The sequence below is a fragment of the Perca flavescens genome, chromosome 3, assembly GCF_004354835.1.
Source record: "Perca flavescens isolate YP-PL-M2 chromosome 3, PFLA_1.0, whole genome shotgun sequence".
NCBI classification, from domain to species: domain Eukaryota; kingdom Metazoa; phylum Chordata; class Actinopteri; order Perciformes; family Percidae; genus Perca; species Perca flavescens.
The window spans coordinates 7,503,747-8,052,292 of NC_041333.1; the positions used below are offsets into that span (position 1 = coordinate 7,503,747).

The 548,546-nt window shown below is 41.0% G+C and overlaps 6 protein-coding genes and 1 long non-coding RNA gene across 8 annotated transcripts; 6 read left to right on the top strand and 1 right to left on the bottom strand.

The window, feature by feature from the left end:
* Positions 1-1,505: 1,505 nt before the first annotated feature.
* LOC114553300 (uncharacterized) lies at positions 1,506-2,709 on the top strand. The gene is given in 3 exon segments (XM_028574541.1): positions 1,506-2,039; positions 2,042-2,068; positions 2,071-2,709. Coding segments are annotated over 3 exon segments (1,134 nt in total). The 5' UTR covers positions 1,506-1,522; the 3' UTR covers positions 2,661-2,709.
* Positions 2,710-28,006: 25,297 nt separating this feature from the next.
* LOC114552826 (gap junction delta-2 protein) lies at positions 28,007-43,937 on the top strand. Its single transcript, XM_028573916.1, has 2 exons — positions 28,007-28,140; positions 42,754-43,937. Exon 2 carries the CDS (start codon positions 42,762-42,764, stop codon positions 43,866-43,868), a length of 1,107 nt encoding a protein of 368 aa, XP_028429717.1. The 5' UTR covers positions 28,007-28,140; positions 42,754-42,761; the 3' UTR covers positions 43,869-43,937.
* Positions 43,938-56,102: 12,165 nt separating this feature from the next.
* On the top strand, positions 56,103-410,203 carry LOC114552389 (RNA-binding protein Musashi homolog 2). 2 transcript variants are annotated; one of them, XM_028573130.1, is made up of 15 exons: positions 56,103-56,480; positions 58,937-58,977; positions 59,140-59,221; positions 59,672-59,756; positions 79,883-79,924; positions 168,680-168,772; positions 228,444-228,492; positions 345,849-345,931; positions 354,045-354,159; positions 356,658-356,732; positions 370,027-370,089; positions 379,448-379,645; positions 390,615-390,769; positions 395,456-395,532; positions 410,036-410,090. In XM_028573130.1, the coding sequence occupies exons 1-14, from the start codon at positions 56,419-56,421 to the stop codon at positions 395,495-395,497; spliced, it is 1,185 nt and encodes a 394-aa protein (XP_028428931.1). In that variant the 5' UTR covers positions 56,103-56,418; the 3' UTR covers positions 395,498-395,532; positions 410,036-410,090. The 2 variants fall into 2 exon arrangements, with proteins under 2 accessions (XP_028428931.1, XP_028428930.1); XM_028573129.1 differs by lacking the exon at positions 395,456-395,532 and having other exon boundaries at positions 410,036-410,203.
* Positions 297,117-298,681, top strand: LOC114552390 (uncharacterized). Its single transcript, XR_003692171.1, has 3 exons — positions 297,117-297,273; positions 297,379-297,483; positions 297,832-298,681. It is a non-coding gene; the product is annotated as an uncharacterized LOC114552390 (long non-coding RNA).
* Positions 410,204-479,706: 69,503 nt separating the features above from the next.
* Positions 479,707-486,347, bottom strand: mrps23 (mitochondrial ribosomal protein S23). The gene is made up of 5 exons (XM_028574665.1): positions 486,126-486,347; positions 484,739-484,918; positions 482,815-482,892; positions 482,602-482,725; positions 479,707-480,115 (listed from the first exon to the last, which is right to left on the bottom strand). The coding sequence occupies exons 1-5, from the start codon at positions 486,167-486,169 to the stop codon at positions 479,999-480,001; spliced, it is 543 nt and encodes a 180-aa protein (XP_028430466.1). The 5' UTR covers positions 486,170-486,347; the 3' UTR covers positions 479,707-479,998.
* Positions 486,348-489,757: 3,410 nt separating this feature from the next.
* Positions 489,758-529,997, top strand: ngef (neuronal guanine nucleotide exchange factor). Its single transcript, XM_028572865.1, has 15 exons — positions 489,758-489,971; positions 498,589-498,694; positions 505,837-506,175; positions 506,675-506,739; positions 510,750-511,000; positions 511,735-511,895; positions 512,021-512,173; positions 519,498-519,627; positions 519,983-520,057; positions 523,012-523,101; positions 524,631-524,794; positions 526,389-526,547; positions 529,325-529,404; positions 529,491-529,595; positions 529,741-529,997. Exons 1-15 carry the CDS (start codon positions 489,758-489,760, stop codon positions 529,959-529,961), a joined length of 2,313 nt encoding a protein of 770 aa, XP_028428666.1. The 3' UTR covers positions 529,962-529,997.
* A 9,752-nt stretch (positions 529,998-539,749) lies between these two features.
* LOC114552220 (trace amine-associated receptor 1-like) lies at positions 539,750-540,745 on the top strand. Its single transcript, XM_028572866.1, has one exon. The coding sequence runs from the start codon at positions 539,750-539,752 to the stop codon at positions 540,743-540,745; it is 996 nt and encodes a 331-aa protein (XP_028428667.1).
* Positions 540,746-548,546: the final 7,801 nt, after the last annotated feature.

The window sequence follows — 548,546 nt, forward strand, 5'->3', positions numbered from 1 at the left end:
CTAATCGGGATTCATGTGGATAAAAATTAGTGGACAGGAGGGTGAGCTGAGCAACCAATAATGAAAATAAACTTGATTTGCTGAACACCTTTCATACAAGAAATAGCCTACAGCCCAGTGTTTTATAATAACGAAATGACATGCAGTGGGTGCTTCACGTGAAACAACATAATTTCTTGTAGAATAAGAAGGGGGAAAAATGGTAATGAAGTAATATTTTTCACCGGGTTGTGCACGTATATTAAGCCTGCATGAAACCTCACGTTTAGAACGCACAGGGCGAAGTATACACACTGTAAAAAGCAACCTATAGAATCTACTCAATAAATGTGAGGTTGTGGTGACCCACAAGTAAGACTGAAAGAGACATTCACCAAGGCACTGTACCTTAAAGGGAGAGGTGTTATGATATACGAGTTCCGGATTAACATAGTGTGGCCGCTGTTGTTCTTACTCGCTGTACAGTGTTATATACTTATTGAAGTGGAGAGTAAAGCTGACTCAACGCATCTCCGTCTCTTGTCTCCTCACTTATTGCACTCCACATTGGTGACCCAGACGCAAGTTGGATACGGCTGAATCATGTCGAACGACGGTGATGAGAATGCTGCTGCTGCCGCGCCGGCCACTGCTAGCGGCGCTGCTAGTGGCGCAGCTAATGTCTGCGCTATCTAAGCTGCCACCATCAAGTTACCGGACTTTTGGCAGCACAACCCACGGCCGTGGTTTCAACACATCGAGTCATAGTTCCAGCTGAGAGGAATAACGCAGGATGTTACAAAGTATTTCCACGTGGTATCGGCCTTAGATGCCTCGACGACAGCCAGAGCTATGGCGCTGTTAGAGGCTCCTCTGGCTAACGGCAAGTACAACGCACTCAAAAAATTCCTGTTGAAAATCTTTGAACTGTCGGAGCTGGAGAAAGCAGACCGCCTGCTGTCCCTGACCGGCCTTGGGGACAGCAAGCCGTCTGAGTTAATGGAGAGGATGCTGGCTGTGCTGTGCACGGCGGATCCCTCATTCCTCTTCGCCCACATCTTCCTGCATCAGCTTCCATTACCCGTGCGCACCGCACTGGCCTGCTACCCCCTCGCTTCCTCCAGAGACTATCGGGCGCTGGCTGTGGAGGCAGACAGGATTTCCCTCGCCAATCGGCAGCAGTTTGTCCATGCGCTGCTGCCCCCCCAGCACACGTCTGCCCCGCTTCCACCACCGGAGGACGGCCCGGACACCGCAGCTGCTGTGACGGCCCGCTGACAGCGTGAGGACGGGTGGTGTTATTACCATTGCAGGTTTGGGGCCAAGGCCAAGCAGTGTCACCAGCCTTGCAGTTTTGGAGCCCAGGGAAAAGCCAACGGCACGCCCATTTGTACCTATGGCATGAGGTATGTGGAAGTGTGTTTCAGCGTGCAGCGTTTCGGCTGGGACTTCGTGTTGGCCACCGTGTCTACGCTGCTCCTGGGGGCGGATTTCCTCTGTGCTTACAGACTGTTGGTGGATGTTACAAACTGCGGCCTGATCGATGCCCTCTCTTTTGCTTCGTACCCCTGCACGCTGGGAGGGGTGGGGGCGCTTTGTCTGTCGAACACGCTTGCCACCGGGGACCTGTATCAACGTCTGCTTGCTGAGTTCCCTGATATCACCACGCCTACATTTTCATCAAGCCTACAGGACGGCCCCCACGGTGCTGCTCATGGAAGATGTGGTGTTTGACGCAGCCAACGCTACACTCCTCTGCAACGTCTCCACTGGCCAACCGCGCCCCATGGTACCTGCTGGCTGGAGGCGTAAGGTTTTTGACTCCATACACAGACTTTCCCACCCAGGGGTGAAGGCCTCTACCAAGCTGGTGGGGGCCAAGTTCATCTGGCCTGGCCTGGCCTGCGGAGGGGTCAGGGCCTGGGCTGCTGCCTGTGTGGCGTGCCAGCACGCAAAGGTGACTCGTCATACCAAGGCCCCTTTGGCACCTTTCAAAGTGCCTGAGAAACGTTTTGATCATGTGAATGTGGACCTGGTGGGCCCACTTCCCCCCTCCCGTGGTACACCTACCTCCTCACCATGGTGGACAGACCACCAGGTGGCCAGAAGTGGTTTCCCTGTCCTCCACTACGGCAGCTGAGGTAGCCCGGGCGTTCATTATGGCTTGGGTGGCCCGTTTCGGCACACCGTCCTACCTCTCCTTGGACAGAGGTCCGCAGTTCACATCGGAGCTTTGGACTGCGGTTGCCGAGGTCCTGGGGGTAAAGGTCCACCGTACCACGGCCTATAACCCACAGAGCAACAGACTTTGCGAGTGGTTTCATCTTGACATGAAGGCTGCGCTAAGGGCCAGCCTTACGGGTGGCGACTGGGCTGACCGCCTCCCATGGGTTATGCTTGGCCTTCGCTCCGCCCCCAAGGAAGATCTTCAAGCCCCAATCGGCCGAGCTGGTGTACGGCCAGCCTCTGCACGTCCCGGGGGAGTTTCTTCCAGATGCCACGGCCCCGTGGTCAGTTGCCTCCCATCGTGCTGTGTCCCGGGACGTTGCCGACGCTTTTGTTCCCATTCCAACGTCTCAACATGGCCTCCCCCAGTCCTATGTTCCCAAGGATTTACCGTCAGCAAAGTATGTCTTCATCCGCCACAATGGCCATCGTATCCCGCTGCAGCCCCCCTATGATGGGCCCTTCCATGTCCTGGTGGGAGGGTCTAAGAACTTTGTTGTGGATATTGGGGGCAGGCCTGAGCAGGTGGCTATAGACCGTCTCAAGCCTGCGCATGTGGATATTGGCGAACCGCTTCGCTGGCCCAGCCCCCACGGCGAGGGCGCCCCACGGCGAGGGCGCCCCCCTGCGGCGGCCTCGGCCCCTGCCCCTGCCCTGCCCCTCGCCCTTCTCCTGTTAAGCGCAGCCGTTATGGCTGCCTGGTCCGCCCCCCTACACGTTGACCTTTCTAGGGACTGTTATGAGCTGGACTGTTCTGTTTTGCACTAGCGTATAGTGTCCTATGTTCTCTTTGGGGTACCTGTTCGGTCTGGCCCTGTTATTATGGGTGAATTCTGGGGGGGGCCTGTGTGGTGACCCACAAGTAAGACTGAAAGAGACATTCACCAAGGGACTGTACCTTAAAGGGAGAGGTGTTATGATATACGAGTTCCGGATTAACGTAGTGTGGCCGCTGTTGTTCTCACTCGCTGTACAGTGTTATATACTTATTGAAGTGAAGAGTAAAGCTGACTCAACACATCTCCGTCTCTTGTCTCCTCACTTATTGCACTCCACAAGGTAACAATTTGTTTGGGTAGATTACCCAACAACATTCCCCCAATGTTTTGACATTTAAAAGCTATGATACACTAAAAGAAATTAGGTAAAGTTTACCCAACATTTCTCAATACATTACACAACTGATAACTTATAAAAAGTAAGTAACATTACCTCTTTATTGTAAGCACTTAATACTTAATAATGTTTATTAATAATTGAACAATATGAGTAATTAATCATTACTTATTCAGGGAAGGTAAACTTTACTTTAAAAAAAATATTGTCAGGCACAGGAGATAATTCATCATGTCAATTTCTTTTAATCAATGAAATGTTCAAAAAATAAGGACAGGAGGAGGTACAAAAGAACCCTCTCCACTCTGCATATTCAACTGAAACAAGTTTCTTAAACCCTTCATATGTTGATTCCAGTTTGTTTGTTATCCCAAACATAAACATCTTACATTTTTTATATGTTTGAGGAACATATGCAGATATTTGCAAAGCCTTATGGGATTGTTGAAGATAACCAGTCTGTCTGTGCCTGAACAAAAAACTGCATTTTCCACATCTCAACACAGTGTCCCTTTGGTTAAATGAATTGACAGCCTAGTACCAGCCAGAAACACACTGAGTTCAGTCCTTGCTTAACCAATTTGTGTCTTTTGAATCACATTGATCCATGAGATGATATGCATTATGCTCTGACGTCCTGTTTCCGAGAAGGCAGCACGGAGCTGCGCCAAACAAAGCTGACAGAAGCACAGAGAGAAGAAGAGTTATGATCCACCGTCTCATCCAGTCGCAGTGCTGTGAACTGGCAGGTTTTAATGTTGCAGAACACTGTTTTTTGCAATTAGTTTAAAGTGTAAACATGTATTGTTATTGTGAATCTTTGGTTAAAACTAGCTTTCAAACAAACCTCAGCGCCCCCTTTTCCAAAATATTGCTTCCAACGCCCCCCATCATCTTCTGAACACCCCCTGGGGGGCAGTACTGCCTCCGTTGAGAAACACTGAACTAATAGAACTCCTACCTGATGTCATCACTGGTCTCATCTCTACATGAGGCCATCGCCGACCTCATGTCTGTCTCATTCACTCCTTGCCTGTGTTCTTCTCCACTAAGACATATTGTCAAACAAACATTATACATACATAACAGTTATGCAACTGATTTTCCATATTAGTTTTTCCATATTAATAATATTAAGAAATTAATCTGTTGGTATCAAGTGGCTCCCCCTACACTTCCACCTAATGTTAGACCTACCTGTTGCCTTCCCCTGTCTTCCTGATCCACCATCCTCACACCTGAATGAAATTAACTCACCATTAAATATAGCAGCCTCAATTCAATTCTTAAATTAGCCTAGTGATGGCATCTGATAAGACAACTATTATGCAGTAAGGTTGTGCTGCTGTTGAAATTACATTCACATTTTGGATTTTAAAAAGTACAAATATGGAGAGCCACTTAAGCACAGACCTTTAAAGAGAGAGATGTGACCCTGTAATTACAGCTTCCATGTCACCCAACAGATGTGACTATAGCCTGTATGTCTGACAGCTAATGGTAAAACAAAATATATGCATGATTCCATGGTAAACCGGAATTATTGCATTAGTTATGTTTTACAGATTATTGTCATCTATTGTACATGCTACTTTATATTTTCCAGTTTTCAGCTCAGCAACCTCGGTTTTGCATATTCTAAGCTAGCCGTAAACCTTAATTTGGCTACTACATTCCTAGTGTTAGCAAACGCTAGCTAGTCTGTTAACTATTAATGTTAACTTTAATTTGCAAGCTTCCAAGCACAGACGTCACACTTTAAATCCTACCTGTTGCCTTTCACTATCCACTTATTGAACTGCTGTTGCATCCCTTGACATGCCATCTCCTTTTCCCTCTTTCTTTTTCTATTTTTAGCCCCCGACAGCTTTTTTGCTTTATCCATCTTTTTCCATTGATGACAATTCACTATTGTACCTGCTCGCTCAGCGATCAAGGCGCCCCCGTTCGCGACATTACGAATCCTACTATGGCCACGCCAAAGACCCGCCAAGTGGTGCCTGGGTCTTGGCGTGGCCATAGTAGTGAGCACCCCCCGCTCCTTCTTCTACAGCATGTCAAAATTCTATGATGGAATCTTATGAAATAGGGTCCTCTACAATGTTATGTAACATTGAAGAAATGTAAAGTGTTGTTCAAGTGTTTTCCGGCCTTGACCCTTACGCACAGAGATTGTTCCAGATTCTCTGAATCTTTGGATGATATTATGCACTGTAGATGATGATAACTTAAAACTCTTTGCAATTTTTCTCTGAGAAACTCAGCATTGGGGGAATTGGTGATCCTCTGCCCATCTTGACTTCTGAGAGACACTGCCACTCTGAGAGGCTCTTTTTATACCCAATCATGTTGCCAATTGACATAATGAGTTGCAAATTGGTCTTCCAGCTGTTCCTTATCTGTACATTTAACTTTTCCGGCCTCTTATTGCTACCTGTCCCAACTTTTTTGGAATGTGTAGCTCTCATGACATCCAAAATGAGCCAATATTTGGCATGACATTACAAAAGGTCTCATTTTCAACATTCGATATGTTATCTATATTCTATTGTGAATTAAATATAAGTTTATGAGATTTGTAAATTATTCCATTCCTTTTTTACTCACAATTTGTACAGTGTCCCAACGTTTTTGGAATCAGGTTTGTAGAAACGCACAAAAATAGCTACATATAGAAAAATATTATTATTATTTTTTTTTTACCATCGCTTTGGCGCCCCTATGCGCCGCATATAGCGCATACCCACTTTTTGCGCCACTGGGCGGGCTAAGCGAGCAGACACACTTTTACACCGTTTAGCAGTCAGCATTTTAACCGTGTTTACTCCAGCTGCTAGCTAACTTTACCTGCTATCGAGTGTAGTGTTGACTAGCGTCCCGTGCGGCGATGTTTCAGTTCCCTCCGTCCGTTTTCGGAGCATCAGAGAGAAGCGCAGTCATTTAAGTGGCACCTAAATAAGGCACCAAAATCCACGTTGCTATTCAGTCCGGTCCATAAGGCACCGGTGCCATTTTTTTTTAACGATGACAAGCCGGAATGAAAACAAGCCAAACTGAAATAGGAGTAACGAGGCTATTTTTAAAATGTAAGGAGTAGGAAGTACAGATAATTGTGTGAAAATGTAAGGAGTAGAAGTAAAAAGTCTGCTGCAATATAATTACTCCAGTAAAGTATAGATACCCAAAATTTCTACTTAAGTAAGGTAACAAAGTATTTGTACTTCATTACTTAACACCTCTGATTGCAAGTAATATCGTTATCAAGATATTCAACCAAGTTATCATATAGTAGGGTGACCATATTTTGATTCCCAAAAAAGAGGACACTCGGCCCTGCCTCAAGACAAATCCAGAAAGGCTTCTCAGAGGTTAATGAACATGCTTTATTATGCCTCAATGGTGCAAAAATAACTTTTGTAATAACATAAAATAAAATCTGTAACAACCTGTAACAAAATAATAGCTCTCTTTTAAAATAAATAAATATGAAATAATGTTCTAAATATGACCTGTTCTGTTAGAAAATCCAGCTTCAACAAAATATCTCTTAATACCTTTTCAATGTAATAAGATAAATAATAAAGACACTGAAACATATGTGCCAGCTTTGCACACAGCGCACCGGACAAGTGGGAGGCGTCCCACTTGTCCGGTCCCGACCGGGACGGTACGTGGGACATTTTTTTTGCTGCTCAACTGTGAAGCTGCACTAGCTGCACTAGTCTTACTTTATGGTTGTGTGCAGGCTCCACGCAGAGCTTTCGCCGTAAGTGGCCTGGGGTCTCATTTATAAAACTGTGCGTAGGATCCTTACTATAAGTGTACGTACGCCCAAAAGCCGCACCAATCACAGCGTAAGAATGCTGAGAAGCGGCACTTTTCAGAGGTGGAGATTGAAACCCTGATATCTCAGGTTCATTTGCACAAACGTGTGTACTTTTTGGCAGCCTGAAAACTGTTATTAAAGGCTGTAGAATGCAGAATGAAAGAGATCACTGATGCGGTCAACAGTGTTACCGTAGTAAATCGGACTTTTAATTTGACTGATTTAATTTATACATTCTTGACATATTTTCTATAGCCTTAATAGTAATATACAGGCTTCTATTGCAATCTCTTAGGCCTACATATAGGTGTAGCCTACTTATTTAAATAAACACACAGTAGCGGAGTTTATGCAGTGTCTTTTATTTTACTCTTGTTTTTTTTCATGAGTCAGAACGAGGCAACAGCTGAGGGAGAGCACGTGTCCTCCGCCCCTCCCCCGTGCTGGACCACCACCTCCACCCTGTCTCTTGACAGCAGAGGGGCTGGAAAAACAAGCTGAAATAACTCGGTTAATGACAGAAATAAATCGTTCACTTGAAAGAGAAACAAAAACCTGAAGAATAAATAAAAATGTTGTGCATCGTCGTGTTTCCTGTATTAAATATCATTGCCAAACATAACACTATAGGCTATACCTTTTAAAAGCGAGGAATAATAATATCCTGTCTCCTTGGTATAGCCCCCAGTTGGTGGCTGTTCTGGACACTGCTCTCTGGGCATTGGGTCATCTGACTTCATCACTACATTTATGGCACCGTGTTTTCCTGCGCGATGTTGTGCAGAACCCCACAGGCTAAAACAATGTTGCAGACCGGCGCATAGAGGTCTTCTAAAAGAGCCAGATCTGCCATGACACTGACTCCAAAACTTGCGTACACGAGTTCAGACCAGACGTGAGAAATAAATAAATGCCGAGCTTTGCGTAGGAATCGGCGTACGCCCGTCCTACGCCCGTCCTACGCCTGTTTTTGGTCGTACACACGTTTCATAAATTAGGGCCATTCTCCCGTCAAGTTTGTTTTTTATAAATCACAACCTTTGCGTGGGAAGTGGCGTACGCACATTTTCAGCCCCGTTTTGTGCGTACGCCACGTTTATAAATGAGACCCCTGATGTTTATAATGGTGCGCTGGTGTGTGCATCGAGCCGGCTTGTGTGTGTGTGTGTGTGTGTGTGGGGGGGAGTGGGTGATAGAGCGAGGGAGAAGTGAGAGTGACAGCGAGCAAGTACAACTCTAGAGTCATAGTGAGAGAATCAAAGTGTCTCCCCTGTGTTTTCTGACCACAGTGGGAAATCTTTAGCAGGAAACGCTTTTTGTGTGCAATGCTGCTCTGCTGTCTGCTCTGGTCCCTGTGTATGTGAGAACAAGGCAGCCTCTCGGGAATTATGTTACACAATTCCCGAAGTGAAAACCGGACATTTTCATGAATTTATAAAACCCCCCGGACGCCCCGGACAGTAGGTAAAAAGTAAACATGTCCGGGCAAAAGAGGACGTTTGGTCACCCTATCATATAGGCTATTGCATATTATCCTCATATTGTGCAGCATTTTGTCCATGCTTAGGATATTTCCACCCATTCAGGGCAGGTGCAGTTCTCAGACAGCTGACCCAGCTACTTAATTATCCAACTGAAGGACTGACTGTTGGACTGATGGATGGACTGACCAGCCAGACCAACTTTTGAACCAACTCCTGGACCAACTCCTCGACCAGTTAGGGAAATGACTGCTGGACCGACTCATGGACCAAGTAGTGGACTGACTGTAGGACTGACTGCTGGACTGACTGCTGGACCAACTCATGGACCAAATGGTGGACTGACTGCTGGACTGACTGCGGGACCGACTGCTGGACCGACTCATGGACAATTTAGTGGACTGACTGCAGGACTGACTGCTGGACCGACTCCTGGACAAAGTAGTGGACTGACTGCAGGACCTTCCAGTACGATGCCGGACAGCGCCAATCCGTCTTCCCTCCCTCCGTGGGACAATTTTCTGTCAACGATCCCATCTGAGTAGGCTATTCCAGCCGTATGCCAAAAAATCAAGAGCTGCTAAAACTCTGAGTCAGCCATGGGAACACAAGTTTAAGAAGTGCCAAGTTTAGAAACGACATTGTGCCTCCAGGCAAGTGGGCTCGTTGGCAAAAAAATAAGTTTTTGTGATGTGCAATGCACATCAGCACAGTTTGTAGCCACACTGGAGGGGGCGTTCCCTGCACTAAAGCAGTCGGGAGGGTTCAAGATAATGCGGTGCTCCCGGGGTAAACAACTCCTGGACTTGCCAATGCCGCCAGGGGGATACACACCCAGTTATCTTAAAAACCGAAGTGCTCTAAATAAGGCTGTTGCATATGTGGTTCCGCTGCAGTGTGAGCTCCCCCTGAATGGGGATGGGCAAAAGGTAAGATATGTCTTTAAGTCTTAACTTTCGTTGTTGTGTATTATTTTGTGTATGTTCCCCTTTACAATGTCTATGTAAATTACATTTTAGGACAAAAATACTGAGGAGTTGAAACAAAGATGCAATAGGTGCAACCAGGTTGTGCCTTTGCATCTTCTGGAAAGCCACTGCCAAAACTGCAACACCAGGTAAGACACTGTCTGTGTAGAGTTATTTCTGTAAACAATTCAAAGCATAGTGTGTTTTCTAAATTTAGTCAACGTTGTGACAGAAAAGTGTATCTGATGTAACAAATTACTTTTGAAACAATTGGGTTCAAAAGTATTTTTAATTGAAATTACTAGTAATTAATAATCATTATTTTTAGTATTTTGATCACCAGGTGGCTCTGTCATAAACTAGGAATAAGTAAATGTTTTAATGTAATTAACATTGTAGATTTTAACAAAGTAGGTATTATAAATTGACAAATTGATGTCGAAATTGATGATTTCTCTTTTGTACACTAGCATCCCCACAACGGTGCCAGACTCCAGCAATGCGTAAGTTAAAATGTGGTCTTGTCGAGGATCTGGCTGGCGGGGATCCATGACCATTCCTCAGGACCATACCCAGCCCAGTCCACCAGGTACAGGTAACCCCGCCTTCTACGTCGCACATCCAGGAGGCGGCGTATCGTATATGCCGGGTGACCATCTATGATCCCTGGAGGGGGAGGCGCTGCCACTGGGACGGAGAGTGAGCTGACGGAGACTGGCTTGAGCTGGGAGACGTGAAACACAAGGTGGATTTTCAGATGAGGGGGGAGCTGGAGTCTTGACGGCGGTGGGGTTGATGACAGCCTCGATGGGGTAAGGGCCCACAATACGGGGGGCAAGTTTCCTGGAGGTGGTCTGGAGAGTTGAGTATCTGGTCGGTCTGAATGTAGGAGAGGTTTTTAATGGTCCGTCCAAACCAGGAAGGGGTGTTCGGCGCCCTCCAGCCAGTGCCTCCATTCTTCCAGAGCCAGTAACTCTCGGTCTCCCACTCTGTAATTCTGCTCCGTGGGGGCAGCGCGAGAAGAAGGCACAGGGGTAGAGCTTGTGATGAGTGGGGGAGTGTTGGGATAGGGTGGCGCCGATGCCCACGTTCGAGGCATCCACCTCCACCACAAAATCAAGGGAGGGGTGAGGATTGATGAGGATGGGGGCTGAGGTGAACCGGGTCTTGAGGAGGGTGAAGGCTGCAGCGGCCTCTGGGGACCAGACGAAGGGGACAGAAGCAGAGGTGAGGTGGGTGAGAGGGGTGGCCAAAGAACTGGGGGGTGGGGTGCGCAGACCACTCTAACTCTGCCTCTCCCCTCCCCTCCATGAAGTAGGCTATAGCTGAGCTGACGGTGCGTACTGCACAGCGAACTATAAACTATAAAATATAGTCTTCACTAAAATCACCCAAGCAGAAAGCACAATAGTAATTCTGAAACGTGATTGACTGAAGATACAACAATGCCATCACACAACACAGTTGAGCCAACATATACTGCACTTGACAACTAAGTCTCACACAGGCCTATAGAAGCATCACAAAATAATGATGCAATACATGTCTGATATCCATGGCATTTCAATAAACTAAACTAAATATGTACATTATCTGGTCACAAGGTCACAACAGATTATATTAGCCTACTCAATTTACAGATAGCATAATAGCTCTTACCTTTAGAAATTCTAATTTCTTGTCCTTTTCTTTGCAAAGTCGCAGATTAAATCCTCAAAATCGAGCTCCCTCAGCAGCTCGCTAAACCCTACTACAAATGCGTTGCTATGTGTTGGTAGCACTTTACAGGCAACGCAATAAATGTCTCCGGTGGACAGTGAATATAGAATCCACTTCCGTGGTACAGTTTCACCGTTGTGAAGGTGTTGGGTCAGTGCTTCGAGAGAGCGTGTCTTTCTGCCGCCAGCCTCGTCCTCCAAGATGCTGGATATTTAGCCGCCCGATTCTGAAAGGCTAATATCCCTCTGGGTATAATTTCCTCTGTACGGTCTCTGTAATCAGTCCCCATAGTGCAGGGTCTTCAGAGATGATAGTACCTGAGGGGCCATTACCATGTTCTGTAATGCTGATGACCGGCCTCATCTCTGTCTTTTTCCACAACAACTTCGCTAAAGTTAACGTTAGCTACCATTAAGTGTGGCTGAGTGTAGCTGGTAAAAGGCAGTGATTCTTCCAAGCTAACGTTGGCTAGCTCCTCGACATCCTCCTCTTCGTCATTCCCAGCTCTTTTAAAAAAGCTATTTATTCAGGGGACATTTTTTATAGCAGCCACTTCTTTCTCTTCCTTTTCCACACTTTCACTCGGTGATACAATCCAATCTGACCGGGGATCAGTTACAAATTAATTCCACTCTTTCAGTCTTAACTCGTTCTTAGAAAACTGATCTTGAATCAGTACGATGTAAACAACCTGCTCTATGCCCACCCACCTTTACCATTAACCAATCTACACAGTGCATGCGGCCATCTCCCAATCATTACCTGTCCAGTAATCATACTGACTTAGAAAACACACAATCACGAGACTTCATTTTTTGTAAACAACTTTTATTTAATTCTGATTGGGTAATTATCAAGACTTCGCTTGGGCCCCAAGTGCGCATGGGTCCCTGGGCCTGTGCCCATAATGATTAATGCCCATTGGGTAATCTGGGCTTGATCGCAGTTTGCTAACAGGGGGTACTGCCCCCCTACTTCCCGTGCCTATGTGAAACGGCGGTAGAAATTGGCAAAGCCCAAAAAATGCTGAAGCTGTTTGACGGAAGTGGGAGTGGGCCAGTCAACTACGGCTTGGATTATGGCTGGGTCTGCACGAAGGCGCCCGCTTTCAACGATGAAGCCCAAAAACTGTAGGGACTGGACGTGGAATTCACATTTGTCAGCTTAAACAAAGTCGGTTTTCCACAAGCTGCTGCAGCACTAAGCGGACGTGTTCAGTGTGTTGGAGTGGGTCGCGGGAGAAGATCAGGATATCGTCTAAGTACACAAAAACGAACCAAGGCAAAAAATGCTGGAGGACGTCATTTATAAGGGCTTGAAAAATGGCGGGGGCGTTTGTGAGGCCGAAGGGCATTACCAGATACTCATAATGACCTAACGGGGTGTTAAATGCCATTTTCCATTCGTCCCCCTCCCCTCTGAACAAGATGGTAGGTGAGAGGCAAGAGGAGCAAGCCTGACCGAGCAACGCTCCCTGGACAGAGGGCAAGGAAGCCGAGGAAGGAGCACTGGAAGCGGGGGAGCCAAGGAGCAGAAGAGGGGAAGGCTGGAAGTAGGCGTGGAGGCAGAGCGGAGCAGGGAGCTGCGAGGAGGGGACCGGTTGGTGAGGCCAGCTGACTGGAGGCAGAATGATGGAGGTAATAACTGCAGAGAACAGATAAAGCACAGATAGTTAGGCAGGGGAACAGACAAAGGGAAATATACCGGATTTCTGAAGCACTTGGAGTTTGTATCGCCAAGGTGGCAGAAACAACGATCAAGCGAAGATGGTGAGTAGATCCGGGGTTTAAATACTGTGCTTGATTGTTGCTGATGACTGGCAGGTGTTTCCGGCTGGAGAAGTGATGGTAGGATGATGAACAGGTGTGTGTAATCAGTTGGCTGGCACGGGCAGGAGGGGAGGAGGAAAAACAAAGAGACACAAGCTATGTTTCCATCCCAACCCGGTCTCACGCCAGGTCGTGTAATAGTCACGTTATTTAGATTCATAAATTTGTGTACAGGTTACGATTTTGACGTTTTTTTCGTGTATATGCAACGACTTATTTTGACGTTTTTTTCGTGTATATGCAACGACTTTTGAACGTTTACAGGTGACGCTTTTCGAACCTGCTCTGAGGGACGCGACAACGGGGAAATGAAGCGCCACACGCCGGCCAAAACAACGGGGCGGGCTGCCACTCGCAGGACGCAATTCTGCTCTGGGGGACGCGACAACGGTGAAATGAGGCGACACACGCGGCCACAACAACGGAACGGGCCGCCACTCGCGGGCCGCCGCCACTCGCAGGACGCGATTCTGCTCTGGGGGACGCGACAACGGGGAAATGAGGCGCCACACGCCGGCCACAACAACGGAACGGGCCGCCACTCGCATCACGCGATCCACGGGCGCAGGGGCACACAACAACGGGGAAATGAAACGCCACAACGGGGAAATGAAATGCCGGTTGTGGTTAGGAAAAAAAAAAAGAATGGGGAAAGGAACCGTCACACGCAGGACACACCGACAAAGGAACTGCAACACGCGGGACACAATCCCCGGTCTCCGGGGTGAAAGTTTTCTGACTTTTGCCTTATCAATATTACTCGCTACCGTCAGCGTTCTGGGATCACGAAATATGCTTCCCATTAAAATGCATTGCTTTCAATTTCGTAATCGGCACACGAAAAAAAAAGGAATTTACGTAACCTGCCCACGACTTAATAGATTAAAATAACGTAACTATATAACGACCTGCCGTGAGACCTGGCTGTTCCATCCACACGTTTTATCCGAATTACGTGATATCAAATGAAAAATGCCTTATGGAAACAGTAAAATTCAATAGACTTTCATGAATATCAACTCAAATGAAATACGTTCAGTCTCATCGGATTTTCTCTTGATCGGTATACGGCTTATGCGATAAACGCTGATGGAAACGTTATTTGCCGAATAAATTAATGAATTGCAATTAAGTTTTAGGTCACTTTATGGTTGCAACCTGCCACAAAACAAAGAAGAAGAAGTTTTAGTTCCTTTTCCGCCCAGTATTTTTCCAGTTTGCACACATGACAGGTGTCAACAAAGACAGATGTAAGCGGACGAGATGAGAGACTTTTTGAATTTAATTTATGAGCAAAATATAACGGCTATTTTAGATAGAAAAAAAAAAAGAGAAATGCCATAATTTATCAGGAACTCGCGAAGGAAATGACCAACAAGGGTTACAACAAGCCATGGGACGTCCTCCGGAGTAAATGGAAGGGGCTCAAACAGCGATACATCAAAAAAGAGAGTTGCCTCGCAACGTTTTTTTACCGAACTTCAGATAATTCGATTGACAAGTGGATGGAAACTTGGCTACAGAGAGGCAGGGCCAACAGAGAGACTGACAGGAGAGCATAACAGAAATAGCAAGTAGAAAACAAGTACTCCTCATCAACTGGCAACAACACTAGTCAATGAGGATTTACCTGATGTTGACCCACCAAAATGTTATCAACTGCCGGCAAGGTCAAACACCAAGTTCTGTTTTTAAATAAATGTTATCATGTAAATGAGTTCATAGAAAATGTATAGATTCTTTCTGGAATGTGGTTGAAAGGTTGATTAATGACCTAGATTGGTGAAGCTAGGCTTTCAAATATCTTTTCTGCCCTTGGAGGGCTAAAACATGAGGGGGGGATAAATGGATTAGAGAAGACATTTTATTATGACTATAAGGCCGTTGGAAATTATTAATTATTTGGTCATTTTAAATTGACTTCACATTGGATTAAGATTATACCTTACCCTATTTTTGTTACAACTTGTGTAATACATTCATTTTTAAAATGAACAGCATTAATTGTATTAATACTGTACAGTATATACACTCTTGAACAAAATCTTAAGACCGGGGAATCATTGCAAGTTTTTCGCATTTCGCGCTAGTGGATCATAACCGGGTTGTAAGTACTGCTTCAAAATACCAAAAGAAGAAACAGGAGCAAGAGAAAAAAAAATAGAGAGTAGGCAATTTATTGAAAACTTCATTTAAACTTAAACAGGCTGTTCAAGAGCTGATCAAAAGTTTAAGACCATAGCCCAAAAATAAACCCACAACAGAACTAAAAGTATCAAAAAAGGACTCAGTAGTGAGTAGCCCCACCGTTCTTGTTGATCACTTCAAACACTTGTTTCGGCATGCTTGATGCAACTGTTCCCAGGAGGCTGCTGGGAACGTTGCTCCATGTGGTGAAGATGGCTTCACGAAGGGCATCCACGGCCTGGAACTGACGTCCGTTTTTGTAAACTTCCCTTGCCATCCATCCCCAAATGTTCTCAATGGGATGAAGATCAGGGGAACACGCAGGATGGTCCAAAAGAGCAACACTATTCTCCTGGAAGAAGTCCTTTGTCAGGCGGGCGGTGTGAATTGCAGCGTTGTCCTGTTGAAAGACCCAGCCATTACCGCACAGACGGGGGATCTCAGTCAAGAGGGATGCCCGCTGCAACATGTCCACATAGCCAGTTGCCGTTTGATGCCCCTGGACAACCTGAAGCTCCATTTTCCCATTGAAGGAGAAAACCTCTCCGGTGGGATCTCCTTCTCATGCCAGTAACGTTGAAAGCCATCAGGACCGTCCAGGTTAAATTTTTTCTCGTCAGAGAATAAAACTTTCTTCCACCTTTCAATGTCCCATGTTTGGTGCTCCCTTGCAAATTCCAAACGGGCAAGTTTGTGGCGTGGGACGAGACGTGGCCTTTGAAGACGTTTTTTGTACTTGAAGCCCTTCTCTCGCAGATGACGTCTTATGGTTATTGGGCTTATTGGGTTAATTTGGGTCGAGGATCGACCTGTGTCTTCACGGACAACCCGCCCGATCCTGCGACTCAGTGCAGTTGAAATTTTTTTGGGTCTACCACTTGATTTTTTTGTCCCATAACTCTCAGCCAACCTTGGCAGCGATGGCGCGTTGCGAGAGGCCTTGCTTGTGCAGCTCAACAATCCTGCCACGTTCAAAGAGAGAAAGCTTTTTGCCTTTGCCATCAGGAGATCATGACAGTGTGACTGCCTGAAAAACAATGACACGAAAGCCATATTTTTGTGCAGATTTGACCTTTTTATGCCTATGGTCTTAAACTTTTTGATCAGCAGATGAACAGCCTGTTTAAGTTTAAATGCAGTTTTCAATAAATTGCCTACTCTCTATTTTTTGTCTCTTGCTCCTGTTTCTTCTTTTGGAATTTTGAAGCAGTACTTATAACCCGGTTATGATCCACTAGCAACAGAAAGCAACAATTTGGTTCTGCTGAAGGCTGCTGAAATGGCTAGAAACTGTCCGACTTGAGAGCAGATTTTTGTCACCGCCCCCGGCTGCTGTCGCCCGCTCTCGTCTACTTTACAGGCGAGGCGCAGTTCATCTCCAACGAGCCTATGTTCAGTCCGCGGCAGGGCAGTCAATGGTCGGGACTCCCCCGGAAATGAGGGAACTAGTCTCTCAAAATCTGACGAAAATCTTCTAAACTGACCTTTGTTGATCTGAAATGAAGACAGATTCAGCAACTGCACGGCCTATTTCTCGCTTAAAATGTTTTCAGAAACACGTTTCAGTGAAATATTTTAGTAAAATATGAGATCGTATTCTGAACGGCCGCCATGACAGTCTGGCTTTCAATTTACGGAGAAAACAAACCCATGTGACGCGTTTGTCCAATCAGCTGCCGGTTTTCATTACTTGGGCAACAATACAGAGTAGCGCCGCCTGCTGTTATGGAGACGTATTACGTTTCTCGGCCGCCACATGAAGTAAACAAACACAGCTGCGTTAATTTCGTTAATTCTTTTTAACGAGTTAAATATAAAAAAATTAACGTAAACATTAGCGCGTTAATTTTGACAGTATACATATATATATATATATATATATATATATATATATATATATATATATATATATATATACATATATACTTTCAAAATGGACTTTCAAAATGCTGCATCGGCTTTATTTCAAATAACCATTTTACTAAAACTGAAAAATACTACAACAACAAAATACTTTTCGCCCAAAGTTTTAAGCCATGCCAGTAGATAACTTTAAGCTTTTCATCCATCTCTGAAAAGATTGCTAAAGTCAATGTGCAAGGCTTTGCATGAAAATTCAAGAAATCATTACACTTTTTAAATTACCTTTGTTTGACTAGGTTCGTTAGAATTCCTCACCACCAACCCAGAATCATCCTGACCCACAATTTTGGAAAAATATTTTTCTATTGTTTTGTCTAAATTCTCTTTGTATTTGTTCATTTGTTTCTTGTAGCAGATGAGGTTAAAAGCTTTAAGGTACCTAAGAACTTGGATGCCAGTTCTTTCAGAGGCTTTATAAGGAGCATTTACCCTCCAATTCGGAGAAGGACCTTTGACCTCTGTAAGGTGAACAGAAATAGGGTTGTGGTCCCACTGACCGAAGCCACACCTCATGAACTGCGGTCAAGTGGAGTGTTGGGTCGTTCTGCCCTTTACATCCGCCCTGAGGTAAACCCCCGTTATTTCTAGCTTTTTCATTTTCTACAAAAAGTATTCACGGTTGTATTACTAAATTGATGTATTTATGTTGGATTGCATTTTTTTCCATATTTTCTAGACTGACATCAACTCTGATGAAGACAGCAGCTAGGCAATCAACTTGGTAAGTTACTCTCCAAAATAATTCATAATTAATTAATTTAACTTAATTAAGATTTTAGCTGAAGAATGTGGTTTAAATTTAACAAAAAATACAAGACAAACTCCCATGCACTTAGTAACAGAATATTTACTTCTGGGAGTGGACGATGCTGTCATTTATCTGCTGCAGCGAGCTCATTTGCACCTGGATGGTGGTGGCGGCACTGTGAAAATCACGTTTTGATTTGTCCAGTGCATTCAACACCATCCAGCCACAGCTACTAGGTGAGAAGCTGCAGCTTATGGATGTCGGTTTGTCCAGTCTCCTGGATCACTGACTACCTGACAGGCAGACCACAGTTTGTCCGTCTGGACCGTGTTCTGTCTGTTGTGGTGGTGAGTGGTACAGGGGCTCTACAAATCAGAATTAGAATTTGTTCAGTCTCCATAGTAAACGACCAGAGACTTCACAAAACCTAGGGGGTTGACAGTTTTTAAATAAGTTGTACCACACTGTTCCCTCAACCTAATGTTGATTCCATTATCTGTTTCCAGGATTTGGCGAGTTCTTCCAGCTCCGAATCTGAGTCTTCATCAGTGTTTCCTCCCATGTCTTTCCCATCTTCTCCTTCAGTGTCCCCTCCTGTGTCTGTTCCATCTTCACCTGCAGTGTATTTTCCCATGTCTGGTCCATCTTCCCGTGCATTGTCCCCTCCCATGTCTTTCCCATCTTCTCCTTCAGTGTCCCCTCCTTTGTCTGTTCCATCTTTGCCCACAGTGTCCCCTCCCATGTATGTTCCATCTTCCCCTGCAGTGTCCCTTCCCATATTTGTTCCATCATCCCCTCCAGTGTCTCCCACAGTATCCCCTCTTGCACCCTCTGTGGTGTCTCCCCAAGACGACCTAAAGGAGATACTACAGGCACTGTCTAGAGGCTGCAACTTTGAAGCGCTGCCACCCCCAGGCAATACAATTAATGTTGTCCGTACAGAAATTTTAGAGAGTGCCTTCAGGGCTTTCCGGAGGAGGGCATTTAACCCCCAAAGAAAATGGACATCGTTTTTGTCGACACCTGTGGCCAAGCAACCCGGTCTCACGCCGTAAAATAGTAAAATAGTCACGTTATTTTTATTTATTGATACGTGTACAGGTCACGATTTTGACGTTTATTTCGTGTACACGTCACGAATTTTGAACGTGTATAGGTCACGATTTTCGAACCTACTCTTGGGGACACAACAATGGAAGGAACTGCAACACGCAGGACGCGATCCCCGGTCCCTGGGGTGAAAGTCCTGTGTTGTTAGACCCATCCACCACCCCAACCAACCTCCCTGTGCGGACTTTCGCCTTATCAATACTACTCGTTACCGTCATCATTCTGTGATCACGAAATATGCTTCCCATTGCTTTAAAATTCGTAATCACCACACGAAAAAAACAACATTATTGTGTCCTGTCCACGACTCAATAGATTCAATAACGTGACCATATCACGAACTGCCATGAGACCGGACTGGGCCAAGGAGAGGGGTCAGTTGATAATGGGGGCCCAACCAGGGAATTTTTGACCCTGGTCATGAGGTCCCTGCTAAACTCACATTTTTTTGTGGGACCAACATTGACTAAAAACCTGGGATGGACTCCATAGGTATGTAGATGACTGAGCAACAGTTTAATTATCTCTCTCTCACACACACACACACACACACACACACACACACACACACACACACACACACACACACACACATACATGAAATGGCATAGTCAAATACTGTATATAAAGGCCCCAAATATCAACACAAAATCAATGATTAACATGATTTAATTTTCAAATGTTAAAACAGGGACTGATTTAAGGTTATCTTGTAGATGGCAGGGCCAAACAGCTCACTTGGAAGTGTCACTTCTCGTCCATGTGTCAAGTTTCTGTGTTTAGTTGGTTTCATGTTTTCTGTTGGTTTTCCATTTCCTGTTTAATTTTGTAGTCTCTCTGTTCTCTTATGTGTTTTACTTCCTGTCTTTTGGTTTTCCCGCCTTTGTGATTAGGCTTGTTCGAGATGAGCCAGATCTGCGCAGAATTGATCACCGGCGATCGGCGCCCAATGCATGCCGGTTAGATTTGGGTCCGACTTGATCCCGACTTGCTCTGACGTCATGCACACCTAGGCAACGATAATCTCACGAGACCAAGGTGGCCGCAGTTCTGAGAGCAGTTGCTTTTCACCAACTGCAAGAGCCAGGCGGACGCAGGCGGACCCAGTGCATGCTGGGAAATGCCAGCCTCTCAGCTGATTGGTTCAGAATCGACTCAACAGGACGACGTTTTATATAAATGTTTTATTGATTTTGAATCGGAGGGATTTTAACTGCGATTTGTCTGATTTAAAAGCTTATTCTGTACAGAACACATGTGTGGCTGATAGTGACGTTTAGAAGTCAGAGAGACTAAATCTGTTCAGATCATGGATCATCTACAGTGTGTTGTTAATTAAAATCAGCAATAGATCGCATGTAGAGAATTATGACAGATACTCTGTCATAATAACATCAACTGGAGACTGTGTAGGAGCTGATATATGGGTCTGATAAGATTTTATTAAATCGGAATCGGACCACAGTGTTTCTGTCACTTCCTGTTCAGCCTGAATGCTGCTGGAAAACTGTCCGACTTTAGAGCGGACTTTTGTCACCACCCTGGCTACTGCCGCCTGCTCTCGTCCGCTTTACAGGCGAGGCGCAGTTCATCTCGAATGAGCCTATGGTCTGCTCTGCCCTGATGTCTTTCACCTGTGCCCCAATCCTTGTGTCACCTGTTCCTTGTTAACCCTCGTTTACTTGTATATTTAGTCTCTGTTTTTTCTTTGTCTGTTGTTGGTTGATCATCTTTTGTGTAGTGCACTGTCCTGTCTTCTGCTGTAGTTTGTGTTCCTGGATTTGTTCCCCATTCCTTCCGTGTTCCTGTTTTTCTGGATTACTCACCTGCTCAGCTTACATGTTTGTAAGTCTCATTGTGTTTTCATTAATTATTAATTATTTTTTGAAACTGCTGCTCACTTCTTGCCTTTCTGCACTTGGGTCCAATCCTTCATCCTGACGGTAAGCACAGGTAAAAAATGAGGCATTACAAAAAAATGATAACTAAACTACAACTAAAACTGTAATGTCTGTTTGCAAAACTAACTAAAATAAAATTATCGAGTAAATGTCCTTAGTTTTTGACCGTGTCAGATAAAGGCAAGCGCCTTGCAGTGGAAGGTGGTAAAATATGTGGACAATTAAGGGAAAAATCCTACAAATTTGAAAGTACATTTGAGAAATGTGCACAAGGAGGCTAAACTAGCGTACCTTAACATTTAAAATCCAAATCGTATTACATGTAGTTTCAAAAATATTTCAGTGGATCATGACCTCGCCAAATTATTAACAGCACCTTCACCTATCTGTGGTAATAAAAACGTATTACTGACGCTTATACTTAAGAATTTTATAAACAACTACTTGTCTGCCTCTACAGCATTATTTTTCTAAAAATAATTGTACTGGCACAAAAGCATTTGGTTTATCAGATACAACTAATACTGCAAAATACATGTGGTTTTTTTTTTTTTTTCCTGGTTTATTTTGTCCTGTAAAATTTAGATTGGTCTTTTACTTTCAGAACTTAGTAGGGGAATCTACAAGGTGCTTGGAATGATAATTTCCATCTGCCTTGTTCATGGAGGAGTGGGGCCCCATGTTTTCGCAGAGCGGCTTCGCGAAACAACTCCCCGTGCTGATTTGATGGAGGTGGACGATGAGGACCTCAAGGAGCAGTTGAGAAAGGCAAAGTTTCAAATTACTAAAAGCAATATTTCACATTTTCGAGTAAATATACAACCCATCCAATTACTTGTATATTTCATATGTTTATCATTGTTTAACCTACATTTATCTTGACTAGCACATTGAATACCTTATACATTTCATGGTACTTGAAGAAATAGACAGATTATGGAATTGTGAATGTTGTATATCTAGACAAAAACTAAGCATTGGTTCATTGCAGGTCCAACAAGAAGCAACTGTAGAGGAAACCAGGGAAGCGTGCGTGCGTGGCATTTTCCTCAACCAAGTCAAAAACATGCATAGAGCTAATTGTGTACAAGAATGCAGACTACTTAGGGACTGTTCAGTATTTATGGAATGGACCACCTGAGGAAAATAGGGGAGGGTCATGTCTTTATATTCTTTGTTGAGGGGAGGGTCATCCAAAAAAAATGTAATCCAAAGGAGTGGGGGGGGGTCACCCAACTTTTGTATTCATAGAAACAGCTAAATTTCAAAGTGGCTTGTTTGGTGCATATTTTTCCATGTAGCTCTTAGGCTGCGACTCATTTCTCTGTCTTACCCCTTAGTTTTGCACGTTCACGTGAGAGTAAGGGCTGTCCCAATACTCATTTTGATCTAGGGGTAGGGCTAAGGGGAAGGGCTAGATACCCTTAGAGCCAAGTAAGGACTCAAGCTTACTTGGCCAGCAACAGGTATCCAGATACGTTGCGCAACAAGGAACATGGCTGCCAGATCGACACATCAATGTAAGTATTTTCGGCTTAAAGAATTGACTTAAAAATTACGAAAGTCTTGTTTTGTGCTCAAACAGTCCTCTACATATATATTTGCAACCATGTTATTAATTTAAACGTAAAAATCGCTATCTTGCTATGTTAACGTTAACATTAGCTACATTGCTTATTTGCACAACAGTCGTGTATTTCTTTGCCTTGCATGGACTCCATGCATGTCTGCAGTGTTAACTAAACTCCATTAGCAGCAAATTTAGTTTATCAGTGCATAACACTACTTGCTTTGGAGACATCGATATGTACTTTATATATACCGTACTGTATCACACAGGGACGCCGGAGGAAACCCAGCAGATGATCCACTTTCGGGCTGAAAACGAGCAGTAATCATTCGTATTTGATTCCTGTTCATGTACCTGTTCATTGTTGTTAGTTATGATACAGGACACTAATTAAATAAATAGGCAGGGTTACTGGCCAACAGGCATCAGACTGTAGTCTGGAATTTCAGAATAGCTGTAGTTTTTTGTTTGTGGTCTTGTGTCTTTTTTTAGTTTTATACATTTGAGTGCCTTTTTAATGTGTGTGATATGTAAGTTATGGTTCTAATAGTTGATAATGGTTCTGTAATATAATATATTTTATGTTTTTGCCTGTTAACTTTTTTTTGTTAACAAAGTTTCTGAACATCAATGACATTCAAAACAGTGATAACTGAAACCGATATACAACACACCATGCAGTGTGTATAGAAATATTTATTGCAAACAGACCTATGTATGATGATGTAACCAAGTGGTGTCTCATTTCATAGGGGTATGTTTTCACCCTTACCACTTGTTTTGAGGGACAAGGGTTAGGGGTAAGACGAAGGGGTAAGATGAGAAATGACATTCAGCCTTAGTCTCGACCCTCCTTAGCTACCAGATGGGTCTGACCCATGAGTTTGCTGTGGGGAAGGGGGAGCACTGCCCCCCTGGTGGCTGAAACCTATAATTGCATTGTTTAAAAAATGAGTGGAATAATTACGTCTGGCATGACCAGATATTTTATAAATATCTTAAATAACACAAAACCGCTAACTGGTGGTACATCTGATTTCATATACTGCTTTAGTAAAAAAGAATTTCCTGGCTGACGATGGGAGCAGCAGGACGCAAAAAATGAAAATGACTGTTGCTAGTCTAGACATCTTAACGTGCCAAGGTTGCAATAAAGGTTTCGAAAATGCCATGTATATACATTTGATGTCTGCTTACTAATTGAGTGCGGGTTTTGTGTAGATTTGGAGTTTCATACGTTTATTTCACGGTTTAAATGGCGAAGTGGAGTCCCATTCATTTTGCACTGGACTGCGATCACCCCCAGTGCAACTCTGGTGGAACTGCAACCAAATTCGGTACAATGGGGCTGAATAGGGAGTGGAAAGGCTTTCCGTAGACCAGCTTTGAGGAACCCTAAGTGACGAGTCCATAGCGACCAGTTTTTGTGTTGAATGATACCCAGAGTGCCTTGCCGAATGGTCTCAATTTTTCTTGTTTTATTTCATGTGAATACTAGTTTACTAGATGACTTAGTATTTGAAGTAATGCAGGAAGTGTACATTTAGTTTCCATGCTTATTGTGTTTCCACAATGTTAGTGGAGTGTGACGCGTCAGATGAGAAAGCAGAGGTTTAGTCACGTGTGCCATTGCTGTAAAAGGTATCAATAAATTGTTGGGGGGGGCCATGTCTTTTTTCCAAAATATTTTGGAAGGTCATAGAAGAATTATTACTGGTGAGGGGAGGGTCATGTCTATTTTGACTAATGGTCCCAAAACTCCTCCAGTGGCCCCTGAAATAAATAACAAACAGTCCCTTAGATCAGTGGTTCCCAACCTGGGGTCCGGGCACCCCCAGGGGGGGCGGCAAAGATCACAGGGGGGGGCGCGAGTCTTTATCTGGTTTGAGGTTGAGGTAAAAAAAATGTTTTGCACATGTTAAACAAATTATAATACACTAGAATATCTAATGTGTAACATGAGTAGGGGGGGCGCCAAGGAAAAAAGGTTGGGAACCACTGCCTTAGATGACTGAAAGCAAGCAAGGTATGGTCTTAGTAGTTTCCTGGCAACCACTTGTGACGTTAATGCAATGAAAGGGTAAGGGACTGTGCGACATCTACTGGCTGAATTTTTTTAATAATTTCAATGTGTAAGATTAGGCCAAGTTGTTTTCACTTCCCTTTTTTAGAGACAATTGTATTCTCACAAAAGTGATTAAAACCACAAATTGTATGGGATTAGTTTTGTGACTTTAATTTCAAGTAAGTATCAAACAAAAAACACTAACTCAAGCAAAAAAAGTGTCACCTCAAAGGTGAAACTTTAAACTTGCAAACAAAACATTTGTGTAGTTGTAAACTATTGGTTTTATATTTGTTTGATATTATGTCCTTTGCTATTGGCCTGATAATACACAATACTAGTATTGGTTAAGTTGTACAATGTAGCTAGAAGCTGTGAATGTAATATATCTAGAGGTTGACCCATACATTAGATAATGTTCCATCTGTACACACTGTTACTTCTTTCTTTGCACTACAAGATGGCAACGGACGTATTTTTGGTATATTTTAGCGCTGTAAATGTCAACAATATTTAGAATGAATGCATATTGATACTAGTGTCCAAACTATGTACTTTAACACACCAAGCCCTTGTCAAATACTTTGCTTAGTGATCCTTATGGTTTGATGTGATGTGTATGTGTCCTGGTGGCTGGCTAAATTCAACATGAAGCCATATCTTACTTTACACATGTAGTCAACGTGGAGGTAGGGATGTAGAAAGTGTGATCAATAATATTCCAGAAATAAGTGTTCGAGTAGTGTTCAGGAAAGCTAGAAAAATGTTCCTAGAGTGCAAAGGCTTTATTACAATTATTTATTATTGAGCTAATTTCAAACACTTTTTTATCATCCAATAAGGTACTTCAAGCTTTACAATAAGAAGTCAAGGAAGTGAAGGACTACAGCCACATCCCAGCCCTTCAGAGAACTGTCCTGCAGAAAAGAACAGTCGTTCCAGACTGGAGTGGTGGGCCATCAGTGAGCTCAGGAGACCAGATGATCCCAGGACGGATAGGTTGGATATTTCTGCCTACATGTTTCAAATGTATTTTATATCTTGTATGTAGGGTACTACACGAGAAGGTTAGTCTGGGGACAACATTCACCCACAGGAATATGTAAATCTATTATGAGTTTGGGTACAACTGTCACACAGAGGAATTGGAGCCAAGAATGTGGGAATCTATTAGGAGCACGTGCCATAAAAGGTGTAGTTTAAAAGTAAATTATTGCACTGAAATAGATAGCTTGAAGCGTGTGAGGACAAAAAGTATAAAGGAGGAGTTATTCTGATGTTCGTAGAGACACTATGGGTACATGCTCTTAGGAGGGTGTACACATGGTTATCTTCCTTTCTAGGAGAAACCTTGGCATATACATTTGGTGCATGTCAACTGTTCTCTCTTTCATGAAAGTATGTTTGTTTGTTGTGTGAATAAAGCTGCATTAGTCTGAATTCATTGTACTCAGCATTTGTTCAGTCTCCATCTCATTTCCAGACATTTCCCAGATATCAGAGACCAGGAGTTGTGTGTGATATTCCTGCACCACCCTCAGAAGTGTTGTTGCAGACACAAATCAGCAGAGAAATACAGCTTGCCTTAATATGTAAAATATATACATAACCCAATTACTCAATATATTTGTGTATTGTTGGTGATGAAAAACGGATCCTGACCTGTGATGTACTGCAAATAATGACGGACACAAAGTTCTGGCTTCTTCTACCACCGGGGCCCCAGAAAAATACATTCAAATATCCATTATGTATGTGAAGTTTTATATTGGACTAAAAATAAAGCATAATAGTCTCAACCTTATTTACTGTATTATATAATGAACCAAACAGACAAGGGTGAATGTAAAAAAGTGTTTTACTATATTATGTGCATTTTAAAATATAACTACAGTAAGACAATGTAAACACAAATTAAATTACAGGACACTATACTATAGTAGGATATATTGACATACAATGGACTTAGAAACTACAAGTACACCAATGAAAACTTAAGAAAAAGGTTATCGTAAGTGTTCATTGTTTCATCTCAGCAAAATATGATCAATACATACTCGATTGGTCTATACCCTGGCTGTTTGAAGCCTTAGCACACGTAGTGTTTCCTCCACAGAGAGACCGAAGGCTCCTCTCCCTCTGCTGCTCCCACATCCTCCTGGTTGGTCTGCCTGCTGCCTGATGTGAGCTGTGATAGAAAATTATAACAAAGTTCCTTACACAAAAATCAAATGGTAACAAAGTTCATATTGATAACTGCAACTTGTAAGCTTGGGTGATTTACAATTAAAATAACTTGCTTTTAAGTAGCCATTAGCAAATGTGTAGGCTTTAAAAACACTATGAACATTTTCCTTATGCTGACCTGCTTGCAAATGCAACAGAAGACATGTAATTATAGTTAGGATAGCCAGTCTTTGTCATAACTAGTAAAGTACAGATGAGCCCAAAAATATAAAGATGAACCAGTTAAGCAGTGCTAACACTGCACTGTATGTGTCAACCTCTAGATAGAATACATTATATTCACAGCCACATTGCAACCACAACAATTTGTAGTTAGCTGGATAATAATTTTTCCTAATAGACCATAATATAGCTACGTTACTGACCTAGCTAACGTTACCTGGGAGAGCATCGTAGCTCTGCTCGGGTCCTGCAGGTCTCTACAGAGAGAAGACAATAATTAATACAGCTCCAATGAGTAAGGCCTCACGAAGAATAAATGATTCCCATGGCAAATTAGCTCAGTAACGTAGCCGCTGGCTACAAGTTTTAGATAACGTTAGCAGTTAGCTAACGTTAAATGCTAACTTAAACAGCTTTACTAGCTAGCTAGTAACTTAACACAACGAAACAACAAACGTCTAGTAACCATGCTTGCAACGTAGATCACAGATAATATATATGATCAATACTTACACTTTATTAATATTGTAGGAATCCGCTGTGTGTGGCTTGTGTGTCCTCCAGACCAGACTCTGAACTCTAACGTTAGTTTACCTGCACTGAAGATGAGCTGCAAAGGTGGGTAGTAATGAGTTACATTTACTCCGTTACATTTACTTGAGTAAGTTTTTGAAAAAATGATACTTCTAGGAGTAGTTTTAAATCTCTATACTTTTTACTTTTACTTGAGTCGATTTGTGAAGAAGAAACTGTACTCTTACTCCGCTACATTAGGCTACAATGAGCTCGTTACTTTTCTTTTTACCTCTTTGGTATTCTACGCGTCATTGTTTTTATCCCCCCGCGTACGCCTCATTTTAGTGTTTTATTTTGACAGAGAGGGAGACTTCCGCTAAATGCTCTACCACGTGACTATGTTTCACCAATCGTAGTTGTGCAGTCTCGTCACCGTACTCAATCTCAGCGGCGGGACCGGACCATGGATGTATTTAAAGAACGGACGGGCCAGCTTTAGAGTTGTAGCAAAACAAAAATGTCAGAATCAACCGCCGGCAGACACAGAGGAGGAGGAACACCCCAGAGGTCTGTACTACAAATCCAGATCAACATGACCTGGATTTCTTTCAGTTACCGGCTTCACCTAACCTAACAGCCACGTTCCCGCATAAATTGTGTCACGACGGTGGTTATCAACTAGTTCAACCAACCCAAGGTTTCCCAATCCAGCCACGCTTGTTCACATAAAAGAGGCGATGTTTGCACAACATGACCAATAGCCACATATTTTACATAAGAAGAGCAAACTATAATTCTACATAAATATGAAGAACACAGACACGGTTTTACAGGCAAAACGCAATCCAGTCGCTGCTTCCTAAAACAGGAAGGAAAGCTGGCAAAATAAACAGACGACGCAGTGCATAAATCACAACATCAATATCACTTCCCCATCAGTCAGGCACAAGATCTGACCATAATTACACTTGTGCATTCCGTCGTTGCTTTAGCCTATTATTTCAGTTGCAACCCGTGAGAGCAAATAAAACATATAAAAAACATAATTCAAACCTTCTTATTCGGCTCAAAGAGCCAAGAAATAGCCGATATGTAATTCCCTTCCATTAAAATATATATATTATTTCATAAATATACCCATCAGGGAATGTTAACGGGGTTGTCGGACTCTAAATGTTTTTTATATGAGCGCACCCCTCTTTCCCCCTCTCGCTCTCTTCACGCACCGAGCTCCACCTGATCTTCTATAAGAACGGATGATTGGATGAACTATAATTTGCCTAAAGATGATTATTTTGTATTTTTGTCCGTCTGATTGAATGCTTGTGTTAACAAATAAATCAGACGTTACTCAACAGTTACTCAGTACTTGAGTAGTTTTTTCACCAAGTACTTTTTTACTCTTACTCAAGTAATTATTTGGATGACTACTTGTTACTTTTACTTGAGTCATATTATTCTGAAGTAACAGTACTTTTACTTGAGTACAATTTTTGGCTACTCTACCCACCTCTGCTGAGCTGTCACTCAAACTTTCCCTTAACACTCATTAGCCAATGGGGACGCACCCCTGTAAGACCCTCCCACGCGAGAGATTTGTGTCAGAATTGGAAACAAAAACTCTGGGAGGCAAACGAGAAAGCTGGGAGCAAAACTGAAAACGTGATGAGAGAGCAAAAGACTGATCATTGAGAAAGAAGCAGAGGGAACTGTAAACAAAGGACTTAATATCAAACAAATATAAGACCAATAGTTTACAACTACACAAATTTTTTGTTTGCAAGTTTTAAATTTTACGTTTGAGGTGACACTTTTTTTGCTTGAGTTAAGTGTTTTTTGTTTGATACTTGAGAAGTTTTGCTTGAAATTAAAGGCACAAAAATAATCCCATAAAATTCCAGATTATAGATTTAAAACGATTAAAATTGATATCTATGTTGGAGACTAGGTCCTCAAAAAAGAAAGTATGTTAGTAATTTTTAGCCACTAGTAACGTTAACCGAAAGCTACCATCAATTCCCCTCTAACAAACAATAGGCCTACAAACAAATTAACTATTAGGCATTGCAACCAAAAAGCTCTGTGAGCTCGAGAGACTTGGCCCTCTTGTCTTTTACTTTTCCCATGCACCTTTCTCCTTACTTTTTCTGCTAGCCAGATCACTTTTTTTACACATAGCGTATAAGTGATCGTATTAGAGCCCCTGCTGTTGGCTGTTCATATTGCTTTGTTAGACTTTTTTTGTTTTTTGTGCCGACAACTGTTGGTTGGACGCACTGGCGGCTGGTGATAATTATTTTTGGGGGGGCACTTATTTTTGGTGGTGGGTGGGGGGGGCAAATAAATACAAAGCAGTACTTTGAAACTGGACAAAACAACCAGCACAACTTTATTTAAACAACTATGTATTTAAAAAGAGCTTTCAAGATTCAAGTTAAACATAATAAGATAGTCACTCACAGAGTTTTTTTTAACTCACAACAGAGTAACTTGACTTAACTGTAGGGTTATTTTTTTTCCTGTCTTCATTTAACTCGTAGCTTGGGCATGAAACAAATTGCACCCATGACCAGTACTACTTTAAAACTTGAGATTATGCAAAATAATCTTTTACCAGAAGTCTAGCATGGCTAAACTAAATGATTCAGTATGGTAATCAAAATCAGTTTGGTAGATAGGCCAATTAGGCCAATTAGGTTCAAACCCAATGTACTCAAACCACAACTTAAATATCAAAAACCTCCATCCATCCATCCATCTTCGTCCGCTTATCCGGTGTCGGGTCGCGGGGGGAGCAGCTCCAGCAGGGGACCCCAAACTTCCCTTTCCCGAGCAACATTAACCAGCTCCGACTGGGGATCCTGAGGATGTTCCCAGGCCAGGTTGGAGATATAATCCCTCCACCTAGTCCTGGGTCTTCCCGAGGCCTCCTCCCAGCTGGACGTGTGCCTGAACACCTCCCTAGGGAGGCGCCCAGGGGCATCCTTACCAGATGCCCGAACCACCTCAACTGGCTCCTTTCGACGCAAAGGAGCAGCGGCTCTACTCCGAGCTCCTCACGGATGACTGAGCTTCTCACCCTATCTCTAAGGGAGACGCCAGCCACCCTCCTGAGGAAACCCATTTCGGCCGACAAAGAAAATAAAAATATAAAACCAAATTAACCAAAAACTGAGATCTCTTATTTTATAGAGATAACCAGGGGAATACTAAATCAGTCTGTTTGTTCAACCCTGTTTCATTAGTTTGAGTGCACTCAAGTTCCTACCACCACCCTTAGCAGGTAAAACTGTCCATCCTGGCTCCTCAGAGAATAGAGTAGGGAAACGACGTGAAAATCCTGTGAGTAGTGGAGATGATGATGGCGAAGGTCTAGTGAGGTAAGAAGATGGTGGTGATGAAGATGAAACCCAGGAGGCAGTATGACGGCGGTGACTTGAGCAGCACAGTTCTGTCTCCCAGTAGAGTCTCACCAAAAAAACAGCCTGCACTGAAACTGCTTCAAACTGAATGGCTTCAGTATCAGAAAAACCTCTGTCAGCCTCTCATTATCTCTGACAACTTTTTTCTGACAAAGTTTTGTCTGAGGCTGACAGAGGTTTTTCTGATGCTGAAGCCGTTTGGTTTGAAGCAGTTTCAGATGAGGGACATTTTTCTTTTTGGTCTGACACTTTTTCTGAGATTGAGAACTTTTTGTCCGAGGCCGTTTTTTCCAAGACATAATGCAGTTTTGTCTGAAGATGACAAAGGTTTTTCTGAGACTGAGAAAAAAGGAAGAGACTTTTAGGCTACTCCGATGCCGATTCGCCTGTGACCTGATGCCTTTTCATCCCAGACCTGATGCCTTTTCGTTTGAGTCTGACACATGAGTCTGATTTCTGAGGATGTCCTAAAATGAACACCGTATAGCAGTGTTATTCACATCTGGCCGACCTGTGTTGTTTAGTTTTGTCCTAGCATGCCTAACCTAACCTAATCTATCCTTTCACTAAATCTGCATACAGTGACAATTGAATTCCAGCCCAGAGCAAATCGCACAGTTTATGGATGAAGTGCTTCTAGACCTTGAAACCCACTTACACCCAACGAGGACTGTGTCCAGAGGATATTCTTTATATTGTATATATATTGACTGACTATGTTATAATCAACAGTACTGGATCATCAACCAAACCACTATGTAGTTTTGATTGGATAGAGAGCTACACTGGCTCCAACTGAAACCTGCTGGCATTGTGTTGTGTTCGGATTTGAAAATGTTTGAGGCATCATCTGGAAAACAAAAGAAATGTAGAATGATTTATTCCTTTTAACTTGTACTTTTTGAGCTGGCTAATGACAGAACGTTTGCATGAGCCTGCATTTTGTCCCCTTTCTAGCTTGTTCCATGCGCTTTTTGTTTGACTGTTCCCGTCTGTTCAGAAAAGGACCACACCATTTCGTTTTGAAATCTTTGTTGCACTGTACATGGCCAGCCTTTGTAGCCACAAAGCATAATGCCAGTTTCAGATAGACTGGCTCAATATATGTGGTAAGCCTTTTCTCCCTTACTACGCTCAACAGGATTAATTTCATCAATGCATTAAGATTGAAAATAGCCATGCAAACTGCATGGCAAAGGCTACTTTATAAAGATTTATTCTGGAAAGCTCAAGTTTACATCAGGGTAAGTTCAAATTGCATTTAGTTATCAATTTGTATGTACGTTCTCCTCAAGGTCTATACTGTTTATTACAAAATAGTTTGTCTGAGAAGAAAGAAGATTGGTTGAGTTATAAATCCACAGACATCTATCCATGCAAATTAGTATCAGTGCTTCAGGGATACAGAGTATGTCCTCAGTAATCTTTCTGGCATTTTGGGAACCATTTTTACACTTTATGATTTAAAGTTTCATATAACAATTTTTTTTTAAAGGCATATACTAATATATTTTTGACAATTACCTTTGAATTGAAAACGTTTTAGGCCGTGGAAAATAAAGAAATACATAAATGAATGAATTATTACAATTCCATAACAGGATTTATTTCCTGGCAAAGTGAAGAAAAGTAAAAAATCTAATTTATAACACAATGAATTTCAACTGTGAAAACTGAAATGAATTCCAGCAAAATCCATGAAAGAGCAGTTTGACAAAAGAAAAACAAAGTTTGAGATGAACCCAGTTTGGGTGTTGGCTACCTCGCTGTATTTATCTCTCTGCTCAATCTGGCCTCCATCTGATCTGGAATGAAAGATAGAAGCGACAATACAATTTATTGAATTCCCAGTGTCAGACCTTAACTTTCATTTCACCATGCAGATCATCATTACGTCAGTTATCATCTTGTTCTTGCTTTGACTGACTGACAACTACATAAATTGGGTTGAGGACACATTGGTGCACATGGCAGACAATGATCAGAATATGGATATCCAGGTTTTTGATCATTGTCTGCCATGTGATTGCTTATAATCCACAGTATCTCATTTTCTGTCAGAGTACACCAGCTAGCTTTTCACATTGACAAAAGCTTATCCAGGTTTTGTGTGTGTGTGTGTGTGTGTGTGTGTGTGTGTGTGTGTGTGTGTGTGTGAGAAGTTGTAGTCAAGTTTGACAAAATAATGTTAATTCAGGGTCTGTATACTTTCGCAGTCTCCATCAGTAAATGGAGTAGTTGTCAAGAAGCTCGCTCCAGGTGGTAAGGTGTCATGACATTACCCAAGTATAATACATAATACTTAAGGCAGGTGATAAGATATATATGGGGGGAGTTGGTATCACCTGTCGCTGCTCTAAGATGGTCTCTGGTGTCATATGTGATCTTTCTCTGGCCGTTGTCCGACTGCTGGTCAATCATGTGACAGAAGTTTCATACTTGGTCATATTGTGAGAGCAGAACCCACTACTATGACAACTAAGCAAACTCATTCCCTGATGGAGACTTAAGAAAGCTGAAGTTTAAAGCTCTAGGAAAATGATATGAACTAAACAAACTGACACAGAATGAGACAAAAGGGGACATATATACTGGCTTGGCCAAACCCAATTACACACAAGAAGAAAACCAAGAGGGACATAACTACAACTAATGCAAAGACAACCAAACTAAACCTGAATTTCCCCCTCCAACATGGTAGCAGATGGTACGGCCCAATTGGCAAGCCATAGGATATGACAGTCCTTCACCCTTGGCCATATCTTTTCTGCACCAGGAAGGACCATTGCTAGCTGTTTTTAACCTGTGTGGCCTTAAGGTTAGGGTTAGGTGCCTTGAAGTCGACAGTCGCAGCGCTGCCTTGAAGTCAACGTTGGGGGCTTAAAACACCATCGAGCGTGGTTGGAGTGCCAGGTTGGAGTGCCAGGTACCACCTGGTTATCCTGCCATTGATATCCTTCATCCTTTCCATCCACTGAAGAGCTTTGTGGTCCGTCTCAAGGGTGAATTCCCTGTCTAGGAGTTAGTACCAGGATTCGAGAGCCCACTTGATAGCCAGTGCCTCCTTTTCCACTGTCGAATGCTGACTCTCTCTGGGGAACAGCTTCCTGCTGATGTAGGCAACTGGATGGCAGTCATTGGGTGGTCTCTGGTGAAGCACAGCCCCTAGACCCTTTTTGGAAGCATCCATTTGCAGAATAAAATGTTCATCAAAGTTTGGACTGTACAGAACTTGTTCCTTACTTAGTGATTGCCGGCTGTCATGGAAAACTGCCACTGTGTCCTCTGTCCACCGGATCTGATTGGGACACTGGCATCCAGTCAGGTCTGTGAGAATAGCTGTCCTGGCGGTATGATGCTCCAGAAATGTTAGAAGCCTGCCATGCCCAGAAAAGATAGGAGTTGCTTCTTTGTTTGTGGCAAAGGACATGACTCTATTGCCTGGATCTTGTTGACTTGTGGCCGTATCACCCCATTTCCGATAATGTGGCCCAGGTACTCTGTCTCTGCAGCAGCAAAGACACACTTTGATGGATTTATGGTCAGCCAGCAGAGCAGAGACGGTCCAAGACAGCATGCAGATGTTCCAAGTGCTCCTCCCAGGTGGTACTGTAAATGACAATGTCATCTAGATATGCAGCTGCACAATCAGTGGAATTGCACACTACCTGGTCCATGAGTTTCTGGAAGGTAGGAGAAGCTCCATGCAAACCAAATGGCAGGACCGTAAACTGGAAGAGACCCCATGGAGTCCCAAAGGCTGTCAACTTCCTGGATCGCTCAGTAAGTGGAACCTGCCAATAACCCTTGCACAGATCTATTGTGGTCAAGTATTTTGCTTTGCCCAGTCGTTCCAGCACTTCATCAATTCTTGATGTGGGATAGGAATGATGCCCAGGGACAGCATCAGGTCAATCTCCTTTTTCAGTGAGGCCAGCAGGCGTTTAGGAATCCTGTAACTAAGTCGTCTCACTGAAGCACCTTCTCTAACAACATATGTTCAACATTATTTGTTGGAATACTTCTAAATTTCAGATTTCTCTCACCTAGAGCTGCTCATCTTTAAAGAGGTGGTTGAAGTTGTGGTCCACTGGAGCCCCAGCCGAAGGTAAGTATTGTTCATCTTCTTCCTGTTCCTTTTGCACACCTCTGATGAGCTACACTTCTTTTCTTTCTGGTTGCTGCACTCACTCCATCAGGAGATTTATATGCAGTATCCTACTTAACCGTGGCTTCCCTGGGGTAGACACCTGGTATGTAGTGGGCCCAAATTTCTTGAATCAGAATCAGAATCTTGCCAAGAGCTTGTTTCCATCACTGGGCAAGAGCACTAGCATTTCTGTCCAGGGTTGAAGGACCTCTGCCCGGCTGACTGATCGTACCATGACTTCTGCTCTTGCTGGGTCTCCACCATGTGTGATTGGGCAAGCTCATTCATTTTCTCCAGTTGTTCCCTCATCATAACAACATAGGATATGACATTAATGGATTCCCCCCTCTCCTTGCCCCCCTCCTAAATCTCTCCCAGCAGTGAGAGAGGACCTTGCACTCCAAGCCGGTACAAATGTTTAAATGGAGAGAAGCCAGTGGAGGCTTGAGGTACTTCCCTGTATGCAAAGAGGAGATACAGTGAGGCAAAAAAGTATTTAGTCAGCCACCAATTGTGCAAGTTCTCCCACTTAAAAAGATGAGAGAGGCCTGTAATTTTCATCATAGGTACACTTCAACTATGAGAGACAAAATGAGAAACAAAAATCCAGAATATCACATTGTAGGATTTTTAATGAATTAATTGGTAAATTCCTCAGTAAAATAAGTATTTAGTCACCTACAAACAAGCAAGATTTCTGGCTCTCACAGACCTGTAACTTCTTCTTTAAGAGGCTCCTCTGTCACAACCTCAAACAGTCACACTCCAAACTCCACTATAGCCAAGACCAAAGAGCTGTCAAAGGACACCAGAAACAAAATTGTAGACCTGCACCAGGCTGGGAAGACTGAATCTGCAATACGTAAGCAGCTTGGTGTGAAGAAATCAACTGTGGGAGCAATTATTAGAAAATGGAAGACATACAAGACCACTGATAATCTCCCTCGATCTGGGGCTCCACGCAAGATCTCAACTCGTGGGCTCAAAATGATCACAAGAACGGTGAGCAAAAATCCCAGAACCACACGGGGGGACCTAGTGAATGACCTGCAGAGAACTGGGACCAAAGTAACAAAGGCTACCATCAGTAACACACTACGCCACCAGGGACTCAAATCCTGCACTGCCAGACGTGTCCCCCTGCCTAAGCCAGTACATGTCCAGGCCCATCTGAAGTTTGTTCGAGAGCTTTTGGATGATCCAGAAAAGGATTGGGAGAATGTTGTAGGATTCTCGTAGGGTACAGATTTGATCATTGGCAAATTATCAAAGATGTTTTATCAATATTAATAAAGTTATGAATATGGTTATTAATAACTTTATCAAATCGACAAACAATCAAAAACGGGGCACCACCCTGCAAGTCAGGGACCAATAATCAAACTGTGGAACAGTCTCATTCTGTGGTAATCCTTTAAAAAGGAATTAAAGGAAGGGGTGAATCCAAGCACGGACCTGATTGACCAGCAATTATTACAACAAGTACACAAATAATCACAAGCAACTACTACTGTAATTAAGCATAATAAGATTTATTAACATCACAATTATCGGTAGCTAATCAGTAATCCTTCAATAATAAACTCATATACCTCTTTACAATATCACAACCAAAAACAAAGCAAAAACAAAGCAGCATGTGTCATGGACACGTCTGTGTGTGTGTGTGTGTGTGTGTGTGTGTGTGTGTGTGTGTGTGTGTGTGTGTGTGAGAGAGGAGGGGCATGTCGACATGTATTTCTAACACAAAACTACCCAAAATGGCTAGTCCTGTGAGCTGCACAAAACTATTTGGCCTCAAGAGGGCGGTAGTGGTGCTGCGTGCACGGGAAGGGGCTGAAGAAGCCGAGGGGGTTGCTAGGCAGCGCGCACGCTTAGCCGGTATGGTCGCTAGTCCCTGTGTTAGCTCTGTCCGAACGTAAGCAGATTCCACACACTACTTATCTCTGCCCAGACGTAAGCCTTCTTATGGTGTGTTCAGTCCGTTTGTTTCTGTCCAGAAATGAAACGGAACGGGTCCCTGGCGCTCGTCAGCGGCCACGGAGAAACTTCCCTCCAAAAGCAGCAAGGGGCAAGTTTAGTTGACTTTGAGAAGAGAAACGTTGTTTCCTTCTCACTGCAGATATGAAAACACTGGTGTGTTTTCAAGGATCCACCGAAATAAAATCCACATTCTTCAGAAAATGGAAGTTCAGCACAAGCGCTTGCGCGCTTCCTTTCAGCAACTGGGTTGCAAGTGAAGACGAGGGAGTTTCCTAGGGTCAGGTTATTTATAGGTTAAAACCCACCTGCTGTGTTTCTGGTCGCGCTGAACCAATAGGAAGACTCAAAACTCTTGAAAGGGTGAAAACTACACTTTTGTAGTCATTTGACTTCCTGCCAGTTGTGAGGAGTTTCCCTTCTGGCTGGCATTTCGCATAGAGGTGTGAATTATCCCGGCTTTGGGGTTTACATGGAGGCCAAGATTCTTTTGTCTTGGTCACATGTTCCTTTGTCTCTGAGCACATGTGTGTCCTGTATCCAGAGGTCAGTTTAATCTGAGGCCTTTTGGTTAAAATCAGATTTAACCAAACTCTTGGTCCCCAACAATGTCATATGGTCGATGAAACCAAAATAGAACTTTTTGGTAAAAACTCAACTCGTCGTGTTTGGAGGAGAAAGAATGCTGAGTTGCATCCAAAGAACACCATACCTACTGTGAAGCATGGGGGTGGAAACATCATGCTTTGGGGCTGTTTTTCTGCAAAGGGACCAGGACGACTGATCTGTGTAAAGGAAAGAATGAATGGGGCCATGTATCGTAAGATTTTGAGTGAAAACCTTCTTCCATCAGCAAGGGCATTGAAGATGAAACGTGGCTGGGTCTTTCAGCATGACAATGATCCCAAACACACCGCCCGGGCAATGAAGGAGTGGCTTCATAAGAAGCATTTCAAGGTCCTGGAGTGGCCTAGCCAGGCTCCAGATCTCAACCCCATTGAAAACCTTTGGAGGGAGTTGAAAGTCCGTGTTGCCCAGTGACAGCCCCAAAACATCACTGCTCTAGAAGAGATCTGCATGGAGGAATGGTCCAAAATACCAGCAACAGTGTGTGAAAATGGCGCTTATGGCGTTTTTCCATTACATGGTACCTGCTCGACTCGCCTCGACTCTACTCGCCTCGACTCGCTGTGCGTCCGTTTTCCATTGCAGATTTTCGTATCGCCTCAGCGTGGCTGGTCGTCATAGCGACTGCCGTGGGCGTGGCTTAGTAGCGTCGCATTTCCCCCGACTCATTTCCTGGTTCTCCTTCGCCGTAAACAACATGATATCAAAGAGATAGTTAACGTTTACTGCTCCAGATTTCCCACCGTGGTCACATATATATGACTCTAGAGTCGCTACTCGCTTTGTTTCTCTCACATATATATGACTCTAGAGTCGCTACTCGCTGCGGAGATAATCGCCGTCACTCTCTCACTTCTCCCTCGCTCACTAGCTCCCCACACACACACATACGGCGACTCGACACACACACATCACACATGCACACACCAGCGCACAAGTATAACCATCAGGCCACTTGTATGCTACGGAGAAAGTTTCTCGTGGAGCCTCCGGCAGCAAAAAAACACCGCTGGCTAAACTATTTAAAAATGCCGTTTCTCGCTAGCAATGCAGTGATCAGTGACGCTTCTTTCCGACCAATCAGCAGCCTGCAGGGTTTCACGCCATCTTCTCGGCTCGCCTCAGTTCGCTTGGAACCTCGACTGAGCAGGTACTAAAAAAAGTACCTGTTAGCAGGTACCAGGTACTTTTTTTCGTAATGGAAAACCAAAAAAGGCGAGTAGAGTCGAGGCGAGGCGAGTAGGTACCATGTAATGGAAAAGCGCCATTACAGAAAAAGTTTGACCTCTGTCATTGCCAACAAAGAGAATATAACAAAGTATTGAGATTAACTTTTGTTATTGACCAAATACTTATTTCCCACCATAATTTGCAAATAAATTCATTAAAAATCCTACAATGTGATTTTCTGGATTTTGTTTTTTCTCATTTTGTCTCTCATAGTTGAAGTGTACCTACGATGAAAATTACAGGCCTCTCTCATCTTTTTAAGTGGGAGAACTTGCACAATTGGTGGCGGACTAAATACTTTTTTGCCCCACTGTATGGCAGCAACTGATCCCAGTCCGTACCACTGTCACTGAAAAACTTCCGGAGCAACTGCTTCAGGGTCTAGTTAAAGCGCTGAGTCAGTCCATCCATTTGGGGATGATACGGTGTGGTCTTCAGGCTCCTTATACCAAGTAACTGGTACACCTGCAAAGACATGAAGTTAGTTCCTTGATCATTCAGGATTTCACAAGGGAAACCTACTCTAAAAAAGAACTTCACCAAACGGAGAGAATCTGCTTTTGGTTTTATAGATTTAAGTGGAAAAACTTCAGGGTATTTTGTAGCATAATCTGTTATGACCAGGACGTAACGGTTTCCTGCTTTGCTCCTTTCAAAGGGACCCACAATGTCTGCTCAAATGGGGTGCCAATGATGGGTAGAGGTTGGACGGGAGTTCTGGAGGGAGTTTTAGTAGATGTTATTTGGTACTGAGGGCAACTTCTACAGAATTCAGCTACATTTCTGCGCAGACCCGGCCAGTGGAAATTATGTTTGATGCATGCTGTGGTTTTGTGCTTACCCAGGTGGCCAGCCCAGGGAACAGAGTGCCCCAAGGTGAGTATATTTTGTCTAACTGCTTGGGGAACCACTAGCTGCAACACTGACCCCTGTTGACGGTAGAGCATGCCATTTTGCACAATATACTCATCTCTGTTGAAGTCTAGCCCAGCTCCTGGCTCCTTCTCCATTGCTTTCTGAAAGTGAGACACCAAATATGGATCAGCTTTCTGCATCTCAATTATATTTACTGGCATTTGAAATCCTAAGGATAACTCTGGTTCAGGATTGGTTAGTGGTTTTATAACTGTGTGTTGGAACTTCTCCTGCCATCTCTGTGAATTTTCTGAGACTTCCTGGGTGCTGTCTCCAATTCATCATTGTTGAAAGGCAGGGCACAGATAGTCTCAGCATTGTCATTGGATTTCTTTGCTTGTGCTCTGGTAACAGCAGCATTACATTTTCAGCTTTGGTCTGACTCCCACCAGATCAAAGAGAACTGGAAGGTCTCATCCCAGTACAGCAGGAAAAGGTAAGCAATCAACAACCCCAATGTTCAACAGGTAAGTTTGCCCGTCTACTTTTATGTACATTTCAGCTGTTGAATATCTTTTCTCATCTCCATGTACACAACAGATAGGTATGGTGTCTTGGGTACTGATTATGTTGAGGGGTACAAACTTCAAGCAGGGCCCCAAGAGTTGTTCCATTAACTTTAATGTTTGTGATTTTAATAGATAGGTACAAAGCAGATTTTGTTTTTAGGGCACATGGGTTTTGTATGGCCTTCTACTCCACATAGATAACCGATTGGCTTATTTCCTGAGGATTTTAATGGTCTGCTAGCTGGCTGGTTTTCCCCCATGGGAGGCTTACCCATTCTGGTCACTGGTTGGTAGGCTGGTTTGCAGTTTTCCTTTGTTCTCTAAAAGTTGTAGCTCCATGGTTGTCCCTCCTTCGGGGCAGCCACGAAAATATTAGCCAGCCTGGAATCCATTGCTGAATCTGGGTCATGCTCTCGGATCCAGACCTGAAGCTCTGGAGACAACATTCTCAAATACTGCTCCAATATAATCATTTCACCAATATCTTGGATGGTTTTACCTTTTGGTTGGATCCACTTCCCATAAAGCTCCTTGAGCCTTAAATATATAACTCCTTGGGGCTTTCATCAGGGTTGACCTTGGGAGCGGAATCTCTGCCTGTATGTCTCAGGGTTAATGTTGTATTTAGCAAGAACTGCTGATTCACCTGGTCATAGTCAAGGGAGTCATCAATGTCCATATGTACAAACGCACTTCTAGCTTTACCGGTTAGTAATGGGATTAAATGAAAAACCCAGTTTGTTTCGGCCACCTGCATGCTACAGCATTTTGTTCAAATGTAATGATACATTTGTTCCAAACTCGGCTGATAGTGTGAGCAAGACTGACCTGCAAAGGCCACTGTTTGATTGGTCGTCATGGGCTCAGTTTGGGCTGGCGGAGGTTGTATGGTGGGTGATCGAACTTCCAGATCTGGAGGATCAAAGTCTGCTGATCTGGATCTGGAGATGTTCTTGCCTTGTTCTTTCAAACCTGCAAAAGCTGAAACTGGTGTTGCAGTGCTCTAAAACAGTGTTTTTGTCTTGCTGTTACCTCATTCTGCCTTGCCTCTCGGGCCTCCTGCTGCCCCATGTGAGCCTGAAGAACGGCCATCACAGAGTTGGCTCCTTACCCTCAGTGCTCCAGAAGCTCCATTTTCTTCTTCACTGGCTTGCCCCTCCTGAACAAGGCTTGCCGGGCCCCCTTGATTCCTTCCACTTTTTTCTCCTTGAGTCATTTTCCTCTTCTTGTGTTGGGGGTTAAAAAAATCCAACAAACTGAGAAAGAGAAAAGAAAAATAATCCCGTTTCCTCCACTGGATGATCCCACCACTGCCACCAATTGTCAGGGACCAAGCAGTGAGGCAATGAGGAGAACAGGAGTTTTTGTTGAAAAGAAGGTTTTTATTTACCCAAAAAATGCTTTATAACAATATAAACCAAGAACTTAATTTCTAGGCCTATAAAAGAAGTTTTGGTCCTGATGGACCGCAACCTCCTCCCAGAGGGGATGGGTTCAAACAGGATGTGTCTGAAGATGAGAGGGATTGGCTACAATCTTAACTTCCCACGTCAGCGTTCTGGAGGCGTACAGTTCCTGGAGAGATGGCAGATTGCAGCCAATCACCTTCTCAGCTATGCGGATAATACACTCCCATCTGCCCTTGTCCTTAGTATGGTTAGGAAACATGTTCATATCATGTTTGAAAGATGTGATTTTGTTCTTGCATGCAAGGATTTACACAATGAGCATGTTGATACATGTGTTTGAGATTATACAAACCATTAGAAAAGCAGTTTCTATTTTCTAATTTCTCAAGCAACAAAGAAATGCATATAACATTGTGGATTTGACGATTGTGCCAAAGCAACGTCTGAGCAAATACAAATACATTAAATGTAAATAGTTAGTAAAGTTAAAGTAGTAACAGTAATAGTCATGTCATATTGCTAGCCATTCCTGTAATATAGGCTTCATCCCACTGATGTGATGTGATCAAAGTAGGTGCATAGTAGCGAGTTAACGGTAGCTGTGGGGGCGGAGTTGCGCATCCAAAATACTGCATACTGATGTCACTGAGTGGCAGACTCATCTGTAACTGCTTGCTAAAGCAGTTTATATCATGTAAAGATGAAACATGCAGTTCATGTTCTAGATGATGTTATTTTGAAAAAAGTCTCATTAAGGTTGTTTTGTTTTAAACATTTTCCAATATTGTGGTGGTTGATAACAGTTACACTGGTTTACAATGGGATGGGTGGAATGACATTCTTACTGCTTCCAAAGAGGGACAAGAAAAAGTTTAGGAACCACTGACATGTCTTATTATTGATAACATGTTGATATCATCTTTTATATTCTCTCTAAGGTTAAGCCATGGGTGACTGGTCCATCCTTGGTCGCTTCCTGTCTGAAGTCCAAAACCACTCTACAGTGATAGGCAAGATCTGGCTCACCATGCTGCTTATTTTCCGTATCCTGCTGGTGGCCTTGGTGGGTGACGCTGTCTACAGCGACGAGCAGTCCAAGTTTACCTGTAACACCCAGCAGCCTGGATGCAACAACGTCTGTTACGACACCTTTGCTCCTGTTTCACATCTACGGTTCTGGGTCTTCCAAATTGTGCTGGTCTCTACCCCATCCATCTTCTACATAGTTTTTGTTCTGCATAAGATTGCCAAAGATGAGAAGCTGGATGGCCAAAGGGCACAGGTGGTAGCCCAGAAGCCTCCCAGACAGAGATGTGGGCACCTGGGAAAGAATGGCATGGAGGCCCTGAGGGTTGACATGCCCACTTACTGTCGTCATTACAGAGAGGAATGGAATGTGAGGGAGAGGGAAGAAGTAGAACAAAGCTCTCTGGAGGAGGATTATCGCGAGGTAGGAGAGGACCCCACCCAACAGTCCAACCAGGTTCTGCTCATATACATTATTCATGTGTTACTACGATCTGTTATGGAGATCACCTTCCTGGTGGGCCAGTACTTCTTGTTCGGGTTTGAGGTGCCTCACCTGTACCGCTGTGAGACCTACCCTTGCCCTACTCGTACGGACTGCTTTGTGTCACGTGCCACTGAGAAAACCATCTTCTTGAACTTCATGTTTAGCATCAGCCTGGGTTGCTTCGTGCTCAACATCGCAGAGCTCCATTACCTGGGCTGGGTCTACATTTTCCGCATCCTCTGCTCAGCTTGCTCAACCTGCTGCAGTCAGGAAAGGGACACCGTCAGACTGTACTCAAACCACAACCCCCTCCTGCTGCAGCTCAGGCATTCTCTGAGGGGTCAGCTGGTTCTGCAGACTCCAGCAGCCATGGGCCCAGAGAAAACTGGGGGTCTGCTCACACATGCCCCGGCTATCTCCTTTGAGACAGACTCAACTGTGGAATGCACCTCTAAGAGAAGCCCAGAGAGCAGAGACAAAGTAAAGGTCAAACTAGCCAACATGGCCAGGCTGGGACGTACTAAGAAGTCTTGGCTATGAGAGTGATATTTTTCTGTAATGCCATTAAATTTAGTAAAACAGACTGAGATGGTAACCTTTAAGCCTGAAACATACCCTACATGAACATGTTAATGTAGACATTTTATTGAAGTAAATCTTTTTCATTGGATTTTGAAATTAAAAAGCCATTGAATATTTAGCACTAATATTTATTTATTGAAATTATTTATCAGAATTTTTTTGCCACTGAATTTTACTCTACAGTTATATTCACCTTTATTTTTCAATGTTCCAGATTCAGAATCAAAAATTCAACGTAAAAAATTCAATATAACAAATTCAGATGCAAAATACAATGTTTAACTAATATATTTTCAACTCGCTCAAATTCAATAGGCCAAATTCAGCTGCAAAACGTAATGAATAAAATTCAGTGTTAACATCCGGGAACAGTATTAGTGACAGTAGTAACAGAAAAGTATAAGCTTTGGTTATTTAAGTCTAAATAACATATGCCATTTTTTTTTTTTTTACAAGTATGTTAAAGACAAACGTATCTCTCTTTTCAGATGCTGTTGACTGCTGCTCTGAATCTAGAATTGATTGCTTTTCCTTGGGTTCCCGTATGTTAACACATAATTGTATACATTACATTTTGCATCTGAATTTTGTATATTGACATTTTTTATGCTGAGTTTTATTTCCTGATTTTTTTTAATTTAGAAAAATAAAGGTGAACATAAGATGTTGAAAATTTGAAGAGTAAAATTCAGAGGCAAACATTTCATTTACATTATTTCAATGCATAAATAAATATTCTGTGCTAGAAATTCAATGGATTTTTTATTTCAAAATCTGATAAAACATCCATAACACTTTAAGCTATACAAAGTCAATTTAATTTACTGTAGTGGTTAAAAAAATGTGTCAACTGCAATTCTTAATGTGATGCACGCGGTTGAAGCATGGCTGTGAGTGGTGCTGTAGCAGGAGACATCAGGATTAAGCTGTTTACTTAGTCTGGAGTGTGCCATAGAAACATAGATTTTTACAGTTACATTTATTTAAACACTGTGATTATTTGTTATTTTTGGCCTCCTCTAGGAACCATATGTGACAGGGATCCATTTCAGAAAGCAGGTTTAGTGAAAACTCTGAGTTTGTTAACCCTGAGATGAGGGAAACGCTTGGTGTTCTGTTTAGGGATTCACCGATCTGACTTTTTCAGTCCCGATACCGATGCCAGGGCTTTGTGTATCTGTCGATAGCCGATGCCGATCCAATACCATTGCTGAATTAATAATAAACTGTATACCTTCCACCTTATACCTTCCTTCCACCATATGGAAGACTAAAGGCACCAGACTTTTCTAACTAAACATTACTTTCCTAACTAAGACAAAATAACATAGATGTAATGTATTGAATTCTTATTTATTTGTTATTTAAAAAACAATGTGCATTACAATCGAAAATATAATGTAATCAAACTTCTTAAAATTTTTAAAATAATATTAAATAACAATAATGGGCCTTCAATAATGGGCCACCTTTATATAGGTTTATCATGGCTTATTCTACGGTCAGGAGTAGAATATCACAAAAACATTTTACATGTTTATTAAAAGCTTTGATTACTAAAGGGTTTGGCTCCACGACATTATACAATAACTTTATATGAAGGAGAATCCATGAAACAGTTACAGAATCTAAACTATTTTTATTGTGCAAACTGCAAATTAGTAAAATAAACTCAAATGAAATGAATAGCCTACACATACAAACAACTTTAACATAGTTTCCCTTTCAAAACTAAATAGTTGTAAGCTAGTTGTATAAACACTACCTTGGCCACAGGTAAGTTAGGTTGTTGTAGTGGGTGACTTAACGTAGCTCCGCTGTCAGCCTCCTTCGGTGTTTGAATAACATTAGTAGGTTGCCGGACGTATTTCAGCGAGGCAAGACATCTTAAATCCAGTGTTTTAATCATTGCTCTGAACCCGTCTTTCTCAAGGGTCTGTAGCGGGAATGTAGGTGGATTGTTATTGCTTTCATAATGTTGCTCCGCTGCATGCTTGAAGTGACATGTCTTTAACGTTAGCACAGTAACGTTAGCACGGTAACGTTAGCACGGCCGAGTAACGTTAGAGCGACGGGCAACAACAGTGGCTAAATTATGTCCGATTTTTTTGAAAAAAAATAAAAACTTCGGAACAAAAGATGGCTCCTCTCTTGAGCACACGTGTGTATCTCCGGTATCTCTCGGTTCTTGAATGTGCAGTAGCGACCAGAGCCTCTCCCAGCTTAACAGACTGTTATGCTACCTGGCTAGCTAGCTAGGCTAGCAGCTATAATGTTACCCAGTATGCCGTTGGGTGGTGTACATTTGTAAATGTAAAATTATTAGTGTTAGAAACTGTTTAAGTCACAAATTGTTATATGCTATGGTGTTTTATCATTTTAAAGAGAGTTAGTTGTGGGTTATTAATTGTTATGTTATAAAGTTGAGTGAGAAGGGTAGGCCTACGCAGTTAACAGGGGTCCCGGTGCTGCAACATAGAAAAAAAACAACTGGTGCAGCTATTTTGTCAATATTGGCTGATATCCGATATTAATATCGGATCGGTGCACCCCTAGTTATGTTTCAGAAAGGGATGTTAATCAAACCTGAGAGAGAAGGGTAACTCCAGTCTGTTTCAGAAAGAGAGGTAACTTAACCTCAGAGTCAGTTACTATGGTAACTGAGTCTGTGAACCTAACCTGGTCGGGAGCAGATTTTCTTCAGTAAACCTTGAGTTTCTCTCACCTCCCTCTGACACAGCACTCTCTCATTTCATCATTCATTTCCTCATTCATTCATTCATTCATTCATTCATTCATTCATTCAGTCTGTATCAGGTGCATTTTAGCGCAGTTTGTTATCTGCATGAATTAAAAAAACAGGGTTGTTTTATTAACTGTGTTAGGCAGACTATAAAACGTTTTTGTTCCATACATGGTATTTCCTTTTGCCAACGATCCCGTTGATGAAGAAGCTATATTACTTCATAGAGAGTTAAACATACGTTGGGAGATGATATAGATGCATTTTCATTTCCAGATAACTACCTATTTGAGCGGGATTGTTTTTCTTCACAGTCCATCAGATATGTAGATTGGTAGATAACCTTATCCGTCATCATATCACTAACGTCACCCATCGTGGACATGCTCTTACATCCCAGCAGATTATTTGTGTCACATTAGTTTTTTTTTGCAAACGGCAGTTTTCTTTACAACATTGTTGAAGCGGAGCATTTTCATAAAGCCACTGTATGGCAAAGCGCCGTCAGAAGAGTGGGACTCGCTCTGAAACGTTTTCTAAATGTTTTTGAAGACTACTTACTTACACAAACCAGTAAGAGACATTAAAAAGAAAGAAATGATTGTAAATCATAATTATGTTAATGATGGTGAAAGAGATGTAGTTTCATGCTTTGGAAGCTGACTGGACTTTGCTGTTTTTACACATCTAGATCAGTTCAATCGTAGTGGTCAATCCTACGCAGCCTATGAAAACAGTTGAATAACGTTGTGTGGTTCTAGAAGAAGATTTCAAATGTGAAAAACATGATAATGTCATAGTGATGTCCTGAGGGTTACCTGAGCTTGGGCTTGGAGACAAAACATTTTCAACAGAAAGCCTGCGGTACAAACTGAGGAGGTCAGGAGTTTTACAAGGATGGAAAGGTCTTTTACATTTACAAGGATGGAAAGGTCTTACAAATGATTCTATGGAGTTGCATTATAGTGTTGTAGTTTTCCGTGTTTTTGATTCATCCCTCTGCTGCATTGATTTCTTTAAAACGACTTTTTTGAGTTCCCCAGTTTTATGAGTACTAATCTTTGTGTTTCAAGTACTAAATTAGTCGTTACTGTTCTGTCTGCCACTCTGTGCAGTTTTCCATCATGCACATCCTGGGTTGATTCTGTTATCAGGAAAATAAAGAGTTGATTGGCTGTTGCTCTTTTTTATATAACATAATTTCTGGGCTTTTGGGGGATTAAAAGTAATTCTAAGTCAAAACGCTAGTAAAGTCAGGAGTCTCTGGGGTTACAGTCAAAGTCGAGTTGAAAGGCTCAAGTCAAGTCCACCCTTCTGCATATTTGTTGCAAATTTGCCCCATTAGAGTAGTCAACTAAGACTCAGTATTGTTTTCTAATGTAAGCACCGTGTCAAGATCTACTTTTAGGACTCACACCATCTATTTTTAGACCTTGTATGATTGCTCTGTTCAATATTTCTTTATTGTGAGAGTGAGACCTGTGACATTACATTTTTTTTCTACGCCGGGTACACGGCAATTTCATTGGGCTCAATGTGACCAAACCTAAAAAATAAAAATACTTGCCAGGAAGTTGAGCTGAAGGTTGAGATGCAGGGTTTAATCAGACACAAATATACTGCACAACAGTTCATACTGTACAGCTATCCTATATGATATGATTACATAAAGTATTTCCTCTTCATTAGGGTAAGATAATCATTTGATATGCCATATGTTTACATGTACACTTACTGTATGTTAAATCACCCTGTGAGCAGTTTGTTTGTCAGTCTACATTTGAATGTCAGCAGATGTCAAAATAAAATACATCAAAAACATTTAAAGTAAAATCATTTTACTTATAACATTGAATTGATGTACTGACATTTGATTTTAGATGTTATGACACAGTCAGTCCTGTGGGTGGTGCTCTTAGCTTGCAGTTACTCACCATTTTCAGTTCTGATTTGAGATGTGGTGGAGCAGAGAGCAGCATCACATTTTACACACCAACCATAGACAGTATATAAACTGGACCAACAGATCCCGTTGCTCTGGACGGAGACCAGTGAAGGATATTAGAAGCACTTTTCCGGTGAGCGCTGAGTGTTACTGCGCAGCCTCCAACTGAGAGAGACGATGTAAATGTGACGTGACGTGTGAAAGTTGTAAGTCTTCTGGTAGCTGTGCCAAGAGAAATCTCAATCATTCCCAATCTTGCAGAGATTGAGAGCATAGGTATATGTAAGGAGATAACATGGGCACAGGCTAATTATTGCTAACTAAAATGCTAGTTAACATTAATAATTAAACCTAAACAGCTAATGTAAGTCGAAACTGCCTGCAAGCTTCTCCTGTACTATATGGTAATTCCTCTACTATGCGACAGTAAGTCGCGTGGTTATGACACAGTCGTTAGCCTATTTTTACAAAAACGTCTGCTACGGAGCCATAACATGAGATACAAGGTAATGGAGCCTATTATACATTGTTGTGTTGTTTTAGAAATAAACAATGGACAAATAGAGTCTTTTAACGCTTCAGATGTAAAGTTATTTGCTGTCAAAGTGACATCAAAATGAATGGCAGTCAATGGGATGCTAACGGGGGGTGAGTGCTTGTTAGCATCAAAATGGCACCATAGGAGCTACACTTGCCAGATGCTCGCTTACCCCCTAGATGAACAACAACAGGTGGACTTTTATACGTTTTATTCCACATTGTTGAAACGGCGAGGTGGATCTACTGATCACTGTGAATTATTTTTTTTTGTGTCATTGGATTACGGCAAAATACAGATCTTTTTTCTTAACGTGTCTTAACGTTTTATGGTGTGATTGCGCTTCGTTTCTGCGTTTGGAGAGGCATCTCAACAGACTGTAGATCGAACACTGATTGTTTACTGTTACATTTGAGTTGAATTTAAAGGGATATTTCACCGTTGGAAAGATGAATATATCTTTAAATTGGATCACTTATGTAGTAGAAATGTGAATTTCTTTTAGAAATTGGTGGCTTCTAGGCCGAGAAAAGCCAAAAAATTTGTTTTTGGCTCATGTGGATGAAAGACACCAAATCCCAGAATGCACTTGCTTTGCTGCTTTAGTGTCTACTCCCAAGCCATGCCTACCATTTACAGACAGACAGTGAGACAGTCAACTCAACTCGAGTGTGTTTTATTGTCATTTCAACCATATACACGAAACAACGTTTCACTGTGGCTCAAGTGGTTACACAATTAAAATATATAAAAAACGACATTATATAAAAACAATATACGAAACAGGCTACATTTAGTGCACGCACATTATATGCTATACAAAATATATAAAGTTCAGCTAACACATAGCTACTAGCATTAGAGCTTGGTGGACTGTTAACACCGAATATAAACACAGCCGTAAATTTGCGTGAAATGTAGAATGGTCGGCATTTAACAGTCACAAACTCCATCAGCAGTTAGCAGTAAGTTGGATACAAGCACCCCATTTCTGCACCAGGCAGTCCGTATTAACACAGCCCACCTTGACTAGCTAGTCTTAACAGGCGTCAGAGAAGCCGGCCTGGTAGCTGGATAGTCCGATACAGCAATGTTTCCACAACAACAAAAACACAGCAGTCTCTGAACTCGCGTTGGGAGTTTTGCACACTCGTTCAACGTTCCCCTCTGATGATGTCCCTTTATCGGCCAGATGCATCGAGCAACACCGATGGTCTCCATACCAAGCGGGCGAAACTTGCGTGTTGAGTATTCCGTCTGTAATAAAGTGTCCTGCATAGTCTCCGATCTGTACCAATGTACACGTGTGCTGTAGTTTGAATGCACATAATTGTTGTTCTTAAATTTCCTTTGGGATGAATAAATCTATCTATCTAAAAGTTTTCTGCTGAGAAGCCAGTAAGCAAGGATTCAAGATGGCTGACGCTCGTTTTGCCTCGGAAATCTTCGGAGAAAGACAACAGTCCAACCCCCTATGGGCGGAAGTAGCTCCTACTACTGGCTGTAGTCCATTGCCTCTGGGCAAAAATGCCTCAGATGACGGAAAACAACGATTGCGTAATCAGAGGCTTTTTTCCAGACCCGCAATGCAGAGATCTCTTGTCTCAGGGGGACATGAGCACGGTAGTTCAAAAATACTACCGTGTTTCTGCTGATACAAAGCTTAATGCTAAATTGGTGAAGTATCCCTTTAAGTGTCGGGGCATTCCGCCACCATCTGTCTATTGCATTCCAAGACAGCCGTGCCGCGATTGGATTTCATAAGGGCGAGTTGTTAAATTGTTACAATGTAATTTCAAATCTGCTTTAAAAATAAACATATATGTTTATTTAGCATGTTTGTTTTGCCCATATGTGCTTGTGCTGTGTTCGCCAAGAGGTAGGCCAGGGGTCTCATTTATAAAACTGTGCGAGGATCCTTACTATAAGTGTACGTACGCCCAAAAGCCCAAAATGGCGTATGCCAAAAAAAGTCTGATTTATAAAACCGTGTGTACGCACATCTGTAAGCAATGTTTCCTTTATAAATCAGAGATCACCTACAAGTGAAAGTACGTCGATCAGCCTCTTATCCCGCCATGTACACGGCCATTTTTAACCATAAATAGTCAATGCAAAGCACCTCGTGAATGCTGATCAGTATATGAATGACACTGGCAGTTGTTACACCGAATCATGATGACTGGCGGAGAAAAAGCAAAAAACTTCTCAGACGTTCAGGAATTGCTTCAAATTGAATTATGATTTTGGCCTGTTCTTGCACAGTGTAGGGAACCCTGATCCTACATATATTAATAATACGTCCAAAACGGCAGGCATTATACATATACCAGACGTATATAATAAGATTTAACAGAACTATATATTATATCTAAACAAGCCTTAGTGATAAAGTTGAAGATGATATATAATATTTATTTAAAAAAACACTTAGCTGTCTGATATTTCCCTCTGGAAACAGCCAGTTGCCCCCAGAGTGGTAAGGACCTGTAGCCTATTTGGACCGGGATGGCACGGTTCCAGCGCGTTGCACTCTCTACTGGACCCAATTCAGTACATAGATCCAAGAGCACAGCTTTAGGGAATCTAAATCGGCATATTAGCCAATCATCATCATGGTCCCTGAAGTCTCTTTTTCTCCTGATTCTTCCATTGGCGTAGTCCTGCAGGGCCAGCAGTGCCATCATGCAGCATTACGCACGGGGGTCACCTCAGTATTTATATGTTTACAACAATTTGTGATTGTTAACACCTTGCCAAAATCATAGCATCAATTAGTGGTATCCCCCATCCCAAGATACAATTTGAAGACGACGCAAAGACACTTTTCTTCATGCAGGTTTTGTCATTACAGTATTAAAGTTTGGACAGATAACAAGAACATTAAGTGTAATGCGCGAGAGCTTAATGGCTGTATTTTCAGACTTTGACATTTGATGATATATGCACAGTATTAAAGACAGATATTTACACTGTGTTCTGCCCATATCTAATGCTAGGGTAAACACTATCCTGTATTTCTGTATTCCATGGAGTTGGGCCACCTCCTCCTCCTGCCCTCCGTAGCGGACAATGTGACGGCGAGACAGCGCCTATTAAACATTAAGGGACCGTTCGGTATTTATGGAATGGACCATCGGAGGAAAATAGGGGAGGGTCATGTCTTTTTATTCTTTCTTTAGGGGAGGGTCATCCAAAAAAAATTTGTCCGGGGGGTGTTACCCAACTTTTGTATTCATAGAAACAGCAAAATTTCCAAGTGGCTTGTTTGGTGCATATTTATCCATGTAGCTCTCAGTCTCGGCCCCCGCTACCAGATGTGTCTGACCCATGAGTTTGCTGGGGGGCAGGGGCAGTACTGCCCCCCCACCCCCGTGGCTGAAATGGGTAATTGCATTGTTTAAAAAATGAGTTGAATAATTATGCCTGGCATGACCAGATATTTTATAAATATCTTAGCTAAATAACACAAAACAACTAAATGGTGGTAGGTAATACATCGGATTGCATATACTGCTTTAGTAAAAAACATATTACCTGGCTGACGATGCGAGCAGCAGGACGTAAAAAACAAAAATGAATGTTGCTAGTCTGGATCTTGAGTCTTGGATTACCATGCCAAGATTGCAATAAAGGTTTCTTAAATGCCACATTTGATGTCATCTTATTAATTAATTGCGGGTTTTGTGTAGATTTGGACTTACGTTTATTCCACTTTGTTTAAAGGGGTGATAGAATGCAAAACCGATTTTACCCTGTCATAGTTGAATAACGACAGTTTGGTGGGTAAATAGGACATACATAGAAGCTCAAAGTCCCACTGACACCCCTTTACTATGAAAATTTCATATTTTGAAACTGCCGCTGAAAACGGGCAAATCCCAACAAAGCTGGAAGTTGACGTCAACCTCCCAAAAACCGGAACCTTTGTCAGCCCATGGGTGTATTAAGAGAACGGTCACGCCCCAACATTTAGATAGGCTACACAACTAACCTGAGATCAGGTGGTCTTCTGAATCTAGGTCGCGCAGATCTCTGCTATTCCATTACAAAATTCACTTCTGAAACTTTTTTATGCATGAAATCAACTATGTAAGGCTCAAATATGGGCCGTTTTACGAAAATGGATGGCTAATTGCAAATTTTGTCCGACTGTGTGTCGGAGTTCAGCGCCGGTGCTGCCTGTGTTGTTGCCTCGCCGCCTGGCCTGCCTTCCTTTACACACCCCGGCCTGCTCTGAGGTACTTGGAGCTCCGTTACGACTGGCAGCCCACAGCACTCCATACCCGCTCAAAGTCACCGGTTTTAGGATAATGGACTACTAAACGCTGGTGCTCTGACAGAGCTCCAGGGCCTGCAGCTCCCCTCTTCCTGCTAGCTAAATGCCCGGTGTGTGTGAGTGAGAGCACGGTCTGCGAGCTTGTTACGCCAGCAATCTGTTACCACAGGTTCCAGTTAATCTTTTAATGTGTGTAATTATAATATGTTGAGTTATTTAAACAAACAATTGGGGAAATAAACGCCGCTTGTCCGCGAGTCTCATTGATAGAGCCTGCGGCTGGATGTAGCTCTATCAATGAGAGGTAGCTCCTCCTAGAATTCCTCTGAAATTCACAAATATTCCTTAACTTGAAATCGGACACCGTGTTAGCTTTATAAGACATTTAGGGAGATCTTGTATAAGTGGCGTGATGAAATCCAAACTGTAAATATACAGAAATTACGCCAGAAATGAAGCTAACTATCCGTGATTTGTAGCTAGCTACATATAGCTAGGATTGAAGGGACAGTCATGGCTAACGAAACCCCCACTGTTCACAAAAATTCATTAATTTGAAATCGGACACCATTGTTAGCTTTATAAGACATTTAGGGAGATCTTGTATAAGTGGCGTGATGAAATTCAAACTGTAAATATACGGAAATTACGCCAAAAATGAAGCTAACTATCCGTGATTTGTAGCTAGCTACACATAGCTAGGGTTGAAGGGACAGTCATAGCTAACGAAACCCCCACTGTTCACAAAGATTCATTAATTTGAAATCGGACACCGTTGTTAGCTTTATAAGACATTTAGGGAGATCTTGTATAAGTGGCGTGATGAAATTCAAACTGTAAATATACGGGAATTACGCCAAAAATGAAGCTAACTATCCGTGATTTGTAGCTAGCTACACATAGCTAGGATTGAAGGGACAGTCATAGCTAACGAAACCCCCACTGTTCACAAAAATTCATTAACTTGAAATTGGACACCGTTGTTAGCTTTATAAGACCTTTAGAGATATGTTGTATAAGTGGCGTGACAAAATTCAAACTGTAAATATAGCTAGTTATGCTGACAGCCAGCCAAGATTAACTGGAACTGTTGTAAGAGATTGCTGGTGTAACAAGCTCACTGACCGCGCTATCACTCTCACACACGGGCCATTTAGCTAGCAGGAAGAGGGGAGCTGCAGGCCGGGGTCTGTGGAGGAAGGCAGGCCGGGCAGCGAGGCAGCAACACAGGCAGCACCAGCAGCTGAACTCCGACACACAGTCTTACCAAATTTGCAATAAGCCATACATTTATAGTTGATTTCTCGCTTAAAAAAGTCTCAGAAGTGAATTTAATAACGTAATAGCCCGACAAACAATGTATAACTTTGCAATGAGACCTGCTGTCAGTCTCCCATGTGTTTCTATGTAGTTTGCTCAAACCAATCAGCGCGTAGCTCATTCTGAATATTCATGAGCATACCATATTTGGAAGAAAAGCTCTTGTTCCAAATAGAGCCATATTCACAGGGTAGTTAAGGGCCTAATAAAAATGCATTCGGGCAATTTTCAGCCCAACCAATGTTACATACCCCATTAGGAGACCTTAAGGAACAGTGTAAAATACCCTATATAATCATTCTATCACCCCTTTAAACGGCGAAGTGGAGGAAGCCTAGTGACGAGTCGAACCAGTTTGTGTGTTGAATGTTACCCAGAGTGCTTTGCTGAATGGTCTCAATGTTTTATTGTTTTATTTCATGTGAATACTAGTTTACTGGAGGAGTAACATAGTATTTGAAGTAATGCAGTAATGCAGGAAGTGTGCATTTAGTTTCCATGCTTATTGTGTTTCCACAACAACTAGTGAGTAAATCTACTGAAATGGCCACCAGACAATAACAGAGGAGTGTGATGCGTCAGATCAGAATGCAGAGGTTTACTCAGGGATGTCATTGCTGTAAAAAACAATAGTAATCTGTATATCTATGCCAAGTAAAAATCAGTGCAGAAGGTATCAATAACGTGTTGGGAAGGCTCATGCCTTTTTTCCAAGTCAGTTAAGAGGGTTATAGAAAAACTACTACTGGCGAGGGGAGGGGCGTGTCTATTTTGACTGAAGGTCCCAAAACTCCTCCGGTGCCCCCAGAAATAAATAACGAACAGTCCCTAAGAACAATTTTTTATTTAAGATTTGAGTTGGAGGTGTTTATGGAACAATTATCACTCAGCGCAAATAACACTGCTGGATTTAATCTTCATGGTAATGTGGATGATATGGAGTGAAAGAATGTGCGTGAGGCATCAATACTTTTCTTTTTTTTTTTACTTCTGTAGTTATTCCCATTTACTTTCTGCAGTCTGACTTCAGTTCACCACCTCCATCTGCGTCGCCAATTCCTATTTTTTCTCCGAAATGTGCGTAGGCATGGGTCAGACTTTGCCCGGAGGACCGCACATTCTCCCATCAAGTTAGTTTTTTATAAAGCCAACCAAGCGGCGTACGCCCATTTTTAGCCCCTTTTTGTGCGTATGCCACGTTTATAAATGAGACCCCAGGTCTCAGCTGCTACAATGAGTTTTTTTCTTTTTGGCCCCCCCTGGCTCGAATGTCAAACTCTGCTTACGCCCCAAACCTGCTTAGGGCTCTGAAGGTCTACTGGGGCCAGCTGCTTGCAACCGTCACAATATAGGCCTAGATACATTTAAAAAAGTTGTGTAAAAATTGTGTTCAGCACCCTTGATTATTATATTTTGTGAGGCAAGCAGCCCATCACTTAATGCTATGCCATGTGATTGAAATTCTGACGGAAAACACAGTACTTGAAGCAGTTATTGTGGGCGGGTTGTTGGAAACTGACGTCAGTGTAGTTGGTCGGTTACGGCGGAGGAGGGACCTCAGACCGAACTGATCCCACGTGTGACGGAGCGCTGCATTCCCGGCTCGCTGACACAGCTCCGTTCCATCTGCCGACCTACCGTCTTGTGTGTGTCCGTTAGTCACTGCCTGTAGCTGGGTCAGATATGGAAGGAGACGGGAGCCAAACCACGTCTGGAAGCCCGAATGATTCGCAACACGACCCTGGGTAAGGTTACATTCTGTCAATATAAACACAGAATTTGTCACACAATTTGTTGTTTTCTAAACTGCATATGCAGCTCGACATCGCACTGCCAGCTCAACTGTTTTTCGGGTCCCGTCAACTACACCTTTGTTTGGTTATATTAACAAACGGGCCTGACCCCTTTTGCGGTGTAGGCTATAACGTTACCCTTGGCTGGCCCCGTTATGTGCCGTTTGTGCGAAGAACACATGCCAAACTTCGTTAAGAAATCTGGGAGTAAAACACTGCCTTACCTGATGGAAAAGTGCACGGGTTTAAGAAGAGTGATTTAATAATTTCAAAAAAATTAAAAGCTAACTCTGGTAAAATCGGCATATTTTTCTCTTGTTTATCCTCACTTTATTTCAATAAAACACGCACAAACTGCATTTAACGTCAGTTCAGCTCACACTGCTCCTCACCACCCACTAAGCTGTTTTTTGATGGAGGAAGGTGAAGATTATCTTAACCCTTAGATGCATAAGTGGGGTCAAAAATGACCCCAGCAGTTGTTTTTTTTGCAATATCTTTGTAATTTTAAATGTGTATCATTTAATCTTCCATGTATTCCTCAAATAGGTTGTCTATGACATGAGGCCATTTGGATTTGTATCTAATTGTTATATTTTTTAAGTAATTGCATGTTTTGTATCAGTACCACACTTTTCCATAAGTGGGGTCAAAAATGACCCCATGCATTTACTATGGAATTTCAAAGGTTAACCCAGGTATACATTTACTGTTGATCCACACATCTAATGCCAGCAGTCTCACCACCCTGAAGGTTATTTTTACTAAATGTTAACATTATTTTTAATACTCCCTACCAATCACTGATCTGATCACTACTAACAGTGCATTAGTGTATTCTTATTCGAAACAGTGCTTACCAAAATCCCTTCATGTTTACTTTATTTTACCTTAATTCCCTTACCATGAATTAAGTTATACAAATACTTTGAAGTTTAAGTTGGAAGTATTGTTAAGTAGTAAGTATTGTTTTCAAGAGGCAGTGATGTGGTTAGTTATAGAATTTCTATGTGGTAACAACCAATATGTGAGAAACGTCTGTTGGCACTTTGAAATTTCCAGTTGAAAATGAATTTCAGTGCTCAATATTGTGTCAGTCAATTACAATGTGTCACGATGACAGTCAGCCTTGATGTCAGTAGCTGGGGTGCAACCGTAGACTGTAAATATTATGGCTGCAACTTATGGTTATTTTTAATCAATTAAATGTTAAGTCTATGGAATGTAACAATGGTTACGAGCTATAAAGACAACCACATTTTGCAAGATTTAATGCGCTTTCAGTAGAGCAAAAATGATTTCATTATGATTCATTATTTTTAGTAGTGGCTCTAAACCTGCTAGCATTTACAGAACTTCTCAGGAGTTTGTGAAATGGTCACGTTATTTAATCTATGGATTCGTGTACAAGGACAAGTTTTTTTTGTGTTGGTGAGGACAATTTTTTAACTAATGAATTTCAATGGGAAGCGTATTTCGTGATCACAGCACGATTATAGTAGCGAGTATGAAATACTGAAAATCTGCGTAGGGAGGTTGGTTGGGGTAGTGGATGGGTCGAACAACACAGGACTTTCACCCCAGAGACCAGAGTTCGCCTCCCAGCGTAAACCCCAACCATCCCATTGTTGTGGCGCGTGGGCATCCCAGAGACCGGGGATCGCGTCCCGGCGTGTGGCGTGTGCTTTTCCGAAACCCAACCTCTGTATAGATGCTTCCCATTATGTGCTGACCACACAAATAAATGACGGGCTCAGCAACACAAAATAAACAAGATAATCGTGTCCGTGTACACGAATCAATAGATTAAAAATAACGTGACCATTTCATGAACTGCTGTGAGACCGCGTTGCCCTTAGACATGCACACTATGTAAATATACTCTTGAGCACAATCATGAGGTGTGTGTGTGTGTGTGTGATATTGTATTGTTAAGTAGTAAGTATTTTTTTGACATAAGAAAGACATTTCTTAACCCCACTCATGGAAGAGTGTAGGTATTGGTAGGTCATGCATCTAAGGGTTAAAGCCAAACTAAATTTAAAAGTTTATCTTATTATTTGGTTTATTACATGTATGCCAAATTGAAGGCTGTGTTCGTACCAACAGTCAACCAGCTCAAGTTGTGTTCTATTGGTATTTACCTTTGCCTAGAAGCCAGCAGGTTTTAACTGCCTGATAATTTGAATGTGAAGTTGGCCCTTGAATCACAGCGGAGAGAGGGGGACGGATCGGGGCTGCTTAGCTCGGCTTTGGAAACTGCTGTCGGGTTGCCTCGCTGCTTCATTGGCTCTATTTTTTTTTTGTCCCCAGCTTTTTACTTTTCTCCAACCTGTCAAGTAGTTAGCTTAACATCAACATTACTGATTGGAAATCTGGATTGACTTTTGTTGCATTTTCATTGGCAGGAAAATGTTTATCGGTGGCCTCAGCTGGCAAACTTCACCAGGTAAGGACTGTGTCTAGTGCTCTGTATGTGCACACGGCGCATTGGGCACAAGGTAATTTTGATTTCAAGTACCCCTATACGGGTACAACCACTGCTGACAATAGGCTATACATATTTTTATTTAACAAAAAAACCAAACTGTAACCCTCTGTTTTTCCACAGACAGCCTTAGAGATTATTTTAGTAAATTCGGGGAAATCCGAGAATGTATGGTGATGAGAGACCCAACGACTAAACGTTCCAGGTAAATGAAATAATTGAGAAACTCAGCCTGTTGTGCTTCAGGAGTGATATTATTACCGTATAGACATTTACCTGGATTTGCTATGGAATGGAAGGGCAATGCAGTTTGACATTTACCATGGAGTAAAAAGTAATTTAAATGTCATTCCAATCCATGCATTGTACTGGTATGCAGGTAGTATATACAATAATCATTTACATATTGCTCTTTAAATAATGTGAATAATACAATTTCAAAAATTGTCAAATGATAAGTGCACACAATAAAAGAAAATAGGTAAATACAAATGTATAAGAAATATACATAGGGCAAGTATAAATCAGTGTTAATTTCAAGATTCATCAGACAAATGTAAAGTAGCTCATTGTAATGTGAAAAATGAAAACTGTGAAGTTTGACTTATGTTACAAATGTTAAATGTTAAATGTACTGTTGTGTTTTTCTCAACAGGGGCTTTGGCTTCATCACTTTTGCAGATGCTGCCAGTGTTGATAAAGTCTTAGCACACCCGCACCACGAGTTAGACTCTAAAATGGTATGTTTACCTTTTTATTCTGATTGCATGAGAGACACCGACATGTTTTATTCTATTTGTGCAAAAATATTTTCTGTCAACCCTGTGTATTAAATTCATATACACCTGATGGTAACAGAGGTTGTTCATTGGGAGTCCTTACAGGGCAGAGAGAAACACATGCACACACTTTATCCAGCTCTTTGATTTGCTGATTAGAGTTTCCAATCTTTTATGGCACATATAAGTGAAAGTCTCACTAGGTTTTGATGTAGTTTGTGTTGTATTGATCAGTGTCATTTGCCTTTGTTTTTTACTCACAGTATATCAAACTAGAGCTGTGGTGCTTGAATAAGGTTTTAAAATGTTTTTTTCTACAACCTCAGGTTTGGCTTGGTCTTCCTAATTATAATCTTTGGTTTTACTGAGTCTGGTTGTTGTTGTTGTTTAAGCTTTTTCTGCCCAGTGCGGCTGGCTGCTCTTATAGCAGACTGGCGAAGCTGCCGTGCTGTCAGTCATCTGTCAGTTCACCATAATGACACAAATTATTTTAATATCACTGTTCTGTGCCCTCATTTAATGTAGGTAATGCTTATTTCCCATATCCCACATCAGACGCCAATAACTTGTAACATTGTGCAAGAATATTTTATTTCTAATTTAATTGTTTCTTTTTCTCAACACAATTTTAGTATGTAATGCCTCAATTTGTATTTCTGAAGGAACATAACCCTTTCTGTAGTTAAACCACTTAAACGTACAATATGTAATTTTCTGCCGCTAGGGGTTTCTCAATCAAAACAGTTTGTGCTGGCTGGGTTCGGATTACTGTAAGTTAATGATAGTGGCTGGTGGCTGGCTAACTGTGGATGTGTCGTGTCTCCGGGGCTGTTGACTGCTTTCATCACGATTGAAACCACTTAGTTTAGGAGTGAGGCAGAAAAAACAGTACAATACTGGCTAAATTAGCATTAGATTTGTCTTCTATCTATACAGCTAACGTTAATGCTAACGTTAGCTGGCGAACATAATCGTGGGTTAGCCCAGTGCTGTTAAATGTTAACTTTATCTTGATCAAAACAATTATACTTAAAATAACTTCATGAACATGTTGAGCGATGTTGTAACCTTATAATGTTAACGTTCCCCACTGAGCATTAGCATGAGCTAACGCTTACGTTACTTGTCAACATAGCACGTTAAGCTGGCTCTATCGATATTGAAATGTATCAATAAATAAGGTCTCTGCTGTATTACTCTGTTGTAAGTGGCATGTCATTAATGACAAAATGATGCTGTGTGGCAGAAAGAAAGCTGTACTAAGGTTACAGAATTATTATTATTATTCTTTATGTGACATTGTATGATTTACGATTACTCTTGAACATCTGGGAGCCCGTGTTTTGACGGAAGTTAGAGTAACCCAAGGGTCAAAGGTTTTATGACGGCACTGACAGGCGACTAAATGGAACGTCCCATGTCATAAAAATAAAATTCCAAGTATTACATACATCAGTCAGACATCAATATGGAGAACATACTGAATATTGTTGTTACTTACACACACACACACACACACACACACACACACACACACACACACACACACAAATAGTTTTGTCACAATTATGTTTGCTTTCTTTGAAAAAAAGCATTTAGCATCATATGTACAAATGAAGGTGATCCCTGAGGTCATGTTAAAAGCAAATAAAGTGAAACTAATATTTCTTATTTGATTACATTTGCTTATTATTTGTGTCAAACATTGTTCTAATACATATTTTATTCAATGAGAGCTATTTTTGTAGTAAAGGGTTTTAATAAGAGGTGATGTCTTCTTTAGCCACGTCATTGTTCTTAATCTTGGTCACATTTTGTGACATTGTATGATATAGAAATACAGAACAGTTAGGTGTGATAGCTGTTCTCCCCACATGGATCATTTCTAGTGGAAGACAGGGGATTGAGGTAATTTGTGCGTGTGCAGGGTTAGTTGAACAAAGTAGGTCAGCCTTGGTGACTGTTGAGAAAGCCTTTGACAGCTGATTTACTGAGGCTTTCACACAGGTATTGAGTATGAGAGCAAGATTGAAAATCTGATTATAAATCAAGTAGGGATGCTTCGATTAACCGTTTTCACTATTAAACGCGCTTTTAAACGTCACGGTTAATTAATCGTACACCGAGTGTTAACTGACTGCACGTTATGTGTAGCAGTGTGTGCAATTTTTATAAAACTTCCTTGACAACATAAATGCTCACGTACGCGCACACAAGACACATCAGATGCCGGTCACCGCAAGTACTTTCAGAGTGATGTATCATCCGCATCTCGTGGTGGGATACTGCTGCAATTTTTTAACGTTATATTAAGGAAGCAAACCGCAGGAAAACCCAGAGCAGAATGGGGGGGATTCAACACAAGTTGGTAAACTTGCTAGCGACTTAGCCTGTTTGTATTAACGGTAACGTTACATTTAACAGCTAACGAGTCAGCAGCAGCCGACGTATGCATTTATAGCTGACGATAACGTTAGATTTGTAGTCAAAACTCTCAAACATGTCACTAGCTAAGTTTCCATCCACTTGTCAACGAAATATCTGAAGTTCGGTAAAAAAAAGTAATGCGAATAAAGCCGGTGAAAATGTGTTTCCATCCAACGGCTTTAAAACAAATAGAAACCTGTGCGTAATGATGTCACATGCTGTTTTGCGGTCAAATTGATTTATCAAATTGATTTGAGACATTTTATGGTGGTTCCATTCGTTTTCGCACTGAATCGCACAACATTCAAGCAAACATTTGCGAACAAAGTTTTCCTAGACAAAATAGATTGCTCCGTCTACCTACATATGAGTAATAATTGCAGAAGTTGTAATAGTGCTTATGTGCCAGCTGATAGCGACATATCAAGCTATAATAAGAAAACAACAATGGTATCAACAAATTGCTATGATGATTCAGATGCATGTAAATGTGGAGTTGGCCTGTGGTGTGGGTACGAGAGTGCTCCAAATTGTTCTGGAAAATCGTTGTTTAGAGACACTTCACGGAAACCCTTTGGTTGAAGCATTTTCGGATTTGACCTGTGTAATTTCAGTCCCTTGACGCAGATAAGCCATGGCCCTCCATTGCACTCTACAAACTGGCTTACATGCGCAGAGTACAGAGTGGTAGGCGAAACGTTTGGGTCAGCAAGACCACCACTCTCGGCAGTGCGCATTGGGCGCGGCCTTCACCACTTCTGACCCGTACAGGTGCGTCTGTTTAACCATAAAATGACCTCAGACTTAATTGCAATTCATTATTTATTCGGCAAATAATGTTTCCATCAGCGTTTATTGCATAAGCCGTACAGTATATTGATAAAGAGAAAATCCGATGAGACCGAATGTATAAACTTTTAGTCAATATCCATGAAATTCAAATTAATTTTACTGTTTCCATAAGGCATATTTTGTTCGATATCACTTAATTCGCATAAAAACGTGTGGATGGAATCATAGCTACGGACTTAACGTTACTTACTTTCTCTTATCATCTCCTATGGGACATAAGGCTGCAAAGAGAACTTGTTGGTCCTGTTTTGTTTGGTCCTTGGCAACATGCTGCGAATCTCCCTGTGACAGGTACATCTTGTCCAGCAGCTCCTTCAACTTGTAGAGTTGAAGGAAACAGGACTGTTTGTAGCTTTTTGGGGTCCCGATGGACGACACCGTTCTTGTCAACTTTGCCTTTGTTTGTGGTGTGACCGTTTCACCTCTAGTCTCTAACATTTTCAGATGAGTTTGAATGAAAGGTTGATGATTGATCATATAATAATTTTCAAAACATTCAAAACTGTTACTGTTCTGTTTCAAAAGGCAGCAATAATTAACACATTAAAATCTCTGATTTTATACATTATTAGTGAAATTAATTAATACAAAGCAATCATGAAACCATGATTATTCTTCAGACTTTAATTGTACCAACAAAATCTATAGTTGCATCCCTAAAATCAAGGTGTGTGATTGTGTGCGCACCTTAAACCTACATTGTGTAATTGTTTTTTGTTGATTCTTCACAAAAAACCCTTTGTTCTTTCACAAATATGCGCTCATTCATGTATAATTACTTCCACCAACTAATCAAAGTATTCTCATAAGTGTAGATTCTGCCATTTAGAATCATTCAGAATACATACTAGCAAGTCGCTCGAATGACGGCAGCCATGTAGCGCCTCCATCTTTAACATATATTAGCCAAAGAGGGACATACCTCCGCCTTACGCGCTTTTAAACTCACTGGCACCGTGAAGAAATGCCAGGGGGAGATTTCTCGCCAGGGAAGCGAAAAAGAGCATTAAAATGACAACGCGACAGGCAAAGCAACAAGACCAATTGGAATGGCTAGAACAGCTGTGTGTAAACAATAGAGATACTAAGAGCTAATTTCGGGTTAGGTCACCGTAGGAGTTGAAATGTGCTCGGAATGGGAACAGCTAGAAAGTAATACTCAGTTGGTTGTCATGTACGATCTCACCTCTAGATGGGAGAAACTCTTACACAATGTAGCTTTAAATGTCACTAAAATGCAATCACTCCAATTCTGATGAAGTCCTTCCAGCAACAACATCCCTGCCACAGATCCACAGAGGATGTCATCTCCACTGCCCTCCACTCAGCCTCACACATCTTGAAAATAACAACACCTACATCAGAATGCTGTTTTGTTGATTTCAGCTCAGCGTTCATCACAATCTGCCCCATGACACTGACTGCAAGCTCAGCTTGAGTATCACACTCTGAAACTGGATATTGGACTTCTTCACAAACAGACCCCTGACAGTCCGGATTGGTGGCCACACTGAACACCAGAGCCCCAGGACTCTGGTGTTCAGCTCCTTCCTGTTCACACTGTAGAACCATGACTGTGACCTCAGAATGGAGAGAACTCTGTTGTGACATCCTCGGCTGGATTTCAATCAATGATGAGAATTCATATCACAAGTAAATGAACAGAACATCACTGGTACCCATCTACCGAGCAGTTATAGTCAGCGTAGTCTATATCCACAACGTTTCACTTCCGGGATTGCTCTGGTGCCGAAGGAAATTCTGCCGGATTTCACTCTTTTCAGCCGGTTGCCATAACCTTTCGCTTTCTTTGTGTTGTAATTTTAAACTCTGGTCGATTTATGAGGACTATGGTTAACTGCTCCTCCGATCTCTACAGGGTAAATTGAGACAGCTAGCTAAACTATCTGTCCAATCTGAGTTTTCTGTTGCATGACAAAAAAAACTTTCCACCAAAACAAATTCCTTTCCGAGGCTATTTTGCGGCACGTGGCTCCGTAGGGCACCCAAGACGATTGTGATTGGTTTAAAGAAATGCCAATAAACCAGAGAATGTTTTTCTCCCATCCCGGAATGCTGTGTATTTGTACTGGAGTAATAAAGAACCTAAGGTTTTTCCAGCAAAACTCTCAATAAATCCGAGCTAGAAGTATTCCTGTAACACGTAAATAAAAACGGAATACAATTATTTGCTAATCAACCTATATTCAATTGAATACACTACAAATACAAGATATTTAATGTTTAAACTGATAAACTTATGTGCCTGTGACACGTTCCATAAACGCTGGGATAGGGGCATGTTTACCACTGTGTTACATCACCTTTTTTTTTTTTTTTTTTAACAACACTCAATAAGTATTTGGCAATTGAGGACACTTATTGTTGAAGCTTTGTAGGTGGAATTTTTCCCATTCTTGCTTGATGTATGACTTCAGTTGCTCAACAGTCCGGGGTCTCCATTGTCGTATTTTGCGCTTCATACTGGCCACACATTTTCAATGGAAGACAGATCTGGTCTGCAGGCAGGCCAGTCTAGTACCCGCACTCTTTTATTACGAAGCCAAGACTTTAACCTGCCACTGCACAAAATCACCCGCAGGCAGCGGGTGCTAATTTCCATTCCTGGTGTGAAACGAAACCGAACCAAGGGGAAATCGCTCCAAGTTTACAAACTCATCAACTGAGCGAACTATACAAACTAAAGGTGTGAAAACGCCCTAAAGGATACCAAAAGACAATACCCACCCAGCCACAGCCTATTTACCCTGCTGTTGTCTGGCAAGAGAAACAGAAGTAGTCTACAGAGTGGCTTCTTTACTCAGGCTGTGAGACTCAACTTTACCTCATCATCCGCACTACACACCATAAATAAATGATATAAAGGGCCCTATTTTAACGATCTGAAACGCAAGTATCAAACGCGAAACGCAAGTAGCTTTGTGGGTAGATCTCGGGCGCTATTGCTATTATACCGGCGGGATAAATGAATCTTGCACCCAACAAATGGGTTGGTCTGAAGTAGCCCGGTGTTGTTTGGGCATAAGGTGCAATAAACCAATCAGAGCGTCATCTCACATTCCCTTTAAGAGCAGTCACGCTTGTTCCATGGCGGATTGTTGTTATGACACCGGATTTGCCTGGCGCACACCAGCTGTCCGGGATGCGGCAAAATAATAAATGCCCGTCTTGACCGAGTGGCGATGTTGCTGCAGCCTCTCGGGCGCATCTTCTCAAGTCTAGAGAGGATTGCTGCAGCCATGGAGCGCGGGCCTCCAAACGCACCACCTGCTCCTGTTGTGCCCCTTCCTCCTCCCCCCACTCCATATCCGTCCACCCGCTCCACTAGGAGCACATTGTGCATTGCCACTCCCGGACCCTCAAGTATCCAATCCCGACCGTAGTTCAACATCACTTCTCCTTAAGTCCTCTAATATTTCCTCATTTATGTCATCAACACATCCATGATCGATGGAAATGTTGTGTAAAACACAAAAAGCCTCAAAGAATGCTGCGACTTTTTGAGGACTGTACTGTAAAGTGCCTCCTGACCGATCCAAACACCTGAAACGCATTTTCAGTAATATTTTTCCTCGTAATTATGTATGGTTTGCAAAAATGGGAACTGCTGTGTCCGGGTAGATGAGAGAAGCTTAGTGTATGCACGTTGTGCACACTCTACATTATGGCCAAGCATGCGCCCCTAAAATAGCATTTGAATTACACACTGACTTTAGACTAGCACCACTGACTTTAGACTAGGTTTTTCCTGGTCTGTGGCGGAATTGTTTTCTGAAACGGCAAAATAGCACCAGGGAACGTACCAGCCTGAACACGCCTCCTCTTTTCGCTGAACCGCCCCTGGGAATACCCTGGAAAATGCATGTATCATTCCTATTTTGCACCCGTGTGTCGGGTGCAAAATAGGAATGATACATGCGTGTGTACAAAGTCAGTTGCGCTGGGTGCAAGACAGGGCCCAAAACATGCTTATCCTGTTTTGCATATTACCATACCACTCTCTTCTGCAAAACCCTCATTCCCACTACAAATGTATTTACACATTCACATTACATCATTTTCTCCCATTACACTTATATTATAAATACTTAGTATATATTTCATTGTGCAATCCTGTATTATATACGAAATCCTTGAATCCTTAATTTTGTCTAATGTTCAATGTCTTAATAATGGTTTACTCTCTGAAGGTGTCAGGGCCAGTGACACAGTATTCAGTTTGTTGTCATCCTCTATTCTGTCTATCGAAGCTCACCTGTTTCAACATTAGAGCTGTACCGAATACCATTTTTTGAGCTTCGAGGCTTCGGTGAAGGAACCTTTATTTCACAAAAAAAAGAGAAAATAAAAGGCGACGAATGAATATATTGCTTTGTTGTTGCAGGACACAGTCACCTGTTCATAGTGTTTAAAACTTTATCGTAGCAGTGATAGAGGCAGTGATGTTCCTTGTTACTGTAAGTTTAGGGTACTTGCACGCTACGATATGGACAGATGAGTCTGAAAGCCACCAGTTAATGTTACATGATTGTCCACAACAGTTTATTTTTTTTTCTCCAAAAGTTGAATTGGACTTAACTTTCTGCCGCAGGCATTCAAAACAAATGGAAATACCTGCGTTTTTGCCGGACTGTCTGACAAGTGACGACCGATGCATTGTGTGTGAATGAATGCTCAGCCAGCCAGTGCCTCACTGTATTGGCATATTGCACCGCCGTACTATCTTTACCTTAATCAAATCGCCTGAAAATGATACCAGGCTGCTACAGTATAACTATAAAGAACTCTACAAACATCAGACTGCTTGCTTGTAGCGAACATTTAGCTAGCAGCTTAATCGCTACAAAACACTACAGTGAATTTCATTAAAAAAAATTGAAAATGGAATACCTACCCATCAAAGTAATATTTGAATATTTTTAAATATTCGGATCCAGCCCTACTCAACATACTGATGCTGAGAAAGAAGAGTATTCATTGTTGTAATGAATAGATGTTATTGACAGTGGGGTCCTTGTTTTTTGATGGATTGATTGGTGCAGGAAAAATGAGGATAGTGTGAGGTGTGAGTGAGTGGATGTGCAGCAGGGTGAAATAGAGAGCATGTTCAGGCTCCGTAAGTTGCGGTGGCAGTAGCTTAGTCCGTCTGGAGTTGGGTTGGGAACCACAGGGTCGGTGGTTCAAGTCTCCGTACAGAACAAGTACGGAGTGTCAGATGGTAGCTGGAGCAGTGACAGTTCACCTCCTTAATCAAGGCATTGGCAGCCCCCTAACTCTGACATTTCTCTCCATTAGGGATGCACTGAAATGAAAATTCTAAGCCGAACAAAATGAAAAACTATGCCAAAGCCAAATAACCAAACATGCTTTTTGCATTTTTCCCCATTTATTTTGCCAATTTTTTTCACCATTTCATAAATTATATAGTCAATATAGTGCTTTTCACTATTTTGTCTTGCATAAATGTCAAAACTACATTTAAATATATTTTTTTAACACAGAATTTTAACATTCCAGCAGATATTATACCAACAAAGCACAATATAACTTAAAATAAATAAATGTGTATAGTATTTGTATTTGGCCATCTTTGAGCCCTCTTCTTGAAGGTTCTTTATGAAAAGGAGCTTCTCTGCATTCTCACATGAAAGTCTGTTTCTCTTCTCATCGATGACATGAGATGCAGCGCTAAACCGTCTCGCTGTCGGTGCTTGTGCATGGAGCAGACAAGTACCTAGGAAAGAAATTGTTGTGTTTAAATATATACATTTGACAGTTGCTCATTTAAAAAATGCCTCAGAGATAATAAAATGGTCATAAACTGGTGTAGACCTATTTTTCCACACTGAAAATGGTAAATACATAATATTAAAATATAGCACACTTTACAATAAGGTTCCATTAATGTTATTTAATGCATTTACTCACATTAACTAACAATAAGCAATACATTTGTTACAGTATTTATTCATCTACTGTATATATTACGGGAGGGCACTGGCCCTGGTTAACAAATGGAAACCTATTATAAAGTTTTACAAAGATATAAATTAAAATACATATTTCCTTTAGTAGCCTACCTGCGTGCCATCTGTGCCAGGTCGGGAAAGCGGTCTTGATTGGTCATCCAATATCCAAGAGGGTTATTGCTCCTGGGGATGGGGACTTCTAACAGATAACCATCTAACTGTTGAGCAGTTAAGCTTGTCCTCTGTCTTGCATCTGGATTATTTTCTTGGAGGATCTCATTGAACATGTCAACGTCTTGATTAACACCCACTGGTATGCGGTGAATGTCGCAAGAAGGTCACTCGCTTTTGTGCAAAAAGGCTTTCCTGCATATAATGTGTACTGTTCCACCTGTGTTGGAGACATTTTGGTGGCTCTTAGATAGATTGCATAGGCATGCGGAGAATTTGTTGAATTGTGTGTGCCATGCAACGTATGCCTTTCAAATCACTGTCTTCCATGGCTCTGGCCAAATTTCTTGCGTTGTCACTGATGTCACTTTAGATCGGTCGATACGTCAATGTCAGTGACATTTTGGCGAATGCCTTGTGAATGGCTGCAGCTGTATGGGACCCCCTAAACTCTTGTTAGTGAAGCACAACCTTTTGTAGCTTGAAATCTGTGTTGATCCACTGTACGGTTAAACTTAAAAGTGCATCTGTAAAGAAAGCATGAACATTTGAAAAAAGAGGTTATATATATTTTACAATATAGTGTGAATCAAAAAAATGCTTTGAAACCCTGTTAATAATTGCACCTAAGCTGCTACCTAAGCTTTCACTACAATAATAGTTGTCATGAATAGTTGTCATGAGTATTCCTATTCCATATGTCATGCAAACTCCTGCAAGTCAGAGTTCACTAACCAAACTCTTCAGTAATGACAGACTCAAAAGAATCAGAACAAACTCATTGGATACAAACCAAAACCTTTTTACAATGCTGCATTTACAGTGTACTGTGTTCATTCAAATTCATATTTAATATTGTCAACATGCTATTTCATAGTAATGTTAGTTTCATTCCAGAAATAATATGGTATATTTTTTTTTCAGAGCAGCACACAAACATCAGCAGTTTTTCAGCTTAGCCAAAAAAGTTTTCCTAAGCTTTACCACCCTAATGTTACCTACACCATGCACAAATATCTATTTTGTCAGCACTTCTTGCACAAAATGCAAGCATGCTCTTTGACACTTAAAAATGCAAGTGCTTAGAACAAATAATGTTACAACAGCTGATGGAAATTACATTTTAATTGACTAGGGGATAAGTTAACTAAGTACACAAAGATGTCAATAAAAATATGAACTTAGGACCTATCTCCCACACAACACAATTCACAAAAAAGGCAGTGACTTAACGTTACGTTAATTCTAGCTATTAGTGTGTGGGTGGGTGAAGGTAGCAACAAGAAGGTCTACCACAGACCAAGCAATGGGCCCATTCCAAACAGGCATATTTTGAACTGGCACTGTACTATTAGAAATAAAGTTGCCTTGCCCTACAACCTCCAGCCTTTCAGTCAGTCACCAGGGCATAGAGAACACTAACTAACCTTCTCAGAGTATGTGAGTATATTATATTATATTGCAGCGAACACTGTAGAAAACTGCAGATGCGACGTAGCTTCGCTCTGTCTGCACCTCTGTGTGTGTGTCGGAGCCCGACTAACTGTGAACATGCAAGAAGGACACATATGTTTGCGTTTACGCACTCTCAGGTACCAACATTTGGCACTGTTTGATTTAACGTGAAACGGCCCTCGGTAGTACCAACGTAATTTGGGTTGATACCAAAAAAAGTACAGAATTTGGTACCCAACCCTACACAGTGCTGTCGATAGCAGTAACGTAACGCCCCCCCTGCACACTGTTTTAACTTGTGACTTGGGGAATCATAATCTAAAGTAAAAAATGCAATGCAGGTTTAAGGCATGTACGCATTGAGAGTGAGCTCTGCCATGATCACTGTTCGGGCTGTGGGAGACCATAAGATGGTGTTCGCAAGGAGGTTGTGGTGTTCTTTCGCCTCTGCTCTTCTCCCTGTACACCAACAACTGCACCTCCAGTCACAAGTCCATCAAGCTTCTGAAGGTCGCGGACGACACCTCCCTCATCGGACTCATCTCTGATGGAGACGAGTCCGCCTACAGGTCGGAGGCTGACCACCTGGTGAAGTGGTGCAACCAAAACAATCTAGATCTCAACGCTCTAAAGACAGTGGAGATGGTTCTGGACTTCAGGAAGAACCCAGCCCCACCTGCCCCCATCACCCTGTGTGGCTCCACAATTGACACTGTGGAGTCTTTCCGCTTCCTGGGAACTACCATCTCCCAAGACCTCAAGTGGGAGCTGAACATCAGCTCCTTCGTCAAGAAAGCACAACAGAGGATGTACTTCCTGCGGCAGCTGAAGAAATTCAACCTGCCAAAGACAATGATGGTGCACTTCTACACAGCCATCATTGAGTCCATCCTCACATCCTCCATCACCATCTGGTACGCTGCTGCCACTGCCAAGGACAAGGGCAGACTGCAGCGTGTCATTCGGTCTGCAGAGAAGGTGATTGGCTGCAATCTGCCACCGCTATGATTCTGATTCTCCATTGGGAACTTGAGCTGAGATCGAGATCCACCCTTAGGTTCCATTCACACCCAGGTGTTAAAAGTGATGCAATGTTATGTGCCGCATTTCCTTCACCCACGAACAGTGTTGCCACAGTTACTTTAAAAAAGTAACTTAGTTACTTTACAGATGACTTGATTTTAAAAGTAATTTAGTTACTTTATTGATTACTTGATTTTAAGTAACAAAGTTAGATTACATGTTACTTTATTAGTTACATTCAGCAACTGCTGACAACACCCCTACAGCCTCAACATAAAAATGACAACCGGTTTACTGTGAGGCAGCTCGGCGTTGCCAGTAGTAGGGATCTGGTTTATTATGGCACGAAAGAGAGCAAGTTTGACAGCATTTCCGCTACAACATACTGCCAGACCATCTTCTTCAACTCTCCCCCACTTAATGGTTTTGTACCGAAGTCCAGCTTTTGTTGTTTGCGTGGTGGGGGGCCTCCTGCTCTCTGCTTCGCACCACCTGCTGGGACTTGCTCTGTAAGTTTGACTGCAGTGCTGCGACTCCAAATGGTTCTTCAAATTTGACGTAGTGTTTTTGTAGCTAGATAGCACTTTGTCGCTACTCGAGTGTACAACAAACCTTAATATTGCCGTCTTTAGCTGACACAAACTCAAAATAGTGACTGTATTTCCAGCTAGAAAACGCGCATCTCCCTCCTCCCTCAATTGTTGTTTACGTTTGTGTCGCTGCGTGGTACACGTGAACTGTCCTCATGCTGAAAACGTGACTTGTCGCATACGTGACTTCACTCCCCGAGACGCAAGAAGAAAGCAAAAACAATATATATTTTTACTAAGGAAAATGACAAAAATAGTAACGCACAGTAACTTGGATAAGTAACTTTAATCTGATTACTGGTTTGGAAATAGTAACGCGTTAGATTACTCGATACTGAAAAAAGTGGTCAGATTAGAGTAACGCCGGGTGCCGGTTAACGGTAACGCGTTAGGGTTAGGTTAACTCGTTACCCGGCATCACTGCCCACGAAATGGATCCGCTGTGATGTTGGTGGATGGCCTCTAGTGGCTACAGTACCATTAGCCTTAAACGTCTTGATAACATTGTGCACAGTGGACACAGGAACCTGAAGGTCTCTGGAGATTGACTTGCTATTTGTAACTTTCAGTTTGTGTTGATTCTAGTGACCGTTTTGGACAAAGGTGGTAGTGTTTTTAGCACAGCTGTTGTGCTTTATTGCCCACTGTATATTACTGAGTTAGCGTTACCGGGTGGTCATATAGTCGCAATGACTATTTCGCTCAGACAGAAAATTATTAATTTACAATAAGAGAATACCTTACAGATGCATCGTTGCATTTCAAGTGTTGCATATGGTAACTTAGCCTACGTCACTGTGTCATGAGCCAAAGCATTAAGAGATTGTTCTAGCAACCAACATAGTAATAACTTATATAGCACATTTAATGAAACCCAAGGACACCTTACACAAGTATTAGGGGGACAAGGGAAGGGAAGAAAATAGTAGGCCAAAACAAACACGGACTAAAAGGAATAACACGTCCGCGCTAAATGAAAGGGGAATGTAATTTAATCCAGGCTACTGCCGTACAACCACATCGTGCATTGTAAAGCTATTTTATGAATGAAATAGATATATTACATACCTGATTTACAATCCCGTAATTGTCTCCATCTGTTTCGCCCGTTGTCTTTCACTTTCCCTTTTAGCTTTTAGTTGTTCTTCGTTTAATTTCCTTCTTTTCTGTAATGGCCCTGCCCTAGGATCAGTCTTAACTACAGCAGATACCTAAAATACAATTAGGCCTATATAAAGAAATCTCCTGCTACCTTTTACCTGGCAGGATACACTAGCACAGGCTTTTCCAGTGTTACACCAAAATCTGTGACCCTTCAGAATGTTTGCTCTGTAGCAATTGGGCAAAGGCATTAATAAAAACGATATAAAATAGCGTTCTTTTCATTGTCTTGTTCGCTGTTACAGGTCATTTATGATCATCAGATGAAAAATTACACAGTTTCAGTAGTCTATATCCACGACGTCCCACTTCTGGGATAGCTCCGTTGCTGACGGAAATTCTGCCGGATTTCCCTCATTTACGCTGGATATCCGTTGCCTTGGGCTTCCTTTGTATTTTAAACTCCGGTTGATTTATGAGGACTATGGTTAACCTTTTCTCAGATCTCTGCAAGGTAAATCTAGACATCTAGCTAGACTATCTGTCCAATCTGAGCTTTCTGTTACACGACTAAACCAACCTTTGAACGAACATGTTACACCAAAACAAGTTCCTTCTCGAGGCTATTTTGCGGCGGTGCCGTTGCTCTGTACGGCGCTTAGCACCGCCCAAGACGATTGTGATTGGTTTAAAGAAATGCCAATAAACCAGAGTAGGTTTTTCTCCCATCCTGGAATGCTATGTGGACTAGCCAGACCTTCCTCCGCAGCACTGTGGAGGTAGTTCTGGCAATGCGAGACTACAGTTTCAGAAACATTTAAAACTTACATATAGTCATTTTAAGATTGTTTAATGCTTTGCTACGATCTTCTGTCTGACCTCGTCAGAGAATTCTCTGCTTTTTATATATTAAAGTGCATTAGATTTTAAAATAAGCTATAAGCTATCCACACTCTAAAACTCAAGCCAGATTCTTGCTCTGACGTTAACAGAAACACAAAGAGAGGCTCCTGCCCCGCTGGCTATTTTGGCTTCTTCTGACAGAAAATTTAGCAGCTGGCATTTTATACAGTTTGTTGTTTATATAACTCTCTCTCTTATAACACTCTGAAAAGAGGTACATTAAACAGACTAAAAACAAAAATTAAAGAGAGAAGAAACTTGTGAGTCTCTTGAAATATGAAAGCGGTCTCTCGTAGGCCACAGTTTTCACACTGCGAAATATAAAGTCTACTTGTGCTGCATTTGTGGGTTAAAGAACACAACAGGACGTCACACAGCTGAGCCGTTTCAGTGACACTCCCACCGCCACACAACCCAGCGGCAATTGCTTTTTTTGATCTGAACCCAGCTTTACACTGCAGTACGGAGATCACATAAGATGATACTCTGATGATACTTCCTGTGAAGGCAGCACGGAGCTGAGCCACATGAAGCTGACGACAAAGAGTTACGATACATTGTGTCAACCAGTCGCAGTGGCGTAAATTGGCAGGTTTTAATGTTGCAGACCCTATTTTTACAAGTACTTTAAAGTGTAAACTCATATTTGTGAATCTTTGGTGTAAACTCACCTTAAGGGGCCGTCTACACGGAAACGTTTTTTTGTGCAAACGCACGTTTTGCATCGTTTGGGCCGAACGTCCAGACGAATCCTGCAAACGCACTGCCTGAAAACGCACTTTTTTGAAACCACGTCTCAGGGTGAAAAAATCCGAAAACGGCTCTCGTTTGGCTTCGTATGGATGGTGAATACGGATCCGTATTGATGATGTCATCGCCACACCCCTCTTTTACACCCTCTCCCACGGCCACTGACGCACACAAATGCGGTGAAGCTAAGCGAGCATGTCCCATCTCCGTGGTCAAACCAGCACACTATATCTCCATCTCCGTGGTCACACTATATCTAAATACTGTGTCTCTGCTCCCTGACCGTTCCCTCTGGATTCTACACAAGATATATTGCTAACGTTATGTAGCCAACGTTAAACATCGCTAAAGTAGCTGACTGCTCCAGCAGCGAAGTAACCATTGACGTAACCTTAACGTTAGCTGCTATGGCTATCTGTTTATAAAGTGGAAGTAGATAACTTATCAACTAGCTAGCTAATCTATCTGCTTATCAACTCCTTGAACGGATTATAGTAACTTTTACCACGGCTTATTGTAGAAAGGCTACTGCAAGAAAAACGTATAGATTATTAAAAAGACATCCTTCATGGATTATTGATGTTTGTTTGACTCTGCCGATGTTAGAGCTAGCGAACGTTAGCGCGCTAACGTTAGCTCGCTGCTAGCGCGCTGCAATCATGCAAAATAAAAAGCAATCCAACAGCACATTATACAACGTAAACAAAGACATTTTCTTGCAGCTGCCTTTATAAAATGAGCAGTGGTGAAAGTTATTATAGTCCACGGACGTATTAAGAGAAAATTATAATCTAGCTAGTCATGTTATGATGGGAAGTGGAAGTGACCATGCTCTTCTTCTCCGTTTTTTGGTGAATTTCTGTAGCAGAAACAGCGTCCCCTATAGGCCTGGCATATGAAGTAGCGTATTGAGTCATTTACAAGTGGATTCGTTTGGACGCAACTATTCTTGAAACGAATCCAGGGAAGACGGGTAAAAAAAAGATTGTTTTGGTACGTGTGGACGGGGCCTAAAACAAACCCCAGGGGCACCTCAACGCCCCCTTTCTAAAAAATTGCTTCCAGTGCCCCCATCATTCTCTGAAAGCCCCCTGGGGGGCAGTACCGCCCCCATTGAGAAACACTAGGGTATTGTTATTTATTTATTTTTTTTATTTAACCTTTATTTAACCAGGTAGGCTGAACAGGGTCTCATTTGCAACAACGACCTGGCCAAGAAAAGCATAAGCGTGCAACACAACATACAGTTTCACATGATGAAACAAAATAAAAACAACACAAAATGCTGAAATGTGGCAAAGAGTCGATATACAGTTAGTGCAGAATTGCTGTCAAAATAGAGATGTAGATCAGTAGAGTGTACTAAAATTGTGTGATTCAAAGGTGGCAGAAAAAGAAAAACAGTTGGGCAGATGAAAGGTGCAAAAGAGCAAGAACAGAATATAATAGAAATGAAGATGTGCATCTGTGCAATTGGGCATGACAAGGATAATTGGGTAAGGGTGTGCAAAAACAGTGGGTGAAAGATGGATGAAACACATGGAGTGATCGGACAGGAGCTCAGGTAGGGTTCTTGAGAGCTAGGGTGGAGCCTCCCGGACAGAGCGCAGCCAGGCCGGATGCCTCTGCACACTCGTAAGCAAAGAGACTACTGTTTTAATTCTCAACCTCACTGTAAAACACCTTGATCGTAACTAAAAAAACTGAGCTGAACCCAAACTTCTCCATGACTTTGTGTTCATCGCGGTCAAAAGCCTTTTCTTGACTTTCAGAATTTCAGACCAGTGTTAAAACCCAACAAGCTGGAGACGTCGAAAACATCTCAAATAAGGTGGACATGGTCCAACATGGACCTGCCAGGCACACAGTAGGCCTGGTCCTGTTGGATGACCTGCAGAGGCTCCACGCAGTGCTTTCGCCGTAGCCTACGTAAGTGGCCTGAAGTTTATACTTTTGAGTTGGTGTGTGCGTCAAGCCGGCGTGTGTGTGTGTGTGTGTGTGATAGAGCGAGGGAGAGAGGAGACAGTGACGGTGATTAGCTTCGAAGCGAGTAGCGACTCTAGAGTCATAGTGAGAGAAACAAAGTGTCTCTCCTGTGCTTTCTGACCACGGTGGGAAATTTGTAGCAGGAAAAGTTAACACTCTCCTTGATTTCATGTTGTTTATGGAGAAGGAGAACCAGGAAATGAGTTAGGAGAAATTTAACGCTACCAAGCCCCAATGTGCGTTGCCGCGACGTGTAGTTAAATTTTTTGAGAGGTGCACGTCAGGCTACGGCGTAGGGTCTGGCGTAGGTTTGTGTCTCCACATACATTCGTATGTAGCCACGGCGTATATTTTACGCAGAAGTATAAATCACTCTTTGGACAGAATAGGGTGCCACTTTTTAATGTCCTGCAAATTCCCTTTTTTTGGCAGCAGTGTGACAACCGCTCAGCAGCAGAGGTCAGACTCATTACTGTAAAAACATCTAAAAGATCATTTGCAAAGATATCCCAGAAGGCTTTATAAAACTCAACTGTTAGGCCATCAATGCCTGGAGCCTGCTGTCCCTTCATGCTCTCTAGAGCAGCATGGATCTCTTGCACCTGTAATGGCTTATTAAACAGGAGTTTCTCACCACAGAGACCTGAGGTAAGATTAAGATTAAGTGATACTTTATTGACCCTGCAAGGGGACATTTTTACATTTTTACAGTTATTGTTAGTTATTGAACACATTACACACAGGCCTTCCGGAGTCTTCAGCTGATTTTTTTTAAACGTTATTACGATGCATAACTTACTGGAACAAAACTGAGCAACGTGTTGTCGCTGGTGACAAAACTACTGATTATATATATTTATTACATGGCTTGCTTATATTCTAATGTACAATGCGGTTTGTTATTTGTTATTTTCTTGATAACAAACCGTTGCTAAGTATAACACACCGTTGCCATGCATAGCAGAGTGTTGCCATGGACGCAGTTCTGTTCCCTCCGGAGGAGAGCTATCAATCGATCCGCTGGAAGAAGATTGGCGTCGGGGTCCTGATCACCCCATCGTTGTTGTATTCGCTATAACAACGCTCTACATGATCCCTTACGTACATTGAAGCGATACTGGCGTTATAGCCCCGTTGATCGCCGTCTGATTCTGTGAATGAATGCCTGCATTGCATCGTGGGACATCGGCTTTGAATGCGCCCAGCTCGGCTCCTATCGTAGCTTACTGTTCTGTCTTATTTACTGTAATATTTCACCGGTAATAAGACCAAAATAATATTATTAAAATAAAGAAATGCATACCATGATAACAGTTAAATACATGTTGAAAGATGTAGCGTTATAGTTTTAAAAATATCAACATAAACAACAAAGCAATCCAGCTTCCCTGGCCGAAATAGACCGAAATAATAACATTAAAAGAAATACATATAAACCGTGATAAAAATAAATGTTGATTAAAACAGCGATTATTGGGCTAAAAATACCAATAATATCAAAGCTGTATCCAGCTTCTCTGCTGCAGCCGAGTGGCAGAAAGTTTCGTGCTGTGATTACGTAAGATGCTTCTCATTGAAATACTTTAGTATAAAAAACGTGACCCCAACACGTAAATCTTCACAATTACGTAATGGTATCACGTTCTAATAGATTTAATTTTGTAATGCCATCACAAACTGACGTGAGACTGGGTTGCAAGTAGAGGGAGGGGAAAAAACTCTACAGTTGCCTTCGGATCTGACTGGGCTCCATGATCGCCTGCCCTGTGTCTGAAAGGCAGTGTGTGGATTACCCTCCTCTGCCGTTCTTTTTCGCCAGGCTAAAGAAAAAGCTAGATGGAGCATCCATCTCTGAGATGGCTTGGAAACGGGACCTGACCAGTGCTGTTCAGCAGGTTGGCTAAAGCCAAATTTTTTACTTTGAGGACTTAAATATGTCCTCGATTTCCTGTGGATTTACTTAATTTCTTGAGTTTCACTATATCTCCAGGTCCTTCATATATCTGGTAATGTCTCGTGTGATGTCTCGTGTGTACTGTTGACACAAACGCTTGATTTCAGTCTTGCCATGATCCTACCACAGCCCTAGACTGCTAAAATCATCCTTTCTTTGTCTGAAAACACCCTAAAATTAAATAAATAGGCACTCAAAAGTTGAAACCAGGTTAAAATGCCAGTAAGCTCTTTTAAGTTTAACATTACAAAGGAATGGTCAGTAAAAACAGCTGGGACTGTCTTGCACAATTTAAAAATATTAAATGGTGTTTTAAACAATAAAAAACTATCTAGTCTGGCTGAGGAGATCCTACTCTCTCTGAGGTGGGACCATGTGTGCTGCCTGCAGTCTGTGTACCCTCCTTCACACATCCACCAGGCCATGACTGGATAGTAGCTGCCTCAGAGCATGCTGGGATGTTGGATGAGGCTCTGCATGATTTTGGTCTAAAATGTCATTTTCAGTACAATTTTAAAATCCCCACCCAAGAATTAAAAATCATCCGATGCAAATGTCATTTCAAATATAATTTACCTTTTCTAAAAAGATCTTCCTCTCTGCATCATTGGTTGGAGCATACAAACTAATAAAAACAGCCCAAAAAGTGCTTTGACAAAAAGTAGCCTCCCCTTGCTAAAATGGCAAACACTATAATACAGCTGCAGTATATCAGCTGCTATAACTAAACAAAACAACACAAAATGATTTGTATCGGCCCTCTTTGATGATCGACAATCAGTATCGGTGGCTAAAAAGGCGATTGGGGCATCTCTACCCCCTGTATTTGAGCGGTCTGTGTCTTGGTGGTCAGTGACTCATTGTTATGTGCTTCCCCTCCTACAGATTGATCCTAAAGTTGCCTTTCCTAGACGTGCTCAACCCAAGGTAAGAGGCCTTTTTTTCCTTTATGCTATGCAGAGGTTTTCACCTATTCTTAAACTTAACTTGCTGTCAGAATGAGATGGTCTGGTGTTTTGGTTCTATCCATTTCCATGTGTATATGTGTCCATTGTGTATAAAGAACTCAAAATCAGAAATAAATCAAAGAAACACAGAGAAGATGCAGAGCTTTTGGTCAAAAAGGTGCCTCCCATTTCCTTGAGCTGAAACACAAGGGACTAGAAAGATGTGACACAGTTTGATTGGATGTTTGCGTATTGCATGAGCACATGCAGTAATTCACTTGTTTTGTTTGTTCCTCAAGGATGCAGTGTGATTGATTGGTGAATGATTATTATCAAACTGAGAAAGTTGGTTGAGAAAAAACTTTGGTTGTTGAGGTTTTAAAGTTAGCTGGCAAAGCCAGGGTGCTCAAAGCCAGAAAACGTGCTTTCTTTAAGATTGGATGTTACTGTAAAACTGACTACCAGCAAGAGGCATGTTTCTACGCTGTGCTTTTTTGTCTGATTTGAAATACATGTGTTTGAGTCAAAGCTGGCAGTTTCAACAGCATTGTAAGTGACTGTTGTGAAGCCTGGAAACACCAAAGGTTTTATATTCAGTACAGCATGCATATACAGTGCTATTTTGCAGATATCAACAAATCTTTGATATTTCCCTCCTTTCGTGAGCTGTTTCGGGTGCTGAGGGTGGGAAGCTTTTGCATTCATTATTTGAATATGCATAATATTGACACAAGGACATTCATAGCAATAAACTCGAGCCACAGAGAACCAGGTTGTGCAGCCAGAAGCTGTAAAGGAGCTGAGTGCTGCAGAGCAGTGCACAGTGCAGAATGGCTGCAGGTTAAACAGGACCTACAGTTGTACTTCCACATGTGGTTCTAAAGGACATAAGTTATCATTCGCATGGCCACAAGCTATTTTAACTTTTGCTTCATTTTATGCTGTATGTGTTGTCATGGCTCTTTTCTTACATGAAATAAGTAGTTGGTGCTACAGTGGCTATTTTAAACATTTTAAACAGTAGATTTGCCAAGTGCCGATACTGATGTAATTCTAGGCCTGGGCGATATGGACCAAAAATTATATCTCGGTATTTTTTCGGCTAAATGGCGATACAAACTAATATTCACAAAATAAGTATTTTCTATAAATGGGGTTCAATGTTCAGTTGTAATTTAAAGCCACATGTCAGATGTCATAAGCCCCTTTTATTAAAACCGACCTTCCCGGTTTGAAAATATATAACTGCAACACATGTAAATGAAAAATTATATAAATTTAAAAAGCATATAACATGGATATATAAAGTTAATAGAGAGAGGGAGAGATATCATCGTATATCAGACTGACCTACTCCCAGTCTGTGCTTTCAACTTTTTGTTGCTGCTGTTATACAAGTTAGACCCACTAGGCCCATTGCGAACCCCAGCACTGGGGTTTGTGCTGGCTAAATTTGAATTGTTACAGCTAGGGCAGTCATGGTATTGATTTTTTCCTACTGCACAAATGTAAGTCATTCAAACAATCGCAGTTAACACCATAACAAATATTTTTAATCTCAGCTGTTATAAAATAGTTCCTAAATAAACTTTTCAAATGCATTTATTCCTGCAGTAGTCTATTCTTTTATAACATATAGTCTAAATATCTTGTCTTTATTCCAATTAGGAGGCTGACTTTGCAGGAATATTCTCCCGCTAACTTATTGTTCATAAGACGTGACATGAGTGACACATGCGTGTAGGCCAAGGCGAGAAGAGGGAGATTAGCTAACATTAGCCAACATATTTATAAAAAAGTCACATTCGTATAGTGATTTCAGCATTCGAATAGTAATGATTTTTTTTTACTATTCGTTCCAACAGCCCTACTAGCTACAGCTGCTAACTGAAGGTCTGTCTCCGGAGCTGCTGCCCAATCTCCTCCTGGCAAAGTAGTCTCCTAGCAGCGGGGAGTGAGGCAGAGGGACGATGGGGTGCGCTAGCTAGCTATGTCTTTTTTCATTTGTGGTCTGATGAACTGTACATTTATCAAATTCAGTGCTTTATATCGCTATTTTCCAACTTATCTAAAGGTTAGCAAGGTTTCCATGGGAACGCAGCCATCAACGCACATCGTTATTTAAATTTTAGTTGTTTTTTCTGGGATAGTGTAGATATTTATTTCTTTACACAGTTCTTGCACTTTTGTTTTAAATATTATATATATATATATATATATATATATATATATATATATATATAATATATTTAATGCAAAGCAAATTTTATGCAGAAAGAGCTCTGGTATCCATATCGGTATCAGCATATATCCATATTCAGGTAATGGAATTAGATTGGAAGTTTAAAAAAATTTAAAAGATGCATCTGTATTTTCACTGTTTAAGGTTCTGCTCAACTGTTTGGTAGAGCACATTTTGAGTCACAATATCTTATTATTACATGGCTTGGTTGAATTCTAAGGCATTTTGCGGTCTGTTATGTAAGGGATAACGTAGAGCGAGGCGGTTGTTATAGCGAATACAACCCCAACAGGGTGATCAGGACTCTTGAATCAGCCTAATTATTACATGGCTTGGTTGAATTCTAATGTAGAATGCGGTCTGTTATTTCTTGATAACAGACCGTTGCTAAGTATAACACACTGCTGCCATCCATGGACGCAGTTCTGTTCACTCTGGAGGACAGCTATCAAAATGCTGAAAGAAGTCTGGATAATTTATCAGCTGTGGCAAAAAGTGGGGAAACGTGAATCAACTTCTGTCCTCCAAATCAAGCAATGAATGCAGATCTGGTGAGCGTCTATCCTACATCTTTATATACGGTGTTTGATCGCTATGCAGTAGGCATGGGCCAATTACCGTTTTCAAGGTATACCACGGATTGAAAAAGTCAAGGTTTCAAAACCACTAACATTTTCTGTCATATCGTTCCTAAGGTATGAGCTGTTTTATTACGAGTGGACATAAGGACAGGAAGTGCAGTTTAGAAATCTCTCTCCCTGCCAGTTAGCTGGTCACTCCAGACATAAGGCTTTGTTCATTATAGGTATAGTAAATATTTCAGACGTCATACTGAACAGATGTATGTGACTTTAAACAATAGCAAAAAAGTCTAATAAGGGTTAAATCATTTTCTAAAAACATGCTCTACTAAATGGTTGGTTTGTCCTTTTAAGGTAAAGATAGTGAAGCTAAGACAAATTAACAGACAAATAAGACAAAGTGTGTGCTAACAATGAAAAATAAAATTCACATGGTCATACATGATCCTTTATTGTATAAAAAAGACAAATCAACTAAAATAATTAACAACGTATTGGTCTCTAATCAGTCTTCCATTGTTACTATTGTAATTGTTAATATAGAAACACGTGTATATAGGCAACACATTCTTACAAATGGGTTCGTATGATACAACAATTTGTTTGATATCCTACAAAATTAGGTGACTGCCAGATGGTCACGATAGGACCAGTCACATGACAGTTTTCCCCAGTGCATGAACTCAGCTCCCCCGCTTAAAAGCCCTGGCGACCTCCAATCAATCAATAAGTCAATGTGGTGCATACAGTAATAAATTCATGGAATACATACAAATGACTTGGACTTTATATTGCCCTTATCACTGACTTCTGCGAAAAGACCTTTGCAACTTCATCAGCCATTTCTAATTGTCTCGACAACAGCAATAATATATTTATATTCAAACCTCTAACAACAATATGAACAGCAGTCTTCACAAACATAATAATGACATGAATACATTTAGAAATAATAGTAGTTAACTGAATACTCTAGTTAACTGTACATGTGGTATTTTAATGCACGCGTATAAAAATAAGTCCGTCAGAGCGATTGCTGACTACACAGAAAAGGCACCGGGATTAATAAAGCCTGGCTGTTGCCTGGTCGGCAGCAGGCTATCTGCACAGAATAAATCTCCATGGTAACTTATGTGCCACTTATTTTATTTAAACTGAGTCAATGCTAAATTCAGCCAGCATAACTGGAAAATCCCAGCTCAATCCCACTATCTAGGTTTCGTAAAATATCCCTCTGGTACTTTGTGATATATGTTGTATTATAAAGTAAACTTAAAAGAAGAAGTTAACAAAGCACATTGTGTGTGTGTGTGTGTATGTATGTATGTATGTGTGTATATATATATATGTGTATATATGTATATGTGTGTATGTATATATATATATATATATATATATATATATATATATATATATATATATATATATATATATATATATATATGTATGTATGTGTGTATATACGTGTGTATGTGTATATATATATATATGTGTGTGTGTGTGTATATATGTATGTGTGAGTGTGTATATGTATGTATGTATGTATGTATGTATGTGTGTATATATATATATATATATATATATATATATATGTATATGTGTGTGTATATGTATATATCAGATATATATATATATGTCAGAGTGGGATATTCACTCTCTACTAAAAGGCTGATATCAAATCCAGAAATGAGACTATGTACTGTAGGATCAGGATGCTGGGCACCAGTGAGAACAGGATTAAACTAACAGTTAGGGCTGTGCAATTAATCAGAATTTAATCGTGATTATGATTTCGGCTCCCAACGATCACAAAAACAGAATAATCCAGAAAAACAATTATTTAGCTCATTACGTTTTGCAAGTAAATTCTTATTTTCTCTTGTTTTCTGAATGGAAAAAATAAAGTTTAAATAGGAAAAGTATTGAGACAAATTTCACAGTTGTATGTTTTTTTTTACTGTTAATTTATTTCACTTTTTCCACTGTTTAAGTTCAATAATTGCAACATCTTTCCAGAAGTCAACGAGTAATCGTGTTAAATTATCGTGATTTCAATATTGACTGAAATAAACGTGATTATAATTTTTTCCATAATCGAGCAGCCCTACCAACAATTTTGTCTCAGACAAATGACTGCCCCTTTTTGACATAGTCATATCTTGTTGAATTTGACATTTACATCACTGATTTGGTAGCTGTCTTATCCAGAACAACTTATCAATAGGTGTGCATCACAGAGTTGGTCATTGCTTCAGAGAGTGACTGCTTCAGAATATATTACATCATTGTAGGGATGGTTTTATGCCTGATGTATTGGTATATTTGAAATGTGGGTGATTTATTGAATTACAAATGCACAAGTGTTCATTTCCATGTCATATTAGGCTTTTGCCATTTCAATTTGACAGCCAGTGGAGGTTTCTGAGGACTTGAGTAATAATACTCAGGCAGCTACATTCTGAATTAGTCTGTGAGCGGTTTTTGAAAGGAGACGCATGAGTTGTTGTGTGCCCAATCCCTCTGTGTGGAACTCATTGTGATGATTCTTGTGATTATTGTTATGTAAGGTCAGGGATGCTGTGGTGCTTATGAGATTGCACGGCCCATCATTACTTAATAAATGTAACTAATAGCTGAAACATTGAATTTGGTAATGACGTTGATCAGAAAACTGTATTTAAAGCAACATTGCATAACTATTTTACCTTAAAATAACATCATCATCATACTTGTAATAGGAAGAACGGTGCCTCTTGTTATGGGGGAGGTTGAAAACTGGCACAGTTGGTAATAATGACCTTTATTTTTTTGTGAGCAGGAAACACAATAGCACTATCTTTATGGCACTCTTGACTTGAATGCTGGGAATCTTTGATTGCAACAGAGAGGCACAAGGCTTGAACGAAGGCGTGCTCACGCTCACACACAGTTCACAGAATCCAGGTCTGAGGCAGGAATCGTGTGACTAAAGGCAGGTCTGGTTCCCAGGAACACTGCAAGGCAGGAGAATCAAGAACAGGCAGGGTTGGTAACAGAATCAAATTGGAGAATATTGGAAAGTCTGCCATTTGAACACCGAACAATCTGACAATGAGTAAGTGAACTGGGAGGCTTAAGTAGTGACTTTATAGCAGATGAGGAGCAGCTGTGTATCAGGTGAGCAGATGAGGTTGGAGTGACGCAGAAATGGGATGAGTGGAAAATTACATAGGCAGCAGGTAAATGAAAGAACAGGTTGTGACACCTGTCATTCTCACTGTGCGCCCCGAAAGCCTGTTCTCACACTTTGGGTAGTGGGTTGGAGAAGTGCGAAACGCTTTACACACCACCACCTGTCACTGATTTTGGTGAAAGTGGAAAATATTTATGGATAAATGTTGTCTGGTTTTACCTTTTGAGTTCCTCTGGCTGCTCTGCCTCGATGCTTGGTGATTTACGAATTTCCTGATGGAAAGAAAGCTGTACTTGTTGCTAAAGTAAAGCTAAGCACTAACTGCTGCTAACTGTAGCTACCGTCACCTAGTTAGCTCATTTAGCCGTACTGCCAGCGCTGGAAGCTCCGTGTTTACGCCGCTAGAACAGGAGCTTTGGACCGCTGGGAGGAGTATGTTTTCAGGCCCAGGGCGGGGAGGAATGCTGATGTGGAGCGTTGGCAGTGTCGTGCCAGAATCGGAGCCGGATGAGCGGAACCAGGTTCAGCAGCCTCTGTCTTGTCTTGTTGCACTTGCTTAATGTTTGGCTGTGTAAGCAAAGTTGTCGACTCACTACTAGTTTTCGGTCATGAAGTAATGTAATAATAACAAATGTACAGCTGTCCATTTACCACAGCAGTGTAGAAGTGAATTATACTGTAGGGGTGCCAAATCGCAAACTTTTCAGCTGGATGTCAGTTACCTTCTGCTTTGTTTGGTTGGAATTTTAAACTCTAAACAATTTATGAGGACTCATTTACATTTGTCTATTAATCAGTTGGCATTGTCCGCTACAAAATAATAAATAAAATAAAGATGAAAGCCACAAACCAGAGACTGTGATTTGCTTTAAACTACAGGTCATTACTTAAAGTCTTTAACATGACTTGACCGGCTTGTTTTGTTCCCAATCATGTTTGCAGGCAATAAAGGGAGTTTGATTGACGCTATAGTAAAATGACCTTGGCTTAACAGTTGCCTGAAACTGATACAAATAAAGATTACAGGAGTAATAAACCAACTAATATTGTAAAACAGTTGATGCTAATGACTTGAATAGCCTGCTACTTTAGTTCTGACTGGTCTGGTTCCGTTTTTTTCCTTTTGGACCATGTGTAAACACAAAGAGGCCAAGTGGTCATCCTTAGTCCTGTAAAGCTTTCCATAGACATGTCCTACTTCACTGATCCCAGTACTGCTGCAGGGTCACACTGTGGTTTCCAGTGTTGAAGCAGCAGCCAGCAGGACAGCACAAGAGCCAGTGGAAGGGAGGGCTGCAGTCAGCCACCCAGAACCCTCTCATTGAGTGACATGAATGAGCAGTTGAACAAATGGGCTGAACCAAAGACAGAGCCCCCTTTTTCTCATGTGGAAACCTAGGCTTCTGGTGTCTTTTTCTTTCTGCATGGGAGAAGATGTAGCCTCTGCCCCGGTGCTTGTTTCGCCCACACACATCCTCCTCTATGGAGCCCCAGACATGACATCCAAAAAAGTATATATTGTATATATTGTGGCCACAAATTAGCATTCCGAGGCCACAAATTAGCATTTCTTGGTTTTGGAATGCTAATTTGTGGCCACGAAATACAAATTTGTGGCCACAATATACTAATTTGTGGCCTCGAAATGCTAATTTGTGGGCACAAAATAGTATTTTGGGGATAACGACGTAGCCTAAATGCGGGCAGTTCTGCTATCCTTGTTTGGGGCACATAGGCTACCCAGAGCAAGCTAAAGGACAGGACAGGACAGAGATTATTTGATTGAATTGTATTTTAGGCTGGGAATGGCGTAAACATTAATACATTACATCCACGGGTGCAAGCTATATGATTATTTGCGGTTAAGGAGAAAGAGTAAACCGCTGGTGACCATATTAACCACCTCAGGCATAGTAACATATATTTATCTGGAAGTAAATAAAATATATTACGGTACATTTTCTCTGAAATGTTTCTAAACATGTATTTCTTTGTGACTGCATGCATGAGTTACATTTGTAATAACCTACCTAAAACCTTACACTAGACCTACATTTAAAACTTAAAATAATCATATTCTACTGTAAAGAAAAATAACTAAATTTTTAATGGACCAGCACATTGGGTACATTGTCAGAATATGTGACCCCAGTGTATCTGCTTAATAAAAGAGTTAAACTTTAAAAGTTATGTCATCCTTTTCACACTAATCTGGACAGATGTTTACTTATTTGGAGTCATCACAGAGCCAGTACAACAGAGGTCACCAAATCTGACAAGTAGCAGCCGTTAGAATATGTTAACCCACTGTAACTGCTAGTGTACTTATAATATATGGTGACCTCTGAGGTACTGGCTTTGTGATGACTATAAATAAGAAAATGTGTCCAGATTAGTGTGAAGGGATGACATAACTACCTGCATTATAGTTAGGCTACGTCATTATCCCCAAAATACTATTTTGTGGCCACACATTAGCATTTTGTGGCCACAAATTCGTATTTCGTGGCCACAAATTCGTATTTCGTGGCCAGAAATTAGTGTCACATGAATTGTCATGTGATGCTATTTTATTTAAATGTATGTGTGTGTACTATGTGTTGTAAATTCAAATCAGAGAGTCTTCCATGTCTGACATGGATGTATTCTTGAGTCTATAAGGTAACAATTTTTTCTGGCATTGGCCAGAAAAAAATGAATACATTCAAGTTGTACTTCCTTGTGGCAAAGAAATCCTGAGCACTAGTTGGCTTTTCCATCTTCTTGGGTGGGACTTGCTTCACTGGTGCCATTTCTGGAATCTAGCACAGGAATAGATCCAATGTAAGGACAGATACAGCCTCTGGAAAATCTAACTGTTGTAAATATGAAGTATGATAAATACTTGCTATGAGTTTTACCATAGTAAATCAACCTCTGGGTGAGTGACTTGACTGTCTGTAAAAAAAAAAAAAAAAAGTCTACATAATCAAAACAGAAGTAGTCAAAGCAGTAGTCTCGGGAGGCATGTTACCAATACCATTTGTTTAAATTGATGTATTGGTCTAGAATAAAGTATTCAAAGCAAGGTTATAATCGTTAATGAAAACGAACGAAATAACGAAAACTACGTGGGAAAAAACATTGTCGTTAACTGAAATAAAAATAAAAACGAGGCATTACAAAAAAATGATAACTAAACTAAAACTGTAATGTCTGTTTGCAAAACTAACTAAAATGAAATAAAATGATCGAGTAAATGTCCTTAGTTTTCATCTTTGTCAATGTCTTTCACAGAGCAAATAACGTTATATCTTTCAGAGTTGACATTTCCAAACATAGACCTGTTTTATTCAGTCTATGCCGTAGACATAGTTTCCAACTGGGAACCCAGAAATTCCGACATTCCACGTCAAATTGAACACATGTCCATGCCCGTTGCCTGGCATCATAGCGGTACCGAAAGTCGCAAGAAAGCGGCAGAGTCCTATTTGATTATGACTGTGTCAGATAAAAGCAAGTACCTCGCAGTGGAAGGTGGTAAAATAAGTGGACAATTAAGGGAAAAATCCCACAAATTTGATAGTACATTTGAGAAGCACACACAAGGAGGCTAACCTAGCTTAACTTAACAAGCAGTGACAGGGCAAGGAGAACGCAAAGCCCCCTTCCCCCGAAACAGAAGCTAATATAACCCCGGTACAAGGCATGGATGTATGGGGCCAGGGCCAGACAGCATGACTGAGACAACCGCAGGACAGAGAACACTACAGGAGGACTTTCACCGGCGACCCGATAATTGCTGGTTAGTAAATACGCATGAACACTAAAAGCGTGAGGAAGCGTGGGTTAATATGTGTATTGATACTGGGATGTCTACACAACTGTGTGAGTCGATTGACTTCAAAAAATTTGGCACTTTACTCGAACCAAAGTTCGGAGATTCAAGGAACACGTGGGATATTGGAGATATTTTAGTGTAGGGGTGATACTTCCTCAGGCTGTCGATTTTCGATTTTTCAAAAAGTTGTTACTGTAGGTTTTCTCTTTGCTAGCAGCCACTAACTGATCAAGAATGGCAGAGGAAATGTTCTGCCCGCTGTGTACCTTTTTTGAAGGCTGTGTAGCCCCCAAGGTGGATTCAAGCTGCTCTCTCCTCTCCCTTTCCATTTGTGTGCATCCCGTCCCAGAAATGGTTGTTACTAACCTAGCTCCGAGGAGTTTCCTACCCGGAGTCCTTATGTTTTTTTTCACCCAGCATATTTCCTTGGAGTACATTGGCACAAAGATCTTGGTTGCAGCTGTCGCCGTGGTCCTGCTGCACTCCCTGCTAAGCTCTGCAGTGCCCTGCAATGTCATGCTGCTTCCTGCTGAACCCTGCTACTTCCTGCTACGTCCATCCATGCTCTGCTGTGCCACGCTACATCCTGTAACACCCTGCAGCGCCCTGATATGACATGAACTACTACGAGTACCATTTGAAGTCACTGTTCCATTATCTTTAATGTGACTATTATTGCCACTGTTCATCACATCCCCAACCGGCACTGTCAGACACCGCCTACCAAGAGCCTGGGTCAGTCCGAGGTTTCTTCCTAATGGGGAGTTTTTCCTTGCCACTGTCGCACTGCTTGCTCTTGGGGGAATTATTAGAATTGTTGGGGCTTTGTAAATGATAGTCTGGTCTAGACCTACTCTATCTGTAAAGTGTCTCAAGATAACGCTTGTTATGATTTGATACTATAAACAAAATTGAATTGAATGCAAGTTTAATTCTGTTACTTAAAGGGAAACAATTATATAGCATTTTCAGGATAATACATGTATTTTGTGTTTGCAATAGAACATGTTTACATGCTTTAATGTTGTAAAAACACTTTATTTTTCTCATACTGCCCATGGCTGCTGTACATGGATTCACCCTCTGTATGAGATGCTCTGTCTCTTTAAGCCCCGCTCCCGCTCCCGTTTCCTGGAATCTGCGCTCCACAGCAGCCTCCGCTGTTGTTACACTAGTTGAAGCTGGAGCTACTGCAACAGAGTATATAGCAGGACGTTATACCGTGAAAAATCATCAACAAAGGCTTTCAAACCAAATACTACACAACCAGACCAAACCGGAGTGTTCAGAACAGTTGGAAATGTGAACGTTTTAGCTCACAGGGATTTCTCTAAAATATGTTATTTGAAGAAAATACGGAAAAGCATAATATGTCCACTTTAATAATAAACATATTTATTCTGATAGCCAAAGTTTCAATCTTGTTTCATATTTTGATTAATGCATTAACACTATCTGTCTTTAAACTGTTCTGACTGCAGGTCAGCGCTGGGATGTTTTTAGCAACATGATCACCTTTAAAAAAAGACCAAGGGACTTTGTCCACCCGAAATAAAGGTGTAAATCAAGCACTTGAGAAACTCTGTGGGTTTGCCCCTAAAGCTCTTTACTACAGCTATCTCGCCATAACCCCTCTACCTCTCTTACTACTTATCTTTTTCTCTCTCTGCACTGTCTCCCTTTCGATGCCTTACTGTTGCTCTCTGGCTCTGCACTGGATTGTACTCTTGGCTGCCACTCAGCACTGAGTCGTCTGATTGGTCCTGAACAGTGTGATAGACAGCCTCTGTCTGTCAACACCCCTTGCCACCCTCTCTCTTTTCCTTTCTGTCACTCTGTCTCTCTTTCTCATATATGCAGACTCACTTTCTCTGTGGTTGGCTGTCTAGTTTGCTGCAGCTTTTCCTGCTGCATTATAAATCTGATGCTAAATTTAGAGGCCGTTTTTCTCGAGCAGTGAGGGATTACTGGCAGAGCAGGAGGGAGAATGACAAGGGGGAGAGAGGAGCAGCAGCAGCATGCTGGCTGGCTCACTCTCCCAGGCCATCTTTTGCTCTGTCTCTGTCTCTCATTTAGATCAGCAATTTGCTGGCAAACAAACAGCAGCCCATACACTGGCTGAAGGGTCTGTCATTGTGGACTGATAGAGGAACTCTTTTAGGGGTTCTTATATTCTAGGTTGGAAAAGTAGATTCCCTTGAGCTATTGACCAATCTTAATGCAGATGACGACTGCTACTAAACATTATTTACATTATGGATTTATCATTTGACTAATCAACGTTTTGATTAACCATTCAATCAATACAGTGTCTTAAAATAGTAAAAACAAATGTGCGTGACCTCTTTAAATGTCTTGCTCTGTCTATCCAACAGTCAAACATCTAAACATATTCAGTTAAAACAGACAAAAGCAGCAAATCCACACACTGGAAAAGCTGCAATCAGAAAATGTTTGGAAAAAGGGAAGCTTTATGTGCATCTTTATCAGTGGATGGAGTTTTGACATGAGAGAGCCCATAATGAGAGTGTAGCAACTCCAGGCCACGTTGTGGCAGTGATGCACCTCTAAGCCATGACTTTTTTTTTTCTACAGTGAGGTTATAATAAGGTCCTTGGTTTTGGTGTTTACACTTTGCCTCATCTTTCAGCTCACTTTTTTCCTCATCTTGAAATCTGTAATGTTTTCATAACTTCAGGACAGGTTTAGTTTTCTTTGAGGCTAACTCTGCCATATATCTCCGGTGAAATCGGAAGTCGCCCTAGCTCTACTCCAAACTGCTGCAAACACAGCTGCAGCTGTGATATCTCAAGAACGACATTTCCGAAAGAAAAAATATACCGGCTGTGAGTGGTTGTTCCTCGTCAAATGACGTTCAGTGCACATTGCTGCGTTACAAAAGTTGCACTTTGTTTATCACAAGGCGAAGGAGCAGGGCGGTGTATTATTTAAAAAGAACTTCACATATTAACTTTGTTGATCACAAAAGATGAGCTGGAATCATAATGTGTCACACTCAGCTCAGTTGATGACACTGATTGATTGATCAGGCTTACAGCAAAGCCCAGCAAAGGTCCACAAACCTGCATGGATGAAAATTGCACAAATTACTCATGAACAAATTCATGTAGCTAGCTACGAAATCATGAACTTGGCCAAAATAAATGCTATCAAAACTTTAGATTCTTGTTTGCATGACCCTGTGAGGCTCCCCAACCAATTTCACGAAAATTGTCCACTAGGCGGTGCCACAAGTACAAAATGTTTATATCTCATGAATGTCTCATCCGATTTTTACGAAATTTTGAAGGTACCATCTAGGGACACTCCTGAGGCCACGCCTACAGTGGGGTATTGATTGGTCAAAGTGGGCGTGGCCTATGGGACCCAGGTTTGGATTCACAACTTACACTAATGTGAGCAACTTCAAATTTACAGCGTAGATGTACAATGGCTCAGGGACCTCACATACCAAAAATATGGAACACTAGGTGGCGCTATAATGACGTAAAACGTGTTTTTGCCTATAACTCCCACATTTCACATCGCACCTTAGAATCCCACGTGTTCCTTGAATCGAGCTGAATCTGATGATATAGGCCACGCCCATTTCCACTAAGAAGTTTTTTTCGCAATATCGCACAATACGCAAAACTAACTTTTTTGAACTCCTCCTAGGCCATGCGACCGATCTGCACGAAACCTTGTACGTAGCATCTCCAGACGTACCTGACCAAAAGTTATCAAAAGAATTTTGCTATAAACAATGCGCAATTTACAACCAAACAAATTTCCGTAGCTAGCCACAAAACACAAACTTTAGCATATCTCGGCCAAATTAATAACAATCAGAGCAAAATTTTCCGACGTAATATTTTCCGACATAACACTCCAAGCCTCTGTACCAAATTTGGTTAGGATCGACCATTAGGGGGTGCTATAATGAACGTAGATGCATTTTGGCAAATAACTCAATGCATTTAAGTGGGTGATGTGTCACCTTTTTCAGCCCTTCTGAGTTTGCAGGTATGTGATATAATCACAAAACTTCAGATTATTGTTCAACGTCCCACTACGATGATATGTATCAAATTTGGCAAAAATCGGCCATTAAATGGCGCTATATTCAACGTTTATGCGTTTGGCAGATAACTCAATGCATGCAAATGGGACACTTTCGATTGCGATTTCTCTGCCATAGTAATTGCTATAAACATGAAACTTGTGGTGCTCATTTGGCATGCTGCTCTGAGGCTCTGTACCAAATTTGGCGAAGATCGGCCATTAGGGGGCGCTATAGTCAACGTAGACCAGTTTTGGTCCTTTTACTCAATCAATGTTAATGGGATATTTGCAACAGCAACGTACCGCAGACCTTACGGCTCACACCCTTGATATTTCCCGAGGTTTGCCTCCCCACCATCACGCTTTGGGTTCCGCTTTTGCGCACTCATCCGGGTCGTCGGGGGCGACTGGCGCCAGGAGGCTTGGACCCTGTCATAACGGCTTGCAGTTCTAGTTAATGTTTGTGATCGCAAATGCTGTGATTGTGTTATGACATTAATAATGGTGATTACCGTAAAACTTCAAATAATAGCCGAGTCCCAAATAGACGCCTGTCTCTTTTAAACGCCTGGTGTGACAACAGATTTGGGTAAATAAAGGCCGGTCTGAAATAGAGGCTTGGTCTGTTTTGTTTTTTTTCGTGTCGGGTTGTATTTGATCTTTTAAAACCCGTCAGATTGTTTGTTCTATGTTTTGATTTGATTTCACGTGACAGACGCAACTGTTCATAAACGACTCATCACTATGGCAACATAAACAGGTTAACAAACTTTCTTTTAGTCTTCAGTTTTTCTTAATTCTCTCAATACCACCATGGAGACAAAAAGAAAAAAGTATGATTTGACATTTAAGCTGACAGTTGTCAAATTTGCCGAACAAAATTCGGGAAAAGCAGCGGCAAGACATTTCTCGATGGATCCTAAGAGAGTGCGAGAATGGCGTAAACATAAAGCAGAACTGCAACGTCTGTCCGAGGAAGACGACAAAAGGGCCAGACTGCGAGGTGGAGGGAGGAGGAAGGTCAGTGAAGAGCTGGAGGTGAGCGTGTGTGAGTGGATCCACAGCATGTGGGCAAAGCATCTGAGTCTCACGTAAAATGATCAGGGCCAAGGCAAAAGAAGTGTATGCAACAGTGAGTGACGGCAGGGATGAGGAGAGATTTACTGCGAAACGAATTAATTATAAAAATTAATTAAATACGAATAATACGAATACATTTTTTTTTATATAATGTGGTAACCTCCTATTGTTAATTAAAGGCCTGTCTCTTATAGAGGCCTGTCTCAAATACAAGCCGGTGCATTTCGGCGATTTGGGTAAATAGAAGCCCGGGCTATTATTTGAAGTTTTACGGTAATACTTGTGCTACTGCTGTACGTGTGATTAATTAATCTGAGTGAACCACTGAGTCCAATCTATTTTCTGTGAAAGCACCACTGATCAAGGTGCATTGTTGATGATGTGTTGAATAATGTAGCTTAGGTAAACTGTAAATGCTACATTGCTAGCTCCTTCCACGGAGCTTAGTTACTTTCTGAGCGGGAGAGCAAAACTCCCGTTAGTCAGTCAAACCACCAGACCCGTGTAGGCAACAGATCAGCTGTTGGCTTACCAGAAAGGCTAAATATGTAAACATCCCCTTAGCATACAAGAGCTTTTATTTTCGGAGCCCGAAAATCAAGACTCAAGGTGCCCTTTTCTTTTCTCTCTAAGTGGGTTTTTCTTTCTCTCAAATGTGCTTCATTCATCTTTCACTAACCTCACACACACACACACACACACACACACACACACAGACACACACACACACACACACACACATACACACACACACGCACACGTGTTGTAAACAGCCAGCCTCGCTAGCTTCCACATACACACAAACAGATAAGCTAACCGGATAGCCCTAGCGAAATAGCCTGATCTGTGTATTTCTGTGTCGGCAAAACGTTAGCCTGAAAAGCTAACGGCTAAACCCTAGTCACGTGAGTGAAACACAGCTTCAACACTGCGAGCCATAGTGTGTTCTTTTGTCTGCAACACGTGTTTCACATAAGCTAACCTGGTTTTAATTGATCGAAAGATTATTGATTGGCCATTAATGATTTTGAAGTTAATACATTCTATTATATTTTAAATAGTTGTCTGTGATTATTTATTTGTAACAAACTGGTTAAACAGGTCGTTGCTTGGATTCACCCTTCCTTTTACTCCTCTAGAAAATATCAGATAAATTAACCAAATTAATTAAGATCTGTATTTTAAAGGGAACACCACCTAAAGGAGACTGTCTCACAGTTTGATTTTTGGTCCCCGAGTTCCAGAGTGGTGCCCCATTTGTTTGTCATTTTGGTGGAGTTATGAATGCACATATTCATAACTTTATTAATATTGATAAAACATCTTTGATAATTTGCCAATAATTGGATCTGTATACCTACGAATTCCCAACACGTGATTATAGTTACGTGGAGTCAGCTGTGTGCTCGCAAAAAGGAGCGGAGAATAGCACTGTCGTTAAACAAAACCTCAGATTCGCGTTAAGTGAGAATCTCGACTGAACAAAGAGAGTGATTATTTTCAACCCCACAGAGATCAAGATTTCCAAGTGTTTTCTTTCAATCATGTTTTCCCTTCATTTCTCTCTCTCTCTCTCTCCCACTCTACACGCACACACGCAAACATGTGCGTGAATAATTAAACCACTAGCCCATAGCAAAGTAGCTAGTGTGTTCCTTTGGTCTGTAAGATGTTAGCCTGAAAGTTAACCGGCTAGCCCTAGCCACACGGCGCTGCACCCAGCACCACTACCACCCTCTTGAGGCTAAATAGTTTTGTGCAGCTCACAGGAGTAACCATTTTTATAGTCTTTGGGCTAGACTACATCTTGTCACACCCCCCTCCTCCTCTCTCTCACACACACACACACACACACACACACACACAGTGTCTCACCACATGGTTTGTTTTTGCTTTTGTTGTAGTTTTGTAAAAGGGTATATAGGTTTGATGATTGAAGGATTATTGATTAGCCATTGATAATTTTGAAGTTCAGAAATTCTATTAGTTACACAGTTCTCATCTATATAGTGACATGTGTCACCTGTCCAGCTGAAAGCTATGAACTTAGCAGAAAAAGAGAGCTTACAATTCAACTTGCTAGTGCAAAATATGCAAAATAAGTTTTTTTTTTTTTTTGGATGATTTCATCAAACATCTGACACACCCATTATACAGTAGTTTTGTCCCCAGATTTAACTTCTATAGCGATCAGTTGACTGAGCAGAACACATAGCAGATAATAAAGTCAGTTTCATAAATGTCATGTGTGTTACTTTTTCCATCAGCTGTGAGGCTCCTAACATGTGATTGTGTTCAGAGCAGTCTGTTCATCGTGTCATCAGTCATGTCTCTCACACTGCCTAACCCTGTGCACACTTTTAGATCACCGTTGTAATAATGTGTTGCAGAGGATTCTGTGCTCTATAATCATACTGCACATACACCAGGTTGTAATTCTGACACACTCCGCTCAATCTGAAGCCACCAGTCTGCCCCTCCTTCAATCGTCAAATGACCTCCTGCTGTAACCCACTCAATCACAATCCTGTTCCTTCCAATAACAAATAGTGTTGAGTGTAATTACTTAGCGGTGAAGATAAATAGTGCAATTACCACCTGCATGCAACAAGCACTTAAGAAGGCTTTAAGTAAAAGCAGCGGAGGCTCTTAGGACAGCCTCAGCTGGGTTAGTTCTGTCTCTTAGTGGACAAATCTCTACCATAAACCTGATCTATAAATAGACTCTCACATCAACATAATACTTTTCCACCGAATCTTTACATCCTTCCGATTGGTGGCAGGTGATGGTTTAACCTCTCTAGGATCACTGTACCATGGACGGCACGTTTTGCTGTAACGTCGCTGTAACCTCCACTCATAAAGGTTTTTATAACTTTACGCTTATACATTAAATCTTCAAAATATACAGCCACGCGACATAACAATTGAAAGCTTAGCCTCTCATGATTCAATTAAGTTCACACACAAAGCATAATATATAGCAGTTATACGACTGTTATAAAGTTAAAGAAAATAAAACAATACAGACATAAACTGCACAGCTGGTGTCTAGAGTCAAGAGTGCATCCATACTAGAGATGGCCCGATACCATTTTTTGCTTCCCGATACCGATTCCGAACTTACGTATCGGCCGATACCGAGTACCGATCCGATATCAGTGTGTCATATATTTTATTATGTTTTAACAACTGTATACTACTATCCCTGTATGGATGTGATATTATTGCTATCTTTGTTGTCGGTCTGGCTCAGGTTAAACATGAACAAACACAAACAATGAATGCCACAGAACTTTCTTTTATTGAACTGAAGAGAGAAGACGCCTGTCCATGAAAATGTAATCAATGCGAGAAAATGTTTTGTGGACAGCGGAGAAAAAAGAATACTTCCAAACATCAGCAACACCATAGGTGTCGAGAAACAACCAAATTGAATGGGCAGCTTTAGAGATCGGCATATTCCTAACAGAGCTATGATCTAAGTTAGGAGCTAGCATACAGTTCATGTCTCCACCTATTATCAAATGATGTTTGTTTAAATCAGGCAGATAAGAGAAAAGAGATTGGTAAAGAATGCAGCGTTATCCCAATTGGGTGCATAAACGATTGCTAAAATAACTGGGGTGTTATACAATTTGCCCGTAACAATGACATATCTGCCTGCAGGGTCTGCATTGATCTGAGAAATGATACAAGGTACATGCTTACCAATAAGAAGTGCTGCCCCTCTTGAATTAGCATGACACTTTGAGTGATAAACCTCACCAACCCATCCAGCATGCAAGCATGCATGGTCAGATACTCTCAAGTGGGTCACCTGAAGGAAGGCAATATCTACTTTTAGCTGCTGTACATGTGTCAGAACTTTCTTGCGTTTCACAAATGGTTCATCCCCTTAACATTCCAGCTCACAAATGAAATTGGACATGTAGCAATCCCGCCTGTAGTCACACTAACTGCTATGTCAAAAAATAAAAAGTATATCTAAAGATAAATAGTAGCTTCTCGAGCTTCTCCCTAACATAGAATATCCATGCATTGTGCTTATAATAGAGGAACTAACCAGCTAAATGCTAAACTCAACAGAACATGAAAAAACTATTAGGCCGTAGATATCAAAACGTAAAACAATCACTTCAAAAAAGGTTTGGTAAACTGACATTAAGTTATTTATGCTTGTACACACATCAATGACATGAAGAGACCGCTAGATACTACAGCAAACCTCTCCAGGTAGGCTTAACTTAAAATGATTTAAGGTGTGATGTGCTGCATAACACATAACACTGCTGCCCGGCGCACAACACACACACAGGCACAGACACACACAGACACAGCGCTGCGCGCACACACACACACACACACACACACACACACACACACACACACACACACACACACACACACACACACACCTTAGCATTGTGACATTGACTTGGCACTTAATCTTTACACCCATTCGGGGTATTAAGTTTATGCAAGGTCACCTCAGCTATAGAGATAAGTAGCCCCCTGTGTTTGTCGAAAACAACATTACAGTCTAACAACACTGAACGTAACCGTCACCTAAATAACACAGGTAGTGTAAAAATAGTGTAGGCCTATAGCCTACTGTAAACAGTCCGCAGTAATAGGCGTGCACTGACGTTAAATTTACATCATAATGGCACTTCACCTAATTTATGAGTTTGTCAGACTGAGTAAAGAAAATCCTCCTCTTCAGTGAGAGACAGTTAACGGTCAGTATTTGTTGCTTGCCTTGTAATGTCCTGGGAAATGTACTTCTGGGCTTCTTCAGGCGAGGTGAAAAATTTCTCCACTCCATTGTGGGTGATACGAAGACGTAAATCTGAGCCCCTCAATCCCACGCAACTGCTGTCTAATGCCGTTGAATGCTGCTTGTGCACGGGCAACTCTTGCTGTGTAATCCGGCAAGACCGAGACAGTTATGTCGTTCACCTTCACCTTCCGCCGTTCTCTGGCAAGACGCAGGATATTGGAGCAGTCAGGAAAGTAATGAAGTGGGGCCCCTTGTTTCGGTGGCGGTTGTAAAGTCTGGTGTGCTCTATCCAATAGAGGGGGATTTTCCAGCTGGAAAGCTTCTTTCAGCAGCACGGAGACTGCAGTTGTGCTACAATTATGGCCCTCTGGCACCCCAACGATTCGTATATTATTACGCCTGGATCTACCCGGAGGGGGGCGGCGTGCTGGTCTTAACCGGCCCGGTGGCTAACGAGTTAGTATTTAGACTTTTAGTGTTTCTACCTGACATGTTTTGTTTCCCATTTTCCCATGAAAGATTGTGGTTTTTTTTGTCGATATATTTTGCCAGAATAACTTAAGTTAAGTTAAGTTAAATGACAAAATGTTCCGAAGAGCTCCGCAAAACACAGCTACTCCATTGCTTGCTCACTAGCGCCCCCCCAAGCAAGTTTTTTTTAATCCATCTCAAGGGCTCTATAGCCAGCCTCATTTAGGAGCAGGAGCGTTTCTAGGACTTGAGGAGGTTGGAACTTAGCCCGGACCCATTTAAATAAACTGAATGCAATGCAAAACAGCGATTGGTTATTAACCAGCTGGGCAAGCCAATGTATGTTGATTTTAGCTGCCCAGTTTGTAGATGTTATTTAGCTGGCACCAATATTTGGTCTAATCATAACTGGCCTGGCAACCCAAAGGCCAAGGTTTTGTTTCCAGATTTGTGTGGTGATTTATGATGAATTTTGAGCATTAAACACTTCATTTCCTGCATTCTTTGTATGCACCTATTTATACCTTTTTCTGAATCAATTTATGCTGGAAATATCTTTATGTAAAGGGAAACATAGATTACAATCCAAACATAATGGAATATATTGCAGTAAGCCTGTCATTGCATTCAGGCATTCTGTATTGCTTTCATCTATTTATTCTCCTGTAGATTGGCTTTTCTAATTATATCTGAGTCAGCACACATGTAGCCTATAGGCATCATTTACTTTTCCCTCCTCTTTTGCATCTTTTGTTGAGGAAGTAACCTCCTTAAATGTGCATATGACAATTATTCACCTCAATGATACATTAATTCATTTTAATGAATTAATAAACACCAGTACTGTAATATTTCAGATGTTTGAGCAAGATTTCTGCTCATGTTCAAAACTTTGTGCACATTCATCATATGTTCTCTGAAATTTGGAGGAGTTGTGATATTTTGAGATAAATAAAGTTATAATAGGCTATTACAAGAATAAATTCACTATATTTCAGAAAATAATCTACCTGCACCTTACGAGATTTTTCTACTGATACGGTAGATCTCAGACCTTCTGACAGACACAGAGCCCCGTTTGAGACTCTGGTCTCTGAATAAGCGAATGTTTAGGGAAGTGGCTGTATGCTGCTATGTCGGACGTGGAAAACCAGAACTATGGCACAAATACACAGAGCTCAAACGCGATACATCTGCCGCAGCATCTCCACAGCAGAGCGCGTTGATTATAAACCTGAAGCTGCACAGACTACGGAAGGCGTGCTGCTCATCTCTATTTTTACAGCGAGAGTGGACACTAAGCGACGCACCGGTCTGCTACAGAGCTCCGTGTGTTTGAGTCTGAACCATACCTGCTGCATATTCAACAGAGAGGAAGAAACGGAGTAGCCCATAGGCTACCGACAGCAAAGAAACTTATTCTATCGGCTGGATTATTTTTAAGACCTATGTTTATTTTAACAGGCTGTATGCAGTATGTGCAAATCCAAAGCACAATGAAATAAGGCAACTTATGAACTTATATTTGTCAGTCAACTTGTCAAAATACATTCGTGGCTACACTCAAAACATTCGTGGCTTAAGCCCCGGCAAAATCAGCTGAGGCTGGTTAGGAGGCTGGAAGGCAGAGTGATGATCTGCAGCAATGTACTTCTGCTAGCTCTGCTCTCTTTCTTTCTCCATTAAAGACAACAAAAGCAATTAAAGTCATAAGCCCTGAGAGGAGGGGATGGAAATGACAAGTGCAACAATAGGTTTTACCCACAACCCTAGGTCGTGACATGTTTTTCCATCTGTCTATCAATTTCAGTACCCGGGACAGCGCCGCACCTAGGCTAGTCTATATCGTCGACTATCTATTTAATTTACGGGATAGTTCCGGTGCCTCCAGAGGTACCGCCAGATGTCCCTTATTTTCGTCCGGATGTCCCTCACCTTTCGCTTTCTTTCTGTTGGCATTGTAAACTCTGGTCGATTCGGCAAACATCCTTCCAGCTAGAACCGACAATAAACTTATATTTATCTTTTTTTTTTTTTTTTTTTTTTTTATAAAAATTCTCATCACACACTCAACAGCCATTTAAATTCCAGAGCTTGCCTACGTGCACATGTTCCACCAAAATAAGTTCCTTCCCGAGGTTGTTTTGGAAAGGCACCATACCTGCATCCGGTGCTTAGCGCCGCCCAAGACGATTGGTTTAAAGAAATGCCAATTAACCACAGCATGTTTTTCTCCCATACTGGAATGCTGTGTGGACTAGCCAGACCTTCCTCCGCAGTGCTGTGAAGGAAGGTCTGGCAATGCAAGACTACACCTAGGCCTAACAAATTGCAGCCCCTCTGAGGATAACAAATTATTATTGTTGATGCATAATTAAATAATGTAGGATTACTATTCCTTATTGCATGGGCTATTCTGGATTTATAAGTAGCCTTATCTATTGCTAAAATAAATTTAAAGTTTAATTTGTTTTCTTCTCAAAAAGTAAAGAAATATCAGTTTTGAAAGCACATACACCAGGGACCATCTCTCCACACGAGCCTCGCACAGCTGTCTGAACCCATCAGGACATAAACACACTCACTTACACATGCACACCAGTGTCTTCCTGTAGTTGTCTCTCAGAGGGCTGATTAGAGAAGGATGTTGCTGTGCTCTACAGCAGGTGTGTGTGTGTGTTTTACTGCACAGCACAGCTCTGTCCCTGTTTCTACAGCTGACACGGATGGGTGGCTACCTTGGTGGGGAGCAGAAGCATTACCCTCCTTCTCACTCGGGCATGGTTAGGGCCTTGGTCTTGAATCTGGGTATCTGTCTTTGCTCCGATTTACAGGTTTCTAGTCTTAATTTGTCATGTGCACAGTAATTACAGTGAAGCAGTATAAGTTATTATAATTTAGCCAATATCATAATCAAACAAATTTGCCTTGAGGGGCTTTACAATCTGTACAGTATATCAGAATCAGAATGAGTTTTATTGGCCATGTATACATACACAAGGAATTTGACTTCGGTAGGTGTTAACTCATATACTATACATACATACTATACAAATAGACATGTAGCAGTAAACATTCAGTAGACAAATAGTAATATACAGTAGACACATACTGTACAATAGAGACAACAATATACATATAGGCACATGTTAACATAATATACAAAAATACAAATATACAAATAAGACATAATATCAAGACACATGGAGTGGGATGTAAAGTGCAAAAAGTAATAGTGCAAAGTAGTGTGCAAGATGCATATTGGAATGATAAGTATGTAATGTGTAGAGAAGTGGGTGAGTGGCCAAAGGAAGCTGGAGATCCACTGACAGATGGCAGTGAGCTGAGAGAGTTTGGCGGTAAGGATTTCAGGTATGATAGTGTTGAATGCCGAGCTGAAGTCCACAAACTCCTGACGTAGGTTCCTGGCTGGTCAAGGTGTTGCAGGATGAAGTGCAGCCCCATGTTCGCTGCATCCTCCACTGACCTGTTTGCCCTGTAGGCAAACTGCTCTGATATTTTTGAGGTGGGTCAGCACCAGGTATTCAAAGGACTTCATGGCGACTGAAGTCAAGGCCACAGGTCTATAGTCATTCAGTCCAGCGATGGAGGGTTTCTCGGGGACTGGCATGATGGTGGAGCTTTTGAAGCATGAGGGGACTTTGCACAGCTCCAGTGATCTGTTGAATATTTGTGTGAAGATTGGTGCTAGCTGGACAGCACAGGCCCTGAGACACGAGGGTGTTACACCATCAGGGCCTGGTGCTTTATGGACATTTTGCCTAAGGAAAACCTTCCCAAAAAACTTGAATAGGGATAAAATGTAAGAAAGCTCAAGAAGAGCAACAGAGTAGGGATCCCTCTCCCTGGACGGACGGACATGCGATAGATGTCGTATACAATATAACCAACACAATAAAATTACAGTATAGACGGTCCATATTAGGGCTGCACAATATGTTTATTCTTTTTATCATTATCGCGATATCAACTAGCGCAATAAACACATCGCGCAAGGCTGCAGACACGTGTTGAAAGAAAATATCAGTATTTTATTGTACTTTAAAATGTTAGTCATTCTGCTTTTAGTGGCTTTTTATATTTAATTTAGTGTTCAATTTGTTCAATAAAAGAATGTTTAAAATGTTTTCATTTTCTAAATTTAACAAGTTATTTGCTGTATTTAGCAGAATACAAAGCAGCAGAAAGGCAGAACTGAGCACACTTTAATATCTTTTTATTTATTGCAAGTAATATTGCGATATTCAACAATGTTATCGCATATTTTCCTCATTTCGTGCAGCCCTAGTCCATATGAGAAAAATGATAGAATGAAAACATATGTGACAGGTGTCGGTTCAGCTCTGTGGCTATCTTTGCTGCCAGTTTAAAGGAGCAACAACTCTGTCCCCCATTATGTCATCGTAACTTTCACAAAGACAGCGAGACGGAATAAAGGTGCAAAAAGTCCCACATTGAACAGGCTGTGTGATAGGGAGAGGGAGAGAGAGATAGACAATTGGATGTGTACCAAAACTATTCAGATCATGTTTATACCCTACACACTAATGCCTTTTGAAAATAATCTAATTGCAATTTTTTTCACCAATATTGTGATTTAATACGCGATTATTTTTTAAGATCTTTGTCTGTATTATTCAACAAGACAAGCAATAAATCATTGTATAAACAACACAAGATTAGTTGGATTAAACAAACTGTTATTTCCTGGAGGCCTGGATGTGATAATGAAATTAGGTGATGCATGAATATATATGAATTACATCTTTTATTTAACTACTTCAATCACAGTAGTATATTGAGCACTGACCAAGCCTGCTGTAAACATTCAAATGAAAATCAGAAACAAATCACTACATCAAACAACATCAAACTAAAGTGCAGCTTGCAGAAATATAAAAGCAAATATGTGGCTTTACCACACTTAGTATTTAGATTATTATTTACTTTAATAAACATATGTAAACATGTGGATTGCACTTTTTAAACACTGTCTTTGAACTTTACTAGACAGTTAAATAAGTAAAAAAAACTACAAAAACTAAATCTTTGCAAGTTTCAAAGTTTTTTAAAAAGGGATTCTATTGTATTTGGCTCAGTGGTCTATTTTACAAAGTTATTGAATCTGGTTTAAATATATGGCATCATTAAATCGATGTACACAAACAATAAGTGCAGTATAAAAAATGGCAGCAAAAAGACAACATTCTTCTCTCAGAAATGTGGAGTTAGACAGAGCTGCTATACGAGTCTGACTATGCTCTGAGCCAGAAGAATCACTGTCAACCCACACGGGGACTGCCGTTATTCAGACAGCCATATAGTCATATCCTGCATGTGTGTGTGTTTGGGTGTGTGTTTGTGTGCGCGTGCATGTTCTCGTGTGCCTTGCTGTGTGTGCATGTGTTTAATGTGGACGTATACCCTCTGTCCATGTTGCTGTAATACGTGCCAAAATAGATAGGATGAAATGCATTGCCAAATAGATGGTTGTATTTGTACAGTTGTTGGCATTAAGAGAGATAACAGACTATTTAGCAATCGGAATAATAGGCCGTCTGACCTACAGCATGGCAACTCCGCTGCATGTCACTTTATATTCTTTCTAAAGCTTTATATAGTGTCCGACTTACTGTGCTGGATAAAGTGAAACTGCCTTTTCTTGCCTTCTTGCCCGCAAACCGGAATTTCGTTTTAGAGCACATCGAGTCAAGAACTTCACAAAAAATATAGAATGTAAAGAATTAAAAGAATTAAAAGAAGAAAAAAACCCTGCATTATTATAAACCAGGCAGGCGCGAGGCCCCCAGAGGCGCAAGGCCCTGTGCGGTCGCACAGTTGGAACAACCCATGCGACGGTTCTGACTATGCTCAGCAGCTATATTAACCAATTGGCCACCATCCTAGAGAAATTAGCAGTACCCGGTATCACTCTAGACAACTCTGAGATCAAATTCCTGATCTATGCAGATTACCTGGTTCTGCTGTTTCCTACACAGGTCTTAAAGCAGAACCTGGAGCAGTACTGCCAGACCTGGGCCCTGGCAGTAAACATAAAATAGACAGTGATTTATAATAAAAGATCCAGGTCTCATGAAAACACATCTAGCTTTACATTAGGAACGCACTAAATAGACAACTGTACAGATAACAATTTATAGGACTAAAAATAAAAGTTTTAACCCAGCAACTAAAGAATTGAGAGAGAAAGCACACAGGGCTTTCTATGGAATAAAAAGTCTAATTTACATTCAAATTTTAATTTGAATCTTGCTCAAATTATTCAAATCTGTCATAGAACCATTTCTCCTCTATGGTAGTGAGGTATTCTATATTTACTCTTCTACTCTACTTCTTATCAGAATTTGGCCAATTTGGACAAAAAGCAATTCGTAATTATGCATTTAGAGTTCTGCAAACGCATCTTGCAGGTCCACAGATAAACCCCAATTATCGCAGAATCAGGGAATGTTTGGTTTTCATTAGCACTAACTCATCTCCTATACAGCTGAAAGCAAACATGACAGCAAAAACAGTAAAAAAGAATGCAGTCCGGAGGTGCTTCTACAGCTGTCTAATGCACAAGTCCCAGACATTGCCCCAAAATAAAAAAAATACTGTAATGTGAATGTAATATAATGTAATAAAGGCTAGCTAAGACTGCAAGGCTAACAAAAACAGCTTAAAAGCCTGTTTCTTGTGTCTTGCGAGTGGTTTCACAGACTCTAGGGTGGGGGCATGGATAGATTTTTTATAAATTTTCATGACCTAGTTAAAATTTCATCGATGGGTCCTAAATGGTCAACTCTATCTCAGCATTCACTTTCCAAGGTTAAGGCAATTTCATAACAGAGATGGAATGTTAAACAATTTTCAAACCATGAAATATTATTTAATAATATATTAATTTTATAATTTTGTAAGGAAATTTCAATATACCAGCATTGTGTTTAATTGCAGTGCAATCATATGACTTAGTTTACAGCTCAAAGAAACAGTTAAGTGTGCAGTACCTCTTTAATTCAATTCAATTTTATTTATAGTATCAAATCATAACAGAGTTATTTCGAGACACTTTACAGATAGAGTAGGTCTAGACCACACTCTATAAATTCCAAAACCCCAACAATTACAGTAATTCCCTCAAGAGCAAGCATTAGCAGTGGCTATTGCGACAGTGGCGAGGAAAAACTCCCTTTTAGGAAGAAACCTTGGCAGACACAGACTCTTGGTAGGCGGTGCCTGACAGGGCCGGTTGGGGGTGTGATGAACAGTTGCAGATAATAGTCACATTAAAGATAATGGAACAGTGACTTCGAAGGTAGTCGTGGAAGTTCATGTCATAGCCGGGCACATCGTGTCATACTGAGTAGTGCAGTCTCCTATACCGGATCCTGACTACTCTGTGCATATGAACATCACAGCAGGGCGTTGCGGGATGTTTAGGAGGTGATATGTCAACGTTTATCTTGTAACTTGTTTCCACTGCCCCTCAGTGACCAAATAAATCAGTAATTGCAGGTTGAAGTGAAACATCTAAACAATTTACAAGAGCTTCCAGTAAAATGCGTTCTTTACGATCCTTTGAATATTGCATAGATGAATTGCTAATAGATGATAAATGACAACTAATTTATAGATGGCCCTAGGGCACAGACTCTAGGGTTGCTTATCATGACATTGTTATATGGTAATTTTGACTTAAACATCACAATGTAATTCTCTCCATTTGGCTAAAAGAAGTACAACAGTTGTTGGTATTCTGCCACATTTATTGTTAGTTGAACAGTTTAAGAAGATATTAATTATAGTTGGTTACATAGTTGCTAAGAAAAATTACTTTTCTGTCTAATTTTCTGAATTTTAAGGTGAAGTGTTTTTAATATAGCAGTGTCTGTTATGAATCTTATTTCCAGCAAATGATTAACTGTGACAGAACACAGCTTTACAAAGAGCACACTCCCTCTGTGAGCTGGAAATCACTTTAAAACAAGAAGAAGAAAGTGAGTAGGAGGAGAAGAGAACTGTGTCGAGGCAGAGAGGAAGAACATACTTAATGTGTATTTAAGGGAGGAAAGATGGTGTTCCACATTTCCATCCTGCTCATCCTTTTCTCAATGATATGCAGCAGGAACTGTTTACAGTGAGCCAGAAGCTGCAGCCTGTTTCTTGAAGCTGGGCTCACAGATCACCCCAGGACTTAACACTCTGCAGCTCTGAATCTGGCCAAGTCTGTGCAGTTTTGATTGGATAATTAATTATGTAATGCAAGATCCATCATCTTCACTAAGGCCTAAAATATAGGAAAAAAATAAAACAACAAACACACTGCTCAACACAAGGTTTAAAAAATATCATGTAATACTACTATTACAATACAATTAGACCTGCAAATTTGACCCATTCTAACCATATAGGAGCACTAAGCAGTCATAGCATCCAGGAACTAACCGCAGGTTTGAGGCCAGTGGCGTGAACAATGGCAGGAGTACTGCTAATACCTTGCAAGTATAGAGCTGAAAAAAGTCAAATCCAATTTGATCAACAAAAAATGTATCTGCATTTTGATAATTTGCAGTTTGACTATTTTGACAATTGAAATAAGTTAGTCAATGTCGGATGACGATGGATGAACGGTGTCTAGCGAGGGATTTATTTTTGTAAGGAAGATGTTGCATGCTGGTCTATGTGATTTTTTTTGTTTAGTCTGTATGGATTACAGGACTGAATACCTCTGCAGTTTTCCATCTGCCATGTACTTGCAAACACCTTTTGCCCTATGCTTTTCTTCCTCACAATTAAGATGGGTCTTCAGCTCTAGTTCAATCTTAGCAACTCCATTAACTACTTTCAATATATCTTCACACAGTAAAGTATGCTTGATGCATTTCTTAGTGTCTCAGAGAGAGAGAGAAAGACCTATCTGAAGAGAGAAATCAATTAGCTAATTACACGCCGTTATCTTTACTCTCTCAGTTCTCTAAAATATAAAAAAACCTGTGTCAATAGATTGGATAATTATATTGAGAAGCACGAGTTGTTAGTTAATAGTCAGTATGGATTCAGGTCGAACAGATCTACATCCATGGCATTAGTGGAGTTAATTGAATTGTTTTTTTGTTCTTTTTTTCTTGTTGGCTTGATAGATAAGGACATGAATTAGAGTGGTATGTTTGTATTGTTTTGAGAGGTCTGTGTGGTTTATTATTATTATTGATTGTGATTTGTTTATGGTAAAGACTGGGGGTAGGACTCGAAAAGCCCATGGCTTCTACCTGTCCCTTTTTGAACATGTCTAGTGTTATTTTGAATAGTTTTTGTAGTGTTATTCATTTTTTCTTTTTGTTATTCTTTTATTCATTTTAAAATATATATATATATATACGTATTTTTTATCATCATTCGAAATAAAAGATATTCTTTCAGACATTTGATGGACAGGTGCTTAGACAGGTGTTTTCCTTTCATAATTATTTATTTAAAATTTTAAGTTACTTACAGTAGAACATCTTTAACACAGATTGAGTTTAATACTCAACACATTTCTACGAATGAATTAATTCACAGAGACAACAGTCTTTAGCATTCACTATTTCTACATTTATCACAAGAACAGGCAACATCAAAGAAAACAATGTCACATTGTGCATGCTTTTGTGGTCTATAAAAGAATAACCATTCAAAATCAACAAAGCTTTACACAAAGTTGAAAAAGAATATTCTCTGAATAAATTAACAAACCAACCAATCTACAAAATAGGCCTATACAGTTGCAACAATTTGGCTAAGCATCCTCACTTCTCCTCTCCACACATCACAGCTACTGGAAGACCTGGCAGCAGATATAAATATGGTCCCAATGTAAAAGTCATAGGCAGCACTGGCACGTAAGCGCTTTGAACAGGCTTTAAAACATAGTCTCCCTATCTGTATGTAGCATATGTGCATTGTGCGAAGTCATAGGCTGTTTTGTTTCCCGGCAGTGGCAGCATTGTTAACAAGAATAAGTTAATGTCTGGCTAGTCCACACAATATTCCTGGAAGGAGAAAAACATTCTCTGGTTTATTGGCATTTCTTTAAACCAATCACAATAACAGTGCCTCTGCAAAATAGCCTCTGGAAGGAGCTTGTTTTGGTGGAACATTACGTACGTTCAGAAGTTGTTTTAGTCGTGCAACAGAAAACTCAGATTGGACAGATAGTCTAGCTAGCTGCCTGGATTTACCCTGTAGAGATGGCAGAGGCACCGGAACTATCCCGTAAATGACACGTCGTCGATATAGACTAGTGCATACCTACCTACTCTTTTAGCTCCTATTGCTTTGGCCTATAATAAATAGATCGGCAGCCCCATTTTTTTCTCTACCCTCCGTTAGTCATGATCATCCCAGCAATGTATTAAGACTTTCCTTCTCTGTTTACCAGGGATTTTCTGCTTTCGCTTGCTGCCTGTTTCCCTGTCAGGATTAATGGGTAAAACAAGGAGCAGATTTTACGAGTGTGCAGGCGGTCTGCTGACAGGAGGCATGAGCAGTGTGGGTGACAGCCTCATGACTTATTCAGTAACTCTTCCTTCTATATATTTTGTCAGAGTATTATCTTTGCTTTGGAAGGATGTCAACAGTTGAAAATGTGCGCACTGGAGTGAATCTATCAACAACATTTAACACCAACCAAGATTTGTGTTATTCTCTGTCCAATTGTGTTCCTTCATTATGCTCTCCTCCACTCACCTCTGTCTGAGTCAAATACATTTCCATGTTTGATTAAGGGCTATAGCTAGGGTTTAGAAATCAGTGAGGTCCAGAATTTTCTTTATTTAGTGGTGCTTATTTACTGCATTTCTGGACGAGCAAATTTCATTCCCAAATGACCGTTACAAACACAACCTAAGCTATACACTACACACAAACTCCTTATCTATCTATTATCCTTATCTATATAATCTATATCTATAATTGAATACACACAGAGGGACCTGTTGGCAAACAACTCTTCTATTAAAGCTACACAATTTGTCACAATCAGTGCTGAAAAAGTAACCAAGTACATTTACTCAAGTAGCTACTGTACTTAAATACAGTTTTGAGGTACTTTTTATTTCCATTTTTTGCTTCTTCTACTCCACTACATGTCAGGAGGAAATATTGTAGTTTTTACTCCACTTTTTACTCCACTAGATGTGTGTTACTTTTTTCATGAAAATATATGGTATGCTTATATGATAAGATGCAGTAGTAGTAGTAGTATTTTTACATAATATACTGTATTAGTATATATAGTATACAATACGTTCACTCTTCCTGTGTGTGTGTGTGTGTGTGTGTGTGTGGGATGTTTGTGCACTTCCTGAGCCGCGCTGCTTACGCGGGCTGTGTGGCGGTTCTAACCTGGTAACATGGGTGCTGAAATGAAAAGCAAGAGGTTCACCCACTTCTCAGGCTGTATGGCCCGGGTCCCTCTCCCCCGCACAGGTAGCTGTCTCATTGAAACCTGTCAGTTTCAAGCAGTTTTCTGTCATTCAGATGCAGAGAGACAGTGGGTTTTTTAGGAAATAGCTGGCTATGGATCATAGTTTGACTGACCAGTTGGCCATTTTTCAGGAAATAATTGAGCTTGGACACTTTTATATTGGCATATTTGGTCTGTGTATTTGAAAATAAATGAATGTTTCTGTTACCCAACCCTGTCAGGGATTTCTGCAGACAATACCTTTGTGTATCCACCACTTTTACCACTGTCAAGAGAAGAGCTTCATGCTGAATTAATGTGATTCAGAGTCTTTTTGTTGTAATTCAAGGAATGAGGAAACTCTTATTGTACTTCTTACCACATAGTGCTGAAACACATTTGTACACCCCTAATCTGACAAAAAGACTGAATTGTAATTTTGTTTCACTTCATTATGGTTTGTTAAGCCTGATCATGTTCATTTAGTCTGATTTCTGTTTTGTTATTTTGCCTAAACCAATCAGTTAGCAGTTGACTCGTTCGTTCCTTCTATTTAGAGATGGTTTCATTTGTTTTTACTATCAAAAAGTGACAATAAGTGATCCAAATGTATAAAAGCACATGCATACAAACTTTTTTTCTCTTTTAGAACAAAACCCTGTATATTCGGCCGCTACATGTTATCAGGTTAAAAGGTTTAACAGTCAAAGAAAAGTACAACTTTCATAGACTACCGTTACCTTTGTTGGATATGGACAGGCTGAAGTTGAGGCTAGTTATGCTAGCATACAGCTACAAATTGAACCGGTCCATCGGGTCTGCAGTGACCATTTAGACTGGGGATGATTACTGCCAGCCACAGAGGAGAAAATATCCTATACCCAAGCCAATTTCCCTTAAGAAAAATGTTGTTCAAAGAGTAGAGAAGAAGAAGAAGAAGAAGAAGAAGATTTGTTTATTTATATTAGGACAATGCACATTAATCAACATTTCTGTAAATGCGCCAGTGTTAGCCAGTCGGCTAATTTTCAACTGTAGTCCTAGAGCTGCAGACAGAGCAGAGGAAATGTTACTGTGTTGGCCTGGCATCAGTAAGTTACACAAAAAAAGACTGTCAGGATAAAGGCAACTTTTCCATGTTTACATAATGTAGTGTCATGAACCAGCTCGAATTCACAACAAAATAAGGGAGACCACACAATAAAGGATTAAATTAAAGCCAATTTATTTAACCCATAATAAATCGTACCCATAATAACATGTATATCAGTATTATCAGTGGTGTTGTAAGTGCATGGCTGTAGGTGTGTGTGTGTGTGTGTGTGTGTGTGTGTGTGTGTGTGTGTGTGTGTGTGTGTGAAAAACAAAGCAAACGGAACTCAAAAGACAAACTGAACCAAAAACAAACTGTCTGACTGTGAGGATAGAGCATCAGAACTGCATCTCCAACTCTCTTTAGTAAGAGCTAGAGAGTCAATCAGGCGGAGTGGAATCAGGTGTGCCACACCTCTGCTACTCGAACTGCTTCCTACACAGCTGATATGGAAAAATACCAAGAGCCACCCACAGAATGGGAATTGTTATCACAGTAGTCAGACACTTAGAATACCAATGTGAGCCTGTCACTGGCAGCACTTTTAGTAGACGTACTTTGACTGTGAAAAGTACCCCCTGTGATTACTTGAAGCCCGTTTTGCAGCTCCTGGCTTCGGGCTGTTGCTAAATACTCAACCAATATCAAAATTGTTGTCCCTCCATTAGTCACTTAAACACAAAAACATGGGAAACCTATGTAAGAGTAGCATTTGGTATCTAATGGTGCTTTCCCACTGCTAGTACCAGCTCTACTCGGCTGAGCTCGGCTCGACTCGACCGCGGTGCCCTGTCCTCCATTTTCCATTGCAGATTTAGTACCGCCTCATGCGTGAGGCGAGCGCGGCTGTTCGTCATAGTGACGCCACAGGAAACTACCGTGACCTAACGTGACACACACATAGAACGTCGAAGGTGTATTGTTTTTGATTCTCGGCATGTGGCTGTTGCCAAAGCCAGAAGACAAATTTTGTTTCAAAAGAAGCTGGAGGCAGCAAAAAAAACACAGCTGGCTGAACTATTTAAAAATGGCGGGTTTGTTTCCGGACACCCCCGTCTGTCGCTAGCAATGATGATGCAGTGATTAGTGAAGATTCTCTCCGATCAATCAGTAGTCTGCAGGTTTTCACCTTTTCACCTTTTGGTATCGCCTCAGCTTGCTTGGAACCTCGACGGAGGTGATACTAAAAATAGTACCTGTTGGCAGGTACCAGGGACTTTTTTCATAATGGATAACCAAAAAAGGCGAGTAGAGTTGAAGCAGGTACCATGTAATGGAAAAACGCCATAAAGGAGTTTTTCTGTAGTTTTCATATTTAAATCCATGGTACACTGTAATCTGTATGGACATGGTGCCATGCATCTGTACAGTGTATCTATGCAGATATGGTGTTTTTTAACTTTCCAAAACCAAAAATACAAAAATGTAAGGAATGGATTCAATCGTAATTAAACCGTATGCTTGTCTGTGAAAAGAGAAGAACAGTGTGCTTTCTAGTACTTTGTAGTTGGGACAACCCAATTATTTTCCAAGTGACCTTTGTATCTCAGTCTCAGTTGATAAGTATGTACCGGGGTGTTTTCTTCATTATTCTCTACTGAACAGGGAGTGTCTGTACATCTCAGTGAATAAGTGATTTTATCTCTATAGCTCTGAGTGAACTAAAGAAGTTCAGGGAGACAAAGGTGCACAGAGAGATCAGAGATCTTGTCTGGCAGCAGCAGATCAGCTCTGAAACACAGGACACAGGAAAAGTGTAGAGAGACCTAAAATGAGGATAGAGAGATACAGTAGGAGAAGCCTCCCTAGGGATACTTCACAAATAACCTTTTGGCTTGTCAGAATCCATAACTCTTGGTTGCTAAGAATACATAATACTCCTTTCTTTAACCATACTTTTATTGTCTTCTCAACAATCACAATTGGAACATCCACAGGCATGGGTGTCAGTTTGATTTGAAATGTGCTAACGACAGAGACGCATTTGGAAGTGCATTTTCAGAAGTGCTGGGTACAATGACGCGTACATTTTTTTTTTCTCTTTCATGCAGGTCATGTTTTGAAAGACGGTCCTATATGTCCTATAGCTTACTAATGTAAATGAATAAAAATGTATACATAAATGTGATGATGTCGGACACGTTTTATGAAGAAGAAAGCCCTAAGTTTTCAAAAAGCATTACACATTGTTCTGCTTCATGTATCCACTTACCATGTTGACAGTGTGACATGAGGTGACATCAGACTCAGAGAGAGGAGCTACGAAAGGAAAACGTATCCCAATGTTACAGTTGTTGCAGTGTTGTGAACAGAGAAGCGTGTAGACAGCGCAGCAGCTGTGTCTGTGCCTGCCCTATGGGGATAGAGAATTTTGTGGATTTGTTGCCATCTGTCGCTCAAGAATTATATGCGTTATGAACTTTTTTTTTTTTTTTTAAACTAAATTGAGCTCAAGGTTTTCAAAAAAAGTGGTGGGTACAAAATGACTCATGACGAAATCCCTACCGAAATTGACGCCCATATCCACAGGTCTTTGTCCTGGAAATGGCATGAGCTCTCCAATGTTGATTGATAAATCTAACAAACTGCACAGTGAAGTGTCAGTATATCATAATGTGTTGTGATACTGGTTGGAGCTGCTTTCTCCATCATTTAGTATGTTAACATGCACACAAGATACCAGGTTACTATGAGTAAAAAAAGTAATGCAGGAAATGTCTTTACATGCACTGTGGTATCCCAGTATAGATTTCACCCCCTAAGGACCCGCTTGACTTCTGGATACATGAAGAGGTTCGGGAGACTTGATCACTTACACAGAAGCATTTAATGAACTCTCGATCAAGAATTAGGAAAACAGCACAGTTAAACCACGATGTGTTATCGTGTAATGCCATCCCAACTCTGAGCATCTAGGAAGTTGCCCAAGTTTGGGTTATGGAAAGATTTTGATGGCGCCATAACACATACCTGCAAACTAGTCGATTTTCGGCAAAAATCGCCGTTTTGAATGGGAAAATGTCATTCACGTGAATCGTGTAAATCCGAAGAGTTTTTATTTGGGGGGGTGGGGGGTGTTACAATTTCCCATAAACAGGAGTTTCAAAAATCTACTGCAGTCTTCTTCACAATAAAACATATTTGGTGATACGTCACGCGAGTCATTTGGCCAATCACTGACATTAGTTTTGAGGTAAGTGCTGTTATCTGCCAACAATATAATTGTTTTCTCTAACGTTAACATGTTTAACGTTATAATGGAAAGCAAGCTTGTCGGAAGATCAGCGAATTGTGTTGTTAGCCTACAATGTTTTTTTTTTGGCAAGGCTATCTTGCTATTAAATGCCTGCACTTCTCTCTGATGCTCCAAAATGGAAGTTAGAGGCAATCTAAACATCGCCGCATGTCACGTTAGTTAACACTACACTTGGCAGCAGGTAACGTTAGCCTACCGTTAGCTAGCAGCTAGAGTAAACACGGTTAAAATGCTGACAGGTAAACGGTGTAAAGTGTGACTGTATTTCCCTGTAGAGGATTCCAACAACAGTCTGCAGCTGCCGTTGTCTGAAAGATAACACACTTGAAACTCGCCTCGCCAGCCTCGTGGTGCATTAAAATATATTGTAAATTACCCTTTTCCCATCCAGTGTTTGTTTTTGTTGTTTAACAGGAATTTACTGGTGAAATAAGTTATTGTTATAAGTTATTAGGGCCCGAGCACCAACAGCGGCGAAGGCCCAATTGAAACTGAAGGAATTATTATTCTTTCTTTCTTTCTTTCTTTCTTTCTTTCTTTCTTTCTTTCTTTCTTTCTTTCTTTCTTTCTTTCTTCCAGCAAATGAATCACCTTTTTGAGGGGGTTAAAATACTCAAAAATTCACCAAAATTGGTGGTCACATCAATCCTGGTGAAAATTTACGTATTTTAAGGGTTTCGGGAATAGGCGCACAAAAATGGCTCGCTGGCACCCCTTACAAAGTTAAAAAAATTGAGCCCCTACAGTATGTTTAACGTAGACTAACGAAATTTGGTACACATATGTAGCATGTCATTGGAGCCATACCCTAACCCAACAGGAAGTCTGCCATTTTGAATTGAAAGTTCGAAATTCGTGCGATTTTGGCCATTTCCACGTCGTACTTTAATGAACTCCTCCTAGAGATTTCATCCGATTGCTCTGTGCCATCTTTAGACATTAAAGATGAAAAGTTATTAAAAAGAAAAACTTTTCGTCATAGGGCATGGCCGTGGTAGGGCGGCCATTTTGTGTGTTTCGCCATCAAAACAGGAAGTGGGTGTTACTTAAGTGTACATTGTCCAGTTGACTCGAAACTTTTCAGGATTCATAAGAGTCCAACCCTGAGGACACATAAAGGCCGATATTTATTCAAAGTCATAGCGCCCCTAGTGGCAACAGGAAGTAGGCCTAAAAGTCAAGGTGCTATACTTTAACGAATTCCTCCTAGAGATTTCATCAGATCAACTTCAAATTCGGTCTGCGTCATCTTATGACCTTAACAATGAAAAGTTATTAAAAGCAAAACTTTTCGTCCAACAGTTTGGGCGTGGTGGCCATTTTGAGCATTTATCGATGAACAAAGAAGTTGTTGTAACTTTAGTTTACATTGTCCAATTTGGCCGACATTTCTCATGATTGACAAGGGCCCAGGCCTGAGAACATTTATAGGTCAAGATTGACTTTTGGTCATAGCGCCCCCCGCTGGCAACATATGCATATAACAGCCTTATATGACAAACATCCAATTTACATGAAACATATAATGTGTGGTCTACGTGTGATACTGTGTGATAACCATGCCCACTTATTCAGGCCACACCCACTTTCATAACTTTGGAACTGTTTAAGATAGAGTCTTGTGTGAGGTGTCATTGAACTCAGCAGAGAGTTCCTTCTTCATTGGTGATGGTATAAAATGTGTCACCTTATTCAGCCCTTCTGAGTTTGCAGGTATGATAACAAAGATGCTCACCTAAATCCAATTCAGTCTCTCTCTCTCTCTCTCTCTCTCTCTCTGGAAGTAGGCTGAAAAGTGTGTGAGGCCCCATATACCTGTTTCCACTGACCTTTAACATAGGAATGACCCAATGTTTCTCCCTTTGTCTCATCTTACCACAACATGGTGTTTCTGGAAATTCCACCACACCCCCCCACTGACCACCCCCAAACCTATTTGGAACCATGGCTTACTTGTGCATGAACATTCATTCTACATACCTCATCAGTGGATGGAGTTTGCTTAGTAATAAAAAGATTTAGAAAGTTTATAAACCTGGTCATATTTTATGAAATTCTACGATGGAAAGGTCAAGCAATCGAGGGCCACTATATTTACAGTATATGGCACTTAATAAATCGTCTAACAGCTACATTGTTAAGTGCATTTAAGTGCATGTTAATTTGCTGAATATCTTGAATCTTTATGGATATATTTAGTTTAAACAGAGCAGAGGCCAGAAATCTGTTCCTGAAAGTCAGAAATCCGTAAAGATCACCTTTGTATCCAAATATTACACACTGCAACATGGACTGAGTTGTACATCATGTTGTAGAGAGAAAACACCTACTGATCCAGTTTTGCCACAAGGCATTTTCCTTTAGCGAAAAGCCATGTACAAGTGGTTGAAATAGACGGTGAGAAAAGAAAATCTGTGTGTAGCCTACAAGGCAGTGAAGCTTGAAAAGAGTGAACCCCATGACATGCTCAATGCTTGGAGGAGTCTGTCAGACAAACTGTGGACTGGAAGATCCACCATAGGAATCAGTACTCTGCACCCAACAAAGAGACTACAGGAGCAGGCTAATCCTGTATCTGATACTGTACCATATGGGCTTTAAATACCTGACTTGCTTCTCTTCTCTTTTCAAATAAGCTGTTAGCCATATAGTATTTGCCTCACATGTTAACGCATTTTGTAGAAGACATTTTGCCTATTTGTTGTAAATTCCTCCAGGAGGCAAAGACTGGAGAGCAGTAATAGTGTTTGATCCTGTAATTACCATATTTTCTCACCGGATTAATTTCACTATGAAAATAAACCTTTTCCCCTGCTGGGTTTACATTGGTCTTCAGTCATGCATTCTCTGAATGGGTTCATTTCCAGCGGAACAAATTCAAGTGAAATTCAACAATTGCACATTGGGGGATTCCCTCTAACCTGTTCTGGGAATCCTTGAATCCAGAGTTCTCAGACTTGTTTTGAGATGAAGATGGCACAACAATATCTATCCATTAAACCAGGAAATAATTTTTTAGAAACATTTCATTACTCAGTCTCCCTTTATTAAAAAAAAATTGATGAAATCAAACAGTCAATGAAAACACAGAGTGAGAGTGTCGAAGTCCAAGATGAAAACACGGACAACACCAAAAAACAAGTTCACGGTTATTTTAATGTCCACATTGCCATGGTTAGCATTGCTAAGCCTCTCTCCTGATTGACCGGTTGGCGTGTAGCCACGCTCTAAAAATATCCCCCGCTTTATCATCTATTTTAAAATAAATAAGACCATAATTTACAAAATGAACATCAATGTTTACTCAAGTAATAAATCAAGTGAAAAGTATAGATTAGACTTAGACGTGCTTGGTCGGGACTCTTGGCGTCACTTTTTGACAAAATACATTGAACTTAGATATTATTGTAGCTGAACAAAAAAGTCATGGTACTTGGTAAATACAGCTTAGATTTGTTCAAATTGACAATAATATCAGAGCATGCCCAAATTATCTGTGTCTAAAAAAAACCTCAGACCACAAATCACAATCGTCTTGGGTGGCGCGCTAAGCTTAGGACGCAGCGAGCGTTGCTCTTCAAAATGGTCTCGGGCAGGAACTTGTTTTGATGAAACATTTGCCCCCCGCAAAAGAAATGCCACATACAATATTAAAATAACTGTTCACACAATACAGTAACGTGAGCTATATAAATTAGCTGGATACAGTACATGGTTAAAAGTAATTTGCTCTTACCAGTTTATCGCTGTGTATTTTGTCCATAGCAAATCCCCGCCAAAAGGTCCCAAAACGTCCCAGTTAGAGAATAAATGCTGTGAACGTATTCTTTTTAAATTTACAACCATTCCCCGAACAAACTAAGCAGGCCTGCCTTGTTGCGTGATCCAAATGTTTTTCAAAACTTGCCCTTTTCAGAGTGTAACATTTCTCAGAGTTTCCAGTTAATGTTGCTCGATGCGACCGGAGTTTAAAGTAAACCCAGAGAAAGCAGAAAGTGAGGGACATCCAGCGGAACTTCTAGCGGTGCCGGAACTATCCCACGCCTAAACCGTCGTTGACCCAGACTATTTGCAGAGTAGCGCACTGTGTTTGTGTAGCACAGCGGCGGTGGATGAGAGACATAACGTTACCATCTGCACCAGAGGCCTTTGCTAATCTTCTCTTTATGTTCCCAGTTCCCAGTGTAACACACTATACCTCTCTGCTCTGCTGTGTGAAACCTTGTTTCCAAATAAATTATACTTGAACCTGGATAGCATTTTATCTGGTTTACCACCTCATATTATTTGGCAGTGAACACATTAGAAAGTCTTAATTATAAGGTTTCTGTCAATATTTGTGTCATGCTTGTATAATAAAAACTCACAAAGCTATTAATCTAAATACATAAAAAAATTATTCTAATCCTGCTACCATAGAAGGTTAAACAGAATATCAGAGCAATTTACATTCGGTTATAAACCTGTTGGTTTCTGACCCATTTTTCTCCATACCTTACCATCACTATCACTCAACCATAGTCTGTGACTGTCATTTTTCAGGGCTTTGTAAGAACCTTGTGAGTCTCTCATCTGTCCTGTCAATGTTCACCATCAACCTTGCACTGCAATAATAAATGAAGAATGGAATGAAAACTGTCTTGCATTGTTAGATAGCTGAACCAAACCTCTCCGCGCAGCAACTGGCTGATGGTCAGACTCAGCTGTCTACATATGTGATAATGAAGAAATTCCGTCTACATTCCCCAGCTCGCTCAGTTACATGTTGACACTACAACAGATAAACACAGGAGGAAAGGAGCAGTAAAAGATGGTCAACGAAAAGAGGCATAAGTCACAGCAAAAACGACAAACGCCAGGAAAGTTATATCAAATTATCAGGGTGTGATTGGATACGGATTCAGAGGCATGACACTGTGACTGTCAAGTCATACAGTCACCCTCTGTATATAGGTCTAGCTATATTGTGTGCACCCGGGCTTATTTCCCACAGATGAAATATCTTACTCACTGTGCAACAACAAGATTGACACGGAAAAATGCAACTGCCTCGTGAGTCTGTAGTTGCTGAGGCTCACAGACCTCCATGATGCACAGGTGGCATGATGCATGATCCATCTCCCCAGGAAGAAACGCAGTGTCAGGTGGGCAGACTCACGTGTGATCCGTAGTTGATCCCATGGATGATGGGTATGTAAGTGAACAAGGTGAAGGAAATGAATCTGACCTGGGCCACAGCGCTGTTTGGATGTTATAAACAGAATCTGAAAAAGTGGTAGGAGACTTAGCATATACATTTTAACCAGTTCTTTTAATGATACGCTTATGTTATTTAGAACATCTTTAATTTTTCTTAATTCTGCACATACTGTTATTGTATTTACTATTTTATTATTTTATCATTTCTTTAATGCAGAGGTACAGTAGGTGGCGTGGCGTATCCAGGGTGCGCACTTTCAGCTGCGTGTGTTAGGGTCACATTGGTCCCCCCTCTTCTCCTCCTGAGTCGGGTTGACTTTGGTCTCTCTCGTGCTGGACTCTCTTAATTTCCACTTTGACTTCAGACCATTTTTTTTGTTTCTGCCATGGTTCGGTTCCCTAAACCTGCTACGTTTAATGCTGTAGTCATCAGAAGATGTTATCTTACTGCTTATCCCAGATGTCAAATCTCCAAACAGAAGAGTTGTTTGTTGCCCCCACCTCCGTGATCAAAACCTCAATCTTACATTGGTGAGGTTTTGTTTTTTTGCGTATTTTGCAGCAGGATTAGCTGTTGTGATTTGGAGAAAGAATGACGTCAGGGGCGCATTCATAGTAATTTGCATATTAATTTCGGGGAGGAGGCAAGACAGGGTCAGTGGCTCGTTACAGGCACTCAATTTCACGTTGATTGTGATGTATAATGGAAATGTTTGCAGGACCTGCCAGAGCTGTTTCTGGTTAAACAGAAAGGTCTCAAAGAGGGTATAAATGTCTATCTCTGTAGGGATCCTTTCCATAATGTTGTTACTACACTTAGGATAATCATCTGAGCCTTGTCAGTGGCTAAACAAGCACTTTTGTGAAGGTAAATACAAGCTGGACAATTGCCCTATTAACTTACATTGTAGCTTGTTTCGCTGCTGCTGACTGCAGCGATCTTGCTAAATACTGGACCAATGTCAAATATTGTTGTTCTCATCAGTCACTTAGACACAAAAACATAGGAAAATAGGGTTGGTTGGTCCAGGTTGAAAACAACGGTATTACCCCATGGAGACCTCCAACTATTAGCAGCCTGCTGTCAGTCAATATGCATTGTCCACTTGCAGGGGGTAAAGTGGGATTTGGCAGGTGGGGGAACTTTAAATTCAGGAAAGCTGGTTCGTTTGTTACTCCAGGTATGTCCTTCTTCCAAAGTGGTGAAAAACTCCAGGAGAAATGCCAGGAGCTGAGTTTACAGTAAAACAAAATTATAACTGTGTTAACTGCATGCAAAATTAATCAGAGCACACTAGGCCAAATTTCCTCCTAATATGACCGGTTGCAATGCTGACAAACCATAAAGAATTTGACAGGCAGTTTTTTTTAGAGAGTAAACACTAAAAAGTAAAAAGCTACATTACAACACTTCCAGCAAACTTCACTAAGAACACAAGGCAAAACAGTATCACTAATCTCTTTAAACTGATATTGTCTGGCCCAGCTTAGTTTAAAACACCAGTTCACTAAGCCTGTTTATAAAGGTAGGTTGTTCATCGCGGTTTTCCCGTCGCGAGGTGCATGAGCCAGAAAATGATTTCAACAGAAATGAAGAAGAAGAAGCTGCATTTTGCTGTAAGGTTTGGGAAAATGAGAGATCGCTTCGTCAAATCAAAAAGAAAAAAAAAATATTTTATAGAAAGAGTGTTGGTAACATTGACAGGAAGACATTAATTTGGACTTGGAGTTAGTAATTACAGTCCACAATTGTAATGTTTGGCTGTATGTCAGTGTTTATCATGCATGGGTTTACTACTGTTGCCAGGCAGTCTGCTCTCCTTTTATTTCCGCTCTCTCTACTCTACTTCTCTACTACTTCTTGCATATTCACAGATTTTGTTTGTATGTATGGTATTCTCCTGATGTTTCGGAGAATACCGCGATGAACAATGTGCTGAGCACGGTGTCTTGCGTGAGTATAAACAAAGCTTAACCCGTCCAACAACGTTATCATCAGTGACTCAACTGACTTTAGCAGTTTAGATAACAGAAACTGTCTCACTGTTATAACAGACGTGTAGTAATGCTTCATTATAACATTATTAATAAATGGTAAATTGATACTTAATTAAACTTTAGTTAATAATTTACTGTTAGCAACCAATCAAATGATTTATGTTTATGTATTATTATTTGTCAATGGTTAATAATTGTTTTCTAAACCATCTATAAACATTATTTGGATGCTATTATAAAGTTGCAACTAATGCTTATGATAATACATTAATGATTAATAAATGGTTTAAAAAGTAACCCTAACCCCTAACCCTAAAGTTTATTGACAGTTTACAAACTATTTCTTAACGGTTTACAAATTATTTGGTAATCATTAACAAATACGTAATATGTTATGTGTACAACAATAAACTGTTAAAAGAGCATAAATTATAGAATTACTAATAATTAATATACATTAATTATCATGTAATTGTTTGTTAAAAGTAAAATCACTTACCAAGTTTAATTAACTATCAAGTTACCATTTATTAGTGATGGCAATTATAAAGTGTTACCTCAGATTCATTCATTTACTTATTAATCAAAGATGCCAGAACACAGTTCCGGATCATTCCGGCCCACTTTAACCCCTGTCCACATAAACACATTACAACACAGGAGCAGCACAACACACGCTGACGTGTGCGCTGTCAGGTTTGAACCACACAGACATTTGGGTATGATGCTGCAATGAGCTATACAAGATAGAAAAGTAAAATGTAAACCTTTGCATGTCTCAAGAAATGTATTTACTTAACAAAGTGACGGTTACCTATTGTCAGCTACAAACTGCCTAGGGACCCAGAGACTAGCCACTACTCCTGTGGTAGAACATTACCTGGCCCCAGGTTTCCTGTGTGTTAGTTGTGCTAGATTGATTAAAAATAGTATACTTACTAAACTCACTAAAATAATAAATTTTGTGTAAAGTTAATGCTTGACCTTGGAAATAGTAGTGATAAAAATGATCTTGACTCGTTGTTTTCTTTGTTTTCATGAAAGTTGTCATCATATAACCTAAGCATGGAAGTAATGCATAATTACTTACTAATGGTCAAATAAGCGAACTGGAATCAGAGGCTAATGCCGTAAACACACCAAGAAGCAGTGAAGTGCGGCCAGCGGCAAGCTGCCATGCTATGTCTATAGAAAGCTGCGGTGGCCTTTCCAAGCTCAGTGAGCCACAGCGAAGTGCTGCCAAACTAAAAGTTGGGGATAGTTTAACATTTGGCAGTGAAGTGCGACCAGAGAATACTGCAGCCAACACAGACCTATGATTCCTGTGACAGGTTGACCTATGTTTACAAAGTTTTTCTTCCCGCTTGAAACAGATGAACATAAATCCCAGCCTGCTGCAGTTTTTGCGGTGAGCCGCACTTTGCCGCTACTTGGTGTGTTTTTGGCGTAAAGGACTACAGTGAAAATTCTGAACACAAAGGGGTTTACAGTAAAAAGTAAAAGATATATGACCGATAAAAAAATTCCATTGAATTCAGTTGGATAAAATGTCCAATGGTCCAAAGCAGTTCTAATAGACCCTTATTGAAATCATGGAAAGAAGTAAAACCAGACCTACAGCCTGAGATTTTAAATAAAGTCCTGAGATTTACAACTAAGCTCTACAAATCTGTGAAAGTGGCACTGATCCCTTTGAGAGACTACACTGCAGGGAGGAGAACAACAATCATGTTGCTCTCTTAGGTTCTGTTTTTGTGTGTTGTGTGGTGTGTGTGTGTGTGTGTGTGTGTGTGTGTGTGTGTGTGTGTGTGTGTGTGAGAGAGAGAGTGGGTATATGTATGTGTGTGGGGGTGTGTGTTTAAGTGTGTGTGTTTTCTCCCTTCCCAGCCTGTTGACCTGTAGGTGCCAAAGGGAGTGTGGCAGCTGGTTGGCCTCTGGGCTCCGCAGCTGTGTGAGTGCTTCCTCTTTTTTTCCTATCTTTGCCATCTCTGACAGACTTGGTTGTTTTTTTCTTTCAAAGACTTTTCTTTATCTAGTGCCACTCTCTGTCCTGTCCTCTTTGCTATTCATCACTGTACTTAATTACGGCGAATATCAGTTTATGCTGTGCCACATGGAGACATGGAGCCAAGGTGAGTGCCGTTTACTTCGTAGTTTAGTTCTGAGCGAGAGACCATACCATTACCATATTTATTTACTCTAGTACACTCTCAATACCATTACCGTATTTACTCTAGTACTGATACTATCATTACCGTACCGTATAAATTATCTTCACTTGAATTTGTGCACGGGAAAATCCCTGGATGACACAATCTTCTGAACATGGACTGATAGTCTTAATTAGCTTTGTAGCAACTCATTTGGCAATGGCTTGAATTTAACGGCCGTTCATTAATATCAAAAAGTTATGCATTAAAGCTTTAAGAGTTGGCTATGTGGGGGTTAAAAACACCAGGCTTTGACAATATACCAAGCACTATACTGTTAAAGCTAGGTTGAATTATCTCAAACACCTAGGCATCCATGTTTGTTTGGTCTAAAGACACTTGCATATCTCCAAGTTAGATGTATATTGGTGTTTTGTTTTCAATGTTGATGTAAACACTATTTGCAAGTCTCGAACTGGTTATTATGCAACTGATATGAGATGAACGCAGCACAACAATGGTGTGGTCCCATATAGTCTCAGTTTCCAGTTTGTGGTACTGTTGAATTGTATTGCGTCATAGACCAAATCCCTGTGACGTTGTGCTAACGTCGGAGTAGAGAAATTGCATTTGATTTGAATTGTGGAGATATGTGAAATTGGCATTCACATATCATTCATTATTCTTATTTATTTCTGTTGACATTTTCAGTCGTAACTGTTACAGTTAAACAAGGTGGTCTGACCTATCTGACATTTCTGCTGTGCTTATTTCATGTACTATGAAGTGTGTTTTAAAGCGCCCATATTATGTTCATTTTATAATTTTTATAATTTATAATTATCATAATTGTATTTTAAGGTTGTACCAGAATAGGTTTACATGGTTTAATTTTCAAAAAAACCCATATTTTTGTTGTACCGCACAGTTCTCTCTCACTGCTGCAGCTCCTCTTTTCACCTTGTCTCTGTTTTAGCTACAGAGTGAGACCCCTTTTCTTCTTCTTCTGTACTGTCTTTGATTGCACATGCACAGTAGCTGAGATGTAGCTCAGATGTCAGCTAGCTCCATAGACAGTTAAAGAAAGGTTGTTTCTCCAACTTCGGTCAATTACAAGGCAGGATTAGCTGGGAGACTTCTAAACGAGGGCGCACATGTAAATAGTTCTTTAGTAGATTATGGTGAATTTATGTGTGTTGTAGCCAGGGCTCAACATAAAAAAAAATTCCCACTGGCCCCCGGGGCCAGTAGATCAGAGTTTTGCTGGCCTCTTCTACATTTTTACTGGCCCTGAAAGAAATATCATAAGTGTGATTGGCAAAGGACAAAAAAGCAGGAAAATATACGCCGCACCTACCATGAAGCTTCAGAAAATGGTTATAACCCAGCTAGCCACTGCCACTGGATGTTTTGCCATTAGCAGTAAAGTTAGACCAGGGGTCATCAACTACATTTTTCAAAGGGCCAGAATTGTTTTAAGCAGACACTCCAGGTGCCAGACTTTCAAATAAAGAAAATAAAATGATACCTAATACGCATCTTCTTGTTTGATATTTTCACTTTCTTACTAAATTAATGCTATATATTTTACATGTATTAGTGTAAGCAAACCCCTACAAACATGGAAAATCCATAATAAAAAACAGTTCACTGAGGAGTGATGGTTAAAGTCTTCATTACTGAAATGTAATCAGTGTCCTGATTGCTGGAAAATGCTTACAGAAAGAAAGGCCTGTTGTCAGGTAAAAATGTCACCTTCAAAGTGCATGAAGTGAAAAGTTGTGGAAAACAGCAGCTGTAATGATGAATGGACTGATAAGCAGGCTAGCATTCGTCCTGTATGCCTCATTTGAAATAAGACAATGTTTTTGCTAAATAATACAACCGGCAACATCATCAAGAATGAAGAACCCGCGTCATTCACGTGCATATTAAGTAGCCGCATGTATTTGTTGTGGTCTTATAATACCTCCATAGGTTTACCGCTCCAGCGGAGAGGATGGTTCGTTTAGACAGCAGCTACGTTTACAAGAGTTTGTCCAAAGTTCAAGATTTGTTGCAAATTAAGATAAACAGTTAGACTACAAACTGACATCTTTCATTTTAGCTTGTTTGTAAAGTCGCTATTTGCAGAGTAGAGCTTTGTTTGCACAGCGCAGTGGACGAGAGTGGACAGCGCAGACAGAGCAGACTGAGATATCGTTTTTTGCGTGTTTTTGCCTGTAGAACAGGTAGGTGGGTATTGATAAATATTGACTCTTTAATCATGGAGGTTTTACAGTAGGCTAACGAGTGTAGTGTTAGTTTATCTGTGCCATCGGCGGTAAATAATCCTTGGTAACGTTTCCAGTAACGCACCCTCGGCCCTGCTGTGTGTGCGCGCAGCGCGGGCATCACTGTTCAGAATCCTGTCTATCTTCCAAAATGCAACGCTTGTATCCAAATGAATTGGTTATAAATTACCTGAGGTGAAAATGTGAAATGTTAACATTCACACGCTTCGTGCCACTCTGTATGACGTTTGCTGATGCAGCAGACAGAGCCACAGTCACTGGCCCGTGCGGGCTCAAGCCCTGGTTGTAGCAGTGCTTTGCTACTGAGAACGAGGTAGCATGCTAGTGTTAGCATGCTAAAGCTAGCATAGGTATTCGGCTTGTGACGTAGAAAGCCATGCAGATGCTGAACAGCTCACCCGGAGACTGAAGGCAGGACACATTCAGAAACCGTATCTCACTCAAAACAGCATGGATGGATTTTTTTCAAAGTTTGTATGCGTGTGGAAGCACCAGAGACACAAAATAACTCCCCAAATCCCAGAAAAAGTGATTTTTTTTCATAATATGGGCACTTAAATGATGTTCTGTTAATGTTCTGGGTGTGCATTTATGTTTTCTGGGTTTTAGTGTTGTATGGTTGATTTAGTGTTCATGTTTATCTATACATTTATTGCTGTTACCATGACTAAGACCCGGGTGGGGATTGATGGCTTCGGGGCAGTGAGGGTGTGTTCAATGTCAATTAAATAGCTTGGAAATCAGCAACTGTTTCTCCTAAATTAATATTTCCAGCTTGCCACATTATTATACACAAAAGATTACAGTTAAACTTCATTGTTGCCAAGCTTTGGGAAATAACCACATAAAAGCAATATAACAAATACGGTTAATGAATTAAACTTTCCAAGAATGAAACACATTGTATGATACTTAGCTTTAATTATTAACTTAATGGTTACTGTGGGTGTAATCAAACTATTTTCAGTTTGTACACTTTAAAGCTTTTCACAGCTTCTTTTTTAGGGTGCAGGGTCGCATGGAGACATCTTATCCTTGTGCTCCCCCTCGATGAGGGCCTCGCGGCCCATTTGCTTCCAACATCAGCAGGCTTTTCAGAGAGCAGGAAATGTTTCGCTGGCATCCCCAATGAACTCCTCCCCACTACTGTCTCAGACTGACTTTTTGGACCACAGAGTCGGACAAATTAACAGTCTGATACAGGTTTCACAGCTGCTGCTGGCTGTGGGTCTGGGACTGGCTGCGCTCCCCTGGAAGGATCACGATGATCTCTTGGGAGCTCCTACAGGTGGAAATTAGCAATTGTTGCTATAACCTGGCCCAAGACATATTCTCTTGTTTAACAAGTTTAATGTTTATTTGTGCATTGTCCCTGTTTCAAATAAATCAATCACCACTTAGGGGTTTTTCAGATTGATTTCATCGGTCACTAAACGTTTTAAGCGACTGAAGGAGCTATCACAGCTCAGCCAACACCTGCCTCTTATAGCCAGGCTCATTACAAAGCTGTATCCATTCATGAATGCTGTACTGTGCGTGATGTTGTTGGAAAGCACATCTCACCTAGTAAAGCAGCTTTGAGTACGTTGTGGCCACCGCCGCTTCAGTATGGCCCAGAGCAGCATGTGCTACTTTTTCTCCGGGTGAGTGGTGATATGCCTGGTTGCATTATTCTCCAGCAGGGAATAATACAACTTTTAATGGCTTAACCGAGAGCGAGGGGGGCTCACACATTCCTATTTCTCCTTCACAATTTTCTCATGGAAGAGAGAGCTTCATTTATGGTGACATAATATCAGCGACTACATCTTTTGCGAACGAGTCGGCGATGATGCAGATCTCATCACTGGCTCGGGCCTTTCCATGTCTTCCTTTTATAGAGCAGCTGCCCGCTCGTTGCCTAACACAGTGTTATGGGGAGTGGCGGAGCAACTGTATGTTAAAGGAATGGTTAGCGTTTATTCCCAAGAACTTGAGGAGTTTGTTCAGGTCGAGAGTTACTGTATGCAGTTAGATGCTTTTTGTCATCCAAACCCATGCTGGGGTCAGGAGGCAAAAATTGCATCTGCTTTGCCCAGCTTGTGCGTTGGCATGTTATGTGGAACATGCGGCCCCCATCAGACACACTTAGCGGTGTCTGTTTGTGGGCTTTTGGGATGGTGTAGTCGGTAGCCTTGTCGAAGAAGCGCCATGCTGGATAGCTTGTGTGTGATTCTACCCAGTTCAGTTGCTTACTACCTGGGTGGCCTAGCCTTAAGTCAGCCAGGATCAGTGTGGTTGAGTTGGTGTTATGTCTTGACAGGGCGTTCATTCATCGTGCTCCACCCTTAGAGTCCAGTAGTAGAAGGCGAATAGCCTGACATGCCAGACCCACATCAAGATGTTGGGTCTGGGAACTCACCATTGACAGGGCTCAATCTGAGGGGCGGAATAAACGGTTGCCTTTCAAATTCCCTCTGCACGTAATAGGATAGCGCTACAACCAGGCAGAGCAACACAGAAGGTAGCGAAGCTAGTTGATAGATTAAACTTTTGCCGTATCCGGTCGGCAAAACTCCTAACACATCTTCCTTTTTAAGAATGATTTCTGTGCCGTTCTTTGTTCTGCCTTATATACTGTGGTGTCCGCACATATTCGGGTAGGCACGTCTTGATTGGCCGGCTACATTTATGCAAAGTTCATTGGGCGAATGCCTGCTTGGGATTGGAGGAGAGCATTACCCATAGAGTCCAGTAGAGGGCTCTACCTGTGCTTATAGAACTAGGGTTATAATATTGTAATTTTGTTACAATCAAGAATATATCCAGTGTCCTTTCTCTCAGAGAAATTTCAGTCTTTGACCATTACATTTCATTTAGCTGATGCTTTTATGCAAAGAGACTTCCTATAAGTGCATTCAACCATGAAGGTACAAACTCAAGAAACGCAAGAATCACATAGAAGTACAATAGCTTCAAATAAACCAAACTACAAAGTGCCACATGTAAGTGCAGTTTCACTGGCCACTATTTACATTCAATTCAATTCAATTTTATTTATAGTATAAAATCATAACAAGACACTTTACGGATAGAGTAGGTCTAGACCACACTAATTTACAAAGAGTAAACAACTCTAGTATTTCCCTCAAGAGCAAGCATTTAGTGGCGAGGAAAAACTCCCTTTTAGGCAGAAACCTCATGTGGTGAGGAAAACTTTCTTTTAGGGAAAAACCTTGGACAGACCAAGGCTCTTGGTAGGCGGTGTCTGACATTACATTTAAACAAACAGTTTGGGGTCACTTAGAAATTTCCATTCCACTCCATTCCAGACACAATACCTGCTGAGATCAGTTGTATTGTTTTTTTTAACCAGGGCAGCAGTTTTCAGATTACATTATTTGCTTACATAATTGCAAAAGGGTTCTTGACTGTTGTAGAAAGAAGTGGCTGAAGAAACACTTGAAATTCATGCTTTTTGGTCTAAACGTCATACCCAAATTAAAAGTGGTACAGCTCCCATATACTTTGACACTCAGGGGTGTGCCTGATATCATTGGAAAGGTGATTGATGTGGGTTTGTTTGTGTATTTGAGAAGTGTTGTATTTTGTAGTTTTTTGGCTTTTTTATTTGCACTTTTCAAATAGAAATAAAAAAACGCACAGACATATTTGTAGAAAAGAATTCATATAAAATCCATTTTTGAGTCTTTTAGCTTCTGAATTTTTTTCTGTTAAGCTGAGACGTGGCTAATGATGTGTTGTCTGTCACCTGTCAGATGTGTTTACAGCAGTGTATTTTAATAATTTTACAGATTTATAACTTGGACAGAAATAAAAAATCTCCATTCTAGCCTCTATAACTCTGTGTCAGTAAGGCCTAGAATCACCCTGACACAACTTGAGTGTTTCCTTTCCAATGATATCAGGCACACCCCTAAGTGTCAAAGTATATGGGAGCTGTACCACTTTTAATTTGGGTATGACGTTTAGACCAAAAAGCATGGAATTTCAAGCATTTCTTCAGCCACTTCTGTCTACAACAGTCAAGAACCATTTTGCAATTATGTAAGCACATAATGTAATCTGAAAACTGCTGCCCTGATTAAAAAAAACAATGCAACTGATCTCTGCTGGTATTCTGTCTGGAATGGAAATTTCTAAGTGACCCCAAACTTTTGACCGGTAGTGTATACTAGTTTGAGTTGCAGGGTTAGTTACGGTCAAGGTTTGTTCCGGGTTGACACCAAAGATCCTCAGCCTTGGGTGCCCAGTTGGTAGAGCTGGCGCCCATATATAGAGGTTTACTCCTCGACACAGCAGGCCCGGGTTCGACTCCGACCTTTGCTGCGTGTCATTCCCCCTGTCTCTCCCCTTTCATGTCTTCATCTGTCCTCTCAAAAATAAAATGGCCAACAAATAATCTTAAAAAAAAAAAAGACCCTCACCCTATGTAGGAAGTGTAGCTGTTGTTCAACCCTAGTGCAGACATTTTATACCTGAACACTCCATGTCAGTTTGTTGTTGTGTATTCCCAGGTATTTGTAAGAGGCAACAGGCTATCTTCTGGTCAGGGATAACCACTGGTGAGTGGTCTCTGATGGATTTTGGAATTGAATCTCCAATCAACCACTTGCCTGATTTGCAAGAAACTTGGTGGAAAGGTGTAGCATGGACCAAGGAAGATCCATTAGGTTTTGGAGGGGATCCAAATTATTGGGCGGATACACAAATCATTTTTCCCTTTGGTTAACATTGTGGGATAGGCCATTTGTGCTGCATTTATGTGGCATCAGCATTTCTGACAAATTCTCCACCAGCAGCTGTCCATCTATCCTACAGCAGTTTAGCAGTTCCCATTTCAAAACCTCTCTTGGTTAATTTGTCTCCCATTGGTTATAGGTTGTCCTGGAAACAAATATGTCTGGAGGAAAACAAGTAAACTATTTGAACACTTCAAAGGGAAAAGCTATTCAGCATTATTAACCCAAACTCCTTGTGTGTATCATACTGTAGAGGTCTAAGAAACATGGAGTACATTTACTTCCTCATAAAACATTTGCAAACCCAATTTTTAAAGTATTTTGAATCCAGCATTGTTTATAATCATGGTTATAGCTTGTAGTCTTCTTCCCTATCTTTCAGCATAACTTGGATTTTTACAGCCACCTGTTAATCAGTTGAATAGTGCATTACCATTGAGGACTTTGTATTGCATCACCCGTATGTGTATCCTCATGCACCAGATAACCGAAACAGGGACCCTGTCATACTGTAGACCTACAGCTCCATAGCACTACCAATTCAATTCAATTTTATTTATAGTATCAAATCATAACACAAGTTATCTCGAGACACTTTACAGATAGAGTAGGTCTAAATCACACTCTATAATTTACAAAGCCCCAACAATTACAGTAATTCCCTCAAGAGCAAGCAGTGCGACAGTGACGAGGAAAAACTCCCTCTTGGGACAGACCCAGGCTCTTGGTAGGCGGTGTCTGACGGTGCCGGTTGGGGATGCGATGAACAGTGGCAGTAATAGTCACATTAATAATGGAACAGTGACTTAAGATGGTAGTCGTAGTAGTTCATGTCATATCAGTGCGCGGCAGGGCGTTACAGGATGTAGCGTGGCCCAGCATAGGAGAGGAGCCTGATAACTGAAGGCTCTGGCTCCCATTCTACTTTTAGAGACTCTAGGTACCACAAGTAACTCTGCATTCTGGGAGCGCAGTGCTCTAGTGGGAAAATAAGGTATTAGGAGCTCTTCTAGATATGATGGTGCTTGACCATTTAGAGCTTTGTAGGTCAGGAGAAGAATTTTAAATTCAAGCACTGAGCCATGGCTAACTTTAGCGTACTTGGAGGATTTATCATTAACATTAACAAATTGAGATCGATCAGAGAAATAGGACTTAAACCAGCTTAGAGCGATTCCTTTAATGCCAACTAAATGTTCCAATCTCTGTAACAGGATTGTATGGTCAATAGTGTCGAATGGAGCACTAAGATCTAGTAAAACAAGAATGGAGACAAGTCCTTTATCTGCAGCAGTTAGAGGGTCGTTAGTCATTTTCACCAGTGCCGTCTCTGTGCTATGATTCTTTCTAAATCCTGATTGAAAGTCATCAAATAAACTATTGCTATGTAGAAAATCACATAGTTGGTTAGCAACTACCTTCTCAAGGATCTTGCAGAGAAAGGGAAGGTTAGATATAGGTCTATAGTTTGCTAAGACCTCAGGATCGAGGGTGGGTTTTTTCAGAAGAGGTTTTATCACATCTATTTTAAATGACTGCGGTACATAACCTGTTAATAAGGACATATTGATCATATCTAGTAATGAAGTGTTAACCATGGGTAACGCTTCTTTGAGTAGTCTTGATGGGATGGGGTCTAAGAGACAGGTAGATGGCTTAGCTGAGGATATCTTTAACATTAATTGTTGAAGGTCTATAGGATAAAAGCAATCTAAGTATATGTCGGGAATAGTTGTTCTTTCTAGCGTTCCTGCGTTTAAAGGTGAACCGTTAGAAGTTGAGGGCAAAAGGTGATCGATTTTATCTCTAATTGTTATAATTTTATCATTAAAGAAGCTCATTAAGTCATCACTACTCAGAGCTAGAGGAATAGATGGCTCAGTAGAGCTGTGGCTATCTGTCAGCCTGGCTACAGTGCTGAAAAGAAACCTTGGGTTGTTCTTATTTTCTTCTATTAGTGATGAGTAATAGTCTGATCTGGCCTTTCTTAGAGCCTTCCTATAGGTTTTGAGACTTTCTTGCCAATCCAAATGAGATTCTTCCACTTTGGTGGAATGCCATTTACTTTCAAGGTTTCGCGAGATTTGTTTTAATTTGCGAGTTTGGGAGTTATACCAAGGTGCTAGTTTCCTTTGCTTCATCATCTTCTTTTTGAGGGGAGCAACGGAGTCTAACGTCGTCCGTAGGCAGGTCGTAGCACCGTCTACAAATGTATCAATTTGAGAGGGACTGAGGTTAACATAAAGTTCCTCTGTTATGTTAAGGCATGACATAGAGTCAAATGCTGTTGGAATATCTTCCTTAAATTTAGCTATAGCACTGTCAGATAGGCATCTAGTGTAGAAGCTTTTATCTAATTTAGTATAGTCAGGTAGTAAGAATTCGAAAGTAATTAAAGAATGATCTGATAATACCGAATTCTGCGGAAATATTATTAAATCCTCAATTTCAATACCATATGCCAGGACAAGGTCGAGGGTGTGGTTAAAACAGTGCGTCGCCTTGTGCACACTCTGACTGAAACCGATTGAATCTAATAATGAGTTGAAAGCAGTACTAAGGCTATCATTGTCAACGTCCACATGGATATTAAAATCACCTACAATAAGTACTTTGTCTGATTTAAGGACTAAACATGATAAAAACTCTGAGAATTCAGATAAAAATTCAGAATACGGACCTGGAGCCCTGTAAATAACAACGAATATAATTGGCTGTAATGTTTTCCATTTTGGATTTTGAAGATTAAGAACAAGACTCTCAAGCGAGTTATAATTTAGTTTAGGTTTAGGATTAATTAACAGGCTTGAATCAAAGATGGCTGCAACTCCCCCTCCTCGGCCTGAGCCTCTAGGAATTTGAGTATTAATATGACTGGGAGGAGTGGCTTCATTTAGACTGACATATTCTTCATGGCCCAGCCAGGTTTCAGTAAGACAAAATAAATAAATGTTATTATCTGATATCAAATCATCAAGACAGAGATCTGATATTTAAAGGTACAATATGTAATATTGTATGTAATACTGGCAGCTAGCGGTTAAAATAGTTACTGCACTACCAATTCAAAATACTGGAGAGTCGTTTCCCCCGCCCCCTCCTGCCCAGACTCGAAGTTCACGGGGGTTGCCAGGCTGAGACCGCAGCATTCACAACAATGTTGCTAGACGCTTTTCTCACATAGCCAGACATTACTCCACAGCACAGCGGAGTAGCTAACGGTAGATGCTGGCTATCCAGCATCCATATTGACAGTCATAAAAGCCCGTGCTCACGCGGAGCTCTGTAACAAACTGACAGACACACTTTTTCGGCTTAAAATTACAGTATGAACCGCTAAAAACACAACAACCTCACTGTCCTCTCCACACGCCAGTCAGGCACACTTCCTCGGCTTCGAATTACAATACGAAACGCTAAAAATACCACTACCTTGCTGACGGAACACACTTCATTGGCTTAGAATTACGGCAACAATCGCTAAACACACTGCAAACTCACAGTCCTCTCTTTCCGATTTACAGCCCCCCTCTCGTGGCTTAAAATAACTCACCGTTGTCGGCTCCAGCCGCTGAATTACACGTTGTAAACAGCCATGGGCTGCTTGCCTGGTCCTTCCTGGTAACGTTAGCAGTTAGCAGGGTAAGCATGGCGGCGTTAGCCAGGACCAGTCGGGATTACTTTACTGGCTATGTCTCAATTGTTTTTGCGATTAACCAACTCGGGTACTCTAGCTATATAATTCAATGTGAGTACACAAATGTTGAAATGACAAATGCCCATCCCTAGTAGCTGTGATAAATTAGCCTGAAGTTAATGCTTACCTGTTGGGAAAGCTTTCTCCATCCAACCCATTTACCATGGGCTTTGTGCTCCTGGTCACGCAACTGTTAGAATCTCCCAAGGCAAAGTTTGGTCTCAGGTGAGGGGCCAGACAAAGAATGGTTAAAACCCCAATGAATAAACACAGAATGTAAAGGTAGAGATGGACATTGACCCTGAAAAGATAGTATTTCAGTTTAACATGTTTCCTTCTCCGGGGCCCGTGGTGGAGAGGTTTGGAGCCAGGCCCAGGCTGTGTTGTCTGGGCTTTGTGTCCTGGTAGGGCTCCCAAGGCTGGTGGTCTCGGGTTTGCCAGACAAAGAATGGTTCCCGGCCGGGCACAGGTAGACAAGCTATGTGGCCCCCATGGAGCCAGCCCATGGGCCCACCACCGGCTGGTGGCGGGTTAGGAGGAACCGCTGGGCACAGGGCTATGTGGCTCCCATCTCTCCAGCCCATGGGTGGCAGCTGGGGTCGGGGGGCCTGGGTGGACAGACCAGGGACCCGGGCAGCAGAGCGCTGGCTCTGGGGACGTGGAACGTCACCTCTCTGTGGGGAAGGAGCCGGAACTGGTGCGGGTGGTGGAGCGCCACCGGTTAGATCTGGTGGGGCTTACCTCACGCACAGTCTTGGTTCTGGAACCATACTCCTGGATAGGGGTTGGACTCTTTTCTTCTCCGGAGTTGCCCAGGGGTGTGAGGCGCCGGGCGGGTGTGGGGATACTCACAAGCCCCGGCTGAGCGCCGCTGTGTTGGAGTTTACCCCGGTGGACGAGAGGGTCGCCTCCCCACGCCTGCAGGTTGTGGGGGAAAACTCTGACTGTTGTTTGTGCATATGCACCAAACAGGAGTTCGGAGTATTCGGCCTTCTTGAGACCTTGACTGGAGTCCTGCATGGGGCTCCAGTGGGGACTCCATTGTTCTGCTGGGGGACTTCAACGCACGTGGGCAATGATGGAGACACCTGGAGGCGTGATTGGGAGGCCTCCTGATCTAAACCAGAGTGGTTGTTTGTTGTTGGACTTCTGTGCTAGTCATGGATTGTCTATAACGAACACCATGTTCGAACATAGGGATGCTCATAAGTGTACCTGGTACCAGAGCACCCTAGGCCGAAGGTCAATGATCGATTTCATAATCGTTTCATCTGATCTGAGGCTGTATGTTTTGGACACTCGGGTGAAGAGAGGGGCAGAGCTGTCAACCGATCACCATCTGGTGGTGAGTTGGGTCAGGGGGTGGGGGAAGACTCTGGACAGACCTGGTAAGCCCAAACGTGTAGTGCGGGTAAATTGGGAACGTCTGGAGGAGGCCCCTGTCCGACAGACTTTCAACTCACACCTCCGGCGGAGCTTTTCGTGCATCCCTGTGGAGGCTGGGGGCATTGAACCCAAGTGGACAATGTTCAACGTTTCCATTGCTGAAGCTGCGGCGAGGAGCTGTGGTCTTAGGGTCTTAGGTGCCTCAAGGGGCGGTAACCCACGAACACCGTGGTGGACACCAGTGGTCAGGGAAGCCGTCCGACTGAAGAAGGAGTCTTTCCGGGATATGTTATCCCGGAGGACTCTGGAGGCAGTCGCAGGGTACCGAAGGGCCCGAAGGGCTGCAGCCTCTGCCGTGAAAGACGCAAAGCAGCGGGTGTGGGAGAAGTTTGGAGAAGACATGGAGAATGACTTTCGGTTGGCACCAAAGTGCTTCTGGAAAACTGTTCGCCACCTCAGGAGGGGGAAGCGGGGAACCATCCAAGCTGTGTACAGTAAGGATGGGACACTATTGACCTCAACTGAGGAGGTAATAGGGCGGTGGAAGGAGCACTTTGAGGAACTCCTGAATCCAACTAATACGCCCTCTATGTTAGAGGCAGAGCTGGAGGATAACTGGGGATTGTCGTCGATTTCCCAGGCGGAAGTCACTGATGTAGTCAAACAACTCCACAGTGGCAAAGCCCCGGGGATTGATGAGATCCGTCCAGAAATGCTCAAGGCTCTGGGTGTGGAGGGGCTGTCCTGGTTGACAACGCCTCTTCAACATTGCGTGGAAGTCTGGGACGGTGCCAAAGGAGTGGCAGACTGGGGTGGTGGTTCCCCTTTTTAAAAAGGGGGACCAGAGGGTGTGTGCCAATTACAGGGGTATCACACTTCTCAGCCTCCCTGGTAAAGTCTACTCCAAGGTGCTGGAAAGGAGGGTTCGGCCGATAGTCGAACCTCGGGTTGAGGAGGAACAATGCGGATTCCGTCCTGGCCGTGGAACAACGGACCAGCTCTTCACTCTCGCAAGGATCCTGGAGGGAGCCTGGGAGTATGCCCAACCGGTCTACATCTGTTTTGTGGATTTGGAGAAGGCGTATGACCGGGTCCCCCGGGAGATACTGTGGGAGGTGCTGCGGGAGTATGGGCTGAGGGGGTCTCTACTCAGGGCCATCCAATCTCTGTACGACCAAAGCAAGAGCTGTGTCCGGGTTCTCGGCAGTAAGTCGGACTCGTTTCAGGTGAGAGTTGGCCTCCGCCAGGGTTGCGCTTTGTCACCAATCCTGTTTGTAATATTTATGGACAGGATATCGAGGCGTAGTCGGGGTGGGGAGGGGTTGCAGTTCGGTGGGCTGGGGATCTCATCGCTGCTCTTTGCAGATGATGTGGTCCTGATGGCATCATCGGCCTGCGACCTTCAGCACTCACTGGATCGGTTCGCAACCGAGTGTGAAGCGGTTGGGATGAGGATCAGCACCTCTAAATCTGAGGCCATGGTTCTCAGCAGGAAACCGATGGAATGCCTTCTCCAGGTAGGGAATGAGTCCTTACCCCAAGTGAAGGAGTTCAAGTACCTTGGGGTTTTGTTCGCGAGTGAGGGGACAATGGAGCGGGAGATTGGTCGGAGAATCGGCGCAGCGGATGGATGGATGTTTCCTTAATATCTGATGAGGCATTGGTGTCATTTTTGGATTTATTACAGTACAAATATTACATATTGGACAAATAGCAAAAAGAAATTGCCGGTGCAACACGGATGTCTTCTACTTGATGATTTTATTTCTTAAGGTGCATAACAGTGACTAACGTTTCGATGTATAATTACATCTTCATCAGAGTCCTTGGAGAGAATGGGCAATGGAGCCCTTAATAAGGATCATCAACAGGTGTGATTGTGCTCAAGAGGGGCAGTGACAATCTAAAGTTACACCCTTCTACAAATGTAAAAAATGTATACAAATGTACAACAATTTAAAAGTTTTTACAAAATGTTCACAGGGCAATGGGGACTAAAAGTATATTTATCTATATACTATACTGTAACACCCTTTGACATTAGAGAAAGCAAGTCAGATTCAATTCTTCATTTAAGCCTAGAGGTTCTAAAGAGCCAAGTGTATGTATCCAAAAGGCTTCCCTGCGCAGTCGTTGTCAGCCTCTTCTATGTAACCCTACCTCCAGCACAAAAAATATGATCGATGAATTTATTGATATATCTCACAAAAAAGGCTGGATAATCGATAAAGAAAAGGCTTTTCTATTGAGTGACCACCCCCGATGTCCAGTATTTTATGGTCTACCCAAAATCCATAAACGACTTGATGATCGTCCTTTGCGCCCTATTGTATCTGGCATAGGGAGCCTTACAGAGCCTCTCTCACAATTTGTTGATTTTTTTCTTAGAAAATATGTTCACAGTTTACCATCGTATTTGGGGGATACAACTGATGTTTTGAATTTGATTAATGACTGGAATTGTGAAAGTAATGATGTCCTTGTGTCTTTGGATGTGCAGTCTTTATACATGTATACCCCATCACATAAGCCTACTCGCCATGTCGCATTACCTTGCTAAACGTCCCATTGATGTTCTGCCTCCACTAGAATTTCTTCTTAATCTTGTTGAGATCATTCTATCGAATAACTTCTTTAAATATTCTGGCAAATTTTACTTACAACTACAAGGGACTGCTATGGGAAGTGTTTTTGCACCCTCTTATGCTTGTTTGGTGATGGGCCTATGGGAAGAAAAATATATACACAATATCATAAATAATCCTTTTCATTCCAAAATATCACTGTGGCGTAGATACATAGACGATGTTCTCTTAATATGGAAGGGTACCCCTAGTGAGCTAAATCAATTTTTGATCTATGTAAATTCCTCCACTAATTATTTGTCCTTTACTATGGAATGTGACAACCAGTCCATTCATTTTTTAGATCTCACCATCTATAAGGATGCTAATAATACTCTACAATCTACCATTTACCGTAAACCCCTTAGTAGGAACACCTTGTTATGAGCCGATAGCAACCACTCGCCTCATCTGGTCCGTAATATACCAGTGGGTCAGTTTTTGCGAGTCAGAAGAAATTGTAGTACCTTAGCTGATTTTATGTCCAAAGCAGCTCATTTAGCGCACCATTTTGAACAACGAGGTTATGATAAATCTGACATTACAAAAGCATGGGACAGGGCTCAAAGTTTAGATCGCGCCTTACTTTTGAAGAAAAAACCTAAGTTACAAACAACACGCAGTTTATTCTTTTCGACCGGCTACACTCCAGAAGCAGGTAGAATGAAAAATGTTATTCGCAAGCACTGGCATGTCCTTAAGAGTGACCCGACACTGAAAGACATATGCGCCAATCCGCCTAGGTTCATATTTAGGCGTGCCGGTAATATTCGTGACCGACTGGTCCACTCAGACATGTCTAACCCACCTCAGACTACTTGGCTTTCCAACCCACCCCTTGGTTTTTATAAATGTGGTAATTGTGCGCAATGCTCTAATTCGACCAATACGAAGGAATTTTCACATCCCTGCACTGGCAAGAAATATTCTATCTCTTCATTTATTAATTGTAACAGTACACATGTAGTGTACCTTCTAAAATGCCCTTGTGGACTGGCATATATAGATCAAACTAAACGTCAGCTCAAATTAAGGATATCTGAACACAAGACAGCTATTCGCACCCAGAACATAACTTATGCCATGGCGAGGCATTATAAGCAGGCTAATCATGGCTCCCCTGCATCATTGAGGTTCTGGGGAATTGAGAAAATCACACCCCCACCCAGGGGTGGTGATATTATCAATAAACTCCTATGCAGGGAAGCCTTTTGGATACATACACTTGGCTCTTTAGAACCTCTAGGCTTAAATGAAGAATTTAATCTGACTTGCTTTCTCTAATGTCAAAGGGTGTTACAGAAATAAAATCATCAAGTAGAAGACATCCGTGTTGCACCGGCAATTTCTTTTTGCTATTTATGCTGTTGTGTCCTGCCTTGGTTGCACCGGATTGTTTGTGGTCTGCAGAAGCGCAGAGAACTCTCCCTTTTTTTCTTCATTACATATTGGACCTTTAATATTCCACATCTAATTTTCCTATTTTGTTCTATCGTTGCAGTCGTTTTAATTCCAAATAGGTTGTTAAGTATAGCGCATCTTTTGTTTACCTTTGATTTAAAAGATCTGAGTCGGGGGACAAACACCAAGCTTATTAGACTATGAGTGGGCGACTGCTCCAACGGAAGCACAGAGGGGCGCATTGCACTGCACCTCTGATTACTAATATCAAACTTGGGTTGTCATGGTTTATGACCGGTAATAGACTCGGTCAGAGTTTTTGATATGAGAGTGGCTCCGTCCCAGGTGGGATGAATGCCGTCTCTCCTAGTCAGACCAGGCTTTCCCCAGAACGCCCTCCAGTTATTCACATAGCCCACACTATTAGCTGGGCACCACCCCGACAACCAGCGGTGGAAGGATGACGGCTGTACATTTCATCACTGGTCAGGTTTGGCAGGGGTCCAGAGAACACTACTGAGTCCGACATTGTCTTTGCACAAAGTGACTCAACATTAATTTTAGTGATCTCCGATTTACGACCATTACCACCTACGTGAAGTATGATCTTTCTGTATTTACGGTTCTTTTTAGCCAGCAGCTTTAGATGGGATTCTATATCGCCCGCTCTAGCCCCGGGGACACATATGACCGCAGCCGCTGGGGCCGCCGGCTTCACATGTCGCAGTATAGAGCTCCCAATAACGAGAATTGACTTCTCAGCTGGTGTATCACTGAGTAGGGAGAAACTGAGAGAGGCGAAGATGCTCCAGTTTAGAGCGACCGTCATCATGTGCACTCCCTGGTTTAGATCTAACGCTACGCTTCCCTCGGACTGTCACCTACTCGCCCAGCTGCTCGGGGTCTGCCGGGGGACAGCTAGCAGAAGCTACAGAAGCTACAGTATGTTGGCCCGCATTAACTACGTGGCACTGGCTAGCTACGGAAGCATATGATTCTGATTCCATGTTGCGGAGCCGTGCCTCAAACTCACTAATCCTTGCCTCCAGAGCAGCGAATATATTACATTTATTACATGTATCGTTATCACTAAAGGAGGCAGAGGAATAGCTAAACATTTGACACACAGAGCAAGAGAGAGCAGGAGAGGAATTAGCCATTGCTAATGGCTAAGCTAAAGTAGCTAACAGCGTTTTAACAACTGTAAGATCAGCGAGGCAGTCGCTGTAAGGGAAGCAAAGTATAAGTGCTTGAGTAGAACAATTGTAATTCAAATGCAATCCAGGCAAATAACCGCTAATTTAAACAATAAAGCAGAGTTGAGTAAGTTTTTGCTGGAGCAGCAAACTAGCGTTTGTTTGGAACACGGGAACACCGGAAGTGACAACACCGGAAGTGACAATACGCTTACCGTACACGTCAGCACGTCAGTCTACAGAGGTCTACATCTCCAGCGTGAACATTTCAAACAACCTGTGACTAGGCAATGTCAATTTTCAATGTAATTTACATTGGAATATTAAGTGGGCCCAAGTCATTACATTAACATTACAAGTATGAAACTTGAGATAAGATGTGGTTGCATATGGAGGGAAATGGGAAGTCCTCCTCTCTTAAAGAATGTTTTTTGGGAAGGAGTTAAAGTTCATCACCCATGGGTGATAGTGACATTGATGTATTTGTAGTTAAATAAATGAACAGTGCATGCCCTTTACTCTGATGAAAGTGTTGTTAAAAGTTACTTAATTAAGCTTTCTGTTCAACTTTAATTTAAAATGAGTTGTTAATGACTCTGCTTTGAGTGTGGGAAGAGTGTGTTTTTATGTCTACAGACATAACTTTATCGAGCAGCTTCTGAACTGCTGAAGAGTATTATAAGAACCAATCTGACGAGGAATGGTGATCACTGCTCCCTGAATTCAATATCTCATAAAAGGATGCTTCAAGCCCAGATCATGCTTTCTCATTTCCCTAAATGGCTAAGTCTGTTATGCAGCAGGAAACGCAGCAGGAATGAGAAAATAGTCACTTTAAACATGTATATAGCCTCAAGCATAATAGTGTAAGTAATTTGTTAAGTGCGATAACTTCCTTGCAAAAATTTCTGAGATTTCCCTCGAAGCAGACACTTAATTAGCATATTCATTTTTTAGAATAGCTTTGAGGATCAGTTTCTCAATTTTTCTTTAATATTTTTTTTACCAAAATCCTATTAATGTTAAATATATTTTTTTCTTCTCCTAATTGCTAAGGCAGGACCTGGTTGAGCTTAGTTTCCCTGGGATGGAAGCTGCAGATAAGGTGTTTCGTTCTGTATAATATCAACACGTGTGCCTCTTATCAATCCTCATCACTGTACAATCAGCCTTTGAGAAGAGGAGGTGTCGAATAAAGCAGTCAGTATTACCTCAGCTAATCACACTGTGAAAAGGCTTCCTTTCCCCCTTTTCACTGGGCCCTGTTTCCAAAATTAATACTGTTTGGTGTCTGTTTATCCGTAATTTCAGTATAATGTTGTAGGTTATTGTTTTAGTTTATTTGTTACTTTATTATTTGACATAGGCCTGTTCAGCAGGTTTTATGGGTTCATAGGCCCTCATTTATGAAACGTGCGTACGACCAAAAACAGGCGTACAACGAGCGTACGCCGATTCCTACGCAAAGCTCGGCATTTATCAATTTGGACGTGAGCGTAGGCTGCAATCAAATCTCACGTCTGGTCTGAACTCGTGTACGCAAGTTTTGGAGTCAGTGTGGCCTTGCGGTGCAGCATATAATCAGTTTAACAGGAGAAGGAGAAGTCATCAGTTGATCACGTATCAGCAATGGCAGATCTGGCTCTTTTAGAAGACCTCTATGAGCCGGTCTGCAACATTGTTTTAGCCTGGGGTGTTCTGTACAACATCTTGCAGGAAAACACGGTGCCATAAATGTAGTAATGAAGCCAGATGACCCGATGCCCAGAGAGCAGTGTCCAGAACAGCCCCAGGTGGGGGCTATACGAAGCAGACAGGATATTATTATTCCTCGCTTTTAAAAGGTATAGCCTATGTTATGTTTGGCAATGATATTCAATACAGGAAACATGACGATGCACAACATTTTTATTTATTCTTCAGGTTTTTGTTTATATATAAAAGACACTGCATAAACTCCGCTACTGTATTATTTAAATAAGTAGGCTACACCTACATGTAGGCCTAAGAGATTAAAATATAAGCCTGTATATTACTATTAGGACTATAGAAAATGTGTCAAGAAAATCACAGAATCACAGAAAAATACTTTATAAAAAAACCCTAAATTTTAGTGTTTAGAAATACAGCCCAATGGCTTGTTTGACAAATGTGCATTTGTTTTGACTTGTGCTCTTGTGAAAAACAAAAAATAAACTGTTTACAAAGATAAGCGTTTTTTATTTTATTTTCCATGCATTGTTATTTAAAAATGCAATTTTCTAATTTTGCGGTTCATGAATGTTTATAGCAGGGAAAAAACATGAGCATATTTTTATGTGGGACTTTGTTTGATTTAACATCACACTGCATTATTAGTTGTTTTAAATAAATTTATTTTTTGAAATAACAATTTATGTTAGACCTAATATCCATCCATCCATCCATCTTCATCCGCTTATCCGGTGTCGGGTCGCGGGGGGAGCAGCTCCAGCAGGGGCCCCCAAACTTCCCTTTCCCGAGCCACATTAACCAGCTCCGACTGGGGGATCCCGAGGCGTTCCCAGGCCAGGTTGGAGATATAATCCCTCCACCTAGTCCTGGGTCTTCCCCGAGGCCTCCTCCCAGCTGGACGTGCCTGGAAAACCTCCCTATGGAGGCGCCCAGGGGGCATCCTTACCAGATGCCCGAACCACCTCAACTGGCTCCTTTCGACGTGAAGGAGCAGTTGCTCTACTCCGAGCTCCTCACGGATGACTGAGCTTCTCACCCTATCTCTAAGGGAGACGCCAGCCACCCTCCTGAGGAAACCCATTTCGGCCGCTTGTACCCTGGATCTCGTTCTTTCGGTCATGACCCAGCCTTCATGACCATAGGTGAGGGTAGGAACGAAAACTGACTGGTAGATCGAGAGCTATGCCTTCTGGCTCAGCTCTCTTTTCGTCACAACGGTGCGATAAATTGAATGTAATACCGCACCCGCTGCGCCGATTCTCCGACCAATCTCCCCCTCCATTATCCCCTCACTCGCGAACAAAACCCCAAGGTACTTAAACTCCTTCACTTGGGGTAAGGACTCATTCCCTACTTGGAGTAGGCACTCCATCGGTTTCCTGCTGAGAACCATGGCCTCAAATTTAGAGGTGCTGATCCTCATCCCAACTGCTTCACACTTGGCTGTGAACCGATCCAGTGAGTGCTGAAGGTCACAGGCCGATGATGCCATCAGGACCACATCATCTGCAAAGAGCAGCGATGAGATTTCCAACCCACCGAACTGCTACCCCTCCCCACCCCTCCCACGCCTTGATATCCTGTCCATAAAACAGGATTGGTGACAAAGCGCAGCCCTGGCGGAGGCCAACCCTCACCTGAAACGATTCCGACTTACTGCCGATAACCCGAACACAACTCTCGCTTTGGTCGTACAGAGATTGGATGGCCCTAAGAAGAGACCCCCTCACACCATACTCCCGCAGCACCCCCCACAGTATCTCCCGGGGGACCCAGTCATACGCCTTTTCCAGATCCACAAAACACATGTAAACCGGTTGGGCATACGCCCAGGCTTCCTCCAGGATCCTTGCGAGAGTGAAGAGCTGGTCCGTTGTTCCACGACCAGGATGGAATCCGCATTGTTCCTCCTCAACCAGAGGTTCGACTATCAGCCAAACCCTCCTTTCCAGCACCTTGGAGTAGACTTTACCAGGGAGGCTGAGAAGTGTGATACCCCTGTAATTGTAAAAACACACCCTCAGGTCCCCTTTTTTAAAAAGGGGAACCACCACCCCGGTCTGTCACTCCTTCGGCACTGTCCCAGACTTCCACGCAATGTTGAAGAGCGTGTCAACCAGGACAGCCCCTCCACACCCAGAGCCTTGAGCATTTCTGGACGGATCTCATCAATCCCAGGGGCTTTGCCACTGTGGAGTTGTTTGACTACATCAGTGACTTCTGCCTGGGAAATTGACAACAATCCCCCATCATCCTCCAGCTCTGCCTCTAACATAGAGGATTCAGGAGTTCCTCAAAGTGCTCCTTCCACCGCCCTATTACCTCCTCAGTTGAGGTCAACAGTGTGCCATCCTTACTATAAACAGCTTGGATGGTTCCCCGCTTCCCCCTCCCGAGGTGGCGAACAGTTTTCCAGAAGCACCTTGGTGCTGACCGAAAGTCCTTCTCCATGTCTTTTACAAACTTCTCCCACACCCGCTGCTTTGCCTCTTTCACGGCAAAGGCTGCAGCCCTTCTTACTTATGAGCATCCCTATGTTCGAACATGGTGTTTGTTATAGACAATCCATGACTAGCACAGAAGTCCAACAACAAACAACCACTCTGGTTTAGATCAGGGAGGCCGTTCCTCCCAATCACGCCTCTCCATGTATCTCCATCATTGCCCACGTGCGCGTTGAAGTCCCCCAGCAAAACAATGGAGTCCCCCACTGGAGCCCCATGCAGGACTCCAGTCAAGGTCTCCAAGAAGGCCGAATACTCCGAACTCTTGTTTGGTGCATATGCACAAACAACAGTCAGAGTTTTCCCCCCCACAACAACGCAGGCGTAGGGAGGCGACCCTCTCGTCCACCGGGGTAAACTCCAACGTAGCGGTGCTCAGCCGGGGGCTTGTGAGTATCCCCACACCCGCCTGGCGCCTCACACCCTGGGCAACTCCGGAGAAGAAAAGAGTCCAACCCCTATCCAGGAGTATGGTTCCAGAACCGAGACTGTGCGTAGAGGTAAGCCCCACCAGATCTAATCGGTAGCGCTCCACCTCCCGCACCAGTTCCGGCTCCTTCCCCCACAGAGAGGTGACGTTCCACGTCCCCAGAGCCAGCGTCTGCTGCCCGGGTCTGGTCCGTCAAGGCCCCTGACCATCACTGCCACCCATGTGACATGTTAGACCTAATGTGAATTATTATATTCAGAAGATGATCCTCATATCAATCACCGTGGTTACAGCTTGTAGCCATCCTAACCTTTTGTAGCCTTTATTGAGAGACTGCCTTTTCAAAATGAAGAAGGGACTCGTTTTAGGAAGCATTTTCAGGAAATGAAGAGGATAAGCAGATTGTTGCAGAGGATTTTGTTCACAGAGTAAGATGTACCGTATTTTCCGGACGATAAGTCGCACTTTTTTTCCTACTTTGGCTGGTCCTGCGACTTATAGTCAGGTGCGACTTATATATCAAAATATATATAATTTAACATGTTTTTACATGTTAATTCATACTGAAAACATTAACGTTTACAGCCGCGAGAGGGCGCTCTAGGCTTGTGACAACTAGAGCGCTCCTCCTAAAGACAACTGAGAAAGAAAAGAGATAACAAACTGCAGGTAGTAAAATATGCAGCCGAAAACGGTAATCGAGCAGCAGAAAGAAAGTTTGAAATGAGGGAGAAACTTATGAGACTGGCGAAAAGGTGACTCTTACTGCAATGAAGAAAACAAAGAAAGCTAATCGGCTCATCGTGGGCTGAAAGCAAGACTGCCAGAGCTGGAGGAACGAGTCGGGAGGGACTCGTTCACGGTGCAGTTACGTCTCCACGCCTTTTAATACATCCATGCTCCACGCCCTGGTAGCTAGTTGTTCTGTGTGCTATTGTATAGTTCAATAACTGTTAATGTGTTACGTTAACATACCGGACACCTACCGTATTCAGCGTATTGTTCTGTGTGCTATTGTGTAGTTGAATAACTCTTGTATTTATATTCTAAATAAATGTGACTTATAGTCCGGTGCGACTTATATATGTTTTTTTCCTCTTCATGACACATTTTTTGACTGATGCGACTTATACTCGGGAGCGACTTATAGTCCGAAAAATACGGTATATAGCTTTTTATGGGTATGTGTACATATACAACATGTGTTTTGGCATTTTTTGCACACTTCTACCTCAGCCTACTGCACACAGACACAAGTACTTTTGCATGTTGTTCGGCTCCTGTTTTTCTGCTGTCTGCTGTGAATGGGCTTCATTTGAGATTGCCGCCGCCCACCGGCCAACCAAGCGAACAGTACATGAGACAACTACATGAAACTGTATTTTATTATTACTGTTTTCTTTATTGTTTAAATCCTCAAATACAACGTTAGACAAAAACATCAATATTACGAATATTATGTATTTTCATCTTTCCTATCCGTTGAGCGGTAATTATTACATCACTTCCGGAGTGTTCTGCAGATTTTTATTACGGTGCATAACTTACTGGAACAAACTGAGCAACGTGTTGTGACAAAACCACTGATTAAATACATTGAAGCGATCCTGTCGTTAAAGACCTGCTGATTCTCTGATATGAATGCCTGCATTGCATTGTGGGATATGGGCTTCGAATGCGCCCTGCTCGGATCATATCGTAGTGTTCTGTCTTCCGGTAATAAGACCAAAATAATATTATTAAAATAAAGAAATGAATACCATGATAATATCTAAATTAATATTGATAGATGTAGTGTTATAGTTTTAAAAATTTCAATAAACAACAAAGCAATCCAGCTTCCCTGGCAATAAGACCGAAATAATAACATTAAAAGAAATTCATATAAACCATGATAAGAGCTCGTGAATAAATGTTGATTAAAACAGCGGTTATAGGAATAAAAATATGAATAATTGCAAAGCTGTATACAGCTTATCTACTGCAGCCCGACTGGCAGAAGGAAACGTGCTGTGATCACGAAAGATGCTTCCTATTGAAAAACAGTTTAGAAAATGTGCTGACCATCATGAAAAAAAACTAGATAAACGTGTCTGTGTACACAAATCAATAGATTAAATTACATGAACATTTCACGAACTGCCTTGAGACCATTCTTCACTACTTTACGGACAGTATTGCGTATCAATTTTGGTTTAATCACATCTGTCTCCGAGCTGCTGCTCTGATAAGAATTGTTGGCTGGGAGACTTTAAATAGACAGGTGTGTGCCTTTCCCAATCATGTCCAATCAATTGACTTTTCCACAGGTATAGAAACATGTCATTTATCAAAAGAAATGGGAGGCTAAATTTCAAGTGTAATAGCAAAGGGTCAAAGGAACTCAATCCCATTTCCATTTGTGTGTGAGTGTGATTGTGTTAGATGTTGGGTGTTGCATCCATGCAGTCTTGGCAAATGGAACTAATTAACTAATCTGCAGCTCTCAGTCAAAGAGTCTGCTGCTGCCAGTCACAGTTAGCACGCAGAATCCCAGCACCCACTTCTCCCCCTATGAAACCCTGAAAGTACATAAGACAACTTTTGTAACAAAACGCTATTTGTGCTCATTTATAAAAGCTGCAGCGGATAAGAGACTGACAGAGCCAATTGAAATATCGGTTTTCTACATGTTTATGCCTTATGTTAAACAGGCATATTAATAAAGTATTGGCTTGTTACTAACGAATGATTTATTGCACTTATAGGCTGGAACATTTGTTGTCATGTTCAGTGCGAACATCGCTGCCTTCCAAAACTTATCTTCAAATGAATTATGCATGATCTAAATTGGAGGAAATCATTTATTCCTGGTTATGGCTTGATGCAACATAATTCCATTTAGAGAATGCATATAGTACCCAGTAAGGCACACAAAACAATTGTTGAAATAATAACTACCAAAACAGCCTTATTAAGCCTAAAAGTTATCTCCCTACTACAGTCATTGTACATGCACACATTTGAGCTACTACGGGTTTGGCCATCTGCCGGGTTTCGAAGTCATGTTGTATATAGGTCTAGCTATGAGATGGATAGCCTAATTGGTATTAGAAATACCTAATTATTTTTTTCCGAAAAAATATCTTGGAAAAGGGGGAGTTGTCTCATAATCAGTGTTGTCTTATATTTGGGTCAATTTGGTAAACGTTAGCGAACGCCTCTGCCGTTGTATTAACGTTACTGTTTAAAACGCTTTCCAGGTTAGTGGGGATGCATACCGCTCCAAACCAACATTAAAAACTTAGTAATCTTCCCTCAGCATTTAGTTTTGTTGCTAAACTGTGTGTAAAATGAGCAGTGACGTTTATGTTTTCAGGTAACGTTTACTGTTGATGTTCAAACAGACCTGCGTGTGTGTTTTGAGAAATATCTTTATACTGCAAGGCTATATTTATTTTATATATATTTTTTTTTATATATATATATATATATATATATATATATATATATATATAAGTTGGATATTGGATGTGAAAAGAACGAAATGGTTCTAACATTGCACTTTAGATGTGTGTAAATTTCCCACACCAGGAGTAATTTATATTGTTCTATTTTATAGTGATCGATTATCTGTTCAAAAAAATGTTCTATGTTCTATGAAAATGTAAAATGTTCTATTATAGAAAAGATAGAAAATAAATATTTGTTTGTGCTGTAAAGTGGTTAGAAAATATGAAATCGGAATCGGCTAAAATGAAAAATCGGAATCGGCCTAGAAAGTTGTAATCGGTGCATCTCTAGTTAAGGATACATTTTAACTGCAGGAAGACATGTTTTGGGATCATAGATATAGAAGTTACAGTACAGTATCTAGTAACACCTACACAATTAGTTGCAAATCAGTGCTCAGTTTATGTTTAGTGCCCAGATGTGTATGAGAATATTGTCTTTGAGATGTCTAAGGCTACATTCAGATTGCAGGCAAAATTGATTTGTTTCCAAAATCAGATCTTTAAAGGTCCCATGGCATGAATATTTCACTTTATGAGTTTTTTTAACATTAATATGCGTTCCCCCAGCCTGCCTATGGTCCTCCAGTGGCTTGAAATGGCAATAGGTGTAAACTGAGCCCTGGGTATCCTGCTCTGCCTTTGAGAAAATGAAAGCTCAGATGGGCAGTTCTGGAATCTTGCTCTTTATGAGGTCATAAGGAGCAAGGTCACCTCCCCTTTCTCTGTTTTGCCCGCCCAGAGAATTTAGCCCACCCATGAGAGAGAGAGACATCATGGCTTTCAAACGAGCAAGTGGCAGTTGGTCAAGGCCACACCCCCACCCTCCACCTTACCCCCCCCCCTCCCCACCCTCTCCTCAATAGCTACAGACACAGAAATGGCACATACTAAGGAAAGCTCATTGTGGGACTGGCTCTAGTGGCTGTAATTCTGCACCAAGGCTGAATTTCGGGAAAGAGACTTCAGATACAGTATTAGGGGACCACTAAGGTATTAATAACCCTCGGCTACACAAGTGACACAAAAGACACTTTGAAATCCGATTTGAGCAGCCAGAGCATCCGGTAGAAATCCGATTGGACTTGCATTTCAATCCACCTCCAATATGGGCTGGCAGTCTGAACAAAGCCTACGTTCTTAGAACTCCAGCTGCTGTACATTATTATGTAATTGGTTGTCTTGCTTGTTCTCTGGGGTATGTAATGAAATGTTGTTTCTCTCTGCTGTCTTTGTACCCTTTTTTGCAGCCATTGTCCTAAATCTTTTCACTGTTTAGTCTCTTACAATTCGTATTTCTCTGTGGTGTAGAGTGTGCATGAAACAACAAAGCTGAAGTGAGTACATACATTTTTACATGCAGCATATCTTTGTTTCAGGTTTGGCTAAGTTTGACATTGTTACTAATGTGTCAGAGATAAGGAAGTGAAAGGTAGCCAATGAAGTTCTTATAGTGCAGCTTGTGTTCAGACCTACATTAGTGCTGCATCCAAAAATACAGCCTTGTCATTATTTTTAATAAACCTTGAGTCCTTGCTCAACTTGCCACAATGCAATGTAATGTCATCCAGCAAAGCACTGTGCTGGCCATCAAATATGGGCAAGGGTACATTTCTAATAGATTTCTTTGTAACATGAACAGCATATTACTGAAACTTGACTCCTGGATCTTATAGAACAAATGACTTGATAAAAATGTGTCCTCTGTAAATGCCTTTTGAAATGACCCGTGGGAGCATTTTCTGGTTAAAACTGCTATGGTTACGGTTTGGTTAGGTTCAGGAACAGAATCTACTTGGTGGAAGTTAGGAAAACCAACATTGGGAACCCCCAATGGGGGCCTAGGGGTTTGGGATTCCGGCCATGTCAGCATTGTTTTGGTCTGGCAGGGAACTTTTGTTTTATGTCGTCCCATAGCGGCGCCGATGCTATATCAATGTCATGCTACTTTCACCTTTTCGTCTGACAAACAACATTCATTATTAACACAACCACAAGTACAATTTGTCAAGTTGTCATAGTCCAGTTATTAGGAGCTCAGCAATCAGGTATAAATTATGACGTGACTGATTAAAAGGCAAGGCTGAGGAGTGAGAAAATATGGTTGTGTGTTTGTGGACATGTGTGTGGGTGGAGGAGTTGTAATCAGTATGTCCAACCTGAAGACCACCTAAGCAGGAACTAAATTAACACAAATGTTCTTTGGCATCTTCATCAAAGATCACTATTCATCTTCATTCCTGTTGAACGTGAATGACAGCTCCTTGTAACTTTACATCTGACAGCCAGAGATGTTTTTAGTCCTAAGATATTAAGAGAATTAGACAAGCAGCGGTAAATTCAACTATTCCAGGGGCATTCTGTCTTTCAAATAAAATATAAAACATGCATTTTCATATCATTTCAACAATACACTTTTAACACATAGACACATTAAACTTCTGAAAAACAAATAGCTATCTTTACCATAAATAACATTAGTCCTAGCACAATGTACCTAAGGCCTACAAGTATAAGAAAACAAGACAGAATCTTCTGTAAAATAAAAATGAAAAGGGACTCCTTCTTTGTGAGGACTGTAGCAGCAGCAATCTGAATAATTTAAATTTCAATTCAATTTCATTTATAGTGTCAAATCAAAACAGGAGTTATCTCAGGACACTTTACAGATAGAGTAGTTCTACACCACACTCTATAATTTACAGAGACCCAACAATTCCCCCCGAAGAGCAAGCATTTGGTGCGACAGCGGCAAGGAAAAACTTCCTTTAAACAGGCAGAAACCTCAGACAGACTTTTGAGGTAATGGGCTTTTGGTGGGCAGCCATCTGCTACTTCCAGTTGGGAAACAGAGACACTGATCCAGAAATATGATTCATAATAATTATAGCAGTATGATGAACAGTGGCAATTATAGTAACAATAAAGATAATAGAACTATGACTAGTAATAATAGTACTAGCAATGCAGGGCGTAGCAGGGCGTCAAGCAGGACCACGGCAACAGCTGCAAACACGATCCAGGTGCCACAACAATCCAAGGAAAACTGCAAGGCGAGAAAGCACAAGGACTCCGGGGAAGAAGTTAAGTTAATAACATGCAATAATGGGATATGAATGCACACAGATGGAGAGAGAGAGGAGAGAGGAGCTCACACACGTTGTGTTATTGGTAACACTTTATAATAACAGTATTAATAAATGGTAAATTAATAGTAATTTCCTAAAGTTATTTTACTGTTAACAAACAATGAAATCATGATTCAAATGTTTACTAATCATTAGCAATATTAAATTAAATTAAATCTTTATTTCGTGATCTATAGATTATCATTATTATGATAATAGCTATCTAAATAATGTTCATAGATGCTTTACAAAGTATTTGTTAATCATTACCAGTTGCAACTTTATAATTGCCATCCAAATAAAGTTTATTGATTTTTGTTTACAAATAATTTGGTAATCATTAACAAATACTTAATATATAAAATTGTATCAATTTTAGCATTACTAATAATTAGTAAACATTATCAATCATTTCATTGTGTGTTAACAGTAAAATATCAATTAACTTAAATTAACAATCAATTTGGTGAGGTTATTATCAAGTGTTTACATTGATGTCCTGCCCCTTTCTTCATCTTTAACTTAAGAGGAAATAATGTGCCTCTGTTTTGATACAAGGATATCTTTGGCCGATACAAACATTGCAGAATTGTTCACATAAAAATTAGACCTAAATCGAGGTCAAGATCTTATTTTGAGTTAATTATGTAGCTCTATTACCAATATTTATGGAGAAGAGTTGTCTTTGTGTTTAATGTCTTATATAAAGCACTTTGAATGGCCTCGTAGTTAAACACACACAAATACAAATACACTTTTCTTGCCTAATGATGATCATGGACTCTGTTAGGCATTTAAAGTATTTGTAATTCCAAGAGTTTCCCTCTGTTTTGTGAATCCCTCTGGCTGCCAGGAAATTCTAGAATAATAATTGATGAGCTCAGAAACACTGTGATGGAGAGATTTAGCACTGCCCTCTGGAAGAGTTTAGATTGTTTTGCTGCTGGATGAAGCACACATTGATAAGCATCCTTGTATTGGGGAGACTCATCCAACCAACAATCTTAATTAGATCTCCCTCACTGCATGCATGAAGAAGGATATGAAAAAGAGTTGCCGCTCCTTTTACTCATTACAAACCATTTCCCTCCCCAGGCTGCTGCTTACGCCAGTCACATCGCCTGTTAATGCCAGCTTGCAATACAACTTCCAAACCATCTAAAAAGGGAGACACCATAGCAAGTGAAGTGTGATGGAATTACAAATAAATATTTTTTAAATATTTGAAAATAACAAGACAATTAAGGATATTTTTACTCATTTAGGAAAAGTCAGTAAACTTTTATTCTCTATATTATTTTTTCTTGCTTCAGAGTACCCTTTACAATTGACACACTAACTGAAATTATTTTCTAGAAATTTATTTTGAAAAATATACACACTGAATGGAGAGTATAGGCTTTGGCGCTTAAGGGCCAGTCTGTTGTATTATGGGTTGTTTGTAGCCTTAATGTTGTTAGGCTAGCTAGTTTTTGTTTGTCTATAGTGTTGCTACCAGGGGCAGCACAGTGCAACTAGCTGTGTAGGCTACTGTTTTAGAGCTCCGTAGCAAAATGTATTTCCAAAAACAGATGTTTTTATCCGGATTTAACTACTTTAAAAAAAATTAAATGGCATTGGATTGGTGCAACGACTTGCATGCTCGCCGATACCCAATTCAGCATTTTAGGCACTATCAGAGACATTCACGATAATGGTATCAGTTCAAAAGAAGACAGTATTGTACTATAAGTACAACTCTGTGTACAGATATGGGTGCTGCCATCTTCTGAGCCTGCAGATAAACAATGATGCAAATGAATGAATGTTGATGACAACTAGCCATAAGCATTTTGGCCATAAGTTAGACATTGTTTTTCTCTCCAGAGATTTTCCCCTCTTGTGTTAATATGTCATATAACATGTCATCCCTTGTGGTTGTATTCTCTTCATTCATTAGTATTCCATTTTCAGACTGTCCTCTTCTGCACTCCACACTGAGAGGTTGCATTTTTGTGCTTTGGCTCAGCTGTATGGCATAAATGTGCCACATATCTGGAGATCTGTGCATTATCACTGGGGGACAGATAACCATAACGTGGTCTGGAGGTGGCTGGGCTCAGCCCGCCCAGTAGCGGTTTTTGCCATGGCACGAGCACTTAAAAAGAAATCCTCGAAGTGGTTTTCTACCGTATTATCTATCATTTCACCGTGTGGGGAATTGGCAAATTGGCGCCCCTGCTTGCTGAGAAGGCACCGTACACAGAGAAGCTGTGTGAGAAGGGGAAAGGGGAGGTGGGAGCTGGGGACAGTTTGTTGGGCATAGGCGCCAATACCGTTGGTGCTCCGCTAATACTGAGCACCCACGAAGCTGATCGCGGTTATGTGTCAGTTAAACTTTTCATCTCCAATCCTGAGTTGAAAGCTTACTTTACGGCTTTATAATCAAGTTGATAGGCTTGTGTGTCGGCCATCTGAAATGCAAACATTTTTTGATTACTTTTTATGTTAAAGGGCGTGCGCCTGTGAGCACCCACGGAGGAAAACAAATAAATAAATCGGCGCCTATGTTGCTTGGTCTCCCAAATGGAACGGTCCGGACAAGGGGGGTACGGGGATGATTAGGATCTAACGGAGATCTACCCCAACTTTTGGACTGCTCTCAGGATTGCACCGTGACTCAAGCAGAGAGGAGCTTTTCAAAACTAAAGTTGATTAATTCATACATGAGGTCAACCATGTCCCAGGAATGGATCACTGGCCTTTCCGTCAGTATCAGTCATTCAATAGGGGAGCAGATTTCATACGATAACATCATTGATGATTTTGCATCAAGGAAGGCCAGAAAGGTCAGGTTTTAGTTTTAGTTTGTGTTTTCTGTTCTTAGTGCAATAGTGTAATAATTAGATTCTCTTTAGTGTGTTTTCACATTTGTGTGATGGATTTGTTCCATTTAGAATATTTATTCTATATTTTATTTGCATATTATTCTTATTATTTTATATTATTGTTGCATTGTGTGTATATATATATATATATATATTATAACAAAATACGTGAAAGAGAAAATTATATTTCTCAATTGCACAAATCCTTTAGAACATTTGAAAAACACACAATTTAACTATTGCAATTACAACAGGAAACACACTTTTTAAGTTGCACAGTCTCCACCTCCAACATTTTCAAAAAGACAATTAACACAATTCAGCACAAAATATGACCGTACAAGTTATCAGAACTTAAAATAAATATACACTATAATATAGTAATTCTGCAATTTTGTGTGTTTTTTTTTTGTGGGGGGGTGGGGGGTGCTCAAAGGGGGTCTCGCCCCGGGTGTAATTCAATGTAGAACTGCCACTGAGCCCGCCTTTAAGCTCAATGACGAACCACCTTTTCTTCCACTGCCTGATGCTCTGTGGAAATGGCCTACCTGTTCGCCTCCTATTGTAATCTGTCTTTTATCACCCCCATCCCAGTGTTTAAGGTGTGTGTGTTTGTGGCTGGATGTATGGGTGGGGGAAGCATCTTTCGCTGACATTCTCAGAGAAGCATGGGAAGGTGTTAGCACAGGAGACACTGGGATGGAGTTGCAGAGAAGAATGAAGTTCATCGATAATGGAAGTTGACAGAGGCCAAAACGGCAGCATCAGCAGGGGGAAGACTAACCCCTCCTCCACCTCATCTCTTCTCCTCTCTCACCTAATCTCCTGTCTTCTCTACAGAGCTCCTTTCTCAGCAGAAATAAAAACACTTTCTCTCCATCACTGCCCAATGTTTTTTTGCTATTCCTATTTCTCCACCTGCCTCCTGGGAAGACCTTTTATATTCATGCACCCACTGTGGGAAATTAACTTCTTAAGATTGCGAAAAGATGCACATGTCTGCTTATGCCAACAATATTTTGGTGTCTTCTGAGCAAAAATGTCTTTGAAAAGTAGTAGAGTAGACAGTGTTAATGCTTGTTTAAGCCTTCTTTAAGAATACAAAGGTTTGCTCTAAAGCTTAAGAGGAAATTTAAAGAGGAAAAGAAATAATGTCAAGGTGTAGAGATGGATAGCATGTGTGTAACCGTCAATTATTGAAAGCCGGCATCGACTGTGTGACAAGTAGTGTTGGGTACCTTTCGCATCTGAACCAATATCAGTATCGATACCGGTACCTCAAATTCGGTTCCGGTACCCAACGGTACTTTTTTCGGTACTTTCCCTCTGTCTGTAACAAAAACAAATATTTTAGTTGTAAAAATAATTTCAAACCTATTTATCCTATTTACTTAGAACATTCTGTTTTTTATTCAGAATATTTTACACTGACAGAAATTAAATAAAAATAAAACCCCTCCCTCTCTCCTCCCAAACCCATTCCTACAACCTATTAAATTGAATTATTATTAAACTTGTATTCTTGTATTTGTATATTATTCTTTTTTAGCCTGTTTTATTTTCATCATGACCGTTTTTAATTGCTCTTTAATATTTTATGTAAAGCACTTTGAATTGCCTTGTTGCTGAAAGGTGCTATAGAAATAAAGTTGCCTTGCCTTCAAACCTCAGCCTGTCAGTCAGTCCCCAGGGCACACAAACCACTGTTGTGCCTGCTTGTCTCACAGGAGATGTAACGTCAACAGCACCACGACTGCTTTTGCCTCGCCATTAATATCATATCGCAACAAACGCTTTCTGCGTGAAGTTTTTAAAAACTGTAACCACACTTGAAACTACTTTATTGGCATTGCCGTGACTCAAAAATCTGCACCTGTGAGTGTGTGTGTCGGACCTCTGCTATCTGTCAACATGCAGAGAGGATAGATAAGCTTGTGCTTACTCTCAGTTAGCGAAATTTGGCACCGTTTTATTTTACGTGAACCAATACTCAGTAGTTTTGACGGGATTCGGTCGGTGCCGGTAAAAGTCCCGGGTTCGGTACCCAACCCTAGTGACAAGATTTATAATCTTGTTGTTTTACGGCACATCAACAAGTGTTCAAGCCACGTTTTTCAGTGGTCCCTCTCACACACGTCTGACAGAACAGATTACTCTCTTTTTTTCTATTGATTTTTCATTGCAATTACATATTTTAACCCCCCCAGCCCACAACAAAATGTCTCTCTTAACCTCTGTTGTACTCTAACAGCTAAAAAACAAAAATCTAAGTATACGACATCACATGTACAGAACAATGGCACTTCCAGCAAAGCCATGATATGCACAAATAAAATACAAAAACAAACAAGCATTGCACCTCTGTTGTCACCCTTCAAGACATGCCTCAGTTCTTCCCCTCTTTTACCACCTATTTACCCTGTAGAAGCTCCCCTATGTCTCATTTTTTAAAATAAACTGGCCAAAATGTTTCCAGATTTTCTAATACAACCCCAATTTTTTTTTAACATATATGTTAATCTCTCCATTGACATACATTGTTATTCTTGATCCAAGCACCAATTGTAGTTGCCTCCATTTTGTTTCAGATAAGAGCTATAGTCCTATAGTCCCCCAATACATTTGTATTTTTGGGGTGTCAGATTCAGATTTGTTGGATACAGGTGCAGCAATATCATCTTAGGGTCAAGTGGAATGTTCACAGACAAGATGGACATTTTATTGATCACCCCCCCTCCAGAATGTTTTAATGTTGTCACACTCCGACACAGTGCATAAATGTTCCTCTAGCCTCATTGCATTTAAAACAAAGTATATTAATGTTGTATTAATTTAACTTAACAGGAGTTGTGTGTTTGCATCAGCCAATTATATTGAAGTGGCTTTCAATTACAGTTTGCTTTTGTTTCTGAGATGCGTCACAGTTTTTCTCCTGTCGTTTTCTGAAATGTCCTCTTTTAACTCTGCCTTCCATGTTTCTTTAGAGCCAGATGCAAGCCAGTTATATATTGATTAAATCAAACCCTTCTCATTGCAATTGTTATAATTTCTTCTAAGGATGAGAGTGCAGGAATCCCGACTGATTAGTTTTACATAGAAGAAACAAAGTTCCTCACTTGCAGATATTTAAATAAATGTTTCACATGGAATGTCATACATTAGAGAGATTTCTTCAAAGGTTATTATATTTCCCTTCTTTAAAGAGTTCATCTACTTTACTTATTCCTTTCCTTGCCCACATCTGTAATCCTGCATCCAGCTTGCCTGGTTTAAATGAAACATTGTCCCACACTGGGTTGAATTGTGAGAGTCCAATATGTTCATATATTATTTTACCTCATACCATACATTAACCATATTAAGAACTATAGGGTGGGCAGTATGTGTTCTTAAGTACTTTAGCTTAGCTAAATACAGGTACAAATGCAAAGGTACCTGAAATGAGCATCTCCAGAAGAAAAATAGAACATTTAAGTTCTCAATTGTTGGTTAATAGTACCAATAAAGATTTGGACATATCAGCCCCCCAGTATCAAATGGAAGATACAGCAGAGATAAGCGGATCCGAGGACATTTCTTATTCCATATACATTTCCTGATGAGTGTTGTTCCGGAAGGCGCAGGAGCGATGTAGGTGGTCTTTTGGCAAGCTCGGAGAGGCAAGTTTCCTCATTTCGATATTAAACAGATAACTTCGACTCTGGCCCTCAGATAACGATAGAGTTTGCGATTTAAAGTACTTGGGCTTTTACTAACCAACTTTGAAAGCAAACTATGAAGCCACCGACTGCTAAATCATCGTCCAATAAAGCGGCTTGTGGTACTAACGCTAGCTCGCTGGAGGACTCAACTGACTGCAGTGATGACAGTCACTAACTAGTATGCTAACCAAGGTGCTGAACTCTCTAAAAGTTGATATTTGCACCAAGATATAGCGGACCATTGGTGATGTGCAGGCTGACATCGCTGCTGTCAGAGAGGAATTGACCTCCTCCATAACCACCTTGCAGGAAACTGCTGAAGAGCAAGAGGGCCATCTAAAGGATCTGGAGAAGTCAGCAACCACTACCAGCGACTTTGTGTCTGCGCTTGAGATCAAGGTGGCGATGCTCCAAAGCCAAGTTAAGGAATTACAATCCAAGTGCAAGGATCTGGAGAGTAGGTTCTGGAGAAACAACATCAGGCTGGTGGGCAAGAAAGGAGTCTCAGCCACTGAGTTTGTCTCCGGTGTGCTGCAGGATGTGCTTAAACTGAGCGAGAAACCATTACTCGACAGGGCTCATAGGACTTTGCAGGCCAAACCAAAGCTTAACCAGCCTCCGAAACCTTTTGTCATCAGGGTACACTACTTTCAGGTCCGCAAGCTTATTCTGCGCCAGGCACGTCAACTGGGGTATCTGCGCTTCAACGGTCGACCAATTTACATCTTCCCTGACCTGACCACCGCCAAGGCAAAGAGGAGGGCGGCTTTCGGGGACGTGAGGAATCAGCTACGTGAGATCAAAGGGGCTCGTTTTGGATTTCGTCTGCCGGCAAAGTTTCGCGTCACCCTACCCGGAGAAAAGGAACATTTGTTGAGCGATGGACTATGTGGTCTCAAAACTTCTGGAAGTGCAGGTAGAGAGCGAGGCAGCTGCAGGGGATTGTGTTTTTTATGTTTTATATGTCTGGGCTTATGATTCACTGCAGCGCTGTCTCTCACCTAACTGTATCACTGTGACATTTTCTTTGGAGTATGGCTAACAGCTTAGCTGGAGTTGTAGCAAGTAGGCCTATTACTTTTGTTAGCTGGAATGTAAGAGGCTTGGGTAAGCCCACAAAACTCAACAAGGTTCTTTCTCATCTGCATTTGAACATTTCTGACCACACTAAAGTATGCAAAAGATGGGTTTCTCAGTCATTTCATTCATTATTTAAAAGTAAAGCTGTACCTTTTGTTTTATCTAATGCCGTAGCAGACCCCAACGGGCACTATGTCATTGTAACAGGGACGTTATATTGGACTCCATTGATACTAGCAAATGTATACGCCCCCAACAATGATATTGAGCAGTTTTTTGTCAAGTTTTTCTCCTCTTTACCGAATATTGGCTCTCATCAGGTAATTATAGCAGGTGATTTGAATTGTTGCCTTCAATCCCTGGACACATCTGCCAGGAAAATATATGCCATGTCAAAATCTGCAAAAGTCATAAATAGGCATCTTCATACTTATGGTCTGGCTGGCATTTGGAGACGCCTGAACCCCAATGCTCAGGGTTACTCATTTTTTTTCTCCTGTCCATCACACTTATACACGTATAGACTATTTTCTTGTTGACAATAAGTTACTTCCACTTGTTCAAGGTTGTAGCTATCATGCTAGACTTATCTCAGATCGTTCACCCCTCTTAATGGATTTAAAATTTGCTCATAACTCGACATCTCGTCCACCTTGGAGACTTAATACTTCCCTCCTGTCTGAGTCTAATTTTGTGGAGTATGTATCACAACAGATTGATTTTTTTATTGACACAAATGCAACTGGTGAGACAAACCATAGCACATTGTGGGAAGCGTTTAAAGCCTACATGAGAGGCCAACTAATATCCTGGGTAGTGTACGATAGGCGGCTGCGGTCTTCTGCTCTCACCGCTCTCATGCACCGCATTCAGATGTTAGAAAACCAATATAATCAATCTCCTTCTTCTGCTTTGTACAAGGAGAAGCTCCTCCTCAAAACAGAATTTGATAACCTCAGCTCAATTAATGCAGAAAAAATTATCTTGAAATCTAGACGCACCTATTACGAACACGGCGATAAACCTAGCCGTCTTTTAGCGCACCAACTTTTATTCAATCTGCTGCCTCGCGGGTCATTTCTGAAATTAACACAAGCGGTGGCCTTACTAGGGATCCCGAAGAAATTAATAATGCTTTCAGGAATTTTTAGGTTTCACTCTATACTTCAGAACAGCAACATACCACTGATGATGACTGTTTAAGTTTTTTCTTGGTGGCATAGCGGCCCCAGATTTTCTTGAACCATCATGGTATGTTCTTGAATTTTTATCCCGTCTACGCTCCTCTTTGTCAGCCATGGTCTATTCCTCCATCTTTGAATCCCCAACGGCCTGTACAGATGTGTCTTCATTTTGGATGTACATGTCTCTCCCTAAAAGCTCCTATCCATTCTAACCATGCTTTTACACCTTCGTTATTAGACACGTCATTTCTGAACTGGCGGAAATTAGGTATTACGTTTTTCTACATCCCTTTCTACATCCTGCAACCCGGTTGAGGTGCTTGTAGAGCAAACTGAATAATGTAGGAGCATCATTTCAATAATATACAATAAGCTCACACAGGAGTGCCACTCTCAGCTTCCCTTTCTAAAGGCTGATTGGGAATTTGATTTGGGTGAAATCATCACTGATGATATGTGGCTCTCAATCCTGCAAAGAGTACATCAGTTCATCGATATGTGCTAGGCACAGCCTAATGCAATGTAAAATTTTACACCGCTCGCATTGGACCAACCCAAAACTTTCAAGACACTTCCCAAATATTAGTCCTTTATGTAATAAATGTCGTTCGTGCCTTGCCACTCATGCCTACATGTTTGGGCTTGCAGGAATCTTAATGACTTTTGGTCTTTGATTTTTGGGGCGGTCTCAGATTGCATATGTGCAGGTATAACCATCAGTCCCTGCCCATTCATGGCCATTTTTGTGTCTCCCCAGATTGTCTTGGTCTGTCTAAAACACAGTCAGATTACATAGCTTTTGTGACTGTTATTGACAGACGTTTTACTTAAGTGGAAAGATCCTCACCCTTCCACTTTTACACACTGGACTGTAGATGTAGATGGTTAGCACTGTGGCCTCACAGCAAGAAGGTTCTGTGTTCAAATCCAGGTTGTTCCGGGGCCTTTCTGTGTGGAGTTTGCATGTTCTCCCCATGTTTGCATGAGTTTCCTCTGGGTGCTCCGATTTCCCCCACCATCAAAAACATGTACTAGGTTCTCCAGGCAGTGCCCTTGATCAAGGCACTGTCATTGGCTGCCCACTGTTCCCTTGAGGGATGGGTTAGATGCAGAGAATGAATTTCGCTACATGTACGTGTATGTGACAAATAAAGTATTTTCTTAAATTAGAAAAGATAAGACATTCTTTAAGGGGCTCTGATTAGAGATTTTTTGAGTTGTGGAACCCATTTATCAGCCACGTTAAAGAGAAAATCCCGCTACCTGCAATGTAAGTTATCTCACCTCATGCCTATTGCTTAAATCTGAACTTAATCTCTGTGGGTCATTCTGTGTAGTCATCGCCTAGTCCTGTGTTGTGCTGTGTTTGTTTGTTTTGTTTTTGTTTGGCAGATGGGTATTCTGATGTGTTGTCTATACTATTCTGTCTGTATTATATTGTTTTTCTGAAAATCAGAAAAAAAAAAATGTTGTGAGTTTCTTAAACACTCCTGCAGCGGCATTTTGAAATAAATACATGAATTTAGGCAATACGTTCATTTTTGATATAATTATTCTTCCTAATATTATGAATAGGTAAGGGCTTCCACATTTCTATTGATTTATGTACTGACTTTGTTATTACTTCATAGTTTGATACCCTACGTCAGCTATAAGCTTGAGATGTAATATTTTGTTCCAGTTAAGGAAAGTACTTCGCAAACCAAATCGAGCTATAAAGAGATAAAGTCCAGTCAACCCTATCAAAGGCCTTCTTTGCATCAAGCGAGAGAAGAGCCGTGTCTTTTTCTTCTTTTTGGCAGTACAGTATATTAAGAACGTGCCTAACATTATGGAATCCCTGCCTTCCCTTTACAAATCCATTTTGATCATCACCCACAATACTTGGAAGCAAATCCTCTAGCCTTTTCGCCAAAATTTTACTGAGGATCTTTTTATCAGTGTTTATTAAACTTATAGGTCACATATTCTCACATTTAAGTTTTTCTCATTTTGGAAGCAGGATAATCAAGGCCTCTCTCATGGAGGTAGCCATTGTTGTAGGATTCTAGATACATCTCATAAAGCGGAGTTGCAAATTTATCCTTAAAGTATCTGTAAAAGTCAATTGGGAGGCCATCAAATTCCTTTTAACTCCACTAATTTGTTTTAAAGATTTTTTTGGGGGGGATATTTTAGGTCTTTATTTGATAGGACAGCTGAAGACACGAAATGGGAGAGAGAGGGGGAATGACATGCAGCAAAGGGCCACAGATTGGAATCGAACCTGTGGCCGCTGTGGCAATGAGCCTCTGTACATCGGGCGCAAGCTCAACCATGTGAGCTATGCACGTTTTTCAATGTGGGTCTCAGGCCACTCTGTAGTTTGGGAAATCAGGCAGTGATGCAACACTGCTGCACTCACCAGAGATTTCTCTCAGTAATCACAGTTACCTTGGGGTCACACCCAGGCCCGTATTAAAACAATGTGGTGCACTATACCTCAAAGTCAAAGTTTTTGCACAAAGTCCTCTGAAAGAAATACGAGTTCTAGGAAAAGAAGCGCAGACTGTGGACTGGTCTTTACACTTCTCTGCATACTGAATAAACTCACAAAGCATACCGGCTGTGCTGGCCGTGCTATGTGCTTGAAAAACACAGAGAAGGTTAAGTCTCACCCAGAGGTGGGGGGGTTTGTGTGAAAAATGTTTTTCTTTGCTTGCCAGTTACATTGAATCAAGAAAGCCAACCACTTATCATTTTTTATAACAGTTAATATTTTACATTCATCATTATGATAACATTTTTGGGGGGTTAAACTAGCCACTTTTGATTATTGTTAAACCCCCCGCCCCATCCCCCAAATTATTTGCGTGTACCTGTGGACCAACTCAACTCTGACAGAGTGGGGAGGGGGAGTGATAGTGGTCATGTAATATTGATCTATTTATAATGAAACAGTTGTCATAACCAAATCATAACCAGCCCTATTAAGCAATCCAGAGCATTTTTAACAAGTCGTCCAAACTAAATTTCAAAATACATTGTTTGTCATTGCCTTTCAAAATCTTTCCAAAAGACAATTACAGAAATATTTAATATAAATGTTTCCTGATCTGCTGGCTCGATGGTGTTTTAAGCCCCCAACGTTCAAGGCAGCGCTGCGACCCTTGACTTCAAGGCACCTAACCCTAAACTTAACCCAAACCTAACCATAACCATTACCATTACCATAACCATAACCATAACCAGTGCCTAATCCTAGTGCCTTCCAGGCAGCACTGCCTTGAAGGAGACGTTGGGGGCTTGAAACACAGATAAACGATCTGCTGCTCTGATAAAGGTTTGGTTAAGCTTAGGCACAAAAACTACTTGCTTAGGGTTAGGAAATTATCATGGTCATGGTTAAAGAAATCAACATTGAGTGTAGTTGGGAGGTGGCAGAGGAACAGCGGTCTCTAATATCAAAACAGTTCATGACTCTAAAATCTACACATGGCAGGCCACAGTTTGAGCTGGCATCCTCGGCAGTGGGAGCTCACCTTTACCTCTGTTGCGCTGCCAGGCAGCACCTCACAACATCTGGCATTTCCTGCTTCTGCATTATCATTCCAGTCTCTTGGCTGAGTCCTTGTTTTCCAGCATGCTCTGAGAGGGAATAGGAGATTTTGGAGCTTTGGTTATACTCCTCATCTCTTGGGTTTCTGCAACAGAGAGGTATGTGTATAAGATGTTGTATTTATCCTATTTGTTCAGATTAAATGTTGCTGTCTAGTGTGAACACACATGCATATCACCAGTCCCAGATGGCATAAGAATAGCAGCAGAGAAGCAGGATTGGAATGGAACAGCTTAAAGTGTTATTAATTTGATTGCAATATGAAGGACCTGCTACAAGAAGAGTTTCAGCATAGCTGCAACAACACTACAACTAACTGTGGTTGATCACCCTGTGGAAACTAAAAAAATCAGTGGGTTGTAACTAAGGTCCCTTGGCTTTTTCCCCCTGCCAGCAGTGTGTGCTTGTGATGTTGATAAATCTGCCTTTGTGTACATTTCACAGTTTGTTCCAGAACATGTTAATGTTATTTGCCATTTACTGACTGAATCCCCATGTGATATCTTGTGAATATGCATGGTCCCTATAGGATATCTTCCTATAATTTTGGTGACCCTTAACCTTTTGTCTCGCACCGCATTTTATGCTTGCATTGGCCTTTTGGTTTTAGGGATGAAAGTACGGACGTAACGATGCATTGTGAATTGGTTAAAAATCACCAAGAATTTTATTTTTATTTTTACATTTTCAGCACTTATTTTGAAGTCCCATATTTTCTGTTATAAAAAACCTTTGAAAAAGGGTCAAATTTGACCCAAGGACAACATGAGGGTTAAGTGGACAAAAATCGAGGCTGCACAATTGCCCCATTAGGTTACATTGCAGTCCCGCTCATGGCGGCCCGTCATTGCGTTCTCGCTAAATACTGGACCAATTCCAAAGATTTTTGGTCACATCAGTCTATTAGTCACAAATGCATGGAGAAATTGGGTCAAGGTTGTAAAAAACAAAATTACCCTTTAATACTCCTGATTCTGATGAGATGCTACAAGAATGAATATGTGCTAATATCTTGGGTTTTAGTGAAGATAGTGATAGAAGTCACCATGCCATTTCAAGGCCCATATTTTTGTCCAGAAATGAGTCCACCTGCTGCGATATGGAAAACTTTGATTAATTTACTCACCTCACTTACGCACTGCTAACTCTGCAGTTGTGTATTTATTGTAGCTGCAGTCATGATAGTGGAAGTGGCTATTCTCATCATTAAAATGAATGGTGTCAGGCTCCAGCAATGGTATCAGCCACCAAATGAGCTAATAGTGTTTCTCAGCAGTAAAATATAACACCCCTAATGCCCTGCAAGAGCCAAGAAGACAGTGAAATAGAGCAGGTGTGAGATCCACTTCCACTGTCCTGACCAAATGGCACTTAGCAGTACCTGGATTTACTTTGCTGCAACATTTTACCCAATTTTTTACTGATTTTAACATGTTTTGTTCCTTTTTTTCTTTTCATCGTCCCACACATGCAGGCTAAAAAAAGAGAACATATTGTTGTTGTTTTCTTTTATTGCTCACCTGTTTTCTCTGAATGTGGTAGTCTTAGACGTCTTAATAGATTCCCCCACTTCTAAGTAACTCAGACCTGACCTGGGACCCAAGTCGGGCCAGGTCCAAATTATATTTAGTTTAATGGGGTCAGATATGGTCTCTTTAATTTGCCTCTGCTGATCAGCCCAGATCATTGAGAGAGTGTAAATTGTCAAGTGTAGAAAAAATGGCATGGATTGTTATTTCACCGTGGCTGCCGGTTAATTGGTGGAGCATCATGCTGTTCTCTCTTCAATTGTCTTTTCAACACTTTTTTTTTAATTATTCAATTCATTTATGCACATCAAGTGTGGGTGTGTTGTCATTGTGTCCATTTCTTATAACATCCAACATTTAGGACATGAAAACCTCTAGTCGCAGGTTTGTGCTTACAAATGTCATTGATGCTCATCAGAATCTGTGGGTGGAAGTGGTAAAAAGAACATTTTTCCAAAGCAGCTCACACTGACAAGCTAACAACACAAAATAAAAATAAAAGATACCATTATGATACCAAAACAGTAGGCTAATTTTTGATACATTACATGTCATTTTTATCCAAATTGACTTACAATTGCTATATAACATCAGAGGTTGCACGCCTCTGGAGCAAAGTGTCTTGCTCAGGGACACATTGGTTGATATATCTCAGTGGGATTTGAACCTGGGTCTCCTGCACCAAAGGTATATGTCATATCCACTGCGCCATCACCTCCCCCCTTATTTTGTTTTGTGAAATGTTGCTAACCTCCTTCTCTTTCTCTCTGTCTTTTCCTGCCTGCAGATGGTCACAAGAACAAAGAAAATATTTGTAGGAGGATTATCAGCCAACACAGTAATTGAAGATGTGAAGCACTATTTTGAACAGTTTGGCAAGGTAAGACCATTTGGAGTGTTTTCTCTTCTAGGCTGCTCTGTGTTTGTGTGTGAGGGCTTGTGAGGTGTGTCTTTTGAAGGTTCAAAGCAGGTTGAGGATTTTAGTGCAGCTGTATGAGTGAGATCTAAAGGCAGACTGCTGCTGGTTCTCTTGTGAGTTTACAGTACTTGTCTGGTGCTGTTGTGGAAACCCTTTGAAAACTCCAAGACACCAAGAGAATAGAATGGACCTGGACACCAGTTCGATGAGATGTGTATAGTCTGTTTTTAGAGGAGTTATATTATCCAGCTGTCCAGAGTCAGATGAGAAGAAGCAAATCAGTTTCATCTCTGTGTCCAAGGCTGATATTTAGTTTACTGAGGCTGTCAACTATGTGTGTGTATGTGTTGGATGAGGCTAATAATAAGCTGATGGGGTAAATAGAGAAATTCGAACAGTTGAGAGGATGATGAGGAGGAGAGGACAGGATGGTGACAGAGCAGTGTGGAGGAATGATTAGATTAGGTTTATGGTACATGGTACGGAGGTACATTTATTTTATGTGGTAGTATATGACTTTACTACTAGGTTAACAAGAGCCAGGCACACACTGAACATTCAAAGTACTTAGGAAGTTAGTTTTGTCTGCTGTGAATCAATGGAATGACTTAGCATAACAGTGATTCAACGTTATAGACAACTTTTAAATTCTCTTTTTTTAAATGTGTAATTTTAACATTACAGGTTCCTTTTTAATTTGATTCTATGTGATTCTAAAGATCGACAATCATCAGTCAAAAGGTTTCTCCTCCTTCCCCAGGTATTGATCAAAGGCCGAAGACATGTTAAGTTTGTCCACCAGTGATTTAGGTAATTTCCAAACAGACACTTTGTATTGTAACAGGGGATCTATATGGGGATCTATATTTACAGTTACCATTCATTGCCAATGTTGATGGTTCATCAGCTCTGTACACTTTGTGTGGTCATAGGCGGCCTTACCTATGTTTCAACTGTTTCAATTGAAATGGGCCCCGCCCTCCAGGTGGACCCCAATTGACAGGCAAAAATTTATTAATTTACCCCTGTTTGTATGTGATTTATGTATGTTGTTGTCGCGCTGGCAAGCTATCATTGAGGAACACAGCTTTAAAGTTTTTTTTCAACCTGGAACCTATTTTCTCATCTTTTTGTGTGTGACTGTAAGTGATTGGTTCAGTATTAAGCAAGATCGCTGCATTCGGCAGCAGTGAAACACACTACGATTTAAGTTATTGGACAATTGTGCACCTTCAATTTACATCTACAAAAGTGCTGTTTTTACTACTGACAAGCTCAGATTATTGTTCTTAGTGTTTGACAACATTATGGAAAGGATGCTTACAGCAGCCAATCTTTTAGTTAAAGAGTAAGATCCATTTTATTTATCATAAAACAGCTCCGACAGCACTATCGCCAAATCCACCAGACCCATTTAAATAAATATTATTTCTATCATTGTAAAACACACTTCATTCAAAGTGGACAGAAACAAATTAAATCAAAAGCCGTCTTCACCTTTCCACTGTTCCAACAATCACCACTCTGGTTTGGTTGAAATAAACCCTTAATTCACCCATTTACATGTAAAAATATGCTGGCTCTATACATGCTAAAAGTATTGTTTATTTATTTTATGGTGGGTTTGGTGATAGTGCTGTCGGAGCTGTTTCATGTTTAAAAATAAGGATTTTACTCTTTAAGATAAATCTCTATCTCTGTAGGGATCCTTTCCATTATTTTCTCAGACACTTAATAATACATTATTATTACACAATAATAATCTGCGCCTGTCAGTTGCAAAAACAGCACTTTTAGTTGTAGAAATTGACGATGCACATTTGCGTTCTTGCTTAATACTGGACCAATTTCAGAGATTTCTGTTCACATTAGACACTTAGACAACATTGCATGCGGAAATAGGGTTATAAAATGAATGTTTCTGTGACACGCGGGACAAGAGCAGGACACAAACCCTGGTCTCTTGGGTGAAAGTCCTGTGTTGTTTAACCCATCCACGACCCCAACCAACCTCCTTATGCGGCATTTCGGTCTTTCATACTACTCTCTACCATTGTCTCTCTTAATACTCAGCATCTTACAGCGCCGCAGTCGCACTGCTGCTTTGCCCGGTGCGTTCTATACACACGGTGAAGAGTGCTTTTTGTGTCGTATCTGAGAGACACTGACCAAGCGTCCGTATTTTACGAGTTGGGAGTGAGAACGGGTGGGGCTTGGAGAGCAATCACTGACCTACTGAACTTGACAGCAGAGATTGTTGTTTATTAGCACAACCTGCTGTAACTTTTTATTGAATTGAATCATTCTCGTCACTCTCCTGGAAAATAATCGTAAATGTAAGCCGTGTTAATGAAGGTTTGATTTACAGACTAATTGGTTCGATACCAGGGAAAAAGTCTTGCCCCAACTTTATAAATCATGGTGGGATTTTTATCACCCATGATTATGTGGTGGGTTAAACTGTGGCTGTGCACCTCAGATTGTGGGATGGGGAAACCCTTATTTCATCAGATGTCCATGAAATCCTCATTCTAACTTAACATTACTTCCTGGCAGTTAATGAGAACATTTCACTTCAGATTCAGATTTGTGAATTATGTTATTAATCTGAATAGAATGTAATGAATTAAATGGATTGGAAGTGTTTATTTTTATTTTACTTTACCTTCATGTAACCAGATAGATCAATTGAGAACTGATTCTTATTTATAATGATGACCTCAGCGACATGAGGCAATTTGATACAAGACATTAAAACATAGATACAGCTATTTATTTTTCCATAATCAATCATCAGTCTGATAGCAGATTCAGACTGAAACTAATGTTTGCAGGGCTAAATTACTACACATTTTACACAAAAGTAAAATTACATCTAACGTTTTATCCAGCTAATTTTAATAGCTCACGTTACTGTATTGTTTGAACAGGTAATTTCATATAATATTGGTGTTATATTGGTGTTTTGTTTTGGAAATTTTCCACCAAAACAAGTTTCCTCCCGAGACTATTTTGCAGAGCCACTGTTTCTGCGTCTGGAGCTTAGCGCCGCCCAAGACGATTGCGATTGGATTTTAAAAAATGACAAAAAAAAAAAATGTATTAGCCTAGAAATCTAGACGCACCCTATCGGCAGAAAATGTAATTTTCAGCCAGGGGGTCTAGGAACTCTCTGTTGGCTTGCGAGCTGGAAAAGCCAAACTCTAGCTGGGCCAATCGCATCGTGTCTGTGGGCGGGCTTAACATTATGACAGCAGAGTTACGACATCGACAAAGACGATGGCTGCTGCTGCTGGCGAACAGCGGTCTTTCGAATCGGCTTTGGCTGCGACTCTGGAGACTTTTCTTTGAGAAAAGAACAAAGAACAGCACTGAAGTCATTCTTAAAAAAGGAAGATGTGTTCAGAGTTTTGTAGACCGGATACGTTTAATCTATCAACTAGCGTTGCTCTGCTTGGTTTTAGCGCTATCCTATTGTGTGCAGAGGGAATTTGAAAGACAACAGTTATTTCTGCCCCTCGGATTGAGCCCTGCCAATGGTGAGTTCCCAGACCCAACATCTTGATGTGGGTCTGGCTTGTCAGGCTAAGAATGTATCTGTGGTGTAACCAGACATTACTCTACAGCACTGTGAAGATAGGTCTGGCAATGCGAGACTATGTGGAAGCTAACTGCTTAAAGTGCCTATTCTCTCCTGATCACCTGTGGCAATTCCTCTACAGGATAATTCAGGCCAAACCATAACAGCTTGCTCTCAGCTTCTGTTCCTTCATTGCCAAAATCCCTTGAACCAGCAATCTGAATACCTTTTTAGTTCTCTAATGCAAGGTAATGCAAGGTTAAAATGTTTTATATGACTTGCTCAGAACACTGGGAGATGTGTCTCCCTTTTAGCTGCTGACTAAATGATGTGTTAGGCTGGTTTGTGCTGCAGCCTACAGACAGCCCTCCAGCTACTAGGCTGCTTATCAGCTCTGATCCCAGTCACATCATTGCTGCTGAAGCGGCTCTTACAGAACGTGCACATGACAGCTAACAGTAGCATTGGCCAGTGTGAATAAAGGTAGTCAGGGTGGAACAAGATAGAACAAAACAAACAGTTTAGTTTTTGGTCAGACCTTTGTTTGCTGTTTGTTGGTGGACTCTGTGGTAAGGCACGGGTAACATTTTACCTTGATAAAAAGGCCAGCTGTTTTTTGACTTAGTCATCCTTTGCAACTGAGCAAAGTTCTTATCTGAGACCAGTCCATTGTATTGAAAGGCCTTCTTGGATTGTGATCAGTCTGGTATTCACCTGACCTTCTTGACATAACATTTCTTCAGGGCAAAAGTCCACTTTAATTCGCTACACATTAGCATAACTCATGGGTGGAACGAAAACATTTTGCCCTCTACCTGCTCCATGGTTTTCTTTTTAATCAGGTAATTTGCTGCTTGATTAAATGGTGGATTCTCACTCCACATTTTGGTAAGTTAATATATTCCACAGTTCTTTCTAATTGCCTAGAGTCCTGGAGTGAGGTGACTGAGTCTGATGGAGAGGGTGGAGCTTTTGAATGGCATCAGAGTTGTCATCTGCTGTTACTGATGGGTAGTGATTGCTGTTGGAACTGAACAGTGTGTTTAACCTGATTTTGTGAACAAAGGCCTCAGAGTTTCTGCCTCTGAAAGACAAAAGAACATGCGTTCTTCTTGAACAAAGGAATCGGGGCCTACACGTAAATTCCAAGCCTGTACACCAAACTTCGACAAAGAAAAAAGATAATAATAATAATAATAATACATTTTATTTGTATTGCACTTTACATTACAGCAATCTCAAAGTGCTACAGAGCATATAATAATGCAATTAAAATATAAAAGTCAATAATTCAAATAAAAAAAAAAAAAGGTCAATAAATAGTTAAAAGGAAAACCTATAAAATACATTTAGTAAAAAGCTTTTTAAAAAAGATATGTTTTTAGGTTTCGTTTAAAAACATCTATAGTCTGTGGGGCCCTCAGGTGGTCAGGCACATCTTGATAATTAATCTGATGTGGTCCAATTCGTCGCTGTGAAAGTCCTAGATCACGGGACATTGTTGATATGTTGTGTTGAATAATGTAGCTTGTGTGAAACTGTAAATGCTACATTGCTAGCTCAGCAAGAAGTCAGCTGTTAGCTTACCAGGGGCAGAGAGAGATAACCCTCCCCTTGTTAGCAAATTTCTCAGCCTCCGGCGATCACGTCACGTTGGGGCCAGAGTCCTGAGTGAACGAGAGGAGTGTTATCATCACAACCTCGAAAATCAAGATCCTAAGTCTGTTTTCTGTCTAAGTGTGCTTTCTTTCTTCTTACATGCTAAGCGAACACATAAGCTAATGGCTTACTCATAGCCACGCAGTCCCCCGACCGCCATTTCTGTAGTCTTTGTACTGAACTACAAAGAGCTCAATTCTCGCGGAGTCTCATCCGCCACCCTGATATTGCAGGGTTCAGCTACCCCCGCGGTCTCCTCTTCTCACTTCTTCCTCACACACTCTCTCACTCTCTCTCTCTCACACACACACACACACACACACACACACACACACACACACACACACACGTCTGCTACATGTCTGTTTTGCTTTTGTTGTAGTTTGTAGTATATAAGTATATAGGTTTATGGATTGAAGAACTATTGATTGACAGTTAATAAAGTCAAATAAATTGTGTTATACTTTAAAGAGCAGTTGTTTGTGATTATTTGTGTATCTATTGTAATAACTGCTGGTTGAACAGGTCAGTGCTCGAATTTCACCCGTCCTTTGTTCCTTTCTAAGATACCAGATAGTTTTAATCAAATTAATTCATTAAGATCTGTATTTTAAAAGGGAACAACACCTATGAGACTGTTTCACAGTTCAGTTATTGGTCCCTGGTTCCAGGGTGGTGCCCCATTTTGATTATTTGTCAATTTGGTTGGTTTTGAAGTTATGAATACACATATTCATAACTTTATTAATATTGATAAAACATCTGATAAATTACCTATAATTGAATCTGTACCTATTCCCAACATTGCCAAATGAAGCCTCATGAAGCTTTATATTATTTATTTTTAGAGGTGTGACGAGATCTTGTCCCCCGAGATGTGACAAGATTTCTCGTCGAGGTAAAACGTGTCGGTTGCGTTATCAGTACACAAGTGCAGCAGCCAGCATGACAGATGAGTCAGACTTTGACCTCGAAATTTGCATTGAAGATCCCCCTGCCTGTTCTCCAAAATTGACTCTGAGTTAACTTTTGCAGAGCAATAAAAAAGCTGCCTGTAAAACCCAGCGTTAGAACGTTAAAGAGTCTCTCTCTCTCTCTCTCGACACACTCACGCTGCAGCGTGCAGTTCACTGTGGTGCTGTATCGTGCAGGCCACTCTCTTTCTCTGTCCATTTTAAAATGAGTCGGGAAGTGCACAGCAAAAGCTAACTTTATGTGTAATGATATTAAACAAAGAGAAATGTTCTCCCTTCGTCCTAAATTGTATCATAAATTGATACTAGAGTAGCCTACTTCCTTGTTTACTGATGCAATGAATAAAATGCAGAGGAGGAGAAAAAAAACTCAAGAAATGGCATTCAGGTTGATTTTGAACCTTTGTTAAACAGAGAGAGCCATCTATTGGGCTCAGAAAATTGAGAAAAAAATCAAGAAAGCCTCATGAGGCTTTATTTGGCCATCACTGCTGATGGGACACATATTCACATATCTATATCAGCTGTAAGAGTGACTGCTTCATTTGAGAAGCAACTGAAGATTCCGCATGTTTTTTCAACTCTTGCTCCAAGATTAAAAAATAAAAACTAGCAGCTATTTGCATGTTCTGTTAAAATAATAAAGTGTTTTTTTTTGTTTGTTTTTTTACTTGAAAGGCAAGATTAAATTCAGCACAAGCCCAAAACAAAGTCAAAGTATCTTTATTAGTTTCCCCAAGGAGAAATGTGTTTTGGACACTGGGATAAATTGCTGCAAGAGTTACAACAGAGACACACAACAAGCACAGGATTAAAATAATTAAAAGACACATGTACAGTAAACATTTGGGCTACTCAAAATGCAAATTACCATTTTCTATACTTGTGCAAAAAAGCTATCCTTCCTACATTCTTCTGTTCTCCCATACATGCCTTACAAACACTCATTCCTACTTCCATAAGCACCCATGCATTCAGTCCATAGACTGTATATTAATGGACAAAGCATCCGGTTTGGCAAAGTGCTGCAAATGCGGAAGTGCCTTAAACCTGCATTCTATCTGAATTCCAGCAGGGGGCAAAACGTGGTTGCAAAAGGAGGTCAGTTGCTGTAGAAGTCTATGAGAAAGTGACCCACTTCTCACTTGATTTATTACCTCAGTAAACATTTTCATAATGAGTTTATGGTCTCAATCGCTAGTTTCAAGTCTTCTGCAATACAGAATGATGTTAATTTTTGTTATTATGGTCTCGTTGATTTTAAAATCGATGATAAAGCAGGGGGTGTTTTAGGTCATGGCTATAATGTGATTGACAGTTTGCGACCTGTCAATCATGACAGAGGTTTAGCAAAGCTTATCCATGGCACGTGAACTTCATTTTGGGGGTTGACCACGCTTTCGTAGTAGTGACTGTGAAACTTTGGTCGCCTAATAATGTCTTGTTCAGCATTCGGGTGTACGACAAGACACTCAAAAGGAGTCGGCAGTTCAGTTTTTCCGGTAAGTAACGTTACATTTTGTTTTAATACTATTTTTCATTAGCAAATGTTAGCATCCCAATTAATATCAGTTAGCTAGCTAGATTGCACCTTGCTAACCAAGCTAGCGGGCTAACTAATAACATGCAGACTGTATTTAAATGGATTTTTATATATATATATATATATATATATATATATATATATATATATATATATATATAAACATTAGTCGTATACAGTATCAGATCAAACATGGTGATCGGTTTTTAACCATATGTGGTGTTATTGCTAATCGTTGCACATGTAATGGTAATGTTAGCTTAAAATCAAAGCCTGATAGCTAATGTTATAGTACAAATTCATAAACCCACGGGTCCGCACGGGATTAGAATCATTTTGGGACCGCGTGTGATTAAGAAATTAACCCCTCACACTTGAGTTTCGTGTGGCGCATTCACACGGGACAAGCAGAGACTGCTTTTACTTGAATAAACTGAAATATATGTACCCCGAGAGTTGGGCAACGTTACCTGGAGGCACCCGAAGAACAGGCACATACCCTATCATCCTCGCCTGGGCGGCAACCAACACAGCATGACGTCACCCCTTGGACAAAACCGTGGGGGGAGGGCGTCAACTCGGAGACGGAGGTCTCCGGGCGAGGCAGTGGCCAGAATATCCGTTTTTGTGATAAAATGGTGCACATGAAAAAATTATATATTATTGTAAAGTTATATTAGTGTTCTATCTTGAAAAATCTTCAGTTCTGCAGCCAAATGTATTGTATTAATCACCACGTTCAATATTGGAATGTCACTATGTAAGATCCTTTCTCAAAACATTCTAAATACATTATTTCAGACTGTTAATGTACCTAACAAGCATGCTGTTGCAGGAGTTATTAACCACTGTTGTTGATGCTGTTACACTGTCTTTCACTTAGTTGTGTCTGTCAATCTATTTGAGGACTTTCTGTCAGCACATTAGTCTGTCATAAGATGAATCACATACATGTTACAATCTATATTTACAAATGCTGTTTATTACCAAAATGTACATATCACTAAAAGCGAGTACAATACACATTGTCTAAGATAAAATTTGACTAGAGTAGGTTTACTTAATACTGCAAGTCCTCAACTGAAGCATACATTCATGCACAAGCTCATATATTAATATAATTCATTGTGATCTACCATGTCTTAACTACAAGTTTGTCTTTTACTTTAATTACAAAGGTATCCACACTGGAAACTGAATGGCCAGAGCATTGACCACATCAGAAGTTCTCAAATGTAATCTGATTATAATGATGCCAGAAAAATCCTTTTTGGTTCAGCTTCTTCTGCTGAAAGGACAGACCAACTTTTAGCAGTCCTTGGTCTTTAGAGGTTACATTTATTGTTTTTGACCTAGTTTCTGCTGTATTTTGATAGGTGATAGTAGTAACATTAAGTAGTCACCACCTTAACAAGTGAAAGTATTTTTTTGCAATTTCACATAAAAGGCTCTTCAATAGTTGAAGTGCACCCACAAGCAAAATATGAGTCCTGTAATAGATGGGTCTGTCACAGTTAAGGGACTTCGAGGACCCAAACGCAGAGAGCAGGTAGGAGAAAGTTTGAGTTTGAGGATTTATTTGACCAAAAAAACTAAATACTCATCAACAAAGGGAGTCCTGAGAGGAGCAAGCAAAAACTAATCCAGAGTGTAGAAATCAAGAACAGGGAATCAAAAAACAAAGGAAGTACAAAAACCAGCAGGAAATCCAGGAAGCACAGAACTTGACTTGAACTGACGCAGGGAAACACAACAGGAACAAAATTATCTGACACAAGACAAAGGGAACATAGAGGCTAAATACAAGAGGTAACGAGCAAACAATGGACAGGTGATATAGCAGGTGAAACACATCAGGGTGGGGCAGAACAATCAGACAGGCAGGCAAACACAGGAAGTAAAACTAAACAAGACCATAGAGAAAACCAGACTACCAAAATAAAACCGGAAACAGAAACCTTCACAATCATCACAGAAACATAGACAATCAACAGGAAACAAAAACCACAGTACTGGGGTCCGTATCAGGAAGGAGGTTTAACAAACTCGGAGTCTAACCCTGATGTCTGAACTCTGAGTTTTCGGTTCCAGAACAGCTGATACGAGTTGGTTCAATCAACTCAGAGTAGGTTCACGCGCGTGCACCACCACAATAAAAAGGCAGCATGAATGGAGCCATGATACTACGATTCACTATGGTAACAACCACAAACAAACGGGTCGGCGGAAATACTCATGCGCACATACAGCGAGTTAAAAAAAACAACACAGCGGCTGCTGCAAAAGAGAGAATTTGCGTGGGAGAAAATTGCTGCTAGAGTAAATGCGTATATTCCAATATAGGCTAGTGTATTATATTTAATCATAAGCATAGACTAATATTACTGGTGAAATGGTATTGAACCTATAATCTTCATACGATTTCATTTCAATTTCATACGTGCAATACTGCGGGCGAAAAAGTACTACGCCTACTAATCCCACTGAGGCTGCCGCACCATCGTTAACATAATTATAATTCATAATATTTTATTTCAAAGGGTTTACATCACTCCTTTTTAATGGCTCTTACTGGTTTGTGTCCAGGGAACACTACAAAAATGTTTAAAACACGTTTCAGAGCGAGTCACATTCTTCTGACGGCACAATACAGTGGTGTTTACTTTAAAGAAAACTGCCGTTTTCAAAAAAAAATTATGTGACACAAATAATCTGCTGGGATGTAAAGCATGCCCAAAACGGGTGACGTTAGTGATGTAAGGATGGATAAGGTTATGTAGCCTAGGCTGCATAACAGACTGGGAAGAAAAACGATACCATTCAAATAGGAAGTTATCTGAAAATTAAAATGTCGTGGCTTCAATATCATCTCCCGACACATAACAGCCTGCAAAGTAGGGATGCACCGATCTGACTTTTTCAGTCCCGCTACCGATACCGATGCCAGGGCTTTGTGTATCTGTCGATACCCAATACCGATCCGATACTGTTGCTGAATTAATAATAAACTGTATACCTTCCACCTTATACCTTCCTTCCACCATGTGGAAGAGACTAAAGGCACCAGACTTTTCTAACTAAACATTACTTTCCTAACTTAGACAAAATGGCATAGATGTAATGTATTGAATTCTTATTTATTTGTAATTTAAAAAACAATTGTGCATTCAAATCGAAACGTTACCCAGCATGCCGTTGGGCAGTGTACATTTGTAAATGTAAAATTATAACTGTTTAAGTCACAAATTGTTATATTCTATGGTGTTTTATCCTTTTAAAGAGAGTTAGTTGTGGGTTATTAATTGTTGTGTTATAAAGTTACTACCATGAGTGAGAAGGGTACGCAGTTAACAGAAAAAAAATTGTAAATTTTTTCGATCCCCAATTCAGCTATTTTTTCAATATCGGGCTGATATCCAATCCTAATATCGGATCGGTGCACCCCTACTGCAAAGTAAAGCAGCTTCTTCATCAACAGGATTGTCAACAAAAGGAAATGCCATGTTTTTAGAAAAAAAAAGTTTTATAGTCTGCCTAACATAGTTAATAAACCAACACCATTTTTTTATTCATGCCAATAACAAACTGCGCTAAAATGCACCTGAAACAGACTGAATGAATGAATGAGGAAATGAGAGAGCGCTGTGGCAGAGAGAGGAGACTGAGAGAAACTCAAGGTTTCTTGAAGAAAACCTGGTCACAACCAGGTTAGGTTCACAGGCTCAGTTACCATAGTACAACGTCAACTGGCGGCCCGCGGGCCACATCCGGCACGCCAAAGCTTTTAGTCTGGCCGCTGAATAATCATGAATTCACTAAATGTAAAGAGGAAAAAATGCATTCTGTTATTTATCATTTCAAGCATTTAGAGCAAAAACCCAGCCCCCTGTATTTGCATCTCTATTTACATGCTGGGATTCTGTACATCGATGCCCGAGCTCCACACACACCGCTGAGCTGAGATGTGTGTGCGTTAAAACACACACACCGCTGAGCCGAGATGTGTGTGCGTTAAAACACGCAGCACCTGACTGGGAACGATACAGAGAAGATTACCAATGGCCGCTGGTGCAGATGAACTCACGCTAGTCTCTTTTCTGTAAATAGGTTACAATTAAACCTTCGTGAGTGAAAAGTCAATACTTATCAATGCACTCACCTGTGTAGACCGGCATAAACATGTAGAAAGCAATATTTCAATCTGCTCTGTCTGCTCAGTCCACTCTTGTCCACCGCGCTGTTTTACGCAAACACAGCTCTACTCTGCAAATAGCAAATTTTTACAAACAAGATAAAAAAAAAGCTTTCTGTTTATCTTAGTTTGTTTATCTGGAAATTTGGACAAATTCTTGTAAACCTCACTGCTGGCCGAACAAACCAAACTCTCCGCTGGAGCAGTAAATCTTTGGAGGTATTATAAGACCAAAACAGATGCATGTGACTACTTAATATGCACGTGAATGATGCAATCGTTATGTTCGAGTTCTTCATTGTTGATGATGCTGATGCTAGTTGTATTATTTTGCAACAGCATCTTTCATTGCAAATGAGGCATACATGACGAGTGCATAACCTGCTTATCAGTCCATTCATCATTAAAGCTGGGCTTTTCCAGTCAACTTTTCGCTTCAGCCTCTTTGACAGTGACATGTTTACCTGACAACCACCATTTCTTTCTGCAAGCATTTTCCACCAATCAGGACGCTGCATACTACAACAATGTTTCCATAATCACAGACTTTAACCATCACTCCTCAGTGAAATGCCTCCTAGTCTGAGATCATTTTCTAGTTAAAGAGCCAGTTATCATTATGGAGTTTCCATATTTTTTAGGAATTTGCGCACACTAATATAATATAATAGAAAAATTCTGTCCCTTGGAAAAATTTAGCTGATTACCCCTGCCATAGTAACTGACTCTGAGGTTAAGTTACAGAAAACCCAGAGTTTCCCTCATCTCAGGGTTAACAAAGTCAGAGTTTTCACTAAACCTGCTTTCTGAAATAGGGCCCTATTCTACGAAGTAAGATTTGGCGTTAACGAGGTAACTTCAAGTTCAACCCAAGGTTTTCTGTATCACAAAGGTGGATCACTTGTTACCGGGTTTAATCGCCGTGGTAACTTTTGCTGAACGCCTAACCTGGTCGGGAGCAGGTTATGTTGGAGATTTGAGATCAACTGGTGTTAAAGCACTGACCAATCAATACTCAATTGATAACGGCGTCACCTTTCTTATAGAAGATCAGGTGGACCTCGGTGCACAGAGTGAGAGGGAGAGCGAGAGGGAGAGAGGGGTGTGCTCATAAAAGTTAAAACATTTAGAGACCGACATTCCCTGATGGGTATTTTTTATGAAATATATAGATTTTAATGGTAGGGAATTACATATCGGCTATTTGTCGGCTTCTTGAGCCGTGTGTCGCCAATGTGCACAGCGGTTTGAATTATGTTTTTATATGTTTAATTTGCTCTCACGATCGCTTCCACTGCCAGGGTTGCAACTGAAATAATAGGCTAAAGCAACGACAGTTTATGGAAAGCACAAGTGTAATTATGGTCAGATGATAATGATGCCTGACTGATGAGGAAGTGATATTGATGCAAAACCGGGTCTGTGTTCTTCATATTTATATAGAATTATAGTTTGCTCTTCTTATTTACATTACATGTTTTTTGCCAGCTTGCAAACCTTCCTGTTTTAGGAAGCAGCGCTGCTGGATTGGGAAACCCTGGGTTGATTGAAGTAGTTTGCCTGCAAACGCGGTTGTTAGGGTTATAGACATCTGGTGTTACTGCTAGGCCTGCTGCTCCTAGGTAGCTTTTCTGTCTCTCCTCTCTTCTTCCCTCTGTCTGTCCTAATTGCAGGAGTGGAGTCTGATATGCGGCAGTCAGGGTTCCAGCTGCCTTTCATCTACCACAATAAACCTCTGCTTCATATACCCAGTCATTCCTTCGCTCTGCATCAGATCATAGTCAAGATGACCACAGTTAGTCTCGCTCCTGACAAACCTTGCTATCTGTTGAGTCATTTGTATGTTTGCCTGTCCTTATCCATTCTCTTGTGCCTCAGCTGCTTGGAACCTGACTCCTGCTACCGCATCACTCCAGACAACCACCACTGGACCTCACCACTAGCCGGCCTACTGTCTTCCTCTGACGGACCTGCTCCTTCCCGGAAACGACCAGACCTGTTCTCCACCCTGGAAACCTGGACTCGATACTTGAGTACTTTAAATAAACCCTGTTAATTCACACTCCTGGCTCTGCGTTCTGTCTGCATTTGGGTTCTGGGGCCTGTTTCACAAAACCAAGATAAGGAATTAAGACGGGATTTCCCAGTTATCCTGGATGAATTTAGCTTTGACTCGGTTTCACAAAAGCAGAGGCACCTAAGTTACCATGGAGATTTATTCTGTGCAGCTAGCCTGCTCCCGACCAGGCTAACAGCCAGGATTTATTTAATCCTGGAGCCTTTTCTGTTCAACCAGCAGTGGTTTTACCCTATTGTTATCAACCTGGATTAAAATACAACAGGTGCATATTGCTGTTTTTTAAGTACTGTTATTATTTAAAGTTGTGACCATTATTTATTTTTTATTTTTTATAATTATTCATGTGACCGTCATTGCTACTGTTATATTGCTGTATGAAGACTGCTGTTCAGATATTGTTATATGTATATTCATCAAACATTATAGTTTGATGAATATATTATGGCAGTGGTTGAGATAATTAGAAAAGGCTGATAACATTTCAAATTTGTTTTAAATTAAGTCTGTTACTAAGGCCAATACATACAATGCTGTACATTTCTACCTTAAATTATTTTAGTTGATTAATTTTTTTTTTCATTCTTTAACAATAAGGATCATGTTTGTTCCGCTGCCATGTGCATTGTATTTGGCATTCTTAGCACACAATTTGTGTTGTCCAGTAAACTGGGACTATAATTTGGGAGGATTGTTTTAAGAACATATCCTGATTGTCCAATCCTCCCTAATTATAGTCTTAGTTCACTGGACCAGTAACTATCTAGTGATATAGGCTACTGTACATTCATGAAACAACAGGAAGAGGACAACTCAATGGTTTTTGACCATTTTTAGCTGGGGGGAAATAACTGATGAATATACTCTGTTCCATTCATGTTTACAGTGTGCATGGAATTTATCACGTAATTATCTTTATAGTTTCTAGATTTTAGAGTGTCTTTATTTTCTATGTCCATATACATGAGGGAGCAAGGCATATAATATGTAGAGAAGGAAACTCGTCCTCTATATAAAAAATAGAAAACGTGAGAAAAAGCGTGGCAGATAATAGTGGACAGAGTGAATGATACTCATAAATATACATTTATGAACTACTGCTCTTAACTGAAACCATTCAACGAGTCACTTGTCATTTGCAAAAACGAACAGTTGTAGACTTTGCATTAAAAGCGAGCAGTGGAAGTTAATATGACTTAGGAAATTTATATTTTAGCCCATGAGAGAGAGGGAGGAACATGGTGAAAGAGATATTTATGCATCATATTCTAGCATTGTAGAAAATTGATCTTCATGATAAATTTCCTGAGTAACATTATCTTCTGCTCACTTTTATGGCAAAAAGTACAACTGTTAATTTGTGCAATTCAGAGCAGTGGTCAGTTAATGTATATGTTTAGGCTACTTACGCATTCAGTCAGTCCGCGATCGTCTGCCACGCTTTCTCTCGCTGTTTCATTACAGCGGCCACGTTTCTTTTCTTTTTATACAAATAATGTGTTTCACGTCATCATACTTCCACAAGAAGCTGCTGCTCACTCTGTTTAAAGTATGTACGTACCTGAGAGGCCAGATAATTTCACATATATCTTATAATAAAAAGCAAGCTAATCAAAAATAGTCAGACATAACTGCCCAAATCTCACAATTAGAACTGGCATACACAAGCTCCCCCTCACCTGACTTATTGAAGGAGCTTCTGCTTGAGAAAAATAAATTTGACACCTTATCAACCAGTGTAGCAGAGAACATGCTCTGGAGATCCCGACTATTATGAATTTGGCGACAGAGCTAGTAAGATTCTTGCCCATCAACTTAAACAAGGAGCTGCCTCACAACTTATCACAAAGATTGAAACAGATGAGGGTTATACATATGATAATAAAATAAAAAAATGATATGTTCAGGGATTTCTATAGTTCAGTTTATTCTTCTGAGCATGATTCTTGTCCCACATTTGACAGTTTTTTCCAAAATGTGAACATGCCCACTATTAGTGAAGAGTCCAAGAACATATTAGAAAATCCTATTACTGCCGAAGAACTATGTGGCAATTAAAACACTTCAGAATGGCAAGAGTCCGGGGCTGGAGGGTTTCCATCTGAGTTCTTTAAGAAATTTTCCACCCACCTAATCCCTCACATGCTAAACATGTACAATGAGTCCCTTGAGTTAGGTGTACTACCCCAATCATTAAAAGAGGCATCTATATCCTTAATCTTGAAAAAGAATAAGGACCCTAGTCATTGTGTATCTTACCGTCCAATCTCACTGCTGAATGTAGATATCAAGATTTTAGCCAAGGTGTTAGCACTGAGATTAGAGAGGTTTTTACCCCAGATAATTTCCCCTGATCAAACATTATTTATAAAAAATAGATTTTCTTTTTTTAATATCAGGCGACTCTTAAATATCATTTATCATGATTCAGATCCTACCACCCCAGAGCTTATAATGTCCATGGATGCCGAAAAAGCTTTCGATAGGCTGGAGTGGGGGTATTTGTTTTATGTATTAGATAAGTTTGGCTTTGGGAAACAATATATTAAATGGATTAGACTATTATATACCATGCCAGTAGCATCAGTCTGTACCAATGGGATGTATTCTGAGCATTTTGCGGTTTCTTGTGGTACAAGGCAAGGCTGCCCCCTATCACTGTTACTTTTTGCATTGCCCATAGAGCCTTTAGCGATTGCAATAAGGCAGTACACTATAATGATTGGCCTATTCAGAGAGGGGCTAGAGCAAAGAATCTCGCTCTATGCGGATGATATGATACTGTATGTTTCTCACCCGGACAGCTCTATGCCCAGGGTCCTCTCCATCCTTGAGAATTTTGGTAAAATCTCACGGTATAAAAAAAAAACCTTCAGAAAAGTGAGGTATTTCCTATCAATTCCCAAGCCCAGACTTATTCTTTTCACACACTTCCCTTTAAGGTTACTCATGATCAGTTTACATATTTAGGGGTGCAAATTACAAACAGTATAGGCAGACTCTTCAAGGAAAATTTCAACCCACTAGTAACTAAGGTAGAGCAGAATCTTAAACATTAGCTGCCTCTACATCTGTCACTTGCTGGTAGAATAAATGCTATAAAAATGAATGTGTTGGCCAAATTTGGATATCTTTTTCAATGTCTCCCAGTGTATATCCCCATGTCATTCTTTAAATGCCTAGACACACGTATATCCAGCTTCATCTGGAATAATAAAAGTCCGCGACTGAGCAGAGCCTATTTACAATGTCCAAAGTTGCTAGGTGGTATGGCTCTGCCAATTTTCAGTTGTATTATTGGGCTGCTAATATTCAACCTATTCTCCATTGGTTATATGAGGATCCAGTTGCCGACGCTCCCTCATGGTGCACTCTTGAAGCTAGATCCTGTGCCCCGTCCACATTGTCATCATTAATCTATGCACCTTTAGCGTCAGACACCGCCCCGTATACAAGAAATATTTTGGTCAGAACAACACTTAAGATATGGAAGCAGGTCCGTCGGCACTATGGATGGCATAGTTTCTCATTGAAATCCCCAGTCCATGCAAATCACATGTTTCCTCCCTCCCTTCAGGACAATGTGTTTCTGCAGTAATAGATGATTTCTTTGCCTCTTTTCAGCAACTGTGCACTAAATTTCTTATCCCACATACACACTTCTTTCGATACTTACAGTGGCGTGATTTTATGCATAAACAGCTGCCTCACTTTCCAGAAATTCCCCCAAGCTCTGATATTGACTCTCTGTTGGCGCCTGTCCAGTCGTTTAAAGGTATAATATCTAACCTATATAGTGCACTTTCATCCCAACAAACCCTGTCCCTTGCCACTATTAGACATAGATGGGAGCATGATATAGGTGAGATCATACATGATGAAACTTGAGATGCAATACTAAAAAGTAATAAACAAAGTTTAAAAAGAAAAGAAAAGAATGTATTCTCCATTTTGGCATCAGTAAATCTGTGATCGACCTCGCGGTCTTTTGAGGAAAGCCGTGGACGCGCATCTATCTGAATTACTTCAGCCTGGCTCGACCTAGTCGCTCCACCTCAGCCTGGCTTGGCCTTCGTGAAACGCACCAAGCCAGGCTGCACAGATTAGACTAGGTCAAGCATCGCTTTATCAGTTATCCTGGATTTATATATTCTGCTTTTGTGAAACAGGCCCCTGTTCACCATTCAAACCTAACAGTTACCACCTTAGAAGTATGTATTAGGCATATATTTTATGCATTTAGGATTAAACTGTTTAGAATTATATATTGACATTGCATGTCCTTGTATGGTTTTTAGTTTTCATACTTTAAAAATGTCAGTGCAGTAAATATCTGGTACATTTGATTTAATAATTACATTCAAATACATTGAATAAGTTGTTTATTTTTCCTTTGCAATTTGTGATCATACTTTTGTTATAATGAATGTACAATAACCCTACACAGATTAAACAACACCTAGTGCATTTTCAATTACCTACTAAACACTTGACTACATATTTCAAAATTAACTATATGCCTATAAATTAATCTAAAAGTGTTATCATGGTGATTGAAATTGACAAGTACATAATGTTATTATAGTACAAAGTATTAAAGTACAAAATTATAAGCCAAAATAGACACTTTTAATCATTTACAAATTATATAAAATGACCAATGTCTTGTATGACTACAAAACTGTATGTAGTTACTTCAGAAAAACAAAAAATTTAGCTTTAGAAAGACCTTTATATCACATTGAAATGGACATTAACTTCAAAAATTACATAAACCACAAAACAGCACTGGCAATATGTTTAAGATTATGTTGAAAATTGATGAATTAAATAATGTAGTTTACCTTTTACAATCCAGTGTAAATTCCACACAAAACATTGCTGTCGGTCAAGGTAAAAGCAAACTTAACTGTCACAAGAGATGTTTGCATAATAAAAAGAGGTAGCTGAATCTCTAGTGCCACATTGTTAATTAAAGTAGAAATGGTTGACATTACAAACCACAATATAAAAATATAGCTTAACATATAAAGCTTAAAGCACTTGTGCAGCACTCTGTTCATTGAAGTCCAAATGCCTGGGTCAAGAAATAAAAGCTGCCTTTACAATTAAAGTGAGCATAGTGTGACAGTCTGTTAGTTGTCTGTAATGCGCAGTGGAACAAGGTACTAAAAAGTCCAGGAGCAATTATTCATCATGAGTCCTTGTGTGTGAGACATTTCATATGTTGCAGGATCATATTCTGGTGAAAAAAACTTTCTGAAGTGTATTTATGTTAACAGTTTCTTGGTTTACTTGATCAATATTGGTAAAAAAGGCAACCTGGTTTAATAGATTCTGCCAAACTGTTAAAATATAATTTCCCTTAGTGGTGGAAATGAACTCCATCGTGCAAAAAAGAACCAGGAGTGTCAAACCTTAGTTGAGGGTGTTTAACAAAGCTGCCAATTAAACAATGAACACATGTAGCCATAACACTGTTCACAAACCTGCGAACCTTGTCGATCTTCCCCCGGATTGGCAACAACCCTCCACCTGCATCTCTGGGTGATGCCAGAGAAGATGATTTTCATGCCTGGATACTTCAGGTGGAGGTGCTGTAGGTCCTCCTTCATTTCTGCGACGAGGTTGACGCCCTTGACATCTTCCAGGTCATTCCCGCCACAGTGAACAAGGAGGACATCCGGGGCAGCTCTTCCTTGTAGGGACTAGAAAAAGAAAGGGAGAAGGCTCTTCCACTGCAGACCACCCCAGCCGAACCAATATATTTAGACATCTTCAATGCCAAGATTGTCCCCCGTGGTCTTTGCTGCTCTCTCTGCCCCACGCCCGATGTAGCTGTCTCCAATGACCCAGACTGATGCTGGATGGAAAAACACATTGTAATAGTGAGAAATGTATCATATACCAAACATTATAAGAAACTTGGTTATACATTTGCTAAAAGTTAGCGTTATATAATGATAAGCATCGACAATCCCCGTTCTGCATTTCGCTGACACTACATTTAAATTAGGAAAACATCAACTTTGATTTGCAGAAAATTAACGTTAGCATTTTTTACCATAAGTGGCAAGCTAATGTTACAGACAAATTACATAGTAACTTCAAATACATTTACTTTACAATGTGACTCCTCTTATATGTAATATAACTATGGGACAAAGATATATTTAAAACCTAACAAAGCTAAATCTTACCTTGAATTATGTAGGCTAGCTTTCAGCAGCAGTTGCTTCCAGATTGCCAGTGAAAGTGTGTGTAACGTAACGTAGAGTGTAAGCAGCGTTGCCAACTGTCAGCTAACGTCACAGTCAGATACCGCCCAACAGTCATGGCTCCTCCCTCACTCCTTCCTCTCATCTAAAATCGTCACATCCGCAACCAAGATGGCTGTGCCCGTAACGGCAAACTCAACAAAGGATAGCAGATCTCCACAAACCAATGGGTGACGTCACACATGCTCTGTCCGTTAATAATATAAAGTCTATGATTCAGCCATAGTTAAACATTCATTTATCCATTCATAAATATCCATACATGTAGTTATAAATGTGCATTAATTCCTCCTTTAATATCCATACATACATTCAGTCACAGATATACATTAATTAATTCATAGTCATACGTTCATCGCTGCTCATGATCTTGACTGAGAGAGGAACAAATGAGTGCTTATACCTGTTATATTTGCACAGAGGAACCCTGCACCTCTTTCCTGAGTTCAATAGCTCAAACTCTGAAGACAACACTGAGACTTATTAGATAGAATGGTCTTAGCCTGCCTGATTGTTGCCTGATCAAAAAGCTCCTGCGGGTTGAGAGGTGCAGGTGTTCCCATAATTTTGCCTGCTGTTTTAACCAGATTGAAAATCAGAGTTTTGGATATGACTGTCAAATTCCCAAACCAGCTGGACATACCGAAGAATTGACTCTATTGTTGCTCTATAGAAGATTAATATGATATTTTTACAGACCCCAAACACTCACTGTGCAAAAAGTGGTGAGTTCTGGCAAAGACATTTGTTACATGTGTGCGTCAACTCAGGTCATTATCAATATAAACTCCTAGATATTTAAAGGAAGACACCTGCTTGATGTCATGACCATGGATGGCCACAGGGCTCTGGGCCCAGTTTTTCAAAAAAGTTAATCTGGATCAAATTGATCTGGATTTGGAAATTCCATGTTTTGCTATCCAGGATCACCTGATCCATCATACTTTTATGCCTGTTTTTTAAAGGAACATTGGATTGGATCACTGTGATCCAAATACCAAATTTCAGGATTACCAAATCCTGTTTACCAGAGCCTAGAACCAACAGTGTAACCTACTGACTTAGCAAAGAACAGCAGGTAGGCAAAATACCAGTTGCCACAAATAGCCATTGTTTGTTTTAATTTTAAGAAACAGAAACACTCTAATAAACAGAAACATTTTACATTCCTTATTTTGTTATACTGTTAAATAACAAAACAAAAACAATAATGTCCAATAGTCTATATCTCATATATGAATCATGTGACATGCTTCATATATGCTTCAAATATGAAGACATATATATATCATCAGTAAAAGATTTTGTAATCACTTAAAATAAACTCTCCGATTTTATTTGGTTCGAAAAATGAAACTGAATCCACCCTTCTGATGGGATCAGGATAATCCTGTTTTTTTTGGATCAAATAGATCCCAAACTGAGTTCAAAGTTTTGAAAAACCCAAAGGGCAGGTTTGATCCATATCAAATGTAATATCAGATTACATGATCTGATCTTAGTTCTGAATCCCTCTTTTGCTTTTGAAAAACCCAATCTGTTATCCGAAATCCCACTAGATTGCTTTTGAAAAACTGGGCTGATCTGGGGTCTACCAGCATTTCCACAGTTTTGCTTGTGTTAATATGAAGTTGGTGTGAATCACACCAGTTGACGAACTTGTCCACAGCAACTTGGTGGACGCTTATATTGCTTTCTTTAGTAAGCAAACTGAGAAGGACAGTGTCATCTGAAAATGTTACTATATGTTGGTTTGGATCAGATCTGATGCAGTCATTGGTGTACAACGTAAACAAATGAGGTGAACTGACACACCCTTGGGGGGTGCCAGTGCTGCACACTGCTGGATCAGACAGGGTGGAGTTAAACTTCACCTGCTGTGGCCTATTTGACAAAAAGGAGTAATACCACCTGATTAAAAAGGGATTTACAGAGACCGGAATCCAGCTCATAAAAAACCCACATTGACAGAACCATGCTGATCCTGACAAATTTGAGGCCTAAACACAACCCAAGACCAACGCTTATATTATTTATAATTGGTTACGGAACATTAGTTCACCAGGCTAAAACACATTTCTACAAATTTTTTTTTTCCCTCTCCCCACTGGGCATAGCATATCCACTTGCAAAAACTGACACGTGTGTGCAGAAAGAAAGACAGAAAGTACTTAATGAAGTTCATTTGACAGTAACCAAAATGGCCTGAAATCCCTAACCTATCCCTAAGTTTGATGGAACATGGTCAGAACTGACAGGCAAAACCTACATTTGTCTACTGCAGCTTTCTAGATTAAGTAGTGGTTGTATAGTTTCTGGTGTGTATTATAGTACTGATAGCCAGGAAGCATTCTTTGCTGTCATTAGGGGTATGATGATAATGGACAGCAGCAGAGCTGAAGTACCCATAATTAAAGCAAACAATTTCTTCTTAGGTGTCCTACTTGTGATAGTTACAGATGCATTTGATCAGTTGCTGCTATGCTGTAAATACAAGGAAAGCTGCAAACAAAAATGTGAGCTGTGCATCACTCTCTGCAAATCTGTGGTTTAAATCAAGGTAATCTATAAAATTACAAACCTTTTAAAATTGTTTTTTAAGCCTTGACTACCAACCCTTCGCCACTGCAATATTGCTGTTCAGTGTCTGGCTATATCTTTAGACAGATTGCCACTGCATCTGTCATGAGGTGCACAAAGTAAGTCAACAAGGCTCTAATGACTTGCAGACAAAATGTACATCTTTTTATATTACGCTGGAGCCTTCGTCTTCTATGTTTCTCTGTTTCTCTGTTAAGTACTCCAGCCTAGTCTTTAAACGCCGCTGTTCGAACTCCGTTATGAGGATCCCGGCAAAGCATGAACATTCCGATGGCCTCCTCCATGCTGGTTTGTTGTTGTATGTGGAGCTAAATTCAAGTGAAGACGCTATAAAGACCGTTGCCGTGCTTGCGTCACTCCCTTACCCCTCCTACCAGTTCCTATGGCCATTTAGCCAGTGCGAATACAAATGGCAAAACCGGTTTTGGGGGAGAGTAGTTAGTAGAACTGTTTAGAAGTGGACTGTTCCTATAACTACGTTCCTGTAACTATTTGCTCAGAAAGAGGCTAATAATAGTGACTGGCTGCTGGCTAATTGTGGATGTGTCGTGTCCCCGGGGCTGTTGTCCGCTTTAATCTTAGCGACGGGGAGTGAGGAAGAAAAACCAGGGTGGGATAGCTGGCTACATTAGCATTACATTTGTCTTCTATCTATACAGCCTATGTTAGTTGGCGAACGTAAGCACTGTTTAACGTTAACTTTACCTTGATCAAAACAATTATACTTAAAATAACTTCATGAACAATGTTGTAACCTTATAACATTAATGTTCCCCACCGAGCATTAGCATGAGCTAACGCTAACGTTACTTGTCAACGTACCACGTTAAGCTGGATCAATCGATATTTAAATGTATCAATAAATAAGATCTCTGCTGTATTACTGTGTTGTAAGTGGCATGTAATCAATGACAAAATGATGCTGTGTGGCAAAAAGCAAGCTGTATTACGGTTACTAACTATTGTTCTTTCTGTGACATTGTTGTATTTATGATTACTCTCGAACATATCATCTGGGTGCCCGTGTTTTGACGGAAGTTAGAGTAACTAGAGGGGTCAAAGGTTTTATGACGCCAAATGAAATGTCCCGTGTCATTAAAATAAAAGAACAGATTTATCTGGGTTTGAACATTGTGGGATTTAGGATAGTATAAGTACACAACTCAACAAAAATATATAACATAGGTATAGTCGTTTTTAGACATTTTAATGCAGAAATGTTACATATTGTACCTTTAACATCATATACGATTCATTAGCTCCTCCTCCTCTCCTCATAACGTGCTACGTTTTTTGTGCTGGTGCAAGCAATCTGTTGCCCACTAGTTTCTTCCTTTCGCACAAATACCCAAGCAGGTACTTTGCCAGCATTACATGTTACATTTACACCAAACATTGTTTTTACTGCACCATTTAGTGCATTTGTCCTTCCTTGCCAAATTTTGAGTGAGATAGTAAAATTTGACATGATCATATAGGGGCCATCAAGTTTTTTTATACGCCAGTTCAAATTTGAGGACATTATGTAAATTAAGCTATATTCCCCTTTCATTTTCTTCAAAACTGTACAGTAAAATGTTTAAATTTGATGCACTTATTTTTTTGTGTGATTTTACTAAGATTCTATGTTCTTGTGTATTAAGGGGAGATTATTTATCCTACAGATTTCCCCATATGATTAATTGCATGGCTCTTGTTGTCTTGTTCAGGTATCGGGCTACATTCTATTGTCAAATATATAATAAGTAGTAGTAGTTTGAGTAGTTTGAATTGAGACAGAAATAGTTTAGTCAGTTAAAACGCAATAAGATGTTGAAAATTAACGTGTAAACACAGAGACAATTTCCACTTGTTAGACAATGAAAGCTTGTGTGCAAAGGTGTCATAATGATAACACACAAGAAACTGTGACTTTGGTCACTTGGCTTGTGACAGAACAGTGGCCTCTAAAAAAAAGATTGTTGAAAAGAGACTTACCAGTCAGAGAACCATTCAGCTTTTTGTCGCTGCTTCTGTGTTGTATTGTAAAGACAAGTTACAAAGGGAGGAAGTTTGGAAGCTGATGAACCTGGGTTGAGTTTAGGCTGGTGCATTGTGTTTTGCTCTTTTATTGTCCTACAATGTAGCTAGTTGATGACTCATCCATCTTGCCAGGGACTGTATGCTGCGACACCAGTTAGGTTGTCATGTGCTACTTTGTCGGCATCATGTGTCACCAGTAAGAGCAGGTTGGTGCTCTGATGTGATGTGCTCTATCTGGAAGTAGTTGTAAAGATTAAGGAAACAATTTCCGTGGTAGATAAGAGTTTTTCTACTTAAATGCAGCTCCTGTAGTTGATGTGTGTTTTGACACAAATTGTGGTTGGCACAGCATGTTGTCAGTTTACAGACCAATCAGAATTTAAATAGTATCAATATTATTGTGGTATTACAGGCTGATACTGAAATGCTTCCATTGTTGGTATTAAGACAAAGATTCACTTTAAATGGAAATTCCTCTGAGACGTGCTAAAGCAGTAAATTGGCAACATGAGTCAACCCCCGTCCTGCCCCAAGCAATAATGAAAAGATAGGATGTAGAATTCTACTTCCTTAGGAAATTGGTGTGCGTTGTGAAGCAAAGAGTGTGAAAAGAATTTACAGTTAAGGCCTGAATGTGCTCCTAGATTCACACAGTACACCCTCATTTAGATCTGATCGCAGAACAGCATCTCCCCAATTAATCACTTTATTTCTTCAAGCTTTCTTTTTCTCAGGCTTCCTCTGACTCACATGTTGTGCTTCCATTGATTCTGATGTTATAATACATTTTCCTAGGGAGATCCTGCCCTTTTTTCAACAGTAATTATTGTGAGCCAGCTTTTTGCTTCTTGAGCATTTCTGACATTCCACCAACTAGAGCCTTACGTGATATGTGCCTTTACTTTTGTTGCCATTTCTCTTGATATTATTCTTCAAAGCTACAGAGTTGATTTCTATTCCCTTTGTGGTATTTAACATAAACTTTGCCATATCAAAGAAACAAATGCATAAATTAAAGGATGAAAAAAGAACAGGAGAACAAAAAGAGGAAACACACTTTTGTAATTTCCCAGAGCAGCAGGTCATTTTGATCCATCTGAGAGAAGTTAAAAACAGTTGTTTGGCACTTTCCTTATGGACAATATAATGTATACAGTATGTCAGTAGTCTGCTCGTTGTTGAGTAATGTTGGAACTGCCTCTGTTAACAAGAGGAAAGATTAGAAGCTGTGTGATTGCAGAAATAGTAAATGCAGACACGAGTGGATGTGGACAGACACAAACTTGCCCCAGGCAGTGCAAACTGAGGTGAAGATGCATCCACACAAGTTGAAAATGTTTCAACTTCAGTGAACATGATGATGCAGGAGGGAAAAAGTGAAACATAGCAGGGATATCACATGTACTAAACTAAGCACCGCCCATGACGATTGTAATAGGTTTAAAGACATGGCAATGAACCAGACCATGTTTTTCTATCTCCCATCCCGGAATGCGGTATGGACTAGCCAGACCTTCCACCGCAGCACTGTGGAGTGAGGTAATGGCAATGCGAGGCTAGGCGTCGCAAAAAGATTCCATGGAATTTGGCCTTTTACTGCATCAGGGAGGAAGGCAGATTGTGGAAGGTTATCTAGATTCTTGAGCCATGTTGACCAGTGTGAGCTGTGTTAAATTAGGCTTAAACTAGGTCAAGGTTTAGCACTCATCTAGCTAAGACTGCTGCCCACTCAGTATCTTGCTTCCACAGTGCCATGCCAACTTTTCTAGTCTCAACGACTACTCAAAGCGCTTTAACATTGTACAGGAACCATTGACACACATACACTGTGGCCAAGGCTGCCGTACAAGGTGCCCCATGCTCATCAGATAATCAGTCACACACATGACAACTCGGGGTTCAGTATCTTGCCCAAGGACACTTCGACATGGGACTGCAGGGCCAAGGATCGAACCACCAACCTTCCGATTGGCAGGCAACCGCTCTACTGAGCCACAGCCGCCCATGGGGTGTCACACTCAATTTACATTGACATTACCCACGTGGCAAGACCTCCCTGGTTTTGATGTGGTCAAGCTTTTTAAAGTGACACACAAACACTCACATTTTCAAATAGATTTATATTTTCTTGTTTTGATTTAAATGTGAATGAGAATTCTCTTGTGTGTTTCTAGCACATTTTATCGTTGACATTTTCCGCTGACATAGCTATAGTCCTTTTGTATGACATTTAGCTTGTATGAAGTGATCACGCTCCCTAAAGGAGATGGAATAAGATTCTGTCAGTTTAAAAAAAAAAAAAATTAATGTCATGTCAACACTAAATCAGCAGCTGCTCTAAAAAGATATTCCCATTTATAGATCAGAAGTCAACTGCACAGAGCCTGAATGTGACATTTTTAAATATAAATGCCATTCATATTCATGCTGCCACTTAGTTTAGATTACATTTCATACATTTTAGAGCCTTTATTAAATTTGAATGTATTAACAATTTATGGGCATGGGAGTGATTGGAAGATAGAATGTGGGTTTCTGCCTCCTTCTCCACAGCTGTCTGGGGCACAAGGGAAGCTTTGGCAGAAGTGTGCTGCTGTGTATTGGAGTACTCTCTGCCTCCCCATCACACCTTATTCTCTCTGACAAAAGGCCCTAATGGCTCAATATTTTAATGTCTGCTCAGAGCAAGTGGTGACAAAATCCTGCTCGCCATCTGCTGCAGCTGCAGATGCTCCTCTCTCAGTGAGCTGAACAGATTCACTGGTGAGTGTTTTAATTTCACGTCGGCATCAGGAGACCTTCTCCAGAACAAATTATGACAGAGAGCCTCTCAAGAGCCTATTCTGTTCCATCTGGGGAATACTGTGCCTGGATTAACTTTTGTGTAGAGTCAGCCTTGGATCTCTGTCTGTGTGTGTGTGTGTGTGTGTGTGTGTGTGTGTGTGTGTGTGTGTGTGTGTGTGTGTGTGTGTGTGTGTGTGTGTGTGGACATTGGAAGGTGATTAGAGGAGAGTGTTTGTTCCCAGCCATAATCCAGCTCAGAGTCTGCTGTGACCATCCTGTAGGGAAAAGCTATTAATGTTAGCAGAGTATTAACTTGAATCTACACCATAATGTAATGTGCACAATTTATATAAAACATTATATAACTAACTAACTCAACACAGAAGGTTTTACCTAAATTATAATGTAATCAGTATGTTTATTACACCTTATTAAAAGCCTTATTCAACTAAAGATAATTTAGGCCGATATATATTTCTATCATTATGCAGTGTTCTGTCTATATATATATATATATAGACTATAAGCCTAAATGTAAGCTTTTTAAATTGAAATCCAATCACAACATATTATATCATTATATTTGGATGTACACATGTTCCACCAAAACAAGTTCCTTCCCGAGGCTATTTTGCAGAGGTACCGTTGCTCAGTCTGGCTAAACGATTGTGATTGTGAAACCAGAGCACATTTTTCTCCCATCCCGGAATGCTGTGTGGACCAGCCAGACCTTCCTCCACAGCACTATGGGTTACTAGCTGGCTGTAGATCTTTAAAACAACTGACACAATATCCACTGGTAGCTGATGGCAAGCATGCATGCAGGTGTTATGAGCTATGTGAGCTAGGCAATTAGCTTTCAGAATGTGATTGTTGGCACTGCTCAATAACTTGTAAACGGTGTGATATTTTCAAAGTCCACATTGGCATTATCTGCCGCATAGACTGTGATGTGCTTTACATCCAGTTCATGCTTTTCCAGACAGTTTATCGGAGCTTTGTGTATGCCATTTGAAGCTAAAAGTCAAGTCCCTTGCACTGCACTCCATCAGACACAGGAATCTCTCACGTACCCTGCAAAGATTTTTCTATTTCCCACTTTTGAGGCATCAGTGGCAACTGAAAAACCATGGGCTTACCTGCGGTTTGGGACAGATCATCCAAAATATCCTGCAAAGTCTTTGTCCTAAATCATTCATTGAAATCATCACAACCTTCATTCAAATCCATCCAAGTACATCTTTACAACATTTAAGTCATAAAACAAACACTGCTGAATCGCCTAACAAGACAGTCAGTGCTGTTGTAGCTGAGTCCGTGTTTAACTGTATGGCACACATGCAAGGCTTCACTTGTCACCGTTTTGTCATTTTCCGCAGTAGACATCACGCAAATTGCATCGATATTGCTTGCACCTTTAGCTAGTTTGGCCTTCTTTTGAAGTTACGTTATTCTCACCTCCATGGTTAATTGAGAATTCCCAATGGCATAAAGTACAGAAGGCTTTCGTTGAGTCACCACTAACAGGCTTACCCCACATCTTTTTTGCATCCCATTTTTTGTTGCAGCTGCATACACTTTTTCAGGTTTCTCACTTGAGAATCATCAGGCTTTATTCACTGCAAAGTTTACTCTTCAGACCCTGCTTTCTCACAGTTGCCTCAAATCAAAATGTGTAAAACTCTTACACAGGTACAGAGCTAATTTAGACATTAAACTCCAGAGATGAAGTGCTATTTGGTATACTGTGGGGGAATAAGCGCTCCATTAATCCACTTCATAGCACTGAATGCTAATTGGTACTTGCAGCATGTCATGATGGTCTCAACTGTGCCTCATGATTTACTAACTGTCCCCTTTTATATCAGCAGAGCTGCTGTGTCATGTTTAAGAGGGTAATCACAACTAAATACCACCTCCACGTCTGCTCTGGCCCAGATAACTGAACATAATGAAGCTGTGCACAGTGGTTGATTAATTGTGTTGAAAACATTTTTCATGCAGCTACAACACAAGTTACACTGAGATTTTTTTGCTATATGTTTATGCCATTGTTTGTGTTATTCACACATTTTCCAAGTCACACCACTCTACAAAAGTGTGCTGATAGGCCTCAGTTTCACAGACAGAGTGTGTGTGTGTGTGTGTGTGTGTGTGTGTGTGTGTGTCTGTGTCACTGTTTGGCTAAGGTGTTTCTCTTTAATGCAGAGAAAACACACTAAACTATTCTTAGCAACAGCTCCTTAGATTTGACAACTAAGAGCCTTCTACAGTTTCCTGCTGTCAATCAGGCCTCTGCGGGGATTGTAATGCTAACTAGTTATTATGTGTTTTTGTTGCCTCTGTGCTGTTGCTGCAGTCACATTCATCTGGACAAACACTCATTGTCTCTGAAATGCCTTGCCCTGACAGAAACAGGAAGTGCTTGGTGTAATGGGTTCCTGCTGCTGGATTTGTCCTTTGACCTTTGCTTGCTCCAGTATGTCAGCATCTTGCAAGTGACAGTGGTTCAGCTGTCTCCCTATAAATAAACACATCCAAACCCCACCACATGCAGCAATTAGCACACTGGACATGGCCTTAATGTGGCAGGGAAAATCCTGAAACCTGAGGGTGCAGCAGACTGCCAAGGCCCTGCTTTTCCCTCCACACAGCACAGTGCAAAATGAAAAAAGAGACCTTTCACTGCCACTGGACAGAGGTGGGATAATACAGCAGTTTGCCAAATCTCTATATACTGTAGAACATCCATTTATTGTCTTCTTCTATATGAGCAGTTATTTGGTATATTGCTGACAACAGCTACACATACTATGTATTTTTGTTGGTGACCAGTGATAGGGAGGAAGTGTCTTTGCCACACAGGACCTAACTTGTCTTCCTGGGTTTGCATCAGTTTGGAGAATGTCTTCACTGCTATTCTCTTACATTCTAAATAATTCTCTCATATTTTAACCTCCATGCACCATACTGTGGCTATATTTTTTAGCACATTTCAACAACTACTTTCATCACAAGTTAAAGAGGAACCATGTAGCAGACAGAGAAATCAAAAACACATGCCGCTTACCCACTGCTAGTACCAGCTCGGCTCGGCTTCATTTTCCATTGCAGATTTAGTACCGCCTCATGCGTGAGGCAAGCATGGCTGGTCGTCATAGCGCCGCCGCAGGAAACTGCAGGGACCTAACGCCACACACACATAGAACGTTGAAGGTGTATTGTTTTTGATTCTCGGCATGTGGCTGTTGCCACAGCCAGAAGACAAATTTTGTTTCAAAAGAAGCTTAAGGCAGCAAAAAAAAACACAGCTGGCTAAACTATTTAAAAATGGCGGGTTTGTTCAGGGCACCCCCGTCTTTCGCTAGCAATAATGACGCAGTGATTAGTGACGATTCTCTCTGACCAATCAGTAGTCTGCAGGTTTTCACATCAACTTTTGGTATTGCCTTAGCTCGCTTGGAACCTCGGAGGAGATACTAAAAAAAGTACCTGTTAGCTAGTACCAGGTACTTTTTTTCATAATGGAAAAACAAAAAAGACGAGTAGAGGCGAGAAAAAACGCTGGAAAAACGCCAATAGTGACAGGTAAAGTTGAAACAGGACTATATAGCCCAGACATTGATCCTACATCACCGCTGGGCAGATACATTTTTTTCATCTAAAACAGAAGCCAAGGTTCTCGAATGAATTGAGGTTTAATACCATTGCCCTACCCTATATTGTGATGAACCCAGGACTTTTTCACTATAGCACCACTCCAAGTAAACATTTGTAGCTGCAGTTGTAAATCTACATCATCAATATGCTCGTCATTTGATCCATCAGAATGGTGGAGTGTAATGGATATTTCAGCTTGTAGGTGCAATTGGGAGAGTTTGAGGTTTTAGTCTTGTTTGCAAATGTTCTGTACCACAGCGACCTCCAATCCGGTTCCCTCTCAAATAAGCAACATTCAGGCTGGCAGGGAAATGGACTGCATTTAATTACCTCAGTAAGCAGCAAGAATTAGCATTGATTGTAGTTAAACACAGGGTGCTTGAAGAGAGTGAGGCCAAGAAGCCACCAAACAGACTCAGACACTAAATCACCTTTTCTTTATCTGATATTCTATAACCATTAGTTTTTGCCCAATCTCTTTATAAATAATTTTTTGTGATTAACAATTTTAAATTTTTTAATAACACAGAAAACATACAACTCGCATATGCATGAATACCTAGCCTATATACTGCATCCACAGATATCCTTTATTCGTACCGGTAAGTGTGTATTTCTTTTAAATTTCTTTTTATATTGTTACTTTATTTTAATATATATTTTTATTTGATATGTATTTATTTACTTTATTGCCTACTTTGTACAATACCCTGTATATATGTTGGAAATAATTACTGTTTTTTTTTCCGTATAACTATTACTTGCATAGGCAGTATGTGGGGGGTGGGGGGAGCAAAAACCACAATCTTTGTTGCCAAATGTCTGTAAGCAATTGCTGTTCTTTTTTGCAAATAAAAAGATTTATAAAAAAAAAGATGACACAGTAGCTACAATATTCAAGACCATTCAACAAAATAGTAACAAACTAGACAATAAACCATAAACTAAATAAACATAAATGACAACACTATAAGCCCATCATACACGTTTCGCCCCAGCAAAAAGCTTCTTAGGAGCCCTACAGAAAGTTTATGAACTTTCCCCATTTTCTAGTATAGACATCCAATCTGTCTTATTTGACGCCACCCTAGCCACTCTTTAAATATTCTTAAAATATCACTCACCTGGAAATGTCCACAATCTGTTTGCAGAGAGCTGCTCTCAGGAGTGTCATTTGTAAAGCCGAGTGGACTTCAGTTTTAAGGATGATGTGTGTGTTTGCTGCAGGCACAGCTTTTTATGGGCCCAGAAAATGACATTAGTACTTTGCTCTGAATGAATCATTTTATAGAGTCATTTACCTGCAGGCCAGCACAATGCTCATTCACAATCAGTGGCAGAGCCAGCTTTATATGCATGTGTGTGTTCATGTGGATTTATCTATCCTTGTGTGGACGAGGCTCAATTTTAGACCACTGGAGTGAGGACCCTTTAGCTGGTTGAGGATTCACTCAGTGATTTAATTAAGGGTCCTCAGAAATATAATATATATATATATATATATATATATATATATATATATATATAAAAAGACTGTCTTGCATGAACAGGATCACATAGCCAGTGTCCTCCAGAGGACATCGGTGACCAGCACCAGATATCTAGTTCTGTCTTTCATTATACACACAACATCACAGACGACATAGCGAGACCGCTGGGCTCTCCGTGGATTGTTGTCGCGTCTAGGAGGTGGCGCAAACGGAGGAGGGAGAGGCAGTAGAAGCGGGGCCGCAGGTCCGGTGTTATGCTTAGGCTAAGAAAACAACCACACAAGCCACCTCTACCGAGCCACTGCTAGATCTTGAAATCGCTATGTTTGTGACTGCTGTGTTTTGATTATCACTGAAACCTGGCTTCACCTGGGGATACCCGATGCTACCATGCAGCTAGCAGGTCGCACTCTGCTCCGATTGAGGACTCCAGTAAGAGCAGAGGAGGGGGGTTCTGTATGTACGTGCATGAGAACTGGTGTAATAACGGGACAATTATAGATAAACACTCTTCCCCTGACCTCGAGTACATGTCTGTAAGATGCCGGCCTTTTTTTCTACTGAGAGAGCTAACAGTAGTGATCGTCACGGCTGTGTATATTTCATCCGACGCCAATGTAAACGCGGTGCTCTCTATCCTGCTGAACACCATAAACGAACAGCAGCGGGCCCACCCCAACGGTGTTCATATAATCGCAGGAGACTTTAATAAGGCCAACTTGAAGCACATCAATTTTAATTGTATTTTGTATCTGTTAAGAGGCATTAACATTTTCTTCGGCAGAGGTGGGGGTTATGTGTGTGGATGTAGGCTACCTACAACCTAGGCTCCCCACCTGTATACATTTCTTTATATTTCATATTAAAAACGGCTTACCATCAACATCTACACAGTATGCAACTGTGTGAAATCTGCATACATTGTTTGTGTATAAATGTAATTTTAAAATGTTTTACGGTAATATCCATGTTTCAAAATTAACTTTTTTCACCAGCCAAATAGCTAGTGATTGTTGAAATTATACCAGCCACTCAATAGATTGTCATTGTTTTTCTGGCTGGTGAGTGAAGCAAATCCACGAGCCACTTCCAAATTTTACCAGCATTTGGCTATTTTTGAACATGGGTAAATTTACACCAGGGACCTTCAGTCACACACATTATTCAATATATAATCTGTGTCAGGAAACAGATTATATATTTTCAATTATATTCTCATTTAATAATTTTACAGTTTACAATTTTATCATTCAGTTGCATCTAATTCCCATAGTAGTTTTGCGTGATGGGTTGTCTACAATGTGCCCCAAACTTCCCTTTCCTGAGCCAAATTAACCAGCTCCGACTGGGCGATTCCGAGGCCTTCCCAGGCCAGGTTGGAGATATAATCCCTCCACCTAGTCCTGGGTCCAAGTGCCACAGAACACACCAAAGAGACGAGACGTAATACATCTCTATAACAGCAGGCGGCGCTAATCTGTATTGTTGCCCAAGAAATGAAAACCGGCAGCTGATTGGACGAATGCGTCACATGGGTTTGTTTTCTCCGGAAATTCAAAGCCAGACTGTCATGGCGGCCGTTCCGAATACGATCTCATATTGTACTAAAATAGTTCACTGAAACCTGTTTCTGAAAACATTTTAAGCGAGAAATAGGCCATGCAATTACTGAATCTGTCTTCATTTCAGCTCAACAAATGTCAGTTTAAAAGATTTTCGTCAGATTTGAGAGACTCTAGTCACCTAATTCCGCTCGCCATTTCCGGGTGAGTCCCAACCGCCCTGCCGGCAACTGAACATGTCAGATCGGCCAAAATGAACACCGACAGACCCCCAGACTGACGACGGCACGGGACACACTGAACAAATTTGAGTCACTGACCTCGCCAGACTGTCCAATGGCTAATAATCTCCTTGGTGTGTCAACACCTTAAGGGAGACGCCAGCCACCCTCCTGAGGAAACCCATTTTGGCCGCTTGCACCCTTGATCTTGTTTTTTTGGTCATGACCCAGCCTGCACAAAAACTGACGGTAGATCGAGAGCTTTGCCTTCTGGCTCAGCTCTATTTTCGTCACAACAGTGCAATAAATTGAATGAACTGCTGCGTCGATTCTCCGACCAATCTCCCGCTCCATTGTCCCCTCACTCGCGAACGAGACCCCAAGGTATTTATACTCTTTCACTTGGGGTTAGGACTCATTCCCTACCTGGAGAAGGAACTCCATTGGTTTCCTGCTGAGAACCATGTAAACAGAATTGGTGACAAAGCGCAGCCCTGGCGGAGGCCAACCCTCAATTGAACAAGTCTGACTTACTGCCGAGAACCCGGACACAACTCTCGCTTTGGTCATACAGAGATTGGATGGCCCTGAGAAGGGACCCCCTCACCCCATACTCCCGCAGCACCTCCCACAGTATCTCCCGGGGGACCCGGTCATATGCCTTCTCCACAAAGCACATGTAGACTGGTTGGGCACACTCCCAGGCTCCCTCCAAGATCCTTGCGAGAGTAAAGATCTGATCCGTTGTTCCACAACCAGGACGGAATCCGCATTGTTCCTCTTCAACCCGAGGTTCGACTATCAGCCGAACCCTCCTTTCCAGCACCTTGGAGTAGACTTTACCAGGGAGGCTGAGAAGTGTACAGTGTACCCCTGTAATTGGCACACACCCTCTGGTCCCCCTTTTTGAACAGGGGAACCATCACCCCGGTCTGCCACTCCTTAGGCACCGTTGCAGACTTCCACGCAATGTTGAAGAGGCGTGTCAACCAAGACAGCCCCTCCACACCCAGAGCTTTAAGCATTTCTGGACGGATCTCATCAATCCATGGGGCTTTGCCACTGTGGAGTTGTTCAACTACCTCAGCGACTTCCACCAGGGAAATTGACAACAATCCCCCATCATCCTCCAGCTCTACCTCTACCATTAGCTGGATTTAGGAGTTCCTCAAAGTGCTCCTTCCACCGCCCTATTACCTCCTAAGTTGAGATCAACAGCGTCCCATCCTTACTGTACACAGCTTGGATGGTTCCCCGCTTCCTCCTTCTGAGCTAGCGAACAGTTTTCCAGAAGCACCTTGGTGCTGACCGAAAGTCCTTCTCCATGTCTTCTCCGAACTTCTCCCACACCCGCTGCTTTGCCTCTTTCACGGCAGAGGCTGCAGCCCTTCGGTCCCTTCGGTACCTTGCAACTGCCTCCCGAGTCCTCTGGGAGTTATCCCGGAAAGACTTCAGTCGGACGGCTTTCCTGACCACAGGTGTCCACCAAGTTGTTCGTGGGTTAGCCATCTCCAACGTAGCGGCGCTCAGCCGGGGACTTGTGAGTATCCCCACACCCGCCCAGCGCCTCACACTCTGTGCAACTCCGGAGAAGAACAGAGTCCAACCCCTATCCAGGAGTATGGTTCCAGAACCAAGACGTGCGTAGAGGTAAGCTCCACCAGATCCAACTGGTAGCGCTCCACCTCCCGCACAAGTTCCGGCTCCTTCCACGTCCCCAGAGTCAGCCTCTGCCGCCCGGGTCTAGTCCGTCGAGGCCCCTGACCTTCACCGCCACCCATGTGACAGCGCACCCGACCCCAGCTGTTCCTCCCACAGGTGGTGGGCCCATGGGATGCAGTAACACAACGTTTTAGTAATTTACAACAGAACTATAACTAGAATAAGCATGTAGGGCTCTCTCTGACCTGGTTTTCTCTACTGAATTCTCATTCAGAACAGCCACAAATGTGCTTCAGCAGTCAGATATTCAGGAATTGAAGTCACTCTTTCACATCTGCACACCATGATTTAAAAGGACCAATATAGCCAAGTTATAAAAGACATGTTTTCTTACTTAGCCTTAAAGGTATCAGGTCATGGAGATAGCTATATGTATCTGAGATGTATATCTCCACTGCTATACAATTGAGTTGAATATAATTTATTTTGTGGTGATCACGACATTTAAATGTATTTATTTAAAACTTTCAACAGCTACAGTGCTTTCCAGTATCAGTGTCCCTTAATCCACACAACACACTGAACATAGACATATGCTTTGATCACTGACATATATCCAGTGAGGTGATGTTAACAAATCTAAAAGGGCATGAGAAGGTCTGCTTCCTACAAATATCACCACTGCTTTTAATTGCTGGCTAAGAGCGGTAGCTTGCCACCTGTCTCTTCTCTCCCTAGGGATCAGCTGTCAGCTGTAGGTCTGTCACCACTAACCTGTAAACATTGCCTCAGCTACCAAATATAAATTCCAACAGCTGACATTTATAGATTTGAAGTAGCTGCTATTAGCGCTTAAGCAGCACTGCGTAACTTTTGATTTTTTTGCAATTTGGCATCCTGTCAAAATAAAGACCGAAAATGCCCCAAAAAATTATAAAAAAATAAAAACATGTTGAGCCTTAAGCTTATTCAATGGCCTTTTACTCTCAAATTAGCCTCTTATCCAGTAATCAACTCGATCAAGAAAATCATAGTCCTGGAAAACTATCCTGCCTGCTCTCACACTCAACATGTGCCCACCCTACACTTTCAGAGTGTAATTCACTTCTACACCGCTGTGGCAAATATAGACAGCTGTACACCATTTGTATTTGTTATACTTACTATACTATATCCTTACTTGGGTCTATACCTCGGCCTCTGTGGCTTTGATTGCTTCAACTCTTTTAAAACTGAGGGCTTTGGTATGACCCCATAGTTGTAGTTCAGAGCAACACAGTAGTTATGGACAGTTCCTCTTTAACATGGCAGCTGTTAAAAGCTACTTTTATACAAATAATACATATGTGAGCAATCCATTCATGAATCTGAATTGAGCACAACCTATTTAACTGGTTCAGCTACATCAGCAATAGCTAGCCAATAGCTAGTATAACAAGACAGTGATGCTCCTGCTGACTGACATGTAAATTATTTAGTTTTTCAGAAACCTTCAATCGTAATACAAATACGAAGAATACGACTAGAATGGTGTTGTTTTTTAGGACCGTGAGACGGGCTGCTAGTAATCACTGTGTAATGTTATCATATGCAACCAAGACTGACACGTGTTGCATGTCTTCAGGTGTGTGCATTGAAGGTAGGAGAGGTAAGGGAGAACACATCCTGTGAAACTGTTCAGGAAGCTGGCAGAAAAGAGCAAGCCATTATTAAGGAATCCATGATAATCCACTTTGATTTTTTGCCTTTGATCTTGCTCCATTTGCACACAAGGGAGCAATTTTCTCAGTCTTCCTTTAGTCTATAAAGCTCCATATGGCTCCGACAGGCATGACCACAGTGGCATGGCTGTGATTGAGTACAGAGTTTACTACCACATCTGCTGGAATTCACCCAGAAATCCAGCAGTCTAAGCATTAACTAAAGAATAAATAAAAATCGGAATCAATGTTTGAAGACTTTTGAGGGGTTAAATGTGTCACTAAATGTATAGCTTGCTGTTCATTTTCCTCATGGAAAGAAACCCACTTGTACCTGTTTGTTTTCTGCAGATCTACTTTCAATTAAATGTACATAAATGCTGTAGAAGTAAATGCAGCACATTGGCATTGGAGGGACATGGGGACAGAAATCAATCATCCAATGAAGACAAGACAGGTGCTGACACACATTTCTTCTGGATTTGTAGGATGTATCTAGAATGAAACAGGCCTTGTGTTGGCTTGTAATTAAATGGACAATGAAATGTCATAGCTAACTGCTGACCAAGTCATCTGATGCCTTTAATGAGCTGCCGAAAGCTTAATTTCCTCTTAGAAACCAAAGTTAAGGAGTTGGAAACATCTGATGGTAGAATAAACACATTGGCCCTCATTTATCAACCTAACGTAGAAACCAGCGCAGATATGAGCGCAGAAATCATCTTACGACAGGCTTCACGTGGTATTCATGAAAAGTTCGTATCACACCAATCCAAGCGTAAGAATGGTCGTACATTGATAAATGCGGCGGCTGGAAACGATCGTCATTTAAATATCACGCCCCAATATATTCTGGGTTTTGATGCCTCGACCCTACAATTTACGACATGGCGAGACGTAATCCGGCTGAGAAGCGGAACTTTTCAGAGGTGGAGATTGAAACCCTGATGTCTCTGGTTCATTTGCACTAACGTGTGTACTATTTGGCAGCCTGAAAACTGGTATTAAAGGCTGTAGAAAGAATGCGGGATGAAAAGAGATCACTGATGAGGTCAACAGTGTTGCCGTAGTAAATCGGACTCCAGCTGAAGTTTAGCCTATTTAATTTATACATCACATTTTCTATAGTCCTAATAGTAATATACAGGCTTCTTCTGCAATCTATTAGGCCTACATGTAGGTGTACCTATAATTAAATAAACACACGGTAGCGGAGTTTATGCAGTGTCTTTTATTTTACTCGTGTTCGTCGGAACGAGGCAACAGCTGAGGGAGAGCGCGTGTCCCCCCCGTGCTGGACCCTGTCTCCTGACAGCAGAGGGGCTGGAAAAACAAGCCGAAATAACTTGGTCAATGGCAGAAATAAATCATTCACTTGAAAGAGAAACAAAAACCTGAAGAATAAATAAAAATGTTGTGCATTGTCATGTTTCCTGTATTGAATATCATTGCCAAACATAACACTATAGGCTACCTTTTAAAAGTGAGGAATAATATCCTGTCTCCTTCGTATAGCCCTCAGTTGGTGGCTGTTCTGGACACTGCTCTCTGGGCATCGGGTCATCTGGCTCCATCACTACATTTATGGCACCGTGTTTTCCTGTGCGATGTTGTGCAGAACCCCCCAGGCTAAAACAGAGGTCTTCTAAAAGAGCCAGATCTGCCATTGCTGATAATTGATCAACTGATGACTTCTCCTTCTCCTGTTAAACTGATTATATGCTGCACCGCAAGTCCACACTGACTCGAAAACTTGCGTACACGAGTTCAGACCAGACGTGAGATTTGATCGCAGCCTACGCTCACGTCCAAATTGATAAATGCCGAGCTTTGCGTAGGAATCGGCGTACGCCCGTCGTACGCCTGTTTTAGGTCGTACGCACGTTTCATAAATGAGGGCCACTGTGTTTGAATGCCTCTGCATATATCTTGTAGCCTTCAACATATTTGTACACACAAATTTCTAATTAAAGCTTTAGTGCATAACTTTTTTTTTATATTAATGAACGTTTATTACATTCAAGCCATTGCCAAATGAGCTGATACAAAGCCGTGAGCCGCCACACAACTCTCTCTCTGTATTTCTCAGTATGGCTATGTTCAGAAAATGGTTTTGTCCGGTGACTTTCGCGCACAGAAACCTCTTCTGAAGAGTCCATCATGTTTTTTTAATCCTCTTTGTCCGTGTGCGATAACGGAAGGCTTGTATCCTGTGGATGCAACAACAGTGGTGTTGTCATTACTCAGAATTCCTCATGGGGGCGACAGAAACTACGCACTATAGCTATAACAAAGCATGACAAGAGGTTTACACACACACACACACACACACACACACACACACACACACACCCGAACACTGTTGAACACAGCTGATTTTTCCACAAGGTAACCATATTTCTCACTCAAGTATTCACATTTTGTATTTCATGTGGGGAAACATTTTGACACTTATATTCACTACCAATAGCTATATTTAAATGTATTCACTCTCTATACATTGTTAATGTTGGCATGTAAGCTATTTATTTACTCTGAATTCCCTGAATGTGTGTGCGTATGTGCTGTGCAGCTCCGTGTGACTGTCAGAGTGCCTGCAGTGTATCAGCCCCCTGCAGATCAGCTTTTGTTGTTTCCTGCTGTGCAACTAAAGTTCTCAACCCAAGTTATCCGTTCAACCTCCATTTACCACCAAAATAGAACCATGCTCAAATACACTCAGGTTTTTGGCAAACTATGTTTAATGTCTTGATGTAAATATTATTTATGGTCTCATGCTGCTGTATTCTTATAATGTGTTATCAGCATAAAAAACACACAAAAAAATGTAAGTATTCTCCAGTGTATCAAAGCTGTGTGACTGAAGAACTCTACAAAGCCGTTTTGATAGTTTTTTTGCATGACATTCCCTCCTCAAAGGCTTACAGATGCAGGATTGATATCTTTATTTGCTGTAAAAGAGTTAAATTAAATTGTAATTTAAAATTGTTGAACAACTTGTCTCTGCTGAGGCTTTTATATTATTCTGAAAGGCATGCAGAGGAATAACCGTTTCCTCTCTTTCTTCTACACAATCACTCCTCTTGACAGCGCTACCCAGCCATAATCATCACCACCATCTTCATCATCATTTCCTCTTCATTCTTGACTCAATTATGCCAGCGACACTTTTATGAATCTGTCAGCTGAAATATGCCACATTTCGACATGATTGTGTTTTATTGTGCTGCTTAAATTGAATTTGCTGTTCCCAGGCTTTTCTGTGCATTGTAAATAACAAAAGAGGTGGCAGAAAGGGAGAAATGAAGTGGAAGTGGTATCACTTTTAACAGGCCAACCTGCTATTTTTCAGCATTGTTCTCAGCAGAGAAAGGCAACCAAGGTAATTTGCATTTATAAAGGCCTTACTTACACACCCTGGGTTTGGTTAAACCATTCTTTCTCTCCTCCAAATAATAGAAGCACAAATTGAGGGCTGTGGGCATGGAGGGATGATGAGAAATATATTAATTTGTCTCTTGTCATTTGGTGGGGATAATTTGAATGGTCATGGTAATTTGGTGCTCGGAGGCTGCAGGTCACTTTCAGACGGAGACCTGGCATGAGCTTGGTGCAATCCTTGTGAAGCACTGATAAGAGCCGCCCGGTGTGTGTGGCTTTGAGTACATGTGTGTACCCTTCACTGCAATGATGAATTACCTGCTTATCTGGCTCAGTCCAGAGAGTGGAGCGCATGACGGCATGGGACTGTCAGGGAGAGAAAGAGGCAGTGAGATAGGCTGCTGGAGAAAGAGATGAAATGATGTCGGCAGCTGGGGGAGGAGAGGGGGCGTCACTCAGAGGTGGAATGGCTAGATGGGGCAATGGAAAAGGAAAGACATGGAAGTGATAGTGCTGCTGGATGGAAAGCGATGGTGACGCTGAGCTGTAATGATGCATTGTGGTAATGCTGCTGCAAATGGGTGGTGAAAGCTAGAGCCAGTACACTGACAGCACATACAAGATGCTGGTTTGGAAAACTGACATGGAGACGAAATAATTTGAAGAGATAAGCAACCTTTTCAGAGTTCCCGATGTGAACAACTTTCCTAACAGCATGCAGTGTTTTTGAATATGAACAAGCAAGTGTGAACCACACAAGTCAATTTCTAATCTATAGTGGCATCAACATGTTGAGCCTTGGGCGCCAGGATAGCTCAGTTGGTAGACTGTGTGGACCTGACACAGTGGACCTGCGTTCGACTCCAACCTGCAGCCCACTGCTGCATGTCATTCCCCCCTCTCTTTCCCCCTTTTCACGTCTTCAGCTGTCCTGTCAAAATAAAGGCAGAAAATGCCCCAAAAAATTATAAAAAAATAAAAACATGTTGAGCCTTAAGCTTATTCAATGGCCTTTTACTCTCAAATTAGCCAACTTATCCAGTAATCAACCCGATCAAGAAAATCATAGTCCTGGAAAACTATCCTGCCTGCTCATACACTCACCATGTCTTTTACAGCTTACTCTCAGTAGATCTGTGCTTAGTTGTGACATACACCTTTGGCAAGAAGCAGATGTCATGAGGTGGTACCATCCTTCACTGAGTGTTTTCAACCCTTAACCATGACACTCTCCAGTTGGCCGGCCAGCAGTGGTGGCCAAGTCACTGTCCATCATCACCTCTTGCCCAGTCCATATCCAGCAACAGGGTGGTATGCTACCTCCCCCATTCTGTGAGCTGATTGTTTCCTTCTCCTTTCACTCAGGCCCAGAGCTAACAAAAACCACCAAGCTGATGTCCACAAAGAAAAAAAACATGCCTGCCATCCCTTGTCCTTGCACTCCTTAACTAAGGGCTGGTACTTCAAGGCCTTTCTCTCATGGCTTGCATCCCCCCTCCCATGGCCCTGTCAACTCAAGTAGAAGTTTTTTTTGGTCTTAGGTGGACCACAGTCCAATGTCCAGATGGAAGGTTGTGTGGACCACCTCTGGGAATTGCATCCTTCCCACGTCACCCTCATCTCTCAGAACCTGGCAGTTTGCAGCAGATTGGGCTTTAGTCTTTTGGTTGAGAAGGCCCTGACGTGCCTTGAAGGTGATGGCCTTCCTCAAGTCCTTGCCAGCAGGCTTTTTCTTTCATCTCTCCTGCTCTTGTGTGTCAGCAAGAGACAAGCACCTTATCATAGCGCCACTTATACTGCCCTTGAGTTAGAGATGTTTTGCACCTGAACAAAATGTTTGTCAGTTTCCACTTTTGACCTTTGACCTTGCATTAATGGATCGCAAGAGGAAGGAAATACGGAAAGGCTCCACAGCCTTGACCATGTGATCTTGCACATGGGCTGATCCAGTTTTATGCAGGCCCCCTGGGACTCTTGTTCCACTGTCTTTGACATTTGCTTCTCTTCCTCGTGGTTACATACTACTGCCTGGACCACCTCTCACCTGTTCCTTGCACTTGTGACTCTTTCAATACACCATTGTGACAGAAGACTCCGGGAAGGAAAAGGAGGAGGCGTGTGCTTTATGGTGAATAAGGACTGGTGTGACAGCATGAATATTAAAATAATATCCCATTCCTGCTCACCTGATTTGGAGTTACTGTCAAAGACCTAAACTCCTCACGCTGTGCTCAATGTCGCTGGAGACTTAATTCTTCCCTCAACATATTGACTGTGCCACAAGGACAATAAACACTCTGGATCTCTGCTGTACAGCATTCAAAAACGGTTAAAAAGCGGAATCACTACCCGCATGGCCATCTTGCTTAGGAAACGGAAACAGCTGAAGCAGAGATTAATGCACAGGCGTAACTATCAATAAGCAGGGTACGCGGTTGCTTATGGGCCTGGACCAATCAAGGGCCTGCGTGACTGGAAGATATTGATTGACAGCTGGGGCCCCCTATCGCATTTTCATTACTCGCGACCGGGCCCTTTCACATTGTCAACAACCAATGGGTGCACTCCCTCCAGCTCCAAACAGGAAGCAACAAACGGCTAGAGCCTGTGTGGTTTATAGTTGCTATGGCGCCGCGCTAAGCGGTAAAGAGGGAGAGGTGCCAATTTTCATCCCTTCTGAAGAGTGTCATCTAACGGGAATTTTACTGGCGGATAAACGAGGACCTCCGGATTCTGCCACCATTCATCTGCATGTACGGCAAAACAGAAAATCTGCAAACTTTCCCTTAAGTTACCAGCTAATGCTAGCCATAGCTAGCTAGATAGGTTACAGTTTTTCAGAACACTCTCTATGGAGCTCAATGGGACAGAGTCGTCTCTCTGGACTTGCCGTACTGTCAATTGAGAATGCCTGTGCGCTCAATCTGGATCTTAAGGATTTAATCGACAATTTTGCACAGAGGAAAGCCCGGAAAATGCTGCTATAATGCAAGTGAGCATCTTTTCTTATGTATTTGGACCTAGGCCTATGTGCGCCGTCACCAGCAGTGTTTTTTTATGTGTTATGGTACGCATTCACTAGCAGTGTTTTTTCATGTGTAATGGTGCGCATTCACCAGTGTTGTGGTGCACGTAGGCTACTCCTGATTTTGTCAGTCATCTCATCTCTTATATGCTGCATCTCTATGATCCTATCCTGTCCTATTCATGGACAGGATCACGTGCTGGTTATTATAGTTTTGCACGTGCTGTAGTAGGGGGGCCCGCCTTGATAATCCTGCATAAGGGCCCGGTGTTGGCTCGTTACTCCACTGGATTAATGGATGGGTGGTTACATCCGCTCCTCACTACCCAGCACAGTGGACCCGTTACAGTTTGCCTACCATCCTCAACAAATCAATGGAAGAAGCCATAGCAGACATCCTCCCACCACCCTAGCTCACCTGGAAAAAAGGGGAACCTATGTGAGATTGCTGTTTATTGACTACAGTTAAGCATGTAACAGCCAAGGTTATTATAGTTTTGCATTTTTCATTAGTTTTTATTTTTATTTTGTTTTGACTTTTTGTTTTCAAATTCACTTTAGTTTTAATTGGTTTTTAAAGCGGGTTTGCTAGTTATGTTTTTGAAAATGCTTAGTTTTAGTTTAGTTTTTATTAGTTTTAGTCTTTTTGTAGTATGGGTCGGGGGCAAGATTCAAAAAGGTCAGAAAAAGTGTTGTGTAATAATAACAACAAAAACATACAATTTTAGAAATATGTATTCAAGATGTATTTAACAATAACACTGGTACATTAAATGTACATATGATGATGAACACAAATATGTAAACAGTAGGGGTGGTACGGTTCACAAAACCCATGGTTCGGTTCGTATTACGGTTTTAGGGTCACGGTTTTCGGTTCTGTACGTATTTTTTCTTTTAATCTTTAACACTCCAGAATATACTTCAGCATATGATATATAGCTAAAATTTGCATATTGAATGCATGTTGAACAATACATGCACACAGTGGCAGGTCTATATATTGTTTTATTTCATCATAGGTAACGTGAAATCCAAAATGTTCCTACACACCAGACTATAAATGACGTTGGCGCATCCTCCAACTCCAGGCAGCCTCTCTCCCACTTGACATTTCTGCATGTGACGTGACGTGACCTGCAGCAGCAGCAGCACCCCACTCTACTTGAGGAACGGTCGGCTTGGTGTCTCTCAAAATCTGATGAAAATCTTTTAAACTGACCTTTGTTGATCTGAAATGAAGACAGATTCAGCAACTTCATGGCCTATTTCTCGCTTAAAATGTTTTCAGAAACACGTTTCGGTGAACTATTTTAGAACAATATGAGATCGTATTCTGAACAAGCCGCCATGAAAGTCTGTTTTGAAATTCGGGAGCAGCAAGACCCATGTGACGCGATCGTCCAATCAGATGCCATGTGTTGCGTTCGTCAAACTCATCCCGCTCATCATTTCCATTACTGGAAATGACGAGCGGGATGTTTTAACATAGGTGTCGAAAGTGAGCACTACGGCAGTAAGTGGTTAGTGCACATTAACAGTGTACTGACAAACCGTGTGGCACACACTCTCTCCGAACCGAGACTAGCGAACCGAGCGGTTCGGATGTTTTTTTATGAAACGTACCATCCCTAGTAAACAGTCTACACAAGACACCGCAGTAAGTGCAAAATGTGTAAGTGACATGTGCCTGGAAAAACCTAAATAGCCAACAGACTAAAGAAGACAAACATGAAAAGGTGTTTTGAACTTTGGTTCGAGTAAAGTTGCAAACTTTTTGAAGTCAATTGACTCAGAGTTGTGTAGACATCCCAGTATTAATTCACATATTAACCCACGCTTCCTCATGCTTTTAGTGTTTATGCTGATTACTAACCAGCAGCTATCGGGTCGCCGGTGAAAGCCCGCCTGTAAGTAGTCATTAGCTTCTGTTTTGGGGAAAGGGGGCTTTACATTCTCCTTGCCCTGTCACTGATTGTTAAGGTAAGTTAGGTTAGCCTCCTTGTGTGTGCTTCTCAAATGTACTTTAAAATTCCCTTTAATAAAATGTTCACATATTTTATCACCTTCCACTGCGAGGCACTTGCTTTTATCTGACACAGTCATAATCAAATAGGACTCTGCCACTTTCTTCCGACTTTCGGTACAGCCATGATGCCAGGCGAGGGGCCTAGGCGCCAATTTATGTTTTCCTCCGTGGGTGCTCATGGGCACACTCCCTTAAAAAACAAAAGAGTAGTCAAAACATTTTTGCATTTCAGAACCTTAGGAAATGCACAGCGGCCGACACGAACAAACACGCCTATTAACTCGATAATAAAGCCGTAAAGTAGGTTATCTTTCAACTCAGGACAGCGCCACTTCTCACAGATACAGATAGGATTGGAGATGAGAAGTTTAACTGACACGTAACCGCGATCAGCAGGGGACTGACAGCGACATAACCAATCCCACTATGACAGATGCTCCACTTAGCACCAACTGCTATGTTTAATTTTAAATGAATGGAGCCTACTGGCAGTCTGGCACATGTGGGTGCTCAGTATTTTCCGTGGGTGCTCAAGCTCCAGAGCACCCACGGTATTGGGCACGGACATGTTGTGTTCAATTTGACGTGGAATGTCGGAATTTCTGGGTTCCCTGTCTACGGCATAGACTGAATAAAACAGGTCTATGGTCGGAAATGTCAACTCTGAAAGATATAACGTTATTTACGTTATATGGTGCAGAGCGAACATACAGGGTTTACTACCGGTCTTTATTACAGAGGGACTGGTGAGACTCATGGCATTGGTTTATTGGGAGGGATCAGTTGACCGAGTGGGCATGACAAGGTGGACTTAACCTGCTGGTTAAATATACATTACGATTGATTTTCTGAATTTTGAGAAAAAAAAGAAGAAAAAAAAGCTCAAAATCACACATTACTAGAGGAAAGTTTAAATATTTAGAAAAACAGTGACCATCAATACACGTAAGTGTATTTCTTTGAAAATCTGTTCAAGGAGCTAAAGAATGGAGTTCACTGACACTCCAGGGTAAATGGGGAAAACTTCCCAAATCCAGGAATGCAAAAAACTTCACGGCAGTGGTGCTTTTTAAGGGATAAGAATACATTTGCAAATTAAAGCTGCAAGCAGCGTTGGACGGGCCCTCGCTCCTCTGCGTGTGTCGGGGTTACTGGCGTATGCCACTCCTTGCGACCGTGCATTTGCTTACTCAGACACTGCAAATCATCACCAATGAAAAGGGAACTCCCTGCTGAGTCCAATGATATCTCACACAAGACTCTACGTCATACAGTTCATTAGCTGTGAAAGGGGCCGAAAGAGCTCAATTTAAGTGAACACACAAGGCTGTCCAGCTCCTCATTTGTCAGGTTGCTGTATGATCCCTTAACTGATAGTCCCTCTTCATGCATCCGCCGAAACACAGTCCTTTTGCAGACACCCAGTAGCTTGCAGGTGATGGACAGCTGCATATCAATGAGATTTTGCAGATGTTCTTTTGATACAACAAATTTTGGCTGTCCCCTACTACCCCCCACAAACTCTACATGGGAAGAAGCTGGAGGTCTTTGCTGCTCCACTTGCAAACGAAGAATTCTCAAAACATCAGACAAGGCACGAACAACATCTTGTGGCAGTTCTACTACATTAGCAAAAGAGTGCACAAGTCCCATTTCATGGCTTAAAACAAAATGTACATAGTCAAAATCCACTGGCTGACGTTGCAGAACTTCCTGAAGCCTTCTTAACATTCTTTCCATGAACAGCCTCTCAATTGAAGGCGCCTGTAATTATACAGAATATATACAGACAACTCACTGAAATCGGATGAGACATGTAATAGTTATGACTTCATCCAGAAAAACCATAAAAATACATTTTGTTTACAAAAAATACATTGATGTATTGCAATACGGGATGTCCAAGTAAACTGATTAACAATATCAGTTAAACAGTTAAAAATGTACTGGACTGAGATACATGTTTATAATGTTAACTGTTATGTTCTAAGGCAGTTTGTTTAAAAGATGTCAGTGAACGCGTTATGCCTGTTAGTGAGTGTGTGATTTGCCTAGAAACCTGTCAGTCAGCAGATATACCTTTGGAGTAGAGTTATGGGGGAGAGATGTTATGTTCCGTATGCCTATAACAGGGTGGGTTTGCGGCAGACAGAGAGACAGAGAGCGCGGGGCTAAAGAGAAATGCTCCCGAATCAGTTCATTAGTTTTGTTATGTTGGCATTATGTATGGCCTACAGCCTGTGTTGGCGTTCTCTAATAAGTGCCAGCAAACGCAATCACTTTCTCCTTTCTTCTTAACATTTTCCTACACGGAGATCTGGTCTATTACGTGGTCATACATAGCACATGCAGTTGAGGATTCAGTATCTGTGCATCTCCATTGACAGCGTGGCAGGTGCAGCATACACTCATCCGTTCTTAGTAGTTTAATATTAATATTTACATCGGTTAATAATAGTTAACAAGCGTCGGTTAGGAAATTTTTTTTTAAATGGACACCCCTAACTGCAATGTATGAACCATGCTAACGTTATACAAATAATGTCTGATTGATTGAATAGCCTGAAATAGCCAATGCGGCCTCCATCTTTATTTACAGATCGCCATAAAAGTTCCACAACATTAGAAAGGCAAATTGGATTACCGTTATCTGTTGGAGTCGCGAGTCTGCCATCTCTATCCACTTCAGCAACACCTCTTTTGGCCTGATGTAATGCTTGGTGTTTGTGCTGTGCTGGGGGACAATGCTGCTGAATATTTTGCGTTAGCACGTTTATGAGGCCTTGTGCAGCAGCACTGGCCTCAAACTCCTAGAAGACAGAATATGAAACAATACTAGATTATAGAGGACAGATTGAGATTGATTGATCCCGGGCAGGAGAAATTAGCTAACGTTACGCTTAGCCACAATTTAGCCAATGTTAGCTGACGTGCGGTATTAGCTAAGATTAACGTTAGCTCTTAATTGGCGCTAACATCTGCCAAAACAGCACAACGTCCATTAAAAGTTAACATTAAACCTGCCCGCTTCTATTTAAAAAATAAAAAAAAACTGCAGAAGGAAACAGGTTGCAGGTGAACTTGTTGAAACCATTGCAGATATGCGGTCATAAGGTCATTCCAGGCATCTGTGAGGACAACCCGGATTGGTGAGGATGACGGACTCAAGGCCGTTTTTTCAGGTGGAGAGGCGCACAGTCACTCTCACGAGTATGCAAATTATCCGTAAATCGCGCCCTCCTTATCCCTCCTGTCAAGCCCCTCCCCCTCAAGCCAAAACAGACACTTGAAAATAAAAACCAGTGACATTGTAAAAATCCTGACAGCGTAAAAAAACAGAAATCAAGAAAATGTGTAAAGATTGCAATTGATAATAAAAATATAAAAATAAAATAAAATAATAGGATTTTGAGATTTTTTTTTGCAGTTGAACATTTTTCAGTGCCTATACTTGTTTCATTGCCAATTTCTATTTTTAATTCCTCAGTTTACTGTCACTGTTCTTGTTCCATACATAGACAGATACTGGAATGGTATTCCGTTAAATTAATGCAAAACTAGTGGGCATCATCATGAAACCAAATATTATAAAATCCAAACCTTCTTAAAACAAGTTGAAAAATCAATCTTGTTGGCTTCAAATTTGATCAGCAGATGCAGTTTGCTCAGTTGTCATGGAAGTGTAGCTGTCCAAATTACCATTATTCTAAGCACTTTTAGTAATGTCAAGCCTAACTTTAAAGCATTGATGAAAAGTCATACAAAGAATTCAAAACAATGAACAGTGTAAACATCTACATTTCCATCTGCAGATGGAGTTGATACGGTCAACATCTCAGGTCAGTAAGAGGACCATGTGGGAGTTGTTTAGTCCACTGCTGTTTTAAAGTCAAGAATTGGAAAGCTTAATTTAACCAAGTAGTTTTAGTTGTCCAAAGTTAAACTTATCCATTGATGTGACAGATCACACAATGCTCAGGCAAATAGTTTTTTTCTTACAGTCATGACTCATTTTGGAAGGCACTAACAAATGGCTTATTTTGTTGTTTAGGCATGAGGACTTGTTGGATCAAAATATATTCACAGCTGATACAACCTTGCAGCTAGCAATATTTAGGAATGGCAATGAGTCCACTGTAATATTATATGTTATCTCCATCAGCCAATATTGAGCAATGTAAGGAATAAATTACACTGCTGGTTAAACCAAAGGTGATTTCTAGCCAATTTGTGTATTTATATATGTCCCTTTATATTTCTTTGACCACTGCCTGCCACTGTGGCAGGCAAATATTAGTTTTGGTTTGCCTCTCCAAAATTTTATCTGCCACTTTTGAAATCTATTCACTAAAAGAAAGAATTACATTTACATCATTTAGACATCATTTAATGTAGGCAATGATGTCACTCAATGTTATATTTACACAAAAACATTACAAGCATGGTAAATTCCAGGGTTCAAATGACACCGTGGCGTCTTATTTTTCAGCGGTGGGAAGGTACTGTACACGTGCACTTGCATGCAAAAGAAATACTAGCAATACATTTAAATTCATACAGAGAATATTTAGCTAGGACAACAAAGAAACAGAAAACATTCACTGTTTTAATGTTTTTCTTCTTGGCCGGGAAGACTTTTTTTTGCATCCAGGGTCAAAGTTGATGCTCACTTTGGGCCTAACCCCCTTTACTTTACCTAGCAGTTGGGAAGCAAGACAGGAACTGGGTCTTTATGAGCTGCAGAATTTATTCATAGAAAAACTGGAACCTGCACTGTACATTTACTTCCACTTGCCAACTTTACTGCTAATTTCACTCTGCTCCGATCACCAACACCTGTCTGCTCTGAGCTTCTTCTCTGCACCTGCTGTTGTGAACTCTTTATCAGAGCGATAATGGTGACTGACAGCTGGGATAAGCCTGGCTTCCCTGGAGAATAGCTTGTTTTCTGCAGTACGTCTCATGGGGTTGGCAGCTGCACAGGAGACAGTCAGGTGCAACTGGTCCTCACTACACTTACTCTAAATAATGGTCATTTTCCTCTTTGTTTTGTGTGGAAGTAACAGTCTAAATCACCTACAGTATGTTGGTAAATACTGTCCACAAAGGTGGAAAATGGTATTTGGTCCATTTGGCCATTCAGTGAAACATTTCAACATACATACATACAACACATTGCAGCAACAGTGACATGAATACATATTACATCATAGTGGTGTGAACAATGACACAACTGGTTACCTGTTCACAAATGAGCTTTGCAATATGCAGTCCAGAATCTGGGGCACCTAATGACCTCAACTACACAAGTAGTTCCTCCAAAATGATTCAAATGACCATTACAAAATATGTGTTTTCTGACTGCCACCTCCATGGTGAAGGTTTGGTTAAGGTATAGGACCTACACCTAAAGATCATGGTGTGGGTTAAAAGATGGCAATGTTGGGGTGCCCTGGTAGCTCACCTGGTTAATGTACTAGGGCTCAGCCATTACTGCAGTGCCTTGGTTTCGACTCCAACCCGCGGCCCTTTGCTGTCATACCTCTGTCTCCTACTTTTCTGTCTTCAGCTGTCTGATAATAATAATAATCTTTAAAAAAAAAAAAATTGGCAATTTTGACTGTTGGAAGGAGACTAGATGTGGTGGTGCCAATGTCAGCCACTTTCATCATCCAATCATTACAACAAGAGTTGATCCAAATATGGACACAGGAAGAAAGGAAGAGTGGCCACAATGTCACACGGATTCCCAATCAACTGATCAGGCTGTTCTCATGAACCCTTCATATAGCTACAACATACATATAGCTACAACAAGTAGCACACTGTAATCTGTATGTATTCCACATATTTATTGCTGTATGCGCCACATTGACTGCTGATGTATAATAGCGCCATGGTCATTGTAGGGTGTTGTTTGTGATGGACGGCTGGGCCATAAAACACAGAGATTTCAAGCTGGGGAGCGGAGTTCACGTCCTGGAGAAGACACAAGACTTTCACCCACATGTAGTTTGTTTATTGGACATCATTTTATAACTATGGAGGCAGATCAGAACAAACCCAGTTCCAGTCCCTTAGACCTCACTGTTAAACATCACATTTGTGTTGTTTTATAGCCTTTATAGCCTGTTTTAATATTTTGATGAAAGGGAAAACCTTGGTATTTTGAAATCCCAGCGTTATCACTTAAACATCCACTTAACCATTGATCTTATGTGTTTATTACGTACAGTATGTTATGAGAAGAATATCAACAACAAGGATATCCTGACACATCTGACTGCCATCTTGTTTTCTTGCTGCGGGTATTTGCCTGAGACAGACCTTGTTGTATTGAAATTATATTATTTTCACCTCAGTGAACTTCAAGATAAGATACACTTTATTTATCCAGAGGTAAATTGCTGTGCAGCAGTTGCAGTACACAGTGGGAAGAGTGCAAATATCAAAGAGGCATGCTTTACATGCAGCATAGAGCATCGTGGTATGTTTACACCCACATTGTGGTTTAAAAGTAGGCTATTGCCCCCTGCTATTGAAAAGCTTGGGACTATTTTCTTCCAGTAGGTGATACCAAGGACCTTTTTCAAAAGAGAACTCTTATTACCCTAGCCCATCTTGGTTGAAATAAACAGCAAAAAATAGAGGCAGACAGAGAGAAGGAGAGAAGCAAAGTCAATGTGATGTATCTCTCTACTGTCAACAAGTCATCCCTCACCCTGCATTGTTCCAGGTCTTTTTTTTAATTTACTCTCCTTTGTCTGAGAGCTGGAACAGCACATTGTTAATAATCACATCTCTCTAATCACACCAAGTAATAAAGCTCTTTTGTTCAGCCTTTGTGCACACAGAGAAAGATTTGGCATCAGTCACAAGGAAGATGGGCTGTTGCTCAGCAAAGATTTCCGAGGCCACATCCAACACATAACTGCTGTCGTGCCTTCAGAAGTGCTGCTGCCCTCCACATTCTGTCTATCACAAACTCAACATTAAATATACTTGAGGTGGTAATGTGGGCAGCGGCAGTTCTGTGTGTACATCTATAGCTTAGCGAAAGATAAATCAGGAAGACTCCCTTCACTCACTCATTCATTCTCATCTCTCTCCGACTTCTACTCTGTTCACTCTAGTACTCAGATCTGATCTGCTTGATCTCTTTTAGCCAATTATTTACTTGCTGTCAAACTTTAAAATCCGGTCTTCTCTCTGCTACTGTCAGTTGTCATTTAAGTATGAACAGATGCAACCCTCGTCCACCCCTTCATCATATCAGTGCCCAGTTCCGCTCCACATTCTGTCATCCGGGTCTTCAGCAACTTACCACCACTAATGTCTAGACCCCAGGGGGAAATATCCTGAATTAATCATGGCATCTCTACCCCCCTAAATAGAGCACCTCTAATCACCAATGTTGGGAATTTGTAGGTGTACAGATTCAATTATTGGCAAATTATCAAAGATGTTTTATCATGAATATGGTTATTAATAACTTTACCAAATCAACAAACAAACAAACAATCAAAACGGGGCACCACCCTGAATTTAGGGACAAATAACTGAGCTGTGAAACAGTCTCATTAGGTGTTCCCTTTAAAATACAGATCTGAATTAATTTGATTAATTTATCTGGTATATTCTAAAGGAACAAAAGGAAGGGTGAATCCAAGCAACTACCTGTTTAACCAGCGTGCTATAAGTATACAAATAATCACAGACACCTACTATTTACGGTATAACAGAATTTATTTAACTTCAAAATCAAAAACAAACCAGCATGTGGTGAGACACTGTCTGTGTCTGTGTGTGTGTGTGTGTGTGTGTGTGTGTGTGTGCGTGTGTGTGTGAGAGAGTGTGCGAGGAGGTGGGGGGCGTGATGAAACGTGTTGCTTGGCTACGCCCTAGATTAGCCGTTAGCTCGTTCGAGCTAGGCTATGTGTTAGCTGCACAAAAGCTATTTAGCCTCAAGAGGGCGGTAGTAGGCAGCTCCACGTGGCTAGGCTAGCCAGTTAGCTCTCAAACTATCGTGTTGCTGACAAAAAGACGCTCCAAGGAGCGCAGTTGTTCGTATATGTGTGTGTATGAGAGATTAGTGAAAGAAGCACATTTAGAGAAAGAAAAGACACTTTGGATCTTGATTATCGGTAATGACCCATCCTCTCAGTCACTCAGGTCTGGCCTAACGTGAAGTTAGCAGACTCTGAAAATTTTGTCTGAATGAGGGGACGTTCATTATACAAGCTAACCAGCGGATTCTTTGCAGAGACAAACACAGCTCTGCCGATCTACACAGGACCGCGGGGTGGCATGCTCGTCGCCTCGCGGGCTGTGAACAGACAGACCAACGGAGCTATCTCACTGGGAAGTGACTAAATCCCGTGGGAATATCCAGGTAGCATTTACAGTTCAATAAGCTACATTAATCAACACAACATCATCAACCATGCACCTTGATCAGTGGTGCTTTCACAGAAAATAATGGGACACAGTGGTCCCGATCAGATTAATACTCAAAACATGCACCAGTAGCACTAGGATTAATTACACATTAATGGCAAAACAATGGCCTTTACACATTAATAAACATACTATGTTCTAAATTTCTCTGCCCAGAACACTAAGCCTTATGGTATGCTGTCCATCAGTCCGTAGAGTTCCACGGAAAAACAGAACGCAATCCGGCCGCTTGTCAGCGGTGCGCGGAGAAGCTTGTTGATGCCCAGGCAGCGGGGAAAAAGCTAGAGTCGACTTTGAAGAAACAGTAGTGTCCGTGTCGTCCAATTTTCTTCTAGAGAAATGGTGTTCTCTTCTACAGATTTGAAACATTGGTTGCACTTCACAGAGTCCAATGGTGCTCACCAGAACTCCAAAATAGTTCACTTTCCGGGAAGATGAAGCTATTTAAAGCAGACGCCTGCGTGCACCCTTTCAGCAACTTGGTTGCAAACGGAAGGCAATGGATTTTTGGGTGCTCAGGCTATTTATGGCTCAGGTCTGACCATGCTGTTTTATGGTCCCAGGAACCATATGCTATGTGTATAAATTAATGTTACTCACCCTTGTAGTTGTTTACGTAACTTGATATGTCCCACTTCAAACCTTTCTCCCGTTTCCTGATGGGTGCAGGTGAAAGTGCGTCGACCATAAACTCGGATACAGAGCAGCGGTCCGCAACGGACGTTCTAACATAAAGCATTCGCACCCTCAACAGGGCAGGGATGATTTCCTTGGTCAACACTACACCTAGCATTTTATTGGTTGGGGAATTTTGACAGGGTTGTAACACAAAATATCCGAGAGTGCAGGAGAAATCCGAGAGGAGAAGAGTGCGAGGAGAGGAGAAGGGCCAAAGCTGGGAACAGGAAATCTCTTCAAGCAACAACATATCTGAGTCCAAGCAGAAAGTTCGAGCAGAAGCAGAGCAAATCCAAGTGCAAGCAGTGGCTATTTGAGGGTGAGAGCAAGGTTTTGAGGGAAAATTATTACAAAATTTGAATGTAAAATCAATAAGAAATGCTCTCCAATTGAAAGAATGCGCTTTTGAATAAAGCTAGGAATAAAACTCCATAGTACTACTGTAGTAAAGGCTCATCATTTGTAAAAGTGTAGGTGATTTTGTGTTAAAATGAAAAAGCTTTTTTTCATTTTATAATTAATTTGTTTGTCCTTCTATCTAATGATCACTCTATCAAAATATAACACAATTTGAAAAACAATTTACAGCTGAGCGTGTCATTTTCAAGTTTTATGCAAAGAGACTGCTTCATGTGGGAGTTAACATGTTTGCTGTTTGCTTGTTTCCTTGGAAGACCAGATGTGTCTCTCACTGGGGAGCATGAATGAGCTTACTAATTTGCCTGGCAAACTGACCGTTGCATTTTCACATCTCAAGTGGAAGTGGAAATGATAGTGTGATGTGGGACTGGGGAAAAGCAGTGCTGACCAAAACATTCGTATTTGTCCATGGGGGAGCATACCCATGCCAAATGACATGGGAGTCTTCACAATGGTGGTAGAGATAACTTGCTCTCAACTAAATTCAAATAATTTGGTATAATGCTATAATTTAACGAGGGAATCTTGAGGAATATATATCTTCAGTGACATCATATATCACAAATGTGTTAATGATGTGGTGATCACAAATAAAATAAAATCATTCACCACCCAGAAAGCCTGGATGAATGGAGAGGCGAGGGTCCTGTCCAGAGCCAAAAAAGCTACCTTTCAGTCAGGTGACAAGTAAGCATGCAGCATCACCAGAGGGAGACTGAAAGCTGCCGTTAAGGATGCAAAGTGGAAGCATCAAGAGACTGGGGAGAGACCTCAATGCCAACAACACCAAAGACATGTGGCAGGCAATCCAGACTATCACAGGCTACAAAAAGCAGGAGCGCATCATGTTGCACATCATGTTGCCTGATGAGCTTAATACCTTTTATGCTCGCTTTGATCTCCTCAACAAAGAGTCAGCTTCCAGGGGACCGGCCACCAGGCACTATTATTATTATTATTATTGTTATTATTATTATTATTATTATTCCTTCACACATTGTCAAAATATTTTAGTCATATCTGTAGTGACCACTGAGGGGCAAATGGATGAACGTGTGTTGGGCAAAAAACCAAACAATGTTCAGTGTGCTGTAGGCACACTATGTGTATCAGCAATTATTCACAGTTCTGTACACATGCTCACTGTAATGTTTCCCTTACAAGTTGGGAACAAGAGTATCTCCCAGTTCTCACATTAACCGGTGTATTAAACCACTCAAAGCTGTGCCGATAAAACTTACAGAAATGAATTTCCCCAAGTGAGCAAATTACATTATTATCATTAAATGTGTTGCAATGTCTCACAGAAAAAAACTCATGGTGCATTCAGGATTAGGGCGTCCGGCGACACTGACTTATATAAAGAAAGAAACAACTTGAAGCTATAGTGCGTAGTTTCTGTTGTCTCCATGAGGAATTCTAAGTAATGACAAGAAAACTGTCGGCGAATCCATATGATACAAGCCTTCCGTGACCGCGCACAGCCCCCACCCCTACTCCACACAGTTGCCAAGGAGGACATGGAGGGTCAGTGTAACGCTTATCAGTTCAATTTTCTAAGCACAAACGGACATTTGTAAAAACAGAAAAATGGGTTCCCATATCCAATTTTTTAATTTGTCAAGGTGGAAAAAAAATCTTGAGTTTCTGCGCGTGAAAGTCACAGGACAACACAGAAATATAGAGAGTTGAGCTGATAGTCTTACTTAGCTTCATAGCAACTAATTTGGCAATGGCTTGAATGTAACGGACGTTCGTTAATATCAAAAGTTACTCACTAAAGCTTTAAAAGGTCCAACGTGTAGGAATTTCTCCCATCTAGTGTTGAGATCATATATCGCAATCAACTCTCTCGCGCCACGCAGTTCAAAGTACGTATTACAGCTACGGTAGCCTTTACGCTTTCTCTTACTCTTTTCAATATCCTTTTTCATTTTCCGGGCAAAGAAGACTCCTGTTCCTGAAATTTGGATTTTGAATAGGTGTGTTACTCCATGTTTCCTTCTTCAAACTTGTTGGGGCCGGGAAGCTACGATACCCATTAGCAGCATTAGCAGCACCTGTGAGTTTATCATGTGACAGCAAAAAAACGCAAAAGGCAGAGCAGTATGTCCTGTATGTCCCTTACCAGCTAACGTATTTCAAGATGGCGCATGAATATGGAGCGTCTACCCCAGTTCATGCAAATGCAAATGTAACATTTCAAGCCAAAAGGAATACTTGGAATTGATGGTGGTGGTAAATATTCATGAAAAAGGACACGTTTGTGAACGGGCAACAAAGATTTTGATAATGAACAACTAAACACGTTACACTGGACCTTTAAAGTATTACATTTGCCAAATTTACAGCAAGGCACAAATAATTATGAATTTGTTATAGATAGTATTTTCACAAAGTTTATAATCTTTCCCCCTTACTCAACAACTCATAAAATGTGTGATGTGTGACTTTTAAGGGTGTTTTGGGACTAGTGAGCCTGGAGTCTGGAGGGTTGTGACAGGTAGTGGTCTCAGCTCCACTCAGCCCAAACACTCACTCAGTGTCCCTTATTGTTCGCACGACTAGGCCATCGTGCCACATGTCTCCCCTCCCTCTCTGAGGGTAAGTCGCTGTTATATCACACGGACCACAAGGGTTGTTGAATGTTACTGCATAGAGGTCATAAATCTTTCATAGAAAACCCGACAAACCCATGGACAGCTTCAGGACCCGAAGACCTGAACAAGCTGATACACAATATATATGAGCTAGTGTTCCTTGTTAACTTCAAAGGGAAATGTAAAATCAGCGGGTAGATGCATGCGCATGTAGGCAGTAGTAGCATTATAGAATGCAGAATTTAGGGATGATTTAAGGATGATGTCTTTGGTTTCTTCTGGAAAAGGGTCATGTGATAAGGGCGTGAAGAAACACACGACCCAATCAGCATTTTCAAATGTCTTTGTTTTAGGGGCTAATGAGTTATGTGGATGCAAGGCGTAAATGTAGTTGTGCGTTTCAAAACTAAAACATATTAGTGTGGATGTAAGCTGCTCAGTAGTCTTGTGTTATGGCAGCGGATACTTCTGTATCATTTGTCAGATGGCAGCAGGGTAAAAAGGCTGTGGCTTGGTGGGTATTATCTGTATATGTTCTTTAGGCTTTGTGCAGGCACCTGATGTTTGTCACTGATCTGTATTTATTTCTGGAAAAATTTGAGAGAAACCTAATCAAACATCATTACATCCTTAGACCCCAATGCTAGTGGATCCTAAAATGCAACACACACCATGGAATTGTACGATCTGACCAATGTCATTTGACGACAGTGGCACACACCAGACATGACAGACAGAAAAAATATCCAGTCAGGTTACAGAATCAGGAAAGTGAACGTAATAAAAAGGCTGGTTTTATGGAGTGCTGATGTGCGCTGATGCTGGGACAGTGACGTATCCTAAAATGTCAACATGCATAAACCGGCAATGACAATGGTGTTGTGAAATAAATAGCGTAGCTGCATGTGTTCTGACACACTTCACAAGCTGCCTCTGTGTGCTGCCCTTGAAGATGCAATGTTTCTGTTTAGTACTGTGTGTGCACATGTATTACATGCACATGTAACACATGAATACATTTTCCCTTCTTCTTTTAGGTAGAGGATGCTATGCTAATGTTTGACAAAACCACCAACCGACATAGAGGTAAGTTTGCATTTCACTGCTACTGTATGTATTGTGTGTGTGTATATAAGTTTGTTTGTCTGTTAAGAAATACTCCATACTTCTCCTAGGAGATCAACAGCCACAAACGTTGAGCTATATTAAAAACTTGCTTCAGTTCAACACACACACACACACACACACACACCTGTGTATTTTCTCAAAGATTCCGACTTCCCTCAAGGTCAGATCCATTTTTGTTCAGTACAGATAGCTTTCACTCTGCGCAGCAATCCATACTAAATCTGTTCCCTTATCATAGTGATTCTCCACACTGCTGACTGATACACATACATACACACAGCATATAACAGCACATGGCGATCGAGCCTGCCAGCTAAACACACCACATAGACGAACATTTATTTCTCCTATCAATTTAATTAGCCTAATTTCCCCTTCGGCCATTTTGCCTCCATCGATATGGATCAACACTGCCATTTTTGTGATTGCATGATGGAAGAAACAGACATATAGGTGAGAAAGAATAAGAGGGTCAAATGAGGGAGTGAGAGAAAAGCCCCTCAGTTGAACAGGACAGGGAATGAAGGAGGGAGGCCTGTGTGGTTCGATAAGGGTTCAGATAGCTGATGCTGCAGAGCGACGAAGGCGGCAGGATGGTTATCTCCAACCCCCTCCTTATGTGAAGGCCTTATCTGTGGCTTCAGCAGTGCAGCCCTCTGCCCCAAATCAGAGGACTTTACAAAGACACCGCAGCAGAGAGGAGGAGACAAACACACTTTTGAAGACAGATACAGAAACCAGTGAGCCACTCCAGACCAACACAAGCTTAGGTGTGGTGAGTGGTTTTGGAAAGGAAATATAATATAATAGAGAGATAGAAATATATAGTGTCTTTATATATGAGGCCAGTCAGGAGCAAAGTCAGTGAATAGAGGTTTCTACCATTACACATCTTAGTTATTGAAACCTGGGTCTTACATTCATAGTTGTGGCCATCATTTTTGATAATAATGAGACAGTGACATGAAACAAGATAGAAGAGCAGTCTAAACCTCTAAATATATGTGCGACTGCTCTACCACTGAGCCAACCCTGCCACGTGCAAACCCAAAAGTTACACTGCTATTTACAGATGTTCCTATACTCAAATTTGGACATATCACGTAAGACATACAATACAGTTGAAACCAGATATTTACATACACTTAAAAAAAAACACAAAAACATTTATTTCTTTACTGTCATACATTAAATCAGAGTAAACTTTTTCTGTTTTAGATCAATACACATTAACATATTTTTTGCATTTGTTAAATGTCAGAATCGAGCGAAGGAGAATTTTTCACTTTCATCACTTTAATCAAAGTCAGAAGTATACATACACTTCCTTAATATTTGGTAGAATTGCCCCAAAACTGTTTCACTTGGGCCAAACGTTTTGGGTATCCTTCCACAAGCTTTCTACAATAGTTTGCTGGAATTTTGGCCCACTCGTCTTGACAGAACTATGGATGCACACCTCAAACACAGAGCCTCTTTCTTTGACATCATGGGAAAATCAAGAGAAATCAACCAAAGACATCAGGAAAAGAATTGTGGACCTCCACAAGTGTGGCTCTTCCTTAGGTGCAATTTCCAGATGCCTGAAGGTCCCACGTTCATCTGTTCAGACAATAACACGCAGGTATAAAAAACATGGGAATGTACAACCATCATACCGCTCAGGAAGGAGACAGATTCTGAGTCCCAGAGAGGAACGTTTTTTGGTGCGAAATGTGCGAATCAATCCCAGGACAACAGCAAAAGACCTTGTGAAGATGCTAGCTGAAACTGGTAAGACAGTGTCATTATCCACAGTAAACGAGTCCTGTACCACCATGAGCTAAAAGGTTACTCTTGGAGAAGAAAGCCATTACTTCAAAACCACCATAAAAAGCCAGACTACAGTTTGCAACTGCACATGGGGACAAAAATCTTAATTTCTGGAGACATGTCCTGTGGTCTGACGAAACAAAAATTGAACTGTTCGGCCATAATGATAAACGGTGTATTTGGAGGAAAAACGGCGAAGCTTTGAAGCCTCAGAACACCATCCAAACTGTGAAGTATGGGGGTGGTAGTATAATGTTGTGGGGCTGCTTTTCTGCATAAGGGACTGGTGCACTTCACAAAATAGATTGCATCATGAGAAAACAAAATTTTGTGGATATATTGAAGCAACATCTGAAGACAGCAGCCAGGAAGTTAAAGCTTTGACGCAAATAGGTCTTCCAAATGGACAATGATCCCAAGCATACCTCCAAATTAGTTACAAAGTGGCTTAAGGACAACAAAGTCGAGGTATTGGAGTGGCCATCACAAAGCCCTGATCTCAATCCCATAGAACATTTGTGGGTGGCACTGAAAAGGCGAGTGCGAGCAAGAAGGCCTACAAACCTGACCCAGTTACACCAGTTCTGTCAAAAGGAGTGGGCCAAAATTCCAGCAAACTATTGTAGAAAGATTGTGGAAGGTACCCAAAACGTTTGGCCCAAGTGAAACAGTTTCGGGGCAATTCTACCAAATACTAAGGAAGTGTATACTTCTGACTTTGATGAAAGTGATAAAAAAAATACATACAAATTCTCCCTCGCTCGATTCTGACATTTCACAAATGCAAAAAAAATATGTTAATATGTATTGATCTAAAACAGAAAAAGTTTACTCAGATTTAATGTATGACAGTAAAGAAATAAGTTTTGTGGTTTTTTTTTAAGTGTATGTAAATATCTGGTTTCAACTGTATATAAATCCGGCATTATTTATGCTATTAAATCACATCAAACAAACATTGTATTTCTTGCAAAGTGGGAATATAAATTATACTGACATCAGTTAAAAGGAGAAAAAAGTTAACATGCACAAAATATTCCAATCCATGAATTTATACATTATTTATCAGATATCAAGCGTCTGGAATCAAGGAATGCTTTGGAAGCTGGGATCATCCAAAAACTGGTTTGTGTGTGTGTGTTACATCCTGTGGGTCACTCTCTCTGGGCCAGATGTACGTACATTTGTGAATGTAGCGTTATCAGCACCATGTCCAACCCAGAAAGCACAAGCTGTGATACTTCAGCTTACGTCATATTTATCAAACCTGCAGTTCATTGGGTAATCAGCGCCTTTCTCCGCCCACTATACCGTAAATTGCGCTGTAGCAAAGCATTAAGTACTTGTGCTATGATACAGCTGAGTGCAGACTGCAATATTCCCACTGCTGATGCTAGGACTGTTTGAAATGATGCTGATGCCAATATTTGTAATGTAGCGAAGAGTTTAACAATTGCTGGAATGAAATGTGAATGCTGAGTCGGAGATTCAATGTCATCTTTGATTTCATCCAGTAACTGTAATATTGCATGGCTGTTTAATCTGCAACGCTTAATGATTTCTTGTTCACGCAACTGAAAAAGGATGATCCTTGTGGCTAAAATCCTTTCAGCTCGTCTCCTTGGCCTATGTCTTCGTCTTGCTCGGATTACTGCTGCCATTTCACCACAGGCACATGCGAGGAAACCCGCTTGCGGCTGGTTTATACCTGCTTTTAAGAGGCGGAGAACTTTCACCGCAAAATAGAGGCGCGCACGGTCACGGGCGTTTTTTGTACATACATACGTACGTACATAATTAGGCGCGCTTTACGATTCCCCTCCCATCTCTTTATGGGAAACTCCCACTTTCCCCTTGACCCTCCTGTGAATGTATATGCATGACATAGAAAAGCGCAATTTGCCATTTTCAGTTCGCGCTTTTACCTCAGTGCGGCCTGTTTGTACATACCTCGCCATGCTTTTACGCACAAATATGCCTGAAGTGGGTGCAAAAGTGTTATTACATCCGGCCCTCTGTATCAGTAGGAGAGGTGAAGATGTTAGAGATCTGGCTTAGGGGGAGCAGGGAGTAGCAGGCTGTTTGCCCTTTATTTATTTCAATTGTTAATGCTCACACCATCTGCATCTCCCAATTATTGTACAGGAGCATTTCAAAAGGTTTTGGCAGGAATAATCTGTTACAGCAAAAAGAGTGACGGCACCAACAAAACATTAACTGCACAGAATGTGTAACAAAAGATAAATAAATGTATTAACCCTCATGCCCTCTTCGGTCATTTTTGTATCATTTTTCTCAAGTTTTTTTTTTCATTCTGTGATAATTTTTGCTGTGTTACTTCTTATGGCATGAAATTATGTAGGAATCCTTCTTTTCAGTCAAATTTTTTAAATCCAGTGTTTTTTACTCTTACATGTCTTTTATACTTAAATGATTCATTTTATACCCTCTGGACACCTTCGAGGCAAAAATGTCCATGCACACAAAAACATCATTAAATCATCATATATCAATATTTTTTTCTGCTTTTTTTTCACCAATCACTTAAACAACTTCTAACCTAATCAAAACCACCAAACATTCAATCATTTTCAGGATTTAAACCCTTTAAATGCCAGTTTATGTATTTGAAGTATGTAATTATTAATAAAAAAAAAGACAAGAATTTTTTTTTTTTCCATATAATGAATAATACAGTGAGGAAAATAAGTATTTGAACACCCTGCTATTTTGCAAGTTATCTCACTTGGAAATCATGGAGGGGTCTGAAATTGTAATCGTAGGTGCATGTCCAGTGTGAGAGACATAATATAAAAAAAAAAATAATAAATCACAATATATGATTTTTTTACTATTTATTTGTATGATATAGCTGCAAATAAGTATTTGAACACCTGTCTATCAGCTAGAATTCTGACCCTTAAAGACCTGTTAGTCTGCCTTTAAAATGTCCACCTCCACTCCATTTATTATCCTAAATTAGATGCACCTGTTTGAGGTTGTTAGCTGCATAAAGACATCTGTCCACCCCATACAATCAGTAAGAATCCAACTACTAACATGGCCAAGACCAAAGAGCTGTCCAAAGACACTAGAGACAAAATTGTACACCTCCACAAGGCTGGAAAGGGCTACGGGAAAATTGCCAAGCAGCTTGGTGAAAAAAGGTCCACTGTTGGAGCAATCATTAGAAAATGGAAGAAGCTAAACATGACTGTCAATCTCCCTCGGACTGGGGCTCCATGAAAGATCTCACCTTGTGGGGTCTCAATGATCCTAAGAAAGGTGAGAAATCAGCCCAGAACTACACAGGAGGAGCTGGTCACCGTTTCCAAGGTTACTGTTGGTAATACACTAAGACGTCATGGTTTGAAATCATGCATGGCACGGAAGGTTCCCCTGCTTAAACCAGCACATGTCAAGGCCCATCTTAAGTTTGCCAATGACCATTTGGATGATCCAGAGGAGTCATGGGAGAAAGTCATGTGGTCAGATGAGACCAAAATAGAACTTTTTGGTCATAATTCCACTAACCGTGTTTGGAGGAAGAAGAATGATGAGTACCATCCCAAGAACACCATCCCTACTGTGAAGCATGGGGGTGGTAGCATCATGCTTTGGGGGTGTTTTTCTGCACAAGGGACAGGGCGACTGCACTGTATTAAGGAGAGGATGACCGGAGCCATGTATTGCGAGATTTTGGGGAACAACCTCCTTCCCTCAGTTAGAACATTTAACGATGGGTCAAGGCTGGGTCTTCCAACCTGACAATGGCCCAAAGCACACAGCCAGGATATCCAAGGAGTGGCTCTGTAAGAAGCATATCAAGGTTCTGGCGTGGCCTAGCCAGTCTCCAAACCTAAACCCAATAGAGAATCTTTGGAGGGAGCTCAAACTCCGTGTTTCTCAGCGACAGCCCAGAAACCTGACTGATCTAGAGAAGATCTGTGTCGAGGAGTGGGCCAAAATCCCTCCTGCAGTGTGTGCAAACCTGGTGAAAAACTACAGGAAACGTTTGACCTCTGTAATTGCAAACAAAGGCTACTGTACCAAATATTAACATTAATTTTCTCAGGTGTTCAAATACTTAGTGCAGCTGTATCATACAAATAAATAGTTAAATAATCATACATTGTGATTTCTGGATTTTGTTTTTTTGATTATGTCTCTCACAGTGGACATGCACCTACGATGACAATTTCAGACCCCTCTATGACCCTTGGGAGAACTTGAAAAATAGCATGGTGTTCAAGTCCATTTTTCTCACTGAATGGAGATGGGGAAGAATGGGGGATTCTGGTCTCCATCTAAAAGATTATGAACAAAACTAATTTGAGCACCATTAGTAGCATGATGCCAGGGATACAAGATATGCCATATCAAGAATCCAAAATGTGGCATGTCCAAAAAGTTATTAAATCTTCATATCCTGACATGATTTTTCTGATTTTTTAATGACAAACCTTAATCAACGTTCAATCTCAAAACTACCAAATATTGGATTTTCAGAGATTTTGACCCTTTACATGGGTTTTAATCCTTTGAAGTAACAATTCCAAAGGAAAATCCCCAGTCAAAGGGCCACCATTTCCCACAAAAAATTTGAAATCATAGGCCAGCATGGGGCTTTGATGGTGATTAGAGGCAATTTTTAAGACATCTGTGTTGATGAGCAGCTTTCCTTTGGACACCTTTGACTTACATGCAAACCACATGTTATCTCACTGCCTTTACAGTATATAAACCATGCATTCTGCAGATGTCACCATTTCATATGCCTGGAGGTGCCAGGGTTATACTGGAAATTTTTACTGGTGGATCCGGAGATGGGCCAGGGAAGCGTGAGTCATCCTGGACATGACTGTGGGTTTGTGTGGGGGTCAATTCCTTTGACAATTTACTTCCTACTCACTTGTTGAGGAGCTTCTGAAGAAGAAAGTTGCCCTGGTAGGGACTATCAGAGCAAACAAGCCTGAGCTTCCCCCAAACTGAAGCAGACAAAAGAGAGAGCTGTTTTCTCATCTCTGTTTGCATTCACAACCACCACCACTGCAGTGAGCTACATCCAGCAGCGGGGAAGAAATGTCCTCCTTCTGAGCAGCAAACACCGGGAACCAGCTGTACATCAGGATGAAAAGCAGAAACCACAAATCATCATTGACTACAACCGCTGCAAGGGTGGCGTTGACAACCTTGACAAGGTATGTGATTGTATGCTTTTATTACTACATGAATAGATTCCAGACATAGTCTACTTATTCTCACTGATTGTGATGATGTGTTTGTTTGAGATAAATATGTATATAATATATATTTATTATGATTGCTTATAATTTAAAATACCTATTTCTTGCATTTATATGAAGAATAAATTATATAAATACTTGTGAATGTTGAGGAAGGACATTTATTCATGATCTTTGTTTTCTTGGACATTTTTAGGTGGTCAGCACCTACAGCTGTAGGAGGCGGACCCAACAGTGGCCTCTTGTCCTCTTCTTCAATTGCATCAATGTCTCCGCCTTCAATGCTTTCGTGCTGTTCACTGCTGTGGATCCCTCCTGGAACCAGCAAAAAACATACAGACGGAGGTTGTTCTTAGAGGAGCTGGGGATATCCATGGTGATTGTGCGGAGAAAGCATCCCCCACGTACTCTAGCTGCTGCTGCCATGGTGGTGGAGTTGAAAACCGATGTTGATGCCCTGGCAGAAACCACCAACACCGTCAATGCCTCTGCTGTCGCCAGCTCCACCAGAAGGAGAGGTGTGTGCTGGAAATGACAAGGCCAAAAAGAGGTCTTCTACCACCTGCACCATGTGTAACAAGTGCATTTGTAGAGAGCACCAGGTCATTTGCTGTGAGCCTTGCTGGTCTGCTGCTGGAAATGAAGTAAACTAAATACACACACACACGGCTCTGTAATAAAAATTAAAGAATCTGGTTGAATACTGTAAAAATGTCAAATATAACCATAAATGTTGACATTGCAGAATGCATTGTTTTATACTGTAAAGGCAGTGAGATAAAAACATGTGGTTATAATGTAAGTCAATGGGGGCATTTTTGCCTTGAAGATGTTCAGAGGGAGTATCTGGAATTACATTAAAAATACTAATGCAATCAAATCAATTGTGTTGCTTATCTTTGACATATCCAAGACTCTAATCCCCACCAAAGCCTCATTCCCCTATGATTTATTTTATGGAAAATAATTAATGTTTTGTAGGGTTTTTCATAAATAATTGTTACTTCAAATATTTCAAACTGGCATTTAAAGGGTTAAAATCCTGAAAATGATTAAATGTTTGGTAGTTTTGAGCAATTTAGAAGTTGTTAAAGTGATTTATGAAAAAAAAGCAGAAAAAAATATTGATATATGATGATTTAATAACAGTTTTTTGGACATGTACATTTTTGCCTCAAAGGTGTCCAAAGGGAGTATCTGGAACTATGTAAAAAATACTAATGCAATCAAATTAATTTTGTTGCTTATCTTTGACATATCCAAGCCTCTAATCCCAGGATGAAAAGCAGAAACCAAAGCCCCATTCCCCTATGATTTATTTTATGGAAAATAATTAATGTTCTGTTGGGTTTTTCATAAATAATAATTGTTTAAAGAATAAACGGGCATTTAAAGGGTTAAAATATAATTTAATATTGAATGTTTGGTAATTTAGAAAATTAGAATTTGTTGTGATTTGAAAAAAAAATGAAAAAAATAAATATGATATTAAATAACAGTTTTTTGGAATGTACATTTTTGAGGAAGGAAATTTAGTATCTGGAACTTTGTTTTACTAATGCAATCAAATTTTTTGTTGGTTATCTTTGACATATCCAAGCCTCTAATCCCAACAAAGCCCCATTCCCCTATGATTTATTTTATGGAAAATAATTAATGTTCTGTTGGGTTTTTCATAAATAATAATTGCTTTATAGAATTAAATGGGCATTTCCCTCCTGGAAATCCTGGAGAAAAAATAATATTGAATGTTTGGTAGTTTAGAGCAAGTTAGGGGTTGTTAAAGTGATTTATGAAAAAAAAGAAAAAAATATTGATATATGATGATTTAATAACAGTTTTTGGACATGAACATTTTTTGATGAAGGTGTCCAAAGGGAGAAATCTGGAACTATGTAAAAAATACTAATGCAATCAAATTAATTTTGTTGGTTTGCACAGACATAAAAGCCTCTAATCCCCACCAAAGCCCCACCATATGATTTAAGTGCATTGTGAAAAAGTGTTTGCACCTTCCTCATTTGCTGTGAGCTTTGCATGGTCTGTGTTTGGAACATCAAACCAATTTAAAAGTCAAACAACAAATAAACACAAAATGCAATTTGTAAATGAAGGTGTTTAATTAATCTGGAAAAAAATCCAAACCATGTGAAAAATATTGCCCCATAAATGTAATAATTGGCAGAATGCATTAGCAGCAACAACTGCAAAGGCAGTGAGATAAAAACGTGCAATGAGGCTTTTACAGCGTCCTGGGGAATTTTTGCCTTGAAGATCTTTCAGAATTGTCCTAATTCAGTTACATTAGATTAAAAATACGGCCTTTTTAAGGTCAAACCAAACATCTTGCTTATCTTTTCATATCCAGGACTTTAATCCCCACCAAAGTCTTCATTTTGTTTGATTTCATTTTCGGTGGAAACTAATTGGTGTTTTTTAGGATCATTTTTTGCAGAACCCAAGTTCGTTTCAAATATTTCAAACTGGCAACAGATGGTTCGGACATGAAAATGATTAAATGTTTAGGTAGTTTTGATAGTTCCTTTTAGAAGTTGTTAAAGTGATTCCAGGAAAAAAAAGCAGAAAAAAATATTGATATATGATGATTTACCACCAGTTTTTGGACAGTTGTATAATTTTTTTTTATGAAATGCAGGTGTCCAAAGGGATATCTTGGAACACACCTTCCAAAAAGTTCTAATTTTGTCAAATCGGTCCACAGTTTGTTGTCCCAAAAGTCTTGGGGATCATCAAGATGTGTTCTGGAGAAATTGAGACCCTTTGATTTCTTTTTTATGGAAAATAATTAATGTTCTGTTGGGTTTTTGCATAAATAATTTTTGATTTAAAGGAATTAAACGGGCATTTAAAGGGTTAAAGGCCTAAAGTTATTGAATGTTTGGTAGTTTAGACCTCTTGGAGAAGTTGTTAAAGTGATTTGGGAAAAAAAAGCAGAAAAAAAAATATTGATATATGGGAAGGTTAACAGTTTTTCCATTTTTCCTCGCCATTTGTGGAAATGGCTCTCATGTGGAACTATGTAAAAATACTAATGCTTTCAAATTAATTTATAACCTTTTCTTTGACATATAGATCTCCTCTAATCCCTTTCTCAATTGTTCCTGAATTTCTTATGATTTATTTTATGGAAAATTTTTAATGTTCTGTGGACCTTTTTCATAATTTAATGATGCTTTATAGAATTAAAACAGGCATGGCAATAAAGGGTTAAAATCCTAAAATGAACTGAATGTTTGGTAGTTTAGTATGTTTTAAGAAGTTGTTAAATGATTTTTGAAAAGGGCCAAAAAAAATATTGATATTTGATGATTTAATAAACAGTTTTTGGACATTACATTTTTTGCCTCGAAGTTGTCCAAAGGAGTATTTTGTTTAAATTGGTTTGATAATGCAATCAAATTAATTTTGTTGCTTATCTTTGACATATCCAAGCCTCTAATCCCCACCAAAGCCCCATTCCCCTATGATTTATTTTATGGAAAATAATTAATGTTCTGTTGGGTTTTTCATAAATAATAATTGCTTTATAGAATTAAATGGGCATTTAAAGGGTTAAAATCCTAAAATAATATTGAATGTTTGGTAGTTTAGAGCAAGTTAGAAGTTGTTAAAGTGATTTATGAAAAAAAAGCAGAAAAAAATATTGATATATGATGATTTAATAACAGTTTTTTGGACATGTACATTTTTGCCTCGAAGGTGTCCAAAGGGAGTATCTGGAACTATGTAAAAAATACTAATGCAATCAAATTAATTTTGTTGCTTATCTTTGACATATCCAAGCCTCTAATCCCCACCAAAGCCCCATCTACATATTATTCATTATATGGAAACAATCTTTTTTTTTGTGTTTTTTGTAATAAACAATGAAATACTTCAAATACATTTAAAGGGTTAAAATCCTGAAAATGATTGAATGTTTGGTAGTTTTGATTAGGTTAGAAGTTGTTTAAGTGATTTATGAAAAAAAAGCAGAAAAGAATATTGATATATGATGATTTAATAACAGTTTTTGTGTGCGTGGACATTTTTGCCTCGAAGGTAAAAAAAGTAAGTTTTTTTAAGGAGGGCATGAGGGTTAAAAAGGTAGACGGCTGCACACAAAAGTTTAAGGGAGTATTTATAATATCTTAACTCAATGTCTGTCAATTGTATACCACCAAAGCCCCTCTTTGTACTTTTATGCTCATTAACTTCATGGTCAATGATTGTTAAATCACTGGGCTAACCACTACATGTGCAAACCATACTATAGTGGAGACTGGGTATAGTTGTAACACGGGTCAGTTGTAAAATGTCCAATTTCTCCAATCAGGAACAAGTTTTGAATCACCTGATTCACTCTGAACATGCTCCGTTTAGTCCTTAAAGTGCCCATATTATGCTAATTTTCATGTTCATAACTGTATTTTAAGGTTGTACCAGAATAGGTTTACATGGTTTAATTTTCAAAAAACACCATATTTGTGTTGTACTGCACAGCTCTCACTGCTGCAGCTCATCTTTTCACCTTGTGTTCAGGTCTGTTTTGGCTACAGAGTGAGACATCTTTTCTTCTGTACCATCTTTGATTGCACTTGCACATGCGCAGTAGCTCAGATCGTAGATCATGTCAGCTAGCTCCATAGTAAAAGAAAGCTGTTTCTCCAACTTCGGTCAGTTACAAGGCAGGATTAGCTGGGAGACTTCTAAACAAGGGCACACATGTAGCGCTAGCATGCTAATGGTTGTGGTTAGCCAGCTCCTTTCGGCTAGTGACGTAGAAAGCCGTGCAGATTCTGACCAGCTCACCCAGAGACTGAACGCAGGACACATTCAGAAACCCATATCTCAGTCAAAACAGCATAGATGGATTTTTATTCAAAGTTTCTATGTGTGTGGAAGCACCAGAGACACAAAATAACACCCCAAATCCCAGAAAGTGATTTTTTTCATAATATGGGCACTTTAATACACGTGTGAAGAATAGGGTGACCAGATTTCCCAGAGCCAGGGGCATAGCACAAGATCCTAGGCCCTATGCATAGGCACTCCTGATGGGCCCCCATGTTCCTCAACCCCCCCCAAAAAAAGAAATCAGATCTTATCATCTTTCTCTATGAAGGATACATTTGATATTAACCTATTATCCTAATTGTAAGCTAATATAATAAAACACACTAAGATGTTAATGTTACTTAACACCTTTCAGTCAAAATGGCTAAACATGGTTTGCTTTAATTTTGATATAAGCTCACCTTGTCTGAAATCCAAAGAGGAGGATTAGGGGTCTGTTGCTATTCCACTCTCTGGTGAGACAGTTTCTGAAACTGAGGGCCATGTGTTTCACAATGTTAAGATCTGCTTCTACTACTATACCTGACATAACTATAATGTTGACATGATATGCATCTACCGATGAGCTACCTATGACACTGATTAGCCTATTATTGCTAATTATAGACATTATAGCCTGTTAATTTTAAATTAAACATGTTTCAAATTAGGCTATTATAATGGTGTGTTGTAACATCATTGTTAGTGTAGTGTATCTATTTAGCCTTTACCTCAGATTACATGTATAACCAAATTATCAATTTGAAAGTGTATGTTCTGCTCTTTCAATGGGTTGTCTCAGTCCGGTCGCGAAGATATTCAAGCAGTTTAGCACCATGGATTTCGTTTTCTAGTTTGTGCTCACCTTTCTATGAAAAGAAGTCAGTTACCAATTGTTTCCCCCCATCTTCTCTCTTTCTCCTGTCTTTCCTTTCTTTTTTGGTAGCATGATTTGGCTTTCTTTGAGAAAGACATTTCTACAGCAGAAGTTTGCGCTTCTCTGTGAACCATCACCTTATTGTGGTGGAGAGGTTTGTGTGTCTCTGTGAACCTGAGGGCTGTGTTGTCTGGAGCTTTGTGCTCCTGGTAGGGTCTCCCAAGGCAAAGTGGTCTCAGGTGAGGGGCCAGACAAAGAATGGTTCAAAAACCCTATGGAAAACAAGGTAGAAATGGAGTGACCCTGCCGGAGGAGGAAGCCGGGCCCCCGCCTGGAGCCAGGCCCAGACGGGCGGGCTCGTCGGGCGAGCGCCTGGTGGCGGGTTTGCCACGGAGCCCGGCCGGGCACAGCCCGAACAAGCTACGTGGCTCCCATCTCTCCAGCCCATGGGCCCACCACCTGTGGGAGGAACCGCTGGGGTCGGGTGCGCTGCCACATGGGTGGCAGTGAAGGTCAGGGGCCTCGACGGACCAGACCCGGGCAGCAGACGCTGGCTCTGGGGACGTGGAACGTCACCTCTCTGTGGGGGAAGGAGCCGGAACTGGTGCGGGAGGTGGAGCGCTACCGGTTAGATCTGGTGGGGCTTACCGCTACGCATAGTCTCGGTTCTGGAACCATACTCCTGGATAGGGGTTGGACTCTTTTCTTCTCCTGAGTTGCCCAGGCGCCGGGCGGGTGTGGGGATACTCACAAGCCCCCGGCTGAGCGCCACTACGTTGGAGTTTACCCCGGTGGACGAGAGGGTCGCCTCCCTACGCCTGCGAGTTGTGGGGGGGAAAACTCTGACTGTTGTTTGTGCATATGCACCAAACAGGAGTTTGGAGTATTCGGCCTTCTTAGAGACCTTGAGTGGAGTCCTGCATGGGGCGCCAGTGGGGGACTCCATTGTTCTGCTGGGGGACTTCAACGCACACGTGGGCAATGATGGAGACACCTGGAGAGGCGTGATTAGGATGAACGGCCTCCCTGATCTAAACCAGAGTGGTTGTTTGTTGTTGGACTTCTGTGCTAGTCATGGATTGTCTATAACAAACACCATGTTCGAACATAGGGATGCTCATAAGTGTACCTGGTACCAGAGCACCCTATGCCGAAGGTCAATGATCGATTTCATAATCGTTTCATCTGATCTGAGGCTGTATGTTTTGGACACTCGGGTGAAGAGAGGGGCAGAGCTGTCAACCGATCACCATCTGGTGGTGAGTTGGGTCAGGGGATGGGGGAAGACTCTGGACAGACCTGGTAAGCCCAAACGTGTAGTGCGGGTAAATGGGGAACGTCTGGAGGAGGCCCCTGTCCGACAGACTTTCAACTCACACCTCCGGCGGAGCTTTTCGTGCATCCTTGTGGAGGCTGGGGGCATTGAACCCGAGTGGACAATGTTCAAAGTTTCCATTGCTGAAGCTGCGGCGAGGAGCTGTGGTCTTAGGGTCTTAGGTGCCTTAAGGGGCGGTAACCCACGAACACCGTGGTGGACACCGGTGGTCAGGGAAGCCGTCCGACTGAAGAAGGAGTCTCTCCGGGATATGTTATCCCGGAGGACTCCGGAGGCAGTTGCAGGGTACCGAAGGGCCCGAAGGGCTGCAGCCTCTGCCGTGAAAGAGGCAAAGCAGCGGGTGTGGGAGAAGTTTGGAGAAGACATGGAGAAGGACTTTTGGTCGTCACCAAAGTGCTTCTGGAAAACTGTTCGCCACCTCAGGAGGGGGAAGCGGGGAACCATCCAAGCTGTGTACAGTAAGGATGGGACACTGTTGACCTCAACTGAGGAGGTAATAGGGCGGTGGAAGGAGCACTTTGAAGAACTTCTGAATCTGACTAATACGCCCTCTATGTTAGAGGCAGAGCTGGAGGATGATGGGGGATCATTGTCAATTTCCCAGGCGGAGGTCACTGATGTAGTCAAACAACTCCACAGTGGCAAAGCCCCAGGGATTGATGAGATCCGTCCAGAAATGCTCAAGGCTCTGGGTGTGGAGGGGCTGTCCTGGTTGACACGCCTCTTCAACATTGCGTGGAAGTCTGGGACGGTGCCAAAGGAGTGGCAGACTGGGGTGGTGGTTCCCCTTTTTAAAAAGGGGGACCGGAGGGTGTGTGCCAATTACAGGGGTATCACACATCTCAGCCTCCCTGGTAAAGTCTACTCCAAGGTGCTGGAAAGGAGGGTTCGGCCGATAGTCGAACCTCGGGTTGAGGAGGAACAATGCAGATTCCGTCCTGGTCGTGGAACAACGGACCAGCTCTTCACTCTCGCAAGGATCCTGGAGGGAACCTGGGAGTATACCCAACCGGTCTACATGTGTTTTGTGGATTTGGAGAAGGCGTATGACCGGGTCCCCCGGGAGATACTGTGGGAGGTGCTGCGGGAGTATGGGGTGAGGGGGTCTCTACTCAGGGCCATCCAATCTCTGTACGACCAAAGTGAGAGCTGTGTCCGGGTTCTCGGCAGTAAGTCGGACTCGTTTCAGGTGAGGGTTGGCCTCCGCCAGGGCTGCGCTTTGTCACCAATCCTGTTTGTAATATTCATGGACAGGATATCGAGGCGTGGTCGGGGTGGGGAGGGGTTGCAGTTCGGTGGGCTGGGGATCTCATCGCTGCTCTTTGCAAATGATGTGGTCCTGATGGCATCATCGGCCTGTGACCTTCAGCACTCACTGGATCGGTTCGCAACCGAGTGTGAAGCGGTTGGGATGAGGATCAGCACCTCTAAATCGGAGGCCATGGTTCTCAGCAGGAAACCGATGGAATGCCTTCTCCAGGTAGGGAATGAGTCCTTACCCCAAGTGAAGGAGTTCAAGTACCTTGGGGTTTTGTTTGCGAGTGAGGGGACAATGGAGCAGGAGATTGTTCGGAGAATCGGCGCAGCGGGTGCGGTATTACATTCAATCTATTGCACTGTTTCGTTCCTACCCTCACCTATGGTCATGAAGGCTGGGTCATGACCGAAAGAACGAGATCCAGGGTACAAGCGGCCGAAATGGGTTTCCTCAGGAGGGTGGCTGGCGTCTCCCTTAGAGATAGGGTGAGAAGCTCAGTCATCCGTGAGGAGCTCGGAGTAGAGCCGCTGCTCCTCCGCGTCGAAAGGAGCCAGTTGAGGTGGTTCGGGCATCTGGTAAGGATGCCCCCTGGGCGCCTCCATAGGGAGGTGTTCCAGGCACGTCCAGCTGGGAGGAGGCCTCGGGGAAGACCCAGGACTAGGTGGAGGGGATTATATCTCCAACCTGGCCTGGGAACGCCTCGGGATCCCCTAGTCGGAGGTGGTTAATGTTGCTCGGGAAAGGGAAGTTTGGGGTCCCCTGCTGGAGCTGCTCCCCCCGCGACCCGACACCGGATAAGCGGACGAAGATGGATGGATGGAAGTTTGCGCTCCACCAGATGCTCAATTGAACTAACAAACAAAAAGTGCAGATGGACTAAACCATTTGGCAAATTAGCAAAGGGTGGGGGAGACCTTAGATAGTCTTTTTTGTATACAAAATGTAGTCAGTCAATCAACCCAGTTATTCAGCCAATATACTAACTTTACATTTCATCTGACATGCATTATGAAATTTGATTAGGAAATGAAAACATCCAGGTAAAATAAAATATATTCCAGACTTTTCAAGGGCCCTCTCTCCCCTTGGGCCCTGGTAATCAGTATCGGTTTTACCCCCAGTCCGACGCCCCTGCCCGGAGCTAAAACCGGGACACTTTGCGCGTGACTGTAGTGCTTGTGCATGCACACGCTTTTTAACGAATGTGCCAGTCCAGGTCAGACATAGACACTGACAGAAACTTCATTATTTTGATCGTAGGCTCCTCATCTAATAATAAGTGTTTTTTCCCTTTAAAATTAACAAAATTGCAGCAACAGCCTTTTTCAGTTTAGTGTGAGATTTATGATGAGATTTTTTCTAAAAAAGATTCTTAAAAGTGTTATTTATTCCAATAACACCAAAATAATTAAAATGATTTATTGAAAATTTAAATTAAATTAAGAGACCGTTTGTCCTCTAGCCGAAAGGGGGCGAGGGACTGAGAAGTTGTTGATGTTCAAATTCTTTGGCTAAGTCCTGGATCTTCACAATCCTACCTACAGCACCTTTAAGATCAATAAAATTAAATATTGTTTATTGTGTGTCTTTATGCAGGTTGTTAGTGCTAATATTTTAGCTGTTAGCTGTAACTAGTCAAAGGGGTGGTAGAATGAAAAAACGATTTTACCCTGTCATAGTTGAATAACAACAGTTTGCTGGGTAACTAGGACATACATAGAACCTCAAAATCCCGTTGACACCTCTTTCCTCAGCAAATCTCACAATTTGAAACTGCCTCTGAAAACGGGCAAATCTCAACGAACTAGAGCCAAAAAAGGAGGAGCCACTGAGTTGACGTCAACTCGGTGGCTCCTCCTTTTTTGGCTCTAGTCTATCTTTGTTACGCCCCAACATTTACATAGGCTACACCACTGACCTGAGATCAGGTAGTCTTCTGAATAGGTCGCGCAGATCTCAGAAAATGTTCATCTGCTGTTTTACCACTAAATTCACTTCTGTGAGAAATCAACTATTTAGAGGTCAAATATGGAGCGTTTTACGAAAATTGATGGCTGAACCGGTGCTCGATACCCACGCAAAGTCACCATTTCTGGGTAAGTGGACTACCAAACGCTGCTGCCCTGACAGAGCTCCAGAGCCCGCAACTCCAATCTCTTACCACAGGTTCCAGTTAATCTTATAATGGATATGTGTATTGTTATTTAAACAAACTATCAGGGAAATAAACGCCTCTTGTCCACAAGTGAGGTGGATGGAGCTCTATCAATGAGAGCTAGCTAGCTTGCCTCCTCCTAACAAGACCTCTACAATTCACAAAAATTAGCTTTGTTAAGACCTTAGGGAGCTGTGATATACATGTCGTGATGAAATTCAAACTGTAAATATACAATAGTTAAGCCGAAAGTGTAGCAACGATCTTTTCCCATAGGATTAAATGGGACACATAGCCTAGCTAGCAGCTCCTCCTAAGGACACCCCTAAAATTCACAAAAATGCATAAAATTGAAATCGGACACAATTGTTAGCTTTATAAGACCTTGGGGTAGCTGTAATATAAGTGGCGTGACGAAATTCTAACTGTAAATATACTCTAGTTATGCCGGCAACTGGCAGCCGGCCAGATCCGAGCCCCGAGCGTAAGTAACCGAGAAACGGTGACTTTCACCGGGTATGGAGGTTGCCACTTCATCAGACTGTGTGGAGCTCCTAAAGTCCGACAGTTAGTTGTAGTTAAGGGCCTAATAAAATAGCATTCGAGCAATTTTCAGCCCAACCCATGTTACATACCCTATTAGGAGACCTTAAGGAACAGTGTGAAATACCCTATATAATCATTCTATCACCCCTTTAATATGACACACTTGCTCAACTCTGACACACTTGCATACCTCTCAAGTCTCACACATTGGGCGTGAGACACACACATTTCAACCCGTTCACACGCTCACACGCCACACCTTGTATTTCTCACGCAGAGAAATTACCAGGATAACGCCCACCAAGTTCCGCCGCTATTTTTTAAACGGTGGAACAGGTAGAGGAATCAAGCGAGTTCCCCATAGAGTTCCAGCAGGCCCTGCCACGCACCAGCTGAGTGAGTGCGGATTTCAAGTTGCAGCTTTCGTCGCCTTTTGTGACTTTGTCTAAGATTGAGTGACAAGTGTACTCGCCCTGTTGTTTATTTGGTTGCCATGACTTCGCGAGTGATGATGTCCTGTCACTGTTCCAGTTGAGGGGAGAGAGAGCAGATGACAGTTTGCTTGAATTTGTGTAATTATGACTTTATATACATAGCGGAAACCCTGTTGTGCTGCCCTATTTCTGATACTGTGGCAGCAGAAATCAACATAGAGGAAACACTGGGTAGCTTTTGCCTATTAGTATTATTATTATTATTATTATTATTATAATTACAATAGCTACATGTTGAATCGGCTGCAGGGCTACTCTGACAGTTTTATATTTTTATAAAGATACCCATTTTATAATAGGCCTACCCATAATACTTTTATAACAATACCCATAATAATTTGGAATATTTTTCTTTCCTTTTATTTTTACCGCACAACCTCCCGGCCCCCATTGTGAAAACCTTTGGCCAGACAATGCATAGTATTAATTATTGCGCGCACGCACGCACGCACGCACGCACGCACACAAATGCAGAATAAAAAAAAAACATTTGTACGAATGTGTGTGTCATTTATCAGATCAGACTCCCAAAATTAATACTGTTTGGTGTCTGCTTAATTCTTAATTTCACTGTAATATTGTAGGTTTATTGTTTTAGTTTGTCACTTTATTATTTGATATAGGCCTGTTAAGCAGGTTTTATGGGTTCATAGTGTTTTGCTATGGTTCGGCCTGTGATGTTGAGGGTAGATCAGCTGTTCACCAGCTTAATCAGGGAGAGTGGATGCAGGTTTGCCTCATTAGGTCCTTTCTGTAGGGGGGGGCTGGGCAGGTGAAGAACAATAGGTAAGATAGTTCTGCAGTAAATTACATTTTTATAATATTTGGGGTGCCTATTGTAGTGGGTGCACATATATATATAAATAGTAGGGTTGGGTACCGAAACTCGGTGCCAATAGGGAACCGGTGCCGACATAAACGGTAGTAATGAGACCGAATAAGAACGAAAGTTTTGGTGCCTCATTTCGGTGCTCAACTTTACACTACACCTGACAGCATGTAACGTTAGCCTACCTTTAGCTAGCAGCTGGATTAATCACGGTTAAAATGCTGACAGCTAACGTTAAACAGTGTAAAGTGTGACTGTATTTCACTGTGGAGGACTTCAACAGCGGGATGTAACAGTCTGCTCTGCAGCGCAGCAGCTGCCGTTGTCGCAATTCATAGATATACAGTATGTTTATATGGTCGGAATTAAACAACACCGACGGTGCGTTCACTCGCAGCTGCCGTTGTCGGAATTAAACAACACAGACGGTGCGTTCACTCGCAGCTGCCGTTGTTGGAATTAAACACAGACGGTGCGTACACTTGCAGCTGCCGTTGTCGGAATTAAACAACACAGACGGTGCGTTCACTTGCAGCTGCCATTGTTGGAATTAAACAACACAGATTCACTTAAAACAGGTAGCCTCGTGGTGCATTCACAGTAATTGTAAAATACCCTTTTCCCATCTGGGGTTCAACAGCAATTTACTGGTGAAATAAGTTATTGTTATAGTTATTACATTATTATTAAATCTTTAATTTTGACCATGGCCTTAGCAATAAACAAGTCACTGACTGTTGTTTACTACCCTTATTTTTTTTCTTCTTTTTTTTTTAACTTTATTGAAAAGTACCGGTTCAGGCACCGTTTAGGCACGGCACCGTTTTAAAAGTATCGATTTAGCACCGGAATCGAAAAAAAACAAAAACGATACCCAACCCTAATAAATAGTAATGTCAGCAGTAACGGATCTATCCAATTGTAATGATGTTTTGAGAAACTCAAGTGTTACTATTGTTTGCTCAGGTTAGCTCACCCTATAATCACCTGTGCAGGTGGTAGGTTCCAATTAGGGGAGGCATGATACGCCGTTTACACGTATATGGATATTTTTGAAAAACTGAGACATTTCCCTTTGTTTGTGCACTTCGTTTACGGAGAATTCGCCTCTGAAAATGATTCTTTCTAAAAACTTCAGCCAGAGTGGAGATTTTGGAAAACTTTGTTATGAACTGAGGTTTCGGGATTCTGATTGGCTAATGTGGGCTTGAGCTTCTCGTTTACTCCTACAGGTTTGAATATTACTTAAGACCAATACAAAACAAGGATTTTTAGATATGTTGGCCAACTGAAAAGTATGAGCATGTACAGCACTCAATACTTAGTTGGGGCTCCTTTTGCCGTAATTACTGCAGCAATGAGGTGTGGCATAGAGTTGATCAGTCTGTGGCACTGCTCAGGTGTTATGAGAGCCCAGGTTGCTCCGATAGTGGCCTTCAGCTCTTCTGCATTGTTGGGTCTGGCGTATTGCATCTTCCTCTTCACAATACCCCATAGAATTTCTATAGAGATAAGGTAAGGCGAGTTTGCTGGCCAATTAAAAACAGGGATACCATGGTCCTTAAACCAGGTACTGATAGCTTTGGCACTGTGTGCAGGTGCCAAGTCCTGTTGGAAAATGAAATCTGCATCTCCATAAAGTTGGTCAGCAGTAGAAAGCATGAAGTGCTCTAAAACTTCCTGGTAGACTGCTGCGTTGACCTTGGACCTCAGAAAACATAGTGGACCAACACCAGCAGATGACACGGCACCCCAAACAATCACTGACTGTGGAAACTTTACACTGGACTTGAAGCAATGTGGATTCTGTGCCTCTCCTCTCTTCCTCCAGACTCTGGGACCTTGATTTCCAAAGGAAATGCAAAATGTACTTTCATCAGAGAACATAACTTTGGACCACTCAGCAGCAGTCCAGTCCTTTTTGTCTTTAGCCCAGGCGAGACGCTTCTGATGCTGTGTCTGAACAGACATGGCTTGACACAAGGAATGTGACAGCTGAAACCCATGTCTTGCATACGTGGGGCAGGTGGTTCTTGAAGCACTGACTCCAGCTGCAGTCCACTCTTTGTGAATCTCCCCCACATTTTTGAATGGGTTTTGTTTCACAATCCTCTCCAGGGTGCGGTTATCCCTATTGCTTGTACACTTTTTTTATAACCACCTCTTTTCATTCCCTTCGCCTCTCTATTAATGTGCAGAGCTCTGTGAACAGCTAGCCTCTTTAGCAATGAGCTTTTGTGTCTTGCCCTCCTTGTGCAAGGTGTCAATGGTCATCTTTTGGACAGCTGTCAAGTCAGCAGTCTTCCCCGTGATTGTGTAGCCTACAGAACTAGACTGAGAGACCATTTAAAGGCCTTTGCAGGTGTTTTGAGTTAGTTAGCTGATTAGAGTGTGGCAGGTGTCTTCAATATTGAACCTTTTCACAATATTTTAATTTTCCGAGATACTGAATTTGGGGTTTTCATTAGTTGTCAGTTATAATCATCACAATTAAAAGAATTAAACACTTGAAATATATAATTCTGTGTGGAATGAATGTACATTATACAAGTTTCACTTTTTTAATGGAATTACTGAAATAAATCAACTTTTTCATGATATTCTAATTATATGACCAGCACCTGTACACGGGTACGTAAAACGAACACTTTTCTGAAAACTGACAGCTGTGCACAATGTTATTTTTGAAAACCGAGAGGTTGAAATGTCCATTTATGAAAATAGCCGACCACAGGTGACTGTAGCATTTGTTAAAAAGGTTTCAGGAGAAGAAGGTGAAAGAAAACTTGGCAGCTTGCTGTGAGGTTGCCATTTTGTTTGCCGTTATTTTGCCTCACTTTAATATTGTTTTTGTATTTTGGTTTGAGTATATTTTGGTGTCATTTTTGTTAATAAAAGGCACAAATTGTGAACTTGAAAAGCCTCCTCTCCAGTCGTCAATTGTGACACCAACCAATCGGAGAATTAAAGGTCAATTCTGATTGGATGTTTGTCTCCAATCAGATCGCAAGTAGAAGGAAATACAAATCTAGGGGGAACAGTCTTTTTCAGTCAACACCTGTTGAGGGAACAGAGCAAAACAGAAAAACAAGACCACAATAAGACAGAACACGGAACAAAATACCAAAACCCTGACAAGTTTGACTCATCCTTCACAATCAATCTAACGTTAACACACAGCAGCGGAGCATAACATACAGTCTATGCAGCCAATATGTCATCTGAACAGGCCTTGCTGCACTGTAAATTAGGTCTCACAATGCAAGACTGAACAATAATACCTACATGTCACACTATAGCCACATGTTAGTAGTTTTTAATACTTTGGTTACATAGTTACCGTGTTTTATTAACCTTTATTCTGTTGATATATTAGCTTGCGAAGGAGCTATCCGTTGCTAACGCTAATTTATCTCAAAAAGCAGAAACGTTAGCTAACTACTGCCAAGATATGGTTTCACTGGAGACCAAAGAGGTGTGTTATCTAAATTTCAAAATGCAGTCAAGAAGGCAAAATGTCAATATTTTTCAAAAATAACTGAAAAATATAGACAAAAGCCAAAATTACTATTTTCAACTATAAACTCTGCTCTAAATCCACCTACCAAAGCGTATCCAGTACCCTCCCACCTAAATGGCGATGACTTTCTTAGATTTTTTTCTAACAAAATTGAAAATCAAAGGCCAGGTACTGATGAATGTCCAAATAATAATGATATTGAAACCACTCCGTTTATGCTATCTTCATTCTCCACAGGTTTTCATGAATTTGAGGATGTTTCTATTTCCTATCTACAAGAAATAATCACTCATCTCAGGCCTACAATCTGCTCTCTGGACATTATCCCACCTAATAGTTTAATAGAACTCTTTGATACATTAGGACACAGTTTACTTACCATTGTAAATAACTTCCTTAGCCTAGGGATCTTTCCAGCTGCTCTCAAAAATGGCTTAGTATTTCCATCATTCAAGAAACCAGATCTCGATCCTTCTGATCTGAATAACTATAGGCCTATCTCTAATTTGCCTTTTATTTCAAAAATTTTAGAGAAAGTGGTATTAAATCAATTACACTCCTATTTAAGTGTACATTCTATATATGAGAAGTTTCAATCCGGCTTTCGGGCACTCCATAGTACTGAATCTGCACTGTTGAAGGTTTTTAATGACATCTATCTGACAACAGATGTTGGAGATTCCATGATTTTAATGCTATTAGATCTTAGCTCTGCCTTTGATATGGTGGACCATGATATTCTTTTGTCTAGACTCGAGCTGGATGTTGGTCTAAAGGGAACCGATTTGAATTGGTTCAGTTCATACTTGACTGATCGAAAATTTTCTGTTAGTTTTGGCTCTACTACATCCTCTGCTGCTCCTCTTCGCTGGGGGGTCCCTCAAGGCTCAATTTTGGCCCCTACACTCTTTTCTCTTTATTTGCTCCCTTTGGGATCCATATTTAAAAAATATGATGTGTCGTTTCACTGCTATGCAGATGATATTCAGATTTATGTTCCCATTAAACGGGTAGGATAAAATTCACCTGAGCATCTGTCGGCTTGTCTAGATGAAATAAAGAAGTGGATGTCTACTAACTTCTTAAAATTAAATGAAAATAAAACGGAACTTATACTTTTTGGTCCTCCTAAAAGTAGCCTAAATCATATCCCTGAAGCGTTTACACTCTCTATACCTATAAATACTTGGGTGAAAAATCTTGGTGTTTCAATAGATAGTTCTTTGAAATTGGATAAACAAATTAACTCTGTTGTCAGTTCGTGTTTCTTTCATTTACGTATGCTGACTAAAGTTAAGCCGTTTCTATGTCCTCAAGCTTTTGAATGGGTGATACATGCATTTTTATCATCCCGACTGGACTACTGTAATGCTTTATATTACAGAATAAATTCTACAACTTTAACACGTCTTCAAATAGTCCAGAATGCGGCAGCGAGACTTTTAAAAGGCATTAAATAAATCTGAACACATCACTCCAATTTTAGCTTCTCTTCACTGGTTGCCGGTTCGTTTTAGGGTCGATTTTAAAATTCTTTTATTTGTTTATAAGTGTCTTAACAATCAAGCTCCCCTCTATTTATCAGAGCTTCTAGAGCAATACACTTCTTCCAGGGATCTTAGGTCAGGGACACAGAAACGTTTATCCATACCACGGTACAGGTTAAAACACAGAGGTTATCGTGCCTTTGCCATTGCTGGCCCGACACTATGGAATAGCTTGCCCATTCATATTCGCTCTGCTTCTGACTTGTCAGTTTTCAAGTCACTCTTGAAAACACATTTCTATTCAATTGCTTTTAATAGTGTTTAATTTGTTCTTAAATGTTCTTGTTTTGTCTGTCGTGTGATATTCTATTGCTCTGTAAAGCACATTGGTCAGCTTGTCTGTATAAATAGTGCTGTATAAATAAACTTTGACTTGACTTGACTTGTAAGACTTGTGAAGTAAAAAAAAGAAAAAAAGAAAAATGACTTGTGATGTGTTGTCATGTCATCATCCTTATTTATTTTTAAAGGAATTTAAAACGAAACCATATCTTGGCAGTAACGTTAGCTACTGCTTTTTGACATAAATTAGCTAACGTTAGCGTTAGCAACGAATAGCTACTTTGCAAGCCAATAAAATATAGCCTCGGCAGAATTAAGGTTAATAAAACATGATAACTAACGTTATGTAACCAGTATTACAAACTTCTTACATGTGGTTTATTGTGACATTTTTGGTGTGTTCGGATGACATTTTGGATGATGCATAGACTGTATCTATGCTGGGCTAATGTTAGATTGCTTGTGAAGGATGACGTAAGTCACACAAGGAGATATGTTATTGTAATTCAAACAACACAACGGTATTATGATTAACACAACTATTAAAGTGCCCAGATTATGAAAAAATCTGTTTTTCTGGGATTTGTGGTGTTATTTTGTGTCTCTGGTGCTTCCAAACACATACAAACTTTGAAAAAAATCCATCCATGCTGTTTTGAGTGAGATATGGGTTTCCTGCTTTCAGTTTCCGGGTGAGCTGGTCAAAATCTGAACGGCTTTCTACGTCACTAGCCGAAACGAGCTGGCTAACCGCAACCGTTAGCATGCTAGCGCTAGCATGCTACCTCGTTCTCAATGGCAAAGCACTGCTAATTCACACACAAGTTCACCATAATCTAAAAGAGAACTACTTACATGTGCGCCCTCATTTAGAAGTCTCCCAGCTTATCCTGCCTTGTAACTGACCGAAGTTGGAGAAACAGCCTTTCTTTTACTGTCTATGGAGCTAGCTAACATGATCTACGATCTGAGCTACTGCGCATGTGCGAGTGCAATCAAAGATAGTACAGAGGAAAAGATGTCTCACTCTGTAGCTAAAACAGAGACCTGAATACAAGGTGAAAAGAGGAGCTGCAGCAGTGAGTGAGAGAGAGAGAGAGATGTGCAGAACATCAAAAATATGGTGTTTTTTGAAAATTAAACGATGTAAACCTATTCTGGTATGCTGGGCGCTTTAAGGCATGTCTGTAATATACCAGTATGTCAAATAAATATAAAATATAAAATACTGTGGATCAGTGCTTTCCAACCTTTCTGGTCTGAGGTTCCCCCACAGCCCTGTCATCAGGGCCTGACGTTAACTTTTTTGACCACTTTTTTTGCCTCATAAAGGTGAATAACAGGACTTGCTGTGTCTCTATGATCCCATCCTGTCCTATTCATGGTAGCCTACTAATATTACTATTAAACATACAAATTTATTTGTATAGCTCTTTAAAAATAAAAAGGAAACTTGTTTTGGGGCGAATAATAATTATTACTATCAATTAATTACTCTGGCTGAGATTTCCTAGGAACCTTACCAAAAAGGCTCAGGATGCTGCAAATGTTGGTATAATACGAAAATGGCTGGTAGATTTAAGACAAAAAAATAATAATTTATTGAATGAATCAAATATGAACCTATCTGTCACTGTCAGTGGCTTGTTGATCTTGACATTGTTAGTTAATTTCCTCCTGGCCTGGGACACACACACACAAACACATACACACACACACACTCCTAGGCTGGGACACACATTCATAGGTTTGATAAAGTACTTATTGGACTTTATCATTGCACTTACAATAATGAGTGGAGCTGTCCTCAATTTAGGTCATCTGTCGTCTCATCTGGGGTCCAAATTGGAGGCTGTAATTCACCATGTGTTCTATTAATACATCCATGCTACGGCGAGTGGCAACCAATGACGCTGTAAAACCGTATAGCCTGCAGGGCAGAGAGACAAAGAAGGCCAGAACCTGACAATCTGCAGAGTTATAACAGGCAGGTGTTATTTTATTGTTCACATCATTATTATGCTTAGCTTGGCTGATTAGAGGCTTTAATTTGACTTGTAACTTTGCTTCTACTTGCTACCCTAACGGCCTCCCAGAAAAACTTGTCTGTGTGAGGAGTCACAGTGCTTCCTGCCCCCCCCCCTCCTCACAATATCCAACAGCCTAGTTTCAAAGGTGGACTCATTCAAGTTTCTGGGCTCCATCATTTCCCAGGACATGAAGTGGGAGTCCAACATCCTTAAAAAGGCTCAGCAGAGGATGTACTTCCTACTGCAACTGCGGAAGCATGGCCTACCACAAGAGCTATTGGCCATCTTCTACACTGCTGCCATCCTCCTGCCTCCTCCCCTCTGGCAGACGCTACAGATCCCTGCACACAAAAACAACCAGACACAAGAACAGCTTCTTTCCCACTGCCATCACTCTCCTGAACTGCTGATAAGTGGGGTCATCCCCACTTTGGCCATTCACCTACACATTACATACTTTATCATTCCAATATGCATCTTGCACACTACATTTGCACTATTACTTTGCACTCTACATTTGTACAATATGTTGTGTTAATGTGCCTATATGTATGTTGTCTCTATTGTACAGTATGTGTCTATATGGCTAATAAAACAGATTCTGATTCTTATATAAATATATATTTATTTTTTTGGTACCATGGTTGTTAAAGTTTTTTAAAGGTTAGGGGAATGTAAAAAAATAACGTTAGGGGAACGTACCATAAAGGTTACTTAAAGGTTAGGGGAATGTTACGGGGACGTTCTCTAAGGGTTGCAACGGTATGGGAACGTTCTGGGAACGTTCTGAGAACAGTCGATGTAACCAAAACTAACGTTCCCTAAACGCCAGGAAAACTTACTCACAAGCCCCCGGCTGAGCGCCGCTGCGTTGGAGTTTACCCCGGTGGACGAGAGGGTCACCTCCCTACGCCTGCGGGTTGTGGGGGGGAAAATTTGGACTGTTGTTTGTGCATGTGCACCAAACAGGAGTTTGGAGTATTCGGCCTTCTTGGAGACCTTGACTGGAGTCCTGCATGGGGCTCCAGTGGGGGACTGGAGGAACGAAAAGAGAGCTGAGCCAGAAGCCAAAGCTCTCGATCTACCGGTCAGTTTTCGTTCCTACCCTCACCTATGGTCATGAAGGCTGGGTCATGACCGAAAGAACGAGATCCAGGGTACAAGCGGCCGAAATGGGTTTCCTCAGGAGGGTGGCTGGCGTCTCCCTTAGAGATAGGGTGAGAAGCTCAGTCATCCGTGAGGAGCTCGGAGTAGAGCCGCTGCTCTTTCGCGTCGAAAGGAGCCAGTTGAGGTGGTTCGGGCATCTGGTAAGGATGCCCCCTGGGCGCCTCCCTAGGGAGGTGTTCCAGGCACGTCCAGCTGGGAGGAGGCCTCGGGGAAGACCCAGGACTAGGTGGAGGGATTATATCTCCAACCTGACCTGGGAACGCTTCGGGATCCCCCTAGTCAGAGCTGATTAATGTAGCTCGGGAAAGGGAAGTTTGGGGTCCCCTGCTGGAGCTGCTCCCCCCGCGACCCGATACCGGATAAGCGGATGAAGATGGATGGATGGATGGTTAGAAATTCTATGTGTACTTTAAGCTAATCATTTGAACTGTTTAGTCAGTACTTTTAGCTATTTATTTCATTACTTAGCTATATGTTTAAACTTCTGTGTTGAGCTGTTTTAGCTGATATATTGTTTAAATAAATCATAATTTCAATTATTATTTTGATTAGTTAAGCTGCTCAACAATCTCTCATTCAAAAGTACCCCCTGGCAACAGCAGAAATACCGCTGGCTGGGGAATCACTGCCAGTGTTGTGTCAAAGACTGTTCCCCCTACATTTTTGTTTCCTGCTACTAGCGATCTAATTGTAAACGAACAGCCAATCAGAATAGACCGATAATTCTCCAATTGGTTGGTTTTGTGACACACTTGTAATGCTATGAAAATTTGAGCGAGTGTGTCAGAATCGAGCGGTTGTGCAGAGTGCAGAGGTTGAGAGCGAGGGAGACGTGAATGGAGCGCAGCAGCGTCTACCTGTGTGCAGAGGAAGAGTTTGTGAGAGGGCACATGAGTAAACTGTGTAAGAGGGCTTATTATTGCATATTATATGCATAATAGCAAACATGCAAATACATTTATTGAGCACAGAATAGGTTTTTGTTTGCTCAAACGAAATTATTTTTTACAAGCGTTAATTTCTGTTCAAAATGTAATAAAATGTGCTTGCAAAATATAGTTCTCAAAACATACAATTACTTGCTCAGGAATATGGCTCATATATAACGCCATAAGTTCATGGTGACAGTAGTCTGGGTTAGTTGTAACAAGAGTCTGGGTTACAAAATGTTACAACCTACCCCAAGTGAAATTTATGTTTTTTTTTATTATTATTTCGGTCTTGAAAAAGAAAGGACTGAGGTGTATGGGATCAAATAAGAGTCATAAATAATTTGTGCTTTTAAAAAACGTTTTTGTAGCTGTAGAATTCAATTGAGCTTCTAAAAAAGAAATAAATAATTTTGTGTAAAAAAGTTTTGTAGCTGTAGAATAATAAATAATAAATGTGTAAAAACGTTTCATTCATATTGATTATTAATTCATAAATTTGTGGAGGAATACTTTACAAAGTCTGCGCGATGGACACACATTGTGTACCTGTGCGACCCTGAAGTTAAGCACGTTGGTTTGAAATATATAATGTCGAGTTCAAAACGTACTACTTTATCACTTGTTGTTAGTATTGTTCAGTGACTTATGGTAGTTCAAATACGAAGTGACAAATGTTAAATATTGTTATTTGCATTGCTTTGAGGCTTCACTAACTCGACGACGGAACATAGTATCATGTAGGGTTTTTTTCACAATAAAAGAATCCTGCCGCTTGGTCAGCTGGACGCTTTAAAGTGTTGCGTCTCCATTAGCAGTAATTTAACAGAGTGAGAATATGTCTTAGAATCCGATGTAATAAGTGTTTGAATCCTTTGATAGTGCAGAGGGAGAACTGTTATTGTAGCCATTTAAACCATTTAAATCACTGGGGCCAGGCCCAAACTGGCACCAGAACCACAACATCTAACAAGAGATAACTATATTCGTTACTACTGGTTATTGTTTATATTATGTTTGGTAACATGTACTGTGTTACCGCATATGGAGAATTGAATACACGGTATCCTGTATTTAGTTGAATTTATGTTATCACTCTCTTTATAGAAACCACACACACATAATATGAATATTACTATTATGTGTTTCAGTGCGAAGGAATGAAGCTGCAGTCCGTCCCTATTAGGGTTGCAAAGGGGCGGAAATTTTCTGGTAAATTTCCGGAAGCTTTCCATGGAAAGTTGAGCTAGGGAATTTTGGAAACATTCCAATTTTGATTTACTATGGTAATTGGGCTATACAATTAACACACATAGGTTAATAATAGCAATGGGTTATGTATTGCCGTTTTAACATTTAATAGCAAGATCGGATATTTATTGCAGAATTTATACAATTATATTCTTCATAGAGAATAACATTCCATGTCATTCTTCCTATCCAAAATCAACATTCTAGATACCTGCAATATAATTCTTACTAGGAAGAACTCCAATTTCAGATATCTAAAATCCAAATGTTCTTCTTCATGTTCATAATTTTGGTTTCACATATCCAAAATCGAAAAACCATTCAAAATATTCATAATGTAATTTTGGATATCTAAAATGCATTTCAATAGGTACAAATGTAATTTCAGATATCTACAATTGTAACTAGAAATATCCACAAATGTTTTGTGGATAACTGTTTTTCATTTTGTATATTAAAATTAAAATGATGATTAGTAACAATTGGATATCGGAAATTGGAGTTCTTCCTGGAATAATATAAAATGTTCATTCTGGATAGGAAGAATGTTGTTGTGGATATCTGAAATTTTCTTTTTGACTAGGAAGATTTGAATTACAGATATCTGCAACAAATATCCATTCCAGCTATTAAATGTTAAAAGTCTCCCTTGTCTGGACTGTGTGTCTACAGCACCATCATTTCCACCACCAACCTCATTGGTGAGTCCTACAAGGTCAAGAAAGAGGAAGGAGCCCCTGACACCTGTACAGGAGGAAATATTAAAGAGATTGGATGGAGAGAGAGAGAGAGAGAGAATTAAGAGGCACCATTTACTTGGATGGTATCTGGGATGCTGATGAAGCTCCCAGAACAAAAAAGGATGGATGACATTAAACTGGTGATACGGTTCTTTCTTCCAGAGACCTGTGTGGCGTGTACCATGGCAAGAGGCAGTTGTAAGGTCTACTGAACTAAAGAACTGTATCAGTTTTCAGATCCTCTACTTAAGTAAAAGCACTAACACCACACTATAGAAATACTCTACAACACATGTGTCAAACTCAAGGCCCGCCGGCCAAATCCGGCCCCTTGCAGATTTAGATCTGGCCCACAGTCAGTGTGTTATCTACAGTAGATGGCAGTCGCCACACCTGCAGTTTGGAGAAGCAGGGAAGAGTACCGACACAGAAGCCAAGTAATGTACTGCTATGGACTGAAATCAATTCCTAAGGTTATATATTTTTTAGGTGTCTACAATGCATTAAGCTGCTCCCCTGTCAACAGCAGTACATTGCTTAGTTTCCGTGTCGGTACTCCTGTCTGCTTCTCCAAACTGGGGGCGTGCCGACCGCCATCTAAATATGAAAAGTTATATTCTGTATTACTGCTGCATTAATGTGTATGTTGCCTTTTACTGCTGATTACTCCTTTAAATACTGTTGGGTAATTTAATCTACAGCAATGCATCATATTCTATAAGATTATTGTTTGTTCACCAAATTTTGGATACATGGTTTTCATTGATGGTTCAGTGTAGTGGAGTAGATGTTTCAAGTAGTATAAAATGGAAACACTACTTGCAAGTGCAAGTACCTCAAATTTTTACTTAAGTGTAGTACTTGAGTAAAAATACTTACATTCCACCACTTTGCGTTACATTTATGTACAAGTTTTTTTTTTCATTTAGAACAAAGATGGCTGCCATTGCAGCTTCTGTGACGTCTGTCTCTGTTGCTCTGATTGGTTGTAGATCTATCCAATTGAGTGCAGAGGCATTTTCTTTCCTGGTTCGGTTGAAACACGCCTCATAATCACAGCCCAATAGAGCAGTATCAGACTCACATTCTGACTAGAATCTGAGTATGACGACATCAGGCTAGAAATTTGTGTGTCCGTTGCTCAGACTTTGTAAAACCTCACTGTTGAAAGTATTCCTCCACAAATATTTTACAAATAATTCTTCAGCTACAAAAGGTTTTTACACATGCACAAAATTATTCTACAGCTACAAAACGTTTTTACGCATGCACAAAATTATTCTACAGCTACAAAACCTTTGTACACGCACAAAATTATTCTACAGCTACAAAACGTTTTTACAAACTCAAATAAATTCTACAACTACAAAATATTTTTACAAGCACAAATTATTTATGACCCTTATTTGATCCCATAGCCTCTCAACCCGTACACACAGGTATTTTATTAAAAAGTCATTTAAATGTTAAATGAAAGTTTCAATATCAAGTTTTTATTATAATCCTAATTTCTTGATGTTACATTTCACCCCAGGGTATGGTACAACTAACCTGGACTATGGGGTAAATTGTAACATTTTCCTCTTTGTGTTTGAGAGTAAACCATGCATTTTCTGTTTGGGTTGCAGGGATAACAGCTACACCAATTAATAGCAGACAAATGTAACTAGTTTGTATCACATTTTGAACACACTGGTTTAAAAGAGCTCCAAGATACAGACAGACATGTCAAAAATGTTACAACTATCCCCAGTCTCCCCTATACATGCTATTGCTATAATACAAGTACAAATACATATACCATTTTTGTTACCATGTTATTGAAGTTTGTTTAATGATTCCTTCTGCTTTTTTCATTTCATTTATTTTTATTTCAAACAAAACTAAAAAATACATATACGCAGTATGTACCCATATATACATATACACACATGCATACATACACATGCACATACGTATACACACAAATACACATACACACACATATACATACATATACACACACATACACACACACACACACACACACATATATATACATATATACATGCACACATACATATACATACATACATACATACATACATACATACCTTTGATTAACAACTGAAAGGGAAAGCCTGAATAAATGAGTGCAGATGCTTTTATGCAGAACACAGGCTCACTTAATGGATTGATGAATATGAAAATAATGTGAATGAGATCTCAACCCAATGCCTATGGAAGATTTTGGAGTGACGTGTTATAGTTGTAGCCATCTAAAAGTGCCGCCTGGACCGTGACAAGGTGATCTCTGCTGGGTCCCTGCTCTGGACTTGGTTCGTATGTGATCCCCCACTGATGATGTAGTGAATGCAGCGCAGCCTCAGAACAACCCTAAGCATCATGTGTGGAAACCAGTTGCAATGCTTTATCTATCCACTAGAAGGATCAGAGATTATGAAAGATGAATCAGTTCACTCCCATCAGACTGCTGTAGTGTGACCATTTCAAATCTGTCAGATTAGATCAGGGAATGGAGCGCAGACTTTAGGGCAGCACATTCCTTCCACAGCTTTTGCACCTGGGGGCTATCCTGTTGGGCTTCCAGTCGCTATTTTATCTCAGATTTTTGAGTCATAGAACCATATGTGATATGGCGCAGACATCTTAATTGTGCTTAAATAGCATTATGGACAGCTTCAGGAAGGGAGAGAGAGTTTCCTCGCTTAGTGCACAATTTCACCTCTCTTTTAGGTAAACAGGACGTAGAGAGGTGAAAATGTGTCATGGCTTTCTTAATGGCCAGATAAAAAGTCCACAAGTGTTTAGTGAATGGGGCATGCAAACTTATTCCATCACTGTTAATACAGTGTAAATTAGAAATATATATAAAAACAAAACATTTGATCCTATCTCAATAAAGTAAGAGTATTTGGTTTGAATATTTCACTCAGTGTTAACATCATTTAGCTTCAACTAAAGCTTTAGTGCGTAACATTTTTTATATTAATGAACGTTTGTTACATTCAAGCCATTGCCAAATGAGTTGCTACAAAGGTAATTAAGACTATCAGCTCCACAGAACTCTCTGTATTTGTCAGTATGGCTATGTTCAGAAGATTGTGTCATCCGGTGACATTCCTGCACAGAAGCTCGAGAGAAGATAATTACCTCTTCTGAAGAGTCCATCATGTTTTTTTAATCCTCCGTGTTCTCCTTGGGTACTAGCAACTGTATGGAGGCGCCTGTTGAGGCCTGTTGTTTTTCCAGGTCCTTATGCCTTATGTTGTTAAAAATGTGAATGCTAACTATCAACAACTTGACAGGGAGCTCTGAAGCAGTTTGGAGGCCTGTACTACAAAGCAGGATCAACATGCCCTGGATTTATGTCAGTTACCTCGCTTCACCTAACCTAACAACTGCGTCATGATGGTGGTTAACAACTAGTTCAATCAACCCAGGGTTTCCCAATTCAGCGACATGCGTGTTCACATAAAAGAGGCGGTGTTTGCACAGCATGACCAATCGCAAACATCTACAGAGCATATTTTACATAAGAAGAGCAAACTATAATTCTACATAAATATGAAGAACACAAACACGGTTTTACAGGCAAAACGCAATTCAGTCGCTGCTTCCTAAAACAGGATGGAAAGCTGGCAAAAAAATAGCCAATGCTGTAAATGCATAAATCACAACGCTTATCAATATCACTTCCCCATCAGTCAGGCACAATATCTGACCATAATTACTAGTGCTGTCAAACAATTCAAATATTTAATCGCATTAACGACATAGTTAACTCGCAATTAATTGAAATTAATCGCACATTTTTATCTATTCTAAATGTCCCTTGATTTCTTTTTGTCCCATTCCTTTTTTCTCATTTTAATGCTCTTATCAACATGGAAAAGTGGATTGGCTTGCTTTGTGCAAATGTTTTTTATTGAAAACAACATTGGCATATACTGTAGTGATCAATTTCACACTAACATTTTAACTTATAGCAGTAATTCACAGTAAGTTTCTTCTTAGTTGTGGTATCCATGTGCTTCTGTCTGAAGTCATCCATTGTCGCCAGGCTTTGACGAAGGGGCGGAGAATTCACATCAGCTGTGTGCTTGGCCATCAAGTGGTATTTCAGACTGGACGTGCTGCAATGATAGCTCAGTTCACAACAACAAAACACACAGATCACTTTGGTCTTGTCAATGGAACCATTTGGTAACTTTCCATTCAGAATCTTATTGGCATCCATTTTGGCGTCTTGTGCTCGCCATCCACTCAAAACGTAACGTTAGCCTACTACTCTTTAGCCGGCTCGCAAGCCCAAACAAGCGTGTGCGGCGTGCCTGTTGTTTTGTTTCCGGTCTAGCTAGATCCGGCGTGGTGTTTTTCTAACGTTACTAGTTGTTGCAACAGCATGTGAAAATAACTACAAAGGTTGCTAGGCCAAAAAGAACGTTAATCTCACGCTAAAAAAAATTGACGCCGTTAAAATGGGTTTGCATTAACGCAGTTGATAACGCGTTTAACTGACAGCACTAATAATTACACTTACACAAATAAAAAATATAAAAACATAATTCAAACCAATGTGCGCATTGGCAACACACGGCTCAAGAAGCTGACAAACAGTCTATTCGTAATTCCCTCCGCTCTTTTATAAAGATACCCATCAGGGAATGTTAACAGGGTTGTCAGGCTCTAAATGTTTTAACTTTTATGAGCACACCTCTTTTTCTCCGCGCACCGAGCACCACCGAATCTTCAAAGAACGGTGACGCCGTTATAAATCGAGTATTGATTGGTCAGTAGGCGGTGCTTTTACACCGGTTGATCTCTAATCTCCAACATAACCTGCTCCCGAGCTTAAACTTAAAGTAAATATTATGGCCTAATTTGATCCTACAGTGTTGTACTCTGCATTTGCTTTTTATCATTACAACAATAACAATGTAACATATAAAGCAACATTATCATCTTAAAATAGAAGATAAACTGTCTATCACAAAAAATTATTAACAGGTAAATAAGTGGTCTTGAAGAGGATTCTTTTCGGCCTTGACCGTCTCTCATTTGGACTGGGTCTTGACTTGGACTCAAACCTCTTTGGACTCGTCTTGACTTGGACTTGAACCTCCTTGGACTTGTCTTGGACTCAACTACATGACTACAGCCCTGTGGAACAACACCTTAAGAACACATAGTTAGTTTGTCATTTTATTCACCCACAAGAGTAGGTCACCCAGATTATGAAATAACTCATGAGTCAGGCAGCAAAATCCTTTAGTAGAGCAGTGCAGATAATGTTGCGACTTAATGACATTTCACTGCTTCCATTTTTTTTGATTTCCATTCATTGTAAAATCTGACTCGCTTCAAATCTGATATTGTACAGTTTCAAGCAGACAAAGATTTGACGCAACCAAGATTTAATTAGACCTACCTACTGTAGATTGTGTTTTGGCACAGTTTGTGCAGGCTTTAAAGCCCAGCCTTGAAAATAATTGCTTTTAAGAACAAATATCTTTTAGAAGATGCATTTTAACGTAGCTTGACTTCTACTGACAAAAACAAAGGATAACAAGCAGAGAAAGCTTTTTATTCTTTTGGTTTCAAAAAAAAACATCATATCAACATTTGGTAGAGGGCTTTAAGATATCATAGTTAACTGCATGTGCATTCCTCCACCTAATCATGGTGACAATGACAGTAATGTGTTCCATCTCTTTAAATGACTGAACTATAATGCATATTTAGTGTGTTTGTGTCTGGTATGCACATAATAAAATGAAGACCTGCAAATACATGCAATTCAGTACAATTACAATGCAGCACCACTAACTACTGTATGTGCGTGGAGATGGTCTCTGGTGTATAATTTGAATGTTTTCCTTGATCTTTCTCTAGCCCTCCCACTGACTCCTGTTCGATGACCTTTCCACTGTTCCGGTGGGTGCTGTGTGTTTTGTTCTGGTGTTCACAGACAGCTGTTTCTAGTGTGAATTTTTGTCCCTGGTCCTCAGGTTTATTGTTGTCACAGGTGATGTCATCATGATGTCATACACCACGTCAGTCTTCCAATCAGGGGGCTTCCTCTCTTTAGGGTACCAGCAGAGATATCTGACTCCTTGTGACTTGACTCAGGTTAGATGTTCTGACAGTATAAGGGAGACCCATTGGGATGCTCCTGGTGGTCACTGTTTAATGGAAGTGTCTGTCCCCGTCTGAAGTCAGGGTGGGAAGCGTAAGATTCCATCAAATTAAGTATGCTCTATTCTACAAGCAGTGTAAAAATGCTGACAAATGCAGCCTGCCTGAGTTATAGTTTGTTGAAAAAAACATCCCTGCTCTAATATGAGCAGCAGAACTTCCTTTCATATTTGGTTTAATTTCCTTCCCACATATTGACTCTCTTTAACACACATCCCACCATTATCACAGGGCTTATCCCAGGAGCGGATGGCATTCTCTCCTGGCCTGCTCTCTGGTTGGTTCCCTGCGTGACAGGCAGGCTCCCTGCATGACTGTGCTGATTGGCCCATTACCTCCCCTCCGGCTGTGTGGGAGTTCTGGGGGAGCAGCTGCAGCTCAGGGAAGGCCACTTGATTCGTAAATCACTCTTATAAATAATACAGCTGTGGCAATAACCAGCTGCTTTTGACCTTGCCCAATACCATTTCTGTGGCCAGTAATAATTTCACCACTGCCTGTGATTGGCACATGCATTATTAAGCCACTTCCTTCTTCAGAGTTTAGCCCAGTTGGGTGCCAATTTCAAGTCAAATAGCAAATTCTCTTTCATTTGCATTTTATGCCACCATCATTCCATTTATCTTCCTTTACATCATGCAAGATTACACAAATTCCTGCACCTCAAGGCTGACTGGGGGGTTGTGATGGATCCTTCACTGTGAGGACCATCTGTCTATTTTCCAATTAGGCAGAGCTGACCCTGCTCTTTCCTGTGTAGTAGTAAATCAAAAGAAATGTATTAACTAAGGACACTACAGCACTTCCTGCCTAATGAATTTTCTGGGCCAGTTGGGTAATAGCAGTGTAAATGGAAAGTTTCTTTAACTTCACACAACAAATGGATGTTCTGCATCACATGCATAACCGGAAGTATAGTAACTTAACAAATGTCCATTTGGGTGCTTTAACCCAAACCATGTTATTTTCCTAAACCTAACCGAGTAGTTGTGTTGCCTAAACCAAACCAAACTGCAACCGGGGAAACACTTTTATTTTTTATTTTTATACTTTTGTTTTATTTTCTTCCACCTGTAGGGGCACTGATTTATAAAACGCTTCTATGGGTTGTTTGAGAGGGTAGAAATCTCTTTAAATTTTGTTAAAATTATGAATTATGTGTCCGATTATTTCTTTCCAAAAACCAACCAACCAACATGTTACCTGCATGCTGTTTTGGTCGTTAACTGATCTGCAGTGAAGTGTTTTGTACAATTCTTAATGCAGCCTGATATCACATCACATTCAGTTTCAACACTTTATTTAAAGGGGTGTATGACATTGTCATAACCATGACATTACACCTGTCATGAACATGAAGAAGTCTTTATGTTTGTGACTATTGTCATTAAGTGTCATTACGACTCATTATGACACTTTTAATGCAAAGTTGACATAGTTTAAGATGATAACCAAGACAACAATCTTTGTATTACGACAACTTGACATTAACCTAGACAACTGTTATAAATATGTCATAGCATGCCTAAATATCAAACTTAAATTATTAGCTTTATATGTTAACATTACATCATACTGTCATAAGTAGTTGGTTCTGAGACGATTATAATTGTGTCATCAATATTTTTCCTTGACCTCAAGTAAAGTAAAACAATGTGGACTTGTCGTAAAGATGTCATAAAGTTTTATTTCATTTCAAATGCTTTTATAGCGTCGTCATGAATAATTTAATTGACCTAAAATAAAGTGGAACCATTTGGACTTGTCATTAACATGTCATAAAAGATAAAAGACCAGTTTGACGACAGTGAATACAATACAAAGATGATTTTATGAATTTTGGACAGATAATGTTAGCTTTAGGCTAACATTTCATTTTACTAAAGTTACCACTAACTGTAGTTAGCTTCCGTTAACTAGATAACTCGGTTAGATGTACAGCTGAATTAGACCTAGGTTGCAAGGAGCCAAACACAGAAAGATAACCATCTTGGTAGTGTCACGTTTCAGGAAAGCAGGCTTGGACCCAAAATGTAAAACCCAGTTTAGAGACAAGGAGGCAGCAGGAAGATTTTCAAGATTTAATAAAATCCAACACACTGGGAACACTAGAAAAGAACACCAAGGAACTGACAGAGAAAGACACATGGAGTAATGACACTCTGACAACGAAACACACACTAAATACACAAGGTAACAAGGGTAGAAATGAGGGACAGGTGACATGAGGGCTGATAAACAGGTGAAACACATTAGGGCAAGGCAGGAAAACACAAGGCAGGAAGTCAAACAAGACATGACACAGGAAAAACAGAGTCTACAATGAGGACTGATAAACACATGCCTAAACCTAACCAATGCAACCAACAAAGGCAACGAGTACTAGCAAATCAGAAGCAAGGAAGGGATTTGTCACGTCATGGGTATTGATAAGCATTAAGCGCTGAATGTGCTTTATGTTCATTCGTCATGCTAGCATTTTAGCTGACTCTGGCCAGGATGCCTATTTTTGTGTTAGGAGAAGACTCATGAATATTCATTAGGGAACTCATCCCTGAAGGGCTAGTACTCGTGGCCTGCTCTGGTTGGGTTGGTTAGGTTTAGGCAAGAGGAGTAGGATTGGTTATGGTTAGGGTAAGGGCAAGCCAATAAGGGATGAGTTCCCTGATGAATATTTATGAGTCATCACCTACCACCCTGTAAAAAAATAACTAAATTGCGGCCAGGACTGGGAGCTTTCAATGAACACTGGTCTTTTATGACATCATAATGACAAGTCCAAATGGTTCCACTTTACTTGAGGTCAAGGATATATAATAATGGTCTCATGACAGGCAATGTAAAAACCAACCACTTATGACATTTTATACAAAATGATTATAGTTTGATAAATATGCCTGCTATGATATATTTATGAAAGATGATGTTGTCTAGGTTAATGTCAAGTTGACATAACACAGAGCTTCATTACTGTGAAGTTATCATAACACAAACATCTCAAACAATGCTAACTTAGCATTCAAAGTGTCATAATTTACCGAATGAGACTGTTGTCATGTCAGTCTTATGCATGGGGGGTTGCAACACCGTATTACTTAAATAAATTCAGAAAAGTGGCTGACTGGAGAGATTATTGGCAAATTTTGGTCACTGTAGTTGATTTCCCACATGGCTGCTGTCGGAAGAACCATTGTAAACTGGAGGAAAAATGTTCTGCTTGTAGTCTTGATTGAGACTGTGCTGTGATAAATAACTAATAATGACAGACCATGTCCATGTCTTTCAGCCATCTGTGGGTCCATATTCTTCTTTTTTTCGTCTTGCTTTCTGTAGAATTGCAAAAAAAAGCTGCCTTTCTTTTTGTCTTTTGTGGCCATATTCAGATAAAACTTGACTGGAATTTTCAATAGACAAAACAAATTGCAGACTGAGTGTTCTGTGTGTACGTTCAATGCAAGAGCTCAGGTTGTGACCGATTGAGACATTTTAAACGTTTGCTTAAAATTAGCTTGACAGTTGAATGGAAACACGACTGCTGAGCACTTCATATTGCAGAAGAGATGAAAGATTTGTTGTTTTTATTGACTCCATGACCCTTTTTGCCTCACTACTGGTAAGGACTGTTCAGCCAGGCTGGTCTTCTTTCACTTTTCCATCAATTCTCCAAATAACTCTTTCCTTAATTTTTGCCTTCCTCTCCAGACTTTATCACGGCACTTTTCCATACTAATTTCTGTACTCCTCTGTCAGTAGCCCTCTGAACTCCTTACTCAGTCCGTCCATCTTCCTACCTGCAGCTCTCCCCTTCCTGCCTGGACATGAATGGAGAGAAAAGGGTGACACAGAGAAGGACAGGCGTAAGCCTCTACAGCAACACTCAGGCTTTTTACATCTTCAATCAAAATACTAATTGCCTCAGCAAAGAGGGAGTGATATTATTGTGACAATCACTGATGAAAAGACAAAGACGGAAAGGACCATTGGTGTTAAGTAATGTATGCCTAGGCCACACTCAATTGTTTTTTTATAATGGGGGAGAGCAAATAGCTTGATGACTGTAACTACCATGCTACTATGCCTGTGTAACTGTCCCTCTGATTATAAATGTTATGCATTATTTATTCTTAATTGTTTTTCTGCCCACCCCCTTTGCTGCACATCACTCATATGTATTCCCAACGAAGCACTGATGGTTTGTCTTGTCCGACGACTTTGCCTTTCAACAAGCCTCTTGTTGTGCGCTCAACACCAAATAGACCTCATTTATTGGACTATAGCTCCACTTCAGCAGACTTCAGCCCCTCCAGCAGTAGAAAACTTTGTCCTTGAAAATGACCTTGAAGCTGTTGACTCTTGATGCTGTCTCCACTGTACTGTCTCCAGTGGCGAGCCAATTATCGATAACCTCCTTTCCAATGCACCTAACTACAGCTGCCAAAAGCAGCGGCTTGCTTAATGGATCTCCCCAAGGGCAAGGTGATGAACAATCTCTCCATCCCCTTCATATATCAATGCCCATCTCTCTTCAAAGGCGATAATTAAAAGACTGAGCTGTTCCCTGTGTGTCAGTACATGTCTGTCTGACTGATACTGTTTGGCAGGCTGCTGTAGCCCCAGGGGTGACCTGTTTGTTGTCTTATTAACTTGTCCAGAAAGAGAAAGTGGCAGAGGGAGAGATGCAGGTCAAGAACACAGTGCCTCAAGTAGTACAAGCTTAAAAAGGATAGGGAGGAGGTGAGGGGGAAGTGAACTGAGAGGCACAGTGCATGTGGCTGCACAGAAAGAAGTGTGAGTAATGATTGGAAAGTGAATGTGTACACATGTATGTGTGGGTTTGAGGGATGAAGATGCTTAAGTTAACCAAGAGGCTTTCAAGAAGGCTATCAAAATACAATCTAATCAAATCTGTTAGGTGTGTGTCTTTGGGTTTGGACCCTGAAGTGCCGAGACGGAGACAGTAATAGTTTCAAGAGTGTTTAATGAACAAAAAGTCACGAAGAAAAAACTGGCAGAAGGCAGGTGGTGGCAGGCGAAAGCTGGCTGGCGTGGCAGATGAGCAATGGTAGCAGGTATCAAAGATTACACCAGCTGGAGAACACAGGTACACTGGCGACTGTGCACAAAGGGGAAAAAACTGAAGTTAGACCTGGAAAAACCTAGCCTCGTGAGACCGTCCTGATCTCGCGAGCTCCAGTTTTCCACTCGCAGATCAGTCTGGCATCTTGAGGTGGAGAAAATTTGGAGCCGTTAGCCAAACGACCTGGCCAATCAGCGTTGGTTTTGAGGGGGGTTAGGTGGTAATAGACAGATGGTTTATCCAATCAGCTAACCAGTATTTTCAGACAGCGGTATAGCGCTAATTCTATTAGCCGCTCGCTAATGCTTGTTTTCTCTTCAATCCTTATTTTGGAATATGGTCCGGGAACCTGAAATGGTGTCTTTTATTCCTAAATTCTAGTTACACAAACGGCAAATAATATATATGTATAGGGCAACTTGACAAACTTGAACTTTAAAAAAAGAAATCACTTGAACACAAGAAACACTGAGAAACAAAACCCAGAGAGCCACTTCAAGCTACCCATGCAACAGGATAATCTGTCACTGGAGTTGAGTCTTGACCAGGCTTTTATGTGCCGTAATAACAAGATGAGATCCAGGTGCGCCTCGCTGGGGACCAGCTCAGCCAGCCACGCCCTCCGCTGCACCCACACTGCCAGAAGAGAAAAGAAGAAAAGAAAAGGGAAGAGGGGAAAAACAATATAGCAAACACAAAAACAAAACACCACCATGACAAAATCAACTGCCTTACATTTTGTCTGCAGCTGGTTTTACTGTGGATTTTGGCTGTTATTAAGATGACGCACTGTGGCTGTAATGTGCTGGATAAGGAAGGGCTGATGTAACTTCATACAGCCAGGGTTTTGCTGGAATGAAGCCAGCATGTTTTTACTTTGGTGTTTGAAAGAAACAGGCCAGATCACTTGCCATGCAGAAATTTCCTCCAAAACATATTTGTCAAAACCATTTAGTAGTACGTACACATAGTTTTTAGGATACCAGGTTCCTCAAGTAAAAACAGAACTTTGTAAAACTGGTCTTCACAGGTCAACGCTGTCTATGATTACACAAAGGACATTATCCAGACGTAACATTCAGAACTGCGTAGACACCATAATTGCTGTGATTGTCACTGCAGATAACCAGTGAACGAGGTGGAGCGTCAGGAATGCAGATTATATGAAGAACAACTAGATATCTTGTATGGAGCAAACCCCAAAAGACAAGGGTAGAAGCAACATCAGACTTCAAAAGTCATGATAAGCCTTGCATCATCTTATGGTCCAGATTTATATTTTAACTTTGTCTGACAAGATTTCGTTTCATTTTCATTTTCATTTAATTTCACTTATTTGTATAGCACAAGTAAACACAACAGAAGTTGACCACTGTGCTTCACATGACAAGAGTCAGGAAAGAGAATAGAATAAAACATCCTTCATAGAGCAGAAAAAATAAATAAAAATAAGAAATTAGAGAAATGCACGCTCCAAGAGATACAACTTTAGTTTGAGTTTAAACTCATATAAAGAGGACAGCGATCTCAAGGAGATGGGGAGGCTATTCCACAGCCTAGGACCAACAACAGCGAAGGCACGGTCCCCTCTTGACTTTAGACATGAGCGTGGCTGGGACAGATTATAGTTGCTTGTGGACCGTAGACACCTACCAGGTACATTCAGATTTAACAGTTCGGATAAGTAAGCTGGTGCAAGACCATTTAAGGATTTAAAAACAAACAGCAGTATTTTCATATCAACTCTGTAACGCACCGGCAGCCAGTTAAGAGACAATAAAATAGGAGTGATATGTTCATGTTTACGAACCCCAGTCAGGAATCTGGCAGCTGCATTTTGGACCATTTGAAGCCTTGTAATAGAGAACTGGGGCAGTCCTGCATATAAGGAATTACAATAATCCAGGGATAGAACGAAAGCATGGATCACTTTTCAAGCTCTATTGGTGATAGGAAATGCTTAACTCTGGATAACAACTTCAAATGATAAAAAACTGATTTCACCACTGTGTTTATGTGTTTATCTAACTTTAAAGTGGAATCCAAAACCACTCCCAGACTCCTGACAGTAGGTTTAATATCACAGTACAGGTCTGCAGTATTAAAAGTATTTTTTCCATCTCCTAGAACAGGGCCAAACACAATAGCCTCGGTTTTGCTTGTGTTTAAATGTAAAAAATTCAAGGACATCCAGGATTTTACGTCGTTTAAACACGCAGATAGGGTTTCCAGGCCCTTTGTGTCAGTGATAGATTTGAGTATCATCTGCATATAAGTGGAAAGACACTCCGTGTTTCCTAAAGATTGATCCTAACGGTAGCATATATAAAAAGTAAAAAAAAGTAGGAGCCAAAATGGAACCTTGTGGAACGCCATTGGTAAGTGGAGCTACCGACGAAACAGAATCTCCAATACCAACTGAAAAAGTTCTATTTGTAAGATAGGACTTAAACCAGTTAAGAGCATTTCCTCGGATGCCCACTAACTTTTCGAGGCGTGAAAGTAATATCCTGTGGTCAACAGTGTCAAACGCTGCTCTCAGATCCAGGAGAATCCCCCAGAATCAAGAGACAACAAAATATCATTTAAAACTCTCAATAAGGCAGATTCAGTACTATGATTAGTAGGGGTGTGACGAGATCTCGTTGTACGAGATCTCGCGAGATTAAAACGTTAACGCAACGTGAACGAACGCAATGTAAACATTGTAAGAAAAAATTTCGTACTACTAACTACTGCACCCGCGACTCACGGGTGCGGTAGTTAGTAGAGAGCTGTGGTGGTGCTGTAAGTGTTTTTGCATAGTGCTCGTGTTAGCCGCGGTATACGGCATTTTTTTCTTACAATGTTTACATATTGTGTTCGTCTTGTCTGTCACTCTTTCGCCGTTTATTATTTCCGCAGGAAAACCAAAATGTTGCCACACAAATGATTTAAAAGTGGCAGGGGGATCTTCAATAGTAATTCCACGCTCCATCACGCTGACATCACATCGCCTCACGAGACAACTTTTCACCTCGACGAGAAATCTCGTCTCGTTCTCGTGAACCCAATCTCGTGATGTGTCTCGTCTCGTGGAGTAAGCGTCTCGTCACACCCCTAATGATTAGTCCTAAAACCAGACTGGAATTTTTCTTTGATACTATTTTCATCAAGGAAACTCTGTAACTGCAATAACACAGTTTTCTCAAGGATCTTAGAAAAAAAAGATACATTTGAGATGGGTCTAAAATTTGATAAATCAGTAATGTCCACATTTTGCTTTTTCAATATAGGTTTCACTATGGCATGTTTGCAAAGAGCAGGGACAAAACCTGAGAGAAGGCATCTGTTTATAATAGACAAAACCCAATGCCCCACATTATAAAAAATCTGTTAGAAGAACCATGTAGGAACAGTATCAAGAGATGAGACAGTAGGCTTCAATTTAGCGACTATATCTGTTAGACCGGCTATGGTAATTGGCTCAAAAGAGTTTAAGAACCTGATGGCCAAGGGAGTATCTACAGGGTCAGTAGTCAAAGGCATTATGGACTGTCTAATTGTTGCTAATTTCTCCACAAAAAGTTTTCTAAAATTCTCACACGTAGAAGCAGATTCAGTGAGATGATTATTACTTACAGGGTTAAAAACAGAGTTTAAGACCTTAAACAGGATTTTAGGATTATTTGAGTTTTTAGCTAAAATATCAGAAAAATATTGAGACTTAGCTGTTTTCACAGCTTTTTGGTATGCCATCAAGGATTCCCGTAAAATCTCATAGGACACCTGCAGCCTGTCCTTTTTCCATCTGCGCTCCGCTCTTCTGCAAAGTTGTCTTAGGTGGCGATTGCTGCTATTCAGCCAAGGTTCAGATCTATTTTTCTGACGTTTAAAGCTCAAAGGTGCAACAGTGTCAAGAGCAGTGGTACAGAGAGACTTAAATAAGCTCAACTGCTCATCGATATCTACCGAATTTGCTAGATGTTCAACAGAAAACACATGCTCAGCATCAGAAAAATACGCAGAAAAAGCATCGGCAGATGATGGACAAGACAGGCCTACATGTGACCATTTACTAGGTCTAACAGATGCAGTGGTGTAACAAGAAAGATCAATACTGAAGACCACAGGCCTGTGGTCAGAAAAGCTTAAATCCCCAATTTGAAGATCTGAGATGGAGAAACCATGTGATAAAACTAAATCGAGCGTATGGCCGTGTACGTGGGTTGGCTGATTTACCAATTGACACAAAAGTCACACGCAGACAAAGAATGGTTCAAAAACCCTATGGAAAAACAAGGTAGAGATGGAGTGACCCTGCCTGGAGGAAGCCCGGGGCCCCCGTCTGGAGCCAGGCCCAGACGGCGGGCTCGTCGGCGAGCGCCTGGTGGCCGGGTTTGCCACGGAGCCCGGCCGGGCACAGCCCGGATAAGCTACGTGGCTCCCATCTCTCCAGCCCATGGGCCCACCACCTGTGGGAGGAACCGCAGGGGTTGGGTGCGCTGCCACATGGGTGGCAGTGAAGGTCAGGGGCCTCGACGGACCAGACCCGGGCAGCAGACGCTGGCTCTGGGGACTTGGAACGTCACCTCTCTGTGGGGGAAGGAGCCGGAACTGGTACGGGAGGTGGAGCGCTACCGGTTAGATCTGGTGGGGCTTACCTCTACGCACAGTCTCGGTTCTGGAACCATACTCCTGGATAGGGGTTGGACTCTTTTCTTCTCCGGAGTTGCCCAGGGTGTGAGGCGCCGGGCGGGTGTGGGGATACTCACAAGCCCCCGGCTGAGCGCCGCTACGTTGGAGTTTACCCCGGTGGACGAGAGGGTCGCCTCTGACTGTTGTTTGTGCATATGCACCAAACAGGAGTTTGGAGTATTCGGCCTTCTTGGAGACCTTGAGTGGAGTCCTGCATGGGGCGCCAGTGGGGGACTCCATTGTTCTGCTGGGGGACTTCAACGCACACGTGGGCAATGATGGAGACACTTGGAGAGGCGTGATTGGGAGGAACGGCCTCCCTGATCTAAACCAGAGTGGTTGTTTGTTGTTGGACTTCTGTGCTAGTCATGGATTGTCTATAACAAACACCATGTTCGAACATAGGGATGCTCATAAGTGTACTTGGTACCAGAGCACCCTAGGCCGAAGGTCAATGATCGATTTCATAATTGTTTCATCTGATCTGAGGCCGTAAGTTTTGGACACTCGGGTGAAGAGAGGGGCAGAGCTGTCAACCGATCACCATCTGGTGGTGAGTTGGGTCAGGGGGTGGGGGAAGATAGTCGAACCTCTGGTTGAGGAGGAACAATGCGGATTCCGTCCTGGTCGTGGAACAACGGACCAGCTCTTCACTCTCGCAAGGATCCTGGAGGGAGCCTGGGAGTATGCCCAACCGGTCTACATGTGTTTTGTGGATTTGGAGAAGGCGTATGACCGGGTCCCCGGGAGATACTGTGGGAGGTGCTTGCGGGAGTATGGGGTGATCCAATCTCTGTACGACCAAAGTGAGAGCTGTGTCCGGGTTCTCGGCAGTAAGTCGGACTCGTTTCAGGTGAGGGTTGGCCTCCGCCAGGGCTGCGCTTTGTCAACAATCCTGTTTGTAATATTTATGGACAGGATATCGAGGCGTAGTCGGGGTGGGGAGGGGTTGCAGTTCGGTGGGCTGGGGATCTCATCGCTGCTCTTTGCAGATGATGTGGTCCTGATGGCATCATCGGCCTGTGACCTTCAGCACCTACTGGATCGGTTCGCAACCGAGTGTGAAGCGGTTGGGATGAGGATCAGCACCTCTAAATCGGAGGCCATGGTTCTCAGCAGGAAACCGATGGAATGCCTTCTCCAGGTAGGGAATGAGTCCTTACCCCAAGTGAAGGAGTTCAAGTACCTTGGGGTTTTGTTCGCGAGTGAGGGGACAATGGAGCGGGAGATTGGTCGGAGAATCGGCGCAGCGGGTGCGGTATTACATTCAATCTATCGCACCGTTGTGACGAAAAGAGAGCTGAGCCAGAAGGCAAAGCTCTCGATCTACCGGTCAGTTTTCGTTCCTACCCTCACCTATGGTCATGAAGGCTGGGTCATGACCGAAAGAACGAGATCCAGGGTACAAGTGGCCGAAATGGGTTTCCTCAGGAGGGTGGCTGGCATCTCCCTTAGAGATAGGGTGAGAAGCTCAGTCATCCGTGAGGAGCTCGAGAGAGCCGCTGCTCCTTCGCCGAAAGGAGCCAGTTGAGGTGGTTCGGGCATCTGGTAAGGATGCCCCTGGGGGCGCCCATAGGGAGGTGTTCCAGGCACGTCCAGCTGGGAGGAGGCCTCGGGGAAGACCCAGGACTAGGTGGAGGGATTATATCTCCAACCTGGCCTGGGAACGCCTCGGGATCCCCCAGTCGGAGCTGGTTAATGTGGCTTGGGAAAGGGAAGTTTGGGGGCCCCTGCTGGAGCAGCTCCCCCCGCGACCCGACACTGGATAAGCGGACGAAGATGGATGGATGGATGGATGGACAAAGTCACACGCTTCAATAAGACTCAAAAAGTCTTTAGCTAGTGCTGAGGAGTTAGAGCATACGTGAACATTAAAGTCACCAACTATTAAAAGTCTATCATATTTCGGAGTAAGACCTGCTAAAAATTCTGAAAACTCATTTAAAAAATCTTTGTTTTCGGAGAATGGTAGACTACAGCAATTTCCAGTGAGTTAACCTGATCTAATGAAAGGAGTTTCCAGTAACCTACAACAGAAACCGTTTTTATAAACAGTTGCCAGTCCTCCACCCCGGCCCGAGTGACGGGGGGTATTAAAAAAATTATAGTTGGTAGGAGTGAGATCCGAGAAAGAGCTAATATCACCAACAGGAAGCCAAGTTTCCGTCACAAAAAAGAAATCAATGTTACCGGCGGTTATAATGTCATTAAAAATAAATGTCTTATTTCCCAACAATCTGGAATTTACTAAAACCATCTTAATTGATACAGAGTTATTGACCGGCTGCGATGCTTGATGAAGTACCCGTTCCAATGAGCGAAGGTGCCGCTGATCAACTCCACCTCGCCGCAAACAAGGGACACGTCGCCGCCGTGGCTGCACTAATGAGTCCCCAGCCAGATAACAGATCCATTGATAGGGCGTCTCCCACCGGCGCCTCGCGATGCAAAATCCACGATCCCTCTCAAGGACCCCGAGCGTTCCAGTAGGGCCGACCAACCTGTCCAGACGCGAGTTCCAATTTTAGCCTGACGGCCACCCCACCCCGCTTTCCTCTCCTCCTGCGCCGCTTCCTCCAAGGAAGTACAGACGGCACACGGCGCAAGCACAGAGGCAGAGATCTCAGGAAAGGTGGCGGTGGAAAGTTGGAGCTCTCGGCCGGCACGCCTTTGTTATGGCCAAACTCCATAGTTGTTCTGATATTGAGTAACGTCTGGCGGTCGTATATAAGTGATGTAGTGACATGGTAGGCCACACTTAGATCAATAAAGGAAAGGAAATATACACCTGCAGATAAGCAAAAAGAGATCCAGAGAAACAGACGGCCAGCCAGAGACAACGGCGCCATCTTCACAAGTGGTAGTCAGCTTAAGAATAGTTGGCTACAGTGTCGTCATGTTTACACTTTTTGGTATAAACCGAATTTTCAGGATAAAGCCAGAGGACGCAATGGACTTTGGCGTTTCGCTTCTATTCTATTCTTATGGCAAATCTTAAACTATTAAGATTTGCCATTGACTCTGCACATTCCATGGATATTTTTCAAGGGACTTTGACAGTTAAGGCATCAGTATGCCTTAAGTGCTTGCTGGCTCACCTCTCAGTGTCTAAAACCCCTTCTTAACAGTGGAATTAACAAATCAAGCCCACTTTACACAGTGATTGGCCAGGTATGCCAAGGTGTGAAAGTAGGCAGAGTTTGAACTGCTGTATTCACAGAGTTACCTCCATCATTTTACGTTTTTACAACAAGTGCAACACCATTATGGCCATTAAGGAGAGACTGAAATTGAGCTCTTCTATTTGTATGAATCATTGTATCAAGACTAAAAGACTAAAAGACATGCAAACAACTCAAACTTCTTAGAGAGAGATTAGGCAGGTAGTGGGATGCAGCCAGGAGGAGGCTGAAATAAGATGGCTCAAGCTCTACAATTGGTTTTGCAGGAAGAGTATGCTGAAGAGACAGCAGAGTGGAGCAGCTGTTGGGGAAAAGACTGTGCTCTTTAATCCCAGCTGTCTTGGCTGTACCCCTCCCCTCTTTGTCCTGCCTTTGAGTGCACACCAGGGGCGGATCTACAGGTGGGCAAGGGGGGGCAGCTGACCCCCCACTGTAGGGCCTTGCCCCCCCGGCTGCCCCCCTAACTTTGGTGTTCAAAAAACTTTGCTTGTAAAAACAAACAGGCTTCTTAAAACATTGAAACAAACAATTAATTTATATTAATTCATAATAAATAATAATTGTAGATGTAATCTTAGCCCCCTGCCCCTCAAATACTCAGCTACGTCCCTGCATCAAACGTGCAGAACAGCGTTCGCCCAGTCTGGCTCGCACACAGCGAGTCTGCTGCGGTGTGCTGGCCCTGCATCCCCCAGGTGAAGTTAAAACACAGGTTTCATGTAAAGTTAAATTTGTAATAAATGTAATGTCTGCTAAAGGCGAGTCAGCTGCATCAACAACAGCGCGTCCATTACGTTAGCCAAAAGTCAAATCGGTCCCTTGTGGTTTGTAAGCGCATTCTGCTGTTTGATTAGTTTGATTTCAGTAAAGACAAGAAGAGCATAATACAAAATATTACAAACTGGCATGTTTGAATTCATAATGTTTACAGAGGGTCGCCGTTTACGTTACAACACACTACACAGTGCTTGCTGAGACTGATCATTTGTATATGATTAGTTAAGGAGTATTATAAAATCCACTTCCTCTCACATATCACGGCAGTATGGCTGCACAAATTAAACCAGGTGACATCCTTTACTGTCAAACTGGGAAAACAACAAATACAACGGGGTTAAGAAGGCTAGTCTAAACATAACTGATGTGTGCATGTAATAAATCTCGTCTGATGTTATGTATGTTTAGGCTACTTATTAGCTACAGGGCCATACAGTGTAATGTAATACAAGAATAACAAGAGCTTTTCACATATTGACTTCTGCAGGCAAGAGTAGCTGGAGATATTAGCTGAAGCCTAAAAGTGGGGATATTGCCAGCCAAGAAAATCCTGAGATGTGCACAGGAGGAAGAGATGGAGGGAAATGAAGAAGGAGAAGACAGTAAACTGGAGAGACCAGGCAGGTCAGAGCAGGAGAAGACCACAGAAGGAGATGCAGAAATGAGTGAAAGAGAAGAGGGAAAGGAAGAATTGACAGTGAGGGATGAAGAGGAGGCTGCAGCTTCAGAGAGAGGGACAGAGGCAGAGAGCGATCAGGAGGAGGCAGATGAAGATGACAGAGAGGAAGAGGAGGCTGCAGTTACCCCAGGACCATATGGTTGGTTTATATTCTCCTTCCATATAAATTGCAGTACAGTAACATAACATGTCGTGACATGACGTTTTTTCAGTTTTTGTCTATTTCCATTCTGTTGTATATGTTATAGGGTTAGATATGTAAATATTTACATATACAACAACAGTTCACTCTTCTCAAGACACTTTACAGATAGAGTAGGTCTAGACCACACTCTGTAAGTTACAAAGACCCAACAATTCTCCAAAGAGCAAGCATTTGGTGCAACAGTGGCGAGGAAAAACTTCCTTTTGGGCAGAAACATCAGACAGATCCAGGGTCTTGGTGGCCGCTGCCGGTTAAATACAGATGGATACAGATATACAGATATAGAGAATTATGATTCATAATAATGGTAATTATAGTAACAAAAAAAGATAATGGAACTATGACTAGAAATAATATTTGTAGCAGTTTAGGGCATAGCAGGGCGTCGCGGGGCGTAGTAGGGCATAGCAGTTTACATATGGGGGTTCCCATGTACACTTCTCAGCCTCCCTGGTAAAGTCTACTCCAAGGTGCTGGAAAGGAGGGTTCGGCCAATAGTCGAACCTCGGGTTGAGGAGGAACAATGCGGATTCCGTCCTGGTCGTGGAACAACGGACCAGCTCTTCACTCTCGCAAGGATCCTGGAGGGAGCCTGGGAGTATGCCCAACCGGTCTACATGTGTTTTGTGATTTGGAGAAGGCCGTATGACCGGGTCCCCGGGAGATACTGTGGGAGGTGCTGCGGGAGTATGGGGTGAGGGGGTCTCTTCTCAGGGCCATCCAATCTCTGTACAGCCAAAGCGAGAGCTGTGTCCGGGTTCTCGGTAGTAAGTCGGACTCGTTTCAGGTGAGGGTTGGCCTCCGCCAGGGCTGCGCTTTGTCACCAATCCTGTTTGTAGTATTTATGGACAGGATATCGAGGCGTAGTCGGGTGGGGAGGGGTTGCAGTTTGGTGGGCTGGGGATCTCATCGCTGCTCTTTGCAGATGATGTGGTCCTGATGGCATCATCGGCCTGCGACCTTCAGCACTCACTGGATCGGTTCGCAACCGAGTGTGAAGCGGTTGGGATGAGGATCAGCACCTCTAAATCTGAGGCCATGGTTCTCAGCAGGAAACCGATGGAATGCCTTCTCCAGGTAGGGAATGAGTCCTTACCCCAAGTGAAGGAGTTCAAGTACCTTGGGGTTGTGTTCGCGAGTGAGGGACAATGGAGCGGGAGATTGGTCGGAGAATCGGGGCGCAGCGGGTGCGGTATTGCATTCAATCTATCGCACCGTTAGGACGAAAAGAGAGCTTAGCCAGAAGGCAAAGCTCTCGATCTACCGGGTCAGTTTTCGTTCCTACCCTCACCTATGGTCATGAAGGCTGGGTCATGACCGAAAGAACGAGATCCAGGGTACAAGCGGCTGAAATGGGTTTCCTCAGGAGGGTGGCTGGCGTCTCCCTTAGAGATAGGGTGAGAAGCTCACTCATCCGTGAGGAGCTCGGAGTAGAGCCGCTGCTCCTTTGCGTCGAAAGGAGCCAGTTGAGGTGGTTCGGGCACCTGGTAAGGATGCCCCCTGGGCGCCTCCCTAGGGAGGTGTTCCAGGCACGTCCAGCTGAGAGGAGGCCTCGGGGAAGACCCAGGACTAGGTGGAGGGATTATATCTCCAACCTGGCCTGGGAACGCCTCGGGATCCCCCAGTCGGAGCTGGTTAATGTTGCTCGGGAAAGGGAAGTTTGGGGTCCCCTGCTGGAGCTGCTCCCCCCGCGACCCGACACCGGATAAGCGGACGAAGATGGATGGATGGATGGATGGTTCCCATGTACCGTCTTCCCCTGCCACCCTACCAAGATCTCTCGCTACCCCTTTGCCCCCCCATGTAAAATGTTCTAGATCCACCACTGGTGCACACAATTATAACATATATAAAACACTTTTGACTATTTAGTTGATTTGAAACATACTGAGGCCTTTGTCATTACTATGACTATGTAGTAGTATTCAGCATGTGCAGTGCTACATTGTACCACAAATAGATTATATGAGAACACATCAATGAAAAAATAGACTGAAAACAAAGATCTCAAGATTTTGTGGGTGCAGTGTTGCACTTTATTCAGTAGCATTGTATAGCCCTGTAACTCTTACATATACATATATCTGATATATTGTTAACAACAAGGTAAGACAAAATATCAGTAATGTAGTTATTGAAGTTTAAAGGGACATTACAAGGTCAATATGGGGCAGAACATTCCAGCACCAGCGTGGTAATAATGGGTTAACAATAGAATGCTCTGCTCACAGGTGAGATCAGGTAGTAGTAAATGATAGTAATATTAATGTTATTTATATTTTTATACCTTTACATTTCCTTTACTTGCATCATAAGGAAATTACAGGGAATTGCCATGTCTTTGGTTATGAACATGAAAGCAGTGACAGTGTGTGTCTGTTAATGTTACTGCATCTCAGCAAAGAGCCACAAAGGTACCATTATTAAACGAATGGAAACCATGAGCATTTCACATCAAGAAAACAAGGTAAAGGTGTGGAGGAGATTTGGGAATAGGTCAAATTACTGGCATCATAACTTTATTAGAAAATTGATTCAAAGTGGAGATTTAGATTGTGTTATTATGTCTATTTTTTTGTACTTAAAGGAATGACTTATTGGGACTTTAGCTTATTCACCGTATCCCCCAGAGTTAGATAAGTCCATACATACCCTTCTCATCTCCATGCGCGTCTGACGCACCCACCGCTAGCCTCGCTTAGCACAGATGCTGGAGGTAACCAGCTCCATCTAGCCTATTGCTCCCAATAAGTAACAAAAAAACAGCGACATTTTCCTATTTACATGTTGTGATTTGTATAGTCACAGCATGTACAAATAACAATGTCACATGAGACACAGCCATATTCTAACTGTATATATACTGGGAACTATATTCTCAGAAGGCGAATACTTGGGTGGTGCTACTTGGGTGGAGTGATTTGCTCCCAGCACCTGAGAAGCCCCGTGGTAGGAGCAGAGAGTTCGCCTGGAGTTTGCTCAGAGTTGGAGTAATATCACTCCGCCCAAGTAGCAGTGCTCACATGTTCAAAATGGCCACCATGTGGCCGTATCACAACTTTAAATAAAGTTCTCATTCATGTCAATTTAAGAGTAATTTCGGCGCCCATGTTATCAAATCTGTCCTATCATACGAGCGCCGGACTACGCGCTGCAGCAATTGTTTCGGTGTCTCCTCTATTTTTCCACGAGCCGTAAGCGATTGTGTCAAGCCAGGCAGGTAATCACATACAGGAAGGCCATAGTGCAGTAAGATACTTTACAAAAATAAAACAATTTCAAAATAAAACAACCAGATTCATGGTGATTTTGGCTGTCTTCACTTCTCAGCTGTGTCTACAGCAAGACACGCAATCAACTGTGAACAACTTTAAATTTACATGGTAGATGGACAATGGGCCATGGACCACACCTACCAAAAATTACACATGTGGACCACTAGGTGGCACTATAATGTTTTTTTGTCTTTAACTCCCACATTACACATCGCAGATTAGAAATTCTTACATCAACGTATTCCATGAATCAAGCTGAATTACCTGAAATAGGCCACGACAATTTCCGCTTAAAAGTTTTTTTTCGCAATATCGCGCAATGCGCAAATCCAACTTTTTCAAACTCATCCTAGGCCGTGCGACCGATCTTCACAAAACCTCGAACATAGTATCTCCAGATAGACCTGACCAAAAGTTATGTAAAGAATTTTGTTAAAGTATGCACATTTGACAACCAAACTAATTTTCCTAGCTAGCTACCACACACATATCACTTTTCAATCCAAAATCAACACCATTCATAGGCGCTGATACCGTGCAATTAAACATTGCAGTTGGTGCTAAGTTCAAGTTCAAGTTCATTTATTTTATATAGCACATTTTTAACAGACAGACATCTAGACAGACCAAAGTGCTTTACAGAGCTAGCATAAAAAAACATAAACCCAGCAAGACAAAGCTTAAAACACAATAAAAACAACAAGGCTAAGAGCAACCTTAAAACACTGACTCAAATATACAGAAGGACCAATCAAAGAGGAAATCAATATGCTAATGAGAATAAGTAGGTTTTTACCAACGACTTGAAGATAGCAAGGAGTGTGTCGGTGGCATTGATTCTTAATTTCCCACAAAGGTGATCGCGGTTACGTGTCAGTTAAACTTCTCATCTCCAGTCCTATCTGTATGTGTGAGAAGTGGCGCTGTCCTGAGTTAAAAGCCTACTTTACGGCTTTATTATCGAGTTAATAGGCGCGTGTGTTCGTGTCGGCCGCTGTCCATTTCCTAAGGTTTTGAAATGCAAACAACTTTTGACTACCTTTTTTTTTTTTAAACGACGTGCGCCTGTGAGCACCCACGGAGGAAAACATCAATCGGCACCTATGACACCATTTACAACAACCTGACCACCTCCCCTGCTTTTTCAACCACCACACCTGCCTACCCCCCTCCACCCGCTCAGTCACTCTCTCATTTCTCTCTGCTGTCCCCTGTGGTCAGGGGGGTTAAGAAGTTTGTTTATAGTAGAGAATTGTTAAAGGTAGTCTGTATATGCATGGAGATGAACTGTTAACCACTACATTTGCAATGGCAGAGTACCGCAGACCTTGTGCATCAAACCTCTCGATATTCACCAACGTTTGCCCCCCTCTACGTAATGCTTCAGGTCCCGCATTGGCGCAGCTTCCCGGGTCATCAGGGGCGACTGTTGCAGCTCCCTGGGGCGTTGGGGACGACTGGCATCGGAGGCGACTGGCATCGGAGGCTTGGGCCCCGTCATAACTGCTTGCAGTTCTAGTTAAATTTGTTTTATGTTGTAAAGTGTCCGGCTGCACTGTAGCCACTGTGGTGATAACCTGCATGGCTTGACACATTAGCTCGCAGAAGAAATAGAGGAAACCCTGAAGTGATCGCTGCAGTGCACGGGCTGGCGCAGCCTCTCCGCGCCTGATTGCAGCTGGTGTGGCCAGACAGATTGCATAACGTGGGCGCTGAAATAAAAATAGTTCACGGCACTTCGCGGCTATTAACGTTGCTTCCCCATGCGGTGTGTTTCTGGCGTAATGTTGCTTGCATATGTCGTTGTGTTCGTTAATGAGAGGAAGTCACAAAAGCCCCAACAGCTTCTCTCAGTTAATCTCTATTTATTATAAGTAATAAAGCAAAACGATTACATGGCACACATCGATGTGGGCCATCCTACTTCACCCTGGAGCTCCGTAGAATGGCCCCTTTCTTTGGTCTAACAGAAAGTTCTTATCCCCCACAGGGGTGTTGTCTCTTCCTATAGGTGGCCTGGGGGCCCAGACCCATGTGCCCCCCTTTTTGTGTTGGCACATAGGCGTGTCCATGCATCTGAGTACATCTCCAAAGTTTCTTCATCTCCATGCTTACCTTGTGAACTCTCGCCCAGTTAGAGACTTGGTGTAATCTTATTTTGTTGAAGCTAGGCACTTAGCATGTTAACTTTTTTTATTTCTTCACACATATAAGCTCTAAATAAGGGCTTTTCTAGTGTAACCTGTAAACCCCAAAAATAATCCAGTCAGTTAATGATATACTACTTGGCAAGCAACACTTCTGTAGAGTAATAATCATGTCAGCATTAGTATACCGTAGAGACAACTAACAAGCTGTTCGTTACAATCCATTCCATTTAGCTGTTTGCTTGTTTTTGCATCCTGAGTATTGTTCTCCCTACAGCACCATGCACACTGCTGCAACATGTTAAGAAATTCAAAACTTGACATGTGTGTCAGTGTAAGAATAACCTCAGTTATAACTGTTTGCAAGCTGATAGTCTTTTCTGTCCTGAGGCTTTATGTCAGTATGATCTGATCAAGTGGTATATGTAGAACATGGGAGACCATTGATGTTAGTCAAGGTGAAAGTGAAGGCAGGGGGTGCATCGTTCCCTCTTTGGTCATGGTGCTTACAAAGGGATTATTTGAGGCCCTTTAGCTGTAACACAACTGATAAATCACTTCAAATCATCGTCTGTCTTTTTCTCTTTTTTCATGAATGTTCATTTTGGTGTGTGCATATATGTGTATTTTAGTGTGTTGTGAGATAATTGTTTGTTCTCTTTTTGCTTGCTAGCATCGGGGCCTAAAGATGGGGATTCTCCTCAGCCTCAGTATGATGAATATTCAATGTCCCCAGAGGATGATTGCTACTGACTTTGGCCTTGACCTGTCCCCTTGCACTGACATCAGCTCAAAATATCCGCTTAGTGGTAAGGGATGTGATGCTCTCTGTAATTGTATCAATTTGATACACCTACACTGCATCAAATTTAGTAAAGAAATCAAAGCTACAGTCTGTTAACAACTACCTCTAAAAATTCAATTTACTGTCCGGGAGGTTTTGTAGTCACGCTTTGATAAAAGACCTGAAGAGTCATATTGCAAAGGTGTATGACAACATTGTACAAACAACAAACACCAAAATAAAAGGTGTACTGGAGCAACAGCCTTAATATTGCCGCAACATTGATGAAGCATCAGAAACGCCCTCAAGGCAGAAGCAAAACAAAATTGATAACGAGAAAATCAATTAATTTGCTGGATAACCAACATGGTGCTTTGCTTAATTGATCTCAAGCTCGCTACATGCTATATTTCATCCCAAAAAACACTGACTGTTGATGTTCTTTGTTTTGAATTCATTTACATCCTAGTAGATGTTAAAGAGGAGAACTGACAGTAGGATTTGCACCAGTTATCATTAACTTTATCATAAACGGACACAGTTTCGTTCTGATAGGAGGAAAGGTAGTCTATATCGATGACGATTCATTTAGGGGATTGCTCTCTCGCTGCTGGAAGATCTGCCGGATGTCCCTCATTTTTGTCCGGATGTGCGTTACCTTCCTCTTTCTTTGTGTTGGCGTTCTAAACTCCGGTGGATTTATGAGGACTATGGATAACTGCTCCTCAGATCTCTGCAGGGTAAATCCAGACAGCTAGCTAGACTATCTGTCCAATATGAGTTTTCTGTTGCACGACTAAAACAACCTTTGAACGTACAAGTTCTCGACTCTATTTTGCAGAGGCACCATTGCTCCGTCCAGCGCTTAGCTCTGCCCAAAATGATTGTGATTGGTTTAAAGAAATGTGAATAAACCAGAGCATGTTTTTCTACTAACCCGGAATACTGTGTAGACTAGCCAGACCTTTCTCCGCAGCGCTGTGGAGGAAGGTCTGGCAATGCGAGACTAGAGGAAAGGTATAATTTTTCCTGTTTACAGTGTTGTGTTAGTGGAGTGAATGTAAGAGAGCTTTAATGTAGTAGCCTCTGCTCTAGTGCTTTTAGATGAGCTCAGGCATCAGTTGTGACTTTGCTCCTTGGGCTTCAGTCCTTGATTCCACTCCAATCAGTTGCTCAATCAACACTGCTCTGTTCCTATTGCTTATTGATTGCTGGGGCTGACATTTTCCACATAACTATATCACCCAAACAGGAGTGTGATTAGCTGCATCATACTGGATGGAGAGAGATGGCGAAAGAGAAAAGAAATATGGGATGATGTCCTACTATAGTACTGCTGTGTGCGTGTGTGTGTGTGTGTGTGTGTGTGTGTGTGTGTGTGTGTGTGTGTGTGTGTGTGTCCGTTTAGATTTCTAAAGAGTCTTTGATGAGCTAGTTTGATTTTGCCATGAAGAGATTATTAAATTGCTCTGCTTTTAGAATGAGTGTGGAATTAGCCAATGTTCAAACAAATTATGCTCTAAACATCCAGAGAGAAAGTCAGTCAAAACAGTGCAGTTTGAACTTATACAGGTGGATGCATGCATGGAGAAGTGCAAAGGACAGGACTATGTCCATCTAACATGCAGAAGGTGTAAATTGGTCTGTGGGATGTAGAGCTTATGGTTTTACTAGGTTTCTGTTGTTACTGTAGGTGTGGATCAAATTGTCATTTCTTTTATTTCTTTATACCTGCAAAGGGCTATTAAAGAAAATTGTAGGAAGAGTATGTATAATGGTGTTTTTAACCTCAGGCTCTAGACAGCTTTTTGACTTTGGAATGTAAGCAGTTTCTTGACGAGGCGCAAATGAAATTATGAAAACAGCCAGTGACGTTTACCAAACGAGTAGCCACTTGGGTGAACGAAGGCAGCTGCCCAATGTGGCACTCTATGTATAAAATATGTGTTTGCTAAAATGTCATATGAACTCATATGCATTTTGATATTATTCACCTGGAAACACCTTCTTTCTATCCTCCCAGTCACAGTGGCCTGAGCTTAACAGAGGTGTCAAAAGTATTCACGTTCATTACTCCAGTAGAAGTATAGATACTAGGGTTTGAAAAGACTTCTGTAGAAGTTCAAGCTCAAGCTTTTTACTTAAGTAGAAGTGTAAAAGTATTGGTTTCATAACTACTTAAAGTATAAAAGTAATGTAAGGGAAAAAAATGTCTTTAAAGACAAAATCTTAGCCCACCCGACAGGGGTTTATAGTGCACTACCCCACCTCCACCAAAAACATTTTTCTAAAGTCCATAATTACTAAGGTTATATTAAAATTATACCTGCAAACTCAGAAGGGCTGAAAAAAGTGACACATCTCTTCTGTGTTTTTCAGCCAACGGCAGCTACAGTCTGGTGTTAGAATCCTCTCCAGTGAACTACAGACTTTTACACCGTTTAGCTGTCAGCATTTTAACCGTGTTTACTCCAGCTGCTAGCTAAGGATAGGCTAACGTTACCTGCTGTCAACTGTAGTGTTGACTAGTGTCCTGTGCGGTGATTCCCTCTAACATCCGTTTTCGGAGCATCAGAGAGAAGCGCAGGCATTTAAGTAGCACCTAAATAAGGCACCGAAATCCGCAGTGCGGTAGATAACGGTCATTAAGGCACCGGTGCCGTATTAACACCGGGTCTGTGCAGGTGTGATGGATCGCGTACAAACCAATAGGGTGTCGGAATGGTATATGTTTATACTTTTCATCCAACCACAATCAAATTCATCAGTCTGGATGGCGCGATTTATCTGGATAGTTTTTTTTTGGGAAGGGGGGTTGAACGATGACAAGCTGAAATAAAAACAAGCCGAACTGAAATAGGAGTAACTAGGCTATTTTTTTTAAATGTAAGGAGTAGAAAGTACAGATAATTGCGTGAAAATGTAAGGAGTAGAAGTAGAAAGTCTGCTGTAAAAGAATTACTCCAGTAAAGTAGAGATACCAAAAATTTGCTCATTGGCAGTGTGTGATTTTAATTTGAATGATAGAGATAAGTGTGTTATTTCAATTTACTGACCATATCCTGACTATTATCTCTAGTGCTGTCAAAAAACAAATATTGAGTTTGGTACTTATGGAGTATTCACTGGTGTGTACTGGTTCCAGGAGTTATCACAGCCTTGCAGTCGGAGTCCAACATTGAAACAGCTTTTTGAAGGATTACAACCATAAAGGATAATTGTTTAATATTTCAAGTCTATCTTAGTTCAAAAAACACCAAAAGATGGGTTATACAGAGAAGGACAAATACAGTCCAACAAGCTTAGCATGCTGAAATGATAAAGGAATCCTTATACTCTAAAAACTCCTGGGTTATTTCTTCAACCCAGTTTCTGCGTTATTTGTGTTGGGTTAAAATGATGGGTTATTTTTTCAGAGAGTAACCATTTTCTGGGTTATAGGGCTAATATTTGACCCAATTCCTGGATTGTTTGGGTTGCTGGGTTATTTTTCAAAGAGTAACCCATGTTCTGGGTTATAGGGTTCTCTCTCTCTCTCTCTCTCTCTCTCTCTATATATATATATATATATATATATATATGTTTAGTAAAGCCCGGGGTCAGATGCTGAAGTCCCTCGGGCGTTTTCATGCGTTTCGGTAAAGCTGGCCCGTCAGCTAAACCGTACGTTACATCTCCCTGAAATGAAAGAGAAGTGAAACAATGTAAGGTTGGAGAAGCCTGTTATGGTTTAGTAAGGCTTATTCAGTATTGTTATACATTAATTAAGTGTTAGTTAAGGTGCATATGTTCTCTACTTTGCAATAAGTCTACCAAAGAGCATTAATAACTGTTTAGTTATGGTTTAGTAATGCTTGTTCAGTATTGTTAAATACTAAATTAAGTGTTAGTTAAGGTGCCTATGTTCTCTACTTTACAATAAGTCTACCAAAGATTAATAACTGTTTAATTATGTTTAGTAAGGCTTATTCAGTATCATTATACATGAATCAAGTGAACAGTTATGGTTAAGTAATGATTATATAGCATGCACAATAATTTATATGGGTTGGGCTTTACATGAAGACAAAGGAACAAGCAAACCTCTGCATGGAGACTGTGGAGTCGTTTCACTGATCTCACCCTCTATCAAAAGTAAGTCATATGTTGGAGGATGGACACATATAGTGGACAAAGGTATGTGGACAACCATAACCCTTAAATAAACAAAACAGTTTTCTCATAATGAGATGGCTTGGCTATGAACCTTAAGACATACATGCTATCAAACATATTTATCAACCACCTAGTAATATTATGAAATACCTTAATCAACTAAGGGTTTACTTATTATTAAGAGACTATTGTTAACATTTACCTAACGTTCAATATTGTATGATTAACTGGCAAGTGATGCTTGTTACTGCATCAAATAATGGTAAAATAGACACCTTAGTCAAATATTAACAGTTAGTCAAGGCTTTTTACTGCATTAAGAAATGGTAAAATAGACACCTTAGTTAACTGTTATTAACAGTTAGTCAAGGCATTCACTAATGGTAAATAGACGCCTTAGTTAAGTGTTGTTAACTGTTAGTCAAGGCTTAATATTGCATTTACTAATGATATAATTGACACCTTACTTAACTGTTAGTCAAACCTTCTTAATGCATTAACTAATGTAAAATAGACACCTTAGTTAACTGAGATTAACAGTTAGTTAAGGCTTTAACTAATGGTAAATAATGCATGAATTAATACCTTAGTTAACATGAACAAAATAAGCATTGTTAATAAATGTTTAATAGACACCATAATTAATGGTTAATTAATGCTTATTAATGCATTAAGTAATGCTAATTGATGTATCCATATTGTAAAGTGTTCCTATATATATATATATATATTATATTTTATATATATAGTCTCATATATACTGTTATAGTTTGCCACAAGTCTTTAAATTTGAACATAATCGTGTGAACTTAGCTGATGGGTAAACAAACCATCCTTTCCGCTGGAGCGGTAAACACATGGCTACTTAATATGATGTTATCAGACTTTGCGTTCTTCATTCTTTCTAATCTTCACTCAGTATTTTGATATCAGGAATTATATGATTTATTTTATTGACAATAGCTCAGGGAAATGTCCAGCCCATGGGCACTGAGCTTTGAATACAAAAAAGGCATGCAAACACTGCTTTGATCTAATTGACAACAATATCAAAGCTGGCCAAAATCATCTGTGTGTCTAAAAAACACTGTTCTTGCTTTAACACTTTTAAAAGGAACTCAAAACATTGGACAATATCACTGAGTTTTGGTGCGAAATGACCACTCAAAACCTATTCCTTTAATTCCTTCAAAGAAAAATCTTCCAGCTTTCATTATTTAGCTGAAACAAGTCGCATAGCACAGTCTAGTATGTTTGCTAAACAACTGCACCTGAGTAGAAAGATGGCTTTCCTTCATCACCAATATAATAACATATGGCAGTAGAATATCCAGTTTTCTGGGTGCTGGTAGCTCACCTGGTTGAGCGTGTGCCCCATATACTAATGCTCAGTCCTTATTGCAGTGGCCTGGGTTAGAGTGCGACCAGTGCTTTGCTGCATGTTGTCCTCCCCCTTTCTTGTCTTTCAGCTTATCTATCAAATAAATGCCAAAATGCCCAAAATAACCGTTACAAAAAAGAAAAAAATATCCAGTTCTCAGTTTGAACTTGCTTTATTTACAGTTCAAACTTCAGTATAACAGACACTCTCCCTAGTCATCAGCTTCACCTAGCAATCATCTGACCATCAAAATTCACATTGTGACAGACTGACAAACAAGCCAGAAGTGCAGCCCTTTCTCTCCTCCAACACTCTAATCAGTTTATTCATTGCCATCTCACTTGCATTACTCTCATAGCCGCTGAAAGCTGCTTTTTACGAATAGTCCTGAATGATAGTTTGTGAAATGCAGCATTTAGGCTCAAAGTCACCTGAGTTAAACAATGCTCTTAAATTCAGAATGAGATTAATTTACTGTAGGCCTGTTGTTATCCACCACACACACACACACACACACACACACACACACACACACACACACACACACACACACACACACACACCACAACCCTCATCTATGTTTTCTATATTTCTTTTACTATCAGCAGATGATAGAACAAAACAGAGCAGAAGAAAAGGAACTGAGATGTTGCATATCTATGTGTGCAAAGCCATGATCTAGTATGAGGGGCCGTATAAGACATTATTCATTCTGGTACTCTCACATACATACATTCTATTTTCACATATATACATACATTCTCCTTTCACATACATACATTTTCACTCTCACATACATATATTCTCTTTTCACATGCATATATTTTCACTCTCACACACATACATACATTCTCCTTTCACATACATGCATTTCCACTCTCACATACATACATTCTCCTTTCACATACATAGTTTTTTCTCTCATAAGAATATATTTTTATCTCACACATTCATACACTTTACTCCTATATTTTAATATTTTAACTCACACACAATTATTTTTCTCTCATATTTCTTTATTTAACATACATATTATGAGGGTGATCGCGTTCCCCCGCCAGGAACCAAGACACCGCGGAAGACTTGAGCGGTTGCGGTTACATTCGGTCTCGACATATTATTTACAAACTCATACTGACCGACACTAGACTCATGCACTGGCCACGGTTACATTCGGTAACCTGGTGGGCGGTCTCCTCATGACAGTCTAACTACCATATAGCAACATTCACTTCTAACATTTAACTTAACGTTAACTACCAAGATAACATTACGTGTATTTGTATGTGATATAATACTTTCCCCTTGGTAATGTAGCCTATGAATTTCCATGAACATAATTCTAAAATGCACGAGACATAAAGGCTTCTGCTATCGGTAACTCAAACTTGCCGAGAACCTAGACAATCGTGATTACATAGAATCATGCATTAGGCACGGTTATGGTCTCTTTCAGTAGCCTGGTGCACGGTCTCCTGGTGACAGCCTACTTATCACGTAACAAACATTTAACTTAACATAACTACTAAGATAACATGACGTGCATTTGTATGTGATATCCATCAATAATGTAGTCTATGAATTGTGTAAAAATGTAATTATCTAAGATGCACGAGAAATAAAGGCTTCTGGGATCGGTTGATAACTCAAACTTGCCGAGAACCTAGACACCCGTTTGAATATAGACTCATGCAGTTACCCTCGGTTACGGTCTTTACGGTCTTGTTCAGTAGTCTGGTGCGCGGTCTCTTCATGATACTATTTCTGCCATTGAGCGGCAAAGGACATGCTCATCTGCACCTAACCTTCACAGCACGGCAGAAAGTGAAATGAGACAACTTTTCAGACCAGGCGGCAACTCACAAGTCCGTGCAACAGATCACGCGACACAAGGCTAAACCTGAGGATCACTGCAGTCTTTGCGATATCACACGCAGCAACACGTTGGCAAATGAGGCTCTCGTCCGAGGAAAAGGTAAGACTAAATAAGCTCTATTTTTCTGGTGCTGATTTGTAGAACAGAATTCATTGTATATTGGTAAGCACTTTTTTTCCCACCTGTCTAGCCTAGATTTAAAGTCCTGCAATTTTGTCCGATCTCATGCCTTCACTGCACTGACATATTATAAGGCTTCAAGCATGCTCTTTGTCACGCTAAGTTTATGTCCTGGTTCCTCGGATGTAAATATGTCAATTACGTTACTGTAAATATGAAGAGAAAGAACAACAGCCATTGCGCAGACCGGGATGAAGTTATTATTAGGTTGGATATTCAACATACAATCGGCTAATTGTCCTCCGGCGGACTCCTGCTGCTTCTGCCGGTGAAACTATTAAGACGTCGCTAAAGAATGTATTTTGAATATCCAACCTTAAACTATCTTCACTGCGGTCCACGCAATAGAGAGCCGAAGTCACGCCCCTTCCGGTGGACCTAATGGGACCTAAACTCAGGAAAAATATGAATGGTAGTGAACGAGGAGAGGCAAATTATTTTTTTATCCCGTTTGAATTAAGCCATGGATTACAAATATGATGTTCGTCCCTGGTACAATACACAGAGACATCGTAGCTTCAGTGAGACGTCATCCATGAAGTTTGTAGTCTTTCTAATTACGTATTTCACAGTCTTATACTTCAACAGTTTAACAATAAACTGAGACTTTCTTCGGTTTAAAAATAATGTTTTAAATTGACGAACATCATATTTGTAATCCATGGCTCAATTCAAACAGGATCAAAAAATATTTATTATCTCTCCAATGACTCTAGTTCATACTTTTCGAAAGATAGGTCCCATTTGCCGGAAGTAGAAGGGTGGGACTTCGGCTCTCTATGATGTTGTTCCTTCGCTTCATCGCACGTAACTGCCCTAGTGACCGTCAATAAGCAGCGAGCAGCCGGCGGTGAGACAGCAGTAAGATGAGTGCTTAGGGACCGTCTACAAACTACAACAACGAAAAGAGATACAACAAAAATATGTATTAATTTAATGATTAAATAAGGTAGTGTCTCCAAACCTACCTCAATTATAACTTGTCTCCCGCTAGTTGTACTACATCACTTACTTTTCAAAAATATATTCATAATTTCTGTGAATATTTTTGTCAACAACATAACGCCAAAGTGTCGACGTCGGTAGGATTAACAGATAAATTGCCTTCTCCTAAAGCTAAAAACCCCGTTCGCAGCGGTGGAAGCCCGGTGCTCGGAAGCTCCAACGGCCGCTACGATTTCATTTCGCTGACCAAGCCGTTGAACCGGTTCTCGCTGTTGCATCTCCTCCAGCGGCAGGGCTCCGAGCTGGCCACGGAGAGCCCCACTCGGTGCCGTGTGTGCGTATGCGTGTGTTGCAGTAAAGAGAGAGATTGGGAGAAGGAAGTTTGTGTGGTGGACCTGGTCACCACAGACCAAAATCTTCTCAGCTGTTGCTACTGTCATATGCTGCACTGTCTCTTCATGTGGCACATGGGTCACTTCTTATATCATAACAAGGTAATACAACGTGTAATCAAGTGATGACTGATTAAAAGTAATGTAAATGCTAAATGCCCTAATACCTGTTGATACTACAAAAATGCAAAGTATAGCCTTGCAGTTTTGCACATATCATGTAAGACTTGATTTCTCCATTTCTTTGCACAAAACTCTCCAGAAAGTAGGGCTGCACGATTATGGCCAAAATGATAATCACGATTATTTTGATCAATATTGAGATCACCATTAATTATCACGATTATTTGTTGATTTGAACCAAAACAAATTTTACAGTCACATAGGCTAAATATGACTGCTAATACATCCATATTGTGCTACATTCCTCTTCCTTGATTGAAGGATACTGAAGGAGTATGCCATTTCAGCTGTTGTGCGACCGCTTTTCCACATGTTTGCCGTGAAAGATACAGGCAATGCAATTTTCTGTTCACGTTAACGGCACGTGTGGTGCCTGGTATCTACTGGACAAAATAGCAATGCGGATTTTGGTGGCTCATTACACTGCCACTTACATGTCTGTGTTGCGCTCTGAAGCTCTGAAACCCGCGTTAGAAGCAACATAAACATCGCTGCATGTCATGCTAGTAAACACTAATAACACATTAGACAGCAGGTAACGTTAGCCTACCGTTAGCTACAGTAGTAACTGGATTAAAAAACGGCTAAAATGCTAACAGTTAAACGGTGTAGTGTGTCTGTATTTCACTGTAGAGGATTCCAACAGCGTGATGTCCAGCAGTCTGCTGCTAAAGCTATGAGCTAAAAGACACAAACTAGCACTGGTCACTGCTGTTGTCTGAAAAACAAAATGGACGGGCCAAAATGTTGCGTTTACTGGTAAACTGGTAAACATTGTGACCGGCTTATGATGACCGACTGCTACCTGTTGTGGAATTTTCCTCACGTTACTCTGTTCTCTGTGACTGTCTACATCTAGAAACTAAGCTGCGCGGTGCAGGGAACAACTCTCATTGCCTCATGGAGGCACGTGATCAGACGTTGGTTTATGGAGCACTACATTGGTTTTGCAAAAACTTTGATAAGGAGCGTTCTATGAATGGAATGATATCACTCTATCACGCAAATTTGATCGTGGGAAGCCAAAATCATGATTAAAATTTGATTAATTGTGCAGCCCTACCAGAAAATGCCATTTAATGGTTTATTTTTCAACATTTTTTCCCAGGGGGGCATACCCCCGGACCTCCCCCCCCACATAACAAATCCCAATTTAACCCCTGGTGATAGGCTATTATTTTTGGGGGGTAGTAATGGAAAAAAAAATTAATGTAGGCCTAGCCTACACTGTCACCAGTTTTAGTGAAATGTTGAAGGATATAAATCACTGAATGACAGCGAACTTTAAAGTTGTTGTGGTAGAGTTCTAGAAATAAAATAGCCTATTTTGTGCCATGTGTTATGGGTTAATAAAAGGATGAATCAAGTATGATGTCTGCTTTGTTTTGTAGGACCAAAATTCACCATCACAATACTTTCAACAAAGATGTCATCCTTCTCGGGAAGACCCAGGACTAGGTGGAGGGATTATTTCCAACCTGGCCTGGGAACGCTCGGGATCCCCAGTCGGAGCTGGTTCGGGAAGTTTGGGGTCCCCTGCTGGAGCTGCTCCCCCCGCGACCCGACACCGGATAAGCGGACGAAGATGGATGGATGGATGGAAGATGTCATCCTTCTTTCGAAGCCATCAAGCAGTGTCGTCGTCAAGCATTGCACTAAACAATGGTTACGTGAACACAGACATATATTGAATGGGTTTGAATTCCAGAAGTCTTGGGACCAGAAGACAAATAAGGGAAGCTTTTGGAGAAAAATTGTCTGCTGAAGTGAGGTAAGCACTTTTAGTTTATTGGCTATATCATGTCCTATCATCACTTCCAATGTGTGTTGTGCATTTTGGCATTGATCCCAAAAATATTTTTTTTTCTGGCAACAGATTGATTCCCCCAAACTGTGTGCTGGACAGGAAATGGATCCAAATCTCATACACAAAGTATATAAATCGAAAGCCCTATACCTCAGACCATCAAAGCCAATTTTGGTAAGATATATCACATTTGAACTGACCTACAGAGTACTGTTAATACCATAATTGGTGCATACATGATGATTAAATGCTGTCAATTACCGCTGACCTCTGTAATCAGTTTTTCTTAAACTTTAATTTCAGTTTAGTAACTATTAACATTTTGTGGAACTATAAAAATAATTTGAATATTTACAATGTTCAATCTAAGACCAGAAATTGACTAAATTGGCTTCTTCTTTGTTGGAGTAATATAGTTTATAATAAGGAGGGGATGCTGGTACTCTTTGGGAAATGTTACTCTAAAAGATGGATGGTAGAAGTAACTCTTGGATATATAAAGACAAATCTTGATGTTTCCAGGTACTGGATGATGATTCTTTTAAGGATGATAGCAGCGATGACAACAATTTGAGTTCAACTCGCCAACTGCGGTTCTCATCTCTAACACAAGCTAGACACTCTTATGCATCTTCAGACAGTTTGACCAGTCCAACAACTGCCTCCTCATCAAACAGTACTTCTGCAGTTCAGTCTTTTGCCTCATCACTTGGACGTGAAGTCTTATCCACTCATACTCCAGCCTCGACCTACCACAGGAATATCTCACCTAACACCACCATTTCAGCAAGTAGTTTGTCTAATCAACTGCCAGTATGTCCATCCACCAGTCAGCCTTCTACCCTACCATTTGGAGGAACAACTTCAGTTGATCCAACCCTGGTCCTGACTTGGTAGTACAAGATCATTCCTCTGAGTTACCCTCTACCTCAACACACCATCAAGCAGCAAACTATGATAACTACCTTTCAATAATGTCTGTACTGTCTGACCTTTCCTCTGATGAGGAGGAACTGAACCAGGCTATACTAGCAAGCCTGCATAGTGAAAGGTTAGTACAAATGTAAAGATTTAGAACCTTTCGATTTTGTACTATTATTGATACTTGCTAACATACCTGACAATTTCACTGAAGTTTAAATTTGTCAATGAACAATACACATGATACACTCCTAAAACTACATTGTATAATGCAACTTATTGTTCTTGTTAACTATTTAATTATTTATTTTGTATTTGGTTGCGGTATGTGCAATGCAAAAAAATCTGCTTTTGTCAAGTTCTGTCTCTTCTGCTGTCGTGTTGTCATGTTAGATTTTTTTATCCTGTTCAACAAAGGACATATGTTAAAACAAGTCAGATTTTAATTCAATCTATTGAGATCTCTATCCAAAAGCATTAAAACATGTGGTTGTCACAGTGATTAATGTTTCACCTTTTTGTTAACAATTTTTTTAACATATAAATAAACATGATACAATTATACCATGACCATTTTTTTTTTATTGATGTTTAAAGAAACAAATACCATGATCTTAAAGGTGCACTAGAGTTCCTGCATGACATCATTTCTGTTGACATTCCAAGTAAATACCAAACAAATCAGAGCAAGCTCGCCCCTCCCCCCATGTTTCCGTAACTGTCAGGACTAAGTTTGTTGTATTTTGGTGCTCAGCCTGTGCTTCTAGTGTTTGTTTGACGTTTACTACCCCTGTGTTGTCTCTCGAGACCGGGCTATTTCACAGTGTATTCAGGGGACAGGCAGCTAGCGGATCAAGTAGAGATGCCTACGATTTGAGACAAAAATGAAATTGCGCTGAAACCATGCAGGAACTCATAGTGCATCTTTAAAACTATAACAATATCTTTAAGTAAAGTGCTGTACTGTCACATACAGTAGACCGTGAAAGGCAGTTTTTCTTTATATTACACAACTATAGTAAGTAAATATCCTTTGTGTTTCTACTATTGATGTGAACATAATCTTAGTCTTTGTCAAGTTATGCAGTATACCTCCTGGATGGGTTTGGTTTCTTTTTTAAGACCACATTATGGTTACAATATTAGGAATCCCTCTCAAGAAAATGCACAAGGGTGCAAAATAAATCTTTACCATGAATTCCATCATCTTCAAATGGATCAAAGGTCTGCTGAAGTGTCTCCATTGTTGTGTCACTGATAGTAATGTTCATTGATGGAACAACAACAACATTGTTTGTCTGTAACTGTGAGAGTGGTCTGTCATCAATAGCAAAGTCACTGTCTATGTCATAAACACCATTCATACTACGGTTATGCATTCCAACATTATTGACTATGCCCCTTTGCCACAGCTGAAGTAGTTCATGGTGTAGCAGGGCACTGCAGGGCATTATAGGGTGTAGCAGGTTGTAGCAGGACCAGAGGTGTCAATTCCAGGTCCAGAAAGTAAAAGTCCTGCCATGTGTTTATTCCACCAATGAACTCAGCCAGCTGATTTCACTAATAAATCAGCTGGCTGAGTTCATTGGTGGAATAAACACATGGCAGGACTTTTACTTTCTGGACCTGGAATTGACACCTCTGAGCAGGACATAGCAGGACATAGCAGGGCACTGCAGAGTGTAGCAGGGCATAGCAGGGCGCGGAGAAGGACCACGGCGACAGCTGCAACCATGATTTAGGTGCCACCCTAATCCAAGGAAAACTGCTGGGCGACAAAAAACATAAAGGCAAAATAAGGGAAATAAGCTCCCCAGAGCTAGGTTAGTAACAAGCATTTCTGGGACATGGATGCACACAGATGGATAGAGAGAGGAGAGAGGAGCTCAGTGTGTAAAAGGAAGGAAGTCCCCCAGCAGTCTAAAACTATAACAGCAACACAATAACTTCAGTTTTGTGAGTTTAACATCAGAAAATTGTAGGTCATTCATGATTTTATATCTTTAATGCATGCTTGAAGTTTAACTAACTGACTGGTCTCGTCTGGCTTGATAGGTAAAAAGTGGGGCAAAAAAGTATTTATTCAGCCACCAATTGTGCAAATTCTCCCACTTAAAAAGATGAGAGAGGCCTGTAATTTTGATCATAGGTACACTTCAACTATGAGAGACAAAATGAGAAAAAAAGAATCCAGAAAATCACATTGTAGGATTTTTAATGAATTTATTTGCAAATTATGGTGGGAAATAAGTATTTGGTCAATAACAAAAGTTAATCTCAATACTTTGTTATATACTCTTTGTTGGCAATAACAGAGGTCAAACTTTTTCTGTAAGTCTTCACAAGGTTTTCACACACTGTTGCTGGTATTTTGGCCCATTCCTCCATGCAGATCTCCTCTAGAGCAGTGATGTTTTGGGGCTGTCGCTGGGCAACACAGACTTTCAACTCCCTCCAAAGATTTTCTATGGGGTTGAGATCTGGAGACTGGCTAGGCCACTCCAGGACCTTGAAATGCTACTTATGAAGCCACTCCTTCGTTGCCCGGGCAGTGTGTTTGGGATCATTGTCATGCTGAAAGACCCAGCCACGTATCATCTTCAATGCCCTTGCTGATGGAAGGAGGTTTTCACTCAAAATCTCACGATACACAGCCCCATTCAATCTTTCCTTTACACAGATCAGTCGTCCTGGTCCCTTTGCAGAAAAACAGCCCCAAAGCATGATGTTTCCACCCCCATGCTTCACAGTAGGTATGGTGTTCTTTGGATGCAACTCAGCATTCTTTCTCCTCCAAACACGAGTTGAGTTTTTACCACAAAGTTCTATTTTGGTTTCATCTGACCATATGACATTCTCCCAATCCTCTTCTGGATCATCCAAATGCTCTCTAGCAAACTTCAGACGGGCCTGGACATGTACTGGCTTAGGCAGGGGGACACGTCTGGCACTGCAGGATTTGAGTCCCTGGCGGCGTAGTGTGTTACTGATGGTAGCCTTTGTTACTTTGGTCCCAGTTCTCTGCAGGTCATTCACTAGGTCCCCCGTGTGGTTCTAGGATTTTTGCTCACTGTTCTTGTAATCATTTTGACCCCACGGGGTGAGATCTTGCGTGGAGCCCCAGATTGAGGGAGATTATCAGTGGTCTTATATGTCTTCCATTTTCTAATGATTGCTCCCACAGTTGATTTCTTCACACCAAGCTGCTTACCTATTGCAGATTCAGTCTTCCCAGCCTGGTGGAGGTCTACAATTTTGTTTCTGGTGTCCTTTGACAGCTCTTTGGTCTTGGCCATAGTGGAGTTTGGAGTGTGACTGTTTGAGGTTGTGGACAGATGTCTTTTATACTGATAACAAGTTCAAACAGGTGCCATTAATACAGATAACGAGTGGAGGACAGAGGAGCTTCTTAAAGAAGAAGTTACAGGTCTGTGAGAGCCAGAAATCTTGCTTGTTTGTAGGTGACTAAATACTTATTTTACCAAGGAATTTACCAATTAATTCATTAAAAATCCTACAATGTGATTTTCTGGATTTTTTTTCTCATTTTGTCTCTCATAGTTGAAGTGTACCTATGATGAAAACAATTGGTGGCTGACTAAATACTTTCTTGCTCCACTGTAATTGTGTGTAATCCGCATAACAGTGAAAGTGTTTCCTAATAATACTGCCTAGAGGAAACATAAGGAGAATAGAATTGGTCCAAGCACTGAGCCTTGTGGAACGCTATGGCTTACTTTAGCGTGCCTGGAGGATTCATTGTTAACATTAACAAATTGAGACTGATCAGAGAAATAGGACTTAAACCAGCTTAGTGCGATTCCTTTAATGCCAACTAAATGTTCCAGTCTCTGTAACAGGATAGTATGGTACGGAGACCTTTGTCCTTTGTCTGAAGCATTTAGAAGGTTGTTCTTTCACCAGTGCCGTCTCTGTGCTATGATGCATTGTAAATCCTCACTGAAAGTCTTCAAATAAACTATTCCTATGTAGAAAATCACATAACTGATTAGAGACTACCTTCTCAAGGATCTTGGAGAGAAAGGGGAGATTAGATATAGGTCTATAGTTGGCTAAGACCTCAGGATTGAGCGTGGGTTATTTCAGAAGAGGTTTCATCAGCTACTTTAAATGACTGCGGTACATAACCTGTTAATAAAGACATATTGATCATATCTAATAATGAAGTGTTAACCACGGGTAACGCTTCTTTAAGTAGCCTCCTTGGGATGGGGTCTAAGAGACAGGTAGATGGCTTAGCTCAGGGCCGGCAATTGCTATAGGCGACCTAGGCGACTGCCTAGGGCGTCAAATGTGTTGGGGGCGCCGTGTCGTCGCCCTTAGGTCTACTTCCCATTATTAATAGAATTAGAACGACAAGCGAAATAAAACGGGTTTATTAAACATGATCATCCTAAGGCGCCCCCTCAGTCACACGTTTACTGGTCAACCTTTCATTACGCGACGTTTCCCGTCTCAGGTCAGACTCAAACACACGGAGCTCTGAAGCAGACCTGTGCGTCGCTTAGTGTTCACTTTCTCTGGAGAAATAGAGACTTGCAGCGGCACAGACACCAGGGGCATCGGACCAGGGGTAAAACCAATACCAGGGCCCAAGGGGAGAGAGGGCCCTTGAAAAGTCTGGAATATATTTGATTTTACCTGAATATTTTTATTTCCTAATAACATTTCATAATGCATATCAGATGAAATGTAAATTTAGTGTATTGGCTGAATAACTTGGTTGATTGACCCACTACATTTTGTATACAAAAAGGTCTCATCCCCCCCTTGCTAATGCGCCAAATGGTTTAGTCCATCTGCAACTTTTTATTTGTTAGTTGAGCATCTGGTGGAGCGCAAACTTCTGCTGTAGAAATGTCTTTCTCAAAGAAAGCCAAATCAGGCTACCAAAAAGAAAGGAAAGACAGGAGGAGGAGAGAAAACAGAATGAGGGGAAAGAATTGGTAACTGACTTCTTTTCAAAGAAAGGTGAGCACTAACTAGAAAACCAAATCCATGGTGCTAAACTGCTTGAATATCTCCGTGACTGTTAGTGCTAAAAACAGACTGAGACAACCCTTATAAAGAGCAGAACATGCACTTGATCATTTGGTTATACATGTAACTGAGGTAAAGGCTAAATACATAAACACTAACAATGCTGTTTGCATACAACACACCATTGTAATAGCCTCATTTAAAACATGTTTAATTTTAAATGAATAGGCTATAATGTCTATAATTAGCAGTTATAGGCTAATCAGTGTCATAGGTAGCTTGGTAGCTCATCGGTAGATACATATCATGTCAACATTATAGTTATGTCAGATTCAGTAGAAGCAGATGTTAACATTGTGGAACACATGGCCCTCAGTTTCAGAAACTGTCCCACCAGGGAGTGGAGTAGCAACAGACCCCTCATCCTCCTCTTTGGATTTGAGACATGGTGAGCTTATATCAAAATTAAAGCAAACCACGTTTAGCCATTTTGACTGAAAGGTGTTAAGTAACACTAACATGTTAGTGTGTTTTATTATATTAGGTTATAATTAGCGTAAGAGGTTAATATCAGATGTATCCTTCATAGAGAAAGATGATGGAGAAGATGTGATTGAGGTTGATGGGAGTGAAGACAGCAGGGAGCTCTGAGCACAGTGTGGAAATGAGAGATGAGGAACTGGAAAGTAGGCAGAGCAGTGCAGACCAGTTTTTGCCAGAGGATCCAGCACTATGGACACGCTCTGCTGTGGACATGCTGCAGCAGATGTGTCCCTATTTCTGCGTAGTTTTGTGTTTCCACCTCCGATGTAGAGCAGTGTAGCCTACAGTCACTTCCCAGGGCTCTGAGTCTGTCAGGAGGTCTGACATCTACCGTCTCAGCAGAGATATTACGTACTGCACAGCAGACTATGGTGCAGGTGGATTATTTTCTGAAATATAGTGACTTTATTCTTATAATAGCTTATTGTATTATCACTTTATTTTATGACTCCTCCAAACCTCAGAGAACACAGATGAGATATACTGTATTTTGAATGTGCACAAAGTTTTGAACATGAAAAGAAATCTTGCTCAAACACATCTGAAATATTACAGTCCAGGGGTTTATATATTCATTAAAATGAATTCATGTATCATTCAGGTGAATAATTTTAATATGCACATTTAAGGGAACCCCAATGAATAAACGAGGTAGAGATGGAGTGACCCTGCCCGGAGGAAGCCCGGGGCCCCCGTCTGGAGCCAGGCCCAGATGTCGGGCTCGTCGGCGAGCGCCTGGTGGCCGGGTTTGCCATGGAGCCCTGCCGGGCACAGCCCGAAAAAGCTACGTTGCTCCCGTCTCTCCAGCCCATGGGCCCACCACCTGTGGGAGGAACCGCTGGGTTCGGGTGCGTTGTCACACGGGTGGCAGTGAAGGTCAGGGGCCTCGACAGACCAGACCCGGGCAGCAGACGCTGGCTCTGGGGACGTGGAACGTCACCTCTCTGTGGGGGAAGGAGCCGGAACTGGTGCGGGAGGTGGAGCGCTACCGGTTAGATCTGGTGGGGCTTACCTCTACGCATAGTCTCGGTTCTGGAACCATACTCCTGGATAGGGGTTGGACTCTTTTCTTCTCCGGAGTTGCCCAGGGTGTGAGGCGCCGGGCGGGTGTGGGGATACTCACAAGCCCCCGGCTGAGCGCCGCTACGTTGGAGTTTACCCCGGTGGACGAGAGTGGACGGAGTCGCCTCCCTACGCCTGCGGGTTGTGGGGGGGGGAAACTCTGACTGTTGTTTGTGCATATGCACCAAACAGGAGTTCGGAGTATTCGGCCTTCTTGGAGACCTTGACTGGAGTCCTGCATGGGGCTCCAGTGGGGGACTCCATTGTTCTGCTGGGGGACTTGACACGTGGGCAATGATGGAGACACATGGAGAGGCGTGATTGGGAGGAACGGCCTCCCTGATCTAAACCAGAGTGGTTGTTTGTTGTTGGACTTCTGTGCTAGTCATGGATTGTCTATAACAAACACCATGTTCGAACATAGGGATGCTCATAAGTGTAGTTGGTACCAGAGCACCCTAGGCCAAAGGTCAATGATCGATTTTATAATCGTTTCATCTGATCTGAGGCTGTGCGTTTTGGACACTCGGGTGAAGAGAGGGGCGGAGCTGTCAACTGATCACCATCTGGTGGTGAGTTGGGTCAGGGGGTGGGGGAAGACTCTGGACAGACCTGGTAAGCCCAAACGGGTAGTGCGGGTAAATTGGGAACGTCTGGAGGAGGCCCCTGTCCAACAGACTTTCAACTCACACCTCCGGCGGAGCTTTTCGTGCATCCCTGTGGAGGCTGGGGGCATTGAACCCGAGTGGACAATGTTCAAAGTTTCCCTTGCTGAAGCTGCGGCGAGGAGCTGTGGTCTTAGGGTCTTAGGTGCCTCAAGGGGCGGTAACCCACGAACACCGTGGTGGACAACGGTGGTCAGGGAAGCCGTCCGACTGAAGAAGGAGTCTTTCCGGGATATGTTATCCCAGAGGACTCCGGAGGCGGTTGCAGGGTACCGAAGGGCCCGAAGGTCTGCAGCCTGTGCCGTGAAAGAGGCAAAGCAGCGGGTGTGGTAGAAGTTTGCAGAAGACATGGAGAAGGACTTTCGGTCGGCACCAAGGTGCTTCTGGAAAACTGTTTGCCACTGTTTGGAACCATCCAAGCTGTGTACAGTAAGGATGGGACACTGTTGACCTCAACTGAGGAGGTAATAGGGCGGTGGAAGGAGCACTTTGAGGAACTCCTGTATCCGACTAATACGCCCTCTATGTTAGAGGCAGAGCTGGAGGATGATGGGGGATCATTGTCAATTTCCCAGGCCGAGGTCACTGATGTAGTCAAACAACTCCACAGTGGCAAAGCCCCAGGGATTGATGAGATCCGTCCAGAAATGCTCAAGGCTCTGGGTGTGGAGGGGCTGTCCTGGTTGACACGCCTCTTCAACATTGCGTGGAAGTCTGGGACGGTGCCAAAGGAGTGGCAGACCGTGGTGGTGGTTCCACTTTTTAAAAAGGGGGACCAGAGGGTGTGTGCCAATTACAGGGGTATCACACTTCTCAGCCTCCCTGGTAAAGTCTACTCCAAGGTGCTGGAAAGGAGGGTTCGGCCGATAGTGGAACCTCTGGTTGAGGAGGAACAATGCGGATTCCGTCCTGGTCGTGGAACAACGGACCAGATCTTTACTCTCGCAAGGATCCTGGAGGGAGCCTGGGAGTATGCCCAACCGGTCTACATGTGTTTTGTGGATCTGGAAAAGGCGTATGACCGGGTCCCCCAGGAGATACTGTGGGACGTGCTGCGGGAGTATGGGGTGAGGGGGTCTCTTCTCAGGGCCATCCAGTCTCTGTACAACCAAAGCGAGAGCTGTGTCCGGGTTCTCGGCAGTAAGTCAGACTCGTTTCAGGTGAGGGTTGGCCTCCGCCAGGGCTGCGCTTTGTCACCAATCCTGTTTGTAACATTTATGGACAGGATATCAAGGCGTGGTCGGGTGTTCGGTTCCAGTTCGGTGGGCTGGGAATCTCATCGCTGCTCTTTGCAGATGATGTGGTCCTGATGGCATCATCGGCCTGTGACCTTCAGCACTCACTAGATCGGTTTGCAGCCGAGTGTGAAGCAGTTGGGATGAGGATCAGCACCTCTAAATCTGAGGCCATGGTTCTCAGCAGGAAACCGATGGAGTGCCTACTCCAGGTAGGGAATGAGTCCTTACCCCAAGTGAAGGAGTTCAAGTACCTTTTGGTTTTGTTCGTGAGTGAGGGGACAATGGAGCGGGAGATTGGTTGGAGAATCGGCGCATCGGGTGCGGTATTACATTCAATTTATCGCACCGTTGTGACGAAAAGAGAGCTGAGCCAGAAGGCAAAGCTCTCGATCTACCGGTCAGTTTTCGTTTCTACCCTCACCTATGGTCATGAAGGCTGGGTCATGACCGAAAGAACGAGATCCAGGGTACAAGCGGCCGAAATGGGTTTCCTCAGGAGGGTGGCTGGCGTCTCCCTTAGAGATAGGGTGAGAAGCTCAGTCATCCGTGAGGAGCTCGGAGTAGAGCCGCTGCTCCGAAAGGAGCCAGTTGAGGTGGTTTGGGCATCTGGTAACGATGCCCCCTGGGCGCCTCCCTAGGGAGGTGTTCCAGGCACGTCCAGCTGGGAGGAGGCCTCGGGGAAGACCCAGGACTAGGTGGAGGGATTATATCTCTAACCTGGCCTTGGAACGCCTCGGGATCCCCCAGTCGGAGCTGGTTAATGTTGCTCGGGAAAGGGAAGTTTGGGACGCACACGACCGCAGCCGCTGGAGCCGCCAACTTCACGTTCCGCACTATAGAGCTCCCAATAACCAGAGTTGGCTTCTCAGCGGGGGTATCACTGAGTGGGGAGAAACTGTTAGAAAGGCGAAGATGTTGGTGGTTAGCCATAGGCTCCGGTTTAGCGCGACCGCTGTCATTTGCACTCCCCGGTTTAAGCTAGTGCTACACTTAGTCACCCACTCGCCCGGCTGCTCGGGGCCTACCGGGGGACTGCTAACAGAAGCTACAGTATGTTGGCCCGCACCAGCTACGGAAGCATATGATTTTGATTCAATGGTGCAGAACCGTGCCTCAAACTCACAACACGCCTCGCTTCCAGAGCAGCAAATAAACTACATTTATTACATGTACCTTTATCACTAAAGGAGGCAGAGGAATAACTAAACATTTGACACACCTTGCAAGGGATAGCAGGAGAGGGAGGGGAATTAGCCATTGCTAATGGCTAAGCAAAAATAGCTAACAGCGTTTTAACAATTGGGAGATCAGCAAGGCAGTTGCTGTAAGGAAAGAGAACTATAAGTGCTTGAGTATAACTAGTGTAGTTTAAATGCAATCCAGGCTTTAACCGCTAAATTAAACAATAAAGCAGAGTTGAGGATGTTTTTGCTGGAGCAGCAAACTAGTGTCTGTAACACGGGAGCACCGGAAGTGAGACAGTACGATTACTGTAAACGTCAGCACACACCTCACTTCACCCCAGCAGGACAACTCCAGACACAATTAATCACATTCTGTGATGCTTTTCCCAAACAGTCGAATAGAGACAGGACATAATCATCATCTGGTTACAGACTTCACTGGACTGTCAATAGATTGATAGCATGAAAAAAAAAAAAACTGTGACTCCAGTCAAAACCAATTAAAAAAACAATGAGCATCACTTGAGAATCAATCTTGGAACCCAAAGGCTATCGGTCTAAGGTCGATTTAATCTCTGGGAGCAATGGCCAATATCTCGGGGATTCCCGTGTAGCCAGCGGATATCTGCGCCGGTCATTGTTGACTATTAAAATTAGTAGCCAGATTCAGGTCCAGATTAACTTTCAGCTAATTTGTATGAATATGAATGCAGATACATTTTTTAAAAAGCTGATAAAAAAACTAAATCATTGACCTCTACACCCTTACTTTCCACCACTTTACATAAAGGACATTGGCACTGATTGGTCCACTTCTTAGATGCCTTAGATGAATCAGGTGGACCATGGCATGGTCTGAGTGTCCCAGTGCAGTGTGGGGAACTGCGTGATATACATTGCTGACTGCTGTAACAGTGATCCAAAATATTCTCATTCTAGTTGGACATTTAATAAACTGTATTTGGGGAGTTGGTGACTGAGGTTACCTTTATAGAAGTCACTGAGGACAATGACAGGGGAATCCGGGTTATTCTGCTTCACACACAGTATCTGGTCGGCAAGTGCGTGCTGTGCTTCCTGCACATTGGCCTGCGGTGGAATGTTAACACTGCCCGGATGAATAAAGCAAACTCACAGGAAGAGTAGAAGTGTTTGCAGTTAATAAAGAAAATTTCCAGATCAGAGGAACAGTGCTGTCGAATCACTGTAACATCATTACACGAGCCACTGTTAGTATAAAAACAGATACCTCCACCTTTTGATTTGCCGGAGAGAGCTGTGTCATGGTCCGCTTAGAACAGCTGGAAGCCAGCCAGCCAGCTGTAGTGCTGAGTCTGGTATCAGTTCACCGAGCCATGTCTCTGTGAAGCACAAAGCGGCAGATGTAGAAAAGTCAATGTGTGAGCCACGGCCAATACACCTTTGACCAGAATGTCAAATAAATCCACAGAAGATGCAAGTGGGAAAATAATGTGGGAATTAAGTCTGCTGGTGTTGTTTCTGTGATGTTCCTGAGCTCAACTCTGGTGAAAGAGCTCTGTGTATCGCAGCAGAAACCGAATTTACAACAAAACAAGACAAAACATTGTGCACCGATGACACAGAGGCGCCCGCTGTTGGCGACATCTTGAATCTTGGCGTCAGAAGTAAGTTGTATCAGCACCACCACTTGCTGCCATTTTCATGGCATGACTTCGTGCTTAGCTGATTAATTTTGACCATGTTCAATGGTAAATTCTATGAAACTTGAATTTTTAAGGGCTTTCGGAGGATATGTTCAGAGACTTATTTTTATTTATGGCATTATTTTTATACTGTATGCTCCTGCTTACTGCTCTATTTTTATTTCCCCCTCAATTTGTTTATTGCAGCTGAATTAGAGAGAAATGGAAGAGGGGAAACTAAGTGGAACGACCCACACACCCAGTGCTCCAAACATCATGCTAAGTAGGACAGTGAAATTGATGGGCCTTTTGCGTGCAGGTGACCTACATAAATTAATGTGGACAAAGATTTCTTCCACATCTGAACTAAACTATGCTGTAGGTGTAAGACTCAGCAGTAAGGACACACAATGTGCTCACATACATACAGCAAGAAATGCTGATGCGATGTTCCTCCTGGACGGCCATCTAAGCAAGTATTAGTGCACCCACATCATTTTAGGGGATAAAGGAGGAGAGCTATATTTAATTCTGGGGATTTCACTCACATTTGCAGTTGGTGGCACGTATGCAAATTACGCAAATTACGTCTTTAACAGCAAAGTCTGTGATTTTACACATTTGGTCTTGTCTTCAACCATTGGTTATTGTTACAAAGCTAAGCTAACCTGAGCTCGTATACACAAAAGGAACACAGCTGCCAAATGTTAACCCAGCTTGTAACCTTAATCCCCCTGTCTCCTTTTCCCTACGTGTTGCGTTTAACGTGAGAATGAGTCTAACTTGCCTGGATCAATGTATGACTTACTCACTTCTAGAGGGGGTGATGTGTTAAACTGGCTCACCCAGAATCTGCATGGTTTTCCAGTGCTTTGGGCCTGCATTCATCTGTGTCTCCATCGGGCCATCCCCACTCTTCCTTGTTGTTGTAATTCAGTTTTTAAAAGGTGTATTTACAAAAGTTTGTGTTGTGGGAAAACAGAAACATCTTTAGCGTCTGCTGTCTGCAGTAGTGGTCTCTGGGTAGAAACGACTGGCCGTCCACTTGAGGCTGTTTGCCACTGCTTCCAGCCGGAAGCAAGCTCCTCAAATCTTTCCGGACACATGCAAATCAGGGTTATATCACCATCACACAAATACACACCCCTTATGGCATGTGTCAGTTTTTTTGTCTATCAGCTCACTACTCAAAAGACATTAAAACTGATTGAACACTTTTGTTTATTTTATTATATAAAAGCATGGAGACAGTTACTTCTGGCACAGTTTAGGCCAAGAACACACGGCATTAAACTTAAGCACATTATTTAAACCACTTGTGAAAACTAATTTGAAAAACTCCAACAAGTCCTCCAAACTGAACAATAAAATATTTTGTTTTCATTTCCGAATTGACCTGACATCCCTATCAGCATCCCTATCTTTTGTTAGTGTCTTTCAAATCTGTTACAAATTAACAATGTTTTCTGACCTGCCAACTGAGATATGCTTAGGTTCAGGCACAAAGGTCAAGGTCATAGTTATCAGAAAACAATATTAACTTTTGGTAGGAAATGGTAAATTAACAGTGATCTCCTGTGTCCACTCGGCCTCCTCCTTAATAGCAACATGGCACTACTTCTGCTTTTGCTTCAGACAGACAAAAGTCATAAATTGCTGCATGACCATACAAGGCCCTAAACTAAACGTAAACTAGTTTGTGTTAGGTATTTGAACAAATGACCAATGCTGCCATTTCTGGTGCTGCCTTATTCCAAATGCACCCTATCAGGATGAATATAGTACTATTGAATTAATATTATCCTATTTGATTAATAAATACTAACTTACATGTTGATTTTTAAGTGTTAACATCTTATAATTCTGATGGCATTTGCTTCAAGTCCTAAGACCAGTAGGAGTCACCACACTAAGACATCAAATACTACATCTACAGGATTTAATTATTCAAGAAATAATTACTGAAATATCTGAATAAATATAGCATATAATAAATATAAATAGCTAAAAAGTGTTGGAAATTGAGCTTTCATCTTTGCTGTCAGACAACAGTGTTAAAGAAGGAACAACCTTGCGACCTGCATAACAAATTATCTCAATCATTATCTCAACTCATTTTAATAAACTGTGAAACACTGTGAACAAGCTCATTTTAAGGCAAGGGTCAATCTATCATATCCAATGAATCTGTAAAACCTTTTTCGTCTTGCTTTTGTCTTGTGACTGCGGTCAATGAGGTTAGAAAACATCCAACTGTCTGGATGAATAAATGAACACCCAATAAAACTCTTTACAGTAGGTGAGCTAATGATCAAACAAGAGTCCCAACTTAATGTCCTGTCATTCAATGCATGCATATCTGTTGGATATTATAAAAACAAGCAGCAGAAATTGCTATCAAATAATATTAAATGAGATTATGTAAAAATTATTTGAAAATGTTTCAGTTGATCCACGGTTAGAAGCGGTGGCAAACGTCCCTTGTGCTTATTAAGACTTCAACGGCAAAATATGTTTTAAAATACAAATGTGAGAGAACCGAATACTTCTTGCTCGCTATAATAACTTTTTTACAGTAACCTACCACTGTTCTCTCTCTCGGCTCTCTCTCCTGCACCAGGTGCCAAATATTGCGCAAACATGTCTAAATGCGGCCATAAGGAACATTAACATGAGAGACACCTATGTCTGAATGACAAAAAGCATCCCTTTAACAGATAGATGAAGTTATCGATGTTATGTACTCTACGTCCAAAAGACCATACAAATTTATATTTGGTTTAGTCTTTACATGTGGTGGAAGTAGTTTCCATTCATTTATTGATTGTTTCCTGATCCTCTGCAGTGCTTGCTATGCACGAGAGAGAGTTGTATTTGAAATGTGAAAGTGATTACGAGTCCCCACTCGATCATTCCAGGTAAGAAGAGTGTAATCAGATATACATTTGTTTATGTCTCCTGCGAGAGCTCCACTTACATCCACATACAGCGCTGGTAATCAGCAGCCACACAGTTGATATTCAGGAGTGAGAATGTGGCGAGGGAGAGCCATAGATCCATGGAAGCTCAGAGATAACACCATCCAGACTTCAGTGTCTCATCTGTCACACAGTAGATTGCTATTAAAGCTGTCTGAGAGCATTGCCATCATCTAATTAGAAAGGCTCTCTCTCCCTGTCTGTCTTGTTTGTTCAATCTCTCAGCCACCTCTATCTTTTTTTGTTTCCATCTCTGTTTACCTCGCTGTCTCTCTGCATGTCTGGCTCTCTCCCTCCACTCCTTACTTCATCGGTCATGCCAATTGATTTCTTTGAGAAAAGCCTGTCATGGTTTTCGCCTTGATGTCTCTTGGTTATTATAGGCCAAATTGTTTTGATGCCAGTGTAATCACATTAGTGTGTTATTGCAGGAGAGGAAAAGGAGAGAGATGGAAAGTGAGAAGGGTGAAATTGGACCTTTTTTGCTTCACATCCACAACCTGCTACCCCTGTGTGAATGTGTGTGTGATTGTTATTATGAGCATGGAGCTGTCACTGTACATGGTGCTCAAAGTCCATGCAGCCACATGTGGTGTTCCATTAGGCTCTCTTTCAAATGGTGGAGGAGGGCAGCTCTGATGGACATGTACCAGCCACAGCGAGAGGTAGAGGTAGAAAATATTTGCTTTGGTTTGCATGTGTAAATGTGAGAAGATCATTTCTCACTTCAACCATTCTGATGTATTCAGAACAGTGTTGTGACCAAGTCATCTTTGCTCAAGTCTCAAGCAAGCCTGAAGTTATTTTTTAAGGGTCAAGTCAAGTCACAGGTCAAGTCAAGTCCTTAGTAAAGGCAACAAGTCCCAAATCAAGTTACTTTTGTTTATACACTTGTAGTGTCTGGCCTTCATAAAGAGAAAAGACAAGGTATTAGTAGCCCATCTATTAAAATTATTTGCTAGTTTGTATAACTAGTACAAAAAGTCTTATAATTATTGATATTCGGTGGACATGTGAACCAGCCAATTCAGTTCTGATATTTGCATGTCGGGCTAACATAGTTGTCAGTGAACAGATAGTATCAGGCTAATTTTACCTAAAATTAGACCTTGTGGCAGACACTTAGCAATCAGTATGAGTCTTCAAATGATGAGCAAAGTTTGAGGTTGCAGTCTGGCTCTCTTTTAGTTGAGCAGGTCTTACATTCAGCAATTCGTTTTTTTCCTTCTTGCGTAAAATTTTAAAATCCAAAAGTAATAACTCGTGGCACAGACGCAGCCCCTTTAGTTGTCTGGTCTTGACTTATAATAATGTTATGTGTTGCCACAGCGATGCGTTTAACTGACAGTCATCCAATCATTACAATCATATACAGTGGAGCTTTTTGAGTCGTCCAATCATGATTCACAGTTTGCGCTGCTTCCGCTGCATAGCATACTTGATAGTTAGAAACGTGACAACGTTAAATTATATTATTTTATATTTAACAGGTAACATTCAAACTTGTGAATACACGCGCCATCTAATTCGTCATGCCTCAAGTCAAGTCAATTCTCAAGTAATTAACTTACAAGTCCAAGTCGAGTGTCAAGTTGTTTATATTTTGTCAAGTTGCAAGTCATCAAAACGGTGACTCGACTTAACTCAAGTCCAAGTCATCAAGTCTGAAGTCCACATCTCTGATTCAGAAAATTAAAATGATGTTTATTATGACTTGTAAGTAGTAGTAGTAGTAGGAGCAGCAAAAGAATATGTTACAGAAGTAATAGTGATATGATGAAATGGAAAATTGTGATTGTTAAAGATATGAAGAAAACATGTATACAGTTTGTGGCTTGTGATCCTTGTAGTACATGTTAACTGTATCACTTGGGTTCTGTTCTTATTGATACACGAGAAAAAAGATGTTTCCAAAGACCAGTTCAGGTCAAAGATTTGTGACGAGACATGTTGAAACTTGTAACTACTTGCAACGTTCTAAAATCTGCCAGTTCACACCAATGCGATAAGACGAGACGGTCGATAGGGTAGGGGCTCAAGAAAAAGAAAAAAGGCCTAATGGTTAATAAATAATTATTTATTTAAATTTGATATATTAAAACAACTCTGAATACCTTACCAATTTATTTTATTTCCCTTTCGCTATTGTTAGATTTAAAACATATTCAACCAAAATAATCAGTTCACACAGAGACTTTTTAGTTTTCACCAGGTTAATCACAAACAGCAAAGGAAACTCTGCCACAATGTGCATGTTTTCTATGCTACTAGTTTCAAGTATACTGTATATTTAGAGTGACTGCACCAAGGAGAGGGACATAGTTTTGTTTATTTTGCAAATGGCAATAAATCATTGTAATTCTTTTGGTGCTATTGGAATAAATAACATTTAAAAAAATCTTCACACTAAACTGAAAAAGGCTGTTGCTACAATTGTGTTAATTTTACAGGAAAATTATTGTTTAACGCAGTACACTTTTTTCATGTTGTGGTAAATTTTGATATTTTGGTCTAGTTTGCTTCCATGTCTTCTTTTACTCTAATGGAAATGAAACTTGGGAAACTATGGGATTTCTATTGATAATTTTAATTGTAGTTGTTAATTTAATTACCATTGTTCAAACTTGATAATTTGTATATCATGAGATTTAAGTTAATTGATTGTCTATCTTTTTCTTGATTATTTTCAAGTGGTGCCCCATTGCAATAAATTACAATATTCAACATAAATTAATAGTTATTTGGATAATTATACATTACTTTTATTATTAGTCATTTTAATACTTTGATCCCAACATAGTTGATACATCCGGCTGAGTTCCCAACACCTCCACTTTAAATGTCTGTCCCCTCTAGAACAAGACACAGCAGTTTACCCTGACAATGTATATTTTTTAGGGACAGAGAAGCGAAGCTGCGTGGACCCACCCAATCTTATTCCTAAAAAATCCATGTTCCCATGCACGAAATTTGTGTGCTAATTGTCCAGATGGTGGCGCTATACCTGCCATTTAAAATTCTAAACTTTAAAAATTCATACAAATCAGCCGTACATGCTACAACATTGCAACTTAAGCCAAACTGAAGCCCCAATAGAGCAGAAACTGTACTTTGCTTTTACCTAGTGGCAATTCTGAAGTTCATCACTCTACTTTTTGCAAAAACTTGCAAAACTTCCTAAAGCCCACAGTGCATTAAAACATTTTACTGCATACAGTAGTGTAAACAAATACTGCAATTTCTTCCAAACTAAATATTTGATGTTCATGGAAAAAAAATTCACAACATTTGAAGATCACTGTAGATTTGGTGTGCAAAATTTCAGAATTTTATTTAAAAAAAGTGAATTTAAAAATAATGTTGTTGAATTGTGTCCTCATCTACACATTGCAGTCAATGCAAATAAGGGCATCTTTATACATCAGTTTGGCATTTATTGATCTTTGTGAAAATAAATTACAGGGATCTCTATGTTGTCTTAACCAAGTACACAAATTCACCAAAACAGTCTCACTCCCTACTCGTCAAATGTCGTCAAGGACCCCTGGCGTCAAGGACCCCTGGCGTCAAGGACCCCTGGCGTCAAGTTCCGTAATAATGTTTAAAAAAAAGCTGTGTCAACCCAGGCTGACTCAATAAAATATACCCCTAATAGCTAGCCAAGACATCACCTGGCCAATAGCTCACTGAGCTCAGTGCTTGCCTTTGGACCTGGAGATTGCAAGTTCAAGTCCCAATGGTTAAAAGGTAGCATCTTATACATATTCAGCCATTGTGCTTTGGACACCTTCCCTGTGTGTTTAAAATGCTTGGCCCTGACCATCGCAGCTTAACATTTCTTTTGTATTTACTTGTTTGGGAAATGATAGAAGTGCCATAAAAGTGCAGAGGGCGCAGACCCGAGATATACTAAACTGTTTCAGAACTGTCTGGGCCCTATCTTGCACCCAGCGCAATTGGCTTTGTACACCGACACATGTATCATTCCTATTTTGCACCCGACGCACAGCAGACCTTTCCCTCCACAGACGCACGTCGGTAAAATAGGGAATGTATTTGCGCTCCCGGGGGCGGTTCAGCGAAAAGAGGAGGCGTGTTCCGGCGCAAACGGTACTTGGTGCTATTTTGCAGTTTCAGAAAACAGTTCCGCCACTGACCAGGAAAAACCTGGTCTAAAGTCAGTAGCGCGTTATTCAGATGCTATTTTAGGGGCGCATGCTTGGCCATAATGTAGCGTGTGCACAATGCGCATACACTTCTCTCATCTACACGGACACAGCAGTTCCCATTTTTGCAAACCATACATAATTACAAGGAAACATATTACTGAAAACAGTCCTCAAAAAGTCGCAGCATTCTTTATGGCTTGTTGTGATTTACACAACATTTCCATGAATCATGGATGTGTTGATGACATAAATGAGGAAATATTAGAGGACTTAAGGAGATGTGATGTTGAACTACGGCGGGATCTGGTCCGGGAGTAATGCGCGATGTGCTCCTGATGGAGCGGGTGGACGGAGATGGAGTGGGGGGGAAGAGGAAGGGGCACAACAGGAGCAGGTGGTGCGTTTGGAGGCCCACACTCCAAGGCTGCAGCAATCCTCTCCAGACTTGAGGAGATGCGCCTGAGAGGCCGCAGCAACATCGCCACCCGGCCAAGACGGGCATTTATTACTTTGCCGCATCCCGGACAGCTCCCGCTGGCGTGCACCAGGCAAATCCGCCGTCATAATAGCAATCCGCCATGGAACAAGCGCGCCTGCTCTTAAAGGGAATGTGAGATGACGCTCTGATTGGTTTATTGCACGTTACGCCCAAACCATACCTACTGTAGCTACTTCAGACTAACCCATTTTAGATTTGCGTCGAGCGCAAGACTCATATTTATCCCGCCGGTATAATAGCAACAGCGCTCAAGATCCGCCCACAAAACTACTTGCGTTTTGCGTTTCATACTTGCGTTTCAGATCGTTAAAATGTCTGTTGACATGAGTATGAGCAGCAAGAGTCTGCCTCGAATCCATTCCAGTAACGCAGACATGTTGCAGACATAGAGTCTGTTAAATCCCATCACTGCTTCTTTTCTTTCTAACAAGTCTGAGCCACTCCATCAGAACATGTTTTTTTCTGTCCTCCTCCTCCTCCTCCTCTTCCTCCTCCTCATTCACCTTGTGTGTTTCTCTCCCAGCCCATCAGTCTGCTAAACGTATTTCACACTGCTCATTACAGTGTAGTGAGATGGTTTGCTGCTTCAATCGATTCCTCTGTCCGCTCTCATTTACTTTACAAGGGATCCTGCTTCTAAAGAACTTAACTGTCTTTTCTCCTGCCTCCTCTCCCCTCCTTTTTCTTGTTTTTCATTAAGAGGATGTGTAAATAAGGGCACAAGCTCCCGTTGATGCATGCCAATCTATTTATTGATTCATCATTGTTGCATCTGGCCAGTTCTCCCAGAAATACATCCAAGGTGACGAGGGACTTTTGGGTTTTGCATTTGTTTTGTGTGTGCATTCATCACACATTTTCACGCTCTATCCCTGTTTCTTTCTTTCTAATTCTAATTCAGTATGCGTTATTTGGTGGATCGGTTATAGCAATTATTGCAAAAGCAAGTATACGACAATGTGATATATCAACAAGACAAGCTAGCTATCAGCTATGTCATTGTCCCCAAAACAATATCAAGATTTTTACCAAAGTTTTTGTTCCTTTTTAAGGTTTTTGTTGCATTTTTGGAATGTTTTTGTCGCATTTTTATTTTTTTTTTTTTTTAAGTTTTTGTTGCTTTTTTGAAGTTTTTGAGGCTTTTGCCGACTTTTGTCGCCTCTTGACCTTTTTGCCTGTTTTTTCGAGTGTTTTCCCCAAATTTCTTTTAATGTTTTTTTTTTCAGTGCATGCAAAAATGTGGTGAGATCTTCCTAGATAGTTTGAGATCTCAACCCCCCTCCCAATGTTGAACCCAAAGTTACATCCTTACGTCCAGCCACAAGTGGTTATAGTGAAATTATTACCCTCTTCAGAGAGTTGGTGGTAATAAAGCGCATTCATAAGGAGTGTCCTCTGCTTTAAACCGTGCCATCTTCTTTTACAGTCTGAAGGTGTGCAAAAGTTACGCACTAAAGCTTTACAGGAAAACCTCTAAACTTTCAGTCAGGACCTGTAGGTCAAATTTCATATTCATTTTTGTCTCAGATTCAGATTCAGTTTCATTTAAACTATATTTACCATGCTCCCTGCCTTCCCTTACTTAGAATATGGCAATTTCAAAATATCCCACTTACCTGCACATTATGTTTAAACTAAAACAAGGGAGCACCTTTTCAAACATTTAATTAATGACTCCGTTTTGACATCGCACAAAAAAAAGATGTGTTAACAATGTGAGCAAAAACACGCATCAAAATGAATATCAATTTAAAGCGGTGATAGAATTATTATATAGGTTATTTCACACTGTTCCTTAAGGTCTCCGAATAGGGTATGTAACATTGGTTGGGCTGAAAATGGCCCGGGTGCTGTTCTATGCTCCCTAATGCAACCCTGTGAAATAGCCCTAGAATGAAACAAGAGGTTTTCTCCCTTATATGGTATGCTCATGAATATTTAGATTAGCTGCGCGCTGATTGGTTGGTTTCCAACAAACGATGCTGCAGAGCAAAGAGGCACGGGGTGGGGGGGGCAGGGGTAAACAACACAGCACAGCAACAGAGTCGGGTATGGCCACAGCCTTGAGCCCAGATGGGAGTGCAAGAGACGGGAGGTCTCCAGGCTGCAGACACACAATCCCTTTTTTTCCTTTCCCTTTTCTTTTTTGGCTTTCCATCATTAGACTCACACACTGTCTGTTAACCTTACCGATAGACTTCCAAACGTGTGGCCGGGCAGCGGCCTCGGGCAGCGGCCTCAGGCAGCGGCTCCGGGCAGCGGCCTCGGGCAGTGGCCTCGGGCAGCGGCGGCGCCGGAGCAGGAATGGCTGGCGCAGCCGAGGCCCGAGAAATTATCCCCGGCTGCTCCAACACATATACTACTATCAACTAATGTTACTGTACAAAGCACCAGAGACACAGTTTAGTAACAGTTTAGTCATCCTTCAGTGTGTCGTGCATACACACACACCAGTGCAAATTTTCGACACTTTCATTACAACCACCAGTGTTGTTGTAACGTTACTCGTGGGACATAAAAAAAAACTCTACTTCCAGCTAGTTCAGTGTCTCAGCGCAGGGACATTTAGCGGGGAGTGAAGCACACAGGCACACAGACAGAGTTGTAACTACTATGTTCTTATCATGTCTCGTCCTGGTGGCTCCACAGCCCCGAGGATCCATCTTGGGAACAAAAAAAAAGTCAACTTACTGTGAACCGCCGCCGGCAGGCAGCTCCACAACAGCAGCAGCAGCAACAGCAGCAGCAGTGAAAGCTCCAGCAGCACACCGCCCATTCCAAGTCCTCTGCGCTGCTGCGTTAGATCCACAAGTCCCGCTCCATTGCCCGATATCTACTCGTTCTAAAGACTTTTCTCTGTGTGTACATGTACACACATGGGCCAGTGCAGCCTGGAACGCTGCATTTACGACCGTGGTTGATTTTCAGTATCCTTGAAAAACTTCCAAACTTTCTTCTTTCTAATTCCCGTGAAAGTACACAGCTAAACTAGTGTGTGAGATCTACACGACCTACATTCAGATCACCAGCTGGTCTCAGACTAGTGGTCTCTATGTACATTTTGGGGAGTGACAAAGGTAAAGACCAGAGCCATGTGAGATTTGCATAGGAGAGAGTTGTCAATGGGACTTTGAGGTTCTATGTATGCCTATTTTACCCACCGAACTGTCGTTATTTAACTATGACAAGGTAATTCTATCACCCCTATTACAGATGATTTAGTTCATATAGTGCTGGTTAAAATTCTGACATACTTGAGTAACTGCTCTGATTGTTATTGTTGCAATATGATGGCGATTAAAATAAGTCAACATTGAGATTTAATTTCACACGGGACACGAACAGCGGTCTCCTGGGTGAAAGTCTTGTGTTTGTTTGAACCAGCCTGACCACCTGCCTACACAGACTTCGGTGCTCTTCATCTGACCCTGTCACTCTTTATAATTGCCGCTGTTGTCGAAGCCCTGTGCGTTGGAAGTGAGTGTTTTCTTTTGCGGGGATTAAGACATGTTAATGCCAGGATTCGCTTCCCCATGTGTCCATGTTCCACCAGAACAACTTCCCTCCGACACTATTTTGCAAAGGTGCTGTCGGCTTAGCACCACCCTAGAAGATTGTGACTGGTTTCTAATTAATACCTGGTGCCTGCTGGTTGGGTTTTAGAAAAGATTTTAGCATGATTTAAAACATGATCAACAGTGGCCCACACACATGCATGCATGCACGCACACACACAAACACACACACACACACACACACACACACACACACACACATACACACACAGACGCCCACTCGCTCTCCCACATTGATGGAGTGTAGAAATTGGATGCCATTTGAGACAATGCTGTCATAGCGTGTGCCTGTATTGTATGTAAATGACTTCTCACACTTGGGAGTAAATTGAACATGGTGCAGAAAGAGATGGAAATGGAACAGGGAAAACACAGAAAGAGAAAAAGAAAATAAAACGAGAGAAAAGCAGAAGCACCCTAATGAAGAGAAGCAAACAAATGTGCAGCCAGTGTTTCTTATAAACTTTGAGTTGTACCTAGCTTTTATTAGCTACACAGTCGGCAATAACAGATACCCAGAATATTTACTCACACTCACACAGTGTATAAACAGCAGCTGTTATAGCCACGCTTACAAATTGGATTCTCTGTCGGCTTTGTTTTCTACCATTTTTTTCAGAGGAGAAATGCAAGTGTTACTGTATTATCCGTGCTTCTCTATTTATTGCCAGACAAATCAATATGCCAAGACATTGTTAATATATAGTTAGAATATCTTGCTTCCTGCTGCTGTGGAGCTTCCTGCTGGTTTTTTATTTGGCAGCTGGGTGAAGTTAAAGAAAACCCTAAGATGAAATGAAGCCTCTGGTAGCTAACACACACATGCGACTGTGTGTGTGTGTGTGTATATATGTATACGTGTGTGTGTGTGTGTGTGTGTGTGTGTGTGTGTGTGTGTTGTGTGTGTGTGTGTGTGTGTGTGTGGTCTGTGAGAGGCCCATGTTCCTTTTGATGTCTTTGATCACTATTAAATTAATCCATGACACATCAGTAATATTGTAATGAAATGTAATTTACCAAAACCCATGAACTGTGCCAGGCAGATAACTGCTTCAGCAAAGAGGAGCAATACTGGAAACTAGCAGCTCATTGACAAAGACAGACTGATGATTGGTTTGCTAACACACAAACATGAAATGTTTTTACACAGAAATTTGATTGTTTTCTTATTTTCAAAATATTTGTAGGTAAAGCAAAATTGACTATCATTTGAGATGCTAAAAAGTTTCACACAGGCAAAATGACTGGAATTGGCACCACTAAAAACTGTAGCAATGAAATCTCATACAAGTTTTACTTCATCAATTCAATTTTTTTATTACTAATTACCCTCTTAAAGGAGCAATTTCTTCTGTGATTTTAAAGGTAACATATTGTGCATTCTGTGAATTTCATTTATTAATGATGTTATGTTAGAAATACATGTTAAATACATGTTAAACATTGCCAAAGTTGTAAAACCTGAGGCAAACACCTGTAGAAATGAGTCTAGTACAGTCAGACACTCAGCACCCTCACTGCACTGATGGGTTCGTTTGTATTTCACTTTTTACTTCCACATGAGGTGATAATAACATCAGCTCATAAATTTCATACAGCACTGCAACCATAGAAATAGAAGGAGAATGGACATTCCCATTTAAATCAACATAGCAGGGTGGTCAGAGCGGTGGCCATTTTTACGTGTATCATTGTCATTGCAAAGAACTGTATCTGTTGTAGCGGGCTAAATCATTCTATTTTGATCTTCAATGCACAGCGCTGAACACCATTTTTCTTTTGAACTAGTCAAATAAATCAGTTGAAAACAGTTCAATGTCCGTTCTACTCGCTCTATTCTATCTTTGTACTGCATTTCACAGAGAACTGCTTTGCCGACTGGACTTACCAATGTCCCACTGGCTGGCTGGCTGGCTGCCTGGCCTGTACGTGTTTAATGAGGGACACACCAGCCTCTTGTCAAAGTATGAGAACCCATTATAGAAAGAAGTTATAGCTGGGCTGGTAACCCATAACCCTATGGTCTGCATGCCAGCAGCATCTGGACTCTGATCAGTCTAACCTTAATTTTCCACTGCTGCGTTCTGGCTGCGTTCCGGTTTTGTTCTGTCCTCCGCTACTTGCCATACCACACTGGTAGTGTCTCAGAAGCGGATTCTTCTTTGTATTTTACAGAAAAATCATGTTTATTAAGCTAGTATCTACCTTCCACTCCCAGCACTCCTGTTATTAAACTCCATGACTTCTCTTTTCTGGGGTTGTCCATTAAAAGGATCTGTGATGTCTTATTATGTTTTTCCACCTCAAAGATTAATCTCTTGTCGTCCATGATGTGTGGGTCGTTATGAGCTGCTTGCATAATAGATCCATACAGGCGTTTCCTGGGTGAGGACGGGCTGGTAGCCCACATATGTACCTGTAAAGAGAAACCTAAAACAGAGTTTATGCTCATGATTAAGAGTTGGTTGATTTATTCTAACCCAATAGAGAGATATAAATGGCAGTACCTGAGGGAAACATCAGGAAAACATTTGATCTTGATTGCAGCTGTTGTTCATTTCTCAGTCGAACCTGCACAGTTTTCGGTTAAGAAGCGGTTATTATGGTAATATTCATGAGAGAAGTGCAGTTCCAGTGTTTTTCTGGCTGCAGAGGAGCTAGCTAAGCTGATGCAGAAGACCTGGAACAGCACTCTCAATAGTTTAAGACATAGAGGCTGTGGCAATGGACAGAATGAGAGAAATAGTCTTTCTTGAACATTATTACATATATTCCCTAATTGGACCCCAAATCAAAACATGAACCTGGAAATGTACATTATACTAATGTAATAAACTTTATTTCTATAGCACTTTTCTTAACAAGGTTACAAAGTGCTTTCCAGAAAAACAGCAGATAAAAACCAAGAACACAACCAACAACAATGAAGTACAATACTCTTACGCGTTGCGATTAAGGGCCGAGCATAACGCCTACATTTTTTTTATTCGCATTAATCGCATGCCGCCATTTATTAATTTATTTTCACTTCACTCGGCTTCCCGTTGTGCCTAACAGGCTACTATTTTAACCCTTTGCTGCACTTTGCCATACTTCCTTGTAACACATCCTGCTGCTGCTGGAATAGCAAAGAGGATTTCTGTGCCTCATTCCGGTGCCACTGATATACCTGCGCTTCTCTCTGATGCTCTGAAAGAGACGTTACAGGCAACAGAAATATCACTGCATGTGACGCTAGTTAACACTACACTCAACAGCAACTAATGTTAGCCTACCGCTAGCTAGTAGCTGGATTAAACACAGTTTGGAATTTATAGAGTGTGGTCTAGACCTACTCTATCTGTAAAGTGTCTTGAGATAACTCTGTTATGATTTGATACTATAAATAAAATTGAATCGAATTGAAAAATTGAATTGAATTGAATTGAATTGGTTACAATGCTGACAGCTAAAGCTAAACGGTGTAAAGTTTGTCTGTATTTCACTGTAGAGGATTCCAACACCGTGATGTAACAATCTGCAGCTGCCGTTGTCGGAAAAACACACACATTCAATGAAACTGGTAACCTACGGGGGCACAAGCAAGGTGGAGGGTGGGGGTGTGGCCTTGACCAACTGCCACTTTGCTCGTTTGAAAGCCATGATGTCTCTCTCTCATTGGTGGGCCAAATTCTCTGGGCGGGCAAAGCAGCAAAAGGGGAGTTAATCTTGCTCCTTATGAGCAAGATTACCTCATCAGATTACCTTAAATCTTTACTCCTATGAGTGAACAAAGGTGTGGTACCCATATGGCTCATAAAGACCTAATATAGCTAGAATTATCAAAGATATGGGTATAGCAGTATAACCAGAGGGAAAACATTTTTCTATACTGTTCCATAAAGTACCAACCCTCTATCAAACGTTTGGTTTAAATTATACTCCAAAACACATCTATAAGATGTAAAAAAAAAAAACTAATTAAACTCACTACTTTCATTGTTCTATGGTATGCGCAAATGACAGTAGTGCATATGAATACAAATAGTCTAGTAAAGAGGAAACCTTGTCATCTTTGTTTTTGTAACAAATTAGTTTACTCCACTGCCAACAGGTCATTTTTAAGGCTCAACACCCTGGGCCTCAACTTCCCATCATCCAGGCCTATCAACACTTTCTGGATAAAGTCAAATGTGTTGGCCAAGTCTTTTGGGTAACTTAAGACGCAGGGCATAAATCTGTGCAAGCGTAACCACAGTCCTGTCTGGGCAGAAGAACGTGGCATCTGTTGAATTGGCACTGATCAAGAGAAGCCCAACTGGTAGGTCAAATACAACAGTTCTTGAATATGTGGATGCATGTGTTGTTTTTTTCTGACTTGCATCCAGTCTATACCCTAAAATAACTACAATTATTGTTATACTCAAAACCTGCAACTAGAACCTGAACGATGTCTGAGCAGAAGAAGAAGAAACAATCTTTGAGGACTTATTCCTCACACAATCAATCTCAATTTATGATGACCCCAGGACAATTTTACACCATTTTTTTTAAGTTTTATACAACTGAAACAATGTAACTAGTTGTCAAAAATGAACAATTGTATTCTATTATCAACTGTCACTGACCAATTTCTAAACAATTAATATGACTTATATCCCACAGCTTCAGAAATCCAGAATCATCCTCATTTAGATACAGTGGGGCAAAAAAGTATTTAGTCAGCCACCAACTGTGCAAGAGGCCTGATGATGAGAGATGAGAGAGGCCTGTAATTTTCATCATAGGTAATTCAACTATGAGAGACAAAATGAGAAAAAAAAAATCAAGAAAAATCACATTGTAGGATTTTTAATGAATTTATTTGCAAATTATGGTGGAAAATAAGTATTTGGTCAATAACAAAAGTTCATCTCAATACTTTGTTATATACCCTTTGTTGGCAATGACAGAGGTCAAACGTTTTCTGTAAGTCTTCACAAGGTTTTCACACACTGTTGCTGGTATTTTGGCCCATTCCTCCATGCAGATCTCCTCTAGAGCAGTGATGTTCTGTCGCTGGGCAACACAGACTTTCAACTCCCTCCAAAGATTTTCTATGGGGTTGAGATCTGGAGACTGGCTAGGCCACTCCAGGACCTTGAAATGCTTCTTACGAAGCCACTCCTTCATTGCCCGGGCGGTGTGTTTGGGATCATTGTCATGCTGAAAGACCCAGCCACGTATCATCTTCAATGCCCTTGCTGATGGAAGGAGGTTTTCACTCAAAATCTCACAATACATGACCCCATTTATTCTTTCCTTTACACGGATCAGTCGTCCTGGTCCCTTTGCAGAAAAACAGCCCCAAAGCATGATGTTTCCACCCCCATGCTTCACAGTAGGTATGGTGTTCTTTGGATGCAACTCACCATTCTTTCTCCTCCAAACACAACGAGTTGAGTTTTTACCAAAAAGTTCTATTTTGGTTTCATCTGACCATATGACATTCTCCCAATCCTCTTCTGGATCATCCAAATGCTCTCTAGCAAACTTCAGACGGGCATGGACATGTACTGGCTTAAGCAGGGGGACACGTCTGGCACTGCAGTCCCTGGCAGCGTAGTGTGTTACTGATGGTAGCCTTTGTTACCTTGGTCCAAGCTCTCTGCAGGTCATTCACTAGGTCCCCCCGTGTGGTTCTGGGATTTTTGCTCTCCGTTCTTGTGATCATTTTGACCCCACGGGGTGAGATCTTGCGTGGAGCCCCAGATCGAGGGAGATTATCAGTGGTCTTGTATGTCTTCCATTTTCTAATGATTGCTCCCACAGTTGATTTCTTCACACCAAGCTGCTTACCTATTGCAAATTCAGTCTTCCCAGCCTGGTGGAGGTCTACACTTTTGTTTCTGGTGTCCTTTGACAGCTCTTTGGTCTTGACCATAAGTGTTATGTATGATTATCTCAATAATGTAGTAATTAATTGTAATCTGTTAACTAAAATATATGAAAGCTGGGACAGAGATATAAAGGATTTTAATGCAAAAATAAAATGGAAGGCGTGCTTAAATTTAACATATAAAGCCACAACCAATAAAAATCTTAGATTGATTCAATATAAATTAATGACTAGAACTTATTATACTAGGGATAAAATTCATAAGTTTGATGCATCTTCCTCCCCGACCTGTTTAAAATGCGGTAGTAATGACTACCTCACTCATTCATTTTGGTACTGTGAAAAAGTAAAGAAAACCTGGCTTGATATTGAGAGATGGCTCTCTAACATTTGTAAGCAGAAATTTGTATTTACACCAGAAGCCTGCTTACTCCAAAATGTAATAAAAATGAAATATCCATGGCAATTAATATTTTCCTCATTAGTTTATAAGAAGCTGTTGTTACAAAATTGGACAAATACAGATACCCCAGGGTTGGAAAAATGGAAAAATGGAATGAAATATTACCTAAACATCAAGAAAACTCTGTCAGTGGACAAAAATAAAAAAAACAATTTAACTCTGTGTGGAAATCAATATTTGACGCTCTGTAATAAGCCCAATGCTACCTTTGCTCAACTCATTCTGTATTTTACTTTATTTTGTTTGTGAATTTAACATGGAAACGTTAAATTATTATTTTTTTATTTTTTTTCTCAGCAGTTCACTTAAGGAGCACCATAGGTGTAGTTTGTGTGTGTGTGTGTGTGTGTGTGTGTGTGTGTGTGTGTGTGTGTGTGTGTGTGTGTGTGTGTGTGTGAGAGTATGACTTGTCCTGTGTGTTGTAACCTGTCGGGAATATGTCTAAATACTTGTTTGTTTGTCTTGTCTACTGTTTCTTTTTTTGTCTTGTGTGTAAAAAAAGAGTACTGTATGGATAAAGTAAAAGGGGATTGAGTATTGTGAATTGTTTGTTTCTTCCCCTACTGTGAAGAGGATGTTGTTTAACACTGGTTGACACTTGAATGGACTTGGACTGGAAACCAGGTTGACCAGGTTGTTTGCCTATTTGTTTGCCTATCTGTTTTTTGTTGTACTTAATAATACATATACATACATAATAATAAATACATAATAAAAACAATTCTAAAAAAAAAAAAAAAAAAAAAATAGTGGAGAGAACTCCACGGTGGGTGAAAGGTTTGATCGTGGTCGACGCAGAGTATGTGAATGTGTCAGTCATGATCTCCCAGAGCAGACCTAAAGTTCTCTGTGTGGGTGCTGTTTTTCTGCTCAGAATTAAGTCCTTAATTACTGCGGCGCAATCTTCAGGGGGAAAGGCTTCCATGACTGCCTGACAGTTTGAAGCAAACTTGTTTAGGCGCAGGTTTGATTCAGTGAGTGAGGCCTGAGTTCACTGGAGCAAGACAATTGCCTCGGCTTCAGATGGTACAGATACCAAGCCATCGTCAACATAGGAGTGCCTTCCCAGGAACTTGACAGTATCGGCACCATGCTCCTGCGCACCTTCTCTGATGGCTTCTCACAGCCTGTAAATGGCCACAGCAGGAGACGGCCCCTTGCCAAAGACGTGGACCTTCATCAGGTACTCAACAACTTCTTTATTGCAGTCATTGTCCTTGTACCATAAAAAAACTGAGGAAGTTGCGGTGTTCTTCGCACACCAAGAAACAATGAAACATCTGCTGAATGTCCGCAACAATTGCCAACTTCTCTTTCCGGAAGCGCAGCAAGACACCCAGGATAGAGTTATTGAGGCCAGTGAGGAGCACATCATTGAGGGAGACGCCAAAGTACTGGGTGCTGGAGTCAAAGACCATCCTGATCTGATTGGGTTTTTGTGGGTGATAGACCCCAAACATTGGGAGATACCAGCACTCCTCGTCCTCTCTCAGTGGCGGTGCTAACTCTGCATGTCCGTTGGCAAAGATCTTCTCCATGAAATACTGATACTGTTCTTTCATCTCAGGTTTCCTTTTCAGAGTTCGTTGCAGGGATGCAAACCAGTTGACCACCTGCACTTTGTTGTTCGGCAAAGGTTGCAGTGGTGCTCTGACAGCAGTGAGGCGATCCAACTGTTAGAATCATCTCTGTAGACGTTTGTGTTCATGATCTTTAAGAAGATGATGTCTTCCATTGATGGAGCTGGTTTATTGTCATGCTGTGTTCGGTTGAACACTGTCTGTCCATGCATCCTCTCCATTTCCTTACTAGGCCTATTAAAGCTTCGCTGTGTCTCCTTAACATGCATAAAGCTGGTGCAGGGTGAGAAAATAGAATGGCGACCACTGTCTAGCACGTTGGTCTTAAAAGTGTTGACTGTCGGCTTATGAACATTACCATGGCACACTTCCTATTACTACCCAGCCCAGGTCCAGTCGTTGGGCAAAGGGGGCATTATGTGGTCCGTTGACCTGCTGCCTGGCGTTGTGTACCTAAAGGACGTCTCTTCCAAGTAGTAAGAGTATTTCAGCTTCTTGGTCCAGCTCTGGGATGTCCTTGGCAATGTGATGAAGATGACACTGGTGTAGAACTGCATCTGGTGTTGGAATCTCAGATTGATTATTCAGGATCTCGATGAGACTCGATCTGAAATCTCTCTGCCTTCTTGCCCAATGTTTCAAAGATGCCAGAGCAGGTTCTAGGGTGGTATGAAAATTGTTTGCTCTCCACACTGAACAGTTTGAAGAACTCTGGTCTAGCTAGTGAGTGATTGCTATGGTCGTCCAGAATTACATAGGCTTTGATAGCCATGTGCTTGAAACCCTTGGGGTAGATCTTTGAACATGAGCGGCTCCACTGACCTTCACCGCAAACCTCTGTGCAACTTGTTGCAACAACAGCAGTGTTTGAATTATCTTCTCCCTCCCCGCCGTTCTCTTGTGACGGTGAAGGAGCCTTTAGGGATTGAGGTGATGGACCTGGATGCATGGCAGCATCATGATAGGTACTGTTGCATTCATAACATTTTACAGAGGACTTGTAATCTTTGGCTAGTTGGAAGAACAGCATTTCAAGCATATCCCGTTCTCTTTAAAGGAACACGGCGACTTATTGGGAATTTAGCTTATTCACCGTAACCCCCAGAGTAAGACAAGTCGATACATACCCTTCTCATCTCGGTGCGTGCTGTAACGCTGTCTGACGGTTCCAGCATTAGCTTAGCCCAGCACAGATCCTGCAGGTAACTGGTTCCAACTAGCCTACTGCTCCAAATTGTGACAAAAGTGACAAAATAACGCCAACATGTTCCTATTTACATGTTGTGATTTTGTATAGTCTGGCGTGTACAAAAAACAACGTAACATGAGACACAGCCATCTTCTAACAGTAAACAAACCGGGAACTATATTCTCAGACAGGCTTGCTGCGAGCATATCCCTCCGCCCAAGTAGTATATTCTTCCGCCTGAGAATATAGTTCCCGGTTTGTTTACAGTTAGAAGACGGCTGCGTCTCATGTTACGTTGTTTTTTGTACACGCTTTGACTCTATAAATCACAACAAGTAAATAGGAACATGTTGGCGTTATTTTGGCACTTATTTGGAGCAGTAGGATTGCTGGAACCAGTCACCTGCATGTTCTGTGCTGGCCTGATGCCGCTGGAGCCATCAGACAGCCTTACAGCATGCACGGAGATGAGAAGGGTATGTATTGACTTGTCTAACTCTGGGGGTTACGGTGAATAAGCTAAATTCCCAATAAGTTGGCGTGTTCCTTTAAAGAAAGCCTTTATGTCGTCGAGGAGTTTGCTTCTGAATGTTCTAAATTTTTTGGAGCAGATGAGGTTTGTTGTGTAATGGGCAGTTCTTGTTAGGGTCATTGGTTGTAGAAACATCTGATTTATTTCATTGAGATGGGTTTGTTGGTATTAAAGTTCTTTACAATGGATTTATCTGGTTTTGTGTGTGTGGCTGGGCTGCCTTAACGCATGAAGCTAGGATTGTTTTGCTTCTTTGCTTCATGGCACACAAAGTTGCAAAAATACTCAAATGGTGGGAAGTGACCATGGTTCTCTTCTTTGTACCATGACCCAGTAGACACCCACTTGTCCTGCAGCCCAAATGGAAGCTTGTCTACGATTGGTCCAATTCCACGTGAAGTGTCCAGATACGAAAGGCCAGTGAGATAGCCATCCTCTTTAGCTCCTTGGATCTCCATGAGCAAATCTCCAAGTTCCAAACTTGGAGTGGTCTTTAGCTGGAATGCTAGGAAAACTGTCCAACTGCTGAAACAGGGAACTTTTAATGATTTCCGGGCAGCATAACACTCACGTAGTCTCTCCCTTACTTTCTGTAAAGCCAGATTTGGGTTGTTGACATGCACTGAGCGTATGTGTTTCACTTGTTCTCCAGATTCCTTACCCAGCCATTTAGTCAAAAGGTCCTATTCTTGGGTTGCTGTGAGGTGAACTTTGCCAGCTGCATTGGTTAAGGACGAGTACCATGCACAATAATTCTCAGGCTTATCATCAAATTGGTACAATGGTACGTGCTAAATACTGAGCTAAAGGCTCAGCCAGAGGTGGTGTGCTAGCTGGAGGGGCATTTTGGGCATGTACATGCATGGTGGAGTTTGTTCTTTTTCCTCTAAACTCCCATCCAGTCAGGTAAGTGTGGTGCAGGTAAATGCATACTGTCAGCTTCCTCAGACTTTGGCTTGTTGTTGATAAGTTTTGAAATGGGTGGATGCCATGTTACAAAGCTGTCATGTGATTCTGCATGGCGTGAGGAAGCAACAGGAAACACTAACAAGGGTGAAGAAGGAGAACAAAGATTCAGAAGGTTGATTTGTGATTGGACGTATTCATAATACTGCATCTTCAACTGCAACATTCTCCGCTTCGGCATTTTCCAGCACTTGTGCCTCCACAACAGCTGCATCAGCTTCTCGTTGTAGCGTTAGCACTTCCAACTCTCTATCTATACTTAACTGTTTCAGACTTATTTTGAGCATATCTTGTGATATTTTCTGCTTCTCTGCCAGCCTTTTCCATTTATAGTTTAGCCTTTTGGCTAGCATATGATCAGCATATCACCTTGGCAGCTTCTGCTGTGGCCCGGGCACATGCACGATGATGCAGATTTCACTTTTCTTCTAGCACTGGATACGGATGACTTGCTGCTTGCCATCTTGACCAGTTCAAGACATCAAATGATGCCTTTTCACTGTAGTGTTCTCAGTCAGAGTGTTGCAACACTGATTTAACACAGAGTTAAACCACAGCCAATGAAGACAGACTTGCAGTAAGTTTTGACCTTTTACTGTGCAACTCTGACATTGACATGCTGGTGAAAACTATAAATAAACATATTTTTTAACAAAATTGTCAATGATATGTATTCTCTAACACATTAATTGTCAAATAGCCTAAGGACTTACAACTATTAATATAATTTAATATAACTATTAATACTATTAAAATATTTTTCAAGTGAAAATTATTATTTACACATTATTTAAAGGAAATGCCGTAAGGCAACACATTGCCCTTCATACCCAATGTCTGGTGAATTAATTACAGTTAAATAATAGTCTGACTATCAAATGGCTGAAGATAAATATCAATTTTACTAATACTGGAACAACAGATTGATACACTACAAATGTGGTGCTATAATATAAAGTGAATGATTTATGCTATTCATCTGAACTGGTTGAGATATGTAGAGCATGTTGTTTTGCTATGGCTCTTAAAACACTGTAAGACCGAACAGTAAAAGCTTGTTAAAGAAAATGAGTTCTGTCATGTCAAAAATTCTGAACCTGACAAGCTAACTTTTGCCACTGTGCTGACCGCACTGACACTGCCATTATGTTGATGTTCTCTTTGGGTGCGCTAATTTGGTAAGTTATGTGTTGATTTAGCACCATATTAAATCAAGTTTTATTATTTTCTTCATCAAACAGTTTGCCTGTCAGTGGTTATTTTATGCAAGAGTTGAGTTTACTATAAGCTTTTTTTTATCGTTATTATCCTAATTTATATTTAACGTTTCCCAAAGGGACATGAAAAGCAATTTAAAAAAAAGTGGGAACCAGTGTATTTTGATTTTATTTTTCATCTTAAAGTGGAAAGATTTTTGTGTGGAAGTTTTCTGAAGTTTTCTGGATATTTCACTCTGTACTTTAAATTGTTTCAATATTTCTGGGTTTATTTGTTTTTGACCTAAAGTCAAAATTTCAGTTTTACCACTATTAATTTTATAACCTGAGATTTTTGAGAATTGACTCATTATATTAATTACACTCGGGATTGAAATGTCTACATCACTTAAATACAACAACAAATCATCAGCAAATAAGCTTAATTTATATTCGTTTTTGCCTATAATGATACCAGTAATGTTATCTGTTTGTCTTATTTTCTCAGCCAAGGGTTCAATAGCCATCAAAAACAATGCTGGAGATAATGGACAGCCTTGAGCAGTACCACGAGTTAACGAAAATACCTCAGAAAGAACGCCATTGGTGTAAACTTGTGCCTTAGGGGCTCTATACACCGTTTGTACCATATTTATGAATTCTACTGGAAATTCAAATGTTTCAAGAACTTTATACAAATATGACCATTCAAGGCGGTCAAATGCTTTTTCGGCATCGACCGGCATCAAAGTCAAATCTATATATTTTTTTTTGCATATTGTGTTAAGGATATGCATGTTCTAACATTAGTTCTAAGATCCCTGTTAGGAATAAACCCAGCTTGGTTATGATGGATAATACTAGGTAAAATTAATGCCAATCTGTTATTCATTACTTTTGTTATAATTTTTTTGTCGCAATTAATTAAGCTGATAGGCCTGAAATTAGAAGGCTTATTACATTCACGACCTGGTTTTGGTATCACAGAAATAGTTGAAAGATACATAGTCTCTGGCAACTTTTGCTGATTAACAAATGAGTTTACAACTTCCAGGAACAAAGATCTAATATTTGGCCAAAATGTTGAGTAAAACTCGATAGGGAGGCCATCTATTCCGGGGGCCTTTTTTCCAGAAAATTCCTTAATTGCAGCTTCAATCTCAGAGGTTGTAAAGACTTTCCGTACATCTTCCTTTTGATGATCTGATAAGCACTGTAATTTGGCAGATTTAAGAACGGAATCTGGGTCATCATCTTTAATCTCTGATGTATACAAGTGTTCATAAAACTGCTTAAATCTTTTATTAATAATATCATTATTTGTAATAACATCATCAGATTCTTCCTCTTTTAAAGATATAGACTGAGTTTTTGTAACCCTTTTAACTATTGATGCCAGATGTTTACCGGATTTATTAGCTGAAATATAATTAAGCTTATTTGAATTTTGTCTAAAGTCTTTAACTTTATCTATTAACATATTATCCATTTCTATTTTCTTTTCTTGCAATTTATTTTTAATTGTTTGGTCTCCATTTTTAAGTTGTGTTTTCCATTAACTTCTTCTTCCTGTTTTATTTTAGCCATGTTCCGCTCAAGACTAGCTTTCCTTTTTGATGCAAAGGCTATCATTACTCCCCTTATATATGCTTTGAAGGAGTCCCAGATAATACAAATATTTGGCTTATCTTGAGAATGAGGTTGCTCCACATTAGTTAAAATGAAAATATTAATTTGTTCTTTTACATAAGCAACAAATTCCATATCCATTAAATATTTCCTATTCATTCTCCAAATTCTATGTTGTAGGGTGTTTTCCCTCGGAGTCATGGTACAAATAACTAAAGCATGATCAGATATCATAATATTGTCAATTTCACATAGTGTACAATTTTTAATTCCCTCTTGAGACAAAAAGATAATCCAATCTGCTATAAATTTTTTGAGGATTTGAATAATAAGTGTAATCTTTTGAGTTTGGATGTAAGGTCCTCCATATATCTTGAAGATTATTAACAGAAAGAAATTTCTGTAAATGTTTTGGAACATTGACCTTCCTAGTTTTTGTTGTGCTGTCACCAACACTAAAGATGCTATTTAGGTCTCCCATAATTATCAAACCTGTTTGTGAACTATCCAGTCTTGTTTGAATATCTTTTAAAAAAGCCATATTTGAAGCCGGAGGCCTATAAATGCTCAAAAGTGTATAAAGTTCCCCAAATAGTTCACATTTAATTATAAGATATCGACCATACGAATCTGAATACTGTGACACTAGTTTAAAAGGTATTCTCTTATTTATCAGTATCCCAACTCCTCTACTTCTTGATGTATATACTGCCTCAAAAGCCTCCCCCACCCATCTTCTTTTCAAGTAGTCTATTTGACCGGCTTTAAAATGGAGTTCTTGGAGAAAAACTATGTCAGCGGACATTTTTTCCAAGTGATAAATAACTTTGTGTTTTTTCGAACCCTCCTGTAGTCCATTTACATTCCAAGTTACTACTTTAAATGATATTTAATATATCTTTTATATTCCTTGTATGCATTTTTTTTTAATTTAAATACTCATTTATATAATTTGGATTTTTTTTTTATTTATTTTTTTTTTATTTAAGTGGAATGATATAGGCCAAACTGTATAGCCCAACCCAATCTGCTGAATAACTTTATTCGAAAAAAGTAGGAAGCACCTAAAGTTCTGACAAACCTTCATCCATCCATACCAACACGTAACATATAAACACATAACATATACCCCCTCCCTCCCTCCATTTGATGTGTAAACAATGACTTCCAAATAATTCAATTAATACACCCCTCTTTAATAAAAAATAAATAAAAAAGGTAAGTAAATAAATCAAAATCTTACCGAATTTAGACCATTTCCCAAATTGTCAAAATTCCCAAAAAGGAAAAAAATAAAAAAATAAACATAAAACAGGAAAAAAATGAAATAAAACAAACACAGACAAACCAATAACCATTGAAAAAATAAGAATATGACTAATAAATGGAGCGTACAAACAAAGTAAATCTAATTTTAACAATCTACTTTACATAAACCTGTGCCAAAATCCCATATTTTTTCCTCAAAAGAAAAAAAAAGAACCAAAGGAGAAAATTAAACAAAAAATAATTACACAACCCCTTTCCCATCTAGTTGTACAATTTGGACATATTCTTTATATTCAGGTTTAATATCTTTACGTCCAGTTTCATTTCTTCGTCAGAGATTTAAGAGTATTAAATGTTCTTACCAGGCTCTGCAAGATCAGGTCATTTTATACATGTGTACTTCTTTTTTTAGTTCCAGTCTAGCTTTCTCCGGTGAGGTGAATGTGTTCACAAGGTCTCCATCCTCCACATACAACGTCGCTGGGAATTTTAGAAAAGTCTTAATGTCGTTCTGATGCAGCTGTTCTCTCAGAGGCCAGAACGCCTTCCTTTTCTCCCGCACTGCCGCAGACATGTCAGGCACCACTTTGAAGTTGCAACCCTCTATTTGTCTGCGGGTTCCTTTCCAAATATACAACCTCTTCTGATAGTGGTGCAGCTTGAAAATGATAGCGCGCGGATAACCGGTGTCATCTTTCCTGGCCCCAACACGGTGCGGCCTTTCAAAGTCCTCTTCTTTAAGCTCCAGCTTCCACTTTTCCGCGAAAGTTTTAACCAAGAAAGCAGGCATAGGCAAATCCTTCTCAATTCCTTCCAAAACATTAAGCAAACGCAAGTTGTTCTGGCGATTCCTATTTTCCAGTTGGTCAATACGATCCAAAGCATTTTGTAGCTTCTTTTCGAGCGCACCTGTGCGGCTCATCTGCATCTCCACCAAAACACCGTAATCATGCACCTCAGCCATCGCGCTCTGAAATCGGGTTTCCAAAGCCTCAATCCTCTTCACCGCGGAATCAAGTAGTGTGTTTGTAGAGGTATTGACTTGCAGTAGCTTGTTAAGTTTGGACCCGAGACCATCGAATCTGGCGTTGTAGTCGAAGCCAATTGCTTCCACTACTTCTCCCGTGCCTGCCATTCTTTGTCGTTGTTGCCTCGTGTGTGGTTTCCCTTTCGACATAGGGTCGCTTTCCTTCTTTTTTTCACTTCTTTTTTCCCCTCCAGTCAATCGTCTGAATTTGCCTGTTATTAGATGTATATATGATATTTGGGGAACTTTAAATAAGATACATTTTAAGCCAAAGTTTTCACACGCCTTGAGAAGCTCTAGCCCTTACGACCTCTCACGCCGCGCATGCTCTCCACTATTAACAGTGTTTTTAATCCCCTGGGTCTGCTGGCGCCAGTCACGATCCAGGGAAGAGCCCTTCTCAGAGAACATACATGGGAAACACCCCTCCCTGACGACAAATTAAGCAGCGGGACATTCTGGAGAGATTCGCTCCAAGATCTAAAACAGCTTCATCTTCCTCGCATGTATACGACAACCTCACTCACAAAAGCATTCCACACAGAATTGTATGTGTTCTCGGATGCTTCAACCAAGGCCATTGGTACTGTGGCGTACCTGTAAGCAGTTCAAGAAGGTTCTACACATATAGACAATATGTGTGCAACGTATCCGTCAGTCCTTGACCCCGGAACAATGGCACTTTGTACCCTGCAGACCATGCGTCGAGATCCTTACCTACATCACGCTTTGTGCAGACTTCTGGGTTCACCGGACCTCCCTTCCTGCGTCAGCCACCTGAAAATGTAACAGAGAGAAGTGAGACATTTGAGCTAATTGAACCTGAAAAGGACTTGGAAATCCGACCACAAGTAAATACGTGTGCTACTTACCTGGGAGAACCAATACTTCCATGCTTCCAACGCTTCTCCAACTTTACCGCTTTAGTAAGAGGAGTAGCATTCCTAGTTCATATGGCAAGATCCCACAAACACAACCAAGACAGCAAGTGCAAGGGTTTGCATAAATGTAACTTACCTCGTACCACGGATGAAATGGCCCAAGCAAGGAATGTTATCCTAAAAGCCACACAAAGCACAGCTTTCGCCAAAGAACTGTCAGCCCTCCAGGCAAACAAATCCGTATCCAAATAAAGCTCCTTGCAGAAACTCAGCCCAACCTTAGAAGAAGATCTAATCTGTGTTGGAGGCCGACTAAAGCACTCCCACATTGCACCTGCAGAAAAGAACCCAATTATGCTGCCCAAGGATAGTCACATCTCTCTACTGCTCACCCGACATCACCATGAGTATGTGAAACACCAAGGCCGTCACCTGACGGAAGGAGCAATTAGAGCAGCTGGATTATGGATCCTTGGAGGCAAGGCACTAATCAATTCAGTACTCTGCAAATGCATAACCTGCCAGGCTGCGTGGGGAAGCTCGAAGAACGGCGCATGGTGGACCTGCCACCTGAACGTGTCAAAACCTGCTCACCCTTTACGTATGTGGGGCTCGATGTATTTGGACCCTGGTCTGTCACAACCAGACGCACCAGAGGAGGACAGGCAGAGAGCAAGCCGTGGGCCATCATGTTCAGTTGTATGAGTGTGAGAGCTGTACACGTCAAGATCATTGAGTCTATGGATACGACTAGCTGCATAAACACTATTAGGTGCTTCTTTGCACTGAGAGGCCCAGCGAAACAGCTCAGATCTGATTAGCAATGCAAGGAGCTTGGGATGGACAAAACCGTGCAGAGGTATCTCAGTGAGCAGGGTTGCAGCTGGGAATTCAACGCGCCACATGCTTCTCATATGGGTGGCTCTTGGGAGCGAATGATTGGCACTTAACAAGTAAACTTTAGCAGTTCCTTCCAATAAAAGCTGAACACATTAATCACTTCTTTTTTTTCCTCATTTACAATATCTCTTACTAAAGGGCAAGTAAAGGGTATTCAATATAGGCTCTGACTAAACAAATATACTATGAACTGTGCTTATCTTTGACCTGTTAAAATCTATTATTGCTCGGTATTTTTCCATTGTGACCACACTCCAACTGCACAATACACAAGTGATGTACACATTTTGTAAATTCATTTGGGGAAAGAAATGATTTGCTCATAGGTTCCTTTTGAAATACATTACAGGACTGGCAGCATGTGTTGGTGTGTGTGTGTGTGTCTGTGTTGGACGTTGTGTGTTGGGGTTTGCTTGTATGTAAAGGTCAACCAAGACCCCATTGATTCAGCATTTAAATTGTATTTGCGTGGTGACTCCAGTGGGGTCTGACATTAAGACCCTTGCTTTCATTCTGCCTGCTTTGTTTTGTTAGAGGCTAGGAACAGCTGTGTGTGTGTGTGTGTGTGTGTGTGTGTGTGTGTGTGTACAATAATACATGTGCCTTACAAATCTTAATAAGTGTGAGATGCCATTCCAACGGCGTGATAATTGCTACTAGCACCTATTATGCAACTCCGATTGGAAATTGCATGGGGACAGGTGGAAAGTGACACACACACACACACACACACACACACACACACACACACACACATATAGACATTGTATCTGTTCCTATTGTTTACACTGTAACACTGAATGAAGCCATTTTGTTCCACTGTATAGACCCACATCAAGATGTCTGGGAACTCACCATTGACAGGGCTCAATCCGAGGGGCGGGATAAACGGTTGTCTTTCACATTCCCTCTGAAGGCAATAGGAACCAGGCAGAGCAACGAAGAAGGAAGAGATGCTAGTTGATAGATTAAACTTTTGCCATATCCGGTCGGCAAAACTCCGAACACATCTTTTTTAAGAATGATTTCGGTGCCGTTCTTTGTTCTTTTCTCAAAGAAACGCTTAACTCTCTAAAGTCTTCCAGAAAACCGCTGATCCTAGCAGCAGCAGCCATAAGCCCGCCCATTGACTCTATAGACAATGTGATTGGCCTGACCAGAGTTTGGTTTTTCCAGCTCGCAAGTCAACGGAGAGTGCCTAGACCCCCCTGGCTGCAAAATAATTTTTGCTGCCGCTAGGGTGTGTCTAGATTTCTAGGCTAATGTAGTACTAAACAGGGCTATAATAAATTCTACCTTGATAAAGAATTCTTTGCATTAGGACTGGCATTTGTGATGTCTGCAGCAGAGGTTTCCAGGAAAGAAAGGTAAAGTTGAATAGTTAAACTGAAAAGATTGTCAGACACAAGTTGGGCCTGCAAGCATTAACCCACATAAACTCCAAAGGCAACTGTTTTTTTTGTTACTCTTGACAATGCAACACCATTATGGATCAGGTGAGAGTGACGATCTGTTTGTTGTCCTTCACCTAGCAAAGTGCCTTATTGAAAGAACAGGATGGGAGCATTGTCAACACCATGTGTGATGCACTTATTAAGGCCATATCAGGATGCTTTCCCAAACTTATCCAAGCTGTCTCATTGGCATTGCCTGTCACATGAGCTGCAAGTGAACAAACGTTTTGTGGCTGTCGGCCAAAGACATACTTAAGCAACAGGAGTGGTGATAAGAGAACCAGTACCTGGCTCTGCTGGCAATCAGCTCCAGGAGAACTAAAGAAATGGACATTGAGGCTGTGATTGACCACTCTGCACAACATTTTAAAAAACAGGCAGATCGTTACTCTGTGACTGCTGAGTACATACCTCTTTTAAATTGACTACTAATAATATTTAGTAATGATAACTCTGATTCTCCTGCCTTCTGGTTTTGTTCCGAAACCACACTGGAGCGTGTCAGAAGCGCAGCATCTTAGCCCGACTTGCAGATTTTATGGTCTCTACTTTGTTCTTTACAGAACAATCGCGTGTTCCAGTGTACCAAGCACTCCTGTAATTAAACTTCATGCCTTCTCTTTTCTGGTGTTGTCCTTAAAATAAGATCTGTGATGTCTATTATGTTTTTCCACCTTCAAGATTAATCTCTCGTCGTCCGTTGTGTTGTAGAGAAGACATGATATTTGGGGGTGTTATTTGGTAAATTGACTGGATAGTCTTGCTGTTTCACTTCCTGCCCGGCTGTCTGAACGGCCTATGGCTCGTGTGAAAATAGACCTGATGCGTTTCTTGAGCAGAGCGGAAAGCCACTTCACGCTCCCTTCTGGGACGCGCTGTGGAGCGGCTAGTGTAATATCAAGCATTGACTCAAATGGCAGCAATTGCTTGCGGGGCGCACAGACGCGCCCATGTTAGTGGTTAATGCAGCTTGACCGAGTCTACAGTTTTAGTCCAATGTATAGTTGTCAGTAATGGGCTTGGTTGTCTTGTTATGTGTTGGCTACAACCTACAGCATAGAATTAATGATGGTATTTCAATCAGGAGAAACTTTGTTGCAGATATGAAAAGATTTATTGTACGAACGCATGATATGTACAGTCTTTGGAGATTAGATTCCGTCATTATGAAATTATATAAATATTTAGGGGATTAAAAAGCCAGAAGCTGATCCCCCGATGGAGTCTAGACACTGATGGTGGTGTGAGGAACCCAAATACCAAACCGAGGAGCTGATGGCAGTCTTACCGGAGAAGGAACCAAGAGCCATGCACGATGAAGACCGGAGGAGCAAGGGGAGGAGGAGGGTTGTGCTCTTAGCCTGAAATGACAACTGAGCAGCAGAGAGAGAGACTTTAAAACAGGGATGTCATACTGTGGCTCGTGAAATTCAACGCCGCTTCTGATTGGTTAAATAAAAGTGAACGCCTCTATCAGCTGTTCAGTTTTACAAGAGAGAGAAATGTGATTAAGTTTAGAAGTCTTCCTGTCAGAATTTACGCTGAGCTCCATTAAAGGATAACTACCGTTTTTTTCAACTTGGACCCTGTTTTTCTATGTTTTTGTGTCCAAGCGACTGATGGGAACACCAGTCCTTGACATTGGTCCAGTATTAAGCGAGATCGCTGCAGTCAGCAGCGGGGGAAAAAAGCTACAATGTAAGTTAATGGGGCAATTGTCCAGCTTGTATTTATCTTCACAAAAGTGCTCGTTTTGCCACTGACAGGCTCAGATTAATATTCTAAGTGTCTGACAACATTATGGAAAGGATCCCTTCAGAAATGGACCTTTAAAACCTCTTTGAGACCTTTTTTGTTTAACCAGAAACAGCTCTGAGGTCGCTAGCGCTAAACCCACCAGACTCCATGTAAAAAAGCAATAGTAGTGCTGTCTGTACAGTCAGTGAGGCATACATACAGTCTTTAGCTCACCGAAGCACACGCATGCATAGAACACTGATTTGAGCAAATGGAACTCTGAAGAAAAACACCAGAACCAGTAGTCCAGGTCGGATTGTAGTAGAAACATATGTATCATTATTTATTGTTATCATATTTAGTAATTTGTTTTTATGTACAAAATGTTTAGCCCCTGCTACTACTAAATAGGCTACCTCAGCCACAATTATCTGCCGCCACTACTCGTGAGTGACATTCTATTTGTTATTGCTCTGTGCTCGGTTGTTGGAGCTTTGTACACTGTGCACTTACATGATTGGTTGCCTACATGGTGGCCTGTAATTGGCTGCTAAGTTCCATACTTCAATCAACATCATGCTGGCAAGTTGCATTCACTTTTTCACTTTTTAGTGATTTTTATTTTCATTCATTTATTCGATACTTCAGTGTTTCCCCGAGGTTTTTGTGAGACTATGGGGGGTGGACCTCCAACCCCTCTCTCACGATGCCACCCATTGTGGCTTTTGTATCTTGGCTGCTGGGTTCACTGACAAATCGTTTTGTTGGATGTCACAAGTGGTGGCCAGGGTACTGATTAGGTGGTGAAGAGGGGGAGAAGGGGAAGGCATAGGTGGCAGGCATAGGTGGGATTGTTTTATCTTTTGTTTGCTTCAGACACCTAGACCAAGGTCCTTACTTCTATCTGTCTTTAATCATCCACTGGAACAAGTGAAAACTAGTGCTACCTGAGTGCATATTTTTTAACTAAGTTTAAACAATAAAAGGTTTACAGGTAGGGTGACCAGACGTCCCGGTTTGACCGGGACAGTCCCGATTTTGAGTTGCCTGTCCCAAGTCCCGACAAAAGCCTGTCGGGATCTTTACATAGCCGACGTGATATTATTATAGCCTGAGCATTAACTAAACCCATGTAGAAAGACTTATAAAGCGGCCAGTGTATGATTTTAACGTGTGTGTGTGTCCAGAGGTTAAATTGGGCCGGAGCGCGCCGGAACGCCTCCTCAGGTCCACAACACAAATACATGGCATATGAGATTAATTAACAAGACTACACAGAGACACCCAGGCTACATGGAATTATCAGTCATAATAGGCTCGTTCGAAATGAGCTGTGCCTCGCCTGTAAAGTGGACTAGAGCAGGCGGCAGCAGCCGGGGGGACAGTGACAAAAGTCTGCTGTTAAGTAGGACAGTTTGCAGCCGTTTCCAGCAGCCTTCGGGCTGAACAGGAAGTCACAGAATCACTGTTAGGTCCGATTCCAATTTAAATAAAATGTTATCAGACCCATATATCAGCTTGTAGGCTGCACAGTCTCCAGCGGTTTTATAAAGACAGAGTAGCTGTCAAAATGTTTCACCTGTGATCTGGTGCGGATAATACACAACAGACTGTAGATGATCTGTAATCTGAACGGATTTAGTCTCTCTGACTTCTAAACGTCACTATCAGCACCACTACATGTGTTCTGTACATAATAAGCCTTTAAATCAGACAAATAGTTAGTAGCAAAACTATAAAAAGTTTATATAAAACGTCATTATGTTGAGTCGATTCTGAACCAATCAGCTGTTAGATCAGCTGAGAGCCAAGCGTTTAGTTAGTGGGTCCACCACTAGAGTTGTGGAACCCAACTAAGTTTGTTAGGAAGTGGGTGATGACAAGGAGGTCAAAAGCAGCATAAACCAGAGGAACCTGCCTTTACTCCTATTTGGAAGATTAATGCATGAATTGTAGTATATGAATAAGTAAATGTGATGTATTTAAAGTGTAAACTGTTATGTCTGCACACAAGTGCCTCAAGTGTTGCTCGGGTTGTTTCATAATGCATTGAGTTGAGTAATTACCTCCCGTTTCGGTGTGATTAAATCAAACATAAAAAGAAATTGGCCCCTATTCTCTTAAATCAACATAATTTTCTTGTTTTAAAAGATGTTTACCAATATTTTCAATGTTCAGTTTCATACATTTTCCAAGGGTGATATCCGTACCTTTAATGTCTGTTAACATTAAAGGTAAAAAATAATAATAAAGTAAGTGAATTGTTAAGTATTTATCTTGAATAACTACTAGACCCTACCTTACACATACTGGAAAAAGAGCACCTTTGGTGTAAAAACACATTAAGTCATTTTACGGCATGATTTTGAATGATGACCATTCATTGTAAATAAGGGCTCCCCCTCCCTACAAAAGCCATTTTAACCACTGTGTGTGTCAGTCAATTGCAGTGGTCTACGTCTGTAATCTGTCTGTGTCTATGTTTGACATGGGCTGGCACATGTTCATGTTAAAAAGTGGGTGGGTGCACGAGCACTACGGTCACGCACAAAGTGTCCCGGTTTTAGTTCTGGGAAATCTTGTCACCCTATTTAAAAGGACAATTCAAAGGCAAAATGAACCTAGGGGTTAATAACATATGTGTACCGTGTCGACCATTCTCTGGAATATGTTTTCATGCTAATCAAACGTGTATGTAGCTAGAAACAAGCTAGCGCAAAGCAGTGATTAGCTTGTAACGCTAGCTTTCGGGCAGAGGGTAAATCACTATTTCTATACCACTAAAAAGGCTCAAAATAGCACCACACTTAAACGGTAGCATAGCAAAGTACTCAGCCTACATGGGGAGCACGCGCTTACTGGTTGAGCTAGAGGTCGGCCCAAAAAGTATAATATTCTTATGAATTCACATAGCTCCTAATTGTTACTGCAAATGTGTTAGCAAACAATTGTTCATTTACACATCCAGCAGACACAGACACTGCTCGGAGCCACAGCAGAGATAAATCCCTCCATGGAGTCCAGACACTGGTGGTGGTGGTGGACTGATGATTCTGATGAGACTAATGGAGCTGTTAGATCTAACAAATCTACAAAGACTGGCATATGCGACAATTTGCACTGAAATGACAGCTGACAGCAATAGAGAGAACAGATTTAGATAGCATAAAAGCGGTGAACGCACCATACGCCTTCATCCACACTCTCCAGCACAATAGACCAGAGGTCATCTGTTGTTTTCAAGTTTGTGGCAGTCCGGTTCGGAGGACAGTATTACTATACGGAGTTAGTTACTGTAGTAGGTCCACCTGGTTCTGACAAGGACAGAAGTCAATAACACTTACATTACAAACATGTACACACATTTTAAGTCAGTAAAATAAAGAAGAAAAAAGTTCAACCTTTAAGGTTCTGTACTAGACATTCGGGACATTAATATTAAACAACTGACAATTGTCAAATCATAACCAACGTTATCTCATCACACTTTACAGATAGAGTAGACAGACCACACTTTATAATTTACAAAGACAAACAATTTCCCCAAGAGCAATTGCAGTTATTGCAGCAGATGTTCTGTGATTTGATACAGCGTGCATGTTTGTGCGACAAAGCGTCAGTAGTTGATGAGTTGGGGAACAGTCTGTGAGAGCTGTGTGCAGTCCCGCAAAACTTTTTTCAGTATTTTGAGTACAGCCCCTTTAATAAATACATTGTGTGTGTGTGTGTGTGTGTGTGTGTGTGTGTGTGTGTGTGTGTGCATTGTGTTCAGCCATCAATGTGTCTGATGATACTGTATGTATTTCCGTTGATTCTAAATTGTCCCTGTGTGATATGAAAATGATTAGCTATGGCTAGTGAACCATTGTATTACCCTGTACTACTGACATGTACTGAGTGTTGCTTTGGAAGCATCCTGAAACTGTGTGTAATAATGCTAAGAATATTCTGCCATTAGTTCAAGCCCAAACCAGCTTATCTACTAAAACACTAAAAGCAACCATATTATATCGGCCAGTCTAAGACCTTTTTTGGTCTCTATGGCAGTTTTATTCTGCTTTCCCTTCACTTTAAATCAAAATATATTAGTCCAATTTTGACAGGTGTATCATTTTGATTACCACAAGGCACATTTGTTGCACCAGGTCTATAAAGCTAAGTGAGCCTGAGGAAGCTTTGTGTGAGGTGAAAGGCTCCATCTCCACCTCTTAATCGATAGAAATGAGTGTTCTTAACTGAAGCGGATCATGCGTTTGTGGAAATATGACCAAGTGTCCCCTCCTCCCCCTCTTTTCTATTTCTTGCCTCCTCTTTCCCTCCTCTCGCCATTATTCTCTCTACCCATTTGTCTCCTCCGCAGGTTTTGGCTTTGTGACATTTGAAATTGAGGATGTGGTGGAGAAAGTCTGCGAGATCCATTTTCATGAAATCAATAATAAAATGGTGAGTGGGTCCTATTGCATTTCAGAAAGTCTGACACAGATCTGGATTAATATTTGATTTTCCTTAGTGTAACAGTGAAAGTGATGGTGGAAACTAATGCTGGACCAGCCAGGATGGAAACTGGTGTGCACATTTGGACCTGCATACACACACCAGTGAAATGCTAAAGGGATAAGAGAAGTGGAGGTTGGCTGTCTGTTCTGTGCAACTGATCACTAACCATGAAATTGTGTGTATGATCCCGAAGCACATAAAAGGGCAGAACAACCTGGCCCAACCTCTGCCCCCATGTCCACTTCCCACGCCAGGATGCTCTGCAAATTAGACTGGAATGGCTGGCCATGACTGAAGGTTTGTCATTGTAAGAGATAAAAAAGATCACAGTGAACATGGGGGCCCAACAGAAGGTCCCAGGTTAGTGTTTGTTTAGTGTATCTGCTCCCAACCTTCAGCTCAAATGCTCAAAGTATTATCCAGTGTATTTGTTTTTAATTGTTTAGCCTTTAATGTTTCAGCCCAGTGTTTTCAGTCCAGAACGTTGAAAGAAAAGATATAGCAGTTGCATATCACATTATACCATTATGTCATATTATGTTGAATATCTTCCATTTGTAAAATCCATCTAATTGACCCCCACCAAAACAAAAAATGCAATTACGTTATCACTCCTCTTCTGTTTTCCATTGTTTTCTCCTAGCAATAGGACCCAGACACACAACGTTAGAAACAAGACCTTAGAAACATCAGTTTAACCCGCCTGTTGTCCTCTGGTCAATTTTTACCCATTTTCTAAAATGTTTCTATATCAGAAATTTGGGTTTCAACCAAATTTAAAAAAAAAAAGTAATGTGGATGGTTCCATACAGGGCTCTTCACAAGTAAATTAAATGATCAGTTCACTACTTTCATTGGATTTTTTGTTTTAGAAAGTTTTGTTTTTTTGTCAGATACCCTGACTTTGGTCTCTTGTATGAGTCAAGCTTCAAAAATGTTGTTTTCATGGTTTTAAAGTCTCAAGCCCAACCTGACAAAAACCTGATGATGTCAGACTTTTGAAAGCTCTCTAAAGACCCACAGAAGACAATATACAGTCTGAGAGTAGACAGTGAACCTGAGTCTGAGAGTGAATTTGTTGGCGCTTTTCAAGACACCCAAAGACACCTTACTACTTAATAGCATTTGGGAATTTTTTTTATGAAAGAACATTGAAAAAAGTGACAAAAATGTCGGGGGGAAAAAATCACAAAAATGCCAAAAGGCATCGGGAAAAGTGACAAAAAAAACTTGGATAAAAGTGACAAAAACATAAACATCGGGGGAAAAGCAACAAAAGTGTTAAAAAAGACAAACAAAACATTGAAAAAAAAGTTCTAATTTTAAATTTTGACCCAGAAAAACAAAAAGTTGCAAGGGTTAACAAAATAAGCTTAACTAAAGTTAAACTATTAATACCCTATCTGGTACAAATATCAATGTATGCTATTTGCACCCCTGCGCATTTACAGTACCTTGGCATATATTTACACACAGTTATCCATACTACTCATGTATTACACCTATTTGGAATATTATCGCCCTGACATTCTTACCCTAACCATAACCAATCTCATCTTGCCTAAACCTAACCAACCCAACCAGAGCAGGCATATTCATGAATCTTCTCCTACCACCCTGCAAAAAAAAATTTGCGTTCGCGGGCCCTGATTTGCGCAATTGCATGCAAATTATCTAATCCAAAATGAAAAAAACAAGACCACCTTACTGGGGAATCAAAATCCCAACTCCCAGATGAAAGCTCAGGGTACTAACCACTCACCTAGCAGTTCTTACAAGATATTGTACAACTGTTTTTCAGCCTCGGTTTCTAGGTAACCATACTGTATACAAAAAATAGGTACTAACAAACTAACGGTTGTATGCTTTCACTGAAGACAGAAAGCGCAACTGTAGTATCCAAACAAGGTGACTAGTTAAAAATATTTAAGTCAATCAAATCAAGACAGACATGATGGAAGTTATGATGGGTAAACTAATGTAAACAGACTTAGGTTGTTTCTAGCGGCAGCTTTTGCAGTATGATGTAATTGCAGGAGCGCCTCTGGGACTTCCAACTGAGGACTGAATGACATCAGCGCGATGCCTTCACATGCTCCAGTCCACACAGATAGCAGTTTATTCTAAGATGAGCTAAGAGCTAATACATCCATGAAGATGTGAGCCGTGTGGGGACACGCAGAGAGATGCTAGAGGCAGCGGTTAGCTTACCTGGGTAACACGGTCAACAGTGCTAACGCAACTATCAGGATTACTCACTAAGGCGCAATGTTTTCCAGCACTGTTTACCGTGTTAGCACGTAGCTTTAGCAGTCAAACAAGTGGAACCAATAGCCAGTGCACGCCCAGCCCGGGTAAAGTTAGTGCATTTAGCCGTGCAGCGGCGGGCATCTAAGTAATGTGACACAAACACCCTACTAGCCACTGTGGCAGAACGTGAAATAAGCTTAGCTTAGGAAGTGGAGGCCAAGGAAGAGCAGGCAGCACCACTTTATTCGCTGAGTAAGGCGCTTACATTGCTAACATTATTAGCTGACACAACATGGCTAACAGTGCTAACATCTGAACCAACCTGAGCATCAGAAAGTGCAGGGAAGAAAAACTCTTGAGCCCATACAATATGTATGCCCTTTATTGATAAAATAACAAGGCTGTTGTTGGTGGTGCTGCCTTCTCCCAAAGGAAATGTCATGGCATGGGCCAGCCCGAAGCCAGAGGTAAATTTAGTGGGTGAGCAGTGAGCAGCAGGGATGGCAAGTGACGGTGATCCCCAAAGCTGTCTGTCAAGCTCCACCTGGGCAAACGAGGATAGACCAACCTCTGCTAACTGACTTAAAAAGCGCCACTAACTGTGCACACGCATTTGAAGTTAGGATCTGAGTGTCTGTGGCGACTTTCCCACCCTATTACTTGACAAAGCAGCAAATAGAGTACAAGCGCTTTCATCAATGGGTCAGACTACAGTAAATACAGTAACATACACAGTAAATCATTATAATGAGCTCTCACCAAGGGACCGAGCAGGGGAAAGGTCAATGAGGACATGGTTTGCTGACTGTTTTGCTGCTAGCCTTATTGTCTGCCTGCAATACCCTGCTCTGCTTCTGCCACCAGGAGGTTTGTAGTTGCACCCTTAGACTGTGGACAGTGAAGATTTGCATCTAGTTAATTGTCTGTTAAGTTCCTATCTATCAAAGAGTGAGTAATCACCATTGTTTAAACTCACTCTTAATATCCTCAAATGTGTTATGAAAGAGTTGCGACAAAGATGTGCTAAATAATGGCACTAAAGCCTTTAATTACCAAAATAACTGCTAGGTTGTAAGGCACATGTAGTACTGGTAAAAGCATTAGTGCTCCGGGGATGAACATATTTGCAACTGCTGCAGATGTGAAGAAAAACACATTCGGGCTATGTACAAACATGTTCGATGAAATTATTAAAATGCACATGTTGGCCGTGGCGGTTAGTTGCAGGCTGGAGAGAAAGAGGCTGTGAATGTCTTTACCTTGGAGAAATGTTGACCTAAGACCAGCATATATATATATATATATATATATATATATATATATAGAAGAACTTATGGCCTACTTAATGGAGGGGCTGGGATAGCAGAGGCCAGAGAATGTTGAGTGGCTTGAGTCTGAATGAATGTGAAGGGCTAGTTGAACATGCAGGCAGGCTGCAAAATGGAGGTCTGGATGATGGCGAGGGAAATAGAATCATCTTTTGATAAACGCAACCGACGTCATGCTACGGTGGCCAATCACGTAACCTATTGGTGATCAGACAAAACACAATAGAGACACAAATAAGCCATTTAAGTAATACCACTGCACAACCCTGTGCTAATTGCTGCAACATCTGATTTAGTATGAATGCAAATGTGACGTCACCCATTAGTTTGTGGAGATCTGTTATCCTTGGTCGAGTTTGCCGTTACAGGCGCAGCCATCCTGGTTGCGGATGTGACGATTTTAGACAAGAGGGAGGAGTGAGGGAGGAGCTGCTTACACTCTACGTTATGTTACACACTTTCACTGGCAATCACATCATAGCCTAAAACACCCCCTGCTTTATCGTCGATTTTAAAATCCACGAGGACCATAATTCAAAAAATGAACATCAGTTTTTGTTGCAGAAGACTTAAAACTATAAACTCATTATGAAAATGTTTAACTGAGGTAATAAATCAAGTGAGAAGTGGGTCACTTTCTTATAGACTTCTACAGAAACCAACGTCATTTTGCAACCGCATGTGTGAGATAGAATGCAGGTTTAAGGCACTTCTGCATTTGCAGCACTTCGCTGAACTGGATGCGTTGTCCATTAATATTAACAGTCTATGGTTGCACCCTGCTAAGTGGCACAGGACCATCCACCACTCTCCTTTGTCCCTCAGGGCTAGGCCAATCTGAAGCCCACAATGGAGAGACATATAATGTTTGCTGGCTGAGCACTTCTCTACTGCAGACTTTTGCCTAAGGTATAAACAGCTCCTCTTAGCAATGACTCAATTGCATTAAGTTAGACCACACAGCGGCTGTGGCTCAGGTGGTAGGGCAGTAATCTACCAATTGGAATGTCGGTGGTCCACCCTGCAGTACCATGTCGAAGTGTCCTTGGTCAAGACACTTAACCCCAAATTGCTCCCAGTGCTGTGCCATTGGTGTGTGAATGTTTATCTGATGATCAGGTGGCACCTATATGGCAACCTCGGCCACCAGTGTATGCATATGTGTGTGTGAATGGTGAATGGTGCCTGTACTATGTAATTGAGTGGTCGTTAAAACAAGAAAAGCGCTATAAATGAGAAGACATTTACATTTACAGCTGTACTCTGTTGGCTCAGGTCTGAAAGTATCAACACTGACTGTAGTTAATTTAAAATCAAGAGACTCACTGCCTTTTAAAACGGTCCATTTATAATGACGAACCTCCTGTCATGGTGAGCATCTTCATTCCCATTAGCAAGTGGGCACCAGGCTTCTGCTGTGACCTCCCAGGATGCCCTCCCTGCAGCACTTCTCTGTATCCACTTAATTGATTAATACTTCCAACCTCCCTCTCATTCACTGCTAACATTCTATTGTATTCAGTTAAACAAGAACTTTGAAGGGTGAAGTGGCCTTTGGCACGTTGTGTTTTTCTATCTCAGACTTATTGATTGAGGCATAATGATGATATCGGCAAAGCCATTGAAACAAAGGCTCTCTGACCTTAAGCAAATGGCCTTGGTGCAACCCAGAACAAATTAGCATTTGCGATATCCCCCCTGATAAATGCAGTAACAGTGATGTAGGGGGGAACATTGCAGACAGTGTGTGTGTGTGTGTGTGTGACGTGAGAGAGAGAGAGAAAGAGAGAGCAAGAGAGAGAGACAGAGAGCAGCACTGCAAAATCTAGTGACAAGGGGTAAGAGGGTTTAGAGTCAATGTCAGTGGGGGTCTGGGGCCTTGTTAATGAGGCTGACTGCAGAGGGGAATAAACTGTTTTTGTGGCGTGAGATTTTGGTCCTGATGGACCACAGCCTCCTGTCAGAGGGGAGGGGTTCAAACAGTTTGTGTCCGGGGTTGAGAGCGATTGGCTACAGTCTTTCCTGCCCGCCTCAGCATCCTGGAGGCATACAGGTCCTGGAGAGACGGCTTGCAGCTGCAGTCTGCAGTCTGCCTTTGTCCTTAGCAGTGGCAGCAGGGTACCAGATGGTGATGGAGCAGGTGAGGATGGACTCAATGATGGCAGTGTAGAAGTGCACCATCATAGTCTTTGACAGGTTAAACTTCTTCAGCTGCCGCAGGAAGTACATCCTCGGCTTGGCTTTTTTTGATGAGCGGATGGGGGGGCTGCGTCCTTCCTAAAGTCCACAACTATCTCTACACTTATTGTAATTTACTTTTTGTGTCTGCCAAATGAGTGTAACATAATGTCCTAGCACAGCCATTCTGAAAGAAAAGAACAGAGTTCAAGTAATTCTGATTGTGAAATCTCGAATTATTTTGAATTCTTTGTATTTTGCATTGTCATCACCTAAGCTTCTTAAGTTAAGAAAGGGGCTTATAAGCCAGTGTCAACAGGGACATGCTGGCTCTGCTCTGCTGATGGCAGCTTTTCCTGAAAGCACTTAAACTCAAACACAAAACTTAAACTGTATCTTTGCCAGCAGGATCTCAAACCAAATTTGAAATTTAACATATACAGTCAAGCCCGAAATGATTCATACCCCTGGCAAATTCTGACTTAAAGTTACTTTTATTCAACCAGCAAGTCTTTTTTTGACCGGAAATGACACAGCCTTCTCCCAAAAGATTAGACAATGTACAAGAGGCATCATTGTGGAAAAAAAATATATATAATTTTTTATTTACATTTGAACAAAAAGTGGCATATCCAAATTATTCATACCCTTCTCAATAATCAATAGAAAAGCCTTTATTGGCTATTACAGCAATCAAACGCTTCCTAGAATTGCTGACCAGCTTTTTGCATGTCTCCACTAGTATTTTTGCCCGTTCATCTTTAGCGATGAGCTCCAACTCTTTCAGGTTGGAGGGTCTTGCCATCACCCTGATCTTTAGCTCCCTCCACAGATTCTCAATTGGATTTAAGTCAGGACTCTGGCTGGGCCACTGCAAAACGTTAATGTTTTTGTCTGCTAACCATTTCTTCACCACTTTTGCTGTGTCTTTTGGGTCGTTGTCATGCTGAAATGTCCACTGGTGCCCAAGGCCAAGTTTCTCTGCTGACTGCCTGATGTTATATTATATAATTTTGATGTATTGCTCCTTTTTCATAGTGCCGTTTACTGTGACTATGGTCCACCGGCTGAAAAACACCCCCAAAACATTAGGTTCCCACCACCGTGTTTGACAGTGGGGATGGTGTTCTTAGGGTTGAAGGCTTCTCCTTTTTTATGCCAAATGAAGGCTACATCGTTGTGGCCAAACAATTCAATTTTTGTTTCATCTGACCATAAAACAGAAGACCAGAAGTCTTCTTCTTTGTCAAGATGAGCATTTGCAAAGGCCAAGCGGGCTTTTGTGTGCCTTATCTGCAGAAGTGGTATCCTCCTTGGTCTGCGTCCATGGAAACCAGCGGTGTGTAGTATCCGTTGGACTGTCTGCCTTGAGATGTTGCCACCAGCAGAGTCCAGATTCTTCAGGATGGCCGTGGTGATCCTTGGATTCTCTTTTACCTCTCTCACTATCCTCCTGGCCAGCACAGGTGTCACTTTTGGCTTCTGACCACATCCTCTGAGATTTTTCACAGTGCAGAACGTCTTGTATTTTTTAATTATACTTTGCACTGTAGCCACTGAAACTTCAAAACATTTAGATATGGTCTTATAGCCCTTTCCTGACTAATGCGCAGCCGCAAGTCCTCGCTGAGCTCCTTTGTCTTAGCCATGACTGTCCACAAACCAACAGCAGAGAGCTTCTGTTTTTCTCCTGTTGATTAAATTAGCTGTTCCCAATGTATCAGGGTAATTAGGATGCTTTACAACAGCTTGGACTATTTGGAATGGTATAGAACTTTGGATTTTCCCATAGACTGTGACAGTTCGCAAAGGGTATGAATAATTTGGACATGCCACTTTTTGTTCAAATGTAAATAAAAGATGAGTAATATTTTTTTCCTCAATGATGCCTCTTGTACATCGTCTTATTATCTTTTGGGAGAAGCCTGTGTCATTTCCGGTCAAAAAAAAGACTTTCTGGTTGGATAAAAGTAACTTTAAGTCAGAATTTGCCAGGGGTATGAATAATTTCGGGCTTGACTGTATGTATTGTTGCAGTCCAATCTTTGCTTCCTTGTTTCTGTGATTTGCCAAGCTGCTTGTTGCTACCTTTGCATAGCCATAGCTATCTCACCGCTGGTGTGCCCATATCATATATACAAAAAAAAACATTTCCCCTAAAAATTGAAAAGTTAATTTTAAAGAAATGCCAGGATTCATGAGTTAACACTAAATGGTATATTTAAACTGTCAGCGATGTTTGTCAGATTTTTCTGTTGTTTTCTGTTGTCATCATTATTGTCTTTGTTGTCCATGCTCCACAGGTAGAATGCAAAAAGGCCCAGCCTAAGGAAGTGATGTTTCCTCCAGGGACACGAGGTCGGGCCAGGGGCCTACCATACACTATGGATGCCATCATGCTGGGTATGGGCATGCTGAGTAAGTACATTGTGTGCATGCGTGTGTGTGTTTAATGGCAATGTAGTCTCGCTTTGTCAGACCTTCCTCCACCGCGGCACTGCATAGGAGGGTCTGGCTAGTCCACACAGCACTCCTGGATGGAAGAAAAACGTGCTCTGGTTTATTGGCATTTCTTTAAACCAATCACAATTGTCTTGTGCAGTGCTAGGCACCAGGAAAAGCCGCAGTACTGCTGCAAAATAGCTTCAGGAAGAAACTTGTTTTGTTGGAACGTGTATGTTTAAAAGTTGTTTTAGTCGTGCAACAGATAACTCAGATTGGATAAATAGTCTAGCTAGCTGTCCGGATATACCCTGCAGAGATCTGAGAAAAGGTTATGTTTACTTTTCTGGGAAATAAAGACAGCTTTTTGTTAACAAAGAAAGTGTTTCTGAACATCAAACACATTGACATTCATTCAAAACAGTGATAACTGAAACAGATATACAACACACCATGCAGTGTGTATAGAAATATTTATTGCAAACAGACCTAAGTATGTATGATGATGTAACCAAGTGGCGTCTCATTTCATAGGGGTATGTTTTCACCCCTACCCCTTACCCCTTGTTTCGAGGGACAAGGGCTAGGGGTAAGACGAAGGGGTAGAGGTAAGGAGAAGGGGTAAGATGAGAAATGAGATTCAGCCTAAGCCTGCAAGACCTTGCTTTTGCAGGTGGTTGCCCAAAAAAATGTATGCTAGACCATGGCCCTATTATCACCAACACACTGACCAACTTTAAACGAGGACCAACTTTTTTGCTCAAGGAGCACCTACGATACACCAATAAGTGGCATTTGAATACCATTGGACACCTAATGTCTGGTAACAAACACTTTACTTGTAACCAGTGGATCGACAGAGGTATTTATACTTTAGACCAGCTATTCAATGAGGAAGGTATGTTAAGTTTTGAAGACCTGAGAGCTAGCTTTGAGGTACCTAGGACATCCTTCTTCCTTTATCTTCGCTTAAGATCAGCCCTGAAATGTTATGGTGTGCCATGGCGGAACAGTCTTGAGATGCACCCAATCATTAAATGGCTTCTTAATTCTTCTGTGAGAGGATTAGTGTCCATGATTTATGCTAAATTGATGCAAGTATCCATAGGCGAACTCCCAATAAAAAAGAAATGGGAGCGAGAGCTGAGCCCTGAGGGGAACGTAATTAATTGGGAGACAGTTTGGGACAACAAGAACCAAATCCAAGAACCCAAATCACCAGCAGATCCACTTCAACATATGCCATAGGACATATTGGACTCCTCAGAAGAGATACGTCTCTAAAGTCATTCCTACTCCCTATTGCACATTGAACATACTGGAACTTTCCTGCACATGGTCTGGGAGTGTGAACAGGTGCATGAGTTTTGGAATAAGACAACACCAATAATATCTGATGTGATAGGATGTCAAATTCCTACTGACCCGATTGTTTTGTAAAAGTATTTTGAAATCAATTCTTTGAGGCACTGGAAGCCAGTCTAGAGACTTCAGTACTGGAGTGATGTGATCCACTTTCTTGGTTTTAGTGAGGACTCGAGCAGCAGCGTTCTGAATCAGCTGCAGCTGTCTAATTGATTTTTTAGGGAGACCTGTAAAGACACCGTTACAGTAGTCAAGTCTACTGAAGATAAAAGCATGGACAAGTTTTTCCATGCAAATATTAGCACACACAACATCACCACTTTCTTTGACGTTGAAATGTACCTTTTTGTTTGGTATTTTCTTTCCAAGCGGTGACATACACAGGTGGAAGGAAACTTTATTTGTCACATACACCTAGTACAATGAAATTCTGCATTTAACCATCCTGAGTAGTAGGAACAGTGGACAATTATACATACAGCATCCAGGGAGCAACTTGGAGTTAAGTATCTTGCTCAAGGACACTTTGACATGTGGCCGGAAGAGCCTGGGATCAAACTGCCAATTTGTGGTTGAGGGGCAACCACTCTACATCTGAGCCACAAGCCACAATCCACCCCTACGTGCAAACATTCAAATAAAGCAATGAAAGGTATCAGAGTTATATATTTCCCTGAGAACAGACAATAAATAGAACCTGGCCTGGGGCAACATCACTTAGCTCAATGGTTCCCAAACTTAAATATATTTTTAGTGCCCCCTAGTTTGGGAACCACTGATTTCGCTGATCATTTTCTGATTCTGTCCACAAGAAACACTAAATGCACTAAATATGTGTGTATGGAATAATTTTAAATGAGGAATGTCAATAAACACTTAAATATTGGAGTTATTATACAAACTAGTTTGTTTCAAGCACACCCCACCCTTTAGGTTCCTCTCCCCAAGCCAGCCTCACCCTTCAAATTTACATTCAGAATTGCACAACATGACCACATAGTTGCTGACATAGTTTTGAATATTCTGTATGTGGCTAAAGAAATGTTTACATTATTTTATTATGATGTTCATGAGCTTTTCTAAACAGTCATGTCTTGGCTTCTCTTCAGGTTATCCTAACATTGTAGCTACATACGGCAGAGGCTACACTGGTTTTGCACCAAGCTATGGCTACCAGTTCACAGGTAAGTTCACTTTTAAATAGTTTGATTCCTTTTTTTAAACACACACACACACACACACACACACACACACACACAGCAATCCCCCTTTCTCTCCCCAATTTGATTTGATTTGATAAGTTGACATCAAGCTATTATTTCCCCATTCACTATCTGTAAATCCTTTTTAAATGGGAAATGCAGGAGCTACTGACAGAGCGCTATCAGCAATCCACTCCTGATTTCATGCTTCATTTGGCAGAGTGGGAAGCGGGCTGGTGTGTGCCATTTCCCTGTCAACATGTGACCATACGTTTTTCTGATATGATATAGTGTTGCTACTGCTTTGAAAATAAAACACTATTATAATTTGTATTAATATTATTTTATTATTATGTAATTATTTTAATTGAATAGATATTTTATTAATAATCACATAAGTTCATACAAGTAAATATTTGCTGCTCTCTATTGCCAACTGATTTAAAGAACCCCTATTAGGCTTTTTTGGATTTTTCCCGTCAAAGAAAGCACTTTTTCTCAAATGCCTGAAACGCCTCGCCCAGTGATGTCACTGATTGAGAATGACAGCCCAGTTTTTCATATGTGCTGCCCATATGTGCAGCCTGAGCAAGCACAGCCCGCCCAGAAGCTTGTTTGAATTTGGTTGACCAATCACATCAGAGTGGGCCAGCTGATCAATCAGAGCAGACTGGGCTGTTTGGGAAGGGGAGCCCAGAGCTCAGACAGAGCGTTTTAGCAGTAGAGATTTTTGGCACGGGCGAATGCGGACAGCCACCCGGTGTGGCACTTTTTCATGACACGTGGGGGGCGGCATGTAGCCTGGTCCTACCAGACTCTCGTACATTTCATTTGTACCTCTCTCCATTGACAAGTGTTAACTTTCTTAAAGTACTCTGTTGAAATTAAAAACTATTGGATCTGCCCAGAGCCACTCTGGATCTGCCATAACCAATAGCTAACGTTAGGTCGTGACGTATATCATGTGCATGTGCCTTGAAGAGGGGAGACCCTCAAGGCTATTAGCATTAGCATCGCTAGCAATAGCCTTAGCCAACTCCTTCACCACTAACAGAGCGAGCTGGAAAATCAAACTTTTCCGGAACCCCGTGGGGAGGAGGGCCACAACATCATGGCCACCAATAAAACTCAGCAAAGATTGTTCTTGCTCGGGCTTTAACGTCTGGATATTCGGCAGCGTTGCCACAATGGACCGAATGGCTTCGCTCACATCTCTCTAGCGCACGTCCTCAACGGCATCGTTCTCAGCCACTCCCTCTGTTCGCTTTACGTTTCCTTGGGTTGAGTTTCATTTTGTGTTCCAGATGTCATAATACTACGACGCATTTTACAGCTCACTCTGATGTCTCCACAATCAGCAGGTATAGTAGAATTATGGCATCCGTACAGGAAGTGCATGCAAACTCCACAGAGACATGCCACCGTTGGTAAGGTTGGGTTAAAACCTAAGACCCTCTTGCTTCTTGTGCAAACTTGGCAAAGAGCTCCCTGTAGCCAGGATCTTTGTAGAATCTTCTCCAAGTTTCGACCGCATTAATTAAAACGCTAAAGGTTGGGATGGAAATGAACTGAGAAATGGAGCCATGCTGGAGGAGTCCCATGGTGCGACAAAGCCACAGGAAACAGGTTAAAATATGTTGGCCTCAGGACTGTGCTGCCTTCAAGGCCACAGACCACAGCGCACCAGGGAACACAGCAGGCTGCTGTCATTCTTTACACACACACACACACACACACACACAGCTGATGGCCCACTAGGGTTGGCCAAGACAGCTTGTCAAATCTCTGCCTCTTCCAACTGCGATATCTCCTTCGACTGCCCTTGCTCATCAGCAGTGATTGCTACATGTGTTACTGATGGCATGTAGCTGTAATCAAAACCATAATGCGCAGTGTATCTGTCTCTCTATAATGACAATTATTTTCTGCCATCATCAACTGAACAGTGGGTCAGCCATGGCAGCACATTACACTTGCATTATCCTTTTCGTTCCTGTATCATCCAATCTTGGAGCCTTTATAAGGACGCTGTTAAGAATGAGTTGATTGCTTTAGATTCACTTTTTCAGGTTTTGCTCTTAATCTCGTGGCTCCTCTCTTGAAATGATTTTGCCTTTTTTCCCCGTTATTTGCCTGTGATTTCCTTGATTGCACCAGAACGACCTTGGTGCTCGGACAAGAAAGGTGAAAAGCCTTTTTTCTCCCCCCATCGTAGTGTTGAGGGATTTAGAGTAGTTGGCTCACAGTAGAGGGTAAAATTTGACTGTTGAGAAAGCGAGGAGCTCATCTTTTTCTGAAGCACTGCCAATAATCCACACCAGGGACCCAATTCAGAGGAGGTCAACAAAGTGACCCGTGTGTGTGTGTGTGTGTGTGAATGCTGTGTGTTCATTCTGCTTCCCCCCTACTTCTATTCTACCAGCTATTTCTGGCTCCATTTAACACTGTTTTATTACAGCATCTTTATATTCAGTTGGATTCAAAGTCAATTTCTTCCATTGCCTTGTCCTGTTTTCAGCCTAGTCCTGTTTTCATTTTAATAGCCCATTTAGTGCTTCCTTAAATGTAGCTTGTGATGTGTGTGGGAGACACAGCCCTGATGGTAAATGACAACAATAATGACACTTCATGCTCCCGTGTTGGTATTGCTGTCATTTTAAACGTGGTTCCATGGGTTTGATTATTGATTTTTTATATATATATATATATATATATATATATATATATATATATATATATATATATATATATATATATATATAATTTTTATTCTATATGCTGCATTGTGAGAGACTTATGTGTACTGGCAGACACACATTGTGACAAACACAAGAATAATTTAAAGTGCAGCTTCAAGGCTTTGTAGTGACTGGAAAATATAGTCGTGCTGAAGTGATGCTAGTTGCATTTGGACTACTTGTCCATCAGACCATCAGTTGATTCAGCCCCAAATGTTTTGAATGTAGCCCTGAATGTATTTTGAAAAGATGACAAATATGAAACCGGACAATAGTCTATGTAAATCCCCAAAATCACAAGTTGCCTTATTTCATTTTGCTTTGGCTTTGCACATACTGCATACATGTTAAAATAGACATAGGTCTTAAAAATAATCCAGCCGATAGAATAAGTTTCTTTGCTGTCGGTAGCCTATCCGTTTCTTCCTCTCTGTTGAATATGCAGCAGGTATGGTTCAGACTCAAACACACGGAGCCCTGAAGCAGACCTTTGCGTCACTTAGTGTCCACTCTCGCTGTAAAAATAGAGATGAGCAGCGCGCTTGCCGTGGTATGTGCAGCTTCAGGTTCATAATATTATCTGCTGTGGAGATGCTGCGGCAGATGTGTCGTTTTTGAGCTCTGTGTATTTCTGCCGTAGTTCTGGTTTTCCACCTTAGACGTAGAGCAGCGTACAGCCACTTGCCTAAACTTTCGCTTATTCAGAGACCAGAGTTTCAAACGGGGCTCTGTGTCTGTCGGGAGGTCTGAGATCTACCGTATCAGCAGAGCAATCACGTAATGCACAGTAGACTATGGTGCAGGTAGATTATTTTATAGTGACTTTATTCTTCTAAAGTATAGCCTATACTTTATTTTTCTCAAAATATCACGACTCCTCCAAATCTCAGAGAACACAGATATATTTTGAATGTGCACAAAGTTTTTTCCACAACAAAAGGTGCAAAAGAGGATGCCTGGCTACATGTGTGCTGACTCAGATATAATTAGAAAAGCCGATCTACAGGAGAATAAATAGATGAAAGCAATACAGAATGCCTGACAGCCTTACTGCAATATATTCCATCATGTTGTTATATTTGGATTGTAATCTATGTTTCCCTTTACATAAAGATATTTCCAGCAAAAAATGATTCAGAAAAAGGTATAAATAGGTGCATAAAAATTCACCAGAATGCAGGAAATGAAGTGTTTAATGCTCCCGCATCATAAGTCACCAAACAAATCTGGAAACAAAACCTTGGCCTTTGGGTTGCCAGGCCAGTTATGATTAGACCAAATATTGGTGCCAGCTAAATAACATCTACAAACTGGGCAGCTAAAATGAACATACACTGGTTATTAACAAGCTGGGCAAGCCAATTGCTGTTTTGCATTGCATTCAGTTTATTTAAATGGGTCCGGGCTAAGCCCGAATCTACTCAAGTCCTAGAAACGCTCCTGTTGTCCATTCCTGTTGTGGGACATCAGCCATCTTCCACAGCCCTGGCCACTTTCCTGTTCTTTGTCCATTTTATACAACCCAATTGTCTCTTTGTATTTGTCACAGCTCACTTTTGGCATAGGACATGTTGGCCTCTGATGAGAGCTGAAGGTTGTGGCACTGCAGTGCGACCCTGTTTATGCATGTGTAGTGAAGTAAAGCACCAAGGTCACAGGCTCTTAGAAGCAACTTACTCTGCAGGCCTGGCTAAGAAAAGCCCCTCTCCCTCCTTTCTTTCTTCCCTCTTTGCAAACTCATCACTACCTCCATGTTTACCTCATAATGTTTTATATATTCCATTCCTATATTTATATCAACTCAAGTGTATGGAGACCGAGACAAGACCAAGACCAGAGATGGCAAAAGTACTCACTTCCCGTACTCAAGTAGAAGTACAGATATTTGTGTTAAAAATACTCTGGTAAAAGTAGAAGTACTGATTTAACTTCTTTAGTCAAGTAAAAGTAACAAAGTACAGGCTTGGAAATTTACTTAAAGTATAAAAGTAAAAGTAGCCTTGCGAATGATCTGGACCACACAAATCTAACTATAGTGGTAGCTGAGAAACTTCAGTGGACTCTTTTTATGCCATTGCCTACATTTTACGGTCCCGCATGAGCTGTATCTCGACGCTGGTTAACAACTAGTTCAATCAACTCAGGGTTTCCCAATCCAGCGGCGCGCGCGTTCACATAAAAGAGGCGGTGTTTGCGCACCACAACCAATCGCAAACATCTACCAGAGCCGCATATTTTAAACAAGAAGAGCAAACTATAATTCTACATAACTATGAAGAACACAAACATGGTTTTACAGGCAAAATGCAGGAAGAAAAGCTGGCAACAAAGCAGATGCTGTTTTACGTAAATCACAACGCTTATCCTATCAATATCACTTCCAGTGGTGTAGTCTACGTGATAGTAAGCTCCAGGATTTCTATATATGCTACCCACTTAAAAATGCCCAATGACACGTAACAACATAGGCTACTTTCCATTATATTTTTGATAAATTTTTAAAAAATGTCATCAGCTTTTTTCTTAACATATATAGGCTGAATAAAGGTATTTTTACCGTAAATTGGTGCATTAAAGTGTATCGGAATGCAGGAAATGAAGTCGTTGATGCTTAAAACTTCCCTGGGGGAGGACATCCAGGCCCCCCCACTATGATATGCCACCCTCCTCCCCCAAAGGCCAATATACAGTACACCCACTATAATAGCCTACATTAGACTACACTGGTCACTTCCCCATCAGTCAGGCACAAGATCTGACCATAATTACACTTGTGCTTTCCATAAACTGTTGTTGCTTCAGCCTATTATTTCAGTTGCAACCCTGGCAGTGGTAAGCGATCGTGAAATAAAACATAAAAAAACATAATTCAAACCGACGTGCGCATTGGTGACACACGGCTCAAAAAGCCGACAAATAGCCGATATGTAATTCCCTCCCATTAAAATATATATATTTCATAAAAATACCCATCAGGGAATGTTAACAGGGTTAACGGTCTCTAAATGTTTTAACTTTTATGAGCGCACCCCTCTCTCTCCCCCTCTCTCTCTCTCCGTGCACCGAGCTCCGCCTGGTCTTCTAAGAACGGTGACGCCGTTATCAATCAAGTATTGATTGGTCAGTAGGCGGTGCTTTAACACCGGTTAATCTCTGATCTCCAACTTAACCTGCTCCTGACCAGGTTAGGCATTCAGCATGAGTTACCACGGCGATTGATCCCGATAACAAGTGATCCACCTTCGTGATACAGAAAATCCTGGATTGAACCTGAAGATAGCTCGCTAAGCCAAATCCTGCTTTGTAGTACAGGCCTCAGGTGGGTGACAAGTGCCTGGATGAGCATCTGGGCCGGCTCCTTAGCGAGAAAGGGGCAAATCCTCCTGAGGTTGTACCAGAGGAATCTGCATTTCCAGGGTCACACCCAGGTTGATCAAGCTGGCATCACCACATATTGTTATGGTGATGGTCAGGTCCCGGTGCTGGCACCCCTTTCCTGAGAAATGTATTTGGACATTTTTCATACTAACGTTACAAATTGTATTTTGTTAAGGTGGTTTGTTGTTTTTGTATTGTGAATCATTTGCAAGTTTTGAACCTTCAGCTTGCCTGAAGTCTTGCCCGTGTTAATATACATTATTTCACATATGTTACTGATTGCCTGGAGAGCCTGCACAGCTGGTAAGTCCTTCAGAGAGCAGCCCCTCCTCTTAGCCCTTTTGGGCCTTTTGTTTTTAACAGCTGCATTTTCACCCATATTTCCACTGCCTTTCCAATGTATGTGTGATGTTACAGGCTTCTATACCTTCACTGCTAGGTTGGGGGAGAGAAAAGAAGCTGTGTTTTCAACAGAGAATATGTCAACAATAGGTTGCCTATTTTAAGTAGAGGGATGGATGGCTATACCAATTGGATTCTCACTGTGCCTTAATGCCTTTAAAAATATCTGTGTGAAATGCACCATTAGCTCAGACTGGAGGCATACAAAATAGCCGGTGTGTGTGTGTTGCATCCAGCAATTTTAAGGTGATGTTGTGCAGTGCTTTATAGTGTCTGTCCATATCTGTCTCCAAATATCACAAATCACACAAATGAAGATGGATGTACTTTTTGAAAAGTGAGATAATGCCAAAATCCAGAGGTCTGTCACAAACAGATGCATCTCCCTGTGAAACTGTTTTTATCCATAGAGGCTTTTTACTCATAAAGAAGGCTGTCCTTGATAATAATAGTTATGGGGAAATAAACAATTTGTAGAAGCAGAGCTTTCTGGCACTACCTCACCTACGTCCAAGGTGAATGGAGACAAGAGACTGAAAAGAAAAGACTGAGATGTCATAACTCCAGCAACACTTGTAGTATCCAGAACGAAGGTCTGTCAATTAAGTGTTCTTTATACTGGAGTTTGGACCCCTTCAGGAGTAAGCAATCTGTGCATGCCTTAGTCACCTTTCACAATAAATGATGTATTATTTCAGGACTGTAATTAAATGAAATCAGACAGTATACCATGTGCTCTTACACCTACCTATACAGATCTGATACTCTACATACATATCTATATGCAACCCACCTAGACTGATCCCTACTGTCAACCTGTTTATATTTGTATGATCATGATAATGTAAACCTGATTTTGGCATTATATTATTTTGGCTATTGTACATATTTTGGATTTGCACCTTGTTGTTACTGTTACCTTCAACCTTTTATAGTTGCACTCTTCTAATTTGGCATCTACTGCACAGTAATTTCCCTCTAGATACATAACGTTTTATCTTATTTTATAGAAAATAAAATGAAAATAAAATACCCAAAAGTAATTAAAAAAACCAATACATTTAGTTGAATCCACCCACCCAAGGCTCACTAAATATTTATTGTCAGGGCCACAGCAATCCTACCTGGTATCTCTACCTGGTATTAGCATGTGATCTGTATGTGATTCAGGTATTTTGGTTTGACATTTGGTTTATTATTGTTTTTCTTTCTTATATGAGCCTAAGTCACCAATATGCTGCCAAGGGCTGTGTATTGGCAAGAATCTGGCGATATGATAAGTATCACGATACATGGGTCACAATTCAATATATTGCAATATATTTTGATACTGTGCATAAGGCGATATATTGGCTTTTTTTAAAGTATAATTTTAGAAAAACTAATATTTAGGAAAAGATATGATGTTCATAAAAGTCAAAGAAGTTTACTTTAGGTAAACAATTCAGTACACAGAAAATCAAACTGCCAGTTTGGGATTGTGGTTCACAGGTTCATAGTGAGCAAATTTGTATATGCTAAAGTCAGCCACAGCTACAATGTTAGCGTCTAGCAAAAAGTCAGACACTGCTAGGCACTGTTAGGCAAGGACACTAGTGGTGCGTCTTAGCGTAGCCATCTAGCAGTATGGGGGTTTAAACACAACATCAACATGAACCACTGTCTTACATGTATATAGATAAATAAATAAAGAATTAATATTGCCTTTTTGACAGGGTGTAGAACAGTGCCATGGCAACAGCTGCCACAATGATTTAGGTGCCTGATCCAAGGAAACATGCTGGGCAAAAAAAACAAAACATAAGGACTCTGGGGAGTAACCTCCCCGGAGCTAGGTTAGTAACAAGCCTTTCTGGGAAATGGATACACACAGATGGAAGGAGAAAGAAGCTCAGTGTGTCAAAGGAGGTACCCTGGTAGTCTAAAACTATAACCACATAAGAGCTGCAGAGAAGGAGAGATAGGGAGGCTGCGTTCTGTGATTGTGGTTACAAACCCTCCCCCGCCGGTCTAGGCGAATGCTGCAACTCTTTACTCCCTAAGTATACGTAAGCTTTCTATGGGGAGAAGCAGAGATAGGGTGCGGGTGCGCCATGACTGTGGCTACACACACTCCCTGCCGGTATAGTCGAACGCTGCAACTCCTCACTCCCTAACTATAGGCTTTATCGAAGAGGAGAGTTTTAAGTTTACTCTTAAAAGTGGTGTTTGTCCCCCAAATCCAGATTGGGAGCTGGTTCCACAGGAGAGGAGCCTGATAGCTGAAGGCTCTGGCTCCCATTCTACTTTTAGAGACTCTAAGATCCACAAGTAATTCTGCATTCTTGGAGTGCAGTGCTCTAGGGCGACAATAAGGTACAATAAGCTCTTGATCATTTAGAGCTATTTAGGTCAGAAGAAGGATTTTAAATTCAATCCTGGATTTTACAGGAAACCAATGCAGAGAAGCTAATACAGGAGAAATATGATCTCTTTTCTTAGTTCTTGTCAGAACATGCATTGCAGCATTCTGGATCAGCTGAAGAGTCTTAAGGGTTTTATTTGAGCAGCCTGATAATAAGGAATTACAGTAGTCCAGTCTGGAAGTAAGAAATGCATGGACTAGTTTTTCCAGCCCGGTCTCACGCCAGGTCGTGTAATAGTCACGTTATTGTAATCTATTAAGTCGTGGACAGGTTACGTAAATCCCGTTTTTTTCGTGTGGCCATTACGAAATTGAAAGCAATGCATTTTAATGGGAAGCATATTTCGTGATCCCAGAACGAAAGCGAGTAGCGAGTAGTTGATAAGGCGAAAGTCCGCGTAGGGAGGTTGGTCGGGGTGGTGGATGGGTCAGAAAACACAAGACTTTCACCCCGGAGACCAGGGATCGCGCCCGCGTGTGGCAGTTCCTTTGTTGGCGTGTCCCGTGTGTGACGGTTCCTTTCCCCGTTCTTTTTTTTTCCTAACCCCAACCGTCTTGTTATTGTGGCGTTTCATTTCCCCGTTGTGGTGTGCCTTTCCCCGTTCTTTTTTTTTCCTAACCCCAACCGTTTCATTTCCCCGTTGTTGTGTGGTCGCGAGTGGCGGCCCGTTCCATTGTTTTAGACGGCGTGTGGCGCCTCATTTCCCCGATCGCGAGTGGCGGCCCGTCCCGTTGTTTTGGCCGGCGTGTGGCGCCTCATTTCCCCGTTCAAAAGTCGTTGCATATACACGAAAAAAACGGGATTTACGTAACCTGTACATGAATTTATGAATCAAAAAAACGTGACTATTACACGACCTGGCGTGAGTTTTTCAGCATCGTTTTGAGACAGGATGTTCCTAATTTTTAAAGGTGAAAAAAGGCTGTTCTAGAGTTTTTTTTTAAGTGGGCTTTAAAGGATATATCCTGATCAAAAATAATTCCTATATTTCTGACAGTAGTGCTGGAGGCCAGGGCAATGCCATGCAGAGTAGTTATATCTTCGGATAATGAGGTTCGGAGGTGTTTAGGGCCCAGCACAATAACTTAAGTCAGTCATCAGAAAATTGTGACATAACAGTGAAAGTTAATTGAGTGTTTCCTAATAATATTTCCTTTCCTATTACCTTTAACATTAGTTGTTGAAGGTCTATAGGATAAAAGCAGTCTAAGTATATGTCAGGTCTTGTCGTTCTTTCTAGCAGTCTTTTGTTTAAAGGTGAATAGTTAGAGGTTGAGGGCAAAAGGTGATGAATTGTATCTCTAATTGTTTTAATTTTATCATTAAAGAAGCTCATGAAGTCAGCCTGGCTACAGTGCTGAAAAGAAACCTTGCACTTTGGCCTGCAGTCTGAATGTAGCCACGGAGTCCACACAAACATCACAGAAGGTCAAGGAATGTATAGAGATGCTAGATAAAAGATAACTGTACCAAGTTTTCATGACAAACACATCTCAAACAATGTCAACTTTGCATTAAAAGTGTCATAATTTACAGAATGACACTTAATAACAACAGTCCTTAAAAAAGACTCCTGTGTCCTGTTAGTCTTATGCACACCCCTCCAAATAATGTGTTACTGAGAAGGCAAACAGATAAGAAATGGTAATAACATTCTTGCTAAGCAAGATGAACCAGGGCAGCATCGAGAAAATAAGGAAAGCATGGATAAAGAAATGTGGATAAATTGAATAGAAATCAAGAAACTGCAGCCACCTTGTTTGTCCTTTGAGCTCTTACACTGTCTTTGTTCTCAGTCCCAGATCCCAGAAACGCCCTAAGGACAAGTTAAGTACCAAAACCCAGAAACCCGCTGCAATCTTAACATTGGCTTTATCTTCCCAGCAATAAAGGGTCCATGAAATTGATTTAATGCCACACAGGCTTTTCCTGGGTGGCAAGCGTCTCAGCGTGCAAGAAAGGCCCTGGCCCCGTCTATTCATTAACCTCTACTAATCTGACTTTGTTCAAGTCACTCAGAAACTTCAGCTGGCAGGCCTAGCTTTACACTGCTGAGGCAACGATGAGAGAAGATGGCAAATATGGTTTGAATGAAATAAAATCTTTAGGTGATTTATTATTTAGTATAGTTAATCAAAACAAATCAGATAGATTTACAGTTTCAGATATCAAGGATATGCAGCCCATGGCCAGAAAATACGTCGCTGCCATGTTATGACAGAAATACAGAAACATGACTGAAAAACCAATTAGTTCTCTATACACACACACACACACACACATATATATATATATATATATATATATATATATATATATATATATGATAATGCGTGAGTCTAGTGTCGGTCATTATGAATGTGTAAATAATATGTCGAGACCGGATGTAAGCGCAACCGCTTGAGTCTTCCGCGCTGTCTTGATTCCTGGCGGGGGAACGCGATCACTAGATGAAGTCTAGATTATGAGGCCATTTCAGCAGAGCCAACAGCTTCATATGCCATGGATATGTGAATATGGTGCTGAATTTGCCAGTATTTTAAGAAGACAAATGGTTGGGACGTTGTCATGCTCTGACAAAGCTGATATGCTTTATGTGAAGCACAGTGTTGTGTTGTCAGCAGAAAGAATTCTCTTAGAAAACTGATAAAAACTAATAATAAGAAATAAATTGTTTCGTGTATCTTTTTTACATAACATCGGTCATTGCTAATGACATACACAGTAATTAATCTTCATTAAATAAATCAATTCAAGCTAAAATTGAAGAGTCTACAATTAGCCTGTTAGTCTACAATTCTTAAAATTAAGTTAATAACTTTTAGAAAAATGTCACCTGTCACCTTTTCATTTACATGTTAAAGCCTCCTCTAGAATTAGAGGGAGGGTGGGTCAATGGGGGACAAATGCCAAGCAAGGCCCACGTCAATTTTCGACAATTCACGGCAGTTTTTGGTGTTGCCTGTAAATTGCCGTGTACAGTCGTAAACCTTAAGTTCCACGACAATATACATACATACTGACAAAAATCCCACTTTTCATGCAGTGATTTTAGCTTTCTTCTACGTTAGGAATTGATTTAGCTGCTGCTTTATTTGATTATTGGAATAAACTGAATAATCAAAATGTAAGTGCTCCAGCATGGATATATATTCATTAACAGATAACAATTCAGAGAAATCAATACCTAAACGTAGCTTTTAGTTTTTTGCAAAGGCAAGCTGCAGCAATCTCACAAGCTAGCTTTCACTTGATATAGCCCCTTTACTTGAACTCTGAGCTGTCTTTTTATACACTGTCCTTTCATACCCACCTATAGATCAAATATGAACCGAGATTATACTGCATTGCCTATTTCTTGTTTCAGATGTTTATACAAACATATGGCTTTGCATTTAACTCTTAGACAAGATCCTTTGTTACTAGCCATAGTGCTTTCTGTGTCAATATGGACATGATGGCATTACTTCAGGAACGTTTATTGGTCCGGTGCATTCTGGTAGTAGAGTGGATATTTCTACCTCTTTGCAAAAGCGAATGGTCATCCCTGCAGGTTACACATTTTGCTGTGACAAACACGACACAGTAAAACAGTCTCAAAATGATCCATGCAAATCGGTAGAGATTAACAAATATATTTCCATTGAAAAATGCTAAGAGTTACAAATTGGAGGCGCAGACACAACTACACATTTACAGACACAAATCACTGAGACACAGACACTGATACACATACAGTATACAGACAGAAATCACTCTGCATTTAGACAGTTAGAAGAGTCACGTGACATTTTAAAGGTATTTCATTACTTTGTGGTAATGTCTGAAGTTATACCATGGACTCTGTAACATTGTTTGTGGAAGAAATGCCTTGGTTATCTTGTTTTAAGCCAGTGGTTCTCAACCTTTTTTGTGCCAGCGCCCCCCTATCCATTATCTGACCAGCTTTTGTTATTGGGCTGATTTCTCCACTTATTTCTTTTCAGTGGCTAGAGCTGACATGCAAGGCATTTCATTTTCACATTTACGACATAACACATATGGACCTAACATATTTTAAAAAATACAAGTAAAAACGTTTTTGTTATGTGCTCGCTGCATTTGCAGATTTGTAAAATGGCACAGTAAAACAGTCTCAAATGAATGATACACAAATTACAAATTAGTGGCACAGATACAGCTAAACAGTTACAGATACATATTGTTCAGCATTCATTTGTGTATTGTGTTTTATGAGTTACAAAGCAGGCACAGATAAAATACAGATTCACAGATACAAGTAACTCTGCTTTTTTTTTGGATTGTGTTACAAAACAGTAATTGAATAATGTATCCTCTGTGTCATTTTATCAGGCTTCCCAGCGACAGCATATGGACCAGTGGCAGCAGCGGCAGTAGCAGCAGCTCGTGGCTCAGGTAGGGCGACCTGTGGAAGAAGCTGCACACCACACAGGCAGAACGCAGGGGCAGTATTCTGTGTGGCCATGCAGTTTCTCATTTCTCTAGTCTGCTTTCTTTTTCCTCAACCTAACACCTCTCATACACACACACACACACACACACACAAACATACACACACCTTAACACACACAAAACAGCTGCTGTATATACTGCTTGTAAAGTGGAGGGAGAGGGTGGATTTCAGAGTCTTTTCTCTCCTCTCACTTTGGTGATAGTAAAGATACAGTTATGGTGGCTTCTATAGGTTGTCTGAAGAGCTACTTTACCTGCCAGCTCTTGGATGGATTGTGGCTGGATGTATTATGATTCTGATTATTATGTGGTCTCCTTTGAGGGAAAAAATCCGAAACTTAAAGCTATAGTGCGTAATTTCTGTCGCTCCCATGATGAATTCTAAGTAATGACAACAAAACTGTTGCCGCGTCCACATGATACAAGCCTTACGTGATCACGCACGCACCCCCACCCCTCTTCCACGCAGTTGCTAGGACACGGAGGATTAAAAAAACATGATGGACACTTCAAAAGAGGTCATTATTTTCACTCGATCTTCTGCGCTGGAAAGTCACCGGACGCCACAATCTTCTGAACATAGCCATACCGAGACATACAGAGAGAGTTGTGTGGAGCTGAACTCATTTGACAATGGCACGAATGTTACGGATGTTTATTAATTTCAAAAAGTTACGCACTAAAGCTTTAAAGGGAGAAATTTCGATTTCATATGTGGTGGTTTTCATGATGGCGAGCCCTTTCTTTATATTTATACGACAGAATACTATTAGTACTATGTCTACGGAGACTTCATAAAGCAGTAACTTCAATGTTCTATTAAAGGCAGGGCAGACGGTCACACGGACCAACAGCCAGACAGCAGCCTGCTACACAACACAAGAGCCACAGACTTTGAACAACTACCCACATTAGCTTGTCTTCCTGGGAAAACATGAGTTTGCAGGCTAGATTGCTAAATAGATATTAACTGCAGCAAATTGAACAGCATGTAAACATACCTGCAAATCTGTCTGTTAAGATGCTGGTGGGGTCCTTAAACTTCTGCCCACTTCACTTCAGCTACAGTGCAAGTTTGTTAACTTTGTCTCTAGTTTTCCTGCTGGTGCTGAACAATTGCAGCCTTCAGCTATTGTCAAACACAGACATCAACATACATTCATAATTATTTATTTATTTTACAAAGACACTGTAATTCCATGATGGATTAAAAAGCTTCTGGACGGCTTGACCTCTAGCTCACCCAGTAAGAGCATGCCCCCCATGTAGGCTGAGGCCTTTGCAGAGGCCTGGGTTCAAATCTAACTTGCGGCCCTTTGTTATCCCCCACCTTTCCTGTCTATCCACTGTCTCTCACTCTGAAATAAAGGGGAAAACAGTCCCAAAAGAATTATCTTTAAAAAAAAAAAAGCTTCTGGGTGGCTTACAATCGATGGAGGACCTTTTTGAAACGGCACATTTCTATTCTAGTCATTTCTAAATGTGAAACCCAGATCAACAGAGAGCTGGAGAGAGAGACAGAAATCACCTCTAACTGCTAACAGCATGTAAACATTAAACGCCTGTGGGGTTAGCAAGAAAGTCGCGAAAAAAGGAGATTGCTGAGTGCTCAAGTGAACTAGTGTAAGGTATTAGGTTTAAAGGTAAAGTGAATAATTAGCCGCTGTAATGATGAATATGACAAAAAATACTGCATACATCTATCATAACAAGGCGCTGGCAACACAGAAGCATGTCAGCATGTCAGCCAAGCAGGAGGCCGCAAAGGACAAACAAGCCGGTGTAGTTTCATTGATGAAAGTGAAAGCCACTCCGGATATCCATAATATGTTATGTGCAATCACGTGTTCAATGTAACCTTGTCAGACTGGCAATGAAAATATTAGAGATCGCCCAAGCCTATGTGGTGGTCAACAAAAAAAAATTGATTGCAATGTGCAAAACATGCGGGTTGAAAATTATAGCAACAACTTCGTTCGACATTTGAAATTGTTGGGAAGCACAGTCTCTGGCACTTGGTCTTTATCGCCCTGTGTACTGTGTTCTACTGATCATTCAACATGTTATACAGTATGTGTTACATGTTATTAGGCCTACTGAAAAAGATAAAAGCTTGTATACAGACTGTGTGCCAGCTGTGCCACATTTGGATACAAATAGGAGGCTGAAGGTTATTGGTTAGGCTTCTTCCGCATTGCGTCAGGCTGTCTTTATAAGGAGCTGAGCCAACCTGCTGATGCTTGTGTGACAGAATGTTGTTGCATTAACACTTTTTAAGACAATGGGGATGCGTTCTTTTTACCTCTGTGGCTTTAGTTGGCTGGGACGCACACAACACAGCATAAAACACTTTTCATGTATGTTGTTTTTTGGTTCTTTGCTATACAATTCATTTATGTATCGTTGGTTCAAATGTCCATACAACATTTGATGGGATTAAGGTAGTCTATGATAAATAGGTGGTGAAAGATCTGTGTGCTTCATCTGCATTCTCCAGTTTAAGAGAGTTGTAGTGCACACAGACTGCTCAGCACGGTAACTTCATTAATTATTTAAAAACTCTGACACAGTCCGAGAATCTAATCTAACGATCTAACTTTACCTACCTTACTGTTAAGATAAGACACACGGATTCTCTTGGAATAATATAGTGACTGTCCTCATGAATCCCGTGGTCCATCAGAGCTATCTATTAGAGGATGTTTTTTTCATTTAAGCATTTTTCCTTTGGAGTTCATTTAAGACTCCAAATACAATTTCTTCTGGTCAAAATGCTTTGTTCTGTCCTGTGAAGGGGAATGTTGGGAAGTTTTCAGTTTTACATGCATCATGATCAAAGACAGTACAGCACATACCCAGAAAAGACTAGCCAAATGCACTAGCTGAACGCAACCATCCGAAATTGGGAAGTGGCTGTAATATATGAAGGTAAATGTGGTGCAAAATGTGAGAGCTTATAGACTTGATGTGAGCACTTGTAGAATATGAACTTGCAGAAAAAAAATCTGAACTTGTATTTTAAAATTTGCACTCGTAGAAAATTCCCACAGCTGTGTTCTGAATGTAAAGTCACAGAAAAAATATTCCCACATATAGATTGACGTGTAAATAAATACAGTGAAAGCTGCAAACCTGTAAAGCAACATCTACTCATTTATTTTTAATTTAAGTACATTTTCCATCACAACCACAAATCAGTGATCACAACCTCTCCAATCTGTCACTGCAACTTCACATATTTGCAAGTTATATGACACTCATCACAAAGTGGCGAATCTGCACGCCTTGACTTTTGCAACACTTCTGGCGATACATTTGATGCAAAACTAATTTGTACCTATGGACTTAGGCTGTGGAGCGCTGAGGGAACAGAGCAGGGAGAACAGGGTCTCTATCGCCAGATGAGGGATAACTTTGCAAATACAAATACAGCCTAGACTCTATTTAGATGTAGGGAGTAAAGCATGTTACACAAAATTACCACTCCTTTTAAAAAAAGCTGAGGAAAACTCCTCACAATAAAAAGATTTATTTAGTGTAGCATTGAAGCTTAGTGGACTAGCAAGCTAGCGTTAGCATATGAATAAATGCAATTTGATAATCTAAACACTTTTTAACAGTCAAACTGAAGTACTCGATAGGAAGCAGACGGTGAGCTGCAGACGGACCGTCATCCGTGGGGCTCGGCCAGAGGTCCAACTGCTGTCAGCGTAGGAAAGCACATTGCTATTGCCAGAAAGCTGTCTTCGGGTGTCAGAGCCAGGCCAGCCTGAGGGCCATACTGTCCCCTGTTATAGTACGTCCATGACTGTAAATGATATCTGAAATTGAAATACGATTGCCATCCTGGGCCGAACCGGCCGTTTGGGAAATCTCCCGAACCTCCCGATGGCCAGTCTGCCCCTGATAATGAAAACTCTGCAGCAACCAAACAGTAATATTATTATCGACCTGGTTAGTCTGCACTCTGGCTTTCATTTGGCCAGCCATTTGGTCATGCGCCACTTTGATGAGGATATCACCATCTGCCTGGGTTATATTTCACACAACATGTAGCGTGTTACATGTGTTTGACACAAGTATACTTTGACATGACATGACAGCAAGATTGAAATAACAGCAAGATTGGAAAAGTACCAAACACTACACAAGAGAAGGCTGACATGAAATATATATTAGGGAGGACAAAAATCTGCTTTCAAAATCACACTGCCCCCCCTACAACCACATATACAGTACAGGCCAAAAGTTTGGACACACCTTCTCATTCAAATGCGTTTCCTTTTGATTTTCATGACTATTTACATTGTAGATTCTCACTGAAGGCATCAAAACTATGAATGAACACATATGGACTTATGTACTTAACAAAAAAGTGTGAAATAACTGAAAACGTCTTATATTTTAGATTCTTCAAAGTAGCCACCCTTTGCTTTTTTTATTAATAAGAGAAAAACTTCCACTAATTAACCCTGACAAAGCACACCTGTGAAGTGAAAACCATTTCAGGTGACTACCTCATGAAGCTCATTGAGAGAACACCAAGGGTTTGCAGAGTTATCAAAAAAAGCAAAGGGTGGCTACTTTGAGGAATCTAAAATATAAGACATGTTTTCAGTTATTTCACACTTTTTTGTTAAGTACATAATTCCATATGTGTTCATTCATAGTTTTGATGCCTTCAGTGAGATTCTACAATGTAAATAGTCATGAAAATAAAGAAACACATTGAATGAGAAGGTGTGTCCAAACTTTTGGCCTGTACTGTATATCTGTAAACTAGGTCACACTAGCTTTTCCCCGTTCTCGCATGTGAAAATGTTTCCTACTCCTCAGGACACTGCTGCTGTCCAACTTTATTCTTTCGCTGTTCGTTTAGTCCAAAGAGTGTGATGGATTATGATGTGTTATTGTTACTGTGCGGTTTTTGTTGTATTCCTTTTTTGCTTGTCTTTGTGCCTAAAAACATCTGAAGAAAAGCTGTGCTAGACCTGGAGGATTTACACTCTATTAGACATCTTTATGATGGTTTATCAGGGCACTAAATGAGCTGCCATTCATTTTAGATTATTTATGAGCTGCCATATTAGGCTGAAAAGAAGTGCTCTTTATGTTAATTAGCCTGGGATTCAGCTTGAAGAAGGCCTTTTTCAGAGAGAAAAGCCACCATAGGCAAAAATAGAAAACTATCACAGGAAATGAGGCTAATTGCAGATTGTTAAATCCTGGTGGTAATTGTGAAGCATGTATGATATATTGCTTTCCTACTGGCCAAAAAAAATCCCATTTACACCCACTAACATCTGCAGAGGTAAAGGTTAAAATCGGCATTTAGTCCCTGAAAAAAATTACTCTACAGTAGGCACAGGTATTTATCGGCTCCAGCTCCGACTGGCAGTAATGGAAACAGGACATCGGGAGATACGGTAATTTTCTGCCCTTTGCCAGCGCCATGCTGTAATGTATGTTGCCTCCTTCAGAACACTGGAAAACCAAATTAGTCGGCTCTGAGTTTGAAAGAGAGATAAGTAAAGATAAATAAGATTTAAAAAAAGAAAAAGTAACGTACGTCTCCATGTTGCTTTCTACTGTTTACTAAGAGTATCTCTTTTGGAGAATAGCAGAGCCAGTACGTAGTGTGTCTGGGGAGTGTGTGGTGGAGCGAGTGAGAAAGTGAGGCCAAATGCAACGATTGTTCTGAGTGTCAAATGAATGTACAGCAGAGTTTGCAGTTTGGTACACTATATCGCAGCCATAGTTAAGTGACTTTGAGTTTGTGAAAAGCGCTATATAAATTCAATTTATTATCGTCAACTGGCGGCCCACGGGCCACATGCGGCAAGCCAAAGCTTTTAGTCTGGCCCGCAGAATAATCATGAATTCACAAAATGTAAAGAGGAAAAAATGCGTTCTGTTATTTATCATTTCAAGCATTTAGAGCAAAAACCCAGCCCCCTGTATTTGCATCTCTATTCACATGCCGGGATTCTGTACCTGACTGGGAACGATACAGAGAGGATTACCAACGGCCGCTGGGGCAGATGAACTCACGCTAGTCTCTTTTCTGTAAATAGGCTACAATTAAACCTTTGTGAGTAAAAAGTCAATACTTATCAATGCACTCCCCTGTGTAGACCGGCATAAACATGTAGAAAGCGATATTTCGATCTGCTCTGTCTGCTCAGTCCACAACTCTACTTTGCAAATAGCGAATTTTTACAAACAAGCTAAAACAAAACCTTTCGGTTTTTAGTCTAACTGTTTATCTTAGTTTGCCGGGAATCTTGAAATTTGGACAAATTCTTGTAAACTTAACTGCTGCCTGAACAAACCAAACTCTCTTGGAGCGGTAAATCTTTGGAGGTATTATAAGATCAAAACAGATGCATGTGGCTACTTAATATGCACGTGAATGACGCAATCGTTATGTTCGCCTTCATTCTTGATGATGATGATGCTGGTTGTATTATTTTGCAACAGCATCTTTCATTGCAAATGAGGCATACATGACAAGTGCATAGCCTGCTTATCAGTCCATTAATCATAAAAGCTGGGCTTCTTTGACGGTGACATGTTTACCTGACAACAGCCTTTCTTTCTGCAAGCATTTTCCACCAATCAGGATGCTGCATACTACAACACTGTTTCCATAATCACAGACTTTAACCAGTGAACTCTGAAGTCTGAGATCTTTTTCTAGTTAAAGAGCCAGTTATTATTATGGAGTTTCCATGTTTTTTAGGAGTTTGCTCAGACTAATACATGTAAAACAAAAAAAAAAAAAAAAAATTAATTCACTAAGAAAGTAAAAATTTCTGAAAATTAGGTATAAATTAATTTTATTTTCTTTATTTGAAAGTCCGGCCCCCAGAGTGTCTGCTTAGAAAAATTTTGGCCCTTGGAAAAATGTAGTTGATGACCCCTGCTGTATCGGAAAGCTGTAGTAGGAGGAAAAGTTAGCACCTGTTTTATGGAGCGTTCATGACAATAAACGTGACAGAAAAAATCCAACAGACTCATACTCATCTACTGGCAATTAAAAGCTATTTTTGGCGGGTTTACCCAGGTTTAAAAAACCTACATCTACATTGTGGAAAAAGGGTAATATATAGCCTAGATTTTTCGAGAGGAAGAAAGAAATGTAACTGAAAATGCAGAATTTTACACACAGATGTTGGGTAAATGTGCTAATATGTACATCTGGACCAGCGGGTATTTCTGACACAGCAAGGTCAGTGTGTAACCCACACACACACACACACACACACACACACACACACACACACACACACACACACACACACACACACACACACACACACACACACACACACACACACACACACACACACACACACACACACACACATTTTCGCCCATGCAGTAAATTTGTGTTATTTCCAAGGTTGGTACTGCCCTCACACACACACACACACACACACACACACACACACACAGAGTGTGATTTGTGTTTTTTTATCATGCACAACTAAAAAAACATGCAACAATGAAATGCCCTTTTCAATATAGTGTCACTCGCCAGCCATGCCAAAACAAGTGTGTTTTATTCCTGTGGACACATGTTAAAGCTACATACTTAAGGAACGAAAATAATTGAATCCCTGTGTTTCATGATTCATGGTATCACATCATGGGCCCTTGGATTGTTATTCTATCTAAATGAACACTGCTTGATCACATAAGATGGCAACTGTGGTGGATGACATGCTAAAATCTGCAACATCAGTTGAGAACCTTATGTAACGTTAAGTTTAACAACTTGTTTAACTACTAGATTTTGATTGACACACCAACAAGTGAGGATTAGCTACTAAGATAATACCGAATCTTGATGCCAAAAATATCCTTAAACTTCAACATGCACGGGAATCAAGACCATAATTAGCATGCTGAGCTAATACCAACATGTGGACCAAAAGGACAAAGAGAGACACAAAAAAGGAGGATTGATGATGGACGTGGAGCCAGACAAGTCCTTCTACAGTTTGTGCTAGTGAATGTGTCAAGTCAGGCAGGTAATAACATACAGGAAGGCCACGGTGCAGCTGGATACTTTACAAAATAAACTACATTTCAAAATAAAACACCCAGGTTTATGGTGTTTAGGGCTGTCTTCAAGACACACAATTAGGCCCACGGAGAAAGAGACTGACTGACAGACAGACACACACACACACACACACACACACACACACACACACACACGCACACACTGGGAAAGAGAGAGACGAACAAATCTATTTACTGCTGAGAAATCAGACAGTCCATGGTCCTTATAATTGTAGAGACAGAATGTAGTAAGATCATATATAGTGCATTGTTGAGGTGTATTAATAAAGTGCATAGTGATCAGAGGTAGTCAGACAGTCCTTAGTCCATGTGCAAAAGGAGAGGGGGCAGAGTGGGATGGCGCAGGGGCAGGGGCTATAATAAAAACGTGTAAATCATACTAATTACAGTGTTTAACTTTTCGTAGCTTTTCGAACTTATGGTTCATGACAACAGGCTGGAGTAGAAGCTTTTCAATGTGAGCCCCTTTTCAACAAGCTTCTCTGCACTTATCTTACAAACCTGTCAGTATCACATGAAAAATTAATAAGACATTTCTGACTTATTCTTATTGATTTATGAGCACAGCCAAACCTACATTTTTTATTATTCTCATTCATCATATCCTTATTTGGATTTAGTAAAAGGTCTTTCAGCAATAATGTAAGCCCTGTAGCTGTTGCATTGTATCAAATTATTACACAGCAAAAATAAAAATAATTTGAGCTGACTTTTTAATTCTGTGTTTTGTTGATGCTGGTTGTTGGATGCTACTGTATTTTGATGCCTTGATAATACATTGCACATCAACTGAATGGCAGGGAGACGTCAGGATGGATCTGATGGAGTTGCAGAGTTTTTAAGTCCTGGCTGTGTCAAGTATGTTTTCTTGATGATATATTGCAAAACTGGTGCATATATATATATATATATATATATATATATATATATATATATATTTTTTTTTTTTTTTCTTTTTCTCAGTACATTTGACTGATGCTTATGTGGGTTACAAACAGTAAATTAACTTTTTCGTCCACCAGTCAAATGGCTAGTGAATGTTCAAATTTGACCAGCCACTCAACTTCTACTTTTAAACCCTTGTTACAACATACAGTTTTGACAACAGGGGGAAATAACAAGAAGACATCAACACACACACTATACAAATCAATCAAGGTTATTATAAACCCCTCCCTCTCCTCCTCCCCCACCCTCCCCTATCTCCCAGGGTTCCCTGATTATGGGTTGTATTCCACGGCCAGCAGTGATGTGCGGGGCGGAGCGCCCTACTCCCTGGCCGACTATGACTCCCTGGGGGCCCAGGCAGCAGCTCAAATCCTGCCCAGTGAGCATGCCAACTCATCCTGCAACTCTCCCAGCTCCCTCCAGCACCACCTGCACAGCCCGGACCCTTTTAAGAGCCCAGGTGTGTATCTCCATGTCTCTGCTCCTGCCACACATGCATGTAGACTAAGGCATGGATACCCGACCCGAGTCCGATGGGACACGGATGTGTGTGTGTGTGTGTGTGTGTGTGTGTGTGTGTGTGTGTGTGTGTGTGTGTGGAAAGTAGGCAGAAGAGAGATAGAGAAAGAGGAAGCAGACTGTTGTATGCAACCAGGACAGAGTTGGTGGAATAAGTTTAAGTTTTGTACACTGTGTGTGCGGTGTCCAAAATAAACCCCAGACTAAAAGCCAAGTTCATTTCTTTGCTCACCAGAAACTGCGACGTTATTCATGTTATAACATCGGCCCTGGAGGTAACGAGTCTCCCCTGGTTTTCTGACCACGGTCGGAAACGAAGCAAGCAGGAAAGGTTAACACATTGAACATTTTAACAGCTTAACGTGCACTTGTTGCTCCGTGTGCGCTGATGAGCTCATCTGTTGACATTTCTGAATGCCTTCCTGCAGTTGCTCAATAAAAGCGGGCTTTCCACACAAAATAGTGATGGGACAACCGGCTCTTTTACGTGAGTCGGTTCAACCGGACGGTCGTTGGTTGGCCTACCGAGTTAATAGATTCGGTCACCGGTTCGCGTGCCCTCGGCGGGGGGGTGATCGCGTTCCCCCGCCAGGAACCAAGACACCGCGGAAGACTTGAGCGGTTGCAGTTACATTCGGTCTCGACATACTATTTACACACTCTGACCGACACTAGACTCACACACTGGCCACGGTTACTTTCAGGAGCATGGTGGGCGGTCTCCTCATGACAGTCTAACTACCATGTAGCAACATTCACTTCTACCATTTAACTTTACATAACTACCAAAATAACATGACGTGTATTTGTATGTGATGTACTGTACTTCCCCATCGATAATGTGTGAATTGCCATGAAAACAATCCTCTAAGATGCACCAGAAACAAGGCTCGGTTAATAACTCAAACTTGCCGAGAACCAAGACACCGCTTGATTACATTAGACTCGAGCGGGCCGGCCGGTTGCACGGTTACATTCGGTCTCGTTCAGTAACCTGGTGCGCGGTCTAGATAGCTCATTTCCTGATTGATTCAACCACCACCACTCCAGTGGAGGCGCTAATGAGCTAGATTACTACACAAACAGTAGCAGAAGAATACCTGTTACACACAACGGCACGAATGAAGTAAAAGAAAAAAAAACAGGAGTGAGTCGGTTCATTGACGTATGGCACTCGAGTCTCCCGGTTCACTGACACGAGTCGGGTTAATTAACCGGCTCTTTGGTCAGTTCGTCAACACTAACACAAAAACGTAACCTACATGTGTCATTAGAATGAGAAAAAATTTGATTTTAACTGTGTCGGGCTTGGACACAAATTTCGGGTTCTGCCACGGCTCTGTCGGACGTGGGATGGGCTTGGACAGAAAAATTCGGCCCGATCCGGACTCTAATGTAGACTCACAGACAACACAGCAACACATTGAGAAGGAGACAGAAGGAGTGTGAAGAAAGCAGTGCATGCTTTTAGTAGCGTTGCCTTTAGAGAATTGTTCGTTGGATTCCTGTTGTTTTATTATTATCGCCTGTTTTCACAGCGTTGAATATTTGGAGTATTGTCAAAATAGTAAAAATGGCAAATTGATAAAAAAACTAGTCTCTTCAGTGAAAAGCTGAGCTGATCTCTTGTGTTTTTTTTGGAGTTTTTGCAAGTGTAAATATACAGTATCAGGATTAGAGCACAAAATAGGAGGGGAATGTGAAAATCTATGGCAAACATTTACCAATTGAAGCTTTTAGTGTCTATTTTTTTGAGACCAAGTTTCCCGGTTATAACTGTTTAAATAGGCTCATAGTTACTTCAGTTCCCAGATAACACAACTTACTTAAACAAGTAACAATTGAGGATACCTGTTTGTAACTTGACATTTCTTAAAGGAACACGCCGACTTATTGGGAATTTAGCTTATTCACCGTAACCCCCAGAGTAAGACAAGTCGATACATACCCTTCTCATCTCCATGCGTGCTGTAACGCTGTCTGACGGTTCCAGCATTAGCTTAGCCCAGCACAGATCCTGCAGGTAACTGGTTCCAACTAGCCTACTGCTCCGAATTGTGACAAAAGTGACAAAATAACACCAACATGTTCCTATTTACATGTTGTGATTTGTAGAAGTCTGGCGCGTACAAAAAAACAATGTAACATGAGACACAGCCATGTTCTAACAGTAAACAAACCGGGAACTATATTCTCAGACAGGCTTGCTGCGAGCATATCACTCCGCCCAAGTACTATATTCTTCCACCTGAGAATATAGTTCCCGGTTTGTTTACAGTTAGAAGACGGCTGTGTCTCATGTTACGTTGTTTTTTGTACACGCTGTGACTATACAAATCACAACATGTAAATAGGAACATGTTGGCGTTATTTTTTCACTTATTCGGAGCAGTAGGATTACTGGAACCCTTCACCTGCATGTTCTTTGCTGGCCTGATGCCGCTGGAGCCGTCAGACAGCATTACAGCACGCACGGAGATGAGAAGGGTATGTATCGACTTGTCTAACTCTGGGGGTTATGGTGAATAAGCTAAATTCCCAATGAGTCGCCGTGTTCCTTTAAGATTACAAAATTCCCCTTGAGTTTGTGGGTCCAGAGGACACAATATATGTTATGATCAGTGAGTGTATTGCCTGTGAATGTACTGAGAGAAACTTTTCCAGTAGTGACCCAGCTGCTGGTTGTGCTCCTGCTGACTGGTTTTGGCTTTTGTTACACTGGTGTATTTCATATAGTGTGTATTTTTTGTTTTGCAAAATAGACTAAATATGAAGATACAGGAGTGGAGTGGCAATAGCTGCCAGGTGAGCCATTATAAAAAACATAATGGTAAAAGAATGAAAGTTTTTTTAGTGCACCTTGTTGAATTTGGTGTAATTGATATTCAGGTTTTGTTGACACATTCAAATAGGAGTTGTTTGAATGTTGAAACATAAACAGTAGAATTATGCTGTAGTGAGCACACTTTTTAAGTTTGGTTTCCTTCCTCTATTACCAAGGATTCTGCTAATGTAATCAGTATAATGCAAACAGTCTGGTATGCATTTTGGCAGATACACATTTACAGTTGGTTTGTTAGTTTGTGTGGATACATGCATGTCACTGAATACCACACCGCATCAATTCTCATCACATGACTTTGAGTATTTTTTGAAAGTTTTGAAATCAGCATTTTAGTGAGGCATTACAATCAATTTTAAGAAATCAATTGGACAACACAAATAAAGTATGAATAAATAAACTTTACCTGGCTTCTATCTGCAACCCAGTCTCACGGCGGTTCGTGAAAAAGTCACATCATTCAATCTATAGATTTGTGTACATGGACATGTATACCTAGTTTTTGCGTGATGGTCGGCACGTTTTTTAAACTAATATTTTACAGTTGAAAGCATCTTTCGTGTCCACACCAGTTTTTTTTCTACTAGTCAGGACTGCAGCTGTATTGATGTTTTTAGGAATCTAACCACTGCTTTAATCAACATTTATTGATGTAATGTTATTATGGTTTATATTTCTTTCTTTTAATGTTATTATTTTGGTCTTATTAACAGGGAAGCTGGATTGCTTTGTTGTTTATTTATTTTTTATCTTTTTAAATAACACTACATTACATAACATAACATAACATACATCAACATTTAATTACGAGATATTATGATGGTTTTCATTTCTTTATTTTAATAATATTATTTTGGTCTCATTACCGGTGGAATATTACAATATGCTGTAAGACAGAACACTACGGTATGAGCGGGGCGCATTCAAAGCCCATATCCCACAATGCAATGGGGCCATTCATGTCAGAGAATTGGACAGTGATCAGGCAGCTCTTTAACGCCAGTATCGCTTCAATGTACATATTAAATGAGTGATTTTGTCACCAGCACCGTAGGACAAGTTGCTCAGTTTTTCCAATAAATTATGCACCATTGACAACGTGTAGCCAATGCACAGGATCCTCCGGAAGTGACGTAGTAATTACCACTCCGCAAATCCGAAACAAAAAATAAACAATATACATAATATTGATGTATTTGTCACATGTTGTATTTCAGGATGTATACAATAAAGATAACAATAATTGTGCATAGAGCTTGAATAGAGCACATCCATGGCACACAGCAGAAAAACAGGAGTCGATTGGGTCCACCCACCCACCCCGGAAGAACTATAAGTATACTGGCTTTGGCGCATGTCTAGTGGGAGTTGTAGTTTAACCTCACAGGGTTCACTGTGCCATGGACAGCACACTTCCACTCAAAATAGACGCTGCATAAACTTCATCATAACTTTGAAGCATTAAATCTTCAAAATATACGACCATGCAGCACATCGGTTGAAAGCTTAGACTCTCAGGATTCCATTAAGCCCACACATTCTTCCCTTTATCCACTTCGGGGAAATTGTTATGTTATATATATATATACATATACACATATATATATATGTATGACTATAACTATATAACTACCCAATCAACAAAAATGCATTCATCCATAGAATCCCTAAAGCATGTTTCCGCCGTTCCCTTTTTCTTTTATCACTTTTTCCTAAATTTTTGCTACCTTGAGGTATGGATATTCAATGAGAGGCTGCTTCGGACATAGTTCGTCAACTATGAATCGAGTGGGAACATACAATTGAATTTTTATTCTACACCTCCAGTTCCCAGAACTGACCTGAAACTTTACCTAGTAATTGTCCAGGATTTGCGGCCCATCTAAGATTGCCTCACGGGGGCTTTTTATCCAGATCCATGGGCCCATGGTTGTCACTCTTTTTTTTTTTTTTTTATCCAATTTGACTATTCCTTAAAGCTTACTTTCACGCAGTGTATAATGCACACATCGTCACAGCCTTTTATATCACCTTTCTGTTACTAATCAAGCTATTCTACACTTTATTCTGTTTTTCACTTTCACTTTAATTTCCTTTTTCTCTATTTCTCTATCTTCCCTTATTACGCTCACACTCCCCCCTTTATGCGTTTCCAACGCAAACAAAATGTTGAACGAAGTCTCAGCCACACAGTAACACAGCATGGCGCACACACAGGTCCGACATGGTGCAACCCCCTTCAACGCACACAGTCACACACAAACTGACCAGCGCCCAAAGTTGTGAGAAAGCTCACCTCACAAGCCAGCCAATGGAGCGGGAGTCAGTCCGACGATGTCCGTGATTTGTTGTATCTTGTGTAGCAATGATATGAAGATGTGTGGAAGAGGAACTCCACTTGACACTGTACTTGATCATAAAGGTTTTATTACATCAAGTTTTCAGCATCAATTACAAGTCTTGCAAAACCCAGAGAGTACAAAGCCAATGAACATACTCTGCCTCTTGCTCTAAAAACCATAGCTTATATTGGGTATGTTTAGGTAACATGTTAGATAACATGGGAACATGTAAGTTGACATAGCATGGGTTAGTGTCCTCTTGGGGGGGCTCCCTGGCCATACATTATAGTTCGTTAACCCCTCAGCATCCAATCCTAGACCACCTGTTGAACATCCCAGCGAAATCACGCCACTGAGCGTTTAATCATTAAACCACTGCACTGCTACACTTTCTCATGAGGACTAAGCTTATTTGAGCTTTATACAGACTTTAAACTTATAGGGCCAGATACCACATGGTCCTATGTGTATAGCACCTTATGTTGCTAAATGACAAGCCTTCAAACATGTACTGGGTTCAAGGTTCAGAGGTCAATATTTCAAAGTAGGAGTAATGTATCCTCTTCAGGCTGACATATGTTACTCTCCAGGTTGTGACCTTTCCAACGATGTATTTGGTTTATTCTTAGGACGTTTTAATTTTTACATTTGATGGAGACCACTTTGCAGGTAATAGCCTCCTTTATTTATCCTTTATTGCCTTGAGCTCAAATGCTGCACACATAACACTTGACGTATTGTCTCATCATATAGCTGACATAGTATTTACGATAAAAAAACAACTCCTACTGAAGCACATCACAGCCACAATTTACATATATTACAGTGATAAGAACAACATATACACAACCCTTTGCATAATATCATGAAGCTACTGGACAACCCCTGCAGCCTCAAGCAACATTATTTATAGTTTTAACTAGGCCAAATTAGGCTTAGTTTAAAGCTACAATACATTGTGTAAGAATTTCTCCCATCTAGCGGTGAAATTGTATATGACAACCAACTGAATATTACTTTCTAGCCCCTCCAAATCCAAGCGTGTTTTTAAGCGTGAGATTAACATGGCTTTGTAGTACGAGTATCAGTGCTATCGTTATTCTGTATATTGTATGAGATTAATAGTGTAAGACAATGTTTAAAGCGTAGGCTACATATTTTTCTCCGTTTTTTGCTAAGAATGAACTCAAAACATTACACAATGGCGCTTTAAAAAAAACGTTGAGTACCCTATAATTTCTGCCAGGTAAGAGCTCATACTTGGCATGGTGAATATATGATGATATTGATCAGACAATATTCTCTGTGCTTGCCTGGAGGGAGTGCTTTTTATTCCTCTCCACAACCTTCATGGTAGTCTGTACCTGACAGCTTTAAATGAAATGTTTTGAGATATTGCCATCCTTTTGACAACCAATATTAATATGATCTGTAATACAGCCTTGTATAACATAAATCCTTTTTATGATTTTATGATTGACCAGACCCGGGCGGCAGATGCTGGCTCTGGGGACGTAGACTTCACCTCTCTGTGGGGGAAGGAGCCGGAACTGGTGCGGGAGGTGGAGCGCTACTGGTTTGATCTGGTGGGGCTTACCTCTACGCACGGTCTCAGTTCTGGAACCATACTCCTGGATAGGGGTTGGACTCTTTTCTTCTCCGGAGTTGCCCAGGGTGTGAGGCGCCGGGCGGGTGAGGGGATACTCACAAGCCCCCAGCTGAGCGCCGCTACGTTGGAGTTTACCCCGGTGGACGAGAGGGTCACCTCCCTACGCCTGCGGGTGGTGGGGGGGAAAACTCTGACTGTTGTTTGTGCATATGCACCAAACCGGAGTTTGGAGTATTCCGCCTTCTTGGAGACCTTGAGTGGAGTCCTGCATGGGGCTCCAGTGGGGGACTCCATTGTTCTGCTGGGGGACTTCAACACGCATTGCACGTGGGCAATGACGGAGGCACATGGAGAGGCGTGATTGGGAGGAACGGCCTCCCTGATCTAAACCAGAGTGGTTGTTTGTTGTTGGACTTCTGTGCTAGTCATGGATTGTCTATAACAAACACCATGTTCGAACATAGGGATGCTCATAAGTGTACCTGGTACCAGAGCACCCTAGGCCAACGGTCAATGATCGATTTTATAATCGTTTCATCTGATCTGAGGCTGTATGTTTTGGACACTCGGGTGAAGAGAGGGGCGGAGCTGTCAACCGATCACCATCTTGTGGTGAGTTGGGTCAGGGGGTGGGGGAAGACTCTGGACAGACCTGGTAAGCCCAAATGGGTAGTGCGGGTAAATTGGGAACGTCTGGAGGAGGCCCCTGTCCGACAGACTTTCCGACAAACTTTCAACTCACACCTCCGGCAGATCTTTTCGTGCATCCCTGTGGAGGCTGGGGGCATTGAACCCGAGTGGACAATGTTCAAAGTTTCCATTGCTGAAGCTGCGGCGAGGAGCTGTGGTCTTAGGGTCTTAGGTGCCTCAAGGGGCGTTAACCCACGAACACCGTGGTGGACACCGGTGGTCAGGGAAGCCGTCCGACTGAAGAAGGAGTCTTTCCAGGATATGTTATCCCAGAGGACTCCGTAGGCAGTTGCAGGGTACCGAAGGGCCCGAAGGGCTGAAGCCTCTGCCGTGAAAGAGGCAAAGCAGCGGGTGTGGGAGAAGTTTGGAGAAGACATAGAGAAGGACTTTTGGTCGGCACCAAAGTGCTTCTGGAAAACTGTTCGCCACCTCAGGAGGGGGAAGCGGGGAACCATCCAAGCTGTGTACAGTAAGGAGGGGACACTGTTGACCTCAACTGAAGAGGTAATAGGGCGGTGGAAGGAGCACTTTGAGGAACTCCTGAATCTGACTAATACGCCCTCTATGTTAGAGGCAGAGCTGGAGGATGATGGGGGATTGTCGTCAGTTTCCCAGGCGGAAATTACTGATGTAGTCAAACAACTCCACAGTGGCAAAGCCCCGGGGATTGATGAGATCCGTCCAGAAATGCTAAAGGCTCTGGGTGTGGATGGGCTGTCCTGGTTGACACGTCTCTTCAACATTGCGTGGAAGTCTGGGACAGTGCCAAAGGAGTGGCAGACTGGGTTGGTTGGTTCCCCTTTTTAAAAAGGGGGGCCAGAGGGTGTGTGCCAATTACAGGGGTATCACACTTCTCAGCCTCCCTGGTAAAGTCTACTCCAAGGTGCTGGAAAGGAGGGTTCGCCCGATAGTCGAACCTCGGGTTGAAGAGGAACAATGCGTCCTGGTCGTGGAACAAGCCACCAGCTCTTTACTCTTGCAAGGATCCTGGAGGGAGCTTGGGAGTATGCCCAACCAGTCTACATGTGTTTTGTGGATCTGGAGAAGGCGTATGACCGGGTCCCCCGAGAGATACTGTGGGAGGTGCTGCGGGAGTATGGGGTGAGGGGGTCTCTTCTCAGGGCCATCCAATCTCTCTACGTCCAAAGTGAGAGCTGTGTCCGGGTTCTCGGCAGTAAGTCGGACTCGTTTTAGGTGAGGGTTGGCCTCCGCCAGGGCTGCGCTTTGTCACCAATCCTGTTTGTAATATTTATGGACAGGATATCAAGGCGTAGTCGGGGTGGGGATGGGTTGCAGTTCGGTTGGCTGGGGATCTCATCGCTGCTTTTTGCAGATGACGTGGTCCTGATGGCATCATCGGCCTGTGACCTTCAGCACTCACTGGATCGGTTCGCAGCCGAGTGTGAAGCGGCTGGGATGAAATCAGCACCTCTAAATCTGAGGCCATGGTTCTCAGCAGGAAATCGATGGAATGCCTTCTCCAGGTAGGGAATGAGTCCTTACCCCAAGTGAAGGAGTTCAAGAACCTTGGGGTTTTGTTCGCTAGTGAGGGGACAATGGAGCGGGAGATTGGTCGGAGAATCGGCGCAGCGGGTACAGTATTACATTCAATCTATCGCACCGTTGTGACGAAAAGAGAGCTGAGCCAGAAGGCAAAGCTCTTGATCTACTGGTCAGTTTTTGTTCCTACACTCACCTATGGTCATGAAGGCTGGGTCTTGACCGAAAGAACGAGATCCAGGGTACAAGCGGCCAAAATGGGTTTCCTCAGGAGGGTGACTGGCGTCTCCCTTAGAGATAGGGTAAGAAGCTCAGTGATCCGTGAGGAGCTCGGAGTAGAGCCCTTTAGGCAGAAACCTCGAGTGGTGAGGAAAACTTCCTTTTAGGGAGAAACCTAAGACAGACTCAGGCTCTTAGTGGGCGGTTGTCTGCTGGTGCTGGTTGGCGGTATGATGAACAGTGGCAGTTATAGTCACAATAAAGATAATGGAACTATGACTAGAAATAGTAGTAAATTAGTATATTTTTGTTGTTTTGTTGTTGTTATTTTTATTGTAAAAATCCTTACTTACGTGTGACAATATATTATGTATTTTTTCTTTTGGTTTTGCAGAGCATACATAACCCAGGACACCCTGTGTAATGTTCTGCCTGTCAGGAAGGCTAGGTCCAATACCCCAACCACTTTAGAGAAGATAATCACCATCATTTAAAAGAGGCTGGAGAAGGAGAGGAAGGGGATGTGGGTGTGGTGAAGTGTTCAGGCTCTCCTAGTGACAGTTGTTGATTAGATAAGGGGTGCTGTGCCCAATCCCCCTGTGCAATCTGCCAGGAATTCAGAAGCTGTCTGCCAGTCATTTCTGAGTGTTTGGCACAGTGCAAAGCAGAGACCACTAACGAGAGGCTAAAGGTGAGTTTTGGGAAGTTTTTTTTTATTTTACATTTGCAGAACGTGAAAAAAGCTTATTGGAACATCTTGTTTAGAGCAGTATTTACTTATAACAGTCAATGGCAGGTATTACACCAACAAAAATCAAACAATGAAAACAGTGGCACATTTCTGCCTTTGTTAATTTCAGCTGATCTTTATTCTATATAGTTATACTTTGTCCACATTTGGAGGGGGTTTAGGCCACATGTGATCATGCTCTCACCGCCTACACAACCGTGAACTAAATTTGTTTTGGAAGTTCTTCTCATACTGTTGATGATGTGTCGCTGTTTTTGTTCCTGTGCTGCCTGCTCTTATATCCACTCCTCTCTGGAGCTCTGTGCCCCGCTGTTTCCTGGAAAAGGAAGTTGCCAGTATGGCTGGTATACAACAACCTTATTTTTAGTTTTATAAAACCTCCTTGAATTCGCCAATATGTAAGATATTACTACAGACATTCCTGCTCTAACATTGTCTCCTTTTATTATTTATTAGTCTCACATTGCCAGACCTATCTCCACAGCGCTGTGTACACATCTCACCGTGTAAGCCGACAAGCCTGAGTGGTCAAATCAGCAGCTGTAAAACGGTTTTATTTCCTATGAATTCTTCACAATAGCCAACTTAAAAAAACATATTTAAACCCCTGAAACTGGCCGCCTGACTTATTTGTCTTGCTTCTTTCTATGGAAGTAAACGTTGCCAGTAAACATAAATGACATGCAATGCAAAATAGATGAATATGAAAGTAACCACAGTAATTATCCCTTCATATAAATGCAAAAATCTTGCTTTGCACTGAGCGTCTTTTGTTGTTCATAATGCTCATGAAAAGAACTCAAATACACTTTCAAATCTCCAAATCATTACTGAAGCATGAAGAATTTGTGAAATAAAGTTTCTTTCTCAATGTGTGCAAGGTCATAGTCAACATTCATCTCTGACTGCCAGTTGTGTTATAATTTCTGATCTGTCTCCTGACCCTTTCCTCAATAGGAACCAACCAAACCCAGCCAGGAGCCTTTCCTGGTGCCAACAGCCCTGGCCCTGTAGCTGACCTTAATGGAACTGCCAGTCAGGACTCTGGTGTGGGCAACTACATCAGTGCCACCAACCCTCAACCAGGCTCTGGCTTCAGCCACAGCATTGCTGTGAGTATATATATATATATATATATAATATAATATTATATTATTAATTATTTAATTCTCATCAATCCAAGATGTGTGCCAGTAAGGCCAGACAACAATTCACCCCAATGGGGCTATTTTTTTCCTTTACTCCTATCAAAATAAAACTTTATACAATGAAAGTTTTCAAAGATTTTCAAATTTTCAAAGAAACCTGTAATAAAAAAAAATTAACTTTGCATGGGTACTTTCATTGTGTAACGTTTCATTTTGATAGGAGTAAAGGAAAAAGAAATAGCCCCATTGGGGTGTATAGTGGCCTGGCCTTATTGGCAAACATCTCGGATTGATGAGAATTTAACATATTTCCTCAACTAGGATTTCTTAGGACTTTTAGTATGTTGTTCTGGACACCTCATAGAAATTATCTAAGCTGCAAAAAATTCTTTTACAATTAGTCTGTCGTTAAACGGTACTTTGCCTGGACTATTTTGTATGTATCCATTTTGTGTTTATGGCATAGCAGATGGTTTTTGTAATCCATGGTATCTGGTTATGGACTTATTTAACTGTAGTTTTGGGAACAGTTGCTTATATTGTTTTACAAATTGAATCTACCACAGACTCAGTGAATCCATTGATGTTATCTGTGACGTCAAGGGTAGTGTCCTGGAATGTGCCCCAGACTGCTTTATGTAGTGCAGACGGTAGGGTGGCCTCTGAATGGCTTGACCATTTCCTGACCTCATGCGTTACTGTGGTGGAATCTAGACCGCTGTGATAACGACCATATCAATTCCAGATCAGGTGAGCAGAAACGGGATAGTATTGTAATATTTCAGCTATCACACCAGTCCTTTTTTACCATGAAGCACACCTCCTTTTTTTCTTCCCAAAGTCTACTAGAAAGTCAGTATCTAGAAAAATAGTCACCTGGTTGAATCGGGCTGTCTGGTATTCCAGTGAAACAAAGGACATTACAGTTCCTGATATCCTGTTAAAAACTGATACTGATACATAGCCTGAACATTGGCTCGCAAGATGCTTGGCAGAGAACATTTGTATGGTCAGGACCTCAGCTGGTGTTTAATCCCTCCACAGTTGCCTGTTCCGCTGCGGAGATGGACACAGAGATGGTCTTGCTTATCCATGCAGTGGGGATTGTTGCTGAAGTTTATCTTTCTTACTTCGTCCACTTCTTTCTAAATTTTATCTTTGATGTTTACATTTGAAAGTCTCCATTGGCCAGTTAGCAGAATCAGCAGGAGGAAAGAGGAGACAGTGGTGAGTTGATTTTCCTATCCTCATTAGCATCTTATGGTCGTATATTATCATGTTGTCCAAAAAATAAGAGTGCATCCCATGTGGTTGAAATTATTTTACACACACCATACTGCCTCCCTGGTAGAGGATTGACCTTCCCTGTTTGGCGTGGGGACATTACATGAAGGATGTATGTCAACAGGCCTAGGGATGATGGGAAGTGGGGGTGTGGCAAGTAATAATGTTGGCTATGACAGAAAATTAAAGAGCAGAAGCTGCATTGCTCTGAGTGGCTAAATGAAGGGTAGAGTAAGGATGAAAGGATGAATGTGCATGGTGATTTTGTTAAGTCTGCGAACGGAGTGTTGATGGAGGCTAAGTGAGGTGAAACAATGTTGTTTAATTATCTCTGTTGTGGAAAGGAATGCCTTTCCCTTTGAGAAATCATTGGAAGCGAGCGAATGTCCAGTCTCTGATGTCGGACTCCATTTGTGGAAGTTGAGAAGGCTGCTGTATCAAGGCTTGAGGATACCCAGTTTCAAAGAGATCATCATACAAATTGTCGTCTGAATAAGGCGGGTTGATTTGCAATTTAGGATTCATAATGAGTTGACTTTTGAATTTCAGTGTTTATCTTTGAAGTGATGCTATCATGGTGTTAAGCATGGTCTGAGGTCGGAGAAATCTGAGACAAAGAAGGCATGATGGGTTGGCCAGGTATACTGTAAGTAGGCTTGACATGTGATCATAGGTGTGGTTGAGGCGTGGGCCTGCTCCTGAACCTAAGTTAACTAATTTACTTAATGTGTTGTGAATGCGTTTGTGTGTCCCTACTGTAGCCCATACAGGGGTTGAATCTTCTGAACTTTGTATTTCTAATACATTATCAGGATGACATGGTATGTCCCATGTTAAAGGCATCTCCATATGCAGCTGGAAAATGCATCCTTCTTTTTTCAAAAAAGAAGACACAACTAGTGTATCCTTTGCAGCCCTCACTATCCCATAACCTATTGAGCACTGGTCAGTTGTGCAATAATTAGGTTCTGATAAGCTCATAAAGTTGGGAATTGTCTTGTCACCACATGTGGTGACAAGGTGGGTGCAGGTGTTCATTAATCACTGACAAGCTTCAACTAGACTATAAAAAGCCACTGCAAAGTGTAAATAATGGGAGCCTGGAATAAAGCAGTTGCTCTTTTCAGCAGCTTGAAATGTTGTTAATGCCACAGTGTTACAGATAAATGATATTGTTATAAAGGCATGTTTAGCATGATGCACTGCTTGCTGGTTGTCAATCGTGTAGAAGTAAACATGCCTGTACTTTCATAAAACTATTTCCAGGAGGAGGTTGGAGGATCCAACCCGTGAATCGCTACTGTATATGGTATCGTGGAAACTTGTTCAGGGTGTGCATATAGGGTCAGCCCCCTGTAAAATAAAATGGATGAATTAATGGACCATTTTCTTACAATTAAAAGGCTGGATTTATTTAGAATGTTCTTTTTGTCAACAAATACTATGTAAAACCAACAATGTTTCAGTCTGTTTCTCAATACAAATTTTTTACCCTATCTGTGGCTCTCAGCGCAAAGCCCTTTGGTTCCAGTGAAGCTGTTAATCTCAAAATACAACAGTTTAGTTATTTTTCATAAAGAAGCTCAGTAATTTTCTAAAACAGCTGGACACTCTAGTTTCTCTTTTCTCAAACAGGAGGAAATAGTGCATTTGTTGGGCACTATTTTCAGTGGATTATTAAGTGAGTCAAATGTGTGTAAAAACAATGGAACACTATAGTACAGATGAAGAAAATATATCAGGCTCTGATACACACACAATACTTGTTAATAGAATACATTCATTGTTGGTTTTGATTTTGAATAGGATTTGATAACAAAAAGAAAAATATAGAATTATTATCCTTATCCTACTGTCAAAGGTGTAAGTATGATACATTATGAATATATGCAAGTCATCATTATAAAAACAGTTCTCAAAGGTTTTTTTCCCCCTTTGGTGAATGCATCACACTTCTGTACTTCTGTGCATAATTACTGTTTTGCATGTCTTGCGATTTTTGATTATTTGATTAATACATGATAGCATGAATGTGATAAGCCTCACATGTAGATCCTACTCTCTAAGTGTACATATTTTTCCAAAGTAAATAATAGAACAAAAAAAACCTACATTGATCTCTAATCTCTCTATTGTTTGCACACATGTAGATCTGTTTCTGAAATATCTGTATGACGATCAGGTTTATTTCATAGAAGATTACCTCAAAAAATAATTTCCTGCTGTCAAGGCATGATATTACATTGAGGTTATATGGGTTATATGGTTATATAGGTTTTTATTGGACTTTTGCAACTGTAAGCCATTTAAGGTGAAACGTGTATGCATTATGTACAACAAACATTATAACGTTCACAAACATGTATTTCAAAACAGTATTGTAAACAAACAGCCACACAAACATTGGATAAATTACAGAAAATGTAAACAAATGTTTACAAGCAACAAAAATAAAATATTGGTAGTCTACAATGTAAACAGTCCATTAAATGTAAGTGTGTAATCTTAATTTGTTCATTCCAGGAAGGGCAGATGGAAATTAATGTGAGCCTTAAATCTGGCAAGTTTACACCATATTACAGTGATATTGATTGATTCTGCTATGCCATTGTTGTTGCTAGCGTTGCAAAAAACGTTAGTGAGCAACCAGCAGTGAACTTAAGCTATACTTCGTTTACTTTAGCTAGTTGTTAGCAAGCTACCTACTTTACCCAGGCCAAGCTGGTATTAGTTTGTAATGCCTCAGCATGAGGATGTAGAGAAAATCAAAATCACTGAGTGAGGCCCAATCACTGAATGAGGAAGTGCCTATCCTGCCTTGATGTGAGGACTGACAGATATAATTTCTATTTGCATGTTGACACCAAAAGAGGTGGTGACATGTAGATGTAAATGCAGTTACTGGGGGCACTCACCTATTGTATTTGAATATCAGTTTCTGAAAATGAAAAGTCAAATGGAGTTTTCATTTTCATTTTCAAATAGCTTTTTTTGACCAAATTTAATGACATGAATGTAAAATTAATTAGTTTTTGAACACATTTTTCAGTATGAGTTTATGAAACCAAAGTAAATCAAATGATATGCTCTTGGTAAAATGCACATGGTGAAGATTGTGGGTCACAATTATTACTGTTCAGTTCAAACCCACATAGATACCAACCTGTCTGTCATTTCAATAAAAATTTTGGAACCAATGTGATGATGTACATATTGTCCTTTCTGCTAAAATAAAAATCATGGATTTCCATTTATGCTGGCATTACATCCTATGAATAAACTGCACTCACCAGTAAGTACTTGCTACTTTTTGCCTTTTTTTTCCAAGAAATGCATACTGATAAAGTTACTAATTTTACATTTTAGGGTCCATTGATTGCGACAGCTTTTACAAATGGATACCATTGAAAACTAGCAGTGGACTGGTTGCCATCTCATTTGAGGTATTATATACTATTTCTATATCACAACCTTATCTGCCCATACAAACATGTATTATACTTGTATGCCTTTTACTCATCTTATTTCCCCAACCCATCCTCATTTCCAACTTGTCAAATTCTGATGCTTGGTCAGTGTCTCTCAGCGTCGGATACCGATGCAAAAATCACCCTAGCGTCTGTATGGAACACAGCGGGCGTAACAGAAGCTCGACCACGGTGCTGTAGTATTAAGAGGGACAACGGTCCGTCAGTTAAAGCGTAACTCTCGCCAAAATGCAACCTAGGGTCTTTTTGTGAATGTACTCGAGTCAAACTTTCATTTAAAAGCATATTTGGATCCCCCAACAGCCCCTGGTGATACTTCGAGCAAAGTTTCATGTTGTGTTGAGTCTTCTTAGTGTTTTAAAAATAGCTATTTTGAAGCTAGCATAAAAGTGCCCCTACCACTCCCATTCAAAAGGCCATTTGACCGAAAAACAAAAATACGGTCAATCTTAAAAGTGGCGATTCCGTCCTAAATATGCTTTTAAACGAAAGTTTGACTCGGGAACATTCACAAAAAGACCCTAGGTTGCATTTTGGCGAGAGTAACGCTTTAAACATTTGTCCCGACCCTGAGGGTCAAATAGTGACACCAAGAGTCCTGACCAAGCGTCGCTTTTTGATGCGCTGGGAGTGAGAATGTGTTGATTTCCCCTTTCATTTCTGCTCCTATCATATTTACAGTGAACATTGTTCCTAAATAAGATGACACAGCTTTTCAGAGTTTGTGCCAGCAGAGCTGCATAGTATATTTACTAAAAAGGCAAGCCCTTTGGAAAGTTCTATGAAAAGAAAGTTGCTCTATACTTTTATACTATACTCGGATTCTCTCTGAGGCATCCTTTCATTGTAACTGCAGTATTAACCAGGGTTTGACTCATGTATGCAAGACTTTTTTACTTCAAATTCTTACTTCACCCACTATTGCTCTCTCTGACATTTGCCCAGTTAGTTTGAAGTTCTATAAGGAAGTGTGGGGGACAGAGTTATTCTTCCATGTGGTTCCTTTTCTCCCTTTATACATTTATTCTGAAATTTCTACCTTTTTATGTATGTCAAATAACTATAAAATAAGCTTTTACTTTTGTTTTTTACTTGAGGCTCACATATAAAATAATGCATATTATGTCACTAAGACTTTAGGTGGAAAACAATGTTGGACTTTGTGTGGTCCTCAAACCCATACTGTCATTTTATAGGTTATGCAACTTGCAAACATGTTATGATGAGCACAGAGCTACATTTTTACATTTAAATTTGAACTTCTTTTGATAAAGACATGCAATTGTGAAACATTAGATGAAAACAGACTTGATTTGACACAGTCATATTTGTGTTGAATAAGGGCTTATTGGTATTTATACACCAAGGAAAATGCTTATGGTATCCTTCAAGCTTTAACTTCACTTCTGAGTGGGTTGATGAGATTGCTGAGGTGGTATAGTTGGGCCTGTCACTAAAACATTGGCCAGATCACAAGTCAGGCATGGGTAAAAATGCAGTTGTTTGAAAATTCTGACTGATCTGTTCTCAAAGCTTAAGCATATACTACAAGATTATAAAATAACATAACAGATATCAATAAGGCTATCTTTCACACATACTCTCACATACTATTACACACAAGACTCTCTTTATCTCTTTTGAGCTGTATGTTGAAGATGTGTTGGACAACATTTCTACTGTCCTTTTCACCTACAGCTGCTCTTTAAACTCATTTGGTAAACCAGCCTTGTGGTTGCCAATTTCTAAAAGGTACTCTTTCTTTTCCTATTTTCTGTATTTTTTTCTTATTTCAAATGTGTCTCCTAGCACAGTGGACCCAAAAGCATGACTCAGAGCAGAGGGTAAAAGGTAATGGAGCTTTATTGTACAGAGTACAATCACAGGCAAAGGTAACAAAATCGGCAGGCAAAAGACGTGGTCAAAATACGGGCTAGAGATCTACAAAAACACTGGGAAGGTAACATGAGGGATAACGCTGGAGAGTGAGACACACAGGGCCCTATTTTAACGATCTGAAACGCAAGTATGAAACGGAAAACGCAAGTAGCTTTGTGGGCGGATCTCGAGCGCTGTTGCTATTACGAAATTTGAACAATGTACATGTTTTCAATAAGCCTTTTTATGTTATTTTAAATTGTTTTACATGTACTGTAAATCAGTTTTTTGTTTGCTGTGTCTGTTTTTGTGATTCTGTGTAACTTGTGTACTGTTGCTCCAGGGCTCCCTTGTAAAAGAGATCTGACTATCTCAATGGGACATCACCTGGTAAAATAAAGGATAAATAAAAAATAAAAATAAAATTATACCCGCGGGATAAATGACTCTTGCGCCCGACGCAAATCTAAAATGGGTTGGTCTGAAGTAGCTAGGTGTGGTCCTCTAATATTTCCTCATTTATGTCATCAACACATCCATGATTCATGGAAATGTTGTGTAAATCACAACAAGCCACAAAGAATGCTGCAACTTTTTGAGGACTGTACTGTAAAGTGCCTCCTGACCTATCCAAACGCCTGAAGCGCATTTTCAGTAATATTTTTCCTTGTAATTATGTATGGTTTGCAAAAATGGGAACTGCTGCGTCCGTGTAGATGAGAGAAGTGTATGCGCATTGTGCACACGCTACATTATGGCCAAGCATGCGCCCCTAAAATAGCATCTGAATAATGCGCTACTGACTTTAGACTAGCGCCACTGACTTTAGACCAGGTTTTTCCTGGTCAGTGGCGGAATTGTTTTCTGAAACTGCAAAATAGCACCAAGTAACGTTTGCGCTGGAACACGCCTCCTCTTTTCGCTGAACCGCCCCGGGAGCGTAAATACATTCCCTATTTTACTGACGTGCGTCTGTGGAGGGAAAAGTCCGCTGTGCGTTGGGTGCAAAATAGGAATGATACATGCGTCGGTGTACAAAGGCAATTGTGCTGGGTGCAAGATAGGGCCTACAAGGTACTACAACAATCTGGCAAATGACAAAGGACACAAGGTGAGGATATATGCACTGGGACAGGGGAAGACGATTACACACAGGTGACACACATTAGGGAAGGGAGGGTAATCACACAGGCGGAAGGCAGACAAAGACAGGAAGACAAGTGACCTGAAACAGAGACAGACAATTTTAAGTTTACAGTTTACAAAATAAAACAGGAAGTCAGGGAAACAAACACAACATGAACGGCCCAGGCTCCTCCAGATGCTGCTGATGGTAATCCTTAATCAGGCTCAGATCCAGAATGTTACTCGTGGACACCCATGACCTCTCCTCTGGTCCATACCCCTCCCAGTCCACCAGATACTGACATCCGTGACCCCGTCTCCTGACCGCCATAAGATTGCGGACGGGACCCCCATCAATGAGACTAGGAGGAGGTAGAAGAGGTGGACCATCACGCTCTCCTTCACAGGCTTGACTTTGCTCACGTGAAATGTGGGGTGGACTCTCATGGATCATTTTAGATACGGGGAAGGGACCACAAAACGAGGAGCCAACTTACAGCTCTCAGTGCATAGAGGAAGGTCCTTTGTAGCCAACCACACCCTCTGTCCCACCTGATAGCATGGTGCCTCGGATCTCCGCTGGTCAGCCTGTCTCTTGTATCGAACCCTGTTCCTCAATCGAACCTGTCGGGCCCGCATCCACGTGCGCCGGCAGCGTCTGACTAAGGCTACCGCAGAGGGGACCCCCACCTCCCTCTCAAGGGCAGGAAACAGCAGAGGTTGATAACCGTAGGCACACAGGAAGGGGTAGAGGCCGGTGGATGAACAGAGCAGGGTGTTGTGGGCATACTCCACCCATAACAGTTGCTTAGACCAGGAAGCCAGGTTCCGGGAGACCAGGCAGCGAAGACCCGTCTCCATGTCCTGTTTGAGTCTCTCCGTCTGTCCATTAGACTGTGGGTGGTACCCAGAAGACAAACTGACTGTGGCCCCAATCAAAGCACAGAAAGCCTTCCAAAACTGTGAGACGAACTGGGGGCCTCGGTCCGACACTACATCTGTCCATGAAGCCTGAAAACATGGGACAGCATAACCTCTGCCGTTTACTTGGCAGAGGGTAACTTTGGCAGATGAATAAAATGTACCATCATAGAGAATCTGTCTACCACCGTAAGAACAGCAGTATTACCTTCAGAGGGAGGTAGTCCAGTGACGAAGTCTAGGGAAATGTCTGACCTTGGGGACAGGCATGGATTGCAGGAGACCAACAGACGCTTGACGGGAGGTCTTATTCTGGGCACATACCGGACAAGCAGCTACATACTCCCCAATCACATGTTCCATGGACGGCCACCAGAATCTCTGTTGCACCACGAACATGGTCCTCTTGATTCCGGGGTGGCAGGAGAGAGGGGAAGTGTGCGCCCAGTGAATGACCTGGGAATGGAGCTTAGAAGGAACAAACAACCAATTCAGGGGACACCCGACCGGGACAGTTAGACCATGTTGCGCCTGTTTTACCCTTTCCTCCACCTCCCACGTAACTGTCCACATTACACAGCACTCGGGAGACAGGATCTGGGTCAAACAGGTGTGACAAGGCATCGGACTTGACATTTTTGGAGCCAGGACGGTAAGACAGGGTAAAGTTAAATCTGTTAAAGAATAAGGCCCACCTCGCCTGACGTGGGTTGAGTCTCTTGGCCGAGCGCAGGTATTCCAGATTATTGTGGTCCGTCCACATCAGAAACAGCTGCTTCGCCCACTCCAGCCAGTGATGCCACTCCTCCAGAGCGAACTTGACCACCAGCAGCTCTCTGTTTCGTACATCATAGTTCCTCTCCGCACCAGACAGCTTGTGGGACAGGAATGCACATGGATGAAGCCTCCCATCCTGTGAAGCACGCTGAGACAGGATGGCCCCGACTCCCAAATTGGAGGCGTCCACCTCCACCACGAACTGACGTTGCGGGTCAGGAATGACCAGAACTGAAGCAGTGTAGAAACTTCTCTTCAGATGGACGAAGGCCTGTTCCACTGATGGGGACCACTGGAATGAAGGTGAGATCATGAAGTGGAGCAGCCACAGTACTGAAATGTCTTATACATTTTCGATAGAAATTGGCAAACCTGAAGAACCACTGGACATGTTTGCGGTTGATTGGCGTGGGCCACTCAGCAACCGCCCTCACCTTCTCAGGGTCCATCCGGAACTCCCCATCGGCCACGCCCAGGAAGGAAACCGTGGAGATGTGAAACTCACATTTCTCTGCCTTCCTATAGAGTTGGTGGTCCATCAGGCGTTGAAGCACCAGCCACACATGCTGGACATGTGTCTGCAGATCTGGGGAGAAGATCAGAATATCATCCAGATAGACAAACACAAAAATGTTCAACATGTCCCTGAGAATGTCATGTCACCAACGCCTGGAAAACTGCGGGGGCGTTAGTCCAAATGGCATGACCAGGTACTCCTAATGACCAGTGGGGGTGTTAAAAGCAGTCTTCCATTCATCCCCACTTCTAATCCTTACTAAATGGTAAGCATTATGGAGATCCAATTTTGTGAAGATCTTAGCTCCCTGAAGGGACTCAAACGCAGTGGAAATCAGAGGGAAATGACAGTTATGTCATTTAATTCAATTTCAATTGAATTCAACTCAATTGAATTCAATTTTATTTATAGTATCAAATCATAAAAGGAGTTATCTCAAGACATTTTACAGATAGCGTAGGTCTAGACCACACTCTATAATATACAAAGACCCAACAATCCAGTAATTCCCCCAAGAGCAAGCATTTTAGTGCAACAGTGGCGAGGAAAAACTCCCTTTTAGGAAGAAACCTTGGTGGTGAGAAAAACTTCCTTTAAGGGAGAAACCCCGGACAGACCCAGGCTCTTGGTAGGCGGTGTCTGACGGTGCCGGTTGCAGGTGTGATGAACAGTGGCAATAATAATTACAATAAAGATAATGGAACAGTAACTAGGAATAGTAGTTGTAGTAGTTCATGGCATAGCAGGGCACTGCAGGGTGTTACAGTACGTAGCAGGGCACAGCAGAGCATAGCAGGGCATAGCAGGGCGTAGCAGGACGTAGCAGGGCGTAGCAGGGCACTGCAGAGCATAGCAGGGTGTAACAGGGCATAGCTGGGCACGCAGCTGGACCACGGTGACAGCTGCAACCATGATTTAGATGCCACCCTAATCCAAGCAAACATGCTGGGCGAAAAAAAAACATAAAGACTCCGGGGAATAAGCTCCCCAGAGCTAGGTTAGTAACGAGCATTTCTGGGACATGGATGCACACAGATGGAAAGAGAGAGGAGAGAGAAGCTATAAAACTATAACAGCATAATTAAAGGTCGGGTTAGAACTCTCCCCCACCGGATCTGGCCTGCCTCCCTCTACTTTGATTATATCATTGATTATATGGTAGATGAATCTGACGACTATGAAGAGAAGCAGAGACGAGAAGGGGTGCCGTGTCTGCAGACACACACCCTCCCCCCGCCAGTCTGGCTGAACGCTGTAACTCCTCACTCCCTAACTATAAGCTTTATCGAAGAGGAAAGTTTACTCTTAAATGTGGTGATGGTGTCTGCCCCTGGAACCCAGACTGGAAGCTGGTTCTACAGGAGAGGAGCCTGATAGCTGAAGGCTCTGGCTCCCATTCTAGAGACTCTAGGAACCACAAGTAACTCTGCATTCTGGGAGCGCAGTGCTCTAGTGGGGCAATAAGGTACTATGAGCTCTTCAAGATTGATGGTGCTTGACCATTTAGAGCTTTGGTCAGAAGAAGGATTTTAAATTCAATCCTGGATTTTACAGGAAGCCAATGCAGAGAAGCTAATACAGGAGAAATATGATGTCTTTACTTAGTTCTTGTTAGAACACATGCTGCAGCATTCTGGATCAGCTGGAGTCTTAAGGGTTTTATTTGAGCATCCTGATAGTAAGGAATTACAATAGTCCAGCCTGGAAGTAACAAATGCATGGAATAGTTTTTCAGCATTGTGTTGAGACAGGATGTTCCTAATTTTGGCAATGTTACGAAGGTGAAAAAAGGCTGTTCTTGAGGTTTGTTTTAAGTGGGCGTTAAAGGATATTGAGGTTCGGAACTGTTTAGGGCCCAGCACAATCACTTCAGTTTTGTTTTAGATTAACATCAGAAAATCCATCCATGATTTTATATCTTTGATGCATGATTGAAGTTTAATTAACTGACTGGTTTCGTTTGGCTTAATTGATAGGTATAATGACATAACAATGAAAAGTTAATTGAGTGTTTCCTAATAATATTGCCTAGAGGAAGCATATATAAGGTGAATAGAATTGGTCCAAGCACTGAGCCTTGTGGAACACCATGGTTAACTTTAGCGTGCCTGGAGGATTCTCCGTTAACATTAACAAATTGGAATCGATCAGATAAATAGGACTTAAACCAGCTTATTCCTTTAATGCCAACTAAATGTTCCAGTCTCTGTAACAAGATGGTATGGTCAATAGTGTTGAATGCAGCCCTAAGATCTAGTAATACAAGTAGTAAGACAAGTCCTTTGTCTGAAGCAGTTAAAAGGTCGTTAGTAATTTTCACCAGTGCTGTCTCTGTGCTATGATGCATTGTAAATCCTGACTGAAAGTCCTCAAATAAACTATTGCTATGTAGAAAGTCACATAACTGATTAGCGACTACCTTCTCAAGGATCTTGGAGAGAAAGGGGAGATTAGATATAGGTCTATAGTTGGCTAAGATCTCAGGATCGAGGGTGGGTTTTATCACAGCTACTTTAAATGACTGCGGTACAGAACCTGTTAATAAAGACATATTGATCATATCTAATAATGGAGACCAACAGAGCCAGGTAACCACAGATAACGTTTTTTTAAGTAGCCTCGTTGGGATGGGTTCTAAGAGACAGGTAGATGGCTTAGCTGAAGAGACCTTCAACATTAATTGTTGCAGATCTATAGGATAAAAGCAGTCTATGTCAGTATATGTCAGGCTTGTCGTTCTTTCTAGCGGTCCTGCGTTTAAAGGTGAACCGTTAAAAGTTGAGGGCAAGAGGTGATGAATTTTATCTCTAATTGTTATACTTTTATCATAGAAGCTCATGAAGTTGTCACTACTCAGAGCTATAGGAATAGATGGCTCAATAGAGCTGTGACTCTCTGTCAGCCTGGCTACCGTGCTGAAAAGAAACTTTGGGTTGTTCTTATTTTCTTCTATTAGTGATGAGTAATAGTCTTATCTGGCATTTCTGAGGGCCTTCCTATAGGTTTTCAGACTGTCTTGCCAATCCAAACGAAATTCTTCCAGTTTGGTGGAACGACATTTACTTTCAAGTTTTCGCGAGGTTTGTTTTAATTTGTGAGTTTGTGAGTTATACCAAAATTATCAATTTGGAAGGGACTAAGGTTAATGTGGCGGTATGAGAGCTGAAAAAATCGAACACCGACAACGCCACCCTGGGAATTTCACCCAGAGAATTAGTTGGAACCACTACTTACTAATGAATGATTTTTACTTCCAATTGCAAGATTGATATATTTAAGGTCACACAGGTCAGTATACAAAAAGGCGCCGAAGACGAGGTTCAACTTTCAAAACAATATATTTGTTTTTATTCAAAAATCAATAAATTTAAAACACAATACATTTAAAAAACACATTCACACCAAAACAAGGGGAAGAAATAATTAGGGCTGAGGCTTACCAGTGGAGGGGGAAAAGGGAACGAGGACGGTAAAGGTCCCCAAGGAAAGTCACCCGTGAACACGCAAACAAAAACAGTGAACACAGCAAATGAAAACGGGGAGACACACAGCACACAGGAAAAGGGATACCACCACCCGGACACCAACACCACCACCTTCAGCTCTCAGCAACTAAAATGGGGGAAAGAAATGGGAAACACACACACACACAATTAAGAGGGGTTCACTCCCCAACAATAGAGTCAAAACAATATTAACAAAAAAAATGAAAAGAGCAAAATGAAAGAAACTTAACACAAGATATCAATTCCAAATAACAAAAGACACTTGTCAAATCAAAACAATACCAATAATAATAATAATTATCAAAATTAGAACAAAACAACTGGAACAGAACAAAAGAAACTCAAAAGCTACTAATAGAAAAATAAACTCAATAGTAAAAAAAGAAAACCAACAAACGTAACTTTTAACTAAATTTAAAACAAAAAGAGAAATAAACAACTTAATTCTCTCCATTAAGGTAGGGGAGGCTAACCCCTTTAAAAAACTCAGGCCCACATAGCAGTGGCCAAACAACAGTTGCTCAGTGGCCCCACAGCAAGCCTCCACAGCTGCGGCAGCGAATGTTTGAATCGTGTGTAGGCAAAACAAACAGTCCACAGTTCAAATAGTAGTCTGTAGTAAAATCGTGTGTAGGCAAAACAAACAGTCCACAGTTCAAATAGTAGTCTGTAGTAAAATCGTGTGTAGGCAAAACAAACAGTCGGTGATTGAGATGCTCCGGCTAACTAGACTCTCCAGCAGCTTCAGTCCAATCCCGTTCAAACAGCATTTGAGTCAATCCGGAGGGAAGACGCTCCAAGAATGCAACGTGCACAGTCAGCTATCAGTGCTCTCTTTGCATTACCTCGGCAAGGAGGTGGAATGGACCTGCCAGCCGAAGATCTGACTCCAGAACAGACAAATCACAGCAGTGAGCACAACCCGGAAGTGCAGCGTGCTCCCGTCACCAACGAGCAAGAAATGCAGTGGGCGGGCTACAGGCCTTTTTTATACGTGGCTCCGACGTTATGATTGGCCAGAAGTGCGCAGGTAGTTATGCTACATTAACATAAGAGTCCCCTGTTATATTAAGGAACGGCATTGAATTAAATGCTGTTGGAATATCTTCCTTAAATTTAGCTATAGCACTGTCAGATAAGCATTTAGTGTAGAAGCTTTTATTTAATTTTGTATAGTCGGGTAGTAAGCATTCAAAAGTTGTTAGAGAATGGTCTGATGATAAAGCATTCTGCGGAAATACTATTAAATCTTCAATTTCGATGCACAAGGTCGAGGATGTGGTTAAAACAGTGAGTGGCCTTATGCACACTCTGACTGAAACCAATTGAATCTAGTAATGAATTGAAAGCAATACTAAAGCTATCGTTGTCAACGTCCACATGGATATTAAAATCACTTACAATAAGTACTTTGTCTGATTTAAGGACTACGCATGATAAAAACTCAGAATTCAGATAAAAATTCACAATATGGACCTGGAGCTCGGTAAACAATAACAAATGTAATTGGCTGTAATGTTTTTTCCATTTTGGATGTTGAAGATTAAGAACAAGGCTCTCAAATGAGTTACAATTTAGTTTAGGTTTAGGATTAATTAACAGGCTTGAATCAAAGATGGCTGCAACTCCCCCTCCTCGGCCAGAGCCTCGTGGAATTTGAGTATTAATATGACTGGGAGAAGTGGATCATTTAGACTAATATATTCTTCATTGCATAGCAATGTTTCAGTAAGACAGAATAGACCAATTTGATTATCTGATATCAAATAATTTACTAGTACTGGTTTAGAAGAAGATCTAATATTTAATAGTCCACATCTAATTTTCCTATTCTGTTCTATAATTGCAGTGTTAGTTTAAATTCCAATTAGGTTTTTAAGTATAGCACCTCTTTTGTTTACTTTTGATTTAACCAATCTGAGTCGTGGTTATGGGACTATGAGTGGGCGACTGCTGCAACGGAAGCACAGAGAAGCGCGTAACATTGCACCTCTGATTTCAACCTTGGGTTGTCATGATTTATGACCGATAATAGACTCGGTCAGATTTCTTGATATGAGAGTGGCTCCGTCCAGAGTGGGATGAATGCCGTCTGTCCTAATCAGACCAGGCTTTTACCCAGAATGCCCTCCAGTTATCTACATAGCCCACCTCATTAGCTGGGCACCACCCCGACAACCAGCGGTGGAAGGATGGCATGCGGCTGTACATGTCATCGCTGATTAAGTTTGGCAGGGGTCCAGAAAAAACTACTGTGTCCAACATTGTCTTTGCATATGCACAAAGCGACTCAACATGAATTTTAGTGATCTCCGATTGGGTATCATTACCACCTACGTGAAGTATGACCTTCCTGTATTTACAGTTATCTTTAGTTATCGTAACGCAGCCATTCTGCAGCCGTTCCGCAGCCGTTCCGCAGCCATTCCGCAGTCAGTGAAAATACACACATTGACTTTAATGGAAACGTATTGACTCCGCCGCTGTTCCGGAGCGGATCTGCAGCCGTTCCGCAGTTGGTGGAAATTGGGGGTTAGAAAGGCAAGAAGCCATTTAGCCCACTATGATCAATACATCGATGCAGGGACTTGTCCTTCTTGCCGACGAAGAAGAATCCGGCCCCAGCCGGAGAGGAGGAAGAGCGAATGATTCCCGCTGCCAGTGATATCCCCACATACTCCTTCATAGCCGCCATCTCAAGAGGAGACAGGGAAAACAGGTGTCCCTTGGGAGGGGAGGTACCTGGTAGAAGGTCTATGGCGCAGTCATAAGGTCTGTGGGGAGGCAAAGAGGTTACATACTTCCTTTAAATCCAGATAACACTCAGGTATGTCAGAGAGGTCAGGAAAATCAGAAGTCGGGCTATCCTGGGATCTTTCGAGACTGAAACGCATATCCCACTCTTGCCTGTGTGGGGAGAAAAACAAGTCCACTCACAGTTCTTCCCCCAGTGCACAACCTTGCCCAGGGGCCAGTCAATGTGGGGGTTGTGTATTCTTAGCCATGGGAAACCAAGAATAACCGGGTGCAAAGAGGAATTAAACAGGTGGAAAGTCAATGTCTCAGTGTGACTATCTGGGAAAGTCATTGTTACTGGGATGGTGCCGTGGCTTCCAATGGTTTAGGAAGGAGAACAGAGTCCAGGCCAAGCTCTCCGGCGATACTGGCGTCCATAAGGCTTGTGTCCACACCAGAATCCACTAGCACCACCTGGGACCGGGAAACAGAGCGATAGAACAAGGTGACCTCATCCTTGGGCTGAGAGGGACAAACAGAAACATGGGTACCGTTCACCAGTGCCCTCTCGATCACTGATGAGCCTGCCCTTTTGCTAGGCAGGCGGCGATGAAGTGCCCCACCTGGACACAGTAGATGCAGCGACCCTCTCAGATGTGACGCCGACGCTCCTCTGGGCAAAGACGAGCTTGGCCCAGCTGCATCCACTTCTCAGCTGCGCGGAAAGTAGTCTCAGGTCTAGATCTGGCGTCGAAGCTTGAGTACTCTGAAACACCACGGACGACACTGAAACCCTCGGCTGGCCGACAGGAGAACTGCTCCACTGTAGTCTCTCCCTCACTCTCTCCTGCAGCTGTTTGTTGATCTTAATGGCGAGCGCGACCAGCTCATCCAGATCAGCAGGTAAGTCTAATGGAACCAAATGGTCCTTCATGGGGGCCGAGAGTCCATGTAAAAAGGCATCGAACAGGGCAGAAGATTTCCAGCCGCTCTTGGCTGCCAGCATGCGAAACTCATTGGCATAATCTGAAACCCGTCTCTTCCCTTGCCGTAACCCAACCAGGGCATGGGCAGCCTCCCTACCGGGAGCAACATGTTGAAAAATCTGCATGAAGGTTTGGGAGAAAGACAGATGAGGGTCACATATGGCAGACCTACGGCTCCACTCAGCTGCTGCCCACGACTCAGCTCGTCCAGTGATAAGTTTGTGGTTTGTGTTAAAACACCGGTCCCCTTAAAAGTACTTCTGGGACACAAACACCACTCCCCCTGGTAAGAATCCTGTGTTACGGGACCCATCACCTCGACCTCCTCCCAAAGCTGATTTCCATGGTCTTAAACTAGATGCTCCAGTCATAATTACTACGGACAGTAGAGGTCGCTGCATACAGCAAACGTCAATTTGGTGCTGATAGAAAAAAATATGTGGAATACATACAAATTACAGTGCATTAGTTTGTGTAGCTATACATATAAATGTATGAATAGTACATAAGAACAGCCACTAGGGGCCATTATAGTGTAATTGTTCTGTTCTCTTTGTTTTATATTAAAAAATATTGCTATTATAACTAACTATATTGTTAGTTTCTGTTTTAGGCATTCTGAAGTAAAGCATGCAGGAATTAGGTTGTACTTAGCTAATGTGAAAACCGCCATTTTTTGGACTCGCCTAAAAAAGGATCAAGTGGAATTACATAATTTCATGTCTTTATCAAATCTTGCAAAATGTAAAAAAAAATTAAGAGCAATACATGAATTAGATCCACCCTTCACATTATTCTACCAAAGCATTGTACTCTGGTAGTGTTCACAGTTCCTATATAAATGCAGACTAAAGGTAGAACCCCCTTTTGAAGGGCACTGTCTGAGGAGCCCCAGTGTGTTATGGAAATACAGGGAGCCCTGAGAGAAGGCAACACATCAAAGCAAAGTTTGTCTGTAGTGTGTGTTGCTCATTAAGCCATCATATCAACACTGGAACACTGTCTGGCAGTCACAGCAAGAAGGTCTTGCATTGTGGATACTAGTGCATCATACCAAAGCTTGCTGTTTCTGCCTCCAAGCATGCATCAGCTGCTCATGGAATCATACATTTGCAACTCCTACAAGTACATTTTCAACTTTCAAGCATGAACGCAAGTTCATTTTTTAATTATTGATAAGACTACAACCTTAAATCCAGATTCCATTATTGCAAATAAAATTGTGGTAACAATGAATCATGGTTGAACTGGACATTGAAAGGAACTGGCACAAGCTGTTGTTTTAACGGGGTATCTGTGGGTCTGTAAAAAACTTTCAACATGTACTTAAATTCAAATATAAAAAAAGTGTTATCAGCTTTTTTACATTCAATGATGTTTTGGCATATTTACTAAAGCAAATCATGTAATCACAAAATTGAATATTTTTCTTGTGGTGGTTCAGTCTGTGTCTTTGGTCTAGGATAAGATGTCTTAAAATGTGGAGTCTACAGCTTTGAGAGTGCACTTTCCCAAGTTAAAACAGAGTTAAACTTGAAGCAAATTTTGCCTCTGTTTTTTTTTTACTTACATCTTTACATTGACTTTGTGTTCATTCTGAACACCATTATAATCTTTTTGTTATGTTACAGAAGATTACTCTCAGTATTTTGCACAGACCACTTTGCCATCAAACAGAATGACATAATGGTTTTGGGATTTATTCTTCATTTCAATTTGAATAGATGATGTTGTCTGTATGTAACTGGCAAATATTTAAATATACAAATGTAAGCTCCAGGTCTGGTTATGAGACTGAGTAGAATTATTTTGCACATACAAATTTGATATTTGGTCTTAAAGTAAGCTCAGTGTGGCTCTCTGAAACCTACAGATACCTTGGGATGCTCTGTGTAAAAAGTATGCCATGTTACAAAGAGACCCAGTGAATGTTCTGTAGAGGTTGTGTGTGTCTGTGCTGCCTGTAGAATATTTCCGAGGCACAGGGAAGTCTAAACTGCTTCTGTGTCCAGGTGATGCCATCCAGCACTAACCACTACAGCATCCACGCAGTGAGCCAGAGAGGAGGTGGCACCAGATGAAGAACAGTTCTGAAAACAAAAAGTCAAAAATCATCACAGAAAAAAATTGACAGTCCAGTGGCAATAAGTCTGACCTGCTATGGAGATCCTTCTGACTGTATCCGGTATCCTTGTGTTAACATTTTTTTTTTTTTTTCTTGATTTAAATTGATTTGTTCAATTGTGACATTTTTTTGTCTTAGACTTAAAATCAACAATGAAAACTTATTTTTAAGTTTTTAGTTCTAATGATATTTTTATTTTGATCTGCACATAAAAAAAAAAATACACTGTGGTTACTTATTTTTTACTTTAAGTGATTGAAAGATTGTCAGTTTGCACATACAAAGACATCTGATGTGAACCATCTTGGCTCAGTGGAGAAAGTAATGGTTCACTTATCAAAAACCAAGACAAACCAATAACACAGAGTAGTTTGGGCTCTAGCAATGTGGTCACTTAACGTACCTAGTTTTGGCAATAAGAGGACTACAATATTTTCACAGTCCTGTTTTATAAATGTTTTGTTGACTGGAGAAGAAAAAAAATAGAAGTTGTCCTTTTAATTCTGTCAGATTTAAAAACTAGTGTATAACTGTAATTGTGTTTGAGTGGTTATAGTGGTTTAGAGAGGGACATATCTATTTTTTGTGATGGTCGATTATGTGAAAAGGCCACATCATGCTGGATGGGAGGACATCAACTGTCTCTTCAGAGTCCCATCCATCGCACAACGCCAGAGGAAAAGAAAAACCCATGGCAGATTCTGCTGTGCTGGTTCATGCTCTTTGCTTCCCAACTGTGGTTAATTTGATACCAGCATATTTTGTCTACATGATGAGCTATAGTGTGCACAATTAGAAAAAGTCAACACAAGGTGGTTGTTGTTGTTGTTGTTGTTGTAGTTGTTGTTGTTGTTGTTGTCACACAAACATCTGGATCTGCACTCTGTGACACATTCGTCTGTGTCACTGCAACTCTGGAGCTCTGGAGCATGAAAAGAAATCAATCCAAAGCACACCTGATAGTTTTGGGAATACTAGGCAAATCAGTTGTGTCCTCATATTCACAAAGATGATGTTTGTTTAATATACAGATATACTGTACTGTAATTGTCTATACATGTCTGGTGTCACACAAAAGGCAATATTTAAAGTTTCATTTTTTTGCAACTTGCGTTTTCTTTCGAGAAAGAAGTGCAGCAGATGAGTGTTGCTTATTACCTCAGTCCTGTGTATTTTGTAACGATGGCCAGAGAACTTATTTGAAAATATGACTGGCTAACAAAGTGAAGGTGTTGCACTGATTTTAGAGGTACAGCTGAGAGCAGATTTCATTTGCACATTAGTTGGCTCTTTGAAGTGGTCTTTTATTTATAACTTGATTTTGGTCAGACTAACTTGAAAATGTCAGGACGTCTATACACTGTTTTAAAATGTTGCCAGTTTGCATACGGTTGATCCAACATTATTGAATACAAAGATGTTTTCATAAATGCATTACAAAAAAATGTAAAAGAAAAAAGGAATGTTCTCTATGATTTCATGTAAATATGAATTTGCTATAAATAAAGAATCCATTTTTCTTTAAGGTTTGAAATAGTTTATGAATTGATAAATGTACGCTGTTTTCTTCCCCCCTGTGCTAATACAAATATTTTACAAATTACTTTTACAAACCATGGGAAGCTGAATGCTGGACTGTTTCTAAAATTGGGACTTCTAGTACTAATCGAATGATCAAAAAAATTAAAACAAAAAAAACAAATGTGTATGTTGTTAATTAAAATGAGAAACATGTATGTTCCCTTGTATAATTTACATTTCTAAAGAAAGATTTGTATCAATATTTTTGTGGCTGTTAGAATTATATGAATAATATCTATCTAACTAACAATAATAATATGATGTACTGTATATCCATCCAGTTCTCTGTCCATTTCCTGTCATCCTCTACAATATCCTTCAGTTGATCATTTATGTATTTCAGTAATGTATTCAAAAGAAATCCAATGACCTGATATAGGAGTGCTGTCTTTGGTCCCAGTGTAGTGGTCTATACACAGATTTGTTAACCTTTGAAACAGTCACTCCTCTCACTCTTTCTCCTATACCAGTGATAGATGTTCTGTAGTCGCAATAGATACTATTAGCTTTTACTCATTAGATGATGTATGACCAGTAAGGATATAACTTTCACATTTTTCCATCTAGGAAAAAAAGCTGATGTTAGCGTCACTTGTATTTCTATTTTTCTGTTGAATTTCTGTTCTGTGCTCCTCTCACATGGTTTAAGCGAACCAAAGCTCTCATTGAAAACATTTGAAGGAAGATTGGCTGTAAGATGTTCTCTTGTAAACAAGGCATTAATTGGACCCCCACCCTTGAATGTTATAAAAGGGGGTTTGCCATACTACCTTAAATGCTAATGCTAGATATGCAAAACACTTTGATTTGTGATAATTGGACAAAGTTAAAGAGCAGGAGGGATTTTATTACACTGATGAAACAAATTACCTATTTTATATAGCTACAACAGATCAATGGTAATAACAGTAATAACAATAATTACTATTATAAATAATCTGAACTTTATGTTTTAGTATTTGCACTCTTCAAATATCCCAGTGGCTCATGGTACAACTTTTTAAATACTGTTTTATTTACTTGTTCAGTACTTGTTCATTTAGATTTGAACTCATCAACACCCTAAATGTTTTTATTTATTTATTCTTGAATCATGGAAACAGCTCATACTTTAATCAATGTTAGACCGCCAATCACTAAATTGAATCAAAATTCTTAGATAGTCTACTTACATAGTCTTAGAAACTTGCAATACCTGTCTGTCATGGACAGCAGTGCCAAGATAACTGGTGCCCAGCCCCCCTAGACTAGTGTCACTTTTACACTAGTCAAACTAAGCTGCCAGCATTGTGAGGGACTAAACAGAGTAGAAATCAGAACTTCATCCTGTTTTATCCTACTACAGCATCCCTTAGTTGCCTGAAATTCTAAGACAAAATAAACTGTGAAATCAAAAGCTCAAAGTTTAGCTTTACTTTACTTCTCATTGCTTTATCTAAACATCACAATGCTTCCTGCTTTAGCACTTAACCCTGCTACTGATTGTGAAGTTGCTAATGCAACATAGTTTTATGTGAACAGAATTCATAGGAGAGGTTAGTCCAGAAGCAATTTACAGAGTTCTTAGTAGCATTTAAGGAATCATACGTTAATGCACACATTGGTGCCATGCTTTACCTTTAGAGCAATACACTCACTGGCCCTCATTAAACGTAGAAACCAGCGCAGATATGAGCGCAGAAATCATCTTACAACAGGCTTCACGTGTGATTCATGAAATGTTCATATCACACCAATCAGAGCGTAAGAATGGTCGTACATTGATAAATGTAGCGGCTGGAAACAATCTTGATTTAAATATCACACCCCAATATATTATCGGTTTTGAGGCCTCGCCCCTACAATTTACAACATGGCGAGATGTAATCCGGCTAAGAGGCTTTTTAGAGGTGGAGATTGAAACCCTGATATCTCAGATTCAATTTCACTTACGTGTGTACTATTTGACAGCCTGAAAACTGGTATAAAAGGCTGTAGAAAGAATGCGGAATGGAAAGAGATCACTGATGCAGTCACTGTTGCTGTAGTAAATCGGACTCCAGCTGAAGTATTTAATTTATATATCCTTGACATACATATGCCATAGTCCTAGTAATATACAGGCCTATATTGCAATCTCTTAGGCCTACATGTAAGTGTACTTATATTTAAATAAACACACAGTAGCAGAGGTTATGCAGTGTCTTTTATTTCTCTCATGTTTCTTTTCATCCGTCAGAGCCAGGCAACCGTGAGTTGTGAGGGAGAGCGCATGTCCTCCGCCACCCCGACCCTGACAGCAGAGGGGCTGGAAAAACATGCCGAAAAATGTCGGTCAATGGCAGAAATAAATTTAAAAAACTTAGAACACTTTAAAAGAGAGCCGAAAACCTGAAGAATAAATAAAAATGTTGTGCATCGTCATGTTTCCTGTATTGAATATCATTGCCAAACATAACAACAATACCTTTTAAAAGCAACAAATAATATCCTGTCTCCTTCGTATAGCCCCCAGTTTGGGCTGTGCTGGACACTGGTCTCTGGGCATCGGGTCATCTGGCTCCATCACTACATTTATGGCACCCTGTTTTCCTGCGCGATGTTGTGCAGAACCCCACAGACTAAAACAATGTTGCAGACTTTTTTTGGCGTGTATAGTAGGGTCCCCCTGCTGATGCAAGACAGAGCCATCTGCCTTTATTCAATCCACCGTGGCCCATGTGCATATGTGTGCACTGTTGTACCGGCGCATAGAGGTCTTCTAAAAGAGATAGATCTGCCATTGCCAATAAGTGATCAACTGATGACTTCTCCTTCTCCTGTTAAGCTGATTATATGCTGCACCGCAAGTCCACACTACGCACTTTCACTGAACCGGGTGGTTATACGATGATCCACCGCTAGTCACACTGGTCAGACCAGACGTGAGATTTTTTTCGCAGCCTACGCTCACGTTCAAATTGATAAATGCCGAGCTTTGCGTAGGAATCGCCGTACGCTCATCCTACGCCTGTTTTAGGTCGTATGCACATTTCATAAATGAGGGCCACTGAACATGCTGAGAGGAGGGCCTGTCCTCTGCTTTTGTAGCAAGTTATGTCATGTTAGACCTGAGGTTTGGAAGATTTCCTGGAGTGCAGACAATGGTGACAGTTTATTGTGCTGTTTAAACTATGTTAGCAAATCTTCCACTCATAAAGTATAACGTTTTAATGTATATTCAGACCAAAAGGTCACAGACAGATCATCACATCAGATGTCACAAACTGTGGCAAGTGGCAACATCGCTGCATCTGGGGCTTAGCACCGCCCAGGACGATTGTGATTTGTTTGAAGAAATAACAAGCCAGAGTGATTTTTCCCCTATAGCAGAGTTTTAAGTCGTGCAGCCAGACCATACTCCAGTGCTGACACAGTGACACAGGTCTTGCAATGTGAGACTACAAACTGTCTGAATCTGTACCTGCCTTAACAGACTTTGAAAATAAAGTTTTATTAAAGTATAAGCTGTTTGCCCTTTCAAGTAGCTGATCCAGTTCCACATATTCTTATGCAGTACACCTTCATTGCTTCAGATTGTTTTGACTTGATCTCATAGCTTTTTTAAGGTAGCATGGCTCTGTTGTTGCTGTACTTTAATATTGACAGCAGTTTACAGCTAATGAATGTTATACATCTTGCAAGTTCAAGTTAATCATTGGATAATTGTTGACTAGAAAATAATAGAAAACACAACATGTAGGTTTGGAATATGTATTGTGAGGGAACTGTTGTATCCACTTAAACTTGAAGCTTGTGGCTAAGTGCTAGGTCAAGCGCACATCTTGTCATTGAAACACAGCTCATGTCTGCTGGTAGCTGGGGATACTCATGTACACACAGATAGGAAGGTTTATGCATGTGTATGTATGGCTTCTTTATAGCCAACACTCACAGCTAAACTTTTCCAATGAAGCAAATGGAATGATGCTGAAACAAAAGTATAAGGTGCAATAATAATTTTCTTCAAAGTGTTGGCACAACTCTACACCGACTTGAAGGTTTCATGTTTTTAGAAGTGATGCAGTAATTAATGTCTCATCATGTAGCAGTAAAATCTTTTCCTTTATCTGGAGATATCTGATTGCCTTGCCCATCACTACCACTTGCCCATTTTTGTTAGAGTTAACAAACTTCTTATCATGAGAGCTGATTGAATGGACTGACGGTCTGAAAACATCTTTCAGGTCTTCTTGTATGGCTTGCTCAAGCCCTGTTATAAAAAATAAATAAAAACAGAAAAGAAAAAAAAAGAAAAAGATGGGGTCTCTCACATCCCAAATGTGGAAAGTATAATTTTATATTTGTATTTTCAAATAATGATAATAAAAGTATAAATAAATGTTTGTGAAAGGTTTCCATCCTCTACTCTGGTCCAGAAATAACTTTTTGTCAAAAAAAAAATGAAATAAAGCTGTTTTCAATCAGTTTAACTAATGTTTTTACTGCTGAACAACATGAAATCAACAGAAACATGGGACAACAATGTTTTTATTCATATTCATGAAATTCATCTTGCAACAGTATGATTACCACAAACAACTCAAATGGGATAACATTTCACTGGAATTGTACCTCATACTATTTCATGTGACAAATAAAAATGTGGATTGATTTAAAGCAACTCTTTACCATAAAAATAGTAATTTAAATAATTTGAAGACAAGTTGCTAGCTTTTTCTGAAGCTTTTAATGACATTTCATGGACTGGTGCAATAGTCAGATATTGACGCACATATCGCCCTTTAGCGTCTGTATGGACACACAGGGCACTGTAAGATGGCGTAGCAGGAATATCGACAACAGTATTGAGTAACATGAAAGACCGAAAATTCCCCGTAAGGGGTTGGGTTGGTGGATGGGTCAAACAACACAGGAGACCGGAGTTTGTGTCCCATTGTTGTCCTGCGTGTCACTTACACCCACCCACGATCTTTTCCTAACCCTAACTATCCCGTTCTTGTCTCACATGCAGTTAAACTTAGTTTTTTAAACTTTACCCATGATTATTCCCTAACCCTTGCTTGATTTATGGTTCTGTGGAGGCTCCACTCAGAGCTTTCTAGCCTAAAGTTTATACTTGTGCGTTGGTGTATGTGTCGAGCTGGCATGTGTGTTGGTGTGTGCGTCGAGCCGGCATGTGTGTGTGTGGGGAGTGGGGGATAGAGCGAGGGAGAAAGTAAGAGAGTGACAGCGATTAGCTTTGGAGCAAGTAGTGCCTCTAGAGTCATAGTGAGAGAAACAAAGTGTGTCCAAAGCGACTTACAATAAGTACATTGAACCTTGAAAGGGGTGATAGAATGCAAAACTGATTTTACCTTGTCATAGTTGAATAATGACAGTTTAGTGGGTAAGTAGGACATACATAGAACCTCTAAATCCCATTGACACCTCTTTCCTCTGCAAAGCTCACTATTTGAAACTGCCTCTGAAAACGGGCGGATCTCAACGAGCCCCATAGTTGACGTCAACTATTGCGGCTCCTCCTCCTTTGGCTATAGTCTCTGTGTTTGTCACGCCCCAACATTTGCATAGCCTACACAACTGACCTGAGATCAGTTAGTCAGAAATTGGGAAATCAACTATACGAAAATACGAAAATGTATGTCTAATTGCAAATTTTGTCCGACTGTGTGTCGGAGTTCAGAGGCCGGTGCTGCTTGTGTTGCTGCCTCGCTGCCTGGCCTGCCTTCCTTCACAGACTCCGGCCTTCTGTGAGGTAGATGGAGCTCAGTCACGGCTGGCAGCCCACAGCACTCCATACCCGCGCAAAGTCTAAATCTTCAAATAATGAGGAAAATGTATTTTAGACAAATCCCTGTGAGCTAAAACGTTCAGATTTCCAAGTGTTCTGAACATTCCGGTTTCAACAGTTTTTTCTACTCTCGGCTAAGTCTTATGCAACTCTAAGCTGGCCTTCTACGATTGGTCATCTGCTCCAAGTAGGCAGGACTGGAGTGTTTTTTTCTTCTTTTTTTTTAAGCCACTGCGACGTTAACATATGTAACTACATGCTAACGGCAGTCAAATATGTCATCTTGGCTGCCGGTGTTGTTAAATTCTCCCCAATTCCGGGTCAGATTACTCCTGAAACCTTTTCGGTTTGTATAGTATAGTATAGTAACTATTGTAGCTGCATGGATGTTGTATATGTGGCGTGACGAAATTCAAACTGTAAATATACTCGGAATTACGCCGAAAATGAAGCTAACTATCCGTGATTTGTAGCTACAAAGGGGTTGCATCCAGCCGCAGGCTCTATCAATGAGACTCGCGGACAAGTGGCGTTTATTTCCCCAATCGTTTGTTTAAATAACTCAACACATTATAATTACACACATTAAAAGATTAACTGTAACTGTGGTAAGAGATTGCTGGTGTAACAAGCTCGCTGACCACGCTCTCACTCACATACACGGGCCATTTAGCTAGCAGGAGGAGGGGAGTTGCAGGCGAAAAAAAAGTGACTTTGCGCGGATATGGAGTGCTGTGGGCTGCCGTGACGGAGCTCCAAGTACCTCATAGCAGGCCGGGGTCTGTGAAGGAAGGCAGGCAGGGCGGCGAGGCAGCAACACAGGCAGCACCGGCCACTGAACTCCGACACACAGTCTTACCAAATTTGCAATTGGCCATCAATTTTCGTAAAACGGCCCATATTTGAGACTTATATTGTTGATTTCTCGCTAAAAAAAGTCTCAGAAGTGAATTTAATAACGAAATAGCCCGATAAACAATGTATAACTTTGCAGTGTCTGAAATATGAGACCTACTGTCGAGTCTCCCATGTGTTTCTCTGTAGTTTGCTCAAACCAATCAGCACGTAGCTCATTCTGAATATTCATGAGCATACCATATTTGGAAGAAAAGCTCTTGTTCCAAATAGAGCCATATTCACAGGGTAGTTAAAGGCCTAATAAAATAGCATTTGGGCAATTTTCAGCCCAACCAATGTTACATACCCTATTAGGAGACCTTAAGGAACAATGTAAAATACCCTATTTAATCATTCTATAACCCCTTGAAGATGCCAACTCCAAAATTGCAAGAATCATGCGAGTACATATATTCGTCAAATAAGCAAAACTGCTTCAAGTGCTACTTTTTTGAAAAAAAGAGATAGAGAAAGTTTTATTTCTTTCTTTTTATTGGCCAAGATGCAGTCTGAACAGGTGAGTTTTCAGTCTGTGACGAAAGATGTGCACGGTTTCTGATGTCCTAAAATCAGTGGGGAGCTTGTTTCACCATTGTGGAGCCAGGACAGCAGACAGGTTTGTTGAACGGAAGCTGGACCCCTCATAGTGAGGGAGGTGGACAGCCTGAGGTGTGTGTTTTGACAAGTGCTGCGTTTCATAGCAATCAACATGCCCTCGTTCTTTGCCTCAATTATAAGTGCCGTTCCAAAAAAGTGTAAAAAGTAAAGTAAACTTGGTGAGATCGACCCTCGGAGGGCTGAGAGAATGATTGAACTATGATGGTCACTCCAGAAGTGGATATCACCCACAATTAGGAGTGTAAAGATTCACAAGTACGAATTGGTATCCAGTTGTATTATCACAGATACTGCTACATCGATACACGGACCCCTGCAACGCTAAATTGATTTGGACCAAGATTCGGCTGATGGCCCGGTTCTAGTTACGAATCGGTTGACTGAAGCTTCGCTGTCAATCAACAAAGCTGCTGCGGTGTTTGCAATGATGCATTTGTGTGATTAAGGACTTGGACCTTAATTTTCAGGGTGGTGGGGATCGGCCAATCGACGCCTTTGTTTGGGTTTGCAGAAAAAACGTGCCGACAACTAGGTTTTGTTTTTGGAGTTGGCGGTGAGGAATACATGGTGGATATTGTGAATTATACTAGTCATCCATCCATGTGTTCATTCATAAACATGTGACTAGACTGATATAAATATATATAGATATGTATTTGGGAGTGTTAAGTTTATATTGACATTGATATGTTCTAAGATGTTTAGTTACATTAGCATAAAGACCCGCATTCTACGTACTCACGTAATACATATTATTGTAGTGCTCACAATGGCTCGCAGATTACAGCAGCAAGGAGGCAGTTTCATTTAACATGGAGCTATTGTGTATGTTGGTGGCTAGCTAATTAGGTTGACGTTATACTATTAGCATGTCCTAGCTTTGCTTTTCCCTGGTCCTTTTTACAAAATATATATTTATTTGAAGGTAGGCAATGGTTCTTTTATATAATTAGATATTTTAATTTATAATGGGAAATTAATGTGTTTACATTTAACAAATATTAACTGTATCTCAGATTGAATCCTATCACATTGGATCGCACCGAATCGTTTCAACATCGAATTGAACTGAATCGTTTCATATTACAATGTATTGTCCGTGAACCGTACCGTAGTCCATGTATCTAGATATGTATCGGATCATTTTTTAAGGGAGAGATGCACACCCCTACCAACAATGGATTGCAGTTATGCTTTTGGTGCAAGAAAATATATCCATTGTTAGATGGCAGTAATGTACAACTGGTAAAACCGTTTTTCTGACCACCAAAGAAGGAGAAGAAGATTGAATTGAATAAATACATTACAGCTTTTAGTAGATAGTTTCTTAAGAAAACCTCATTGTTAAGTAACATAACTAATGTCAGTTAATATTTACTTAATACTTTTTAAGCACTTGTATTTGCTAGTGTTAGGAATTTGGTGGGTACAGATTAAATTATTAGCAATTATCAAAGATATTTTATCCATATTCTGATAACTTAATAATTATTCCAATAACGGAACTGTGAATACAGTCTCAAAAGGTGGTGTTCTCTGAAAGTGGACATATTATGCTTTTCTGTGTTTTCTGTCATATCTACAATGTTATAATGTTGGATTTTCATGTTAAACGTGGCTAAATCTTCAAAAAATGAGGAAAATGTATTTTAGACAAATCCCTGTGAGCTAAAACGTTCAGATTTCCAAGTGTTCTGAAAATTCCGGTTTCAACAGTTTTTTCTACTCTCGGCTAAGTCTTATGCAACTCTAAGCTGGCCTTCTACGATTGGTCATCTGCTCCAAGTAGGCAGGACTGGAGTGTTTTTTTCTTCTTTTTTTTTAAGCCACTGCGACGTTAACATATATACAGTAACTACATGCTAACGGCAGTCAAATATGTCATCTTGGCTGCCGGTGTTGTTAAATTCTCCCCTATTCCGGGTCAGATTACTCCTGAAACCTTTTCTGTTTGTATAGTATAGGTTTAAAAGACTTAATTTGTGATTTTGACTGAAGAAATTGCTGCTATATTCTATTAAGTGTCCACTGCTAACTATTGTAGCTGCATGGCTAACGGCAGTAAACAATGTCATCTGGGCTGCCAATGTTGTTAAAGGGAAATTTTACCACTGTAAAGATGAATATGTATTAAATTGGGTAATTTATGTAGTAGAAATGTGAATTGTTTTTAGAAGTTGGTGCCTTCTATCCCGAGAAAAGCCAGAAAATGTATTTTTGGCTCATGTGGATGAAAGAAAACAACTCCCAGAATGCACTTGCTTCGCTTTGCTACGAGTCCACTCCCAAGCCACACTTACTGTTTACAGTCATAATAGACAGTGAGACCGTCAAGTCAACTCAAATGTGTTTTATTGTCATTTCAACCATATACACAAAACAACGTTTCACCGTGGCTCAAATGGCGTTACACATTTAAAATATATAAAAACAACATTATATAAAAACGACATACGAGACAGGCTACATTTAGTGCACACACTTTATAGGCTCCGTAAAGTTCAGCTAACGCATTCATAGCATTAGAGCTTGGTGGGCTGTAAACATCTGAGTATAAACACAGCCGTGAATTTGCGTGGAATGTAGAATGGTCGGCATTTAACAGTCACAAACTCCACCAGCGGTTAGCAGTAGTTGGATAAAAGCACCACATTTCTGCACCAGTCCATGTTTTAACACAGCCCACCTCCACGAGTCTTACCCAACAGAGCAACATCTGCTCGGAGGGCTAGCAGGCTTGGTAGCTGGATAGTCTGGTACACTGTTGTTCAGCCATGTTTCCACAAAAACAAAAACACAGCAGTCTCTGAACTTGCGTTTGGAGTTTCGTTGAAGTTGGATGTAGTCCAGTTTGTTGTCTAATGAGAAGACACTTGCAAGCAGGATGGATGAGACAGTTGGCCGGCTAGCATTAGCTTTCCACCTTGCACATACTCCTGCCCTCGTTCCTCTTTTCATCGCTTTGGATGTCCCCTTACCCGGCTAGCGGCATAGAGCGAGACCGCAGGCTGAGGTGCTGTGCTCGCATAGTGTGTCGAGTATTCCATCTGTAATAAAGTTTCCTGCATATTCGCCGATTCGTACCTAGGGTTGGGCATCAAGAACCGATTCCTAATCGGAATCGTTTCTGTATTGGAAGGACCATGACACCCCACGATGATGGGTATTTGTGTCCCACTAGCTGTCTGTCAAGCCATAAGCCAAGTAACTTTCAGTATACAGTCTGATTTTAGTTCTTTTGGTCAGCCCAACTTTGGTCATGACCCTGTTGGCTCAGACGAGTCAGACTTTTTGCTCTGTTTACAATGCAAATATTTTTATTATTTGCTGTGAAATTTGCTGTTGCTGACTGCTGGTCAACTAGAGAACTATAAGCCACAAAGCGTGTTGTGTTGCTATGACGACCAGAAATTGAGCTGTCATGACATTAGCTGCATTTAATAGGGATTTTAAACCAGCGGTTTTAATTATTGCTTATTTCTTGTTGATGTGTTTGAAAACGTAACATAAAATATAGTCACTAAAAATAACAGCTTGGTTTTACATGGTGAAACTTTATTTAAAATGCACAATAAAGAAATTAAAAATATTGTGGCACCCTCAAGGCACTCCGCTGTGGCAACCAATTTGGGAACCACTGCTCTAGACCACAACTGGGCAGCATGGATAAAGAACATAGAGCTCCTACTGGTAGCCTACAGTAAGTAACTAGAAAATGCATGTCCTGCAGAAAATGCTCGCGAATGCTAAAAAGCTAAGTTGCCAAAGCTAAACTGGATTGTTCTAAAAAGAAGGCAAAGCAGTGACAATATTTGGAAAAGTGGGAATGGTTTTAATTAGTATGCATTTCAGTGAAATGTTGAATAATACTAATAATGTATTAAACAAAAGTGGAATATTTTAAAGTTTTTTGAAAAGAAAAGTCATAGTAAAAGTATGTTGAAAAGTAATAGTATAGGTATGTTGAAAAAAGTCATATAAAAGTCAAAGTATAGTGTAATAAAAAAAGTCATAGTATAGTTTGTGGGAAAAATTCATAAAAAGGTACAGTATAGTATGTCTAAAAAAGTCATACTATAGTATGTTGGAAAAAGTCATTAGACAGAATGTTTAAAAAAATTCATTGTATAGTATAAGGAAAAAGTCATATAAAAGTCAAAGTATAGTGTAATAAAAAAAGTCATAGTATAGTTTGTGGGAAAAATTCATAAAAAGGTACAGTATAGTATGTCTAAAAAAGTCATACTATAGTAATTGGAAAAAGTCATTGGACAGAATGTTTAAAAAAATTCATTGTATAGTATATGGAAAAAAGTGATTAAAAATTATAATATAGTACAGGGGTGTCAAACTCAACTTCACTAAGGGCCACACTGGAAAATAAGAATCACATCAAGGGCCAGACATGTTTAGTTTATTGATATGCTTTTATTTAATCAAAAAAGTCAAATATCTTTGACTGTATTATTGCATGTGTCATATAGTCTTCTTGCTTACAGTTGGTCAAAGTAAACTCCTAAAGAAGTCAGGAAAAAAGTTCCTCAGCCATCATAGAAAAAAAACATCGAAAAAAGTGGCAAAAACTTCGGAAAAAGTGACAACAATGTTGGAAAAAGTTACAAATCTTCCCAAAAAAATGACAACAACTTCAGAAAAAGCGACTAAAACTAGGGCCAAAATGTATTGTGAACCTAAATTAATATGGGGGCCGGATCATAATCTGCAAGGGGCCGGATTTGGCCCTTGGGCCTTGAGTTTGACACATGTGATATAGTATATCAAAAAAGTATGTCGTAAACAGTGATTAAAATGGCTTTGTATAGTATGTGTAAAAAAGTAAAAAAAGTAATAGTATATTATATTGAAAAAAGTCATAGTATAGTATGTCGAAAAAGTGATAAAAAAGTCATAGTACAGTTTGTTGAAAAAATTGATAAAAAAAGTCATAGATTACTATGACTTTTTGTTAAACTGTATGTTGAAAAAAGTGATTAAAAAAAGTCAGAGTATAGCATGTCAAAAAAAGTCATATTATAGCATGTCGAAAAAAGTGTTAAAAAAAGTCATAGAATTGCATGTCGAAAAAAGTCGTATTATAGCATGTTGAAAAAAAAGTGGGAAAAAAGTCACATGTATATGTATCAAAAAGTGCATTAATCTCTCCAAATCAACAGGTTGGGATAGAGACTAAAAGGAACACAACTTTCAACAACTTTCCTCAACATCAAATTGTAATCTTCATTCCTGTAAGGTAACTGCACCCTGTAGGATTTGAACAAGCCTTCCAAGCATTCTCTTATCACTCTAAGCTATCTGACACAAAAGTAATGTTTTTGGCATATTTGTCTCTTTCACCTAGTACAGTGGACCTCAAAACTTACAAAAGACTTAAAAGATTTGAGTACTCAACCTTCTGTCTTCCAATCATTGTCTTTTCACTCTGAGCTATCTAAACTGACAGAGGAGTTTATGAGTTTTGCACATTCATCCCTTTCACTTAGTATATTGGATCTCAAAACTTCCTGAATCATGTAAGCTTTGAACACTCAATCTTCTTTCTTCCTATCACAATAATATCACCCTAAGCTATCTGACCTGACACAAATGTTTTGTAATAAGCCATAGTATCGTATGTGAAAAAAAAGTTATAGTATAGTATGTCGAAAAAAGTATTATATTTTGAAATTAAAAAAAGAATTCACAGTATAGTATTTTGAAAAAGTGATAAAAAAAGTCATATTGTAATATGTTGGGGGAGTCATAGTATAGCATTTATTTATTTTTATCAGCATTGCAAGGAAGCAACTGCTGCAGTAAGAAATGATGACCACCCCGACAACAGTGGTGAACAATAAAGAAAAAATTACTTTTTTGATTACTTTTGATACTTTAGTACAGTAAATTCAATTCAATTTTATTTATAGTATCAAATCATAATAAGAGTTATCTCGAGAAACTTTACAAATAGAGTAGGTCTAGACCACACTCTATAATTTATAAAGTAAATTTATAAATATCAGATACTTTAAGACTTTTAATCAAGTAATATTCTAAAAGGTGACTAACTTTTACCAAAGTCATTTTCTGGTAAGATACTTAATTTGCTCAAGTATTGCTTTCAAGTACTTTATACAAGACTGCATGGTTCAGGTTTGTTGTTTGTTTAATGGGCAAGAAGTCCTGTAAATGCTCAGAATAATGGAAGGTTTTACAACGGCAGTTCCATTGCAATTGAATTGTCTGATTAAGTCTAAAGCTAAGAAACATAAAATGATTGTTGGGTGTTTTGCCAACAATTTCATGAAACAAGACAGTTTATCAGACATTTGTGTAAGAAGGACCTGACTACAGTACATTTACAAGACCTTTTTTGTAGAACACCGTCCCCATGGACAAAACGGAAGCAAGCACACCATTCATCACTGCCTAGAGAAAGGCCAAGTGCTTGATTTGAGCTTGTTTGTGTCTACATTGAGTTACGCGAAAACGTGGTGTATTGCATCTGAATCAACAGTGGAAAATAGTAATATAGTATAGTATAAAATAGTATAATAAGAGCTGACAGAGGAGAACCAATTAAAAAGGCTGAAAAATGACTGCAGATGCTGGGAAGTCTCTTGAGAACTCCATTGACATGGCCCCGTGCTCTCCAGTGTGCAGTAAAAGCATGCTGCTTCAGTCGTGTAGCTGTGGATGTGTATGAAGGCTCACTCCTTGAGCCAGCCTACAGCCTGTCTTTGAGCTCTTTGTGATGAACAATGTTCATTCTTCCTCTTTCATGCATCTCTCCAAGTTGACGTCACCAGTCAATGATAATGTCAAAGTGAATGTAAATGTAAATGAAAGTAATTCATGTTTTTATCCTGACTCTCTCTGGATCTCTTTCATTATTTTATTGCACGAGTAAAGTAAGCCCGTACTCCTTACTTTGCTAACTTAATTTCTTCTTCAAAAAGAAATCCTAAGACTTTATTTGACAGTAATAATAACATTGTTTCAGCACATCTCTCTACATTATCATGTTTTTCCACAGATGATTGTACCAAGTTCCTTACCTTCTTTGTTGATAAGGTAACGACACACAGCCACCAAACTCAGCACCAGCATCCCCCAGGGATGTGTGCTCAGCTCACTGCTGCTCAAACTAATCAGCCAAGACTGCTCTGCCAAATATGACTGGTGGGCCTCATTCACAATGATGATGAGTGTGGTGGCCCCAGCCACACAATTGAATGTTTAAGGTTGTACACATTCACCCACATCATTATCACATTTCAGTTATTTTAATTTGCAGTTACATCATAGTAAAAACAATAGTTTGTTTCCTCTATGTACTGTACTGCCCTGTATATAGCATATATTGTTTCCAAATTAACCACATTAGTTTTTTCTTTGGTCCTGTTTCCACTGACAAAACATAACTTCTTTTAGCGAACATGCACATGCAAATAATGCATAGTATCATGATGTTTTCAATATATTCCCATATGTGCTGGAAAACTCTTGTAAACAAACACGGTCATCTTCTTTATTCCTCTGACACTGGCATATTCAAATGCTGTATTATTACATAATTATGCAGATGTTTGGCACTACATATCACAGCAATACTGAAACTGGTAGGGAAATGACTACTACCAGTGGTCTTTAAAATATAAAGCCACCTATCAATAAATCTTAGGTTGTGTAGGCCCATTATAGAAATATGTTTGTGTATGTATTTTTCCAAAACAATTGTCAACCTTCTTTTCAAGGTTGCAATTCCTTTTTAGTTGTGGACGAATTATTAGGCAATTGCTTTTTAATTTCCGATTATTTTTCACAAAATTGGTAATTTCAATTAATTTAACAATTTAATTGAATGCATTTTAATAGTGGACTCCCCCAACACCCTCTTCCATCTGTGAATATTCTGTAAACCTATACGCTGTCTGTTAAAAAAAAAAAAGTTATTTATCCTCACCGTTCCTCCTTATTTCCTTTTACATAAAGAAGTGGATAATTTTCCAGATCGTACGCTCTCAGAAATCAGTTGATTGCAGGGCATGGCTGTTTGCGGCAGACCTCACCCTGTGGGCCTCCATGCTGAAGCAATTTTGTCCAGCTCCCCTACACTCCCAATCAGCTCTCAGAACTGTGGAGTATTTACTGAGGAATATTTAACTTTGGCCTGTGAGGCTTCCCCATCATCTTGTTACACACACACACACACACACACACACACACACACACACACACACACACACACACACACACACACACACACACACACACACACTCCAATCAGCCTCTTGTTTACACCTGACACTACCTGCTATTAACAAAGCTCATTAATTATGGGTCCCAATCAACCATCACAGGAGTGTGTTCTCCGCAGACTACCGAAGATTTGCTAAACTATGAGTGTGTAAAAAACATTCTTACTCACAGGTGTGGTCTCTGCTCATTAGTTCTGCGTCTTGAGAAAATATCCATTTGTGTTAAAATGAAGTCCTGTGTCTGTGTGTGTGTGTGTGTGTGTGCATTTTGACACACTTTTATATTTTTAAATATCTTTATTTAGCCTATGCGAAGAACCCATTTGTAGGTTTGGCAATGCAGGACAATTAAGCTACGTTCACAAGTCTTAATACCTAATTCGGATTTTTTGCTCAGATCCGATAATTTTTTTTTTTTGGCTGTTCACATTACCTTTTAAAATGTGGCCTATATCAGATTCCAATGTGAATTGTTTGTGGTTTCAAACTGAGCCGCATGCCCAAAAGAACAATAACAATGACATAAGACACAGCACGCTGTTGCATTAAAGTTAGGGAGGTTATGGAGGAAGTAAGCATTTTCGCTTTTATTTCAAAATGTTAATTTAATGGCAGCCATAACATTAATGAGCAGGTGCTGAGGAAGAGAAGAATGAAGAGAAAGAGAGACAAATTGGCTATTTTGGCCTTTTTCGGGGTGCAAATTCACTACAGAGGTCTCTGTGACCGGACGACCGATTTGCACGTCAGGATACCCGACCCGAGGCCGAAGGGTCCCAACGGTACCCGATGGGCCGGTCCGGGTTCGGACAGATATATAGAAATTATGGTCTGGGTCGGGTCGGGCTCGGTCACATCAGCGCGATAAGGAATTGGTTGTAAAATGGTGCTGCGGCTCCTTTTAAGAGAGCTCAGTGCGTGTGGGTTTGTGTGCGTGTGTGTGAGTGTGTGTGTGTGTGTGTGTGAGTGTGGGTGGTAAGTGGGCAGAAGAGAGATAGAAAAAGAGGAAGCAGACGTGTTGTAGATGCAACCGGGGCAGAGTTAGTGGTTATTCATGTTATAACGTCGGCCCTGGAGGTGATGAGTCTCCCCTGATTTTCTGATCACGGATCGTCGGAAACGAAGCGATCAGGAGAGGTTAACACATTGAACATTTTAACAGCTTATTAACGTGCACTTGTTGCCCCATGCACTGATGCGCTCATCTATTGACATTTCCGAATGCCTTCCTACAGTTGCTTAATAAAAAAGGGCTTTCCACACAAACAAACGTAGCCTACGTGTGTAACGCGCATCTCTCTCCTCCCTCCATTGTTGTTTACGTTTAGTGTCGCTGCGTGGTATGCGTGAACTGTCCTCATGTTGAAAACGTGACTTGTCGCATACGTGACTGCACTCCCCGAGACGCAAGAAGAAAGCTAAAATATATATTTTTACTAAGGAAAATGACAAAAATAGTAACGCACAGTGACTTGGATAAGTAACTTTAATCTGATTGATCGCGCCGGCCCTCACTTTCATTGCGCCACGGGGCGACCCTCTGACTCGCACGCGCATTAGACTCCTTGGTCCGTGTTTCAAGACGGGTCAGGTGGGTTGGCGACATCGACTTTTTACGTGAGCCAATCCCCGCCCTGGCAATGCAACGAGGTTGGGGCACACTGAGGACAGTCCGCCCCAGTTGACAGCCACACCGCGAGCAGGGAGCCCCTCCCCGCGGAGAGAGAGGGCGCAGCGAGGGTTATTGAGGTAAAAGTTGCATCAAATCTGCCTTGGTTGTTCACACTGCAGCCGCATTGAAAAAAATCTGATCTGGGTCTGATTCAGGACCACATATGGAAGTGGCCAGAATCTGATTTGAAAAAGTCTGATCTGGGCTAGATTTGAGTGTTCACACTACGTCTGAAGAAGTCTGACCTGATTTGGGCCACTTTTAGCCTATATCACCAAAGATAATAATAATAAGAGGCGACACCCACATGTTTTTGCACAACCACCACAAGAAGGTGCGCTGACAGTGCATCCGCCATTTTGGACTGAATGCTCCCCCTCCCACACACACATACATAGTGGGGGTGTGCAGCTTCTGGAGGTGAACCATGGGGCCCTTTTTTGCACCCTCTTTAGCAATGCATTCTGGCTTTTACTGCATCCCAAATACTCCCATACTCCAGACATTGCCTGTAGTATTACTAGTGTAGACAGTCAGAAAGTGGAGCTGTTTAAAGGCTTTCCTCATTACCTGTTCAATGTGAGGGTCCACACTGAGGTCAGAGTCCAGGTGAAGTCATGACTTCCTGTCCCCCGAAACAGAGGAGCAGGTAGTGGTGGATTTCTGGAGAAGCGGATTCTCAGTCCCACTGATTTTTCTCGATGGAAGCCCATTTATGCAGCGGCTGGGTTTCCATTGCCATGGAATTGTCTCTATGGATGTTTGTTAATTGGCCTGAGACAGTGCTATATCATCAGCATATCCAATGTCCAATGTGTTGTCAAAGACAGTCTTTCGAGTGGACATGTGTCCCTACTTGGGGGGATCCTAGATGTATCCTCGGACAAAGGACTGTAAGTGCCATTTGCCAATACCCTCTGCCTTCTTCAGTCATGTAGCTGTGTACCAAGGCTGAAAGTCTAGGGACAGCTTTATGTTGGCCAGATGTTGCAATATCATATATACATGCATAACCTCACGTTAATGCATGAATTGTGGAAAAAATAGACTAGAAGCGTGAACAAACGCTTAAAGTCGCATTTACATCCATGAGACAGGGCCACCAATCTTGTGGTTGAGGGCCAACCTGCTCTACCCATGATCCACGACCACCACAGAAAAATGACTCAGCCTACATAGGGTACACACACTCTACCAGGTGAGTTAGAGGTGTCACAGAAATATTGACTCTGATGTGATTTGAGTCAGATGCGCTACCGCGACAGAGTGTGTTAATGATGAGTCACCTCATCGGTCCACACAGATCTGATGTTTTTGTCCGTCGCTATTATTGAAATGAACGCTAAAGGACAATTCCAGCAGTGACTAGCTAATCGAGCTAAACTAGCAGCTACAGGCTTGAAACACAATATATATTTTAATCCATTACAATGTCACAGATTTTTTTTTTACGATTATTTTTGGCCTTTATTTTTATAGGACAGCTGAAGACATGAAAGGGGAGAGAGAGGGGGAATGAAACGCAGCAAAAGGAACCCGGGCCTGCTGCGTCGAGGAGTCAACCTCTATATATTGCTATTACTTAGACAGAAGTTATGTGTAAACATACCTGTGCATTGATTTTCTGTCTTCTCCGTGGACTTCAAACCTCCTCTCTGGATGTGGCTAAGCTGTCACTCCAATCGAGACTGGCCAATAGAGATGCGTCTTACATTGTTCAGCACAGGTCCCTCCCACAAAATACAGCTCAATGTAACCCCATAAATTTTACCTTTCCCTCCTCTCAACCAAGGAAATAGATATGTTCCAGCTATTTTTGAAATCTGATCATGGTAAAAGACTGCATTAAACATTGATGAGGATGAGAGGACATCTTGCTGCATAACAGCAGTGGGTCTGAGATTTGTCAAATCAGCCACATTATTATATATGCAGAGGAATATGATAAGTAGTGCCTCAGTGAGACTTTACACCAAAGGAGAGCTGGATTCCCATATGGCAGACATGACAGCTACATCATCTCAGTCAGATACTGTTTGATATTGAGATACACCCCAAGGTGCACTGGCATATCATTAGTAGCCAACCTGGGGTCATCGGCTGGTTTGGGTATTTCAAAATCAGACACATCAGGCAACCCAGTCAGAGTTGATAAGACCACAATTTGTGTCGCAGCAGCATTCTGATCTAGAGCCGTCTGTAGGTTCTTTCAACAGCTTGTGATGCCTAGCAGCGTGAACGCTCTGCAGAGCCAGCATCCTATGTCTATATCCCACCTCTTTCGGTGCACAGTAAGATATATATATATACAGGGTGCAATTTGTATGTGTGTGTGTGTGTGTGTGTGTGTGTGTGTGGGGGGGGGTTTGCCCATGCACAACAAAACAAAACATGCAAGAATTAAATCCCCCTTCCAATACCATGGATATAGTGCCACTTGGCCAAAACACTTATGCACTTCAATATTTAATGGGAAATAATCTAAAAATGAAATAGCACAAGGTGGTGTCAACATACAACACAGCACTTTCAAACCGGAGAGCGAAGTTCACTTTGCGGTGAAAACAAAATGCTTTTACCCAGGAAACGCTTGTGCGTTCCTCGTGAATGTTTTATTCCAAATCCTATCATTTTCCTAAACTTAACGAGTAGTTTTTGTGCCTAAACTTAACTGTCATCGCCACATGACGCTCACTCTTTCTGGCTTAACTCCACTACCATGGCCCCTGAAAGGACTGTCACAATTGTGGGTTTCTGTTTTATTGTGTTTATTTGTTCTGTTTCCTTGTTGTTTCACATCTCATGTTTTCTGTATTCTGTGTTTTTCCTTGTGTGTTTGTTTCATGCTTAGTTTCCTGTTTTATTTTGTAGTCTCTCTGTTCTCCCATGTTATGTCTTGTTTTTCTTCCGTTTGTGTGATAACTTTTCCTTGACCTTATGTGTTGCAGCTGTCGCTCGTTCTCCCCTGTCTGCCAGACTCCCTGGCTACAGGAGAGGAGGTCTAGTTGTTCTTTGGGGAGTGTTGCCACCAGGGCATGTCATTCCAGTGCCCATACAGTCAGCCTCTATTCTGCCACCACCCAGCCCTCATGCCGGCCTGCTAGCAGTCAACCTCCACGCCAGCCTTCTCAGGCAGTCTCCACTACAGCCTGTTACTTATAAGCATGCTAGTTCTCAGCCAGCACCACAGATGATTTCCCCCGTGCCTGCCAAATTGCTTTGTCGCCCTTCTGGCTGTGTATATGGTGATATTTTTCAGATCAAAAATAGGAAATTAAATAACGGGCCACGGACCGTTTTTGATAGAATTGAAGAGGTGGTCTTGGCAGCCCAGGGACTGCAAGAAGTGTCCACTACAATGAAGGAGCTGATGGAGTTTGCAAATTCCAACCGCAGAACAACACTGTCCCTGACTGAGGCCCAAGCATTAGCTGTTAGAGATGCCTTTGCCTGTATTGTCTGCAAAAGTAATTTTTGTATTTATATTTATATTGTTTTCTTTAAAAATCTGTATTACCCATAATTCAGAAGTTGTTAAAAAAAACATACACTTTGCAATGTCTTATTTAGCAACAAATAACAGAAAAATGACCCGTTATTCGTTTTTTGGTATCAGATTTATAAAGGAATAACGAAATAACGAACCATATTTTAATTTTCCGATTTTGGAATCTCAATTGAATATGAAAAGAACGAATGATACACGGATTACGGACCCCAAAACAACACTGGTAACGTTACACCAGTGGTTTCTGTTTTCTAGTGATTTTATGTTTCGTTGTATAACAATCTAATAATTTTTTTTTAAATTTCTCTCATCCTTTTTTTTACCATGAAAAGGAAAAATGCTTTGTATTTCAATTTTCAATTTAGTTTTTTAAAACGAAAATAAACAACCACTCGTTTTTTTGTTTTTTTAATAACCATTCATGAAAGTAAAATCTAATACCAAAACATACACTTACCAAAACAGTAATACTAATGTTACTCAATCTTTCTACTGTAAAGTTAGCTCCATGCCCTAAGATATGACAATGCCTTGTGTTGACTTCTTTATTGACTAGTGGATGTGTGAAACACAATTTCATTTTTATGTGGTGCTGGTGCATAAAAATGACAAATAAAGGAATCTTGAATCTTGTGTTACTCACTCCCGCTAACTTTATTGCTCATCAGAAGTGACATGACAAAAGCATTTCGTTTTTACATGTGGGTAGGCGTGATAAGGGTGAGATTTGCTAACGCTAACACATTTATAAAAAAAATACTCATTTCATTTCTCTTGACTCTCTCTGCCCTCTTACTTCACGACCGGCTCGTAAGTCCTCCCCAGCGCCGTGGTTATCTGACTCAATACGTGCTGAAAGATCAACTATACAGGCAGCGGAAAGGAAATGGCGGAAATTTAAACACCCTGATGATCTGCTTACCTATCAGTCTCTTCTATCCTCCCTTGCTGCCTCCATTTCTGCAGCAAAAAGCTCTTTTTATCAAACCAAAATTGAATCCTCTTTCTCAAACCCCCAAAAACTTTTTTCCATCTTCTCTAACCTGCTAGATACCCCCAGTCCACCACCTCCCTCCTCCCTCCTACCAACCCACTTTGTCAACTACTTTGTAAAAAAGATAGATGACATACGCTCTTCCTTTTCCACCACACCTCCTGAAATCACCTTACCATCCATCACATCCAGTACTCTTTGCTCTTTCACCCCTCTATCTCCAAATCAAATTCTTACTTTGATTACCTCTGCCCGTCCAACCACCTGCCCCCTGGATCCTATCCCTTCTCACCTTCTTCAGTCCATTGCACCTGACCTTCTTCCTTTCCTCACTCATCTCATTAACATCTCCTTGTCAACTGGCTGTTTCCCCAATGCCCTTAAAGAGACAAGAGTGACCCCACTACTCAAAAAACCAAAACTTGACTCCTCGGATGTAAATAACTAGACCCGTCTCCCTTTTTCCATTTCTATCTAAGACTCTTGAGCGTGCCATTCATAATCAACTCTCTACCTATCTCCACCAGAACAACCTTCTTGATCCCCACCAGTCTGGCTTCAAGGCTGGTCACTCAACAGAAACTGCCCTCCTTGCTGTCACTGAGCAGCTTCACATCGCTAGAACAACCACTCTCTCTTCCATCATCATCATCATCTTTCTGGACCTTTCTGCTGCCTTTGACACAGTGAACCACCACATCCTCATTTCGACACTCCAGGATCTGGGTGTTTCAGGCTCTGCGCTCTCTTTGCTGACATCTTACCTGGCAGACCGAACCTACCGGGTAACTTGGAGAGTATCTAGCTCAGAACCTTGCCCACTCAAAACTGGGGTTCCCCAGGGATCAGTCATGGGTCCCCTCGTCTTTTCTCTGTACACCAACTCTCTTGGATCTGTCATTCAGTCGCACGGCTTTTCTTATCACCGCTACGCAGATGACATTAAATACATTTAATTAATATAAATACATTAAACTGTATTTTATTATTGATGCTATCTTTATTGTTTAACTCCTCAAATACAACGTTAGAAAAAAAAAAATATTACGAATATTATGTATTTGTATCTTTTCTATCCGCCGAGCGGTAATTACGACGTCACTTCCGGAGTCTTCAGCTGATTTCTTTTAAACGTTATTACGATGCATAACTTACTGGAACAAAACTGAGCAACGTTTTGTTGCTGGTGACAAAACTACTGCTTATATTCTAATGTAGAATGCGGTCTGTTATTTTCTTGATAACAGACCGTTGCTAAGTATAACACACCGTTGCCATGCATAGCAGAGCGTTGCCATGGACGCAGTTCTGTTCCCTCCGGAGGAGAGCTATCAATAAATCCGCTAGAAGAAGATTGGCGTCGGGGTCCTGATCACCCAAGGAGGGAAGCTTCGCTTCAGAACTCGAGCCATCATGGCGCCATTTTGTTGCTAACTGGCCATCACCTCCTGTTAGCATTCCGCTGACCGCCATTTTTTTTTTACGTCACTTGACTGCGAATAACTTTACATCTGAAGCGTTTAAAGACTATTTTTCCGTTGTTTAGTTCCAAAGAAACACGACAATGTATAAAAGGCTTCATTACCTTGTACCTCACGTTATGGCTCCGTAGCAGACGTTTTTGTAAAAATAAGCTAACGATTGTGTCATAACCAAGTGACTTACTGTCGCATAGTAGAGGAATTACCGTATAGTACAGGAGAAGCTCGCAGGCAGTTTCGACTTACATGAAATGTTTAGGTTTAATTACTAATGTTAACTAGCATGTTAGTGATCAATAATTAGCCTGTGCCCATGTTATCTCCTTACAATCACCTACACTCTCCGTATCTGTAAGATTGGGAATGATTGAGATTTCTCTTGGCACAGCTACTAGAAGACTTACAACTTTCAGACACGTTGCTCACGTCACATTCTCTCAGTTGGAGGCTGCGCAGTAAAGCTGGCCATCACCGGAAAAGTGCTTCTAATAGCCTTCACTGGTCTCCGTCCAGAGCAACTGTCTATGTGATCACCCCGTCGTTGTTGTATTCGCTATAACAACGCTCTACATTATCCCTTACGTACATTGAAGCGATACTGGCGTTATAGCTGATCGCCGTCTGATTCTGTGAATGAATGCCCGCATTGCATCGTGGGACATCGGCTTTGATTGCGCCCAGCTCGGCTCATTTCGTAGCTTACTGTTCTGTCTTATTTACTGTAATATTTTACCGGTAATAAGACCGAAATAATATTATTAAAATAAAGAAATGCATACCATGATAACAGCTAAATACATGTTGAAAGATGTAGCGTTATAGTTTTAAAAATATCAAAAAACAACAAAGCAATCCAGCTTCCCTGGCCGAAATAGACCGAAATAATAACATTAAAAGAAATACATATAAACCTTGATAAGATCTAGTGAATAAATGTTGATTAAAACAGCGATTATTGGGCTAAAAATACCAATAATATCAAAGCTGTATCCAGCTTCTCTGTTGCAGCTGAGTGGCAGAAAGTTTCGTGCTGTGATTACGTAAGATGCTTCTCATTGAAATACATTAGTATAAAAAACGTGACCCCAACACATAAATCTTCACAATTACGTAATGGTATCACGTTCTAATAGATTTAATTTCGTAATGCCATCACGAACTGACGTGAGACTGGGTTGGTAATATAATGTAATGAATAGAGATTTCAGCATTTGATTAGTATCGATTGTTATGTGATATTTTTCGAATTGCATTCAACTTCCGGATTAATTTTCATAAGGCAATATGGTATCCATACTAAGCTCACTGGCTTCCTCGGTAAAATATGCTATGCACTGCCATTGCTACACTTTACTGTAAGTGGGTTCCTCCACCCATGCGGCTTCAAAGCAAACGGCACAACTGCATGGCCAAATTAAGTGCAAGTGTTTTTGGAAAGAAGTATTCTAATTGTTATTTTTCAATGCTTTGAGCGCCATGAATTCAATTTCATTCACCTCCATTCTATTTGCATCGAGGCATCTAAAAAACCTGGACAAATAAGCCAAAATGATCATCACAATTAGATACCAATTCTTATTTGTAATTTGAGTGAACCAATCTTTTAATTAAATACTTAAGTACTGTACTTTTATGTGGTTGTATTGTATAATCACTGATAACGTTGAAGTGGCTTCCACTGAAACACAGAAATGTTCAAAATTATCATATAGAATCAATGATTCAGTGCTGTGCTTCCAATCTAACAATCCAGAGCGTTGAATAATACTGAAATTGTAATCATAAAGCACAGACGGACCACAGTAAGTACACAGAGCATATCTTAACAGAAAACTGTCCATCATCCGTCAGACACGTCAACATTTATCAGTCCACCCATGACTCTCTGTCATACAAGACAACTGCCATTGATCACTGTCATGGCAACGGCATTTGTAACAAGACAGCCCAGCCAGTCCAGCCTGTCAGACCTTCCTCTGTGTCCTGGCTTCTTTTGTTCCTCTCCTAAACCATAGGCAGATAAGATTATCCCTGACAACCTCAGGTCAGCCTCCAACCACAGACCAAAGCCAGATGGAGATAGTGGCGAAGGAAAGTAGATGTGACGTAACTCTTTTAGGATATGGATTTATTATTAACTGTGTGTGATGGGCATTTTTCTCCTTTGGCCCTTCCCCATGTGTCAAGGCAGAGCCACAGCTCTGTGTGGGGACATCTGGAGAACAGACAGAAGCTGTGATTTTATCTTTTAATACATCTCAGGATTTAAAGCTTTGCAATGATGCTTGAAGGAGTGAGTCTCAGAAAAGAGGGAGAGGAAATTAGAAGAAACAAGAAGTTGCAGTGACCCTGTCAAAATCATGACTTTCAATAGTTCTAAACATACTGTATGTATATATATCCCACGGCTGCTTTTGAGAGAAGAAAAAGTAAGTATGCCTATATCATCACAAAATCTGAAACTCTGGAACAATGGATCAGAAGCATAAAAGGGGATGGCATAGGAAATGGAAGAAAGGACAGCAAGAGAGAAGATGGATAGATCCAGATGAGGTAACATTATTTATTCAAAGCTGTAATTAGTAATGGCCCTTTTATCAATGTCCCCCTCCTGTCATGGCTTTAATATTTAATGTTACTCATGGGACAAAAATGGGGAAGACAATGCATTTCCCACTCAACTTGAAGGATCCTCTGAAAAGATTGCAATGATGTTATAACTGTGTGGCTGGTTCCATTCCAGCTGTAGGGGACAGCAACATGCCTTGTTGCGTCTAATGTCGTTTTGGTTTGTGGATTGAGACATGTGTTGGAAGAGAGTGGAGGGTCAGCTTCACCATATACACAGGGAGACAGGTCCAACTCATTATTGATCAGCGTCACAAAGGACGCCTGCCCAAAATAGCCTGGCGTGGTTAGCTGCAATCCAACACAATCACATAGATAGATAGCTAGATATTTATTGTCGCATAAGGGAGATTTGTTTTCACAGTCTGCACATGGCAATATACACGGACAAATACATCAACAGACAACATAAAGACAGTTAGACACATAGAAATTTACAACAATACAAAGTCAGCGAGATGGTTTGTTTAGCAGTACTATGGTAGAAGAGACAAAACTTCTGTCCTTCCACACCTCAGAGTCCTGTATCTGCGGCCAGATGTTGGGTGTAGGGGAGCTGAGTCTCAAAGAATCATTGCAGATAAACGCATAAAACAATACAAAATAGACTTGATTCTTCGCGGGGGCTATTGCACAAAACCAGGATAAGGGATTAAGCTGGGATATTCCAGTTATCCTGGATGAATTAAGCCTTGACTTGGTTGCACAAAACAGAGGCACCTAAGTTACTATGGAGATTTATTCTGTGCAGCTAGCCTGCTTCTGACCAGGCTAACAGCCAGGATTTATTAATCCTGGGGCCTTTTCTGTTCACTCAGCAGTGGTTTTTACATGATTTTTATAATTATTCATGTGACATTGTCATGTGTCATTGATACGGTTATATTACTGTATGAAAACTGCCATTGACTGTTTCCATCAGTAAATAACATCACAAAACTACTAACACAAGTGGAGTCCAGAGTCCATATTGGAAAAAAACCCTGAATAGCTATGTATTTATTAGTTATAGAATGCACAATATAGCACAGCGATATTATATATATATATATATATATATATATATATATATATATATATATATATATATATATATATATATATATATATATATATATCTCTCTCTCTCTCTCTCTCTCTCTCTCTCTCTCTCTCTCTCTCTATCTATCTATCTCATATTATTATATTTATTTTCATACAATCAAGTATCAAAAACTGAGAAGGACACGCTGTTGGATGCTGTCCTCCTCTCCTACTCTTTCTTCAATGCCTAACGAATCTATCTCTCTCTTTCTCTCCCTGACCCTGTCTGTTACTGGTTGAAGCCTGAAAATATTGTAAACAAATTAATAACATAACCAGACTGTTCAGTTCTGTTTCAGACTGATACCTCCGGTTCAGGCTGGTCCTCATCTTCAACATGTGCCTTTTTCAGTCGCGGAAAATACTTTTCAATACTCTTCTGGATTGAAGCAGCAATCTTGCGACTAGTTAACTTTCTAAAGCAGGCGCAATCGCTTGTTTTCTAAGAATCGGTTCGGGACTCCAACAGTAACACACCGACAACATTGAATTCAGAATCTAAAATATATGTATAGCACTTTTTAATGTGTGATTGTGTAAAGGTGTTCACGAGATACCAACCTTTCGTGAACTTGTGAATTTCGCTAGCCGTCTTCTCTGGTTTTCATGGAGACAGACGCTGTGTGCACAGGGGTAGGGGCTGTGTGTGTGTGTGTGTGTGTGTGTGTGTGTGTGTGTTTGTGTGTGTTTGTGTGTGTGTGTGTGTGTGAGTGAGATGCAAGTGACAGAGAGACGGAAGAGAGCAGGGAAAGGAAATGCAGCTGAGCGAATATGCTGCATGTTTTAAATAGCGTTTAAAAAAAAAAATAACTAAATGTAAAATAACGCAATGTGCGGCGGCATTTGTTTGCATTTCTTTCTGTTGACAAGAGGTAGGGCTGTGCCCCACCTGCCCCTAATGACCAGTCACCACTGTAATATGTTTTTTTGGGGTAATAATCACAGGAAACAAAAGGAGAAAAACACCCCTAAGGACGATTTACAAACCTGTATCTAAATTAATGTTCTATAGTGGCAAGAGCACTACATAGTAGTAATGCCCTCAACTACGGGATCGTTAGTGGATCGGTTGGCAGGCATCATGGGCTCTTTTGGTACCCATAGTAGCTTTAATCTAAAAAGAAAAAAATAATGAAAAACATAAAACATAAGATTGATCAGGAATCTGGTATCTGCACTGCCGCCTTCTTCATCCAACTTAAGTTCGCAGTCCTGTAAGTAGGAATTATAAATTTACAAAATTTATAAATTACAATACTCTACTAGCTACTCTACTAGTACATTTTTTAAATGCACACAGCAGACTAATGGTGGCAGGTAGAAAGCCATCGGATGTACCTGCCAGCCTCTGGACTTGCATTGAAAGTAGGCCACAGGCAGCAGGTGCACTCTTACTTCTCCTCATGGCATCAAAATCAATGATGGATAATTACTTTTGTATGTGTGGCAATTGAATCATCGCAAGCAAAACAACATAACAGATTTGTTATGCTCCAGTGAGCAATCATAATCAGCGGCTGGGAAGGCACACAGAAATCTGCATAGGACGCAAATGCAATTCAATTCCCCATCCCAACTTTTTGTTCACTAAACCAGATTAAAGTTAGACAACAAATTTAAACAGTTAGACAGAGATGTCGTTTGTGTTAGCTGATTGAGGGTGATTGCTTCACAGAGTCTTAGAACCAAAGCAGGAATGGTAGGTCTTTACAGAAGATATAACGTATTTATCAAGATCTTTAAAGGGGAGGTATTATGCTTTTTTTGTATTTTCTGTCATATCTACAATGTTGGATTTTCAAATAATGAGGTAAAACGTATTTTAGAGAAACCACAGTGAGCTTAAACGTTCAGATTTTCAACTGTTCTGAACGCTCTGGTTTTTTCTACTCACAGCTAAGTGTTAGGCAACTCTAATTCACACTATTAGTGCCCACTGCTAACTATAGTAGCTACATGCGAACGGCAGTAAATGTCATCTTGGCTGCCAATTTGTTAAATTTTTGACGGTAGAAAGTGCTGCTTTGTTCCATTACAATCTAACGTTGGCCTATTCAATTCAATTCGATTCAATTTTATTTATAGTTATTCCATTCCCTGTCCTCCATTATACATCCTAGGTCTTTCTCCCATATTACGTTTAGGTAATTACAGTCGTTGCTGAGCAGTTGGTTGGTGGTTTTACAGAATACGGAAGCTCGATGGCACTCCTCAGGTAGTGCGAAGTAGTCTATGATGTGGTTTCCAACTGTGAACTGAATCTTGGTGGTAATACAGCTCCTGATTTGTAGGTACTTCCAAAAATGTTCTTTCCCCTTGAGCTTGTATTTTGTAGTTAAGTCAGAGTATGAAACAAACCTCTTCAAAAAGATCAGCAATGTTACATGTACCATTATCATGCCATTTCTTCCAAAATACTGATGTCTTCCCAATTTTAATCATAGAGTTATACCATAGAGAGGAGTAGGATTGCCTATGTTGTGACAGTTTAAACATCTTATGTATTTTAGTCCAAATTTCTTTGGAGTGTGACATGATAGGATTGAATAAGTCAGGTGAAGACTGGGAGTGTCTATCTATAGGCGAAAATGGAAATGCCAAATTATTTTCAATAGTAACCCAATCTAATTTATTATCTTTAGTCCAGTGCTTGATTGGCTTAATTCTGGGCCTTTTCCACTCCCACAAGAAGTCTTTAATTATTGTGTCATATCGTTTAAAAATCTGAGGAGAAGTAGTAACTGGTACCATCATAAGTATGTAATTGAATTGTGGTGATTTTTATAACGTTAAACTTTCCCCATAATGTAAGCCTGATTTTACCCCATTTATCTAAATTTTTATTTTTTGTAGTTCTAGTTCAAAGTTTATTGCCGGTGTAATGGCAGCATTCAAGTTAGAGGATCAGAAACCACGGAGGGCTCTACTGACTCCACACTGATCTTTAAGACGGAAGCAATTTCAAGCAGCAGGGTAAGTATAAGGGTAAAGTAAATCTAAATGAATTTAAGTGTGATTTAAATTGGCTGGGGAAAATTCCAGAAACAAATACTGACGTTGGAAACTGAAATAGATTAATAACCATTTGTTTTTTTTGTATTTAATAAACATTTTGGGGGTTTTTTTGTATATAAATTTGGGTAATTACATTTGTGATCATTCTAGCAGTATTTCTAGAACCTTCATTCTAGCAGTAATTCTAAACCAGAGATCTCTCCACATGGGTGCGATTTTAGATTTTGAAGTAAATCTAATAAACAGTAAGTGAACTGTTCGGATTTTGTGCGTGGGTTTCCCGAAGATAGAACCTGGCCTTATAGCGACGGCTATTCGTAAGATAAAGAAGTACTTCTCCCAATAAAATGGGCAATAACGGATCGAGCGGATCCCAATCACACATTCCTGCGGGAGCCTTGGTGGATGAGATGGTGAAGCAATATGGTTCAGAATGTCTAGAGTGTCTGCCGTATTGGTCGAAAATTTTTGGGTTTCCTTTAAGTTCGGGCAAATTGCCCAACTCCTTGTGTGTTTTTTCTACATCTCTCAAGGCTGAACCTGCTCTTTTTCTTCCTCGAGAGAAAGTTTTTTTATTGGTACAGTGCTGTTTTCATGTAAAATTAACAGAATAGCAGCTTTTTCAGTTTAGTAACGATTAGGATTTTTACTTGAGCCTGTCACCTAAAATGTCTGTGCACATTCCTGATGTCACTGTAAAACTTTTTGCTGCAGAAAGCTGATGAATTTTTTTTTTGTCCAACAGGAAGGTTTTTCTGAGTCATGTGATCACAGTTGATGGTAAATCCATCTCACCCAAACATATAAGTAACTAACTGGAATTTTCCCAAACATATAATTTAGAAAAATTATTGTCCAACTGGGAATATGCGCCTATTACATACATTTATTTCTATTTATGCAATTATGGAAGCTCCATTGAGCTCCCTTATCCACACTGTAATCCCAAACAGTTGTACTAGCTCATAAGTAATAAGGTCATAACAGTCAAATGTTGTTATGCAGTTGACCAAACTATAAAGTGTTGAGCTCTGTTGAGATTTATGCCACTTTAATTGAAGAGGGCTCAATATTTTATAGGTAATTTGTGTGGAACGCTCAAAAAGTTTAGGTAGTGTCATGACGTTATCGACGTCATGACGTTCTGGTGGGTGGGTCATCTCTCCCTCAGGAAAGCTGAGTCAGCCATCTTGAATTTGCCTTGATGCGGGGATGTTTGGGCCGCCCGTGTGGATGTGGAACAGTTTAATTTGTTTTAATTTGTTTGCTATGCGCACTTTTATGCTGCCCGCTGAAACCACCACCACCTCCGTTTTTATCATTAGTCTTATTGCCCTCGTTTTCTTAAGCGCCATCTTATCATCACCTCTGATTTGGTAAGTAACTCTAATGTTGATTTTGTTGTTGTTTTTTAAATTGAATTTCGATAGTCTTAAATGTGGAACTGGGAATACATTTGTACAATGTGCACAGTGAATATTTGTTGTAAATAGTTTAAAAATCCAAGTAATTGTAACTTTAGAAGTTGTTACGTTACGTTACTTCATCTTACAACGGTGTAACGTTATCAGCGGGTTTCCTGGATGAACTACATTTCCCATAATGCATGTTTGCCCGGGACATTGACGGTGGAGGAAGGTCCATGAGTTTTCGCTGTTCGCCGGTAATGCAAGTGCGTACTGTGAGTATACTTATTTCAATAAGTGTCTGCCTTACACAGTAAATATTTTACGTTATCCAGCTGTGTGTATGTGTGTGCTAGCGTGAAACGAACAATGCTAAACAACATAATGTGAGTGTGTTATCATGATGCTAACCAGGCCTGTGTTTGTATTTCTTCCTAGGCTCAAGTGTGTGGTTGTGAGATCATCTCGAAATCCTTTTAACAGTTCAGGTAGGATGTATTATGAAATAGTGTTACTAATAATTGGTTTTATTTTATGTGTTTCCACAGTCATTCTTTTGCTATTTCTCTAAATGTTTTTATCTCAACTGTGGGGTCAACAGTTGATCACTTGAACCCTTTATTAATACTTTGTTAAATACAAACAACAACAACAGAAATAGCAGATCTATAAGCACACAACTTTGATGCTTTGCTTGTTAATAACTAACTTGCTTATCTTTTAACATTTTCATTTTTACTATAATTAGTGTACAATGAATGTTTTTGATAGATTTGGAAACTTTTTATCTATATATTCACATTATTATTTTAAAAATGTTTTTGAACATTAACAAATCATCTTTGTGCGCATGTTGTGTACAGATATCGGACTACAAAGAGTGCTACAGAGAGCCAGCGTTTCACCATCAGACAGGTGCTAATAGGTGAGTTTTGTAAATTGTGTACTAATTAAAAAAAAAAAAAAAGTTATTCACAATGTTTAGATTCTTTTTGCAGCAGAACAGACTTAATCAAATTACTGATGTGTTAACTGGTTGGCATCATTTTTTATTTTTATTTTTTTTTATCAATTTTTGAATAGCCAAAAGTGCAAAACAGGGCTGAAATGGTTTAGACTTTAATCGAAAATATTTAAATTGCAGGCTGAAGTTGGCCCAATGGAATGGAAGTGCAAGTTGTGTTCTGCAACTTCAAATATCTGGGGACAATTATTTTGGCACTATACTGTACTGCATAGCCAATATTCAAGAGTGTCCCCCCTGCCATGTCTCTATGACAGTTGCATTTGTACTTTTCCATCATTCGAAGCGATGAAAGCTCATCTGTCAAGATGTCATAATGAATCATGTAGAGTAGATGCAACTGAAGGAGCATGTGGTTTTTTTACATGTCCTTTGTGTAACTTCAAGCAGCCCTTTTCTGAGGAAATTCTATTGGGTCATTTGAGAAGTCATTTACGAAGTCATGAGATGGTAGCATGCCCATTCAAGAATTGTAATTGCAGAACAAATAGCTACTCAGCGTTTAATGCACACAAAAGTAGAAAACATGGTGGTGATTCAGACTTTGGTGAATGTGTTGTATTGGCAGACAATGATAGAGCCCCAGTTGTAGTTGCAGCAGAAAGTCTTGGGGAACACGCTGAAAGTCACAGTGCAGGGTCTGCGGACACATTTGATCTTGATGAGGTGAACGGTCTTTGTGACACAGACACTTTAAGAGCCCAGTTGAAGCATAACTTGGCATCGTTATTCCTAAAGATGCAATCTATTCTTCATGTATCTGACATGGCATCACAGGAGATAGTGGAACATTTGACTCAGATATTTTCCTTGTCCCAACCGATAGTCAAACAAGATATTAGAGAGGTCTTACAGAGTCATGACATCCCTGTCAGTGAAACACTTCTAAATGATGTTGTCAGTACTGTTATGGACAGTTATATTATTGTCACTGCCACAGCTAAGGGGAAGCAGTTATCCTCAACCAAGAGAAGGAAAACCTTCATCGAAAATAATTACCCTGTGGTAAAGCCTGTACAGTATCTGCTACAGCCAGGACACACAGCAGTGCATGTTCCCATTCTGGAGATGATACAAAAAATCTTCAATCATACAGATATTCCGGACAAAATTAAAGAAACAAAAGTGGTACAAAACAGTCATTATGTAAGCCACCAAGATGGCTTGTACTTCAAAGAGAACACATTCTTGTCTTCAGATGAGTTAACGATAACACTCATTTTGTATATTGATGATTTGGAAATAGCCAATCCACTTGGCACATCACGGAAAATACACAAAATCTGTTCAGTATACTGGACTCTTGCTGATCTTGCCAGTAAATACCGATCAGCCCTGCATGTAATTCAGCTTGCAGCTTTATGTAAAGTGGCTGACATACAGACATTTGGCTATGAAAAAGCACTTGGTCCTTTGTTGAGAGACCTCCGTACCCTTGAACAAGATGGGGTATTCATTGAGTCTATTGGTAAGGTAGTTCAAGGAACAGTCGTGTGTGGTGTCTGACAATCTTGCAGCCCATGATTTGGCAGGCTTTTCAAAGTCTTTTATAGCAGAATATTTTTGCAGATTCTGCACAGCGACACAAGCTAAACTTCCGACTCATGAAGTTGCAAGTGGCGAGTTCAGTCTTAGGACAAAAGACAGCCATAATAGTGATGTGCATGCTGTAATGCATGGGGGTAGTCAGAGTCAGAATGGTGTTCAGGCAGATTGTGTCCTGAGCCAGCATCTAGAGCATTTTCATACGGTCACTGGCTTTCCACCTGAATCCCTCCACGATCTTTTTGAGGGCATTGTGCCCGTAGAGCTCGCCCTGTGTATCGGAGAGATGATCCATTGCAAATACTTCACCCTTGAATATTTGAACGAGAGAATTCTATCGTTTCCATACCAGCACACAGACAAGCTTGACAAACCTCATAAAATACCACAGACCTTCGCTGTAAAGAAAAGCATTGCTACATTGCTTAGACTGCTCCCTTTGATTATTGGGACTTCAGTTCCTGAAGAGGATGGAGCATGGACTGTGCTAATGGACTTAAAAGAGGTAGTAGAGTTATCGCTGTGCACAGAATTCACAGAGGAGTCCATCCAGTATTTACAGTCCAAGATACAGGATCATAGAGAGATGCTGAAAGAAGCCTTTCCAGATTTCAAACTCCGTCCTAAGCATCACTACATTGAGCACTATCCTGACCTTGTACGCCGTTTTGGGCCCCTTGTACACTTGTGGACAATGAGGTTTGAGGGTAAACACTGTTTTTTCAAGAGAGTTGTACACGACACACAAAACTTTAAAAATGTGTTAAAAACACTTGCAGACAGGCATCAATACATGGTAGCATACCATCTCAGTGCCTCCGGATTCTTCAAACCTCACCAGCAGACATCAAATGTCTCTTCTGTACTGGTATCAATGCTTCCAAATGTTGCCAAGACATACATTGAACAAATAACAGCAAGCAATGTTATTTACAGCACATCAAAGGTCTGCATTGATGGAACTGATTATGAAGTAGGAATGTTTTTGTCCGTGGGACAAGAGGGAGGACTGCCTAATTACTGTAGAATTGAACAGGTTCTCCTGGTTAACAGTAGTGTTGTCTTTCTTTGCCAAGAGCACACATCACACTACATTGAGATCTTACGAACTTTTCCCAAACAATCTGGCTGTTCACACCCCATCAGAGCTAAATGACAAAACACCTCTCTGCGCTTACAACATAGATGGAAGATTGCTCTTGACACCCAAACGTTTCATATTATTACACTGAAGATTTGTTGAACCAGGTAAACGGATAACTGCAACATTCTCATGGAGCTGTGCGGACCAATGGGTACATGAATAAACTGCCCCACTACAGCAGCTGGCTTTCCATACATCCCATCGTTCAAGTGGTGTCCCAGCGTTTTTGTGGACCAGTGGGTATGTGTACATGTATATGTTGTGTGTGTCCCCTTCGCTCTCCATGAAAATTAACATGTTTTTGTCTTTTAGGAATCAAAAGATGGCTGCTGCCCAGAAGCATGTACTGCGTGTGTATGTTGCACGAGACACCGCCCTGAAACTTACTCTACTTGAGCGACCAAAATCAGTGGAGGAGCTGAAAGAAATAATGCAAGAGAGGTTCAAGCCGAGACTGGATGGGGACTTTAGCCTGCACTATGAGGATCCGGACTTTGATGATGATCTTTGTCTTCTTGTGGACATTCAGGAGTTACCAGTAAAGGGCACATTGAGAGTCGTCAGACCTGAAGGTGACACCTCATCTACTGCATCTACTGCATCTTCTGACAGACATTCTCCCACATGTACCTGCGTTACAGCGCCAGAAGAGTTGGCCTGATCACTTTGTTGTTCCTGGTTTTGGTTATGAAATGGAGCATATACTAGAAGAAGGAAATCGCGTTTATGAAGAATCAGGAAAATTGCTGAAGTTAAAGAGGTCACAGAAGAGTGAAATCCTTAAAAAAATGGCAGAAACGATCTACAGTTTTAAACCATACCCACATGAAAAGGAATTGGCAATGGCTGCTCAAGCTTTGATTACAGCTCATCCATGTCTCAGAATGACGGCTGGTGAAGACGGGGAGTTGGGATGGAAAAGTCACATAGGGTACAAGGTTGCATCTTACCGTAACAATCTGGCCAAAGCTGGGGTTGCAGAAGTAGCCATCAACACAGGGAGGCAGAGCCAAAACAACCCTGACAATGATCACCCCCTTCAAAACATAAAGAAAGCTCGGAAAGCTGAGGTCAACTACATCATCAACCTACCAAAGGATCAAACCCCAGCCACTCTGGAAACAATGGCCCTCATTTATCAACCTAACGTAGAAACCAGCGCAGATATGAGCGCAGAAATCATCTTACGACCGGCTTCACGTGTGATTTATGAAACGTTCGTATCACACCAATCAGAGCGTAAGAATGGTCGTACATTGATAAATGCAGCGGCTGGAAACGATCGTAATTTAAATATCACGCCCCAATATATTCTCGGTTTTGAGGCCTTGCCCCTACAATTTACGACATGGTGAGACGTAATCCGGCTGAGAAGCGGCACTTTTCAGAGGTGGAGATTGAAACCCTGATATCTCTGGTTCATTTGCACTAACGTGTGTACTTTTTGGCAGCCTGAAAACTGTTATTAAAGGCTGTAGAAAGAATGCGGAATGGAAAGAGATCACTGATGCGGTCAACAGTGTTGCCGTAGTAAATCAGACTCCAGCTGAAGTTTAGCCTATTTAATTTATACATCCTTGACGCATTTTCTATAGTCCTAATAGTAATATACAGGCTTATTGCAATCTCTTAGGCCTACATGGTGTACCTATATTTAAATAAACACACGGTAGCGGAGTTTATGCAGTGTTATTTTACTCGTGTTTTTTTTCATGAGTCAGAACGAGACAACAGCTGAGGGAGAGCGCGTGTCCTCCGCCCCCCCGTGCTGGACCACCACCACGTCTCCTGACAGCAGAGGGGCTGGGAAAACACCCTGAAATAACTCGGTCAATGGCAGAAATAAATCGTTCACGACATAGAAATGAAAACCTGAATAATAAATAAAAATTTTGTGCATCGTCATGTTTACTATAGCCTATGAATATCATTGCTAAACATAGCACTCTAGGCTACCTTTTAAAAGCGAGGAATAATAATATCCTGTCTCCTTCAGTTGGGGCTGTGCTGGACACTGCTCTCTGGGCATCGGGTCATCTGGCTCCATCGCTACATTTATGGCACCCAGTTTCCCTGCGAGATGTTGTGCAGAACCCCACAGGCTAAAACAATTTTGCAGACTTTTTCTGCCGTGTATAGGGTCCCCCCCACTGATGCGAGCCATCTGCCCTTAAACAATCCGATGGAGCGCTCCACCGTGGCACGTGTGCGTACGTGTGCACTATTGTACCGGTTCATAGAGGTCTTCTAAAAGAGCCAGATCTGCCATTGCTGATAAGTGATCAACTGATGACTTCTCCTTCTCCTGTTAAACTGATTATATGCTGCACTGCAAGGCCACGCTGACGCAGAAACTTGCGTACACGAGTTTAGACCAGACGTGAGATTTGATCGCAGCCTACGCTCACGTCCAAATTGATAAATGCCGAGCTTTGCGTAGGAATCGGCGTACGCCCGTCGTACACCTGTTTTAGGTCGTACGCACGTTTCATAAATGAGGGCCATTGAGAGAAGAAATCATACATGAAGTCGAAAAGACTGAGAGAAACCAATTAGTCATAGGCAAGCTCATGAACACAACCTATGCCCTTCGTCGCCAAGAAATCGTTGGAGCTCTTGTAGCTCCACAGGTGAGAGATGTCGTGGACAGATGGCCAGCCCTACTTATGGAGTCACAGGTAAAAAAAACTTTTATTTTACTGTTCTCCCTGTTGAGAGCAATTAATCAACATGACTCTTTAGCATGCCCACTTTGAACATGATTGACTTTTCTATATTTAAATGACTATTTAAATTTTCAAAAAGAGTCACCAAAAAGCAAATGGCAGATGTAAAAGTTGACACATCACGCTGTGACATATTTTTGCTATTCACAGTAAACAAAGTATACAAAGGTTTATTATTTTAATTTCCTTTTAGATAACATTATACAGCCTGATTTAAATTAAAGAATGACAATTAACTTTCTATTTTGACCTTGGTTCTGACTCATCCCTAATATAATTGACCTTTGTTTTGCTACCTGCCAACTGAAAACTTCTTAAAATACATTCACAATTCTGTTCCTTATTCATCTTTGTACATTTCTGTGTAATTCTGTCCATGTACAGGTGTTTGCAGAGTTCCACCGAATCAACAACGTTAACCTGCGCAATCAATTCTACAAGGAGCTGGACAGACACACGCCTAAACTCATCACCTTGTTCAGAAACAAGGGCACCAAGACTGGCAAGATTGTGGAGGAGCTAGCCAAGCTCATGAGGATTTATGAGCTTCAGGTGAATTTTTAACTTTGCATGATTCAGAAACAAACAACTGTTTGAAGCCATGGTGTGAATTGCCTCGACTGTGCCCCAAGGCTAAAGTGATGGTTCGGAGTAATTTCACCCCAGGGTCCTTTGCACCATGACCTCGAGCCAAACACCTCTGCAGAAGCTTTTTTCACCTGGGTCGAACATTGGGAGAGTTAGCGTAGAGTAGCGTTATCAGCTGAATAGCTTAGCGCAGGGGCTAATGGATCCGAAGTGTCTCTTAACATTACCCCACTAATCAGGGCCGGCGATTGCTATAGGCGACCTAGGCGATTGCCTAGGGCGTCAAAAGTGTTGGGGGCGCCGTGTCACCCTTAGGTCTACTTCCCATTAATAATAGAATTAGAACAACAAGCAAAATAAAACGTGTTTATTAAACATGATCATCCTAGGGCGCCCCCTCAGCCACACGTTTACTTGTCAACCTTTCATTACGCGACGTTTCCTGTCTCAGGTCAGACTCAAACACACGAAGCTCTGAAGAAAACCTGTGCGTTGCTTAGTGTCCACTCTCTCTGGAGAAATAGAGAGAGCAGGGGCATCGGACCGGGGGTAAAACCAATACTACCAAGGGGAGAGAGGGCCCTTGAAAAGTCTGGAATATATTTTATTTTACCTGGATATTTTTATTTCCTAATAACATTTCATAATGCATATCAGATGAAATGTAAAGTTAGTGTATTGGCTGAATAACTTTGTTGATTGACTGACTATATTTTGTATACAAAAAGGGCTAAAGCAAACCATGTTTAGCCATTTTGACTGAAAGGTGTTAAGTAACACTAACATGTTAGTGTGTTTTATTATATTAGGTTACAATTAGGATAAGAGGTTAACATCAGATGTATCCTTCATAGAGAAAGATGATAGAGAACATCTGATTGAGGATGATGGGAGTGAAGACAGCAGGGAGCTCTGAGCACAGTGTGGAAATGAGAGATGAGGAACTGGAAAGTAGGCAGAGCAGTGCAGACCAGTTTTTGCCAGAGGATCCAGGACTATATGCTCTGCTGTAGTTTTGTGTTTCCACCTCCGATGTAGAGCAGCGCAGCCAACAGCCACTTCCCTAAACCCTCTCATTCAGAGACCAGCGTCCCAAACAGGGCTCTGAGTCTGTCAGGAGGTCTGAGATCTACTGTATCAGCAGAGATATCATGTAATGCACAGCAGATTATGGTGCAGGTGGATTATTTTCTGAAATATAGTGACTTTATTCTTGTAATAGCTTATTGTATTATCATTTTATTTTCCTCAAAATATCACGACTCCTCCAAACCTCAGAGAACACAGATGAGATATACTGTATTTTGAATGTGCACAAAGTTTTGAACATGAGCAGAAATCTTGCTCAAACACATCTGAAATATTACAGTCCAGGGGTTTATTAATTCATTAAAATTAATTAATGTATCATTCAGGTGAATAATTTTAATATGCACATTTAAGGAGGTTACTTCCTCAAAAAAAGAAGCAAAAGTTGGAAGAGTAAATGATGCCTAGGCTACATTTGTTGTGACTCAGATATATTTAGAAAAGTCAATCTACAGGAGAATAAATAGTTAAAAGCAATACAGAATGCCTGAGAGCCTTACTGCAATATATTCCATTATGTTTTTATATTTGGATTGTAATCTATAAAAACTCAATCTCGCCTAGGGCAACCAAAGGGCTAGAACCGGCCCTGCCACTAATAATGCCCGAAATGATACCAAACGTCTACACTAGTACAAATAGGTTATGCACTCATAAAACAATGGATTGTAAAGTTTGTAAGTACACCAGAAGTGTATGTAAACAACACTTGCCTGCTGGCTTCTGCTCTCTGCTGCTGCTGTTACTACCAGGCAGTAAGAGTGCTTAGGGCCGTCTACAAATTACAACACCGAAAAGAGATGCAACAAAAATATTTATTAATTTAATGATTAAATAAGGTAATGTCTCCAAACTTACCTCAATTATAACTTGCCTCCTGCTAGTTATTCTACAGCACTTACTTTAAAAATAAGTTAAATTAATAAATATTTTTGTTGCATCTCTTTTCGGTGTTGTAATTTGTCCCTAAGCACTCGTCTTACAGCAGCAACAACAGCAGAGAGCAGAAGCCAGCAGGGAAGTGTTATTTACATAAACATCTGGTGTACCTACAAACTTTCCAATCCATCGTTTTATGAGTGCAACCTATTTGTACTACTGTAGACGTTTGGTATCATTTCGGGATTAGATATTACTACTCTGTTAGATTGCCAAATGTCACTCTAAAACAGGGGTTCTCAACCTTTTGCAAGCTGGGCCCCCCCAAAGCTGGTCCATTGCAGTTGGGCCCACCCCCCCCTCCAATTTCTTGCCGAAATGTCTGATAAACGTAGCCTCAAATCCTCCTCGATTTGTGCACGATTGCGGTATTTTGTTTTGATTGCAGTCATTTCTGAGAATCCTGCCTCACACAAATATGCCGACGCGAAAGGGAGGAGAATCTTCAAGGTGACATCACAGAGTTGAGAGTATTCCTGCATCAATGCTGCCCAGAATGACGAAAGCGGGCAGGAGGTCAGTGGCATAACTAGCCAACACCGGGCCCCTAAGCAGGATTATTAAGGTGGGCCCCCCCCCCACTACAGCACGTGATGACGGCACAATGTCCACGAGCAGGCTACCATGAATAGGACAGGATAGGATCATAGAGACACAGCATATAAGAGATGGGATGACTGACAAAATCAGGAGTAGCCTATGCGCACCACAACAACAAAAAAACACTGGTGAATGTTGACCATAACACATGAAAAAACACACAAGGGCAGTCCCTCCACGATTTTACGGCCTTTTTTTGAGATTTTTGCGGCCCAAAATGCCTGATTTCACGGGAGCTTTTGTTAAAAATTGTGATAAAAGTTGTGTTGTCTTTTGTAGGTGTGTTGCAATGAAGTTGCAGAAGAGAGTGAAAGGTGCAAAAAAAGTTGCAATTTTTTTTTTATAGTTCTTTAAAAATAAAAAGGAAACTTGTTTTGGGGAGAATAATAATTAGTACTATTAATTAATTACAATTACACACACACACACACACACACACACACACACACACACACACACATTCATACGGTTTGATAAAGTACTTATTGGACTTTAACTTATCATTGCACTTACAATAACGAGCATAGCTTTCCTCAATTTAGCTCATCTGCGTCTTTTCCTGCATCCACAGTGTGTGTGTGTGTGTGTGTGTGTGTGTGTGTGTGTGTGTGTGTGTGTGTGTACGCGTCAGTCGCGGGGGAAATGGAGCAGCAGCCCCGCCCGCAGCAGAGAGCAGACAGTACTGAAACAGCAGCCGCTTCAGTGACTATATAATGAGAAATCGATACAGCGTACATTGACGTTAAAATGAACACACGTTGGCAGTAGAGTCTGAAATGTTTTGCGCGGTCTTTCGCTGTACGTTTTGTTGGTAAATGTGAGATGTTCGAGTCACACACACGATCGTCTTTATAACAGAAACAAGGACATTAATTTGACCCGTTCTCACTCCCGCTTGGTCAGTGGCTGTTCTCTCATTGCTGACAGGTGCTCAGGCGCCGATTGAAATAAATAAAATAAAGTCTGCAAGGCTGGGGAACATGTCGCAGTTCCCTCGACTGATGCGGCCATGCCATCGGTCAAGTTTTTGTGTGAAGGCGTCCACTCTGTCTGCAAGGAGCAAAATCTGAGTTTCTATGAGGAGTGGTGTGTGTCTCCTCTCTGGTCCGGCTGCATGCTGGGACTACTGAGAGACTTTGAGGGCTTTTGGACGGGGGAGGGGCTCACGGCAGCACCCGCTGCTCGTTGAGCACAGTAGCTGCCGAGTGATACGTGCTTTCGAGTCTCCAAACACCACAAAAGTCTCCAATAACACCAGTAAAAGTCGCTAGATTAGTTTTTGACAAAAAAGTCGCCAGGAGGATGATTTGTTTGTGTGTTACAGTCCAACCACTTGCATTTCAACATGGGGGAAATTCTTTTTCTGAATTCTTTTTTTTTTTTTTTTTCTCCCATCCTGTAGCCTACTCGCGCCCCCCCCGGGAGAGTGTACGCGCCCCCCCCAGGTGGGCGGGCCCCACCGGTTGAGAACCACTGCTCTAAAAGATGCACCGTTCTTAACCCTGATTTTCTTCTCCACACACCAGTTGACAGAGAGAAACAATGGTGTTGCAGAGCTACAGGTGGTCTGAATACCATGACCTGACCTCTCTGACACACCTCTCACTAACCCTGATTTCATTTTTTTAGGTTAACAGTTCTTCTTCCAGATACTCTAGCACTGGCCTGAACCATGTGGGCTTCTCTGTTGTACCGGATTCTGATGCTACCCGATTTGGACCTCTGCCATCTCATCTCTCAGTACAAGCAGTAGAGCTCATTTTTTTTCTTAACAGAAGGCTAACTAGCTTTTTCTTTCCTAATTTTGCAAAGTTGACACATGGGTTAAAAAAAGGGGGAAAAAGGGGATGATTAGTATGATGATGATGAAGTACACTGGATAACTCTATGAGAGACTGGCTCAGGTTACAAGCAGGCGTTTCCAGCGAGGAAGAGTCTCGCTATGTGAGCTAGCGCACACACATAGGAGCTTCACAGACTAAAGAGCTACTATAGAGCTAAATGTACTTCTGAATTAGGATAATGGGTTTTCCTATTGATGGATTGTATAGGAGTTAAATTTAACTTTCAATCAGAAGTTAATTATATTTGACCTACTTCTTGCCTTTATCGGAGGGAATTTCCGATGGGTTTTTCCGAAAATGGTTGAATGAGATTGTTGGCATGGCACCACAGGTCTCTATTTTTGCAGAATATGCAAAAGTACTTGTGTCTGTGTGCAGTATAGGCTGAGGTAGAAGTGTGCCAAAAAGAAGTCATGACCATCATGTGGTCATCCTGAACAAAGAGCATGTGACCTGTTCAAGAACACTGATTTCCGATTAGACAACGGACCCTGAACGGACCAGAGGGCCGCGACCAGCTAACCGGGGGAAAAAATACGCTGAGCACCAACGAAACTTTGTCTTTCCACTAGTAGCCTTCGTTACTGAAAGGATGACGCTTTGCAGCGCTGCCGAGAAATCCACAGCCTCAGAAGGTCTTACTCCCCCAAAATAAATACTGGTCATCCAGGTAGGAAAAGTTGTCATTTATAGCATGAGAGGGGGAAACAGGAAAACGACAAAAGGAAGATCGCAACAAAACTCGAAGATAGACGATAAATCGCTGACTGGAAGCGGAGATACTGACCACGGGGCTAGCAAGCAAGCTGACCACGAGGCTACGAAAGCTATCCAAGCTAACATTATTGCCAAGATAAAGGCGGTCCATTTTTACCGAAACAATGGGGCCACTAAAGAAGGAACTGGTGGACTTCAGGGAAGACGTTAGCCAGAAGCTATCGTTACAGATTTAAAAGAAATAACCGACAGAGTCAAGGAGAAGGAGCAGAGAGTGGCTGACATGGAGGAGCTGGGTGCAGAAAACAGTGAGTGAGATTCCCTGGATATTACATTTTTTTTTTTTAACAATATATTTATTGAAAGTTTTCCAAACATTAACAAGAACAACAACAACAATGTAATGGAGTCATAGTTTAACATTAGACCCCTCCCACCCCCACCCCAAATGACTGTGGCGTAAGAGACGAGAGAAAGGGGGGGAAAAAAAAAATTAAATAAATAAAAGTGATTCAAATAAGTTAATTTAGGATAGCAATTATACTGATGCCACATCCACAGTTGTCCACAAAGAAAAAAAAAAAAAATTAAATTAAATAAATAAAACACAACGGATAAAAAGTACAGAGGTTTGTAGGTACAAGAGATAAACGTACTAACACGAGCAGGCTTGGATGAAACTGTATCATTGTCTTATATAGCATTGTGTTACACTCAACCTTCTGGCAGTTTGCCCTCACTTTGGGTGGATTATAGAGCCACACCAAAGCCCACACAAAGGTGCAAGTAACTCCCTTAAGAACACTGCAGCACAGTTTTCAAGTTTGAAACTGGGCATCATAGTTAGGAGATATTTTAGTACGTAGAAAGGTTACGAATCCTCCCCAGCATGCATCAAAGAGTGACGGCTTTTTCTTAAGATTAAACATTATCTTTTCTGACGTTAAGTATGATGAAAGCTCCTTAAGCCACAAAGAAACCCCAGGGGACTCCGCATTTTTCCAGTGAATGGCTATACATTTATTAGTCTAGTTCAGTCTAGGCTAGTCTGATAAAGCGAGTGTTGCCTCTCGCATTGATTGGTAAAACTGATAGATCCCCCAACAGCATCAATCGTGGGTTGGTTGGGATTTCTACTCCCACAATCGATTTAACTATGTCCAAGATGGGTCTCCAGTACTGCTCCAGACCTCTACAGTACATGTCCAAAACATATGTAGAAGAGTACCTGCCTCAACCTTACATCTGGGACAGTATTCCGAGTAGCTACTATTCATCCTATGAAGGCGCTGAGGTGTCAGATAAACCCTGTGAATAAGATTAAACTGCAAGAGTTTATGTCTACTGTTGTAGGAGAATGATTGGGAGCTCTTACAAATCTCCTCCCATTCAAAGTCCTCAAAAGCCTGACCAATGTCTATTTCCCACTTAGTTTTTGCATTAAGAGTGTTGTTTTCTGCGAGGCTCATGAGTCTGTTATAGGCATAGGATAAAAAACCTTTAGGATTATGCTTGTCTTGTATCATACTTTCTATTTGAAAATCCTCTAAAGAGGTGAGTTTCCCACCCTGTTGCACTCTAATATAGTCTTAAAAAAATGTGCTGAGGGGAGCCCATAAGAGGTTCTCAGTTGTTCAAAGGATTTCAGATTATCAAGCTCATATAGATGTCCAAATGTACATATGCCTCTGTTATACCATTCTCTGGTAATGCCATCTCTCAGTGCCCCAGGTAGGACAGGGTTAAAATGGAATGGGGTAGACCTATATATTGCGCGGACACTTTGGAACTTTGCTCTGATTTCATGCCATATTTTAGATGTGTGTTTTATCATTGGGTTTTGAGTTAATTTTTTTTGACTGTGATAGGAGTGAATAAATGGAATGCTTGACAATATTTCTGCTGTATGAGATTGTTCGATCGGTTTCCAGGCTGGAGGATGCTCTAAGTTTTTAATCCAGGTCGAAACAGCTCTGGATTGTGCAGCCAAATAATATAATTGAAAGTCAGGTAGGTTAAGACCTCCTTGTTCAATGGGGCGACAGAGGGTTTTGAGTTTTACTCTGGGAACCTTACCATTCCACAGGAATCTAGAAATCCGTCTGTCCAGTTTTTTAAAAAAGGTTTTGGGGATTGGAGTTGGAAGGGATTGGAATAGGTAAAGGAATTTAGGTAGCATGTTCATTTTTATACAGTTTGTTCGTCCAATCAGGGATATAGGTAAAGACTTCCACCTTTCCAAATCTGCTTCTGCTTTTCTAAGCAGGGGTTCATAGTTGAGTGAGTAAATCTGGTGTAGTTGATTGGGTATCTGTACTCCAAGATAACAGAGCTTAGAGGGTTCCCAATGAAAAGAAATGTTTCCCCTCGATAATCCTTTGGCAGCTGGGTTTAGAGGCATTACCACACTTTTATGTTTGTTTATTTTGTACCCAGAAATGCAGCCATATTCATCCAACAGAGTACAAAGGGCAGGGAGAGATGACGCCACATTAGTCATGTACAGTATAATATCGTCAGTGTATAGCGAGATGATATGTTTTTCGTTTTCAACCATAATGCCCTCTATGGCCGGGTGTGCTCTAACAGCAACTGCGAGCGGTTCTACCGCCAACGCAAAGAGGAGCAGGGACAGGGGACAACCTGGCGCGTGCCACGTGAGAGAGGAAAAAGAGATGAGGTATCAGTATTTGTTTGTATCATTGCCGCTGGGTTAAGATATAGCATCTGTATCATTCTTATCAAGTTGGGGCCAAAGTTCATCTTTTGTAAGACTGCAAAAAGAAAACGTCATTCTAAGCGATCAAATGCCTTTTCGGCATCTAAAGAAAAGGGCAACGACAGGCATGTTAATTTGTCCGGCACAGTGAATAATATAAAGAAACCTACGAATGTTGTCGGAGGAAAAACGGTTTTGAATGAAGCCAGTTTGGTCTTTATTTATAAGACTAGGGATCACTTTCTCCAGCCTGGTAGCTATAACCTTGGTAAATATCTTGTATTCTGACGACAAGAGGGCTATGGGCCTATAGGAGCCACAGAGTTTTGGGTCTTTGCCTGGTTTTAGCAGAACAGTAATCAGTGCCTGTTCTAAAGTTTTAGGTAATTGGCGGATTTCAATTGCATGTTTAAACATTTCCATTAAAGGTTAGAGTAGGTTATCTGCCAGGCTAATAGTTTACCACTTTTATCCCCATGTTCATAGTACTGTCGTTTAGTTCTGGCCATGGCATTTTCAACCACCCGAGTGGTTAAAGTGTTGTATTCGGTTCTTTTGTTATTCAGCAGATGAAAGCTCATTTCATTATGAGTCTGAGAATGTTCCTTTTCAAGTTTCCTAATCTCTGATTCAAGTGTGTTAGTTTTCAGCATATATTGTTTTTTTTCCATGATGCATAACTTATAGTTTCACCTCTCAAATAGGCTTTTAAGGACTCCCATACAGCGGCGGGCGAGGCGGTTCCTTTATTTATGCTAAGAAAACTGTCTATCTTGCATCTTATAAGAGTATTATAATCTGCGTCAACAAGCAGGTGTGTGGGGAATTGCCATAGCCTGCTATTACGGGTAGTGGTCTTTAGCGCCATCAGGAGCATGAGAGGGGCATGGTTCGAGTGAGTCATGACCAAATATTCACATGAGGAAATAAGATGGATTCTGTCAGCATGAATGAGAAAAATATCAATTCTAGAATAGCTTTTATGAGCATGTGAGTAGAAAGAGTACTCTAGCAGCGATTTGTGCCTAACTCTCCATATATCTACAAGATTAAAATCTGCCATTTCTTTTTTGAGTGTCTTAGCTGCTTGAGAACAGGTTTTGGAATTTGAGGAGGACCTATCTTTGGAAGGGTCCAAAACTAAGTTTAAATCCCCACCTATAATGAGTTCACTAGGAGGGCAAGTGAATGTGAAAAACAAACTCTGGAAGAATTGAGGGCAATCATAATTTGGGCCATAAACATTAACTAGTGTGATAGATTCACCTGCTATGGAGCCTTTAAGTATCAGGTATCTTCCCTGCTTGTCTCTCTCAATATTATCAACCTGTGGCGGGACATTTTTACCAATCAATGTGGCCACACCTCGAGATTGGGATGTGAAGGAGGAATAAAAGATCTGCCCCTGCCATTGACGTGTCAGTTTGGCATGTTCTGCATCCGTTAGGTGGGTCTCCTGTAGTAGAGCTATATCTATTCTGTGGTTTCTCAAAAAATTAAGTACCTTCTTGCGTTTTGTCGGATCATTGATGCCATTGGTATTCCATGTTAAGTATCTAAGTACTGCAGCTGTCATATCCTTTATCTATTTCTCCCATAAAGTAACGTACAGTCGGAGGTAACCAATTAGAGCAGCTGGCCGCTGTCCCATCTGGAAGATACACTTCTATCTCTTGTCCATTGAAAATAGATGTATACATGGAAATGAAAGAGAAAAAAAAAGTGTGAATGAAGTCAAACTAAACCCTATAGTCCCCCCTCTTGACCTCCCCAACTGAGGAAGTACCAAACCCCTATTCCTCCTGACGCTTTTTTAATGCAGCTATAACCTATTTTGCTGCATTGTAAAACTGAGCCAATCCTCCTTTAAAGTTAAGTAATCTGCTAGCCATTTAACCCTATTCATAACAGAAATTCGCAACCTTTTAAGTGAGAACACAACTTAACTGTGGTATATGAAAACAGTACGTCATGATAACACCACCTCGAATTAGCAACTTAATCAACTATTCTCTGTTCTGTACAACTATGTATAGTAAGATTAAAGAACGTGATAATTATATTTGTGCAGAAAGGCATATGTAAACAACAGTTTAGAAAATTAAATAAGTAAAATAAAAAAAAAAAAAAAAAAAAAAAAGGGGGATCACCATTAATTCACAGTATATAATAACAGTTCCGATGTTGCCCGTGGTGAATACAACATTTGAGTATTTTATAGACCTTTTGGTCGCATGTGTGCCCCATTAACTACTCACATACTGGATCCATGATGTGAGTAAACAACTCACATAACTTTACATCTCGACCACTGTGATGCTGGAGGGAAACGTCCGTCTGGCCCCCAAGAGAGCAAGAGGCCCGCGTGGAAGGGACAAGATCGGGATAAATACGAAGATCCTCCGGCCAGGCGGGACCATACAAAACAGGCGCCGGGTGTGAGGAGGAATTTCCCGGGCAACCAGAGGCAGTCTTATCCGTCCCTCACTGTCTGTTTTCCATCTCCTCCGGGAGAGTGGTCCCTCTGGTACGATATGAGACAGGATCGAGGTGTTTGGTCCCGACTATCCGGGAAGATGGTTATTCCTGGGGCAGCACCTCCGGATGGTGTTTCCTCAGGTAATTTTCAGCAGCTTGCAGCGTTGTTAAGGTGCGTCGCCCTCCCTCAAGGTCCATCGAAAAGGTGGTTGGGTGTAGGAGCCTTAAAGTGATGGTCTTTTCTTTGAGTCTCCGTTTTAGTGAAACAAAGGCTTTCCTCTCTTTGTACAGGGCTGTAGACATGTCTCTGAAGATCCTGATGGTTGAATTGCCATATTGCAATGAGCTTTTGTCCCGGGCTGCGTTGATGATCTTGACCGTGTCAGAGTAGCGGAGGAGCCGGATCACAATGGCGCGGGGTCTAGCGCCGTCTACTGGGCGTTGTAACAAGGACCTGTGAGCACGCTCCAGATCGAAAATTTCCCCGTCCATATCAAGTATCTTGGGTAGCCATTCTTGTATAAATGCCACTGTGTCCTTCCCCTCCACTCCTTCTGGGAAGCCGACCAGCCTCAGGTTTTTCTGCGGGCTCTGTTCTCTTGGTCGTCCAGTTGTTCCCTCAGCTCTCTCAATTCAGCCTCTGTGTTTTTCCTGTAGTCATCCAGCTCACGCTGCAAGGCAGTTAGCGAGTCATCAAACTCACTCGACGCACTTGACTCGGTTACCAATGGCTTCGTTATCACTGACAATTTTCTCCATCGTTTCAGAAAGTCTAGTCAAGCGTCCCTCAATCACGGACTCAATCCTTTGCATCCCCTTTTCCATCTCGGATATGAACCATTGGGGGGGGTTGTTAGCTAGGTCACCACCATTGCCGCTAGCAGACGGTGCGGGAGATAGATAGGTTTTTATCTTCCTTCATTCTTTTTCGGTGGCATGTTCTCACTTCCAGTGTTACCGGTTGTAGAAGCAGGGATAGTGTGAAATTATTTCACTAAAGAATCGGTAGAAGGCTAAATTCAGCAAGCTAGTGAGCGGAGGTCGGCGCCATGCGTCTGCTTCCTAGGCTTCCACAACCGGAAGTCCAGATATTACATTTTGATGTGATGTCATAATTAAACTTAATGTTGACATGGCACACTAATCAACAAGAAATTTTGAAAAGGGCACTTCATATCAAAAAGGTTGCCGACCCCTGGTGTAGCCTATCATATTTCTACGTCGGACTGTACTTCTAGGCGGTAATATGAGACCAGGCGATTTTTCCTACTATAACCTTGAGCGATTGAAATTGACCACATCTGGGAATTTATGTCTGTTTTTCTATGTGGACTGTTCTGATTTCATGTAGTCAGACATTTTGGTCCACACTTAGAGGGGCCCCTTCCAGATGTAGGGCTTCCCCTCCGGTTTTGGAAGTAGAATTTATACTTCAGAGATGGAAGTCACTAATGTTAAGCGTTCGTGTTTATGTGTTAAGTTTCATTTTGATTCACAGACAGAAGTTAATTTGTTCAGGCCATCCAGGGATGCTTAAACGTTTTGGTAAACATTTTTTCTTTTCTATTGACTGAAATGCCTCATCAAAAATACAGAATAATCACCCTTAATGTAAACGGATTACACAAGTTTTTAACATGATCTCTATGGAAACGTCAGCTGTGTTGATATGTGGGGGGGACATTTCCGACCATGCAGGGTGTACTTAACCTTGCATTTAGACAACAAGCCCAAAGAGACTTTGTGGAGACTTATCACTAGCCTTCTGAACAACCCTCAGTGTCAAAAGTATATACAGACAGAATTTTAAGATTATATAACCCATAATGATAATGGAGCAGTGTCTCCTAGTACACTAAGGGATGCTGCGAAAGCTGTTATTAGAGGTAAACTCATGATGTGGTCAGCCCAGAAGAAAAAGGAAAAAGAGAGACAAATTAAGGACCTGATTGAAAAGTTAAAATCACTGGAGAGTAAACATATGGAGTATAATGACACCAATATCCTAAATGACATACTGGAGACTAAACAAACTTTAAACAACCTATATGAAAACCAAGTAGAGAAGAGAGCTAAACTAATTAAACAAACTTTTTATGATAATGGCCCTAAATCTAAGAAACCACTTGCATGGAGAATAAGGAAACAACAGGTGGAGAGATTTATACATAAAGTGAAGGACCCCAGGACCAATGAGATGTACCATAATTTGGAAGACCTACAAAATGCCTTTGAAACGTACTACACAAAATTATATGCCCAGCCTCGGACAACTGAGTCAGCTGTCATATCATCCTTTCTAACATCTTTGGTTTTACCATCTGTAGGGACAGAGCAGAACAAAATAATAACCCAAGAGATAACAGACGATGAAATAAACAAGGCAATATCAAGATTGAAAGGAAATAAAATGCCAGGTGCCGATGGGTACCCATCAGAATGGTATAAAACACTCAGGGAAACAATAACACCAATGCTCAAAGATTGTTTTAACAATGTTCTGGGAGGTGGCGAGACCCCGTTCTGGAGACAAGCAGTAATCTCAGTGATTCCTAAAACGGGTAAAAACAAAATAGACTGCAGCTCTTATAGACCTATATCAGTTTTAAACATAGATTATAGATTATATGCGTTAATACTTGCAAAGCGACTGGAAAACATAATCCCAGCTCTGATAGACACAGACCAGACGGGCTTTGTCAAAAAACAGGCAAACCCAGGACAATGTGAGACGGGCTCTCCACCTCATTGACCATATGAGAAACAGTGACATGGAATCTGTAGTTATAAATCTTGATGCCGAAAAGGCTTTTGACTCTATCCGATGGAAATATTTATATTTGGTCCTTAGGCGCTTTGGTTTTGATGACCAAGTGATTGGATGTTTGAACTCCCTATACGTCTCTCCTACGGCCAGAATTAAAATAAAAGGGGACCTATCCAAATCAATATTTCTTGAAAGGGGATGTCGACAGGGATGTCCCCTCAGTCCCACTCTATTCCCCCTCTTCATAGAGCCCTTGGCGCAGGCTATTAGAGAAGACAAGGATATAACGGGGGTACTAGTGGGAGACACACAATATAAGATATGTGCGTATGCGGACAACATACTCATGACACTCACCAGTCCTAGCGCAAGTTTGCCCAAATTATCTCTTCTTAAAGAATTTGGTTCATATTCCGGCTATAAATTAAATCTGCATAAAACTCAAACGCTTACTTTCAACTACAAACCACAAGAAAGCATTTATAAAAGCTGTCAATTTAAATGGAAAAATAATACAATTAAATATTTAGGGGTACACATACCTAAAGAGGTTTATGTGTGCCATTTATGACCACAATTACATTCCTTTAAATACCTGAAATACTGATTCATCTGACCACAGTACACGTTTCCACTGTATGATGGTCCATCCTAGATGCCTCCGAGCCCAGAGAAGTCGACGGCGCATCTGGACACTGTTAACATAGGGCTTCATTTTGGCACAGTACAGTTTTAACTGGCATTTGTGGATGTAACTACGTATTGTGGTACTTGACAATGGTTTGCCAAAGTAGTCCTGACCCCATGTGGTGATATCACTTATAGATGAATGACGATTCTTGATGCAGTGCCGCCTGATGGATCGGAGATCACGGTTGTTCAGCTTAGGCTTGCGCCCTTATCCTTTACGCACTGAAATTCCTCCACATTCCTTGAATCTTTTAATTATGTTATGCACTGTTGAAGGTGAAATAAGCAAATGTCTTCCTATCTTTCTTTGAGGAACATTGTTTTTAAACATTTCAATAATTTTCTCACGTATTTGTTGGCAAACTGGTGATCCTTGGCCCATCTTTGCTCCTAAAGGACTAGACCTTTCTTGGATGCTGCTTTTTTTACCAAATCATAATTACAATCACCTGTTGACATCACCTGTTTCAAATCACATCATTATTTAACCAATTTACCTGATTACTAGCCCTAAATTGCTCCTGTCCCAACCTTATTTCGAATGTGTTGCAGGTCTGAATGACAGGAAAGGATGTATATTTACAAATGAAATTAATTTGACCAGACAAAACATGAAATATTTTGCGTTCACATTGTCTGCAATGAAATACAAGTCAAAGTACATTTAGAAATCACTACTTTCTTTTTTTATTTGGGTTTTCCATACTGTCCCAACTTTTTTTGATTTGGGGTTGTACTTTGATAAACATATTAAAACTACTGGAGAGAGGGGAACAGACCTGATTAGAATATTCATCGACGCATATAAGGGTAATATAAACAGAAAACTAATTTCCAGGTTATATTCATGTTTACAGTTGGACAGGGGACTTTCAACAATGTATGTAAAAAGGAGGTGGGAGAAAGAAGCTAACAAAGATAAGCGAAGATGACTGGTTGAACATATGCAGGACACAATCTACCACCTCTAGCTCAGGTCTCTGGAGGGAATTCACCTGGAAAAACACTAAGATTCTTCATAACCCCCCCAATATAAAAAAGTCACAGAGCAACAATCGGACATGGTCAGTGTTGGAGAATGTGTGGTAATATGTCTGCTGGTCATTTTCATATCTTTTGGGAGTGTCCAATTATTTCTTTGTATTGGGTTGAGGTGGTGACGGCAATTAGGTCAATAATCGGTGCAGAGCTTGAGTTTAATTTCAGCGTTATGTATTTAGGAAATCTACCAACAGGGCTGAGAAAGACAGATCTGTTACAAATACCATTAGCGGGTAGCAAGTAAACAGTAACTAGGAAATGGCTAAGTAAAGAGTCCCCGACAATTGCTGAATGGATAGAAATAGTTCGGGAAATTCATGTTATGGAACATTTGACTCTCTCTGAGACATGCCAGGAGGAAATGTGAAGTATATTGGAAAAACTGGACAACGTATCTGAATACAAAGTGAGATGTATAAGTCTTGTCCCCCTTTTTTTGTTTTTTCCTTTTCCAGTTTTACAAGATGTTGAGAAATTGTCACTGTTAATCAGTGACAATTTTGCCTGCTGTCCCTTGGTCGGTTTTTATTTTTTGTTGTCAAAAAAATCCTGCTTTCGTCACCCCACCACAGTGATATGACATAAAGACATTATATCATATACCTGTGGAAAGACTGAGCGAGGGATTATCGCACTGCGGAGTCAGCTGCTTGCTCGCAGAGAGTAGCAGAGAATAAACTCTACCGTTAAACAAACCTCAGATTCTGCTGTAACACCACGTTAAGTTAGAATCTCGTGTAAACAAAGAGGGTGATTATTTTCAACTCCACAGAGATCAAGATTTTCAAACACACACAAATTTGTCATGGTGTTGTGCTTGTCACACATTCTCAAATATAAATGAATATAAACAATATAAGTATAAACATATACACACAGTATGTATTAATGATAAAATAAATAATAAAATTAGTAGTAAAAAGGAATGCTACAGCAGAGTAGGTACAGTGGCATGAGGAGCCAGAGGTGGAGCGTGAAGAGAGTCAGGGTGGGTTCCGGGCCTTGCGATAAGGCTAGTGGCGGAGGGGAAAAAACGGTTTATGTGGCGTGTGGTTTTTGTCCTGATGGACCTCAGGCTCCTGCCAGAGGGGAGTGGCTCAAAGAGTTTGTGGCCGGGATGGGAGGGGTCAGCCACAATCTTTCCACCACGCTTCAGAGTCCTTCTCAGCAGATTGAATGACACGCTGCAGTCTGCCCTTGTCCTAAGCAGTGGCAGCAGCGTACCAGATGGGGATGGAGGATGGACTCAATGACGGCTGTGTAGAAATGCACCATCATTGTGCAGGTTGAATTTCTTCAGCTGCCGCAGGAAGTAAATCCTCCGTTGTACTTTCTTGACGATGGAGCTGATGTTCAGCTCCCACTTGAGGTCTTGGGAGATGATAGTTGCCAGGAAGCGGAATGGACTCCACAGTGTCAATTGTGGAGCCACAGAGGGTGATGGGGGCAGGTGAGGCTACAATTAAATTGTTAATGTGTAAATAGTATAATTTCGATTTGAAAAATAAATAAATACATTAAAACAAACTAATTATTTTTAGGCTAAAAAAACACAGGTGATCGTGTGGCAATGCGAATGGGACTGATGACACAGATTTTAAGATTTCCGACAACGCCACTTGGGATAGGCCCAAGACCTTTAAAGCACACAGGTTCGTTCCACTCAATAGGAAAAAACACGTGGTTCCCAGTTTACAAAAATATTTTATTCAATAAAATATGTATAGATATAAAATGTAGCATTCGTCACAAATAAGAAAAAAAGGAAACCTAATCAGGGGCTGAGGCCTACTGGTGGGAAGGGCAGGTGAAGGGGAAGGAGAACTAATAAAACTAAAGTAAAGAAAAAAGGGTTCACCCAGACACAGTGAGATCACCAAATCCAAGGAAACACTGCACACAAGGAGGAAGACCACCACCACCCACATCACCAGCACCACCACCAGCCTGCAGCCACTGGGAAGGACAAACAAAAGGAGGTTACAACAAAATTGATCTCAAATATGTACAACAAAACAGGAAATAATTCACAAAATCAGCTTAACCAAAACAATAAGTAAACAAACAATTTTCTTAATCAAAACAAAGTAAAGAAAACAATAATACAAACTAAAGGATTAACTCCTCAGTCAGTTGGTTAAAATTAAAGGAATAAACAAGTTAAAAGTCTGGTGTTGGCAATTCACCATGCAAACCAAAAGCCAGCAACAACAGTGCCAAGCAGTAGCGACAAGCTGTGTAGTTCACGGCAAAAACAAAGCTGTACATTCAGCAGCAGAGAGTAGACTGTGTAGTTAGCAGCAGAGAAAGCTGTACAATTAGCAGCATTTAGCAGTGGAGACAAAACAGCAGTGGCCCCAGTCAGCTGGTGGTGGAGTCACATCAATCACCACCTGTAGACTTCGGCCAGCTGATGAGCATTCCCTGTCAATAAACATAAAATTAGCATGTCTAAGCTAAATAAATAAAAAGTTTTTGGGGGCTAGATTTAAGGTAGCATACCTGTTTTCAAAGTCAAACCTGCACAGCGAGAGGGAGGGAGAGAAAGACCCACACGACAGCAGACATCTACCGGTGACCACACTAATGTTAGCTACAGGATAGCACTCGGTTTAACACAGAGAGAGAGAGATTGAACACTTACCACCGCTCGAGAGAACCAGGAAATAAAAACGGAGCACGCCACACGGAGCACTCGGTCGCTGCTCTGCAGTGAAAACACGCAGGCTTTAAGCATGAGGACATAAAGATAAATAGGCCGAAACAAAGCAATAGCCGCAGCAGCAGCGCGGAGCATTACCTGCACAGACAGACACCTGACCCGGAAATGATGCAACAGTGGGAGCGCGAGAAGGAAGGCCGCACTTATATACTGCCGCCCTAGTGGTCAGCAGGCGCAATTAACTGCAACAAGACAACCTTATTTCTATACTGCTACAATCGTATTAGGCCTAAGGGTGCAGCACACATTGAACTTTTGACCTTACTTCCGCAGTAACGTTTTCACACAGAAGAAGAAGAGCTCAATATTGGGAGCCGTTAGGATTAGAGAAGTGAGTCTAACGCTAGCGATGGATAGTTTTTTTCTCCCTAAACGTCAAAGTGTGGAGACTTTATCAAAACCTGTAAAACCTGTAAATGAGACTGAGGGCGTTTTCACACATGAAAGTCCGAACCAAGGTCCGGACCAAGGTTCATGTTTTTGTTACATTGTATACATTTGATCCGGTAAGTTGTGGTTTCACACTGCAGTTTTGCAAGCGCGCTAAAGATCTATACATGACAAACCTACGTCCTGCCGTCATCACATACGTGAGCTACGTCTCCAGATACTTCTAACTGATTGGTTTGTTGAAGGGCTTCCTCGTCCTCTCATATGCTCTCTCTGTGTCTGAGTTTTTCCAACTGACTGCTGCTCTCCCCCTACTGACTGCTGCTGTCCCCCTACTGACTGCTGCTCTCCCCCTACTGACTGCTGCTGTCCCCCTACTGACTGCTGCTCTCCCCCTACTGACTGCTGCTGTCCCCCTACTGACTGCTGCTCTCCCCCTACTGCCGCGGCCCTTTTTGTTTTATTGTGATGTTGAGAAGCAAGACACGGGAACTTTCTTTCTGGAGCATTTATTCAGAGACAAACTGAAACCTACGCTGTACATTTACCACATAACAAATAAACTGCTGATGTATTCTCTGCTCTGATAGCCGACAGTTGTCTTCTCTGAACGCATTCACCGTCCCTCTCTCTCACTAAGCACCTTAAAGGAGCTTCCCCGGTCTTGTAACACAAGGAAAGCCTGCCAGAGCTTCTTGTATTTGTGTCTCGTAGAAGATCATTACAGCGAACATGTGTTTTACAGAAATGTGAATAAATGGATCACCAAATCTAAAGTTATAAATGACATTGGTTTATTTTTAGCCCAGAAAACATGTTTGCCCTCAGTGGCTTATTTAGATATATTAAGTCATTACAGATATGACTACATTATTTTGACCATACGTGCAAGTGTGAAAACTGTGTGAGGATACATGCGCGTGTGTTTTTATGTGTGGTGTATTTAGCCTGCTGCATTATTCTTCTGAGCCCTGTGTATGAGAGCTGCAGTAATGATTGTTTGAACACAGCTTGTTGACTGGTATTTGAAACATGTTTGGTGGGCTAATCAGAGTTCTATGGTGCTGTTGTATCGGCAACTTTAAATCAATCTCTCTCTGTTCTCATGTAGTACTCCTGTACTTCTCCTGTAGTTCTCCTGTAGTTCTCCTGAAGTTCTCCTGTAGTACTCCTGTACTTCTCCTGTAGTTCTCCTGTACTTCTCCTGTACTTCTCCTGTAGTACTCCTGTACTTCTCCTGTAGTTCTCCTGTACTTCTCCTGTAGTTCTCTTGTACTTCTCCTGTAGTTCTCCTATACTTCTCCTGTAGTTCGCCTGTACTTCTCCTGTAGTTCTCCTGTACTTCTCCTGTACTTCTCCTGTAGTTCTCCTGTAGTTCTCCTGTACTTCTCCTGTAGTTCTCCTGTAAGAATGTTTATGTATTTGTCTCCCATTTGTAGATTAAGTCTAATTGTTAGTTTTCCTAAAACAGGCAACACATATCTACCAATAGGTTTAGAGCAATGTTTCTCAAATGGGGGTCCGTGTACCCCTAGGGGTACTTTGGAGTACTGTAGGGGGTAGGTGAGATTCCTTTTTGAAATGTTAATCTCAAATATATCAGTCATGCATAATTCGTAATAATAATAGTTACAAGCTTGTTAAGTAAATCAGACACTAATGGTGCAGAGCTGTAATGTACCTCTTTATAGAGCCTTTTTTTCTACCAAAAATGCTTTGCACTTGTCAAGGGGTACTTGGCTAAAAAATATTTCAAAGAGGGGTACATTATTGAAAAAAGTTTGAGAACCACTGGTTTAGAGTATCTGACCAGTGTACATTTTATTTGAAGAAATGTATTTCTAGAATGCTCTAAAATCCACTGATCTTAATACTAGTGCAGTGATGTGCTGTCTTCAGTCTTGAAAATTTGACAAATATAAAACAAGTAAAAACTGCATTGATAATCATCTTACTCCAATGGCAATTTGTTTGAAGGTTAAATAAGTAAGGTTATTCAGCCTTATTTAGCCTGAATAACTCAAATGACTTGTAAAGATGGATGTTTTAATGGCTCCAAATGGGAAACTTACTTGATGAGTGTAACAGCTGTCAGGGCATAAAGCTTAGAATCCTCTGACTGTGTCATCCCTCTTCTCTCTCTGGACTGGGAGCATCTGCATAACGCATCCTGTGGTATTTGCCATGGCTGGCTGTGGTTGTGGATGAAGGGAGCGGATGTCTGCCAGTCATCCAGTGCACAGCATGACATTTGTTCCTCTTCAGTTGTCATGGGGACTCACTGATGTTTTCAGTTTGCTGTTATCGAGGGCTTGTTTGGAGGGGCGTGACACTGCAAATCCAACCCTTGAAACCTCTCTCCATGATTGACCGTTCCACTCCTGTGAATTTACCACTTTCACGCCTCTTATTGTTTCATTTATCCTGCACCTGGGCCACTGCAAGGACAGAGCTGCTGGAGGGAACGTTAGGAGAAGACATATTTTATCCACATCAGTATAACAGTATACACACACACACAGCAGGTCATCAAAGTAATCTTTTAAAGGCCTCTGAAACAGAACTGTACAGCAGGGGCGATTCTAGGATCTGACCTTTGGGGGTGCTCAGCCCCTAATGAAAAGTTGATAGCAGTTAAGCTAGGGGGGTTTGGGGGCATGCTCCCGTAAGATTTTTTTTTTTTAAACCCTTAAATCATGACTTCTTGTGAGTTTTGGGGAAAGAAATAGACAGATTGAGATATGCAATTATGACAAACTATCAACAGATTCAAGGCATCTGCTGTGAAAAAAGATGGAAACTACAAAGCATGATTATTGCAGCACACATACCCAGGGGTGTTGGACTGGGGGGGGGCGGGGACTGAGTGCCCAGGGCCCTCATGTGAGGAGGGCCCAAAAATATGCTAGAATTCATAGCTTTGGCTGCAGGGAGGGGCCCATAGAAAATGCCTTTCACAGGGCCCAGAATTTGGAGCTACACCCCTGCACATACCTTGAATGGTAAAATAAGCCTTAACATATTTTTAGAAAAGATTATTCATGTTTTTTTCTGCTGTTGAGTTTCAACTTTTTTATCTAATCTAATAATGCCTCTGAACCAGATGGAGAAAACTCAACATCTCTTTTTCTTAAGAGCCTAGTCCTCCATGAAATGCATATGTAAATATAATGTGAATGGAATGTTTTAAGTGTTTTTGCCCGTATAATATATGTCCACTTTCTCACCTGGTTCTTCCAGGTCCCTCTCTTTGTCCACTCTCTCTCCATCCTTCTCACTCTCTCCCCATCCTCCTCTCTCCCTCTATCTCCTTCCCTCCGTCCTATCACTGACAATCACATAAAAAACATTTTGTAATCAACTAGAAAATAATCTTCAAATAAAAGAGAAAAAAAAACACAGTAGTCCTACCATATACATGTCTTATAGGCTACCTAGCCATTTTCTCACTTGTTCATCTTGCTCTCTCTGCCCTTCTCCCTCTCTATTCTCCTCGCTCCTTTGTGCTGTCAACCAGAAGGCAAATGTAATCAACTAATCAACAGAGAATGCATTGTGTAGGCTACCAAAGTAGAGCAGATGAAGGTCCTGCTACTCCCGAAAACATGTCTTTTCGCTTTTTTCTTTTATTTGAGCCGCTTGGGTAACTTTTTTTCATTTTGGCGTTTAGACCATTGACATAACAGAAAGGTTTAGACCGTTTAGACTCGTCTTTCTCCGTCTCTGTGTAGGTAGTTCCCATTTCTCCTGTCACCGTTTGTTTATCTTTGGCGGCGCACTGTGGGACGGACTAGTCCATTTCATTGTGAAAGTAGGGGGTGCTGACCTCTCTCAGCAAGCAGGGCGCCTGCAGCTGCTGGGGGCGCTGATCTGCCAATTCCCCACACAGTGAAATGATAGAAAACAGAAAAACGCTTCGCAGCACAGAGGATTATTTATATATTTTTTTAAGTTAAGTGGCTGCCCGGTTCGCCCGTGCCAAAAACCGCCACTACTTTGAGCGCTAAACGATCTCACATTATCACAATAAGCACTTTATTTTCAGGGGTGCTGAGAGGATATTAATTGAAAAATAGCCTAGCGCCGCCTATGCTGTACAGTTTGACACTATTAGATTTAAAAGCCTAACCAGGGACAGGGGCAGCTTTATTTTACATAACATCTGTTGCATTGCGTATCCTTGTATTAATGTTTATCTGCATGGTACCTGTTAAATAAATAAATATTAAATGAAGTGGCAGATCACCTAATTCAAATGTTGCCGATAAAAACAACAGAAATAAACTTATTTCATACATTAAAAAAACAAGCGGGTTTGAATAGAAAGTATATATTCATGATAATAAAAAAGAAAAATTGCAATTTCAACTAGTAGGCTGGGGCCTTTACATAGACAGACATTTTAAAGAGTGGATTTAAATTAAGACTTTGCCAGCCTGAGATTGTCATGCAGAGAGCACCACAGCTGGGTGCAGCCACTGGAGACCATGCCAGCTTTTGATGGCCGTGCTTTTTGAGGTTTCATACGAGATGACAGATCACATGGCATTCCTTGGCACAGATGATGTGCTGTGGTGTTTTAACAACCTGCTGCAAGGCGTTTGAATCAGCAGTGGAAGAGTTCCATACCATAGTATAATGCACATTTTAGGATGCTTTCTTCAGCCTCCTCAAGAAGTTATAGCGTATGTTACAACATATGTTTTATGTAAACGTAATGTAATGTCAGTCATTTTAGTTGTATATGTATTTATGTATTGTGTCTAAGAATTGAAAAACTCCCAGTCCAGGTTTATAAGAACAGTGAATTACAGTATTATAACATTACACATATTAACATATTTAAACAAAGCTGTGGGCAACAGGGGTTGTTTTGTAAAAGAGAAAAAGAACCCTCTTTCTGAACAGTGTTCAATGAATAAATACTTAATCAGAGGCAAGAAAGTTCAAACTTGAGTGAGTGAAACATGGTTTGTGTGTGTGTGTGTGTGTGTGTGTGTGTGGGTGTGTGTGTCTGTCTGCCTGTCTGTCTGCCTGTCTGTCTGCCTGTCTGTCTGCCTGTCTGTCTGTCTGTCTGTCTGTCTGTCTGTCTGCCTGTGGACAGATTTGGTATGATATGGTACCCACCTGTTTATGGCATTATATATGTGCCTAATTCCTGAGCGAGTAATTGTATGTTTTGAGCATAGAGAACTATATTTTGCAAGCACATTACTTTGCATTTTGAACAGAAATTAAGACTAAATAATTTTGTTTGAGCAAACAAAAACCTATTCCGTGCTCAATAAATGTATTTGCATGTCTTTCTCTGCGCGCAGGTAGATGCTGCTGTGGTCCGGCCATGTCTCCCTCACTCTGCACGCTCAACTCTAGACACACTCGGTCAAATTTGTGTGCCTGAACTGCTTGTAAGCAGAGCGGAAAATCTTATTAATAATATATTATGCACTTCTCAATACTTGAATGTGTGTGTGTTTTAGCTGTTCTACATAGTGTGTTTACAAAGTAAAGTAAAATTGTGTGACTTTTCTGCTTCTAAAACTTTGCTTTATTGAAAAAGGTTGCTTACTTGTATAATTCTGCTTTTACGTTTGTATTTATGGAAGATTATTTAATTTCTATGAAGATTTTGCACATCCCAATACTGTAAAATAATGCTGTTCTGTGTACTGTGTTTACAAAGTTGATTTTCCTTTTTCGTTTTATTGTTTGGTACTTTTAGGTACTGTTAAGTGTTACATTGTGATGCTGCTATTGTGTTATTGGTATTGAGTTATGTTTGGGAAATAAAAAGTTAAGCTGGCAAAAACAAACTTTTTTTTGTGTGGGGGGGTCATAAAGGAATTATGCTAAGGGCACCAAATTGGCTAGCAGTGGCACTGCGCACAGTTTTATAAATGAGACTGTCTGTAGTACGTCAACACCCTGCAGCTATCTTACCCCAGACAATCAATATCCAGTCATTTGTAGTCAATACAGGGTGATTTTGGGGCTTTGAAACAGTTTGTGAACCGCAAGTGCTCTAGTGCTCTGTTTTGAGAGGGACCAGTCTACAGCTGATTGTGATGAGCTGCACTAAACAGGTTGACAGTGCTTGAAAGTGATATTCCATCAGATAGAAATATCTTTATCACACATTGTATAACCCAATATTTAATCAAGCACACACACAGACTAGTCTTTTTGTTCTTTGGCCAAAGGCGAACTTTCTTCAGATTTGATTAAAATCTGTTGAAACAGTTATGCATCAAGGTCTGAAAGTTGCCAACAGCAAATGCATTCTACCCTTACGTTTTTTACTCATATAATGAGATACCTTAACTGTCGAGCCTTGAGTAAAATCGTGAAGTAAAATAGGTTATTAGTAGGATAAAATATGCATTTCGTCTCTCTGTCTGTCTGACAGATTTTGTCACAGCGATAGCGCCACAACAGTGCAAGATGCAGTTACGAAACTTTACAGGTGTTTAGTTGATATCAAAATGAAGGTAGGGTTTGAAAATGGGTGTGCTCCGAGCAATGGTGTCGGAAGTAGGGGTGTAGAAAGTAGGGAGAGGGGTCTTTACGCCCCTGGCCCGGAAACCTTGCAAGTCACAACATTTTACAGGTGTGTAGATGAGATCATGTATAAGGGCCGCTGCTGAATGGAACTTTCTTCCCAAAAACATTCCCTTATTTGATGTTGTGATGATACTGAGGGAGAGTTCGGTATAACACTATGCTCCAGAATCTTCGAGAGCTGTTTAGTTGGGTGGAGATCTGGGGGCTGTGTAGGCCATAGCATATGACACATAACTTTCCCCCAAGTCATTTGTTCACTGTTCATTGTTAATTTGTCAAAGAAACAAATGAAACCATTGATAACAGCTGCAAATGATATAATATGATACACTGTGTGCATATTGGCCTATCAAATGTGAACAAAGACACTCCTGCCCAGCCTGCACTCCACATAATATTACAGCTGTCCTTCAAAGTGAGTGGCATGCTGTGCCTTATCATAAGTGATGGAAAAGGAAGAAACAATTATTCCACTTTGAGGCACAGTCTACATGATGATGAGATATCACTGGCATTGTTCCAAAGGACAAAGACACAGAAGAACTCAAAAGAATCAAATGCATGACTATAAATGATAGTTATTTAAATCTAAACTGTTAAAAACAAGCAATGTCATCTGCTCATATGCTAGGTTTTAGAGGAGGAATTCTGTTTTGTGCTTCCATTTGCCTGCCTGCTTGCCTCAGGACACCTTTCTGTGTAAGCCTTTTCATTTAAATAAACCCTCTTTACTTGCTCACTGCCACCTTGCCTCCACACTCTGCACTTTTTGGTCCAAGCCTGCCATTCTACAGACATGACAACAGGTCAGAGGAGAATATCTATTCAGCCATACTAAAAACCAAACCTTTCCCGTGTTCATGTATTTACATGTGTGTGTCTCTAGATGCTGAGGTGGTTTAAGCAGCTGCCTGTTAAGAGAGTGTTGTGTTCTGGGACCGTTTCCTATTAAAGGTCGGTGGAAACAGGGTAACGTGGCCTCACACACACCTTAGCCCAGATAGAGAGAGACCGAACTTGCAAAACAAGATTTAGGTGAGCATCTTTGTTATGGCACCATCAATATCTTTGCATAACTCAAACCTTAATAGCTTCAGCGAGAGATACATGCCTGATGGAGATTCCCAGAACTTTCTTCGCCTACCCAGAGTTGCTCCTGAGTTTTTTCATAACACTGTGTGTTTCTAACTAAACCTGTGTTTGCGCAACTTACACAATTACTATATTAGCACAAGTTACGGCTTAGTTTTGGGTCTCTGGGTAGATTATGAAGCTACTATGTTTAGTCTGCTGTGGGCACTGGACAGGGGGGTCATTGATGGCCAAACAGCAAATGTTTGCCCTAGCAACCCTCCCAGGTTAATCCAGCCATGTCTCTGTGTGTGTGTCAGGATTTCAGGAAACATGATGAGTCATGATTGATTCCTCTGTTATCTGAACACAGAACTACTGCCTGGCAGGGCAAAAGCTACTGATTCCATGTTTTTCAAAATATAATATATTGCAGAATGTAAGGTGGAGAAAGTAAAAAAAAAAAAAAGTACTCCAGTGTAAAAGTGGACCAAAGCTGGTCCTTGTCTAAAACCACCCATTCCAATGCAAAGATGAATGCTGCTGGCAGACCAAGTTTGTGTCTCCGACTAAAGCCTTGAGGACTACTGGCAGCAGACAGCCGTGAGCTCCTCTCCTTTCGCTGCTTTGCTCCTTCTCTCTTCCTGTGTGTTCATTAGGCTGGGGGCTGTGGCCCAGGCTATCAACTGCAGGATTGCTTTCTCTATCTGTCTCACAATCAGTCATTCCATTAAGCTGACAATATCATCTCTTCAGGTGCAGAATAGAGATAGACAGGTTTCTTTGTGGGAGGCAGGATGTCAGTGCCAAGGGTACTTATCAGGAAGGATGAAAATGTACTGGCAACACCACATCTGTTGTGTGGCCTTATGATTGGTTAAAGGCACAGGGAACATTCTGTAGTTCAAGGGGGTTTCAAGTTGAAATCTAAGCCTGGATCTGATGTTGTTTTATGGGAACCTATGTAACACAAATTAAATCTATTGTACATACTATATATTCCCAATTTCCACCACACACATTTTGTCAAGACTACCAAGTCTGTTGTTTAAATGTGCATAAACATGCCAGTCGGTAGACCGATTTTCTTATGCACAACCCCTGAATTTTCTAATTGCCAATAGCTGCTCACAATATCCTCTTTAATCAGCTGACTTTCTTCCTACCCCACTGAAAAGGATGAAGTAATGTGATTACGCTTTCAAGTTTTTGATATCTAAGTCCAAGGTACTATTCTGATCATTTCTTACACCTAGAAAGTTTTTTGTAAAGTGCTTGTTAAATACGGACTGAACATGTAATTGGTATTTAAATGGTCCTAAACATTGATTTGAGTCAAACAAACTTACGGTTTAATTACGAAATAGGACTGAGAAGCTTTGTATAAAGAAGCTCAAAGTAACTTTGCCTCAACGTGATTGCTTTAGACTGCAGTGACTCCTATATTGAAGCACGTAAGAAGAAAGCTTATTGAAAGATATTTCCCTTTATAGTTAAGGCGACAGTATCAGACATACTATGTAGGATATCATTCCTTCAAGTTTTAAATGAGTTAAAAGATAGATTAACCCAAATTAACCTTGAAGTGAAAATCACATTAAAAAAAGGTTTGACATGTTTGTTGATTAAAGGCTTAATTCAATGTTTAAAACATAATACACTGAGAATACAGGAGTTGACCTAAAAGTTAGTATTTAATGTGTATTTCGGCAGGTTTATACATGCATAAGACCATTATATTTTTTCTTTCTTATCCATTCTTGATCTTGCTACCACTTCTTCACAGCCCTGCCATTAAAACTATTATTGCACATTTGCATAATAAATACAGGTGGATAATATGAGCATTAAGAATAATCATTCTATCACATTTGATTGTATCAATGTTAAATTCATCATGTTAATCAATTTATCATCCATTTTCCATGTTCCTGTGCTGTGCTGAAAGCACATCCCCTCCCTCTGTGCAGTAATGCTGCCATCTGCTGGTCATTCTGGAGCTCTCTGAACTCATCACTGAGCAGCTTTATACATAGTATGGATACATTTAACTCTCAGAACAGTGCAGCCACCATGGACTAACTAGCACCAATCCCACTAATGCTGATCAGCTGATATGGGGTTAAAAAAACACCTGGATGGTACTTAATAATGCAATTTGAAGATGGTCCATATTAATGCTACATTTAATGGAAAACCACATTTCAGCAAAGAGGGTTATATCAAGATATTACATACACATTTCGGACTGGAACAAGACAACCAAAATCTATGTTTTACTCTGCAAGAAAGTCTGCTAATGAAGACTGACAAGGCACAATTACTTCCATCAAGGAGACACATCGGGCATGACGGGCCATGCCTCATCAAGACATGGAACAGGTTTGTTCTCTGCCCCTTTGTTGTCTGAGTGTAAGCATCACCCCTTAACTGGGAACACCTTCCAATCTGAAAATGGGGGTGTGGGGAAGATTTGAAAATAGACTTGACGATATTATAATCCTTGTCTTAAGTTTCACTTTATTTTCTGAACAGAAGTAGCTGCTAAGTGATCAAGGGAAATGTTATGATAGGGGAAAAATCTTCCACCAAATTATTTTTTATTAAAAACGTTTTCTAAAGTGGGCTCAAATGTATGAGACAGTATATGAGACAGTCATCAGCAAATACTATATATATATATATATATACACATATTCCACCTTTACAACACACCTTAAAACATGGCTGTCCGATAACTATAACTGCACACATTAATCTGTCAGACGTGATATGTGTTTGATGTGACAAAGTCACTCAGTACGTTTACATGAACACCAATATTCCACTATTATTCCGAATATGACAATATTCAGAATTTGATACAGGTCATGTAAACAGCATATTCCGGTTGCATATTCCAAATAAGGCCTTTTTCCCAATATAGCATTTTCCGATTAAGACGTGGGATATTCCGGTATTATTCAGGTTTAAGAAGCACATGTATACAGTGCATTCGGAATATGCGTCTCAATCAGGGTTCTCAAACCGCAGGCTTATGATCAGCTCTGTGCGTTGCTATGGTTTCTGTACACAAACTAACCAGCCAACAGTTTGCAAGGCTGGAGACCCGATAAGGAGAAACACAGCTACTTTTAAACATTATCAAAAAAACTTTGAAAAAAATCTCTGTTGCGGCGCTACATGTAATGGGGAATACTAGTGGAATATTCACTTTCATTAGCCATGTAAACAGCTTAGTCGGAATATCGTCTTTGCCGGAATATTATGTGCATGGGATTAAAAACAATCAAAACTGCATTCATCAATAGCTGGTTTAACTACCTCATCCTAGGTACTGCAATTCTTTGTATTGTACTTATTTATTTTTTTGTCCTTCTCTCTTTTCTCTTCTTTTTTAATTTGCTTTCTATCTTTCTTGCATTCTTTTTTTTTTATTAATGTAATATGATGATGTGTTGACCTGCCAAGGGACTACAGATGAAAATTTCCTTTTTTGCTAACTGGCATGTTTACATTTTGAGTGTAAACAAAAAATGTCAATCGGTGTGCATTGTCCCTTTTAATTAAACAAATAAATAAATAAATGTAAACATAGTCATTGTTGCTGCCGCTCCATCTCTGCTGCCTGCCTCCATGTTGTCTTGTAGGTGCTTTCAATGTGGCCTCTGTTCTTGTTCTTATGTCTTAATAATTTTTGCTTAGGCCTGCTGTCATAAATGTAATATCATTTATTTAAATTTGTTAACCATTGTATTTTATACTGTCTATTGTCAGCTGGCCAGAGACTACAGATGGAAATTAGCCGTAGAGGCTAAAGCTACTCCTTTTACTCTACAGTTAATTAAGGGGGACTGTCCAGAACGTAATAAACTAATAAACTAAAGATTGAGCATGTTCCAGCTAGGTAGTGTGACTGAAGTTCTTTAGTCTACACACTTGTGTATCTCTGCTGGAAAAGTAAAATACTTAATAATCTCACAAGATAGTAACATGGTATAAGTTTAACTTTAATTGCATTTCCATACAGTTACATACTTCCACATACATACACATAAATAAATAATGTATGTGCTTGGACTATTGGCTCTTTTTATCCTTTAATGACATCCTGCTGGTGGTGCAGTGCTGTGGAAAATGACACCTAAAGTGACATCAGTTTAGAAAACATGAAGCTGGCATGCAAGCAGGTCATGTCATGACTTGGTGGTTGAAATAAAGCTGTTTCTAAAAAAATGACCAGAGAAGCAGCGAAAACAACTACAGCTCATTCAACGGGCCCTACGGTGTGTGTGTGCTGTGTGTTGTCTCCTCGCTGTCAGCACTGAGTGACTGCTGCTCCGCCAACATTTCTGTCAGCTTCAGCTCCAGCAACGGATCCCTGGACTCCGCTGACACCTGCAGGATAAAGGCAGTACTGTGATCATCTGCTGCAACATTATACAGGGCTCAAGGTTAATTGTTATTTTCAGCGAATATAAAACTTTTCTAGGGCTGCAACTAAGGATTATTTTCATTGTCGATTAATTAATGTGTCGATTATTTTCTCGATTAATGGATTATAGGTTTGGTCTATACAATGTGGATCAGTGTTACCAAAAAGTCCTTAAATGTCTTGTTTTGTCCACAACTCAAAGAAATTAGAAATATTCAGATTAAAACAACTTATCGATGAGTCTTTGCAGTTCTAAACTTTTACCAGGATTCACAAGCTGACTTTTGATTTTAAACACAGAATTGAAGATTATAACTAATTGTTGCCGTCATTTTCCATTTGGGCGTGTTATTTCTTTGCTTTGAGAAATGAGAGCGTTGCCCTTATTGCTATTTCTGATTGTGATGCTCCACTTGCTGAACGTCACTTTGTGTTTGGATTTGGAGATGGAGCCTCCATCCTGTTTCGGTTTACAGGTGTTGCACTCCTCATTTACGCTACTCTAAAATGTTTTTGCCACATAGCTGAACTGCCAGCTAACATTATAGCTGGTGAATAGCTGAAAGTGTGTGTGGGGTACCGTGATGAGGTTTGTGAAAGTTAGTAGCCTTTAATTGTGCAAACAGACTAAGGCCATTGCGTGTTGTCTGATCTCCAGTAGGTCATGTGATAGGCGTGATGTCTTCCAAAGTTATTTCTGTTTAACTTCTCCCTGCATGGCCACTACAGTTTTGTCACCATCTCCTGCGATCCCCACCACCACAGCCTAAACATTACTGTTGCTGCTCCACAAATAATATTTGGCCTCGCTATAATACTGTATAACGATGCTAAATATTTTATTACTCAATTATAATCCAGTTTTGAATTTAAAGACAACCCGCCTGACATAGGAAATGTATAGCCAATATGCACACTTCAACATTTGTTTATTCAGGGTTTCTGCAGGTTTTACCAAGTCAAATTTAAGACTAATAAAGACCTTTATGAATGAAATGTAAGACCTATATAACAATAAAAGTACAACAAAATGCTTTACTTGCAAAGTAAATACATGTATTCAAATTGAATAAAAAAATGACACGCGTAATAATAATCCGTACATATACAGCAAATTATATTTGGACAAGTGAAAGAAAGAACACCACCACCACAGAATAATAAAAAAAAAAAAAAAAAAAAAAAACATTTCAATGAGTGAAAAATTAAGACCCGTTTAAAATTATTTAAGTCCTAGAACAAAATACTTTAGTGAAGTGAAGTTTTTAAGGCCTAAAATGTTGATATTTTAGACTTTAGACTTTTTAAGACCGCGCGGAAACCCTGTTATTTATATTCTTATTGAACAATGTTATCGCATGTCGCAGATTTTCCTATTATAGTGCATGCCAAATATATAGCTGACCTACAACAGGTGTACAACTACATGAGATAATTGGTTGAACAGGAGTTCAAACTTGTTGGGATAGTTGATCCAAAAGGTGGGAGTTACTATTGTCAATGTGCACATAGTGGTAAAAAATACACCATAAAATCCTTCATAAACCGCAGCAGCCCACATGTTGCCTGCATGCTGAAATGTCCCTGTGGTCTGGTTTATGTTGGACAAACAACACAAAACTTGGATTATGTACAGGCTCACCATGGCTCTGCAGTGTCATTAAACTTCTGGGGAACAGATAAAATCTCCCCCTGTCCTAGAAGTGTTGTCATTATCAACTCACTGCTGTGCAGAGAAGCTTCATACTCCTACACACATCTGTGCTCTTTGGTTCCAGATGTGATCGTGGTGCATGGGCTACAGCACTGACATTGACAATGGTAACTCCCAGCTCGAGATCCACTTTCCAATAGATTTGAAATTATGTTCCACAAATTATATCAATGAAAATTGTACACAGGGTTTCGCCCAGTGTATTAAGTTTGTAGGAATTTTGTTGTAATGCATTTTTAAGACGTTTGAATTACAGTTACAGCGGTTAGAAACTTAGACGTAGTCATATTTTCAAATCTCCAGTTAGCTTTTAGCACTGACTGAATATAGAGCCCTATGTAATCTGTTTTATAGCTTTTTAAAATTCAATTTCTAATCAAATTTGTGATTCCGTCCATGATTCCGTTATCACAGAAACTATTGGGCTCTGCATTAACGTCTGTGACTGGCCTGCGCCAGGCCGTCGTCACAAAAAGACGCTTGCCACAACTTTTCTGGGGGAAACCCTGGAACACCTGTTCTAGGTTAACTATGTTTTTGCCTTTTGTCTTTGTCCATGTTGAAACGTCTCGTTACACAATTAAAAGGCTGCAAATCAATCAGTGTGCTCCGGTCTCTTCTGTTCCCTTGGAAACAAGAGCTTGTGTTATCAGCAGCTCCTTGAAAGATGCTTCGACTCATTTATGTTTAGGTCGCAGCCCCAGTTAGTACTTATACTTTTAGCGAGACTCTTACCGGAGGCGCCCCTCTCCTTCTCAGCACGATGCCTTCCGAGAGTAAAGCCTTCCCGGTCTCCTCAAAGAGAGCCGAGCCATCCAGCTCACTGCGGCTCTGCAACTCTGTGTACTTGTCTACAAACCTGCAAAGTGAGAGAAAAATAACATTCAGTAATATTGGCATGGAAATGTGTGTAAAATACAGTAATCTCTTATTTAACTTCTTCGTTACCTCTGACACGTAGAAACAAAGCTGGACTTGGATAGATCAAAAGGCCGAGGACCCGTCCCATAGTGCTCATAGAACTTCCTGAAAGGCAGACACTTATGGGTTAGAGGGCCCTGCACAAACATCTAACAACAACTTTTAATGCTGACATGAGCAACAGCTGATTTCCATCCAACATCTTTTTTGAATCATAATCCAGATGAGCTCAAGTAAAATGGCCATTTTCATATACATTTCATAATCGTAAATCACTAAACAAATAGTGATGAAACTAGTGAATTAAGAATGGCAGGATAGGAGAAAATACATTTCTTTACCAACGATTCAACTATTTGTTGTGTTTATTATTTGTGTTTATTATTTGCAGGGTTCAACAATAAGGGTTGCCCAATGGCCCGGGGCGAGTGAAACGCCACGTTGGACAAGTAAATATAGCAACGCATCTGCCCATTCATAAAACACATTCTCACCTGTGATACGTTATCCCTTGCTGTTTTTCTTTCATTCAAACATCCATAAGCAGCACAAAAGTCCAGCATATCCATATTAATTATTATTTATTTCTTTGTTGTTTTTTCCCTCCATGTCACAAACTCGAGAGCTTGAGTTTGAAAGTCAAAATCTTGAGTTTAGTGTTTGCCTCCAGTACACTTATTTTATTTTTATTTTTTTCCCTCGTTTTTTTTTTTTTTTTTCCTCCATGTCACCTCCGGGGCTCCGTACTTTTGAGGATTTCAACATTTGACTTTTTCTCAAATGTCTTTTGACATTTTGGAGGGTTTTTTGCGATGTTTTTACGGGGGGCAGTAAAACTGACAATCAGAATTTTTTTTGTACTTGCCTGACCGGACAAGAGAAACTAAAAATTGAGCGTTGAACACTTATGTGTTATGGATCATTCCAAATTGTAAGGAGGTACTGATATTAAACTATGAAATGTAAAAAAAAAAAAAAAAAAAAAAAAAAAAAAAGAAAAGTGGTTACCAGGCTTCTTTCATTGTTAACTATGCTTGTTATCTTCCAGACTGTAAGAAAGCACTCAGGTGACATGTACAGGTATGTTTCATATCTAAATTAAAGCTATAGTGCGTAGTTCTGTCTCCCCCATGAGGAATTCTAAGTAATGACAACCAAACTGTTGGAGCATCCACATGATACAAGCCTTCGCTGATCACGACCCCTCATCCACACAGTTGCTAACACGGAGGATTGAAAAAACATGATGGATTCTTCAGAAGAGGGAATTATCTTGCAATATGTAGGTCCTTCTCGTTTCCAAAGCTGAACATCGCTGTTGTCCTTTGTCAGCATTGACAAAAAAATGCATCACTCGAGCTGCTGCATGCAAAAGTCGCCGACTACAGCATTTTGTAAACATAGCCATACTGAAAAATATAGAGAGTTTTGTGGAGCGGATAGCCTTAATTAGCTTTGTATTACTCATTTGGCAATGGCTTGAATGTAATCCATTAATATGAAGGTCTCTGAATGGACTACTGATTGGTCGGAGAGAATCGTCTGTCTAATCACGGCTTTATCATTGCTAGTGACAGACGGGGGTGTCGTGAACAAACAACACACCTTCGATGTTCTGCGTGTGTGTGTCCCGTTAGGTCACAGCAGTATCCTGCGGCATTGCTATGACGACCAGCCACGCTCGACTCACGCATGAGGCGGTACTAAATCTGCAATGGAGAAAAGAGGAAGGGGCACCGCGGCCGAGTCAAGTCGAGCTGAGCCGAGTAGAGCAGTGGGTAAGCGCCAAAACTGGAGCAGAGGCAAAGAAGTGCTCTTTTTAATTAATTAACTGTACTGGCTATTGGTAAAATAAAACACAGATACGGTAATCTGCAAAATGCCAAATATCAAAACTGATAATCGGCCAGGTTGATAATTGGTGGATCCCTACTACGGACTATTGACTTACGCTCTAGCTTCATCCTCTCTGTAGAAGATTTCAGGCACAGTTTCCTGTTTCTTGGTACTGGGTCTGGTGTGTGGCTTCACGTGAAGTGGGTCCCTCTTCGGTGGAAAAGCCTCATAAACATCATACCAGATGGGTTTCTCTGATGGCTTTATGACCCCAGATCGCATCAGATCTCGAACCCTGTCCATCATGCCATCACACACACACACACACACACACACACACACACACACACACACACACACACACACACAATATAGAGGAGTTAATAGATAGATATTTATTGTCGTGCTCACAGTACAATGGAAATCTGTTTAGCAGCTCTTTAGCAGTGTGCATAAAAATAAAAATTTAATAAATAGAACAAAGTTAAGTAACCAGAACACAGACAAAGACAACTAGAAAAAATATGAATAAAAGCTAAATATATACAAGGTATCATAAATAGTAAAACACAAGTGCTTAAGTGGCATTTGACAGCAATATCATTAATTTAAAGCAGAGATACATAATAAGTTATTAATAACCACATTGCTGACATCAGAGATGGTCTGTATTAAGCTAAAAAAAAAAAATGCTCAAGAGGAAAATGTTGGGTCTCTTGTGCATAATAATTTTAAGAATGCTCTTTATTTTACCATTAAGAGTAATCACCATACACACTGCATATACTACTCTCAGCAGCCAGCACTGAATCAGAAGTAAGTCTAGTAAGTCAGACCTTGCCTTGGTGGCTGGTGCATACATTACCATATTAAAAAGGAAATAATAAACAATGAATGTAAACTACAGAATTACACTTTGAACACACAGTGGCTTCCTTATACTAAGCTCATCGGTCCTTTCACCTAATATTTGTTTCACTTAGTACTCATTAGTCAGAGTTTAGGACCCTTCTTAAGACCCCTTCTGACAAGTTTAATACACACAGCAAACATGACTCCAGTCTTGGTCGCATGTCAATGACGTCATCACACAGCATCCTTAAACGTAGGTCTTGGGTCTTATAATACATGTTTGTGACCGGTCATGTTCTTGAAAACTGAAATTAATTCACCATTTCTTCATTTTAGCTTAGTTTGGTCCAACTTTATTTACAGTCAGTGATGCCTCGGAGCATAACATTAATGTAAATGGTACGATGTAACGTTAACCTGTGAAGGAAAACGCCAACTAATGACAACTTTGCTGCTTGATTAAGTTTACGGGTTGCTGAAAACCCCCGTTTTTATTCAATGAAACAGCATTAAGTATTCCAAATTACACGTATCGTTAATCTGTGCTAACCAGCATGTTTTTATTGCGCTTGAGCAGATGGCTTTCAGTAGAACAAGACTAGACCTGACGCATAACGTTACAAGGCCAACGTAAAATGCTGCTCTCTTACCGGGTGAATACAGTTCCAAACCTCTCTAGTCTGCTGCCAGCCATTTCTGTTTTTCATTGACAGCTTGTAGCACTGTAACATTAGTCTTCTGCTAGCATATGAAAGACATATCTTCTTTGCAGGATTTCCGGCAGAGTAGATGCTTTGCGGCACTTTTTCTTCTTCGTGTTTTAAGACAGTTGGCATCCGGCTCATTGGTGCATTACCGCCACCTTCTGTTCCGGACTGTGGGTCAGATAAATAAAATTAATAATACAAAATAACAAACAATTAAAAACCCTTTCACACACACACATACACACATACTCATGCAGATTAAACTAAAACCAGTCACTACAAATCTAAATGCCCATACAAACACTAAGAAATACAATAGAAATAAAATTATCATGACCATCACCATCATCATCATCGCCATCAGGACCCAAGCATAGGCTACTCTTAGCGGAGTTCAGACAGCTAAAGATGGCGGTCGGTATGAATGTGTGTCTCTAGCTGTTGCTCTTGACTGGAGGAACTCAGAGTAAAGGGCGTGAACACTGACCGACAGGATGGATTTAGCTTTTTGAATCACTTGTCTTGTACAGGTCAGTAAGATTATTTAGTTGAAAGCCGATTGGGTGATGAGATCTCCTCAGACAAGCACTCATAGACCCTCACACTCTGCATCTGGTCAGTTAAAAAAATCAAGAATCCAGCCTGCCAGATTAAAATCAAGGTTGAAGTTATTTAACCCTTGTGTTGTCTTCCCGTCCACCATGAACTTGTTGTCCTTCCGGGTCCAAATTGAAAATTAACTTTTTCTGGCACTTTTTCTGAAAGCGAATGAAACACATTCGCTTTTTCCGACGCTTTTTATTCATGGTCAATAAACCTAATTTAAATGACATCATACCTAATTTTTTAGTTAAATAAATCAGAAATTATGAACTATTTTGACTAATAGTTAAGATCAGACGATGTTGAATGATTCACAGACTGGTTTATGTCAAAGTTTGGTCAGGATACTGTCTTAAAACTCCAAAATGCTATAAAATTTAATAAAAAACACAAAAAATTCAATGAAAGTAATCATTATTTTTTACCTGCGAAAAAAGTTGAATGGGTTCCTACAACGTACATGCATGCATTCAAGTTATTTTGGTGCAATTTGCTTGAAAGAAACCCATTTTTCTGAAGTAGAAAACTTTGAAAACAGGTCAAATTTGATCCCAGGACAACACAAAGGTTAAAAGCTTGTCTATTAAAATGTCAGGTGGATTGTATTATAAGCAGATGAAAAAATCTACAAATAAAATTCTAGCGTGTGTTTTGGTGCCCTCAAAGTGTTTGAATAACATGCTAAGCAGAGTGGTCGTAGCATCTTCTACCCCTCGCTTAGCTCTGTAAATAAACTGTAGCGGGTCAAGTAGCTTTTTTTTGTAATCTTTCAAAATAATTCATGACTAAAGAGGTCAAGGCAACTGGCCTGAAGTCATTTAGCACCTTAGGCCGTTTGTGTTTGGCTAATGGAATGACAGTTGAATTGTTTACAAATTATTGCCATTCTCTGTTGGCTGAGAGACAGCTGGAATATGTAATAAAAAATGGGAGTTAGTTGCTCTGCACAAGAAATTAACGGAAAGATTAATTTTTTGCTCTAAAATAACATCTCTAAAACTGGGGGAATCACACCTAAGATAAAACTTGTTAAATTATTGTGCAAGCTGTCTGTCACATCTAAAACTATCTAAAACAACCTTAGAATATTATTCCCTTTAGACCCACAATCGTTTTCATGCTGTCCCAGGCTGAACCTAGATTATTATTTCCCATCTCCCTTTATATTTTATCGTTATACCTCAGTTTAGCTCTCTTAATTTCAGACCTCACAAATAGAGGCCTCTTCCTGCTTAGCAACACTTTGAGTGATTTGGTCACCCATGGCTTTTAGGATACACTTTCACCTTGTCAGGGATCACATTTTCAACACAAAAGGAGACATAGCAACTGACAACATCAGTAAACTCATTAATGTCAGAACAAGACTCCTCAAACATATTCCAGTCAGTACAAAGCAGGCACGCACCACACACACGGTAAACTACATTATATTATGTCCTTTAAAATCCTTATCCATCATAACCTATAAAAAGCTCCTGTGTTCCTCAAAAACGCTGAAAGTGTGCTGCAACAGTGCTTTCTCACCCATGCTCAGTAATCCTTTAAATGTGAATTCCTGCACCCCTAATTCCCTGAGATTATTCCTCATCACCTCTCTCTGCGTCCCATACCCTCTACAACTCAGAACTACATGCTCTACTCATTCTTCTTCCTGACATGCCTCACACAAGCCTGTTTAGTGTTTTCCTTATCATTTTCGGTGTTTAGTTTAGTACAGTGTCCCAACCTCAACCTTGTCAACACAGCTTCTTCTCTCCTGTGCCCGGTACCTACCCTAGAAATGTTTACACTCATTTGAATTTGGTATAGAAGCCTCACTTTCCCCACTCTGTCTCACTTTTGTTGCCACATTTTATTTCCCTGAATAAACATTTGACTTTTGCTTTACTAACACTGATTTGCATTTCTATATTTCCTTTCTTTACTGTGAAGCCCAGTTTGCCAACTCATCGACCTGCTAAGTCCACCTCACACCTACATGCATTGGAACCCACAGAAAGCACCATCTGTTAAAATCTGAGTAAAATCCCTATACTCTTTCATCACATGATGCTCTTACCAAATCTATTTTTACCCTTTTCTTTCTTTTTTAACTCTAACAAATACCAGTCTTCATCAGGCCACACTGGACAACAATGCAGGGAATGCTCTCAATCTCTTTGGACATTATTTTGTCTGTTACTTTGATTTCAGAACTCTGTGATATTGAGAGGCAGCACAGGCATGCTTAATGCTGTGAGGAAAAAAAAATAGAAAGTGAACTTTAAACTCTCCTTGTCAGCTGACTACAGATAAAAAAAACTACTGTATGGGGCCCAGGCTCAACAGGACCTGAAACTTCACACACATCACTAGAACACACTGTTCCACACAAGAAAATAGCATACACCACCTGCAAAAAGAATGCTGTTTTTTGGTGATTTGTTCTCTTCTTTATAGAAAGCCCAAGAGCGAAAACATAGACAGGTTTTTCTAGAGAGATCTGAGAAACTCTGAAAGCAGGGAAACGTAAACACACTGGTTGTCAGCAGGTGGCTTTTCAGGTTCCACAACAGGGAGGGGTTAAGAGCCATGAGACAGGCAGGCCGGTAAGGCCAGGTTGAGTGCAGGAATGTCAACACGTAACAGGGTTGTGTAGAGAGGGACTAAGGGAGGGAGGCTATGAAAGGAGGGACAAACAGCAGAAAGGAGAGAGAGTCATAAATGCAATAATTACAGCTTAGGCAGACATAGGTGACACACTCTCCTGGTTGCATGCGTAGCTAACAACTCTGCTGTTCCACTGACAGGAGGGACACAGGGCCCAGAAACCACTTTCCTTGTTCTCAGAGATTTATTCTTCACCAAAATTTCATTTCTAGTCATGGATTTCTTCCTGGATTCTGGCTAAATATGACAGATTTCTTTCTGCCAGTGTCCTCGAAGTCAAACTGGATTTACCAAATTTAAAGGACAAGGGATTATTTGCCATGTCTGTGATTGCCCTGTTCAGGGGCAAGTGGGGGAATAAGTCACAGGAAACCCCAGAGAAGCATCCAGCAGCTGTGGTCCAACCCAGCCATGAGGACGAGGATGACGAGGATGACTCCAATGTTGGTTTCAGCAGAGAGCCTATTCGCAGGAACTCACGCTTTTACCGGTCAATGAGGAAGAAGAGGATGGTCTCATCTGAGCAGTCTGAATGTAAGAAAACACCAGGCTTCGGCTGGGCTTGCAATTAACATTGTATTTCTACTGTACCTCAAATTTGGTGAGAATAGCCTCTTGTCTTACAAGTTAATTAACATTTAAAGTGACTGGTCCTAAAGCAACACCATTTTGCCTACTTTAAACATCACTGCACTAATTCAAGTGAATGCATAGTCAAAGAGTCAATGCTTCATTGGAGAGCATCACACTGCTGCAGGATGTTTAGGAATTCAGTTCTGTCTCTGCTTTGGTTATGGAGTATTTGTACTGTATATTATTTCTCTACATATGTTGTCCTATTGGCAGTTGATGCGGTTGTTATTGGAAGTGAAACGTAGGCCTGGTACTCCTATCCTTCAAATGACAGCCACATGAATGCAACCTGAGAAACTAGTTTTGTTTGAACAGCACAATAGTCTGAGTGATACTTGTGTTTTCCAAAGGTCAACCTCTGAACTCATAATTTCAAGCAAAAACAAATACAAGTGAAAATGTTGAAATTAAACATCAAATTATACCTGGTATCGTGTTGATATTAGGGTCTGTAATGATTTGGAAAGTTATTTGCCAACCTGCTTTGTACAGATCAATACTCAACAGTCTGTAGGACAATTCCAGAAACTGAATGACAGTAATCATGTATGTCACCAAATGGTATTGTAGTTTTATCCTGTACATAGAGCCACACCAAAGGCAACAATAAAGTGTTTGAGCTTAGACTTTGCCCGGCATCTTGAATATGCCTCAAAGAGAAGGATTAGAGAGATTACTTAATAAATAACTAGACAGGTCAGCCTTAAAAGGAAAATTAAGTCGTAAAACAGTGAGGCTTGTTGAAAATGTCACAGAATCCAGATTATCAAGCAGGCTGTTCTCATGAACCCCTTGTACATATAGCTACAAAAAGTAAAGTAATTTGTATGTGTTCCATGTATTTATTGCTGTATGCACCACTGCTGTATAAGAGCACTCTAGTCTGCATCAGGAAGAGGTCAGGGTGGATGGCTGGGTCATAAAACACAGCACTTACAACCCTGGGAGTGTATAAGCATTCCAGGGACACCACAAGACGTTTAGCCAGGAAATATGTTTGTGTCTGGGTGGTGTTTTAATTCAAACCACAATCTTTTCTCTAATCTTAACTAGTCATTTTGGTGCTTAAATGTAACTGTCGTGGCCACAAAACTCACTTTTTGTCGGCTAAACTCAACTGCCACGGCCACTGAAAGGTCCGACAGTTAAAGGTGCTCTGTAGCTGGCTCACAGTCACCTTTTCTCAGCTAAATTTAACTGTAAAGACCGCTAAACTAAACTGTCATATAATCAGTCGTCACGTAACCAGCGGGCGGTCGCTTAATTTCATAGGATATCATGCAAATTGTTGTGCATAAGTTTTCGTACGATATCATACGATACGATACTGTTCATGCGTTGCCAGATCAATCCACAATGTGGCTGCATTACTGGGTTACATTCAACGTCAAGTTTAGCTCCATCCAAGGTATCTGACTTCTAACAACTTCTCATTTATATTATGTACTGTACGTGTGCATTTATTATGTGTAGAAATAGGAAATTAGACAGTAGCCATGTTTCCATCTAATTTCTCAAGCAAATTTTAAGCAAACCTTTAAAATGTCGCAAAAAAGAAAATGCGAATTAATAGCATTTCCATCAACTGGTTTAGAGCAAATAAACTAGACTATGCAAAGCTTAGTTTCCTCACAAGTTGACGTTACGCATGGTTGTAGCTTGCAAACCGTCTTGCTAAATCAAAGAGTTTAGGAGCTAAGTTCTTTGGCTAAATGGAGAGAGGTAGCATTGTAGAAGTTGGCCACCTGTGCAGAACACAGGGTTGTGGCAGAGACAATAGGCTCGTTCGAGATGAGCCAGATCTGCGCAGAATCGATCACCGGCGATCGCCGCCCAATGCATGCTGGTTAGATTCTTGTCCGACTTGATCCCGACTTGCTCTGACGTCATGCACACGTGGGCAACGATAATCTCACGAGACCAAGGCGGCCGCAGTTTTGAGACGCAGGTAGCACAGTTGCTTTTCACCAACTGCAAGAGCCCAAGGGGGTAAGCTTCGCTTCAGAACTCGAGCCATCATGGCGCCATTTTGATGCTAACTGGCCATCACCTCCTGTTAGCATTCCGCTGACCGCCATTTTTTTTTACGTCACTTGACTGCGAATAAGTTTACATCTGAAGCGTTTAAAGACTCTATTTGTCCGTTGTTTAGTTCCAAAGAAACACGACAATGTATAAAAGGCTCCATTACCTTGTACCTCACGTTATGGCTCCGTAGCAGACGTTTTTGTAAAAATAAGCTAACGATTGTGTCATAACCAAGTGACTTACTGTCGCATAGTAGAGGAATTACCGTATAGTAAAGGAGAAGCTCGCAGGCAGTTTGGACTTACATGAGATGTTTAGGTTTAATTACTAATGTTAACTAGCATGTTAGTGATCAATAATTAGCCTGTGCCCATGTTATCTCCTTACATACACCTACAGTCTCCGTATCTGTAAGATTGGGAATGATTGAGATTTCTCTTGGCACAGCTACCAGAAGACTTACAACTTTCAGACAGGTTGCTCACGTCACATTCTCTCAGTTGGAGGCTGCGCAGTAAAGCTGGCCATCACCGGAAAAGTGCTTCTAATAGCCTTCACTGGTCTCCGTCCAGAGCAACGGGGTCTATTGGTCCATTATATACTGTCTATGCAAGAGCCAGGCGGACGCAGGCGGACCCAGGGCATGCTGGGAAACGCCGGCCTCTCAGCTGATCGAACAGCTGATTGGTTCTGAATCGACTTAACATGACAACGTTTTATATAAACGTTTTATTGATTTTGAATCGGAGGGATTTTCACTGCTATTTGTCTGATTTAAAGGCTTATTCTGTACAGAACACACGTGAGGCTGATAGTTATGTTTAGAAGTCAGAGAGACTAAATCTCTTCAGATTAGGGATCATGTACAGTCTGTTGTTAATTAAAATCAGCAACAGATCACATGTAGAGAATTTTGACAGCTACTCTGTCATAATAAAATCAACTGGAGTCTGTGTACAAGCTGATATATGGGTCTGATAACATTTTATTAAATCGGAATCGGACCACAGTGTTTATGTCACTTCCTGTTCAGCCTGAAGGCTGCTGGAATCAGCTGGAAAACTGTCCGACTTGAGAGCGGACTTTTGTCACCGCCCCCGGGTGCTGCCGGCTGCTCTCATCCGCTTTACAGGCGAGGCGCAGTTCATCTCGAACGAGCCTATTTTGTACAAGTTAACTGCATGGCCAATCGACAATTCCTATTGGTGTAAATAAAAGAGAGAACCCTGATTTATCACAAATCATCCAATGGTAATGAAAATCGCCATCAATTGCCTCTATGTTCTAAATGAATGTTATGTCTGATTTAAAGTAAGTTAAAACTTGGGTACATTCATTTTAATTGTAACATGACCAAAAGATTTAAAGGCAGACTTTTCCACCAATTTAAGTCTTCTTCTACTTTCTCAACCAAAGATTATTTTCATATATATATATATACATACACAGTACAGGCCAAAAGTTTGGACACACCTTCTCCTTTTTCCTTTTTATTTTCATGACTATTTGCATTGTAAATTCTCACTGAAGGCATCTTAACAAAAAAGTGTGAAATATCTTATATTTTAGATTCCTCAAAGTAGCCACCCTTTGCTTTTTTATTAATAAGGGAAAAAATTCCAGTAATTAACCCTGACAAGGCACACCTGTGAAGTGAAAACCATTTCAGGTGACTACCTCATGAAGCTCATTGAGAGAACACCAAGGGTTTGCAGAGTTATCAAAAAAAGCAAAGGGTGGCTACTTTGAGGAATCTAAAATATAAGACATGTTTTAAGTTATTTCACAGTTTTTTGTTAAGTACATAATTCCATATGTGTTCATTCATAGTTTTGATGCCTTCAATGAGAATCTACAATGTAAATAGTCACATTGAATGAGGTGTGTCCAAACTTTTGGCCTGTACTGTATATATATATATATATATATATATATATATATATATATATATATATATATATATATATATATATATATATATATATATATATATATATATATATATATACATATACATACACTATATGTGCTGTCATAGGTTATTTTATGCTGATTTATTGCACACATGTCTGAACAAGTCTGCATTCACAGATACCCAGTGTAGTATAACATTATCTTTTTATTCAAAAGTCATTGTGAAACAGATCGTCTTAGTGTTGGAATTTTAAACTCTGGTGGATTTGTGAGGACTATGGTTAACTGCTCCTCAGATCTCTGCAGGGTAAATCCAGACAGCTAGCTAAACCATCTGTCCAATCTGAGTTTTCTGTTGCACGACTAAAACAACCTTTGAACGTACACATGTTCCACCAAGTTCCTTCCCAAAGCTATTTTGCAGCGACACTGTGGCTCTGCTCGGCACTTAGTACCACCAAAGACAATTGTGATTGGTTTAAAGAAATGCCAATAAACCAGAGCACGTTTTTCTCCAATCCCAGAAAGCTGTCTGGACTAGCCAGACCTTCCTCCGCAACGCTGTGGAGGAAGGTCTGACAATGCGAGACTAGGGGACACTTAACATCTTCAAACAACATGTTTTCTTTGTATAGCTGTAGAGATCATAGTTCTAAATGAGGTGATGTAAGAACTTGCTTCACAGGGTTCCTTTCTTTTGTCAGTGGGTTTCCTTTAAAGCTACTGCAATCAGCGACCTCAGTCTAGGTGATGGTAATAACGCTGGTTGCCACCCGCCATAAAAGAAAAAAGAAAAGAAGAAGCAGCAACCTCAGTGCACTTGACAGTCAGACAGCACAGGTTGAGTAATAGTAAGGTAGGTGGGCATGTTAGGCCTTTATTTATAGGACAGCTGACCGCGGTCACTGTGTCCAGGAGTAAACCTCTGTATATGGCAGAGATGGGAGTAAGTCACACATGGACAAGTCACAAGCAAGTCTCAAGTTTTAACCTTCAAGTCTCAAGCAAGTCCAAGTCATTTTTTGTGACAATCAAGCAAGTCAAGTCAAGTCATAGCTTTGGTCAAGCAAGTCACAAGTCAAGTCATACCAAAGTTTCCATTTTTAAACAAGCTAAAGACAGTGGTTATGAACTGCTGGAGTTTTATTTGCATTTTTTCCTACTCAATATTCAAAAGACATTGCGTCCAAGCCACAGACATCTGAATAGTTAATAATAATAATATTTGTGAGTGAGTGAATGTGTGCATGTTTGAGAGAGAGAGTGAGTGAAAAGTTATTAATATTGGTGAGAGAATGTGTGCGTGTGTGTGAGCGTGCATTGTGTTGTGTGTGTATGTGTGCCTAGCTTTATTCACATACTTACGTCTGCATATGGGTGTTTGTGTGTGAGTGAGAGTGAGAGAGAGAGAGAGAGAGAGAGAGAGAGAGAGTGCAGTTTTTGTTGTGTGTATATGTATGTATGTGTGTGCCTAGTTTTATTCGCTCTAACCGCCACCTTGAACAAAGAGGGGAGGGTGTGCTTATTCATGGCCCGAAAACTGAACTGTAGCCTACATCACAAACGTCCAAATAGTGGTTCAGCTGACTATGGGGACTGGAACCCGAATCTCTCCCGATTTGAAGGGTCTGATGAAATTCGACGTGGTGGTGGTTGACGTCGGAAATATTTGTAGTGCAGACCTTGCAAACTGCCGTTCGTTTCTTCTTTGCCTGGCTAATGTGTATCCTTATAGCCAAACTTTATTATTTTCGGTGTACAGGGGTCCATGACGTTTACTGACGGTCTTCCGCCGTGTGCCGTGTAATCATATCAACGGGTTCCCGCGCATGCGACAGCACTAAAATTGTAAAGTTAATTCCTCCTGAATATCAGGGGGGAAAATTATATATTTATTAAACAGAAAGTCAAGTCATTTCAAGTCATTTGACTCAAGTCTAAGTCAAGTCTCAAGTCATGAATATCAAGTCAAAGTCAAGTTGAGTCTTTTAGGAATGTTTATCAAGCAAGTCTCAAGCAAGGGGGTAAGCTTTGCTTCAGAACTCAAGCCATCATGGTGCCATTTTGTTGCTAACTGGCCATCACCTCCTGTTAGCATTCCGCTGACCACCATTTTTTTTTTACGTCACTTGACTGCGAATAACTTTACATCTGAAGCGTTTAAAGACTCTATTTGTCCGTTGTTTAGTTCCAAAGAAACACGACAATGTATAAAAGGCTCCATTACCTTGTACCTCACGTTATGGCTCCGTAGCAGACGTTTTTGTAAAAATAGGCTAACGATTGTGTCATAACCAAGTGACTTACTGTCGCATAGTAGAGGAATTACGTGATAGTACAGGAGAAGCTCGTGAGGCAGTTTCGACTTACATGAGATGTTTAGGTTTAATTACTAATGTTAACTAGCATGTTAGTGATCAATAATTAGCCTGTGCCCATGTTATCTCCTTATATAAACCTACAGTCTCCGTATCTGTAAGATTGGGAATGATTGAGATTTCTCTTGGCACAGCTACCAGAAGACTTACAACTTTCAGACACGTTGCTCACGTCACATTCTCTCAGTTGGAGGCTGCGCAGTAAAGCTGGCCATCACCGGAAAAGTGCTTCTAATAGCCTTCACTGGTCTCCGTCCAGAGCAACGGGGTCTATTGGTCCATTATATACTGTCTATGGTCTCAAGTCCTAAAATTTGCGACTTGAGTCTAACTCGAGTCAAGTCATGTGACTCGAGTCCCCCATGACTGGTATATGGGCACACGCTCTACCAGGTGAGATACTCAAGCGCTCACTGCTCTGATATTCTGCTCAAAGAATGTTTCGCTTTTACAAAATCATACTATAACTTTAATACAGGATAGTTTTTGGCAGGTTGCCGAAATTTACAAATTAAAATATCTCAAGTAACATTCAACACTCTCAGTGGAATATGGAATACATCAGGCTGTTCTCATGAACCATTCGACATATAGCTATGGACAGTAAAGCACTGTAATTCGTATGTATTCCATGTCCGTTGGACAGTCTGACGAGGTCAGTGACTCAAATCTGTTCGGTGTGTCCCGTGCCGTCGGCAATCTGGGGGGCTGTCGGTGTTCATTTTCGCCGACCTGACATGTTCAGTCGGCGGCAGGGTAGTCGGGACTCACCCGGAAATGGGGAGCGGAATGAGGTGACTAGAGTCCCTCAAAATCTGACAAAAATCTTTTAAACTGACCTTGGTTGAGCTAAAATGAAGACAGATTCAGGAACTGCATGGCCTATTTCTTGCTTAAAATGTTTTCAGAAACACGTTTCAGTGAACTATTTTAGTACAATATGAGATTGTATTCTGAACGGAGAAAACAAACCCATGTGACGCGTTCGTCCAATCAGCTGCCGGTTTTCATTTCTTGGGCAACAATACAGAGTAGCGCCGCCTCCTGCTATGGAGACGTATTACGTTTCTCAAGTCGGTGTCGCCTCAGTGTGTTCCGAGGCAGTTTTTTGGACCTGTTCATCTCGACTGTCTTTTCTGTCAACGGTAGGCCGTTGGGTTAATGTGTCAGCACCTTAAGACTGCTCAGGTCGCTGTAGGGAGGAAGTCAAGGTGATGAATGGGTCCTAAAACACAAGGCTTTCAAGCAGGGGAGTGGAATTCATGACTTGGGGAGAACACAAGACTTTCCAGAGGAGTATTTTAATCCAAACCACTATCTTTTTTTTCCAATCTTAACTAGTCGTTTGGGCCCTAAACTTAACTGTTGTTGCTGCATGATGCTTTTCATCGGCTAAACTCAACTGCCATGGCCCCTGAATGGACCGTCACCTCGTCGTGCTCCGTACCCGGTTCTAAGTCACATTTTGTCGGCAATACTCAACTAGCAACGGCAGAGGTCTATACTCAGAGAGCGCAGATTTCTGCGAAAGGCATGTCCTATCTCACAATGTTAGTGCAATGCAGGGTGAATTTTGCCAGTCAGGAACATTTTTCCAATTATTCCAACACCACATTAATGCAACACAAATGCCCTCTCGCAATGTTACAAAAAGTGAAATATAATTAGTGTTTTCAGTTCAGATCAGCTCCAAATCTTTTTCTAGTTTACCTGGTAGAGCGTGTGCCCCATGTAGGCTCAGTCATTTCCAGCGGCCCAGGTCCAAATCCGACCTAAGGCCCTCTTCAGCTATTCTAAACAGAGGAAAAAGATCTTAAAATATCGTGGAACATTTGCACTCTACAAAAGAAAATGCCACATACAATATTAAGTGAAGTTAACTGTTCTCACAATACAGTAACATAGGCTTTACTTTTTACTTTACTTACCTTTTATTTGAATTAGCTGTGGTTTAACGTCATTTCTGTTGATCGAGACTATCCCTTGCATAACCAAGGTATTTCTACTAGTGTGTGTGTGTGTGTGTGTGTGTGTGTGTGTGTGTGTGTGCATGCGTGTGTGCATGCGTGCATGCATGCATGCATGCATGCATGTATGCATGCGTGCAATAACTGCTCGTCCTCACTGTTGTACCTGATTATAAAGACACTTTCTCCTTCTGACTGCTTTTCTCTCTCTTCCTCTCTCTCTGTTTCCAGATTCTCCCAGGCCTGGTTTGGACCCCAGTCCGTCTAACAGAGCAGGACTCATCTCCCCTAATGCTCCTTTACGCCCCAAATCACCTTTTTTGCCCAGGGCTAGACGGTGAGTCCTCATGCCTTCACTGCCCAACCCTACTACTCAACACAAACACACCCAGAAAACTAACACGTCCATACTTAATACTTTCATACTCTCAAAGGCGTATCATGTCTGTGATAAGCACATACAGTCTCTCTGAAGGTTAATTCATTGACACTGAAACAGCAATCTCCTTATGTATACAGTTATACCTAGAAGAGTGTGATCTAAGGAATCAGTATGCTAGAGTACCAAGACCCAGTTTTTTGAAAGGACTAATGCCTTTTTGATTTCAAGAAAGGTTAAAGTTCTAAGAGAATGAGTAGACTGCAAAAAGCATTCATTTTCACAAGTCATTCGGTCAATTATTTTTCATAAAACCAGTAAACTAAAGCCAAACCAGAGATATAGGCTTGTTGCCTGTAGGCTTGTTAAGAAAACATGATTTTAGGACTTAATAATAGAGAGCACACTCTTAAGACTGAGATATGGAATGCAACACGTCCTCTATTAAGAACTACACCTGTGGTGCTAAACATAGAACAAACAGCTTCTCAAACAGAGCTGCTCAACAGGAACAAACTTCTATGCATCACACACAATGCCTCCAAAATGATTGGCCTCCCCACCCCCAACCTCTCAGACCTCAACAGCAAAGCCATCACACACAAAGCTCACATTATAGCATATGACCCTAGGCACCCCCTCAACCCATTCTTTACAATCCTTCCATCTGGTCGTAGATAAAGTCTCCTTTAGTGTCATATTTTAGGCGCGTTTAACTCTTGGCGTCACTTTTTGGCGCTCCGGGTCGGGACGTCAGTTTAACTGACATGCAGCACAAGAACGGGACAGTCAGGCTTAGGAAAAGATTGTGGGTGGGGTTACAAAATGTATGTTTCTGTGACATGCGGGACAAGAACAGGACATGAACCCCGGTCTCCTGGGTTAAAGTCCTGTGTTGTTTGACCCATCCACCACCCCATAATGAGTTTATGGTCTCAATCGCTAATTTAAGTCTTCTGCAATACAGAATGATGTTCATTTTTTGAATTATGGTTAGTTGATTTTAAAATCGGCGATAAAGCAGGGGATGTATTAGGGCTTGGCTATGATGTGATTGCCATTGAAAGTGTGTAACGTAACGTGGCTCCTCCCTCACTCCTCCCTCTCGTCTAAAATCGTCACATCCGCAACCAAGAGGGTAAGCTTCGCTTCAGAACTCAAACCTCCAATGGCGCCATTTTGTTGCTACAAAGCGATCACCTCCTGTTAGCATTCCACTGACCGCCATTTTTTTTTTTACGTCACTTGACAGCGAATAACTTTACATCTGAAGCGTTTAAAGACTATATATGTCCGTTGTTTATTTCTAAAGAAACACAACAATGTATAAAAGGCTCCATTACCTTGTAGCTCACGTTATGGCTCTGTAGCAGACGCTTTTATAAAAATAGGCTAACGATTGTGTCATAACCAAGGGACTTACTGTCGCACAGTAGAGGAATTACCGTATAGTACAGGAGAAGCTCGTAGGCAGTTTCGACTTACATTAGCTGTTTAGTTTTAATTACTAACGTTAACTAGCATGTTAGTAATTTTAACAATAATTAGCGTGTGCTTAAGTTATCTCCTAACATATACCTACATTCTCAGTCTCTGTAAGACTGGGAATGATTGAGATTTCTCTTGGCACAGCTACCAGAAGACTTACAACTTTCAGACACGTTGCTCACGTCACATTTACGTTGTCTCTGTCAGTTGGAGGCTGCGCAGTAAAGCAAGAGATCACCGGAAAAGTGCTTCTAATAGCCTTCACTGGTCTCCGTCCAGAGCAACGGGCTCTATTGGTCCATTATATATATATATGTCAATGTCCGCAACCAGGCAAGGCAAGGCAACTTTATTTATATAGCAGATTTCAGCAACAGGGCAATTCAAAGTGCTTTACATAAAACATGAAAGCAGTTAGAAAACAATTAAAAACAATTTAAAAGACAAGAATAAATTTTACAGTGCAGTATGAGAATTTAAAGAACTGAGAGATAAAATATGCGAATAAAAAGCAGTTGAAACAGTTAAACATATAAAAGCAGATTAAAATAGGTTAATTAAAGAAAGGACCAATATGTTAGACATCTCAAGCAGTTCGGTCAATATTTCTGGTTCATCTCACCAACAATGGGTCCAGATGCTTCACATGGAGGTTTCATTCCCCATAGTTACAGAAGCTCTTCTTCTTTTTCAATGCAGTCGTCACCACAAGGCTTAGTTCTTTTCTTCGGCAAACCTTGCAAAACCCGGAAAGGTCTTCAGACCGTCTCTAATAGTCAGGAAACGTGCTAGTTTCGTAGACTATTAATTTTATTCTTAATTTAATAGTTTCTCAGACTATTTCTGTTCAATTGTAATTGTTTTGGTCTTCAGACCCTTTTGTTAGTTATCAAACTAACTTTGTTGACAGTCCACAGCCTCTCTTCTGTAATCTATTGTCACACCCGTATCAAAGAAATAATCAGAAATATGTCCGTTTCTGCAAAATCTCACTGGAATAATCATAAATTCAATTCTATTAATTGATCTAACTAGAACCCCAACGAACTGAGAGATAAAATATGTGACTAAAAGTTACAGTGCAGTATAATAAATTAAACATTAAAGAGCAGTTATAGATTGTCATACAGTGTCAACTTCAGTATAAAAAATTATAAGAATTTAAAGAAAGAGCAGTTAATACAGTTAAACAGAAAATAGCAGATAAAACAGATTATTTAAAGAAAGGCAACATCAAAAAGATAGGTCTTCAGCCTTGATTTAAAAGAACTGAGAGTTGCAGCAGACCTGCAGTTTTCTGGGAGTTTGTTCCAGATATGTGGAGCATAAAAACTGAATGCTGCTTCACCCTCTTTAGTTCTGACTCTGGGGACAACAAGTAGACCTGTCCCAGATGACCTGAGAGGTCTGGGTGGGTCATAGTGTAGTAGCAGATCAGAAATGTATTTTGGCACTAAACTGTTAAGTGATTTATAAACCAGCAAACGTATTTTGAAATCAATTCTTTGAGGCACTGGAAGCCAGTGTAGAGACTTCAGAACTGGAGTGATGTGATCCACTTTCTTGGTTTTAGTGAGGACTCCGGCAGCAGCGTTTTGAATCAGCTGCAGCTGTCTGATTGACTTTTTAGGGAGACCTGTAAAGACACCGTTACAGTAGTCAAGTCTACTGAAAATAAAAGCATGGACAACTTTTTCCAAATCCTGCTGGGACATAAGTCCTTTAACCTTTGATATATTTTTAAGGTGATAATAGGCTGATTTTGTAATTGTCTTAATGTTGCTTTTAAAATTCAGTTCTGAGTCCATGACTACACCAAGATTTCTGGCTTTGTCTGTTGTTTTTAACATTGTCGTTTGAAGCTGAACGCTGACTTTTAATCGTTCCTCTTTAGCTCCAAAAACAACCACCTCAGTTTTTTCTTCATTTAATTTAAGAAAGTTCTGGCACATCCAGTCGTTAATTTGTTCAATGCACATATTCAGTTGTTGTATTGGGCTATAGTTCCCTGGCGATAAGGTTATGTAAATTTGTGTGTCATCCGCATAACTATGGTAACTTATTTTGTTGTTTTCCATAATCTGAGCCAGTGGAAGCATGTAGATGTTGAACAGAAGAGGCCCCAGAACTGAGCCTTGGGGAACTCCGCACATCATATTTGTATGCTCAGATGTATAATTACCTATAGACACAAAGTAGTCCCTATTCTTTAAATAGGATTCAAACCACTTTAGTACTGAGCCAGAAAGACCAACCCAGTTTTCCAATCGGTCAAGTAATATGTCATGGTCGACCGTATCAAATGCAGCACTGAGATCAAGTAATACTAAGACTGAAATTTTGCAACTATCTGTGTTTAAGTGGATGTCATTAAAGACTTTAACAAGAGCCGTCTCAGTGCTGTGGTGTGGTCGAAAAGCTGACTGAAAGGCATCAAAACTGTTGTTTAGCGATAAGAAAAGGTTGAGTTGTTGAAAAAACGCTTTTTCTATGATTTTACTTAAAAATGGAAGGTTTGATATCGGCCTATAGTTGCTCATTAGTGACGTGTCTAGATTGTTCTTTTTTAGGAGTGGCTTGATGACTGCAGTTTTTAGGGCCTGTGGGAAAATACCTGAGAGCAGAGATGTGTTTACAATCTGTAGAAGATCAGAAGCCAAAACAATTCAAAACATTTTTGAAAACACCCGTTGGTAGAATATCAAGGCAACAGGAGGAGGTTTTCAGATGTTATAATGTATAATGTCCTCAAGGTTTTTATGGTTGATCGTATGAAATTGTGTCATATTGGAATTTGTTTTGCGTTAACACTGTGACAACTCATATCCTGTACTTGATATGGAGGCACTGTTTGTCCAATCTTCTGAATTTTGTCTGTGTAGAAGGAGGCAAATTCATTGCAAGCCTTAGTAGACAATAGTTCAGATGCTATTGGTACTGGAGGGTTTGTTAATCTATCGACAGTAGGCGCCCAGATAGCTCGGTTGGTGGAGCGGGCGGCCATGTGTAGAGGTTTACACCTCGACGCAGCGGACCCGGGTTCGATTCTGGCCTGCGGACCTTTGCTGCATGTCATTCCCCCTCTCTCTCCCCTTTCACTTCTTCAGCTGTCCTATAATTAAAGGCCTAAAATGCCCAAAAAATAATCTTTGAATCTATCGACAGTAGCAAACAAAGCACGTGAATTATTATTGTTTCTGGCAATAATGTCAGAGAAAAAGGACTGACTTGCATTCCTTAGTTCCAAATTATAAATGTGAAGTCTCTCTTTATAGGTGTTGCAGTGGACCTGGAGATTAGTTTTTTGCCAACTGCTCTTTTTTCTGTTCTCACCACTATAAAATTTCTCCATGGAGATCTTTTCCTACCAGAGACAGCTTTAATCTTAGTGGGAGCAATAGCATCAATAACATTCGTAATTTTACAGTTGAAATTATCTACAAGCTCAGTGACTGAGGTCCCAGTGAGGGCAGGTGTAGAGGAGAAAAGCTGAATGAATGATTCACTGGTGTTTTCAGTTATATACCGTTTTCTGATGAACTTTGTTTGAACACTTTTGGGCACCGAGATTTTGCCGTTAAAGAAGACACAGGAATGATCAGAGAGAGCAACATCAGGATGACTGCGCCCGCAAACTTGATGACTCATAGCAGATCTCCACAAACCAATGGGTGACGTCACACATGCTTTTTCCATGTCTATGGTCGGTATCCAACTCTGACAGCTACTGAGTGTGAACGGGTTGTATTGTCAAAAAAATAGACTTGATGCCTGAATAAACGCTTCAGGTCGCATTTACGATCTCTTTTGCATTTCACACAGAATGTTAACCTGCATGCAACATGACATGTTTCCATATAACTCTGTGAAACATTGTGCAACAAGCTTAGACGTATGTTTAATCTTGTTTGGTGGAGTGTCAGGAGCTTTTTAACCACGCCTGACAGCATTCATTCAGCAAATGGAGCTGGCCCAAGAGTAATTACTTGACGTATGAGGAACTTTGGTCACGCAACCTCTTTCTCTGTTCAAAGTTGGCCATCTGATTGAATGTGAATGTCTTTCTTGATCTGTTTCGGCCATCCACTCTCTCCTGGTCCTTGGCACCTACTAGTCAATGCTGTGAACGGTTTTGGTCTGGTGTTTACAGACCAAGTTTAAAGAGTCACTTTGGGATTTTGAGGACATCAAAGGATACATTTTTTGTGTTGACAAAATTAGGGCAAAGGAAAGCTGAATATCTTGATAATTTTTGTTGAAGCCTTCAGGTCATCATTTGAAGGAGAAATGCAGACTTTTGAAGATCTAGCCACTGAATTAGGGCACAGCTTGCCTAATAAAAGGTTTTTGTTCAGCAAAAGCATAGAACAGGCTGTTCTCATGAACCATTCGTACATATAGCTACGTAAAGTAAAACACTGTAATTTGTATGTCTTTATTGCTGTATGCACAACGTAACTGCTCTGGATGGCGTAGTGAGAAGGTCAGGGGTGGTTGGGTCATAAAACACAAGTGGGGCTTTCAAGCAGCAGAACTTCCCTGGTTAAACTCAAGACTTTTACCCAGGAAGCATGTGTTTGTATCCCGGGAATACTACTTAAGGGGACCAGTGTTTTAAAAAAAATATTTTTTATATATAATATTTATTGGTGCAACAACATTGATACAATTATTTTTTAATTTAAGGGCATTTTAGGCCTTTATTTTTATGGGACAGCTGAAGACATGAAAGGGGAGAGAGAGGGGGAGTGACATGCAGCAAAGGGCTGCAGGTTGGAGTTGAATCTGTGGCTTCTGCATCGAGGACTTAGCCTCTATATATGGGTGCGCGCTCTACCAGGTGAGCTACCCAGGTGCCCCATTGGTACAAGTTTAAAGTCTGTACAAATCACAGTTTAAAAAAAAAATACAATCCTTTCCCATTATCCACCCACCCCCCTCCCAAATGCCCAACAATTCACCCCATGAGTACACAAATAGTAAAAAAAAAATTAAGCAAACATATCTGGCACTAACCCCTCTGAGAGCAAACTTGATCTTCTTTAGGTTTAGAAACGAGATCATGTCTATCAGCCAGGAGGAGAATGGGGGGGGCGGGGCAGGGGGTGTTGACGATTTCCAAGCCAGGAGTATTCTCCGTCTCGCAATAAGTGTGGCAAGAGCAACTATTGTCAGTCTTGCTTGACCGGTGTTTTAATCCAAACCACAATTTTTGATTTCTAATCTTAGTCCTTTTGGTGCCTAAATTTAACTGTCATCGCCGCAGGACAGTCACATTGTGTCTCAAAGTCAACTTCAATGGAACTGTAAAGACCGCAAAACATAACTATCATGTGACCGGTGGTGTGACCTGCGGGCGGTCTCCTAATTTTGTAGGCTATCATACAAATTGGTGTGCATAAGTTTTCGTACGATATCATACGAACCTGTTCATGAGAATGTGTTGTCTTTAAACAACTAGATATACAACTGTGAAACTCACATGAAAAATGTATGAAGATAGATGAACATGGCCTTAATTACTACATGGCAATTTGAAGAGTTTCAGTTTCTAGGTGAAGATGAAAATAGCTGCTATAGATGAGATTCTAAAGTGTGTTTTTTGCCCTCAGATGTAGCCCTCAGCCTTCACCACAGCTCGATCATTCCAAAACTGTGTTGCCAAGCAATGGGGAGGCCAGCAGCAGACATGCTCTGTACCACAGCGATGCTGTGGATAGGAGAAGAGGAGGAGTGGGAGGAGGGAGGAGTTTGGACATATCTGCTGCCTCCAACAACCAGCATCGAGATTTTACAGCTGACATGATCACTTACCGGACTCACAACATTCATAGCGAAGACATTATAAAGCTGTCGGAGCAAACAGCTGCAGATTGCACTGTTCAGGAGAAAACCATGAGCTCACAACGGCCCAGTTCTAACAGCACAGACCAGGATAACGCCAACCTCAGGTCAGATCTTCTTATACTTGAAACAGGTGGAAAAGATAGAAATCAAAAAGGATCTTTTTTTTATGAAGCTTAAAATCTGGATTTCTGCTAATAGTAAATAGTAGATATAAAACCCAAAAGAGGCCAATAAAAATGATTAATGATTTTAGTGCTTTTGTTAGCTTGTAAGCAACAAAATGACAAAACACTGTGAGTTATGAAAAAATTGAGATATTGGAGTGATTGAGTAGTCACTCATTGTGTGGCTGGAGAATGAATGTGAAGAGGCAAAAGGTGGATGTTTTTATATTTGTATCAAAAAATGGCTTGGGTTCACTCTGTTGGGTTTGATAGAGAAGACAGAGAAGCGCAGAGAATTGATCTGTCTGTGTGCTGGAATGCACCAACAGCACTGCTGCATCATTTTCTTAATAGTAAAATGAAGCATAATAATTAGTGAATATATTCATTCACCTGGCTGCCTTCCCAAACACATATTTCCTATTTTCTTTCCTTTTAGGTTTCCAAGCAATGGAGCTCGCTCCCAGACAATCTGCCACAGCCTCAACATCGTCAAAAACATTGGTGAGGGTAGCGTATTTATTCAACGCACTTTTAACACCTCCAGAGTTGTTGCTACTAAATCATCTCTTATTTGATAATACATTATAGGCTATGACTAAGACTGAACATTGGTGGGATACAAACGTTCACATATGCCACATATGCAGCACATGGATTTCATGGAAGGCATCAGTACTGCAACTGAGCTGTATCTGTTACTGCATATCTCTGACACGTTCATCAAGGTTGAGTGCCTCTCTAATCTGACAGTCGGCTTTGTTGACAGACTACTCACCATTGTTCAGTGTGTACACAAGACAATGGTTATTTGCAGGGATTACCTGCAGGACAATATAGTCCTGCAGAAATATGTCCTATTTCGTTTTCTCCAACCTGTGCATTTCCTTGGCTATGTATGCGCATTTCACTCTCTCTTATGTAAGTCTCAGTCCAGTTCTACGCCCACCAAAGCAATCTGCAGTATATGACTGAGGGAGATTATGCAACAGGCCCCTGTTGTTCAAAGTCACCTTCCCTCTTGATATACACAAAGCCAGTCTTCCCTGAAAAGATTGAATGTTCTTATCAGCAAACTTTTTAGTTTTAGTTGAATAAACTTGAGCAAACCTACAATTCACTAATCATGTGTTGCCACACACATGCACACACACGCAACACGCACACGCGTGCGCACACATACACACGCGCACACACACACACACACACACACACACACACACACACACACATACAAATACACACACACACACACACACACACACACACACACACACACACACACACATGCTGGCATTACATTATTGACCTCATAAGGCTTGACACAGCTTGTGTCTTTCCAGTTTTGTCTCCTATCCTCCAGTTGTCAGTGCTCGCTATAGTAAATACCAACACAGTCTCACTTCCAGCCCGACAAAAACAAACACATGGTCAGGTGCCTTTGGCCATAGTTACTGACGCAAAACGTCTCCTTTAGTGACGCAGGGGCCTTTCAACTAATTCCAATGTCATCCCAGCCGTGGCAAAATTTTACTCTCTGGGTACCCCTTTGGCGTCATTTTTTTTGTGCGCTTGGGTGCGCATGCGTTACCTGGGTCGGGACCGATTTGGCTTCATTCTTTAAAGGGGTGGAAGAATGATTATATCGGATATTTCACAATGTTCCTTAAGGTCTCCTAATAGGGTATGTAACATTGGTTGGGCTGAACTTTTTTGCCAGAATGCTATTTTATGAGTATGGCCCTATGAATAGGGCCCTATTTGTAACAAGAGCTTTTCTTCCAAATCATGGTATGCTTATGAATATTTAGATGAGCTGCGCGCTGATTGGTTTGAGTGAACCACATAGAAACACATTGGAGACGAGAAAGCAGGTCTCATATTTCAGACACTGCAAAGTTATACATTGTTTGTCTACTATTTCATTACTACTATTACTATTAAATTCACTGCAGAGACTTTTTTATGCGAGAAATCAACAATATAAAGCTCAAATATGGGCCGTTTTACGAAGATTGATGGCTAATTGCAAATTTGGCAAGACGTGTCGGACTTTAGGAGCTCCACACAGTCTGACGAGAAAGCGGCAACCTCCATACCCAGTGAAAGTCACTGTTTCTCGGTTACTTACTACCGGGGGCTCAGGGCTCCGCGGAGCTAGCCGGCTGCCGGTTGCCGGCATAACTAGAGTATATTTACAGTTAGAATTTCGTCATGCTACTTATATTACAGCTACCCCAAGGTCTTATAAAGCTAACAATGGTGTCAGATTTCAATTTAATGCATTTTTGTGAACATGAGGGGTTTCGTTAGCTGCTAATGTCCCTTCAATCCTAAGTGTACAGATCGCGGCTAAGTAGCTACACTTTCAGCATAACTATTGTTTATTTACAGTTTGAATTTCATCACGACATGTATATCACAGCTCCCAAAGGTGTTAACAAAGTTAACAATTGTGTCCGATTTCAATTTAATGCATTTTTGTGAATTTTAGAGGTTGTTTGTTAGGAGGAGGCAAGGTAGCTAGCTCTCATTGATAGAGCTCAATCCAGCTCACTCGCGGACAAGAGGCGTTTATTTCTCTGATCGTTTGTTTAATTAACTCAATACACATATCCATTATAAGATTAACTGGAACCTGTGGTAAGAGATTGCGGGCGTAACAAGCTCCATGACCCTTGCCCTCACTCACACAGACCTGCCATTTAGCAGGATGTCAACTATGACAGGGTAAATTCGGTTTTGCATTTTATCACCCCTTTAATGTACAGGGTAAAACTTGTTAGTTATGGTTAGGATAAGAAGGTGGGTGGGGTTACAAAATGTACGTTTAAATGACACACAGGACAACGGGACATAAATTGTGAAAGTTCTATGTTGTTTGACCCATAAGAACGGTTGGTAAATACAAGTAAAAAGTTGCAATCCTGATCTGTTCAACTTACGTTACATAACCTTACACTACCACATACAATACATGATAAAGTTCTGGATTCATGCATGACATAAAATCTTCATTTGTTGCTGTTATTCATCATTATTTGACAATTAAAGGTCAGTGGTTGATAGAATAGTTTTAAAATGGTGTTATAATTGTGCTTGGCTCCGGCTCCGCTATGTGGGGAAAGTCTTACGCTCGCATAACCCTGTGCCCCAAGATACACATGCCAAAAAGCTTTGGCATTGAAAGCGGTTGGCACAAATTTTAAATATTAATTTAGTAATTGTCTCCCTTAGGAGAAATTTGTCTTGGGAATTCGAGAGAACACAGTTGACAGCACACAGCCTATATATACACACACACACACACACACACACACACACCTGTATTCATGTACGAACAGACTACAGTTAACTTCAGTAAAACACACAGAGCCATATACACAGAACATAAGCAACAAGAATATTGCAAGATACACCAATATATTGGTGTACTGAAGGGTAATTTGATGCCAAGTGGAGCTGATTGCCTGTTGCCCCAATGCAATTTGAAGCGTGTAGTTGGCAGAACTAAATATTTCTTTTAAAGGTCCCATGACATGGTGTTCTTTGGATGCTTTTATAAAGACCTTAGTGGTCCCCTAATACTGTACTGTCTCTTTCCCGAAATTCACCCTTGGTGCAGAATTAGAGCCACTAGAGCCAGTCCCACAATGAGCTTTCCTTATTATGTGCCATTTCTGTGTCTGTAGCTATTGAGGAGGCGAGAGGGGGGGCAAAGTGGAGAGTGGGGGTGTGGCCTTGACCAACTGCCACTTTGCTTGTTTAAAAGCCATGATGTCTCTTTTTCATGGGTGGGCCAAATTCTCTGGGCGGGCAAAGCAGAGAAAGGGGAGGTAACGTTGATTCCCAAGATTCCCACCTATTTCTAGCCACTGGGGGGCCATAGGCAGGCTGGGGGAATGCATATTAATGTTAAAAAACCTCATAAAGTGAAATTTTCATGCCATGGTACCTTTTAAAGAAGAAGGTCACCATGAACGATGTGGATTATCTTCTACAGCACGAATTTGAAGGAAATTTGAGATTAAATAAAGTACCTCATTGCCCACCAGCTGCGGGATATTGCTATGAACCAAACCGCAAAAATAATCAAAGATTTAACATGTAATGGTTCTGCAGGAAATAATTACTAGCTAGCCCTCAGAGAAGACACTATTTGCTTTCCATGTGTGTTTTCTTTCTGGAGCGGATGGTATGGTCAATAACATGCTTTCAGGATCTCAAGCATCTTTCTGAGAGGATTACCAAGCATGAAAGTAGCAGGACAACGCAGTAAAATTGTGCAAACATACGTAGCTACACTGCAAACTGACAGTGCATACAAACGTGGGTATTGAGCACTATAACAGAAAAACGGAGGTATACAAGTCCAAGGCAGCTGTTCGCCCAACTATTTTTCCACTTAAAAATGCCACTCCTTACATACAGTGGTAATCCAGGCTTTAAAAAAAAAAAAAAAAGAATTCTATATGTTTACCTCATGCCTGACTCATTGTCTTTTGACTCTCCAGCATTCCTGTACCAGGAATACCGGGACACTTCCAAGCAGCAGGAGATCGAGCAACGGCGGCAACGTGAGAACCTTTGTCCAAAGGTCACAGCAGAGACTGTGGTGGCAGGCTCTGGTGTCACGTCCCCTCCAGTGTTACAGCTGCAGCTGAGGAACAGTTCTCGGTCACTAAGCTTGTGGCAGAACCTGGAAGCTGTGCAGGCCAGTGGCTTGCTCACCCAGTTACCACAGAAAGAAATCATAATGCAAGAGGTGAGCAAATGTCAGTAGGATACATCATCTGGGGACCACGAATGGCTGTACTAAAGGTTGGACCAATTATTTAGTACATGTTGGGATATTTCACAAGACGAGTGAAATCTTTGACCAGCTGATGGTGCTTGATGATGAGAAATCACTAAAGCCAAAAACATTCATCTTCTGGCCACCATGCATGTCTGTATGCATCCACCAAGGACTTTAAACTTATTACCCAACAATGTCAACCTCAAGGTGGCACAAGAGGAAAACAGAAAATCACCAAAGAAAGTAGACGTCATGATCTGGGGACCATGAATGTTTAACCTCCAATAGTTAATAATAAATTTTAGTCTAGATCAAAATGGTGGGCAGAACGGCTGACATTTCAATCCCTAGAGCCATGCTGGTGGCATGGCCAACATGTATAATTATAATAGAAATAAACAAGAGATAAATTGAGCAGCTGCCTTGGTCCAAAATAACACTATGATATATGCTTTATGAATGCAAACAGATTGTGAAACCACATGGATTCCACCAACACAGAAGTAATTACTCTGTTACACATCATTTAAATGTGGTAAATTTGTAGTTTTTCCAGTGAAAATCAGTCAAATGAAAACAATAAGCCCTAGCCAACTGCACCAGCAGGACATCTTACTTCATCAGAATTTCAAATTTAATCATATCATTTAGGGATCCTCGGTTAGTATTATCGTGTCCTTATGATTTGCTTTTCTGTCTAGGCCACGTTTGAGCTTATTACCTCAGAAGCATCATACTACAAAAGTTTGGAAATTTTGGAGACTCACTTCCTACGTGACCCTGTTTTAATCAACACTCTAAGCCAATCCGATGTGCATTTTCTGTTCTCCAACATCGAGGAAGTCATGAAAGCCAGTGAAAGGTAGGTCAAGGTATTTATTAACACAAATCAGTTATTGATTGGAAGTCTGATCATACATCAAGTTCCAGTCCAGCAGACAAGCTTTGACTCCATATCCCTGGATAATGGTCTCTTAATATTTTCAGGTTCCTGATGGATCTTGAGCACCGAATTGAGAAGTCTATTTTGATCCCTGATGTGTGTGACATTGTTTACCACCATGCTGTGGAACACTTCAATGTCTTCATCAAATACGTCATTAACCAGGTGTACCAGGAGAAGAACTACAGACGCATATTGTGAGTACCTATTTTATAAATACATATGTTACAATGTGGACTATGTCGTCTTCATACACTAACAGTTAATTGTTTAGTGGTATATGAGCATACACTGTAAAAAATAGTGGACGTGGCATCTGCGCCATCACCCTGTCTGTGGACTGCCATTTTGAAGTCTTGAGTTTGGCAATACGGCGTTGCTACCGGATGTGACGTTTTTGACGATATGGTGAAGCTAGGGAGGATGATGCGGCCAAGCCAGTGTGGTTTACGGTTGCAATGGTGCTAAGATAAAAGCTAAAGGGGGAAAGTTGCTGATTTTCAACTCTTCTGAAGCAAGTCATCCAGTGGAGATTTACTGGAAGTTAAACACAGTTCTCCAGGTACTGCCACCATTCATCTTCATGCACAGCAGTACAGAAAATCGGCTACCGCTTGGTAGCTTGGTTTGCATAACGCTGAACAAGACATTTTTAGGCGACCAAAAGTTCTAATTAACTTTGATGAAGTAAAAACACACAGTGAGAGGGTCAAAGTTTAAGACCAAAATATGGACAACACCTAAAAACAAGTTATTTTAATGTCAACAGTGCCATGGTTAGCATTGCTAAGCCTCTGTCCTGATTGACAGGTCGCTTTTTGCCACGCCCTAAAGTTTTGCTTTTTAAAATAAATGGGACCATAATTTACAAAATGAACATCATGCTGTAGGCCTATTGAAGGAGACTTGAAACTAGCGATTGTTATCAGAAACATGACTATCAGACCAAATCAGTGAAATTGGGCTTAATGGATATAATATGTCTAGGTCTGATAGCCATCTTCATTAAGACATGTTTTTCTTTTACTATTATTAGCTCTGTATCTACTCTACTCTACTCCAATTTTAGTGATCACTGTCCAATAGCCTGTATCAGAGACACTGGACAAGAAAAGTCTTGCTTTATTGTAAAGATTTTGTATATGACTTGTCTTTAAGTGATAATTCTCTCACGATAACTGTTATTGACCCCACCATGGCTTTATATTATTTTATTAAATTATTATATTAAAATTTTCAATTCTGTTGTTGATAAACATGCCCGTTTTAAGAAGCTAAGAATAACAAACAGAAGTAACCCTTGGTTTACTGCGGATATCGCTGACATGTTACATTCTAGGGACATTTCCTGGAATAAAGCACATACTTCGGGGTTGGGTGCAGATTGGCAGCATTTTCGTCTTCTCCGAAACAAGTGCCTTGTTGCAATTCGTAATACGAAATCATTTTACTATGTTTCTTCTTTAACTGATTGCCATGGAAATCTAGCAACATTTTGGAGAATAATTAAGTCTATCTCATAGCCCTTCCTCATACTTACCCAATCAGATTACTCAGGGTTCTGTCACTGTCTCTGAAGAGAAGGAGTGATGTGATATCTTTAATAAACACTTTGTTACTGCCGGTCACTTATTCCAGAATTCACCCTTGATTGTTCTGATAAGTGACAAGTCATCTAGTATGCCAGGGGATCCTGGGATGCATAGTGCTCAATGCTCTCTAAGTCCACTGGGGCTGACAAATTGGATCCTAGTCTTTTATGATTAGCTGCTCCTATTATTGTTGATGTTTTGACGCATATTTATTTTTATAATTCTGGATGTATGGAACACTGCTTATGTTACTCCTCTGCTTAAGGGTGGTCCTACAAATGACATTAATAACTATCGGCTAACTTCAAAACTACCCTGCTTAGCAAAAGTTTTAGAACGTCTGATAAGTAATCAAATAAGATCTTATTCATCTGACTATGATATTCTAAATGTCTTTCAGTATGGTTTTAGACCTGGGCATAGCACTGTATCAGCGGCCTCCAAGGTTGTGAGTGATATTGTTCATGCATTGGATAATAAGCAGGATTGTGTTGTGCTTTTTATTGACCTCACTAAGGCCTTTGATACAGTGGATCATGCTATCCTTTTAGAACATCTAAACAATATCGGGTTCGATATTGTATCCTGCAGGTGGGTGGAGAAGTATTTATCTGACAGATCGCAAGCTGTTGTGGCCGATGGTTATCAATCATATTTTCTGAAAATCTGTAAAGGGGTTCCTTAGGGATCTGTTTAGGGGCCTCTTTTATTTACTATATTTATTAATGATTTTAATTCTGGTGTTAGCAACAGTTCAGTTCATTGCCCCTTCTACTGATCTCGCTCTTCAGAACTTACAATCAGGTTTTTGTGAATCCAAAGAGCTCTTTATGATCTTAAATTGATTTTAAACTTTAAGAAAAAACTAAGTGTATGGTTTTTGCAGGAAATGTGTCTACTGTAATAACTGAAAGGGCCATCACCACTTAGCGTTGGACACAAATTTAAAAAGCTTCCAGCTAGAAGAATTTGCAAGTATATAATATTTCAGTGGATGATAAGCTGTCTTTCAAACCACACATAAGTTGTAAAGAAATTAAAACCAAAATTGGCATTATTTTATAGAAATAAGTCATGCTTCACCCAAAGTTGTAGGAAACAAGATTGTTCAAGCTACATTTCTATCAGTTTTGGACTATGGTGATATAATTTATATGAATGCATACATTCCTCTACATTGAAGCCACTTGATGCAGTTTATCACTCTGCCCTAAGATTTATATCTGGTGATGGATTCAGTACCCACCACTGTCTCCTTTATCAAAATGTAGGCTGGACTTCCTTGGCTCTAAGAAGGGAGCAACACTGCATTCTATTTATCTATAAAGCCTTGCTTAAAAAATGGCCTGTATATTTAACAAGCTTGATGAATTTTAAATCGTATCACTGTGGCACTCGCGCTAGTGACTCATTGGTCCTAAATATTGTTTGCAGTTGAACATTAGGCCTGCAATTTCTAATGAAATTGAACTGCCTAATTTCATTAAATCACAATGGCTTCTTTATGAAGCCATTTATACTGAATGTACATGTGCATTTTGAGTTTAACATAATGTAACTGTTTTATGTGTGCACTGTGTATTGCAACTGTATGGTATATATTGTTGTATGTTTTGTATGTGTTATAATTTTGCATGGCATGTAATCAGGGCGTCATTGTAAATGAGAGCTTGCTCTCAACTGACCCTCCCTGAATAGATAAAGGTGATATAAACCAATTTTGAAAATGTTTACTACGGTAATGAATCAACTAAGATCTAGGGTCATTTTCCAATACATATTTATAGAAACAGATTTCTTTTTGCTACCAGTGGAGTCACCCCTAGCTGGAAATTAGAGGGCAGCTTTAAGGCACTTCCCAGTGGCTTTACTGTCCATTATTTTGACGGTCTCTGAATATGAGTCAGATAGCTGTTTCTTATTGAAGCTAATTGTGGTGATTTATTAAAATATATTGTGACTTTTTTATATTGGACAGTATTTTTGTCTTTTGAAAGCAGTAAATAATACTGACTTATTCGTCATTCGTTAATGCTCAGAACAATACTGTGGCCCGTCTGACTACTGATAATTATAAACACATGCCTGGAGAGAAAGGTGTCTGTGAGAAAGAATAATAGGTGTCATTCCTCATACATTGCTATTTTTCTATGCCTGTGAATGCTGTCAGCCCATCTTTTCAGTAGAGAACAAGTTTGTTTTACATCATGACAAATGTGATGTGCAGGGTGTGGTTGACTATGAATATAATGCGTATGTCCCTCTTCCCACGCGCTGCAGAGGACAGGTGCCCTGGATGGCAGGCACTGAATGGGATCTCTGCCAGCTACTGGAAAACACTTCTGAGATCTTCTGCTTGTTTCAAAATCAAATTGACTGGTTTATGAAGTAACATTTAGTAAATCCACCACTAAGAATTTATGTCTATTAGATGTCATTATCCATCTGTTTTGAGGATATAAAGTACATTATGTAAAATCTGTTCAGAAGGTTTGGAGTGTCTGATCACACTCGTAAGGGTGTTAGGAGTGCCAAGCCTAATTACTAATCACATACAATCACATCAGTGACTGAGTTGCAAGGTAGAAATATTAGCTTAGGAAAAACATGACAAAACTGAAAACCCCAGTGACTAATTATTGTGATAGGTGGGAGGAGGACAGTTTGATTTCTTTCTCTCTTACCAACCCAGTCTCACAGCAGTTCGTGAAATGGTCACGTAATTTAATCTATTTATTCGTGTACACGGACACGTTTATCTAGTTTTTTTCGTGATGGTCAGCACATTTTTTAAACTAATGTATTTCAATGGGAAATATCTACGGTAGCGAGTAGAATGAAAGGCCGAAAATCAGCGTAGGAAGGTTGGTAGGGGTGGTGGATGGGTCAAACAACACAGGACTTTCACCCCAGAGACCGGGGATCATGTCCCGCGTGTCACGTTTCCTAAAGCCAACCGTCCTGTTCTTCTTTTCCTAAACCAACCATCCCATTGTTCTTTTCCTAAACCCAACAGTCCAGTTCTTAATTTCCTAAACCCAACCCTCCCGTTGTTGTCCCTCATTCCGTCACGGAATTTTCAGCGATCGTGTTCATTTCACGCCAGACTGACTGAGAATCGTGCTGTGATCACGAAACCCGACTGACAGAAAGAATCGTGCTGTATATCATGAAATATGCTTCCCAATGAAATACATTAGTTTAAAAAAACGTGCTGATCATCACGGAAAAAAATTAGATAAACGTGTCCGTGTACATGAATCAATAGATTAAAAATTACGTGACCATTTCACGAACTGCCGTGAGACCGTGTTGCTCTTACTTGTAAAGCATGTTTCTTTCTCATATAGGCTGGTAGACTTTAACAATGTTTTCACTGCCATTCTAGACAGATTATTCCCAGGGTATTGTGCAAAAATCTTCGATACCGAGTTCTTGAATGGTATTTTTTATATCAATATAATAAAATCAATTTTAACAATAAAATAAATTCCAACATTACGGCACAAATCTTAATTTTTCCACTGTGACGCTTCTCGAAGTCTTTTAAAATACAACATCACACACACGAGTATAATGTAGTGCTTTTCCTGCATATCTTGATGTGTAGACAGCCAATCACAAGCTTGGTAGAAGCATGCAGCATGCCTATTGGCTCACTGGCGCTAATGAGATTTGCTCTTGAGGAATAGAACTTTGGTATTGAATGAAAAGGCATTTCTCGGTACTCAATACTAAGGAGGCAGTTCGCAAAGGTTATTTTCTCTCTTACTTCACATTAAGTCATAGACGTACAGGAGCAAAACACTTTTTCAAAATACATCAGAGGTGTTCCTAGAACCACCATACATGTTCAGGCCAATTAACAAAAATTATATAACAAAATGTATATAAAATAGCAGGTTCAAATCAGTGTCTTGATGTTTTGTGAAGGGTTTCTGTCACGATGTAGAGAAGGTTTGGACCCAAATGTAGTTCAAACAGAGATTTATTTCAGACGCCAGGGAAATAAATGACAGGAACCACCACACTAACAGAAAGTAGAATCCGATAACAGACAAGGGAAACAGAGAGACTAAATACACAGGGTAATGAACACTAACAAGGGACAGGTGATACAAACAGGTGGAACAAATCAGGGCGGGGCAGAACAATCAAAAACACAAGACAGGAAGTAAAACAAAACACAATGGAGAACAGAGAACCTTCAAAACAAATCAGGAAAAACCAACAGAAAACATGAAACCAACTAAACACAGAAACTTGACAGAAACTTGACAGAGACAAGACGTGACAGTTTCATTGTTTTAAGGGCAGTGTGTACCTTTAAAGCATAAGTCTGGTGATATATTTTTCATGCTGTCAACAAAAGTCACATTAAATGATAAAAACCAACAATGACTTGATCCAAATATTGCCTGTGTAGCCAAGTCTGACAATTTGTTTTATCATTCTTTTTTATAACAGTTTGGCAGTGTTCCCTCACAGGGAAATGCTGCTGCTCTTCATTGGGCGTCACCTCAAAGGTGTATAGACTCAACACAAAAAACTTTCCATTTGGTTTGTTGTTGGGTTAAATGTGGTGAACCTGTTCTGTAATATTTTTGGTTCTGGTTGTTAAAAGCTGAAAGGACCGTCATCTGGTGGTGCCTGTAGGCGGCTCACAGTCACCTATTGGCGGCTAAACAACTGCCGCTGGAAGCCGGCGTCCCGAAGCTCTGTAGCTGCTAAATACAACCAGCAACTGCTGGTTGCCATAGAACAGTCTATGGCACTATAGACGTTCACAACTGTCCTACTGTTATTACAGACAAACTATGCACCGACATTTCCCTCATTCATAGACTCACGATGGTGAAACACTGATGGGCCCAGCCCACCTCTGAATGTGGTCTGAGTGTGTTTACACCTGTACTTAAAGCTGTCCACTTGTGATCTAATTACTTAGATAGGATTTTAATAGCAGGTCAAAATGGGGCCATCCACCATCCTGCTGCCACACATACTCACTAGAGCACCAAATGTTGATTAATCTACCACTATTCATTAGTCCCCAACAAATGTTTCCTTCTGTTTGGATAGGGAATTCAGAAAGTATTGAGCAACTAATACATTGTTGGTTTTAGTATTTTCATGGGATTTGTTGACAATACAAAATTAAACACTAGCCTTATCCTTTAAGTGAAGAAGAGCTTAAGCCTGGAAGCCAGCCAAATCTGCCAGCTCATGTTTTATTTGCTCTGGCAAATGTGTCTGAACCCCTCCCATTCAAACAGATATCCATCACAACAATGACAATGAGAGCGTCATGCTTGAATGACGTAACTGGCATTCCCAGTCCAGCACAACAAAACTCAGATTAAACTGTCAAACTAGGCGTTGTTGATCACGTACCAATCAATATTCTTTTACCGTTTTGCATATTTCTCACCTAAAATGTTTTCAAAAACACATTTTAGTGTGCTGTTTAGCTGTAATTTGAGAAAGTTTGTGACCCGGCCGCCATGTTTTTCCCTGATCAAAACGAACCAAGCACCGCCTCAACCAGCATGTGTCACTCAGAGCCATGTCATTTCGTTGCTCTGATTGGTTTTAGGTCTATTCAACAGAGGCATTTTGGTCTCAGAATCGAAAATTAACTAAGAGTTTCCAGACTAATTAAATAAAGTTTGTCTGGCTATGCCAGGCTAGGAGTCCTTAATGGATGTTTTAATACAATTAAATGAATGAGCCTTCAACACAGCCAGTGTGATCTTTATCCATGGATGATCAGCAAAAACCTGACCTAGGTTTGTGTAATAGTGTCTTTTTCACTGCTTTCTATCTCTGTCTCTCATCACCACATCACAGAGAAGAGAGAGAATGTATGTCTTTGTAATTAAGCTGTATGATCAACTAAGCATTGTTTTGTCTTAACATGATTGTCCAGAGAGGGAAACCAGGCATTTCGGGAAGCCATGGCTGCACTGGAGAACCATCCACATGTCAGGGGCCTGTCCTTCACCTCGTTCCTAATCCTTCCTTTCCAGAGGATCACAAGGCTCAAGATGCTCGTACAAGTGAGAATGATTTAAAACTAAACAAATATTACGGGGCGAGTCTGGCCCTATGTAGGCTTAGTCCTCGGCAGTGGCCCGGGTTTGAGTCTGACCTATTATCCTTTTGCTGCGTGTCATCCCCTCTCTCTCTCCCTTTCCTTTCCATCTGCACTATCTAAATAAAAGGCCCAATAAATCATGTTTTAACTAAATATATACATATAGATATTGTACAGTAAAATGGCAAGATATAGAACTGAGTTTGGATATTTTTTGATCAGGTTAAAGTTGCAGTAATGAATTAGGGTTTGGTGCCAATGTAGATGCTTTTTATTGAGGCGTTTGTTGTTTTTATTTGACTTTGTTTCTCACACAGAACATCCTGAAAAAAGCAGACGAAAACTCAGAGAGGGAAGCAAATGCTATAAAAGCACATCAGCAACTGGAGCAGGTGAGCACCTGTCAAGGGGCGGGGCCCAAACAGCAATGAGGCAGTTGTAAGGATTGTGTCATCGTAATATATTACTGTGTATCATTAACATCAACATGCCATTTACATTCATTGTTGACATGAAGGATAAAATGATTGTTGCCTATATAACTTTCCAAACTTCCAAACGGTGTATTACGTACAGCTGTGCAGTGTTTTGATGTCTGAAATCTCCCTGGTCTCACCAGTATCTGAAACCATTAATCTGAAGCTCCCCACAAACTCAGCAGAGTTTGGCTGATATTTATGTGCTTAAGCAGAGTACACTGTTAAAGGTAGGGTTGGCGATGTTGAAAAGCTAGCAAGATTTAAAAGTAGCATCTCCTCCGGGCTCTGTCTAACCCCTCCCCTGTATCTGCAGCCTTTTTAGTTGCCCCTTTTCAGCTTGAAAAGCAAATGAAGTTTCTTCAAGTCATTTAAGACCTTTTAAACCACCATCTTTGCTATGTTTTCCTTTGGTTGGGAATAAAGACAGTGAGGCATAATTATAGGGAATGCTTGGAAATCATAATGGTGCCTCTGATTGGAGTTTGTATATCAGTGATTGGTAATTGGCTCCACATAGTTCACCGCATTTAGTGTGACTTTAATGTTTAGGGTAAACCAATGAGATATTATTTAAGAAAAAAAGTATGAAGTTCTAATCGTTTAGAATTTTTATTCCAATACTTAATCCACCTACTTGTGCAACCATCAACCACTCACTGGGTCCAATTATTATTGCCAAAACCCATTTGTGTAAGTGGAGTCAGCACTTGATATTAAAGCAGATTATACAGTGTGTATACCCCTGCTGGCTCAGACTAAAACAAGACAAAACAAGCACACTAGTTTGGAATGCCGTTTCATTCAATATTAAATAAATCAATAAATACATAAAATTATTATTAATAAATACATTAATAAATAAATATGCCTTTGAAATACATCATGAAATAAATAAATGAGGCAATAAATAATTAAATAAATGTAAATATTCATATATAAATGAATCAATTAGTTAAATAAATATATTAAAAAGTTTTACTTTTACTTATTTCATGGTACTTTTATTTTATAAGTCCACGTTTATTTATTTCAAGAGACTTTTATTTCATAAATTCACATGTATTTATTTCTGTGGACTTTTATTTCCTTATTGCATTATTTCAAAATAAATCTATATGGTATTAGAAGCACTTTTCCGGTGAGCGCTGAGCGTTACTGCGCAGCCTCCAACTGACAGAGACGAAGTAAATGTGACGTGAGCAACCTGTCTGAAAGTTGTAAGTCTTCTGGTAGCTGTGCCAAGAGAAATCTCAATCATTCCTAATCTTGCAGAGATGGAGAGCGTAGGTATATGTAAGAAGATAACATAGGCACAGGCTAATTATTGCTAACTGAAATGCTAGTTAACGTAAGTAATTAAACCTAAACAACTCATGTAAGTCGAAACTGCCTGCAAGCTTCTCCTGTACTGTACGGTAATTCCTCCACTATGTGACACAATCATTAGCCTATTTTTACAAATAGTTGGCGAAGTGAGAGCGCGGACATAATGGAAGACATCGGCTGGCTCCGAGATAGCATGCTATCATTAGCAGATCAAATTGATCAACATGGTTTATCGGCAGATAGTATTTTTGCACATATTGAAGAATTTTTGGAAATACTACTATCTCGGAGCCCACCAATGTCTTCCGTTATGTCCGCACTATATGAATATTTACATTTATTTAATTATTTATGAATTTATTTATTAAAGACAGGGTTGGTAACAATTTCCAATATAGTCTTTTTTTATATAGTTAGAAATGTTCTTTACACCATGGCATAATTAAAGATAATAAAAACTTGTGCGCTCTGAAAAAGGAATGAAAAAGATCTGTCATCTGTAGCTGCTGTAGTCCTTGAAATGAAATGCCTCCTTGCCCCGCTGTGTGTACTCTGATGGTACATGTCCATATGCGCCTTGTTTTCACAGATGGGATTGCCCCGCTTCCAAGCATTGCACGCTAGTGTTCTTGCCACTAGTTTCTCTTCACTGACCACTGAGAAGCAAAGAAAACAGTATCTGCCCTCCTACAACCGCGATGGCTTCAGCTGATTGGACGAACGAGTCACGTGGGACTGGCTGCTCCCGAATTTCAAAAGCGACCATAATGGCGGCTCGTTCGGAATGCAATCTCGTATTTTACGAAAATAGTTCAGCGATACGTGTTTCTGTAAACATTTTAAATGAGAAAGATGCCATGCAGTTGCTGAATCTGTTTTCATTTCAGATCGAAAAAGGTCAGTTTAAAAGATTTTCGTCAGCTTTTGAGAGGCGTTGAGCCGAGGCACTCCTCATGAAGTTTGCTGGATTCAACTTTATGCAAATGAGCGTCTCAACGCCCCGCTTCTCCAAAGTCCCTGCGACGCTACCAGAATGCATTGCACGGCTGCTCCCACAGAAATAAATGGGAAGCGGGGAAATGGGAAACTATAACCCTCTGTGTATGAGTCTGAGCTCAATCTGCAACTTGCAGTAACTCCGCTGTAATTACTGCAAGTCTACTGGAGAATGGAGGAGAAAACTAAAAACTAAAATTGCAGTCCTTTCTCTGCTCTGTTCTGAAGGCAGGTCTGTTTGTAGGTTAGAGCCCCAATTAGACGGAGCCTGAGGAGATGCTAAATCTTGCTAGCTTTTCAACATAACCAGCCGTACACCAAGGCCAGGCTTCCTGGCATGAATTATAAGTGCAGCCGTGGTTCTCTAGGAACTGAGTTCCAGAGTTGCAGCAATGCAGCAAATGTTTATTTTTTTAGTATTGTAAAAAGCATTAATTCCATAACAATGAGAGCCAAATGATGAGCCAAGAGATAAAGAAGAGAAAACAATATCACATGATGTTGTAAGGTTATGGACTGATGGTGTATGTTTATATCTTCCTCAGATTGTGAAAGAGTGTAACGAGGGGGTGCGAAAAATGAGTCGCACTGAGGAACTAATCAGCATTGAGAAAACACTGGAGTTCAAATCCAAGGTAATCTAAGTCTTATTGTCTTGCATTTTTAATGTAGAATTCACACAGTTTTGCTTTTTTCATGATGGCACATTGCAGCTTTTTCCTTGCTGATATAGCTGCAACAAAGTGAAAGGAGAAAGTCAGCAAACTCTGTAACAATCGAGCAGTGCAATATAATAATGGTGTTCAGGATAAAGGGGATTCGTTCAGACCATACCTGTGTCCCAATTAAGAGACCACCTTCTTCACGTCTGGATTTCAAGACTCATCATAAGTAAACAAGTCCCATTTAAAAAGTTTGAGAAATGTGGCTGAGAAAATCTGGCTTTCTTTGGCCCTGTTTTAGACATGTGGTTCATCCTTTGTAATCATCTGTATCCCACAATATTGAACAGTGAACTCCTGGGTAGTTTAAATTTAAGAGGGAATGTATTGTGGAGACTGTTGCACCTGCATGTTGTGACCAATAGAGGGCTGTAGTGCCATTTGGTAAAGCGCTAAAGAGTGTATGCTGTTTGTTCTGAAGACATGGTACCCTTGTGTTGACAATGTTAGTAATGATAGCTTACTGTGTCAGTAATAAAGAAAGCCTTGATGTTTTTTCTTTAAACCAAGAGATCCATCTATTGGGCTCAACAAATAGTTGAAATGGTTCATTTTGCCATCACTAATAACTAGGTAGTGGTTTGTCATAGATGGAGAGAGGCAGAGATGCATGTGCTATATGAGCACAACTGCCCTGTGTGTTACTGTGTTACTAATAGCAGCCATTTTCACTGTGAATAGTGCTAATAGTGAGAAACCTTCTAATTATGGTCATCATGTGGATTTCTTTTGTTAAAATTTGCTGGCTCATGGTTTTCAATTTACAGAATGACACAATAATGGGATTATACAATCCCTCTGAAATTCATAAATGACTGCTGATATCAGTAGTTGCTTAGGACCAGAGCAACCACTCTGACTCTATTCACTTGTGGAGAAATAGCCACAAGAACATGTCTTGAGTGTGGATGCTGCACTGTCACACTCACTAAACAACCCCAACACTGTTTTCACTGTAGATCTGCAAAGATTAATCAAAAAATCGATCAGTTGTCAATTATTAAATTAATCGCCAATTGTTTTGATAAGCGATTGATTATTAATTTTTTCATGAAAAGAAATGGATAAATTTTTTGAAGATCTTTTTTGAGATGTTTTGAACAAAACAAAACATTTGGGTTTTGGAAAAACTGATCGCCAGTTTTTACAATTTTTTCATAGCCCAAACAACTAATCGATTAATTGAGAAAATAATTGTCACTTTTAACGACAATGAAAATAATCGTTAGTGGCAGCCCTATTTCACAGATCAGAACTTATATGACTGTGTGATTATGGGCAGGCTCTCTAACAAGTCACTACAGAGTTTCTTTAATGTCTAAATGGGCCAAATGACGTACAAACTAAATCATCACAATTGCACTGTCCAGGAACTATAAAATATAGTTTTTATAGGAAATTTATAAACATAACAGTGAACCTCTACCTTTTGTCCTCTGCAGTCTGTGCCCATCATTTCCCACTCGCGCTGGTTGCTAAAGAAGGGTGAAGTGCAGCTGATGGCTGGACCGAAGAGTACCAGGACCATGCGGAGTCGTAAGCTCTACCAACCGGTCTACTTGTTCCTTTTTAACAATCTGCTGCTGGTCACCAAGCGCAGCTCAAGGTAAACATTTGCCAATATATTCTCACTGTGAAACACTCAGTTGCCCATTTATTTGGTACACTAAAACAAATGCAGTCTAATACAACAGTTCTGCAATAAACCCTCCTTTCATGCATGTTCTAATGTGCAGTTTGTGTTGGAACTGTTTAAGAGAGGGGTTGATTTAACTTTATGATGGAGGATGTAGTATGTGGTGGTGTTAAACTGTATTGCATTTAGGGTTGACTATTCGACAATTCGATCAAAGGAGCCTAATTTGACTTCCAATCTCAGTCGAATCATCGCAGTGGTGGAAAATGTGGTTATAAAACAAAGGGTCATTTTATTTGGGCTATAAGGGGGTGATGAATATCTGATTTTACATAATTGCTTGGTTTTTCCCAATAAATCATGGTACAAGCCTATTTTGGAATGCATTTATTAGTTGCACTCACCCAAGAACACACACACACACACACACACACACACACACACACAGTGGAGTGAGTTTACAATTTGCACACTGTCCCAAAAAGTCCTCCTGATTTTCTACCTGCCATGTAGCCAAGCAAGTTCAAACAGTCATTTTTTTAAAGGAACACGCCGACTTATTAGGACTTTAGCTTATTCACAGTTACCCCCAGAGTTAGACAAGTCGATACATAACTTTCTCATCTCCGTGCGTGTTGTAACTCTGTCTGACGCCCCCAGCGCTAGCACAGATCCTGGAGGTAACCTGTTCCAATTAGCCTACTGCTCCTAATAAGTGACAATATAACGCCAACATGTTCCTATTTACATGTTGTGATTTGTATAGTTACAGGGTGTACAAATAACAAGGTCAATGAGACACAGCAGTCTTCTAACTGTATACAAACTGGGAACTATATTCTCAGAAGGGCAAAGCACTGCTACTTCTGCTATTTGGGCGGAGTGATTTGCTAGCAGCACCTGAAGCCCTGTGATGAGGAGCAAAAGACACATTTTGTGTGGAAATCACTTTAGTTAATATAACAGGAGTACACACACACACACACACACTGCGCATCGGAGTGTAAATGTGTGTGACTGATTATCTGATGAGCAGGTGGCATCTTGTACGGCAGCCTCGGCCACAGTGTATGAATGTGTGTGAATGGTTCCTGTACAATGTTAAAGTGCTTTGAGTAGTCGTTGAGACTAGAAAAGCGCTATATAAGAACAGACCATTTACATTTATATTACTCTTTAACAAAAATGTCTATCTCTGTAGGGATTATTTCCATAATGTTGTCAGACACAATTGCTGGCAAAACAAGCAATTTTTGTGGTTTCGCTGCAGATCTTGTTTAATACTGGACAAATTACAAAGATCATTGTTCCCATCAGTAACTTGAGACACAACATGGGAAAATAGGGTCCAGATTGAAAAAACACAAAGTTACCCTTTAAAGGCAATTTGTTTTGCGTCAGATTAGGTAGATCAAGCTAGAATATTTTTTGTATGAACTAACCTCTAAAACTACAACTGACAACTTGTGGTGTGGGTCAGAATAATGCAATATAATTCAACAACACCACAAACTGAGTGAATGTCTACATTCAGTGAATGTTAATTTAGTCAACTTGTTGTCAGTGGGGAGAAGTTCCAGGTTCTTGACTCATGCACACGGGCCATGTTGAGGACTGAAGATCTTGAAGACCAGGGCCAGCTACTGGCCAATGTCTTTAATCTTAAACTACTGGAGAACCAAGAGGAGCGTCCAGTCAGCTACATGCTCAAGACCTGCAGTATGTGAGTATCTGAAGCACATTATTCTTATGGATCACATAGCAGTTGCGAATGAGATGTGGGTAAGGATAATGAGAGAAAATGAAGAGATTGCGTTAAGAGATGGGCCTCGCTCAGCTTTCAAGCAAACTCTGGATGGGTTTGTTTGTGAAAACAGGCTAAACCTGGCGTTATGTGATACAACCCGAATTCCAGAAAAGTTGGGACGTTTTTTACATTTTAATAAAATTAAAACTAAAAGACTTTCAAATCACATGAGCCAATATTTTATTCACAATAGAACATATATAACATAGCAAATGTTTAAACTGAGAAATTTTACAATTTTATGCACAAAATGAGCTGATTTCAAATTTGATTTCTGCTACAGGTCTCAAAATAGTTGGCACGGGGCATGTTTACCATGGTGTAGCATCTCCTTTTCTTTTCAAAACAGTTTGAAGACGTCTGGGCATTGAGGCTATGAGTTGCTGGAGTTTTGGTGTCAGAATTTGGTCCCATTCTTGCCTTATATAGATTTCCAGCTGCTGAAGAGTTCGTGGTCGTCTTAGATGTATTTTTCATTTATTGATGCACCAAAAGTTCTCTATAGGTGAAAGATCTGGACTGCAGGCAGGCCAGTTCAGCACCCGGACACTTCTACGACGAAGCCATGCTGTTGTAATAGCTGCAGTATGTGGTTTTGCATTGTCCTGCTGAAATATACAAGGCCTTCCCTGAAATAGATGTCGTTTGGAGGGAAGCATATGTTGCTCTAAAACCTTTATATACCTTTCAGCATTCACAGAGCCCATACCGTATGCACTTATGCACACCCATACCATCAGAGATACTGGCTTTTGAACTGAACGCTGATAACATGCTGGAAGGTCTCCCTCCTCTTTAGCCCGGAGGACACGGCGTCCGTGATTTCCAACAAGAATGTCAAATTTGGACTCGTCTGACCATAGAACACTATTCCACTTTGAAATAGTCCATTTTAAATGAGCCTTGGCCCACAGGACACAACGGCGCTTCTGGACCATGTTCACATATGGCTTCCTTTTTGCATGATAGAGCTTTAGTTGGCATCTGCTGATGGCACGGCGGATTGTGTTTACCGACAGTGGTTTCTGGAAGTATTCCTGGGCCCATTTAGTAATGTCATTGACACAATCATGCCGATGAGTGATGCAGTGTCGTTTGAGGGTCCGAAGACCACGGGCATCCAATAAAGGTTTTTCTCCAGTTTCTCTGAATCTTTTGATGATGTTATACACTGTAGATGATGAAATTTGCAAAGCCTTTGCAATTTGACGTTGAGGAAAATTGTTTTTAAAGTATTCCACAATCTTTTTACACAGTCTTTCACAGATTGGAGAGCCTCTGCCCATCTTTACTTCTGAGAGACTCTGCTTCTCTAAGACATACCTTTTATAGCTAATCATGTTACAGACCTGATATCAATTAACTTAATTAGTCACTAGATGTTCTCCCAGCTGAATCTTTTCAAAACTGCTTGCTTTTTTATCCATTTGTTGCCCCCGTGCCAACTTTTTTGAGACCTGTAGCAGGCATTACATTTTAAATGAGCTAATTAGGTGGATAAAATTGTACAATTTCTCAGTTTTAAACATTTGCTATGTTATCTATGTTCTATTGTGAATAAAATATTGGCTCATGTGATTTGAAAGTCTTTTAGTTTTCATTTTATTAAAATTTAAAAAACATCCCAACTTTTCTGGAATTCGGGTTGTAGTAGATATGTGATTTTAGCAGGAAGCTTAAAGGTCCCATGGCATGAAAATTTCACTTTATCAGGTTATTTAACATTAATATGCGTTCCCCCAGCCTACCTATGGTCCCACAGTAGCTAGAAATGGCGATAGGTATAAACCGAGCTCTGGGTATCCTGCTCTGCCTTTGAGAAAATGAAAGCTCAGATGGGCCGATCTGGAATCTTGCTCCTTATGAGGTGATAAGGAGCAAGATTACCTCCCCTTTCTCTGCTTTGCCCACCTAGAGAATTTGAGAGAGAGACATCATGGCTTTCAAACGAGCAAAGTGGCATTTGGTCAAGGCCACGCCCCCACCCTCCACCTTGCCCCCCCCCCTCTTTCCTCCTCAATAGCACAGAAATGGCACATCCTAAGGAAAGCTCATTGTGGGACTGGCTCTAGTGGCTGTAATTCTGCACCAAGTCTGAATTTTGGGAAAGAGACTTCAGATACAGTATTAGGGGACCACTAAGGTCTATATAAAAGCATCCAAAGAGCACCATGTCATGGGACCTTTAAAGCTTTAGTGCGTAACTTTTTCATTTTAATGAACGTCCATTTCATTCAAGCCATTGCCAAATGAATCAGCTCCACAAAACTCTCTCTGTATTTCTCTGTATGGCTATGTTCAGAAGATGGTGTCGTCCGGCGACTTTTGCGCGCAGAAACTCAAGTGAAGATAATTACCTCTTCTGAAGAGTCCATCGTGTTTTTTTTAATCCTCCGTGTCCTCCTTGGCTACTAGCAAATGTGTGGAGGAGGGATGGGGGGCGCGGTTACGCAAGGCTTGTGTCATGTGGATGCAACAACAGTGTTGTTGTCAGTTTTTATTAATAACTAACTTTACGTTATTCCAAATACAGGATTCAGAATTAAGATAGAGACTAATAATACAAGCTTACTGTACAGCAAGACCATCTTCCAAACATTACAGAGGTTGGATATGATAGGGTGAGATTTTAATTATTGCTAGACAAAAATGTATATTTAACTGGTTACTCATCAATGGCATTCTGTAAACAGGAGTGATAAGCTTCGATGGATGTGTGCTCTCACTCCTAACCGACGCACACGCTTCATGTCTACTAGTGCCCACCAACCAGGTGAGACACAATATCACACCACCATTGTGTACAGTCCTCATGCAGACGTGGAGATGTGAACTCAAACTATCTGTGATGTTTTTCAGACTCTCCACAGGTGCAGTGTATTCAGTCGTACTCATCTCAGGAGCCAGATGAACTCTCTATTGAGATGGCTGATGTTTTGAACCTCCTAGAGAGAACAGACGATGGTGTGTAGGCACAAATCTGCTCTAATATCCCATTTGAGACTGTTTGTTCTTAATTAATAAATAATTAAAATGTGAGTGACATGTTATCTTGTGCATTGTCTTCTCTTTCCATCTTCATGGCCATTCCGTGTCTTCTGTATCACAGGCTGGATGATGGGTGAAAGGCTCCATGATGGCGAAAGTGGCTGGTTCCCTAGTCGAGTAGTAGAGGAGATCCAGAGCAAGGAGGTCCGAGCTCAGAATCTAAGAGAGGCCTTCAGGATTCTGCAGGCCCAGGAAGGTGGAGGAGGCCCGCCAACTGGAACCAGGGTTGGTTTAAGGGTGGGGAGACGCACCCCACGAGCCTCCAACTTCTCCAACCCTTGAATTGATCAAATGGGGGAGAGCAGTAGAGTAAATCAGTGAAGCAGTAACAGTGATGAATGTCTCCATTCAGGGCCAAGTGCGCTAAAACTAATCAGGATACATGTGACTTAAATCCCATACAATGGCATCTTGTGCTTTTGATTTTCACTTTTAGAAATCCAAATGATCAACGTGTTTAAGTCGATAACCTTGTACAAGCAATGCTGCATGTCTCATATAAACGTGTGCTGAAGGTGTTTTGTAGGCCCAAACACTGTGGTGTGCAATGCATGGAGGAAAGCTCTGTGTTTCATTAGGAGCTGTGTGCAAGGAAGGCAAGAATCCTAAAAGTCTTGTAAAGGTACTGTACTCATTAGTGATGGCCAAATGAAGCATCATGAAGGTTTGTGAACCATTTTCTGTATTTTCTAAGCCCACTAGATGGCGCTCTCTGCTCAACAAAGGGTTGAAATCACACTGCGTTGCCATTCCTTAAACAAAAGAGCGCCATCTAGTGGCCTCAGAAAATAAATAATATGCTTCACAAAGCTTATTTTGCCCATCACTAGTAAACATTCCTCAGCTGCATGCAAGTTTTAAAATTTTAATGTGTTAATTTTATTGTAAAATACCTGTCAACACTGAGTTATATCCCACAACACAAAACGCAAATAGACAAAATAAAACACGCTGCAAAAATCGGTGCATTGGGCTTTCAGGGCCACTGTACAAGTGTCTAATAATATTGTCTTGTATAAAAATTAGCAATGATTATTTTAAAAGTCTGTCTATGAATATTTGAAAAATGAGTCAGCTAAGTGATACTCCACCCAAAATCTAGTCGAGTATGAAACACTGACTACAGCCAGACCTGTTTGCTAGCTGTGAAAGGTTGCTCAATTATGAAGAACAATGGCAGTAACAGTGGATTCCAACAGTGACAAGTTTTCACAGTGGCAAAGTGAATGTAGCGCCAGTGTGTTTTTCTGTGGATTGACTGTGTCAGACTCGGAGTATAAAAATAGTAGGGATCGACTGATACTGGTTTTTCAAGGCCAATATTGATACCGATTATTAACCGATAACCGATATTTGGAACCAAAGTGAATTTACAGTCAATATTAGGATTTTGGAATGTTACAAACTCCAACACAAAACTTGGTTTAAATGCTTTGAGCAATTATTTAATGAATTAGAAACTTTCAACATAATATCCAGTAAAAGATAGTCAGATAGTGTTGTGGGCGGAGCGACAGACACAGCTGTAGCTAAGCCAAAGTAGAGCACTTTTTAATTAATTCACTTTTTTGGTTATCAGGCAAATAAAACGGCGATACAGATAATCTGTAAACCAAACTGTAGCTGAGCCAAAGTAGAGCACTTTTTAATTAATTCACTTTTTTGGTTATCAGGCAAATAAAACGGTGATACAGATAATCTGCAAACCAATAGTCATTTAAATGCATGTTAGTAACCGGTCATATGGTAACTTAAGAAACAAGCCAAACGAGTCATTATGTAGTTTTAATGAAAACTCAACTCCTGGTAATTTCTCCTGGTGTTCTTAACCACTGTTTTAGAAGAAGGACATAACTAGAGTGGTAAACTTTTAACTAACTGAGTTTCTTTAAGTGCTGTGTATTGGATGTTAGGGTTCCCCCACCTGCCAGATCCCACTTTAACCCCTGCAGACAACAGTATTTCCCAGCAATCACTGCATATGATGAAGTAAATTGAATTGAATAACTTGCAGAGTTCATTTGTTCATAATATATAGCTATATGTAAATATAAGAAGGAGACATCAGAAAGTATGATTGCAGTTTTATGGTGACATGTACTTGGAAAGGTGATAGCAACCATGACAGACATGAGTTTCCTTATTTGATGGTATGTAAACTAATATATTACCAAGTGCAGCTTGGACTGTGTTTACAATTTGTCCTCCTGATTTTCTACCTGCCATGTACCCAATCAAATTCCACAGTCATTTTTTTTAAGCCTGCGGCGTTTAATACTCAAAAGATACATTTTGTGTGGAATATCACTTTAGTCAATATAACAGGAGTACACACACACACACACACACACACACACACACACACACACACAAGGAATAAATCCTGAACAGCAATTTAATGCCAAATAACTGCAATATGTTGTAACTGTATAGAATGTATCAACACTATGAGCTATGGATCAGCATGATTGTAAAGCCTTGTGTGTCTTTAAATATGGCATGTGTACAGTAATGCAAACATATGATGTTCGCGCTAATAATTACTAAATAATTGTTATTTCATTTTGTAAGATGTAAATTATTGTTCATAAAAAAGCATTAATCAAAGATGTGCCTGTGACTTGCTTTAATTATGTTGTTGTTTTATAAGATTATTTTCTGGTCTTTAATTGACAGGACAGCTGTAGACACGAAAGGGGGGAGAGAGAGGGGAGATGACATGCATTTTGAAGTATCGCATTAGAAAATGTTGATGGAAACAGCAAAATTCAAAAAAATGTCCTCAAATTCGCAAAAATGATTATTTGCTCGCTTGAGGTAGTTTTGGCCTTTTTAGAAAAAAATGTAATGTGCTAGATTACTTTATTAATCCCTACAGGGAAATTAAGGTGTCTGCGCAGCCAGTGATTGCTGAATAGACCTACCGAACCTTCCTTCACTTTCCTGGAGTTAACAACCATGTGCGGATAGCCTACAGGAACATGAACATCACATCTCTTGCTTATGTTTTCCATACTAACTTTTTTTTTTAGCAAATAATAATAATGTTACACCTATTTGAACTTGATGTTAAGTATGCCTATAGCTCCCTCACACAAGGCAAACACATGGGCAATATATTACAAGAAGCCATGCGTTACTAGAATCATTATAAACTACAATGTTGTTTTCATGCCATTCCCTCAGACCTTGACTATGTTAACTACATTTCTTGAAGTAGCAGAAATAAAGCCACTCAATGCCGTTGAGCCCAGATCCAAATTTATTAACAATAATTATGACGAGACCGCCGTGGAGCCAGCTCCGCCACTGTGAGTCGGTCTCTGTACTTGTTCCAATTCTGGTGGTTGACTAACGCAGATTTTTGCTGATTGGCTCTAATAACGGGCCGGATGAGAGGTGCATGGAGCACCGCATTGAGGCCATCAGGCAAATGTGATTACTCCACATATTAATTGGGATTTTATGTGAGTAAAATCTGAATCTGCTATGTAACCAGCAACATTTACCTGTCAGGTAAATGTTGTATTACAATGTTTTCCTCTGAAGTACAAAGTAAGTCAGTAGTGAACAGTTGGGTTGCATATAAAGTGCTTTAAGGTACTTATATTAAGTTATTTCAGGGTACAATTTCTTAACTTATCATTAAAATGATAAGTTTAAACAAAAAGCATGTTCATAAAAAGAAAGCTGAAAATAGGTTGGCTTTTCAAAAATATTTATTTCTGTTGTCCAAGCCGTTGTGTTTTAACCCTTGTGTTGTCTGTTTTGCTTGTTTTATAAACCATAAAGTTTACATTTTCCAATTCTGTCTTACATCTTCTAAACAAACTTAATTCCAACTTATCACCACTAGTTTTACACTTATGTTTGGAATTCATGGTCAATAAACCTCATTCATATTAAAATATGCCTTAATTTTTAGTTAAAAAACACAGAAATTATGAATTACTTTAGCTAATGATTATGATCAGAGGAACGTATGTTGATGCATAATTACAATTTTGTGTATGGAACCATCCATGTTATTTTTGGGCAATTTGATGAAAGAAACCCATATTTTTGATAAAGATCTTTGAAAACGGGTCAAATTTGACCCGAGGACCACACAAGGGTTATGTGGCAGGTCACTAATTTGTTTACCATGTGAGTATGCAGTTAAAGTCACTCTCCAAAACATCTGAAAATAATGAGCTCCCTAGATGAGGAGGTGCTAGAATGCAGTGTTAATGAGTACCCGGTTCTTGGAGGTGTGAGAAGTCAGGAGAGGTGGCTGACATCTGCCTGCATCCCCACCGGACCATTATTCACACTTCTAATTAATTGGTGTTTATTTTGCATTCGGTTTTACTCCAGACACAAAGTAAAAGTTAAAGCTTTTATCGTAATATGTTGTTTTCAATGAGGAACACACAATGTTTTTATTTTTATTTTATTCGGTCATGCTATAGCAGTCAGTTGGTCTGTTGACAAAACTTTCCTCTCCCTTTGGCAGCCACAGTTTTTTGGCCTAAGAGGCTGTAAATGTAGCATATTTAAATCTGTGATAATAACAATACGAATGTATGAAGTCTGTATGTTTACATGAATATAACCAATTTTGAAGTTATTCTGCATTTGTTCAATACGCAACACATTGTTAGGGCTGTCCCAAACGATTATTTTTTAAACGATTAATCTAGCAATTTCAATTAGTCAACTAATCTAACATTTTTCGATTAATCTAACGATTAATTTTTCAATGAGAGATTATTTTCCCATTGCTCAATTATTAACAATTTACACAAAACAAATTTCAATAAGGTTCAAATCTCTATTTATTAAAATTGTTTAACACTGCACTGTTCAAGTAAAATGAATTTGTAGTGCAACCTGAAGCCAGATGTAGGCTATCAATCCAACCACAAAATAAAGTCACTTTCAGGAGGAATACAAAAATAAAAACTTAAACAGAGCAAGTGCAAAAAGAGTAGCCTGCTTTATTCGACAGTAGTAGGTAAAATAATGAGTAAGCTCTTGTTTAACGTCCAAGCTCTTCTCCCTTTAATTTAACTTTAATTATTTGTATCTAAAGGCTGGTTAAGCACTGTAGGCAGGAGAAGTTGGACAGTTTTTCTTGTCTTGTTCCAGTGATTGGCACATCTGGGTGATGGCGTCGGAAATGTGTTAGCATGTTAGATGTATTTCCACTCACATACCCAACAACTGCTGAACAACGCCAACACACAGTCCTCGTCTTATCGACCACTCTCTCGCCTGTAGCCTACTACTGGAACTGACCCGAAGACCGACGCTTTCGAGGCGGCAACGGCATGATACGAGGGGGCATGACACAGGAGGCTCCAGGCTGCAGCCATACAGTCTCAAAGTTTTCCCAAACTTCTTAAAGAGGTCCTCTAACTCGTGTGCGTCGCCTCCACTCGCCATACTCGTCCTTTCGTGCTGCTATCTCTGACTCTGACTCACTGGACCGTCGACCTGACAAAAAACAGCATGTAGGCGGTGGAGCTCGGCTAGTTTCAGAGCTAAGGCGGGGCTACAGATTAGGTGTCCCTAGAACCCGCGTATCTCACAGTAGTTCCGCATTACATTAGTTCCGCATTATAGTTCCGCATTACATTAATTAATTTGCACGCAAGTTTTATTTATTTATTTACGTAATCGATGACGTCAAATACGTCGACGAATCATCCTAGCCCTTGTGCATGATTTCCTTAACAAGATGTATTTACATAATCCCAGCCAATTTTCTTAGGCACACCCACACAACAAGCAATTATGTTGTTTTCTTTACTCTGTTCCAATATAGTTGCAAAGTGGGAGGAGCCGCAATTGGGAACCATGAGTATTGCGGGTCGTTCCGGTACCACATCATCCCTGGCCCTTTAGGAGTTTATCGGTGTTTTAAGCCCCCGATGTCTCCTTTCAGGCAGTGCTACCTGGAAGGCAGTAGGATTAGGCAATGGTTAAGGTTAAGGTTAGGGTTAGGTGCCTTGAAGTCAACGGTCGCAGCGCTGCCTGGAAGTAGACGTTGGGGGCTTAAAACACTATCGAGCCCTTTAGGACCCTTCCTAAGCCCAAGGTTGGCGGACTAGGATCCTGGAGAAAGAACTCTATGGAATAGAAAACTGAAGGCATAATCACTGTCAATTGCCAAGTCAAAGTACATTTAGAAATCACTACTTTTTTTTTTTTTTTTTTTTTTTTTCATACTGTCCCAACTTTTTCTGATTTGGGGTTGTACTTAAAAACCCTTTATATTTAAAGGGCCACATTTATATCATATATAATGCTATCATGTAATAAAAAAATGTGTCCCTAGAAAAATGAGACCTGAAATATCTGACAATACATGGGCAAAGCTTTGAGCTGGGTGAATGATACCTCTTCCTGTGCACGTCTTAATCTGACCTTAAAAATGGTATGTTGTATTTGCATATCTATTTACTTTGTAATAATATGATTTTGTGAAATAGTGGCAGGACCAAATAAACTATTTGCTTCCACCTGCTCCTTCTCAAACTAATCCTTTTTTATTTTTGGTGTTTTTTGTTAAATTCTGATTGTCCATCCATCCATCCATCCATCTTCGTCCGCTTATCCGGTGTTGGGTCGCAGGGGGAGCAGCTCCAGCAGGGGACCCCAAACTTCCCTTTCCCGAGCAACATTAACCAGCTCCGACTGGGGGATCCCGAGGCGTTCCCAGGCCAGGTTGGAGATATAATCCCTCCATCTAGTCCTGGGTCTTCCCCGAGGCCTCCTCCCAGCTGGACGTGCCTGGAATACCTCCCTAGGGAGGCACCCAGAGGGCATCCTTACCAGATGCCCGAACCACCTCAACTGGCTCCTTTCGACGCGAAGGAGCAGCGGCTCTACTCCGAGCTCCTCACGGATGACTGAGCTTCTCACCCTATCTCTAAGGGAGACGCCAGCCACCCTCCTGAGGAAACCCATTTCGGCTGCTTGTACCCTAGATCCCATTCTTTCGGTCATGACCCAGCCTTTATGACCATAGGTGAGGGTAGGAACGAAAACTGACCGGTAGATCAAGAGCTTTGCCTTCTGGCTTGCTCTCTTTTCATCACAACATCACAAATTGAATTTAATACCACACCCGATGCGCCGATTCTCTTTTATAGAGATTTAGAGGTGCTGATCCTCATCCCAGCCACTTCACACTCAGCTGCAAACTGATCCAGTGAGTGCTGAAGGTCACAGGCCGATGATGCCATCAGGACCACATCATCTGCAAAAAGCAGCGATGAGATCCCCAGCCCACCGAACTGCAACCCTTCCCCACCCTGACTACGCCTCGATATCCTGTCCATAAATATTACAAACAGGATTGGTGACAAAGCGCAGCCATGGCGGAGGCCAACCCTCACCTGAAATGAGTCCGACTTACTGCCGAGAACCTGGACACAGCTCTCGCTTTGGTCATACAGAGATTGGATGGCCCTGAGAAGGGACCCCCTCACCCCATACTCGCACAGCACCTCCCACAGTATCTCCCAGGGGACCTGGTCATATGCCTTCTCCAGATCCACAAAACACATGTAGGGCATACTCCCAGGCTCCTTCCAGGATCCTTGCGAGAGTGAAGATCTGATCCGATGTTCTACGACCAGGACGGAATCCGTATTGTTCCTCTTCAACCCAAGGTTTGACTTCGGCCGAACCCTCCTTTCCAGCACCTTGGAGTAGACTTTACCAAGGAGGCTGAGAAGTGTGATACCCCTGTAATTGGCACACTCCCCCTTTTTGAACAGGGGAACCACCACCCTGGTCTGCCACTCCTTAGGCACCGTCCCAGACTTCCACGCAATGTTGAAGAGGCGTGTCAACCAAGACAGCCCCTCCACACCCAGAAATCTAAGCACTTCTGGACAGATCTCATCAATCCCTGGGGCTTTGCCACTGTGGAGTTGTTTAACTACCTCAGCGACTTCCACCAGGGAAATTGACGACAATCCCCCATCATCCTCCAGCTCTGCCTCTACCATAGAGGGCATATTAGCTGGATTTAGGAGTTCCTCAAAGTTCTCCTTCCACCGCCCTATTACCACCTCAGTTGAGGTCAACAGTGTCCCATCCTTACTGTACACAGCTTGGATGGTTCCCCGCATCCCCCTCCAGAGGTGGCAAACGGTTTTCCAGAAGCACCTTGGTGCTGACCGAAAGTCCTTCTCCATGTCTTCTCCGAACTTCTCCCACACCCGCTGCTTTGCCTCTTTCACGGCAGGGACTGCAGCCCTTCGAGCCCTTCAGTACCTTGCAACTGCCTCCTGAGTCCTCTGGGATAATATATCCCGGAAAGACTCCTTCTTCAGTCTGATTGTTTGTGTTTTATTTTGTGGTTTAATTTTCAAATTAAAGTCACCCATACTACAATAAAACCAAATAAGCTAAAATATGCTACATACAGACTTGGCACACATGTTTTGGTCAAGTTCAAGATTGGGGGAATGTTGGAGATCAATATTTTAAGATCTTGAATGAAGCTTTTGACATTATACACCCAGCAAACTGCTTTTTTGGGGTTCAAGGAGATCATATTAGTGTGCTCAAAGGATACCTATAGAATTTAAATCACTGTGATTGCCCGGAGTATCGTCATGGCTTCAGGATATAATGATGTTTTTAAATTTACAAAGAATAAACAAAAAACAGATTGTCTATTTTACAAATATAAGTTGCGCGTTATGTGGTTGTCGTTGGACGGTAATGGCATGTGGCTATGAGTCCCTCATCTGGATCGAGAAATTAACTTGCTAATCTCCTGCCGACTCTGCTAACCTGGGCTACCTAGTCAGCATTACATTTCACTGGCTAGTTAGTACATTTCACTGGAATTGTACCTTGTACAATTTCATGTGACAAATAACATGGATCTACAGATCAATCATGCTGTGTGTGTGTGTGTGTGTGTGTGTGTGTGTGTGTGTGTGTGTGTGTGTGTGTGTGTGTGTGGTATTGCAAATTTGCACTTGTTCTACTGTGGAGTACTTCCTCTCAGCAGCAGGAAGTGAAGGCAATAATACATTCAGCTTTGTCTGCTTTTCATTTTCAAAACAATAGGCTGAACTTTAAAAACTCACTTTTAATTTTAAAATACTATGTTATTAATTGCAAAGTAATATCCACCTCCTACTTTACATTATCCACTGGGACAGACTGTCCAACCTTACTCCCCAAGGGTCTATTAGTTAACCCACTGAAGTGACTGGCTAGAGAGACAGAGAGCTCATAAGTACAAGCTAAACTGACCCCATATAAGGCAAATTGATGGACTTGCTACATCTGTCCAGCTGACTTCGGAAGGTAAGTGTGGGATTGAAGTGCAGCTGTGTTTTCAGGGGATTAATAATAGTCATGTTTTAAGTGGTTTATGAACAGTTTTTAATTAAGCATTGATTGCAAATGTTTATTTCAAGTGAGTTGAGTTATTAGCAATATGCCAAGTTTCTACATTAGCCAATGTTTTTGTGATTTGTCAGCTATTTTTGGAATTTCTTAAGACCAAATTGCAAAAGGTGGAGTTAAAGGTGAATTGAAATCCACCTTTTAATGTAACATTTTCCCCAACACAGTTTAATCCAAGCCAGGGAGAGAGGGGCCCCACTTATGACATTTTCATTTGAATTGATACTATGGAAACCAGCTGCATAGAATATTGGAGCAAATTCAAAGCTGCAAATAAAGTCACTTTACAGAGGTTATCCATTCAGAAGACCCTCAAGACAAAAGAGCAGCAATGCAACAGCTTCTTATTTTTTATTTTATAGTTTTTTTTACAGGATTTCACCTTACTGCCTTGCTGGCCCTCTGCATGAATTAGCAGTTTACTTACTTTTAATGGTTTACAGCAGGTCTAGTCCAGTGCTCTATGATTATAGCAGCCAACCACAGACTATATATATACATTTATGGATGGTGAAGGTGTTATATGGTCAAACATTGTCTTTAGTTTCTCTAGATGACCATCACTACATTACAAAACTAGAGAAAGACTTGACTAAATGTCCCACCAAGTTTGTCGCCATTAACAAAGTAAACTTCTCTCCTAACAGATGGAGCCAGTGCTCTGCTATGAGTCCAGAAACGGTTCATGTCTGAGGACCATCTATCCCTTGTCCATACGCATCACCCTCTACATGATTCTAGGGGTCACAGTCATTCTAACAGTGTGTGGAAACCTTTTAGTCACTGTCTCAATTGCCTATTTTAAGCAGCTCCATACTCCAACAAATTACTTGATTGCCTCTCTTGCTATGTCCGACTTTCTTTTAGGGTTGTTAGTCATGTTTCCCAGTATGATCAAATGTATAGAGTCTTGCTGGTATTTTGGTGACATCTTTTGTAAAGTCTATATGAGTTCTGATGTCATGTTGTGTACAGCTTCAATCCTAAATCTGTCATTCATATCACTTGACCGTCACTTTGCTGTTTGCCAACCTCTACTATACAAAAGAAAAATATCTGTTAATGTTGTGTTGATCATGATTCTGCTCAGTTGGAGCATTTCAGCTCTCATAGGCTTTGGAATGATTTTTCTCAAGTTAAATCTTTGGGGGATTGAGGAGTTCTACTATAACCACATTGTGTGTGAAGGAGGATGTGTTTTGTTTCAGAGTAGACTGTCAAGTACAGTCTCATCAGTACTTTCCTTTTACATTCCAGGAATAATAATGCTTGGTGTTTACCTTAAGATTTTCCTAGTGGCACAGAGACAGTTGCACAGCATACAAAACACAAGCTGTCTGAAATCAGCAAGAATTTCAAATAAGAGTCAGACAAAAGCCACTAAAACACTTGCTATTATAATGGGGGCATTCCTTTCTTTTTGGACTCCTTTTTTTGTCTGTAACATCATTGATCCCTTTATCAGTTACTCAACACCACCAGTGTTGTTCGAAACACTTGTATGGGTGGGCTACTTGAATTCTACTGTGAACCCTTTAATATATGCATTCTTTTATAGTTGGTTCAGAAAGGCATTTCAATTATTCACTTCAGTTAATATCTTTAAATCTGACATTTCAGAGACAACGCTTTTCACAGAATGAATTGATGCAAAGCCAAAGCCTCTAAAAAGTAGAGATTCTTTTTAAAAACAAAATAGTTGCAATAAGGTAAACAAATAAATTTCATTTTGCTCCTATTTTTTGAACGGCTAATGAGCAAACTGCAGATGCACATAAAAACAGATGAAAATCTATTTTCTCATATAAAAAAAATGTGGTCATTTTGCTCCCATTGATCTGTGAAGGGGCCAACGGTGGACCAGTGTTCAGGTGCCCCAGTGCATCCTATCTCCATGACGTCACTTTTACAAAGCACACAGTAAGCAGCAGAGCAGCAACAACAGAACATCACTTCTTTTTGGTCAGGTTCTGGGGTGGGTCCAAGGAAAGCCAGCACCTTTGTGATAACAAGTCTGACATTTTCTCCTGGGAATCAAGGATAGCCTGTACTCCCATTATTTATTTTTTTATTATTTAGTGACATTAAAGAGAGAGAAAGAATGTTGTTTATTAGGTTTATTTTAACTGCAGTGCATTCGATAGCACATTAGAATGTTGAATGAAATACTGTGAAAAGGATGACCATGTCAATCCTAAGATTAAACCAAGAAGCATGTGGCAGTAAAACACTCGCCTACCTCTTTTTTGTGCTAAGTAACTTAGGAAGGTTTCTTTGCATAACCGATGCAGAACTAGACTTTTCAACAGCGACCGATGGAAACACAATGGGTAAACACATATTCATCAGCTAAAACAGCAGTAGAAGAGAGTGAATTATGAGCTGAAGAGCTGGAAAGTCTGCCGCTCTAATCAGGATCTTCAGCTCGCCCAGCAGGAAGTGGAATGGGCAGGGCCTCAGCAGTTGTAGTCTTGCTTTGCCAGACCCTCCTCCATAGGGCACTGAAGGAGGGTCTGAAGACTCTACATAGCATTCGGGGATGGGAGGAAAACGTGCTCTGGTTTAATGGCATTTCTAAACTCTGCACAGAGCCGCTGCAAAATAGTCGTGCAAGAGAAAACTCAGATTGGAAAGATCGTCTAGCTAGCTGTCTCAATTTACCATGGAGAGATCTGAGAAGCAGTCAAGAATAGTCATCATAAATCCACAGAATTTAAAATTCCAAAACAAAGAAAGCGGAAGGAAACAGAAAATACATGCATCTGGCAGAATTTCTTGCTGCACTGGAGCAATCCCGGAAGTGGAACGCAAAGGATATAGACTACAGCAGTTGTAAACAATCTCATACAAGGACAATTTTGAAGAACAGGCCACAAAATTGTAGCATGAGTATGACAGTATTAAACTCAACTATAGTTTAAACATCCCAGTCTCACGTCAGTTCGTGATGGCATTACGAAATTAAATCTATTAGAACGTCTGGACCTCAGCTATCATGTAGATATGGTCTCCAAAGTTTTTCCACGGTAAGCACTGTCAAAAATGGTAATAAGCTATTTTCACCTATTTAACGATTATATTTTTAAAATCTGAACACCAGTGTGTTCCCCATCCAAAAATAAAACCAGGGTGTATCCAAAATTCTACACTACCAACTTCTACTTATGAGAAATATACCAATATATTTAAAAACTACAACTCCCACTATAGACGCGGCCCAGAATCTGTTACAAAGCTTGAGCACTTGTAGTTCTTCCGGGGTGGGTGGGAGGATGTGTTCGGCTCCTCTTTCTGCTGTCTGCCGTGTGTGGGCTTCATTCCGTTTCAGATTGATGCCGCCCGCCGGCCGGCCGAGCACACAATACATGAGACAAATACATGAAACTGTATTTTATTATTGATACTATCTTTATTGTTTAACTCCTCAATTACGTTAGACAAAAACATCAATATTACGAATATTATGTATTTGTATCTTTTCTATTTTGTCGGTTTCCTTGATTGATAAATGACAATTCCACGGATGGTTTATCTAGCACTGCTGATTCTTGCCTTGAGGGATACATTTGTATTTTCAAGGAAAGATGATTAGCAAGCAACAACAGAAAAACAACAGCAAAAACTTGAGGATAGCTGTGCTTGACTGAAATTGAAGGATTTACATCTGTTTTAGCACATGTTGAAAAGCTATTTACTCATCGTTTGGCTTTTTAAAGATGTACATTTATTTTTATAGATAGTTTGTACAGAAGTAAAGTTAAAAATGAGGAACAAGTGATTTAATAGCTAAAGAGCAGCATGAGCTAGCTGGGAGTCAAACCTAGAATCTTCTGATCCGTAGTCAGACACAGGGCTGGACTGACCATTGGGCATACCGGGCATTTTCCCGTTGGGCCGACACACTTTTGGGCCGAATCGCCAATATAAATCATAGACAGTATATAATAGACCAATAGACCCCGTTGCTCTGGACGAAGACCAGTGAAGGCTATTAGAAGCACTTTTCCGGTGATGGCCAGCTTTACTGCGCAGCCTCCAACTGAGAGAATGTGACGTGAGCAACGTGTCTGAAAGTTGTAAGTCTTCTGGTAGCTGTGCCAAGAGAAATCTCAATCATTCCCAATCTTACAGATATGGAGACTGTAGGTGTATGTAAGGAGATAACATGGGCACAGGCTAATTATTGATCACTAACATGCTAGTTAACATTAGTAATTAAACCTAAACATCTCATTTAAGTAGAAACTGCCTGCGAGCTTCTCCTGTACTATACGGTAATTCCTCTACTATGCGACAGTAAGTCACTTGGTTATGACACAATCGTTAGCCTATTTTTACAAAAACGTCTGCTACGGAGCCATAACGTGAGGTACAAGGTAATGGAGCCTTTTATACATTGTCGTGTTTCTTTGGAACTAAACAACGGACAAATAGAGTCTTTAAACGCTTCAGATGTAAAGTTATGTGACGTAAAAAAAAAATGGCGGTCAGCGGAATGCTAACAGGAGGTGATGGCCAGTTAGCAACAAAATGGCGCCATGATGGCTCGAGTTCTGAAGCGAAGCATACCCCCTTGATATAAATAGGCCTTTTTTAATTTTTTAGCCGGGCCGGCCCATTGGTTTATTTTCTTTATTAGCACTGGCCTGACCCAATCAAATCCAGGAACCCCCTTCCGCACTCCAGGCCGCAACTTTACGAATCCCACTATGGCCACGCCTCCCGGCCCTGAGACACAAGCTGTAATAGTTATGCTGGAAGTTTAGCATCCACCGTTATAATGGACAAACGACCACTAAAGTGCAAGGGCGGTGCAGAGAAATTACAGGAGAGAAATATTAAGAATCTACAGGCGGATTCCTCAAAAACTTCGGACATGTTTGGGGCTGTAGTAGCTGCTTCAACATCAGCATTACCTGAAGCCGAGGAGGAGGAGAAGTGGCTGGCTATACAGAGAAGCAGAAACAGCATCATGACAGGGAAGAAGCCGCGAGGAGGAGGCGAGTGACCATGACCGATGCCATGGGAGCGAGTGAGGAAAAGATGGAAGAGAGAGCAGATGGCGATGTGGTAAGGAGTAGGCAAATTAACAGGGGCTCTCAGGAAGGGAGGGAGTGTGTGTGTGTGTGTGTGTGTGTGTGTGTGTGTGTGTGTGTGTGTGTGTGTGTGCGCGCGCGCAAGCGTGTGTCACGTCATAACGACAAAAAGCAGTTTGGCTGTAACATTGAAGTTAGTGGCTGTCAGGTAACCTATCTGTTTAAGCTTACATTGAAAATGCTAGCGGTTAGCCTGTTGGGTAGCTGAAAGGTCTGTGTGATCTATAAAATCAGTGTTGATACAAGCCTCAGTCTTCCTTGAAATGCTTAATTAGTTTCTCTTGTATTGGTGCTCTTTTCCAGGGCATATAGCTTTATTGTAGCTTTTGGGAAGGGTTATGGTTATGGTTATTGTATTTAGCAGACACTTTTGTCCAAAGCAACAAAATATGAATCTTACAATAGTTAAAATTAAATTTAAAGTTGCTAAGGCAATATTAAGCAAAATAGTAATAATGGCAATACAATATCAAATATCAATAACAAAAAAGTAAAAAAATACCATAAATATACAAATCATAACTATAAGAATGAATTAATTATTTAAGTGTAAGATCAACAGATAAATCTTGACACCCCTCTTGAAGGATCCAAAACTATCACATTAACACTAGGCAACTCATATATAATGCACGCATATTTTAAGAGGACTGTCTGCAGGAAATGTGCCTGACCAATCACAGTGGTTGTGGGCCGCCTGGGCCAAAAATGCCAGGACCGATTTTTTTGTCCCAGTCCAGCCCTGGTCAGACACATTATCCATTGCACCACTAGCCCTACGTTCAGAGAGCATTGGGTGCAGCTCCGTTCTAACACCATTGTATGCAAACAGCAGGGCTGCCAACTCTCATGCATTGGTCGTGAGACACATGCATTTGATTGGTTGCACACGCTTACACGCCACATCCCCGATTTCTTACGCTGAAGTGTCAACCCGGTTGGTCAAATGCCTGAAAGATGAGTTTATCTACAGATCTACCCGTTGAGTTTATCGTGATCAACTAGTTATGCTTTCAGAGACGGTGAGTGTCTGTGGAATTTTCGAAATGCCATCACAGGCGCATTTCCCCAGCTTCAGGTATGTATGCTCTGTGTATAAATACAGACCCATCCGTCACTTTGTGTCCACTCGCTTTTTAAAAATAGAGTTGAGCAGCGCGGCTGGTAAGTTTAGCAACTTCAGTTAATTTTAATGGACTCGCTCTACTGTGGGCAGTGACGCGTTGCATCCATGCTCTACCTCCGATGAAGAGCAGCAATAACATGCACAGCAAACTATATTACAACTCTCCAAATCTCGGAGAACACGGATGTGAGGAGTTATATTTTAAATGTGCACAAAGTTGTAAACGAGGAGAAATATCACACAACACATATCTGAGCTATTGAAGTCCAGGGTTTTATAAATTAATTACAATGATGTATGATTCACATGAATAAGTAATACATGCATATTTGCAGAGATTTACTTCCCCAACAAAAGACACAAAAGAGGAGGTAAGAGTAAAATTAGGCCTACATGTGTGTTGAGTCAGCAGAGATAACGTTAAATTAGAAAAAGTTGATCTACAAGAGAATAGGTGAAAGTAATACAGAATGCCTGAGGGCCTTTTCTATATTTTCAAATGTTTCCAGCATACATTGATGTAGAAAAGGGTAGAAATAGGTGCATACAAATTCAGTGTTTAATGCTCAAAATTACATGTCTCCTCACAAAATCTGGAAACAAAACCTATGCCATTGGGTTGCCAGGCCATGCAGCTGTGACTGGTCTAGATGTTTGTGCCAGCTCACCGGGGGCAGATACTGGGAAACTTTGGGCCACTATTGTGCTTCTCTAACATCTGTGTATCTCTAAATGTAACTGTACATAATTTAATATAATTAAAAATTAACAAATTGTCTCTTTTCCCCAAAAAACGGTAATGATGCTGAATGAGCCAAAACAAATTGCTTTGTACACGGCAACATTTTGATTGGCCCCACCAAATCTCACTTCAAAGTTTTTTGAAAAGTTTGCAGCTCTGAAACAGTGGTGATCTAGGTTGACAATTGTAAGAAGGCCAGTCAAATTTGAATTGTGGTTGGAAATATGGGGCCTCTTGCAGGACTTTTAGCCTTCAGGGTAGTCGGGACTCAACCGGAAATGGCGAGCGGAATGAGCGTGACTAGAGTCTCTAAAAATCTGACAAAAATCTTTTAAACTGACCTTTGTTGATCTGAAATTAAGACACATTTAGCAACTGCATGGCCTATTTCTCTCTTAAAACGTTTTCAGAAACATATTTCAGTGAACTATTTTAGTACAATATGAGATTGTATTCTGAACAGAGATGGCAAAAGTACTCACTTCTTGTACTCAAGTAGAAGTACAGATACTTGTGTTAAAAAATACTCTGGTAAAAGTAGAAGTACTGATTTAACTTCTTTACTCAAGTAAAAGTAACAAAGTACAGGCTTGGAATATTACTTAAAGTATAAAAGTAAAAGTAGCCTTGCAAAGCTACCTGGAACACAAATGTTACAAGAGTGCAAGCTGAGAAACTTCAGTAGACATGGAAAACAGGCTCTTTATATACACTACCGTTCAAAAGTTTGGGGTCACCCAAACAATTGTGTTTTCCATGAAAAGTCACTTATTCACCACCATACGTTGTGAAATAAATAGAAAATAGAGTCAAGACATTGACAAGGTTAGAAATAATGATTTGTATTTGAAATAAGATTTTTTTTACATCAAACTTTGCTTTCGTCAAAGAATCCTCCATTTGCAGCAATTACAGCATTGCAGACCTTTGGCATTCTAGCTGTTAATTTGTTGAGGTAATCTGGAGAAATTGCACCCCACGCTTCCAGAAGCAGCTCCCACAAGTTGGATTGGTTGGATGGGCACTTCTTGCGTACCATACAGTCAAGCTGCTCCCACAACAGCTCAATGGGGTTCAGATCTGGTGACTGCGCTGGCCACTCCATTACCGATAGAATACCAGCTGCCTGCTTCTGCTCTAAATAGTTCTTGCACAATTTGGAGGTGTGTTTAGGGTCATTGTCCTGTTGTAGGATGAAATTGGCTCCAATCAAGCGCTGTCCACTGGGTATGGCATGGCGTTGCAAAATGGAGTGATAGCCTTCCTTATTCAGAATCCCTTTTACCCTGTACAAATCTCCCACCTTACCAGCACCAAAGCAACCCCAGACCATCCCATTACCTCCACCATGCTTAACAGATGGCGTCAGGCATTCTTCCAGCATCTTTTCATTTGTTCTGCGTCTCAAACGTTCTTCTTTGTGATCCAAACACCTCAAACTTGGATTCATCCGTCCACAACACTTTTTTCCAGTCTTCCTCTGTCCAATGTCTGTGTTCTTTTGCCCATCTTAATCTTTTTCTTTTATTGGCCAGTCTCAGATATGGCTTTTTCTTTGCCACTCTGCCCTGAAGCCCAGAATCCCGCAGCCGCCTCTTCACTGTAGATGTTGACACTGGTGTTTTGCAGGTACTAGTTAATGAAGATGCCAGTTGGGGACCTGTGAGGCGTCTGTTTCTCAAACTAGAGACTCTACTCTGGTTAGAGCCTGTTTGTGCTGTCCTCTGAAGGGAGTAGTACACACCGTTGTAGGAAATCTTCAATTTCTTAGCAATTTCTCACATGGAATAGCCTTCATTTCTAAGAACAAGAATAGACTGTCGAGTTTCAGATGAAAGTTCTCTTTTTCTGGCCATTTTGAGCGTTTAAATGACCCCACAAATGTGATGCTCCAGAAACTCAATCTGCTCAAAGGAAGGTCAGTTTTGTAGCTTCTGTAACGAGCTAAACTGTTTCCAGATGTGTGAACATGATTGCACAAGGGTTTTCTAATCATCGATTAGCCTTCTGAGCCAATGAGCAAACACATTGTACCATTAGAACACTGGAGTGATAGTTGCTGGAAATGGGCCTCGATACACCTATGTAGATATTGCACCAAAAACCAGACATTTGCAGCTAGAATAGTCATTTACCACATTAGCAATGTATAGAGTGTATTTCTTTAAAGTTAAGACTAGTTTAAAGTTATCTTCATTGAAAAGTACAGTGCTTTTCCTTCAAAAATAAGGACATTTCAATGTGACCCCAAACTTTTGAACGGTAGTGTATATATATATATATATATATATATATGCCATTGGCTACATTTTAAATGGATGTCTGCCAAGGCCTAAAACATCACATATATGATTATTGTGACAGAGACTGGGACGAAGGAAGGAAGAGCATTTATTTATTTACGATACATTATTACATCACACTGGTACACTTACAAGTAAGTGTAACATAGGGTGGCTCCAATCCACACGGCACTGCTG

Excerpts from the sequence above, each read along its gene's own strand:
- mrps23 (XM_028574665.1), bottom strand. The coding sequence starts at position 486,169 with ATGGCTGGCAGCAGACTAGAGAGGTTTGGAACTGTATTCACCCG. Across the intron at positions 484,919-486,125 it reads TTTGGAACTGTATTCACCCG|GGTTCGAGATCTGATGCGAT; the intron begins GTAAGAGAGCAG and ends CATGATGGACAG. Across the intron at positions 482,893-484,738 it reads AGAGAGGATGAAGCTAGAGC|GAAGTTCTATGAGCACTATG; the intron begins GTAAGTCAATAG and ends TCTGCCTTTCAG.
- LOC114552389 (XM_028573129.1), top strand. The coding sequence starts at position 56,419 with ATGGAAGGAGACGGGAGCCAAACCACGTCTGGAAGCCCGAATGATTCG. Across the intron at positions 354,160-356,657 it reads GCTGGGTATGGGCATGCTGA|GTTATCCTAACATTGTAGCT; the intron begins GTAAGTACATTG and ends GCTTCTCTTCAG. Across the intron at positions 356,733-370,026 it reads CTATGGCTACCAGTTCACAG|GCTTCCCAGCGACAGCATAT; the intron begins GTAAGTTCACTT and ends TCATTTTATCAG.
- LOC114552220 (XM_028572866.1), top strand. The coding sequence starts at position 539,750 with ATGGAGCCAGTGCTCTGCTATGAGTCCAGAAACGGTTCATGTCTGAGG.
- LOC114552826 (XM_028573916.1), top strand. The coding sequence starts at position 42,762 with ATGGGTGACTGGTCCATCCTTGGTCGCTTCCTGTCTGAAGTCCAAAAC.
- ngef (XM_028572865.1), top strand. The coding sequence starts at position 489,758 with ATGTCTGTGATTGCCCTGTTCAGGGGCAAGTGGGGGAATAAGTCACAG. Across the intron at positions 511,001-511,734 it reads AAGAAATCATAATGCAAGAG|GCCACGTTTGAGCTTATTAC; the intron begins GTGAGCAAATGT and ends TTTTCTGTCTAG. Across the intron at positions 529,405-529,490 it reads TACTAGTGCCCACCAACCAG|ACTCTCCACAGGTGCAGTGT; the intron begins GTGAGACACAAT and ends GATGTTTTTCAG.